At 47.8% G+C, this 555,306-nt stretch overlaps 8 protein-coding genes, 4 long non-coding RNA genes and 2 pseudogenes across 31 annotated transcripts; 8 read left to right on the top strand and 6 right to left on the bottom strand.

Moving 5' to 3' along the window:
• Positions 1-105,036: 105,036 nt before the first annotated feature.
• LOC105487223 (uncharacterized) lies at positions 105,037-111,987 on the bottom strand. The gene is made up of 2 exons (XR_011614059.1): positions 110,190-111,987; positions 105,037-108,727 (listed from the first exon to the last, which is right to left on the bottom strand). It is a non-coding gene; the product is annotated as an uncharacterized lncRNA (long non-coding RNA).
• A 415-nt stretch (positions 111,988-112,402) lies between these two features.
• On the bottom strand, positions 112,403-114,436 carry LOC139358403 (taurine up-regulated 1; the record flags this gene model as incomplete). Its single annotated transcript, XM_071078930.1, has 1 exon — positions 112,403-114,436. A coding segment is annotated over one exon (474 nt), but the record flags the coding sequence as incomplete, so codon positions are not given.
• A 140-nt stretch (positions 114,437-114,576) lies between these two features.
• LOC105487222 (MORC family CW-type zinc finger 2) lies at positions 114,577-156,340 on the top strand. Of its 2 annotated transcripts, none has more exons than XM_011750599.3 (26): positions 114,577-115,956; positions 124,702-124,755; positions 126,591-126,625; positions 133,002-133,070; positions 133,609-133,699; positions 136,915-137,023; positions 141,014-141,173; positions 141,283-141,394; positions 141,724-141,849; positions 142,445-142,524; positions 143,226-143,308; positions 143,551-143,636; positions 144,727-144,867; positions 144,963-145,117; positions 145,221-145,349; positions 145,896-146,001; positions 146,321-146,453; positions 147,565-147,639; positions 147,725-148,105; positions 148,692-148,823; positions 149,316-149,370; positions 149,806-149,947; positions 150,067-150,291; positions 150,384-150,477; positions 154,750-154,929; positions 156,077-156,340. In XM_011750599.3, the coding sequence occupies exons 1-26, from the start codon at positions 115,889-115,891 to the stop codon at positions 156,143-156,145; spliced, it is 3,090 nt and encodes a 1,029-aa protein (XP_011748901.1). In that variant the 5' UTR covers positions 114,577-115,888; the 3' UTR covers positions 156,146-156,340. The 2 variants fall into 2 exon arrangements, with proteins under 2 accessions (XP_011748901.1, XP_011748900.1); XM_011750598.3 differs by having other exon boundaries at positions 114,579-115,956; positions 154,750-154,938.
• Positions 156,341-175,092: 18,752 nt separating this feature from the next.
• On the bottom strand, positions 175,093-397,181 carry LOC105487217 (oxysterol binding protein 2). 7 transcript variants are annotated; one of them, XM_071080408.1, is made up of 15 exons: positions 396,501-397,168; positions 346,735-346,943; positions 211,914-212,167; positions 197,377-197,454; positions 194,994-195,186; positions 194,266-194,383; positions 193,387-193,441; positions 193,067-193,213; positions 191,700-191,945; positions 189,421-189,541; positions 189,101-189,204; positions 188,935-189,030; positions 188,667-188,851; positions 176,844-177,076; positions 175,093-176,735 (listed from the first exon to the last, which is right to left on the bottom strand). In XM_071080408.1, the coding sequence occupies exons 1-15, from the start codon at positions 397,142-397,144 to the stop codon at positions 176,572-176,574; spliced, it is 2,847 nt and encodes a 948-aa protein (XP_070936509.1). In that variant the 5' UTR covers positions 397,145-397,168; the 3' UTR covers positions 175,093-176,571. The 7 variants fall into 7 exon arrangements, with proteins under 7 accessions (XP_070936509.1, XP_070936510.1, XP_070936511.1 ...); XM_071080409.1 differs by having other exon boundaries at positions 175,093-176,717; XM_071080410.1 differs by having other exon boundaries at positions 175,093-176,714; positions 396,501-397,166.
• On the bottom strand, positions 178,307-184,423 carry LOC105487288 (eukaryotic translation initiation factor 4H pseudogene; annotated as a pseudogene).
• Positions 311,959-355,652, top strand: LOC139358712 (uncharacterized). Of its 2 annotated transcripts, XR_011614061.1 has the most exons (4): positions 311,959-312,084; positions 316,603-316,745; positions 353,736-353,828; positions 355,536-355,652. It is a non-coding gene; the product is annotated as an uncharacterized lncRNA (long non-coding RNA). The 2 variants fall into 2 exon arrangements; XR_011614062.1 differs by lacking the exons at positions 353,736-353,828; positions 355,536-355,652 and adding an exon at positions 317,557-317,686.
• On the top strand, positions 320,013-337,551 carry LOC139358711 (uncharacterized). Its single transcript, XR_011614060.1, has 3 exons — positions 320,013-320,159; positions 337,205-337,301; positions 337,416-337,551. It is a non-coding gene; the product is annotated as an uncharacterized lncRNA (long non-coding RNA).
• An 8,829-nt stretch (positions 397,182-406,010) lies between the features above and the next one.
• Positions 406,011-414,677, top strand: LOC139358713 (uncharacterized). Its single transcript, XR_011614063.1, has 3 exons — positions 406,011-407,688; positions 411,359-411,471; positions 413,674-414,677. It is a non-coding gene; the product is annotated as an uncharacterized lncRNA (long non-coding RNA).
• A 14,421-nt stretch (positions 414,678-429,098) lies between these two features.
• On the top strand, positions 429,099-444,447 carry LOC105487224 (dual specificity phosphatase 18). 6 transcript variants are annotated; one of them, XM_071080407.1, is made up of 3 exons: positions 429,099-429,523; positions 433,537-433,778; positions 433,889-437,112. In XM_071080407.1, the coding sequence occupies exons 2-3, from the start codon at positions 433,614-433,616 to the stop codon at positions 434,075-434,077; spliced, it is 354 nt and encodes a 117-aa protein (XP_070936508.1). In that variant the 5' UTR covers positions 429,099-429,523; positions 433,537-433,613; the 3' UTR covers positions 434,078-437,112. The 6 variants fall into 6 exon arrangements, 2 of the variants coding, with proteins under 2 accessions (XP_070936508.1, XP_011748903.1); XR_011614057.1 differs by adding an exon at positions 444,200-444,447 and having other exon boundaries at positions 429,102-429,523; positions 433,537-434,636; XR_011614055.1 differs by adding an exon at positions 444,176-444,447 and having other exon boundaries at positions 429,102-429,523; positions 433,537-434,636.
• On the top strand, positions 438,750-442,706 carry LOC139358402 (large ribosomal subunit protein uL13-like; annotated as a pseudogene).
• Positions 444,448-449,333: 4,886 nt separating the features above from the next.
• On the bottom strand, positions 449,334-460,291 carry LOC105487225 (solute carrier family 35 member E4). The gene is made up of 2 exons (XM_011750602.3): positions 458,984-460,291; positions 449,334-450,619 (listed from the first exon to the last, which is right to left on the bottom strand). The coding sequence occupies exons 1-2, from the start codon at positions 459,600-459,602 to the stop codon at positions 450,186-450,188; spliced, it is 1,053 nt and encodes a 350-aa protein (XP_011748904.2). The 5' UTR covers positions 459,603-460,291; the 3' UTR covers positions 449,334-450,185.
• An 8,162-nt stretch (positions 460,292-468,453) lies between these two features.
• Positions 468,454-489,406, bottom strand: LOC105487226 (transcobalamin 2). The gene is made up of 9 exons (XM_011750603.2): positions 489,001-489,406; positions 485,260-485,452; positions 483,484-483,653; positions 482,026-482,178; positions 481,058-481,230; positions 480,745-480,931; positions 479,051-479,216; positions 472,771-472,886; positions 468,454-469,049 (listed from the first exon to the last, which is right to left on the bottom strand). The coding sequence occupies exons 1-9, from the start codon at positions 489,062-489,064 to the stop codon at positions 468,988-468,990; spliced, it is 1,284 nt and encodes a 427-aa protein (XP_011748905.2). The 5' UTR covers positions 489,065-489,406; the 3' UTR covers positions 468,454-468,987.
• A 26,980-nt stretch (positions 489,407-516,386) lies between these two features.
• LOC105487227 (pescadillo ribosomal biogenesis factor 1) lies at positions 516,387-532,643 on the top strand. Its single transcript, XM_011750604.2, has 15 exons — positions 516,387-516,545; positions 519,431-519,510; positions 520,581-520,734; positions 521,972-522,081; positions 524,757-524,928; positions 525,016-525,105; positions 527,829-527,945; positions 528,064-528,138; positions 528,370-528,459; positions 528,771-528,901; positions 529,294-529,419; positions 529,537-529,721; positions 530,169-530,335; positions 530,472-530,633; positions 532,139-532,643. Exons 1-15 carry the CDS (start codon positions 516,522-516,524, stop codon positions 532,220-532,222), a joined length of 1,767 nt encoding a protein of 588 aa, XP_011748906.1. The 5' UTR covers positions 516,387-516,521; the 3' UTR covers positions 532,223-532,643.
• Positions 532,644-534,569: 1,926 nt separating this feature from the next.
• Positions 534,570-555,044, top strand: LOC105487228 (galactose-3-O-sulfotransferase 1). 7 transcript variants are annotated; one of them, XM_071080403.1, is made up of 4 exons: positions 534,622-534,752; positions 550,992-551,120; positions 552,288-552,427; positions 553,585-555,044. In XM_071080403.1, the coding sequence occupies exons 3-4, from the start codon at positions 552,297-552,299 to the stop codon at positions 554,723-554,725; spliced, it is 1,272 nt and encodes a 423-aa protein (XP_070936504.1). In that variant the 5' UTR covers positions 534,622-534,752; positions 550,992-551,120; positions 552,288-552,296; the 3' UTR covers positions 554,726-555,044. The 7 variants fall into 7 exon arrangements, with proteins under 7 accessions (XP_070936503.1, XP_070936504.1, XP_011748907.3 ...); XM_071080402.1 differs by lacking the exon at positions 550,992-551,120 and having other exon boundaries at positions 534,570-534,752; XM_011750605.3 differs by lacking the exon at positions 550,992-551,120 and having other exon boundaries at positions 534,628-536,424.
• The last annotated feature ends 262 nt before the right edge of the window (positions 555,045-555,306 follow it).

Genomic DNA, 555,306 nt, shown 5'->3' with positions numbered 1-555,306 from the left:
ACCTTCAGGGCATCCCCTCTCCGCCCTCCTCTTTGTTCCTGAGACCACGTCCCCTCCCTCGACTCCACCCCTTTCTCGCGTCAGTGTTTAAGCTTGGCCGCCGTCCCTAGGCTGCTTTCAGGACACCTGGTTTGAGCCACCTCAGAGCAGGGACTGAGTGACTGGCAGCACCTTGACCCTTTGGAGTTGGAGTGCCGGTTGGAGTGCCGGGACCATCTCAGGTGGAGCAGGATCAATCACACAGCACACCTCCCCCAGCCCACACACCTTTGAACAGACATTGCCTTCTTGTAGTGTTCTTCTACCTTCCAAGCCCTGAGAGTCTGCCTTTAGGTGCGCTGGAGTCCTAAATAGGGAATATGGAGTCCAGGCTGTCGTTCAGCAAATATGGGAAATTGAGGCCCAGAGAAAGCTGATATGTCCAAGACCAAACAAAGAATCAGCCAGGGGACCCAGGAGGTCAGACCCACAAGGGAAAGCTATTCCATCTTCAGTGCCACAGGCCCTAAAACCGCCCTCAGATCTCCATGGAGACCAAAGTGGGTGGAGTTAGGAGGATGGGGTCTGGAGTCCTGTCAAATAAAAACAGTAACAAATCATTTATTTTGTACATGCCATGTACCAGGCATAAAATGCCCATAGCAAGAACATGAGACCATGACTACTGTCCCATTTTACAGATGAGGACAACAGCTGATAAGTAGTAAAGCTGTGATTCATACGCAGCACCTTCTGAGTCCAGACTCTGCTTTTAACCAGTATAATGTGGGATTCTGGGGAGGTAGTTTCAGCCTGTTGCCCCAGAAGAGCCCTGGTTCAGGTCCTCTGTGACACCCCCGGCCCCCATCTAAGGAAAGGCCCAGTCTCCACATTGAGAGTCTTTTCCATGTGTCATTTCATTTCATCCCCACACCCCTGAGAAGTGGTCCCATTTTACACATCAGAAAACCAAGGCACCGGCCGGGTGCGGTGGCTCACGCCTGTAATCCCAGCACTTTGGGATGCCAAGGCAGGTGGATCACCCAAGTCCAGCCTGGCCAACATGGCAAAACTCCATCTCTACTAAAAATACAAAAATTAGCTGGGCAGGTGGTGTGCAACTGTAATCCCAGCTACTTGGGAGGCTGAGGCAATAGAATCGCTTGAACCTGGAGGCAGAGGTTGCAGTGAGCTGAGACTGTGCCACTGCACCCCAGCCCAGGCGACAGAGCAATATTCCATCTCAAAAAAAGAAAATCAAGGCACAGAAGAAAACGACTTGTCAAGGCTACACAGCAGGAGAGGCAAACAGAGCTCACTTTGGAGGACATGGTTCAAGGTCCTAGGCCTTCTCTACCTGGGCGAGATGCCATGTTATTATCCAGAACGAGGGTCAGGCGCCCTCTAAGGCCAATTCTGAATACTTTAAAATTCGCGCGTCCCTTGGGACCTCCCCTTCATGCAGGGCACACCTAGGCCACCTCTGATTTTCAGGGCCTACCTGAATGGCAGTCACCAGCTCCAATGAATGGCCTGGTTTGTGCTAACACCCTCCTTTCTCCCTGCCCTCCTGTAGGCTAGGAGGAATGGTACCGGTGAGTTCCTCCATGCTTAGATTTACTGTCTGGCACATGCCCTCACTAGCCTTTGGCCCTATGGAAGGGATGTGTGGGTCCTGCCCCCTCAAGTCCTTAGTGCCTGGGTCCACCTCCAGACATACCCGCCTGCCTCTTTGTCTTCCTCTCTGCAAGGGAGAGGGGGTGATCTAGAGATCAAAGGGCAGTCTGGTACAGTGCTGGGGAAGTTTATGGCTACAGCTGAGGAAAGAGTAAACATCCTGTGATGAGGGCCCCAGCATTTGCTGAGCACCTGTTGCATGTCAGAGGTGGGGCTCCCACTACTGCCAGGTGACCACTGTGTAGGATAGCTACATTCTGATTTGACAGAGGAAGCTGAAGCTCCGGGAGGTGAAGGCTAGTAAAGGCATTCAGACTAAAGTGGAATTCTGCCTGATGTTGAAGACTTTTCCCTCCACTTTGCTGCCACTAGGATGGGGGAAGCTCTGGAAGACTTCTTAGGGAAGTGGCATATAAACTGTCACCCTTTTTTTTTTTTGAGGTAGAGTCTTGCTCTGTCACCCAGGCTGGAGTGCTGGAGTGCGGTGGCACAATCTCGGCTCACTGCAAGTTCCGCTTCCCAGGTTCACGCCATTCTCCTGCCTCAGCCTCCTGAGTAGCTGGGACTACAGGGGCCCGCCACTTACGCCTGGCTAATTTTTTGTATTTTTTAGTAGAGACAGGGTTTCACCGTATTAGCCAGGATGGTCTCGAACTCCTGACCTTGTGATCCGCCCGCCTCGGCCTCCCAGAGTGCTGGGATTACAGGCGCGAGCCACTGCGCTCAGCCAGCCCTTTTTTTTTTTTTTTTTTTTGGAGACAGGGTCTTGCTGTGACCCACAGGCTGGAGTGCAGTCGCATGATCACAGATCACTGTGGCCTTCGCAAGATCACAGCTCACTGTGGCCTCAAACTCCTGGCTCAAGCAGTCCTCCCATCTCAGCCTCCCAAGAGGCTAAGACTACAGGCACACACCACACGCCCAGCTAAGTTTTAAAATTCACCCCACATAGAAGAGGGAGAAAGGCATGAAAGAGCATTTGTGGCAGAGGAAGAGTGTGATCAAAGACCAGTAATCTGGGAAAAGGAGGAGGACAGCCTGTGGGTGGAGCAGGAAATGTGGGTGGTTCTCTTTGTGAAGGATTCTGAATGCCAGGTGAGCAGGGTGAATGTATCTTGTGGGCACCAGAGAGGCCTGGGCCTCAGCCTGCCCCCTGTAAAATGAAGTGATTGGACTGGCCTGCTTCAGGCCTTCCTAGGGCAAGGGGCTGTCACAGAAAGGGTCTACTCTAGGTTCTTCCAGGTTCAACCCTGGAAAGGCAGAATGGGAAGTGGCTGGAGCAGCTCAGAGGCTAGGGGTCATATTTTGCTCCAGAGCCCAAGTCTGAGAATGACTATTTTACGAAGCTGTCTGCGTTGCATCCCTACGTCACCCTGGCTAACCTTCCACCCAGTCAGGGTCCTGCAGAGAAAGCCCAGGCCTGGGGTCAGGAGGCAAGAAGGGTGATGGGTGTCTTACCCCTGGCTCCACCCTAGGTAAGGCTTGGCCCTCTTGGAGCCTCAACTTGCTCATTTGCACAATGGAGGAGCTGTGCCTTGGGTTCTCTAAGCCTCCTCTCCTCAGGACAGCACTGTCATTCTGGAGATGCGAACAGCACGAGCAAGGGAACGGAAGTAGGATTGAGGACCTTGTTGGGCAACAGACAGGCAGGTGAGGCTGAAGCATGGAGTCGCTAGAGATGAATGATTCTTGTTGGGGTTGACTGGATCCAAGGGCTATGACCTTCCTTCTTATGTGCAGAACTGGATGCACCCTAGGTCATGGCCAGCAGCCCTCGGAGTGGGACTGAGGACCTGTTGGGAAACCAGTTTGGCAAGGCCATCATCTCCATGATGTCATCCAGCTGCTGTGTTCTCTGGGCAACAGTGCCAGGCAAACTTCCGGCCCTGGAGAAGGAGAAGGGGCCTCAGATGCCCACCGGGCAGCAATGAATTCCAGGAGACCCAGCCTTACAGACAAAGGAGAGGCAAAGGGCTGCGACAGGAAGGAGAGGGTTCTGGATGTGCCAGCCTGGACCTCTTTAGACTTCTGGGAGTCCCTGATGCCTGGGCGCAGGGAGTGGGGGGTCTAGGCTCATGGTGGGGTATTATGTAATTGCCACCTGATGGGTTGGACACTGGCTCCTGATCATGTTTATAATGCATGTGTGGCAATTTTGTTACCACTATGACCTTCATAGCTTGAGTCCTGTGAGGTAGTACCACTATTACACAGATAAGGAGATAGGTTCAGAACCCTCGTTCTTTTGGTTTTTGTTTGTTTGTTTGTTTTGAGACAGAGTCTCACTCTGTCACCCAGGCTGGAGTGGAGTGGCACAACCATGGCTCACTGCAGCCTTGACCTCCCAGGCTCACAGTGGGACTACAGACACGTGCCACCATGCCCGGCTAATTTTTTTATTTTTTGTAGAGACAGGGGTCTCCCTATGTTGCCAGGGCTAGTCTCAAACTCCTGGGTTCAAGCAATCTGCGTGCCTTCACCTCCTAAAGTGCTAGGATTACAGGTGTGAGCCACTGCGCCTAGCCAGAACATTTGTTCTTTTTTTTTTTTTTTTTTTTTTTTTTTGAGACGGAGTCTCGCTCTGTCGCCCGGGCTGGAGTGCAGTGGCCGGATCTCAGCTCACTGCAAGCTCCGCCTCCCGGGTTTACGCCATTCTCCTGCCTCAGCCTCCCGAATAGCTGGGACTACAGGCGCCCGCCACCTCGCCCGGCTAGTTTTTTATATTTTTTTTAGTAGAGACGGGGTTTCACCGTGTTAGCCAGGATGGTCTCGATCTCCTGACCTCGTGATCCGCCCGCCTCGGCCTCCCAGAGTGCTGGGATTACAGGCTTGAGCCACCGCGCCCAGCCAGAACATTTGTTCTTAATCACCATATTCTATTATCCACCATTTGGAAGCTCCACTCAAATGAAGCCTGAGCACTGGGGAGACCTGGGTCTCAGTCTGCCCATCTTTAAAATGAGGGGGTTTGACTGGCCTTCTTCAGGCCCTCCTAGGTCAAGAGACTTAATAAGAAGGGTCTAGATTCTTCCAGGTTCAGCCCTGGACTGGCAGAGTAGGGAGTATCTGGAGCAGCTCAGGGGCCGAGGGTATTTTGGTTCCAGAGCCCGGTCCGAGAATGAATATTTCGCCAACCTGTCAGTGTGGGATCCCAGCAAATCCTTCTCTCTACTTGTGAATGGAGCACCTGAATCTTGGTATCACAGAGTCCTATTATGGTTCACATTACTTGGTATCACATTACCTATTATGGTTCAAATAGGTAACTGAGTCCCAGAGAGGACAAGGGACAGGTTTCAGGTAGCGTAGCAAATCAGGAGCAGAGCCATTCTGCACCCCAGATTCTCAACCTCCCAAAACTTTGTTTCCTCCTTAGGGCCTGGCACACTCAAACATGAAATAACCGACACATATTGAGTGCCTACTCCATACCATGCACTCGTTTAACCATCACCACAGCCCTGTAAAGCAGATGCTAATGTTCTGTCCCTTTTATGGGCAAAGAAACTGAGGCTTAGAGAGGGGAAGTCATTTGTCCAAGTTGACACTGCATGTTACTGGTAGGGAAGGGATTCGAACCCAGGTGTATAGGCCCTTCCCCTTCAGAAGATCCAGTAAATCTCATTGGAGGCATGAAGATCTGTAGACAGCAGGGTGGATGGCTCCTTTGCCGGTTCTGAAGGTACGCAGTTCTGAAGGCGCGCAGTGTCGAATTCAGTTTCCACGCAGGCCTGGCCTCTCCGGGGCAGGCAGAAAAGTGCTGAGGCTGCAGAAGGTCTCTGAATCTTCCCAGAGGAGGCGGCCACAGTGGGAGGGAGTGCTCTGCACCAACCTCAGAGCCAAGTGTAGACGTGGCGGGCTGAACCAGCTGCAAGCAAGGGAAGGCAGGCAGGGTGGGGCCCAAACCCAAACCCAGCCTCCAAGTCGTGTTCCCAGCCTTCCGCCAGCCAGGCCCTGCCCTGCCCGCCCTTCTCACTCCCCATCTGGATTTGAGATGAGGACACCGGACCTAATAATAGCCAAATGGCAGAGGAGGCAGTGCCTAGAGCCACTGCCAGTTGGGGCCTGGGGTCCCCCATGGTCTCATGTTGGCCTCCAACAGGGTTCAGAACTTTAAAAGTACTGCACTCTAGCCTGGGCGACAGAGCGAGGCCTTGTCTCAAAAACAAAAACAAAAACAAAACAAAACAAAAACCCTTTAAAAGTAATGGCAACTGCTTATGAGGTTTGTAATATGTGCTGGGCACTGCGCTAAAGCTTAGCCCACAGTAACTCACTTATTCCTCACACCACCCCCATGGGCTAAGACTATTTTTTCTTTTTTTTTAGACAGAGTCTTGCTCTGTCACTCAGGCTAGAGCAGTGGCACAATCTCGGCTCACTGCAACCCCTGCCTCCTGGCTTCAAGTGATTCTCCTGCCTCAGCCTCCCAAGTAGCTGGGATTTCAGTGGCCCATCACCACGCCTGGCTAATTTTTGTATTTTTAGTACAGACAGGCTTTTGCCATGTTGGCCAGGCTGGCCTCGAACTGCTGAACTCAGGTGATCCACCCGCTTCGGCCTCCCAAAGTGCTGGGATTATAGGCATGAGCCACCACACCTGGCCGAGCTAAGACTATTCTTAGCCCTTTTGATGGATGGAACACTGCACCTGATGATAACAGGAACTTGGCAGCCTTCAGTTGCTGAGCGTGCACACTGTCCCTCCTTGGCACTCTGCTAAGCACTTTCTTTGTATCTTCCCATTGATTCCCCATAGCTTTATGAGACAGATGTTAATTTCTTTAGACGAAGAAAAACATGAGGCCCAGAGAGGAATGTGACTTGCCCAAGGTCATACGGCTATAATGGACAGAGTCGAGACTCCAACTTAGGACTTTCTAACTTTAGAGAGGCTAAGACCTTAGCTTCTGGAAACAGACAAACTTGAGGATGGTGGGGACATCACTGCTCCTTAGCTATGCAGCCTTGGCAAGTCACATCACCTGCCTGAGCCTCTGTTTTCTCCTCTGTAAATTGGGGGTTTGGTTGAGATAATACTAAGACTCCCTGGCAGCTATTAAGCCCACCTTGGGTGTAATAAAATAGGTAATTTACAGCACACATTTCCATGGTGCATTCCCTCAGTCAGTTCTCACAATAGCCCCCAACATGAGGACTCCCCTCTTCTAGCACCTGTGTTTTTTGTTGTTGTTGTTGTTTTGGTTTTTTTGAGACAGTTTCACTTTTGTCGCCCAGGCTGGAGTGCAATGGTACAATCTCAGCTCACTGCAACCTCCGCTTCCTGGGTTCAAGTGATTCTCCTGCCTCAGCCTCCTGAGTAGTGAGTAGCCGGTATTACTGGCGTGCGCCACCACGCCTGGCTAAGTTTTAAGTTTTATATGTTTAGTAGAGACGGGATTTCACCATGTCGGCCAGGCTAGTCTTGAACTCCTGACCTCAGGTGATCCGCCCGCCTTGGCCTCTCAAAGTGCTGGGATTACAGGTGTGAGCCATCACGCCCAGCCCCAGCACCTGTTTTATAGAAGGGAAATGTGAGTCTCAAAGAGGGGAAGGCACTTGCCCAAAATCAATAGCAAGTGAGTCAGGACTTAAGCCCAGTGCCGTGATTCTAGAGGCTGAGCTCTTTATTATTTTTTAAGACAGGTTATCTCTGTCACCCAAGCTGGAGCGCAGTGGTGTGATCATGGCTCACTACAGCCTTGACCTCTCTGGGCTCAGGTGATCCTCTCACCTCAGCCTCCCAAGTAGCTGGGACTACAGGCACTCACCACCACACCCGACTAATTTTTATAGAGATGGAGTTTCCCCATGTTTTCCAGGCTGGTCTCGAACTCCTAGTTTCAAGTAATCTGTCCACCTCAGCCTCCCAAAGTGCTGGGATTACACAGGTGTGAGCCACTGTGCCCAGCCAGGCATGTGACTATTTTTGGTCAACAGACTATATGGAAGTGGCATTGCCAGTTCCAAGCCTGGGCGTTGAGAGATTGGGCCTTCAGAGATTCCACTCATTCTCTTGGAACTCTCGCAGCTGTTATGTGAACAAGCCTGGGCTATCCTGCCTAAGAGACCACTGGAACAGGGACTAGTCGTCCTAGCTGAGGCTGCCCTAGTCAGTCACCAGCTAATCCAATAGCTGACCACAGATACATGAGTAAGCCCAACTGAGACCAGAAAAATCTTTAGCTGAGCCCAGGCTAAAGTGCCAATCCATGAAATCTCGAGCTAAAAAAATGGTTGCTGTTTTAAGGCACTAAGTTTTGAGGTGGTTTGTTATGTAGCATTGTTGTGGCAATTGATAACTGATGCACAATTTTATTCAGTGTAATTAATGCTGACTGCTGTAACAAACCAATATCTCAGTATTTATTTCAGAGTTTATTTCTCATTAATCAGAGTTTATTTCTCACTCCTGCAAAGTCTGATATAGGTAGGGGCTCTCCCAGGGAGCTCTTTTCCAAACAGTGACCTTGCCCCCCAATCCTGCCTTCACCCCAGGCTCTCCCTGGAATCTGTTCCTGAATCCTCTGCATGCGGAAAGGGAATCAGAAAATCAAAGGAGGCGCATCCACACTTCACTGCCTTTGCACAGAGGTCACATGTAATTTCATTGGCCTTTATGTAGTCACATGACTCTACTAACTGCAGGAAAAATGAGAACATGACCTTCCTGTGTGTCCAGGAAAAGGAAACAGGTTACAGAACACAAAGCATTGCTTCTGTTACATTCCTCCTGTTGTGGGGCTGGCGTGCACGCGTGTGTGTGTGTGTGTGTGTGTGTGTGTGTCTGTAGGTGTGATGAGAGTTGGAGGGGTGTGTGTGTTAAGCAGAGAATTAACATCTATAAAGAATCAACAGTGGTGCATGCCTGTAATCCCACTACTCTGGGAAGCTGAGGCAGGAGGATCACTTGAGCTCAGGAGGTTGAGTGTGCACTGAACCGAGATCATGCCATTGCACTCCAGCCTGGTGACAGAGCAAGACCCTGTTTCAAAAAAAAAAAAAAAAAGAAAAAAGAAAGAGAGAATCAACTTCAGCACTAAAATCAGCACTTACCATGTGTTAGCTTAAATAAGGGGCAAGTTATAGGTAAAGAATGTGAGGCTCAGCTTAACTGGGCCTGGTGCTGCATGCCTGTAGTCCCAGCTATTTGGGAGGCTGAATTGGGAGGATCACTTGAGCCTAGGAGGTTGAGGCTGCAGTAAGCAGAGATTACCCACTGCATTCCAGCCTGGGCGACAGAATAAGACCTTCTCTTAAAAATAGAAAAAGAGGCTGGGTACAGTGACTCATGCCGTAATCCCAGCACTTTGGGGGGCTGAGGTGGGCAGATCACCAGAGGTCAGGAGTTCGAGACTAGCCTGGCCAAGAAGGTGAAACCCTGTCTCTACTAAAAATACAAAAATTAGCCAGGCCTAGTGGTGGGCACCTGTAATCTCAGCTATTTGGGAGGCTGAGGCAGGAAAATCGTTTGAACCCAGGAGGCGGAGGTTGCAGTGAGCTGAGATCATGCCATTGCACTCCAGCCTGGGCGACAAGAGGGAAACTCTGTCTCAAAAAGAAAAAGAAAACGAAAAAGCAAAAAAGAATCTGAGGCTCAGAAAGGTTGAGGAACTTGCCCAAAATCATACAGCAAGCCAATTGAGTAGCTATTTTGGGGTAGTGAAGGGCTCAGGGAGATCTGGAGTTGGACGGATCTAGGTGCAAATCCCAACTCTGTCAATTCTTTACTGTGTCACATTTGGCAAGTTACTCAATTTCTCTAGGCCTCAGTTTCCTCATCCACAAAATGGGGAGAATAATACTTCCAACTTTATAAGGTTGGGAATGATCATTCAGGGAGCTTGCATGGGAGGGGGATCCTGGTACATGGGACTTACATAATGAATGTCAGCCACATAGGCAGAAATGATGCTATGGCTGATCTTACCCTGCCAGGGTCCATGAATTTGGCCAAGGGGATTTATTATGTTTTGGACAAATCCTATCCCTTCCCTCTATCTCTTGTGGTATAAATGGTTTTGCTTACTTCATTAAGAGATGGAAATATGGCTAAGTGTGGTGGCTCACGCCTGTAATCCCAGCACTTTGCAGGGCTGAGGTGGGAGGATCGCTTGAGTCCAGGAGTTCGAGACCAGCCTGGGCAACATGGCAAAACCCCATCTCTACAAAAACTACAAAAATGAGCTGGGTGTGGTGGCACGCACCTATAGTCCCAGCCACTTGGGAGTCTGAGGTGGGAGAATTCCTTGAGTCTGGAAGGTGGAGGTTGCAGTGAGCCGAGATCTTGCCACTGCACTCCAGATTGGGTGCCAGAGTGAAACTCTGCCTCCAAAAAAAAAAAAAAAAAAAAGAGAAAGAGAGCTAGAAATATTTCCCCAGTTGAATTTTTAAAAATTAATTCATTTTTAATTTTTTTTGAGACAGGGTCTCACTCTGTCGCTCAGGCTGGAGTGCAATGGCGTCATCACAGCTCACTGCAGCCTCGACCTCCTGGGCTCAAGCGATCCTCCCACCTCAGCTGGTGCATGCCACTATGCCCAGCTAATTTTATTTATTTTATTTTTTGTAGAGATCAGATCTCACTTTGTTGCCCAGGCTGGTCTCAAACTCCTGGGCTCAAGCAATCCTCCTGCCTCGCCTCAGCATCCCAAAGTGCTAGGATTACAGGTGTGAGCCATGATGCCTGCTCCAGCTGAATATTTGTTACTGAACAAACCTTTATAAGCACAAAGTCCCTGATCACCTATGGCTGCTGACAGATGTCTGACATGCCTCCATTGTTTTTTTTTTTTTTTTTTTTTTGAGACAGGGGTTAGCTTTGTTGCACAGGTAGGAGTGCAGTGGCGCAATCATGGCTCACTGAAGCCTTGAACTCTTGGGCACAAGCAATCCTCCTGCCTCAGCCTCCGAAGTAGCTGGGACTATAGGCACACACTACCACGTCTGGCTAATTTTCTTATTTTTTGTACAGATGAGATCTTACTGTGTTGCCCAGACTGGTCTGGAATTCCTGGCCTCAGCAATCCTCCTGCCTTGCCTCCCAAAGTATTGGGATTACAGGAGTAAGCCACTGCACCCAGGCTTAAACCTTTTTTTTTTTTTTTTTTTTTTTTTAGACAGAGTCTCACTCTGTCGCCCAGGCTGGAGTGCAATGGCATGATCTCGGCTCACTGCAACCTCCGCTTCCCAGGTTCAAGCAATCCTCCTGCCTCAGCCTCCCGAGTAGCTGGGATTACAGGCACCCACCACCGGTTAATTTTTGTATTTTTAGTAGAGATGGGGTTTCATGATGTTGGCCAGGCTGGTCTTGAACCCCTGACCTCAAGTGATCTGCCCACCCGGGCCTCCCAAAGTGCTGGGATTACAGGCGTGAGCCACCGTGCCCGGCTGGCTTAAATAATTTTTAAAGTTTTGTTTTGAATAGGTAATTCTGGAAGGACAGAGGAATTATCTCTCAGGAGATAATTATGCTCAGGTCTGGAAGATAAGAAGAAATTGTGAAGGAATTGTTGAACAAAAAACTAAGTTGGTCTCGACATGGGAGTGGGGGTGTTCCAGGCAAGGGGAACAGACTATGCAAATGTCCCAAAGCAGGAACAATCTCCAGAAACTGATGGAAGACCAATGTGACTGAAGTATGAAGGGTAAGGGAGAAGTGCGGTTTGGATGAGGAGAGCGGAAAAGGGGCCAGACTGAAGGGTGGGTCCCTGTGGGTCCCTTCCTAATTTGTGGGGCCTGGTGCAAAATGGAAAAAAAGAGTCCCTTGTTCAAAAATTATTAAGTATTTCAAGATAGTGACAGCAGAGCATTACACTGACCCTTCATTACACAAAGCTGGCCCTGCCCATGGACCATAGTAAGAAGAAAAGGCTTTGATGTGAGGGCTGCAGGGAGCCATGGAAAGTTTTGGGCTAGAGGTGATCAGATCTGATTTGCCTAAGCCTTAGTTGCTGTCCTCACTACCCCACACCAGGATGATGTGTGTCTCTGCACAGGTGGCCTGTTTCACTTTCCTATTGAACATGCTCAAGAACCTGGGGTGGTTCCTACTTCCTATCAGACCCAGCCCAGATTCCCTATCCAGACACCCAGAGGCCCTTCAAAATCTTCCCTTACTGGATTTAGTTAATCTAATGTCAACAAAGGCTGTGTGCTGAATCCCAGAGAGCTGATGAATCAATCCAAGTTCACACAGCAATTATAGGAGAGCAAGTCAGGGCTGGAACCCAGGTTTCCTGAGGTCCGCCCACCCAGCCCTGGGCAAGGGTGCAGTCCTATGAAGTGTTTTGTATCCTCCATCCTAGCACAGAGCCATGCACACAGTAGGTGCTCAATCTTTGCCTGTGGCAGTGAGTTCGTTCCTCTTAGGGCACATCTCTGCCAGGGCATGGGTGTCCCAGAATCCAGGATGCAGTTAGCATCCTTCCTGACTCCTTCTCTCCCTTGTCCCTACCTCCAGGCGTTCACCAAGCCCCACCGCACCCAGGCCGGCTGGCCAGGTCCTGCCCATAGACATGTTGTTTGGCCTGTATAGTGTTTTAAAACTTTGCGAATTCATCATTCTAACATTTTTAAAAATCTGGAAACTTCACATGGCAATCCGCGTCTTGTGTCTTTTTGCAAAGTCTCAAGCCTGGGTTTGGGTTCCTTTGGGACTGCAGTTTTCTCCAACCTCTGAGCTTGGGGTGGGTAGGGTGGGGAGCGGTTCCGCTCTAGTGCCCAGCGGGGCGGCTGAATTTGGGACTTTGAAGCGGGAGCGCCCTAATTACCACCAAGGACCAATAAGGATCCTGGAAGCTGATTCAATCCGATGTATAATAACCCCTCCTTCTGCGGCAGGGCCAGGTGGGGCCAAACCCCACCTCCAGTCTCTAACAACAGGGAGGAGGAGGGGTGTTTTGCCCTAAACCTTACAACTAGCCCCAACCTGATGGCTGACTTCTGAATCCCTTAGGGCTTCATAGATGAAATGAATGCCCCTCAGAGAGGCCATGCTGCTTCCTCTCACCTGGCCTCTGCCTTTGCTGTCTTCTCCCCCTGGACTGTGCTCTTCCACCTCCTCTTCACTCTGGCTGGCTCTGCATTACCATTCAGATCTTAACTCACATGTCACCTCCTTAGAAAGGCCTTCCCAGAGCACGTATCTGAAGCTCCCCAAAATCACTCTGTACTGTAATTACTCCCCTGTCCCAGCACTGACGATCGGAAATGATTTATTTTGTGCTGTTTGTCTCCAGCTAGACTGTGAGCTCTGAGAAGCCAGGGACTTGGGTTTGTCTCGCTCAACACGGTCCCCAGGACCTAGAAAGGATCTGGCGTCAACGAAGGGGCTTAACACACATGTGTGGAACAAATGAACCACTGGATTCACAAAACACCTTTCCCTGAAGGATGCATGTGACCCCTGGGTCAGCCAGCCAGCGTGGGTGGGAGCCAGTAAGGAGGCAGCCAATTTGCAATTAGGAAGCAATTAATAACTACCTAATTGGTACAAAAGACAGCTGAGGGGCTGGGAGGAGAATAAGGGAATGAAGCTCAGAAAGGAGCTTCAGGTCTTTTTTGGAAAATATTGAGAGCGGGCAATGAGGAATCCCCGGGGTAACATTTGAAAACCTTTTCTGTTATTGGAGGAGATTTAAATGATCAGAAGCCCCCCTAAAAGGGCTTGGTCCCTTTAAAACATTTTTTTTTTTTTTTTGAGATGGAGTTTCACTCTTGTCACCCAGGCTGGAGTGCAATGGAGCAGTCTTGCCTCACTGCAACCTCCACCTCCTGGGTTCAAGTGATTCTCCTGCCTCAGCCTCCCGAGTAGCTGGGATTACAGGCATCCGCCACCACGCCCGGCTAAATTTTGTATTTTTAGTAGAGGTGGGGTTTCACCATGTTGGACAGGCTGGTCTCAAACTCCTGACCTCAGGTGATTTGCCCGCCTCGGCCTCCCAAAGTGCTGGGATGACAAATGTGAGACACCATGCCTGGCCAAAACATTTTTTTAATCGTTTGTAGAGATGAGGTTTCACTATGCCCAGGCTGGTCTTGAACTCTTGGACTCAAGGGATTTGCCCACCTTGGCCTCCCAAAGTGCTGGGATTATAGGAATGAGCCACCGAGCCCAGCCAGGACTTGGTCCTTTAAGAAGCAGGTGTGGGCCGGGCGCAGTGGCTCAAGCCTGTAATCCCAGCACTTTGGGAGGCCGAGACGGGCGGATCATGAGGCCAGGAGATCGAGACCATCCTGGCTAACACAGTGAAACCCCGTCTCTACTAAAAAAATACAAAAAACTAGCCGGGCGAGGTGGCAGGCGCCTGTAGTCCCAGCTACTCGGGAGGCTGAGGCAGGAGAATGACGTAAACCCGGGAGGCGGAGCTTGCAGTGAGCTGAGATCCGGCCACTGTATTCCAGCCTGGGCGACAGAGTGAGACTCCGTCTCAAAAAAAAAAAAAAAAAAAAAAAAAGAAGCAGGTGTGGGCCAGGTGCGGTGGCTCACACCTGTAATCCCAGCACTTTGGGAGGCTGAGGCGGGTGGATCACAAGGTCAGGAGATCGAGACCATCCTGCCAAACATGGTAAAACCCCATCTCTACTAAAACTACAAAAAAAAAAAAAATTAGCTGGGCGTGGTGGCGGGCACCTGTACTCCCAGCTACTTGGGAGGCTGAGGCAGGAGAATGGCGTGAACCCAGGAGGCGGAGCTTACAGTGAGCCAAGATCATGCCACTGAACTCCAGCCTGGGCGACAGAGCAAGACTCCATCTCAAAAAAAAAAAAAAAAAGAAGCAGGTAAGCAGGTGTGCTGGGCATGGTGGCTCATGCCTGTAATCCCAGCACTTTGGGAGGCCTAGGTCGAGAGATCAAGACCATCCTGGCTAACATGGTGAAACCCCGTCTCTACTAAAAATACAAAAATTAGCTGGGTGTGGTGGTGTGCGCCTGTAATCCCAGCTACTCAGGAGGCTGAGGCAGAAGAATCGCTTGAACCTGGGAGGCAGAGATTGCAGCAAGCCAAGATCATGCCACTGCACTCCAGCCTGGTGACAGAGCAAGACCCTATGTCAAAAAAAAAAAAAAAAAAAAAAAAAAAAAAAAAAAAATTCTGAGCATGGTGGGGTGTGCAAGAGGCTGAAGTAGGAAGATTGTTTGAGCCCAGGAGTTTAAGGCTGCACTGAGTCATGATCACACCACTGCATTCCAGCCTGGATAACAGAGAGAGACTCTGTCTCTAAATAAATAAATAAATACATCCTGCCTTAGATAAAATTGCAGGCCGGGTGTGGTGGCTCACACCTGTAATCCCAGCACTTTGGCAGGACAAGGTGGGTGATTGCTTGAGCTTAGGAGTTCAAGAGCAGCCTGGGCAACATGGCAAAACTTTGTTTTTACAAAAAATACAAAAATTAGCCAGGCATGGTGGCGCACACCTGTAGTCCCAGCTACTCAGGAAACTGAGCTGGGACAATCACTTGAGCCTAAGAGGTTGATGCTGCAGTGAGCTGTGATTGTGCCACTGCACTCCAGCTTGGTCAACAGAGGGAGACCCTGTCTCAAAAAATAAAATAAAATAAAATAAAATAAAATAGCTGCTGGATTAATTAGGAGGTTTGATATGGCGTAAGTCATCCTTTCATGTTTTGAAGTTACTTTAAAGTGTGTCCACTCAGTAAGACACAAGTATCCATTTGGGCTTCTGCAATATTCTATGGGGTTTGGCCGGGCATGGTGGCTCACGCCTGTAATCCCAGCACTTTGGGAGGACAAGGAGGGCTGATCACTTGGAGCCAGGAGTTCGACACCAGCATGGTGAAAACCCCATCTCTACTAAAAATACAAAAATTAGCCAGGCGTGGAGGTGCATCATTGTCATCCCAGCTACCTGGGAGGCTGAGGCACGAGAATCGCTTGAACCTGGGAGGTAGAGGTTGTGTGAGCCAAGACTCTGCAACTGTACTCCAGCCTGGGCAACAGAGCGGGACTCTGTCTCAAAAAAATAAAATAAAATAAAATATTCTATGGGGTTCAAGAGTTTCCTTTTTAGGACCAAAGCATTATTATTGGAGGAAGGCAATCCCTACTTCTCCCACTATTTCTGCCATGGGAGGAAGGTTCTCCTACCCACCACCCACAGGCCCAGGCACCTGGAGGCAACTCCAAAAACAGCAGGAGACTACTGAAGGAAATTGTCCATCTCTACGAGGCTCTCCTTGTGTCTCCAAAATGTATTAAATGACATCACAAGTAAGGCTTGGCAAGTAGGATAAGGGAGTTAGGCTAGGGCGGACAGACAGAAGTCTGCAGGCATGAACACAGGCAGGAAGGAAATGGAAAATGCAAACAGGAGAGGTGAGGCCAGAGCTGAGCGCTGCAGAAGGAGAATGAACAACGCTAGTTTGTATTACAGAACACTTTCACAAGTACAGTCTGCCTTAATCCTCAGCAGTTCTTACTGGTAAGATATAATGATATCCATTTTATAGATAAGGATCCTAAAGCCCAGCAAGGTCATGGAGCTACACGTAACTGAGCCACACATCTTAGATCAGTGCTTTTTCTGCTTGGCACACCCCACAGGGATTGGCACACCCCACAGGGATTGGCACATCATGGGTAAAGAGTTGACATTTATTGAGGAAAAGTAGAAGGTATGCATTTGACAGCACTTTAAGAAAAAAAATGTAGGCCAGGTGCGGTGGCTCACGTCTGTAATCCCAGCACTTTGGGAGGCCGAGGCAGGCAAATCACCTGAGGTCAGAAGTTTGAGACCAGCCTGGCTAACATGGTGAAACCACGTCTCTACTAATAAATACAAAAATTAGCCAGGCGTGGTGGCAGGCACTGTAATCCCAGCCACTCAGAAGGCTGAGGCAGGAGAATCGCTTGAACCCAAGAGGCAGAGGTTGCAGTGAGCCGAAATGGCGCCACTGCATTTCACCCTGGGTAACAAAGCGAGACTCCATTTCAAAAAAACAAACATACTGTAAATGTTAAGAAATTTACATTTTTGCATGGTCTTAATATCTCCCCACAAGATACTTACTAATTACAAAAGGACACTTTACAAAAGAAAAACCCAGCAGATAACCTCTTTAACCACATGATCAGTGTTAACATGCCCAGTAATAAGTCATATCAACAGAAAGTAGCCCCTGATATGATGCACTAAGAAGGGCATACACATTACTCCTGTGATATTCTTGCCAAAAGTGCATAAGGTCAATCTAATCGCCAAAAAAAAAAAAAAAAAAAAATCATACATTCAAATTGTGGGATATTCTATAAAATGACTGAACAGCATGTGTCAGGGTCATATGAGAAAAAAAGCGAGAGACTGAGGAGCTGTCACAGATTAGGGAAGACTAAGAAGACATTACAACTAAGTGCAATGTAGGACCTTGGATTAGATCAAAAGGAAAACAGCTAAAATTCAAATAAGGTCTGTAGGTTACTGTACCAGTGTTAACTTCCTGGTTCTGATAATTGTACTAAGGTAAGGTAAAATGTTCCTGTCAGAGAAAGCTAGGTGAAGGTATAGGCAATGAAGAGTTTAGGATAACTCTGAACTATTTTTGCAACATTTCTGTAGGTCTAAAATTATTTCAAAATAAAACACCAAAATAACTATAAAATATAATTTATATATGAATTATACCTAAATTTTGAAAACTATAGCTGGGTGTGGTGGTGCACGCCTGTAGTCCCAGCTACTTGGGAGGCTGGGGCTGGAGGGCCGCTTGAGTCCAGGAGTTCAAGGCTGCAATGAGCTATGATTGCACTGCACTTCAGTCTGGGAGGGACAGCAAGACATCATCTGTAAAAATAAAAAAATAAAAAACCTATAAAATCTTGACAAAATGAGGCATTAATATTTAATTCTTTCGGATGCTGTCTTCTCCACTACCAGTGCTCATCTTTCTCTTCAAATTTGAGACGGTATTTAGAAGTTCTGTATGTTCCAGATGATTCTGGGCTTCAAGGCCCAGCTCGAATGCTACCTCTTTTAAGAAGCTCTAACTGACCACCACAGCTGCACGGCTAGAAATTTTGTCTTCATCCCCTAAATGCCCATGACATTTTTTGTGCACATCTATTACGGCATTTATCATCTCCATAGTGGACATCTATGGTGTTCTCTTCCCAGTTCACCTGCCCAGTTCTGCTTCTTCCTCTTCTGACTCCAACCATGCAGTTCTCATGGGAGCTGCCATGTTGTTACAGACCCCACAGCTGATTGGCCCAGAAGTAGACATCTGACCCAGCTGGACCAATCAGACACCTTTCCTGTTTTTGTGGCAGTTGCTTTCTTTTTTCTTTCTCACTGAAACTGAGTTGTTTAGCCTAAAGCCTCCTTCTTACCTGTTGTATATTAATTTGGGTCTAAAGGTTTCTCCATACATTGTGAACTGTAATCTAACTAGGTATGTAAACAGACCGGAAACTACTCTTGTAACAAGTGGCTAGGTCTCATCCAATCACAGCTGTTGAGTTTCAGCCAATCGCAGGCCGACCACAGTTCAAACAGTATACGAATAATGCCAACCGTAACCAGTCTAGCTGTTTCTGTACCTCACTTCTGTTTTCTGTATGTAACTTTCCTTTTTCTGTCCATAAATGTAATCTGACCCTGTGGCAGCCTCTGAGTTGCTGTGAAGCTATTCTGGTTCTGCAAGGCGCCGGATTTGTGAATTGCTCTTTCTGCGGTTACACTTTGTTAAATTTAATTTGCCTAAAGTGTCCCCTCCGCGCCCCCCAATTAGAGGTAGAGACTCGCTATGTTGCCCAGACTGGACTGAAACTCCTGGGCTCAAGCGATCCTCCCACCTCAGCCTCCCAAGTAGCTGGGACTACAGGCTTTTGCCATCGTACCAGTTCAGAGTTTTTCTGGTAACATTAGCCACCATGTTCTCTGCCACATGAAGTAACCCTGTCTGTAACTAGAGTGAGAAGACAGCTAACGCACAGAGAGAAGCAGAGACACAGAATGGGGGGGGGGCGGAGAGAGAGAGAGAGAGAGAGAGAGAAGAGAGAGCACATGCAAATGGGCTGATTCCACGTGTTCTTGAAGTTTTCTGTCCTTGCCAAGAGTGGTTGTTTTGTTGATCCCTATTCACTACATAACCCCCAGAATCCAAAAAATCTTCTGGTGAAGCCCTCTTCCAATAAATCTTTTTTTTTTTTTTTTTAATTAAGGTAATTAGAAGAGTTTTATGCGGCTCTCATCCCAAGTTGCAATGAGCTACTCTGAGTTATTTGCATACATGTTTTCTCTCTCCTATTCATCTGAGGGTTGCCAAATGCACATCTTAGATACAGTTCTCACTGGTCCAAGGCTAATGAGAAAACTAGGACAACATAGTGAGTCACTTACATAGGTAATTTTTAAAATTGCCAAATTCTGGGATTAGTCCTTGTTACTGGATTTTATGAGATGATGGTAACAGCGGAAAGTAGCAATTTATTTTTCCTTTTAATATTCTTTGACAAATAACAAGACGTTGGCGATTGTGTACCCCAATTTAGGAAAATACTGGGACATGAAATCCTAGTGAAGTGCTGGCCAGGTAATGATTCCTCTGGGTCGGGGGCCCCCTCTTGGCTCTCAGCAGAGAGCCTTGTAAATGAGTGAGATGAGCTAATGGCTGTAGAGAGCTGTTCTGGTCTCCTGCGTCTCGTAGGAATACGATCTGATTTAGAACAGTTACAGCTTATTCATTCCCCCAATTCTTTCACGATTTTTAAAGGAGGCTTATTTTTCACTTTTATTTTTATCTTTTTACTTATTTGCAAAATACCCTACTGGTCCTGCAGGGCCCTTCCTTTCAAATTGATCTCACATTTATTTTCTCTTTAATCTGAATCTCCTGTGTAGGTGTGGGAGTTGAGATGAAGTCTCCCATCTGGAAAGGTCGAGGGTCAGCTTGTTGTGGTGGGGAAAGAGCACTGGAGTGGGAGTCAGACAGCACTGTTGTCCACCTATGTCTTCTCCTCTTGCTGGTTGCAAGGCCTCAAGCAACTTGCTTCATTTCTCTGAGCCTCAATTTCCCCATCTGTGACATGGGGATGATATCTAGCCTACCTTTTGCACAGGGCTATTGCAAAGAGTTGAATAAGGCTTTGGTGGCAATTTGGAACTGAAGGAGGCGGCAAGGAGGAACTGAAGGACAGCCGCCCAGTGTTGTGTTATAGAAGCTGCTAGGGGCCAGGTGTGGTGACTCATGCCTGTAATCCCAGCACTTTGGGAAGCTGAGGTGGGTGGATCACTTGAGGTCAGGAGTTCCAGACCAGCCTGGCCAACATGGTGAAACCCCATTTCTACTAAAAGTACAAAAATTAGCCCAGTGTGGTTGTGTGTGCCCGTAATTCCAGCTACTCAGGAGGCTGAGGCAGAAGAATTGCTTGAACCTGGGAGGTGGAGGTTGCAGTGAGCCAAGATCACACCACTGTACCCCAGCCTGAGCGGCACAGCAAGACTCCATCACAAAAAAAAAAAAAAAAAAAAAAAAAAGAAGCTGATAGGGTATATTTGAGGGGGAAAAGATTCAGTAAAAGAAATGGAGGCCGGGCGCGGTGGCTCAAGCCTGTAATCCCAGGACTTTGGGAGGCCGAGACGGGCGGATCACGAGGTCAGGAGATCGAGACCATCCTGGCTAACACGGTGAAACCCCGTCTCTACTAAGAAATACAAAAAACTAGCCGGGCGAGGTGGCAGGCGCCTGTAGTCCCAGCTACTCGGGAGGCTGAGGCCAGAGAATGGCGTGAACCCGGGAGGCGGAGCTTGCAGTGAGCTGAGATCCGGCCACTGCACTCCAGCGTGGGCTACAGAGTGAGACTCCGTCTCAAAAAAAAAAAAAAAAAAAAGAAATGGAAATGTAGATAAGTGTGAGGAAGGTGTAAGCACTTCTTAGCTCTGTCTTTTCTTTTTGAGACGGAGTTCACTCTTGTTGCCCAGGGTAAAGTGTAATCCCAGTAGCTGGGATTACAGGCATGTGCCACCATGCCCAGCTAATTTTGTATTTTTAGTAGAGACAGGGTTTCTCCATGTTGGTCAGGCTGGTCTCGAACTCCTGACCTCGTGTTCTGCCTGCCTCAGCCTCCCAAAGTGCTGGGATTACAGGTGTGAGCCACTGCGCCCGGCCTCTAGCTCTGTCTCTTACTTGAATGTGATCTCACCCTCTGTGCCTCAGCTTCCTAATTTGGAAATCCAAGTCTCAGAGTCAGGAAGTAACTTTTTGGATACCTTACACTGAGCACTGAAGGTTGCATAAGAGTTGGTTACAGGCCGGGCGCAGGGCCTTGGCCTCCTAAAGTGCTGGGATTACAGGCGTGAGCCCACTGCGCCCAGCCTATTTACTTTTAGAGGCGGAGTCTCACTATGTTGTCCAGGGTGGAATGCAGTGGCTATTCACAATCACAATCCCACCACTGATAGCACAGTTTTGACCTGCTCCATTTCCATCCTGGGCCTATTCAACCCTCCTTAGACAACCCTGCTTACAGGAGATCACCATACTGAAGCTGAACTTAGCATAGACTCTCGATCAATATAGCACACTACAGCCTAGAACTCTTGGGCTCAAGAATCCCTAGGCTTATCCTCCTGCCTCAGCCTTCCGAGGAGCGGGGACCACAGGGACACACCACTGTTCCTGGCATCATATCTTCTTGACACTAAGAGACCAGGCTCTGAACCACTGTGTTCAAGTTACCCCATTGTGGGGCCTCTGTTCCTACCCTAGGGGCCTCCCTGACTCAGCAACTGTGGGTGGCCTTGCTTCTGTGCCTGGACAGCAGAGGAGGTGAGAAGCCTTCCAGTTCCTTGAAAACCAAATATGGCCAGACCAGGCCCTCTGAGGTCCGACCCTCAGGCTTGGCCTGCTCCTGCCTGCTCATCTGGGCTGTGGGGCGCTACTCCCTACTCAACCTCCTGGCTCTGCTCCAGGGGGCTCTGGCAGATCTTGTTGGGAAAAGTAGTAAAAGAGAACATAAAATGAGTGTCTCTCATCCATGCTGCAATAATTCCTAGGGACTTTTTTTTTTTTTCGCGTGCATTTAGCTGTAAAATTCATAACAGAGGATGATTTCAATCCATCGACCTCTGGGTTATGGGCCCAGCATGCTTCCGCTGCGCCACTCTGCTGACTAGTACTGCAATAATTCCTAATTCTAAGACTTTACTCATGTAATTTGGTCCACGGAGTACTTCTCTAATCAATGCTTAATGTGTCTTTGGTGGCCAGTGTGAGGTATCAGGAGGAGTTACTTCATAACTGTGAGACCTGCAGTAAGTCACTCATCTCATCCATCCATCCATCCATCCACCCACCCATTGGGCACCTATCTGTGCCAAGCACATTACATACAGACTCTTCTTCCAGACTGGAAACTCCATGAGAATTGCAGACCAGGTGTCAAAAGATAATTATTCAGGGCGGGCATCGTGGCTTATGCCTGTAATCCCAGCACTTTGCGAGGCTGAAGTGGGTGCATCACATGAGGTCAGGAGTTTGAGACCAGTCTGGTCAACGTGGTGAAACTCTGTCTCTACTAACAATACAAAAATTAGCCAGGCGTGGTGGCGTGCACCTGTAACCCCAGCCACTTTGGAGGCTGAGGCAGAAGAATCACTTGAATCCAGGAGGTAGAGGTTGCAGTGAGCCAAGATCGTGCCAGTGCACTCCAGCCTAGGCAACAGAGTTAGACTCTATCTTAAAAAAAAGAAACAAAAAGATAATTATTCAATCAATATCAATGGGTGGTATAGTCTCAATGTGTCTCCTCCAATTTATATGTTGAAATGTAATTGTAAAGTGGTGATATTAAGAGGTGGGGCTTTTGGGGGCTATCACTTAATGAGGCTCCATCCTTATAAATGGGATTAGTGCCCTTATAAAAGAAGCCTGAGGGAGTTTGTTCACCCCTTCTACCATGTAAGGACACATAGAAGGCGTCATCTACGAGGAACAGGCCCTCATTGACACCCAATCTACTGACACGTTGTTCTTAGACTTCTTGGCCTCCAGAACTATGAGCAACATATTTCTGTTGTTTATATATTACCGAGTCTGAGGTATTTTGTTATAACAACAGGAATAGGCTAAGTAAGACAATGAACCAATGGGCCAAGGCTTGTCCTTACTACAGACCTGGTAAGGCTGTTATCATTATCACCCCCATTTCACAGTTGAGAAGCCTGACACTCAGAGAGGGGAAGTATAAAGAACATACAGCCAGAGATGAGTGGAGCTGAGACTTGGCCAAGTTCTTAACCACTGGCGGTTCTGCCCCACTCCTAACAGAGGGAGGAACTATGCTGAGGGGCAGGCCCTGGAGGAGGACAGGGACCATTTCTCCTTCAGGTCTTGGCTTCCTTGGCAGGAAGCAGATTAATTCTTTCTCTTGTCTCCCTCCTAACCAAGCCTTTGAGGGTGCCCATCCCAGCTCAGAGTCTGCAAAGTCCTTTTCAAGGTTTCCAGAGCCCTCCTCTCAGCCCTGTAGAGGATTCAGGGCAGGGGGGCCCTTCCCCGTGGTTCAGATGGGAGAATTGAGGCCTCCGTACTGCCCACAGTCACACACCATATTAGGGGCCTGGAATCTCATGCTTCAAGAGACTGAGCATAGAACTGGCTGCTAGAGGCCGGGCGTGGTGGCTCAAGCCTGTAATCCCAGCACTTTGGGAGGCTGAGACGGGCGGATCACGAGGTCAGGAGATTGAGACCATCCTGGCTAACATGGTGAAACCCCGTCTCTACTAAAAAATACAAAAAACTAGCCAGGCGAGGTGGCGGGCGCCTGTAGTCCCAGCTACTCGGGAGGCTGAGGCAGGAGAATGGCGTAAACCTGGGAGGCAGAGCTTGCAGTGAGCTGAGATTCGGCCACTGCACTCCAGCCTGGGCGACAGAGCGAGATCCGTCTCAAAAAAAAAAAAAAAAAAAAAGAACTGGCTGCTAGATATTTCCTGTAGGTGTGGTATGAAGCGCTTAGAGTCTGACGGGTCGTAGCTCTGCCACTTACAAGTTATGCAGCCTTAGAGGAATCACTTCACCGCGCTGAACCGCAGACTTCTCCCCTGAGTAATGAGGACAGTGCTAGTACCTATTTGAGAGATGTTGGGAGGAAGAAATGAAAAAACGCTTGTGAAGCACTTAGCATAGTACCAGGAACACAGTGAGTGCTCCAACAATGAGGCTATTATGGTACTAAGTGCCTAAAATAGAACATCAGACTGGTATGAGTATCCATGCTGAGGGTAATATTAGCTAATGTTTCTCTTTTTTTGAGACAGAATCTCGCTCTGTTGCCCAGGCTGGAGTGTAATGGCCCGATGTCAGCTCACTTCAACCTCCATTTCCCAGGTTCAAGCAATTCTCCCGTCTCAGCCTCCCATGTAGCTGGGATTACAGACACAAACCACCGCACCTAGCTAATTTTTGTATTTTTGGTAGAGACAGGGTTTCACTGTGTTGGCCAGGCTGGTCTCCAATTCCTGGCCTCGAGTGATCCATCTTCCTTGGCCTCCCAAAGTGTTGGGACTATAGACGTGAGCCACTGTGCCTGGCCAGCTAACATCTTTTTTATTGCTACTATGTACCAGACACATTCATCTGGATAATATCCCTATAACTTAGTGCCATTTTACAGATGTGATAGCTAAGGCTTGAAATTTACTTGCCCTAGCTCCTTGCCCAGCAAGAGGAAGAGTCTGGGCCTGAACCTGAGTCTAAGTCCATGATCTCAGGAGCTCTGATCCACTGTCCTGGATTCTCCAACTCCATCATGCTGAAGCCCAGAGAGGAAAAGGGAGTTTCTCAGGGCCCCATGGCAGGTGGGGGTAGGGCAGACCACATTGGGGAGGCTTTTTTTCTTCCTGGCAGCTCTGCATGGGTCTGGATAATTCTCCAGCTTTAGGATTAAGGCAGAGCCTGACTAGCACATTCACAGTCCTCTGGAAGAATCCGGGGATTGGTTCTTAGTCTCAGGCCAGTTAGCAGATTCTATTTCCACTCCCCCCGCCCAAGCTTTAATGACACCTTCAGCCCCTACTCTACTCTGTGACTGCCCATTCCCCACCCCCAGCTTTAATGCATGGGGGCCCCCCTTTTTAATCAGCTGAACCTTTGGCCAAAGAAAACTAATCGGTGCCCGCAAAACCAGCCAGCTGCCCTGGAATGTTGGAGGGGGGTCATCAAGCTGTTTGTGAGCTGCTGGCAGAGAAATGTGAACAGCTACCTTTTTTGGGGAAAGTCAGAACATCATCTGTGGGAAAAGATCCAGGGCAGGCCAGCTCAGAGGCTTGAGCCTCAGTTTCCCATATTCATCACCATGGCATGTATGCGGGATGAATAACTTCAGTTAAAGATTTAAGAATTATTGTTTGGGTGCTTGCTACGTGCCAGGTACTGCACTGGCTGCTGGGGACACATTGGAAACAGAGTTAAGCCCTGTCCTTGGGGGCTGACATTCTAGCAGAAGGCAGTTGCTCAGTAAGTGTCCCAACAGGCTAGAGGCAGGTGCCTCAGGTCCATGAGACCTGATCAACACACTTGTGGCTGGATAGGTTTCAGAATTCTTTTTTTTTTTTTTGATCCAGGGTCTCAATCTGTTATTCAGGCTAGAGTGCAGTGGCACAGTCATGGCTCACTGCAACCTCAAACTCCTGGGCTCAAGTGATCCTCCTGCCTTGGCCTCCCGAAGTGCTGGGATTACAGGCATGAACCACTGCTCCCAGCCTGAGAATTCAGGATTTTTTTTTAGACTTTAAAAGGTGATCCAGTGGAGTCTGGATCCATCCATCTCCAATGAAACATATGAATATTTCTGTAGCTCGAATTGTGAGTATTGACTCTAAGTGAAATGAACAGATTGCACAGCCTCAGTCAATCCAGGTCAGATATTGCTCCTGAATAAGTTTTCACTAAGTGTGCAGAAAAGCCTTTGGTTGTCTGAATTTTCTGGACTTGGAGCTGCAGGTATGAGACTGAGGGCCTGATTCCTCTTCCCATTGTACAGATAAGAAAACTGAGACACTAAGACTCGGGACCAGACAGTCACCTATCTCAGGCTCCTGAGCAAGCAAAACATGCAGGTGGGTGGGAATGCAGGTCTTGGTGTCTCCAGATTGAGGGCTTGCCACTAACAGGGACTGTGCCTCAGAGAGAAGCAGGGACTGGGTGGAGAAGGCCCCTTGACCAAACCTTGGCCCAGCAGCCAGTTCTGCCAGGAAGGAGTTAAACACTAGCTGGGCCCCTGCCAGGCCTCTGCACCACAGCTCCTCACAGGGCCTGCCTGTCTGGGGCCTGTTTACCAGGCTGTGCTTGCATCACCGGCTCTGGCTCTGATGTGCAGTGCAAACACATTCACATTCTTGGGTCATGAGAAATGCACAATTGTGGTGACATCATGCCCAGCGAGGAGGCTTTCGACAGCCTCTTTCCCGCCCTAAGTCAAAGCTGTTCAATTAGTTCCCTTTAACTGGAACTCTCTCTTCTCGTAAAAACCGACTGGAGATACTGACCCAGTGCGGATGACGGGGATTGGAGTGTTGTGTGTTTCTGTGTGTGTGTGTGTGTTTTAAGGGATAAAAATAGCCCATCTGGGACTCCTTTTGGGGTATTTGTGAGTATTAATGCACCAGTGTTTATATTAAATCTATGTCACACTGGATATTTTCGTCCAAATTTGGGGCTTGGAGATGGAACAAGAGAAACCACCCATATCTTTTTGGTTCCCTCTAGGTTTTCCTTTTGGGAGGGAGACACATAGTCCAAGTAACAGGGCCCTCAGAGACCATTTAGATCAATCCCTCATTATACAGCCAAGGAAAAGGAGGCCCAGAGAGGGAAGGGCCTTGCCTGAGGTCACGTAGTGAGGCTCCCAGTTCCCATACCCCTGGGATGTATTTTGCAGCACGCCCCTCAGCCCCCATTTCAGCTTTATGAGCTGTTTTTCAGGGTGTTGGAAAGAGAAGTGCTCCTGGCTAGAGTTTCCTGGCTATGTTTTGAGATGAAGAATGAACATACCAGCTTGGGCAATATAGGGAGACCCCGTCTCTACAAAAATATTGTAAAAATCAGCTGGGCATGGTAGTGCGTGCCCATAGTCCTGGCTACTCAGGAGGCTGAGGTAGGAAGATCACCTGAGTTTGGGAGGTTGAGGCTGCAGTGAGCTGTGATTGGCTATTGCACTCCAGCCTGGGAGACAGAGTGAGACCCCATCTCCAAAAAAAAAAAAAAAAAAAAAAAAAAAAAAAATGCGGGGCAGGGGCCAGGCACAGTGGTTCACACAAGTGATCCCAGCTCTTTGGGAGGCTGAGGCAGGCGGATCACTTGAGGTCAGAAGTTTGAGACCAGCCTGGCTAACGTGGTGAAACCCCATCTCTATTAAAAATACAAAAATTAGCTGGATGTGGTGGCGGGCGCCTGTAATCCCAGCTACTCAGGAGACCGAGGCAGGGGAATTGCTTGAACTCTGGAGTTAGAGGTTGCAGTGAGCCGAGATGGTGTCACTGCACTCCAGCCTGGGCGACAGAGCAAGACTCTGTCTCAAAACAAAAAAAAAATGTGGACACTTTTTTTGTGGTGGTGATGGTGGAGTCTATATGTGGTGTTGGGGTGGCAGCAGGGAATAAGAAAACAAGAGACCTCAACCTCCCCAATCTCCTGTCTTTCTTTTTTTGAGACAAGGTATTGCTCTGTTGCCCAGGTTGGACTGCAGGGTATGACTATATCACTCTGTTGCCCAGGCTGGAGAGCAGTGGTGTGATTACAGCCCACTGCAGCTTTGACCTCCCAGGCTCAGGTGATGCTCCCACCTTGGCCTCCAGAGTAGCTGGGACTATAGGCATGTCCCACCACACCCAGCTATTTTTTGTGCTTTTAGTACAGACTGGGTTTTGCCACATTGCCCAGGCTGGTCTCCAACTCCTGGACTCAAGTGATCTGCCCATCTCGGCCTCCCAACGTGTTAGGATTACAGGTCTGAGCCACTGTGCCTGGCCACCTCCTCTTTTTCTGTCCCAATGACTTGCCTCTCCTCCCCAGATCACCCTAGGTCTTCTTTTGTTTCTCTTTCCAAAGAAGTCCCCATCCTTGCTGACTTCCTGCAATGGCTGCTGAAGCTTGTTTCTCACTTAGGGATACTAAATTGAGCCAATATAAATGTAGGATACCCAGTTGAATTTGAGTTCAGATAAACAACGTTTTAGTTTACGTCCCATGGAGTATCAGGATATACATTTATCGAGTAACCCTATTTTCTTCCTCCTGCATCATCCTGACTGTGGCAGATACTCTTGACTGCCTCCCCATTAACCTTCCTTCTCCTTCCTTGATAACTGAGCCCTGATTTCTGTCTGTGGTGCCAGTGTGTCCCAGTTGGTGAACTGTGATTGGTCTAAGCTAGTCATGACAATCCTGTTCTCTGTTGTTTTCCCTAACTCCCTTGTAGTAAGAAATGATCTGATGGTTATTATTATTATTATTTTTATAGAGACAGGGTCTCACTCTGTTGCCCAGGCTGGAGTGCAGTGATGTGATCATAGCTCATGGCAGCCTTGAACTTGTGGCTGAGATCCTCCCATCTCAGCCTCCCCAGTAGATGGGACAACAGGTGCATGCCACCACACCTGGCTAATTAAAAAAAAAAAAATGTGTAGAGATGGGATCTCACTATGTCCCATCTGATCAGCCCAGGCTGATCTCAAATTCCTAGCCTCAAGTGAGCCTCCTGCCTTGGCCTCCCAAAGTGCTAGGATTACAGGCATGAGCCACTGGGCCCAGCAGATCTGATGGTTTTAAGTTATGCCTGCAAGTTCCTTGACATCTCTCCTTTCAGAAGGTGGAGACTCATCCCTTCCCCTTGAAAGTAGGCTGGACTTAGTGATTCATTTCAAAGAGTGACTTCTGAGGGCAGCTCATAAAAACCATTGTTGCTTCTGCCTTGCTCTCTTAAATTACTCATTCTAGGGGAAGCCTGATGCCACGTTGTAAGGATACTCAGTAGCCCTATGGAGAGGCCTGCATGGGGAGAAACTAAGTCCTCCCATCAACAGCTAGCCCCAGCTTGCCAGGCATGTGAGTGAGCAACCTTAAAAGTGGCTCTAGACCCAGGCAAGCCTTTGAATGACTGCAGCGTGGGCCAACATTCTGACAACAGCATAAACCAGAAATATGCCTGTATTAATATTTTTATTTTCTTTCTTTTTTTTCTCTCTCTTTTCTTTCTTTCTTTTTCTTTCTTTTCTTTCTTTCCTTTCTTCCTCTTTCTTCCTGTCTTCCTTCTTTTCTTTTCCTTCCCTCCCTCCCTTCCTTCCTTTCTTCCTTCCTTCCTTCTTTCCTTCCTTCCTTCCTCCCTTCCTTCCTCTCTTTCTCTCTTCCTCTCTTCTTTCTTTTTCTTTTGTTTTTTTTGAGACGGAGTCTCACTCTGTCACCTAGGTTGGAGTGCAGTGACACAATCTCGGCTCACTGCAACCTCTGCCTCCTGGATTCAAGCGATTCTCCTGCCTCAGCCTCCTGAGTAGCTGGGATTACAGGCGTGTGCCACCACGCCCAGCTAATTTTTGTATTTTTAGTAGAGATGGGGTTTAACCATATTGGTCAGGCTGGTCTCGAACTCCTGACCTCGTGGCCTGCCTGCCTCAGCCTCCCAAAGTGCTGGGATTATAGGTGTGAGCCACCGTGCACAGTTTCTTCTTCTTCTTTTTTTTTTTTTAGAGACAGGGTCTTGCTCTGTTGCCCAGCCTGGAGTGCAGTGGCATGATCATGGTTCACTGCACTCTGGAACTCTGGGGCTCAAGTGAGCCTCCTTTCATCCTCCTGAGTAGCTGGGACTATAGGCATGCACCTCCATGCCTGGCAACAGAGTCTCTCTCTGTTACCCAGGTTGGGGTGCAGTAGCACAATCTCGGCTCACTGCAACCTCCACCTCCCAAGTTCAGGTGATTCTTGTGCCTCAGCCTCCCGAGTAGCTGGAATTACAGATGTACACCATTAGGCCTGGCTAATTTTTGTATTTTTAGTAGAGATGGGGTTTCGCCATGTTGGCCAGGCTGGTCGTGAACTCCCAGCCTCAGGTGATCTGCCTGCCTCGGCCTCCCAAAGTGCTGGGATTACACGTGTTAGCCACTGCACCCACTCCCATGCCTGGCTAATTTAAAAACATTTTTCTTTTTTTTTTGAGACCGAGTTTTCGCTCTTGTCACCCAGGCTTGTGTGCAGTGGCACAATCTCAGCTCACTACAACCTCCACCTCTGGTTCAAGCAATTCTCCTGCCTCAGCCTCCCAAGTAGCTGGGATTACAGGCACCTGCCACCATGCCTGATAATTTTTTTTTTTTTTTTTGAGACAGAGTCTCGCTGTGTTGCCAGTGGTGTGATTTTGGCTCACTGCAACCTCTGCCTCCCAGGTTCAAGCGATTCTCATGCCTTAGTCTCCCTAGTTGCTGGGACTACAGGCGCGTGCCACCACGCCCAGCTACTTGTTGTATTTTTAGTACAGACGGTGTTTCACCATGTTGGCCAGGATGGTCTTGATCTTTTGACTTCATGATCTGCCCACCTCAGACTCCCAAAGTGCTGGGATTACAGGCGTGAGCCACTGTACCCAGCCTAAAAATATTTTGTAGAGATGGGGGTCTCCTTATGTTGTCCGGACTGGTCTTGAACTCCCAGGCTCAAGTGGTCTTCCTGCCTCAACCTCCCAAAGTGTGCTGGGATTAGAGATGTGAGCCACTGCCCCCCATCATTTTTCATTTTCTTCGAGTGTGCGTGTTTCCGTGTGTGTGTGTGTGTGTGTGTGTGTGTGTGTGTGTGTTTTAAGGGATAAAAACAGCCCATCTGGGACTTCTTTTGGGGTGTGAGTATTAATGCACCACTGTTTATATTAAATCTATGTCACACTGGACATTTTCTCATATTTTATGTTGTTTTTGACATATTTAAGGGAGGGCTTGCCGACTGGAAAGAGACTGCTGCTTTTAGGGGTAGGTAATTTCTAGAGACAGTGAACAACTTGTCAGTGAGCCCACGTTTTATACACAAACCAATGAATTTCAAGTCCATACCCTCAACCTCCTTTATCCAATTCTCATATACCCTGCCCTAAATCAGTCTAGGGCCAGGTACCGGACAACTAGGGACAGCCCCTATTCCCCACAGCTATCTGGAATGATTCAAACTAGGCAGTCCTAAACTGTTTACCACACCCTGCTTTGCCTTTCCCGTGGAAACCACAATAAACCTGTGGCTATGCCTTCTCCTTATTCCTTTCTGCCTTTCTACTGATGCTAGTGCTTCTCCCTGTGGCCCCACCTGGCATGCTATACCTCTGATTTTACAGAACTGTAAGTCCGTAAACCCCGTCTCTACTAAAAATACAAAAATTAGCTGGGCATGGTAGCGTGCACCTGTAGTCTCAGCTACTCCAGAGGCTGAGGCAGGAGAATTGCTTGAACCTGGAAGGTAGAGGTTGTAGTGAGCCGAGATCGCAGCACGCCACTCCAGCCTGGAGACAGAGCGGGACTCCATCTCAAAACAAACAAACAAACAAACAAACAAACAAGAAACCCCCCAAAAAAAAAAAACCAAAAAAACCTGGCCACAAATCAACTCAGAGATTCTGAGCTAGAATCACCTAACTAAGCCATTCCCAATACCTGACCCACAGAAAGTTTGAGATAGTAATCCCAGCCTCCCAAAGTGCTGGGATTACAGGTGTGAGCCATTGTGCAAAGCCAGAATGTAGCAATTCTAAGATACCCCAGAGCACATTTATTCTGTTATCTCTGTACTTCATAGATGGTAATCTAAGGCCCTAGGGTGGGGAAGGCACAGCCTAGAATAGCATAGGAGACCAGTGGCAGAGTGGAGATTAGAATCCAGAACTTTGAACTTTCCCTTTCTCTAGGCTGTGAGGAAGGCAGTGTGGATTCCCTAGGACCACCCAAACATTTCCTTTCAGGAAGCGATTCTTGACCCAACGCTGCTACCAGCTCCCCCTGGGTCAGGAAGCTCTGCCTGCCCAGGATTTCCTGTGTGTGGGAAAGAAACAGGAAGAGTAGATAAATCCTCCAAGGCTTTTTCTCCCAAGTGCGTGAGGTCCTCTCCCTGGTAAGTCTGCAGCAGTTCTAGCCAAGATGATCAACCCATTGACATGTGTTTTGTGTGTTTCTAAACAGTAAAAAAAAAGAATGAAGGAGGCCGAGGCAGGCGGATCACAAGGTCAGGAGATCGAGACCATCCTGGCTAACACGGTGAAACCCCGTCTCTACTAAAAATACGAAAAATGAGCCGGGCGTGGTGGCGGGCACCTGTAGTCCAGCTACTCGGGAGGCTGAGGCAGGAGAATGGCGAGAACCTGGGAGGCGGAGCTTGCAGTGAGCTAAGATCGCGCCACTGCACTCCAGCCTGGGCGACAGAGCGAGACTCCATCTCAAAAAAGAAAGAAAGAAAAAAAAAAGAATGATTGGCAAGTCACAGTGGCTGTCACCTGTGACCTCAGTATTTTGGAAGGCCAAGGTGAGCCGATCGCTTGAGCCCAGGAGTTTGAGACCAGCCTGGGCAACACAGTGAGACCCCATCTGTACAAAAAATACAAAAAATTAGCCAGGTGTGGTGGCGCGCAGCTGTAGTCCCAGGTACCTGAAAGGCTGAGATGGGAGGGTTGTTTTAGCCCGGGAAGTCGAGGTTTCAGTGAGCCAAATCGCACCACTGCACTCCAGCCTCAATAACAGAGTGAGACCCTGTCTCAAAAAAAAAAAAAAAAAAAAAAGAAAGAATGATTGTGTGTGCATGAAGCACAAGACAGGAGGTAGGGGAGAAGAGTCCACGTCACTGTCCCTTGTCCCCGCTGTTGGGGAGCTGCCTTTGTTTGGGTCCTCCCATAAGCAGGCCCTAAGACAAGTATTTAAGTTCAAGTGATCTGTCTGGGAGGTGGTCCCAGGGAATCCCCTGCAGGGGAGTGGGGATGGGGAAAGGAAAGCAGCCAATAAATTCAATAAATAAATTGAAAGCATACCGCAATAGGCAACTGCAGCTCAACCCCACTAGGGAAAGCTCAGAGACATTCATCCCAACCAAGGAGCAAGGCAGCTGGAGTATCTAGCCACCAACATCTCATCTTTCACTGGTTGAGGGATGCTTCTGGAACTCAGCCTTCCTGCTTGCCCGAGGAGAGGCTCAAGTGTGCTCCCGAGGTCAGAACAACACAGTCAAGCAGTTACATTCACAGTAAGAAGCCTTTGACGGGTAGAAGTATCATCAGGGGCATATGGGTGGTATCTGCTCCAGAGGCTGACCACTAATGAGTTTTCCATCCACAGGAAAAGGCAGACAGAGGCCCAGGAGACACGCCTTCCCCTCCCTGAGTAGGGTTATAGAGGCCATGTGGAGTGCATAGTGGGCCTTTTGCCTGTCCAGGCCCCCATCACCCCTTTCTTCTCATTTTGAGGAACCACCTTACCCCACTGTGGTCCACATCCTCCTCTTCAACACTGTACTAGACCGCATTTCCCAGCCTACCTTGCTGTTAGGGGACCATGTGACTGATTCCAGCCAATGAAATGTGAGCAGAAGGGACATGTGCTGTTTTCAGGCTTGGTCCATAAAAACCAACCACTCACTTCCTTTTGCTTTTTCTCGCTTTTTAATTTTTTTTGAGACAGGGTCCCACTCTGTTACCCAGGCTGGAGTGCAGTGGCATGATCATGGCTCACTGCAGCCTCCACCTCCTGGGCTCAAGTGATCATCCCAGGTTCAAGCAATCCTCCAGCCTCAGCCTCTTGAGTAGCTGGGACAACAGGTATACACCACCACACCTGGCTAATTTTTTAATTCTTTATTTTTTTTTGTAGAGACAAGGTCCCACTATGTTTTTTAGGCTGGTCTCAAACTCCTGTGCTCCAGCAATCCTCCTGCCTTGGCCTTCCAAATAGTTGGGATTATAAGCGTGAGCCACTGTGCCTGTCTCGCTTTTTAGAATGTCTTCAATGGTGCTTTGGAGGAAGACAATATCATGTGAATGACTACACAAATCACTATTGTCAGTTGGGAGTTAGCTCTGAGAGGAAAAGTTTAGGGTGTCTTGAGCACTTTGACTTGAGATCCAGGCAAAGGAAGTCATGGGCAAAGGCCCTGAGGCAGGAAGGAGGAGTCTGAAGTGGGCCATGGTGACTGAAGGTTATAAGTGAGGCTGAATGGCCTGAGAGGAAGGCACATGATCTTGATGTAAAACTTACAGGTGTGTGTATTAGTCTGTTTTCACGCTGCTGATAAAAACATACTAAGGCTGGGAATAAAAAGAGGTTTAATTGGACTTACAGTTCCACGTGGTTGGGGAGGCCTCACAATCATGGTGGAAGGTGAAAGGCGCTTCATACATGGTAGCAGCAAGAGGAATGAGGAAGAAGCAAAAGCAGAAACCCCTGATAAACCCATCAGATCTCATGAGACTTATTCACTATCACGAGAATAGCATGGGAAAGACCGGCCCCCATGATTCAATTACCTCCCCCTGGGTCCCTCCCACAACACATGGGAATTCTGGGAGATACAATTCAAGTTGAGATTTGGGTGGGGACACAGCCAAACAATATCAGTGTGTGAGGAGTTAGATGGATATGGGCTGGACACTGCCCCGGCACCCTTCTTCCTCTTTCTGGGGACAGAGAGCCAGTTTGAGAAACCAGATTATAACCAGGAGGGGCTGAGCCTAGAAATTCAACAGAATTTTGGTATATATGTGGCTTGCAGGGACATGGAATTCAGTGGTCCCCATGCCTGGCGCCCCCTGCTCTGGTCTATAGTGGGGGAAGGGCTTTTCTGTCTTCCAGACACAGCTCAGTCTCACCTCATTCTCAGGTCATGTGACCTGAATTTGATGGGTTTTCAAATCGTGTGCCCCGACCATCTTGTGTATGGGCTGGGTACCTCTCATCCCACACAAGTGACTTTCCAGGTCAGGTGCTGTGGCTCACACCTGTAATTCCAGCACTTTGGGAGGCCGAGACGGGGAGATCACCTGAAGTTGGGAGTTCGAGATCAGCCTGGCCAACATGGTGAAACCCTGTCTCTACTAAAAGTGCAAAAATTAGCTGGGCATGGTGGTGCAAGCCTGCAATTCCAGCTACTTGGGAGGCTGAGGCTATGAGAATTGCTTGAAATGGGAGGCAGAGGGGGTTCAAGTGATGGCACAGTGAGCCGAGATCGCGCAACTGTACTCCAGCTTGGGTGACACAGAGAGACTGTCTCAAAACAAATAAACAAAACAAATGACTTTCCAATATCTGTGCAATAGGCTCTTCTTGAGGGCTAGCCTGGGAGCCTTGCTCCGTGATGTTGTTAAACCTCAAGTAACTGACTTAATATTGAACTGCTGGGCCAGAGCTGCAAGCCTGACCTCAGGGGCTGCCTTTCTCCTGCCCCACCCCCTCCCCTGAAGCAGTGTCCTCTGGGGAAATGCAGCTGACCCAGCTGCATCCGTGGGAAGGCCTGGCCCCCACACTTCACCTTCTCAGCCCTGCCTCTCGGCCACAGGAAATGACCCTCTTAGCGGCCACGAGCTGTGATCCAGAGGACAATGACAGAGGGACGGAAGCCCCGTTTGTCCCAGCTAACTTGTTCCCTTGGGTGGGTGCCAGCTGCTGGAAACAAAAAACTGAAGATTCAGTGGAAAACATATTTTTTACAAAACAAACAAACAACCCTGCGGGCTTTAGCCAACTTCTGAGGCTGGCGGGGGGGGGGGGCGGGGGTGGTTTTCTTTACTTGCTTGTGTGTGTGTGTGTTTAAAACACAGATAAGGCTCAGAGAATCAAATAATGTAAAGCTTGGAAGAAGGCCGGGGATCCCACCCAAGCAGCAGAGCCCCCCTGTGGTGTCTGTCTTCACACGGCTGGGCCCCACCTCTCCACACCACTGTTCATCATGTCACTTGGCTCTGACCACTGCCTCCACCCCACCTCCATTCACCACCCAGAAGTCAGAAAGCTCTGCTCAAACCCAAATCAAGTCACCCTTCCAGGGCTCTGCAGGCCACCTGTCTCAGTCTTCAGGTCTCCAGCGCAAATGCCACCTCCTCCAAAGGGCTTCCCTGACCATTCCATATGAAACAGCACCTCTCAGTCTCTCTCTCTCTCCCATAGCACTTGTAACTCTTACTATATTTGGAATGATCTGCTTTGTTTCCACGTGCCAGGCACATAGTAGCTACTCAATAAATGTTTGTCGACTGACACTGTTTCTCAGTGTTTGCTGCATTCAGATCAAAACTGGCTTAGAAAATCCATATTCCATTGTATTTCAATAAACATTATTGGCCACAAACTGAGTGCTAGGGACCAGAGGGAAGTTAGTTGGGATTCATTCATTCACTCACTCACTCATTCATTCATGAGAAGGGTAGAACTCACAGTAAATGGTGACCCAGCCAGGGGGTGCAGAGAACCAGGAAAGCTTTAGGTGGGAGGGGTTGTTGGTCGGTTTTCCCCTATGAAAGTGGGGTTTGAAGGTGTGAGCAAGAAAGTGTTTGGAAAAACAAGAAAACCTTGGGGTGTGGAATTTAATTTATTCCCACTTAGGACCCCCAGGGAGGGCAGAGACCCGATTTTATCTGGGGCTGCGGAGAGGGCACTATCCATGTGCTTGTTGAAGGAATTGAGGGATGAGGGATGGTCAGGTAGTGTATGAAGTTTATGACTGTTCAGGAGGTTGCTGTGAAGTCCTGAATGCCAGGCTATGCAGTCTGGATTTCCATATACAGGCAACAGAGTCTAATCAAAATAAGGATTTTGGGGCTGGGTGTGGTGGCTCATGCCTGTAATCCTAACACTTTGGGAGGCTGAGGCAGGAGGATCGCTTGAGCTCAGGAGTTCAAGATCAGCCTGGACAACATAGTGAGACATAGTCTCTAATAATAAAAAAAAAAAACTAGCCAGGTGTGGTGGTGCATGCCTGTAGTCCTAACTACTGGGGAGGCTGAGGCAGGAGGACCACTTGAGCCTGGGAGGTTGAGGCTGCAAAGATGTGTGATTGAGCCACTGTACTCCAGCCTGGGTGACAAAGTGAGACCCTGCTTCAAAAAAAGAACAAACTGGTTGCCAGGCACGGTGGCTCATGCCTGTAATCCTAGCACTTTGGGAGGTCGAGGCGGGTGGATCACCTGAGGTCAGGAGTTCAAGACCAGCCTGAGCTACATAGTGAAGCCCTGTGTCTACTAAAAATACAAAAAATTAGCCAGGCATAGTGGTGTGTGCCTGTAATCCCAGCTACTTGGGAGGCTGACGTAGGAGAATTGCTTGAACCTGGGAGGTGGAGCTTGCAGTGAGCCGAGATTGTGCCCCTCATTCCAGCCTGGGTGACAGAGCAAGACTCCTTCTCAATAATAATAATAATAATAAAATAATAATGATGTGCAAAGCCTGTTTGAAGTGCCTGAATGTCACTGACTCCTGAACTCCAGTTCACTAGCTACATCAGAGTATCCCAGCCCCGTCCTAGAAGAGTCTGATTCTCCGTAAGTTGGAGTTGGGGCCTGGCCATCTGCCATTTTCACACACTTGCCAGATATCCTTGCCATTCACTAGGTTTGGTGACCACTGAGGCTCAGAGAGGTGAAGGCACTTACCCAAAGTCTGTAGGTGGTGGGGGTGGGGGCAGAGGCCGGTGTTTGAACCTGGTTGGCCTGGCCCTCCACATTCACCAGCTTCACTTCAGCCTCCCCCTGGAATGGCTCCTTTCTCCACATTATTTTCCCCTGGATGCAGGAATCTGGGCTGTGGCTGAGCCTGCCTGCCCTGTCCTCTCTTCCCATCCCCGCCCCCAGCCTCAAAGGTCAGATACCTCCCAGCCTCCCTCGGTCATGTCCATTTATGGCTCTGTTGTTCCAAAATGTGGCCAAATTTATAAACTCCCCTTTCCTGGAGACACGAAACAATTTGTGCAGAGTGCAGTGCGGGGGCAGAGCTGGGAGCTTCGTCTGAGACCTGGACTTCAGCCCAGGCCCAATGAGCTCTGGCGTTGAACAGGCCCCAGTCCCTCCCTGGACCTCAGTTTCCTCACCTACAGAATAAATATACTGGACTAGATCATTCCTTAAGTCCTTCCTATGTCTAGATACAGCCACACATTTTTACTTCTTCAAAATACCAATTCCCTAAATCCGTGGGCTCAATAATTACAAAAGAAGGTGCTGGGGATGGAGTGCAGTCTCTACTGCTATCTTTTGCATTTTTTTCTTTTCTTAATTTTATTATTATTATTTTTTTAAGAGACAAGGTTTCACCATGTTGCCCCAGCTGGTCTTGAACTCCTGGACTCAAGTGATCTGTCCAGCTTGACCTCCAGAGTGTTGGGATTACAGGCATGAGCGACGGCACCCAGCCTCTTTTTCTTTCTGGGGGCTAGATTTTTTTTTTTTTTTGAGACGGAGTCTTGCTCTGTTGCCCAGGCTGGAGTGCAGTGGCCGGATCTCGGCTCACTGCAAGCTCTGCCTCCCGGGTTTACGCCATTCTCCTGCCTCAGCCTCCCGAGTAGCTGGGACTACAGGCGCCCACCACCTCACCCGGCTAGTTTTTTGTATTTTTTAGTAGAGACGGGGTTTCACTGGGTTAGCCAGGATGGTCTCAATCTGCTGACCTCGTGATCCGCCTGTCTCGGCCTCCCAAAGTGCTGGGATTACAGGCTTGAGCCACCGCGCCTGGCCGATTTTTTTTTTTAATTAAAAAAATTACCCAAATAATTAACTTTCACTGTAAAGTAAATGTCCCCCTTTCCAGCCACCCATTCCTGCTCCCTTTCCCAAAAGTATGGGGTAGAGCTTTCACGACAGGTTTCTCTGCATTTATCAGTATATGTACTCATGTTCCTATGGAGGTTTTTCCTTTTTACGTAAAAAGGAATTATGGTATATTTTGTTTGGCATTCTGCTTTTTTTTGTTTTTTTTTTCACTTAATGTCTTTTTTTTTTTTTTTTTTTTTTTTTTTTTTGAGACGGAGTCTGGCTCTGTCGCCCAGGCTGGAGTGCAGTTGCGCGATCTCGGCTCACTGCAATCTCCGCCTCCCGGGTTCACGCCATTCTCCTGCCTCAGCCTCCCGAGTAGCTGGGACTACAGGCGCCCACAACCGCGCCCGGCTAATTTTTTGTATTTTTAGTAGAGACGGGGTTTCACCGTGGTCTCGATCTCCTGACCTTGTGATCCGCCCGCCTCGGCATCCCAAAGTGCTGGGATTACAGGCGTGAGCCACCGCGCCCAGCCACTTAATGTCTTATTCTTTTTCTCATATCAATCTCTTTTTTTACTTTTTTTTTTTTTTTCCTGAGATGGAGTCTTTCTTTGTTGCCCAGGCTGGAGTGCACTGACACGGCCTCAGCTCACTGCAACCTCCACCTCCTGGGTTCAAGTGATTCTCCTGCCTCAGTCTCCCAAGTAGCTAGGATTACAGGCATGTGCCACCACGCCCAACTAATTTTTGTATGTTTTAGTAGAGATGGGGGTTTTACCATGTTGGCCCTGATCTCAAGTCATCTGCCTGCTTCAGCCTCTCAAAGTGCGGGGATTACAGGCATGAGCCACCGCATCCAGTCTCAATCTCCTTTTCACAAAACTGTTTTGGCTGGGCACAGAGGCTCATGCTTGTAATCCAAGCACTTTGGGAGGCCTAGGTGGGTGGATCACCTGAGCTCAGGAGTTCTAGACAAGCCTGGGCAACATGGTGAAACCCTGTCACTACAACAAATACAAAAATTAACTGGGTGTGGTGGCGCACACGTGTGGTCCCAGTTACTGGGGAGGCTGAGGTGGGAGGTTCACTTGAGTCTGGGAAGTGGAGGTTGCAGTGGGCAGAGATACTGCCACTGCATTACCACCTGGCTGACAGAGTGAGAACCCATCTCAAAAAACAATAATAACAACAACAACAACAAAACTGTTTCACTGAGCCATAATTAATACAATATGTAGCTCATTCATTGTGAGTATATAGTTCAGTGATTTTTTTAGTAAATGTATAAAGTTGTGCAACCACTAGCAGTTTTAGAACATTCAGACCTTTTCCAACCCCCTAACAAATAACCATTTTCAAGTCAATTCCCACTCCCACCCCAGCCCCAGGCACCCCAATCTACTTTCTGTCTATATGGATTTGCCTTTTCTGGACATTTTTTTTTTTTTTTTTTTTTTTGAGATAGAGTTTAGCTCTTGCCACCCAGGCTGGAGAGCAATGGTGTGATCTCAGCTCACTGCAGCCTCCGCCTCCTGGGTTTAAGTGATTCTCCTGCCTCCGCCTCCTGAGTAGCTGGGATTACAGTGCCCGCCATCACGCCTGGTTAATTTTTGTATTTTTAGTAGAGACAGAGTTTCACCATGTTGGCCAGGCTGGCCTTGAACTCCTGACCTCGGGTGATCCGCCTGCCTTGGCCTCCCAAAGTGCTGGGATTATAGGTGTGAGCCACCGCTCCCCACCAAGACATTTGACATAAATGGAATAGTGGCTGGGCATGGTGGCTCACGCCTGTAATCCCAGTACTTTGGGAGGCCGAGGTGGGGTGCATCACCTGAGGTCAGGAGTTCAAGACCAAATAAAGGCTGGCCAGTCATTTCCAGAGGATGTAAAGGAGGTCTCATGGAAAATTAGGCTCCATGGCTTCTGAGCTAGTAATGTGGCTGAGGGCTTAAGAAAGTGGGCTTTGCTGGCAGGGGCCCCTGGTTCAAACCCCAGTTGTGCCCTTTCCTAATTCTGTGACTCTGGGTAAGTGAATTCAGCACCCTCAGCTTCAATTCTCTCAGGTGTAAAATAGGGAAGCAACTCCACCTCCCATTCTTTGTAGGAGAGGTCAATGACATCATGTGGGTGAGGGCTCAACTGTTGGGGCTATGATTGTGACTCCCTTAGTCCTGTGATAATGAACTGTGCTGTCTGGGGACTCCAGGAACTGGACATGAGAAGACAGTGATGTGTGCCCAGTCACCTCCATGGAAGGAATGCCCTCAACAACCCTCATGACTTGGGATTCACACCCAGGCTCTCCCGATTTCCAGCTATGTGACTATTCTGTACAACAGTAATGGTACTATACTACTAACCTCACTGGGCTGTTGGGCAGTGAGAACAGGTTCAACTGCATGTGTCAGAAAACCTCCAAATGATGGTGCTGATATGGTTTGGATATCTGTCCCCTTCAAATCTCCTGTTGAAATGTAATCCCTAGGGCGGGCACGGTGGCTCATGCCCGTAATCCCAGGACTTTGGGAGGCCGAGACGGGTGGATCACTTGAGGTCAGGAGTTCGTGACCAGCCTGACCAACATGGTGAAACCCTGTCTGTATTAAAAATACAAAAAGATGCGGGGAGCGGTGGCTCATGCCTATAATCCCAACACTTTGGGAGGCTGAGGCAGGTGGATGACCTGAGGTCAGGAGTTCGAGACCAGTCTGGTCAACATGGAGAAACCTCATCTCTACAAACAACAACAACAACAACACAAAATTAGCTAGGCATGGTGGTGCACACCTGTAATCCCAGCTACTCAGGAGACTGAGGCAGGAGAATCACTTGAACCCGGGAGGCAGAGGTTGCGGTGAGCCGAGATCGTGCCACTGCACCCCAGCCTGGGCAACAAGAGCAAAACTCTGTCTAAAAAAAAAAAAAAAAAAAAAAAAATTAGCCAGGTGTGGTGGCACGTGCCTGTAATCCCAGCTACTCAGGAGGCTGAGGCAGAACTGCTTGAACATGGGAGGCAGAGGTTGCAGTGAGCCGAGATCAAGCCACTGCACTCCAGTCTGAGCCACAGAGCAAGACTCCATCTCAAAAAAAGAAAAAGAAAAAAAAAAAGAAGTGTAATCCCCAGTGTTGAAGGTGGGGCCTGGTGGGAGGTGCTGTTTGGATCATGGGGGCAGATCCGTCATGAATGGCATGGCTTAGTAGCAACCCCTTGGTGATGAGTTCATGTGAGATCTGCTTTCTTAAAAGTGTGTGGCACCTTCTTCCCCATCTCTCTTGCTCACTTTCTTGCCATGTGGCATGTCTGCTCTCACTTTGCTTTCTGCCATCGTTGTAAGTTCTTTAGACCTCACCAGAAGCTGAGCAGATATTGGTGCCATGCTGTACAGCCTGCAGAACCGTGAGCCGATTAAACCTCTTTTTTTATAAATTACCCAGTCTCAGTTATTCCTTTGTAATAATGTAAAAACAAAACAAAACCCAGCCTAATGTAGTGGCTCACCCAAGAGAGACATCCATGTCTCTCTCTCATACAAAGGAAGTCCGGAGTAGAGCAGTGAGCTGTTCAGAGCTGGTATGATAGCTTCATGGAGTTGTTAGGGAGCTAGTTTCTAGCTCTTCCAACCTTAGGCTACAGCCGTAGTCCTCATGATCCAATGTGGCAGCCAGGGATCCAGCCATCACATCTATATTCAGAGGGCAGGATGGAGGAAGATAAGACCAAAGGGGCAAACAGTATGAACTAGCCCTTATAAGAGGCTTTCTCCAACTGTCACCCAACAGTTCCACGTACATCTCCTTGACCAGAACTTTATGAAGTGGTTACACTAGCGGCAAGAGAGTGGGGAACAAATATTGGGCACGTAAGGAACAGCTTTGTCTGTTCTTTCCAGCCCCTAGCCAACCACTGTTCTGACTCCTCTCATCATAGATTTATCTTTTCTGTTCTAGAACTTTATACAAATGCCACCACATAGCAAATTATCTTGTGTCTGGCTTATTTCAACATTATGTTCATGAATTCTTGAAGTTTTTTTTTTTCACCATCCAGAAGGAGACATTCATCAACATTCAGTCTTTAATTTTTTTCCATGGAGTCACTCATTCATATTTCTTGAGCCCCTACTGTGTGCTGGCAGCTGGCCAAACAGCCACCTATGTCAAAAGGCTGAGTGTCCCAGGGTGCCCTCTGACCCAAATCTATTTTTGCTTCACATAAGAATTGTGTCAGCCCTACTTTAAACATCCCTCAGCATCAGGGAGAATCTCTGGTAAACAGAGGCTGAGCAGGCCTGTGGGGAGGAACTCAGGCTCAGGTGTACACAGTTAGGAACCTAGTAGGTCCTTCATAAATAATGGCTAGAAGGTCGGGCATGGTAGCTCACACTTGTAATCTCAACCCTCTGGGAGGCGAAGTGGGAAGATTGCTTGAGGCCATGAGTTCAAGACCAGCCTGGGCAACATAGTGAGACCCACCCCCTCCCATCTCTACAAAAAATCAAAATTAGCAGGGTACGGTGGTGCACCTGTCGTCCTAGGTACTCAGTAGGCCGAGGTGGGAGGATCATTTGAGCCCAGGAGTTTGAGGCTGCAGTGAGCTGTGATGGCACCACTGTGCTCCAGCCTGGGTGACAGAGAGAGAGCCTATCTCAAAAAAAGATAAATAAATAAATAAATAATTAGTGACTACAACTATTTCCTTGGCACAGGTGCATTGTAAGGAGCAGTAGTCTTCTATTTTCTAACCCTTCACTACACTATAAGGTAGGTACCAGGACAACCTACATTTTACCAATGAGAAAAGGATGCTCAGAGAGGTTGGATAATTTGCCCAAGGTTGCACAGTTTGTGAGTAGCTGAATTGGGATTCAAATCCAGTTCCATCGAGTATCAAGTCCAGGCTTTCATCCTTCCACTTTGGGGAATCAGCTGGTACCTCCTGGCCCTTCCTTTAAGCCTAGACTCACTCCATGGAGAGCCCAGGATTCCTATGGACAAAGGCTGTGCCCTTGGCTTCGTTGTGTTTCTTGTCTTTCTCCCTCTTTGGGGGTCCATCCCGGATGTTTTCCTGGCTTTGGATCTTGTCTGTTTCAGCTTAAAATGAGACACTTGGGGAAAGGCATATCTTACCATCAGTCCCCTGCACTGCTTAGCCTTGGGTTCTAGACGGTCTCACCACCCTTCGCCCCCCTCCATCCTGTTCCCTTGGAACTGTAGACCTTGGGGCTCTCTTGGGCCCTCATTGCAGCTTCCGTCCAGTGATCCCAAACAGCAGCATTTTTCTAAACATTTTTCTAAGCAATGAGCATGAGATTTCACATCTGGGCCAGTTGTTACCGACGCCCTGAGTCACCCAGCTCTCCCACAAGTGAATGAGCCTTTCAGTTTAACTGCTGGCTTTTAAAAGGCCCATGCATGCCTCTGTTTTTCCAAATATGTAAAAATCCATTAGAGAGGAGGAGAATGTGGTTCAAAGAAAAAGTTAAGTTTTCTCCATGGGAACAAAAGTTTTCCAGGGAAGAAAATGTGTAAATCCTACGTTATAACTGAGTGGCTTTCAAAAAAGAGTTTTTCCAGAGATGAGCCCTGTTGCAGAGGCTCCTTAAGTTGAAGGTCGATGTACAAAATGGTCAAAGTGGAGCTTATGGGATGGAAGGAGGAGGGCTAGGGGTTGCCCAGTGATGTAGCTTCCCTCTTGTTCCCTCACTACCCACTTCTCTAGGAAACCTGCCATTGGGGGTGGAACCCAGTTTGAGAACCCCTGAAAAAGCCCTGGCCCAGGAGTTCAAACCCTGGCCCTGAGTCTCAGAGCCATCCTTTGCTGTTGTGTAACCCCAGGAAAATTAGTAACCTTCTCTGGGCCTCACTTGTCCCATCTGGGAAATGTCATGGCTGGATTAGACATTTTCTAAACTTCTTTCAAGCCTAAGATTCTATCTTACCGGGGAAAATTCAGCCTGAAGTTGGCAACTGTTTGAAAAGTAGACTTTTTGAAAAAAGAAACAAGAGTTCTGTTGTTTGAGGCGATCTAGTAACAAACCAACTGCTAAGAAAGTGTTTTCCAAATAGAGGTGCTGTGTGCCTTCTTGTGTGAATGGACAGAAAATGACCAACTTCATTATTAGGAAGTAGGTTAAAGATACTCCCTGCTCTCTCATCTGTGTGAGTAATTGGTCAGTAATCCTTCCTTCATGAAAGGTACCAAGTAATGAAAAATCAAACTGAACATTAATAGAGACATCTACTGATCAGTAATGTAGACAGTTTTGTTTAAAATATCAGGCCTGGCATGGTGGCTCAACGCCTAGCATTCCAGCACTTTCAGAGGGTGAGGCAGGAGGATCGCTTGAAGTCGGGGGTTTGAGACCAGCCTGGGCAACATAGTGAGACCCCATCTCTCCCTAAAAAAATTAGCCAGGCATTGTACCTGTAGTCCCAGCTACCTGGGAGGCTGAGGTGGATGGATTGCTTGAGCCCAGGAGTTTGAGGCTACAGTAAGTTATGATTGAGGCACTGTACTCCAGCCTGGGCCACAAAGCAAGATCCCATCTCTTAAAATAAAACAAAACAAAACATGTCAAACATACACATATGGCTACAATGACAAACTGTCCTGCTTTATGTGATTGAGGGGTTTCCTGGGATGCAGGACTTTCTGTGCTAAAACCAGGAAGGACGCAGGCAAATTGGGATGAATTTGTCACCCCACATATAGCACTTACTATGCACTCAACACCGTTCCAAACATTTTTGACATACTCTAATTTTATTTTTTAATTTTAATTTTACTATTATTATTATTATTTTTGAGACAGAGTCTTGCTCTGTCACCAAGGCTGGAGTGCAGTGGCACAATCTCAGCTCACTGCAACCTTCACCTCCTGGGTCCAAGCAATTCTCCTGCCTCAACCTCCTGAGTAGCTGGGATTAGAGGAACGTGCCACCACGTTTGGCCAATTTTGTATTTTTAGTAAAGATGGGGTTTCACGATGTTGGCCAGGCTGGTCTCAAACTCCTGGCTTCAGGTGATCTTCCCACCTCATCCTCCCAAAGTGTTAGGATTATAGGCGTGAGCCATAGCGCCCGGTCTTATTATTAGAGATAGGGTCTTGTGTCACCCAGGTTGGAGTGCAGTGGCGTGATCATAGCTCACTGCAGCCTCCAACCCCTGGGCTCCAGTGAACCTCCTGCCTGAGCCTCTCAAAGCGCTGGGATTACAGGTGTGAGTCATGGCACCTGGCCAACTAACTTTTTAAATCTGCATCACAACCGTATGAAGAGGGTACTATTATTATCTCCATCTCACAGATCCTCAGTGGAAACAGGCTCAGAGAGGGTTAGTGGACTTCCAAGGCCACACAGCTGGTTGGAGGCAGATCCGGGATGAAAACCCACCGTCTTGCTCTGAAGCTGGGCTAGTAACTGCTATACCACATTGTCTTGCTCCTAAATTGTGTCTTTGGTGAATCACAGAGCCATGGCCAGTCTGTGACCAAGGCCAGCTGGACGCTCAAGGAGACCTGAACCTGGCTCTGTGCGTGTCACCGAGGAGCCCCCAACTTCTCCGGGAGCTTCCTTTCAGCTCGGTGAAATGAAGGGGCTGGTCTGGAACAATAGTTTGTCCAGTTTGTTTAAGCGGTAGAACTTGTCAGACAATTTTACTGGGACCTCAATATATAAAACAGACCACAGTCCCAAGTTTACATCTTGAGCGTTGAGCTAAAAATTCTTCCTGGCAAGCAGAATTCTTGAAACTCTGCCCCATAGCCTGAGGCTTCCAGAAGCAGAGTATAAAAACTTGTGGTTTAATTGCTCTCTAAGGACCTTTCCAGCTTTAAAATTAAATCCAACACGTAATTCAAACATTTCGTTCGTTCATGCAGCAAAAATGTTTGAGCTTGAGCCACGTACGATTTGCTAGGCGCCGGTCCAGGCGCTTGGGCATCAGAGACGAGCTAGACCAGGGTTACTTTCACTGTGGCACTGTTGTTATTCAAGGCTGGATAATTCTATGTGGTGTTCTCTGTATTGTAGGATGTTTCGTGGCATTTCTGGTCTCTACTCGCTAGATGCCAGTAGCAGCGCCCGGGTGTGTCAGCCCAAAGTGTCTCCAGACACTGCCAAATGCCCTCTGGGGGTAAAGATCAAACCTGCTTAAGAAACGCTGAGCTAGACTCATAAAGATCTCTCATCTCATCAATTAGCCTATGTTCCCTGAGGAGAAACAGAAAATAAATATATTGAAAAAAAAGTGAAACGATTAGATAATGATACACGTGTGATAAAAATAAAACGGGATAATGAGAAAGGGTGTCACTGGGAGGCCCTTTCAATTTCTTCAGGCAGCAAAGCCTGAGAAGCTGGATGTAGCCTGGCTAGTTTAAGGAACAGAATGAAGGCCACTGTGGTAGAAGCATGGATAATGAGAAGCAGAGTAGGGAGAGGTGAATTGGGCGGTGTAGAAGCGTGGTAGGAAGGGGAGGATCAGATAACCGAGGGCTTCATGGGCCGGAGATGGGAGGTTGAATTTTATTTATTTATTTTTATTTATTTATTTTTTGAGACAAGGACTTGCAGTGGCACCATCATAGCTCACTGCAGCCTCAACCTCTGAGGCTCAAGTGATCCTCCTGTTTCAGCCTCCCGAGTAGTTGGGATTACAGGTTCACGACTCCAAACCAGGCTAATTTTTTATTTTTATTTTTATTTTTGTAGAGATGGGGTCTTACTATGTTGCTTAGGCTGGTCTCAAACTCCTAGGCTCTAGTGATCCTCCCACCTCAATCTCCCAAAGTGTTGGGATTACAGGTGTGACCCACCACACCTGGCCTGGAATTTTATTTTTAAACATAAGCATCTATTATGTGCTAAGTCCTGGGCTAGGTGCCAGGGACACAAATGTGAATAACATAGTTCACTTATGAGCCCACAGAGAATGAGGCAATTAGTTCTGAGGTCAGTCAAGGAGTACTTTGTGGTGGAGGTGATTTTGGAGTTCACCTTGAAGGATGAACAAGAACCCATCACACAGAGAAAAGGGAGCAGCAGAAATTGCCTCGCATGACTCTAAGCGAGTGACTGTATGTAAGCTGTTAGACTGTTGACTCTCAGGTCCTATCCCCAGTGGTGCTAGGGCACAGGAGTCTGTATTTTTTTTATTTTTTTATATTATTATTATACTTTAAGTTCTAGGGTACATGTGCATAACGTGCAGGTTTGTTACATATGTATACTTGTGCCATGTTGGTGTGCTGCACCCATCAACTCGTCATTTACATCAGGTATAACTCCCAATGCAATCCCTCCCCCCTCCCCCCTCCCCATGATAGGCCCCGGTGTGTGATGTTCCCCTTCCTGAGTCCAAGTGATCTCATTGTTCAGTTCCCACCTATGAGTGAGAACATGCGGTGTTTGGTTTTCTGTTCTTGTGATAGTTTGCTAAGAATGATGGTTTCCAGCTGCATCCATGTCCCTACAAAGGACACAAACTCATCCTTTTTTATAGCTGCATAGTATTCCATGGTGTATATGTGCCACATTTTCTTGTTTTTTTTTTTTTTTTTTTTTTTTATTTTGAGATGGAGTCTCGCTCTGTCACCCAGGCTGGAGTGCAGTGGCGTGATCTCGGCTCACTGCAACCTCTGCCTCCCAGGTTCAAGTGATTCTCCTGCCTCAGCCTCCTGAGTAGCTAGGATTACAGGTGTGTGCTACCATACCCAGCTAATTTTTGTATTTTTAGTAGAGATGGGGTTTCACCACGTTGGTCAGGCTGGTCTCCAACTCCTGACCTCAAGTACAGGAGTCTGTATTCAACCAACACTGTAATGATTCTAATGCAGATAGAGGGACCCCACTTTGAGAATAGTGCTCATTGGCTTTTTTGCCACTTGTTTAGTGTTCAGTGATGTAGAAATGTCTTGACAAGTCTTATTTCACCTGAAAAGCATTCATTGAGGGTCTTTTTCTTTTGTGTGCCGGAACCTGGGGATAGAAGATAAAGGCAGAAGGGCTGGGCGTGGTGGCTTACACCTGTAATCCCAGCAATTTGGGAGGCTGAGGCAGGTGGATCACCTGAGGCCAGGAGTTCCAGACCAGCCTGGCCAACATGGTGAAAACCATCTCTACTAAAAATACAGAAATCAGGGCCGGACGCGGTGGCTCATGCCTGTAATCCCAGTACTTTGGGAGGCCAAGGCAGGCGGATCACGAGGTCAGGAGATCAAGACCATCCTGGCCAACATGGTGAAACCCTATCTCTATAAAAATATAAAAATTAGCTGGGTGTGGTGGCACACGTCTGTAGTCCCAGCTACTTGGGAGGCTGAGGCAGGAGAGTCGCTTGAACTTGGGAGGCAGAGGTTACAGTGAGCCGAGACTGCGCTACTGTACTCCAGCCTGGCGACAGAGCAAGACTCCATCTCAAAAAAACAGAGGAAAGGCTGGGCGCGGTGGCTCATGCCCATAATCCCAGCACTTTGGGAGGCCAAGGCAGGTGGATCACGAGGTCAGGAGTTCAAGACCAGCCTGGCCAAGATGGTGAATCCCCGTCCCTACTAAAAACACAAAAAATTAGCCAGGTTTGGTGGCATGCACCTGTAATCCCAGCTACTCGGGAGGCTGAGGCAGAGAATTGCTTAAATTTAGGAGGTAGAGGTTGCAGTGAACTGAGATCGCACCATTGCACTCCAGCCTGGGCAACAGAGCAGACTCCGTCTCAAAAAAACCAAAAGAAAACCCACAAAAATTAGCCAGATGTGGTGGTGGCACATGCCTGTAATCCCAGCTACTCAGGAAGCTGAGGCAGGAGAATTGCTTGAACCTGGGAGGTGGAGGTTGCAGTGAGCCAAGATTGCACCACTGCACTCTAGTCTGGGTGACAGAACAAGGCCTTGTCTCAAAAAAAAAAAGAAAAAAAAAGTTAAAAAAAAAAAAAAAAAGACAAAGGCAGAAGGACCCAGTCTCTGCCTCTCTATGTCCCCAGTTACCCACCTCTCCCATATGAAGACACGGAGACTCAGAGAGAAAGAGTGACTCCCACAAGGTTGCACAGCTCCGAAAAGATTCATCCTGATACTGAATTCAGGTCTGTGGACTCCTGATCCAGTGCTTTCCCCTCCCTGCACCATCCACACTCAGGATGTTCTTCTCTGCCGGAGATCCCTGTCTTCCATGGAGCCAGCACCCTCCAATTTCACAATCAGCTCTGGCTCACACCAGAGGGAGCCACGTGAAGCTGATCAAGCCAGTCACCAAAAGGCTGGGGGAGAGAATCTACACACGGTGCCACACACAAGGCCATGAATACACAAGTTCCTCAAATGCTGGCTGTTTTCCTTCCAACGAGACATACGTGGAGACGAAGAAAAAAAAATCCCACAAAAACGTCCAGACCGTGGGAAATCTGTTGGCAACTGTTGGAGGTGTGGACAGGGGCTCTTGCAAGAAAAGCTGGTGTGAGTCAGGCGCCAGGGATGAGAGTGGGCCTGACTGCTAACTAAGAGCCTGCCTTCTCTGAAATCCAACCCCCTTGCATTTCCCCCTTGGTGTCTTTGCAGCTGGGCGCTGGCAGATCTGGAGCTGTATAAGTGGGTAAGCATGTCATTGTGTAAACTTGTAATCATATAGTGTGTGATTATGTCAGTATGTGTAAACGGTAAATGTGTGACTATGTAAGGGACTAAGCAAGCATGTAAAACGAGATAAACAAGTAAGCATGTAATTGTGTTACTATGTGAGACTGATATAAAAGGGACACGTGTAAGGAGGTAAGCATGCAGCAAGTAAGCAGGGAAACGTACAAACAGGTGAATGTGTAAATATGTAAGTGGGTAAGCATACAACCAGGTCAGGGGTATGTAATTGTGTAGGCAGAAATTCTGGTTGTTATTGTTTTTTGTTTTTTTTTGACAAAGTTTTGCTATGTTGCCCAGGGTAAAGTGCAATGGTGCAATCTTGGCTCACTGCAATCTCCACCTCCTGGGTCCAAGCAATTCTCCTGCCTTAGCCTCCCGAGTAGCTGGGATTACAGACGCCTGCCACCACACCTGGCTAATTTTTGTATTTTTAGTAAAGATAGGGGTTTTGCCATGTTGGCCAGGCTGGTCTCGAACTCCTGACCTCAGGTGATCCACCCACCTCGGCCTCCCAAAGTGCTGGGATTATAGGCATGAGCCACCGCACTTGGACAGAAATTCTGTAAATGAGTATACATGTAAGCAGGCAATCACATAAGTGGTAAGTGTGCAAGACGTGTGTGTGAGCAGGTGATCACATAAGTGGGTCACCATGTAAGCAGGTAAGTGTACAAGCATGTATTTGACCTGCTGCTTGAGGTGAGACATGCAGCTTCCACAGGCTGCACTAATGAGTACCTAGGCTCCTTTCAGAATTTTAACCCAGTTATCATTTCAGCTTGCAATATGGTGAAGTGACAACATCCAAAACGCTTTCTAGAGGGTTCTCAGCACATGGCCTTAGATAGTTGGGAGTTTATTTCTACTCACGCCATTGTCAGACAGGACATACCAAGCTTCACTGTGCTATTGGCCCAGTCTCCCAAAGTGGTCTTAGACGTTCACGTAGTGATTTTCGAGGATAAACATTTTTTCCTATCAATCATTCCATGTGTCTTAGAGGAAGATTTAAAACTGACCCTCCAAACTCATAATTTCATTGTGGCCATCATTTATTAGGATGAATTAAAATTGCTAATATATGTTTGTTTGTTTGGTTTTGAGACAGAATCTGGCTCTGTCACCCAGTCTGGAGTGCAGCGGAGCAATCTCAGCTCACTGCAACCTCCGCCTCCCAGGTTCAAGCGATTCTCATGCCTCAGTCTCCCAGTAGCTGGGATTACAGATGTGCACCACCATGCCAGCTAATTTTTGTATTTTTAGTAGAGATGGGTTTCACCATGTTGGCCAGGCTGGTCTCAAACTCCTGATTTCAAGTGATTGCCCGCCTCAGCCTCCCAAATTGCTGGGATTACAGGCGTGAGCCACCACGCCCAACTAATGTATGCATTTGTAAAAGGGAGTTGAGGCTGGGCAAGGTGGCTCACGCCTGTAATCCTAGCACTTTGGGAGGCCGAGGCAGGTGGATCACCTGAGGTCAGGATTTCAAGAGCAGCCTGACCAACATGGAGAAACCCCATCTCTACTAAAAATACAAAAATTAGCTGGGCACAGTGGTGTGCGCCTGTAGTCCCAGCTACCCGGGAGGCTGAGGGAGAAGAATCGCTTGAACCTGGGAGGCGGAGGTTGCAGTGAGCCGAGATCGCACCACTGTACTCCAGCCTGGCGACAGAGCGAGACTCTGTCTATAAAAAAAAAAAAAAAAAAAGTGTACGGTTGGCCAGGTGTGGTAGCTCATACCCCTAATCCCAGCACTTTGGGAGGCCAAGGTGGGTGGATCACCTGAGGTCCGGAGTTCGAGACCAGCCTGACCAATATGGTAAAACCCCATCTCTACTAAAAATATTTTAAAAATTAGGCAGGCATGGTGGTACATGCCTGTAATCCCAGCTACCTGGGAGGCTGAGGCAGGAGAATTGCTTGAACCCGGGAGGCGGATGTTGCAGTGAGCTGGTATCGTGCCACTTCACTCCAGCCTGGGCAATAGGAGCAAAACTCCATCTCGAAAAAAAACAAAAAACAAAAAACAAAAAAACAAGTGTGCTGTTTAATTCCCAAGCGTTTGGAGCCTTTCTGGTTGTCTTTCTGTTACTGATTTCTAGTTTGATTCCATTATGGTCAGAACGAATATGCTGTATGATTTGGATTTTTTGTTAATTTGTTACGGTTTGTTTTATGACCCAGGATATGGTTTATGTTCCTTGGTAAATGTTACTTGAGCGCTTGAAAAGAATATATATTCTGCTGTTGTTGGGTGGACTAGTCTATAAATTTCCATTAGATTCTTTTGGTTGATAGTGTTGTTTAAATCTTCTTTATCTTTGATTTGCCACCTAGTAGTTCTAGTAATTGCCAGGAATTTAGATGTTAAAGTTTCTAGCTATAATTATGGATTTGCCTATTTCTCTTTTCAGTTCTGTCAGTTTCTGCTTATATATTTTAAAGCTCTGACACATTTAGGATTGCTATATCTTCTGGTGGATCGACCCTTTTATCATTACATTACATAATGTCCCTTTTTGTCTCTGGTAATTGTCTTTGCTCTGAAGTCTACTTTGCCATTAATATAGCCATTCCTGCCTGTTAAAAAAAATGCATAATATATATTTTTTCATCCTTTTACTTTCTTATTTTATTTTATTTATTTATTTATTTATTTTGAGACGGAGTCTCACTCTGTTGCCCAGGCTGGAGTGCGGTGGCATGATCTCAGCTCACTGCAAGCTCTGCCTCCCGGGTTCACGCCATTCTCCTGTCTCAGCCTCCCGAGTAGCTGGGACTACAGGTGCCCGCCACCACGCCTGGCTAATTTTTTGTATTTTTTTGGTAGAGACAAGGTTTCACCATGGTCTCGAGCTCCTGACCTCATGATCTGCCTGCTTTGGCCTCCCAAAGTGCTGGGATTACAGGCGTGAGCCACCGCGCCCGGCCCATCCTTTTACTTTCAATCTACCTATGTCATTACATTTACAACGAACTGCCTTTACACAGTATATATTTGGATTTTTTTTTTTTTTTTTTTTTTTTTTGAGACAGAGTCTTGCTCTGTCGCCCAGGCTAGGGTGCAATGGCACTATCTCAGCTCACTGCAAGCTCCACCTCCTGGGTTCACGCCATTCTCCTGCCTCAGCCTCCCGAGTAGCTGGGACTACCAGTGCCCGCCACCACGCCCGGCTGATTTTTTGTATTTTTAGTAGAGACGGAGTTTCACCGTGTTAGCCAGGATAGTCTGGATCTCCTGACCTCGTGATCTGCCTGCCTCCGCCTCCCAAAGTGCTGGGATTACAGGTGAAAGCCACCACGCCCGGCCATATTTGAGTAATTTTTTATCCAGTCTTGCAATATCTGTCTTTTAATTGGTATATTTAGACCACTTACATTTAAAATAATTATTGATGTGGTCAAGCTCAAGTCTGCCAGTTTATTATGTGTTTTTTTGTTTTATCCCTCTGTTTATCATTATTACTTGCCTTTGTGTGGATTATTTTATTTAAACATTTTTTAGAGTTCCAATTTGATCTGTTTCATTGGTGCAAAAGTAATGCCAATTTTTACCATTGGTTTTGGTTTTAATGTAATGTCGTTACATTAAAAATAATGGCAAAAACTGGCCAGGTGGGGTGGTTCATGCCTGTAATCCCAGCACTTTGGGAGGCCAAGGCAGGCAGATCACTTGGGGTCAGGAGCTCGAGACCATCTTGGCCAAAATGATGAAACCCTGTCTCTACTAAAAATACAAAAAAAAAAAAAAAAAAAAAAAATTAGCTGGACATGGTGGCACATACCTGTACTACTTGGGAGGCTGAGGCACAAGAATCACTTGAACCCAAGAGGCAGAGGTTGCAGTGAGCCAAGATTGCAGCACTGCACTCCACCCTGGGAAACACAGCAAGACTCCATCTCAAAAAACAAAAAGTAATGGCAAAAACCACAGTTGCTTTTGCATCAACCTAATATTTATAATGTTTTTTGAGTGTATTGCATTGTATAGTTTGCTTTGTGATTATTGTTCTAGGCATTACCATATATTTATATAATTCATCACAGTCTACTGGTATCAAAGTTCCAATCTGAGTGAAGTGTAGAAACCGTACTTCCCAATTAGGTCTCTTAATGCTCCCATTTTTAAAGTATAATTGTCTTAAGGATTTCCTCTACATACATTGCACACCACATCAGAAGGATATGGTAGCTTTTGCTTCAACCATAAAATATAATTAAAAATCATGAACTGGCTGGATGCAGTGGCTCACGCCTGTAATCCTAGCACTTTGAGAGGCCGAGGGGGATGGATCATGAGGTCAGGAGATCAAGACCATCCTGCCAACATGGTGAAACCCCATCACTACTAAAAATACAAAAATTAGCTGGGTGTGGTGGTGTGTGCCTGTAAATCCCAGCTACTCGGGAGGCTGAGGCAGGAGAATCACTTGAACAAGGGAGTCAGAGGTTGCAGTGAGCTGAGATCACACCACTGCACTCCAGCTTGGTGACAGAGTGAGACTCCATCTCAAAAAAAAAAAAAAAAAAATCATGAACTGAAGGATAGTTTACTTCTATTTTTATCCATTCCATTGTACTTTCCTTTTTAGAGGCCCTAGCCTTCTTTTCTTACTATTTTCTTTCTGACTGGAGAACTTCCTTTAGCCGTTCCTTAGTGCTAGGTCTTCTGTTAACAAATTATCTTGGTTCTTATTTTTCTGAGAATGATTGTTTTTTTTTTCCATTATTCCTGAAGGATAATTTCACTGGCTACAGAATTTGGGGCTGACAGTTCTTTTCTTTCAACACTTGGGAAATGCTGTACCATTTGCCTCCTGTCTCCATGGTTTCAGATGAGAAATCTACTGTCATTCAAATTAGTGTTCCTTTAGAGGAAATGTATCATTTCTCTCTGGCTGCTCTTAATATCTTTCTTTGTCTTAGGTTTTTTTTTTTTTTTTGTTTTGTTTTTTTTTTTTTTTTTTTTTTTTTTTTTTGAGACGGAGTCTCGCTCGTCGCCCAGGCTGGAGTGCAGTGGCCAGATCTCCGCTCACTGCAAGCTCCGCCTCCCGGGTTTACGCCATTCTCCTGTCTCAGCCTCCCGAGTAGCTGAGACTACAGGCGCCCGTCACCTCGCCCGGCTAGTTTTTTTTTTTTTTTTTGTATTTTTTAGTAGAGACGGGGTTTCACCGTGTTAGCCAGGATGGTCTTGATCTCCTGACCTCGTGATCCGCCCGTCTCGGCCTCCCAAAGTGCTGGGATTACAGGCTTGAGCCACCGCGCCCGGCCCAACCATACACTTTTAAATAATACATGGGTTAGAGAAGAAATATCAAATTTTTTTTTTTTTTTTTTTTTTTTTTTTTTTTTTTTAGACGGAGTCTTTCGCCCAGGATGGAGTGCAGTGGCGCGATCTCGGCTCACTGCAACCTCTGCCTCCCGTGTTCAAGCGATTCTCCTGCCTCAGCCTCCTGAGTAGCTGCAATTACAGGTGCCCACCACTGCGCCCAGCTAATTTTTTTGTATTTTTAGTAGAGACGGGGTTTCACCATGTTGGCCAGGCCGGTCTCAAATTCCTGACCTCATGATTCGCCTGCCTCACAAAGTGCTGGGACTACAGGTGTGAGCCACTGTGCCCGGCCGAAATTTTTTTTAAAAATAGAACTGAACGAGAACAAAAACACAGTGTGTGAAAATGTGTGGGATATCGCTAAAAGAGCGCTGAGAGGGAAATTTACAGCAATAAATGTTTACTTTAAAAAAACAGCAAAGGGCCAGGCACGGTGGGAGGCTGAGGTGGGCAGATCACTTGAGGCCAGGAGTTGAAGACCAGCCTGTCCAACATGCTAAAACCTTGTCTCTACTAAAAATACAAAAATTAGCTGGGCATGGTAGCATGCACCTGTATTCCCAGCTACTTGGCAGGCTGAGGCAGGAGAATTGCTTGAGCCTGGGAGGCAAAGGTTGCAGTGAGCTGAGATCGCACCACTGCACTCCAGCCTGGGCTACAGAGTGAGACCCTGTCTCAAAACAACAACAACAACAACAACAACAACAGCAACACAAAAAACAAAACAGCAAAGGTTTCAAATCAATAATATAGGTTTCTATGTCAAGACACCAGAAAAAGAAGAGAAAAATAAATGTAAAGCAAACAGTGTAAAGAAAATAATAAACATAATAGCAGAAACGAATGAAATTGAAAACAGAAAAGCAATAGAAAAAAAATTAATGAAACCAAAATGTGTTTCTCTGGAGAAATATAAAAAAATTAACAAACCTCTAACAATAGTGACAAAAAAGAGATAAATCACCAATATTAGAGTGAAATAGGGGATGTCACAGCAGATTATGTAGCTACAAAAAGGATAATAAGACTACAAGCAACTTTACACTATTGCATTTAACAGAAATGGGCCAATTCTTTGAAAATCACATACTACTAAAACTCATTCAAGATGAAATAAATAACCTTAATAATTCTATAACTATTGAAAAATTGAATTTATAATTTTAAAACTTTCCAAAAATCCACCAAACTCCAGGCCCTGATGGCTTCACCAGAATATTTTTTAAACTAATATTCAAAGAATAATTACCATCAACTTTACACAGTATCTCCTAGAATATTAGAAGTCGAGAGGTCGCTAACTCATTTTATGAGACTAGTATTAGCCTGATACCAAACATAAACAAAGCTCAAAAAAGAAAACCATACACTGATATCTCTCATCAATTTAGACACAAAAATCCTCAAAAAAAAATCAAATCCAACAGAGTATAAAAATAATATGCCAAGACAAAGTGGATTTTTTTCCAGGTATGCAATGCTGCTTCATTATTTGAAAGTCAATTAATGCAATCCACCATTACATTTTAAAATGATATACTTGGGTATAAGTCTAGCAAAACATGAACAGTATCTGCTGGATGAAAGTTTTTAAAATTTTGAGGAAAGAAGTTAAAGAAGACCTAAATTCTTGGATTGAAATTCCATGTTCATGGATTAGAAGATTCAACAGAGTAAATATGACAGTTATCCCTACGTTTGTTTATATGTTTAACAAAATTCCTGTCAAAATTCCAGTAATTTTTTTGTAGATAGAAGCAAGTTTATTCAAAAATTCATACGGAAAGGGAAGGACTCTAGAATAGCTAAAACAATTTTAAGAATAAGGTGGGTGGGAGGAATCACTGCTCTCAGCGTGAAGGTTACTAAACAGCCACAGAAAGAAGTGGTGAGATAGACACACAGACCAATGGAGCAGAAGAGAGAACCCACACACATATCCACACAAATATGCCCAATACTTTTTGAGAAAAGAGCAAAAGCGATTCAACGGAGGAGAGATAATTTTCAACAAATGGTGCTGAAATGGCCAAAAAAAGGGGAATGTCAATTTAAACTTTATACCTTATAAAAATTAACCCAAAATGGATCAGGAGCTTTGTTTTTGAGACAGGAGCTCTGTCTGGAGTGCAGTGGTGTGATCTCACCAGGCTTGAAATCCTCTTGCCTCAGTCTCCCAAGTTGCTGGAACTACAGCTGTCAGGCCACCGCGCCCAGCTAATTTTTCTGTATTTTTACTAGAGGCAGGGTTTTGTCATGTTGCCCAGGCTGGTCCTGAACTCCTTAACTCAAGTGATCTGCTTGCCTCGGCCTCCCAAAGTGTTGGGATTACAAGTGTGAGCCACTGTGCCCAGTCAAGTCATGAATTTATGTGTAAAATAAAACTATAAACATCTAGGAAAAAAAACACAGGAAAAATTCTTTGGAACCTAGGACTGGGCAAATAATTCTTAGATTTGACACCAAAAGCATGATTCATAAAAGGAAAATTTTGATAAACTGGATCTCATCAAACTTTTAGGCCAGGCACGGTATCTCACATCTGTAATCCCAGCACTTTGGGGGCCAAGACAGGCGGATAACTTGAGGTCAGGAGTTTGAGACCCACCTGGCCAACATGGAGAAACCCCCTCTCTACTAAAAATGCGAAAATTAGTCGGGCATGGTGGCGATCCTGTAATCACAGCTACTAGGGAAGCTGAGGCAGGAGAATAACTTGAATTCAGGAGGCAGAGGTCACAGTGAGCCAAGATCTCGCCACTGCACTCCAGCCTGGGTGACATAGCGAGACTCTGTCTCAAAAAATAAATAAATACATAAAAATAAAAAAATAAAGTGCTTCCTCTTTCCTACCTTGTTTTTTTTTTTTTTTTTTTTTTTTTTTTTAATTTGCTCTATGGGAGACCAATGAGGATGAAAAGACAAATTATAGGTTGGGAGAAAATATTTGCAAACTAGATATCTGACAAAACAATCACATCTAAAATATATAAAGAACTCAGCTGGGTGTGGTGGCTCATGCCTGTAATCCCAGCACTTTGGAAGGCCAAGGTGGGTGGATCACCCGAGGTCAGGAGTTCGAGATCAGCCTGGCCTAAGTGGCGAAAACCCATCTCTACCAAAAATACAAAAATCAGCCAGGCATGGTGCTGCACGTCTGTAATCCCAGCTACTCGGGAGGCTGAGGCAGGAGAATTGCTTGAACCCAGGAGGCACAGGTTACAATGAGCTGAAATTGCACCACTGCACTCCAGTCTGGCCGACAGAGCAAGACCCTGTCTCAACAACAACAAAGATAAATAAACAAATAAAATAGGCTGGGCGCAGTGGCTCACACCTGTAATCCCAGCACTTTGGAAGACCCAGGCAGGCAGATCACAGCATCAGGAGATCGAGACCATCCTGGCCAACATGGTGAAATGCTGTCTCTACTAAAATACAAAAATTAGCGGGCGTGGTGGCACTCGTCTGTAGTCCCAGCTACTTGGGAGGCTGAGGCAGGGGAATTGCTTGAACCTGAGAGTCGGAGGTTGCAGTGAGCCGAGATCACACCACTGCACTCCAGCCTGGTGACAGAGCAAGACTCTGTCTCAAAAAAAAAAAGAATAAAAATAAAAATAAAAATAAAATAAAATAAAATAAAATATATAAAGAACTTCCATAACTGAATATTAAAAAACTAAACAACCTGGGCTGGGTGCAGTGGCTCATGCCTATAATCCCAGCACTTTGGGAGGCTGAGGTGGGCAGATCACCTGAGGTCAGGAGTTCAAGACCAGCCTGGACAAAATGGTGAAACGCCAGCTATACTAAAAATACAAAAATTAGCCGGACGTGATGGCAGGTGCCTGTAGTCCCAACTACTCAGGAGGCTAAGGCAGGAGATCCCTTGAACCCAGGAGGCGGAGGTTGTAGTGGGCCAAGATCATGCCACTGTACTCCAGCCTGGGGGACAGATAGAGACTTTGTCTCAAAAACAAACAAACAAAACAAACTAAACAATATGATTAGAAAATTGGCAAAAGACAGGCCAGACACAGTGGCTCACACCTGTAATACCAGCACTTTGGGAGGCCGAGGCAGGTGGATCACAAGGTCAGGAGATCAAGACCATCCTGGCTAACATGGTGAAACCCCGTCTCTACTAAAAAATACAAAAAATTAGCCGGGGATGGTGGTGGGTGCCTGTAGTCCCAGCTACTCGGGAGGCTGAGGCAGAAGAATGGTGGGAACCCGGGAGGCGGAGCTTGCAGTGAGTGGAGATCGCTCCACTGCACTCTAGCCTGGGCGACAGAATGAGACTCCATCTCAAAAAAAAAAAAAAAAAAAGAAATAAAATTGGCAAAAGACATGCACAGATATTTCACCAAAAGGGACATATACAGATGGGAAACAGGCATATGAAAAGGTTCAACACAATTAGCAATTAAATAAAAGCAAATAAAAACCACAATAAGCTAACACTACATAGGTAAAAGAATGGATAAAACAATAAATAGTGATAACACTAAGTGCTTGTTGAGGATGTGGGGAAACTGGTATTGCTGGTGGGAATATAAAATGGTATAGACCTTCTGGAAGACAGTTTAGCAGTTTCTTTTAAAACTAAAAATAGACTTACCATATGACCCAACAATTGTACTTTTTTTTTTTTTTTGAGATGAAATTTCGCTCTTGTTGTCCAGGCTGGAGTGCAGTGGCGCAATCTCGGCTCACCACAACCTACGCCTCCCAGGTTCAAGTGAATTCTCCTGTCTCAGCCTCCTGAGTAGCTGGGATTACAGGCATGCGCCACCACGCCCGGCTAATTTTTGTATTTTTAGTAGAGACAGGGTTTCACCATGTTGGTCAGGCTGGTCTTGAACTTCTGACCTCAGGTGATCCCCCCTCCTCAGCCTCCCAAAGTGCTGGGATTACAGGCGTGAGCCACTGCACCCGGACTCAATTGTACTGTTAGGTATATATTCAGAGAAATTAAAAGTTATTTTCTTACAGAAACATGTACACAAATGTTCATAGTAGCTTTATTCATAATACTGATGACCCTTGAACAATATGGGTTTGATCTACGTGGGTGCACGTATACACAAGTTGTTTTTCAATAAAAGCTATGAGTGTCCCAGCCTGGGCAACGTGGTAAAACTCTGTCTCTACAAAAAATACAGAAATTACTTAGGCATGGTGGGATGCACCTGTGATCCCAGCCACTCAGGAGGCTGAGGAGGGAGGATTGATTGAGCCTGGGAAGCAGAGGTGGCAGTGAGCCGAGATCACGCCACTGCACTCCTGCCTGGGTTGCAGAGTAAGATCCTGTCTTAAAAAACAAAAACAAAAACAAAAAACAAAAACAAAAACAAAGAAAAGGCCGAGCGCAGTGGCTCACGCCTGTAATCCCAGCACTTTGGGAGGCCAAGGTGGGCGGATCACCTGAGGTTGGGAGTTCACGATCAGCCTGACGAACATGGAAACCCCGTCTCTACTGAAAAAAAATACAAAATTAGCCGGGCAAGGTGGCACATGCCTGTAATCCCAGCTACTTGGGAGGCTGAGGCAGAAGAATCCCTTGAACCCGGGAGGCAGAGGTTGTGGTGAGCTGAGATTGTGCCATTGCACTCCAGCTCTGGGCAACAAGAGCGAAACGCTCTTTAAAAAAAAAAAGAGGCTGGGCGTGGTGGCTCAAGCCTGTAATCTCAGCACTTTGGGAGGCTGAGGCGGGTGGATCACCTAAGGTCATGAGTTCGAGACCGGCCTGGACAACATGGTGAAACCCCGTCTCTACTAAAAAACACAAAGAAAACTAGCCGGGCGAGGTGGCGGGCGCCTGCAGTCCCAGCTGCACGGGAGGCTGAGGCAAGAGAATGGCGTAAACCTGGGAGGCGGAGCTTGCAGTGAGCTGAGATCCGGCCACTGCACTCCAGCCGGGGCAACCAAGCGAGACTCAGTTTCAAAAAAATAAAAATAAAAATAAAAAAATAAAGTACTTAGATATACCGTATGAAAAGGATGGTAAGGCTTGTACACTAAAAATTAGAAAATGTCACAGAGAAATTTAAGAATGTCTAAATAGGTGGAGAGATATTCATGTTCATGGACTCAATATTGTCAAAATGGCAATTCTTCCCAGATTAATCTACAGATTCAATATGATCCCTAGTAAAATCCCAGCAGGAATTTTTTTTTTTTTTTTTGTAGAAATTGTCTAATAGATCTCCAAATCCATATGGAAATGCAAGGGCTTAAAATAGCCAAAAAAAATTGGATGAAGAACAGCTGGGGAAATGTACACAATCCAAATTCGAACCTTACTATAAAGTTCCATATGGTACTGGTGAAAAGCTAGACATAGATCAATGGGACAATATCAAGAGTCCAGAAATAAACCCTTACAATTATGGTCAATTTATTTTTGACAAAGTGTGAAGGCAATTTGATAAGGAAAAGAGTTTTTTCAACAAATCCTTCTGAGACAGTTGGGTATCAAAATGCAGAAGGATGAATTTTACACTGTTATCTCAAAATATACAGAAAAATGAACTAAAAATGAATCACAGACATATATTTAAGTACAGCAACTATAAAATCTCTAGAAGAAAACACAGCAGAAAATGTTTGTGACATTGGGTTAGTGAAAGTTCTTAGACATGACAAAAAAATTATCCGTAACAGAAAAAAAATGATAAACTAGACTCCAACAAAATGAAAAACTTTTGTTTTGTAAAAGACTCATTTATTTATTTATTTATTTATTTTAATTTTTTTTTTTTGAGATGGAGTCTCACTCCTGTTGTGCAGGCTGGAGTGCAGTGGCGCGATCTCGGCTCACTGTAACCTCCACCTCCCGGGTTCAAGAGATTCTCCTGCTTCAGCTTCCCGAGGAGCTGGGATTACAGGCATGCGCCACTATGCCTGGCTAATTTTTTGTATTTTTAGTAGTTTCTCCATGTTGGTCAGGCTAGTCTCGAACTCCCGATCTCAAGTGATCTGCCCACCTCGGCCTCCCAAAGTGCTAGGATTACAGGCATGAGCCACTGCGTCTGGCTATTTATTTATTTTTTGAGACAGAGTCTCACTCTGTCACCCAGGGTGGAGTGCAGTGGTGTGATCTCGACTCACTGCAACCTCTGGCTCCCAGATTCAAGCGATTCTCTTGCTTCGGCCTCCTGAGTAGCTGGAACTACGGGCACCCACCATGCCTGGCTAATTTTTGGTTTTTGTTTTTTGTTTTTTTTAAATTAGAGACAGGGTTTCATCATGTTGGCCAGACTGGTCTCCAACTCCTGACCTCAGATGATCCACCTGCCTAGGCCTCCCCAAGTGCTGGGATTACAGGCATGAGCCACTGTGCCCATTTATAAAAGGATGAAAAGTAAAACCTGGGAGAAAATATTTTCAAATAATATATTTGATAAGGGACTGTATCCACAATATACAAATAAATCTTACAACTTAATAATTAGAACACTACCCAGTTTTAAAATGGGCTAGACCAGGCGTGGTGGTGTGCACCAGTAATCCCAGCTACTCCAGGAAGCTGAAGGAGGAGAATCACTTGAACCTGGGAGGTGGAGGTTGCAGTAAGCCGAGACAAAGCCACTGCACTCCAGCCTGGGTGACACAGCAAGGCTCTGTCTTGAAAAATAAATAAATAAATAAATAAATAAATAAATAAATAAATAAATAAATGGCTAGAACCCAGCAACATATACAACATGACCAAGTGGGATATGTCACAGCATGCCAAGTTTGCTAAGCACCCAAACATCAATTTATACAACACATAATATCAATAGCATAAATTATAAAAACTACACAGTCATCTCCATGGATGCAGAAAAAAGCGTTTGACAACCTCTAACATTCTTTCATGACAAAAACACACATGAAGTAGGACTAGAAGGGAGCTCCCTCAAGTGACAAAGGGCATCTATGAAAAACCTACAGCTAACATACTTAAGGCAGAAAGGACTGGATGCTTTCCCATGTGATGATTTGAATTTATCCCCAAAAAGTGCGCGTGTTGGAAACAGAATCCCCAATGTAACAGTATTAAGAGAATGGGCCTTAGCTGGGCATGGTGGTGGACGCCTCTACTCTCCTTGTCAGAAGCATCTGAACCAGAGCAACTCCATCTTGAATAAGGGCTGGGTACAATAAGGCTGAGACCTACTGGGCTGCATTCCTACAATGGTTAGGAATTTTTTTTTTTTTTTTTTTGGAGACCAATCGCTCTGTCGCCCAGGTTGGAGTGCAATGGCACAATCTCGGCTGACTGCACCCCCCGTCTCCCAGGTTCAAACAATTCTCCTGCTTCAGCCTCCTGAGTAGCTGGGATTACAGGTGCACGCCACCATGCCTGGCTAGTTTTTTTGTATTTTTAGTAGAGACGGAGTTTCACCACGTTGGTCAGGCTGGTCTCGAACTCCTGACCTTCTGATCCGCCAACCTCAGCCTCCCAAAAGTGCTGGGTTTACAGGCATGAGCCACGGCGCCTGGCCAGGAATTCTTAGTCACAGGATGAGATAGGAGGTTGGCACAAGGTACAGGTAACGAAGACCTTGCTGATAAAAGATTGCGGTAAAGAAGCCTGCCAAACCCACCAAAATTAAGACGGCAATGAAAGTGACCTCTGGTTGTTCTCACTGCTCATTATATGCTAATTATAATGTATTAGCACGCTAGAAGACATTCCCACCAGTGCCATGACAATTTACAAATGCCATGGAAATGTCCAGAAGTTACCCTATATAGTCTAAAAGGGGGAGGAACCTTCAGTTCCAGGAATTGTCCACCCCTTTCCTGGAAAACTCATGAAGAATCCACCCCTTGTTTAGCACATAATCAAGAAATAGGCTGGGCGTGGTGGCTCATGCCTATATCCCAGCACTTTGGGAGGCTGAGGTGGGCAGAGCACTTTAGGTCAGGAGTTCAAGACCAGCCTGGACAACAAGTCGAAACCCTGTCTCTACTAAAAATACAAAAATTAGCTGGGCATGGTGGTGCACACCTGTAATCTCAGCTACTTGGGAGGCTGAGGTAGGAGAATCACTTGAACCCCAGAGGCTGCAGTGAGCAGAGATCGCGCGACTGCACTCCAGCCTGGGCAACAGAGTGAGACTCTGTCTCAAAATAAATAAATAAATAAATAAATAAATAAATAAATAAATAAGTCAGTCAGTCTAATCAGCTGAGCAGCCCATACTGCTGCTCTGCCTATGAGTAGCCATTCTTTTATTCCTTTACTTACTTAACAGACTTGCTTTCCATAGAGTAAGACTCTATGGATTCACCTCAAATTCTTTCTTGTGCAAGATCCAAGAACCCTCTCTTGAGGTCTGGATTGTGACCCCTTTCCCGTAACACCAGCTACTCGGGAGGCTGAGGGAGGAGGAGGATCATTTGGGCCTGGAAGGTTGAGGCTGCGGTGAGCCATCATCACACTGCTGTACTCCAGCCTGGGTGACAGAGTGAGATCCTATCTCAAAAACAAACACAAAACAGGGCGGGGGCAGGCACTGTGGCTCAGGCCTGCAATCCTAGTGCTTTGGGAGGCTGATGTGAGTGGATGGCTTGAGCTCAGGAGTTTGGGACCAGTCTGGGCAACACAGTGAAACAAAATATACAAAAAAATTAGCTGGGTGTGGTGGCATGTGCCTGTGGTCTCCACTACTCATGAGGATGAGGTGGGAGGATTGCTTGACCCTGGGAGGCTGAGGTTGCAGTGAGCCATGATTGCATCACTGAACTCCAGCCTGGGCAACAGAGCCAGATCTTGTCTCTGAAAAAAGAAAGGTGGGGCCTTTAAGAGGTGGTGGGTAACGCAGGTTCTGCCCTCATGAATGGATTAATGTATTAATGAATTAATTCATGTATTAATGAATTAACAGGATATCATTGGAGGGGGTTAGCTATCAGAGTGGGTATAAAAAGTCAGTTTGGCCCTCTCTCATGAGCCCTCTTACCACGTGATGGCCTATGCTGCCTCAGGACTCTGCAGAGTCCCCAACAGCAAGAAAGCCCTCACCAGATGCAACCCTTTGACCTTGGACTTCCCAGTTCCAGAACTATAAGAAATAAATGTCTTTTCTTTATAAATTACCCAGTCTCAGCTCTTCAGTTATAGCAACAGAAAATGGACTAAGATAAATCTGTTACTGAGAAGTGGGGTTGTTGCTATAATAAATAATCTGAAAATGTGAAAGTGGCTTTGGAACTGGAAAAAGGGTAGAGGCTGGAAGGATCTGAAGGAGCAGACTAGAAAAAGCCTGTATTGCCATGAAAGGAGCATTAAGGGCAATTCTGGCAAGGTCTCAGAAGAAGGCAAGAAGACTAAGGAAAGTCTGGAACTTCCTAGAGATTATTTAAATGGTCATGACTAGAATTCTATTAGAAATATAGACAGTAGGGGCTGGGCACAGTGGCTCACACTTATAATCCCAGCACTTTGGGAGGCCAAGGCAGATCACCTGAAGTCAGGAGTCTGAGACCACTCTGGCCATTATGGTGAAAACCTGTTTATACTAAAAATACAAAAATTAGCCGGGTGTAGCGGCGGGCACCTGTCATTCCAGCTACTCAGGAGGCTGAGGCAGGAGAATCACTTGAACCTGGGGGGCAGAGGTTGCAGTGAGCTGAGATCGCACCACTGCACTCCAGCCTGGGCGACAGAGTAAGACTCTGTCTCAAAAATAAATAAATAAAAGAAATATGCACAGTAGGCCAGGTGCGGTGGTTCACGCCTGTAATCCCAGTACTTTGGGAGGCCGAGGCAGATGGATCACTTGAGGTCAGGAGTTCAAGACCAGCCTGGCCAACATGGTGAAACTCCATCTCTATAAAATTACAAAAAAATTAGCTGGGCATGGTGGCACAAACCTGTAATCCCAGCTACTCGGGAGGCTGAGACAGGAGAATTGCTTGAACCCAGGAGGCAGAGGTTGCAGTGAGCCAAGATTGTGCCATTGCACTCCAGCCTGGGCGACAGAGCGAGACTTCATCTAAAAAAAAAAAAAAAAAAGAAATATGGACAGTAAAGGCCATTCTGATGAGGTCTCAGACAGAAAGATAAACAAGGTATTGGAAACTGGAGTAAAGACCATCCTTGTTATAAATTGGCAAGGAACTTGGCTGGATTTTATCCATGCCAGAGGGTTTTATGGAATGTACAACCTGAGAGCAATGAATTAGGTTATCTGGCAGAAGAAATATCTAAGCAGCAAAGCATTCAGTCTACTTACAAAAAAAAAAAAAAAAAAAAAAAAAAGAGAGAGAGAGAGACAATGTCTCACTGTGTTGCCCACGCTAGTCTTGAACTCCTGGACTCAAGTAGTTCTCCTGCCTTGGCCTCCCAAAGTGCTAGGATTACAGACATGAGCCACTGTGTCCTGCCATGCATGACTACTTTTAACTGATTATGTTAAGCTTTGCGAGGGGAAAAAAAATTACTTAATGACAGACTTTAAAATCAAAAGGGAAGCAAAGCAGAAAGATTTGGAAAACTCTCAGTCTGAGTGAAAAAGTCATTCAGGAGAGAATACCAAGGGTGTGTCCCAGAGACCTTTTGCTACGGAGATTAGTATGCTAGAAGGGGGCCAGGTGCTAATCATCAGAACAGGAGAAAAACCCTGAAGGCATTGCGGAGATCTTCAAGGCTGCCCCTTCCCTCACTGGCCTACAGTAATAAGAGGGTAGAATGGTAGGATGGGCCCAGAGTGCTCTCAATGGGTTTGCAGCCCGGGGATGCCTTGGAACTCTTGCTTCCTGCATTCCAGTACAGGACAACCTAACCCTGACTCAAAGGGCCCCGGGCTCAGCTTGACCAGTTCCTCTGGAAGACATAAACCATAAAGCTTGGTGGCGTCCTTATAGTGTTAAGTCTGCAGGCACACAGAATGCAAGAGCTATGAAGGCATGGCAGCCTTCACCTAGATTTCGTTTTTTTTTTGTTTTTTTTTTGTTGTTGTTTTTTTTTTTAAGACCGAGTCTTGCTCTGTCGCCCAGACTGGAGTGGCGGGCAGCGGTGCGATCTCGGCTCACTGCAACCTCTGCCTCCCGGGTTCCAGCGATTCTCTTATCTCAGCCTCCTTAGTAGCTGGAATCACAGACATGTGCTATGACACCCAGCTAATTTTTGTATTTTTAGTAGAGATGAGGTTTCACCATGTTGTCCAGGCTGGTCTTGAACTCCTGTCCTCAGGCAATCCACCCGCCTCAGCCTCCCAAAGTGTTGGGATTACAGGCATGAGCCACTGTGCCCGGCCCTTTTTTCTTTTTTGGAGACAGAGTCTTATTCTGTCACCCAGGCTGGAGTGTGGTGGTGCAATCTCAGCTCACTACAATGCAATCTTCTGGGTTCAAGCCATTCCCCTTCCTCAGTCTCCCAATTAGGTGGGATTACAGGTGTGTGCCATGACGCCCAGATAATTTTTTTATTTTTAGTAGAGATGGGGTTTTGCCATGTTGGCCAGGCTGGTCTTGTACTCCTGACCTCAAGTGATCTGCCTGCCTCAGCCTCCCAAAGTTCTGGGATTACGGGCATGAGCCACCGCACTCAGCCCTCCACCTAGATTCAAACGATGTATTGGAACAGCATGAAATCTCAGGCAGAAACCTGCCACAGGGGTGGAGCCACCACAGATAGCCCCGACTAGGGCAATGCTGAGTGGAAATGTGGGGCCGGGGCTGCTGCAGAAAGTCCCCACCAGGACTAGTGCAACCATGGGAGCGGCAATGCCATCAAGACCCAGAACTGTAGTGCGACCAGCGTGCATGCTACTCTTCGTAATGCTGCAGGAAGTGGGACATGAAGTCAAGGAAGATTATTCTGGAGCTTTAAGATTTAGTGTTGTTTTTCCCTATTGGGTTTTGGATTACTCGTGGCCAGTTATTCTTTTCCTCTTGCTTAATTATCTCTTTTGGAATGGGAATGTCTGTCTTAAACCTGTCCAACCACTGCATTTTGGAAGAAGGTAATTTGCTTTCACAGAAATTTGCCCCAAGGTGAATAGTGCCTTGAGTTGCATTCATATCTGATTTAGATGAGACTTGGAACTTTGGACTTTTGAGTTGATGTTGAAATAAGTGAAGACTTTAGGGCTGGCTAGGTGAGATGGCTCATGCCTGGAGTAATCTCGGCACTTTGAGAGGCTGAGGTGGGAGAATTGCTTGAGTCCAGGAATTCAAGACCAGTCAGGACAACATAGTGAGACCTCTTCTTTGCAAAAAATACAAACATTAATTGGGTATGGTGGCACGTACCAGTAGTCCCATCTATTTGGGGAGCTGTGGTGGGAGGGTGACTTGAACCTGGGAGGTTGAGGCAGCAGCAAGCAGAGATTGTGCCACTGCACTCCAGCCTGGGCTATTGGGATAGAAGGAATGTATTTTACATGTGAGAAGGACGTGAGAAGGACATGAAACTTGGAGGTTAGGACAAAATGCTGCTGTTTTAATGTGTCCCTCAAAAGTTCATGTGCTGGAAAGTAATCCCCACTGTAACACTATTACGAGGTTGGGCATTTAAAAGGTGATTGAGTAACGAGGGCTCTGCCCTCATGAACGGATTAATCTCAGTTCGCTTTTTTGGAGAAAGTGACAAGCTGATTCTAAATTTCACATGTAATTGCAAAGGACTCAGAATAACAAAATAATCTTGAAAAAGAACAAATTTGGAAGACTCACACTTCCTGATTTCTAAACATATTACTGTGAGAAATGGGAAAGCTCTTCAAAGATTATAAAAAGTCACAATTCTTTTTTTTTTTGAGACGGAGTTTCGCTTGTTGCCCAGGCTGGAGTGCAATGGCGCGATCTCAGCTCACCGCAACCTCCGCCTCCCAGGTTCAAGCGATTCTTCTGCCTCAGCCTCCCTAGTAGCTGGGATTACAGGTATGTGCCGCCACGCCCGGCTAATTTTGTATGTTTAGTAGAGATGGGGTTTCTCCATATTGGTCAGGCTGGTCTCGAACTCCCGACTTCAGGTGATCTGCCTGCCTCAGCCTCCCAAAGTGCTGGGATTACAGGCATGAGCCACTGTGCCCGGCAAAAGTCACAATTTCTTACCATAAGATGGCTAGCCACTATTTGTGTGTGTGTGTGTGTATATATACACACACATATACACGTATATATACACATATACACGTATATATACACATATATACACACACACATATGTGTGTATATACACATACACACACACACACACACACACACACATATATATATATTCCAAATCAGTTGTCCTAGCTTGCTCTGGCATGCCTGGACAGAACTAGACAAGCCCCAGCCCACAGTGCATGCCACTCCTCATGCACTCCCAACATTACAAAGCAATAATAATCAAGACAGTGCAGTCCTAGCATGAGGAAAAACATATAGATGAATGGAATATAATTGAAAGTCCAGGGGAAAAAAAACCCACCTGTCTATGATCAATTGATTTTCAATATGGGTGCCAAGGCTGTTTGTAGAAAATAATAGTTTTGAACTCAGATTTGGCAATGGATTCTTAGATACAACACTAAAAGCATGAGGAACAAAAGGAAAAACAAATAGATAAATGGACTTAATCCAATTTAAAAACTTTTGTGATTCGAAGGACAATGTTGGGCAGGCATGGCTTACTTAATCCCAGTGCTTGGGGAGGCCAAGGCGGGAGGATTGTTTAAGGCCAGGAGTTTGGGATCAGCCTGGGCAACATAGCAAGACTTAGTCTCTATGAAAACTAAAAAAAAAAAAAAAAAAAACTAGGTCGGGTGCAGTGGTTCACACCTACAATCCTAGCACTCTGGGAGGCGCGGGTGGGTGGATCCCTTGAGCCTAGGAGTTTGAGACCAGCCTAGGCAACATGGTGAAACCCTGTCTCAACAAAAAATACACAAATTAGCTGGACGTCGGCTGGGCATAGTGGCTCACACCTGTAATCCCAGCACTTTGGGAGGCTGAGGAGGGCAGATCACCTGAGGTCAGGAGTTCGAGACCAGTCTGGCCAACATGGTGAAACCCCATCTCTGCTAAAAATACAAAAATTAGCCAGGCTTGGTGCCAGACACCTGTAGTCCCAGCTACCTGGGAGGCTGAGGGACGAGAATCACTTGAACCCAGGAGGCAGAGGTTGCAGTGAGCCGAGAACACACCATTGTACTTCAGCCTGGGTGACAGAGTGAAACTCAGTCTCAAAACAAAAAAACAAACAAAACAAAACAAAACAAAACAAAAACCAAATTAGCTGAGGGTGGTGGTGCATGCCTGTAGTCCCAGTTACTCTGGAAGTTGAGATGGGAGGATCGCTTAAGCCCCGAAGGCTGCAGTGAGCTGAGACTACACTCCAGCCTGGGTGACAGAGTGAGACCTTGTCTCAAAAATAAAAATAAAAATAAAAATAAATAAATAAATAACAAAAGATCAATAACTCAAAGAATGGGGAAAGGACTTGAACAGATATTTCTCTAAAGATATACCAACAGTAAACACATGAAAAGATGCTCAAATTCATTAGTCATCAGAGAGATGGAAATCAAAACAATGAAACACCACTTCATACTTACTAGAATAAAAAAGTCAAATAATGACAAGGGGTGGTGGGTATATAAGGAAATCAGAACACTTATACACTGCTGACGGGAATGTAATTTATAATAAACAAATTTATTTCTCATAGTTCTAGAGGCTAGGAAGTCCAAGTTGAAGGTAATGGCATCTGGTAAGGGTCTTCTTGCTGCATCATAACATGGCAGAAGGCATCACATGGTGGAAGTGCAAAGAGAGGGCGAGAGTGAGACAAAAGGGGCCAAACTCATCCTTTTTTTTTTTTTTTTTTTGAGCCAGAGTTTTGCTCTTGTTGCCCAGGCTAGAGTGCAATAGCGTGATCTTGGCTCATTGCAACCTCTGCCTCCCAAGTTCAAGCAATTCTCCTACCTCAGCCTCCCAAGTAGCTGGGATTACAGGCGTGTTGGCTAGGCTGGTCTTGAATTCCTGACCTCAGGTGATCCACCTGCCTCGGCCTCCCAAAGTGCTAGGATTACAGGCGTGAGCCACTGCGCCCAGCCTGTTGTTTTAAATCGCCTAATCTGTGGTAATTTGTTATGTCAGCTTTAAGAAATTAGTACAGGGCTCTGTAACTATTATTTCTACTTTTGTGCATGTTTGAAATTATTCATAATAAAAAGTATTTTTTTTTGTTGTTTTTTTTTGTTTTTTGAGATAGTCTTGCTCTGTCATCCAGGCTGGAGTGCAGTGGCGCGATCTCGGCTCACTGCAACCTCCATCTCCTGGATTCAAGCGATTCTCCTGCCTCAGCCTCCCTACAGGCGTGCACCACTGTGCCCAGCTAATTTTTGTATTTTCAGTAGAGACAGGGTTTCACCATATTGGTGTCAAACTCCTGACCTCATGATCTGCCCGCCTCAGCCTCCCAAAATGCGGGGATTACAGGCGTGAGGCATGGTGGCCAGCCAATAAAAAGTTCTAAAAACACCCTGCAAGCCAGTTCATTGGCCTCTATGATGGGGAACAGTGGGGAGTGGTGGGGGCTGTGGCACATGCTCACAGAGGGCACATGCTCTGTCTAAACGGGGTCTCTCAGCTCCAGTGATTGTAGCACCGTGGAATATGCACCCAGTGATTCCAGAGCTTTCAACTTGCCAAAAGCAACTGGAAATCCATATTTTTACATGAGACCTCCTGAATTTGAAATATTGTAAATTCAAAATCTTAAGAAATTTGTGTGGCTTTTCATAGCAAGAGCATGGTAACAGCATGGCATGTATTAATTCTTTAAATCCCCTCATCAAAGCTAGGATGAAACCCAGCATGGTGGCTCAACTCTGTAGTCCCAGCACTTTGGGAGGCCGTGGTGGGAGGACTGCTTGAGCCCAGGAGTTCAAGACCAGCCTGGGCAACATAATGAGATCCTATTTCTACAAAACTAAAACAAAACAAAACAAACAAACAAAAAATTACCCAGGTGTGATGGTGTGTGGCTATAGTTCAAGCTACTTGGGAGGTTAAGGTGGGAGGATCGCTTTAACCCAAAGGATGAGGTTTTGGTGAGCTGTGATCACTCTCCTGCACTCCAACCTGGACAACAGAATGAGATGCTGTCTCAAGAAAGAACAAAAACACCTAAAGACCTAGGAATGCAAAAGAGTCCCCCACTCCCCCGACAGCCTCTGTTTGGGCCAAATGAGATTTTTGCTGGCTGGATCTCACTCTCAATCAACATTGGGAATATGGGTTTCTTAAGTGCCTATTATATGTCAAGCACTTTGAAGGTATTTTATAGGCTGTATTTTACTTAATGATCACAAGGCAGATATTCATGGGAAATTTTTTACACATGAGGAAACTGAGGCAAGGAGTTTGCATGTACTGCTCTCTCTGTTCTACCATATCCAATGAGCTGTTCCAAGAGGTCTTCATGGGTCAAAGGAATGAACCCTGGGATCAAATAGACCCAAATTCTGAAGTTAAATACTATATGACTGTGGGCAACATACTCAAACTCTCTGCATCTTGATTTTCTAGAGTGTAAAATGAGGATGATATCAGTGCTTAATTCATAGGGCAATTAAATGAGACAGTATATTTCATATACTTAGTCTATTTCCTGTAAATGTAACTAGGAAGTAGTATGTGCCAGCTATCATTATTGTTATCGTAAAATACTATTGCTGGGTTCAAGAGTTTGTTTCTTTAACTTCTCCCTAACACATTCAAAATTACTGATTACAAAAAGCCAACCAACACTAAATTTTCTTGGAAATCCCTTTGTGAAGGGATCTTTTGGTTTTCTTTCAAAGCAAAATGGTTATAACTATTGTTTTCTCCATGTAAAAACAGTACACATGCTCTGTAAAATGCCATGTTGCTGAGCCTTGCTGCAGATCACTTGGTTGCCAGGAACAAGATTCCTTCCTCTCCACCATGCGGTGGGACAGGAACTCTTTGTCCCTCCAATGATTCCTGGTCTCTTGACAATTTCTCCCTGCCTGCCCAATACATGGCAGCAGATGGCTACTGAGGTTTTTGGTGTTTTTTTTTTGTTTTTTTTTTTTTTGGGTTTTTTTCGAGACAGAGTCTCGCTCTGTTGCCCAGGCTGGAGTGCAGTGGTGTGACCTCAGCTCACTGCAACCTCCGCCTTCCACGACCACGCGATTTTCGTGCCTCAGCCTCCCAAGTAGCTGGGATTACAGGCATGCACCACCATGCCTGGCTAATTTTTGTATTTTTTTTTAAATTAATTATTTTTTTCTTGAGATGTAGTCTAACTCTGTTGCCCAGTCTGGAGTGCAGTGGCACAATCTTCATTCACTGCAACCTCCGCCTCCGGGTTCAAGTGATTATCTTGCCTCAGCCTCCCAAGTAGCTGGGATTACAGGCATCTGCCATGATGCCCAGCTACTTATTGTATTTTTAGTAGAGATGGAGGCTCACCATGTTGGCCACGCTGGTCTCGAACTCCTGATCTCAAGTGATCTGCCCGTCTTGGCCTCCCAAAGTGCTGGGATTACAGGCGTGAGCCACTGAGCCCGGCTGCTGCCAAGGTTTTTGTTTTCACCTCAGCTTACTGTCTGGAGCTGACTTTCAAGGGAATAAAGAAGTCCCAGGACAGAATCTCACTGGTTCAGCTGAAATTTGATGTTCACTCCTGGACCAATCAGCTGTGATCAGAGAGGGTCATCTCAGGAGGTGGCTCTTGGGTGCTGACTCTCTGAGAATCAGAGGTTTGGCTACCACTGACTGACAGGGTCATCTGTTCATGCAGCCAGGCGAGAATTGCTTGGATGTAGCTGGCACTTCAGACTGATGCCAGAGACAACCACCATGGCCTACTGGGGCACAGTACTGGGAGATGTTGTTGATAAATTTTCTTCATTTGGATATGCACCAGATTTATTAATGGTTATCTCTCAGGATTAGGAATTCAACACAGAAGAGAAATAACTCCCTACACTTTAGTGTTAGGTTTCTAAAAACTATATACTTTATTTTTATTTATTTATTTATTTATTTATTTTGAGACAGGGTCTCACTCTGTTGCCCAGGCTGGAGTGGAGTAGCGTCATCATGACTCACTATAGCCTTGGCCTCCCAGGCTCAGGCGATCCTCCCACCTCAGCTGGAACTACAGTGGTGTGCCACCAAACCCAGCTAATTTTTTGTATTTTTTATAGAGACAGGGTCTCGCCATGTTGCCCAGGCTGGTCTTTAACTCTAAGGCTCAAGCAATCTGCCCACCTTTGCCTTCCCAAGTGGTGGGTACACAGGCATAGGCCATCATGCCCGGCTAAAATATACTTTATTTTTTAAAGAATTGCTTTAGCCAGGTGTGGTGGCTCACACCTGTAATCCCAGCACTTTGGGAGGCTGAGATGGGTGGATGATGAGGTCAGGAGATCGAGACCATCCTGGCCAACATGGTGAAACCCCGTCTCTACTAAAAATATAAAAATTAGCTGGGCATAGTGGCACACACCTGCAGTCCCAGCTACTTGGGAGGCTGAGGCAGGAGAATCGCTTGAACTCGGGAGGTGGAGGTTGCAGATCGCACCACTGCACTCCAGCCTGGGTGACAGAGTGAGACTCTGTCTCAAAAAAAAAAAAAAAAAAAAAAAAGAAAAAGAAAAAAAATTGCTTTAGATTTACAGAAAAATTGAGAAGACAGTATGAAGAGTTCCTATATATTCTGCATCCAATTTCCCTATTAACACCTTACATTAGTATAATCCATGTGTTTACAATTAATGAATCAATATTGATAGGTTGTTATTAACTGAAGTCCATAGTTTATTGAGATTTTGCTAGTTTACCCAATATCCCTTTTCTGTTTGAGTATTCCATCCAGGATATCACATTACATTTAGTGATCTTTCCTTAGGTTCCCCTTGGCTGTGACAGTTTCTTGTATTTTCCTTTGTTTTGAAAACTTTGACAGTTTCAAGAAGTATTGGTCAAGTTATTTTGTAGGATGCTTGTATTATTACTCTGTTTTCACACTGCTATAAAGAACTGCTCGAGACTGAGTGACTTAGAAAGGAAAAAGGTTTAATTGACTCACAGTTCGGCATGGCTGGGGAGGTCTCAGGAAACTTACAATCACGGCAGAAGGTGGAGGGGAAGCAAGGTACCTTCTTCATAAGGCAGCAGGAATGAAAGCAAAAGGAACTACCACTTATAAAACCATCGGATCTGGCCGGGCGCAGTGGCTCATGCCTGTAATCCCAGCACTTTGGGAGGCCGAGGCAGGTGGATCACCTGACGTCAGGAGTTCAAGACCACGCTGACCAGCATGGAGAAACCCTGTCTCTACTAAAAATACATAATTAGCCAGGCGTGGTGGTGTATGCCTGTAGTCCCAGCTACTCGGGAGGCTGAGGCAGGAAAATCGCTTTAACCTGGGAGGTGGAGGTTGCAGTGAGCCAAGATCGTACCATTGCACTCCAGCTTGGGCAACAAGAGCAAAATTCCGTCTCAAAATAAATAAATAAATAAAATAAAATAAAAAATAAAATAAAATAAAAATAAAACCATCAGACCTTGTGAGAACTCACCATCACGAGAACAGCATGGAGGAAAGTACCCCCATGATTCAATTACCTCCACCTGGTCTCTCCCTTGACACATGGGGATTATGGGGATTTCAATTCAAGATGAGATTTTGGGTGGGGACGCAGCCAAACCCTATCAGCGCTTGATAAGTCAAGGTGTCTGCAAGGTTGTGCTTCTGAAGACTCTAGGAAGGAATGCTTACTTTCCTCTTTCACCTTCTGGTGCCCCCAGGTGTTTCTCGGCTTGTGGCAGCATAACTCAAATCCCTGCCTCCACCTTCAGAACACGACCTTCCTCTCTGTGTATCTCTAAGTCCTTTTTTTTTTTTTTTTTTGAGACTGAGTCTCACTGTCACCTAGGCTAAAGAGCAGTGATGTCATCTCAGCTCACTGCAACATCCGCCTCCCAGGTTCAACCAATTCTCAGCCTCCTGAGTAGCTGGGAATACTGGTGCATGCTACCACACTTGGCTAATTTTTGTATTTTTTTTTTTTTTTTTGAGATGGAGTCTTGCTCAGTCGTCCAGGCTGGAGTGCAATGGCACAATCTCGGCTCACTGCAACTTCCGCCTCCCGGGATCAAACGATTCTCCCACCTCTCCCTCCCGAGTAGCTGGGATTACAGGCATCCGCCGTCATGCCCGGTGACTTTGTGTATTGTTGTAGAGACGGGGTTTCACCATGTTGGCCCGGCTGGTCTTGAACTCCTGACCTCAGGTGATCTGCCTGCCTCGGCCTCCCAAAATACTGGGATTACAGGCGTGAACCACCACACCTGGCCAATTTTTGTATTTTTAGTAGAGTCAGGGTTTCGCCATATTGGCTGGGCTGGTCTAAAAGTCCTGACCTCAGGTGATTCGCCGGCTTTGGCCTCCCCAAGTGTTGGGATTACAGGTATGTGCGCCACTGCACCCGGGCCTTTTAATTTCTGTTCTTTTTTTTTGAGTCAGAGTTTCAACCTTGTTGCCCAGGCTGGAGTGCAATGGCGCGATCTCAGATTACGGCAACCTTCGTCTCTTGGGTTCAAGTGATTCTCCTGCCTCAGCCACCCGAGTAGCTGGGATTTTAGGCATGCGCCACCATGCCCGACTAATTTTGTACTTTTAGTAGAGATGGGGTTTCACCATGTTGGTCAGGCTGGTCTCGAACTCCTTACCTCAGGTGATCTGCCTGCCTCAGCCTCCCAAATTGCTGGGATTACAGGTGTAAGCCACCACACCCGGCCTCCTCTTCTTATAATGACACCAATCACTGGACTAAGGGCCTACTCCAAGTAGGTATCCAAGTATGATATCTCAAGATCCTTAACTGATTGCATCTACAAATACCCTACTGCCAAATAAGGTCACATTCTGAGATTCTGGTAGACATGAATTTTGGGGGGGACACTATTTAGCCCACTCCGTTCTGCGTGGGAGATTTGTCTTTTTCCCCTCATTTAGTAATTTATCCAATCATTTATATCATTATGGATGATATGATTTGGCTGTATTCCTACCCAAATCTCATCTTGAACTGTAGCTCTCATAATCCCCATGTGTCATGGGATTGACCTAGTGGGAGGTAACTAAATCATGGGAGCAGGTTTTTCCTGTGCTGTGCTTGTGATAATGAATAAGTCTCACAAGAGCTGATGGTTATTTATTTATTTATTTATTTATTGACATGGAGTCTTGCTCTGTCACCCAGGCTGGAGTGCACTGGCACAATCTCGGCTCACTGCAAGCTCTGCCTCCCGGGTTCACTCCATTCTCCTGCCTCAGCCTCCCGAGTAGCTGGGACTACAGGTGCATGCCACCACACCCGGCTAAATTTTTTTTTTGTTGTATTTTTAGTTGAGATGGGGTTTCACCATGTTAGCCAGGATGGTCTCGATCTCCTGACCTTGTGATCTGCCCACCTCGGCCTCCCAAAGTGCTGGGATTACAGGCGTGAGCCACTGTGCCTGGCCGAGCTGATGGTTTTATAAAGGGCAGTTCCCCTGCATATGCTCTCTTGCCTGCAGCTATATAAGACATGCGTTTCTTCCTCCTTAGTCTTCTGCCATGATTGTGAAGCCTCCCCAGCCATATGGAACTGTGAGTCCATTAAACCTCTTTTTCTTTATAAATTACCTAGTGTCACTGGGCGTGGTGGCTCACGCCTGTGGTTCTAGAACTTTGGGAGGCTGAGGCGGGTGGATCACAAGGTCAGGAGTTCGAGACCTGCCTGGCCAACATAGTGAAACCCCGTCTCTACTAAAAATACAAATATTGGCCAGGTGCGGTGGCTCATGCCTGCAATCCCAGTACTTTAGGAGGCTGAGACAGGTGGATCACCTGAGGTCAGGAGTTTGAGACCAGCCTGACCAACATGGAGAAACCCCTTCTCTACGAAAAATGCAAAATTAGCTAGGCGTCATGGTGCATGCCTGTAATCCTACCTACTTGGGAGGCTGAGGCAGGAGAATCGCTTGAATCCGGGAGGTGGAGGTTGCAGTGAGCTGAGACCATGCTGTCTTAAAAAAAAAAAAAAAAAAAAATTATCCAGTCTTGGGTATTTCTTCATAGCAGGATGCAAACAGAATAATACAATGGACTAGTGGATACTTAGTTTCGTATTTTGGGTTATAATCCAATATTATATTTTTACTCAAATTGTTTTTCATCTTTGGCCATTGGGAGCTCTTCCAGTTGGCTCCTGTGACACACCTTCATTAACTTTTTTTGAGCACTTCCTTATTTTCTTGTACTACAAGATGCTCTAGGCTCATCTTGTATATTTTCTGCCTGACTCCTAGAATCACTGATTCCCCCCAAGAGCTCTTTTTACTGGTAAATGGCATTAGAAACCAAGATCTGGGCACTAAAACTCCTTATGGTTACTGAGATGTCATTTATTTTAGGTCCTCTCAGCTGGCAGAGCAAAAAATGTATGCATATTACTTATCCAAGTATATACACATATCTAGAAATATTTCTATGTGTAACCATCTGTATCTAAATTAAGCTAAACATGAGTTCATACTGATGCATTCAACTTGAATCCATTACCACATGGTTCATTCTAGCCTTCTCACTTGGATTATCTGTAAATTTCTACTCCAACAGTGAGAAACCTGACTCCCACAATCTGACATCCACTTACTTACTTGTTTTGTTTCATTATGTATGTAAAGTAGTATCAAAATTAATCTGTAGCCAATAGGTAACAACTTTATCAACTAGAGTACAGTGCTTATGTGCAGTTCCTTTTGCCTTTAGTCTATAGACTTAACTCATTCCAAAAATTTCCTTAGGTCAACACCTAATCCTTTCCCTGGAGTCCTCTTCAGTGAAGTTGTTGTATACAATCATAAAAATTCCTTAAAGAGACAAGGACATGTTCTGTTGCCCAGGATGGAGTGTAGTGATGCAATCATAGCTCCCTGCAGCCTTGAACTCCTGGGCTCAAGCGACTCTCCCACCTCAACTTCCTGAGTAGCTAGGACTATGACTGCATGCCACCACTCCCGGCTATAATCACACTCTGCATTTTTTCCTAGGATCTCCCAACCTCCTAAACAATTTTTAAAAATTTGCATATTAAAGTTCACTGTTTGTGCTGTACAGTTATACGGGTTTTGACAAATGTAATAATGAATTTTATCCATTGTTATGGTTTTATACAGTTTTACTGCTCTAAAAATCCACCGTGTTTTATTATTTATTACTCCCATGGAACCCCTGGCATCCATTTTTTTTTTTTTTTTTGAGATGGTGTCTCACTCTGTCACCTAGGCTGGAGTGCAGTGGCATGCTTTTGGCTTACTGCAACCTCCAACTCCAATGTTCAAGCAATTTTCCTGCCTCAGCCTCCTAGGTAGTCAGAATTACAGGTGGCTGCCAACACACCCGGCTAATTTTTGTATTTTTAGTACAGATGGGGTTTTGCCATGTTGGCCAGGCTGTTTTTGAACTCCTGACCTCAGGTGATCCAGTCGCCTTGACCTCCGAAAGTGTTGGAATTACAGGCGTGAGCCACCATGCCTGGCTTCCACTGATTATCATCTCTATAGTTTTGTATTTTCCAGAATATCATATAGTTGGAATCGTAAAATATATAGCCTTTTCATACTGGTCTCTTTCACTTAGTAATAAGTATTTAAGGTTCTTCCATGTCTTTTCATGGATTGATAGCTAATTTCTTTTCTTTTTCCTTTTTTGAGATAGGGTTTCATTCCTGTCACTCAAGCTGGAGTGCAATGGTGTGATCTCGGCTCACTGCAACCTCTGCCTCTTTGGCTCAAGTAATCCTCCTGCTTCAGCCCCCCAAGGAACTGGGACTACAGGTGTATGCCACCATGCCTGGCTAATTTTTGTATTTTTTGTAAAGGTGGGGTTTCACCATGTTGCCCAGGGTGGTCTCAAACTTCTGAGCTCAAGTGATCCACCCGCCTTGGCCTCCCAAAGTTCTCCTGGCCTCAAGTGATCTGCCTACCTCAGCCTCCCAAAGTGCTGGGAATATAGGCGTGAGCCACCATGTCCGCCTCATAGTACAGGTGTGAGTCACCACATCTGCACACCTGGCCACTATCTTCTTTTCTTTTTTTTTTTTTTTTTTTTTGAGACAGAGTCACTTGCTTACCCAGGCTGTAGTACAGTGGAGCGATCTCGGCTCACTGCAACCTCTGCGTCCTGGGTTCAAGTGATTCTCTTGCTTCAGCCTCCCAGGCATACACTACCATGCCCAGCTAATTTTTTGTAGAGACAGAGTTCGGCATGTTGGCCAGGCTGGTTTCAAACTCCTGACTTCAAGTGATGTACTGGTCTCAAACTCCTGACTTCGAGAGATCCCCTGCCTCAGCCTCCCAAAGTGCTGGGATTACAGGTGTTATCCACTGCACCCAGCCCACTTATTTTTTTATATTGCTGAATACTATTTCATTGTATAGACATACCAGTTTGTTTATCCATTTATCTATTCAAGGACATCTTTGTTGCTTCTAGTTTTAGCAATTACAAAGCTACTATGAATATATGCAGGGTTGTTTTTTTTTTGTTTTTTGTTTTTTGTTTTTTTTTTTTTGAGACTGAGTCTCGCTCTGTCGCCCAGGTTGGATGGAGTGCAGTGGTGTGATCTCGGCTCACCACAAGCTCTGCCTCCTGGGTTCACACCATTCTCCTGCCTCAGCCTCCCGAGTAGCTGGGACTACAGGCGCCCGCCACCACGCCCGGCTAATCGTTTTGTATTTTTAGTAGACACGGGGTTTCACCGTGTTAGCCAGGATAGTCTCGATCTCCTGACCTCGTGATCCACCCGCCTTGGCCTCCCAAAGTGCTTGGGATTTGTTTTTTGTTGTTGTTGTTGTTTGTTTTTTGAGTTATCGCTGTTGTTGCACTCAGGCTGGAGTGCAGTGGCGTGATCTCGGCTCAGTGCAACCTTCACCTCCCATGTCCAAGAGATTCTCCTGCCTCAGCCTCCTAAGTAGCTGAGATTACATGGTGTGCCACCATGCCCAGGTAATTTTTTTGTATTTTTAGTAGAGACAGGGTTTCACTGTGTTGGCCAGGCTGGTCTCAAACTCCTGGCCTCCAGTGATCTGCCCGCCTCAGCCTCCCAAACTGCTGGGATTACAGGCGTGAGCCACCATGTCCGACTCATATGCAGGTTTTTGTGTGAAATGCTGGTAATTTTGGGGGACCTTGGATCCTGGTTTTCACTCTTGCTGATTCATATTCTCAAGGGTCATATGAGAAACATGATTCACAGGCTTGTAGTTGTATAGTGGTGGTTCTGAGGTTCACAGGCTTGAATAATCCTTCTTTTCCTCTCCCAGCCCATTGCTTAGACTGCTCAGCACACTGACACCTTTACTGTCTCTTCAGCAGCCTTCCCCTTGAAGTGCCCCCACTCACATCTCACCTAAAGTCCCCTGCCTGCTCATTCTTCCCCCACCTCTAACTTGGTGAATCCCAACCTGAACTCATTACCTCTCCCCTCAGACCTGCACTTGCTGCTGCTGCTGCTGCTGCTTTTTATTTTATTTATTTATTTATTTTTGAGACGGAGTCTCACGCTGTTGCCCAGGCTGGAGTGCAGTGGCACGATCTCGGCTCACTGCAAGCTCCGCCTCCCGGGTTCCCGCCATTCTCCTGCCTCAGCCTCCTGAGTAGCTGGGACTACAGGTGCCCGCCACCGCGCCCAGCTAATTTTTTGTATTTTTAGTAGAGACGGGGTTTCACTGTGGTCTCGATCTCCTGACCTTGTGATCCGCCCGCCTCGGCCTCCCAAAGTGCTGGGATTACAGGCTTGAGCCACCGCGCCCGGCCTGCTTTTTATTTTTGAGACAGGGTCTAACTCTGTCACCCAGGCTGGAGTGCCATGGCACAATCATGGCTCACTGCAACCTTAGCCTCCTGGGCTCAGCGATCCTCGCACCTCAGCCTCCTGCATAGCTAGGACTGCAGGCACACACCACCACTCCCACCTAACTTTTGCATTTTTGGTAGAGACAGGGTTTTGCCAAGTTGTCCAGGCTCGAGCAATTCTATTGCCTTGGCCTCCCAAAGTGCTGGATTACAGGCATGTGCCACTGCACCAGCTATGCACTTGGTTCTTTATTCATTGGTTTGGTGAGGGCATGCCTCCTCCATCACCCATGTCCTCCTTCACTTCCCTTTACCTCCAGTTAGTTATCCAGCCTGTGGATTCACCCTGATGTCTCCACATCCTGTGACCCATCACCATCAGTGCTCCTCGGGGGAAATTTTTCTCATCTTCTTCCCACCCTTTGAGCTTGGGGCTTCAGACAAACCAGGCCATGTCATGCCTATGCATCTCTGCATAGGATAGTCCCTCTTCTAGAGTATACTGTTCCCTTCATTAACTGTCTCGGAAATTCTTGTTCATCTCTTGAAAGTTGCTTAGGTATCTGTAAAACTTTGCTTACTTCTATCTATACTGTTGTTACTCAAAGTGTGGTCTGCAAATAAGTGGTCTTGGCATCACCTGGGAACTGGCAGAAATACAGAATCTCAGGTTCCACACCAGACCTTCTGAATCTGCATTTTATTTTATTTTACGTTTTGAGATAGAGTTTTGCTCTTATTGCTCAGTCTGGAGTGTAATGGCACCGTCACAGCTAATTGCAACCTCTGCCTCTTGGGTTCAAGCAATTCTCCTGCTTCAGCCTCCCAAGTAGCTGGGATTACAGGCTCCCGTCACCACACCCGGCTAATTTTTGTATTCTTTTTTTTTTTTTTGAGACGGAGTCTCGCTCTGTTGCCCAAGCTGAAGTGCAGTGGCGTGATCTCGGCTCACTGCAAGCTCCGCCTCCCAGGTTCAGGCCATTCTCCTGCCTCAGCATCCCGAGTAGCCAGGACTACAGGCGCCTGCCACCACGCCCGGCTAATTTTTTATATTTTTAGTAGAGACGGGGTTTCACTGTATTAGCCAGGACGATCTTGAACTCCTGACCTCAGGTGATCTACCGGCCTTGGCCTCCCAAAGGGCTGGGATTACAGGTGTAAGCCACTGCACCCGGCCTGAATCTGCATTTTAAAAGATCCCCAGGTGTTGTATGTGTACGCTAACTTTCGAGAGGTCTTCTATTGTGTGTTTCTATTGTAGCATGAGTTATACTGTTTTGCAGTAATCCATGTTTGTTTTCTCCTCTGGACTGTGAGTTTCTTTAGGTCAGGGTCAGGGTTCATGCCCCATTCAGGAGCCAGCTGATGCTGGGGCAACAGGAATGGAGCCCAGATACTTGTTTGACCTTCAGTGTTCTTCAGACCTGGGATCTAGGCCTGTGACAAAGAGAAGTGCTACAGAAGTAAAGTTCTTTTCAAACATTATTTTGCTTTATCTTCTCAAAGATATATATTTTTTTGTTTTTGTTTTTTGAGACAGGGTCTCACTCTGTTTCCCAGGTTGAAGTGCAGTAGTGTGATCACAACTTACAGCACCCTCGGCCTCCCGGGCTCAGGTAATCCTCCCACTTCAGCCTCCCAAGTACCTTGAACTATAGGCATGCACCACCATGCCCAGCTAATTTTTGGATTATAGGCTCCTGCACCTAGCCACAAATATATTGTTAAACAATGCATATCCTTTCTTTTCCCATTTAAGATGAATTCCAGTGAGAATCAAATGGCAACATGAACAAGGGTTTGTGTGTAAGACTGTTCCTAATTATAAACAATTATAAAAACTTGGCTAGGCGTGGTGGCTCATGCCTGTAATCCCAGCACTTTGGGAGGCTGAGGAGGGTGGATCACGAGGTCAGGAGATTGAGACCATCCTGGCAATGGTGAAACCTCGTCTCTACTAAAAACACAGAAAATTAGCTGGGCATGGTGGTGGGCGATGTAGTCCCAGCTACTCGGGAGGCTGAGGCAGTAGAATGGCGTGAACCTGGGAGGTGGAGCTTGCAGTGAACCGAGATCGCACCACTGTACCCTAATCTGGGCAACAGAGCAAAACTCCGTCTCAAAAAAAAAAAAAAAAAAAAATTAAATTATAAAAACTTGAATGTCTAACTATATGGAACCATTAAAAATAGTGTTATATGAATATATATTTATTTAGAAAGATATATAAATACAGAAATTTTTATAATTTAAAAGTTTATAAAGTATGTACTTTTTTGTATTTTTAGTAGAGATAGGTTTCGCCATGTTGCCCAGGGTGGTCTGGAACTCCTGGACTCAAGGGACCCACTCAGTGCCTCAGCCTCTGGAAGTGCTGGGATTATAGGCATGAGCCACTGTGCCTGGCTGTTGTTTATTATTATTTTACCCAGGTGGCTAAAAGCCACACTGCTTAACACAGTAACATCCTTCACTGGCTTCCTTACAGATAACATTTCTGAGGTATATGTTGCCATGGTAATTAATGATTGCTTAGGTTGCTTTTCAGGAACTTGGGGACAGCTCCTGTCCAGTTCAAACTGGCTGAGACCACTAACCCTTCAACTTGGCATGTGCAAATGGCCATGAGGTAGCCTTCTGACATCACGGGGACAAAAACTCTACCCTCTGATGATGCTAATGCAGCCATTTTCTGAACATGCATCCTATAAAAAGCCATGACCCCAACTACACTTGCACAGATCACCAATTCATTTTTCCTCAGTGTCAATCACCTCTTCCTATGCCTTAGACCACTCTGCTTCTCTAACCCATAAACATTCCTAAACCTTATTTTCAGGGAGGCTGACTTGAGAGGTATTCTCCTACCTTCTTGCTGGGCTGCCCTGTGAATAAACCTTTTCTGTTTTGCAAAATCTGGTCACAGTTACTTGTTTACTGCGCATGAGCAGAACGAACCTGGTAGGTATCAACTGCTAATTTAAGGGAAACAACATATCATGAAAACTTTATTTTTTTTTTGTTTTTCGTCATCAACGTTAGAAGGAAAGGACGTTGAAGTAAATGTTGTTGGAGAACCCGCTGTACATTAGTTATTTCACTTAAAGTTGTGGTTTCCAAGAACCTAACTACGATGTTAAATGACATTCTGTAATGCATTATTTGTTGTTAAAATTTTAAGTTACAGAAAGGCATAATGTATACAGATGAAAATTTTAAAATCATCCTTAATTCCATCAGTATGAGACACTGAGTTTCAGTTTTTCTTTCTTTTTTTTTTCTCCACCTCCTGGGTTCAAGCGATTGTCCTGTCTTAGCCTCCCGAGTAGCTGGGACTACAGATGCATGCCACCATGCCTAGCTAATTTTTGTATTTTTAGTACAGGTGGGGTTTTGCCATGTTGGCCAGGTTGGTGTTGAACTTCTGACCTCAGGCGATCTGCCCGTCTCGGCCTCCCAAAGTGCTGGATTACAGGCATGAGCCACCAGGCCCAGCCATCAGTTTTTTAAAATATTTATTTTACTAGAATTTAATAGAAGAAAAAGAAATGAAGTGAAACCAAAGCACCCCTTCTCTCTCTATTCTTCTAAATTTAAAAACAGATTGTGAAATAGTAAGAGCATGGGAACATCGTAATTTTGGTTAAACTTTGTTTTTCTCAATAGGCATGTCTTTAAATTTCCATGCAATAACATTTTGTCACCTGCCAAATTAAAATCAGAAGAGACTAATGATGGCCAAACAGACCACACACACACACACACACACACACACACTACACCACACACAGTTGAAAAACTTATTGACAGGAACAAAATGTAAAACCTGAACTAGGCTACAGGCTACTCTGGGCACATTGTCTATGGAATTGCCCTGCTCTGCAAGGAGGAGTACAAAAAAAGTACACTTTCTTCAGGAGAAGGTAATAAAAACAAAGGCTGATCTCCAAGAAAAACATCCAATAAAAACGACAAATTGCTTGTAGGAAAAAAAAAAAAAAAGATACTTATGGAAAACACATCTATTTACTATCTATTATAAATCCAACAAAATAATTAATTCAGAATATTAATCTTACTCCTTCCTTATTGTTTTTGTCTACTAGAGGTTAGGCACTATTTCATACTTATTTAAAATAACAACAGCAACAAAAAACTTGCTAAGTTTTGAACATGCACATTAAGCACCTCTGATGAATGACCTAAGGTCTAGTGGAATCTTTTATAATCTATCTTGGACTTGCTTAAAATTAAGTTCCTAGTGTTAGTTACAGAGAACTTGAAGAGGACTTAACAATCTACTTTGTGAGTCACTTGCAGGCCAAAATTCAGAATCTTGCCTTATTTAGTGCACTTCCTTTTTTCACTCCTATTTAATTTTTGCTGTCAAACTTGTGTTTGAGTGACATGGCTTTCACTTGCGAAGAAGGCAATAAATTCAGCTTTGTTTTAGATGGCTATTTAGTGGTCTTTATTTCTTACTCACTAGTTTTCTGAAACCATATGCATTTTAGCTTGACCATGATTTTCTAGCATAGCTTTTGTCCCCACAAAGCTTCTAAATGCACTCTCCTTTTTTGGTAGCAAAGGAGCCTTTGTCTGGATATCATCTTTAAGAACTTCTAGATTTTTACCTATTCAATTTGTGCAATGGCATCTATTTTCTTTTCTGTGTTTTTTTTGTTTTTGTTGTTGTTTGTTTTGTTCTCCTCCACAGGAAATGAAGCATCTATTTCCTTCTTGAAGTTTTTTTTGTTTTGTTTTTTTTGAGATGGAGTCTTGCTCTGTTGCCAGGCTGGAGTGCCGTGGCGTGATCTCGGCTCACTGCAACCTCCGCCTCCCAGGTTCAAGCGATTCTTCTGCCTCAGCCTCCTCAGTCGCTGGGATTACAGGCACGCACCACCACTCCCGGCTAATTTTTGTATTTTTAGTAGAGTATGTTGGTCAGACTGGTCTCGAACTCCTGACCTCGTGATCTGCCGGCCTTGGCCTCCCAAAGTGCTGGGATTACAGGCGTGAGCCACCATGCCTGGCCTTCTTTCAAGTTTTTATCCCTGAGACCTCTTACTTCCAGTTCTAGTTTTGATGGATTGCATCTTAGGTCTGCTGCATAGCTATCAAGTTAGGATTTTTTCCCAACTCTCTCCTGCTTTAGTTCCACTGTTTCTTGCTTCCCAAATCTTTTCCCTGGATTCCTTTATTAATTTGTTGGAGCATATCCTCAAGTAATTTTTTTTTTTTTTTTCCAGAGAGTGCATGGGAGGGAAGTTTCAGAATCCCTGCTTGTCTTCAAATGTCTCCTTTTGCCTCCACATTTGCTAGATTAGGATATGGAAATTTCTTTCAAAATAATTTTCTCTATACAAAGGTTAATACAACAAATGGAAATTTCATTATGTTAATAACCGGCACCAAAATTCATCTAAGGGAAAAGATTATCTATGGGATGAAAAAAATACACTGATAAGCTCATGTGGGTAGAAGATAAAGGCAGGAGTGTTTCAGAGAGACCTGGAGGAAAAGGAAATCAGTTACACTGCTCATTATGAGACAAGAGGAGGAATCTGTACCGGTTCCAAGAGAGCAGAGGGTTGAAGAGAGAAAGAGGGGGGTCCACTACTCAATGTGAAGTGGACTGTGCTGTTGTGGTGGTACTTTTGAAAAATGTATGTCCACAAATTCTTTGAAACTCTTCTCTTCAACAGTTGGAGCTTAATTCTCCTTCCCTCAAGTATAAGTAGACTTAGTGGCCCACTTCTAATGAACAGAATCAAGCAGAAGTAATGGTATATGACTTTGAAGAGCAGGTCATAAAAAGGTACTGTGGCTTCCCTCTGGGTTGCCTTTAAGAGGGGTGACAGTTTCCACTTTCTCTTTTGTGGAATGTTTGCTTTGGGAGAAGCCAGCTGCCATGTAGAAGTCTAACAACCTTAGATTGCCATGCTAAGAGGAAGTCCAAGCTAGCCATGTGAAAAGGCAGCATCACCTTGCCCACAGCTACCCAACTGTTGCCAGCCCACATACCAGACATGGAAGTGAAGGAGCCATCTTGAACATTTCCTGCCTGTGATGGGTTAATATTGAGTGTCAACTTGATTGGACTGAAGGATGCAATGTATTGTTCCTGGATGTGTCTGAGGGTGTGGCCAAAGGATGGTAGCATTTGAATCAGTGGACTGGGAGAGGCAGACCCACCCTCAATCTGGGTGGGCACCCAGCAGCTGCCAGTGCAGCTAGAATAAAGCAGGCAGAAGAATGTGGAAGGACTCCACTTGCTGAGTCTTCTGGCCTTCATCTCTCTGGTGTGGGATGCTTCCTGCCCTTGAACTCCAAGTTCTTCAGCTTTTGAACTCCTGGACTTACACCAGTGGTTTGCCAGGGGCTCTCAGGTCTTCAGATGCAGACTGGGAGCTGCACTGTCGGCTTCTCTGCTTTTGAGGTTTTGGGACCCTGACTGGCTTCCTCACTCCTCAGCTTGCCGATGGCCTACTGTGAGACTTCACCTTGTGACTGTGTGAGTTAATACTCCTTAATAAACTCTGCTTTTATATACATCTGTCCTATTAGTTCTGTCCCTCTAGAGAATCCTAACTAATACACCGCCCTAGAAGACGCATTGTGGAGAAGAACTGAGGCCCCAGGCACATGGCCCCAGTTGAGCTGTCCCAGCCATCTTCAGCCATCATCACTGCACTGCACTGTAGCTGACGTCTTAGGTATCTAAGAACAGAGATGAACTATCCATACTGTGTCCTGCCCAATTCCTGACCCACAGAATCATGAGTATATAAAATGCTTGTTGTTTTATGACACTAAGCTTTGGGGTGGTTTGTGATACAGCAATAAACAACTGGAACAATCATAGTTTACAAATGTTAAACTAATTATTGAAAGTGACCTCGGCCACAATCCCAGCACTTTGTGAGGGTGAGGTGGGCAGATCACTTGAAGCCAGGAGTTTGAGATCAGCCCGGCCAACAAAGTGAAACCCCATCTCTACTAAAATTACAACAATTAGCTGGGCATGGTGGTGGATGCCTGTAATCCCAGCTACTCGGGAGGCTGAGGCAGGAGAATCGCTTGAACCCGGGAGGTAGTTTGCAGTGAGCAAAGATCGTGCCACTGCACTCCAGCCTGGGTAACAGAGTGAGACCCTGTTTCAAAAAAATAAATAAATAAATAAGCAAATAAAGTGACCTCATGCTACCTCATCTCAATAGCTCTACTACTTAGCACAGGGGTCTGGTCTTCCAGAGGCCTGATGAAAGTTTATTGAATAAAATGACTCCTGCCTTCCTTCTTCCTTCCTTCTCTTTCCTTACTATCTTCCCACTCACATTTAAAAGGAAAAGCCTGGGCCAGTGGGTCATGTCTGTAATTCCAGCACTTTGTGAGACCAAAGCTGGTGGATCCCTTGAGCCTGGGAGTTCGAGACCAGCCTGAGCAACATGGCAAAACCCTGTTTCTACAAAGAATAAAAAATCAGCTGGGTGTGGTGGCAGTTACCAGGGTTGCTGAGGTTGCAGGATCACTTAAGCCTGGGAGGTGGGGGTTGCAGTGAGCTGAGATCATGCCACTGCACTCCAGCCTGGGTGACAGAGTGAGATCCTGTCTCAAAAAATAAATAAAATAAAATAAAATAAAACAAAAGAAGCCCAAATGCTCAGAGTTCTGAAATGATACTCCAGGAGTTGATTTCAGTTGCTTAGGGGACCAGGGAAGAATTGGGCCTCATGGATGGTGGATGGCCAGATCTCAGTCAGAGGGTTCTAGCTTCTTCCTATTCCAAGTCCCTCCAAGCACCTTCCTTGATTGGAGATGAGGTTGTGGCTTTAAGGAACTTATGTCTGATAATAATTCCAAGGGTAAAGCTTCGGGGCACTGTGTGGGTTTTGGGAATACAGCAGCTAAGCTACGATGTTATGAGGAATTTGGAAGGAGGGAACTCTCTGGGTGCCAACAGCCTATCTGACCTTGTGCATGTCCTCCCCTCTCTGGCCTCAGTTTCCTTTTAATGAGTCTCCTTTGCCAGAGCCCACTCTGGGAAAAACCTGAGGTCATTAAAAATGGAATCTGGTAATGCCCCAAAATGCCGGAAATAAACTTACCCCTCTGATGCTTCAAATTCTTCAGAAAATGTGGGCTAACACTGTGGAAAGAGCAAGTTACAAAACAGTGGCATACAGAACATTCTCTGTAACTTTATCCAGCCTCCTTGTATAGAACCAAGGTGGTGAAGGCTGCTTGCCAATGTGTTATCTGTGGTTATCTGAGTCGGCAGGAGGAAATTATTCTGGGTAATTTTTATTTTGTTTTTGGTGTGCTTCCAGATTTTCTACAGTGAACATCTATTACTTTTGATAATCAAGAAATTAAAAAAGTTTAAAAGCAGGCCTTTTGGCACATGCCCTTTGTCATGCTCAGTAAGTACACAAGTTGCTTCTGGGTAGAAGTAAAAAAGAGAGGAAACCTCCATGCAGCCTTGTGGGTGAAGACTGCAGGGTTTTCTAATTTATAGATTTTCCCTTGCTATACAACAAATTACCACAAACTTAGTGGCTTAAAACAGCACACATTATCGCAGTTTCTGTGGGTTGGGAGTCCAGGCATGGCTTAGCTGAGTCCTCTGCTCAGGGACCCACAAGGCTACACTCAAGATGTTGAGTGGGCTGTGTTCTCATCTGGATGTATGAGTGGGGAAGAATCCACTTCCAAGCACACTCAAGTTGTTGGCAGAATTCAGTTCCTTGGAGCTGTGGGACAGAGGGCCCCAACTTCTTGCTGTCCTTTGCTTGGAAGCCACCCTCAGATCCTAGAGGCTACCCATACCCACAGTTTCTTGCCATTTGGGATTTCCCAACATGTCCACTTTCTTTAACAAACCAGCAAGGAGAGCTTCTAGAGCAAGACCCTTTTTTTTTTTTTTTTTAAAGCAGGGTCTTGTTCTGTCACCCAGGCCAGGCTGGAGTGCAGTGGCATGATCTTGGATCACTGTAACCTCCACCTCCCAGGTTCAAGTAATTCTCCTGGCTCAGCCTCCCAAGTAACTGGGACTACAGGCACATGCCACCATGCTCAGTCAATTTTTATTTTTTTATTTTTAGTAAACACAAGGTTTCACCATGTTGGCCAGGCTGGTCTTGAACTCCTGACTTCAAGTGATCCATCTGCCTTGGCCTCCCAAAGTGCTGGGGTTACAGGCGTGAGCCACCATGCCCAGCCAAGACACTGTTTTCTAAAAGGAAATCATAAAACCCACCTCAAGGGGAAGTCAACTGAAAAGGAAGGGATGACACTAAGGTGTTGTTATGGACTGAATATTTCAGTAAAATTCATGTTGAAGCCCTAACTCTTACCCCTGCAGTGTGACTATATTTGAAGATGAGCCTCTAAGAATGTAACATTAAATGAGGTCACAAGGATGGGGCCCTGATCTGATAGGATTAGTAACCTTGTAAGAAGAGTTCTTTCTCTATGTGCATGCACCAAGTAAAGCTATATGAGGACATATTGAGAAGGCAACCATATATAAGCCAGAAAGAGAGCCCTCATCAGAAACCAAGGCAACTGATCACCCTAATCTCAGATTTCCAGCCTCCAGAAATACTCCGTGTTGCAGGGTCATGCAAAGGTTTGAAATAAGAAGGGGACAGGATTTGAGGATGTTCAAAACATGAAGGAGACATGATTCTTGCTTGTCCTTACAGCCAGAGAAGGTGAGCGTCCAGGTGTATATCTGAAGTCAGTTGGGGGACTGGAATGAAGGAAGAGCCAGTGTCCCTGGACACCAGAAGGAAGCGTCCTGGGCATGATGTCTAATAGCAGGTGAAGGAGGTGCTTTTTTTCCATGTGGTGACCACCAAGGGAGGTGCCTTAGTTTTTTGTCATCACAGAGTCATGGCTGGGATTAGGGCTGCGTGAGCAAGTAGACTCAGGGCGGCATGATAAAGGTATGGGAAACTTCTTGCGCTAGGGCTATGGAATAAAATTCACACCCGAAACATGTCAAATGAGATGACGTATATAAATTGCAGAGTTGTGTCTGGCACATGCTAAGGGTTTGATAAAAGAAAGCTACTATTCTGTTATCAACATCTCCTAGTTGAGTGCCTAAAAAGCCTCTGTTCTTATTCATCCACCATCATGGGTCCATTGTTTTCCACGCTGAAAAAGATATATGGCTCGGAGGATGAGGTTTTGGTTAGAAGCCTGCGTAGAAGATCATTTACAACCTAGGAGACTCTAGTTTTCCTCCTCGGCAGTGCTCTGAGTATTAACTGACTACACATCTGTGGGTCCTCTATATGGAAGAGATCCTCATACAGTGGATAAAAGCAGAGATCTTACATTCCCAGCCCCAATCAGTTATTATCATGTATTGTAATAATGTTACTGAATGCTATCCAGAACTGGGAGACGGGGTGGTATGGGTATGTTTTATATGCTTAACCAAGGATATTTGAGCAAAATATACAATCAGGGCCAGATTCCTGGGCATGCAACCTGTGGAGTCACACAAGTATCCATACTTAAAAGGGCCGTGCTCCCAGAAGGGCCTCACATTTGTTTTGTGCTCTGCTGTCACCATCTTGAAATTTTTTTTTTTTTTTTTTTTTGAGACGGAGTCTTGCTGTGTCGCCCAGGCTGGAGTGCAGTGGAGCAATCTTGGCTCACTGCAAGCTCTGCCTCCCAGGTTCACACCATTCTCCTGCCTCAGCCTCCCAGGTAGCTGGGACTACAGGTGCCCGCCACCACACCCGGCTAATTTTTTATATTTTTAGTAGAGACGCGGTTTCTCCATGTTAGCTAGGATGGTCTCGATCTCCTGACCTTGTGATCCACCCGTCTCGGCCTCCCAAAGTGCTGGGTGGGATTACAGGCGTGAGCCACTGCACCTGGCTCATCTTGAATTTCTTAATAATTTTTGAACAAGGGACCCTGCATTTTCATTTCGCACTAAACCCAAGAATTTATGTATATGTCTTGTATACCACATCTTGATCTCAGTTCTTAGTAGCAAACTGAATGTGAAGTTTCCGAATTTCTTACAGCCCTTTATCTTCTATGAGTCTTGATAGATGTTGAGCAACCTTCCTCCTTACGAAATTTCACAAGGCAGGGGTAGAAGATGGACACGACAGGTTTAGGGGAAGGGGAAGGAGCCAGAGCCAGGGAGAGTGTGTGAGGATCCCCTCCACACAGGGCACCCAAAGATGTATAAAAGAAGTGGCCTATGTGGAAGGCCTATGTGGAAGACACATGGAAGTCTGACTCAAATTTTCCAAGTGGAAGAAAGAACAGGAAATGAGAAAGGCAAGGAAAGAAGGGAACAAGCAGGTTCTGCCTCTCCTTCTTAGGCTGTTAGGGTCCTAAGGACAAGCACAGAGGTGAAGCAAGAGTATGTGGTTATCATCAAAGGGGTCCACAGGGCTGTCAGGACACAATGCTATTGGAGCAGGGTTCTTTGTCTTAAGAGAGGGTACTGGGAGAGGTATCTTGGCAAAGAGCTATAAACACAGCAGCCTCAGCCGTCATTCCCTTTTTGGGTGCTCCAGGCACAAGGAAATAGCAATCCATTTGGCGAAGTGCTAAGAACAACTTGGTATCAATTTGCTTTTCGGCCAAAGCCAAGGATACTTGCTATTATAGACTTGAGGTTTCTTGAAACTTTTCCATAGTCATTTTTTATCACTGTGAGTTTTCCCATAGTTAAACATAACGTAGCATCTCAAAGTGGTTGGGGGTGGGGCTTGCTTTGGGCCAGAAAGGGATGGGAGAAGCTGTGTAACTCAACCCAGTTCTTCTGTAGGACCTGCAATGAAGCCTGTTCTACTACAAGCTGCCTTTCATCAAGACCTCTTCTAGGCCCTGTCTCTGGGGCTGGTTTCCAGGGCTGTCTCATGTGTGCATGTGCATGTTTACGTGTTGCTCTGACCTCTTGATTTCACTCTTGATTTGTCATACACTTTCCAAAATTTGTGGTATAACTTAAGTGATCACATTGGAAAATGAATATTGTAAAATACACACAGAGTACACTGCAGTATAATTGTGCTGGTTACAAGGCAAACAGAGATTTAAAACATGAGTTCATAGTGCACTCCAGTTCATAGTGCACTCTTAGGATAGGATGCAAGTTGAATGTCATTTTGAGGACCATCATTGTTGTGTTGTGAGTATACCAGTAAATATTTATGACTGGAGCCTGAACTCGATGGTTCTCCTGTCTCCCCAGCTCCATGGAAGCCATGTTCTATGTATGTCTCCTGAGTCCTAGAAGACCTAAGACAGCCTCTGATCTTCTCTGGCCAAACCATCTTCTCTCCAATTCCAAAGAGTTCCAGGCATCATCTGAACTTGAGAAATCAGACTCTTGTCCAAAGAGGCCGAGTGTTGAATCAGGCAAACGTGATTCTGCTCTTTTTTTTTGAGATGGAGTCTCGCTCTGTCACCTAGGCTGGAGTGCAATGGTGCAATCTTGGCTCAGTGCAACCTCCACCTCCCAGGTTCAAATTATTCTCCTGCCTCAGCCTCCCAAGTAGTTGGGATTATAGGCACCTGCCATCATGCCCATCTAATTTTTGTAGAGATGGGGTTTCACCATGTTGGCCAGGCTGGTCTTGAACTACCGACCACAGGTGATCTGCTTGCCTCGGCTTCCCAAAGTGCTGGGATTACAGGAGTGAGTCACTGCACCTGGCCTGATTCTGCTGTTTCTGTTCCTCTTCTGTTGACTCAGGAGAATGGCAAAGATAAGCCCAGGAGTCCTTAAGGTTCTCAGGGTTTCACTCTTGATATAAGTGTTGATCTAGCTTCAGCCCATTTCCCTGACCTAATGACTGGGTCTTATTTCAGGTACTTTAAGACGTGGAGATCTGCTGGTTTGGGATGGCAACCTGGGATAAAACTGTGAGGGCTTCTGGGATATTTTAATTGTTCAGAATTACACCTAAGCAGAAAAACACCTTTTATTATTGTTGGTGTAAAGGACCAGGACTCTTCTGACTTAAATAAACCTGTGGTTTTTTTAATATCAAGTAGCAATCGAGGGTATGGGACCTTGATCTGATGCAGTCAGTGCAGTGGTAAGTCATTTATCCCTCTGGAGTGTGCCCAGGCTCCCAGGACTGTCCACCTGCTCTGATAGAGATGAGAAAGGTCATGTTTCCTTTTTTCTTTTTTAATTTTTTGAGATGGGAGTCTCACTTTGTCATCCAGGCTGCAGTGTAGTGGTGCAATCTTGGCTCACTGCAACCTTCATCTCCTGGGTTCAGGCAATTCTCCTACCTCAGCCTCCCAAGTAGCTAGGATTACAGGTGTGCACCACCACACCTGGCTAATTTCTGTATTTTTAGTGAAGACAGGATTTCACTATATTGGCCAGAATGGTCTCAAACTCATGGCCTCAAGTGATCTGCTCAAGAAAGGCTGTTATTTCTATGAATGAGAATTGGACCTTCTTAATCCAGGCCTCCTACCACATTTGCTAACTGGCCAACTGGCATGAGTGGCATCCAAGGACCTCAGTCCATGAGAGAAATGGAATGTGACATGCTTTTCTGTCAACAGCATTCCTGAGGGTGGTGGGGTAAATAAGAAATTGCTTTTCCTTATAAAACAAATTGAATGTGATAGCATGTGCATGTCATTTACACCAGCAGTTTGTGGCTGTGGTTAAAAATGTCAAGGGAATGGCTGGCTGAGCTAAGTCTTCCAGGATATTGTTACCTTAACAGCATTATTGCTAACAATTGCCATTTGCTGAGGCATGATAGTGAAACCCCATCTCTACAAAAATATAAAAATTAGCTAGGTATGATGGCGGGTACCTGTAATCCCAACTACATGCCAGGCACTGTGTGTTCACATCTCACTCCCTAATCCTCACAATATTTGAGGTAGAGATTGTTACTACTTCTTACCTACCCTCTCTCCCCTTTTTGAGATGGGGTCTTGCCATGTGGCACAGGCTGGATTGCAGGAGCTATTCATAGGAGCAATAATAGTGCACTACAGCCTTGAACTCCTGGGCTCCAGTAATCCTGCCTCAGCCTCTTGAGTAGCTGGGACTACAGGCATGTGCTACCAAGGCCAGCTACCACTCCTTTTCCTATGAATAAAGAAACTGAGTCAGAGAGGTTAAGTAGCTTGTCAGCCTTCTTGGCTTTGCTATTGCAGAAACTTGCTTGGCTCTATCTACTGGAATTGACAGGTTCTAAGTTTCTGCTTCTTATAAACTGATCTCATATTATTTCCTCAACACCTTCTATGTGTTAGGTGCTGGTAATAAGTTGAAATGGGGATAGTTTAGTTAGGACTCTGTCCATTTCATAAAAACAGAGGACAACTCAAACCGAATAAGCAAAAAGCAAATCTACTGGCTTGCAAAAGAGTCCAGGGTGAGCTTCAGGCATGGCTAGATCCAGAGGATAATAATGTCTTTAGGATTCTTAGTCCCCTACACAGATTCCATTCTCAAATGAGCAATCTCCTTGTAGTGGCAAGAGGGCTGTCAATAATGCCAGCCTTGCAACCTTACAGTTCTAAATTCAATAGATTAAAAAGGAAATTCCCTCACCCCCATTAGCTGTATTTGTGTAAAACTGGCTTGGCTTAGATTAATATACTCACTCCATATCCAACTACCCTGACCAAGGGGCTGCAGTGCTCTGGTTGGTCTGAGTTACATCCTTAGTCCTGGAGCCAGGGGTAGTGAACAGGCAGAAAGTGAAGGAGGGTTGGAAACTCAGAGAGCAACTAATATTCTCTTATCAAAAGAAGTGAAGATAGATACTGAGCAGACAAAAGCAATGGATGTCCATAACAGTGGAATTCTGAGAGCATAAAGGAGGGCCACAAAACTAATAAAGAGACCAATTTGTTAATTTATGATTTTTTTTTTTCTTGAGATGGATCTCACTCTTGTTCCCCAGGTTGGAGTGCAATGGTGCGCTCTCGGCTCGCTGCAACCTCCGCCTCCCGAGTGGCTGGGATTACAGGCACCCTCCAACACACCTGGCTTAATTTTTGTATTTTTAGTAGAGATGGAATTGGCCAGGCTGGTCTAGAACTCCTGACCTAAAGTGATCTGCCCGCCTCGGCCTCCCAAAGTGCTAGGATTACAGGCATGCGCCACCATGCCTGGCCCTATTAATTTATGACTAAAGATAATAATGTGGCTGGTTCATGACCCAACAAGTTATCTACTCTTAGTGAGTCCAGCTAGGGGCAGGTTGATTCAGTAGTATAAAATCAGAACAGATGGAATTAGATGTTCCTAAGAAATATTTCCAGCAAAATATTTATGGGCAGACTAGGCTCAGTTGTGAGGGAGAGAAAAACCTCAAATACTAATGATGTCAAGTGGACAGAAATTAGTTTTGTAAACGAGGTCCAGAGATAAACAGTTCAGGCTTGGTAAGGTGGCTTCACATTCATCACGAATCTAGGCTCCTTCTAACTTGTTGCTCCATCGTCATTGGCACAGAGCGCCTTCTCCTTTATGGTCCAACAGTGACAAATTCCAGTCATGGAATTCTAGTCAGCGGGGTGAAGACTACATTCTAGTCAGGAGGGTGAAGGAAGGAGATGGGCTCACTCCTTTTTTTTTTTTTTTTTTTTTTTTTTTGAGACGCAGTCTTGCTCTATCCCCCAGGCTGGAATGCAGTGGCCGGATCTCAGCTCACTGCAAGATCCGCCTCCCGGGTTTACACCATTCTCCTGCTTCAGCCTCCGGAGTAGCGGGGACTACAGGCGCCCGCCACCACGTCCGGCTAGTTTTTTGTATTTTTTAGTAGAGACGGGGTTTCACCGTGTTTGCCAGGATGGTCTCGATCTCCTCACCTCGTGATCCGCCCGTCTCGGCCTCCCAAAGTGCTGGGATTACAGGCTTGAGCCACAGCGCCCGGCCAGGCGCACTCCTTTTTAAGTATAAGTCCTAGAAGTTACTCAGGTCCCACTGGCTAAAATTTAGCCAGTGGGTTATACCTGCCAGGGATACTGAAAAATGTGTTTATTCTGGGAAGAACAAATACAGGGAGACAACACATCTTTATTAGAAGTGGCACCCTAGTGGACAACCCTTTCTCTGTTGTAGGGAGTGGCCTATTCAAAGGCTGAAGACCAGACACCTGGAACCCAGGCATCTACAAAAGGCAACCCTGAATATAAAAGAGTTAACCAGCTGTTACTCTTTGTTGCCTCTTTTTTTTTTTTTTTTTTTGAGACGGAGTCTCGCTCTGCCGCCCAGGCTGGAGTGCAGTGCCCAGATCTCGGCTCACTGCAAGCTCCACATCCCGGGTTCACGCCATTCTCCTGCCTCAGCCTCCCGAGTATCTGGGACTACAGGCGCCCGCCACCTCGCCCGGCTAGTTTTTTGTATTTTTTAGTAGAGACGGGGTTTCACCGTGTCAGCCAGGATGGTCTCGATCTCCTGACCTCATGATCCGCCCGTCTCGGCCTCCCAAAGTGCTGGGATTACAGGCTTGAGCCACCGCGCCCGGCCTGTTGCCTCTTTTTTGATCCCTTAGCATATGCTAACTTGAAAAAGTCTAGGTGCAATTTAATCGCTTTAAATCTTATATTTATGGCTCACGCCTGTAATCCCAGCACTTTGGGAGGTCGAGGAAGGTGGATCATTTGAAGTAAGGGGTTCAAGACCAGCCTGGCCAACATGGTGAAATCCTGTTTCTATTAAAAAAAAAAAAAAAAAAAGAAATACAAAAATTAGCTGGGCGTGGTGATGTGTGCCTGTAATCCCAGCTACCTAGGATGCTGAGGCAGGAGAATTGCTTGAACCCAGGAGGTGGAGGTTGCAGTGAGTCGAGATTGCGCCACTGCACTCCAGCCTGGGCAACAGAGTGAGACTCCATCTAAAAAAAAAAAAAAAAAAAAAAAAAAAAAAAAATTATTTCCCTTGAACTCTTAAAAAAAAAAAAGATGTACTCCCACAACCAGTGAAACAATGTCAGTATGTATAAAGTACCAAGTTTCTCCAAACCCTTCAATTTGGTGTATCCTTCCACTTTTCTTTCATGTTCATTTAGATACATTTGTAGGGCTTCCAGCCCTTCACCCCATAAAATGGGCTATTATGATACACATTACTCTGTAATTTTTTTTTGTTTTGCTTAATACATCATGGACATGCCACAGGCTAAGAACTAGAGGTCTTCTTTTTTTTTTTTTTTTTTTTTTTTTTGAGACGGAGTCTCGCTCTGTCGCCCAGGCTGGAGTGCAGTGGCCGGATCTCGGCTCACTGCAAGCTCCGCCTCCCGGGTTCACGCCATTCTCCTGCCTCAGCCTCCCAAGTAGCTGGGACTACAGGTGCCCGCCACCACGCCTGGCTAACTTTTTGTTATTTTTAGTAGAGACGGGGTTTCACTGTGTTAGCCAGGATGGTCTCGATCTCCTGACCTTGTGATCCACCCGTCTCGGCCTCCCAAAGTGCTGGGATTACAGGCTGAAGCCACCGCGCCTGGCCTAGAGGTCTTTCTAACAGTTGCATAATATTCCACAGTATAGTTGTCCTATAACTGATTCAACCACTCCACTTTGATCGATGCCTTTTTAAATTTTTTGCTACCACAGGTTACGCTGCTGTAAATTTCTCATACTGATGTCCTTTTATCTTGGTGCTTTAATTCTTTGAGAGTCTTTAAAGTAGAAATGCTGGGTCCAAAAGTGTATATTTAAAAATTTGCAACAATATTGCCAGGATCTTCTAAAAAAATTGGAACAATCTACATGCCCACCAACAATGTATAAAAGTTGTTACCCTAATTCTTGCCAGCACCGTATGCTACTGCTCTTTTAAATTCTGCCATCTGATAGGTGGCAAATGGTACTTCGTTGCTTTGATGTACATCACATCTCACTGACCTCACTGTCTTTCACATGCTTACTGAAATGTTGAAGAGCATCAACATTTCAAAGTACAGACTAACAAACCGTGTTTGAGTCATAGCTCTATCACCTATTGTGTGACATGGGCAAGTTACTTTATCCTTCTGAGCCTGTTTCCTGTAGCTGTGAAACAGGAATAATATTGCCTATCTCATAAACTGTGACGATTAAATAACACTTATAAAGTGCCTGAAAGAATGCCTAGTATGAAACACCAAATAAATGGCAATTATTACTTTAGTTATAAATTTGTAGGAACTCTCTGTATTAGCAATATGAGTCCCGAATCTGTCATTGATGTTGGAACTGTCTCTCCAATCTATCACATCTTTTACAGAACCAAGATTTGTTTCATGTAGTCTTATATGTCTGTAATTTCCTTTATGGCTTGTAGGTTTTCTGCTTTATGAAAATCTCCCATGTCATAAGATTACAAAAATAGTTTCCTAAATATTCTTCTAGTGTTTCATTTTAAGATTTAAATCTGTAGTCCTTTTGGTATTTATCTTTGTAAATGTTAGGTAGGGATTTGGTTGCTCTCTAGGCACCTTACTGTAGCTCTCGGTATCATAGTTACAAATATAAGATTTTAAAAAATTTCATGGAAAGAAATATGGAAGAAAATAAGTTACAGTATTCATAGCAATAGGCTTTTGGGTTGTTCTGAATAATCATTTCAATTTTTTTTTCTTTTAATGAAAACTTCCCATCTCCTCTGCTTTAAAAAATGTGGAAGCCAGCCAGGCACGGTGGCTCACACCTGTAATCCCAGCACTTTGGGAGGTCGAGGCGGGTGGATCACGAGGTCAGGAGATTGAGACCATCCTGGCCAACATGGTGAAACCTTGTCTCTACTAAAATACAAAAAATTAGCCGGGTGTGGTGGTGTGCACCTGTAGTCCCAGCTACTTGGGAGGCTGAGGCAGGAGAATCGTTTGAACCTGGGAGGTGGAGATTGCAGTGAGCTGAGGTAGTGCCACTGTACTCCAGCCTGGTGACAGAGCGAGACTCCAGTTCAAAAAAAAAAAAAAAAAAAAAAAAGAAAAAGTGGAAACTTTTTTTCAAATGAATACAGGAAATTCCAATATACAAAATTGAGTTGTTCCCGTTTGAAGTGGTGAAAGATGAATCTTGAGGAATAAGATAATGAAGAGCTAAAGAGTCTTGTAAACCAGGATAGTTTAGATTTTATTCTGAAATGATGGGGGAACTATTAAAAGATTAAGTAGGCTGGGCATAGTGGCTCACACATGTAATCCTAGTGCTTTGGGAGGCCAAAGTGGGAGGACTGCTTGAAGCCAGGAGTTCAAGACCAGCCTGGGCAACATAGTGACATGATGTCTCTACAAAATACATAACTAAATAAATGGCCAGCCAGGCATCGTGGTACATGCCTGCAGTCCCAGCTACTCATGAGGCTGAGGCAGGAGGAATGCTTGAGGCCAGGAGTTTGAGGCTGCAGTGAACTATGATTGCCACTGCACTCCAGCCTGGGCAACAGTGATACCCTATCTCTTGCAGGGGGCGGTACTCAGCTGTTCTGTAGAGAAGACTGTATGTAGTGGGACAATAACAGAGGCAGTGAGACCACTAGAAAGGCATTATAATACTTATAGCAACAGATATATGTTCCCTTGGACAAAGTGATAGAAGTGGAGATAGTTTTAAGGTATATATTTACATGCTAACACCAAGACAATTTAATGACTAACAGGGACTCTGGGAGAGAGGGAAGCTTCGAGAATAACTCTCATGTTCTGGTTTGAGAAACAGAGTAGAGGGTGGTGCCATTTACCATGAAAGGGAACACTGGAGGAAGAGCAGATTGTAAGGAAAAAACGAAGAGGTCAGCGTTTATTATGTTGGGTGAGAGTATCTTTGTGTTAATCAAGCAGGGGACATCCAGATACAGGTGGGCATTCAGATCTGGAGCTCAAGACACGTATCAAGGCCAAAGGTAGGAATCTGGAAGTTATCAACATACAGTTAGAAACCAAGGCCATGGGAACGGATGAGATTTTTCAGAGTCTACAGGGCAAGGAGACTTAAAGTCAGGAATCTGGGCAGGTGAAGGCCTCTCATATTGCTCTCAGAAACTCATATACCTCTTACACGTTATCCTCTGGGCTCACATGGCATGGGAAAGGGGTAGTTTCCCAAAGGAAAAGTGAAGTTTTTCTTAGAGGGGAAAAAGATAACATTGGGTAGGCAAAACGTACATTATGTGGACATGCATTCTTCAACATGAACAATCTTAATACCTTCACTCAACATAATCCCCTCTAAAGGGAGATCTCCCTCTTAAAGGGAGATAACCTAAAATAATTTCTAGTTATAAGCCTAAGATTTCCGGGTGATGCTCATTCTTCTCTAGTTCTTAACCCCATCTTGATAATCTGCAATTTACGGATTTCCTGATATATTTAAGCATCACCAACACACTCATACACATCAATGAGGGGACACTGCCATTAGAATGGCTCAGCTCCAATGGAGAAGAAATCTGACTGGATTAACTAGCATCATGCTCAAACTTCAGCCAGGAAATGTTAGGGCAGAATACTGTAATGAATAAAGAGGAGAGGGGGAAATAAAATAAGGCAAACGAAGAGATACAGGTTAGACTACAGATCTTACTTCTCCAAAGGTTATGAGTCTATAGCTGCTATTTATTTCTTCCTCTTTTGACTATACTTTTTTGTTTCATTCAGTCAGGGATTTTTGACTAATAGGGTTACCCAAACCTTCATTCCTGAGATATTTGGAGGATTGGGATTCTCTAAATCTTCTGATATCAGCACTCTATACATAATTTAGTCTCTTTTCTGATTAATACCTTAACTCTCACAAAAGAGACCTTAGTAATGCTACAAATTCAACCAGCATTGTAATTTTGCAATTTGAATAATTAATCTCCAAGTACTAGTTTGGATTTAAGCACAGAGATTCACTTATCCTGGACACAAAAAGACCCTGTATTTTATTCTATGCCCACAGGTCAGTTTCTGGGTTTGAGCTGATGCCCTTCACTTTAAAATAGCTAATGAAGCCAGGCGCGGTAGCTCACGCCTGTAATCCCAGCACATTGGGAGGCCAAGGCAGGCAGATCACCTGAGGTCAGGAGTTCGAGACCAGTCTGGCCAACATCTCTACTAAAAATACAAAAATTAGTCAAGCATGATTGCATGTGTCTGTAATCTCAGCTACTCGGGAGGCTGAGGCAGGAGAACCGCCTGAACCCAGGAGGCAGATATTGCAGTGAGCTGAGATGGTGTAATTGCACTGCAGCCTGGGCACTGCAGTGAGACACTGTCTCAAAAATATATATACATAAAAATACAATTAAAAAAATAGCGAATGCAATCAAAGTAACCATTTTAACTCAGTGGTCCTGGCCTGCTTTATCCACTTTATTATTTTTTTGAGACAGAATCTTGCTGTCACCTAGGCTGGAGTGCAGTGGCACAATCTCAGCTCACTGCAAACTCTGCCTCCCAGGTTCAAGAGATTCTCCTGCCTCAGCCTCCAGAGTAGCTGGGATTACAGGCACCCATCACCATGCCTGGCTATTTTTGTTTTGTTTTGAGATGAAGTCTTGCTCGGTGGTGGTCACCTCTCTTAAGAATCAAAGTCCTGGTGGGATAGAACGAGCTTGCATTGCTCAAACCTCAGCCACAGGGCATGAGGCTGGAGTACTATCATCTATAATTCCAGTGACACCACATGAAATACGAAGGAGCAGCTTTCTAAAGGATAAGTGGGGATGTATCATTAAAGGAAAGGGGAAGTGATTTTTGGCAAGCCAAAGCAATGGATGTCCACTATACCTATATTTACATGATGGGGAGAAGAACCTACAATAAAGGAGTAGTCAGCAAGTTGAAAAGAAAATGAAAATTATTATAGCACTTAAGGGAAGAGTGTTTCAAGAAGCTGGTGGGAGTTATCTGTGCTGCTGAAAGTTCAGATAAGATGCATGTGTAATGGATTTACCAATGAAAAGGTCACTATTGACCTTAATTGCAGTGACATCAGAATAATTCAAGGATTTTTTAAAAAAGTGACTTCCCCCTGCTCTCTGCCTAATGTGGATACTGCAATAGAGTCTTGGATTAACATCAGTCAAGAACTAGAATAATCTTTGATCAACCTTAAAATCCTAAAATTCTGGTAATCCAAACAAACTCACTTGAAGGAGACATGCTTAAAAGATTAAGGAATAATTACTGAGCTCTGAGTTTTTCAAACAAGTAAAGGTATAGGAATCTGTCAACTTGAATAATGAATGATTTATATTTAATATTTACGAACATAAAAGTGGGTATTTTTAATCATTTGATAAAACAGGCTCAGTGTTGAATAACTTGCCAAGGTCAAACAGTAAGCACTATATTTAAAAAATTCTTTATTTAAAATAAAGTTTAAAAGTAATGTGGGTAGTGTAAAATATTAATACAGAAATGTATAAAGTTGAAAGTGTCATGTAATCTACACTGTTCAAAGCAAGCTGTGAATAGACTTTTTTATGCATTTATAAACATAAGCACACACATTTTAAAATGATTTCACACTGTACACTTTTCTATCAGTAGCTTGTTTCACCTAATGTATCATGGCCATTTTTCCATACACAATGAATGTACTTTATTCATTTTAATAGATACAAGATTTTCCTATATGGCTAAACCATACCTTAACCTATCCTTTAACGACAGACATTTAGGTTTTCTATTACTTTCTACTATGTCATTTTTATGCTTCTGTGGTATCTTAAATATTCTCTCAGTTCCTGTTTCATTTTGTCTTCCACTTTGGAAAGTAATTTCAGTGACCATGACCTCTAGTTTAATAAATACTTGGATCTGTCAAGTTTCAAAGTTGGTAGATGTTATCAGTCTGGATTCAATTTCAAGTAATAGAAACCCAACTCAAAAGTAACTTAAGCAAAAAAGGGTATTTATTGGTTCACATAACTGAAAAGTCCAGGGGATATACTAGCTTCAGGCACGGTTGGATCCAGGGGCACAAACGTTGTCATCAGGATTCAAGTCTCTCCATATTTTGGCTCTACTTTCCCCTGCACTGGCTTCATTCTCTACATGGCAGGCCCTGTTGGTTTGAGGTTTTCATCCTACAAAGCTAAAGCACCTCAGTAAAGAGAGCTTCTCCTCCACAGTTCAGATGGATTTGCTGATTGATGAGGTCTGAATTACACGTCCACCCACAAAGCTCAAGGTTGGGTCAGACTGTCCAAACCACAGACTGAAAATAGGAAGAGGTGGTTTTAAGAAACATCAGGGAGTTGTTACAATGAGATGGAACGGATGCTGGGCAATTAAAAACTACTGATGTCCAGGATAAGAACGCATATGAAAAAGCTTAATCTCTGCTTAAGAAGTTGAATGGTAACAGCTGGCATGGTTTCTTCCTTGGTTATAAAAGTATTCTAAAAAAACACCATGAGAGATAAGTTTGTCCTGTCCTCAGTAAGTCTGTAATCCATTTGAATGAGATAATAATCAAGTCCAATAGCATACTTCAGATGAAACCACAGTTTCAATACAAGTAAACTCAGTGGTCATGAGTCTGAGAGTCCAACTGTCCTGCTGATGTGAAGCAAGACAACTAGCCTCCTATATCAAATAATTCTGTGAGGCAATTTGAGTCGGTGGTAAATTTTAAGTACAGTAGAAACTGTTCTTTTGCCAGGCTGAACTGGTACAGTTCTGTGTGTACTGGTGAATCGGACTTATTTCTGTACTACTGAAGAAGAGAAATGGACACAGCTTTCGATCTGCTGTATTCCTTCTAGACCTGATAGATGAGGTTCCAGGTGCTGAAAATGATCAAATACATACAGGAATAGAGGCTAACTCTGCACTTAAAAATATCTTTAAAAAAGCTGCTGGTCAAGTAGTATACAACATGGTCCTTCCTGTTGTGAACACTGAGTCCTAGCAGGTGAGGTGTGGGTTGTTTCTATTAAAAATCCTTGTTGTATTGGGCACAAGATAGACTAAAATTGGCTGTAGTCTTCTCAAGGTCAGTGAGTCTAACTGCAGCAACATGTGAAAAGGGCAGGCAAGAGCTGAGTCACGAAAATAGACAAGCAGGGCAGCTTCAGAAAGGCCAGCCATACCAATAGCCAGAATATGATCTGGAAAAACAGGCAGATCAACAAGGAAGCTCTGTAAATTAGTTTTTACCCTGGGTACTCAGGGGTTAATCCATAGGGCTTATTCTGGATACAGTTTTCTGATCTTACAGAGCCAGTCAGGTACATCAGCTTTCAGTTTCTTGCTCATCTGCCAAAGAACTTTCAGCTCAGGAGAAGGCCTTATCCTCAATCAGACTTGAGGTTCTGTTTAGGAGTCTATGCTACATCTGGGAATGACAGGGTCAGCAGAGCCAGGTTTGTCAAAGTTGGCCCTACTTTCTTTGGTAATCAAGTCGTCATCTTTTTTAACTCAGCCGATCTCTGAGAATCATCTTACAAGCAAGCCAAGGCCTCAGATTGGTTGAATGGTGCTGTTCAAAGATTCAGATGAGATCTGAAGCATGGAGACATGGAGATAGTAGGCAAACTCCTAGGTTTAAGTTTTAGGTTTTTTGCTTTTCTAATCACCAATTCTTATATACAATGTATATTTTAGACTCTTGAGCAGATGATCATCTTCATCTTAAGTCATTCATTTTGAATGAGTTGGCAGGATTAGAGGGATTGGCAGTATAGATCAATGTCTTTTTCTGTAAAGCATAGGAAAAATCAGAGAGGAAAAAAGCTGACAATTTGAAGATAGTAGAAAATTGAAGATAATTTCTTCTTAACAAATAATATTTGTATATACAAGCAGGCTAGTCATCCAGATTTTATTTGTTGAGGGTGAGCAGTCTACAGCAACCAGACTTAGGCCTTGTTTGACAAGATATAGAGTGGAGTCATGTAATCACAACTGGCCTAGAGAGAGAGGATATAAACTATCCCCAATGTTTAACCAGTGCATTCATTCGAGTAGCTCAGGATAGCTGGCCTTTAAATTGACTGGGAAGTAAAGGATGAGTTTTCTCATGACACATATCAAAATCTCCTTGTTCAACATGATCCGGTCTGAGAGTCCATAAACTGAATCCTTCCTGCTGAAACAGGTAAGTTGTCTTAATGTCTGTTACAATGCCTGCCTTAAATATATATCATGGCAAGGAATGACGTCAGCTGCTCTGAGTCAGTGTAAAATGACAGTATTAAGACTGTTGTGGTTCCACTAAAATATCCACAAGGACAAAAGCTCTTAAGTCTACTGATAAAATCCTTAGCTGCAGTCTTCATAGATTTTGTTTTTCAAATCAGTCTGTTTCCAGCAAAAGGGTAGGCAATAAGCTATCTGAAATGCCCAGCAAGTAAGCTATCATGGCCTGCTCAAAAGGCCAGCCTCCAACTATCCCTACCACCTACAGTTGGTGGTATCAGACATCAAAAGATTCATCTTAAAAGAACATCTCTCAGCACAAGGCAGAGCAATTAAAAAAAATCTATTATTGGCTAGAAGAAACTTTTCCAAATGGTTTCACTTTAAATCACATGGGGGGGGGTGTTCAAAGATTGTCTCTTGAAGATCAACTGTTAAAAGTGAGCTGAGTAGTCATAATAATTCTGGAGAATAGGCAGATATGCCAGTGATGAAGAAAAAATAATTGTTTTTTTTTTTTTTTTTTTTTTTTTTTAAGGTTATTAGCTCATTTATCTTGGAAACAGTAGTTAAACTGAATAAAAACCAAGGGGCAATATAACTGCTACTGGTTGAGTCATACAGTGATGTGTAGTTTGGAAAAGATGATGATAGATATTGAGCCCCTTTAGGAAATGTTGCCAGTATTTGAATTCGGCTTTCATAGTTATCTCTTGTACACGAAGTAGAGTACCATGGCTGATAACAAGAGGTCAAATGTACAAGTTGCTCTAATATGCCCTCAATGAGGCACCAGCTTCAAAACCCGCTTGCTGGCAATTCAGGTATCCATGGAGGGTCAAGACTTCAAAGTCATGTACTTCAAGTACCAGTAGAGCATCTGGTGTTTGTGAAAGAAGTTGCTTAAGGGAGTCTGTCAGTGTAGGGTGCATAGAATTGTTCTCTGGCTATATCCCATTCTAGGAATCACTGGATATCCATCTGGAGTGGAGGGCTGTTAATCTAGGTTCACTTGACACCACTTTCAGCCCATGATCATTCCTGGGGTCAAAGACATGCCTGTCTTCTTGCACTTTTCTAAGTTCACACACAGTATTTCTAAGAATGTTCAGCATCAACTGAACATGAACTGTGCTGAGTGGAGGTACAGAAAAGATTGGAATGCCATTCAGGTCAAACATATTGCTGTCTGGGGCAGTGGTTTTCAAACTGTGTTCTGGAGAGTTCAAGCTGTTGTAAGGAAGTCCCCTTAGGTGTCACCACGGTGGTAAAGGAAGATAGATAGTTGTAGCAGGCTTCAGGCCCCTACTCTTGCTTCACTGCTTCATCCAGAGCAGCTTCACTTTTACTCTGGGCTTCTGCAGTTTTCACTCAAAGGGCTTCATGGCCACAAAGCCTTTGGAAAACCAATGATCTAAGAATATGTCGGTCACAAAATGCTGAAATACAAAAAATAGGTCACAGAAAGCAGAAACTGTAAGCAAAGCCTGTGGTAAACCAAGGTGTTTTCCTATTCTTTCCCTAATATGGACCACATTACAGGTTGGAGTTAGAGCTCATCGGCTATAAATTTTGATTGCCTGCAATTGGGCTTGTAACTATCAGAGAACAAGGCTAATGATTTTCAGTTGCAACAGCACTGGGGTTTTTGCCCAAGGTTGCAAAATGCATCCAATTCTTTGTAAGTATTACTCCAAGAAGTCCATGGCTGGATGACTTCTCAGACGGTGATAAATCTGAAGAAAATATCTCCTTAACCCTTTTCTCCCCTTCCCAACCTCCTTAACCCACCTGAGATGCAATGCCCTTTAACTAAAGTTATGGTACAATTCTAGGGACACAGAAGTATATTGCTAAATGTCATAGAATTTATCCAATTTGGGGTGAATTAACTTTCCTCCATTCCTTTCCTATGTCTCCCCACACATCTTCTAGAGATTCCCTTGACAGAAAATAAAGGTAATTGTCAAGATGCAAGACTCTCAGATGACAGAGACATACTAATTCAAGCAGTTAATAACAAGGTATGAGAAAGGGGGATTTTGAAGATGCTGTTTATTCTGGGGTGTCCAGGGCAATCTGTTGGCAATCAGGAAGCACTGGCTATACTGCTCTAAAGCAGTTTCTGCATTCCATTAGATGGAATGATGCAAAAAATACCCTTTTGTGTTTGATTAAACTTAGGACACAATGGGTTAAACAGCAAAATGGAACTCTTTGCTACAAGTCTTTTTTTTTTTTAATTAGACTTCTGAATTTAAGCACAGAAGCAGTAGTAATTTGCTGCGAGTCTCCTGAGATCCTTTAATACACTACACCTCAATGTAGACTGGCGGAAGGGACATGTCTTACATACTTCACTATCTTAGCAGGTAACACCTTTCTCTATGTCATATTTATACACACACACACAAACAATACTACCTTTAAAAAAAACCCAGGTGGCTCATTTTGTGTAAATACTAGTTTGCAGAGATAGGACCATAGATAAGCTTTTAGGGCCCAGGAGTATTAATGTCTTAAATGCCCTTAAACCATGGGATATTGCTATGGGATTCTGGTCTAGATGTAGCTATCATGTGATCACACTTAAGACGTACTATGTGACTAGGGGCACCAGGAAGCTGGAAAATTTCCTGAGGTTCCCAATACCCAGTCATTTTAACACTGTGGGTAATTCCAAGGAGAATACTGGACTGGGAGTCAGAAAACCTGGCCTCTACCACTTTCACAGCTGTGTCACTTTCGATAACTGCTTAAGTTTTAAAATGTACATTCCCTCACTTGCAAAGAGAGATTATAATTCACTCTTATTTTGACAATTGAGATAAATGTATGTACAAGTGCTTTGAAACTGTAAAGTGCATTATAAACAGAGGGGATTTACCATAGAGGTTCTACCTTGATGTATCAAGAGAAGCCTTTTCTGGAATCTGATGCAGCCTTGTGAGATGCTTAGGTAAGGGGACTCCTTGGTAGAATTTCTTACATTTGTGTAAAAAGTTCTGGTTCCTGAGTAATTCCAAAGAAGATGCTATGAGGAGTTCACTGTGCCTTTGATTTGATCCCAATGGGTCAGAATATGTTTTCTCATTCAGTAGGCTACTACAGGATTTGAAGTAGAAAAAACAGGGTCCAGTGACCTTCATGGGATCCTAGATGTTCATGAATTTCAATCATTTGAGATTGTGGGGTATGGTCCAATGCTGCTCTCAAAAACATGTTCCCTTTCTTCAGAGAGCATTAATAACTAAAAAATCCCCTGGTCCAAATTTATTATGTGTCTCTGAAGGCTTTAACTGAAGAAATGAAATGCACACTCATGGAACAAACTAGGCCTTTGTTGTGATAAAACAGCTTTAGCTATTTGGCTTGAGGACTCTGACTTCACTATAAAGGGCTGTGCTGAATCTGGGTAGAACAGGACAGGAGTGGAGGTAAAGGCCACATCATGATGGCTGAATGCCTCCTGGGTCACAGTGGTCCACTGGAATGGGTGTCTTCTTCAGTAGTAAGGTGGTAGGAATCATCTCGGGCAAAAATCCAGGTACCAGGTCTGTAGGCTGATGGAATAGCACAGGGAAGGTAGTCAGAAGGTCCAGGTGAACACTCAGCAATCAGGAGGCACAGGACTAGAAGGGGCAGGGACAAAACAGGTAAGATAACAAATGCATGGAATTACAAACACAGGACTCTAAGTGGGTCTGCTGTCAGCACATCAGTAGCCTGATGGCTGTTAATTCTTGATGAGCCTGGCTTAGGCAAAGACAAATGATAAATGAAAACAAACAACAACAATCCAAAAAAGAACACACAAAAGCCTGATTAACACTCTCAACTTGTGGCAACTGTCTCAGTGAAGCAGCAAACAGAAACTAAGCCTCATACTTTGGGAAAGTAATCTGATTGGATTCAGGGTGCTGGGCATTTTTTGGTGGGGAGAGGAAGTGGCTCCACAAGTGGCATAAAAAGAAGTGAGATTTTAAGTTTATATACCAACAATAAAACAAAGGAGATAATTGCCCCTCTTCCTCTTCCAATGCCTTCCTCAAATTGTCTTATGACCGTCTCCTTTTAAAAAGCTGTCCTTTCACCTTAACAAGATTTCATCTCAAGTAGGAGAAAATAAGGTCTTGGTCCTTCTGTATGTAACACCCCATTCAATATATTGGTTTCTCCTTATGTCTGAGGGCTCCCTGGATCAAAATTTAGAATCAAAAAACATTAAAACATAAAGAAACATGACCCATATCTAGCGACTTTTCTTCTCATTAAGAGTAATTTTAGTTATCACATAGCAATTAAGAAAACACTGAGTGGTTATTCTGATAGCCTGCTCTCTAAACTCCTCCTTCCTAATAAATGTTTCATGGTATGTTGTGGAGTATGTGGGAAAGATGCACTAAACAAGGACTCTGCTTTCAAGGAGTCTGCTATCTGCAAAGACAGAAAATGCAGGCAAGTAACTATTTTACAGGATTCTGTATACAGATAGAGGATACATAACAAAATGTCATAAAACTTAAAAGTTCTATTCTGGCTAGTTAGGAGACTCATGGAAAAGAGACCATAAGAGTTGGATACTGAGAAAATGGCAGTTTTGACAGATGAAAAGCCAGAGAGGAGCATTTCCAAAGTAGAAAGAGAGTATGAACAAAAGTGCAGAGATGGTAAAGAAAAAGGCATTTTGGAAAATGGCAAGTACCATAATTCACTTTGGATGGAGTGTCCTCAGTTTCCACTGAGGGTCTGGACAGAAACTCAGGTCTTCTAATTCCCAGTAACAGTGCTGGTGGTAGTGCTTGCTCAGTCGTTGTCTCTTTTCTCACAGCAAGGTCAACAGTCCCAAAATTCAAAAATAAAAAAAATATCTACCTCCAGTGTTCCTGCCACATCCCGATAAGCTCTTTCGGGTTCCAAGTCCAGTTCTTGAAAATCTGGAAATCTGGAGTCCACGGCTGTGGCCACACTGAAAGTTATCTGCTCCAACTATTGTAGAACACTGTAGTGAAATCTTTTCAACCTCCAATCCTGGACATCTCATGTTTTGCCACAGAATTTCAAGCTTTGAGTTCCAGTTGTTTTTTTTCCTCCTTTCTGCTGAGGAAAACATCTTATCACCACAGTCTTAAGAGTCTTTTGAGGTACATCCAGATTTAATTACAAAAGAGCAAAAAGACCAACACTTTTTTCCTCCAAAACAGTCATTTCTCTGGAAGTGAGATTATTTGTCTCTGCCCTTTAGGAAAAGGGAATAGTCAATTGATTTTTTCAGACATTTGAATGAAATAGCATAACCGGCTAACATCTAATCAGACAAAATACACTTAAATGTGTTTGTGTTCACTTGCTTAGGGCTGTACCACTGGGTGAGCACCACTCCACAAAACGAAAATGTTTGAAATCCAATTGTTCAAACATTTTTATAGTGTTTGTTGGATAATGGCCTGAAATTTGATAAAAGCAGCTGACAATTAACAAAGAAGCAAAAACTAGCATCTTGGACATCTCAGTATTACACTTGCAAGCAATTAGAACACAAGGAGGGCCAAGGTTAAAAAGTTAAGCTTTGAATCACTTCCAAATCTACTGATTTTGAGGTTCCGCAGTAGTTCTAACAAAACTTTTCAGACAATGTTAACCTTCGATTAAGAAAGAAAAAAACCCCAAACATCTTCAGGAATTCCATGCCAGGTACAGTCTCTTCCAGTGAGCCCACTTGCTAAAAGTCCACGTGCACCATTAATTAGCTGGGCTTGGCAGCACCATGTGAAAAGAAGCCTATTCACCACCAACCACACAGACTAGACACGTAAAGTAGGATCAAGTAACGGATGACAACCATGGTCATGGAATATGGTCAATGAGAGTCAGAAAGGTAGTCAGGCACCGGTACAAGCAGCAGAAAAAAGTTGCCGGGCCAAAGATTAAATAGGCTTATTTAAATAGGATGCTACAGAACACATCCACTCCTAATTGCAGCTGCTTTACACTGGGTGCCATTGTACCATATGCATCAGCCACCCTTCAGGCACCCCATGGTGAAAGAAAAGGATTCAGAATAGAAGCTAAGCAGGGGACTGTTGTTACCCCGAATATCCATTATGCATAGAAACAGCTCACATATCCCAGGGACTCAAACAGGGGCTTCAAATTGGTTGTGAAGGGTCCCAAATGACATCTAGGCCTCAGTTTCCTCTCTGTAGCATAAAGAAATTGTGATTTTTAACTCTTCTGGGTCACAGCCCCCTTGGAAAACTTGCTAGCGATGGATCATCATTCCCCTAAAACGCACATTCCCACAAATTCCCATCATTCCCCCAAACCACACATTCCCACAATTTCAGGGAGTTTGGGGATCCCCAACTCCAATCCAAGGTTTCCAGGTTCAAAACCCAAGGACTGGGGAACTGCTAAGTTTTCTTACAACTCAAAAAAAAAATACAAACAATAACCATCCTTTACGTACACCCACGCTTTCGAGTTTACAAAGCGCTTTCAACCCCACACACATTGATAGGCAGAGGAGGAAACTGAGGCGCAGAAAAATTACAGAGTGACTCGCCTAAGGTCACTCCGCCAGCTGGTGGCTAGGCCCGGAAGCAAACCCACCTCTTCCGACTCCGGAGCTCGTCTCCCCACCCCGGGGCTGCCGCCAGAGCTCCCGCCCCTCACTAAGGCGGCATAAGAAGGAAAAGGCAAAGTAGAAATCCCACAACCAACCATCCTCCGGCCCCCTCCTGCCCCCCCAACTGGGTCCTTGCAGGCCCCGAAGGGTGGCGCCAGGCCTCCAAGCCGGCCCCGGCCACCCCCGCCTCCCCGGCCGCTCCAAATCCCGCGGCCGCTGCCGCCGCCGCCTCCCCCGGAGCGGGGCGGAGCAGCTGCCCGCCGCCGCCGACCACCCGGACGACTCCTCGTCGAATCGCAAACGCATAGGCCGCCGCCCGAGTTCTGCGTACGAGAAGAAAGACGCGGCGCGAGCGCCAACGGCCACCGGGCGCGCGCCGCGGCGGCCGGGCCTGCGCCCCAAGAGCTGGATGCCAGAGCAGGAGAAAGAGCCGCCAACCGATCGCTCGATCGACCGCACGCCCGTTCCTTCGCCCTACCAGACCCGGGAGGGGGGGAGGGCGCGCCAGGGCTTCTTCGAGTTAGGGGCCTGACTCCCCGGCGACGAGACAAGATGGCTCCTCCGGTCCGCACCGCAGCTACCGTCCCGGCTGCGTCGCTCGGCCCGCCCCCGGTACTGTTTCTTTAAATGGCGGAGAGGGTCAGGAAAGCAGGAAGAGAGGCTCACGCTCTCACGTGACAGGGGCGGGACCGGCCAACCAAGATCCGGTCACATGGGGACACGCAGTCCGCCAATCAGGAGGCTGTACATCAGGGCGGGGGCGGGAGGAGCTGCAGCTTTGTGATTGGCTGAATGCTCCGCTGAGGCCTCGGGGGCTTGGGGCGTCGGGGAGTGTGCGAGGTGGCCGGGGCTGTGTGCACTAGCGGAGACAAAGCGGTGTCTGTGGTGTCTGTGACGGCGGCGGCAGAACAGCTCTAAACGCCGAATTTCGTGTTGCTGAGTCCTGTCACCATCTCATCTAGCGCGGCGCGCGGGCGGCGGCGGAGGCAGCGGCGGCGGCGGCGGAGGCGGCAGCAGCAGCACATGGTTCCAAGAGCGCGCTGCGGCTGTTGGGTTCCAATTCCGCGGGGAGGGACAAAGGCAGTTGTGAAATCCGGGTAGTGCCCGGTCAGGTGGTGCGCTCGCCACTGCCCTCGATCCGGTCCTTGAAAACCGGGAGTAGCTCCTCTTCGTGAGGAGGCTGCCACGGGACCGAGGCCCGGGAAGGGCCTGGGAGGCTGAGGCTGTTGTCTGAGGGACGTGGGGGCAGGGCGCGGCCTGCCCGAGGTGCTGTGGGCGGGTCATTTGTGAGGTGTTTTTGTGGGCCAAGTGTGAGGTAATCTGACCCCCACCCTGAACTGGGTTTGGTCAGGCTTTGAAAAAAGAAGGCTTTGAAAAAAGAAGTCGTCAGTGCCTAGGAACTTTTTCAGTTGGGAGGTGGTGAAGCTGCAACTTGCGCCGTATAACACTCCATCGAGATCTTGGTCGCCGGTCTTGGGCCTGTTTAAGAATCCTGGCATCACGTGTGGCGAAGACATGGCTGATCAGTTTTCTGACAGAAGTGGGTAAATTTCCGGATTGGTAAATTTCCTGACAGGAAATTTCAGGGAACCAAAAAAGGCTCGAAGAACATGAAGATGGAGCAGTCATAAACCGCCCACTCAAGGACCATCTCCTTCAGGACCATCCGCGCGAGACTCAGATTGTCTGAATTGAGCTATCACAACTTAATGCTAAAAGCTCCTTAAAACTACAGATTTATGACATAGTTCCTTCCAAAATATTACATCGTAATCATTGAGAAGATTAAAAAAAACACTTGAAGGAATTGTAGTTTTAAACATCTCTTTGCATATATTTTGGATAGTTACTAGGTTACTTTTAACTGTCATTAAGGAGCACAGACTTACTGAAGCTTTACTGGACGGAATCCTGGGAAACTGATTTCATTATAAGGTTATATTTCCCAGTTAGTGGAGACCTCATTGCAGTCATGGCTTTCACAAATTACAGCAGTCTGAATCGAGCCCAGCTAACCTTTGAATATCTGCACACAAATTCGTAAGTATCCTTTAGGTGCCACTGAGGTAACCAGTAACTCGTTCCGTGATATTATATGGAAATCGTTTCCCCAGAAAATTTTGCTTTTTTGCTTTTTGAGATGTATCCCACTGGAGTGAAATGTATCACTGGATATCTTGAGCTCTGTATTGAAGAACTGAGATCAGTGAAATACTAGTTGCTAATCCAGAAGAATCTGATTTTTGTTTATTGGATCAAAATTTTCTAAATGCAAACTTTAGTTATTTGAAGTCAATATGTTGAGTTGTTTCATTCAAGTGTTTATAGGAATCCAACAAGTACTACTCTATTGGATCGCCAAGTGTTGGACTATTTTAGTATCAACCGTTTCCCCTCTCTAGTGACAACGTCCTAAAGAGTTAGGTTTATAGCAAGTATTTACTTTCTAACAAGAAAACAGAAGACATTTAAATGACAACTTTCAAGAAGAAAATTTTTATTTTTTCAGCAGTTGGCTTTATCTTCCTGGCAAAGTGCTCCCTACATCCAGTATTATTTGTATATGCTAAGCAGGAAACGACAACTTCTTTATATCTCGATTTAGATAGTCTTTCCCCAGAATTTCCACAGAAACATACAGTGTTCATGGTTCTTGAGTTCATGAAGGAGTAATCTCATCACTCCAACATGGTCTGAAATGTTGCAGGTTTAATCCATAAAGCCCACTCTCTTGGAGGTTGTCCAGTAGAGTCAAAACTTCTTTAGTGTTTTAAATACATTCACCTGTTACTTTTGAGATGAAGGTAAGTGTTCTACCATTCTAGTACCTGGAGAGGAGATGAGCAGCTACATGAATGGTCCAGTCTCTGAAGAACCCCCTTCAGAGGAGAGTATAGACTTCCATTATGTAGTAATAGTACAATGGTTTTTAGCTTTTTATGGAAAAGACAACATGTTTGTGATACCATAATGTCTGTAATATTTTTGCTATTTTTCCTTTAAAGGGAATAAAATTTTGCCACGTAGTGAAGCAAATTGTCAAATGGTGAGAGCCTGGTCTTATTTTGCTTAGGAAGTTTGTTATTTTTTTGAGAGACGGAGTCTTGCTCTGTTGCCCAGGCTAGAGTGCAGTGGTGCAGCTCACTGCAACCTTCACCTCCCAGGTTCAAACGATTCTCCTGCCTCAGCTTCCCAAGTAGCTGGGACTACAGGCATGCACCACCACACCCAGCTAATTTTTGTATTTTTTTTAGTAGAGATGGGGTTTCACTATATGTTGGCCAGGCTGGTCTCAAACTCCTGACTTCAGGTGATCCACCCGCCTTGGCCTCCCAAAGTGCTGGGATTACAGGCGTGAGCCACCATGGCCGGCCTGTAGCAGTCACCTAGGCTGAATTCTCACACTTAAGTATGATGGCCCTGAAACACAGTTAGGTGAGGTTGCTGATTAGTGATTATTCAGCTAGCATAGCCTTGGGAAAAACCTTTAGTGTCCTTTTTAATATTTGAACTGCCATATTAAGAACAAGCAGTTGAAGGACACTTAAATGTTCCTGGATGACTGTGTTTGATAAATGGTTATCTCAGCTCTGAATTTTGGAATGATGGCAAGTCTGGAATTACAGATTTTATGATAATCTTGGAAGACCATGAACTGGACTTCAGAATTTGAGTTCTTGTTCCAGCTTCACCAGAGACTTTATGGGATGATAATAGTAACAACAGTTAATTGCTTCATGCCAGTCACTATTTTAAACATTGTCCAAAGCAATCTTTACAGGAAGCCTTTGGGGTAAGGATTATTCCTATTTTGTATTTGAGGAAACTGAGGTTCAAAGAGATTAAATTACATGGTAATGGCTATATAGCTGCTAAGTGGCAGACTTAAACGGTGCCAAGATTTAAGTCAGTAAGATTTATCTGACTACCATAGTTGGTGCTTTTAACCATTAGGCAGTGCCTACTTTAGTCAGTTTTACCTTCAAGAGCCTATTTGCTTGTCTGTAAAGCAAAGGGCTTACTTCACAGTTTGAAAGTCTTCAATTTTAGTTTATCTCAATGAACCTCTAAGGACTCTGGGATATTTCTCCCTTCTTTTTTTCCCCTTTGCTATTTTATAGTTTATTAATGATAGATACTTGGCAGTGCCAAGGAAAAGAAAGAAACCAGTTAAGTCATTTGTTATAAGTTGGGGAATTTTCTGGGACTTTGACTTACCCATGTTGAACTGGAACCACCTGCCTGCATGAACATTTGAGGGTTGGAGTATCATTTTGGAAGCTCTGGAATTTCTTAGCTGGATCACAAATTCGACCTTAGAAGTTGTTCTACTTTTTGATGTATTAGTCCTACCAGAAGAAAGTATAAACCCTAAACCAACAAGATAAGTTTTTTATTTCTAATTTCAGGAGATTTTTAAAACATTGTGGTGACCTAATTGAAAGTTCATTTATACAGAAAATAAATTTTAAAATTCTCACATGAGGTGACTTGTAGCTCATAAAGATGAAAGATGAACCACCTCTGTAAAGTGGTTCAATAAGTCATTTTCAGAGAAGGGAAGATTTGTCTCTGTCTTCTCCTTTGTTCTGTTAAAATCTTAGGAACACGAGACCATTTCATGGTGTCTGACATGTACAGTATTGTGAATTAGGAAATAAATGGTCCTTTGCTTACTCATCATTTAATGTAGACTTACAAGCAGTGACCAGATGAGCAGGGTGGAAATCAATGTAGTGCAGTGAAAAGACCATGTGCTTGCAAACCAGCCAAACCTGGACTTGACTGTTTCCTGGCTCTGTCTTTGGGCAGGTCAACTTCTTGAATCTCAGTTTCTTCATCTATAAAATGGGGCTAATCTGACAGTTTTTACGAGGATTATGTAAAATGATGTTTATAAAGTTCTTAGCTCATACGGTGATACACAGTAAACATTGTGTGAATGGTGAGTGTTACTCTATAATATTAGTTTATATAAACCAGAAGTTGGTCAGTGTGGTGGCAACTTGTTTGGTGCTAGTCATTAGGCAGATCAGTTCTTAGTAAATTCTGGAGCATCTATTGGAGACAACATCTCTCTTTTTTTTGTATCAGGTATTTGATAACTTTTGATGGTTATTCTCTTGGTTACATCAGCTTTATAAGGCTTAACGCAGGCCTGGGAAATAAATTCTCATGATAACCTGAAAGTCTTGAGCTAATTTAGTATCAGATGTTGCTAGTATGAGATGATAAAAGTTAGGGTTTTTAAGTAAAAGGAGTTTTATGCTGTTACTTCTCTTTGGTGGTGGGTTTTGTGACTGTTACTTCAGATGTAGTGGGGGTAGTGATGTTCCTTTGGCATAAGATGCGTATATTAAGTCACCTTGTTTGCAGTACTGCTAAGTGGTCTGATGCTTAGATATAAGATGTCTGCTATTTATTTTTGTTGGCACATTTAGTCACTTAACATCTTGGGCATATATTTCTGTTTTTTTTTTTTTAATGGAGTCTTGCTCTGTCACCCAGGCTGGAGTGCAGTGGTACCATCTCAGCTCACTGCAACCTCTGCCTCCCGGGTTCAAGCGATTGTCCTCCCTCAGCCTCCCAAGTAGCTGGGACTGCAGGCGTGTGCCACCACACCCAGCTAATTTTTTGTATTTTTAGTAGAGACGGGATTTCACTGTGTTAGCCAGGATAGTCTCGATCTCTTGACCTCATCATCTGCCTGCCTCGGCCTCCCAAAGTGCTGGGATTACAGATGTGAGCCACTGCACCCGGCCCTATTTCTGAATTTTATGGGTATGTGAAGTGAATGTAGAGGAGCCTGGCAACTCAGAGGCTTAGCTTACTTATTACTTTAAGCCTGTTGAGTAAGCTCATACCTTAAATATATTAAAGCCGTTTAAATGTAAAATGGTTGCTCCAGAATTTCTTAGCTTTATTTTCTAGCAATTAAGGCAATTAACTATTGTCAGCACGTCTAGGATTTTAGCAGAAGCTATCACTGTGTGATGGGCCTATGGATGATCTACTGGTTTACATTCAGGATGAGTATAAATAGGGAGACCATTTTCCTTACATAACAAGCTAATTTACACGTGAATTTGTCCCTGGAAATGCTAAGCTGCAAACTATACTGTGACACAAGTGATATAAAAGCCGTGATCAGCCAGGCGCAGTGGCTCATGCCTATAATCCCAGCACTTTGGAAGGCTGAGGCGGGCGGATCACTTGAGGCCAGGAGTTCTAGACCAGCCTGGCCAACGTGGTGAAACCCCATTGCTATTAAAGACACAAAAAATTAGCTGGGCATGGTAGCTTTTGCCTGTAATCCCAGCTACTCGGGAGTCTGAGGCAGAAGAATCGCTTGAACCAGGAGGCAGAGGTTGTGGTGAGTTGAGATCATGCTACTTCTCTCCAGTTGGGGCAACAGAGCAAGACTCCATCTCTCAAAAAAAAAAAAAAAAAAAACATAATCAGTTGAAAGTGAACACATTTTCAAAAAATCTTTGTCTTTTTCCAGTTGACTTTTATTGGATCACATGCAAAGGATGTTTAGGTCTGTGAAAAAAGAATTTTGATATTTATTCTATCCCAGATGCTAGCTAGCAATGAGTATACTCTTGGAATGTTATTTGGGAAAGAAGAATTTATGCAGTTGGTATAATTTTGATTCTTACGATTTTAAGAAATATTTAGAACTCGATTTTAGCATCTAGAAGATCTATCTTTAATCAGTTGGAGGTCTGGAAGAGATTCTGAGTATTATCTCTGACTTTACCAACAGTGATCACAAAAGCCCTTTTTTATGGTACATACTGCCATCACAAAAGTACCCTTTGGCTACATTGTAAAGGGTACTATTAGCTTATCTGAAATATGTATGCATGGAACAGCATTGAGACTGTGTGGAACAGCAAAGACCATTTAGAATTTTTTTTTTTTTTTTGAGACAGGGTCTGGCTCTTTCACCCAGGTTGGTGTGCAATGGCGCGATCTTGGCTCACTGCTACCTTCACTTCTTAGGCTCAACCCATCTTCCCACCTCAGCCTTCCAAGTAGCTGGAACTACAGGTGTACACCACCACACCTGGCTAATTTATTTTACTTTTTGTAGAGACGGGGGTTTCGCCCTGTTGCCCAGGCTGGTTTCAAATTCCTGGGCTCAAGGCATCTGCTGGCCTGGGCAAAGTGCCAGGATTACAGGTGTGAGCCACTGCACCCTGCCCATTTAGAATTTTTTGAAAGCTCTAAATATGCAAGGCACATTTCTTTGTTTCTTTTCTTTTTTTTTTTTTTTTTTGAGACGGAGTTTTGCTCTTCTTGTCCAGGCTGGAGTACAATGGCGCGATCTCACAATGTCGGCTCACTGCATGCAACCTCCGCCTCCCGGGTTCAAGCAATTCTCCTGCCTCAACCTCCCAAGTAACTAGGATTACAGGTGTCTGCCACCACACATAATTTTTTTTGTAATTTTAGTAGAGACAGGGTTTCACCATGTTGGCCAGGCTGGTCTCAAACTCCTGACCTCAGGTGATCCACCCACCTCAGCCTCCCAAAGTGCTGGGATTGTAGGTGTGAACCACTATGCAAGGCACATTTCCGAGCACTGTGTGGCAGGTGCTTTGTGCTTGCCCTTTTGAGATCTGCTTATTTGATTCTAAATTTCTCATTCTTGTGGGATGCTATCAGAAAATATGTATTGCTAAGAAGCAGTTGCGATTTCTGTTTTGGTTTTCTTGTCCTAATGGCAGAGGGTATCAAAATTAGTTTTCCAGATTATTCATATTGACCATTCTCACTGCCAAAGACTGGAAACTTCATTATTTATTCTGAAGTTAGTACATTCTGATGCAAGATGTGGTCTCATGCTTACTATGGTTGTGCTCTTGTGTTTTTCTGGTAGCTGTGTTTTTGAGATTCCTTGATTTACATTAAAAGTACAAACTCATGTTGAAATGAGAAGTATTGGGATAAAATTGGTTATTTTATATTTCTATATAACAATCCTCAAAATTAAAAATATTTAGGGCATATAAAATGAATTCACTTTGTAAGTTTCTAAGTCACTTCAACATTTGATAGGAAAATGACTGGTTGAAAGTTTGAGAACCAATATTAGATTCACTTTTAACCAACATTACCTTTGGCAAGTCACCTTAATTTTTAAGCTTATTTCTCCCTATTTGGTGGGGTAGTTTACAGAATACTTTTTGTTTATTCAGTTGGTAATTTGAAGAATTTAAAGTGATAATTCTAGAGACATAAATATTTTTTGTTCTTTAATTTTTTTTTTTTTTTAATTTTTACTGAGGGGGCACAAGACAGATGTTTTAAATAATTAAACATATGGGCCGGGCACGGTGGCTCACACCTGTAATTCCAGCACTTTGGGAGGCTGAGGCGGGTGGATCATTTGAGGTCAGGAGTTCAAGAGCAGCCTGGTCAACTTGGTGAAACCCTGTCTCTACTAAAAATATTTAAAAAGTTAGCCGGGCACGGTGGCAGGCGCCTGTAATCCCAGCTACTCAGTAGGCTGAGGCAGAAGAATTGCTTGAACCCTGGAGGCGGAGGTTGCGGTGAGCCGAGATTGCACTGCTTGTACTCCAGCATGGACAACACAGTGAGACAAAACAAAAAAACCATATGGCTGTTTTATGCACTTTTTTTTTTTTTTTTTTTTTTTTTTTTTAGAAATCTGTCTTTACCGTCTGGGCATAGTGGCTCACGGCTGTAATCCCAACACTTTGGGAGGCCAAGGCGGGTGGATCACCCGAGGTTCGGAGTTCAAGACCAGCCTGACCAACATGGAGAAATCCCATCTCTACTAAAAATACAAAAAAAATTAACTGGGCATGGTGACCCATGCTTGTAATACCAGCTACTCAGGAGGCTGAGGCAGGAGAATCGCTTGAACCTGGGAGGCAGAGGTGGCAGTGAGCAGAGATTGTGCCATTGCACTCCAGCCTGGGCAACAAGAGTGAAACTCCATCTCAAAAAAAAAAAAAAAAAAAAAAAAAAGAAATCTGTCTTTTCCATGTAGTATAATTAATTAGATTTTATCCAGAAGAATTTGAGCTCTTATTTCCTAGGTGAATTGATGATAAAATTTCTTTTGGTTATAGCATATTTATCAGTGTTGCCTTTGGATTAGCAACATATATATTCACTGATCTTCGGGGGGAAAGGTCTTCCTATAATTCCATGAAGTGATAGCTTAATTCAAAATTTGCATTTGTAGGCCGGGTGCGGTGGCTCAGGTCCGTAATCCCAGCACTTTGGGTGTCTGAGGCAGGCAGATCATCTGAGGTCAGGAGTTTGAGACCAGCTTGGCCGACATAGTGAAACCCCCTCTCTACTAAAAATATGAAATTAGCCAGGTGTGGTGGTGCATGCCTGTAATCCCAGCTATTCTGGAGGCCAAGGCAGGAGAATCACTTGAACCCGGGAGGTGGAGGTTGCAGTGAGCCAAGATCGAGCCATCGCACTCCAGCCTGGGCAACAAAAGCAAAACTCTGTTTCAAAAAAAGAATAATAATAAAATAAAAAATTGCATTTGAAAAGTTTGGAGTTACTTGAGGAGGAAAAAACAATATTCCTGGAGAGTTTAGTTATGGATATTTAATAAATGTTTTACATTTTGTTTACAGTATGGTAAGTGATTAGAGATCCTAGATGCTGGTTATTTAATATTGATATATTTCATTTTAAAATTTTTACTTTAACTGAAAATTGGCTTAAACTTTTTACTTTGGCTGAAACTCTATGCAAAAAAAGTTGGAGTAACATGGATATTTTAAAATTGATGGTCATGTATTATATGGGTTAATTTTGTATTTTCTCTAATCAAAAGTCAAGTTTTTTTTTTTTAGGTGATTCTATGTGGATACATCCTAATTTGACATCTCATGAGGACTGTTGTGGAAAAGACCACAAATTAAACAGTATAAATTGCACATGCTCAATGTATAACTTGTTAGCATTTTGTTTTACCAATACTTGTGTGTCATCTACAAGTGAAAAAAGGAAACTGATACACTTTTGTGTAATTTATAAGCAAAAATATCCCATTTGAAAGAGAAGGAAAAGAGAATAACTGATTTTATGATTTTCTCAGATTTTGACTAAACCAGAACATTCTCTCCATTAAAGAAAGTAATCCAAGACCTTTTCCAACAATTCCTTCTAGGATGACAGGAACTTGCTTGGTGTGGTCACCTAGGGCCCCTGTTAACATTAACCCCTTCAAGGAGGGGAACCAGTGGTCATCTCCTCTGGGAGGCTGCTTAGAGTTTGGATTGAGTAAATACACAGTTAACCATGTTATTCAAAACTTACTATACTCCAGCCTGAGTGACAAGAACGAGAACCTGTCTCAAAGAAAAAACAAAAAATTCAATATGTCTGCATAAGATATATCCTTACAATTCTTGCTCTGAGATACACAGAAACTGACCACTGGTTAAGGCAATGAAAAATAAAATATACAGGCATTTTTCTAGGCAGAATATGAATAGTGAAAAACACTTTTAGCAGTTACTACACGTAGGACTCTCTCAATGCTTCAGGGTGGGTTTCCCAACTCAAAATAGGAAGAATAAACATTTCTGAATAGATGGCAGGACTTGATAAAGATTAACACTTTGGGAGCTCTGGAAAGCCTTGAGTACTATAAATCAACAATGTGAATGGTGGTTTTAAGATTTTTTCAAAAAACAAATATTGTATAACCATGGCTTTTTATTAGGAATTATAACTTCAACTCATAATTCTTTTGCTGACTTTTAGTATTTATCATTTCAGAACCACTCATGAATTCTTGTTTGGTGCTCTTGCTGAACTGGTTGATAATGCAAGGTATGTAGTCTTCAGGCATACAATCTGTGCTTGAAGTGGAAACACTTTAGGTAGCTGTGACCTTTGCTTTCTGAAGACTTGAGAGGAAGACATTTCTGTAGCATGTAGACATTCTGTAACTCCTAAGAGGCCTCTTACTGAAAAAAAATATTTTTAATAGCACATTGCTTGATAACTTCCACTTTCTTACTTAAATTCACTAATTGTTCTTTGTATTCTAGCCTAAAAATAGTGAATTATCACCTCCAAAACCACTTCCCTTGTGTATTAGAGCAAGATAATTGTAGTAAAATGCAGGGAATTAAGATGGACACTTAGGAATCATATTAATGGGACAGGCAGGCTCTGATTTAATTTGTGCTACCAGGATAGTACACCATCTAATGTCTTTAAAACTATGCTAAAGTTCTGTGTCTTCTCAAATTGTATGTTTGTCAGATAACTAAATGATCACAGTGTCTTTCATTGTTAGCAGCTGTGCTTGGAAGGAATCATTGGTCAGCACTGTCTTATACTGAGTTCTTAGTGATAGAAACATATAAATGTTACTGTGTAAGACTGAATAGAAGTTTGGGTTAATTCTGATATAAATCCAAGTCCATATCAAGATTCTGTTTATAATTAGGAAAATATTGTCTCAGTCTTACTCCTGAATGCAAATGTAAAATTCAGACATATCATTTACTGACCAGGTTTTGATGACTAATGAAGGAAGAAGAGGATGAAAATTGACAGCAGAAGTACTTTCAAACAGATCTCCAGTTAATGTGCTTGCTGATAATTTCCTGTTTACCTCTGTCTATACAATAAACTTATTCTAATTACTTTTGTTATTGTTATTAGCTCGACTGCTCATGGAAGTGTGCTAGTTGTTTAACCAGAAAACTCCCATTTTGTTTCAATCCTGGTTGACTCGTCATTTTTCCATTCAATTAAAAAATATAGGTTAATGGAACTATGTTTGAATTTGCCACTTGTTAATTTAGTGAGACCATGATGTGCGGTGGCAGGCTGCTTTTTTGTGTATCATATGGTAAAATAGAGATTCTTAGAAGTACGTGTTCCTACTTGTGTATACATTTGGCCAGTATCTCTCATATTTGAAAATGTTTTAGATATTCGAGAATAGGTATATGTAGAGCTGCACGGATTTTTTGCACGTAAAACCAATGAAACGGTTTCATTTTCTTTGCCTGCATTGGCAGAATTGGACTAAATTACTTCTGAGCCTTTATGGAAGTCTTCATTGATAACTGAATCTGTATGACTTCAGCCAATGGTTGGAGTCTAATGGGGCAGGGGTATCCCAGCTTCCTTTTAAGGTTAGGGAGGTTAAGATTATGGGCTCAGGAATTGGTCTGCTGACTGCGGTGGTATACCACGAGATGATTTTTCACAGGTTTTGTGGGAGATTCTTGTTTTCCTTTTTTCTTAAAATCTTGATGAGAAGAAAAAATGGACAAGTTATTGGAACATCTTTTTATGATTGCAATCAAATGAGTGAGAAAAACATATATTTGAATCATTTTTTAGAGTATAAAGGGAAATATTCTTGATTATCCTATAGATGTTTTTACCACAAAATCAGGATTAAAAAAAAATATCCAGGCCCCATGTCATGTGATTATAGTAATTTGGGGCTTTGGAAATGTTTTACAAGTATATAAAGAAAATTGTGTTGTCAAGTATAAAAGTAAAAAAATTCTAAATGTATATAGAATTTCTGTATGGCTTCCTGAAAACAGACTCGAAATACTCTGCATTCTACTCAAATCACTATGCATTTTGATGGTTGATATTTCATATTAATTCACGTGATTCTTTTAACTTTGCAGAGATGCTGATGCCACCAGAATAGATATTTATGCAGGTAAGTCAGGCTTTAGTCCTTCTAATGTCTAGTTCATCTTAATGCATTTATTACTGTGCCTAAGAAGAATCAAGTTGGAAATAACTGGATTCTGGAGCCTGGGAAGATGGCATGATTATTCCAGGTCATAGGTAGAAAAGGGGCAGCCGTAGTCAGGTATGGTCAGCTCTGGTCAGGCATAGAAACCAAGAATACTAGTTTCGAGAAACTAACACAAGGTATCCAAATCTGTGCAAATAGCTACCGGTAGAGTTATGGAAGTGATGGAGTAGAACAGTAGAGAGTGAAATGACTAAGTTATTTTACTGGTGGGAGTTAATAGGTGAATGAGGTTTGTGGTACCGGCAGCCAAGGAGAGATCTTGTTGGAGGCCACTTTGTTTTGAACTCTTGGTGAGCACTCGTCTCAACTTGGAGAATTGCTGGTATCAGTTGCAGCAAATACCAGTAACTGGATTGGCTCTGAGGTTTGCTGAGTTGTTCTCAGAGGTGTCAGGAAGGAAGGCTGCTTGGCTTGGAATTTACACCTGTCAGCATCCTATTTCATTTTGCTTATTTGGCTCTGCTGTTTTGTAGTAAGATCTTCTCCTTTTCCTAGAGTAAGTGCAACAGTCATTGGCCTTTTAATTAATTAATTAACTAATTAATTTTAATAGTTTGCTTTCTGCCTGGTATTTGTACTGGCACCTTTTTTACTCATTTGAATACTAAAAATTTGAAAGCAGAATGGAGGAAGACAGATTTTTTTTTTTTTTTTTTTTTTTTTTTTGAGAGGGAGTCTTACCCAGTCGCCCAGGCTAGAGTGTGGTGGCACATCTTGGCTCACTGCAACTTCCTTCTCCCAGGTTCAAGCGATTCTCTGGTGTCAGCCTCCCAAGTAGCTGGGATTACAGGCACCCACCGCCACGCCCAGCTAATTTTTTATATTTTTAGTAGAGACAGGGTTTCACCATGTTGGCCAGGCTGGTCTCAAACTCCTGACCTCAGGTGATCTGCCCGCCTCGGCCTCCCAAAGTGCTGGGATTACAGGCGTGAGCCACCCACACCTGGCCGGAAGACAGCTTTTAAATACAGTTTGACTTGTATGATGTGTTTTTTTTCTGACAGACTTTTTTGAAATCCTCTGAAATGTGTGAGGTGATATTTTGAGTAGCATGGACTAGGTTCTGAAAAGTGTGTATGTTTATATGGGAATGAAATAACCCCTCTCATGGACCCTTTTGATGAATGGGAACAAGCACACAACTAAGTAGTAATTCTCAGAACCACTAATGTCATATAATTATGAAGAATCTGCTCCAGATTTGATGAATTTCTCATGTCTGCTATACTTTGGAGCAAAGAAAATCCTCAGAGCAGCTAAAAGTCAGCCGTACTGCTTCAATTCTGAAAGCCTTTTGTTCAAAATGCTCCGCCAAAGTGGTGAAAATAAGGCTTCTTTTCTTTCTAGAAGAAAGTAACAGGAAATAGGGGCACATAGGTAAAGAATGTTAGAAGATGATTACTAAATGCTCAGGCCAGGGCTGGGCGTGGTGGCTCAACGCCTGTAATCCCAGCAGTTTGGGAAGCGGAGGTGGGCAGAACACCTGAGGTCGGGAGTTTGAGACCAGCCTGACCAACATGGGGAAAACCCCATCTCTACCAAAAATACAGAATTAGCCAGGCATAATGGTACATGCCTGTAATCCCAGCTACTTGGGAGGCTGAGGCAGGAGAATCACTTAAACCCAGGAGGTGGAAGTTGCCATGATTGCACCATTGCACTCCAGCCTGGGCAACAAGAGCGAAGCTCCATCTCAAAAAAAATAAAATAAAATAAAAAAATAAAAAAAATTTAAAAAGTGCTCAGGCCAGATGGAGGTGCCTTTCCAAGCTAAAGCTTGTATCTTACATCTGAGTGTGCTTTCTCAGGAGTGGCAACAGCTACCGCTGGAAAAATAGGGCTCATTTAATCAATGCACAGATGATAAAGCAGAGAATGGGCCTCTTCTTCAAGTGATGCTGAAGGTACAAATCATAACAGTCAAGTCTTCTTGGAAGACGTTTTTTAAAAAAAGATCATCTCTGCTCTCTCCTACTACACTTGGTGGGTGAATTTCAGTAAGGAAATTTAGTTCCTGACACTCAGAATGAAGTTGGATCTCAATTTAAATGAAAAGGACCCAGTGTCTTTATTGTGTGCTCAGTACAACTCCTGTTATGCTTTGGGAAAAGTCCAGGGAGGATGAGATGGGGGTCTTTGCTTTAAGAACTTAGTCTTTAATTGGAGAGACAATTAGTGTACTACAGATAATTGGAGAACAATAACTAGATCTTGAGGGAACAGTCAAGACAGTTAAGGATTAAATGGTGTGATAGAAGCACTAAGCACCATAGCATTTTGGAAAAAGACTTGATTTACTTCAAGTACCAGGAGACTGGGATTCTTGGCTGAGGGATCTTTAACCCTACACTTTTCTACGACAGGGCCTTATTAATACATTCAACAGGAGAAATAAATCATCAGTGGAATCTTTTTTTTTTTTTTTTACCCAGGCTGGAATGCAGTGTGCTATCTAGGCTCACTGCAACCTCTGCCTCTCGGGCTCAAGTGATCCTCCTACTTCAGCCTCCCGAGCAGCTGGAACTACAGGCGCACACCACCATGCCTGGTTAATTTTTATATACATATTTTTTCACCATGTTGCCCCGGCTGGTCTCAAACTCCTGAGCTCAAGTAATCCAACTGCCTCGGCCCCCCACAAAGTGCTGGACTTACAGGCTGAGCCAATGCGCGTGGCCAGTAATAATCTTAATACTATAAAGTTCTTGTTGGTAGTTCACGGGGGAAAGTATTTTCTTATCTCCACTTCTGAAACTAAATTGATAACTGGACTTGGAAATCTTCCCAAACATCAGATGTAGTTTGAAGTTACCACAAAGTCACATTTTAAGGACTGTTTTTAAACCTAAAAAGGGCAAAAAAGGAGCCAGCCTCTCAAAGTGTAGAGGTGTTCATTTACCCAAAGCATATTATTATTAGTTGGATTATTATTATTATAGACCATAATATGCCTGTCATAAGCAGACTGTTTTTGTTGACTTTCTTGACCTTCTGGGGTAGGTAGTGCCACCTTCTTGGAAGAAAGATCCTTTTTGTGATGCCAGGGCAATGATTAACACATGGAAAATTGGAGCAAATGAAACTGCAATTAATACTGCTCAAACAGATTGCAGAGTATGACGAAAAACTTGGATGTCATTTTATTACAGCCTCTCCTAGGGACACCATTATTTTATCACCTTTGACTTTTGGATGTATAGCTCCATTTGACATCTCTTGTCTTTTCCTGCTTTCTTTCTTTATTCTTCCCAGGGGGAGTTAGATGAGGAATGTCTGGCTTGGAGAAGCCAGACTTGGCCATGTTGGGAGATGTACAGACTTTCAGATTGGCTCTGACAGTCTTACAGAGCTGTTCCCAGGATATGAAGCACAACTGCAAAGCAGGCAGTTCGGCTTTGCCTTCTCTGTCTTGCTTTCAAGATGTGTGATGGGAGGCAGGGAACATACAACCTCCAGCTGTTTAGACTCTTCTTCATCCAGAATTCCCCCTCCTTTATCTTTGGAGGCTTCAGATATCACTTAGTTGACTGATTAAATATCAGGTGATAGGAATCTTTCTCTATGGTGGAATATATGAGGAGATAGTTTTGAGCAAGGAAGCCTTCAAGTTCTTGCTTGCTCTAGTTTAGTGCTTCTCAAAGGGTGGTCCACCCACGGACGTTGTCAATATCGTCTTGGAACTTGTTAGAAATGCAAATGCCCCACCTCAGACCTACCTAGACTCTCCAAGGGGAGCCCAGAATCTGTATTTTCACAAGCTCTTTGGATAATTCTTAGCCATACTACATTTTGCTCTAGCCAATACTTTTCTCAGCTTCCTTCAGCTTAAACCCTCCTCTCCTTTACTTCCTAGCTTATCTGCTGCAGGCAGTAGAATCCATTAGACTGTAAGCTCTGTGAAGACAGTGATCCCATCTGTATTATTCACTGCCCATGTCCTCATCATAACCAGGCACAGAAGAGCTGATCACTTAAGTAGTCATTAAATAAACAAGTGATTGGCGTAAGCATTAGAACAAGGTGAAGAGACCACACTGTCTGTTTACAGTTGAAGAAGTCAATGCTGTCTTAGTCTTGTTCCTGAGGCAGTATTGCATGTGACCATGGACCTAGACACTACTAGCCATTTACAGGCTGTCAGTTATACTATGTAGCCAGGAGGATCCCCCTAGTGTCATCTCTTAACCCTTTAAACTACACAAAAAAGCTTTGAAATGAAGTCCTTGAGCCAGAAAAGGATGCCAGCCCCACTGTTAAGTGATGATTGTGTGCTAAAGCAGCCTGAGAGTTCTGTCCTAACACAAGGGCCTAGAAAGTAACTTCTTAGGCAGTGTCCAAAGAATGCCAGTAGTCCTTGGAACTTTTCAGAGGTGCTTCGCTTGAATCAATTTCTAGATCCCAAAGCAGAGTCTTCATGCACATTTTATGACTGTAGTGTACCGCAAATAGCTCTTGGCTAGGTTTAGAATGCTGCTTTTACCATTCTCTGTATCTGACCCAGTTTGAGTCTCCATATGACACTTGGTGTCTTCCAGATGGAAATTTTGAAGCTTTTTGGACTTTTAGTGTACTTGTTCTTGATTGCCACATCTCATTTGGATTCTCCAAACTCTGATTAGAGGCACTGCCACCAGGATAAATTTTATCTAACCAATAGTACCTCCAGGAAGATCCTCACCCTTGTACTTTCAAGAAGCACTTGTGATTAATGTTCAGCTTCCTGAACACTGAGTGGTACTTGAAAATCTCTGTGGTTTATAGCCTTGCTGAAGCTACTCTGGAGGCTGAGGCAAGAGACTCGCTTGAACCTGGGAGGCAGAGGTTGCAGTGAGTTGAGATCATGCCATTGCACTCCAGCCTGGGTGACAGAGTAAGACTCCATCTCAAAAAAAAAAAAAAAAAAAAAAAGGCATTTTAGCATTTTAATTTACGTTAATAGTCTGTTTAACAGGGGACCGTCCCTACTCACTTGAATTTTTAGCCTGAAGAAAGGACAAAGAGCATTTAAAACAGATTTCTCAGCTTAGATAGTTGTACAAAATTGGTGAACTGAAGCTTGGGGGAGATTAAAAAATCATCAGGGACCAGGCTCCAGAGCAGCCTTGGGCTTACCCCTATAGTACCTTACACAGACCTCTTTCCTCTTAGAAATGCTACCTTTGTCCCCGTGCCAGTCAGTAGACTGAACAGCATCTATATGGGAAGTTGACTTGCTTGGCTTGTGTGGGTCTCCTGCCTATACCTCTGCGTCACATCCTTCTCTTCTTCATGTCTGCCAACTTCCTTGATTCCAAGGCTGGTTTCTCTTTTGCTCACCTAGTCCTCATCATTGGGACAAAAGGCACCTTGGAAACTAGTATAGCCTGTTTCCATATTTGGGAATCGCTTCTCCATTGACCATGACATGCTTGGACCCAGGCCACTTTCAGTTACCACTTGCTGCTGCAGAAGACAACTGCTCAGAGAAGAGGTTCTTTTCCCTGGAATGGCAACCATAGTTTATTGTGTTCCTTTTCTGTTGGCCAGGAAACCCCGCCACAGCTGCTGTGCATCTTACTGTCAAAGGACCATTCCCTCTTCCCATCAGGCAGGTCCAGCTAGGAACCAGGCACCTCCCACTGCACCATGCGCCTTCTCACTATTGGGTTGGGAGCCCTTTCAAGGACCATAGCTAGCAGGGGATATGACAGTAAATGCAGATAGCCCAGAATGCCAGTCAACCTGGGGATGGTCATGTATAGACACAGTATTTCATCTTTTAGATAGCAGCTTCCACTGCTGTGCCCATACCATGTCTGGTTTCATCACTTTGAAGGCTACCCCAGACTTAATTCACAAAGGAGGCATCCTGTTGAGTTTGAGCAGTATTGATAAGGTACGGGGTATAGTAGTTGGAGTACTTTAGTGCTTGGGGTCTATGGCATAGGGCAGAAGTGATAGTAATCCAGGTGGAGCCAGCAGAAGGATAGGATGATTGAGATATGTATGAGGTATGTGCATATTCAGTGGTGGCAGGTGTGATTAGATGCTAGACCAGATATTCCTGCCTTCATAGATTCTCCCAAGCTTTGTCATGAACTAGAAAGCATTGGAGAACCTTGGATGGGAATTTGCAACCTTAAGGACCCTGAAGTTTAATTCACACTAGTGTAGAAGCTTAGGCTTGACCTGACCTTTTTGGACCAAGCTTCACATTGATCTGCCTTCTGATCATAGGCATGTTGCTACCCTCTCGTGGGTAATGGCCCAGTAATGGCAGCTGCTTCTTTTACAGAAAGACGAGAGGACCTTCGAGGAGGATTTATGCTTTGCTTTTTGGATGATGGAGCAGGAATGGATCCAAGTAAGTGATGAGATTGTTGTTTTGTGTGGGGGGTGGAGGGGTGGCGATGTAACCATTTTTACAAAATACTTATTATGTGAACTTGTTTTTCTGTTGCCTGCAATGTTATGTCTAGAAGATCTACCTGGGGAGTAAGAAGTCTGTTGCAACATCTCAGGCTTAATTCTATTAATGTATTTGCCAGGTCTTGTCTTAACATGGAAGATAGGATCTGAAAGGCAATCTTAAGTCAATCAGACTACCTGTCTCTTGGCGTTGTATTTATCAGCTTGCACAACATTCTCGAGCTGGAACTACGGAGGCCTCCCCTAGCTGTCTTACCACATTCTGGGAATAGAACATAGGTCACAGTGATGGAGGTATCGACAGGCCAGGCAAAGCTGTGCCTCCATTTGCTTCATGGTAGTGAATTTCCTTGGAGAGAGGTTTTTAGTAGACACACACCCTGCTTGGATTTAACAAGGCTCAGACCTTTGACTTTGAGGACCCCGGGAAAGAAATGCAAACTTTTCACTTTCTCTTGTGTCTGCCCTTTCAGGTGATGCTGCCAGTGTGATCCAGTTTGGAAAGTCGGCCAAGCGAACACCTGAGTCCACTCAGATTGGGCAGTACGGGAATGGGTTAAAATCGTAGGTATATTAGAAGCTTGTCACAGGGCTCAAACAAAATCCAGCAGTGCTGTCCTGCTTCTCTTAGATAAAAACTTTCCTTCTCCTTGTCCGTCTTTTGACTGTAATTCTGGAACTGGAAGAAAGTCAGAAAGTGTGGTTTTTGGAGTAGCTTACCAGCTGTTCCCAGGTGAGTTTGCTCCATAGATTGAAAAGTATGAACATCCAAAAACAGGGCAGGAGAGGCTGTACGTTTCTCTTGGCACTGTGCTCTAGAACTGCACCTGTCCTGTTGAAAATTCTTATTTTTACCATGTAGTCAAGGATGTGAGTGATTCTCTTGTGGTGTTGGGATGTATCTGAGATGATGAAGGGGTTGCCTTACTGTGCAGCTGTGTTCCCTGAGCACCTGCTACATGTCATGCTTTGTGCCAGGCACTGGGGATCCAGGGTAAGGAAGAGAGATGTGAGCCCTCGGTCCCAGAGGATGCTAAATGTACTGCAAGGCCCGTATAGCAGGGTCCTACCTAATGTCCTCAAATCCCATGGGACTTTTTCTTAGCCTTGGTTCCCACTTGGTTAGTGTTTGGAATGTGTTGTTCTGGTTTTGAGTGAAGCCCCAAGAGAAAGGTTTCTATTTCTGAAATGCTCACTTCCAGCTGTACATACCTTTGGATGGAATAAGATTTAGTGGAATTGGAGTTTGTGCAAATGGAATTGTGAGTCACGTTTCCAGTCTTGCTGTGGAAATGTGTTGTGTTTGAGGGAGGGTGATGGTTTGATCAGTCAGCAGCATCATTTGGGCCTTATGTGCAGTGTGCTTTGGGTGTATGGAGAAGAAAGAGAGTACATCCGAAGAAAGCAGGACCTGGTACCTGGACTTTGTGATTTTTCTTTCAGGGCAGGAACCAAATGGTAATAACAGATCCTTATCATGTGCCAGGCACACGAATGATCTCATTTAATCCTCATGATAGCCCTATGAGGTTGTAGGTACTATTATTCTCATTTTCAGATGAAGAAATTGAGGTTTATAGGGGTGAAGTTACTTTCCCAAAGACATAAAAATGCCTATGTGTAGAGCGCTAGGGTAGAAACCAGGTCTTTCTGACTGCAAAATGGAGCTGCTGTGCATTTCACTTAAATGACAAACTAAGGTTCAAATCTCACTTCAGCTACTACGTCTCTAAGCTTCAGCTTCCTCCTTTGTAAATTGAGATGATAATGCATGCCAAGTAGGTTAATAATTACATGCTATTGTTGCTGTGAGAGCCTGGTTTCTGCCTTTATTTCTCCTCCTGTGATGTTTCCATGACAGATTGCTGGCCTGATTCATTGGATCTGGGTAGGGGCTAGGAATCTGTTTTTCACAGATGAAATGAATCACCTGTAATCATATGATTCTGATGCAGGTGATCTAAATCCCCCAAAACTGAGGTCTCTTAGAATCAGGGGAGGCCCTGACTTTTCATCTAGATTGTAGGTCAGCCTCCTCCTACCTGGTTCTGTCAGTTCTGTGGCCTCAGGCAAGCCATTTCACCTCTCTGAATGTCTGTTTCTTAATGGCCTCAGGCAAGCCATTTCACCTTCCTGAATGTCTGTTTCTTTATCTAGAAAATGGGGTTCTAATCTCTGACATTGTCCTTTCAGAGTGAGGTTCTGAAGCAAATGAAATGTGACTCTGAAAGTGGTTAGCAGACTGGGAAGGAAAGTATATAGAAGTTGAGAGTGTTATTAGCATATTTCAGGGGAAGACTTTTGTGAAGGTCCCATTGAGATGGAGCCATCTAGTGTTCAGAGTAGACAATCAAATCATCTTGAAACCAGTTCAGAAGTTAAGTTTTAGGAGAAGGTGATTTGTGGGGAGAATAGGGCCGAGAAGCAAGGAAGCCAGTAGAGAAGTGATGTTTGGGCCTTTTGCTATTCAGAGGCTAAGGTCAGAATCAAAGACAGAAGGAAGATAGAGGCACAAAGTGAGAGTTTTTGCCAAATTAGGGCAAGGGCATGCTTTGACAGAAGGCAAGATAACGTGCCTTACTTGCTCCCCATATGCTTTAGAGAAGGAGGAGGAGGTGGTGTGTGAAATTGTCAGGGCAAGGAGCATTGCCAGCACTTTGGGTACTGGAGGAGGAGAACTAGGACTTGGCAGCCCCCAGGGTATCTTTGAATAGTGTCCTGGGAGTTTTCCTGAGTGGGGAAATGGGGCATGACATTCATTTGTGTGCTTGGCATGCCAGTCTGGTTTGTATTGGTACACAGAAGAGAGTAATGAGGCTTTCCACCTCCATCATCTCCCTGGAGTGTTATGAAGACTAATGAGATAATAGCCATAAAGCCCCAGAAGCTGCTGGAAGAAAGGAGCTGAACAGCCCCATTGTTCAGAGAGCAGTCCCCGTGCTGGTGCTTCACACTTCTGCCCTGCCCTGCATTGCCTGGAAAGGCCTGTCTCTGCCTGCCCCTTAGCTGGCTTAACGTGGCCAAACAGAGGAAGGAAGCAGTTGATTCCATTCAGACTTTTGCCTTTTGGAAATCAGCCTCAAGGCACAGTTCCCAGAAACCAGTTGCATCCAAAAGCAGGGAGCTGCCTGTGTCATAATGAGCTTGAGGTGGCAAAACAATTCTGGGACAGGAGATGGCTCTAGTTATTGGACATGAGCTGAGCTAATTACAGGCATCCTTGAATCCTGGCGGTCAAGAATTATATTTTATTAGCTGCGCCTTGGGTTCATACTGGCGTTTTTTCAGGCTTGTGAGTATAGGCACTGGGCTTTTCACTTGACAGTGCTGCTGCTGTTTCGTGAATGGAGGGGAGTTTGTGTCAGCTGAGGAAGGACATGGTGGGAACTGGGTGTGGTCAGCATGGAAGATGACGTGTTGAGGGTACCAGCTACTAAAGTCTGATGGTGGTACAGTCAGAGGGCACAGCACCTGTTGTGGCTGGGATGAACCCAGAGCTCAAAGACAGCAGGGTTACTCTTTAGTGTTGTAGCGGGGAGTGAGACTAACCTGGGGCTCGTGGTCTGCCATGAGCCTGCCCTAGAAGGGTGGTGAGAGAACCCTGTATGGTGTGGTTGAGAAAGTTGTAAGTAAAGACTAAGGAGTTACAGGCCTGTGGAAAAGCAGAGCAAGGAGTGTTGGGGGATGGAGAGGGAATAAGGGCTATGGAACTCAGTGCACAGTCCTGGGACCTGGGGAGGCCTTTAGGAGAGAATAACGTATTTCTGCTTCCTTTTCAGGGGCTCAATGCGCATTGGGAAGGATTTTATCCTGTTCACCAAGAAGGAAGACACCATGACCTGCCTCTTCCTGTCTCGCACCTTTCATGAGGAAGAAGGCATTGATGAAGTAGGTCCCATCCTCATGGTCTGAATCACCAGTCCCCATTTCCTGAGTATCCGCAGGCAGTTTTCATAGGTTGTTTGCAATGCTAGACTCTTTGGGGTTGCAGGATTGGAGCACATTCCCCCAACTGTTACTCAGTTAGCTGGCTGGATGAATTGGTTGAGGGGTTAAGGTAGATAACTTTAATGTGAGAGGAAGCAAAATCTCAGAGCACTTCAGAGAACAACTGTTTTTGATAATGAGACTGTCAAGTGGCAGGAATTAAGAGTTGGATTTGCAGCTCCTCTAGATCTGCCACTTGAATTCCATCTTGGGGGGAGTGTTACCGTGGAGAATTGTTTTTTCAGGGGAAGTATTTTGGGCTTCCCTGATCGTGTGTCTTTCCTATTTGATGGTGATTTTGTGGAATGTGCTATGAGCTCATTTTCCTTTTGAGAAAATGTGTTACTCTATGTCAGAAACTATGACTCAGATACCTAGAGAGAGCCTGGGCAGGTAGTAAAGCAGGTGAGTGTATGGAAAACAGGAAAATAGAGCTGATGCTCTGGGTCTCACCTTGGGAATAGCTGCTACACAGCCCCAGTGATTATTGCTATGCTGGAAGGAAGGACTAATGAATCCAGAATATTCTGAGTTTAAATCATTTTGGTAATTGACTGTGTAAGCTAAACACATATTTGGCTGATTGTCCTTGTGGCTCAGATATCTACAGAGCTGTTTCTGGTGAGGTCTGTGCCCCATCATTGTCGGGGATCAGGGCAGCTCTGTGGTCTAGCCAGCCTCAGACTGGGCTCTTATCTCCTTTCTTATTTAAGACATGGAGGCCAGGGCTTGAAGGAAGGGGGCTAAGAGGTTCTGTAGAAAGAAATCCACAACTTCCACAGAAGCAGGTAGTTTAATTCAAACTTAAAATTTAATTCATCTGTGTTGATTAGCTGTGATGAAACTTGTTCTGGTTCTGTTTAGATCTGAGCCTTAATCATAGCAAACTTATTCAGGTAGGGAATGGTAGGCCTTCCATCATTACATAGCAAGCCAGTGGGTTTGTTTGCATTTTTGGTGTGGTATGTGAGTTCATTCTGCATACTTGAGAGAAGCGTGGCAGCTGGAAAGAGCAGGCTTCTAGGAGAAGTAGGACAGGAAAATACAGCCTGGGTTGGGGTTTTCAGGAATGTTTCCTGATATAGGACTGAGGATGGTGACAGGAGGGTATAGAAGTCAGTAGAAGCAGCCTGCTTAAGGCCCTGAGGGCTGTGGGAGGGGAGTTGGCTGCAGGGCCACCTGGAGAAAGGTAGTGGCCTTTGAAGATCAAAGAGGGCCAAGTGAGGCTCGACCTCAGGGCCTTGATGAATGTGTGGGGCTTTATTAAACAAGGATATGCCAGTATCAGATTCTTTTAAGAAGGTCCATGTGGCGATTGTGTGGTGATTGGGTTGGAAAGGTTAGGGTGAGTGTTGAAGTGTTCCAGTTGAGAGGCCCAGGCTCTGTGTAGCTTGGTGGTACTCGCCCAAGGGAGGTGAGAGAAATACATGGAGTTTCCATCTCCTTAGGATGTGGGACCCACAGATTTGATGATTGATTGATTAGTAGAAGGCGAAAGTGAAGGGTAGGAGTCATGGATGACTCATAGGTTCTGCTGTGGCAGTTGGGGAGTGGGGTCTCTGGAGTTGGGAAGAATGAAGAGGGGAAGTATGGAGGGGAAGAGTAAGTTTCTTCTGGACATGCAAAGTGAAGTCTGGGTCTGGCGTTTGGGTGAAGTCTTGGGGCTTCAGGATTCTTGGTAGCAAATGAGGTCACCTAATGGAGAGAATAGAGTGAGAAGAGGACCTGGGACCCAGAGCATGCCAATATCTAAAGGTCAGGGAGAGGAGAAGAGGGCCAAAGGGACAAAGGGGTAGCCAGAAAGGTAGGAAGAAAACTGGGCAAGTGGTACCATTGAAACTAAAGGAGAAGTGTTCCTGAGGGGAGGGATGGGGTGCCCATGGGAGTGAACGCCAATGTTTAAAGTGATGCCATTGTCACCTGGGACTGCTGTGAAGAATGGGAGGCGTAGAGTGAGGTACAGGTTTATAGAACACAAATGGAACTCAGTTCCCCTGGTGGAGAGGCTAGGTTGAGATTTTTTTCCTTACTTGGTGCTAGAAGGTCGCTATTTTGGACTGGACTCTAGTGCAAACTCAGCCAAGATTTCAAAATAAGATCATTTTCAGCTGAGGAGGAATGTGTCCAGACTAGCCCTTGGGTTGAATACTTGCAGCACAAAGCTTCTTAGAAACCAGCAAAATGGGCTGGGCGCGGTGGCTGACGCCTATAATCCCAGCACTTTGGGAGGCCGAGGCGGGCAGATCACGCAGTCAAGACCAGCCTGACCAATATGGTGAAACCCCGTCTCTACTAAAAATACAAAAATTAGCAGGGCATGGCAGTGTACGCCTAGTCCCAGCTACTTGGGAGGCTGAAGCAGGAGAATCACTTGAACCCGGGAGGCGAAGGTTGTAGTGAGGCGAGATCATGCCATTGCACTCCAGCCTGGGCAACAAGAGCAAGAATCCGTCTCAAAAAAAAAAAAAAACCGGCAAAATGTCTCAGACTCTTAACGGTTTATCACCTCAGCACTTGTTACAGAGTCCCTTTTTCCAAAGGGTTTGAACCCCTGAGGTGCCTAGCCTGGCTTGCTCTGCAGAGCTCTGCAAGGTCTGCGGCCTCATAACCACGGAGGGAGGAGCCTCTGGGGAAGTGGCATATGAGGTTGGGTTTTTGAAGAAAGAGTAGGATTTTTTAAAACATCACTTAGACATTATTAAAATTAAATTCCACATAAATGGAAGAGAGTATTGAAATATTTGTGCAGTTCAGAGGACAATTTTAAAGCCAACACCTGTGTCGCCACCATCACAGACTGATGTTAGAAGTGTCCTGTGTGCCCTCATCAGTCATTTCTTGTTGTGCCCCTGAAGGAACTGTCTTCAGGTAACTTTTGTGATAATGATTTCTTTCGTTTTCACGATAGTTTATCACCCTTGTATGCATTCTTAAATAATAGTTTAGTTTTGCCTATTTGTGAATTTTTTAGAAATGGATTCTTACTGTAGGTATTTTTTGTATCCTATTTCATGTAACACTGTGTTTATGATGTTCATCCATGTTGATGCTAAAAGCAGTTCATTTGTATCACTATGTAGTATTCCATTGTACTGTTTGATTTGGCCACTCTAGAATGGATATTTGGGTTATTTTTATTTACTTATTTATCTATTTTTGAGATGGAGTCTTGCTCTGTTGCCCAGGCTGGAGTGCAGTGGTGCGATCTCAGCTCACTGCAACCTCCGCCTCCCAGGTTCAAGCAATTCTGCTGTCTCAGCCTCCCGAGTAGCTGGGGCTACAGGTGCATGCTGCCACACCCAGCTAATGTTTTGTATTTTAGTAGAGACGGGGATTCACTGTGTTGCCCCAACTGGTCTCGAACTCCTGAGCTCAGGCAGTCCACCCACCTTGGCCTCCCAAAGTGCTGGGATTACAGGGATGAGCCACTGCACCCGGCCTGGGTTATTTTTGTACATGTTTACTGGTACATATGTACAAAAGTTTCTCCTAAGTTATGTACTTAGGAGTGGAACTGCTGAGTTTTAGGTTATGTTATGTGTATTTACTGATTCACTAGATAATTGCAAATATATTTTCCTTAGTGGTAAGAGTAGAATTTTTACCAAATTAAGAAAATGACCAGAGACATCCCAAGCAGGGAACTTCTCATGCAGAGACCCTAAGCACATAAACCAACGTATCCTAAAGGAAGTAGTCTTGTGTGGCTGAGTCTTGGGAAGAGGCAGAGGCCCTGAAGCCCACAGAGCCTCTGATGCCAGGCTGTGGAGCTTGGGCCTCACCTACAGGGCAGTGTGGAGCTACTATGGGGAGACACAAGAGAGATGCACATGTGGGAGGAAGGCTGTTCTGGGGCTTCCCTTAAAGTGCCTGCTCATGTTTACTCCACAGGTGATAGTCCCACTGCCCACCTGGAATGCTCGGACCCGGGAGCCTGTCACAGACAATGTAGAGAAATTTGCCATTGAGACAGAACTCATCTACAAGTACTCTCCCTTCCGCACTGAGGAGGAAGTGATGACCCAATTTATGAAGATTCCTGGGGACAGTGGTAAGTAGGCTTTGAGCCTGTAGCCCCTAGAATCTGGGAGCTCCAGAATCACAAGTGGTGTAGGGGTGGGCCGGGGGATCTGGCAGGACAAAGGATTTCTGTTTCTCAGGAACATTGGTGATCATCTTCAATCTCAAACTCATGGATAATGGAGAGCCAGAACTAGACATAATCTCAAATCCAAGAGATATCCAGATGGCAGAGACGTCCCCAGAGGGCACGTGAGTGTGGCTGGGAAGGGAGGGAGGCCCTGGAACTGGCGTTTGTGCTCTCAGGAGGTAGCTTCAGGGAAAGAGGGGAGAGCACATTCATTGCCCAGTGTTCTGTGGTACGGTAGTATGTAGGGCGAGGTCAGTTGCCTGTGGGGTACCTGTGCTGAGGACGTGAGAGGGGCGGGATGTGCTCACACTAAGGGAGCACCGGTTCAGGGCAGCAAGAGAAGTCAGTACCTAACATGGAAAGGTGGAGAGCCTGCAGAGAGGATGTTGTGCCCTTGGTCAGCCCTGTTGTGGAGCAGGTGACAGCACTTCTTTGTTCTTGCCTTCTCCAGGAAGCCAGAGCGGCGCTCATTCCGTGCCTACGCCGCTGTGCTCTATATTGATCCCCGGATGAGGATCTTCATCCATGGGCACAAGGTGCAGACCAAGAGGCTCTCGTGCTGCCTGTACAAGCCCAGGTAGGGGCCAGTGCACCCTGGCCTGCTGTCTCCCATGGGTTGAGGATGTGGCCGCGTTCCTCTGGGGCATTGTTGGAGGGATACTGTATGAGAGGCTCTGGCAGTGCTGACTACGTTTGGGGCTTTAAGTTGCCTGTGATTGGTCACGGGGTCAGTTCTGGGTCCTAGGGGAGGGACAGGTCAGCTGTGGAGGTGGCTTGCTAAGCTCATTGAGTGTGTGTGCCTCTGTGACAGGGAGGGTGCCCTGCCTGGCACAGTGAGCTGTCTGAGTCTCTCGGCTTCAGGGCCAAGGGGCCTTTAGGCACTATATAGGAAAGCAGTGGGCTTGGCTTATTCCCGAGGTTTGTTTCTGCTGTGGGATGAATGACACCCCTGGTGAATGGTGAGGTTGCTTATCAAAGACAGCCGGAGGCTAAGGGCAAGTGGAATAAGAAATTGCATCTTTTTGCTGAATTGAGCTTGGATTTGTCTCATCGCGAGGGGCCAGGACAGCATAGCTTAGGAGGAGGCAGGAAGACAGGGTGCTTCCTGTGCTTGGGTGTGCCACCTGCCCCACTGTTGCGTGGGCTCTCAGCTTGCTTTTTCTACTGATCAGGATGTACAAGTACACGTCAAGCCGTTTCAAGACCCGTGCCGAGCAGGAGGTGAAGAAAGCAGAGCACGTAGCAAGGATTGGTAATGCCACTCTGGGTGCAGGAGTGGGGTGGGGGAGGGGTGCATCTGGGGTATGCTGCTTGTCGGCAAAGTGGGGTTCAAGGAAAAGGCTGAGTCCACAGCTCGGGGACAAGGCTGGTCTCCTGAAGCATAGTTCAGTTCCTTTTCAGCCCCTTTCCCTACAGGCCAACTCCCTCAGCATTTCTTCTTTCTAGACTCCACTTTCTCTTCTTCAGCCATTTATAGGGCCTAAAAGTGTCAACTCTTTGGCTTATCCCACTCAGTCCTCTGACCCAAATACTTGTGAAATTGCTTTTCCTGACTTCAGGGCAAACATCTCAAGGGCTGTCTCGCTGTTCAGGGCTTCTCAGGGTTTCTCGACTGCTTGTTGGCGAATGACTGGCTGAAGACTTCTTTAGCTTCCAGCTCTTGCTGAGCATTTAACTGGTTGCCTTAGGTGTTTTTTTTTAAAACCTGTTCTGGTTCATTTGTAAAGTTTCCTTGGGGCCTCTATGATAGGTTTGAATGCTAGATTTTCCTTCTGCAACTAACTGCAGTCCAGGCACAGAGGCTGCCCTCATATTGCTCATCAGTCATAGCTCCCCCACCTCTTCTTTTCCTTGGTGGTATACACACTTCTTGTCCAGTACTGTGGATCCAGGAGGGATGACCAAGAGTTTTGAAGCTTTGCATTCCTTTCCATGTTCTCTTCTGGGTTTCAGCTGAAGAGAAGGCGCGGGAGGCGGAGAGCAAAGCTCGGACGTTAGAAGTACGCTTAGGGGGAGACCTCACGCGGGACTCCAGGGTAAGGTCCTGGCCCAGGTGGCTGTTCTCCAGCGTTTCTGGCATTAGGAGCCCATGTCCCATGAGCCTGGTCAAGTAAAACACAGCTTTTGAGTTTGTCCCCAGTGAGGGCCATTTTCTGTAGAAAGAAGTAAATTTCCACATCTTTGAGATAAATTGAGAAGTTTTAGATGTCATGTTTCAATATTCCCTGCTGTGGCCCAGGGTGCCTCCTCCTCTCACCTGCTGCCAATGTGTGTGCAGGTGATGTTGCGCCAGGTCCAGAACACAGCCATCACTCTGCGCAGAGAAGCTGATGTCAAGAAGAGGATCAAGGAGGCCAAGCAGCGGTGAGTGCCAGGCCTGGTCTTGGATCTTTTAAACTGACATAGCTTTTGGACTGATTATTGATAGGTTGCTATTCTGTCACCAGGACTGCTTTGTTTTAATGCCAAATGCTTGTTAAATGCCCCCTGCAGGAGGGAGGTCTTAATCTGAGCTCTCAGCCCTTTCTTGAGTCATAAAGACAGGGCAGGGCTGACAGCCTCGGATCGAGCACCAAACCATCCTTTGGCACTGTCTTACTTTTTTTTCCCTTTTGATTTCTTTTCATTTAAAGGATATATAAAATGCTCATTGTATAAAACTTGAAAAATATAAAATGTTTAAGGAATAACATTTTAAAACTCCCTTATACTTCTACCACCTGGTGATACTACCCTAGTTTTTATGTTACGTATGTATTTTGTCATACTCATTTTCTCCTCAGTGGTTACATATGTAGAATAATGCTGGAGATTGAGTGTTGTATACTTTTACATTTAGAACCATCCTTTGTCCTGGATCATTAAGTTATCTGCTTGTCCCACCTCCATGTCTAGATCCACTTTGGACTCTGTGGCTTGATTTACAGTTTTGCCTCTTGTTGGCCTCCTTGGCGCAGGCATGGGTTTCAGGTTTCTTCTCTCCAAGTCAGTCCACTTCTCATCCATCTGCTTTTCAGCTCCAAGAGTTTGTTGACAGTAATCACATGATGGTGTCTTCTTGCACATGCTTATTGTTCTTGTGAATTTTTACCTTTTAAAATAATAATAATTTACTGTCATACTAGTGGAATTTGGGGGAAGGTATGACGATAACCTCTTGTTTATTCCACCATATAATTGTCTTTGCACAGATTTGCAGCAGCTTCATAATAACCCATTCATATTTATACCCGTCCCTGTTGCCAAAAAGTCACATTCATGTTTTTAATTAGAGATGCTTCGAGTTGGTGCCCAGCGCATGTCTGTATCAAGTCTAACAGGTTACACATTGAATGGAGATACAAAACTTTTGGCTTAACATGTCTCAAGTTTAAGCTTAAGCTTAACACATCTTAAACACCATGATGCTTGTGTGCTGATGTGTAGATCTGCTTGAATTTTTTTGTCTTCTTAGAGCACTTAAAGAACCTAAGGAACTGAATTTTGTTTTTGGGGTCAACATTGAACACCGGGACCTGGATGGCATGTTCATCTACAACTGTAGCCGGCTGATCAAAATGTATGAGAAAGTGGGCCCACAGCTGGAAGGGGGCATGTGAGTACTACCCACGGAGAGCTGTCTAGCCCAGGATAGTTGGCAGGAGGGTGTTGCCAGTGGGGTGACAGAGCTTGTTCTCTTTCTCCTTGTAGGGCATGCGGCGGGGTTGTTGGGGTTGTTGACGTGCCCTACCTAGTCCTGGAGCCTACACACAACAAACAGGACTTTGCTGATGCCAAGGAGTACCGGCACCTGCTCCGAGCAATGGGGGAACACCTGGCGCAGTATTGGAAGGACATTGCCATTGGTAATGGGACTGGGCTGCTGGGCCTCTGCCTTTTCTCTTCACCTGAATGTAGGGAGAGAGAGAGGCTGGCTCCTAACATGATGTGTGGGTGTTTGCTTTCCAGCCCAGCGGGGAATCATCAAGTTCTGGGATGAGTTTGGCTACCTCTCTGCCAACTGGAACCAGCCCCCATCCAGCGAGCTGCGTTACAAACGCCGGAGAGCTATGGAAATCCCTACCACCATCCAGTGCGGTGAGTTGTGTGGTTGGATCCCCCTGACTCATTTCTATCAGCCCACAAGCTTCTTTTCTCCATCTTCCTGCCAGCCTCCTAACTTGACTGACATTCATGGACTTACAGTCCCACCAGGGATCCAAGTCTGTTTGGTGCTGGCCCTGTGAGCTCAGTCTTGAGGCTTTGCTGAGTTTCACCTGTCCCTCTTGTGTGAGAAAGAAGGTCATCTGTCCTCCCAGACCTCTCCAGCTGCAGCCAGGCCAGGCTTACTTGGTTTGGTACCACATGGCTTCTGGTGTGCGTGGATGACTGGGCCAGGATCCTGATAAAGGAGGGAGCGGGGCTGGAAGTGTTAAGAGTCCACCATGTTAAGTTTCTATCCTTCCTGGAATCAGTGTCCTTGAGAAGAATTAGCATTCTCTAAGGATAGGCAGAGTTGGAGCCTGAGTGAAGATCTTTGCCTGCGAAGTGTGGGGCATCATTGTGGTGGGCTTGTGAGAAGCCCAGATTACAGACAGAGTTGGTGGGGGTGGCTGTTGTATGGGGTTTTTTTGTTCTCTGCAGATTTGTGTCTGAAATGGAGAACCCTCCCCTTCCAGCTGAGTTCTGTGGAAAAAGATTACCCTGACACCTGGGTTTGCTCCATGAACCCTGATCCTGAACAGGACCGGTGAGCATATTCTCTAACAAGGGGATTGTGGGTACTTTTCTCCCTTGCCCCTCACCGTTCTCTCTACTCTTGGGATAAATAACTCACTGTGTTTCTTGAGGTCAGTGCACATACCTTATATCTCTGTCTTGCTATACCTAATAAGTGCCCAAGAAATAAGAATTGATGTATGTCCTGCAGGGCATATGATAATTCCGTGCATTGGGAACTCTGAGGTAGTTGCTCTTGTGACAGACAGTGTAGACTGGCTGAAGAGAAAGGTCCTTGCCCAGCTTGGGGCTCTGTTTGCCATGACCTCCCTAGTACCTTTTCTCTACAGGTGTGAGGCTTCTGAACAAAAGCAGAAAGTTCCCCTGGGAACATTCAGAAAGGACATGAAGACGCAGGAAGAGAAGCAGAAACAACTGACAGAGAAAATTCGCCAGCAGCAGGAGAAGCTGGAGGCCCTTCAGGTACGTGGGTCATGGTCAGTGGGCAGAGCCAGCCTGTGTCAGGGCTCTGCCTGGGACAGGAACCTTCAGTAGCTTTCCTGTTCCCTCAGGCTCAGTTTTACCCTCCGCTCACCTGTGTGTGTTTGCCAAAGCTTTCCAACCCCAACCTCCAGGTCCACGTGTACTATTTTCCAACAGTGTTATTTTAAGAATAACACCTTGCTTATTCTTAAGAAAAATTGCTTATATATTTCAAAGTGGTCCAATTCATTTAGAATTTATAAAACTCCAGAAAATAAAAATTCTGCCTTAGAGGTAACCATCATTAACCATACATCCTTCCAACTTGTCATGAACTCATGAATACCTACACATAATACACATGAATATATATTTTTTAATAGAAATAGGGAGAGAATGCCATATATATGTTTTATATTAATACACACACATGTACACGTTTTTTAGTGCATAATTGTTTTGATGACTTTCTAGAAATGAATTTAAAGGACTTAAAAGGTCCATTGTAAAATTCTGTGGCTTTTTGCAACTATTTCTAAAGTACCCTCCAGAGATGTGTTAATTTCTATTATTTACCAGCAGTATATGAGAGTATTATTTTTAAATGTTGTTGCAAATTTCATAGGCAAAGGTGCATGTTTTATAATTTAATTTCTTTAATATATCTAAGATTGCATAATTTTTCATGTGTCCACTTTTTTTTTATGTGTCCACTTTTCTTTTAGAATTGCTTATTCACTTACATTTTTATTTTTTCTTTGTTTTTTTTTCTAGATATGTCTGTGATATCAGCTCTTTATCATATTTAGTACAAAACCATTTCCCTTTTTGGCTTCTGTGTCTGTGCAGATATGCTCTCACTAACCCATGATGTCTTATGCATGCCTCCCTGGCCAGTCTCTCAGTTGCTGGATTAATCACACAGTATCCTGTAATTTGCTGATAGTTGAGTATTTATGTATTTTGTGTCTCCCCAGTGAGAACAGGAGATTTGTAAGAGTAGGACTATGGTTTTCTATTTTATTTGTCCCTGGTTCCAGACACTATCCAAAAAGGTTGCTCAAGTATACTAAAATATGCAAACAACTTCATCATGATGTTTGCCTTGCAGAAAACCACACCCATCCGCTCCCAAGCAGACCTGAAGAAATTGCCTTTGGAAGTGACCACCAGACCTTCCACTGAGGTGAAGTCCAGGGCCTGGGAAGGGCTTTTCCTCAGGTGTCTCATGCTAGGATCAGTGTTCTCACTCTTTGTGGGCCTTTTTTTAGGAACCTGTGCGTAGACCTCAGCGTCCTCGGTCGCCCCCTTTACCTGCTGTGATCAGGAACGCCCCCAGCAGACCCCCTTCTTTGCCAACTCCTAGACCAGCCAGCCAGCCCCGAAAGGCTCCTGTTATCAGCAGTACCCCAAAGCCCCCTGCTTTGGCAGCCCGGGAGGAGGCCAGCACATCCAGGCTACTCCAGCCACCTGAGGCACCCCGAAAGCCTGCCAACACTCTTGTTAAGACTGCATCCCGACCTGCCCCTCTGGTGCAGCAACTGCCACCATCTTTACTGCCCAACTCCAAGAGCCCTCGGGAGGTTCCTTCTCCCAAAGTCATCAAGACTCCAGTGGTGAAGAAGACAGAGCCACCCATCAAACTCTCCCCGGTGAGAGGCTTGTCCTCGTCGATCCCCCAACCCAGTGTCAGTAGTGTAGGAATGGAATTGTGCAGTGTCACAGCTGTACTGGGGGAGCCTTGGGAAGATACTGAATCTAAAGCTTTGCTGCTGCCCCTGAGGAGGGGAAGCCTTGATAGCTGAATGGACTTGTTCAGGGCCAGAGAGCACATTGGTTGCCTGTACAGCGAGCTCTTCACTGCTCCCTCCGAGTTTTGGTCTGCCACAAACTTGAGTCACCTCCACTGGCTCTCGAAGTGTGGGCTTAGGTCAGTCATCATTTGACAGCCCGAGTGGGCTGCAGCAGTGGTCGGTGGTTCTTGGGAAGGTGACAGCTGGCTGGCCAGGCAGACTAAGGTGAGAAAGGAATTGAGAAGCTTCTCCTATGACAGCTTTGAGCAAAGATTCTCATGGCACAGGGGCCAGTGGGTTGCCTGTGTACATTCCAAGTAATGTCAGGGAGGGATTGCAGGGAGTACAGTTCCTCTTGGAACAGCTCCTTTAGGCTAGATGAAATCTTCCTGCCCCCTAGAGGCTGAACAGGGCCCCTCACATCCTTACGCTCCTCTTGCTCTAGGCTACCCCTAGTCGGAAGAGGAGTGTCGCGGTTTCTGATGAGGAAGAAGTTGAGGAAGAAGCTGAGAGGAGGAAGGAGAGATGCAAGCGGGGCAGATTTGTTGTGAAGGAGGAAAAGAAGGACTCGAATGAGGTGAGTGGTTGAGGTGAGGTTCTCAAAAGAGCCTCCCTCTCTAGGGCCTGCACCCCCCACCAGCAGTCTACACCCCCCACCAGCAGTCTATACCCCACACCAGCAGTCTACACCAGCTCTGTTTATATTTGTGTCATGAGCCTTCCAGAAGCCTAGTGATCTCTCAAGGACTCTCAGTTACACAAGTGACTACACATGGTGGCAGGTAGGGTCTTGAGTGAGACTGGCTTCTAGCTTAACCACAGGCCTGAAGTCACACAGACGTACATCAGGGAAACTTGAAACACATTATGTCCCTTGCCTGCTGTCTTGTTCATAAAGGTGGCAGAAGGGTAGGTACCTTGGACAGTGATTTTGGAGTGTGGCTCTCAGCAGGGCTTGGTGATTTAAACTGTAGCACAGGAAGTCGTGAAGATGGCTGATGGCCAGTAAGGCACAAGTCTGCTCTTGTGGGGCACTGGGGATGCCTCTAATAGACTGCTCTCCACACAGCTCTCAGACAGTGCTGGGGAAGAGGACTCGGCTGACCTCAAGAGAGCTCAGAAAGGTGAGCTGGGGGAGTGACCTGGCAGCCTGTGGCGGGGGTGGGAGTGGGAGTGGAAGTGGAGCCCCTTACCAGCAGCAGTTTACCAAAGGCTCATGGAGTCTTTCCTGGGTCTGGGCTCTTGTGCAGCAGTGGATCCAAGTCAAATCCTAAGCAGAATTCTGAAGGGATCACCCCTTTGTGGTTATTTTTAACACTAATTCCTTGGTGTTCACTCCTGGCAATCACTCATTCTTCTGCTCTTTGGCACCCTCATGACAGATGGGGAAGGAGACCATGGTGGCTGGTCCCTGGTTTCTGTGTCCCTGGTGTATTGGGGGCAAGCACCTAAGTGTTCCTGTCCTCCAAACCCTAGGAACTGCCTTTCTCAATGTGGCCCCGGCCAAGTGAGGGACTATAGGCTAGTTTTCTGACTCTCACCTCTGTCTACATTGTCAGATAAAGGGCTTCACGTGGAGGTGCGTGTGAACAGGGAGTGGTACACGGGCCGTGTCACAGCCGTGGAGGTGGGCAAGCATGTGGTGCGGTGGAAGGTGAAGTTTGACTACGTGCCCACAGACACGACACCAAGAGACCGCTGGTAATGCCCCAATCACGGAGGAGCAGTGGTTCCTTGAAGGAGGTATCCCCGGCCTCCCTGCCAGCAGCCCATCCTGGGAGCCCGGGTCAGATGTGACATAAGTTGTGTGTCTTCCACAGGGTGGAGAAAGGCAGTGAGGATGTGCGGCTGATGAAGCCCCCTTCTCCGGAACATCAGAGCCTTGACACGCAGCAGGAGGGCGGGGAGGAGGAGGCAGGCCCTGTGGCCCAACAGGCCATAGCCGTGGCAGAGCCCTCCACTTCCGAATGCCTCCGCATTGAGCCTGACACCACTGCCCTGAGCACCAATCATGAGACCATCGACCTGCTCGTCCAGATCCTCCGGTACATGTGTCTTTTGTCTTCCCACCCCAGGGCCAGCAGCAGCTGTCTGTCTGCTCCATGCCATTCTGAATTACTGTCCCTGCCTTCTTCAGGAATTGTTTACGGTACTTCCTGCCTCCAAGTTTCCCCATCTCCAAGAAGCAGCTGAGTGCTATGAATTCAGATGAGCTAATATCTTTCCCTCTGGTGAGTCTGGCCTGAACTTCGATTCCACACTCTTCATTGCCCCACCCCTGCCCCCTGGATTTGTTGTAACTGTTGTGATTGTGATTGTTATGCTTGGTGCAGTTGCTAGCTCTCAGCTGTGTGCTCCATCTCAGCCAGCCTCTCTTCTGCTGAAAGAAGAGGAGACTTTATGATGTGGGGAAAAAATTGGCTTAGCTGGATATGACTCTGGTGTGCAGAAAGTCAACCCCTTCCACCACAGGTGCTAGGAGTTGAGTCATCCCTTAGGGATAGCAGGTGTAGTTTGACATTTTATGACAAGCATACCCCCTTTCTTCTGCCCCAGCAGAGGGAGTAAACCTGTCCCAGGCAACAGTGAAGAGCTGAGGCTCAAAGTGCATAGAACTTGACACTCAGAAGGAGGTACAGAGAAGCTTGGACATAAGCACTGGGTCTTACTTAACCCAGCAAATGCTGAAGGGGTGCCTTGCCCGAGCAGGTGTCTGCTGGACCTCATAGTGAGCAGCAAAAGAGAGTCTTGCCTTAGTGGCTCAAGATTCAGTAGAGACTGAGTTGTTACCAGGTAGCTGGACATGAGGGCAGGAGCAGTGAGTGCTGAGAAAATGGATAGAAAGGCTATGGAGGGCTGTGGTGGCCTAGGGGGCAGAGAGAGCAACTGAGTTGGAAGAAAATGTGCATTTTTCCAAGTGCCTGCCTGTGTAAGTGAAAAGGAGTGTTTGAGGTGGGGACTTCTGTGAACAAAGGCTCTGGGGGTGGGGTTAGGGCAGCAGGCTGTGTGGTGAGCATTTAGGGTAGAGGGGCCTGAAAGCCAGGATATGATGGGTCTTGAATCCCCAGTCTGTCATACTGGCTTAAACTCTGTATGAAGAGAAGAGCCTGCAAAAGTTTTGAGCTGAAGGAACTGTCATCCAAACCATATCTAGGGCAGCGGTCAACACATTTTTTCTGTAGAGGGCCAGTTGGCAAGTAATTTCAGGTTCACAGGCTATACAGTCTCTGTGGCAACTCTGCCATTATAGCATGAAAGCAGCCACAGACAATATGTAAAGGAACGGATGTCCTGTGTTCCAGTAAAGCTTTATTTACAAAAACAGTTGGCAGGCTGATTTGGCCCAGGGGCTGTAGTCTGCTGCTCCTGCCCCTAAGAGGGTAATTTGGGTAGCAGCGTGTTTGGGTAGAATGGGTGGATGGGAGATGCAGGGGCGAGGAGGCTGTTCCTATGTAAAAGGTCAGAGGTGAGGGAATGGGAACAGGAGCCAGTGTGGTGGCAGTGGGCTTGGGGGTGAAAGGGTTGTGTCAGAGGTTGTCAGCAGACTGATCATGGATTGTAGGCAAGTGACTCAGGCCTGTGGGTTGATGACAAAGCTATTAACTAGGAGAGAAAAATGGGTAAGTGCAACGAAGGTGACGAGTGGAGGTTTGTGTAGTGCCAGAAGTGCCCTCACTATGTTTCTGGTGATGTGCAGTGTACAGGTGGAAATCAGGGACTGGCACTTGGAGGGAGGGGGAGGCCAGGGCTGGAGATGGGGCTCTGGGAATTGTCCACATGAAGTGGGATGATTTTTCTATGATAGGAATAGCTAAGTTTTCTAGGAAAGAGGTTCTAGAGAAAGACAACTGGAATGGAAACTGCAGGATTAGGATTAGTATATTCAAGATGTCGGATCCTCATGGGGCAGTTGTGTGCTTGATAAAGTTTGCCAGAGATAAAAAAACATGGTGTTTGTCTTTATTCTACTTTTTAAAATGTGAAATGAAGCGGGAGTTGAAGAAACTAAGGCTCAGTAAAGAGTCTGTTGGTCAGTAACAGAGCCCAGATTTGAACCCAGGTACTTCTTAGGACTTGCTCTGTTCACGATGCTGCCTTGCTCTCCTGGCAAGATATGAAGGGGTGGTGCTCAGTGAGGGAGCTAGAAGGTGCAGAAATCACAGCTGCTTCACAGAAAGATCCACGCTTCAACTTTCGTCCTTGTTTAGGCTGCAGGTGCTCTCTGCAAATCCTAGGAGGAACAAGCAGCTAATAGGGTGGCTAGGTTGGCCTGGAGGCATCTTCTTGTCAGATTTGTTGATTTTAGCTTAAAGTTATTGCCAAACTCAGAGTAGAGCCTAGGTGTAGCAGGATCTCTGCAGTGGGCTTGAATGCCTGGGCCCAAAACAAAGTCTGCATGAGTGTCTAAAAATAGTATATTAGGCTGGGTGTGGAGGCTCAGGTCTGTAATCCCAGCACTTTGGGAGGCTGAGGAAGGTGGATCACTTGAGGCCAGGAGTTTGAGACCAGCCTGGCCAATATGGTGAAACCCCATCTCTACTACAACATATAAAAAATATTAGCCAGATGTTGTGGCACAGGCCTGTAATCCTAGCTACTTGGGAGGCTGGGGCATGATAATCGCTTGAACCTGGGGAAAGGCAGAGGTTGCAGTAAGCTGAAATTGTGCCACTGGACTCCAGCCTGGGTGACAGAGTGAGACTGTGTCAAAAAAAAGTATATTAGGCCGGGCGCAGTGGCTCATGCCTGTAATCCCAGCGCTTTGGGAGGCCAAGGTAGGCGGATCACAAGGTCAGGAGATCGAGACCATCCTGGCAAACATGGTGAAACCTCGTCTCTACTAAAAATACAAAAAAAAAAAAAAAAAAAAAAAAAAATTAGCCGGGCATGGTGGCCGGCGCCTGTAGTCCCAACTACTCAGGAGGCTGAGGCAGGAGAATGGCGTAAACCTGGGAGGCGGAGGCTGCAGTGAGCCGAGATTGCGCCACTGCACTCCAGCCTGGACGACAGAGCAAGACTCTGTCTAAAAAGAAAAAAAAAAAAGTATATTAGCTTTTTTTTGTACAAGGAGCTATAATACCAGTGGATCACCTTTGTTCTGCTAATTGTAATGTCTAAAACCACTCAAAGTTTCTTTTTTTTTTGAGACAGAGTCTTGCTCTGTCGCCTGGGCTAGAGTGGCACAATCTTGGCTCACTGCCAGCTCCACCTCCTGGGTTCATGCCATTCTCATGCCTCAGCCTCCCAAGTAGCTGGGACTACAGGTGCCTGCCATCATGCCCTGCTAATTTTTTGTATTTTTAGTAGAGACGGGGTTTCCCTGTGTTAGCCAGGATGGTCTCTATCTCCTGACCTCGTGATCTGCCCACCTCGGCCTCTCAAAGTGCTGGAATTACAGGCATGAGCCACCGCGCACGGCCATCACTCAAACTACTTTTTAGCATCAGGGATAAAACAAAGTCTACTGTTCAATATGTCCTTGTCAGTTATGTCCTTTATACTGTATTCATCAGGAGTTCCACAGAGCCTCAGGAGCCCTGCAATATTAGATTCAAGTATCATTTTGCAAAAAAACAAATGTAACAATTATATGTGAATCTACAATTACCTCAAAATAATTAAAAAAAATTATTACAAACCATGTCTGCTTTCAAGATGTTGTATACTGAATTTTAATACTTTGGGGATTGCTCCAGCATTTATTTTGTGCTGCCAAGGCAATTATTGTTTTGTGTAGAAGTTTCTCTTGCTATCTTGGTTTTAGTAGGATAAGGTGAATGACACGGTTCGATACTTGCCAGTAACAGTTTTAAAAAATGGCATCTAGAAGCCTCTCTAGGCTGGGCAGCTCATGCATCTTTACAGAAGTAAACACCAGAGTTGATAAGACTACAGTAGCCAGCTAGCACCTGCTGGTTGAGGTGTGTGTGTTCATCACAGTGGCCTCATCATTCTCAGTGATTTACGAGTAAGTCATCTTATAAATTTGAACTTGGAAAATAAATTGAACCTAAAGAGATACTACTTACATTGTTTTTCACACTGAGATTCCATGTGACATTTCATTTAAAACAAGTATTCTGCTTCAAAAGCCACTAGAAAAACTGCTTGTTTCCTACCTCACCCGCTGGAGGTTTCAGGTACTCAGGGAAAATAGTAAAAAGCTCTGATGCTGCAGAAGTATATACTGCTCCACAGAGCTGAAGATATCTGCTATTGGTTGGTAGGTGAAGAGAGAACTGGTATGAGTGCTGACATTGTTGGGTATGTCTTGGAAGTGGATGGCACAGGGCTGTACTGAAGTCAGACAGGTTATGATTGAGCATGGAAGAGTGATTCTGTCAACCTTTTTTGCCACTTGGAATGGTAAGAATCACCCCTCATGTGTCCTCATGGCCTGCTGTCTGCCAGAGCACTGTGCTGAGTGCTTCACCTGTGTGCTAACTGTCTTCTTCCTTGTGGCAGCCCCTTATGTACCCTCCCTCTTGCTGTGCTCCCAACAGAAAGAGTACTTCAAGCAATATGAAGTAGGGCTCCAAAACCTGTGCAATTCCTACCAGAGCCGTGCTGACTCCCGGGCCAAGGCCTCCGAGGAAAGCCTGCGTACCTCCGAGAGGAAGCTCCGCGAGACGGAGGAGAAGCTGCAGAAGCTGAGGACCAACATCGTGGCACTCCTGCAAAAGGTGCAGGAGGTGAGCCCGGCAGCCTTCCTGTTGCAGCTGGACCACCTGGTCTCTCAGGGAGGGGGGCCTGGGACCTGTTCCTGTTCTCACAAGAATTTGTCCACTCACAGGAATCTGTGGTTCCCACCCTGGCTGCACAGCACCCTGGCAGGAGAGCTTGAGATGGTGTGGCTGCCTGGGTCTCAGCCCAGCCAGACCCATAGAACCAGGCTTTTTCCCTTTAGACATTCCGAGGTACAGCCTGGTTTGAGAACCCTCCAAGCCATAAAAACGAAGTTCTTTTCCACATGACGCCCAGATGGGATTGGGTAGCCCAGAAGTGGGGAGTGCTCCTTAGCTTGTTGGTCCTTCATCCAGGCAGTAAGCATGAGGGCCTGCTCTGTGCCTGTCCTGTGGATACAGAATGAATAAGACAAGCCAGAGAAGGTTCCTGCTCTCACAGCCTGCCAGTTTGGTGGAAGAGACAGAATTACTGATGGTGGTTCCTAAGGAGATACAGTAAAGTGTTGAGAGGCCACTTGACTAAAATGTTCAGGGGCTTAGGCATTTGGAGACACTGGAAGCCAGTCATGCAAAGAGTGTGACACGAGCATTCCACGCAGAAGGAAGAGGAGGACTTGAGGCCTGAGCAGGGACTTGGGGGCAGTAGGAGCAGAGGCAGGGCTTGAAAGTTGGGGGATTTGATCCTGAGAACAATGGAGATCACTGGAGGGGTGTGGCATGATCCAGTTTTCAGTCTCAAGACACTTACCTGGTTGGTTGGAGGAGGCCTGGAGGGGTCAAAGTTAGAACCAGAGCCTCCTGTGAGGAGGCTCCCACAGCTGTCTGAGACAGTGGTGGCCTGGACCTTGGGCAGTGACAGAAGGGAGAGAAGTGGGCATATTTGTAGGATCTGAGGGAAACGTACATCTAAGACAACTGGGAACATGGGGTAGAGGCATGGCGGGCACAGGAAATCTGGGCATCATCCGTGCACAGTAGATGGAGGAGGGGAGAATAAAGATAGGACGAAGCCTGACATCCAGGGTGGGGTGGGAGGTGGGGGAGGGGACTCTAGGCTCTGTCCCAGAAGCTGAGAGAAGGTGTAAAGGTGGGCCCCCCAATCACTTTCTGGCCCCCCGTTGACTCCTGCCCTGCTCTATTCCAGGACATAGACATCAACACAGATGATGAGCTGGACGCCTACATTGAGGACCTCATCACCAAGGGGGACTGAAGGCGGGAGAGAGAGCAGCTCCCCTGCCCACCTGCCCTTCAACCCTGTAGCTGCAGGGGGAGGGGGCTTCATTCATGGGTTGGTGGTCGCACCTTGGTTTGACTTACAGGGGACATTTGTGTTTTTGGAGGGAAAGATACCCTGATTCTTTGAATCTTCCTCCTTAAGTTTATAAATATTTATTTTTTAAAAGAAGATGCTGTGCCTGTGAGACCATACTTTTTCTTTTTTTTTTTTCTTTTTTGGTGACTGCAAAGGACAGAGAACCTTTCCACTTTGGCCACACTGGGTTGCTAAGCCGGAGTCACTTCAGCTCTTGGCTCCTCAAGATAACGGCGAGTTCAGTGCCATCTTAGAGAAGCTCCAGGGGCAGGGCTGACGTTTCTCCTAGAGGAGGAACAACGTGGGGATCTGAGGGATAGGAGGGAGACTTCCCCCCAGAGTGGTGGTCCTGCTGGGGGCTCAGATCCAGGGACCCAAAAGGGGGGCTGTGTAGGAGGTTCCACATTGGAGGGGCTCTCTCTCGCAGCTGTCCGAGTTGGTCCTGGCTGTGGCGTTGTCCAGACAGCTTGGGGGAAAAAGATCCTGTCTAACCACCTCATCTACCACTCAGGTTCTTTCTGAAGGAGGGATTTCTTCAGTTAAGCATGGTCAGTTAGGTTTCTTACCACAGTAACTTGAGTCCAGGTTGAAGGGGAGACAGATCTGTGGTGAATCTCTGATTTGGGTAGCACACTGAGTGTGGAACCCCACAGGACTCCTTAGGGACGGAGCTTGGGTGTGAAAAAACCCCTGGGGCTGAGCTAGTGACCTCCATGTGTGGGTGCAGCAGGGCCCTGGATGGTGCCAGTTGATCTGGACAGCCTGTTGATGTTTTTCTACTTCTACCCTTTGGCCGGGCCCCACTGAGCCCCATCGAGGTGCCTGAGGAGGGGGCCAGTGAGGTCCCCTGGCCACAGGGACTCCAGAGGCATCTCTGCAGGAAGCATACCATGCGTTCCCTCCATGTCCCATCATAGTGCCACAATCTGTGTCCCGTAACTTCTCAGGGTCAAAGACAAAGGCAAGGGTTGCTGAATTTTCTCTTTAATGGCCACTGGAAGAATCTGGTTCAGTTTTTCCCAACTCTCTTCCCACTCGGATTCGGGGCCTCTGGGTTTTCTGAAGGCAAAAGGACTATGACTTTGTACCACTAACTTGTGGTTCAAACCTGGGTGTGTTTCTGGCATCTCCCTAACCCAGATCAGCAATGGCTACCCTGCTGCTCCGAGGCCAGCAGAAGACTGGAAGCAGAGGTGAGGGATGCAGGCCACACTGGAATGGGAAGTCTTTCCCCACTGGATGTGCCTGTGTCTGGTGGGTTTTGGGCCTTCCCAGATTACATCTCTGGGAGAGGCCTGTTTGGGGTAGTACACTGAGAGACCCTGGCCTCTTCTGCTGGAAGACTATCCAAGTCTTGGGGTTTCTTGAGCTGGTGATTCCTCTGCCATCCTGCTGTCTCTGTTCATCTCAGGCAGCATGGGGTCCACTTTTGTCCCCAAACCTAATGTTTTAATCCAAATGCAAGTTGGTTCTGCATTTTTACTGGAGGGTAATCAATTTTTAAAATTCACACACATGTAATCAAAATGCAATACTATAAACTTCTACTGGTGAGACTCCTGAACTCGGTCTGTTTTCTTCTTAGTAAAATTCAGCACCTTCCTTCTCTTCATTCTTTGTACCACTGTGGCTTTAAACGGTCTTCAAGTTATTCCTCATCACCTCCATTGTTTTATCTTCACCCCCTAACATCCACAGAAACAGACTGGAGTTCTTGAATGTTTTAGCTTCAACTTCTAGATGTGCCCACTGTGCTTTGTTAATGCTACCACAGTTGTGCTGAATGCAGCCTGTTTCCCAGGCAGAGATCCTGCCACTCCCAATGGGAAGATAAAATGCAGGGGTCCTCTTTGCCAGTTTCCTGGGAACATCAAGGGACAGGTGACCAGCTTGGAACTCTTTGATGACTTGGGAGGAGGAAGATGGTCTGGCTGATCTGTGGTGAAAAGGTCCTTTGCACAAGGCTGCAAGAAAGTGAAGGGCAGCAACGCTGGTGTTTAAGGACCGAGAGGAGTGGGTACTACGGTGTTTTGTTTGAGATGGGGGTCTCACCCTGGTCACCTAAGCTGGAGTGCAGTGGCACGATCTTGGCTCACTGATACGTCTGCCTTCCAGACTCAAGTGATCCTCCCACCTTAGCCTCTCTAGCTGGGACCACAGGCACGCACCATCACGCCTGGCTAATTTTTTTTTTTTTTTGTATTTTTGGTAGAGTTTCATCACGTTGCTTAGGATGGTCTCAAACTCCTGAGCTCAAGTGATCCACCTGCCTCGGCCTCCTAAAGTGCTGGGATTACAGTGTGAGCCACCATGCCTCACCTAGGGTGTTTGATTTTTAAGTGACACATGCACGTGGTAAACATTAAAACCGTCTAAAAGGCTGGACCATGAAAAGCAAGGCTCCCTTCTCCCACCCAATCCCTGAATTCTCCCTGGAGAGTATCCCTCCTAAGTGAACACACTTCTACTCTGTTCCCTTTCTGCCTGTTAACTACTTAGTGTAGCTTAAGTGTAGTGGAACCTGCTTCAGAATAACCCATATGGGTCTTCTTTATTCTCATGAACCACAGAGCATTTCATGTGTTGATATATTGTCTCCTATTTATGGACATTTGGGGTTGTTTCCATTTTTTTTGTTGTTGTTTTGAGACGGACTCTTGCTCTGTCACCCAGTCTGGAGTGCCGTGGCATGATCTCGGCTCATTGCAACCTTCACCTCCTGGGTTCAAGCAATTCTCCCCCATCAACCTCCTGAGTAGCTGGGACTACAGGTGCATGCCACCATGCCCAGCTAATTTTTGTATTTTTTGGTAAAGACAGGGTTTCACTACATTGGCCAGGCTGGTCTCAAACTCCTGACCTCAAGTGATTCACCCACCTTGGCCTCCCAGTGCTGGGATTACAGGCATGAGCCACTGCACCCGGCCAGTCACCATTTTCATCCAGTAACTTGCAATGCACCAGGCCTTACCAGGGCCACTGATGGGTTCAGCAGACATTTCTTTCTTCAAGCTGGCAAGGCCTCAGATAAGTCACTGCCCATTTTGGCTCCCCGTTCCTCCTCTAAAATAAGGGAGTTGGGTGATGGCAGAGGCTTTCCAGCTTATTCAGCCTCAGGGCCTGTTACCTACCTAAAATTTATCCAGAAGCCCATATGGAAATCCAGGAGTCCTGGAACTGCTCTGGTTGAAGCTGGGATGGGGGCCCAAAGCTCCCTGCTGTTCTTGACCCCCACGTCTTTGCTTCCAAGATTTCACTGGCGCCTACCTGCTACCTGTAGGCCTTCAGCTGCATACTCTTGTCCTATGTGGGGGTAAAGTGCTTACTCAGCAGCCATCCTCATGGCCTAACCATTTGGCCAGTTTCAGTGTCCCTGAAGGATGGAGGAGGGCTGGGCTTCCATGGAGCCTGAACCGCAGGTGCCTTCAGCACTTCCTGGGGCTCTGGACATGTCAGCAGCTGCCCACCAAGGCCTGGAAGGTAAGGGGGTTCATACCACTAGGGCAAACTTGGATCAATAAGAAGGGAAGGATGCGACAGACCTTATCCCTCCTCTTTTCTTGTCCCCTCTGGATTCTACTGAGATGCTTCCAGGGATTCTCCAATGCCCCTTCCTGCCCCAGTAACTGCAGGTTTCTGGGGAAGCCGTGGCCAGCTCTAATCCCCTACTTGTTTTTTTTTTTTTCTTTCCCTTTTTAGACAGTCTCGCTCTGTCACCCAGGCTGGAGTGCAGTAGCACCATCTCGCCTCACTGCAACCTCCGCCTCCAGGGTTTAAGCAATTCTCCTGCCTCAGACTCTCTAGTAGCTGGAATTAACAGGCGCGTGCTACCACACCTGGCTAATTTTCGTATTTTTAGTAGAGACAGGGTTTCGCCATGTTGGCCAGGCTGGTCTTGAACTCCTGGTCTTGAGATCCATCTGCCTCAGCCTCCCAAAGGGCTGGGAGCCACAGCGCCCGGCCTAATCCCCTACTTTGATTACTATCCCTCCCCACATCATTTCTTTCCTTATTGAAAGCTCTGGGTCCTCCCCAATGCTCCACCATGTAAACCAATCTGTCCCGCTGGGTTTGGGGCACCGCAGTGGGCAGGGGGGAACCTGTTTGTCAGAAGGTTCAGAGTTTTTGAGTTCCTCATGTTTGTTTGTTTGTTTGTTTGAGACGGAGTCTCGCTCTGTCGCCCAGGCTGGAGTGCCGTGGCCGGATCTCAGCTCATTGCAAGCTCCGCCTCCCGGGTTCACGCCATTCTCCTGCCTCAGCCTCCCGAGTAGCTGGGACTACAGGCGCCCGCCACCTCGCCCGGCTAGTTTTTTTGTTTTGTTTTGTTTTGTTTTGTTTTGTTTTTAGTAGAGACGGGGTTTCACCGGGTTAGCCAGGATGGTCTCCATCTCCTGACCTCGTGATCCGCCCGTCTCGGCCTCCCAAAGTGCTGGGATTACAGGCTTGAGCCACCGCGCCCGGCCAAGTTCCTCATGCTTAATTATCAGCGACCACAGCACAACACGTGGCCGAGGGTGGGTTGTAAATTCTCACCTGGCCTAGAGGACGCAGCCAGGACTCCAGCACTTGGCCATCTCTGTAGAGGCTTCGCGGGTCTGTAGACTGGTCATGCTCAGTCTAACACGGCGTGGTTATGAACGCCCGTTACGAACGGTTCATAACCAGTCAACGGTTATGAACTGTAGAGGGCTTCCCCAACCCCGCCGCACGCTCGAGGCGGAAGCGACACGGCGCCTGCGCGGTTTTGCTGGCGCGCCGCACGTGCACCGTGACCTGCGCATGCGCTTTGGAAGCCTCGCGAGCTTGCGGCGGCGCTCAGGGTTTGCTGCAGGTACCTGTGGCCTTTGGGGGTTTCTTCGCATCTTTTAGGTAAGTACTTCTAGGGATTCTCTCTTTTTTTTTTTTTTTTTTTGAGACAGTCTCGCTCTGTCACCTAGGATGGAGTGCAGTGGCGCCATCTCGCCTCACTGCATCCTCCACCTCCAGGGTTCAAGCAATTCTCCTGCCTCAGACTCTCTAGTAGCTGGAGTTACAAGGAGAGCAAGGGCCCACTCACACCCCAAGCAGAAAAGCGAGGATTTTTTTTTTTCCTGCAAGCTGCTGAGCATTAATTAAGTCAAAGTGCAGATGAAATCTTTCCCCCCCGGTTGTTTTCCAACTTTTGGGGAGTCACTGGGGAAAACAGTCGTTGAACAGATGTCCTTAGGGTCGGCGCTTTTATCTTTGCAAGGAAGAACAAACACTAGGAAAGGAAGCTGCGTGTTTTTCCTTTTGCCGGGATGGGTGTGTGCCTGCCTTTGGACCTGAGGCCGAGCGCCTGAAGCCTCTTGGACTTAACATTAGTCTGTTTTCTATGCGTTTGTCCTTGGCTTGGTTTATGGTGTTTGTTGAAAGGTAAATGTTTTAAAGTTTTGGGGATTCCTATCATGCTTAGGGAAATCCATCCCCTTCTCTCTTCTCCCCTTCCCCCGATATTCTCTTACATTTTGTTGCAATGTTTATTTTTTATTTTTTACTAGACAACCTGTAGTCCTCATGGAATATATTTTGTATAAGCTGTAAGACAAGAGTCAAGCGTCCCCTGCCCCCAGGTGGAAATTAACTCATTCCAGCCCTACTTATTAAATGAGCCTCTTATCAAATGAACCAACAGGTGTGGACTTGTTGCGTTTGAGATGCCCCTTAGACCCCAGTGGAGACATCTGTGGTCAGTTGCACAAGTGAGTGTGATGTGAGGGGTGAGGTTCTGGCTGAAACTATAATTGTGGGCATCATCAGCATCTAAATAGATCAATCTCCCTCACTTGTTAAAAAATGATTTTCCAGTCTTAGAATTTATTCTCTCACATGAAATATTTAATCGCACTATCCAGTTCTCTCCCATCCCTGCCTAAAAGAAAGTGTTCCATTGGGATTTAAATTATAATTGCATTAAATTTAAATGTAAGTTTTGGGAGCATTGACATTTTTATGATATTAATCCTCCCCCAGAGGATAAAAATGGCTTTCAAGACTTCTTTTAGGTCCTCCAATAAGATTTTATAAATTCTTTATACGGGTTCTATAACTTTCTGGTTAAATTTATTCCTAAGTGTTTTATGGTTTTTGTCTATTGTGATGAAATACTTTTTCCCATCTGTATTGCTCACTGATTATTAATATGAAGAAAAGCTAATATATAATATAATTCACTTTCTATCTTAGGAATTCTGGTAGTTTTAATAAGCCTGTTTTTTATAGATATAAATTTGCAGGGTATACCAATTTATTTTGTCAGTTTGCTTTAGTTAGAACCTCTGAAACAATGTTGAGTAATGATCCCAGGCTTGTTTCTGATATGGGTGGAAATCCACATGTGAGAGCTGAGCAGTGAGAGTTTCGGCAAGTGGCTTTTAAAATGTTGGGGTTTCCTTTAGTTTCTCTTGGGGCTGCTGGGACTCACCGGTAGTTGCCAGTCCTGCCTGAGTCGGGCGCCAGGGGGCACCAGTCACACATAATGAAATGTGAGTTGTGCCCGCTGGAAACTGGCTGAATTTTGTCAAATGTCTTTACACCTTCTATAAAAAAATACATAGTTTTCTCCTTTATGCTGCTGTTTTTATTTTCCATTAGACATTGAGTAGCTATTAAAGAATACTGTATAAAATATTTGTAAAGTGGCCGGGCGCGGTGGCTCACGCCTGTAATTCCAGCACTGTGGGAGGTCAAGGTGGGCAGATTGCTTGAGCCCAGGAGTTCAAGACAAGCCTGGGCAACATAGCAAGACGTCGTCTCTACATTAAATACAAAAATTAGCTGGGTTTGTGCTGAGGCTGAGGTGGGAGAATCGCTTGAGCCCGGGAGGTGGAGGCTGCAATGAGCTATGATTGTGCCGCTGTACTCTAGCCTGGGTGACAGAATGAGAAACTGTCTTAAAAAAAAAAAAAAAACAATTGTAAAGCAGAAAAAAATACATCCAACAACCATCACCTGGTTCGTTATTTTATAAATCCTTGTGTGTCCTTCCTGGACCCCTTGTCTCCCTGCTCAAAGGTCACCATCATCCTGAATTGTGTTTATTACTCTTAGGGTGTTTCATTTTATAATTGTGTTTCTTTACTCTTCATTATATTTGTATGAGCTCTGTGTATTCCTGTTTTATTTTGCCCTGACTTTTATTTTGTTTTTGAACTTAGATGGACACAACGTTTTATTTACTGTTTTGCAGTTTTGTTTTGTTTTTCAACATTGTGTTCCAGAAACTCATCCATGTTGTTGGATGTAACTGTAATTTATTCATTTTCACTACTGTGTAGTATTCGGGTTGTTAACCTAAATAACAATAAAGAGAGGTTCTCAAAAGAAAATATACTTATTTGGGAACAAAGCATTGCAAATTTATGTATATATGTCTTGTCTTTTAGAGAGCCTCTTTGTTATTTAGGTTGCCACATCACTGCCGAATACTAGACAGTAATGAAAATGAATGAATTACACCTGCAATTGAACAAATACAATTTTAAATGCATGCCTCTGAGACTGGCAACTGCATTGTTTAGTTTATGTCTCCTGTTGCATGTATGCAGGACTTTCTCCCTGGGACAGCTGTCCCCAACATTTTTGGTACCAGAGACTGGTTTTATGGAAGACAGTTTTTCCATGGACTGGGGTAGGGGATGGTTTTTGGGATGATTCAAACACATTACATTTATTGTGCACTTTATTTCTGTTATTATTACATTGTAATTTATAATGAAATAATTATACAACTCACCATAATGTAGAATCAGTGGGAGCCCGAGCTTGTTTTCCTGGAGCTAGATGGTCTCATCTGTGGGTGATGGGAGACAGTGACAGATCATCAGGCATTCGATTCTCATCAGGAACACGCAACCCAGATCCCTCGCATGCGCAGTTTACATAGGGTTCTTGCTCCTGTGAGAATCTAATGCGGCCGCTGACTTGACAGGAGGCAGAGCTCAGGCAGTAATGGGTAATGGGTAGCGGCTGTAAATACAGATGAAGCCTTGCCTGTTTGCCCACAGCTCACCTGCTGTGTGGTCCGGTTCCTAAGAGACCATAGACTGGTACTGGTCTGTGGCCTGAGGGTTGGGGACCCCTGCCCTAGGATATAATCCTTGGAGTAGAATTGCAGAATCATAGTTCATGCCCATTTCCACTTTAAAAGGTAATGCTAGAATTGGTTGTGTTAATTTTCACACCCATTGGCACTCGATAGTTGCTTTGTTTCTCCACTTTGTTGCCTGTGCTTGATATTGCTAGACTTGAAATGTTTTGCCAGTCCGATGGGGATATAGTGGTATCTCAGTGTGGTTTAATTTAGATTTTTCCGATTTCTAAAATGTGGTTGAGCACCTTTTCTTATATTTGTTGACCATTTATTTATTTTTATTTATTTTTGAGACAGGGTCTTGCTCTGTCGCCCAGGCTGGAGTGCAGTGGCACGATCATAGCACGCTGCAACCTCCACCTCCTGGGCTCAAGGAGTCCTCTTGCCTCAGTCTCCCAAGTAGTTAGGACTACAGGCATGTGCCACAATGCCTGGCTAATTTTTGTATTTTTAGTACAGACAGGGTTTTACTATGTCGCCCTGGCTCATGTGCCACAATGCCTGGCTAATATTTGTATTTTTAGTAGAGACAGGGTTTCACTATGTTGCCCTGGCTGGTCTTTAACTCCTGGACACAAGCGATCCACTTGCCTCAGCCTTCCGAAGTGCTGGGATTACAGGTGTGAGCCATTGTGCCTGGCCTTATTGACCATTTAGGTTTCTGTGATGAAGTGTTTGCTCAAGATTTGGGCCCATTTTTCTATTTTATCATTTTCTGATTTGAATTTTGTATATTCTGGAGACAAGTTCTTTATAAGTTATCTGTGTTGCAGATTTCTTCTCCTGTTCTCTGGTATGCCTTCTTTTTTATTCTCTTTTTACAGAGTCTTTTTGAGGACTAGGAGTCCTTAATTAAAAATGTAGAATTATAATTTATCAGTCTTTTATTTATAGTTTTATTATAACTTGTTTAAGAAATACTTCTTGGCCGGGCGCGGTGGCTCACGCCTGTAATCCCAGCACTTTGGGAGGCTGAGGTGGGCGGATCACCTGAGGTCAGGAGTTTGAGACCAGCCTGGCCAACATGGTGAAACCCCGTCCTCACTAAAAATACAAAAATTAGCCGGGCGCAATGGTGGGCGCCTGTAATCCAGCTACTCAGGAGGCTGAGGCAGAAGAACTGCTTGAACCTGGGAGGTAGAGATTGCGGTGAGCCAAGATTGCACCATTGCACTCACCTGGGAGACAGGAGCGAAACTCCATCTCAAAAAACAAAACAAAAATAAGAAATACTTCTCTACCCTGAAGTCATGAAGATGTTTTGTTTTATCTTCTAAAGCCTTTATAGTTTTGTCTTTCATATACAGATGGTCCCTACCTTAATGATGGTTTGACTTATGATTTTTTTTGACTTTATGATGTTGTGAAAGCAATAACCAGTAGAAGCTGCACTTTGAATTTTGAATTTTCGTATTTCTCCAGGCTAGCAATATTCTGTAAGATATTGTGGTGCCGGGCAGTGGCCGCAAGCTGCAGCTGTCAGCCACAAGGGTAAACATTTGATACTCTATAATGTACAGTGTTCGATATTCAACACTCTGTTATAAAAACAGGCTATGTGTTAGATGATTTTACTCAACTGTAGGCTAAGGTCAGTGTTCTGAGCTCATTTAAGGTAGGCTAGGCTAAGCTATGATGTTCAGTAGAAGTATGAAATGCATTTTTAACTTATATTTTTGATTCATGGGTTTATTGGAACATAACCTTATTGTAAGTTGAGGACCATCTGTATAGTTTTTTTTTTTTTTTTGAGACGGAGTCTCACTCTGTCGCCCAGGCTGGAGTGCAGTGGCGTGATCTCAGCTCACTGCAAGCTCCGCCTCCTGGGTTCATGCCATTCTCCTGCCTCAGCCTTCTGAGTAGCTGGGACTACAGGTGCCCGTCACCTCGCCCGGCTAGTTTTTTGTATTTTTTAGTAGAGACGGGGTTTCACCATGTTTGCCAGGATGGTCTTGATCTCCTGACCTCGTGATCCGCCCGTCTTGGCCTCCCAAAGTGCTGGGATTACAGGCTTGAGCCACTGTGTCCGGCCTAGATTTTTTTTTTTAATTATTTAAAAAAAAGACTCTATCTCAAATTATTTTTTGAGATAGAGTCTTATTCTGTTGCCCAGGCTGTAGTACAGTGGCACGATCTTGGCTCAATGCAACCTCTGCCTCCTGGGTTCCAGTGATTCTCCTGCCTCAGCCTCCTGAGTAGCTGGGATTACAGGCATGTGCCACCACACCCAGCTAATTTTTTGTATTTTTAATAGAGATAGGATTTTGCCATATTGGCCAGGCTGGTCTTGAACTCCTGGCCTAAAGTGATCCGCCCATCTTAGTCTCCCAAAGTGCTGAGATTATAGGCATGAGCCACCTTGCTTGGCCTAGATCTTTATATACCCAGAATTGACTTTCATGTATAGTGTGATGTGGAGGTCCAGTTTTTCTCCTTCCCTCTTCCTTTCCTTCTTCATTCCCTCCCTTCCTCTTCTCTCCTTCTATCCATATGTATACCTGGTTGCCTCACCACCCTTCATTGAGTAGTCTTTTCTTTCACTGTTGATCTACAGTGCTACCTCTGTTATATATCAAATGTTCATTTATGTATTAATCTGTTTCTGAACTTTTAATTTGGTTATATTTGTCTATTGTCTCTTTCTCTATGCCAATACTGATTTATAGTTTTACATTGTTTTGATAGCTAGTAGAGCCAGTCCTCCTACTTTTTTTTTTTTTTTAGACTGAGTCTCACTCTGTCACCCAGGCTAGAATGCAGTGGCGTGATCTCAGCTCACTACAACCTCCACCTCCTTGGTTCAAGGGATTCCCCTGCCTCATTCTCCCAAGTAGCTGGGATCACAGGCATGCACCACCACACCTGGCTAATTTTTTTTGTATTTTTAATAGAGATGGAGTTTCACCATGTTGACCACAGACTGGTCTCGAACTCCTGACCTCAGGCTATCCACCTGCCTTGGCTTCCCAAAGTGCTGGGATTACAGGCATGAGCCACCACACCTGGCTACTTTTCCACTTTGATAGTGTCTTGACTACTGTTAGGTCTTAGCATTTTCGTGTACATTTTATAATCATCAAGCTCCATGAGAAAACCTGTAGGGGTTCCATTGGAATTGATTATATCTGTCCTCAACTGAGAAGAATGTATACCTTTGTAAGTCTTCCCAACCATGAATATGGTATAATTCTCAATCTAGAGCTTTCTTTAGTGTCTCTCAAAAAAAAGTATTAGTTTTCCCTTTTGAGGTCTCATATATCTTTTGTTAGATAAATCTTTGGAACCTGATGATTTGTAATGCTACTGCAGATGAATGACAATTACATTCTCTGATAGTTTGTTGCTAGTATATAAAAATGTAATTGATTTTTATATATCCACTGACTGTTATCTGCAGAATTCTTTTGGATTTTTTAGGTCACATCATCAGTGAACAGTGATAATTTTACCAATTCTCATACTTTATATAAATATTTTTCTTGCCTTATTGCATTGGCTCTGAGTACAATGTTGAATATAAAGAGGGAAAGTGGGCATCTCTTTTTGCTTCCTGTCTCGCAGGAAAAAGTGCGTGTGTGTATGTGTGTAGATATCAGATTATGGAAATTTTCTTCCGTTCCTGTTGCTAAACCTTTTATTTATTTATTTTTATTTTTTTGAGACAGAGTCTCACTCTGTCACCCAGGCTGGAATGCAGTGGTGCCATTTTGGCTTACTGCAACCTCCACCTCCCAGGTTCAAGTGATTCTCCTGCCTCAGCCTCTCGAATAGCTGGGATTACAGGTGCCCACCACCATGCCCAGTTAATTTTTGTATTTTTAGTAGAGATGGGGTTTCACCATGTTGGCCAGGCTGGTCTCGAACTCCTGACCTCAAGTGATCTGCCTGCCTCAGCCTCCCAAAGTGCTGGGATTACAGGCAAGAGCCACTGTGCCCGGCCTTTTTTTTTTCCTTTTAAATATCATGGATGTGTGCTGAATTTTACCTGAAGTGTTTTCTGCATATTAGTATAACTATGTAGCATTCTCCTTTAATTTGTTAATGTGGTGAATTATATTGTTTAGTTTTTCTCAGCATAAACCTTGTATTTTTGGAATAATAATGATTATTTTTCTATATTGCTAGATTTATTAATATTTTATTTTGAATTGTACCATTATAAGTGACATTAGTTTGTAACTGTCCATTCTCATACTGTTTGTCAGGTTTTTGTGAGCAGGTTATGTTAGCTTCAAGAAATGATTTTGGGAGTATTCTCTCTTTCCCTCTACTCTGGGAAAGTTTCTCTAAGATTGGAATTATTACTTGGTCATCTGTGTAGAATTTTGTGTGTGTATGTTAGGACTGTTTTTGAGACGGAGTCTCGCTCTGTCACCAGGCTGGAGTGCAGTGGATCACGGCTCACTGCAACCTCCGCCTCTCGGGTTCAAGTGATTCTCCTGCCTCAGCCTCCTGAGTAGCTGAGACTACAGCTGTGTGCCACCACACCCAGCTAATTTTTATATTTTTAGTAGAGGTGGGGTTTCAACATGTTGGCCAGGATAGTCTCGATCTCTTGACTTCATGATCCACCCACCTCGGCCTCCCAAAGTGCTGGGATTACAGGCATGAGTCACTGTACCCGGCCTGTTAGGACTACTTTTAACTGATTTTTAAAAAGAAATGGTTATAAGTCTTTATAAGTCTTTTTTATTTTTTTTATTTTTTTTGAGACGGAGTGTTGCTCTGTCGCCCAGGCTGGAGTGCAGTGGCGCAATCTTGGCTCACTGCAAGCTCGGCCTCCCGGGTTCACCCCATTCTCCTGCCTCAGCCTCCCGAGTAACTGGGACTATAGGCGCCCACCACCACGCCCGGCTAATTTTTTTTTTGTATTTTTAGTAGAGATGGGGTTTCACCATGTTAGCCAGGATGGTCTTGATCTTCTGACCCCGTGATCTGCCTGCCTTGGCCTCCCAAAGTGCTGTGATTACAGGGATGAGCCACCGTGCCCGGCCCAACCTCAGCTTTCTTCATTCTTTTTATTATTTTCCTATTTAATGAATATCTAATCTTTATTTTCATTCTTGTCCTTTTCTTGAGTTTATTCTAATGTTCATTTTCTGACTCAAATTGGATGTTTAAAAATCTTTTAGTCTTTTACATGAGCCTTAAATGCTGTAAATTTTCCTCAAGGTACTGCTTTACCTGTGTTCTGTACATTTTGATATGTAGTATTTTTGTTTAACTGTATTTTCTGATTTCTTTTGTTTTCTTCATTGACCTATGAGTTATTTCAAAATATGTTTCTTAATGTTCTAGTCTGTTTTTTCTCCCAGTTTTGTTTTTGTCATTGATTTTGAACTGTCTTCATGCAAGTCTGAGAATGTGGTCTGTATATCAGTCCTTTGAAATTTGCTGAGGCTTTATGACTGGATCAAATATGTGGTTAATATTCATAAAAGTTCTGTGTGCATTTCAAAAATACGTATTCTGCAGTCACATGTAATTCCCTGTATGTGTCCATGACATCACGTGTGTTAATTATGTAGTAATTAGCATAATTTGTTGTCTGAGCTCTCATTACTGGGAGAAATACATTACAGTCTTCCATTATCACAGAGGATTTATCTTTCTCTTTATCCATTTTACTTTATACATTTTGAGATGTTATTAGGTGCATAAGAGTTTTAGAAATTTATGAGTTTTACCTTCTATCACTACAAAGTGACTTCAAAAATTCTAGTAGTTGACGTCTAGTAATATTTTTTGCCTTTAAGTCTGTTTAGTTTATATATTTATGTTTTAGGTGTATTCTTGTAAATAGCATATAGCTGGATTTTATTTTTAGTCCATATTGTTTCCTTGAAGCATTTAGATAGCTTAATTTTATGTAATTACTGAGGTATTATTGATGAATTCTCTTATTTGTGATTTTTATTCTACATTCTTTTTTCCTCTCCTCTCTTGCCTTCTTTAGATTTACTGAGCTTTTCCTCGCTGCATTCAATGTGTTTCTTCTACTGCTTTGGAAGTAATTTAGTATTGTTCTTCCTTCTGTGATTGCCTGGTAAGTTTTATGTAATCTTAACTCATAGTCTCACTCCACATGACACTACATATATATATATTTTAAAAATATTTTAATATACTGTTGAGTATGTTAAATTTAGTTATACACACATACATACACACACACACACATATATATGTGTTTGTATATATGAGAGAGAGAGAGAGAGAGAGAGGGACAGAGAGACAGAGACAGGATGATTGTGTAGCTCACTGTAGTCTTGAACTTCTAGGCTCAAGTTATCCTCCCCCCTCAGCCTCCCAAGTAGCTGGGACTACAGGTACACGCTACCATGCCTGGTTAATTATTTTATTTTTGTAGAGATGGAGTCTCGCTGTATTGCCCAGGCTGGTCTCAAATTCCTGACCTCAAGTGATCATTCCACCTTGGCCTCCCCAAGTGTTGGGATTATAGGCATAAACCACCACACGTGGCCTGTGGAAAATATATTTTGACTGAGGAGAATACTAACATTTTCTTCTCTATTTTGGAGGTAATACTTGTCTTCTGACTTCCTTTGGAGGCTAACTCTCAGTCTAATCTGTTCTCGGTCTAATTGGCCTTCCTTTGGAGATGAATTTTCAGGATCTCACTCTGTTGCTCAGGCTGGAGTGCAGTGGTGTGGTATTAGCTCATTGCAGCCTCAAATTCTTGGGCTCAAGCAATCCTCTAGCCTTAATCTCCTGGGTCGCTAGGACTACAGACACATGCCACTATGTCTAATTTAGTTTTTTTTTTTTTTTTTTTTTTTGGTAGAGATGGGGTCTCTTCTATTTTCCCACGATGGTCTCCAGCTGCTGGTCTCAAGCAATCCTTCTGCCTCAGCCTCCCAAACTGCTGGTATGACAGGTGTGAGCCACTGCACCCAGCCTAATTGATGCTCTTTGAAGGTAATTAAAAAAAAATCTGCTTGTAAGGTTTTGTTGTCTTAGTAATCTTGCAGTTTTACTATATTGTATTTAGCTGTGGATTTCTTTTTATTTACCATAATTAGGATTTGTTGAGCTTAAGTTTATATATTGGTGTTTTTTATGATTTCTTGAAAAACTTTTAGCCATGACTCTTCAAAGATTGCTTCTGTTCCATAAAAAATTATTTTCTCCTTTTGAAATAGATCAGACATATATGGGATCTTACCTTTCATGTCTTAACTTCCCTTTGATATTTTTCACCTCTTTATGTCTCTGTGTTGTATTCCAAATTTCTTCAGATCTCACTTCTGCTTCACTAATACTCTCTTCAGCTGTGTAATCTGTTGTAAAACTATTCACTGGATTATTTTTAGTGATTTTAAAACGTTTTCTTGAAATTTGTTTAGTATTTTTGAATATTTACTCTTCACTTGTTTTCAAGCTGCCTGTTTCTAGAAATATATTAAACGTGCTTATTTTCTCTTCTGTATCTGATAATTTCACTATGTGGAAGAGTTTTCTGTCTGATTCTGATATCTGTTATTTCTGGTTGCCCTTTCTTGTGGGTGCTTGTTGCCTTGTGTGTTTGAAGATTTTATACTGTGAGCTGCTCATTTTCCCTGCAATTTCATATCTGAGGTTCTCTAAGGCCTAGAATGAAGGAGATATCTTCCAGAGAGGACTTGTTTGCGTCCCCCAAGTGACTGGGAACATTGCCAGCTTGGGACCATGTTACGTTCTCTATCAGAGGTTTCATTGGGCCATTCAGGTAGTGTGTATTTGGGCTACAAAACTAACTGAGGGTCCACTCCTGATTACAAATTCTTAGGGGGATTTTGTTTTTCTCTGCTCAGGACCAACCTTTAAGACAAGTGATTTTTCTTGTATTTTATTTTGGATTCACCATTACATTGAAGGTATAGCCCTTGGGGGCCCCAAATCTCTTATTATATGCCCTACCTTTGGAGGCTTTTTTGAGGCAGTGAAAACTTACAGTTAAGTTCATTAGGCTTTGTAAATAATTGCAACATAAAATATTTCAGACCTTTTCTTACCTCTCCAGGTTTTCATACCCACTTAGTTTTTGACTTGAGTATTCCTCATATTGTTTCCAGTTGATGGATGCATTTAACATGTAAAAAAATCCTTTTTTTTTTTTTTTTTTGAGACGGAGTCTCGCTCTGTCGCCCAGGCTGGAGTGCAGTGGCCGGATCTCAGCTCACTGCAAGCTCCGCCTCCCGGGTTTATGCCATTCTCCTGCCTCAGCCTCCCCAGTAGCTGGGACTACAGGTGCCCGCCACCTCGCCCAGCTAGTTTTTTGTATTTTTTTTTTTTAGTAGAGACAGGGTTTCACCGTGTTAGCCAGGATGGTCTTGATCTCCTGACCTCGTGATCCGCCCGTTTCGGCCTCCCAAAGTGCTGGGATTACAAACTTGAGCCACCACGCCCGGCCAACATTTAAGAAATTTTATCCAACCTGTCTAGTTTTCCACAAAGGAATATTTTCCAGGAACCTAGTTTACCTATGGCCAGAAGGAGAAGTCCTTTGGCTGATGTAATGAATTATTTACCATGGAAAGCTTCACAACACTGAGCCATTCTTGCATTTCTGCAGTAAACCTAATTTGGGCATGGCCTTACCAACCTGAGATTCAGTCTTTTCTATGTGGCTAGATTCTATTTGCTATTCCCTTGTTTGGATTTATGAAAATTCTTTTCTTCCATGAGACTGAACTATATATTCCCTTTATTTTCACACTGTCTTTATCAGGCTTTGTTGCTGAAGTTATGTATGCTGGCTAGCTTCATAAAAACAGTAAGTTAAATAGCATTGAGTTTGTCTCTGGTCCTGTTCTGTGTTCCACTTTGAAATGTATCTCTCCATTGTCCACTCCTCCCAGCTCCCCTCATGCTGAGCCATGTTCCTGGAGATGAGGGAACCTCAGGCCTTCTCTTCCCCACTTACAGAATCTGACTCCTATCCCACAGTCTGTCAGGAGCAGCAATTTGGACTCCAGAGTTTGGGGGAGGCAGGAGTTTCCTGGGTCCCTGGGCGTGGCTCTTCCCCAGTTCCATTTCTGAGTCTCCTCCCAACATGGTACTGCAGTCACACCCCCCACTGCTCAGGTGTTGTCCTACTGAGTGTTTGCTGTAGCTGGTCTTCCTGGCCTGGTGTTGATTCTTTCGACAGCTATTCATTGAGCACTTACCATGTGCCAGGCAGTGGGATGCTACAATGTGTAAGACCAGATTCCTTTTCTCATGAAGCTCACAGTCCATTGGGGTAGGGAGGCACACCATCAACAAATACACTATATGGCAGCCAGGTGGTGATCAGAGCGCAGTGGAGAAAAAGGAAGCTGTGTGTCCCCAGTAGGCTTCCAGCTTGTTTGGGCATCTGCAGGTCAAGCCCACATGGTCCCCTCATCGTCCCCCGAGTTCTTGCTGGAGTACAGTGGCATGATCTCAGCTCACTGCAGCCTCTGCCTCTCAGGTTCAAGCAATTCTCTGCCTCAGCCTCCCAACTAGCTGGGATTACAGGTGTGTACCACCACCCCCGGCTAATTTTTGTATTTTTAGTAGAAATGGGGTTTTGCCATGCTGGCCAGGCTGGTCTCGAACTCCTGGCCTCAAGTGATCTGCCTCCTAAAGTGCTGGGATTACAGGTGTGAGCCACTGCACCTGGCCCCTTTTCGCTTTTTTTTTTTTTTTTTTTACAATTACTTTCTCATATAAATTTCACAATCAACTTGTCAAGCTTTTGAACTACTGGTAGGATTTTGATAGGGATCATGTTGAATTTATAGGTTTGGGACTAACATAACTGAATGTGAACCTTTCTATGAAGATGTATTTCCCCTCTTAACTAAGGTCCTCTTTGTCATATCCATAAAGGTCTTTTACAGGTTTTGTGTATTTTTGTCAGATGGCCTATGTTGTAGATCTTTTTTTCTATTATATTTTCTACTCAGCGATGGCTGGGGTATGTGGGACCACTGAGTGTAGGTTGATCTTGTGTCCTGCTGGTCAGAGTAGTCTTTCTAAAACATTGCCCTGATGTCACTTCCTGTTCAAGCTCTTCAGAACCCTCTCTTTGCCTCAGTAGACTGGCCTTTGTCCCCTCCCTTGCCTTCTGGGTCAGGTGCATCCTGAGGTTCCATCTCACTTCTATTCCAGTGAGACCTGCCCCACCAGCTCCTCAGCAGGGACCCCCTGCTAGTGGCCACCGCCCCACAGATGGGGAAGCCTAGCCAGGGAAGGAGCTGTGCAGGGCCAGCCCCAGATCCCACAGGGCTAGGGTGTGGAGGCAGATGGTGAGAGCACTGGCCCTGATGACCCTGGGGTGCCCTGCTCCACCCATCCCTCACCTGGAAGTGCAACCCAGGCTGCTGCTGTCAAGTGACACGGAACTCACCAGGGCTGGCCTTCCCCCTGAAGACCTCCCATTAGACAGCTCCAGGAACTGAAACACGGGAGGGGGATGCTGGTGGTCTCCACCTGGCTAAAACACTGCCCTTCCGAAACACTGCCCTTCCAAAGGGCAGAGCTGGGTTCAGGTCAGCCCTGTGACCACAGCATCAGGGCAGCCTTTGACAGAGCTGCAACTCTCTCCCCAGCCCTTTGGGCAGTTTCCTGGGTCTCCTACCTCCTCTCTTCCCCGACCCCCCTGCTGTTTCACCCCATGCTCTATCCCCATGCCACCTTGTAGGCTGTCACCTGTCCTTCTATGTTAGCCCCCTCCACCCAGACACAGAGAGACTGAGGGACAGGGCAGTGGAAAACTCCAAAGACAAGGTTTTTTATTACTGGTCAAAAGGTGCTTGCTAACAAAACAGTGTTGGGGAGAGGTACATTCCACAGCTCTGTGGGAGCCCCAGTGGGGCCGTCCTGCCCTACCCCACCCCGCCTCTCCAGTGGGCATCGTAAGGCATTTCACACATTGGTGTTTTCACTTTTTTTTTTATGTATATATAAAAACAAAACCAGTCCTGGAGTAGAAAGAAAAACCCTGTGATGAACTTTTAGGACTAAACTGAAATGGAAAGGATTGGAGTGTGAGATTCTGAGGGGCTGGGTCAGTGACCATGGTGGTCCAGCCCCCCATGGTTGGCAGAAGCCGCTGGAAGGGGGCATGAGGAGAGGGAAGGGCACAGCTGACATGAGGGCCAAACTCAGACAGGTGTGCCCGTCTTCATCATTTTTTCACTTTTACATACTGTAGAAATTTAAGCAAAATAGCTATTTTATATATATTTATATATCTCTCTATATATAAATTAGGCAAATAAAGAGTTCAGGGGGCACTGAGATGGGGCACCCCAGGGGCCTCCTAGGATGAGGAGGGATGCAAGGTCTCTGGTGCCTGGGTCACCAGCCCAGGCTGGGCCAAGGGTTTGTTCATTATTGCTGATTTGGGGCCTGGGTCTCAGGGCGGGGAGCACCTGCAGGCCCTGCCTTCCAGCCCTTCCTGGCCTCTTGGGGCTAGGGAGCCACCTGGGCTGGCTAGGGCGAGGCCAGGGACTGCTGCCCTCAAATCCACATGGGGGATGCCATCAGTACCCCCTCGCGCATCTGTGGGTGGGAGCTCGAGAAACTCTCTGTGCTCTGCTGGGCTGGGGCAGCCCCCTTCTGTTTTGGGCTCTGTGGGGCCCTGGCAGGTGGGGGTGTGGGCAGCTCAGATACCATCGAGGACTTGATATGTTGAGCTACAAAATTATCCCAACTCAAAGGGGTCTGGCTTCCTGATGTCTTAAAAATAAGGGGCTCTTGCCAGGACACTTTTGTGGCAAGAAAGCACACTTGGAAAGCTGTCTGCTAACTGCGGTACTAAAAATATTTACTAAACATCATGGCTGGAAAGAAATGGAGATCATTTTTCTAAAAAAGTCGAAGAGGCTCCCTAGGAGGGGCCAGTTCCTCCCTGGGTTGGGGGCTGGTGATTTGCCCAGCCCGTGGCCCGGGCCAGCCGGCCTGAGTTGTGGTAACTGGGGCAGGGGTTCCAGTAGGGCCCAGGTCCATAATGAAGGGGCATGGGTGACCCGGCGCACCTGGGGGCTGAAGAGAACCCAGGTCAGCCCTTCCTCCTTCCAAGGTGGGAGTCCCAAGAAAGTGTGGGAAAAAAAAAAAAATAGGAAAGGAAACAGGAAGGGCTGGGAATGGGCTGGGAGAAAGACCATTCAGTACTAAATTGAGTGCATTAATAAACAGGTGGGCCGGGCTGTGCAGGCGCCTGTATTTGCTGCAAGGGTGGCGCTCAGAAGATGTTGGGGCACATGTGCCAGTCTTGCTTCTCCTTGGCCTCCCAGTAGCCGCCCTTGTACACACAGGCCATCTCCCCGGTCAGCGGGTCCAGCCTCTTCTCAAACCACAGTGGCGTGTAGGCATCCGCCTCCTTCTCTGCTGGGCAGGCACAGTGGGCTGGTGGGTCGGCAGGTGGCATGCTCCCCCGGAATCCGTCCCCGCGGAACCCCCACCCGGGCACCCCTTTCCTCCCGTGCGGGGCGCCCTTCCAGTCACCGGCCTCACCTTCCTCCGAGCTGCAGCTGCTGCCGGGCCCGCAGGCCTCCAGCCGCCGGCGCCGCGACAGGCGCTGCTTCTCTTCCAGCCGCTGCTTCTCGGTATTGGCCTCGTCCCAGCAGCCCTTCTCCATCAGCCGCTGGTCGGGCCGCAGGCGGCTGTCGGTGGGCGCTACGCCCTCCTCGTGCTCGTTGAGGGTCAGGGCCAGCTCTGAGAAGTAGTACATGTTCTCCGCGTTCTCCCTGTGGCGGTGGCAGTGGCGGTGGTGGAGGTGTGAGTGGGACCACACCTGCAAGGCCGCCCTCCCCTGCCTGGCGGTGTCTCCCCACCCTCCAGCTCCCGGCCTCCAGGACTCCCTCTGGCCTTGGGCCCACCCAAGTGAGCCCACCCGGCGGAACCCAGTGGCTGCAAACAACTGCTTTCTGCTCCCCACACCTCCCATGCTCACATGGCCAACCTGCCTCGGTTTTGCCACATTAGACTCATCTGGGAATTGCCTAGCTTAGTATTTCCTGGCTTTTCTTCTTTTCTATTATGTTTTTTTTTCTTCTTCTTTTTTGAGACAGTTTCACTCTTATTGCCCAGGCTGCAGTGCCTGGCCTTTTTATTTTTATTGTTTAAAGACAGGGTCTCCACCGGGCGCAGTGTGTCAGGCCTGTAATCCCAGCGCTTTGCCAGGCTGAGGCCCGTGGATCACGAGGTCAGAAGTTCAAGACCAGCCTGGCCAACAGAGTGAAACTCCGTTTCTACTAAAAATTAGCCGGGCATGGTGGCAGGCACCTGTAATCCCAGGTAATCTACTCAGGAGGCTGAGGCGGGAGAATTGCTTGAACCCTGGGAGGCAGAGGTTGCGGTGAGCCAAGATCACACCATTGCACTCCAGCCTGGGCAACATTTCGAGACTCCATCTCAAAAAAAAAAAAAAAAAAAAAAAAAAAAAGACGGGTCTCACTTTGTGGCCAAGGCTGGAGTGAAGTGGCCTGATCTCCGCTCGCTGCAACCTCCGCCTCCGCCTCCTGGGTTCAATCAACTCTCTGGCCTTAGCCTCCTGAGTAGCTGGGATTTCAGGGCATACCACCACATCCAGCTAATTTTACTGTATTTTTAGTAGAGATGGGGTTTTGTCATGTTGGCCAGGCTGGTCTTGAACCCCTGACCTCAATTGGTCTGCCCATCTTGGCCTCCCAAAGTGTTGGGATTGCAGGCATGAGCGACCACGCCCAGCCTATATGGGGATTTTTCTAGTCATTTTTTTCTAGCATAATTGCCTTGGAGTCAGACAATATACTTGGCATAATTTCAGTCCTTTGAAATTTGCTTTATGGCCCAGTATATGGGCAGTTTTTGCACACGTTCCATGTGATTGAAGAGAACGCATTTGCCACAGTTGTTGAGTGCAAGGTTGTGTAACTGTCCAGCAGGCCTTGTTCATATTTTCTCTACTTGGGTTGTAGTTAGTCCATCTTTCCTTGTGTGTGTGTGTGTGTGTGTGTGTGTGTGTGTGTGTGTGTGTGTGTGTGTAAATTACGTAAGGGTTTCTTTTGTTGAAAAGATCCTTCACAAAATACCATATCCATAGATTTACTTTCTGTCATATAGCTGAATGTGTTGTGTTTGGAATTCCATTCTTACATTTAAAAATCAACTGGATTGCCCAGAAGTTTAGATGCATTTGTTTTGTTTCTTTATCTTATCCACATTGAAGATGTAAGTAGATGATCTGAAAGCATCAGGCTTGATTACACCACATAATGCATGTCTTTCTTAAGTACTGATGTTACAGAAATGGTTCTTATCTCAGAAGCAGAGAAGCTGACAGGTGGAAGAAAGGAGAGAGTAAGTTCTGTGGATTGCTGAGGACTTGTAACACAGACACAGTAGGAGAAGCCAAGGATGACAGCCGGTGACCAATTACTAAGCACACTCCGCTGGGCGCCCCACCCTGCCATCACCCGGCAAGGGTCTCTTTCCTAGGACCTTGCTGCCAGCCACCCGCCAACTGCTCCTCAAAGGGAAGACTGGGATTTGGGTACTGAAGCATTTTTAATCTGTTCACACATAGGCATTCAAGCTCAAAAGCCTAACCCCTACCACTCCCAGGTAAGTGCTGAACCCTGCACATGGGAACAATCAAGTGTGTCCCCAAGATGCAGCCACAGACCTAGACAGCTAAAGTCCTATACGGTTATCTGAAGTTTCCTGACAGCTCTGCATAGTACAATTTCATTTATCAAAGGAAATGAGTAAAGTACCAGATTCTAGAACCATTTTGGCTATGAATTGAAGGGGAGGTGGGAAGCACAGTATCTCATTATGTTGTCTGTATTAGGAACAGATCAACACAAACACACAGGCAACAGGGATTTGGGGAAACGCTGTGTCAGCACTGCAGTCAACCAAGTGCAGTGCCAGCACTACCCCCAACCCCCAAAGTGCCTCGGCCCAGCAGAAAAGAAACCATCTGGCCATTTGCTGCAGCTGGCCAGAGAGGGGAACCTCGACCATGTCTGGTGAAAGGAGTGAACTAGCTGGGACACAACCTCGAAAGAGCAGGAACAAAAACACGTGAACGCATGTGAACATTCACTGTATCTTCTCCATGGACTCCCTACCACTATTCCACAGTCTCCACTTTCAGGTCTCACTGTTTCTCATGTGAGCCTATCCCTTTGGACAGTCCACTTTGGGAAGGGGTCATGGAGCCAGGGCTCCCTCTCAATAGAAATGGAAAGGACCTTGCAAGGATTAACAGCTATTTTTATCCTAGTTGTGAAAACAAGGTGCCTCCAATTCTCTATGTCCATCACAGCTGAATACTATACTGCAGTTCAGTCTGTCAGTGACTTCTGGTTTTTGTTGGAAGCCAACGCAATACAGAACTCAGCATGCAGGTCAGAAGAGAAACACTGAAGAAATTAAAGGAAACGCCTGGAGTCGGGCCAGTGTCTAAGGTAAAAAGAGAAAGCCAAGGAGAAAAATGATGCAGCACCGCAGCCCAAATGACTCCCCCACACAGCCACCTCCGATCCTCCGGTGAACCCCATGTGCTGCTAGGAAAACAAGGAGCTGGGAGGAAAAGGACAGAAGGAAAATGGGGAAGCAGTGGTAGAAAGAAAAAAAACACACAAACAGGCGCTACATAAATACAGCAAAGCCCACCATGTACTAAAAACCACTTGTTAACAGCTGGCATGCACTCAACAAGCTGTGTTTTCACTGTGGGGAGGCCAGTGGCAGGCGCGGAAGTGGAAGCAGCAGGAACACAGCCCAGGGACTCACCAGGCTGTGGTCCTGCTCCAACCCCCCAAGTCCCACTCCCTCCCAACCGCAGGCTCATTCTTGCTCCTTGTGGACGAATTCCGCTCTGGGTTTGGCACCCCCGAAGATAGCAGAGTTGGGATTGGCTACTTGATTGAGGGGTATCACAACCGTTCAAGGTTTAAGCTGGAGTCATGGTCTTTGTGCTCTTCCCTCCTCTGTTGGTTCTTTGAAATCCATGTTGGATCCGTGGAGGGGAGGACCATCTCTGACATGGGTGCCCATTGCGGGGCCTGTTGGCCAGTCATCTGGGTGACTACCTCCCCTGCCTCCTAAGAAGTCATCCCTGAATCCTCGTCATCTGGGCCACCTTTTCTGAATCCAGAGCCACCTTTATCTTGTTTTCTGCCTTCTGCAGTGTCCACATGAAGTGACCGATTACCCAACAGTGTACCATCGTATGTCAAAGCTTCCTTAAGGGAATCCACTTCATTGAATTCTATATAGCAGAATCCTTTAAATTTATCTGTGTCTTTGTCTCTGACTACCCGTATACTCCTTATGCTTAGATCCTTAAAGATAGCATCTATATCACCCTGAACCATATTAAAAGGTAGATTTCCTATGTATATTGTATGGGGGGCTCTGTGGGCAACTCCTTCTGGCTACAGGAACCATGGCCACCAGTACTGCTGCAGCACCTTCTGCTTTTTTTTTTTCTTATTATATTGCTAAGATTTACCTATATTGCTTCATGTTACTAGGGTTTAGTTTTAGCTACTGTACATATTCCTTCATATGAACGTACCACAGTTATTCATTCAATAAATTTGTGTTGTTTCCAAGTTTTTATTAGAATAGTCTCATGCATAGTCTTATGCATAAGTCCTGTTGTACATTTGCAAGAATTTCTCGAGTATATTTTTAGAAGTAGAATTACTGTGTTATGATTGTGTGATTGTACATCTTTTTTTGCGGGGGGGTGGAGTTTCACTGTTGTCATCCAGACTGGAGTGCAGTGCAGTGGTGTCATCTCAGATCACTGCAACCTCCACCTCCCAGGTTCAAGCAATTTTCCTGCCTCAGCCTTTGGAGTAGCATGTGGATTACAGGCGTGTGCCACTATGCCTGGCTAATTTTTATATTTTTAGTAGAGACAGGGTTTCACCAGGTTGGCCAGGCTGGTCTCGAACTCCTGACCTCAGGTGTTCCACCTGCCTTGGCCTCCCAAAGTGCTGGGATTACAGGTGTGAGCCATCACGCCTGGTGGATTTTTCATCTTTAGGAGGTAAAGCCAAACTGTTTTCCCGAGTGTTGTGCCAATTTACATTGCCAGCAGCAATATATCAGAGATATTGTAGATCTATGGCTTCTTCAACATATATGGTTTTTATATGGTGACTGTCTATATATGTTTTTTCTGCAAAATTCTTGTTCATGACTCTTGTGCATTTTCCCATTACTTTTACATTATTTGTTGATTAGAAGTTCTGTATGTGGGCTGGGCATGGTGGCTCTTGCCTGTAATCCCAGCACTTTGGGAGGCAGAGGTGGGGAGATCACCTGAGGTCAGGAATTTGAGACCAGCCTGGCCAATATGGCAAAACCCCGTCTCTACTAAAAATACAAAAATTAGTCAGGCATGGTGGTGCACACCTGTAATCCCAGCTCCTCAGGAGGCTGAGGCAGGAGAATCGCTTGAACCCGGGAGGCAGAGGTTGCAGTGAGTTGAGATCATACCACTGCACTCCAGGCTGGGTGACAGAGTGAGACTCCATCTCAAAAAAAAGTTTTTTATGTGATCTTTTAAAAATTATTATTTTTAACTGTGATAAAATACTCTGTATTCTTGATAATAATCCTCTGTCAAGTGTAGGTAGGTATTATGATTACCTTCTCCAAGTTTGTTTATGCATCGTCTTTTCACTTTCTTTAAATTGCCTTTTAGTGAGTAAAGTTCTCAATGAACAAAAGTACTTTAATATGGTCAAATATATGAATGCTTGTGTCTTAATATTTCTTTAGGGTCTAAAAGATATTTATCCTTTTAAACTTATTAAGTCATTGTTTACAATAAGTCAAACTTAATATTATTGTTAGGCCATTATTTGGAGTTGATTTTCTTTATAATGTGAGGGAGGGATTAAGTGCATCTTTTTCCATAGGGATAATCATTTTTACCCATATCCATTTGGTGAGCCATTCCATGTTCCCACAAGATCTGATATGCCACCTTTGTCATATATCAGAGGTACATATATCCATGGGTCTGTTTCTGGGCTTACTATTCTGTTCCACTGGAGTTTCAAAATAAAAATCCTGGTATCTAGTAGGTAAGTCCTCTTTGGTCTTCTTCAGAAATGTCTTGGCCCTTTATTCCTCGATATAAGTTTAAAAATTCTAATATCAAGTTCCATGAAAGTCCCTATTGGGGTTTTGTTTGATTTACTGATTTTTTAGATCATGACATCTTTACAATACTTCCTATCCATGAACATTATATCTTTCTCCATTTATTTATCTCTTGTTTGGTATCTCTTATTAAAGTTTTATAATGTTTTCTATAGAGGTCTTGAATATATTATAAGATTTATTGCAAGGTTCTTGATGTTATATGCTGTTAATTGGTATTTTTTTCTTTTTTGTTTTGAGATGGAGTTTTGTTCTTGTTGCCCAGGCTGGAGTGCAATGGTGTGATCTTGGCTTACCACAACCTTCGCCTCCTGGGTTCGAGTGATTCTCCTGCCTCAGCCTCCGGAGTAGCTGGGATTACAGGCATGTGCCACCACGCGTGGCTAATTTTGTATTTTTAGTAGAGATGGGGTTTCTCCATGTTGGTCAGGCTGGTCTCAAACTCCCGACCTCAGGTGATCTGCCTGCCTTGGCTTCCCAAAATGCTGGGATTATAGGCATGAGCCACTGCACCCGGCCTTGGTGTCTTGTCTTAAATTGCATTTTTCTAGTTGTTTGCTGAAGTGCAACTGGCTTTTGTATATTAATCTTGTATCTAGGCACCTAAAATGCTTTTTCTGAATCTATTGAAATCTGTTAATATGATTACTCTATGAATTTTCTAATATCATTCTGTATACCCAGGATAGATTCAATCTGATTATAGAATGCTATCTTTTTTATACACTGTTGGATTGGATTTTCTGATATCTTGTTTTAGAGTTTTGCTTATGTATTTATTAATATAAGTAAAATCAGGTAGAACTTTTATTTTCCTACTGCTAGTTTAGTCTAATTTGGTATGAGGGTTATCTTGACCTCACAGTATAGGAGAGGTGAATATTTCCTTTTTCTATGATCTGGAACACTTTATATAAAATTGGAATAATATGTTTCTGAAAAAATTGGGAGAATTAACCTGTAAAATTATCTGGGCCTTGTGTTTTCTTTATGGTAATTTTTAAACTATTGCTTCAGTTACTTTATTATAGGACTATTCATGTTTTTAATTTCTTCTAGAGTCAGTTCTTTTTCTTTTTTTTTTTTTTTTTGAGACAGAGTCTGCTTTGTCACCCAGGCTGATATGGAGTAGCAGTCACAGCTCACTGCAGCCTCAACCTCCTGGGCTCAAGTAACTCTCCTGCCTCAGCCTCCTGAGTAGCTGGGACTACAGATATGTACCACCACACATGGCTAATTAAAAAAATTTTTTTTTTTTGTAGAGACAGGGTCTTGCTGTTGCCCAGGTTGGTCTTGAACTCATGGGCTTAAGCGATCCAACTGCCTTTGCTTTCCAAAGTGCTGGGATTATAGGCATGAGCCACTGTGCCCAGCTGGAGTTAGTTCTTGTTATATTTTTCTAAGATTTGTCCCTCCGATCTAAGTTTTAATTATGTCTTTATACTTTATATGTCACATTAAACCTTTTTCATTAATATTTATTTCTGTCTTGCTCAGTCTTGTCAGTAGTTTTCTATTTTAACAGTTTTCTTGTGCCTCAAAGAATCAACTTTTGACTTTATTGATTTCTGCTTTTATTATTATTAATATAAAGATGGTATCTTGCCATATTGCCCAGGCTGGTCTCAAATTCTTGAACTCAAGCAATATTCCCACCGCAGCCTTCCAAAGTGCTGGGATGATAGGGTTTGGCTGTGTTCCCACCCAAATCTCATCTCAAATTGTAATCCCCACATGTCAGGGGAGGGACCTGGTGGGAGGTGATTGGACCATGGGGGTGGTTTCTCTCATGCTATTCTTCTGATAATGAGTGAGTTCTCACTAGAGCTGATGGTTTTGTAAGTGGCCATTTCCCCTACTCTGCTCTTTTCTTGCTGCCTTGTGAAGAAGGTACTTGCTTTTCCTTCGCCTTACGCCATGATTGAGTTTACTGAGGCCTCCCCAGTCAGGCAGAACTGTGAGTTAATTAAACCTTTTCTCCCTTATAAATTACCCAATCTCTGGTGGTATCTTTAGAGCAGTGTGAAAATGGAATAATACGGGAGATTATAGGCATGAATCACCATGTCTAGCCAAAATTATTATTATTATTATTTTTTGAGACAAGAGTTTTGCTCTTGTTGCCCAGGCTGGAGTGCAATGGCGTGATCTCGGCTCACTGCAACCTCCGCCTCCCAGGTTCAGGTAATTCCCCTGCCTTAGCCTCCCGAGTAGCTGGGATTACAGGCATGCGTCACCATGCACAGCTAATTTTGTATTTTTAGTAGAGACGGGGTTTCTCCATGTTGGTCAGGCTGGTCTCAAACTCCTGACCTCAGGTGATCCGCCCGTCTCGGCCTCTTAAAGTGCTGGGATTACAGGCGTGAGCCACTGCACCCGGCCAAAAATTATTATTTTTTGAGACAGGGTCTTGCTCTGTCACACAGGCTGGAGTGCAGTGGTGTGTTCACAACTCACTGCAGCCTCGACCTCATGGGCTCAAGTGATCCTCCCACCTCAGTCCTCCTGAGTATCTGGGACTACAGGCATGTATCATCATGCCTGGCAAATTAAGAAAAAACATTTTTTTTTGTTTTTGTAGCGATGAGGTCTTACTATGTTGCACAGGCTTTTGCTCTTGCTCTTATTTTTAAAGTATTTTTTCTTCTTTCTTTGGATTTCTATGTTGAACTTTCTCTAATATTAGAATTGAAACTCAGAAAGGAGAAAGCCTCAACATTATTTAAATGATTTAAGGCAATATATTTCCTTTGAAGCATTGCCTTTGTTGCATCCAGCCAGTTTAAATGTCTTTTGTCTTTTTTTTTTTTCCCCCCCCCGAGATGGAGTCTCACTCTGTCGCCCAGCCTAGAGTACAATGGCATGATCTCAGCTCACTGCTACCTTTGCCTCCCAGGTTCAAGCGATTCTCCCACCTCAGCCTCCTAAGCAGCTGGGATTATAAGCGCATGCCACCATGCCTGGCTAATTTTTGTATTTTTAGTAGAAACAGGGTTTCACCACGTTTGCCAGGCTGGTCTTGAACTCCTGACCTCAAGTGATCCCCACCCCCAACCGCCTCGGCTTCCCAAAGTACAGGGATTATAGGCATGAGTCACCACGCCCGGCCAAATATCTTTTATATCATTCAGTTCTACATATTTTGCATTTTTTCATTCTAATTTATTTTGCCTGTTATTTAGCAACTTAATTTTTTTTCCCAAATATTTGGGATTTTTTGATCAGTTTGTTTGTAACTTCTATCTTAATTGTCTTATAGATTGTGGTCTGTATGCTACTCTCTGTAAATCTGTGAGGCTTCCATTAGGGTTTAGTACACAATCAATTTTTGCATACATTCCATGTATACTTGAGAAAAAAATACGTTCTCAGAGTTTCATCCATGAGTCTGTATAGCCTATATTGTTTCAATCTCCATATACTTGCTGGATTGTTTTCAGTTGTTTCCATTTGACCTCCCAATTTCCCACTGTGGTGATGGATTTATCAATTTCTTCCTTAAGTATCAATATGTGCTTTGTATATTTTTGAGGCATTTAATTATATGCATAATGTTTAAAACTATTATATCTTTTTGATGAACTCAACCTTTATTATAGCAACTTTCCCTTCCTTAATAATGCTTCATTATAATTTTCTCTTACTATTTTAACAATCTTATAAATGTTTCTTCCTTCCAATAAGAACTTAGCATTTCTTCACATCCCTGAGGTTCTTCCCCTTCTCCTCAAATTCCATCATGCTAACATTATCTAAACTTTTAAATCTTCATTATTATGGACATATTTTCTCTTTTTCTTTGATCCTAGCAATTATTTTAAAAATAACTTTTAGGCTGGGTGTGGTGGCTCACACCTGTAGTCCTAGCACTTTGGGAGGCTGAGGTGTGCCGATCACTTGAGGTCGAGAGTTCAAGACCAGCCTGGCCAACATGGTGAAACCCCCGTCTTTACTAAAAATACAAAAATTAGCCGGGCGTAGCAGCATGCCCCTGTACTCTCAGCTACTCGGGAGACTGAGGCAAGAGAATTGCTTGAACCTGGGAGACAGAGGTTGCAGTGAGCCAAGATCATGCCATTGCACTCTAGCCTGGGTGACAGAATGAGACTCTATCTCAAAACAAAAAACAATGAAAAAGCAAACAAAACCCCTTTATTCATCTATTGTGACATCCTTGCTTCCTCCATTCCCCCTTTTAAGTACTATGTCCAGTGTTTTTTTTTTTTTTTTTTCTTCTCCCAGGCTAGAGTGCAGTGGCACGATCTCAGCTCACTGCAACTTCTGCCTCCCAGATTTAAGTGATTCTCATGCCTCAGCCTCTCGAGTAGCTGGGATTATAGGTGCCCACCACCATGCCTGGCTAATTTTTGTATTTTTAGTAGAGATAGGGTTTTACCATGTTGGCCAGGGTAGTCTTGAACTCCTAACCTCAAGTGATCCGCTTGCCTCGGTCTCCCAAAGTGTTGGGATTACAGGCATGAGCCACCGCACCCAGCCCAATACTGTTTTCATTGTGGGTTTTCGTGTGGTAAAACTTCTGAGGCTGTATGCCAAAGGATAGGGCCCCATATGTGAATGATACTTTGACTAAATAGAAAATTCTGCTTTCTAATTTTGTAACTTAGAAAATACTAATCCAATGTTGGTTGTTGAAAAATCTGATGTCAGTCTGATTCTTTATCCTTGACTAAAATCTTTTGCTCCTCTCTGGAAGCTATTAGAATATTTTTCTTCGGTCTTCATTTTGACTATCGCATGATCTAGATGAACATTTTTCTTTATATCTTGTCTTGAGCACACTTCAGTACAGGGTCTTTCATCCCTTTACTTTTACTCTGGGAAATTTATCTTCATTATATCTCCCTCTTCGTTGTTTTCTTCTTCTTCTTCTTCTGGGATTCCAGCTAAATGGATTATTTTAGCGGTTACCCTAGGAATAGCAATTAAACATACTTCATACAGTCAAGCAAATGTGCATCTTGATCCTCTTCCAGGGCAGCATGGGGGCCTTTGAGCAGTTTCCCTCCCTTCATTCCTCTTCTTACTGTGCAGCCGCATTCTAAAATGTTATACCCCACATTATTCTTGTTTGTTCAGCATTTATGTAGGTGCACAGTATCTGTTATTCATTCATATGTCTCAGATCTTCCCTCTGGGGTCAGTTTCCTCCTGCCTGAGGTATATCCTTTCATGCAGGTCTGCTGGTGCCAAACTAAGCTTTTTGTTTGCCTGAAAATGCCTTGATTTCACCTTCATCCTTTAAAGATGGTCCCCCTGGGTGTATAATTCTAGGCTGGCAGTGCATCTTTCAGCTCACGGAAGATATCGCTTGACTGTCTTCAAGCTCCCATTTCTGTTGATAAGGGGACAGCTCCTTGGAAAGTGATGTCTTTTTAAAATCTGGCTGCTTAATAGTTTCCTCTGATTTAGTTTCACTGCATAGATTTAGGTGCAGGAAGTTCTTTGTTATTTTATCTTCAGGTACAGTCCCTCTTTCCTTTTGGGACTCTTGCTAGAAGTATGCCAAACCCTGCTCTCAATCTTGCTGAGCAAGCTTACAGAAATGTAGATTCCATTGCAGGAGGTCTGACGGGAGACTCTGCACTCAAACTAGCTCCCAGTGGAGACCAGGGAGCCTGCTCCAGGGACCTCACTCTGTCTTCTGCCTGTAGCTTCTTGTCTTTTCTGGGTTTTGTCTCTTTAAATTCAGTTCTATTGCGTCTTCTGACCTGTGTTCAGGTGATAGATTCTAGCTACTAAACCATTCCATAGGGTTCTCAATTTCAGTTATTTTTTTTTTTCTGTGTCAAATTTCTATTTGTTTTATTTGGACTTTCCTATGCCACATTTTATAGTTTTCTATTTCCTATGGTTATTTTCAAGTATGTTTTTTATTTCTTGTAGGGAGTAACAGGGAGGGGCTCTGTCCTATCACCTCACTTAAAGTCTGTGCATAGTGTTTGATAGTTTCACATTTATTTACTGTTGGGTATCTGCCTTCACACTGGGATGTCGGCTGCATAATATTGTTCTCTGCCCATGTGTGGACTGAACCCTCCCGACTTCCTGTGCCTGTCAGTTGCTTTCTGTCCACTGTCCTCCTTCCCTCTCCTTTGACCCCTGTCCTACGCCTGTGGCGGGGCCCCTGCCAGCCCTACTCACGGCAGCGGGTACTTCTTCCACAGCAGCTTGGCTGATAGGGTCTGGTACACTGTCTTCTGCTTCCCGTCGGAGCTGGGGCTGCTGGGACTGCTATGCACAACCTTGGAGCACTCCATTTGTTCATCCCACGAGCCGGACAGCACATAGTGGGCCTTGCCCTGGCTGTCACTCACCACTCCTGTCACCTGTGGACATTGGCAGGACCAGCGTAGGTGCACACTCTGCCCTGGGCCCCCTGGGGTGCTCAGAGGTGGCTGGTCCTGCTTACCTTCCGGGCTGCCTCTTTGGAGAAGTAGCTGTAGGGCAGGAACTTCAGCTGGCACCGGTCATTGGTCTTATGGTTCACAATCTCGATGTCCCCTGACTGGCGAAGGAAGGCAGTGGTCAGTGGCCAGCCCCCAGGCCATGCACCCCCTCCCCAAGGGCACCCTGACCTGGTCGATCCAGAGCTTGCCCACGATGATGTTGTGCACAGTTGAGGTGCTCTTCCTCCACACATAGTGGTTCCCACTGGCCTGGAATTCTAAGTGGATGGCACCTGGAGGCGGGGGACAGGTCAGAGGTCATGCCCCCCATGCAGGGCTCTGGCCAGTCTGCCCTTAGGCCTGGTGTCTTGAGAACCAGGCTGGGGGTTGGAGAGGCAGGCCTACAGGGAGGCCTCCCTTGGAAGCCCCCAGCTGGCTTTTGCATCACCAGAATCCTCCCTCTTAGGCAGAATGTCTCTGTCCCAGGAAGGCACCGGGCCCCAGCTCACCTAGCGGCATGATGGAGATGTATTTTCCCCGGAACTTGCTGGAGATGGTGATCTCCTGCCAGAGGCTCCAGCCATGCTTGGAGAACACGTAGTGCGCAGCTGAGGGGGGGTGGTGGCTCACCTGAGACCAGACCCATAGGACGTGAGCATCTGCCAGACATGAGCCCAGGTTCCACCTCCCCCAGCCAGGGAGGGACAGCTTGCGCTGTCTCAGCAGGCACAGCTCTGTGGCCATAGGAGCAGTCCTGGCTGTTCCTCAGGTGGCCATGGACCCAAGGCAGGCTCCCAGGAAGGCACTGCCTTGAGCAGAAAAGCATCCGGGTGCTGTCCTGAGCCTCTCAGTGCCTGGCTCCTGGGCTGTGAAATCATGCCTCAAAGATGTGCCTGTGACAGGTGCACTGAAGACTGATAAAACAAAGGGTGTCACACTGTGCTGAGGGTTCCATGTCCACTTCTCATCTAATCCTCCCCACATGCCAGATGCGGCTGCTGTGCTGTGTTATACCAAGGGGGCCCAGACTGGCAGTGTGATTTTAGCCAAGGGGCAGTTGGGGCCTGCCCCTGGCCAGCTTGGCTCCAGAGCAGGCATCCACATCAGTGCACTGCCCCCGGCCCAGCCCTCCCCTGCCTTACTGGCAGTGCCACCAAACCTCCCTTGTCTGTTCTTCCTTATTCCATGCTCCTCTGGCCGTGGGACCCAGGCTTCCCTCTCCTGAGTCTACTCACTCCCCAGGACAGCAGCCCTAGCCTAGCCCTGCCCCTCGCCTCCAGCTGCCCCTGAACACCTCCCCTCAGACAGGCAGAGCCCGACCAGGGCAGAGCCGGGCTCCCGCTGCCCCTAGTGTGCCTCGCCTAACTTCCTGTCTCTGAAAAAGGTGCCTACTTGCTTCCTATGCCCCAGGAGTGCAGGCCCAGCTGCAGACCACCCTGGGAGATGGTGAGCTGGCCCTGAACTCAGCTGCTGCCTCCCCAAGAGCCCGTGGGAAGCTCTTCCTCCTCCTCACCTACACTTCAGCATCCTGCCCTTCCAACCACTCACACTAAACGCTCGGCAGCCTCTATGGCTCTCCTAATGCTTCTCCTCTAACCCTGAGCAAAGCCTGCCTGCCCTTCCTTCAAAATGCATCCAGTATCTGCCCCCTCCACTCCCACCTCCACCTCCCCGGCCTCCCTGTGGGCCACTCCCTCCATTACAGGAGAGGGCTCCTCTGGCAGGTCAGGAGGCAGGCCCCACCCCAGGTGTACCACCCCTCCAGCTGCTGCTTCTCCACCCTCCTTTCGTTTCCTCCCTTCACTCTCTCTGCATCAGCAAAGCTGCTCCTTGACCACCCAAAAGAGCTGGAAGCAGCCACAGTATCCGCCCTGCTTTCCCAGCCCCATGAGAACTGGAGCCATGTCTGTTCACTTCCCAGCTGAAACCTCCATGCCTGAGCAGCACCTGGCATGTTGAGGGCATCTAACGTCTGCTGAATGGAGAAATACATTCACTCCAGGGTTCAGGCCAAGGACCTGGGATCACCCTGACTGCCCCCCACCCCCATATCCAAAGTGTCGGCAAACCAGCTGGCTCATCCTTCAAAAGCTGCCAGTGTTCTGGCCTCCCCCTTCACCCAGGTCTGGCCACCGCACCCCTGCGTGGGTCACTGCAGTCACCTCCTAACAGGGCCTTGCCGCAGCTGCAGCCTCTTCAACTAGCACCAGGATCTGAATGGCCAGCGTCCCATGCTCATGCCAGGAGCCAGGGCAATGCTGGCACCAACGGAATCCCCTCGTTTTCAACCAGGACGCCCAGGTTCAGCATGGGGCTGCCACTGAGGCTCCTGAGCCTGGGTCTTGGCATGTCTCCCTGGGGAAGGGATGGCGGGGACAGGCTGCTGTCACTGGCTGGGGCAGAGTCCATCCCACTGCACCCAGGCTCCTCCTGCCAGCTGCCTTCAGCTCGGTGGTGACCCCATGCTCCTCCCCAGCAGTGCCCACAGATGCCCCTCCACCTCTGCTCCACAGCATCCTGGCCTGGAGCTTATCCTCCCCGTCTCTGCAACCAGGCCTGACCCTGTCCTCACCATGCTGTGTTCTCATGCCTCTCACCGTCTCCAGGAGGCCCTGTGCTGCCCCTGCCATGGGAGGCCGTGCTTCCTGGCTGGACCTCAGCTTGATGGCCCCTTGGGTATGGGCAGTGGGGGTCAGAGGCTGCATCCCATTTGTCACCTTGGGCCTGGCAGGAACAGCTTGGCCAGAGTGTGGGCGGGCACCACCCAGCGCCAGCCTAGCTCGCTCACCTGCTCACAGAGGGAGCGCAGGCCCATGTCATCGAGGCGGTCCAGCTCAAAGGTCTCCCCCAGCATGGGGTTGAAGGGCTTGGCGATGCGGTGCACCGTGGTGGAGTAGGAGGACACAGAGAAGGCAGCCACCAGGCACATCTGCTCCACTGAGCTGGTGCAGTGCACCGCCTTGTCCAGCAGGTGGTGGTACTCCAGGTCCTCTGTCAGCCGCTGGAGCATGGACAGGGGCTCGTTGAAGTTCACCTGTGGGTGGGCAGTCAGGTTGGGCACCAGCCCCGGCTTGGCATGGTGCCCTTGCTTTTCTCAAATGTTCAGGGACATCCCTGCTCAGACGGCACCTTCACAGTGAGGCTCCTCTGATGGCCCTGTCCCAACACTGCGGCCCCCAAGCCATCACCTCCCTGGTCCCTTCTGCCTGTTTTCTTCATAGCCCTCCCCACTTTCTGGTCTGCTGCATCCTACACACTTTTATCATGTTTGCTGTCGCTCTCCTCTGCTCGGATGGACACCCGCCAAGGCCAGGGGTTCTGCCTGGCCCACTGCTGTATCTTCAGTGCCGAATCTTAGGAAGCAGTGAGAGAATGAGTGAATGAGCACATGAGTCTGTGGGTGGAGGAAGTGGGTCTTCCCCATGTTCTGAGCTGTGATGGGACCTGGCACAGGATGGGTTAGGCCCAGGGCCCCTGTCTCAGTGTCACATAGGGCAGGGTCACTCTCCCCACCATGATGCCATCGGGTACGAGTCTCAGCTTCCTTGTGTTATCTTGCTCCATCCTCCCGGACACTGTGAAGGGGGTGTTGTGATTCTCCCCACTCCACAGATGTGGACACAGAGGCTGGAGATGTGAAGGAACTCGTTCTGGGTCACACAGTAGAACCGTCTGGCCTGGTGGAGATGCCACCGTAGCCAGGTGGCATGAAGATCCAAGTTCTGCCCTCAGCCCACTGTGTGACCACACCGAGTCTGCATGTCCTGGGGATGGCACCAGGGATGGCTGCCAGCTGAAGGAGGGCCCACCCCTCCACACACAGCCCCATCCTGCCACTTCCCATCTACAGATCGGGACAGCCAGGACATGGTAAGGCCCCGTGAGATCCAGAGGTGCTCTGGGGCTCCCTAGGTTGCTGATCCATGCAGAGCTTCTCCCTGGCTCCTTCTGTCAGAGCCCAAAGATCCCTGTACTTTGGAAGATTGGGGAATGCCTATGTACACGATTAGATAATTAGTTACATGCTCCTCAGGTGCCATTAAGAAAATGACACTCCAAGGCTGTGTGTACTTCACACAGGCCATTACTTCTCATCCATGCACAGGAAAGCAGCCCCAGAGGACCTGCCAGGGCTGCCCTGCCCGAGCCACCCACCGGCATGGGGATCCTGGAGAGCTCCCGACCGATGCAGTTCTTCATGATGCTCCAGAGGTTAAGGCTGTAGTTGGGCTTGTTGGGGATGCGGACTCGCCTCTTGACTTTGGATGAACCCTTGGGCACGAGCGAGGCACCATCTAGTACCTGCCACAGAAGTGGGGACACCCCCGTCAGCAGAGGCCAGAGCGCCCCCTCAGCTTCCAGGTATCTGCCCTCCACCCTGAGAACTGGCACACTGCTCGTGAAGGGCAGGGTGGCGCTCCTGGACTGGGGCATGGGCCTGCCTGCCGGCCCTTACAGTGCTCCCTCTCACTTACATTGTCTGCTGAGCTCCAGTCCACAGAACTTGTCCCCGTGCTACCTTCAGTTTTTCTGCAGGAAACACAAAGCGGGAGGCAAGTTACTGATGAATCCCGAGGCCTCCTTGGGACCTGGCCCATCCTCTCTCTAGACAGCATCGTTTTCATTGCTAGTAAATGTCCTGGTCACTGCCGTCTGTTCTGTGTATAGACAGACACCGCATAACAACATTTCATTGGCGGATAGTGTATATGACAGTGGTCCCATAAGACTATCATACTATATTTTTAATATACCTTTTCTATGTTTAGATACACAAATCCTTAACCACTGTGTCACAATTGCCTACAATATTCAGTACAGTCGCATGTTGTACAGGTTTGTAGCCCAGGAGCAATAGGCTGTGCCATATAGCCCAGGTGTGTGGAGGCTCTATCAGCTAGGTTTGTGTAAATGAGGCTCACACAACAATGAAATCCCATCTGGAGCAAGACAGATTATTGATTTTTTGAGACAGGGTCTCTCTGTTGCCTAGGATAGAGTGCAGTAGCATCACCATGGCTCACTGTAGCCTCGACCTCCCTGGGCTCAAGCGACCCTCCCACCTCAGTCTCCCAAGTAGCTAGGACTGCAGGCCTGTACCACCACCCCTGGCTAGTTTTTGTATTTTTTGTAGAGAAAGGGTTTTGCCATGTTGCCCAGGCTGGTCTCGAACTCTTGTATTCAAGCAATCCTTTTACCCTTGGCCTCCCAAAGTGCTGGGAGCCAGTGGGCCTGGCCAAAGCAAGATTTAAAGGAAAGAAAACCCCAAGTAAACAAGTAGATAGCTGGTGAAAAGACCAGATGCAGCCTAAGACCAGGGTGGGGGAGGCTCTGCCCAGATGCAGCCACCTTACCTGTCTTCCTTGGCCTCAGTGATCACGGTGATGAAGGATGTGGAGTCTTCCATGGCATCAAAGTACTCGGTATCTTCATCTTCCTCACTGTCCTCTCCTTTGGGAGTCAAGAGGCTTCCTAGAGACATAGGCAGAGCTTTAGTTTGTAACTTCACAAAAGGCTCATCTTGCCTCCCTAAGTCCAGAGCCAAGGGCTCCCTCAACCCCCATCTGGCCTCACTCTCCTCCTGCTTCAGTCACCTGGGCAGCCCTGGGCCGCAGCCACCCTTGCTCCCTCTGCTAGAATCATGTGCTTTCAACACATTCATTGCACAGGGGCCTCTTTCTGGAAGCCCCCACCCCCCCGCCCCCGATCTCCCAGCATGTGGGTCAGTCTTTCTGTGGCCCAGCTTCCCTTTCTGTTGGACCCCTGTCCACGATCCCCATGACCCCCAACCCAAGGCTAGGTGGGTGGCCACCTGGCACCAGGACACCCCTGTCACACAAGGGACAGCTGGGCTCATTAAACTTAACTCTTGAGAATGTGAACCTAGGTGCAGAGAAACTGTTGCCAGTGGGTGATGGGCACGGGAGATACAAAGCACAAAAAGGCAGTCCAGAGTTGGCCAAGCCCAGCCCACACATGGACACAGCCAGGGATATGCATGTGGGGGAGCAGAAGTTGTATATGCAGAGCCAGCTGGCAGAAGGTCACGGGACAGCCCTGCCCTGGCCGCCCAGGCACTGACCCTCAATGAAGCTCTTAGAGGGGTTGGCCGGCCGGCCGGGGGCGCTGCGGAAGGCCCGCTCGAGGCTGTTGTGCTGCTTGGCCAGCTGCTCAATGGTTTCCTCCAAGTGCACGCGCTGCTCCTGCTCATACTGCAGTGCCCGCTGCCATTTCCGGCTGTGTATCTCTGCTAGTTCCAGGAAGTCCCTGCAGGCCTGGGGAGGGAGGGGTGGCGGTATGAGACCCTGGCCTCCGGCAGGGGTCCATCTGTCAGAGGCATGTGAACCAGAGCAACTCCATCTTCAACAGGAGCTGGGTAAGATGAGGCTGAAACCTACTGGGCTGCATTCCCAGACACTAAGGCATTCTAAGTCACAGGATGAGATACAAAATACAGGTCATAAAGACCTTGCTGCTAAAACAAGTTGCAGTAAAGGAGCCAGCCAAAACCCATCAAAACCAAAATGGTGACGAGAGTGGCCTCTGGTTGTCCTCACTGCTACACTCCCACCAGCGCCAGGACAGTTTACGAATGCCATGGCAACATCAGGAAGTTACCCTCTATGGTCTAAAAAGGGGGGCATGAATACTCTACCCCTTGTTTAGCACATCATCAAGAAATAACCATAAAAATAGGCAACAAGCAGCCCTAGGGGCTGCTGTGTCTATGGAGTAGCCATTCTTTTGTTCCTTTACTTTCTTAACAAACTCTCACTTTGCACTGCAGACTCGCCCTGATTCTTTCCTGTGCGAGATCCAAGAACCCTCTTGTGGGGTCTGGATCAGGACCCCTTTCCTATAACACATCTGCTCCCCCCACCCCCCCGCCATTCCCTGTGAGGACTAAGCTCTGATATTTTTTATCTTGCCCAAATTCCTATGTAAGGCGTCTGGGGAGTCATGCCCTAAAAACCATAAATTCTCATCAGATGGGTTTTATTTAACCCTATATATCGTGACTTACTTTCCAACCTGACTGGCATAACATTACGAGTCAAGGAAGACAAAGTATTTTATCCCAAAACATGCTTCTTGGCCATATTTTGAAGTGGCCCTGCAAAGCTGTCCTTTGTGCGGGAAAACGTGTATCTGTAAAGAATCCCTATTCACATAGATCGTTTTCTTCCAGGCCCTGCCAACCCTGAAGAGATTGAGTTTTAGCACCTTTTGAAGTTCTGATTAGGAAACATCTGTCATCTATTGTCTCTAAGGGGAGCCACTATAAGACTGAAAAAGAACCTTGGTCTCCACAATCTTTTATCTTAACCTGAACATTTCCTTTCTATTGATCCCAGGTCTTTAGATGACTCAACCAAGTGCCAACCAGAAAATGTTTAAATTAACCCATAGCCCGGAAGGCCCCTCCCCACCTTGCTTTTGAGTTGTCCTGCCTTTCTGAACCAAACCAATGTATTTCTTAAATGTATTTGATTGCTGCCTCATGCCTCCCTAAAATGTATAAAACCAAGCTGCACCCCGACCACCTTGGGCACATGTTCTCAGGGCCTCCCAAGAGCTATGTCATGGCCGTAGTCACTCATATTTGGCTCAGAATAAATCTTTTCAAATATTTTGCAGAGTCTGTTTCTGTTGACACCTGCAGTGAAGAAGGCCCTGGGGGCTGTCTAGCTTCCCTCTCTGCTGGGATGGTAACAAACATGCTCACTGCCCGCTTTGGCCTCCATGGGGATGTGGGAACCATAGCCGCCTCAGAGCCCACCCAGCAACCAGCACTCACCCTGGTTGGCCTCCCATGGTCAGGATGCCAGTTGGGGAGCAGCAAAGCCAGATGCCACGGGTGTGCACGCTGCCTCCCCAGCAGCAGCTCGCCTGGAGCTGAGGTGGCTGCTATTGCTCATCAAGGCAGGGGCTGAGCTCTCTGCAGCCACATCCTCCCTGCAGTGTTAGGCCTTAGGTTTGTCACTGGCCCTTGTCTACCACTGGGCCGGTCCCTGGCCATGGCACAGAAGGAAGGAAAGCCACGTTCTGCTATCCTACCCAGCTCAGAGAGGTAATTGGTCTTGTCTGGCAGAACTGTGACTGGCACTTTCTACCAAGCTACCTCAGAATCTGAATCACATAACTGCTTTTAAGGTTTTCCCTTCAAGCTTGTGGTCTACTAAGACATCCAGATTCTTTTCAGCTTCCCAGGTCCATAGGTGGTTGCACCACACAGTTTTGAAGCAGGGGATGGTCGTTCTGCCATCATTACAGTGGAGAGGATGGCTCAGGCTTCAGCTGTCCATGGAGGCCAGTGAGATCCAATCTAGGAACCTCTGAATTTGCCCTTTCTGGACACATTCTTTAACCCAGTAGGAAGGGATGTTTCCTTGGCCCACAGCTGCATCAGTGGCCCCAGCTGCCACTCCCCAGCACTCCCTCCCCACCCAACTGCCCCAGCTGACCTGGAGCACCCACTGAGCTCCATGCACATTGCAGGCTGTCCCACCCCAAAGGAGGAAGATGGGCACACCAGTCCTCACCTGTGACACAGAGATAAGGCAGCTGTTGAGGAAATATCAGGAGGTGATGTGGCAGGCGGGGCGAGGGAGCACTCAACAGATATGTCTTGTGGATCACCTCCCGCATCTGCCCCGGCACCTGGTGCCCAGGCCCATGACCGCTAACTCCCACCACTCCTCAGACCTCTGCAGCATCGCTCCCCCAGGAAATGGCCTCCTCCCTCAGTCATGCCCACTCAGACGCCTGCCCACTGGGTTGGTCTCTCCAGCGACTGTGCCAGGAATGGCCCTGAATCAGCAGCTGCTCCCAGATATTTGCTGCCGAATGACACCTACCAGGGGGGTGGGACTGACAGCAGTGGGAGCGAGCTGGGGGTGTCCTGAGGTGGCCTCAGGAGAGGATGGACCAGCACCTCCAAGGGTGGGAGGCTCCCCAAGGCTCTGCATTGGGGCACCCTGCCTGGGGGCTCAGCAGTCTCGCCCACCCCACAGGGAGAGCCCGAGCTCTGGTGGCCAGCCTGTCTTGGTGGAAAGGGTCCCCAGCCCAGCCCGCCCCTGCTCCAGAGCGCTGGCTGCACAGCCTGCTCCAGGGATGCCATTCCTTGAACAAGCCCTCCTCTGAGCACCTTCCCTTCCCCATCTCCCTCACAGCACCACGCAGGGTGGGCAGGGCAAGGCGTGCCTCCTTATCCTGGGGATGTGGAAATGGGGCCTAGAGATGCGGCATGGTCTGCCCAAGGAAGCCAGCAGAGTGTGGTGGCCAGGGGCGCACTATCAGGAGTTGGAAAACCTGGGTTCCAGCAGAAGCCCCTTGGCCCCTCTGAGCCCACGTCCTCTCTGTGAAACAGACAGTGGTGCCCGACAGATGCTGTGCCCACAAGCTGCCCTGTCTCTGCTCACCCAGCAAAATTCTCCAGGTAGGAGGAATGCAATCACCCCCATTGGACAGATGAAGGTCTCCTCCCCGCAGGTTGAGGCAGGGGGAAAGGTCTCCTCGAGGAAGGAAAGAAACCACCTTATCTCATGCGCGTCATCCTGATGATGTGTGAGACTGAGTCCAGGATGTTGAAGGTCTGGGCTATTTTGAGTTTATGGGTCTATAAGGCTGTCCCTTGGGTGTGAGGCTGCAGTCACTGTCCATCATGCAATTTGTAGACCCCATAGTGGGTCTGGGAGGGTCCTGGGAGACCTGGCTCCAGGCCTGACTCCACTGCTCCCTGGCTTGTGACTGGGAGCCGAGCCTTTCACCACCTGGGGTCCTACAGTGGCCTTCCTGCTTCACCCACAGCCCTGTCCCTCACTGCTGTAGGCCTTAGAGTGAGGACCCTGAAAACAGACTCAGAGACAGTGCATCTCAGCAGCCAGACCAGACGGCACCTCTTTGTTGGTTTTCTGCCAGTGGATGTAAGGGCGGTGGTGGAGGTGGGGGCACAGTATCCCTCTAGGTGCCTGAGGAATGTTCCAGACCCTTACAGAAGCCCTGTGAGGTGGGTAGACAGAGACTCCCACCCCATCCCAAGACAGCAAAGCTGGCTCTGAGGGCACCCAGCAAGGAGGTGGCAGAGCCAGATCCAGAACCCAGGTCCTGAACTGAGAGCTTGCTGTACCTCCTGCCTGGCTGCAGCTCCCACGAGACCCTCCTCCCCACATTGCCCTAAGCTTGGCCCAGTGCTTCGTCAAGTTAGTCTTGGTTCCAGCCACCTGTTCATGGCTCCCTGACACTGCTGCCCTCCTGCCCCTGTGCCACCGGTCGGCTGTGACCCTGGCCCATGCAGGTCTCCAGGCTCTGTTGAGCTGGTCTCATGGCAGGTACAGAGTGCAAGTCAGGAAGCGCACCCTCATCTCCCTGGGTGCCACTTCAGGGAAGTCCCCTGCATCCTGAGACTGAGGGCCAGGGAGAAGGGGCTAATTAGGTCAGCACAGGGTGAACAGGATGGGATCTCAGGTCTGTCTGGCCCCAGGACCACCTCCACACAAGGCACGATCCCCACGCCTGCCTGATGCGAGCAGGGGTGCAGAGGCCAGGGCTGTACTGTGCATGGTGAGAATGAATGGGTGCTTCATGGTTTTCTGAGTTCTTACCTATCTGGGTGCACAAGGCCTCTGCACCCGCCCTCCCTCATCCCTGCACCATCGCTTCCTGCCAATCTTCTACAGCCCCCAGAATCGTCCTCTTCGTCCACGAGTTCTCACATAGTTGGGTGCTTTGTTTTCATATACCTCATGTCATTTACAGCAAGACTTACAAAAGAGCTATACAACAGCAGTTTAAAATACTAGCCAAAGGTCATGGTAAGAATTCCCACAAACTCACATCTGAGGGTGCCTGGGCTTCCCAGCAGCAAAAGCAAAGAGGGAAAGATGACAAGAGAACAAAGATGAATTAGGCCCCCTACCTCCTACCTTTGCTGTTCACAGGGGCTCCAGTACTTTAGAAATGACCATTTTCTCCTTCAAGGGAAAATGGAGGATTTGTTGTTTTTTCCAGAGATCCAGGCAGCTGACAGCCTCTCATAGACACGGTTTCCAATCCTCTCCAGCCTCATCTCCTGGGGCTCCATTCCTTCCCAGGGACCTGAGTGTGGCCCACCAGGTCTTCTTGCTTTTCCCTGGCTCAAATCCAAACCCACCTGCTGATTCTGGTGCCAGCCCCACCTCCCTCACACCTCAGGCCCACTGTGAGGCAGGCCATTGCAGGCATTCTTACAAGCACTGAAATAGATTTTTTAAAAATATAGTGTGCATGACCGAGGAGGAAATGAAGGCTCAGGGTGACTGAGGGACTCGCCCAAGGCCATGAGGAGGTATGTGTAGGGCCAGGATCCAAGTCCCTGAGCATCTCACCTGCATGTCTCCCAGGACACGGAACCAGTGCTGTTACGGTTTACTTTGTAAGGCTAAGTCTTGATTGCTGTCTGGGACCCCCTTGAGGGCAGGGATGTTGTGGGATCCCAGAGCCTTCCTGGTGTGGAGTTAGGTTCCTGGGAGATACTAACAAGGCTGCCTGGGAATAACCCTGTCCAAGCAACAGAGCCCAGCCCTAGCCTCAGAGAGAAGGGGTGGCCTCCCAGCACCCTTAGCCCCAGCTGAGGACTTTGTTCACACAGCCAGGGTTGCTGGCTAATAACTTGGCTGTGAGTGACCTCGGTCCCCCTCAAGGCTACCAAAGGGCCGGCTGGCATCGTGCAGCAGGGAGACAGGAAGTCCCCGGGACAGCTGGGCTTCATCTGGGTACATGTGCCTAGGCTGGGCACATGCAGGTCATAGAGTGTCACAGTCACCTAAAAGCGGGACAGGGTGAAAGCTGCTGTGTGCTAATATCAAAGGCCTTATGTGTCTGCACCCAAGGCCTTTGCCATCACAGCAGATGAGCTGCCCTGGTCACCCTGTGGATGCAGAGAGCCTGTCCACCTCCTCCAGCCCGGATGCACCCACCTGGTGTCCATCCCCGACTCCCAGGGTCTCCTCTGCTGCTGCCAGCCTTCTCCAGGCCCCATCCTGGCTGTGCTGTGGGGAGAGGCAGGCGCCTGGCGTGGCCCTGCTGTTCTCAGAATGCTGAGCTGGGCTGTGTGCTGTGTGCTCAATAAGCTGGATTAGGCTTGGGGCCCAGCAGAGGGGCTGGCAGGGGGAGGTTCCCAGGGGCCCAGGGGGGGCCTGGCTGACCCAGCCCAGGCCTGAACGTGGTCTCATTTCTCTGAGGCTCTGTGACAACTCTACCTGGGGCCAGGGGACTCATGCTCAGCTGTAAGCGGGAGGAGAGACAGGCTGACCTGAAGCCCCTGCCCACACATTTGTGTCCTGCATTGTTTCAGGGGAGGGGAGTGAGGGGTCCTAGTGGGAGCTGGAGGTGGTGCCTGGGCCCGCATGGGTGCTACCCCACTGCCCACCCTGGGACAGGCCTGTAATCTCCTGGCGCCCTCCTGGGCTTCTACAGAGTCCCTGATTCTGTGACCTGTCAGGTTGATTGTCCTCAGCGTGGGGACAGAGTTCCAGTCTCCCAGGCCTGCCCCTTCCACCTACCCCCAAGTGCTGCACAGAGGGTTCCGGTGAGAGGGGTGTTGGGGCTGTGGGTGCTCTGAGATGCAGGGCCCCTGAGCAGTGTGGTCCTGTCTCCATGGGGAGGGCAGGGAGCCTGTTGAGTTGTCCCCAAGCAGAGTGAGAACCACAAAGCTCGACAGACAAGGGGGGGGTCTCCACCCTGGGGCAGCCCCACCTGGGGAGTCCAGGCCCTGCTTGCCCACCAGGGACTCTCCCTACTGAGAAGTCCGGCCTGGGGAAGAAGGCTGTAAGGGCTGCCCACCCAGGGGAAACCAAGTCAGGGGCCATGCCATGTGAGGTCTGAGCGGGGGTTGCTGCTGGTCACCGGTGCCCCATGGGACAGACATTGAGCGTCTCTGACCTGGAAACCTTTGCCCAGATGTACCCCAGGAAAAGGAGGACAAACTCTAATCGCTTTTGCTGTTCCTAATCTTAATCCTGACAGCGATCTCACTGCTCCCTGGGACAGGCGGGAGAGCAAGGTGTGAGGTCAGCTAGCCTGGGTCCCCTGTGTGTGACCTAGGGCAGCCTCTGAAGCTCTCGGGAGCATGCAGAGCCAGGACCCTGTCTGGCCTTCAGTGGCTGCCTGGAAACTTCCCTCCTAGACAGGGATGTGAGGGAGGCACCAGAGGCCTGCTAGGCATTGACGTGGGCAGCCATTGGGCTCATGGAGGAGGTGGGGAGATTGGTCAAACGCCCAGATGGTCCAGGCTGGGCAACTGGCTCCAGCCATTAGCACACGCAGGAGGTCCCAGCACCCCTGGTGCAGGGATAATGGGAGAAAGTGCGGCTGGTCCAGGACCTGCCAGGCATCTGACGTGTCTGCCCTCCAGCTCTGGGCTCCCAGGTGGGCGGCCGGAGGACCCTCTGCTCTCCTGGTTTCTAGGGCCAAGTCTACCCACCCTCCACGCTGATCCTCACATCCCTTGTTGCCACAGACTCTGCCTCTCACCAGCCTGTGGTTCTGAAGGTGATGAGTGGTGAGATCACAGAGAGTCATGGTCTCCCTGAGCCCCTCTGCATGGCCAGGGGACTCACTGGAGTAACAGGACCTTGCCTCCCCTGCCATTGAGGAGTGGTGGGCTGGCCTCACCTATTTTTTTTGAGACAGAGTCTTGCTCTTGCCCAGGTTGGAGGGCAGTGGTGCCATCTCAGCTCACTGCAACCTCTGCCTCCCAGGCTCAAACGATTCTTGTGCCTCAGCCTTCTGAGTAGCTGGGACTACAGGCACCTGCCACCACACCTGGCTAGTTTTTGTATTTTTAGTAGAGATAGGGTTTCACCATGTTGGCCAGGCTGGTCTCAAACTCCTGACCTCAAGTAATCTGCCCGCCTCGGCCTCCCAAAGTACTGGGATTACAGGCGTGAGCCACCGTGCCTGGCCTGGCTTCACTTTACACAGGATGAAACCCAAGCTCAGCAGGTGCCTCATAAAGGCAGGAAGGAACTGCACTGTGATTCTGGTCTTAAGTGTCTAAGACCCAGACTGGGGACCTGTGGAGCCACAAGGGGAAGTGCTGGGCTCCCCCAGGGATCCCTTTGGCCCAGCCAAGCTGTCATGCTGTGTCTCCATCACCTGCCTGCCCCCCCCGAGGCTGAGCTCCCAGGGCCTGCTCCTCACAGGAGCCCTTGGCACAGGCTGGTAGCACACAGGGGCCTCAGCCCTTCCCAGTCCCCACCGCGGGTCGATCAGAGTGTCTCCTTGATGTGACTCACTCTCGGCACTGGTGAAGCAGCTTTCCACTCCAATTAAAACTTTAAAATAGCCTCTCCACATTCAAAATAGTTTGTCACTCACACACAGGAACCAACACCATCTGGCTTCCAGTTTGCCAACTGATTTTAGACAAACCTGGAATCTATTTTTACCCATCTCCCCAGGTCCTGGATGAGCAAGCTGTCAGGAGCAGGACGGTGGTCAGCTGGGCAGAAACCTGCCCCACAGGCCCCGGAGGGACAACGGAGAGCAGCTCCGGGCCTCTCACCCCCGCCTGGGTTGGCCTAAGGAGCCCCACGTGACCTCCTGGGCCATGAGCCAAGCGGGGCCTCAGAGAAACCTCAGCATTTCTGGCAGTGGGGGCCCCTTCCGACAGGGGTCTTTGTTTCTACGATGCCCCACATCAGAAGCCCTGTATGAGGGCCCCAGGTTGCTGTCTCTGTTCCTGTGACCCTCTCCACAGCAGCCCTGCCTACCCCCGGTGCCCACTATGGCTATCTGGTGCCCCCAGTGTCTCCTACTTCCCCCTTGTACTTTGCCCTTGCAGCTGGAGTATCCCCAAGGGGAGTGTGCCCCGAGCCCACTCCATCGAGTGCTGGCTGTGCCGGGTGCCCTTCCTCCTCAGGTTTTCCCATGTCCTTGCCATCAGGATGTCGCAGGCACCCCATACTGCCCAGCCAGCCCTGCGGCAGGCACCAAAGTGTGTCTCCTGAGGGACACTACCTTCCTTGGTAAACCCAGGGACCAAGAGTGCGGCATCTGTCCCATCCAGGCCTGGTAAGCATCTACCCTCTGTTGGCCAGCCCTGCCCTCCCTGCTTTCTGCCTGCACTGGGCACCTCGAGCTAGCTCTGCCCACTCACTAGCTACACAAAACCCACTCCTGGGAAAGACCCTCCTGCATCCTGCAGAACCTGTGTGTGGGCCAAACTGGGCGTCAAACAGCAAGACCCCCATTCTGTAGGGGCCCAGGCCCCCAGCATGGGGTCCTTCCCCATGGCCTCTTCTCTCAACCACACAGCAACTCTGCTGTCCCTGCCTTCAGCTTAGAGCAGCACCGCCCATTCTCATGGGCGCCAGCTCTACTCTCACTGCCCAAGGGCCCCCGCAGGGCCTCAAGCACCTGCCCCTGCCTCGAGGATAGCACATTCTCCAAGCAGCAGAGGGGTCTCGCTAAAATGCACGTGGGATCATTTTATTTGGCCTTGAATCATTGACCTTGGCATTGAGTCACTTGGCATTGAGTCCCTCATTTCAAGTGGGAGCACAACGCTGTCAGCATGAGGTCCCTTGTGACTGGCCTCCTCTTCACTCTCACCTCCCCTCCTGTGGCTCCCAGTACACACTCCAGGGCGCCTGGCACCTGTGCCTCTGCTCAGCCCCCAGCCTGTGGCCTCTCACCCCATCCCACCTCACTGGCTCTTTCCTCTAAAGGTCTTTTTGCCGCTGACATCCCGTATCACCTATGTGGTTACAGCTCCCACAGGAGGGTGCAGGGCCCACAAGGCTGGGGCTGTGTTCACCCTCACAGCTCAAGGTTCCCAAGTGCCACAGAGGGTCATGTGGTCAGAAGGACCAAGTCCTGGGCCCAGCATGAGTGACCAACTATGAGGAACCTTCCAAGTTCAGGAATGGGGGTCGAGTCAGGTGCAGTCGGTCTGGGCTGGGACCTGCCTGCAGGGACTGGAGGGACAGCAGCAGGAACGAGCCCACAGGCTGCTAAGAAGCAGGATGGAGCCCAGCTGCCGGCCCACCCAGGGGGCTCAGGACTACAGGGGAGAACACGCCCCAGCCTCGCTCTGCTGCCCTGGCCTGCAGACGGAACCTACTCCTGCAGCTTTTTCACTTTGTGGATACTAACACTCCAAGCATGAGCTTGTAATATGTACAAACTCAATCATTTTCCACCTTAAGCCAAGTGACAGAAACAGTGCCACTGTACAAGGTACACCCTGGTGCTCACGGAGGACGCTGCTGTGAGAGAGAATGTCCCCACCCCATGCCTGGCAGAGCACCTGTGCGCAGGCACGTTATGGTTCAAGACTCATTCTAAAAACCAAAGTCATTTAATAGTGCTACAGGGTTTCTCTTAAATGGCAGGCGAATTCACAGTTACCCAAAACAGTAATTCAAGCAAGGATCTGCTAGGCTGGCTTTTATCAGAGTCAAAAAAATTACCCACTAGGGAATTTTGCCAGACACTAAGCGATTCATTCATTTGCCCCTGTGATTTTTCACAATATTCTCTCCACCCCTCCTCTCTCTCTCTCATTTGCCGAGGCTCCCATGTGCTGGGCTCTGAGCCAGGCATAGAGGCCACAGGGCTACAGGGATTGTGAGAGATACTGTGTCCTGCCCTTGCTGGAAGGACAGGGTCAAGATGCTGCAGTAGAAAGATCTGTGAGACTCTGCAGGCCTGCAGGTGGGTGATCAGTGGTGCCAGGACAGGGATGCAGGGTAAGGGTGGACAGGGGAGGTTTTCTTGACCTCCTAACCCCGATCACGGGGAGGGTCAGGTTTATTTCTCTACCATAATGCAGCAGTGTAGCGGGCTCTGGAATCAGGAAGACATGGGCCCGTATCCTTTTCAGCTGGGATCCTGAGCCCCTCAGCCTTGGTCTCCCCATGCGCAAGCCTGCAGAGTGGGCAGGGAAGGTGCATGCAGAATGTTCGGCATGCCACTCAATGCATGGAACACTCATCCCCTTTCCCATCCTGGCTCGCCACTGGCAGGGCCTGTCCCAGCCTCTCATAGCCCAGTCCTTAGGAGCTGGGGCATGGGTGTTGGGGGAACTACCACCAAGGCAGGAAGACGCAACCAGGGACAGGTGGCCTGTGGGGAATGGATGGGGAGATGCTGCTGGGCCCACCAGGGATGCTCAGGAATCGTGTGAACCCCATACCCTGGTTCTGTCTCATGGCTGAAAACCCAAGAGCCAAGCTGATCTCTCCAGGTTCCCTGAGCGGGAAGGCAAGGAGTCTACTCCCCTTTCCGGGCAGTGGGGCGGCGAGGCCACCACTCACACAATTGGCAAGCCTCGCCCAATGACCGGGTCCTGCCCACAGGCCCACCATGACTGGAGAACTGTCCAGAGGCCCAGGAAGGATAACCGAGTAGGCAGGTGGGAATAACAGAGGGGCTTCAGAGCCAAACTGGTACAGGTCCCCATCCCGGCCGGAGCAGAAAGACCTGTGCACGATGACAGCCCAGAAGGGAAAATATTAATATTTTCCTTCTCTGCCTGGGAGAAAGCCTACTTCCCATTCTGTGTCTGCTGCCTCGGCCCTCTGTAGGCCCAGCCAAGGCTTGCCCTAGCTCCTGCTGGGCTGTGGTCAGTTGGACAGGAATCTGCCTCCCTGCCAACTGGGAACCTTCCCGGGCTCTCCCTAAACTTGGCCTTCAAAAGTGGGCATGTGAGCTGGCGGCCCTTGGTCATCTTAGAACAGGTCACACCGATGAGCACATGCCTGGCAGCCTATCACTTTAAGAGTTTGCTGGACTGCCTGTTCCCTGTGAGTCCCTGTCTGGCACAGGCCTGGGCAGAGATCAGGAGGCAGCTGCTAAGATCTGATGTCAAATGCCCATCAGGCAGGGCTTTCCTAGCTTTGTGATGAGAGAGGGGTTGCCCTGAGTTCACGACGGGGCTACTGACTTACTCAAATGCTGACCCCAGAGGGTCCTTCCAAGGCCCACCACGTGCACCCTCCGAGTCTGGCTAGAAAGAACCCTGCCAGGGCTGGGTGCAGTGACTCACTCCTGTAATTCCAGCACTTTGGCAGGCCGAGGAACATAGATTGCCTGCGGTCGGGAGTTCAAGACCAGCCTGACCAACATGGAGAAACCATGTCTCTACTGAAAATACAAAACTATCCGGGCATGGTGGTGCATGCCTATAATCCCAGCTACTCAGGTGGCTGAGGCAAGAGACTAGCTTGAACCTGGGAGGTCAAGGTTGCGGTGAGCCAAGATCATGCCATTGCACTCCAGCCCGGGCAACAAGAGCAAAACTCTATCTCAAAAAAAAAAAAAAAAAAAAAAAAAGAAAGAAAAGAAAGAACCCTGCCAATCAAAATGTCACAAGGCAGAGGGAGGCTGGAGCCCAGTGTGGCGTGCACATGGAAAATGTGGTTACCTGTACAATTTAATGCCATGAAATGCTGTTCCGGGCCAGGTGATCCCTCTGGAAGGGGAGTGCAGGGGGGTGCAGGGTACAGGGGTGACCTCGGCAGGCTGAGGCCTCGGGGCTGGGCCTCCACTTCCTCACTGACCTTGTTCAGGTGAGAAAATGGGACTAGAAGGGCTTTGTAAAAGGTAACATCACAGGTAAATGTGAGCCGTGGGCCACTTGGAGTCCTTTATCTAGAGACACAAGATCCACTATGAAACATCACTTGCTGGCACTCCCACAGGGCTACTGTCGGGGACACCCGTGAGTAAGACACTCAGCCTGACCTCAGGGAGCACAAAGCCCAGTGGGGAATGGTTGAAACAATGGATTAAATGCCACGCGGCAGGGTGCCTGGGAGCTGGGGTCCCAGCCAGGAGGAAGGTTGCCCAAAAGAGGCCTTGGAAAGCCATGGTGACGTCCCTGTGGGGTTCTGAAGGATGACAAGGGAGCTGCCAGTACCTGAAGGATGAGGAAGGAGTGTTCTAGAACGTACAGCACTGGCAAAGGCATGGGGGGTTGAAACGCAGTGTCACTGTTCCAGATTCCCAATCCAGAAACCACCTCCGAGCACCTTGTTCCCTCAAACACCTGGGGCCGAAGCCATACCTGATGTGAGGTGAGGATGGCTGCAGCACCCTGCGAGGATCTGTGGGTGCGTGGAATGGGCCTGCACCACTAGCTGTGGGTCCTGGGCTCTCGGGAATCATCCAGAATACCCTCCTCTCTGCCCTTCTAGGATCTGAGGACCTAAAGGCTTATGGTATGTCCTTTCCCAAACTTGAAAGAAATTTAGAACTCACCTGACTTTTCTTTTCTTTTTTTTTTTTTTTTTTTGAGACAGTCTCACTCTTTTGCCAGGCTGGAGTGCAGTGGCGTGATCTTGGCTTACTGCAACCTCCATCTCCTGGGTTCAAATGATTCTCCTGCCTCAGCCTCCTGAGTAGCTGGGACTACAAGCATGCACCACCATGTCTGGCTAATTTTTGTTTGTTTTGTTTTTTTGAGACAGGGTCTCACTCTGTTGTTCAGGTTGGAGTGCAGTGGCGCAATCTCGGCTCACCGCAACCTCCGCCTCCTGGGTTCAAGTGAACCTGTCTTAGCCTCCTAAGTAGCTGGGATTATAGGTACGTGCCACCATGCCCAGCTAATTTTTGTATTTTTAGTAGAGACGGGGTTTCACCATGTTGGCCATGCTGGTCTTGAACTCCTGGCCTCAAGTGATCTGCCCACCTCAGTCTCCCAAAATGTTGGGATTACAGGTGAGTCACTATACCCAACCACCCTAACTTTTCTCCTGAAACCGGAACAACCCCAGATTCTTTGTGGTCTTAGAGAAAAGTGAAGATGGAGCAGCCAGCCTATCCTTGTAGGAAGAGAGCTGCCTGCCCCAGTGTGCCCTGAAGGACAAAGGACACCCTCCATGTGGGCTTTGTCTGGCCAGCCGTCCCTCATTTTAGGCTCTACTTCTATGATCCGGCTCAATCAGAGCCCACAAGGTGGAAAACACACAGCATTTCACCAGGAGGAGGGTCTGCCCTGTCCAAGGAGCCAGTGGCAGTAGAGATTTCCCCAATGCAGGCATGGGCGCTGCTGGGAGCATCCCTGCACACATCACAGTCAGGGCAGGGCTGGGGAGAGGGATGGAGATGCAGTGGGGTCCCCACAGTGGGAGCAGCAGCTCCCTCTCACTGTGAGATCGGGAGAGATTGGGGGTGATGATTTCTACCTTGTGGGGACCGCGGTGTGTGGCTTCCATATCCAAGTCCCTGGCTTCCCAGGAGGGGCCCTGGTGGGGCTGCAGCCATGGTTACCACAGAATTTGAAGCTGAAAGGTAAGACACTCCAGGGACTTACAGAGATCTTTGAGGTTGGGATCCTGCCCAGGGTGAAGGTGAGGCTGCCCCGTGTCCTGGCCTTGGCATGTAACCACCGCAGGAGGGGGCCTCTGCAACTCTCCAAGGAGGTCGCCCTTACCTCCCTGAGGGAACGAGAGGATGAAGGCCATCACTTTTCTTGCAGGCCACACAGACCTGGGTTTGCATCTTGGCATGGCCACCTACCAGCTGGGTTATGCTGAGCAGCTCAGGTGACTTCCCTGAGCCTCAGTTTCCACGCTGACACTAACAATCCTTCACAGGTGCTAACCAGGCTGTTGGAAGGAGTAAGTGGTTTGGTACCTGAATAGGCTCCCTGGAAGTTTGGAGGTGGGAGCAGCATGGATGTCCTAGTTACAGAGCCCTGGTCCAACACCTTCTCCTAACAGGTGCTGAAGCCATGGCCCGGCCAGGGGTGGGAACGCATGTGTCCCATGACCTTCAGGCAAGCGGCTGGCTTTGCCTACATGGCTCCTTTGCACACAGTGGGGGCTGAACCCTTGATGTCTGAGAGCTATGTAAACAGCCTTTCCAGAACTGCCCCAGTTCCTGCTAAGCGAGGAGTGGCTGTCAGGAAGGGTCCCCAGGGGAAACACGAGCCTCTGGGCTAGCCTGGGCTACAGGCACAGTCTGTCGGGGCAGCACCGCACTCCTGCCCTCCCTGCCCCTGATTTCACAGCAGGAGCTTGGGGAGGGGCCCTCATGGCAGGCTAACACCAGCAGGTTTGGCAGAACCCAGCCCAGGGCACAGCTTCCGTCACTTAGGGCTGACTCTGCCGCCATGTTCCCCGGATGCTGGAGCTGCAGAAAGGAATCGTGACCAACCCCAGGGGGTTGTGCTTCTCATAAAACAATTCATTAGGCACTTAGACTTGGAGCTGTTTTGATGGCTTTGTAAACACAGATGAGCCTCTCATGTCTGATAAAAGACTGTGCAAGACGGCAGCCAGCTGAGACGCTCATTATCTCGGAAAAGCCAAAACTGCTTACTCAAGACAAAGCAGTTTTGGTCTCGGGTGGGAAGGCAGTGCCTGGGAAGCCTCCGGCGGTGGCTTCTAGGAGGGACAGGGAAATACAAACACATTATTATGTCATTCAGTGCTTCCCATGTGTGTGTGTCCCTGGTAGAAGTACAGCATAATCTGGTCTGTGGGCTGTAAGGAGGACACTGGGCCTGAGAGGGTGGACGTAGGAAAACAGTGCAGGTGACAATGGGGCCAACATGCAGGGTGGCCCAGCAGCCTCTCACCATCCTTGGCACATGGGGCCAACTACACCCTACCCCCCAGCACTGTGGGATCTGGGATGGAGAAGGCACACACATCTGCTGAGCTAAGGCGGGTGGGCACCTGCACGCTGAGTTTCCCAGCAGCCGGGAAGGTGGGCACACCTCGCCCAGCCTCAGGCCCCAGGGTGGGATTCCCAAGGCTGCATTTGGGTACTCCAAGCCTGAGCATATCTGGGCAGGTGTGGGTGGTGGGGTGGCCCTCCCACCCCACAATCATGCTGCCAACAGGCCAGTGAAGCAGGCTTGGGGCAGGTCTTGGATGCCCAGGGTTTAGCCTGGGCTCTTGGCCTGCAGTGAGCTCTAGCCTCTATCTTCCCACCCTGCCCTTGCATTTCTTGTGGGGCCTGGAGCTTGGTCCCAGCTCCCAGTCCGGCCTTGGTCTAACCTCCTAGTTTGGGGGCTGGGTCCCCCAGCTGGAGCTCACCCAGGCACAAGCACTGCCCACTGTCCCCAGCCAGCAAGATGGCTCTCCTGAACCCCCTTCTCTGGACCTCACTTCTTCCTCTGTAGCAGCCTCCATTTCTGCACAGCTCCTCTGCTCTGGTCTCCTTACTCCCACAGCAGGCCACCCCAAGCTCCTAGAACTGCACCCCTGGCCTAGATGTACCACCCTGTGGGACTGTCCTGGGAGGAGGCTGTCGCAGTCAGACTTGTGTCTGGAGGGTAGAGGCCTGGAGGAGCACGCACACTTCTGGGGAACACTCCCCAGACAGAAAGAGGGAAGCAGGGCCAAGCACTATCCTCCTACCACCATCGAGACACCCTCGTGGCTCCCAGTCATAGCCGTGTGGTTTCCAGACCGGGGTGAGCGGCTGACTCCCACGGTGGGGCTGCTTAGTTTACAACTGCGGTTACCCACTTCGTCTACCATCAGGTTGGCACGACCTCGGCAGGCTCAGCTCTGAGGCTCTTCTAGCTCAGGGAGCCCTCGACCGCAGCCCCCACCACACACCCTCCCTTGTTGTGCACAGCGTCTGCTCCCACTGCATCTGGGGAGTGAACCCAGGGAGGAGGAGTAGCAGCCACTGAGGGCCAGTGTGGCAGCTGTGTCCCTACTGTGTGGGCAGAACTGACCCACTGGGCTAGCTACTCAACTTGGGGCCCCGACCTTCCTTATCGAGGCATGAAGTAACTGCAGACTGTACCAGAGTCCACACCCAACTCCAGTTTCCTCCAGACAGTGAAGAAGAATGTCCTTGCCCAACAATGGCCGAGTGAAGGAGATGATTTGAGAACCCGGAAGCTAGCTGTGGGGGGTGCTGGCTTTGGGAAACACCGTGGAACCGCAGGAAATGGAATGCTGACGCTTCAAGCACCCCTGGTCACCTGCTCAGGGACCCCGGGGCTGGAGCCAGGGAGCCCCGTGCCAGGGCGGTGGTGGGGGCGGGTACTCACGTTGATCATAGCATTGGATGTGATGCGGAAGAGGGTGGCCCGCTCGTTCACCACCTTCAGCTTCTCCCCACTCTCGGATGGGATCTTGAGGCCGTCCAGCTCCGTCAGGGAGCGCTGGAGCGCGGCGCCGTGCTTGGCGATGAGGTCATTGCATGTGCTGAGGTCATCTAACTTCAGGGAAAGATTCTTCAGGGTGTGGTGCAGCTCGTTCTTGTCGGCTGGGGTGGTAGCCTCGTCGTCATCCCCAGAGTCATCTGTGGAAGAAAATAGAGTTGTTATGGTCATTACAAACAGACGTGGTACCAAGAGGTCTGCACAGCCAGGTCAAGCAGGGCAGGGTGGATAGCGCCATTCAAAAAACATCACTCCCCGAGATGGTGCCCATTCCTGTTCCTGGCCAGGGTGAGGTGCCTGGCCCAGCTTTCCCAGGGTGGGGTGAGCAAGGGCCCACCTGAGTCAGTGGGAAGGACTGTAAAGAGAGCCCAGCTTGAATGGCAGGGCCAGGACTGGGCTTTGGAGGCCGCAGGACTGCAGGCACCCACCTGCGTGCAGGGCACCAGCTCCCTATGTTGTGGTGTGCAGGGAAGGATGGGCTATGCTGGGTGGCGAGGTGGAGACTGCTCTGTGGGCACAGAGGCCTCTAGAATGGAGCCCAAGCTCCTTTCTCGGTGTCGCAGGCCTACCCCAAGCCAATCCCTCCCACCCAGTCAATCTCACTTTGCTCTCTGATCATGCCCATCCCCCAGCCACACCAGTCTGTCCGCTGTTCCCTGCAAAGGCTTGAGCGCTCCTGTTTGGGGCCTTTCCCGCCATGTCCCCACTGCCTGGAACCTTCTCATACCTGCCCCCACCAGAGGTCCCACCCCACCCACCCCTTTGAGGGCCAGCCCAATGCCACCTTCTGTCCAAACTCTGCCAAAAGAACCTGGGAAACATGACAAAACCCTGTCTTCTACAAAAAACAGAAAAATTAGCCAGGCATAGTGGCATATGCTGGTGGTCCCAGCTACCCAGGAGGCTGAGGTGGGAGGATCACCTGAGCCCAGGGAGGTGAAGGCTACAGTGAGCCATGATCGTGCCACTGCACTACAGCCTGTGTAACAGAATGAGACCTTGTTTCAAAAAACAAAACAAAAAAAACCCAAAACACAACAACAAACAAAAACAAAGTCTACTAAAAGACCCCATGTCACAGTTGAGGCTCCCCTGTCCCTGCCTTCACCGATCTCCCTGCAGGAACACAGCCATTCTCACTGATGGAATGCCTTCTGTGTGCAGACATGCTGTGGCCTCTCAGTGGCATTGCAGGGTAGGGACCAGATCATCCCCAGGCGACAGATGAGGAAACTGAGGCTCTGAGAAGTGAAGTCATGCCCATGCTGCCTGGCTGGCCACCCTCTTCCTTTTGGGCTGCTGGGGCCTCCATGAGAGGGGCAGGCTGTGCCCTCTGCCAGCTCCCACGCCCCCTCTTACCTCTCTCTCACGCAGCTGCCCAGGGCCCTTTGACCTCCCTTTCCTGCCACCCAGCCTGCATCCAAGGGCATGGGGCTGTGGGTGTCTCTGTGGGGTGGCGCATCACAGTAGGTGGGGCAGGAGGCAGCTGGCCTAGGGCCACAGCACACCAAGAGGCTCACACCACCCCATGAGTCCCAGAGCCTGTAACTGCCAAGGGGTTTCTGAAATGCCTTGTTTAGAAATAATCAGCAAAAAACTTTTTTTAGATGAAGAAAATCTGTAACCCAAGATTTAAGATATTTTTGAAAAAGAATGCGTATTGTGAGAGAATGTTTCTTCCTACGGCAGGCAAGGTACACGGAGGTGGACATGGCTGAGTCACACATGGTGTCCATGGCAGGGTCAGGCCAGCCAGCTGTATGGGGCCTGAGCCAAGGGGAGCTGAGGAGGGTGCCCACGGCATACCCTGTCCCCCTCTGGCCACAGGGGCCTTGGGCCAGCATCCAGCCAGGAGGCAGGGAGCCTCCCATCACAACGGCAGCCCCCAAATGACAATAACTTGTTATTCAAATGACCGCCTGTCCCTCTCACGGAGGCCCCAGCAGCCCGGAAGGAAGACAGTGGCCAGACAGGCGGCCCGAGCATGGCTTCACCTCTCAGAGTCTCGATTTCCTCATCTATTGCTTGGGGATGGGACAGTCCCTACCCTGGCAAGGCCACTGAGAGGCCACAGTGTGTCTGCACACAGAAGCCCAACTGTGACCCCCAGACATCTGGAGGCCACACCGGCTGGGCCAGGGTCTGGGCCACGGCTCCGTCAGTTGTTGCTCTGGGCCTCACAGTGGAGGTCAGTAGACAGTGACTATTCTTCCCTCCCTGCAGGCAAGAAAATGCAGGTTCCGAGAGGCCAAACCACCAGCTTAGTGCCAGCTATTCAGGGGCAGGGTTGGGATCTGAGTCCAGCTCTGTCTGTTCACAAGTCTTCCTCTCTCTGGATCAGCCTTAGAAAGGCTCTAATGGCTGATGTGTACCACACCTTTCCAGGTGCCAGGCTGTGGGTGAGGCGCTGCCTCAGTTAATGCCTGTGATGACCCGGCGAGGTAGATCTAGGAGCAGAAAGGTGCGTTGAAATTGCCCAGGGCCACGAGGTGAGGGGATTCCTGAGCAGCCAGGCCTCTGGCTTTAGAGCCTGTGCTCTTACCACCTGTGCCTGAGGCACGTGTCATCTCCCCAGGTTCAGTACATCTAATAACCAGAACGGCCAGCCCCCTATCCATCGGAATGGCCACCGGCTCAACACAGGGAGGGCCTCAACGGGGCATGCCCAACGCAGATGCGGGTCAGCCCAAATGTGACCCCTGCTCTGTAAGCAAGAGCTGGTGAGAGGAGCAGTCAGTCTAACCATAAGCATCCTTCCGTGTGGCGGGTGGAAGCAGGTAGCCACATTTCTGTATAACTTGCTTTTCAACAGTACACCTTAGTAAGCAGCCCTTAAGGTCCAAATTCAGGTCCCCAGGGACACAGGGACATGCTGTTCTGGCCTCAAGTCACTGGCCATGTTGTTGGGGCAGGATGGGAAGGCACTTGGGCCAGCGATTACCCACGAGCACAGTCTGTTCTGCAGAGACAGGCGGGGAGAGGTCCCCTCAAAGGGACGGAGAGATCAGGAGAAGGAGGGAGGGTAGGACAAGAGAGGGAACGAGTGAGCGAGTGAATGAATGCTTCGGGGCCCGTCTAGGCCCATGGATTCCTCCCGGGGTTGGCGCGTCACACACAGGAAGGCAGGGTTTGAAGAAGGTGGGGGTAGGGGGTGGGACACAGAGGAGCAGGTTGGAAAGGGGAGAAGGTGAGGGGCCTCTGGCACAGACCAAGGAGCCTGGCCCTTTGTCCTCTGGCAAAAGGGAGCATGTGGCAGTTGACACAGTCCATGGGAAAGACAAGACTGCTGGCAGGTGGAATCACAGGCGGAGAGAGGGACAGAGAGGCCAGGAAGGGGTGGGCTTGGGCAGGAAGGACCCCTGCACCCAGCCCAGGCACACTGATGGTGGCTCCCACCCAGCTCCAAGGCCATGAACGACCTGTCACAGGCACGCTCCCATGCGTACCCACACACGCACCACCCCTCAAGGAAGGTGGCGTCACCCACCTCCCATGTTCTCACAGCAAGATAAGGATGCTGGGACACACACTGAGCACAGGGGTGTGGGCCTCACCCCAAGCCCAGGCAGAGGCAGAGCTGAACAATGAGGGGGCTTGGCCTCCACATTAGTAAACTCTGGCCACCCTGAGTCCAGAAGTCTCAGTTCAGAACCGAGAGAGAATGATTTCCTGTTGTTTTAAGCCACTTGTCTGTGGTAATTTATTATGGCAGCCCCTGGAAATTAAGACAATGGCTTGAAACAACACATTTTTTTTTTCCGCTTTTTGAGACAGAGTCTTGTGCTGTCGCCTAGGCTGGAGTGCAGTGGCGCAATCTTGGTTCACTGCATCCTCTACCTCCCAGGATCAAGCGATTCTCCCACCTCAGCCTCCTGAGTAGCTGGGATTACAGGTGTGCACTACCACGCCTGGCTAATTTTTGTATATTTAGTAGAGAGGGGGTTTTACTATGTTGGCCAGGCTGGTCTTGAACTCCTGACCTGTGATCCGCCTGCCTCAGCCTCCCAAAGTGCTGGGATTACAGGCGTGAGCCACCATGCCCGTCTAGAGTTTACTTCAAATCACAGAGGCTCGGAACCAGGGGAGCCCTTGTTTACTGTGCCCCCACACCCCGTTCCCCACTCAGGGCTCTCTTTGACCCCTGCAATAGGTAGATATGGCTAAGGAGGCCACAGGGTACCACCTCAGGGCTGGGACCCCTCTATCATCGGGAGGATCCTAGGAAGGAGTGGGTTGCCATGGAAACATCTAGTGCAGGGGAGCCAGGTGGGCTATTTTTAGAAGTGGAGCTTTTTTCTCATCTTTGGAGGAAAACAGATCAAGTTTCTCATTGGGGAAGCCCTGTTGGGGGCAGCTTTTTGAAACCAAGAACCTGAAAGGCTGACTAGGCTGGTTATGGATTGGGAAGGAGGTGACCCAGTGGTGGTGTTAGGGCAGAAGCCCTGTGGCCACCCTCTGTGCACTGCTTGCTTATTTCGGGGAAACTAACTTTGCCCTCACCTGCCCATGAGCTCCTCCAGGGTTAAGGCACAGATGTCCAACAGGGACCCATCCCCTCACGTGTCACTGGAGAGGAGAGCAGCCCTGAAGGGTGGAAGGATGGCACTCACCCCGCTCACTGCACCCACACCCAGTGTTGGCTGGACGAGTTCTGGGGGACGTGCTGCTAAGAGGGGTCCTGGCAGGGGACAGGCCGGTGGGGCCTGGGGGTGGGGAGTGGCAAGAGCAGGGGCCTGGTGGAGGATGCTGGGAGCACTCGCAGGGTCCTGGGTGGGGAAGGACATTCAGACAGCCCATGTCCAGCAAGGCTGGAGCAGCACCTACCAGCGCCCTGTATCCTTTCTCCTTCCTGGTTCTTCAGCCCATCCCAGTGCCACATGCGGAGACCCTGCACCCTTGGTGCTGACTTGGGCACTTTCCCACTCCTGTGCCGCGCTGCACGCAGGCATTGTGGGATGTCTTTCTTTCCTCCTCTGCCAGAGCCCCAGTGTGGGTCACTTCAATGGTGCAGTGCCTGGGGCCCTCAGGTTCCCTCCTTTGGGCTCCCCAGCACTGGGCCCCTTCACCAACCTCTGGCTAACTGGAGTCACATTTGGGGTGTCCAAATATTTAAAAGAATGTGATGTAATCCCAGCACTTTGGGAGGCCGAGGCAGGCAGATCACCTGAGGTCAGGAGTTTGAGACCAGCCTGGCTAACATGGTGAAACCCCATCTCTACTAAAAATACAAAAATTAGCTGGGTATGGTGGTGGGCACCGGTAATCCCAGCTCCTCGAGAGGCTGAGGCAGGAGAATCGCTTGAATCTGGGAGGCAGAGGTTATAGCAAGCTGAGATTGTGCCACTGCACTCCAGCCTAGACGACAGAGACTCCGTTTCAAAAAAAAAAAAAAGAACGTGGTGGCTTCTTTGAGGACATGGCTCAGAACTTGTTCATCTCCTACATGTCCACAGACCAGGCAGGGCCCTGGGGGGAGCAAAGAAAGAGAAACCTTGCCCTGCTCCCCACTCCCCATAGCAGGTGTGCCTGCATCAGTGCAGTGTAGGGGCTGCTGTGCCGGGGGCTGATATCCAACTGTCAGTCACCTGCAGGATTCGCTCTGACCCGTGGACCTCCCTCGGGCCCACAGTGTGATTAATGGAGACGGGCACTGCTATCCCTCCCCTCTCTGCAGAGCTAAGTTCAAGTATGCAGGACTGGGAGTGGGCAAGGCCTAGTTCCTGAGCCCTGGAAACTTTCCAGCCCATGACCTCGTCCTCAAGCGGTCACTGCTCTCGGGGACTCCTATCACAAGTCTCCAGACCCCCAGAGCAGGGTGTTCATTCCATCCTGAGCGCTACCAACTTCAAGCAGGGCATGCATCCTATTTTGTCACAGTCTGGCTATGCAAAGAGACACTCCACCCCCACGTGGGGGCTCTGAGGAGAAACAGTGCAACGGTGTCAGTTTCCAGTGTGGACTGTGGGGGCACTGCACCCTCGCCAGAAAACAGCCATTCCCAGCCCGTGTGGTTAGCGCCTCCAACATTCAATTACAGCAGCTTTGGTGACTTTGATTTAGATTTTGGGAGGGCTGTTAAGCTGCCTGAGCCCGATCACAGAATCCAATCAGCCAGATGCTGATAACAGAGAGAAACGCTTGGGGCTGGAGTCCGGGGGATATCAAGTGACATCACCATGTTTGAGAATGAACAGCCCGGTTGCTGGGTGACTGCCTCCTCCGCACTTCCAGCTGTTGGGTGGTTTCCACATGTTACATGTATTCTGCAAGTGTCACCCCCAGAAGAGGAAAGGGTGGCATGTAGAGTTAGGAGCCCACCCAAGACCCCAAGGCTTTTTTTTTTTTGAGACAGAGTCTTGCACTGTCACCCGGCTGGAGTGCAGTGGCGCAATCTCGGCTCATTGCAACCTTCACCTCTCAGGTTCTAGCAATTCTCCTGCCTCAGCCTCCAGAGTAGCTGGTATTACAGGTGCCTGCCACCATGCCTGGCTAGTTTTTTGTATTTTCAGTAAAGATGGGGTTTCACTAGGTTGGCCAGGCTGGTCACGAACACCTGACCTTGTGATCCACCTGCCTCAGCCTATGAACCACTGTGCCTAGTCTTTTTTTTTTTTTTTTTTCTTTGAGACAGAGTCTCACTCTATCGCCCAGGTTGGAGTGCAGTGGCGCGATCTCAGCTCACTGCAACCTCCACCTCCCAGGTTCAAGTGAGTCTCCTGCTCAGTCTCCCGAGTAGCTGAGATTACAGGAATGTGCCAGCAGGCCCAGCTAATTTTTGAATTTTTAGTAGAGACAGGGTCTCACCATATTGGCCAGGCTGGTCTTGAACTCCTGACCTCAGGCGATCTGCCTGCCTCGGTCTCCCAAAATGCCAGGATTACAGGCTTGAGCCACTGTGCCTGGCCTGCTGATCTTTACCGACAGCCTAGTGGCACCTGCCACCCCCATGGCCCTGGAGGCCAAGAGACCACAGCAGCCTGCTAGGCCAGGGGCTGTGGGACCAGGTGGGCCCCCTGCCCAGCCTGGCCTGCTGGTGTCCTCCAGCCTGGCCTAGAGTGGGCAGGTGGGGAACAGAAGCCCTGCCTTGGAGTGGCACCAGAGGAGGACCCACCTCCCTCCAGGCTATGGCTGCCAATGCTCTGCCCACTCAGGCAATGGAGAAGGAGAGTCTGAGAGGTCTTCTATGAGCTTCTGAAAGAACAGGGAGTAGCCGGGCGCGGTGGCTCAAGCCTGTAATCCCAGCACTTTGGGAGGCTGAGACGGGCGGATCACGAGGTCAGGAGATCGAGACCATCCTGGCTAACATGGTGAAACCCTGTCTCTACTAAAAAATACAAAAAACTAGCCGGGCGAGGTGGCGGGCGCCTATAGTCCCAGCTACTCGGGAGGCTGAGACAGGAGAATGGCGTGAACCCGGGAGGCGGAGCTTGCAGTGAGCTGAGATCCGGCCACTGCACTCCAGCCCGGGCAACAGAGCGAGACTCCGTCTCAAAAAAAAAAAAAAAAAAAGAACAGGGAGCCTCTGAGCAGACACAGGAGTGGTCATACAGGAACCACTGGGTGAGAGTTGGGGAGATGACTTCAGGCTGCAGGTAGGGCTCTGAGAAGGCTTTTGGGAGGAGGTGGCAGCTTTACAGCTGGTGCAGGATGATGACTTAGTGGTGGGTGGCACAGGAGCAGGATGCCGCTCCAGGGAAAGGAAAGAGCAGGAGCCCCAGGACAGAGGTGGAATGGGCCAGTGCTTGGAGCCTGAGCCCCCCGAAGCTGCAAGTGGGAGACAGAAGTGGTGAGGGCCCCTGGGAGCAGGAGCAGCGCCCCTGAGGCACCGCCAGTCCTTCCTGACTGGGGAACCCAGAAGGATAACAGATCTGCCTTACCCAAAGTGGGCCCTGTGGAGTTTCTGCCACAAAAGGGATCATTCATTAAAAAAATAAAGACCCCTGGGTAACTGGACAAGTGACGCCGCTCCTCTACAGGAGGCAGGCGGCTGGAGACTCCCAGAATTTCAACCGGAGGATGCTGGAAGGCACATCAGGATCTAATCTGATGGAAAATCAGATAATAAAAAATAATAAATCACGAAACTCTGGCAGGCAGATGGAAAACCCAAGCCAGAGCACCAGGGTCATCTCAGTTCTCGGGGCCTCTCGGTAAGCCCCTCCCCCCTCGTCTCCTGCTGCAGCCAATGCTGAGTGTGCCTGGGGCATTGCGGGAAGCTGAGGAGACAACATCTGGGCTCTCCAACAACTTCCCCAGGAGACTGGTGCAGGGCTTCCGCCCTATGAGGGTCACCTATAACCAAGGCCAGGGTGGGGCCTGTGGGATGGGGCACCCAGGCCTGCCATATAAATATCAGGCTTTGCTTCCATTTCACCGGAGCTGCCGCAGCAGAAACCCCATCAAACATGAATCTGCTGGCCATGGTGGCTCACACCTGTAATCCCAGCACTTTGGGAGGCCGAGGCGGGCGGATCACGAGGTCAGGAGATCGAGACCATCCTGGCTAACACGGCGAAACCCCATCTCTACTAAAAATACAAAAATAAGCCAGGCATGGAGACGTGCGCCTGTAGTCCCAGCTAGTCGGGAGGCTGAGGCATGAGAATGGCATGAACCTGCGAGGCGGAGCTTGCCCTGAGCCAAGATTGCGCCACTGCACTCCAGCCTGGGCGACAGAGCGAGACTCCGTCTCAAAAAATATATATAATAATAAAATAAACATGAATCTGTAGGCTGGTCTCTGTGGGGCTGAGTCTCATGACTTCTCAGGGGAAATCACTTCCCAATACCCCTGGGCTGGCTAGAGAGCTCAACACACACAAATCTCGGAGGATAAGGAAATTCCCCTCCTTCCCTTTCACTGGGGGAACCAGGGCACATGGTCAAAGTCATGAACCAAAATGAGGGGTGAACAATAGAGGCACATGAGACAAGCCAGGGCGGCTCCTCACTCGGAAGAGGGCTGTGACCTAGAGCTGCATTCTTTGCTCGGCTGTCCTTGGGATGATGGACAGCATTGGGCAGCCAGGCCCACGCTAGGAAAGTCACACAGGTGCAGAAACGGAGCACAAAATAGCGGTGCCTGCTCCAATTCTGGCATCCGCCGTGGTGCTGAAGACGGCCTGCTGCCCACAGCTTCCTTCAGCCGGCAGAGCACCCAGCCCACCCACAGCCTCCACCCTACCAGGGTTTCCGCAGGGTCGTCTCAAAGGAATGAGGGTGCCTGCCCTAGATCCAGCTCTGTGGTGGACTCACTCACTCACCCTGTCCAGGTTTGAGTTTCACCCCAAGGTAGAGAGGTGGCTGCCCAGGCCAGGACTTCCACAAAGCTGTTCTCGGGCCCAGCCTAGCAGATGCATGAAGGACAGACCCTGTGCCAGCTGGACCCAGGAAGCTGCCTGGGGCTTCTGCCATGGGGCTGCAGCCCCCTCCTCCGGTGTGAAGTGAGCCTGGCGAGATGCTCAGCTTCTCCCCGAGCCCTGTGTGACAGCATGGAAGGGGCCCAGAGCTGAAGCACTCGGGCTCCCTCTTCCTACTCTGATCCCCTGCAGTTAAGACCAGCGGTCCACCTGCTTCTCAGCAAGGCCTTAGCTTCCTGGGTTGGCTGGTTTCTAGACAAGAGCCTCCTCTTGTCTAGGGCTCGCTCTAAACCCCAACCCACCCATCTGCCTGCCCACCACCTGCTCCGAGATATAACCAGAAACTCCCGCCTGCAGGCTCAGCCTCCTGGGCGATGGGACTGCCTGGTAACTTGCGGGTAGAAGGATATTGTTTTTTTTTTTTTAACTAATGAACTGAATTTAAGATTCGGGCATCAATATCATAAAAAAGATTCTCTAGGAGACTTTAATGCTGTAGCCAAGGTAAGATCCACTGGGTTAGATGCTACCTCAGGTCCTGCCAGCTTTAACACCCCATAATAGCAAATTCCACCTCCATCCATTGCTCCACATTTGTCCCTCATGGCCCAGGTGCTGCCTCCCAGCTCTGCAGAGAGGGGCCGGGGGCGGTGGCCAGGCATCCCGGCTCCAGGGCCCCCTCTCCAGTGCTCCGTGCTGCCTCCTGGGTAACCAAAGGAGAGGGAAAAAGCTCTCCGAGGGTCCTGACATCTCAGGAAATTAAACTTTCCTTTGTTCCACATTGAAGTCTAGCCTTTGTCCACATAACACAAATTCAGTTTGGTGTTTTGCTTTTTCATCTGGCCCATCATGCTTTTCCCAGTCTCTAGGATTTGGTTCCTTGTTAGCGGCTGCCCCATATTCCACCTGGCTATAGGCCATGGCCTCCCATGGCACCAGCTCTTTGGGCCATAGAAGGCCCTGTTTTTCAACCCTCGTTGGTGTGGAGAGGTGCTGCCCTTGGCCCATCTCCTAGCCCAGCTCCTCTGAAACCACTGGCCCTACCAATGGGCTCGCCACACGGCCTGGTGCCTAGCTTCTCCCAGCCAGTCACCAGGCACCAGCAGACCTGGTCACTCTGCTGATGGCTGTAGGATCAGCGATCCCTGACCAGTGAGGAGGATCCTTTAGTGGACAAGGAAGAGACCCGCCTATGTGAGCATTTCCTTTGACACAATGCAAACACCTGTCTCGAGGCCAGAGTAAGAGGGACTTTGTTCTAAAGTGAGTATCTGGCGACCCACATTGGAGAAGCCACTGATCTCGGAAGGTGCCAGGACTGTTGAGCAGGCCACTGGAAACTACTGGCATGGGATGCCACTTTCCTGGCCTAGAGACAGCCCCCGCGGCTTCTCCTTGGAAATCATCTGATGCCCTGGTAATCACACTAAACCATTTTCCACATGCGGCTGCCTCTAGGTATCAATGTTGGAGCGCAAGCTGAGACAGAGGGCTCTGGCGGGGAAAGGGTTCTGCCACTAGGAGCCATGGGGCCCCGAAGGGGTGGGGGCTGTATCTGCCTGGTTGACGCTCACAGCCTGGAGCTGGGTGTATGGGAGGTGCTAAATAGGAACCTATTGGATGAATGGATGGCACAAGAAATATCAGAATGGGAAAGCTTATTACTATTATTGTTATTATTATTGAGACTGTGTCTCGCTCTTGTCGCCCAGGCTGGAGTGCAGTGGCACGCTCTTGGCTCACTGCAACCTCCATCTCCCGGGTTCAAGCAATTCTCCTGCCTCAGCCTCCTGAGTAGCTGGGATTACAAGCACCCGCCATCACACCTAGCTAATTTTCGTACTTTTAGTAGAGACGGGGTTGTACCATGTTGGCCAGGTTGGTCTTTAACTCCTGACCTCAGGTGATCTGCCTGCCTCAGCCTCCCAAAGTACTGGGATTACAGGTGTGAACCACCATGCCTGGCCAGGAAAGGGTTTTGTAAACTGTGCAGTGTGCAGGTATTTGCCGTGAAGATAAGGGTGCTGTGGGGTTAGGAAGAGTACAGGTTTTGAGTTTTTCTTTCTGCTGCCCCTGCCTCTTGAGCTAATAAAGGAGTAAAAAACGAAGTGAATCACAACCGGATTATCTTGTGATTCTCTCCATGAGTGGTCCCCCTTGGCCAGGCCTAGCTGTGCAGTGCCTGCAAAGATCCTCTGTTTCCCCCGGCACACTTTCTCTGGACACCCTCCCGCCCCTTCTGGCTGCAGTGTAGTGGGCAGGTGCCCCAGGAGGCCTGTCAGCAACATTTACTGACAGGCTGGGTTGGCCGAGTTCTGCGGGGAGCAAGGAAGAGACCCACAGTGCCTGCTGAGGGGAAACCTCTTACTCCACAGGCAGATTCATGTGTCTTAAATGAATAGGGGATGAGGGGGCCTCCTTAGTTTACTCCAAGTAAGAGAGGCCTTTCCCTTTCATGACTCAAGCAGACCTGGGAGTCCCACCTTATTTCCCACCCCATGACCCACAGTTATTACTTAACATCTTAACCTTCAGTCTTCTTCTGTAAAATGGGTTAATGCCTGTAAAGTGCTTAACACAGAGGCTGGCCCGCAATGAGGAGGCTACAAGCATTGGCCATTGTTACTTGGCTATAAAATGGACCCACGTTCAAGGTAGAAAAATAAAAATGCTCTGTAGAGAAAAGCAAAGCACAAAGTAGCAAAGAAACAATCTCCAGTGATTCTCGCCAAGATAACCTCAGCCAACCTGTCCCATATCGGTTGTGACTATTTCCTGCCCGTTCAAATGCACTGCAGAGAATGGGGTTCTCAGCTTAAAGCATTCATCTGTCCACCAATAGGCTGTGTAACTTCACACAGGTGCCCTCCCCTGGGCCTTGGAGTTTGCTCCTGTAAAAGGAGGAGCTCCCAGGGAACAAGCCCACATTTCTCTGTAAGCAAGGCCCCAGCTGCTAACACAAGCACTAGCCCTCCAGGCCCACCATTGCTTCCCTCATCCCACCTCCTGCACCCACATGCCTGCTGGACTGAGGGGGGGTGGTCACCCCCATCGCCCAGAGGGTCCCTGCCAGGAGGGCTGCTGCAATCACTACTGTGGGCTGGTAGCTTCCAGGGCATGGCTTGGTGAAAAGCTATCCAAGCAGTTTTTGCAAAGGAGAAAAATCAATCTCAAAATAATGAGGCTCCAGAAAAGACCACATTCAGGAAGGAAGTTGCTTAAGAGGAGCTTAGCCAAAGACAAATGAGGTGGGACTGAAGCCAGTCCCGTTCCTCGAGAGGGAGAAAATGCAGAATGTCAGCCCCAGCCTGACAGCCCCTTGCTTGGGTCACCTCCGCACCCAGCCACTGGGAGGCCAGCTGCTTCCTGAGGGGCCAGTAGGCTTCATTCTCTGGGTTCTTGGCAGTTACATTTTTTACTATAAATTCATAATTTTTTTCTATTTTCTGAAAGAAATGAAAATGAGAAATTCTAAGATATGATGGTATTTTTCAAAAACCTAAAGGTGAATAATTGTTCCTTAAAAATGAAGGGCTTTTGGCTGGGCACAGTGGCTCACGCCTGTAATCCCAGCACTTTCGGGGGCTGTGGCAGGCAGATCATTTGAGGTCAGGAGTTCGAGACTGGCCTGATCAACATGGTAAAACCCCGTCTCTACTAAAAATACAAAAATTAGCCGGGCATGGTGGTGCATGCTTGTAGTCCCAGCTACTCGGGAGGCTGAGGCAGGAGAATTGCTTGAACCTGGGAGGTGGAGGAGGTTGCAGTGAGGTGACATCACTCCAACCTGGGCTACAGAGCAAGACCCTGTCTCCAAAAAAAAAAAAAAAAAAGAAAAGAAAAGGAAAAAAAAGGAGGGCTCTGTTTCCAACTGCCAAGTCTCAGTGACTAGTGGCTAGGAGCTGGTGTTCGGGCAGAACATTCTGATTCAGGAACCTTCTGGTGTGGAGGCATAGTGGAGGTGATAGGCCACAGTGAAGCCAAGGGAGGGAAAAGGGGCAGAAATGGAGAGATGCAGGGGTGAAAGGGTGTAGGGGTAGGGGGCAAAAGAAGGAAAAGAAGATCCTTATCTCAGAGCAGGGCTAGAGTAGGGGCCACCTGCCCACCTCAGGCCATGCCAGCAGATTCTCTAGCCCAGTTCTCAGGACCCCACTACTCAACAGCTGATCCCTCAGCCCACAGGAGGATCCTCAAAGCTCAAGCAATGCCAGGTCCCCAGAGCCTGGCTGGGACCTTCCTCTCAACTCCCCAGGGGCCCCTCACATAGCCTACAGGGATGAGGAAGAAACCTGGACACACCCAACAACGCACATACCACGCCGTCTATGATGATGGCTGAAAATGACCTGGCAAAATCTGAACTCTCCTAGTCAGGCAGGCTTGAATTACAACCAGTCTGCAGAGGTCCAGCAACTCTGGGCCAAGTTTCCACCTAAGACCTATTTCAGATTAACTCAATAATGGCCTGGATGGGCCTCCTCTTAAATAGGTCACCCTGTGGCTGCAAACTTTCTGGTGTCCTTGCCCTAGGCCTACTAGCACTAGAAGAGACAAGCTCTGATTAGCATGTAGTGGGGGCCATGAGGCTTTGAAGGGCTGTGCTGAGGAATATCAAAGGCTGCTTAGGACCAGAGGGCCTTGGAGCCTTGGAATAAAAGGCCCCTTTTCTTAGAGCAGGTCTTGAAGACAGAGACCTGCGCAGCACCAGCAACAGCTACCATTCTTGCTGACAGCACAGAGTCACTTTACTGTTCATTAAGTATTTGGCAAGACAGTCCCCCTGGGGTAACCACACTCCTGTGCTGTGGGCTCTCCTTCTGGCCTCCTTTAACATTAAGGGTGCTGAGGTTCTGTGAGGTAAAGGTGCCGGCCCGTGGTCATCTGGTGGGCACCTTTCGCTCTGGGATTCTGAGAAGGAATGGGCAAGGGCAGTAGGGCGTGTAAGCCAGAAGACAAAGGAACAGCATCTTCACTCTGCTGAAAGAAAAAAGCCTAGAACTATATAGCTTGTTAGAAGCCCCTTCCAAAATGAAGGAGAAAAAGACATTTTCAGACAAGTAAAACCTGTGAGAATTTGTTGCCAGCTGACCTACTGATACGGTTTGGCTGTGTCCCCATCCACATCTCATCCTTAATTGTAGTTCCCATAATCCCCACATGTAGTGGGAGGGACCAGGTGGAGATAATTGAATCATGCAAGCAGTTTCCCCCATCCTATTCTCGTGATAGTTCCCATGCGATCTGATGGTTTTATAATGGGCTTTCACCCAACTTCGCTCTGCTCTTCTCCTTGCTGCTGCTATGTGAAGAAGGAGATGTTTGCTTCCCCTTCCACCATGATTGTAAGATTCCTGAGGCCTCCCAACCCATGCTGAACTGTGAGTCAACTAAACCTCTTTCCTTTATAAATTACCCAGTCTTGCGTATGTCCTTATCAGCAGCGTGAGAACAGACTAGTACACTTACTCCATAAGAGGTGTTAAAGGAAGTTCTTCAAGCTGAAAGAAAAGGATACCAAATAAAGGCTCAAATCTAGACAAAGGCAAGAAGAGAGAAAGATAAATACGTGAGTAAATATAAAAGATGCTGGGGTTTTTTTTTTTTTCACTTTAAATGTTACTTAAAAATAACCATATAGGGTGGGTGTGTTGGCTCACACCTGTAATCCCAGCACTTTGGGAGGCTGAGGCGGGTGGATTACCTGAGGTCAGGAGTTTGAGGTCACCCTGGCCAACATGGTGAAATCCCATCTCTACTAAAAATTCAAAAATTATCTGGGCATGGTGGTGCGTGCCTGTAATTCCAGCTACTTGGGAGGCTGAGGCAGAAGAATCACTTGAATCTGGGAGGCGGAGGTTGCAGTGAACCAAGATCATGCCACTGCACTCCAACCTGGGCAACAGAGTGAGACCCTGCCTCAAAAAAATAAATTAAAAAAAAACTGTATAAAGAAAACAAAGTATATTGTAGAGTTACATCCATCACAGGTAAAACAGGACACAGTACACACAATGACACAGCAAAACAGGACACAGCACAGACAACAGAAGTACACTGTTGTTAAGTTTCTTAGGGTTCAGCTGAAGTGGTGAATTATTTGGAAGGAGACTGCTGTAAGTTAAAAATGCATACTGTAAACCCTACAGCAACTACTAAGAAAAGAGAAGTGAGGCTGGACGCAGTGGCTCACACCTGTAATCCCTGCACTTTGGGAGGCCAAGGCGAGTGGATGATGAGGTCAGGAGATGGAGACAATCCTGGCTAACATGGTGAAACCCCGTCTCTACTAAAAATACAAAAAATTAGCCAAGCGTGGTGGCATGCACCTGTAATCCCAGCCACTTGGGAGGCTGAGGCAGGAGAATCGCTTGAACCCCCAGGAGGCGGAGCTGAGATTGCACCATTGCACTCCAGCCTGGGTGACAGAGCAAGACTGTCTCAAAAAAAAAAAAAAAAAAAAAAAAAAAAAAAAAAGAGGTGAATAGCTTATGAGCTAATAGAAGAGAGAAAATTGAATACTGAAAACAACAGGAAGGGAGGAAAAAAATGAAAAGTAGATGAGACAAAACAGCAAAATAGATTTAATAATTACATTAAAATCGTCTTAGCACTTCAATTAAAAGTCAGAGACTATCAGACTGGATAAAAAAAGCAAGATTCATTATATGTTAACAAGAATAAAACTCCTTTAAATATTAAAAAATAGATAAAATAACCAATCATATGTTTTCTGCAAGAAATACACTTTAAATATAGTGATACAAATGGGGTAAAAGTAAAAGACTGGGAAAAGAAACACCATGCAAACAGCAATCACAGGAGAGCTGGAGTGGTCTTATTAACTTTAGAAAGCAAATTTTTGGACAGGGATAAAATTTATTTTTAGAAAATAATATTTAAAATTTCACTATGACAAAAGAGTCAGTTCATCAAGATGACGCAAACCCCTCAATGTGCACGTGCCTCGTGACAGAGTTTAAAGGCACTTGAAGCAAAAACAGAAATAAAAGGAGAAAGACAAATCTAACATTATAGTTAGGGGTTTCAATACTACAGTACAATATAGTTAATAGAAGTAGACAAAACTGGTATGGATTTAGAACACATAAATCTTCAAGCCTCCTTTATCAACTGAATTGACCTAATTGACGTTTACAGAACTCTACATCCTGCAACGGCAGAATACACACATTCTTTTCAAAGATACATGAAACGTTCACCAACACAGAATGTATGCTGGGCCATAAACCAACTCTCAAATTTTAAACGATAAAGAGTATCTCCTCTGGACATGAAAGAAGTACTGGCCGGGCGCGGTGGCTCAAGCCTGTAATCCCAGCACTTTGGAAGGCCGAGACGGGCGGATCACGAGTTCAGGAGATCGAGACCATCCTGGCTAACACGGTGAAACCCCGTCTCTACTAAAATACAAAAAAAATTAGCCGGGCGAGGTGGCGGGCGCCTGTACTCCCAGCTACTCGGGAGGCTGAGGCAGGAGAATGGCGTGAACCCGGGAGGCGGGGCTTGCAGTGAGCTGAGATCCGGCCACTGCACTCCAGCCTGGGCAACAGAGCTAGACTCCGTCTCAAAAAAAAAAAAAAAAAAAGAAAAAAAAAAAGAAAGAAGTACCATTAGACAACAATAACAAAAATATATCTGGAAAAAACCCCGAATATATGGAAATTAAACCAGACACTTTTCAATAGCCAATGGGTTGAATAACCGGAAATTAGAAAACATTCGGAAATGAAAGATAAAAAAATACAACATATCAAAATGTGTGAAATGAAGCTAAGGTAGTGCTTGGAGGAAAATTCATAGCTTTATGTATTTATTTTTGGAAAATAAGAAAGATTTAAAATTAATAATCCAAGCCTCTACATTAGGAAGCTAGAAAAAGAGGAGTAAATTACATTCAAACTGAGTAGAATAGAGATAAAAGCAGAAATCAAAATAAAAACAGAATTTAAAAAGTTAAACTAAATACTTTGAGAAGCTTTTCTTCGAAAAGATCAAGGCCGGGCGCGGCCCGGCACAGTGGCTCACGCCTGTAATTCCAGCACTTTGGGAGGCTGAGGCGGGTGGATCACGAGGTGAGGAGATCGAAACCATCCTGGCTAACAAGGAGAAACCCCGTCTCTACTAAAAATACAAAAAAATTAGCTAGGTGTGGTGCAGGGCGCCTGTAGTACCAGCTACTCAGGAGGCTAAGGCAGGAGAATGGTGTGAACCTGGGAGGCGGAGCTTGCAGTGAGCCGAGATCGTGCCACTGCACTCCAGCCTGAGCAACAGAACGAGACTCCGTCTCAAAAATAAAAAAAAATAAATTAATTAAAAATAAAAAAAAAACAAGAAAAGATCAATAAAATTGATAACCTCTAGCTAGGACAGTCAAGAAATAAAGAAAATACAAATTATCAATGATAGAAATGAAAGAAGGAACATTATTATTGATCTTGTTGACATTAAAGGATATAAGGATATTATGAAAAAAGTTACACCAATAAATTCAACATTTGATTAAACAGAAAATTCCTTGAAAGAACAAATTACCAAAAATGACACAAGAAATAAAAATCAGATAAGCCCTTTATAAAGAAACTCAATTTAAAAACCTTTTTCTCAGAGAAAACTCAGGTCCAAATGGTTCCACTGGCAAGTTCTACCAAATGTTTAAGGAAGAAATAATATAATTCTTACCCAAAGTTTTTCAGAAAATAGGGGGTAGAAACAATTCACAATCATCTTATGAGGCCAATATTACACTGAAAGCAAAAGCAGGACATCACAAGAAAACTACAAGCCCCCAAACCCTTATGAATATGGATGCAAACATCCTTGACAAAATATTAGCAAACAGAATTCAGCAAAAAAGGTAACACATTATGAACAAGTGGAGTTTATCTCAGGCATGCAAGGTATTTGAAATACAACTCATATTAATGGTATTAAGAAAAATGTAAATTCAATAAATACTGAAAAAGTTTCTGGCTGTAAGATTATTTAAAAAACAGAAATACTAAAAATGCATTTTAAAAATTTAATAAGCATTCATGATAAAAACAGAAAACTAGGAAGAAGGAGGAACTTCCTCACCATTATAAAAGGCGTCTATAAAAATCTTACGGTTATCATACTTCATGACGAAAATTTGAACTATTTTCTCTAAAATAATTTTTCCCTATTCCTAAAACCAAGAGTAAGGCATGTCTGCTCTTATTACTTCTACTCAACATTATACTAGAAGTTCCAGTCAGTGCAATAAGGCAAGAAAAATAAACCAAAAGCATACGGGTTAGAAAAGAAGAAATGAAAAAGCTTTTACTTACAGATAACATGATCACATCGTGTTAGAAAGTCCTAAAGGAATCTAAAGAAAAGCCACTTGAACTAAAATGTGAATTTAGAAAGACCGTGGAATAAAAGGTCAATATATAACAATCATTTTTCTAAAATACTAGCAATGAACAACTGGAAAATAACATTTAAAAATAATACCATTTGGGCCAGGTGCGGTGGTGGCTCATGCCTGTAATCCCAGCACTTTGGGCGGATTATTTGAGGTCAGGAGCTTGAGACAAGCCTGGCCAACACGATGAAACCCCATCTCTACTAAAAAAAAAAACAAAAACAAAAATTAGCCATGTATGGTGGCGTGTGCCTGTAATTCCAGCTACTCAGGAGGCTGAGGCAGGAGAATTACATGAACCCGGGAGGAGGAAGTTGCAGTGAGCTGAGATCACGCCACTGCACTCCAGCCTGGACAACACAGCGAGACTCTGTCTCAAAAAACAATAATAAAAAATAAAAATAATACCATTTAAAATGACATCAAAAGCCGTAAATACAAATAAGTTTAACAAAATATGTGAAAGGCAACACATGGCTAAGATAAATTAAAGACCTAAATAAATGGAGAGATATACCAAGTTCATGGGTTGGAAACTTAAATACTGTTAAAATATCAATTCTCCACATATTAATGTATAGAGTCAATGCAATCCCATTCAGTAACCCAGGAGACTTTTTGTTGAAATTGACAAGCCAATTCTAAAATTTATATAGAAAAATCAGGCCAGGTGCAGTGCCTCATGCCTGTAATCCCAGCACTTTGGGAGGCCCAGGTGGGTGGATCACTTGAGATCAGGAGTTCAAGACCAGCATGGCCAACATGGTGAAACCCTGCCTCTATTAAAAATACAAAATTAGCCAGGCATGATGGCACATGCCTGCAATCCTAGTTACTTGGGAGGCTAAGGCAGGAGAATCACTTGAACCCAGGAGGCAGAGGTTGCAGTGAGCCGAGATCACGTCACTGTACTCCAGCCTGGATGACAGAGTGAGATGCTGTCTCAAAGAAAAAAAAATTATATAGATAATCAAAGGATGAAGAATAACCAAAACAGTTTTGGAAAACAAGACCAAAGCTGGAGGACTTAAATTACCTACTAACATGATTTACTATACAACTAAAATAATCAAGGCAGTGTAGTAGTGGCGTAAGTATGGACTTATAATGGAACATAGCAGAGTTCAGAAATAGACCTGCACATATGTGATCAACTGCATTTTTTTTTTTTTTTTTTTTTTTTTTTTGAGACAGAGTCTAGCTCTGTCACCCAGGCTGGAGTGCAGTGGTGCGATCTCAGCTCACTGCAACCTCTGCCTCCTGGGTTTTAAGCGATTCTCCTGTCTCAGCCTCCTGAGTAGCTGGGCCTACAGGCGCACAGCACCACACCCAGCTAATCTTTTTGTATTTTTAGTAGAGACGGGGTTTCACCATGTTGGCTAGGCTGGTCTTGAACTCCTGAACTCAAATGACTCACCTGCCTCGGCCTCCCAAAGTGCTGTGATTACAAGTGTGAGCCACTGTGCTCGGCCTGATCAACTGAATTTCAATAAAGCCGTCAAGGTAAGTCAATGAGGAATAAGCTTCATTTAAAAAATAGTACTTGAACAACTAAATATACATATGGCAAAAAGTAACCTTGACAACTATGTCACCCCATACACAAAAACTGAATCAAAATGAAACATTAACCTAGATGTAAAGGTTAAAACTATAAAACATCTAGAAGAAAACATAGCACTATCTTTAGGTAGGCAAAAATTTCTTAGAACACAAAAAGCACTAATTGTAATAGAAATATCTGATAAGTAGATTTCATCAAAATTAAAATCCTATGATCTCAGAAAGATACCATTAAAAAACGAAAAGGTAAACCACAGGAGAAATTTTTCCCAATATATGTTCCTGATAACTTGTATTCACAATATGTAGAAAACTACAAATGCATAATAAGGCAAACATCACCCTCCTATATCTGAAAAGCAAAATATCTGAAAAGGTGTTTTACAAAAGAAGATACATAAATGACCAATAAGAACATGAAAAGATGCTCAATATCATTAGTAACTAGAGAAATATAAATTAAAACCATAATGAGATGCCATTAGATGCCTACAGCAAGATGTGAACTTAAAAAGACTAACAATACCAGGTTGGCTGGATGCAGGACAACAGAATTCTCATACCTTGCTGGTGGGGATGTAAAATGGTACAATCACTTTGGAAAACAAAGTGTGGCAGTTTCCTTTTTCTTTTCTTTAAATTATTTCTTTTCTTTTTTTGAGATAGGGTCTCACTCTGTTGCCCAGGCTGAAGTGCAGTGGCATGATCATAGCTCACTACAGTCTTGATCTCCTTGGGCTCAAGCAATCCTCCCACCTTAGCCTCCTGAGTAGCTAGGACTACAGGCGTGCACCACCATGCCTGGCTAATTTTTAAATTTTTTTGTAGAGATGGAGTATTGTTAGGTTGCCCAGGCTGGTCTCAAAATCTTGGCCTCAAGTGATTCCCCTGCCTTGGCCTCCCAAAGTACTAGGATTACAGGCATGAGCCACTGCACCCAGCTGGCAATTTCTTATAAGGATAAATATACACTTACAATATGACCCATAATTCCACTTCTAGATATACCTAAGAGAAATGAAAACATATGTCCATGAAAATACATGCATTTTAAATGTTAACAGGAGTTTTATGGCTCATAGCAGCCCCAAACTGAAACAACTCAAACATCCATTAACAGATGAAAAATTATGGTATATTCACACTATGGAAAATGAGTTAGCAATAAAAATGAACAAATTACATATTTACATAACATGGATGAACCTCAAAAGCATGATAATGAAAGAGGGCACACATCCTATTGTTTGATTTCATACAATGGAATTCTAGAACAAGTAAAACTATAGTGCACAAAGATCAGTTGCTATCTAAAGCAAGATGTTGGGGGATATGGACTGCAAAGAGGTAAGAGAAAACTTTTGGGGATGATTAAAATGTTCTATATCTTTTTTAGGGTGGTGGCTACACAGGTATATACATGTCAAAACTCAAAGAACAGTTAAAATCAGTTCATTTTGTTGTATTTAAATTCAATAAGGTTGATTTAAAAAGAAAAAAAAAGGACAACCATTTACTGATCCAGTTCTAGTTATTTCTCCTACAGACATGCAGATATACACATGACCAAATATTGATATATACAAATGTACATTCCAGCACTGTTTGCAATAGCTTTTAGGATAGTTTTTGGGATGGAAACATTCAGCACTGTTTGCAATAGCTTTTAGGATACTTTTTAGAATGAAACATCCTAAAAGCACTATTTGCAACAGCAAAACATCTGGAAACATCCTAAATGCCCTTCAAAAAGATACTGGTTATTTAAACTATGAAACATGAATATAACAGAATATTATGTAGCTGTTAGGGAATCTAATGGACCTCTGTATACTAATATGAAAAAAGTCTTTAAGACATAGTCAGTGAAAAAGATCAAGGAGCAAAACAGTATGTATACTATAATTCTATTTACTTATCATAGGGTATCTACAGTATATGTTTTGAAAGAATATATAAGGAAAACAGTAGATAAAAATAAAACAAAAATTCAATTCTTTGAAAATATCAGTAAAATCTATAAACCTCTTGCCAGATTGAGGAAGAAAAAAGAATGACACAAATGACTAATATCAGCAATGAAAGAGGGGAAATCACTACAGATCTCACAGACAAAGAACAACAAGGAAATATCATGAACAACTTTTTGCTCACAAACTTGACAACTTAGATGAAATAAATCCTTGAAATACAAACATACCAAAACTCACTCATAAAAAAATAACCTGAGGAGTCTATTAGTGAAATTGATTCTATAGTTTAAAATCTTACAACAAAGAAAACTCAGGGCTCAGAAGGCTTTGGTGAAGAAGTCTACCAAATATTTGAGAAATAGGCTGGGCACAGTGGCTCACACCTGTAATCTCAGCACTTTGGGAAGCCGTGGTGGGCAGATCATGAGGTCAGGAGTTTGAGACCAGCCTGGCCAACATGGTAAAATCCCATCTCTCCTAAAAATATAAAAATTAGCCAGGCGTGGTGGTGGGCACCTGTAGTCCCAGCTGCTCGGGAGGCTGAGTCAGGAGAATTTGCTTGAACCTGGGAGGTAGAGCTTCCAGTGAGCTGAGGTCATGCCACTACACTCCAGCCTGGGCAAAGAGCAAGACTCCATCTCAGGGAAAAAGAAAAAAGAATGAGGCTGGGTGCAGGTGCCTCAGGCCTGTAATTCCAGCACTTTGGAAGGCCGAGGTGAGCAGATCACCTGAGGTCAGGAGTTTGAGACCAGCCTGGCCAACAAAGTGAAACCTCATCTCTACTAAAAATACAAAAATTATCCAGGTGTAGTGGTAGGTGCCTGTAATCTCGGCTACTTAGCAGGCTGAGGCAGGAGGACTGTTTGAACCTGGGAGGTGGAGGTTGCAGTGAGCCAAGATTGTGCTATTGTACTCCAGCCAGGGTGACAGAGAAAGACTCCATCTCAAAAAAAAAAAAAAAAAAAAATTAAGAGTGAAATAATATTAATTTTACACAAAGGACCAAAACCAGACAAAGATCACAAAAAAAGAAAACAGACCAATATACCGCATGAACAAAGACACAAAAATACTCAGAAAAGTACTAGCAAATTGAATCCAGCAATACATAAAAAGTATAACACATATCAAGTGACATTGCTTCCAGAAATGAATGTTGGTTCAATGATGAAATATCAATAAAAGATAACCAAACTTAAAAATGGTATTACAATAGACATTTTTCCAAAGTAGATACACAGATATCTTCTTTGGTCAATAAACACACACAAAAAATGCTCAGCATCATTATTTATTAGGGAAATGTAAATCAAAACCAGAGTGAGAGGAGGGAAGGGGATTTAAAAAACCCCCACAGTGAGATACTAGCATTTCCCACCTACTAGGATGGCTATTATCAAAAGAGCAGAAAATAACAAATATTGGTAAGAATGTGGAAAAATTGAAACTCTCATACTGTGGAAATGTAAAATGGTACAATCAGGCTGGGTGCGGTGTCTCACACCTGTAATCCCAGCACTTTGGGAGGCTAAGGCGGGTGGATCACTTGAGGTCAGGAGTTTGAGACCAGCCTGCCTGGCCAATATAGTGAGACCCCGTCCCTACTGAAAATACAAAAATTGGCCAGGCATGGTGGTGCATGCCTGTAATCTCAGCTACACGAAAGGCTGAGGCAGGAAAATTTCTTGAACTCAGGAGGCAGAGGTTGCAGTGTGGCAAGATCGCACCACTGCACTCCAGCTGGGTGACAGAGACGGACCCTGTCTCAAAAAAATAACGTAAAATAAAATAAAAAATAAAATGGTACAATCATGTTAGAAAACAGTTTGGCAGTCATTATATAACCCAGCAATCCCACTCATAGGTATACACCCAAGAAAAATGAAAACATATATCCACACAAAAACTCACACATGAATGTTCATAGCAGCATTATTCATTATGGGCCCAAAGTTAACGTCCATCAATTGGTAAATGGATAAAGGCAGTATACAGGCATACCTCTTTTATTGTGCTTTGCAAATACTGCCTTTTCTTTTCTTTTTCCTGAAAGAGTCTTGCTCTGTCACCCAGGCTGGAATGCAGTGGCATGATCTCAGCTCACTGCAACCTCCGCCTCCTGGGTCAAGCAATTCTTCTGCCTCAGCCTCCTGAGTAGCTGGGATTACAGGCACGCGCCACCACACTTGGCTAATTCTTGTGTTTTTGGTAGAGACGGGGTTTAACCATGTTGGCCAGGCTGGTCTTGAACTCCTGACCTTGTGATCTGCCCACCTCGGCCTCCCAAAGAGTTGGGATTACGGGCGTGAGCCACCGTGCCCGGCTGCCCCCTACTCCCACCTTTTTTTTTTTTTTTTTTTTTTTAAACAAATTGAAGGTCAGTAGCAACCCTGCACTAAGCAGGTCTGTTAGTGCCATTTCTCCAACATCATGTGCTCACTTCATGTCTCTGTGTCATTTTGGTAATTTTTACAATATATCCATTTTTTTTTTTTTTTTGAGATGCAGTCTCACTCTTGTAGCCCAGGCTGGAGTGTAATGGCGTGATCTCAGCTTACTGCAACCTCCACCTCCCAGGATCAAGCAATTCTCCTGCCTCAGCCTTCCAAGTAGCTGGGATTACAGGCACCCACCACCATGCCTGGCTAAGTTTTTGTATTTTTCGTAGAGACGGGGTTTCGCCATGTTGGCCATACTGGTTGCAAACTCCTGACCTCAGGTGATCCGCCCGCCTTGGCCTCCCAAAGTACTGGGATTGCAGGCGTGAGTCACTGCACCCAGCTAAACTTTTTCATTATTATATCTGTTATGATGATCTGTTATCAGGGATCTTTGATGTTACAGTTGTAATTGCTAGAGTGCAACAAACCACATCCATATAAGATGGCAGACTTAATAAATGTTGTATGTGTTCTGACTGTTCCACTGACCAGCCATTCCCCCATCTCTCTCCTTCTCCTTGAGCCTCCCTATTTCCTGAGACACAGCATTATTGAAATTAGGCCAGTTAATAACCATACAAAGGCCTTGAAGTGTTCAGGTGAAAGAAAGAGTTGCAAGGCTCTCACTTTAAATCAAAAGCTAAAAATCAGTAAGCTTAGTGAGGAACTCACGTGGAAAGCCAAGGTAGGACCAAAGCTAGGCCTCTTGTACCAATTAGCCAGGCTATGAATGCAAAGGACATGTTCTTGAAGGAAATTAAAAGTGCTACTCCAGTTAACACATAAATGATAAGGGAAACAGTTTTATTGCTGATAGAAAGTTTTAGTGGTCTGGATAGAGGATCAAACCAGCCACAACATTCCCTTAAGCCAATACCTAATCCAGAGCAAGCCCTTAACTCTCTTCAATTATATGGAGGCTGACAGAGGTGAGGAAACGGCAGAAGAAAAGTCTGAAGCTAGCAGAGGTTGGTTCATGAGGTTTAAGAAGTCATCTGCATGACATAAAAGGGCAAGGTGAAGCAGTAAGTGCTGATGTAGAAACTGCAGCAAGTTATCCAAAAGATCTAGCTAAGACAATAGATGAACGTGGCTACATTACACAACAGGTTTTCAATGTAGATGAAACAGTCTTCTGTTGCAGGAAGATGTCATCTAGGGCCTTCATAGCTACAAAGGAAAAGTCAACGCCTGACTTCAAAGGACAGGCTGACTCTTCTTAGGGGACAACAATGTGGCTGGTGACTAAGTTGAAGCTAATATTCATTTACCATTCAGAAGACCCTAGGGCCCTTAAGAATTATGCTACATTTGGGCAGGCGCGGTGGCTCATGCTTGTACTCCCAGCACTTTGGGAGGCCAAAGCAAGCAGATCACTTGAGCACAGGTGTTCAAGACCAGCCTGGGTGACATGGTGAAACTGTCTCTACAAAACATACAAAAGTAAGCTGGGCATGTTGGTGCACATCTGTGGTCCCAGCTACTCAGGAGGTTGAGGTAGGAAGATCACCTGAGGTTCCAGTGAGCTGTGATCTCTCCACTGCACTCCAGCCCGGGTGACAGAGTAAGACCCAGTCTCAAAAAAAAAAAAAAAAAAAAAAAAATTGTTTGAGATAGGGTCTCACTCTATCACCAAGACTGGAGTGCAGTGACGTGATCCTGGCTCACTGCAACCTCCACCTCTGGGGCTCAAGTGATCCTCCCACCTCGGCCTTCCAAGTAGCTGGGACTACAGGCACACACCACCATGCTGGGCTAATTTTTATTTTTTATTTTGGTAGAGATGGGGTTTCACTATGTTTCCCAGGCTGGTCTTGAACTCCTGAGCTCAAGTGATCTGCCCTCCTTGGCCTCCCACAGTGCCGGGATTACAGGCATGAGCTACAGTGCCTGGCTGAATTATTCTAACTTTATTCTGTCTATGCTCTATAAATGGAACAATAAAGCCTGAATGACAGCACACCTGTTTATAGTGTGGCTTATGGAATATTTTAAGCCCACTGTCAGGACCTATTGCTCAGGGGGTTAAAAAAAAAAAAAAAAAAAGATTCCTGAAAAGGTGCTGTGGCTTCCAGCAGGGTCCCTGGGAGCACCGCCAGCTTGGCAAATGAAGCTCGCAAAATACTGGACAACGTGGGAGCCTGACTTCAGGGTGTCTATGAATTTGCCACCAATGAGGTCTCTGGAAATCATTCACCCTCCTAGATGCCATTAAGAACATTGGTGATTCATGGGAGGAGGTCAAAATATCAACATTAACAGAAGTTTGGAAGAAGTTGATTACAACCCCTCCAGGATGATATTGAGGGGTTCAAGACTTCAGCAGAGGAAGTAATTGCAAATGTAGTGGAAATATCAAGAGAATCAGAATTAGAAGTGGAGCCTCAAGATGTAACTGAATTGTGGGCCAGGCATGGTGGCTCACACCTGTAATCCCAGCACTTTGGGAGGCTGATGCGGGTGGGTCACTTGAGGTCAGGAGTTTGAGACCAGCCTGGCCAACATGGTGAAAACCCGTCTCTACTAAAAAAAAATAAAATTAGCCAGGTGTGGTGGTGCACTCCTGTAATCCCAGCTGCTCAAGAGACTGAGGCAGGAGAATCGCTGGAACCTGGGAGGTGGAGGATGCAGTGAGTTGAGATTGCGCCACTGCACTCCAGCCTGGGTGACAGAGCCAGACAGGAAGGAAGGGAGGGAGGGAGGAAGGGAGGGAGGGAGGGAGGGAGGGAGGGAGGAAGGAAAAGTAGGAAAGAAAGAGGGAAAGAAAGAAAGATGTAGCTGAATTGCTGCAATTCATGACAAAACTTGAATGAATGAGTTGCTTCTTAGGGATAAGCAAAGTGGTTTCTTGAGATGGAATCTAATCCTGGTGAAGATGCTATGAACATTGTTGAAATAACAACGGATTTAGAATATTACATAAACTTAGTTGAAAAAGCAGTGGCAGGGTTTGAGAGGATTGATTCCAATTTTGGAAGAAGTTCCACTGTGGATAAAACGTTATCAAACAGCATTACATGGTACAGAGAAATCTTTTGTGAAAGGGAGAGTTGACTGATGTGGCCAACTTCTGTGTTGTCTTATTTTCAGAAATTGCCGCAACCACCCCAATCTTCAGCAATCATCACGCTCATCAGTCTCCGCCATCAACATAAAGGCAAGGTCCTCCACCAAGAAAAAAAACTGGCTGAAGGCTCAGATGATTAAGTTTTTAGCAATAAAGGTTTTTTTTTTGTTTTTTTTTTTGTTTGTTTGTTTTTTAGACTGAAGTGCAATGGTTCATTGCATAGTTCATAGTTGGCTGCATTCATAGTTCACTGAAGCCTCAAACTCCTGAGCTCAAGAGATACTCCCACTTCAGGAGTTCGAGACCAGCCTGGATGACACGGTGAAACTCTGTCTCTACAAAAAATACAAAAGTAAGCTGGGCATGTTGGTGCACATCTGTGGTCCCAGCTACTCGGGAGGTTGACGTAGGAAGATCACCTGAGCCCAGGGAGGGGAAGGCTCCATTGAGCTGTGATCTCTCCACTGCACTCCAGCCCGGGTGACAGAGTAAGACCCTGTCTCAAAAAAAAAAAAAAAAAATTGTTTGAGATAGGGTCTCACTCTATTACCCAGGCTGGAATGCAGTGGCGTGATCCCAAGTAGTCAGGATTACAGGTGCATGCCACAACTCTCAGTTATTTTTTATTTTTTATTTTTTTGGTAGAGGCAAGGTCTCACTATGTCGCCTGGTCCTTCTGCCTCAGCCTCCCGAACCACTGCAATGAGAGGTGTGAGCCACCATGCCAGGTCTAAATGAAGGTATATACATTGTTTTTTAGACATAATGCTATTGCTCACTTTCTAGACTACAATATAAACATAACGTTAATATGCATCAGGAAACCAAAAAATTCATGTGATGCGCTTATTGCTTTAGTTGCTTTATCTGGAACTGAATCTGCAGTATCTCTGAGGTATGCCTGTATCTACGCAATAGAATCTTACTCAAAGGTACAAAGGAGAGAAGTACTGATACATGTAGCAACACGCATAAGCTCTGCAAACATTATGCTGATTGAAAGAAGCCAGTCACAAAGGTTGTACATTATGTGTTTTCATTTGTATGACATGTCCAAAGTAGGCAAACCTAGAGAGACAGAAAGTAGACCAGCAGTTACTTAGGGTTGAGGGGTCAGGAGAAATGGGGATTGACTGCTAATGGGTATTAAGTTTCTTTCAGGAGGGATAAAAATGTTCTAAAATTGAGTGTAATGATGGTTTGCCTAGCCTTGTAAATACAGTAAAAGACATTGTACATTTTTAATTTATTTTTTGGGTTTGTTTTTATTTTTTTGAGAGAGAGTCTCACTCTGTCACCTAGGCTGGAGTACAGTGATGTGATCTCGGCTCACTGCGGCCTCCGCCTCCTGGGTTCAAGCGATTCTCATTCCTCAGACCCCCAAGTAGCTGGGGTTACAGGTGCCCGCCATCACACCTGGCTAATTTTTGTATTTTTAGTAGAGATGGGGTTTCACCACGTTGGCCAGGCTGGTCTTAAACTCCTGACCTCAAGTGATCCACTGCCTGGGCCTCCCAAAGTCCTGAGATTACAGGCGTGAGTCACCTCGCCCAACCCACATTGTACACTTTAAATGGATTATGTGGTGTGTGAATTACATCTCAAGAAAGCTGTATAAAAAAAAAAAAAAAAAAAACCTAAAACTAGCACGTAAGAAGCATTTTGTACGTGCCAGGGTTTTACATTATCTCATTAAGTCCTCCCACCCACCATACAGAAAGGAACAAATAGGTAAGATTTATTAAGCATTTACTTTGTGCCAGACACTATTCTGAGTTATTTCCCCATATCAACTCTTTCACTTCTTGCCTTATTATCAATCCCATTTTACAGATAAGACATAGGTTTGGCGAGGCTATGTTACACGCACACATCTGGTAACAGACAGAGCTAAGTCTGAACTCAAGCTGCTAACTGAGCTTTTGCCGCTCCCCACCCCATCTCTCTCCCATCTCTTTAATGAAGTAGTTCTCAAATTGTAATCACTAGACCAGCATCATCTGGGATCTTGTTAGAAATGCCAATCTTCTATTCCAGAGCTAGTGAATCAGAAAAAACCTTGAGGATGGGACCAAAATATAAAAATCAAAGTAACTCACTATATTAACAGACTAAAGAAAAAAAATCCAAGTGATAATAATTTTAACAGGCACAGAAAAAAGCACTGGGCAAAATTAAACATCATCATAAAATCTCTCAGAAAACTAGGAATAAAAGGGAACTTCCTCAACTTGATAAGGGATCTGTAAAAAACGTACAGTGCACATGGTACTTAATGGTGAAAGACTGAATGTTCTCCCCCAGGAGGTTCCAGCCAATGGAATAATGTAAGAAAAAGAAATACACAAAAGTACATTAAAGTATTTGTTTTGTGGGTTTATATACTTTTATTTCCTCATATTTTCCTATATTTTTCCAATTATTTCATAGATATGAATCAGACCTGGTTCTTATCCTCAGGGAATTAACAGTATTATGCAATCACATCCCCAGGGACTCCAAACACTGACACACAAGTCGGAAGAGAAGCACATTTAACCTTCCAGTCCCTTTCATGCCACAGCTGCATGCTCGAGATCTGCATGAGGCTGCTGCTGGGACCCTCTAAATTGGACAGCTTGCGGCCACACGAGGGATCCTGACAGGGTCTAGATCCTAAGAGGGTGAGCTCTGGCTTGCTGAATCTCACAGTTCTGCTATCTTTACCAAATGACTTAATCTCACTGCGTCTAGTTTCTTCCTCTCTAAAATCAGAACAGAAAAAATATGTACCTCAGGGGCTGAAATTAAATTTGACAATGTACATAAAAAGTACAGCATAGTTTTTGGCACATACAAAGCATTCACTAAAAATAACGATGATGCTCTTTCACAAAAAGTACATGTGAGCTTGGAAAAATGAAGACCTACATTATTCTAAAGAGGGTTCACATGCCCAACCAATGTGTGAGAAGCAGAGTCTTGAGGGCTGCAAAGGAAGCAACCAAGACAATGCTGGCATCAAGATTTAGCCCGGCCTTAGGTCCTGACTCCTCCTGTGGCTCACATCACCCTGTCACACCTGGGCTTTGCTCACCCTGAACCTGCCTAGAACCGTATCACAATCGCAGCCTCAGCAGCTGGCAAACGAGGGCAGGGCTCAGAGCCACACATGCTCAGGGAGTTGCAGGGTGACCCAGATTCTAGGAAATGCCATTTGGAATGACAAGGGATTCCATTCTTTCTGAGCTAGGCACCAAGAGAAAAGTAGAGACATTTTTTTTCTGCAATAGTTTCTTCTTCACACAGTGCAGACTCTTGGAAGCCACAAGCTACCTACAAACCAGCACACAGCACTGCTGGGTAGAATGGCCCACCTCCTCATGGGGACAAGGAGGACCCCAGCAAAAGGGGTCTCAGTGGTTTTCCATGCTTCTGCATCACCGCCTGGGTACACATAACCACTTCTCTACCCCCAGTGGAACAGATAAGGAAGCCAAGGTCCATTAGAATTAAGGGCAAACTTTTTCTTTTTCTTTTTTTGGAGACAGAATCTCACTCTGTTGTCCAGGCTGGAGTGCAGTGGCATGATCTTGGCTCACTGCAACCTCTGCCTCCCAGTTTTAAGTGATTCTCCTGCCTCAGCCTCCCTAGTAGCTGGGATTACAGGGACATGCCACCATGCCTGGCTAATTTTTGTATTTTTGTTGTAGAGATGGGGTTTCACCATGATGGCTAGGCTAATATCGAACTCCTAAACTCAAGTGATCTGCCTGCCTTGGCCTCCCAAAGTGCTGGGATTACAGGTGTGAGCCACTGTGCCCGGCCAAGGGCAAACTACTTACACTAGCACTTGGCTGAGAACTTATCTCCTGGTCCCCAGCACACGGCGCACTGCTAAATACTGACTGATGACAGCAGACACAATGCAATTTAGCATCTTTTTTTTTTTTTTTGAGATGGAATTTTCACTCTTGTTGCCCAGGCTGGAGTGCAGTGGTGTGATCTTGGCTCACTGCAACCTCTGCCTCCCAGGTTCAAGCGATTCTCCTGCCTCAGCCTCCCAAGTGGCTGAGATTACAGGCACATGGCACCATGCCCAACTAATTCTTTTGTATTTTTAGTAGAGATGGGTTTTCTCCATGTTGGTCAGGCTGGTCTCGAACCCCTGACCTCAGTTGATCTGCCCACCTTGGCCTCCCAAAGTGCTGGGATTATGGGCGTGAGCCACCATGCCTGGCCCAGTTTATCATCTTTGATCTGTTAAATTGGTTCTTTAATCACATTCACCCACTTAACAAGAGTTGACTGAGAACCTGTCATGTGCCAGCTACTACATAAGGCACTGGGGACACAGGTGGCAGTCCCTAAAGGCCGCTAAGTCCCCAAGTCTCCTTCTTTCTGGCCAACATCAACCAGAACTCCAGTGATTATCACCTCTTGGAGCTTCTGGAGTCTCTCCTGTCCCAATTGCCTGCTGTGTCTGCTGACCCTGGGGCTACCTGCCCTGCTGCGTCCCACTTGCTCCACCAGCTCTTCACTGAACCACACCTGCATCAGCACCTTTGCCTGAAAGGTTGCCCCAAAGACAAACTTAGTGGTAAATACCTTTGAAATACTTTCCCTGAAATATCGGTTTGGCAGCAGCAGAAGGTTAAGCATTATATTCAGGGGGTTACAATGAAAATTTGTCTTCCTTTTGTCAGGCAAAGAAAAGAAAAGAAGAAAGGTCTTCAGCTGTTGGCCAGTAGAACAAATGTGAACCAACAACAAATAGCTTTGTATGTGCTTGCCATTAAGGGAAGCAGAATTCAGAGGCTAAGGGTATAGCCTGCAAGTCGGCCTGCCCAAGTTCAAACAAGCCTGGCTCTGCCAGTCATTACCGTCATGGCCTGGGACGTAACCTCTCTAGCCTGTTTTCCCATTTCTAAAACAAGAATAACAGCACCCTGATAAGCGAGCAGGGGGACTTGAATTACAAGATATCAAACTATATTGTAAAGTACTTAAGCCACTGTGGTACTAGAGCAGGGGGAAGAAAATGTTCTGTGAAATGAGAGAGAGCACCCCAAACAGACCCAAACGTATGTAGAACTCTGACAGTTGTCATAAGTGTTAGAGTGGATCAGAGGGGAAAAGAGAAGCTGCTCAATAAATAGCACTGAGATACTTCGTTGACTACATCAGAAAAATAAAATTAATGGCTGGGCGTGGTGGCTCACGCCTGTAATCCCAGCATTTGTAAGGCCAAGGCAGGAGGATCACTTGAGGCCAAGAGTTCAAAACCATCCTGGGCAACATAGCGAAACCCCATCTTTACAGAAAAAAAAAAAAATTAGCTAGGTGTGGTGGCACATGCCTGTAGTCCCAGCTACTTGGGAGGCTGAGGTGGGAGGATTGCTTGAGATGGGGAGGTCGAGGCTGTAGTGAGCCATGATCATGCCACTGTACTCCAGGCAACAAAATGAGACTTTGTATCTTAAATAAAAAAGAAAGAAAGAAAAAGATTAACTACATATTTCATATCATTTACATATGTATACAGAAATCAATTCCGGATACATTAAGGACTTCAGTGTGAAACTTGAAAACTTTTCAGGAGAAAATATTAGAAAATACCAATGTGGTCTCCAGGCAGAAATATAAAAGGTCCTATCTATAAAAACTGATAAATTCAACTACATTCAAATTGAGTGTCTTTTGAAAGTGTGGTGATGGCACAAGGATAGACACATAGATCACTGGAATAGAACTGGAAATCCAGAAATTAACCCTTACATTTACGGTTGATTTTCAACATGGGTGCTAAGATAATTAAATGGGGAGAGAAAAGTATTCTCAATAAATGGCATTGGGATAGCATGCAAAAGAATGAAGCTGGATGCCAACCTTACCCTATATTAAAAAATTAAAATGAATCATAGATCTAAATGCAAGAACTAAAACTATAAAATTCCTAGAAGAAAACCCAGAAGTAAATCTTCTTGAATTTGGATTAGACAATGGTTTCTTAGATATTACAAAAGGAGATGACAAAAAAAAAGATAAGTTAGACATCAAAATTAAATTTTTTTGTGCTGCAAATGAGACTATCAAGAATGAAAGGCCAGGCACGGTATAATCCCAGCACTTTGGGAGGCTGAGGCAGGCAAATCACCTGAGGTCAGGAGTTCAAGACCAGCCTGACCAACATGGTGAAACCCTGTTTCTACTAAAAATACAAAAATTAGCCAGGTGTGGTGGCGCATGCCTGCAATCTCAGCTGCTCAGGAGACTGAGGCATGAGAATCACTTGAACCCAGGAGGCGGAGGTTGCAGTGAGCAGAGATCGCACCACTGCACTCCAGCCTGGGCAACCAAGCGAGACTCCATCTCAAAAAAGGAAAAAAAAGACGGCCGGGCGCGGTGGCTCACGCCTGTAATCCCAGCACTTTGGGAGGCCGAGGCGGGCGGATCACAAGGTCAGGAGATCGAGACCACGGTGAAACCCCGTCTCTACTAAAAATACAAAAAAAAAAATTAGCCGGGCGCGGTTGTGGGCGCCTGTAGTCCCAGCTACTCGGGAGGCTGAGGCAGGAGAATGGCGTGAACCCGGGAGGCGGAGCTTGCAGTGAGCTGAGATCCGGCCACTGCACTCCAGCCTGGGCGACAGAGCGAGACTCCGTCTCAAAAAAAAAAAAAAAAAAGAAAAAAAAAGAAAAGAAAAGACAATCCATAGGAGAAAATATTTCTGAATCATGTATCTGATAAGGGACTTGTGTCCAGAATATATAAATAACTCATATAATAATAAAAAACCCAAATAGATAATAGGCAAAGGATTTAAATAGGCATTTCTTCAAAGAAAATATAGAAATGGCCAGTAAGCGCATGAAAAGATGCTCAACATTATTAGTTATTAGAAAAATCAAAACAAAACCACCATGAAATATTACTTCACACCCACCAGGATGACAATGATTAAAAAACAAACAAAACCCAGAAAATAGCATGTGTTAGAGCAAGGATTTAGAGAAACTAGAACCCTAACACATTCCTTGTGGTAATGTAAAATGGTGCAGTCACTATAAAAAACAGTTGAGCAGTTTCTCAAAAGTTAAACCGTATTACCCAGCAATCCCACTCCTTGATATATAACCAAGAGTGAAGAAAACATACATCCACACAAAAGTTTATACACAAGTGCTCATAGCAGAATTATTTATAATAGCCCCAAAGTAGAAATAACCTAAATGTCCATCAACTGATGAGTGGATAAATGTTCTATATTCCCATACTGGAATACTATATGGCGATAAAAATGAATGAAGTTGAAACGCTGAAGTGGTAGGATCACCTGAGCCTAGAAGTTTGAGGCTGCAGTGAGTTATGATCACACCACTGCAACCCAGCCTGGGCGACACAGCAAGATGCTATCTCAAAAAAAAAAAAAAAAAAAAAAAAAAAAAAGGACTGATGGTTAAATAGAGGGATTTATGGAAGGATAAGTGGTGATCAAGTACATATAGTAAAATGTTATTGGTAGAATCTATGTGGTGGGTATACAAGTGTTGATTATACAGTTCTTGCAACTCTTCTCTGTTTGAAATTTTGTATAACAAAGTGTTGGTAAAAAAAAAAAAAAAAAACACTGATAAGAGAAGATCTTCTATAGAAAACATACTTTCCAACTACAATAATAATATCACTGTGGTTTAGGTGCAACGCTAGACAAAACTAGCACATGACGAAGAAGTCACAGACCTGCAAGAGGCTAATATACTAGAAGAAAAAAATTCAAACCCAGCAGAAAGCAAAGATACACCCATTAAACAATGAGATACTGTTTTCAATTCTCAGCACAATTTAAAATGCTATTAAATCCTGGTTCTGGTATATGGTGAGACTAGCGGCTGGCTCTGAGTCCCTTTACTATGGCTGTGTGATAAGGCAAATTCTGTCTCCATATCTCAGCTCCCACACGTACAAAATCAAGGGAGGGACCTCAAACCAGCTGAGGCTCAGGGTGACAGGTCAAGGGACAAGCAGAGCTCAATCACACATGTAGGTGTATGGCCCAGGCTTTCCATGCACAGTAAGTAGCTAGTATTATTTGTGGTTATCTCTGCAACAGAATTACACATTTTTAATTTTCTTTTAGATGCTTTTTTCTCCTATTGGATTTTCTACAATGAGCATGAACTATCTTGGTAACCGGGAAAAAAAAATGTCATGAATTATGTTAACAGCCAAACGGTGATGATTTGGGATCATGTCCTCTAATCTCTATCTCTGACAGCGGAGGGCTGGCTCCATGCCTTCCTAGCTGTACAGTTGTGTGTTTCTAGGCCTCAGTTTCCTTGTCTGTACCACAGGGGTTTGGTAAATCATCTGTAAGAACCCATCTGATGGTAACAGTCTAGGATTCTATGGCTATAACATTCTTTCATATGGGTGACTGAATCCTTCTCAACTCAGTGTGAGAACTCGCGCATTGACACCTTTCTGATTCAAACTTTGAAAAATGTGGAACAAGAACACAAGTATATATGGCCACATTTCCCACGAGAGTAAGAGCTAAATCAAGCCAAGGGCCATTTTAAAAACTCTAAACTCCATGCAATTCACAGGGAGACACTCCTGGAATGCAGCTTCTGCTGCTGCGCCTGGCTGGGCACTCAGCCCCAGCTCCCCTGCAGTGTGCCACTGCCCAGCCCTGAGACCGGGGTCACCTCCCCTTCCTTCTATGGAAATCCATCTAGTCCACTGAGAATGCCAGCAGGTTTCGGAGGCCCCTGAGAAGTTAACACCCCGCAAGGAAACTCTGCTGTCTACAAGGAGCCCAGTGACCGTGATCACAGAAAGAACCTGGTATTTCCAATTAAGAGCAAGTCCAAACAATGATTCCAACTGCGAGCAGCTATCTGCAGCCACTTGAATTACCTGCTTCGCACAATACAAGCAGCAGCTCCTCCCAGCCCTGAGCTGGTAAGAAGTGGGCAAGGGCAGAAGGGCAGAGGGGGATGGTGGGAGTGAAGTAGGCACAACAAAGATGAATGCTCATACTGGAAAAAGTGCCCAGAATGTCCCAGGACAGTGAGATACTTCCTGGTCACTTGTTCTGCTTGGCCAAAGCAGGCAAAGAGGAGCAGAAGAAAGGTCAGATCATCACCAGAAAGAGCTACCAGGGGTCAGGGTGAGGTCAAAGCAGGCACAGAAAAGGCCATGGGAGAAGGCAATTAACTTTGGGCTGAGGAGATCCAAGAGGGTGATTAACAGGTTCTCCTGTGGTGCTGACTTTGAGTGCTGATCAGAGCAGCAGGATGGGGGCTGCTGGTGGGCATAAGTGGCCTCCCATCAGACTCTCACTCATGCTTGGATTGGGACCTCTGCATCTGGAGTGTCTCTTGGGAAAGTTAAGGAGTGGATTCAGTACAGTCAAGTGAGCTGCTTCCCACTAGATAACTCCAGAGAACAGGGGCAGTGCCAGCATTACGGCCCCAATTCAGAAGGGCCCCACCCTTGGTTTAATTCTCAGCTATTGCTGTCTTGAAATTCTTAATAATTTTTGCAAAGGGCCCTGTATTTTCATTTTGCACTTGGCCCTACAAGTCAAGAAGCAGGTTCTGCTAAAGGATGGTAGTTCCAGGGACCACTTCTCCGAACCCCAACCACCAAGGACAGTGGATCGGTGCCAGGGTCCCAAGAAGTCCTGTCTGGCTTGGGTTCCAGCCACGCACAACATAAACCAACTCCATTTAGAATGCTTTCCTTTGGTTTTCCACACAATGGCAGGAGACAGTGCAGCTGACAAGCCATCAAAGGGCAACAACAAATAATAACTGAACTAGTGAGGACACTTCATGCTTTCTGGTTAGTCAATTGCAAGTGAAAACACTAACAAGGCACATTATACTGGCCAAAGAATAATCTCTCAGAATGATGGAAGTCTAATGTAGGGAAGCTTACAGCAAGGCGTTGTCTATACCCACCCCAAGCATCATGAACCAGAATGCTCTTGCCAAGGGTGATGGGGCTGCCAGAGGAAAGCATTTACACCCTTTGACTCAGCAATCGCATTCTTGGGAACGTGTCCAGGAAAGAAACACAAAGGAAAAACTTTACATGCCAAAGATGCTCAGGCAGCAGTTGGCTACAGTGATGATCTGGGAAGAACCTAAATGTCTAACAGAAGGAAAAGGCATTCCGCAGCCTTCCAATGAACACGAAGCCTGCGATAACGTGGGACAGTGCTTATGATGTACAGCCATGTGAAAATGGCATTTTTTTTGGATCTCAATGATATTAAAAGGATGTTTGTAAAAAGGAAAAACATTGACCAAAAATAGAGACCTAAAAACAGTGGCAAAGGGATAATGGCGTTATGGAAACACCATGCTCTTGAACATCTGGAATTGTTGTCTAACAGTAAATAACCCTTAAAAATAATGAATGCCCAGGGCACAGGGGATTGGTCCTGCTGAATCTCAGAAAGTCTGGCCAAAAACAAAGCATGTGTGCTGGGGGACCGGAGGGGAGTGGGATTGGAGAAGGGATTTTGCCAGGCAGATGAGCAGTTACCAAATGGTTAATGAACTAAGAGTCACATTCCAGGGGCCCCGTCCCATATAAACTATGCTGCTTCTAATGTAAAAATATCCCCGGTGGAGGGATGCACCCAGTGGGCCCGACCAGGAAAGACACTTGTCCTCTACCCAGCCTCACCTATGGCAGAAAGGCTGATGGACATGCCAGGCCAGGACGCGGCAGGCAGCCCCAGGGCGCTGTCCAGGTGGGGTTCCTTTCCCCAAGTCTGGGTGGCCTCCTTCCGCCTTGACACACCACCCAGTGTGAGCAGCTACTATTTCTGAAGATGTGCGTCAGGAATCATTACTCAACACACACGTCACAGGGAAACAGGACATAAAAGGAAATTTATCTTTGGCAGCCCAAAGCCCATAACTTCATCTTTATTCATATTGCTCATCTATTTCATCAGATGCTGCTGCTGGTTTGAGCTGACTGGCACTTTACAGGAAAACCAGGTGCCAGGAGAATGAATCTGCAGTGGGCAGGGTTGTGCCCTGCAGAACACTCCCTGATGAGGTCACAGGAAGATGCCCATCCAGCAAACCCCCCAGTCCCAGCTCCAGCCCAACCCCACGCAGCCAGACTCAGGCCCCTCTCCCCGTTTCACTAGCCGCCTTGAGACCTTTTCACTTAGTCTCCCAAGCCCTGCTCCCACTTTGGCCCCTGTCGGGTCACCTGTCTTAGCCTAGCACCTAGGCAGCCCTCTTTCTCTTTGCCCAGAGGCAACAGAGGTAATTGTGCTACCTTCAGAACCAGTCGAATATTATTCCTAATAAATGCTTTTTTAAACAGGGCTGTTGCATATGGTTGAGCAGGTTGTACATTGCACAGCCCTAGGGAATGCCAATCACAACAGACACTATAGATTTATTTTTATTACAATGCAAATCCAGCAAATGGAAGAGTCTTGTTCTGACAAATCAGTATATTACAACAGTTTAAAAATAAGTAGAGGTACGGGACCAGCATGGTGGCTCACGCCTATAATCCCAGCACTTTGGGAGATTTGGCTCATGCCTGTAATCCCAGAACTTTGGCGAGTAGATAATTTGAGGTAGGAGTTCAAGACCAGCCTGGCCAACATGGGGAAACCCCATCTCTACTAAAAATACAAAAATTAGCCAGGCGTGGTGGCAGGCACCTGTAATCCCAGCTACTTGGGAGGCTGAGGCAGGAGAATCGCTTGAACCTGGGAGGCAGAGGTTGCAGTGAACTGAGATTACACCAGGGCACTGCAGCCTGGGAGCCTCCAGAGCAATACTCCGTCTCAATAAACAAACAAACAAACAATAAGTAGGAGTAAAGGGTCTTGAGGAAGAGGCGTCCTTTCTAATCTGTGCAAGGTGCCAAGTGAGCCCACAGCAGCCCTGCACGCCAACCTGAGACTGCCAATTGAACCAGCTCCCTGGAGAGCACGCTATGTTCTCCAGGCTTCTTGGGGCCACCAGTGGCAAAGAACCTTGACTGCCTGGCTGGGGGATCCTGGGCCTGTCCCAGCCCCATCGCCCCCACACTTTCAATACCTTCCTCACTGTCACTGGGCGTGCTGTGGCACAGTGAACAGCCACAAGCGCACAGGGCTGGTGCTTGGCCCAGGAGGGTCCCCTCTTCTCTGCTGCACTCCACCATCATGACCCTCTTTCCTCTCCAGGCCCTTCCAGTCCAGCACAATTGCCCCCTCGCTACCCAGGGGCTCAGGGTTGGCATGAAGCCTGTTTGCTGACGGGGGTTTCTGCATAGCCAATAAAAGCACTGGGGGAAGCCTGCTCTGCCCACCTCTCCGTCTCCTCCCCTCCTTCCTTGAGCTCTCGCCCTCCCTACCTGTAGGCCTGCCCCTCACACAGTGAAACTCACATGCACACAGGCGTGCTGCCCTCCTGGCACCTCCAACATGCTGCTCCCCCCCCGGGACACCCTTACATACAGTGCCCCCAATCCACCCCTTAGCTGCCTGCCCATGTCGGGCCCTCTGCTGGGATCCCTGCCCACTCGCAGTGCCTTTCCTCAGAGCTCATGGACTCCTGCATGCCTCAAGCTCTGTGCATATTCTCAAATCTTCTCTACTTGGCATGGCCAGCACCTCCTGGACTCTGAGTGTGGCCAGCCAGGGCCATGCCAGTCCTCTCCTCCTTCATGGGAAGGGATCAGCGTGCAGGGTCAGAGGGATGCTGGCCTGGGGATGAGGCGAGCTGGGCTCTGCTACTCCCAGCCCCTCTGGGCTGGGTGCCTGTCACCTGGCTGTGGACACTGTGCCCTACGCAGCTGCTCGGACAGAGTGAGTGACTGACAAGACGCTGTTGGCCAGCTTTTCTGCCTAACAGAAAAGACAAATTCATCTTCTCTTACCATTGGCTGTTCTTCACTCTGCCTCAAAAGCGTTGAAACGTTCAAGACCCCCCTCTGGCATTGAGCCTCCTTCTAATGACAAGGAATCCCCCCAGATCACCTCTCTGTACTCCCCAGGCTCTGAGGTTCTGCCCCAGAAAGTGAGTCCCCAGCCCCACCCACTGTGGCCTTCCCTTGGGCCAGGCCCCTCGAGAGTTCAGTGAGCCCCCAGGCCATAGCCTTCCCCTTGACCACCATTCAACCAACACGTGGTTAAATGCTGGGTGTGCAGGCTCTGGCCCCACTCCTGCCTGTGTGATCTTGAAAAAGTCATCTCTCCTCCTTGAGCCTCAGTTTCCCCATCTGTACAATGATATGGCCAATGATCATCTTCCTTGCTACCATTGATTGAGCACCCTTCCGTGGGCCACAGGCTTCCCACTTTTCCCTCATTTCAAGTTGCAGAGGAGCGTCACCCCCCGATGAGGGAGCTGAGGTGATTTCTTCCATATCTCCCCTAGGTCTCATTTGGCTCCAAGGACTGGACTTGTCCCATGCCCACGGGCCCATGGTTGCCTTGACAGGTTGACTCCTTGAAACCGTTCTTGGCCTCTGTGCAAATTAAGGCAGTAAAACGTCACTTCCCCAACAGGTCTGCTTGTAAAATAATGTGCATGCCTATAAAGAGCCGGACTTATACTGGAGGAGATGGAAAAGATACTAAGAATAATGAGCAGCCACCATGTGCCAGGATGGGCAGGGGCTTCCATATGTATTACTGCCATCAGTTTAAGATACCAAGTAGAATTCTCACCACCTTAGGCCAAAAGCAAGCGGCCAGAGGCTCTGCCATGTTAGGTCTTCATGACAGAAGGTACCGCTTCACAGTGAGTCACACCAAATAACAGTGACAACTCGGTGTGGGAAGACATAAATGGGGTCAGCACTACCATGAGGCCTCCTTTCCACAAGCCACACGCCACCTCCAGAGCCGGCAGAGCTGTGCTCTCACCACTCACTTCACATCCTTTCTTGCCCATCTGTCCTTTCTGATGTAGCCCACTGGTAAGTCCCCTTCCTATATCTCACCCATCATGAGGTCCTGACACCTCGCTGAAGCCTAACTGAGCATCCGCATCCTCACCCGCCTACCTCTTACTCATCCTCTGATACCCAACTGGGTGTCACCTCCTCCAGGAAGCTCTCCAGGATCCCCCCACCCCAGGTTCACCTAAGAGCCCCACTGCCCTCCCTGAGCTTCCCTGGTTATTCCAGAGGTTCACAGTGGGACCAGAAGGGAAAGGGTGGGGGCAGGAAAGACTCCAGCCTGAGTCAGGGAAGTCCCAGTGCACCAGGGAAATGCCCCAGAGGAAGAACAGGAAGCTGAGGCCCCCAACCAGAGAGGATGCTCCTTGTCCCCTGGCCTCAGATGGCCCTTCCCTTCGTTCACTTCCGGGTGGTGGGCTGGTTCCAAACACCAGTTAGACAAAAGTGCTGAGTGCTAGAGGGGAGAGGGTGGCATTAAGACACAGATGAAACCCAGCCTCCATGTCTGGGAGCCTACAGCCTCAAGGAGGGTGAGACTTGCATCAAACAACCCAGTCCTGCTACAGAAGGGGCCCATGAGAGGTCTGAAGGAGGGGGCACCTCCAGCCTTGGGAGGTCGGGGGAAGCTTCAGGAGGAACTAGAATGGGCATTGCGCCTGCAAGGATGTATTTATTATGAGGGAGGGGCAGGGAGATTGGGCCAAGTAGGCCGAGTGAGGGTGGACTGGGCATGCTATGAGACCAGGCCTGAGGAGTGGCAAATGTGAATCCCTGGGACATTCTGCAGGTGCAGGGAAGAGATTAGAGCACAGAGCCAATCCCTTGCTTCAGGCCTTAGTCCTCCCTCCTAGGAACCTCAGCAGATGCCAAATATAGAGAGTGCACTTTGGCAAGCTGTCCCCTAAAAGTCCCCATTTGTGAATTTTTGAAGGACCCCGTATCCTCCATCAATTCCCAGCTGATGTTCCAAGAGGCTCCTTCTCTGTCCTGGCCTTTAAAGATGCAAACACGTCATCAAAAACAATAACCCCTCAGAACATTCCAGGACCTGGTGCTCACATCACAGCCACTCAGAGAGGCTGGCGCACCCTTGCCACCAAGTTTTCTGGGGGTCTGTGCAAAGAACCTAACCGCCTGACCTGGTATGTCCCCCTGGTGGCCCGTGTTGGTTGCCATCGCCCTGATCCCCTCCTGTTTCTGTGACACATCACCCAGTCAGCTGGAAGTTCAGCTCAGCTCTCTCCACTGGGCAAATCAGAGCTGGGCTCAGTATGAAGGCTGGCTCCTGGGCAAGCAGGGGTGCTTTGAGGCTGCAGATGAGAAAGTGATGACCTTGGCAGTACTATGGTCAGGGCCTGCCCAAGGCCACCAGACTCTGACCTCTGGTGAGCCCACCATGCCAGGGCATGGGGTTCATATGTTCTGCTCTTAGTGATTTATGTTCCAACCAGAAAAGATCCACGAGTCCAACACAGATCTGCACATGTGCATACACACATAAGTGCACACATACAAAGGCAAAGGGGAGAATGGCCAAGGGCTGTAGTCAGCACTTACAAGAGACCCCAAGTGGGTGCTTCCCCCTTTTGTGGCCCACCAGGCTCTGTTCGAAGCACACAGAGACACAAACACATAGGTGATTGACAGACTGGTAGGCACAGATGCATAGTATCTCATTTCAACTTCCCAGCAATCTTGCCAGGTAAGTAAGGTTTTTTGGGCCGGGCGCGGTGGCTCAAGCCTGTAATCCCAGCACTTTGGGAGGCCGAGGCGGGCGGATCACAAGGTCAGGAGATCGAGACCACAGTGAAACCCCGTCTCTACTAAAAATACAAAAAATTAGCCGGGCACGGTGGCGGGCGCCTGTAGTCCTAGCTACTCAGGAGGCTGAGGCAGGAGAATGGCGTGAACCCAGGAGGCGGAGCTTGCAGTGAGCCGAGATCGTGCCACTGCACTCCAGCCTGGGCAACAGCGTGAGACTCCGTCTCAAAAAAAAAAAAATAAATAAATAAATAAGGTTTTTTGTTTGTGTTTGCCTCCTGAGTAGCTGGGATTACAGGTGTGCGCCACCACGCCAGGCTAATTTTTGTATTTTTAGTAGAAATGGGGTTTCACCATGTTGGAGAGGCTGGTCTCAAACTCCCGACCTCAAGTGACCCACCCACCTCGGCCTCCCAAAATGCTGGGATTACAGGCATGAACCACCGTGCCCAGCCAAGGTAAGTAGGTTTAATGCCATCTTTTAGATGAGGAAGTTGAGGCTCAAAAAGGTAAGAAGCTGGCTGAAGGCCAGGCAAGCAGTGATGCTGTGCTTTGAACATGCCATTGCCCATGCTTCCCTAGGGCTCCTCACATGCTTAGGCCTGGGAGCAGGGTGGGGACCTGTTTTTCTGGAACCTCTTTCAATCCATGCTTCCCCTTGTTTACAAGGGTGGGGGCAACGGAGACTCACAGACAGGCACAGACACACAGCCCAGCAGCAGAGTCAGGACAAGAAGCCAGGTCTCCTGACAGCTCAGCTATACCACGGGACCTCCAAAGTAGAGGCCCCTGTGATACATCTCCATAAGGTAAAACCCTGTCCTGCCACTGAAATGGGCACCACCTGGACCTCATCCCTTGGCATCCCAGAGCAGGCAGCAAGCCCAGCTCCCTCTTCAACTTGCACAAAGATGAGCTTAGGTGCATGATGAAATTTCATCAGAACCCTTTCCTCAGGGGAAACTTGTCTGCGGTGACACCTTACCAGAATACCCCCCAACATGTCTAAAACAGGAGGCCAGTCTCACCCTGTTTGCATGCTGAGGACGAGGACCCAATCAATTCCCATAACGATGTCAGGGGCTAGGTGGCTCCCACCTCCCAAAGCTGATCCCTAACCAGGCCTGGCAACCCCCAGCTACGTATGTGTTTGTATGTGGAAATCTCATAAAAACAGATTGCCAGCTTCTCTTGAAAACACCCTTCTGGTCTCCCCAGGCCCACTTTCACACAGAGCACCTGCGGGACAAACTCTCTGTTCACCCCTACGGCCTCCGACATGGAGGCTGAGTTCTGGCTGCTCTTGACTGCGGCTCTCGCGGCTGGGCCTCCTCCTGCTGGTGCAGCAAGCTCTGCTCCAGGCCCTGTTCTAAGCACAGTGCCTACCAACACACAACCTCCTGAGACTCCTCCTCCCCAGGCTTGCTGTGCAGGGCAGGACACCAACAGAAGGATAAGGTGGAAGGCTGGCCTGGAGGGGTCTGGCCGTCAAAAAGGTCACCCCATCACTGGTCTCAAGATACAGCTACTCTGGTCACACCTGAGGTTTCCTACAAAGGTGACATTCCCCCACAACCAAGCCGAATGCTAACAGACATCAGCTCCAACGCTCCTTGTTAACACTTCCAGACAAGGACAACCAAGAAAATCATTAGGTGAGCTAAGAGAAGAAAAACAATGTCTTTTCTTTTTTAAACTAACTCCGAAATTCTCCCTCAAAATAAATCCATCCAAACCGATAACAGAAACATCACTTAAACTTCGCGTAAAGAATATGACTGCTTTAGAAATGACGCTATATCCAAAATAAAAACTGTAAACTAAGACCAATCCTCTAAAACCAGAACATACACTTTGGACGAAATTTACTTGCAAGTTTCCTTAAAGGACCTTTAAGACGGAGGTGTAGTACCAACTCCTAATGAAATACATTTGAAATGTTTACAACTGCACACACCCTAAGACCTCATATGGTGTTTCGAGAGAACTCACATGGTTGGATGGGATTCCCCAGCCGAGGCGTGCAGCCTGCAACTTCGAAGTCCTCTGAGGGTCTTATGAAGCCATTAGCATAACCAGTAAGCAGGCAAAGTTAATTACAAGGTTTATTACAGATCAGAGAGTGCTGATTTCTAAAGCAGCTGTTTCTAATAAATTCGTGTTAAGTGAAATTCACCGCCTCTGTGTCTTTTAGGTCTACAAGGTTAAAGAATCCTAATTTTCCCCAGAGTTTCAGATGTTAACACTCATCAAGGTAAATACAGTCAAGTTTCACTGACGCAAAATTTCCAGTAAAGAAGGTTTCAAGCATCAGAAATTGCAGGCAAGAGCTTAGAGAGTTTGCAAGGCCTCCATTTAAGACAGCTAAGGTTTTCCCCCATGCTAGGAAGGGCCCTTGGGCTTGTGAGCCTGCACACCCCAGGGCGGTCATTCAGGATCACCACGGGAGGGGGAGGGGGTGTTGCTCAAACCAGGCGGCCACTAGGAGAATCATGCACTGAGCAAAGCCGACACCACTGGTGGCCCCAGGACGAGGCCCTTGTGGGCAAATCAGTGACTGTACAGGGGCTCCAGGGGCATGCCGGCCCCAGGCCAACTCTGGGGAAGAAGAGGTAGATAGGTGGATTGAACACCGACTGCCGCCTCCCCCTTCTTTTCATAAAGATATAGATTATATTTCGTTTTCTTTTTGCATAGGTTAATTAGACGGACAAGTCTCTAGCCGCAGCCCCCTCTCCAAAATGCCCCGCGCGTGAAGCGAGCTGGGAGCGCACGCCGGCGGGGTGCAGGGACAGGGGTTCCCCAAGGCTCCCCGCGCTCCCCACGCCGCGAGGGAGTGACATCAGAGGCTCGCGTGGATCGATCACTCAGCAAAGCCCGGCACCGGGCGTGCATGCGCGGGAAGCCTGGCCTCCCTCCGGGTGGAAGCCCGGCAAGCACTAACCCTTTTTAAATTTATTCAGGCAGCCGGAGCTGCAGAAGGAGCGCAGGGAGGCCGTGTCCCAGCAGCCGCGTCCCTTCATTCCCGCGGCGGGGCAGCCTCCGATCGGCGGGGCGCTACATGGCGCCGGGTCCCGGGGGCTTGCACGGACGCGTGCACAGCTCGGTGGGCCGCCCGGCGGAGGCGGCGGGCACTCGTGGGTCCCGGCGCCGCGCTACCACAATGCACCACTGCCGCCCGCCACCCGGTGCACGAGCGCGTTAACCCCGTCCGCGCCGCGGGAGCCGAGCCCAGCCTGAGCGGCGGTGCAGCCTCCCACTTCCTCCCGCCCCAGGAGCGCTGCCTCGTCCCGCGTCGCCTGCTGGTGCGCGCGACCCCGCGGACGCCCGTGCAGGCTCCCCACTTCAATGTCACATTTTAATACTGTCCCCTGCAGCAACAAGCTCGGCGTTGCTTTATTTCAAAGGGCAAAGATGCCCTTGAGAGCTAAGGGGCACGTGGGAAATGGGGATGGCCAGGGGCCTGACGGTGATTCCAGGAAATTGGGGTCACCTCTGAGACCTGCTCATCTTCTGACCCCGCTGCGGTGGCTGGTGCACCTGTGTCTGGCCACCATGCGGGAAGAAGGCAATAGGCAGGGCCCGGGGGAGCTGGGTTCCCTCAACGCTGCTGCCACAGCAGGCTTCTGGTCATAACATCTGTATTTGCCCAGGCCTTTGAACACAACTCCCCCGTCCAGTTGCCCACAGGCATAACCAGTAAGCAGGCAAAGTTAAGTACAAGGTTTATTACAGATAACCAGCAAGCAGGCAAAGTTAGTTACAAGGTTTATTACAGATCAGAGAGCGCTGATTTCTAAAGGAGCTGTTTCTAATAAATTCGTGTTAAGTGAAATTAACTGCCTCTGTGTCTTTTAGGTCTACAAGGTTAAAGAATCCCAATTTTCCCCAGAGTTTCAGATGTTAACAGAAACACTCAACAAGGTAAATACAGCCAAGTTTCACGCAGGCAAAATTTCCAGTAAAGAAGCGCCCGCCGCCTCTGCCGGGCAGCCCACCGAAATCTCCGTAGGATGTGTGGTGGGCGTCAGAAACTCAACTGTCCAAATCTGAGCTTCCCTATCCCCGCACCCCCGTCCCCCATCCACTGCCATTTGTACCACACCCTTCCTCAACCTTCCCCACCTTAGCTAGTGACATCGTTCAGGTCAGAAACCCTGGAGTCATCTGTGACTTCTCTGTCTCTTAGATCCACATCCAGTTGGTCAGGACATCATGATGGCGGTACCGGTAGAATACAGCCAGGATCCCTTGACTCTCACCACCTGCATGCTGTTTCCGGGACCTACGATGCCCTCACCTTGCCTGTGGATTCTTACACAGCCTCCCTGCAAGTCTCCCTGCTCCCACTCTGGTCCCCACAGTCTCCGCACAATATAACAGCTGAGAGATCCTTCTCACGGTATGTCAGACGCTGACACTCTCCGGCTCAGAGGTCTTCAGCTCCACACATGGGCCTGCCCCACTCCTCTGCTGAGGCTCCTACTTCACTCTGCCCTGTTTATGTCTCATCTTTCCCACTGGACTACAGGTTCTGGGCCCTGGGACTGAGTTTTAACCACTGTTTCGTCTCCAACAGAACCCTACCTAACTGTGCCACCTTGCAGTAGCTCAAGCAAAGGAACTGATCAAATGTAATTTACTGAAACGGAATCCATTTTCACCAATTTAAAGCTTTTTCAAATACACATCAAATCTCCTGTTTTAACATCTAATAGACTCAGGGAAGGTGGTGCTGGGTCAATAATTCCCGTCCAGGCCTTTGAAGCAACTGAGTACTTCTTTCACCCAGAGAATTAATCCTTAACAACTGAGTTAGATTCACTGGCCCGGGGGGTTAGAAGGCATTTAGCCATTCTGGGCCTTGGTTTTCTGGCTGCAAAATGAAGAGCACCACGTGATGGAAATGGTCGCAGTGATGGAGTGTTGAGAACACCAGGCTGCATGCTTGACCTGCATTTCCTTGTTTCATTCTCACAGAAAAGGCTTGTTTGGTAAATTCCACCAACACCCTCTTTTACAGATGAGGAGATTAAGGCTCTGAGGTCAGGTGACTTGCCCAGGGTCACCAGGCTTGGAACTGGCCTGGTCTGGCTGATCTCGGAGGCCACACTCAGAGAACCATGCTCTGCAGGATCCCTTACAGAGACTACTGCTCCCTGGGCTCCCAGAGGCCTCTTGAGAAAAAATGCGGAAGTCTGGAATAGTGTTTTGGTTTCTTTTTAATTTTATTTTTAAATTATTATTATTATTATTGTTTTAGAGATGGGGTCTTACTCTGTCACCCAGGCTGGAGTACAGTGGCAGCATCATAGCTCACTGTAGACTCGAACTCCTGGGCTCAAGCAATCCTCCTGCCTCAGCCTCCTGAGTAGCTGGAACTACTGGGACACACCACCGTGTCCAGCTAATTTTTACTTATTTTTATTTTTTGTAGAGACAAAGTTCTCGCTTTGTTGCCTAGGCTGGGCTGGAACTCCCAGCTTCAAGCAGTCCTCCTGCCTCAGCCTCCCAAAATGCTGGGATTATGGGTGTGAGCCACTGTGTTCAGTCGGAGCAGTGTTTTGAATGTTTTGGGGAAACATTCAGAAACATACAGGCAATTTGTTTTTAAGGATTTGCATGTGTAAGAATAAATCCAACCCAAGGTATTTAACCAGGCATTATGAGTATTGTGGAATCTGAAATCTGGAGGACTCTCTAATGTAAAACTGTGCCTTCTGTCCTAGAGGCTGAAGAAGAGGAGGGCAGAGGAGCTGAGTGCCACGTGCCACCCTCACTGCTAGTGAACCCTGGTGTCACTGACCCTCTTTCTTAGCCCCGCTCTATTCACCCTCATCCAGAGCCATGCCTGGCTTACAGCTGGGTAATTGAGAAGAAAGAGAACAAAACATACCCCGGAACAAAAGGAAAATGGTACGAAAAAATATTTTTCAAAAATCATGTGGTCCCACTAAAGCAAACACACACACTATTTCTCTTTTCTATGTAATTATTTTACACTATAAGTCACAATAAAAAAAACTATCAGATTCTGCTCATGTGAAATACTGAAAAATCTACAGCCTAGCTGAACAGGCAGCCAGAAGGGTGCCAACTTGTCCTTAAAGAAAATATATTAGCTGCAAAGCCTTAGTTGAATTAGTTTGTCAAGGAAGCCGAAGAGACCGAGCCTAAGATGACTGATGGATTCTTCTAACAGCTCCACTGACTGCCCTGAATCCTGTCACAAAGTTTCCCTCATATAACCGTATGGGTGAGGCTGAACTCCGGCCCCGCTCCTGTGAGCCATCTATACTTATGCATCAGGGGTGTCTTTTTTCAGTCTCCCTCTGTCATCCAGGCTGAAGTCCAGTGGCATGATCTCTGCTCACTGTAACCTCTGCCTCCCGGGTTCAAGCCATTCTCCAGCCTCAGTCTCCCGAGTAGCTAAGATTATAGACATGCACCAACACGCCCAGCTAATTTTTGTAGTTTTGGTAGAGACGGGGTTTCACCATGTTGGCCAGTCTGGTCTCAAACTCCTGACCTCAGGTGATCCACCCACCTTGGCCTCCCAAAGTGCTGGGATTACAGGTGTGAGCCACGGCACCTGGCCCATGGGTGTCTTTTGAACAGGTCTAGGTTCAGGCCTCCAGCCTTCTTCTTTGTGACCTCCTAAAACCAAGTGCACCAACTCTGAAACCTTCCTGAGGTTCACTTACCCCAAATATCCTGTGCTGGCAATCCCGGAGGCAGCTGCAACCCTCCAAACTCCTATCTGACCCCACATCAAACTGGTTGCTCTGCTCACTTCGAATTCTTTGCTTTCCTTCCATGTCTACAGTTACCACTTTCCTTGTCACACCCCACCTGGCCTGCTGCTGCCGCAGCAGCCTCCCTAGAAGCTGGCCTCCCACTTCCACTTGCTACCAGAACATTACTAATCAGAATCAGTAATGAGGGGCTGATTCCTCTATGTTCCTTCCTTTGCTCAACAATGTGGCACACACACACTCAACAAATAATATTCATATTGATGTGTGTGTGTGTGTATCTATTATTCATCCCAGTGCTGGATAGAGGCAACAGAGAGGTATGTCCCCCAGGCACTCATGGCAGCCCCAGAAATTACTGCAAGGCCTCAGGGACAACATGCTAGTACATTAAGAATTGCAAGCACATCCACACCCTACAGCCCAGTAAGGTGAACTGGATTCATCACAAGTGCAAAAAGTTCTGCACCCAATGCCATCTGTTGCAAAAATGAAGCACCCTAACTCTAACAGCAGGTGAATTTCATCAACTCTATTTCATCAACTTCATGGAATATCAGGAAGCCATTTAGATTTATTTATCTATTAGAAGCTGTTTATATAGGTGACAATGTCAGGGAAATAAGAAACCATGCTAAAAAAACAAAACGCTGAAAGGAAAAGAGCAAATCACACAACATATTTGTAACTCTATGAAAAGTATGCATATAGCAACATGTGAAAACAGTAGGATTGGCTGGGCATGATAGCTCATGCCTGTAATCCCAGCACTTTGGGAGGCTGAGATGAGCAGATTGCTTGAGCCTAGGAGTTCGAGACCAGCCTGGGCAACATGGCAAAACTCCATCTCTGTAAAAATATTTTAAAAATTAGCTGGGCACAGTGGTGGATGCCTGTAGTCCCAGCTACTTGGGAGGCTGAGGTGGGAGGATTGCTTGATCCTGGGAAGGTCGAGGCTGCAGTGAGCTAAGATCAAATCACTGCACTCAAGCCTGGGTGACCCTGTCTCAAAACAAACAAAAAACCCAGTAGGATCACAGGTGAATTTCCTCAAGTCTGAGCTTCCTGAGTGCCCTGAGCTTTCTTTCCCAGGACCTAGCACACTCACTATAGATTTCTATTTACTTGTCTGTCTCCCACATCAGACTTGGAACTCCTTCAGGGCAGAGTCAGAGGCTTTTCTCACTATTCTCAGCCTCCAGTGTGGGTCTAGCACATGGTAGGTGCAAGGGAATGAATAAATCAATCGAACTGCTCCACAAAAGCAACATAATCACTCATCAGGAGACCTTTTAGCTCCAGCCTATCAAACCACATCACCCCCGTCTTCCCAAGCCTTCCATCACTGTTCCCTCCTGTCTGCATTTCCGGTGCATTCCTCCTCACAACCCCCTTTCCCCTTTGCACCCCTGCCTCTCCCTTGATGGGACCACATAGATGTCAGCAGCAACTTAGGAGTCCCATGGGAGCAAGATCCAATGGTGGCCTCCTGACCCAAGTTGGCCACAGCCCTCAACCGCTATGGGACCTGGGGATCTTTGGCTTCCCCCACTGGCCTTGGGCTCATCACTAATGAGGGGCTGGGGCCAACAGGGGAGAAGCAATGACCTTCTCTGTGCTTGTCTGGAGAATCAGGTTCTCCAAGGGTTTGTGAAGCATACATGGTCCTTGTGGGGATATCTTAAGAATGAAGCCCTTTAAAGCAGCAGTGTTCTAAGAATAGCCATTCTTAGATGCTGACTGCCATCCTCATTAATAAATGATTCTGCACTGAAGCCAAAGAATTAATTTGAGAGCAATTTGTGATAATGTGTTGCTAGGCAATTAAAAAACTTCCAACGGAAAAAACTTCCATTTATCATCGATTATTTTAGATCAGAAAAATGAGATGGGGCTGGGTGCGGTGGCTCATGGCTGGAATCCCAGCACTTTGGGAGGCTGAGGCGGCTGGATCACTTGAGGTCAGGAGTTCAAGATCAGCCTGACCAACATGGTAAAACCCCATCTCTACTAAAAATACAAAAATTAGCCGGTTGTGGTGCATGCACCTGTAACCCCAGGTACTTGGGAGGCAGAGGCAGCAGAGTTGCTTGAACTGGGAGGCAGAGGTTGCAGTGAGCCGAGATCACACCACTGCACTCCAGCCAGGGCAACAGAGTAAGACTGTCTTAATAAAAATTAAAAAAAATAAAAAAATAAAAAGAATGAGGGAGAGGGCACCGAGGGCACCATTCAGTTTGAAAAAAGGGAAAAGCTAGGGGTGGTGCCTAGGCCTTACTGTCCACACATGCCCTCTGCTGGTAGGGGCAACAGGAGAGACAGAGGCCGCCTCTCTGGGAGCTGAGCCTGGACGGTTTTGCCCTGGATCCAGCACGTGGTTTCACTGGCATCCCTGCATGTGCATTTGGAAAGGGTGGCCTGCAGGTGGGTCAGGCTACCTGGAGGACCTGGATGGAGAGTTGGGATCAGTCCCGCCAGCTGGCTCTGAGGAGATCAGCTTCTTCTCAGGCCCATTCTATTGCTATGTCAGTTATTAACCAAGAGTCCTTTTGCTTGTTTAGGTCTAAATACTACTTTCACTGACAGATTCCTCAAGATAATAACAGCACTGGAATTCCCAAGGGATGACTGTCCATTTGTTTCATCTTCAATGATTCTTTTTAAAAAATAAAAGTGACAACAAAAGGAATTGAAAATACAAATCTATTGAATCTATTGTAGAATGTTCATCCTTTGTTGGTTCTTAAAGCAACACCAATTAAAGCAGCCTTGGCATATCCTTATACTAACATTGTCAAAAGTATATTTAATTATTTACAGCAAATACCAGTGAGATTACAGTGCAGCTGGTATGTTCACTTGTTGGTGGCATGCGACATTGGCACGCTAGTTGCATAACATGATATTTTAGTTCATCAAGGTGCCACGGTGCTGCTGCAGCCCTTAACTCAGTAATCTGACTCCTGGAAATTTTCCCTCAGGAAATAATTCGAGAGAAGCAAAAAGCTTTCTGTACAAAGATATTTACTGCATCATTATCTGTAATAGCACAAATGGGAAACTCAAATGCTCGACAGCTGTAATGATTCAAAATATTAGAGTATGGCAACTCAGTGGAATATTACGCAGCCATTAAAATGAGCATTAAAAGGTAGGGGATGGCCTTTTGGGCTAAGAAATTTTTTAAAAAAGAAAAAAAGAGAAAGACAGAAACTGTTAGCTATAATGTGCGGTGAAAAGGGAAGCGCATGAAGGGCCACGTTTAATATGGTGACAAACACGGGAAATACAAGCGTATGTCCCAAGGGGAGATGCAAGGTAACATGCAAACACCAAGAACAGCTTTGTGAGGGAGTACGATTACTGGGGAATTTCCTGCATTGCAAATGCTCTATCACATTATGCAGTCTTTCCCGCTGCAACAGTAAAAATGTAACAAGCTATAATACATTCAACTAATTGAATTATTATGCAAAACCCTTTCCCAAGAGGACAGAGGAAGTGCAGAAGAGACTGAAGGAGTAGGTGTCCTGCCCAGGGAGTGTGAGTTATGAGGCCATGGGGTGGGGACACAGTTGGGTGACTAGTGAGCAGGAAGTCAGGGTAGTGGAGCCTAAAGAGGTTTTTTGTTTTGTTTTGTTAAAAAAGACAAGGTCTCACTCTGTTACCCAAGCCGGAGTGCAGTGGCATGATCTCAGCTCACTGCAACATCTGCCTCCCGGGCTCAAGCCATCCTCCCACCTCAGCCTCCCTAGTAGCTGGGACTATAGGTATGTGCCACCATGCCTGGCTAAGTTTTGCATTTTTTTGTAGAGATGTTGCCCAGGCTGGAACTCCTTGGACTCCTAGAACTCCTTGGCTCAAGCCATCCTCCCGCCTTGGTCTCCCAAAGTGCTGGGATTACAGGTGTGATCCCAGCCCAGCCCAGCCCAAAGACTTTTAACACCAGTCAGGTCACCCAGAGCCCTGGGCTTTGGAGTCAAACACAGGAGTCTGAGCTCAGATCTACAAGCTGCTCATTGTGACTGAAAGCAAGTACAGGAGCCTCTCTGAGCTTCACTTCCCAGATTCTCATCCAGCCATGGTGCTATCTCCCTGTAATGGGTTGAAATGTGTCCCCCTCAAAATTCGTATGTTGAAGTCCAAACCCCCAGTATCTCAGAATGTGACTCTCTATGGAGACAGGCCCTTTAAAAAGGTAATTAAGATAAACAAGGTCATATGGCCCAGCACTGTGGGAGGCCAAGGTGGGCAGATCACCTGAAGTCAGGAGTTCGAGACCAGCCCGGCCAACATGGTGGAACCCCATCTCTACTAAAATATAAAAATTTGCTGGGCGTGGTGGCATGTGCCTGTAGTCCCAGCTACTCAGGAGGCTGAGGCACCAGAATTACTTGAACTCGGGAGGTGGAGGTTGTATGAGCTGAAACTGAGCCACTTCCCTCCAGCTTGGGTGACAGAGTGAGACTCCATCTCAAAAAAAAACAAAAAACAAAACAAAAAAAACCCAGCGAGATCATATGAGTGGACCCTAATCCATGTGACTGGTGTCTTCATAAGAAGAGGAGGAGATGAGGACACAAACATATACACAGAGGAAGGACCATGTGAGGACATAGCAAGAAAGCAGCCATCCACAAGCAGAGGAGGCCTCTGAAACCAAACCTCCCAACACTTGGAACTTGGACTTCCAGCCTCCAGAACTGTGACAGAATCAACTTCTGTTGTTTAAGCCACCAAGGCTGTGGCATTTTGTGATGACAGCCCAGGCTGACTCATGTACTTCCTTATGCAGAGCTGTGAGGATTGTATCTCCAGCACAGGTGGGCACTCAAACGTCATCTGGGGCCAGGTGTGGTGATTCATGCCTGTAATCCCAAAGCCGAAGCAAGTGGATCACCTGAGGTCAGGAGTTCGAGACCAGCCTGGTCAACATAGTGAAACCCTGTCTCTACTAAAAATACAAAAATTTGCTGGACGTGGTGGCAGGCACCTGTAATCCCAGCTACTAGGGAGGCTGAGGCAGGAGAATTGCTTGAACCCGGGAAGCGGAGGTTGCAGTCAGCTGAGATCGCACCATTGCACTCCAGCCTGGATGACAAGAGTGAAACTCTATGTCCAAAAAAAAAAAAAAAAATGTTATCTGGGAAAAGTGAGGTAAGGGTCGCAGCACCAGTTGTCCCCACACCACTGCCCTACACAAGGCTGGTGCTAGAAGACTCAAGTCTCAATGTCTGTCAAGGAATTAGTTTAATTGTGAAGATCTGAATGACTGTGAAGCCCCATCAAAGACAGCTTCTCCTGTGAGTCCTGTCATCACTGTGATCCCTGCAGCAGCTGGGCTGAGGATGGGCGGGACAGACAGCATGGCTATATAGCTTGCAAAATTAAAGTTTACTGAAGCTGAGTTTTGTTCAAAGTCAAAGAGCAAGCAGAGACTAGAGAAGGGTCAATAATGCAACATTGTGGCCGGGCACGGTGGCTCACGCCTATAATCCCAGCACTTTGGGAGGCTGAGGCGGGTGGATCACTTGAGGCCAGGAGTTCGAGACCAGCCTGGCCAACATGGTGAAACCTCATCTCCACTAAAAATACAAAAATTAGCACCTGTGATTCCAGCTACTCAGGAGGCTGAAGCAGGAGAATCACTTGAATCCGAGAGGCAGAGGTTGCAGTGAGCTGAGACTGCACCACTGGGCAACAGAGCAAGACTGTTTCAAAAAAAAAAAAAAAGGAATGCTACATCGTAAGCCTCCAAGCTCCATTTTCCCCTTACTACTAAGAAACAAGCCTCTGATGGATAGACCTGACAACATAAACATTTAGAAATTCCACAGCACCACATAAACAGTGAAAAGATAAGCAACAAAGAAAAAATGCTTGCAAAATATATAATCAACAAAGGAGAAATAACCATAACTAGAATAAACTTCTACAAATCAACAGTTAAATCCACAAATATCCAGAGTAACAATGGCAACAAATATAAATATACAAGTCATGAAAAACACACGATGGGTAAATAAACAGATAAGAGTAGACACAGTCTCGGTGAGAATAAGGGAAATGCAAAATAGAGCAAGGAAATGCCTTTTCATTCACCCATCAGAGTAACAATGAGTAAAAAGAATGATGGGGTTGCCTCTGTGGATGATACACACTGTTGGATCATATCAATTTATGCATTCTTTTTGGCTGACAATTTTATGGCGTCTGTTGATATTTATCAGGTGCATCCCCTTGTAACATAGCAATTCCACTTCTAGAAATCTATGCAATGGAAAAATTCACACATATGTAAAAGATGCATGTAGAGGAATATTTGCCACAGCACTTTCTGGAATAGTAATAATGTGAAGAATCTACTGTTCATCAAGAGGAAAATGATTAAATACATTATAATACGCTATGGAATTCTATGCTGTTCTTTACAAAATGAGGCCAGGCGTGATGGCTCAAGCCTGTAATTCCAGCACTTTGAGAGGCAGATGCAGGCAGATCACTTGAGTTCAGGAGTTTGAGACTAGCCTGGCCAACATGGTGAAACCCTGTCTCTACCAAAAATACAAAAATTAGCCAGGCATGGTGGTGCACACCTGTAGTCCCAGCTGCTCGGGAGGCTGAGGCAGGAGAATCACTTGAACCTGGGAGGAGGAGGTTGCAGTGAGCTGAGATTGCGCCACTACACTCCAGTCTGGGTGACAGAGTGAGGTTGTCTCAAAAATTAAAAAAAAAAAAATAAAAATGAGAAGGCTGGGTGTGGTGGCTCACGCCTGTAATCCCAGCACTTTGGGAGGCCAAAGCGGGAAGACTGCTTGAGGCAGGAGTTTAAGACCAGCCTGGGCAACAGAGCAAGACCCTCTTTTTACAAAAAATAAAAAATTAGCTAGGTGTGGTTGCATGTGCCTGTAGTTCTAGGTACTTCAGAGGCTGAGGCAGGAGGATGCCTTGAGCCAGGAGGCTGAGACTGCAGTGAGCTATGCTTATACCACTGCACTCCAACATGGGTGACAAAGCAAGACCCTGTCTTTAAAAATTAAAAAAAAAATAGGCTGGGCGCAGTGGCTCATGCCTGTAATCCCAGCACTTTGGGAGGCCGATGCCGGCAGATCACCTGAGGTCAGGAGTTTGAGACCAGCCGGGCCAACATGGTGAAACCCCATCTCTACTAAAAACACAAAAATTAGCCAGGTGTGGTGGTGGGCGCCTGTAATCCCAGCTACTTGGGAGGCTGAGGCAGGAGAATCGCTTGAACCTGGGAGGCAGAGGTTGCAGTGAGCTGAGATTGTGCCATTGCACTCCAGCCTGGGCAACAGAGTAAGACTCCGTCTCAAAAATAAATAAATAAATAAAAATTAAAAATAAATTTTAAAAATATAGCCATGCATGGTGGTGCATGCCTGTAATCCTAGCTACTTGGGAGGCTGAGGCACGAGAATCTCTCGAACCTGGGAGGCAAAGGTTGTGGTGAGCTGAGATCGCACCACTGCACTCCAGTCTGGGTGACAGAGCCAGACCCTGTCTCAAAAAAAAAAAAAAAAAAAAAAAAGAAATTAGAAACTAAAAAGAAATAAAAGAGGTATATTTGCATCAACATGTAAAGATCTCCAAAATACATTAATAAGGGAAAAAGCAAGCTCCTAATCAGTGTGTACAGTACAATCTCATTTTTATATATGTCAGTGTGTGGGGGGTTGCATGTACTTATATGGCTTTGAAAATGCATGGGAAAAGATCTGGAAAATACCACTACTGACAAATCGGTGCGTATATCTCTAGGGAGAGGAGGGAGATGGGGAGGGGTCATGAAAGATGACTAAATTTTATGTTATAAATTTTAAAATCTTGAAATGTTTCACAATCTTGTGTTTCCTAACTGAAATTAATGTCTCAACAAATTTACAATTGGACAGAGTGTGCCAGGATCAACTCCAGCTCACACTGAAACCCGTGAAGCCCTACGAGTGACTCTCCAATGGTGGAAGGCCAGGCATATAGAAGGATACTCCTTGGGTGAGTTTGCAGGCAGGAGGGCCCAGAGATCACATCAGAGAAGCCACCACATCAGTGCACACAGACCAACCTGGCAGGCAGCAATCAGAGAGGGGCTGGATCATTTGGCGCACCCGTGGCACAATTCCTATGAGGCGGAGGAGCAGAGCCGCCCATGGTGATGGGCCCTGCAAAGAATGGACACAGCTGCAACCAGGTGTGGGGGCAGGGGCTCAGGTATGGCACCTGTCTTTTGGCCAGGCAGCAGGCCTCACCTCACCGTCTGCGGCCAGGCTTCTGGCAGAAGCTCATGGTCGTGGACACCAGTTTCCTTGAGATTAATGGCTGTGGCTGCCCAGGAGAGGCTACCTGTGTAGGTGTCCAGGCATGCATCTGCATTCACCTCATCAGGTCTACTCTGGACAGCATGGCTTAGAGAGGTGTCAGGAGAGGTACCAGACATGGATAGAGGGTGTCATAAGCAAGTGTACACAGAAGACACAGGGAAAGGCAAGAAACGACAAGTTGTCCCTGAGTCCAGTGGCCCTGTCTGATGCCCTCCATAGGCCACTTCCTGTGGAAGGTCTGAGTCACACCAACCACCCCTCTTTGAAACACCCTGGTCCTCTTGCCACATATCCACTGTCTTCTAACCTCCTCTGTCCTCACTTGAGGACATGAGTCAGTCCTCTCTCTCATCCTCTTCTCACTCCATGATGGGCCCAAGCGATGGTGTCCACGTCCATAGCTCCATATCCTATCCCCCGTTCACATTTCCCCATCGGTAGCACCAGCACAGTCTTGCCCCTCCAAGCTGTAGAGCTCCACTGTCTCTTGGATGTCTCCCACATTCCACCTGTCCCCAGCTAAGCCCGACATCTCTCCTCTGCTCCCTCCTAACTTTTTCCTCTCCAGACAATTCTTTCTTTTCCTAGGCACCAGCCAGAGACCTGAGGGTCAGTTCCTGCACTTTCTCCTTCTCCTTGTGTCCCTATAGGCAACGAATCCCCACGTCCTTACAAATCATTTGCAAATCCATATCCTCTTCTTCACCTCGACCAGCCACACCTCTAGCTCACTTCTGAGGTCTCAGCTTCCATGTGGTACCCCTTCAGATCCATCTTCCATGACATTATGGAGATGATCTACTAAAAATACCATCTGCTCCCTGTCATTTCTCTTCCATAGCTCCCTGATATGAACAGAGGCAAGTTCAAATTCGAAGTCCTTTGCAAACCACAGCCTACTAGGAGCTAAGCCTTGTGGGGCTCAGCACTCCCCAGTCCCAGGCCTTGGCTCCACTGGCTGCTCTCTGCTCTCATGCCTTCACTCACGGGGCCTGAGATAACCTGCCTTTTGCTCTCTGGTGGACTTCTGCTCATCTCTGAACGTGGGGTATGAGCCTTCCCTCCCCCAAGAAGCCTTCCTTGACAGTTGCCACCCCAGCAAGGGGCTAGAAGGCTGCTTGGTGGAGGGCCCTTCTCAGAGTCTTCATCACACACTTTTAGATTTCTGGCGGCACTCACCACACTGACTCATAAGGCTCCACTGAAGAGTCTGTCTCCCCGAAAAATATCCAGCACCTGGGCTGGGAAGGAGACCTACTCACTGTATTAGTTTCCCAGGGCTGCCAAAAATACCGTGGCCTAGAACAACAGAAAGTTATCTGCTTGCTGTTCTGGAGGCCAGATGTCTAAAATCAAGGTGTCAGCAGAGCCACATTCCCTACGAAGGCTCTAGGGGAGAATCCTTCCTTGCCTCTTCCTGCTCCTGGTAGCCTCAGGTGTTCCTTGGCCGTGGCAGCATAATTCCAGTCTCTGCCTCTGACTTCACACGACCTTCCCCTCTCTGTGTCTTCACCTGGTGGTCTCCTCTGTGTGTGTGTCCAAGTCCACATTTCTTTTTTTCTTTTTCTTCTTTTTTTTTTTTTTTTTTTTTTGAGATGAAGTCTCGCTCTGTCACTCAGGCTGGAGTGCAGTGGCACGATCTCAGCTCACTGCAATCTCTGCTTTCCGGGATTCATGCCATTCTCCTGCCTCAGCCTCCTGAATAGCTGGGACTACAGGCGCTCACCACCACGCCTGGCTAATTTTTTGTATTTTTAGTAGAGACTGGGTTTCACCATGTTAGCCGGGATGGTATTGATTTCCTGACCTTGTGATCCGCCCCCTTCAGCCTCCCAAAGTGCTGGGAATACAGGCGTGAGCCACCACACGCGGCCTAAGTCCATGCTTCTCTCTTCTCATAAGGACATCAGACATATTGGATTAGGAATCACCCGAAAGACCTCATCTTGACTTGATTCCATCTGCAAAGACCCTATTTCCAAACACAGTCATGTTCACAGGTACAGGGGCTTAGGATTTCAACATCTCTTTTGTTTCTCTTTTGAGACAGGGTCTCACTCTATCACCCAGGCCAGAGTGCAGTGTGGTGATCACGGCTTACTACAGCCTTCACCTCCTGAGCTCAAGTGTTCCTCCCACCTCAGTGTCCTGAGTAGCTGGGACTATAGGAGCACCCCATCATGTCCAGCTAATTTTTTTTAATTTTCATTTTTTGTCGAGACAGGATCTTGCTATGTTGCCTGAGCTGGTCTTGAACTCCTGGGCTCAAGTAATTCTCCCTCCTTGGCCTCCTAAAGTGCTGGGAATATAGGTGTGAGCTACCATATCTAGTCTAACATATCTTTTGGGGGGACCTCCCTGTGTCTTCTGTGTATACCTTGCTCATGACAATTCAACCCACAACACTTGCTTTAGCATTATTGCTGCCCCACACTGTACCTGGCCCACAGTAAAATTCGGCTGGCTGGGCATAGTGGCCCACACCTGTAATCCCAGCACTTTGGGAGGAAGAGGCAGGAGGATCGCTTGAGCCTAGGAGTTCCAGACCAGCCTAGGCAACACAGCAGGATTTTGTCTCTACAAAAACATAAAAATAAATTAGCTGGGCATGGTGGCATGTGCCTGTAGTCCCAGCTACTCAGGAGGCTAAGGCAGGAGTATCACTTGAGCTTGGGACATTGAGGCTACAATGAAGTGTAAAACTGTGACTGCATCACTGCACTCCAGCCTGGGCAACAGAGAAAGACCACCAAAAAAAAAAAAAAAGAAGAAAAGAAAACAAAAGACCCAACTGATCCCTTGAATAGCTGACTGAGCAAGCATGCTCTGGATTTAGGCAGGGAAAGAAAACTCAGGAAGCTCAGGGGAGGGAGGAAGGTGGCTTGGAGGAGGCAGCTCTAGAGCTGGAGGTGGGAGAGGGAAGGGACATGACCATGTGGGAGAGAAGAGCAGGCCCAGCTGCTGTGTGAGAGGCAGGGAGCTGGGTCAGTCTGCAGAAAGCCCTTCCAGGCCAGGTTGAGGCATCTGCCTTCACCCTGGAGGCAGTAGTGGGCAAGGCAAGGGTCAGCAGGAAAGCAGTGCTGACAGCAGAATCTGTGTTCCTGAAATATTAATCTGCTTGTGCACATAGGGGTAAGTCTACAAGGGACCCTATGCAGGGAGGTACCCCGGTTGAAGGGCATTGCAAAGAGTCAGTAATGAGGAGCCCAATCAGGGCAGTGGCAGCATGACTTGAGGGAAGCGACAGAATTCAGAGAAAATGTGGTAGAGAATGGACAGGGCATGGCCTCAGGTGGCAAGAAGAGGAAGGAGTTGAGTCTCGCAGGGGCAGGGGCTGGGGTTCAGAGTAGGAGACATAGGAGGATGGGGTCAGTAACTGAAAATGGCAAACTAGGAAAAGGAGCACACCTGCAGGAATAGCACAAGGTTTCAGCACCATGAAATGCCATTCATGAAAAGCAAGCTCACGGGTATACTCATTAAACCATCGAGGAACGAGGCACGGTATGTGTGCAAACAGCTATAAAAGTTCACACAGGCCTCGTAAACAATTCAAGTTTATGGGCAATAACTGCATCTTTTTATTTCAATGCCTGGAACTCAGGCTGTTGGCAGCAGGTGCTCTTGGAGAAAGAACTCAAGTCAAGGGAACCAAAAACTCAACTGAATAACCTTTAAATTATCTCATCACCCGGGAAATGGAAATCAATGCAGTCTGCAAACGGCAATCGTGTGCCAGCAGGGGCCAGATGGAGCTGCTAGGTGGGGAGGGAGAAAAAGGAGCTGTCCAGCTCAGTGGTATCTCTAGGATCCATGGAGGTCCCTGGACTTGGGCAGCCCTTTCTGACAGAGCCACCAGTAACACCCAGGCTTTCCACAGAGGCACTGAGGAGCAGTCCATTAGGAGGGGCTCCTGTCCAGGGCAGTGGAATAAAGATCTCTGTCCTCCCCCCAACACCTCCATGGATGAGTCATTTCCTCTCTGGGCCTCAAGCTCTTCATTCACATCATGAGAGGTTGGCCTAGTTGATTTCCAGCAGCTCTGCTCCACCTTCTAGCTCTGTTTACTGCTGCGGCTGCTGCCCCAGCTGCTGAGATCACAAGCCCCATCCTGGAGACAGGATGATGTGGCAGGCCAGGAAGGAAAGGTACCTGACACCAGCTCCTCCCCATTGCAATTCTGCCTGGCTGGCCCTAACCCCGGCTTATTATTCCTCCTCTTGCCACCAAGCAATGGGGCGCTCTCATCCCAATGTGAAAAGAGAGCACTGGATTGTGAGCCTGGAGACTGGGGTGACTCCGGCTCTGCTGCCCCTGCTTTCTGTATCATCAGTTCATCTGTGAGGTCCTCTCCTCATGCTGTAGAGGCAGGGCCAGAGTCAGACCTTGGGCACTACGACCTGTCTGAGCCTCAGTCTCTTCATTTGCATAATAAGGATGGCAATGGTTCTCCTCTCACAGGGTCATGATGATGATTGAGTTACTGCAGGAAAGCCTGGCCTGAAACAAGCACCTTCCCATTTTAGCTGCTATTTCCACAGGGCATACAGGACAGAAGCAGGAAGAGACACATATCACTGGAGGAAACCCAGTACCAGAAAGATAGAACATCAGGACAGAGAAGCCTCTCCATGTAACAAAACCTCCCTTGCCACAAAGCCTTTCTTGGAAGGGGTTTCTCTGAACAGACTCCTCAAGGCCTTTGGCATCTAGGCTTCATTCTCCCGGAGGGAACAGTTCCTTTGTCCTTTTACCCAAGCTCCAGGGCTGGCCAGCCAATGTTCCTGGATGACAACAGACCCAAGAAAAGTCCCTACCTTGGGAACACCACCTCCATCAGGCCTAGGCCACCTCAAGCTATTGAGTCCTTTCATGGCCTTCACAGTTTGAACATAAACACAAATTTGAGGTAATGTTAGCTAAACACACTCATGTTACTTTAATAACCAGTGGAGGTAGACAATGGCAAGGAATATTTAGAATAACATTGAACACCCACATGCCAATCCTGTGCAAACCAGCCAGGTATTATTTTCTCCATTTTACAAATGATAAAACAGAGGCTTATAGAGGTTAAATCATGGCGTACAATTAATAATAGGTTAAAATCAGGATTCAAACTCAGGTCTCCCAATCTGCAAAGCTGGATCTCTTTTCACTCATTTACACCACACGGCTGTTGCCACCATCCCTAACATTTAACTATTCTACCAGGAACCCAAGATCAATTGCTTTCACCAAAATGAAATGTGTTCTCTTGACAAAGAGTCATCACTACATCTTTGTTTGCTGCCTTGAGAAATCCAGACAGAAGTAGTGTTCATATTTTTCATGCACATTTTATAACTGTGCATAGATGCAGGCTTGCATGTGATGCAAGCCAGTCAGGACTTCTGAACAGAGACTGTGAGCTGGATCTAGGACTGTGTATCAATCACCCGGGGTCAACCCTCAAATAGTATCTTCCTCAGTTACAGAAGAGAACTTGATCCTACTTTAATTATTGAGGAGGTTTTAAGTTCCTCAGACTGTGGGTTAAAATATATATATATAGATCGATCTCACTCAGTGGAAAACTTTTTTGGTTATAAATGTAATTTTCAAAACAAATAACATGCAAGGCTCAAATATACAATTTTCCCAAAACAAAATCGATGTCCTACTGCTTAGTTGCCCTGCCATTATGCTTCCGGACTTCATATTTTTATGAAACAAGTCAGCAAGAATGTCAAGTACAGTCATGAGTCAGCCATCCTTCCAGACAACCATTCTCTAAAGAGGTTCATTCATCTGGCCAAAATATAAAGTGTTTATATGGTAGTTAAAAAATACTTTTGGGTGGAAAAAAGTGGTCAAGAACAATGTAAATCAAGGATATGTCAGATGTGCAGTTATTATACTTTTCCCTTACGACCTTCCCTCTCTACAGAACGTTGGTGAGAAACAAATGGTTCCTGGGTACCAAGTGGTCTGCTTTATGCAAGTAATGCTAACACATTCTTGGCATGCATTTCCATCAGCACTGCAGCACCACTGCAGCTCACACTGACCCTAAAACCAGCACATCATCTCACATATCTTCCCCCCTTCTCTTTCATTTCATTGGCACCATCAGGCATCCAATGATCCAAGGAAGCTGCCCACCAGAGTCATTTCTGATGTGCACAGCTTAAGCTAGACAGATGGAACAAAACACAGACCTCAGTCCTCCAGCAATGAACTTGTCAAGATCCAGAAGCTTCATTTACATCCATTGGGTTAGAACAGCCGTCTCACGCAGCTTGGAATCTAGCACAACTAGACATTTCCAGGGCCCTGGAGGATGGTCCCACTAATTCCACCTCCCCTCTCCACTCCCTCTCCTCCCTAGCACACCAAATGCCCTTTGTCTAGGCAGTAAAGCCCCCCAGAAGCCCACCCATCCAGTTCTAGGAGTTAAGACATCTATCTGTCTGACCTTGCCAGGTGATGGAGATGGGAACCGAATGCTGGTAGGATCGAAGGCAGAGGTGACCCATCAAGTTTAAACACATCTCCCCCTTCAGCAGATGGCTCAAGGCAGAAGGGGGGCAGCTGTAGGGGCTGAGGAAGCCCAAAGCTCCTCTGGCTGGGTAGTTGCCCAGTGTGACCCCGAACTGCTTACTCAGAGGCACAAGCTGGCTGGAGAAGGGCTTTTCCTGTGACAGGCACCACTGGAGTTTAAAATCCCTTTTGCTTGCTGGGAACACCACACACACACACACACACACACACACACACACACCCCACTGGCAGGCAGTGTCTGCCCAGTATCCACTCCAGAGCTCCTCTGCCTGAGTCCAGCTTACTTATAACAGCCAGGTGCACTGAAGTGACCCTCGCACTGAAGCCCCGATCATGGCAGCTCAGGTGCCTATGGAGACTGGAAGGAGGCAGGGAAAGGGCTTTACTTCTCGCCTGTAGCCCCAGTGAAGGCTGAAGCTTGCCTTCCCCTGCTAAAAGATGGCTGGCCTCTGGGCTGAATTCCAGTGGCTAGATTGCTCGGGGCCAGGCCTCTGAACAGAGACCAGAGACGGGAAGGTGTCCCCCCTGTGGCACCAGCCTAGTCAAACAGCTTTTCCTGGTACCTTGTTGTGGGCTGCACCCAAGGTGGAGAGGAGGACATGCCTTGTGACTGTCTGGCTTCTGGCTAAACCCTTTGTCCCCTGGCTTGTGAGGGCAGAGGGGTCTGCCCTCTATCCCAGGACGGGGAAAGTGCGGAGGCATAGCTCTGAGCCCTTAGCCCTGAAAGCTGCTCAAGATCTGGGCTGGAAGAAATTTACAACGGGGAAGGGAAAATTTAAAGCCCAAGAGATCCCATGCCCCAGGACCCGTCCACCCCATCCCTGTTACGCCCGCCCTGACTCACCCCAGGGAGGGGCTCTCGGGTGTGGACGTGGGTCCTGCCCCGAGGCTGCGAGGGCTCTTGCAGCTGCTGCTGCTGCCGCCGCCGCCGCCGCCGCCGCCTTCCCGCCGCCGCGCTCTCAGTCCATCTGGGTGCAGTGCCGGCGGCTGCCACCGCCTCTCCGAGCCTGGGAGAAGGAGGGCGGTCCCGGGATTGGGTGTGCGCTGCCCGGCGGCCCCGGGTCCGCCTCCCTGCCGCGGGCGCCGCTTCAGCACCGCGGACAGCGTCCAGCCCGCGCGCTCCTAGAGCAGCCGGACCGAGAGGAGCCGTGCGCCCGCTCCGCCCGCCCGTCAACCTGAGCGCTGCAAGGGCGCGCCGCGCTGCGTCCTCATTCCTCCAGCCTCCTCCCCACCGCCCGAGGAGGCTCCCTCCGCCCCCTGGAACACTGCTCCGAGAGGGATGAGAGCCGTGCGAGGCCACCGATCGGTCCCCCGGAGGATCCGGCGCGCCTCAGCCAGCCCTGTCCCAAGCCTGGATTAGCCTTCTTCTGTCGCCCAGAGGGCTAAACAAAGCCGAGCTCTCCGTGGCGGGCCGCAGGCGGGCAGTGGAAGGCGCACCTCAGCCTCTTAAAACGCCCGAGCGTGGCCCGGAACCCGACCCGACACTAAGGGCGCTATTGCACCCCAATCGAGACTGGAGAGTGCCGGCCCTTGGCATGGTCCCAGCAGGGGAGGGGCCCTTGGATGGCCCATGGCTCCAGCCCTCATTTCTCCAGTCATATGCTACCTGGGGTTGCAAGAAGTGATCCAGTTACAGGCGAGTCTATCTCGGGAACTAGGGGAGATGGGGTCCCATCCCCCCTTGGAATCCAATTCCCTCTCCCAGCAACAACCAAACAGACGGGACTGCTAGAGCCTGATGACATCTCGCAGAACCGCTTCCACCTTCTGTTCAAACCCTTCCCACACCTCCTCCTGCCCAGCCAGGAAAGTCCCTGGGGGTCATTGGTTCTGACTTGGCCTCTGCCACAGACCAGCAACAGGACTCAGGCCAGCTGAGTCTCAGTTTCTCCTCTGAAACATGAGGGTGGGATGGGGCTCCTTCTGGTTCCAGGCTCTGCCTACTTCATGGCCTCCCTCAGGCCTTTCTGGAGTCCAAGATGAGGATACCCTACTTTCTGAACTAAATGGGAAACTTCCGTCATTTATTTATTCACTGATTCCATTTATGTAGAGACAGGGTCTTGCTCGATCACCCAGGCTGGAGTTCAGTGACATGATCATAGCTCACTGCAGCCTTGAACTCCTGGGCTCAAGCGATCCTCCTACCTCAGCCTCCTAAACAGCTAGGACCACAGATGTGCACCACCATATCCAGCTAGGATTTTGTTGTTGTTGTTGTTGAAATGGGGTCTTGCCGTGTTGTCCAAGCTGTTCTCAAACTCCTGGCCTCAACAGACCCTGCTGTCTCAGCCTCCCCAAAGCACTGAGATTACAGGTGTAAGCCACCGCCCGTAGCCCTGCCTAATGCTTTTTAAAGCAACCACAACTTTTTAATGTCACATTAATTCAAATCCAAAGACACCTTGATTTTTACCATTTGGTGAGCTCCCACTTTGAAGGAGAAAGATCGAATAGAATGCATTCAAGTTGAGGTTAATAATTGCTGTCCAAGCAGGCATAGGGGCCTCTGCTCAAACATTCATTGGCCACGGCTGCTACAAAAAGATCATGGAGCCAAAACATTCATGCAGGGCATAGGTGGAACAGGAGTGGGCCTTTATCATTTAGGAAATGTGCTAGGCAGGAGGCAAGGGCTCCTTCAGATTTCACATCAAAGAAAGGAAGCACATTCCACATATGGTACCTTAAAAAAAACAAAAAACAAAAAAAACCACTACCTCTACTTGAAAATTACTTCCAAGAGCTTATTTTTCTTTCTTCTCTTTTTTAAAGTAGTATACTGTCAAAACTCAATGACAAGAAACAAATCAGTGCTCACGAGCACCAGGTTACATAGACTTCCTGCTGCAATGGTCACAGGTATTAAATGTGGGGACAGGGTACACAATCACCTCCCAAACACCTGTTCGCCAAGTGGACAAGTCTTTATGCATTTCCTCATTTGGAATGGAATTCCTGGAAGGTTTTACGACAAAAGGTTTCTTCAATTTAACTCCGTTAATAGTCTAACTTATAAAACATTCAGAATTCACCAGCATGTCTATAACCCCACCTTCCAGGAGACCAGTGAGGAATCCAGAGAAGCCCATTTCTAAACACACTCACACAGAGACAGACACCCAAACACACACCATTAAAACAAAGCTTAGAATTTCCACTGACATGCCCACAAATTGAAGACCCCAAAAGATTCAGGGTTTGGAACCAACGCAAACAACCCAAGCCACACAGCAAGATTTTAAATCTCAGTTCAGTTACCCCATTCTTTTCTGGGTTCTGGAAAAGCCAAAGAACCGGAACACATACCATTGATTCTCACACACAAAGGCCAGAAGACACTACTGCCCCAGGCTGTCTTCTACCTTCTGCCCCTTGCCACTACACATGCTCATCCCGGCAGGTAGACTGTGACTTCCATTGCTGCTGACAACTAGTAAACCACCCCCAACCTGCCTGGAACACCACCTGTATCACCAATGTTGCTGTCAAATCTAAAGCAAATCCCCCATCCACCCTCCCAGCCCAGCTGTGCTTTGCTCTCTCAGGTGTTCTCTGAAGACAGAAGCATGTCCATGGCTCATCCCTTCCTCCTCCCTCACAACCAGCCTGCTCCAGGTTCTACCAGTGCTTCCTTGGCTCACCATTTCCTTCTGACACTTCTGGAGGCCTGGACCCAGCCCTCTTCCTCTCTCCTTCATCCCACATGGCAGCCTCTTCCCTGGGTCCCTGCCTCCTCTCTTAAGCTCCTCCAGAAAATCCGCAAGAGTTCTTGCCTTCTGGTTTTGTGAGGGGCCTGTCAGTTCCCAGCAAAGTGTCCACAATACAACTAAGAGGGGCTTAGTAGCTCTTGAATGAGCAAACCCAGCCCAGGAAATCCTAAGAATGGCATAATTTTAAGTCTGCTTTGGAATTTTGTCTAATTCATATTCCCCGTTGCCCCTATTCTCACCCCCAGCCCAGCCTCTGCCAAGACAATGCTTGGGAAGACAGCCCAGCCCAGGTCTGTCTTACTGGTAGGCATGATGGAAAGAGGCTCTAGGTTGCTGGAAAATTCAAAGATCAAGTTCCTTGCTGTAGGCAATAAAGACAAATGGGCACTGGGAAGGCATTCTGTAATAGGTTATTACATAGCCATATTCAGGACCCTTTCAAACTCTACAAACTAAATGTCAGGGCAAATAGGAACCCACAAAACAGGTGGCCTATTCTCCCCACAGTAATGCTTCAAAATACAGGAGCCGCCAGTGACGAACTGCTCCACAGGAGTAGTGAAGAGGATGGGTAAGCCACATACATTTTCTGCAGAATGAAAAATGCATTTGCCACTTCTATCAAAATAGTAACTGACATAACACTATTCTAAGAGCAAAGCAAACTAACAACTAGCTTTTAAAAGCATCAGATGTGGAGTCAGGCCTAGGAGGTACTTTCAACTCTATCACTACGAAACCCAGGGCAAGTTGCCCTTTGTCTTTGGGCCTCAGTTTCCTCATCTGTAATAAGAAGGCATTGAATTAACTACTGCCTGCAGTATCTTTCAGTCCTAAAACTCCAATGGCTCTTCAGAAATAAACCTCTGCAGGCTGGGAGCAGTGGCTCACGCCTGTAATCCCAGCACTTTGTGAGGCCAAGCCAGGCGGTTCTTCGAGACCAGCTTGTTCAACACGGTGAGACCCCGTCCCTACTAAAAATACAAAAATTAGCTGGGTGTGGCGGCCGGCGCCTGTACTCCCAGCTACTTGGTAGGTTGAGGCAGGAGGATGGCCTGAACCTGGGAGGCAGAGGCTGCAGTGAGCTGAGATTGCGCCACTGCACTCCAGCCTGGGTGACACAGGGAGACCCTGTCTCAAAAGAGAAAGAGAGAGAGGAAGGAAGGAAGGAAGGAAGGAAGGAAGGAAGGAAGGAAGGAAGGAAGGAAGGAGGGAGGGAGGGAGGGAGGGAGGGAGGGAGGGAGGGAGGGAGGGAGGGAGGGAGGGAAGGAAGGAAGGAAGGAAGGAAGGAAGGAAGGAAGGAAGGAAGGAAGGAAGGAGAAAGAAAGTAAGAAATTTTTGCATATATGGTTAAATTATTTCTTTTTTCTTTTTTTTTGAAATGGAGTCTCACTCTATCACCCAGGCTGGAGTGCAATGGCACGATCTCGACTCACTGCAACCTCCGCCTCCTGGGTTCAAGTGATTGTCCCACCTCAGCCTCTCAAGTAGCTGGGACTACAGACATGTGCCACCATGCCCAGCTAAAGTTTGTATTTTTTAGTAGAGACAAGGTTTCACCATGTTAGCCAGGCTGGTCTTGAACTCCTGACCTCAGGTGATCCGCCTGCCTTGGCCTCCCAAAGTGCTGGGATTACAGGTGTGAGCCACCATGCCCAGCTGATCAAATGACTTCTGACTAGTGTGCAAAGACCATTCAGTAGGGAAAAAATAGTCTTTTCAACAAATGTGAAAAGTGTGTATCCACATACTGAAGAATGAAATCAAACCTTTACCTAACACCATATACAGAAATTAACTCAAATCGATCAAAGACTGAAATGTAAGAGCTGAAACTATAAAACAGTTATAAGCAAAATCTTAGTACAAGAGCTTCACAACATTGGAATTGGCAAACATTTCTTGGGTATGACACCAAAAGCACAGACAACAACAAAAATAGACAAAATAGACTTTGTGAAAATTTAAAAATTTATGCCTCCAAGGACACTATCAACAGAGTAAAAAAAAAAAATCCACAGAATGTGAGAAAATATTTGCAAATCATATATATGATAAGGGATTAATAGTCAGAATACAGAATTCCTAAAACTCAACAACAAAAAACCCAATCTGATTCAAAAATGGGCAAAGGACTTGAGTAGACATTTCACCAAAGAAGACACACAAATGGCCAATATGTACATGAAAAGATGCTTGACTTCACTAATCATTAGAAAAATGCAAATCAAAAGCACAATGAGATACCACCTTATACCCATTAGGATGGCTACCATCAAAAAATTGAAAATAACAAGTGTTGGCAAGGATGTGGAGAATTTGAAACTCAGCGTTGGTGGAAATATAAAATGATGCAGCAGCTGCTGTGGAAAATAGTGCAGAGGTTCCTCAAAATATTAAAAATAGGATTATCATTTGAGCCAGCAATTCCACTTTTGGGCATATACCAGAGTCTCAAAGAGATATGTATACACCAATATCCACAGCAGCATCAGTTGGGTGTGGTGGCTCACACCTGTAATCCTAGCACTTTGGGAGACCAAGGTGGGTGGATTGCTTGAGCTCAGGAGTTTGAGACCAGCCTGGGCAACATGACAAAACCCCATCTCTCCACAAAAAAATACAAAAATTAGCCAGGCATGGTGGCAGGTGCCTGTAGTCCTAGTTACTCAGGGGGCTGAGGTGGGAAGATCACCTAAATCCAGGAGGTTGAGGCTGCGGTGAGCCTTAATTGTGCCACTGCATTCTAGCCTGGGTGAGACCCTGTCTCAAAAAAAGTTAGTTAAATAAAAATAAATAAATAGGGCCAGGCGTGGTGGCTCATGACTATAATCCCAGCACTTTGGGAAGCCGAGTGAGCCAATCGCGAGGTCAGGAGTTTGAGACCAGCCTGGCCAACATGGTGAAACCCTGTCTCTACCAAAGATACAAAAAATTAGGCGGGTGTGGTGGCACATGCCTGTAATCCCAGCTACTTGGGAGGCTGAGGCTGGAGAATCGCTTGAACCCAGGAGGCGGAGTTTGTAGTGAGCCAAGATTGCACCACTGCACTGCAGCCTGGGCGACACAGGGGAGACTCTGTCTCAAAAAAAATAAAATAATAAATAAATAAATAAACATAGCAGCATTGTTCACAATAGCTAAAACATGGAAGACACAAAATGTGGTCTATCCATACGATGGAATATTGGTTAGCCTTAAAAAGGAAGGAAATTCTATCACATGCTACAGCATGGAAAAACCTGGAAGACATTATGCTAAGGGAAATAGATCAGTCACAAAAAGACAAATACCATATGATTCCACTTATATGAGGTACCTAGAATAGTCAAATCCAAACAGACAGAGTAGAATGGTGGGAGCCAGGGGCTAAAGGGAGTGGGGCATGGGGAGATACTGTTTCATGGGTCAAAAGTTTTGGAAACTGAAAAGAGTTTGGGAGATGGATAGGTGGATTATTGGTGGTCATGGATGCACAACAACACTAATATATTTAATGCTATTGAACATTACACTTAAAAGTGGTTAATATGGTAAATGTTATGATTCGTGTATTTTCCTACAACAAAAACAAATTTTGGCTGGGTGCTGTGGCTCACGCCTGTAATCCCAGCATTTTGGGAGGCCAAGGCGGGTGGATCACTTGAGGTCAGGAGTTCGAGACCAGCCTGGTCAACATGGTGAAACCCCTGTCTCTACTAAACATATAAAAATTAGCTGAGCTTGGTGGCATGCGCCAGTAATCCCAGCTACTCGGGAGGCTGAGATACGAGAATCGCTTGAACCTGTGAGGTGGAGGTTGCAGTGAGCTGAGGTGGCGTCACTGCACTCCAGCCTGGGCGACAGAGTAAAACTCTGTTTCAAAAAATAAATAAATAAATAAATAAATAAATATTTTTAAAAATTAAACTCAATTGTTCTTATCTAAAGCACACATATTAACAAAGAATAGAAGAGAATTTAAAATAACATAGAGTAGTAGCATTTAATATCAAAGTTATTTCCCTTGTAAATGTGTTTATGTTTACAATGTTCTAAAACTTGAGATTCATAAGGAGTAAAAACAGGAAAAATAAATTCAACCCTGATCACCATCCTTGTGTCCTTGGTTAACCAAGGGGCCCTCAATGAGGTGGATCCAGCCCAGGAGATCAGCATTTCCCTTAGCAGTCACCAAGCAGCTATCTCCACATAAAGCCGGGGCCTTATGTGGCTGTCCTCCTAGACCCTAGGAAGTTCTCAAAGACTCAATGCCCTCCCTGCAAGAAGCCCATGGCAATCAGGGCAATCAGAGAAAATACCACACAAGAGAAATGTAAACTTTCAAAAATACAGATGGCTGAAATGTCAAAAACCAGTGAGAAAAACCACTTGGCATATCTATGGCATTCAAAGCAGCTTGATTGGCAAGGAGCCAACTTGAAAATAATTATTGATTAATAAGTTTTTAAAAAAGGAAAGACAAAGGACAAAATGGATGACTATATGGAGCATTTCAACAGAACTGGAAATCTATACAAGTAATCAAATAGACATTCCAAGATTTAAAAACATCTGAAGTTAAGAATGCATTGGAGACCAGGTGGGGTGGCTCATGCCTGTAATCCCAGAACTTTGGGAGGCTGAGGCAGGCGGATCACCTGAGGTCGAGAGTTTGAGACCAGCTTGACCAACATGGAGAAACCCCATCTCTACTAAAAATACAAAATTAACTGGGCATGGTGGTGCATGCCTGTAATTGCAGCTACTTGGGAGGCTGAGGCAGGAGAATCGCTTGAACCTGGGAGGTGGAGGTTGCGGTGAGCCGAGATCGCACCACTGCACTCCAGCCTGGATAAAAGGAATGCATTGGATAGGTTTAACAGCACAATGGATTAGGCTGAAAGCCGGCTTAGTGAACTCAAAAACTGGTCAATAAAAAATATCTAGAGAGAATAAAGAATGGAAAAGATGAAAGAGTGCATAAAGACATGGTTCAAAAAGTCTAACATACATGTAATTTGTGTCCCTTAAGAGGAAGTGAGAAGAGAGAACAGATTCAGAAGCAGTTGTGGATGAAATAACAGTGATGAATTTTCCCAAATAAGGTGAAAGACATTAACCCACAGATTCAAGAAGCTCAATGAGCCCCAAGAAGGAGAAAGAAAACAAAACCTTATCTATACACATCATAGTCAAAGCCCTGAAGACCAAAGATAGAAAATCTTAGGTCAGTCCCAGTGGCTCACACCTGTAATCCTAGCACTTTGGGAGGCTGAGGTAGGAGGATCATTTGAGCTCAGGAACTCAAGACGAGCCTGGGAAGATGATGAGATCCCATCTTTACAAAAAAAGTTAAAACATCACCTGGGTGCAGTGGTGTGTACCTGTAGTCCCAGCTACTTGGGAGGCTGAGGCAGGAGAATCACTTGAACTGGGAGGTGGAGGTTGCAGTGACAGGAGACTGTGCCACTGCACTCCAGCCTGGGTGACAGAGTGAGACTGTCTCAAAAAAAAAAAAAAAAAAAAAACCCAAAAATAGTAGTTATATAAATATTGATTGTTTAAAACAATAATTATAATGCTTTTTGGAATGTATATGTGTATGAGTAAAATATAAAATAACAATAATACAAAAAGTAAGGGGAATTTTTTTTTTTTTTTTTTTGAGACGGTCTCACTGTGTTGCCCAGGCTGGAGGGCAGTGATGCAATTTTGGCTCACTGCAGCTTCCACCTCCCAAGCTTAGGTGATCCTTCCACCTCCTGGAAATTTTTTTTTTTTTTTGAGACGGAATCTCGCTCTGTCGCCCAGCCTGGAGTGCAGTGGCGTGATCTTGGCTCACTGCAAGCTCTGCCTCCTGGTTCATGCCATTCTCCTGCCTCAGCCTCCTGAGTAGCTGGTACTACAGGTGCCCGCCACTATGCCCGGCTAATTTTTTGTATTTTTAGTAGAGATGGGGTTTCACCTTGTTGGCCAGGATGCTCTTGATCTCCTGACCTCGTGATCCACCCACATTGGCCTCCCAAAGTGCTGGGATTACAGGCCTGAGTCACTGTGCCCGGCCGCCTCCTGGAAAATATTTAACTGTTGTTAGCTTCTTAAATTGTTTGGCAAGTAGCAAATTAATAATTTAAAGTAGATTACAATATATCAAATATTCATATTATAATCTCCTTCATTAAAAAAAGAAGGTACAGGGTGGGCGTGGTGGCTCACGCCTGTAATCCCAGCACTTTGGGACGCCAAGGCGGGGGGATCACTTGAGGTCAGGAATTCGTGACCAGTCTGACCAACATGGTGAAACCCTGTCTCTACTAAAAATACAAAAATTAGCTGGGCATGGTTGCAGGCGCCTGTAATCCCAGCTACTCGGGAGGCTGAGGCAGGAGAATCACTTGAACCCACTGGGAGACGGAGGTTGCAATGAGTCAAGATCATGCCATTGCACTCCAGGCTAGGCTACAGAGTGAGACTCTGTCTCGGAAAAAAAAAAAAAAAAAAAAAAAAAAAGCTACAAACAAAATTGAATAGGAGAGAATAAGATAATTTTATTTATTTTTTAAATTATTTAAAAAAATTTTTTTAGAGACCAGGTCTCACTATATTGCCCAGGCTGGTCTTGAACTCCTGGGCTCAAGTGATCTTCCTGCCTTGGTCTCCCAAAGTGCTCAGATTACAGGCGTGAGCCACCATGCCTGGCCTGAAATAATTTTTAAATGCTTGCTTAATAATTTTTAAAATGAGAGAGAAGGGATGTCCATGTTATGGTATGTGTCAGAATTTCCTTCCTTTTAAACGCTGAGTAACATTCCGGTGTATGTTATACCACATTTAGTTTATCCATTCATCATAAATGAACGCTTGGGTTGCATCCACCTTTGGGCTACTGTGAACAAAGCTGTATGAACATGGGTGTACAATTTAAACCACTTTTTCTTAGAGATAGGGTCTCACTCTGTCATCCAGACTGGAATGCAGTGGTGCAACCATAGCTCACCGCAGCTCAAACTCCCGGGCTCAGCCTCCCAAATGACTAGGACTATAGGTGTGCACCACCACGTGGGTCTAATTTTTTTTTTTTTTTTTTTTTTTTGAGACAAGGTCTGGCTCTGGGACTATATAGGAGCATACCACCATGCCTGGTTAATTTTTGTATTTTTTTGCAGAGATGGGGTTTTGCCATGTTGCCCAGGCTGGTCTTGAACTCGTAAGTTCAAGTGATCCTCCCACCTTAGCCTCGCAAAGTGTTGGGATTACAGTCATGAGTCACCGTGCACAGCCTAGTTTTTTTGTAGAGATGTTTGTTGCCCAGGCTGGTCTTGAACCGCTGTCCTCAAGCAATCGTCCGGCCCCAGCCTCCCAAAGTGCTGGGATTACTGGCGTGAACCAGTGTACCCAGCCCTAAATCCTCTTTTTTCCCAGGCTGGAGTGCAGTGGTGTGATCTCAGCTCACTGCAACATCCACCTCCTGCGTTCAAGTGATTCTCCTGACTCAGCCTCCTGAGTAGCTGGGATTACAGGCACCTGCCACCACACCTGGCTAATTTTTGTATTTTTAGTAGAGATGGGGGTTTCGCCATGTTGGCCAGGCTGGTCTTGAACTCCTGACCTCAAGTGATCCACCCGCCTCAGCCTCCCAAAGCGTTGGGATTGTAGTCGTGAGCCACAGCACCCGGCTCCTAAATCCTTTTTTAAGTCAATCTTTTAGCTGAACTACAACCTAATTTACTCTTACCTTCAGTTTTGAGACAATGTGGTGGACTGGATGAAGCAGAAAACCTGGAATCACACAGTCTTGGATTAAAATCCAGGCTCTGCCATTTACTAACTCAGTGATTGTGGGCAAGTCACTTGGAAGATGACCCATAATGCATGTAAACATGCCAGGCACACAGTAGGCACGCATGGCTGTGATTATTAACATTACTTGCATGAGCTCAGAGCACCTCCCCAGTGATAGGCTGGCTGGGGAATATTAGAGACTGTGGCCCTCGCAGTGCTGGTGTGGAAGACCGAAGGCTTGTGCTTTTCATAGGATTCACTTTCTCCCCAAGAGACAAGACAACCCAAAACTTGTAACAGCTGCCAATCAGCTTTTATCTCTATAAAACATGTTGCCAAACAATGATAATTGGCCAAAGAGTACAGTTCATTTTGCTTGAGAATATTATTTCTATTCATCTGACTTTAACTGCCATATGCTAGTGGCAAGACCAGATTATGAATGATTCATGCATAGACACAATGACTAATTAAACCCTAAAGAGACTATTCATTAAAAAGTATAAATGCAAACGTTTTACCCATGGGCATGTAAGTAGATGTCTGCAGGAAGCATTTATAGGAAGGTTTATAACCTCAGTTCTTCTGTAAACAATACTGCAGATGGTAAATGAAAAAAATACTTGTATTCATAAACTATTTCTTATCATGCAAACCACAGTGATTGAAACGTCTCTTTTTTTTTTTGAGACAGAGTAGAGTCTCACCCTGTTGCCCAGGCTGGAGTACAGTGGTGCGATCTCGACTCACTGCAACCTCCACCTCCTGAGTTCAAGAAATTCTCCTGCCTTAGCCTCACAAGTAGGTGGGATTACAGGCATGTGCCACTGCACCTGGCTAATTTTCTGTAGTTTTAGTAGAGATGGGGTTTCACCAAGTTGGCCAGGCTGGTCTTGAACTCCTGACCTCAAATGATCCACCCACCTCAGCCTCCCAAAGTGCTGGAATTACAGGCATAAGCCACCATGCCCGTCTGGTTGAAACTTCTGTATGCGGTTCCTAAATATTTTGTTTTTTCCTGTTTTGATTATGAAATTTTATCATAATCTCTCTGACTCTATATATTTGGTAATAAGTTATCTATATGCCCATTGAGTGATACTAATCTATATACCCATTGATGTGGGGGCAGACTAAGAGGGTTCTTAATCAAACCATCTATTATAAAAGCTCCTGAAATCTCCACTGGCCTGGACCTAGCCCTGAGATGATGATGACCTTCCTGTTTTTTTTTTTTTTTTTTTTTTTTTTTTTTTTTTTGAGATGGAGTCTCGCTCTGTCGCCCAGGCTGGAGTGCAGTGGCCGGATCTCAGCTCACTGCAAGCTCCGCCTCCCGGGTTCACGCCATTCTCCTGCCTCAGCCTCCCGAGTAGCTGGGACTACAGGCGCCCACCACCTCGCCCGGCTATTTTTTTGTATTTTTTTAGTAGAGACGGGGTTTCACCGTGTTAGCCAGGATGGTCTCGATCTCCTGACCTCGTGATCCACCCGTCTCAGCCTCCCAAAGTGCTGGGATTACAGGCTTGAGCCACCGCGCCCGGCCTGACCTTCCTGTCTTGCAGCTCTTCCTAGCTAAGACACTCTTCCATTCAAAAAATCATTTTTCTCTATCCACAAAGCAGAATTAAGATTGACAATGTATTTCACAAAACTGTGGCATGGATACATTAAAGAGACAGGACTGATTGTATTTAGAATTCACCAATATGGGCCGGGCATAGTAACTCATGCCTGTAATCCCAGCACTTTGGGAGGCCAAGGTGGGCGGATCACTTAAGGTCGGGAGTTTGAGACCAACCTGGCCAACATGGTGAAACCATGTCTCTACCAAAAATACAAAAATTAGCCAAGTTTGGTGGCACATACCTGTAATCCCAGCTACTCAGGAAGCTGAGGCATGAGAATCACTTGAACCCAGGAGGTGAAAGTTGCAGTGAGCCGGGATCACACCACTGCACTCCAGCCTGGATGACAGAGCCAGACTCTGTCAAAAAAAAAAAAAAAAAAAAAAAAGGAATCCCCCAATATGTAAGCTCCTGCAGCTTGAAACACAGAAGAGTTTGGCTGGGCATGGTAGCTCACACCTGTAATACCAATACTGTGGGAGGCCTAGGCAGGAGGATCACATGAGGTCAGGAGTTCGAGACCAGCCTGGCCAACGTGGTGAAACCCCGTCTCTACTAAAAATACAAAATTAGCCGGGCATGGTGGCGAGCACTCAGCTACTTGGGAGGCTGAGGCAGGAGAATCGTTCGAACCTGGGAGGTGGAAGTTGCAGTGAGCCGAGAATCCACCATTGCACTCCAGCCTGGGCGACAAAACAAGAGAGAAACTCCATCTCAAAAAGGAAGGAAGGAAGGAAGGAAGGAAGGAAGGAAGGAAGGAAGGAAGGAAGGAAGGAAGGAAGGAAGGGAGGGAGGGAGGGAGGGAGGGAGGGAGGGAGGGAGGGAGGGAGGGAGGGAGGGAGGGACCGAGGGAGGGAGGGAGGGGAGAAGTTTGAAACAGGGATCACGTTGGCCTTGACTGTCAAAGTCCTTCCAAGCAATGGAATTTAAAAACCAACAAATGAATCTTATTTCCCCTTCAGTGTAACCACGTGATTCGATGAAGCAAACAGAAAGACAAGGGAAGAAACATCCCTTAAGGGATTTTTAAATTGTTGATCCAAAAGCCTATTGGTCCTGAAATGACCCTTAACCACATTTGTCAGTGGATTCTCGGCAAATTACCACATCTCAAAAAAATTTCCTTTAACCTACAAAGTATGCTACCTCTTTATTTATTTTTTTAATGCAATTTGACATATCTCTTCAGGTTTGCTTTTGCATCCGGCTTAGAGTCTTGCTGAAAAACTGCCTGGAAGCTATAGACACATGAGCAAGCAGCAGTAGAAACTGCTTGGAGCAACCACATGCGCATGTGCGCACACAGTCTCTCCAAATGCAGCCACCAAACTGAAGTCTCCTTGAATTCCCAAGACTAATGAGGAGCCTCTGGCTTTGTCCTTTTTCCCGTGTCTCTCCAAATCCATCACAGATCATGTGTATGGAAACTAGAAGAGTGCCCAAAACCTCTACAAATTGGCTGACGTAGTTTCAAGCTGTTGAATCTTTTCTATGCTTCTCTCTCTCTCTCTCTCTCTCTCTCTCTCTTTCTCTCTCTCTCTCTCGCTTCCTAAAAAGTGGGTCGACAGCAGTGCCATGTATTTTCATGGGGCTGCAGATTCAAAGTCTTTCCTGAACCTGGGAATCCCTGCAGGCCAGGGCCAAGAGTGAAGCTTGAGAGGGCACAAAGAATAAGCTCTGTGTGTCATCCACATCACCTCCAGCCCAAGGCACCCACACTCAATGGGCCACTCCAACAAAACCCATCTGCTGACCCAAGAGGCTGCGTCCCCCTTCTGTGGCCCAGTCACCTTGTAGCACAGAGATGGGGTCACCCTCTCCCCTTGCACGTCACTTCTTTCATATAATAGCTATTGTCACATGTATAAAGAGGTACATAAGAACAACATGTTTTCACTGAGATTCACATTCCTATTACTCTCAAGAGCATGGTGCAAAATAAAACTCAACTGTGACCTAAAACGGGAACAAAGTTTTTACTGGTGGAAGACGCAAAGCAGTTACAGAGAAAGAATCTCAAGGGCAGACCCTCCTTCTTAGCATTTCTCCCTGCGTGTGCTCTTGGAGATGGAACTGAAGTCTGTCCACCTGGTCACTGGTGCTGCCTTCTGGAAAGTCTGCACCCAAACCATCTCCAGCTAAACCACTTTATTCCCTCTTAGGGTCCTCCAACAGCCTTGGAAGCCTAAACAAATGCTTGTTCCAATGGGTGATTCACACACAGCTGTACCGGGCTGTCCGTAGGCTCTTCCCATCTTTTTCTGATTTTTACATGCTCTGTAAGTTAACTTCTCTTTTACAAGTGTCTGAGCTGATGGGGTCAATGCCGAGGAAACCACTCATTCACTTGTGTTAGCTGCAGGCTCCTGGAAATGGTGGAAAATGTGAACTTGTGAAGAGAAAGCAGACCAGAGCCCACTTCTAAAAGACAGCAGATTTCATGACCCATGAAATCCTGGCTTCTGAATGCCCGGAGAATGTGGCCCCCACTTGCTTGCCAGATTCAGGCCCCTTCTCTCTTGTCAAGGTTGGACATCTTCCCAGATCCTCTCTCCTACAACCTCTAGGCTGTATCTCAGAGATAACACAGTGAAGCCTCTGAGAGCCGTTGAGCACTGAAGTTCTTCTAAGAGGGAGCAACAAAACTTCCACCACTTAGCACGAGGAGCAAGCACTTCCTATTCACCTGTTCCTGCAGGGACATGGTCTCCCAGATGGCCAACCGATTCTCCAGGCATACTATAAATGAGCTAATGCCAAGTAATTTTTTTGCCCTTTCATGTCATCACATGTAGATTTGTCCAAAGCTATTAAAAATAAATTGTTCAGCTAGGTGTGGTGGCTCATGCCTGTAATCCCAGCACTTTGGGAGGCTGAGATGGGCAGATCAACTGAGGTCAGGAGTTTGAGACTAGTCTGGCCAACATGGCGAAACCCTGACTGTACTAAAAACGCAAAAATTAGCCGGGTGTGGTGGTGGGCACCTGTAATCTCAGCTACTTGGGAGGCTGAGGCAGGAGAATTGCTTGAACCCAGGAGGCAGAGGTTGCAGTGAACTGAGATGGTGCCACTGCATTCCAGCCTGGGTGACAGAGCAAGACTCCATCTCAAAAATAAATAAATTAATAAAATTGTTCACCCCCAAAGATGCCCTGACTTAAAAGTCAACATGTACAACTTACTAATTACCACAGTTCTTGGCATTAGAGACTCCTTATGCTGGAGCTATGGAGATAATCTAATTTTTCATGAAAGGAGACAGGTAATTGTGGGAGCTCTGCATATCTGGGCCACAGCAAAATCATTTTATGCTCCCTTATGTATCTGTCAGATTAAATCATATGAGAGGCCTTGGCTGGTCTGTCAGCTGCCCCAGAGCTCACTCTGGCTGTTTGACTGAGGGCTCTGAGTGATAGCTCCCCACGTTTCAAAGGGCTGGCCTCTCTCTACTGCTGGATTCTCCTTGGAGGAAAATTGTCCATGGGAACTGGGTAGGATTCTGTGTCCAGTGCTTTGGCAGCAACTGCAGAATGATTAACATGGCACTGGGGAAATTCTATATAAAAGGAGATGGTAGCACTCCCATCCTCTTCCTTTTCCTACTCAGCAGGAGAAGACACTTTGCAGCTCATCAAACTGTCCTCACCATCACAATTGCTGTCACTTGTACTGAGGCCATATGGGCCAGGTACAGGGCTGACACTTCCCACATCCTCACAACAGCCCTAGTCTTCAAACAAAGGAACTGAAGATGGGGGAGGTTATTTGTTTCAGGTCACATGGCTGGTAAATGACATGGTTGAGACCCCAGTCCTGTTCAGTTAGGCCCAGACATGGAGCTTGGCTCTGCCTACTGAAGTGCCCTCAATCTCCATGCTTCTGTCCTTTCCCACTGTCAAGACCCTCCGATACTACCGTCTGTCACTAAGACCCACGGGCCCCTCGGCCACTGTCCTGCCTTGCTCTGAGGGTACCAGGCTCCAGCTAACACCCTTCCAAGGTTCTTTTGATACTCGAGAGCCAGTGGTGATATGGTTTGGCTTTGTGTCCCCACCCAGATCTCATGTTCAATTGTAATCCCATAATCCCCATGGTGGGAGGGACCCTGTGGAACGTAATTGAATCATGGGGGCAGTTCCCCCATGCTATTCTTTTTTTCTTTTTCTTTTTTTTAGACAGAGTCTCCTTCTGTTACCCAGGCTGGAGTGCAGTGGCATGATCTCAGCTTACCGAAACCTCCACCTCCCGGGTTCAAGTCATTCTCATGCCTCAGCCTCCTGATTCGCTGGGATTACAGGCATGCACCACCATACCTGCCTAATTTTTGTATTTTTAGTTGAGATGGAGTTTCACCATGTTGGCCATGCTGGTCTCGAACTCCTGACTCCAAATGAGCCACTCGCCTTGGCCTCCCAAAGTGCTGAGATTACAGTCGTGAGCCACCGTGTCCGGCCCCCACCCATTCTATTCTTGTGATAATAAGCTATCACGAGATCTGACGGTTTTATAAGGGACTTCCCTCTTCTCTTAGCTCTCATTCATCTCCTTCCTGCCGCCATGTTAAGAAGAATGTGTTTCCTTCCCCTTCCACCATGACTGTAAGTTTCCTGTGGCTTCCCCAGACATACTGAACTGTGAGTCTATTAAATTCTTTTCCTTTATAAATTACCTAGTCTCGGGTATGTCTTTATTAGCAGCGTGAGAATGGACTAACACAGGTAGAGAATCTGACTGGTAAGACCTTTCCTGGCCGGGCACGGTTGCTCACTCCTGTAATCCCAGCACTTCGGGAGGCCGAGGCGGGCGGATCACGAGGTCAGGAGGTCAGGAGATCGAGACCATCCTGGCTAACACAGTGAAACTCTGTCTCTACTAAAAATACAAAAAATTAGCCGGGTGTGGTGGCATGTGCCTGTAGCTCCAGATACACGGGAGGCTGAGGCAGGAGAATCGCTTGAACCTGGGAGGCAGAGGTTGCAGTGAGCAGAGATCGCACCATTGCACTCCAGCCTGGGCGACAGAGTAAGACTGTCTCAACAAAACAAAACAAAACAAAAACCTTTCCTGATGCATGTTTTGCCCTGCTAGTCTCTCCAGCCTCATCTTGAGGCATCCCCACCCCACCCCACCCCCGCCCTCTGCTCCTGCCACCAATGAGGTGTCTTTAGCTCTCCGAACAGCCAGGATCTCCCCAACCTCTGGGCCTCATTTTGAAACTGTACTCCTCCTATCTTCAACAAATGAATTCCTCCTCACTGTTTAGAGGATTCTCATGCCTCAGCCTGCCGATTCTAGGCTCCTCTAGGCAGCCTTCCTCGACCCTCGAAACTGGGCTAGGTGCCTCTCCTTGTGTGCCTTTCACCATGGTGAAGCACTGGGCCACTGCATCATGATTTTGTATTGGTTTGTCTGTCTCCCCACAGCAGGCAGTGGGGTCTCTGGCAGGTGTCATTGATTTTTGTCTTCCATGACTCCTCACCTCCTAGTGCTGTCTAGCACAGAGAGATGTACAGTCAATATTTATTGTAAATATTAACTGACTTAAAATATACTAACTGAGGCCAGGTGCAGTGGTTCACACCTGAAATCCCAGCACTTTGGGAGGCTGAGGCGGGTGGATCACTTGAGGTCAGGAGCTCTAGACCAGCCTGGCCAACATAGTGAAACTCCGTCTCTACTAAAAATACAAAATATTAGCTGGGCGTGGTGGCGCACGCCTGTAATCCCAGCTACTCGAGGTTGAGACAGGACAATTGCTTAAACCTAGAAGGTAGAGGCTGCGGTGAGCCGAGATTGTGCCATTGCACTCCAGCCTGGGTAACAGAGCAAGACTCCATCTCAAATATATATATATTTGGGACCTAGTGGGAGGTGACTGGAGACGAATGAGAGCTAAGAGAAGGGGGAAGCCCCTTATAAAACCATCAGCTCTCGTGAGAACTTACTATCACAAGAATAGAACGGGTGGGGGCCGGACGCGGTGGCTCACGACTGTAATCTCAGCACTTTGGGAGGCTGAGGCAGGTGGCTCATTTGGAGTCAGGAGTTCGAGACCAGCATGGCCAACATGGTGAAACCCCATCTCAATTAAAAATTCAAAAATTAAGCAGGCATGGTGGTGCATGCCTCTGATCCCAGCAAATCAGGAGGCTGAGGCATGAGAATGACTTGAACCCGGGAGGTGGAGGTTTCGGTAAGCTGAGATCATGCCACTGCGCTCCAGCCTGGGTAACAGAAGGAGACTCTGTCTGAAAAAAAGAAAAAGAAAAAAAGAATAGCATGGAGGAACTGCCCCCATGATTCAATTAAATTCCACAGGGTCCCTCCCACTATGGTGATATGGAGATATATATATATATATACACACATACATACACACACACACACACAGAGTATATATATAATATATATATACATACACACACACACACAGACACACACACACACACACAAACTGTATTAGTTCATTCTCATATTGCTACAAAGATATCACCTGAGACTGGGTAATTATAAAGAAAAGAGGTTTAATTGACTCACAGTTCTGCATGGCTGAGGAGGCCTCAGGAAATTTATAATCATTGTGGAAAGCAAAGGAGAAAGAAGCACTTTCTCCACAAGGCAGCAGGAGAGAGAGAGCAGGAGCATGGGGAAACGCCAGACACTTATCAGACAACCAGATCTCATGAGGACTCATTCACTATGACTGGAACAGCAAGGGGGAAGTCTGCCCCCATGATCCAGTCACCTCCAGCTCGGTCCCTCCCTGGATATGTGGGGATTACAATTTGAGATGAGATTTGGGTGGGGATACAGAGCCAAACCATATCACTAGCCTCTATAAAATTTAGCAAGAAAGCAAGTTTTCTAAATCAGAAAGATTAAGTTTTTTTTTTTTTTTTGAGACGAAGTCTCACTCTATCACCCACACTGGAGTGCAATGGTGCAATCTCGGCTCACTGCAACCTCCACCTCCTGGGTTCAAGTGATTCTCTTGCCTCAGCCTCCTGAGTAGCTGGGATTACAGGCACCGGCCACCACGTCCAGCTAATTTTTTTTTCTTTTTTTTTGTATTTTTAGTAGAGACGGACTTTCACCATGTTGGCCAACTGGTCTCAAACTCCTGACCTCAGGTGATCCACCTGCCTTGGCCTCCCAAAGTGCTGGGATTACAGGCATAAGCCACTGTGCCTGGCCAGAAAGATTAAGCATTAATGTGTGCAAGGTACTCTCTGCTCCAAAACATGGCCCACACATTACATTGGTTACAGAGGAAAATTTAAATCTATGATTAAAATGTAATACCAAACAAAATCCCAATGAGGTATTTTTAATACAACTTAAGCTGATTCTAACATTTACATGGAAGAGAAAACTCCAGTACATTTTAAAAATTAAAGAACAATAAGGAGGCCGGGTGCGGTGGCTCATACCTGTAATCCCAGCACTTTGGGAGGCCAAGGTGGGCAGATAACCTGAGGTCTGGAGTTCAAGACCAGCCTGGCCTACATGGTAAAACCTCATTTCTACTAAAAATAAAAAAATTAGCCAGGTGTGGTGGTGCACGCCTGTAATCCCAACTACTCAGGAGGCTGAGGCAGGAGAATCGCTTGAACGTGGGAGGTGGAGGTTGCAGTGAGCTGAGATTGCACCACTGCACTCCAGCCTGGGCAACAGAGCAAGACTTAGCTCAAAAAAAAAAAAAAATGAGGATTTATTCTACCAGCTGTCAAAATATATTATAAAGCCACAGTAATTAAACAGGCACAGGAATTGATAAAAAAAAATCAATGAAGACTAGAGTATTCAAAATCAGAGTAAATGCTATTGAGAAAATCAGATACACTTTTGGAAAACATAAAAATTAGATGCCTTTCTCACAACTTGCAGAAAAACAAATTCCAGAAGGATACAATTAAAAGCATACTTGTCAACTGGGCACAGTGACTCATGCCTGTAATTTCAGCACTTTGGGAGGCTGAGGTAGTGGGATCACTTAAGCCCAGGACTTTGAGACCAGCCTGGGCAACATAGCAAGACCTCATCTTAAAAAAAAAATTTTCTTGGCCGGGCGTGGTGGCTTACACCTGTAATCCCAGCACTTTGGGAGGCCGAGGCAGGCAGATCATGAGGTCAGGAGATCCTGGCTAACACGGTGAAACCCCATCTCTACTAAAAAATACAAAAAAATTAGCCAGGCGTGGTGTGGGCGCCTGTAGTCCCAGCTACTTGGGAGGCTGAGGCAGGAGAATGGCGTGAACCCGGGAGGCAGAGCTTGCAGTGAGCCGAGATCATGCCACTGCACTGAAGCCTGGGCAACAGAGCAAGACTCCGTCTCAAAAAAAAAAAAAAAAAAAAGTTTTTTTAAATTAGCCAGGCATGGTGGCATGTGCCTGTAGTTCCAGCTACTCAGGAGGTTGAGGTGAGAGGATCACTTGGTCCTAGAAGGTCAAGACTGCAGTGAGCTGTGATCGTGCCACTGCACTCCAACCTGGGTGACAGAGAGAGACCCTGTCTCCAAATAATAAATAAATAAATAAATAAATAAATAAATAAATAAAATAAAATAAAACTTGTTGAATGGTCCCTTCTTTTCCAAGTGATTTGAATGGTACTTTCATCACTAAGTGAATTCCTAGAGATACATAAATCTGTTTCTGGAAATGCCATTCTAGTGCTAAGAATGAAAATCTAGGATTTGTACCTGCAGTATTTTAAAAAACAGGCCTTCATGAAACTAAGCACTCAGGACAGGATCATAGAAACCTACCTCAATCCTAAAGATGCCATCCCTGCTTCTGAAGCCTCTTCCTAGAAGGAAACAATCATTCTGCAGATACACACTTAAGGCCACTTTCAAGAAACACGGTCCCAAGTGATTAAAATGGGCATTTCCCAGACCAAAGCTCTCCTCTTCAGCACCAGTTGGTTTACCTAAATAGGTACTGCCCTAGGAAGCTTCCAGGGTCAAGGGGTAATGTTGCGAGCAAGAGCACCAGGTTGAGAAAAGGCACATTTGCATTGAGGTGTCACGGTTTTTCTATTTCTAAGAAATCTTTGTAAGTTGCGTTCTTATGCAAGCATTCCCAGTGGCAAAGATTTTACATGACCAGGCAGATATGGGAAGCAACAGTATTACCGGTATTGCAGTTATTAATTTACCTTTAGACAAAATATGCTCTCTGGCCTGGTTTAGTGGCTCACGTCAGTAATACCAGCACTTTGGGAGGACAAAGTGGGTGGATCACTTGAGGTCAGGAGTTCGAGACCAGCCTGGCCAACATGGTGAAACCCTGTCTCTACTAAAAATACGAAAATCAGCCAGCCATGATGGCACGTGCCTGTAATCCCAGCTACTTGAGACTGAGGCAGGAGAATCACTTGAACCCAGGAGGTGGAGGTTTGGAGTTTGCAGTGAGCTGTGATCGCACCACTGCACTCCTCCAGCCTGGGCCACAGAACAAGACTCTGTCTAAAAAAAAATAAATAAAAGGAGCTCTCTCTGCCTCGGAGATATGGTATTTTATGTCCTCGGGGAATGAAAACAGGGAGAAGCAAGATCCTGTGTCTGCAGTGAGCTGCCTTCACTAAATTGCCCCAGATACCAATGAATAGGACCATATGCACATGGGTTCCTAGGCAATTGCCCTGTGATTCTCCCTGTATCCACAATAATTTGCCTTTTCTCCAGACAAAAAAAAAAAAAAAAAAAGCCACAGGTTCCCTACTATTTGAAGCATAAAGGACATATCAGACACTGTCATGCCTGAGAAAACATACTATCGTTTTTGGTTTTGTTTTGTTTTGTTTTTGTTTTTGTTTTTGAGACGGAGTCTCGCTCTGTCACCCAGGCTGGAGTGCAGTGGCGCGATCTCGGCTCACTGCAAGCTCCGCCTCCTGGGTTCACGCCATTCTCCTGCCTCAGCCTCCCCAGTAGCTGGGACTACAGGCACCCACCATGCGCCCAGCTAATTCTTTTTTGTATTTTTTTTTTTAGTAGAGACAGAATTTCACCGTGTTAGCCAGGATGGTCTCGATCTCCTGACCCCGTGATACACCCTCCTCAGCCTCCCAAAGTGCTGGGATTACAGGTGTGAGCCATCGCGCCCGGCCATACAATCATTTTTGAAAAGGCAAAATGAGTAGTTGCTCATCAGGAGAACCTGTTTGACACTTCCTTGGGTTGTCTTGGGATGGCTGATTTTGTCCCCCAGCCTGGGACACTCCCACACTGCTTATGGGAAGGTAAAATGGTGTAACTACTTTGGAAGATGATGTGTCAATTTCTTAGAAAGTTAAACATATATATACCCTATGAGCCAGCCATTCTACTCCTATTTACTCAAGAGAAAAAAAAAACACGTATGTCCACAGAAAGATTTGTACACAAATGTTAACCGCAGCTCTGTTATGGCCGAACCTGGAAACAACTCAAACGTTCATCCACAGGCAACAGGTAAACACACTGGTGCGTCCACACAATGGAGCACTACTCAGCAATAAAAAGCAACACACTAGTGATGCAGGCAACAACACAGATGGATTTCAAAACTGTTAAGCTGGGTGACAAAAGCCAACTAGAGTACATGCAGTACAATCCCATTTGTATGAAATCCTAGAAAATGCAGCCGGGCACAGTGGCTCACACCTGTAATCCGGCACTTTGGGAGGCCAAAGTGGATCACCTGAGGTCAGGAGTTTGAGACCAGCCTGGCCAATGTGGTGAAACCTCATCTCTACTAAAAATACCAACAAATTAGCCAGGCATGGTGGCGCATGCCTGTAATTCTAGCTACTCTGGAGGCTGAGGCAGGAGAATTGCTTGAACCCAGGAGGCAGAGGTTGCAGTGAGCCAAAATTGTGCCACTGCACTTCAGCCTGGGCAGCAAGATTGAAAACACCGTCTCAAAAAAAAAAAAAAAAAAAAAAAAAAAAAAAAAGAAATCCTAGAAAATGCAAACGATCACACGAGAAAGTAGATTAGTGGTTGTCTGGGAGAGGTGGAAGAGGCTGAAGAGGAATTACAAAAGGGCATGGAGAGAATTTGAGTGATGAATGTGTACATTATCTTGATTGTGGCGATGGTTTCATGGGTGCGTAAATGTCAAAACTTATCTGACTGTACACTATAGGCAGTTTACTGCTTGCAAGTTTTGATTTTTTGTTTTTGAGACAGAGTCTCGCTCTGTCACCCAGGCTGGAGTGCAGTGGCTTGATCTCGGCTCACTGCAACCTTCACCTCCTGGGTTCAAGCGATTCTCCTGCCTCAGCCTCTCGAACAGCTGGGAATACAGGTGCCCACCACCACGCCTGGCTAATTGTTATATTTTTAGTAGAGATGGGGTTTCACCATGTTGGCCAGGCTGGTCTCCAACTCCTGGCCTCAAGTGATCCACCCACCTCGGCCTCCCAAAGTGCTGGGATTATGGGCATGAGCCACTGTGCCCAGTCTATGATTTTGGTTTTTTTAAGACATGGATTGAAAACAAAAAGAGTGGTTATCCATCAGGAAACTTTATATTCCCCACATCCTCCAGCTGGGACAATCACTGCAAGCCTGTTGAGACTGGAAGCCCAGAACCTTCCTGTGGTCAGACCTCCTGTCTCCTGCTAGAAGCCCAGTGTTCTCTTGGCTCACTTTACCACCAGTCCCCACCTTCCCCTACTGGGCAGACGCGGCTCCCCAGTCAGCCCACTGGAGGCTAGTGGAGTCCACAGTCCACTCAGTGTCACCATTCACATCCCCTGGATCTTTGCAGGAGGCAGAGGTATATCAGATAGGATTCCATTTGTGATCGCACATCACCTTCTCAAGCTGGTGTTCCTGTGTCTCTCCACAAACACACCTCAGGCTGGGGCCTGAGCCACAGGACAAATGACTCAGTGTGTGGCATGAACCAGGGCATTAACTAAAGTCAGGAATGGCTGCCTTGGGGAGCAGGATGGAAAGAGAGGAAGGTGGGGGGAGCAGGGCTGCTGTTTTTTGAGAGAAGCATGACTTCCATACTCCCTTCCTATGTGTATGAGTGGATGTAAAAAACAAAAACATTGGCGGGATGTGGTGGCTCATGCCTGTAATCCCAGCACTTTGGGAGGCTGAGGTGGGTGGATCACCTGAGGTCAGGAGTTCAGGATCAGCCTGGGCAACATGGTGAAACCCCATCGCTACTAAAAAACAAAAAACAAAAAGCAAAAATTAGCCAGGAATGGTGGTGGGTGCCTGTAATCCCAGCTACTTGGGAGGCTGAGGCAGGAGAATTTCTTGAACCTGGGAGGCAGAGGTTGCAGTGAACCGAGATGGCGCCACTGCACTCCAGCCTGGGTGACGAGAGTGAAACTCTGTCTCAAAAAAAAAAAAAAAAAAAAACCACCATTTTAAATATTAAAATAAAAATTGTACATGAGACACAGAACCTTCTGTGGTCAGGCTTCCCATCTCCTGCTGAAAGCCCAGCTCCCTGGTCAGCCCACTGGAGGATTTTACTTTTGAGTTGTTTGAAACACCAGACCTTAGATCCACAAATGCCAAAGGGGTTCAATTTAAACAGTTTAGTTGTAGGCTAGGCACGGTGGCTCATGCCTGTAATCCCAACACTTTGGGAGGCCAAGATGGGCGAATCACCTGAGGTCAGGAGCTCAAGACCAGCCTGGCCAGCATGGCGAAACACCGTCTCTACTAAAAATACAAAAACTAGCCAGGCACGGTGGTGGGCGCCTGTAATCCCAGCTACTTGGGAGGCTGTGGCATAAGAATTGCTTGAACCTGGGAGGTGGAGGTTGCAGTGGGCTGAGATCGCTCCACTGCACTCCAGCCTCAGCAACAAAGTAAGACTCCATCTCAAAAAAAAAAAAAAAAACAAAATGAAACAAACAAACAAACAAACAGAAAACAGTTCAGTGAAGTCTTAGTAGCCTGGGTGCATTACAACAATGTGGAAAATGCCAGAGTCCCAGAGCTGTGGCATTTACCCCGTGTCATGTATGTTGGGTTCTTTATACATAGCAGGGGCTGAGGAAAACTCACAGATGAGGTTGACTCCTCAGCAGCTGTGGCACTGCTGGATGAAATTTTTCACAGGACATGCTACTAGATCTTCACTGTGCCACATTCTGAGAGGAAATGGATCACTGTGGCATATTAGCAGCAGAAGCATTAGCACTGGGGTGCAGGAAATGGTACCAGGCAACTCGTGGTTTTCAAATAATGCTAAATAACAGTGCTTTTCTGCTCGCCCAGGGCTGTGGGCCCCTCAAGGACTGAACACTCAGCCTGAATGATCCTTCAATTCTGGCATCTTGATTTGGCTTTGAATTGACTACAAAGAGATGAAAGGTTTTTGCTTCATACAGAAAGAGAATCTGTCTGGCACACATGAAACACGCATCTAAAAGGAAAAATAATGAGGAAAGGAACACCAAAGGGCAAGAGAGAGCCTGAGGAGGGAGGACAAGCTCGACTTCTGTGTCACAGGTGTGGGGAGAGAGGCGCAAAGAGCAGGGGCTGCCCAGGTGGGCCAGGGTGGGCAGCAAGGACCAGCCATCACCGAGGGAAAGACCGCCCAGTCACCAAAGAGGCTGGGGGTCCTATGGGTCCCCACACCTCAAGCATGAGACTGGACCCCTCCTTTGTCCCCTCAGCTCTATTTCTACTTCATTCTAGAAAGGAACTGAGGATACTTTCAAAAAAGGTACTTTCTTTTCTCTCTGGCAGTTTCTCAGTAAAGGGCAAGATGTGGGTTCTTGTCACTTGGGGTTACTTTGTCCAGCTCCTGCAGCTGCAAGTGTACCCAGGAAGGGAAGGGAGGCCAAGAGACTGAGGCAGGAGTGTGCTAGGTGACCATACCGCCCAGGACCACCCTCTGGAGGCATTTGCAAATGGCCCCATCCAAGAAACATGAGCTCTTACTATATGAATAATGGTTTATAGATTATACATATATTGTACTACTTGACTTACACTTTATGTATATTATACAACATATATAAAAACTAAAATTTTAAGGCCGGGCACCCAACATTAAAGGAGATTTAAAAGAAGAAATAAAAATATTGCCATGATCCTAGCCATATGCTGTTTCTTCAGGACCTGCTCATACTGCCCGTGTGCAGGTGTGTGTGCGCACACACACACGCACACACACACCCCACTGACAGCACTGTGACCACCACTGTGTTCTTTCCCCGGGCATTCCAGCAACATCAGCATGCTGGCTGCTCTTCAGTTTTTGTTGTCACTTTCTGCTTTTACTTCTGCTCTGGGGACAGTCTGGCCCCAGTTTTCTTATCCTGTCGTCCAGTGGTTGGACACTTGAGCAGCCTGGGGTTACGGCCCGTCCGTGCCATGTCCATGCTTGAGCTCCCTTCATTGGTAACGCTTTCCTAGGGAACATTCTATTGGGTAGTGAATGTGAATGGTATTGTGGCTCTGGATTTCTCCTGTCCTCTAGCCCAGTTTTAAAAAATAGAAGTGAGTGCCTCCCCAGGAAGGCACAAGATACCCACTACAGTACGAGAGGAAAACATTAGAAGTTCTATTCAGGCCGGGTGCGGTGGTTCACACCTGTAATACCAGCACTTTGGGAGGCCGAGCCGGGTGGATCATGAGGTCAGGAGATCAAGACCATCCTGGCTAACACGGTGAAACCCCGTCTCTACTAAAATTACAAAAAATTAGCCGGGCATGGTGGCGGGCACCTGTAGTCCCAGCTACTCGGGAGGCGGAGACAGGAGAATGGCATGAACCCAGGAGGTGGAGCTTGCAGTGAGCCGAGATTGCGCCACTGCACTCTAGCCTGGGCGACAGAGCGAGACTGTCTCAAAAAAAAAAAAAAAAAAAAAAAAAATTCAAAAATTAGCCAGACGTGGTGGCAGGTACTTGCAATCCCAGCTACTTGGGAGACTGAGGCAAGAGAGAATCACTTGAACCTGGCAGGCAGAGGTTGCAGTAAGCCGAGATTGCCCCACTGCGCTCTAGCCTTGGCAACAGAATGAGACTCTGTCTCAAAAAAAAAAAAAATACTGATTTAATTTTATCTTTTAAAATTTTTGGTTTCATATATATATATACAGAATTTTGCTTTTTTGCCCAGGCTGGAGTGAAGTGGTACAATCTTGGCTCACTGCAACCTCTGCCTGCTGGGTTCAAGTGATTCTCCTGCCTTAGTCTCCCAAGTTGCTGGGATTACGGGAGCCCACAACCACACCCAGCTAAGTTTTGTGGTTTTTTTTTGTATTTTTAGTAGAGACGGGGTTTTGCCATGTTGGTCAGGCTGGTCTTGCACTCCTGACCTCAGGTGATCTGCCCGCCTCGGCCTCCCAAAGTGCTGGGATTACAGCACTGTAAGCACTTTGGGAAGCCAAGGCGAGCGGATCACTTGAGGTCAGGAGTTTGAAAGCAGCCTGAGGCGGGAGAATAGCGTGAACCTGGGAGGCGGAGCTTGCAGTGAGCCGAGATCGCGCCACTGCACTCCAGCCTGGGCCACACAGCAAGACTCCGTCTCAAAAAAAAAAAAAAAAAAGAAAGCAGCCTGGCCAACATGGTGAAACCCCATCTCTACTAAAAACAAAAACAAAAACAAAAGCAAAAATTAGTCGGGCATGCTGGTGCATTCCTATGGTCCCAGCTACTCGGGAGGTTGAGGCACAAGAATCTCTTGAACCTGGGAGGCGGAGTTGCAGTGAACTGAGATTGCATCAATGCACTCCAGCCTGGGTGATGGAGTGAAACTCTGTCTTAAATAAATAAATAAACTCCTTTAATGTCACTACAACCTTTATAATAGCATAGAAAATCAAGTTGAAGTGAATAGTGGAGGATCATTTTTTTCACCAATTCCTTCTTCCTCTCCTCCAAAAGACAGAGCATTGATTTCCTCCCCCGCTTCCTGGGCTTCCAGACTGATAAGCACGTGTGTGAACCAGCCCAGCTTCACTAATAGGGCTTTCTGTCTGCTTGCTCTCCCCAGCTGCTATCATCACTCTCCCTGATTGCTCCCGGCCCTCCCTTAGCAGAAGGGCTGCATGGGCTGTTGCTGTGGGCACGATGGCATTTTTATCCAGCATCTGGTTATCAAGCAATGGCCTTGAGCTGCTACTGCATCTGGAAGACCCTCAGCCCAGTGTGACCAGGCATTTCTTTACAGAGGGAAGAGTAGTTGTATTAGTCCGTTTTCATGCTGCCGATAAAGACGTATCCAAGACTGGGAGACTTACAAAAGAAAGAGGTTCAATGGACTTACGGCTCCACGTGACTGGGGAGATCTCACGATCATGGTGGAAGGTAAAAGGCACGTCTCACATGGCAGCAGACAAGAGAAGATAACTTGTGCAGGGAAACACCCCTTTTTAAAAACCATCAGATCTTGTGAGACTTATTCACTATCATGAGAACAGCACGGGAAAGACCTGCCCCATGATTCAACCACCTCCCACCGGGTCCCTCCCAGAACACGTGGAAATTCAAGCTGAGATCTGAGTGGGGACACAGCCAAACCATATCATCCCACCCCTGGCCCCTCCCAAATGTCATGTCCTCACATTTCAAAACCAATCATGCCTTCCCAACAGTCCCCCAAAGTCTTAATTCATTTCAGCATTAACTCAAAACTCCACAGTCCAAAGTCTCATCTGAGACAAAGCAAGTCCCTTCTGCTTATGAGCCTGTAAAACCCAAAGCAAGTTAGTTACTTCCTAGACACAATGGGGGTACAAGCATTGGCAAATACAGCCATTCCAAATGGGAGAAATTGGCCAAAACAAAGAGGCCACAGGCCCTATGCATATCTGAAATCGAGTAGGGCAGTCAAATCTTTTTTTTTTTTTTTTTTTTGAGACGGAGTCTCACTGTGTCTCCCAGACTGGACTGCAGTGGCGCCATCTCGGCTCACTGCAAGTTCCGCCTCCCGGGTTCACACCATTCTCCTGCCTCAGCCTCCCGAGTAGCTGGGACTACAGGTGCCTGCCACCACTTCCAGCTAATTTTTTGTATTTTTAGTAGAGACGGCGTTTCACTGTGTTAGACAGGATGGTCTCGATCTCCTGACCTCATGATCCACCCACCTCAGCCTCCCAAAGTGCTGGGATTACAGGCGTGAGACACCGTGCCCTGTAATCCCAGTAATCTTAAAGCTCCAAAATGATCTCCTTTGACTCCAGGTCTCACATCCAGGTCATGCTGATGCAAGAGGGGGGTTCCCATGGTCTTGGGCAGTAGTGGTACTTTTACTTGAGCTAGGGGAAAGGATTAACATGTGAATATTTCCAGGAAGTATCTTCCCTTAACTAAGTCATACATTTTCTGCCAAGGGGAGTGTAAACTGGAACAACATTGATGGAGGATAACTCAGCAACAGTATCAAAATGTGAAGCATGCACTTGACCCAGTCATCCCTTTTCTAAGAATTCACCCTTAGGAAATAACCACACCAGTTCCAAAAAAAAAAAAGGGGAAAAAAAAAAATGTGAGCACAGAAATGCTTGTCCCAGTGCCTTCTGTTGATAATAGAGAAATACTGCCAACAACCAGAATGCAACTGAACGAACTGGCAAACATTTTCAAAAATGTTTCAGTGAAGTACGTTATATCTATTTAAGGAAATATCATGCACCATTAACAATGATATTTATTAGGCCAGGTGCAGTACTCACACCTGTAATCTCAGCATGTTGGGAGACAGGCGGGCAGATCGTTTGACCTCAGGAGTTGGAGACCAGCCTGGGCAACATGGTGAAATCCCATCTCTACTAAAAATACAAAAATCAGTCAGGCATGGTGGCATGCACCTGTGGTCCCAGCTACTTGGGAGGCTGAGGTGGGAGGATTGCTTGAGCCCAGAAAGTGGAGGTTGCAGTGAGCTGAGTACACACCACTGCACTCTGGTCTGGGTGACAGAGTGAGACCCTGTCTCAAGAAAACAAAAAGAAAAAAAAAGAAAAGAAAAGAAAAAGAAAAATGAGACTGGGCACAGTGGCTCACACCTGTAATCCCAGCACTTTGGGAGGCTGAAGTGGGAAGATCACTAGAGGTCAGGAGTTCAAGACCAGCCTGGACAACATGGCAAAACCTCATCTCTACTAAAAACACAAAAATTAGCCAGGTGTGGTGCAGCCTGCCTGTAGTCCCACTACTCGGGAGGCTAAGGCAGGAGAATCGCTTGAACCTGGGAGGCGGCAAGTTGCAATGAGCCGAGATGGCACCACTGCACTTCAGCCTGGGCAATAAAGCAACACGCTGTCTCAGAAAAAAAAAAAAAACAAACCTCCCCCCAAAAAACATCTTATGTACCCCATAAATATATATATCTATATGTGCCCACAAAAATTAAAAATTCAAAACAATGACATTTATAATTAGGGATTTGAACAATGATATTAAAGAATTGTGATTTCAGGTAGGAGTGTGGCCGTGAATTTATGGGTTTTTTTGTTTGTTTGTGTTTTGAGACAGAGTCTCCCTCTTTCACCCAAGCTGGAGTGAAGTGGCACGATCTTGGCTCACTGCAACCTCTGCCTCCCAGCTTCAAGTGATTCTCTTGCCTCAGCCTCTCCCAAGTAGCTGCCTCAGCCTCCCAAGTATAGACACTCACCACCACGCCCAGCTAATTTTTTTTGGTTTTGTTTTTTTGTATTTTTAGTAGAGATGGGGTATCACCATGTTGGCCAGGCTGGTCTTGAACTCCTGACCTCAAGTGATCCGCCTGCCTCAGCCTTCCAAAGTGCTGGGATTACAGGCATGAGCCACTGCACCTGGCCGAATTTATGTTTTTAAAAGAGTCCTGGTTTTTTAGAGATGCACAGTGAAATGTGCGCAGACGTGGTTTGCTGTAAAATAATAGCGGGGAAAGTAGATTAGTGGTTGTCAGCGGCTGAGAGAGAGGAAATGGGGAGTCACTGCTTAGTGGGTGCAGGGTTTCCTTTGGAGTGATGAAAATGTTCTGGAGCTAGGCAGAGGTGATGGCTGCGCAACACTGTGAATGTACTAAATGCCTTTAATGGAAAATTCAATGTTGTATGTATTTATCACAATATTAAAATAGTAATAACAGGGGGGAAATAGGGCTGAGATGAAATAAGATTGGCCATAATTGAACATCATTGAAAGCTAAGTGATGAGAACTGGACCATATATGTGTATATCTACATGCATAGAAATGTTAAATATTTTCCATAATAAAATACTATAAAAAGTGATGCTATCATCTCACACAGTTACTCATTGTTTGGTAACCATTTTATTATCTACTGAATGCCCTAAGTGTACACAATAAAATTTATCTTTTTAGAAAAAGTGGTGCCACAGATGTATACTCACTGACATGGAATGTCCATAACATATTGTCAAGTTTAATGAGTCAGTTATAAAACCAAACATCGGGATTATCCCACTGATATAAAATTCTATATCTAGATTGTCCAGAATACTTGGAGTAAAGATTTAACTGTCATTACTGCTGGGTTAGTAGATCTGAGGAGATTTGCACGGTCTGTGCTTTTCTTTTTCCATTGAATATTTGTACAAAACTTGAAGTAGTTTTCTTAAAAGGTAGAAATGTTTAGGGACACATCTTTTGCTCCTAGCATTCTGACTGAAGGGCCCCAGGTGGTGGCACATTCATAACACAAATTCATAACACACCTGGCTAGCTTGATGCCTGGGCACTTACTCCAATGACAATGCCCTCCACAATCACCGTCACCTCACAGAGGATCTGAGAGGGGCCCAACTTTATTGTTGGCTATCCCTGTAAACGACAGCTACCCCAATGGTGATCCTAGGCAACCTTTTTGCCAGCACACACTCCTTTGTCCCCACAGTGGTCGTCACGTAGGCTAGGGCTGGAACTGTCCCTGTTTTAGAGACAAGGCAGCTAGAGCTTGGAGGAGTTGGTGGGCTTGCCCAGGTACCACAGCTAAGTAGCCAAGGAAGGGCCCAGCCTCCCTGGGGAGTCCAAGCCTTGCCTTCTCTCTCTTATGAGCCACATCTCATTGGTGGTCAGGACTGTCCTGACCACCCATGACACCAGTCCTCCACTCGGGAGAGGAAGACCATTAAGCATTGATCTTGCATAGGCAAAAACTCAGACACCTGTGTTATCACGACAACCAAGTATCCCTGGCCCCCACTGCACTTCACACAAATGACAGCAGCTGGAGGGCTAATATGGTGACTGCCCCTGGACTGCCCCCTGCTAAGGACTCCACTGCCCCTGCTGGAGTGCCTCTCTAGCTTAGCTCTCTGGAGTCACCCTGAAGTCCCTCCTGGCCTCCCACACTCGGAGCTATCCTTTGGAAGGACTTGCTCTTCCAAGCTGGCTCTGTGAGGACCCCGAGACTGCTTATCCAAGTGGCCCAGAGGCTCTACACCCAGAGCCTGTGGACCAGAGTGACCACTGTGTCTGGCCACAGCACCAGCGCCCACTTCTTACACTCATTCATTCATGCAGTCCTCTCTCCCTTCTTCCCTCCCCCGATTCCTCCAACAAATAATTCAAGCATGTCTACTCTGAGACAAGCAGGGTGCTAGTCACCGGGCATTCAGTGGCAAGCCAGTTGTCACAATCCCCACCCTTCTGTTGTTATGGATTATCAGGGAAGTCAAACATTAAATAAGTGTACAGGTGAATAATCAGTGCAACTGGGGTGGGTGCCATGGAGTCGTATAGCACTCTTCCCACTACATGGGAAGCCGACCTGGGCTGGGGAGTCAGGAGGGTGTCCTGGATAAAAAGGTGTTTAACAGGCCAGGCACGGTGGCTCACGCCTATAATACTAGCACTTTGGGAGGCCGAGGCAGGTGAATCACCTGAGGTCAGGAGTTCGAGACCAGGCGCACGCATGTAAGCCCAGCTACTCAGGAGGCAAAGGCAGAAGAATTGCTTGAACCCAAGAGGCGGAAGTTGCAGTGAACCAAGATCGTGCCATTGCACTCCAGCTTGAGCAACAAGAGTGAAACTCCATTTAAAAAAAAAAAAATGCGTTTAACAGGCCAGGCTCGGTCACTCATGCCTTTAATCCCAGCACTTTGGGAGGCCGAGGCAAGTGGATCACAAGGTCAGGATTTTGAAACCAGCCGGGCCAAAATGGTGAAACCCTGTCTATAATAAAAAGGCAAAAATTAGCCGGGCATGGTGGCAGGCAGCCTGTAATCCCAGCTACTCGGAAGGCTGAGGCAGGAGAATTGCTTGAACCCAGGAGACGGAGGTTGCAGTGAGCCAAGACCACGCCACTGCACTCCAGCCTGGGCAACAGAGTGAGACTCCATCTCAAAACAAACAAACCAAAAAAAAATGCATTTAAAACAGCAGCCGTTGCCTGTGTGGTGTGTGACACCTCATAGTACCTGGGGCTCATGCCAGCTAACAGCCAAGAAGCTGAGGTCAAGAGAGGCAGAGGCCACAGAAGACATCACTCAGCTGAGGAGAGGGAAACCCAGACCTCAGAGTGGCCTCAAAGCCAGGCCTGACCAGTCCCAGGCTCGCCCAGAGCCAGCAGGGCTGCTACTAGGACAGGTAGGACTCAAGGGCTCCTGTGGCCAGGCCCTGAAGGTGACACTTCTGGCTGAGCTCACAAGACATCTCTGCACAGTTCTCTATGACACAGAGCTGCCTCACTCATGACAAGACATCCATCCCACGGGCCAGCCTGGCCTCCCCGCTTCTGGTGCTTAACAGAGACAAGGCGAGATGGGCTCATTTGTGGCTGCAGGGTCTTCCACGGCGGGCACGGTACCAAGACTGAAGAGCCTAATTACAATGAAAACCCTCGTTCCTCAGGAGAGGCTATCTTATTTCTGAGCAGTCAAGTGTTTCTGACTGTCTTCCAAAGAAAAATGTAAGGCGGCTGCTGTGGGGGGGGGGGGGAACCCACCACTCAGTCACTAAAACCAGAGCTCACCCACGGGAGTCGCAACTTGCAGGATCCATCCTAGGCTCTCCAGAGGGCAGTGCCTGAGGCCGCAGTGAATTGTCAACTCCAGCCTGCAAGGTCAGAGCACAGCCTGCCCCAGGGGCTTGTCTCTGGCCTGATTCTCTGACTTGCGGCTGCCTGATGGCCACTGTACCCTTCTCTGCTCTCACCTGGACTAAGGCAGGTTACTGGTATGACACTGTGCGCACCAGACATCTGGGGGCTGGAGAGAATGTTCCTTCTGTGTCTAGGCATTGAGGCCTGTGGAGGAGCACAGCCTCTGTCCTTTCCATGAAAGGAGAACTGGCTCCAAGCTGTGGAGAGCAGGGAGATCATGAAACAGCCAGGTCCTGCCTCTTGCCATAGCCTGAGCCCAAGCCTGAGCCCTTCCCACCTTCAAGCTCAGCCTCAGTTTCTACAGCCAATCCCGATTCAGGTGGAAGCTCTGGACCAATGGTTTTCAAATCATCTGCAGTGGACCTCATGTTGCAAACAGATATCCTTCACCCGAGACCACTGGCCACAGAACAAGGGAAGCAACCTAGGCTGACAGAGGAAGCCAGTCTGGATCCCACCTACTGGCACCCCCACTGGCAGTGGCCCCTACAGAGGAGTACAGTAGCTCACACCAGCCCAAGGCTCTGAAACCACATGGAAGCCTTGGGCTGCTGGTGCCACTGTATTCAGGTGTACCATACATGGACAGGGACCACCACTGTCCTGCCAAGAGCCAGCCTCCACTGGACTCAGCCCTTCCTGTGCTCATCAGGCCCTCCCCAGCACCCCAGGTTGCCCCTCCGGAGCCTCTGGAAGCTTCCATGATTCCTGCCTGTGCCTTCAGCAACTTGTCTTGTCTTCCAAGGCTTCTCTTCCACAATCTGTGGTTGTCATGCCTACCTGTCAGCCTGGCCTCCCTCCAGAGGAGGGTCTGAGCCCACCATGGTTCCTTGGCCTGGGCTGGACACAGGTGAGGGGGCAGCCTCAGTGAACATGGAGCCCCTCAGGCATGACCTTGCCCTGCTTTGACCATGCTGGATCGGGCCAGGGCAGGGAGCCTGCTCTGAGCTGTGCCAGAGCCTCTCACCCAAGAATTTGAAGCTGGAGCCAGAGATGGCAGCCACAAGGCCAGGCAAGAGCCAGGCCAGGCCAGGCCCAGCTACAAAACGAAATTACGGAGGAACAAAGAAGCCAGGCTACAGAGGGAAAGGACACAGAGGGGACACCGGGAGAGAACCAGAAATGGGGGTGTCAGAGAGAGCAGCTGCAGACACACCTCTCCCTATGGATGCTCCACTTTCTGCACCCTGAGCACAGGCCCCACTTGTGCTTCAGCCAGTCTCAGCGGGGTTTTGTTCCCTGCTACCAATTGACCCTGGATAGAAAACCATGAAAAAATAATTTTTTAAAAACTAATTAGTAAAACAGATCCCTATCTATATTAGTCTGTTCTCGTGCTGCTAATAAGGACATACCTGAGACTGGGTAATTTATAAAGGCAAGAGGTTTAATGGACTCACAGTTCCACATGGGTGGGGAGGCCTCACAATCATGGCAGAAGGCAGCCAGCCCGGTGGCTCATGCCAGTAATCCCAGCAGTTTTGGAGGCCGAGACGGGTAGATCACTTGAGGTCAGGCGTTCATCAGCCTGGCCAACATGGTGAAACCCCGTCTCTACTAAAAAATACAAAAATTAGCTGGGCATGGTGGCACATGCCTGTAATCCCAGCTACTCAGGAGGCTGAGGCCTGAGAATTGCTTGAACCTGGGAGGCGGACGTTGCAGTGAGCTGAGATTGCACCACTGCACTCTAGCCTGGGCAACAGAGTGAGACTCCATCTCAAAACAAAAAACAAAAAACAAAAAACCATGATGGAAGGTGAATGAGGATCAAATTCACATCTTACATGGCAGCAGGCAAGAGAGCATGTGCAGAGGAACTCCCCTTTATAAACCATCAGATCTTGCGAGACTTATTCATTACCACGAGAACAGTATGGGAGAAACCACCTCATGATTCAATTATCTCTACCTGGCTCCATCCTCAACACATGGCGATAATTACAATTCAAGGTGAGATTTGGGTGGGAGACAACCGAACCGTATCACTATCTATGCAGGTGTATCCAGTGTGGGTAGAAGACATCCCACAAGCATAAGACCATCACACACAGATCTGTTGTCAACTAAGGACCTGAGCTGAAGAGCCTGGAATGGTAGTGATGATGACTGGCATTTGGAGGCTGCTCCACATGGTTCCCTCTCACCTAGACTTGTTTTGTATTATTTAATTTAATTTAACATTTTTTTTTGTTTTTGAGATGGAGTCTCACTCTGTTTCCCAGGCTGGAGTGCAGTGGTGCAATCCCCACTCACGCAACCTCTGCCTCCTGGGTTCAAGTGATTCTTCTGCCTCAGCCTCCCGAGTAGCTGGGACTACAGGTGCATGCCACCACACCCAGCTAATTTTTGTAGTTTTAGTAGAGACCGGGTTTTGCCATATTGGCTAGGCTGGTCTCTAACTCTGGACATCTGGTGATGTGCCTGCCCTAGCCTCCCAAAGTGCTAGGAATACAGGCATAAGCTACTGTGCCCAGCCTAATTTTAAAAATATTATTGTTGTTGTTATTTACTCTCACAACCATCTCATGATGCAGACATTATTTGTCCCTATGATGGGCAAAGAATAGCCTAGAGAGGTAGAGTGCCTCGTCCAAAGTCACATAGTGACTCAAGAGCAATGCCAGGATCCCACATTTTGTGTCCCTTTTACTAAGCCATACTTGTTCATACCACCAGGCATGGTACTGTGATTCAGCAAACTGACCGAGGGGCCACCTCAGGGCCCAGCCTTCTAGTTCTGTAGCCCAGAATACTCAGCCTCAACCTTTCCATGACCATCTCCAGTCAAAGCTTAAACTCACAAAGTGAAATGCAGGGGATATCCAGGGAAATGTCACAGTCCTGCCAGCCTCGGGTTTAGGTCAGGCATCCGGTCTGGACCCCGGGACCCTCCATCTCTAGAATTAGTGACATCCTGAGTTGACAGCCTTGCCTGCATCAGAGTTCGGTGCTCATGCCCACGGATCCACGTGAAGGTTAACACCTAAACGGCAACAAAGAATAAACTTCTCCAATCTGATAATTACAAAGGAAAGTGCTATTATGCCTTCTAGTTACAAAGGAAACAATCAGTAATCAAGGTAATTGCCCTGGCAGGAAAATGATGCTTAAATTACCTTAATGGCAACAATGCTTTTTTTTTTTTTTTTTTTTTTTTTTTTTTTGAGATGGAGTTTCTTGCTCTTGTCCCCCAGGCTGGGGTGCAATGGTGCGATCTTGACTCACTGCAACCTCCACCTCTCGGTTCAAGCAATTCTCTTGCCTCAGCCTCCCGAGTAGCTGGGACTACAGGCATATGCCACCACGCCCAGCTAACTTTTGTATTTTTAGTAGAGACGGGGTTTCACCATGTTGGTCAGGCTGGTCTCGAACTCCTGAGCTCAGGTGATCCTCCTGCCTCCACCTCCCAAAGTGCTGGGATTATAGGTATGAGCCACCACACCCGGCTGCAAGAATGTTTTAAACTATAGACAACCACTTTTCTTATGTTCAGACCTCTTCATAAGAAGAACTCCCACCCCCAGAGGCGTATTCCATAACGCCTACTTTTCTACTGAAATAAGGTGGCCACTTCTGGGCTGGCTCCTGGGCTTGGGTGGCCGGCTAAAGTCCCATGCGGAGGGGCTCAGAACAAATGCTGTCACCCCCAGTGTGAAAATCCAACTCAGTTTCTCTGAGAACTGAACATCAATCTCCTTTGAGCTCAGCACATGCATTCAAACTCACAGGTGACCCATTTACCCTGGGCCTCTTTCAGTTAGCACTGATTTATACAGGTCTCTCAGGGGTAAGCCGCAGCCATCTGTACGGGTCATAGGGTCACTTCCAAATCCAAATTGTTCACACCTCCTAAAGAACAAGACCATCATTTTCCTGTTACTTTCTGGTGACTCTTCCTCCTCCAAATGTGGATACCTGGGAACTGACTGTGCTCCCATTAGTAACTCCCCAACCCACACCCCTCACCTTTTACCCTGCAGGGCCCCTGATGAAGCCAAGGGTCAGAAGACCACATCCTGCCAATGCCCAGCCCTCCTTCCTTGAGAAGGGCCGGATCCTCTCCCATCTGAGAGCTGTTAACCTCTTTTTGGTTTCTCTGAACTGAACAGAGCCCAGCTTGGCTGCTGGAAGCACATGTGCGGCCCCTTTCCCAGCCCTCTGCATTCCCTTTTCTACTTCCCGCAAACTCTCTAAGACAGGGAGAGGACTGCCTCCTTTAAATAAGCTTTATTCCAACCCACTGTTAATTTGTTGATATGATCATAGCACTTTGGTTATGTTATAAAACAAAACAAAACAAAACTGAATTCTGATCTTTTAAAGATACATCCAGACATGTTAACAAATGGAATGCTATGACCTCTGCAATGGGCTTCAAAATGATTTAGATAGAGGAAGAGGATGGAGGCATAGAGACAAGACTGGCCATGAGCTGGTAGCTGGTAACTGTGGCATCTGGATGACAGGTATGTAACGATTCCCGAGAATCTTCTGTTCACTTCTGTTTATTCTGTATAACAACAACAATTTTTTTTTTGAGAGAGAGAAAGTCTCGCTCTGTTGCCCAGGCTGGAGTGCAGTGGCGTGACCTTAGCTCACTGAAACCTTTGCCTCCCAGGTTCAAGCAATTCTCCTGGCTCAGCCTCCAGAGTGCCTGGGATTACAAGCACGTGCCACAATGCCCGGCTAAATTTTTGCTTTGTTTTGTTTTGTATTTTTAGTAGAGACAGGGTTTCACTGTGTTGGCCAGGCTGATAATAACAACAGTTAAAAAAAAAAAAATTAAATCCTATCCCAGAGTTTTTTTTAGCATCCTTAAGCCCAACTTAAGCATCCTTAAGCCCAACTGTTCTGAGGTTTTCACCTGTGCCTCTGTCAATCAACACGTTTACGGAGCAGCAACTATATCCAAGGTGCAGCTAAAGCTGCAAACAGTGAGCCACCTGGCCCTGCCTGCAGTGAGCCCTCGGGATGCACCTCTGTCCCTGACCTGCAGAGTCCTGTCCTCTATTTTATCACAATCCCCCAAACCCTCATTTCCTAGACTGGGCACTGGTTTTTCTCTCTCCCAAAACCAAGATGGGCAGTCAGGTACTCCCCTTCCTGGCCATGTGAAGGAGACTGAGTCCAGCTTCCTGTCCTGGCATCATGGAGGGGAAACATGGACTCCCTTGCTCCTCCCTCAGTCTCACGGGATGAAATGGCCCAGGTGTGAGTCAGGGCAGAGAAGAGTTTGAAGGGAAGAGAGTCTGACCATCTGCTTTTTGGAAGGTTTAGGTGAGGTCAACCCCTCCATTCTGCAACCCGAAGACCAAGACCCAAGTGCCAGGACATGTCCTGCTTTCCACTGGACCAAGAGCGTGGAGGGAAGCCCTGGCACTACACGGGCTCCAGGCTTGAATGCCTGAACACTGCCAAATACAAAGGGCTGGAAACTTCAAGAGCACACAGGCAAGACAGTAACTAAAAACCCTATGAACTAACCTAGATATGTTTATTTGTTCAGAAAGCTGTGTGGCTTTGTTGGGAAAGCCCAAATTTGCAGCCGGTGAGTAAGGAATTTGCACCTTGAGCTGCTGAGCGATCAAGGAGCTATGGCTGCCCTGCCAGGTGCCATTCAATGTTCATTCCAGGGTCACCAGAGAAACAGAAACCAATCCCTTCCATGAGCCACGCCCTTCACCACTACCAGTTTTTTGTTTTTGTTTTTAGAGAAAGGGTCTTGCTTTGTCACCCAGGCATGATCATAGCTCACTGCAGCCTTGACCTCCTGGGCTCAAGCGATCCCCCCACCTCAGTCTCTCGAATAGGTAGGACTACAGGTGCATGCCACCACACCCAGCTTTTTTTTTTTTGAAAGATGGGGTCTTGCTATGTTGTCCAGGCTGCTCTGCACTCCTGGCCTCAAGCGATCCTCCCACTACAGCCTTCCAAAATGCTGGGATTACAGGCATGAGCTGCCATGCCTGGCTCCACTATCAGTTTTAATGACCAATAATTCATGCTTATATTCCATTTTTTCAGTTCGAGTGAGAACCATGAAGAGAAAGTCTCTGATGAAGAAAGGGTATAGCACTCCCGATATAGACACAAGCGGTTTTCTTAGGTAGAGAGAGGGGCTGCACCTAGGCCTAGAAGGCAGGGGCCAAAAACTCAGATACAATGCACCTGATGAACAATAGGGCCCTACACCATAACTTTTGTCTTCCTGCATCCAGCACATTAAATAAATATGTGGAGTAAAGCTGAATTAAACCCCCCTCCAAGAAAAACATGGAATTTGGAGATGGGGGAAGAGAGCTAGCAGCAATAAGCGATCCAGGGAGTCTGACAGAGCAGACTGTGCTTCTCAAAGTGAGAGGCTTGGAGGGCTGGCAGGAGCCCTGTGTGGAATGTTTATTACAAAAATGGGCAAAGGCCGGAAGCAGTTGCTCATGTCTGTAATTCCAGCAGTTTGGGAGGCTGAGGTGGGCAGATCACTTGAGGTCAGGAGTTCAAGACCAGCCTGGACAACATGGTGAAACCCCATCTCTACTAAAAATACAAAAATTAACCAGGCATGGTGGCACATGCCTGTCATCCCAATTACTCGGGAGGCTGAGGCAGGAGAATTGTCTGAACTCGGGAGGTGGAGGTTGCAGTAAGCTGAGATCATACCACTGCACTCCAGCCTGGGCAACAGAGCAAGACCCCATCTCAAAAATAAATAAATAAAAATAAAAAATAAAAATGGGGGAGGGCCGGGTGTCTCATACCTGTAATCCCAGCAATTTGGGAGGCCGAGGCAGGAAAACTGCCTGAGCCCAGCAGTTTGAGACCAGCATGGGCAACATGGTGAGGCCCTGTCTCTATAAAAAAAAAAAAAAAATTAAATTAAAAAAAATTAAAATGGGGGTTCCTAGGTGCCATATGACCATCGGATCTGAATCTCAGTGGTCCTGCCCTAGGAATTAGCAGTTTTAACATGCTCCCCCAGGAAGACTTCATGTCCATCAAAGCAAGAGAGAAGTTATTCCGGGTTTTCTTTTATTGTTGTTTAATCCATACCAGTCAAATTTTTACTCAGTGAGTTCATAAGAGAGCTCTTTATACCATCCGACCAGTTGGGAGGACGGGGCTTCTCTCCTCCTCAGGACCGAGGGGTCTGAGGGTCAATAGCTTGAATGCACCTATATTTCCCCTTTGTCCTGAGGACAGCATAAGCCTGTTCCCATCCAGTTTCTTAGGGAGTGAGGACAGAGGCCACAGAACAAGCTGGATCAGTATCTGCAGGCCTTCTCCAAGCACTAAAGAATGACTCCCACAACAAGTAAGAAATACTCTTCCTTCAAATGGGAAGAGAGGACTGTTGAGTGGACCAAGCCCACTTACATTCCCAGGCACACAGGCAGCAGGTTTCCTGAGAGCTGTTTACAGAGCCACAACAACGCCATACTCCCGGGGGATTTATTTCCACCTCAGTGGGATCACAGCCAACAGGAACAGGAGGAAAGTCTTTGAAGTCCTACCTTTTAGAGGATTTTCATTTTGGAGCAATAGGATTGCAGGCTGTCCAGGTATTCTTTAGGGCCAGCCTCTAGGGCCACCAGCCACCCAGCCCCCTCCTCACCCCCGACCCCCTCGCCCCACTCAACTGCCTGCCTTAGTTGCTCTAAGGGCAGAACCTGGGCTGCCTGGGATAATTCCAAGTGCTGGGCTGGGGCTGTGATATCAGAATAGAGTTATGACATCAATGGAAGGCAGGTGAGCCTAGGGGAGAAGCAAGAACAGAGGAGCCCCTGAGGCTCTAGGTTAGCCCCGCAGAAGGGAAGACCCAAGAGGGAGGTGGCCAACTCTGTATCAGCTTCTTACAGACCTGAACATCGGAAAATGACTCACAGGTACGGAGAGATTTGTTGCAAGCCAGCCAACCTGCTGGTGCTTCCCTAGACACTGAGTTACAGAAAAGAAAGCGAACAAGCCATCTTCTAGCGCCCCCCTGTGTTGAGTAAAAGGATACTCTCTCTTTTCGGACTTGGAGGTTTGCCTTTGGACCAGGGAGTTGGGAGCACAGACCCAGAGTGGGCTGGGTATTGAGGTCCCCCAGGATAGGGTTAAATACTCGTAGATAAAATGCAGGATGCCCAGTTACATTTGAATTTCAGATACACAATAAATAAATTTTAGTATAAACACTACCCAAATATTGCATGAGACATCCTTATCCTAAAACATTATTCGTTTTGTATTTGAAGCTCAAATTAACCTGAGTGACCTGTGGGGTTTTTTTTTTCTTTTTGGCCACTCTGTTGCCCAGGCTGGAGAGCAGTGGCTCAATCTCAGCTCACTGCAACCTCCGCCTCCTGGGTTCAAGCGATTCTCCTGCCTCAACCTCCCAAGTAGCTGGGATTAGAGGCGTGCACCATTATGCCGGGCTAATTTTTGTATTTTTAGTAGAAACAGGTTTCACCATGTTGGCCAGGCTGGTCTTAAACTCCTGACTTAAGTGATCTGTCTGCCTCGGCCTCCCAAAGTGCTGGGATTACAGGTGTGAGCCACTGCGCCCTTCCAACCTGTGTTTTTATTTGTTGAATCTGCCAATCCCACTCAAGGAGCTTTTGAAGAGAAATACAAGTACTCCCTGCCCCCAAAAGTCATTCTTATTCTGTTTCAGCAGGGCAGGGGACTTGGGAACCTGTATTACTTTAAAGCTGCGAAAGCGACTATCAATAACTGCAGCTTACTTTAGTCGAGCATTTGCCAAGCCATGTGCCAAGATCTCTTCACACATTATCTAAGCTAATAGTACCTCTAAGAGTTGGTTCTATCATGAAACCATTTTACAAAGGAGAGAAATGAGGCAAAAGACAGCAAGCAACTTGTCCAAGGTCACATAGTGGGTAAGTGTGGGAGCCATGATTTGAATCCAGGCAGGCCGGCTCTAGCATCTCTGCTCCCACTGACTTAGAAATCTTTGATTGAAGGGATTCTGGGAAGCACAGAATTGAAGCTTCTAAGGGACTGACAAGTAGGGACTCTGAGGCTCTAGGAAGCCCATGCTCAGACTAACTGCTATGCCACCATGTTCAAGGGGCGGAGCCGAGGAGCAAACACCTGGGAGCCAACATCTGGCCCAAGCAGGAGGCTGGCTCAGGGAAGGCTTTCCTGAATGGTCTCTTCCTGGAGGGTAAACAGATTTAAGGAAAATAGGGTGTGGGAAGGGACTGGATACTTGGGAACAGACTTTGCCAACAAGAGGTACAGCATTCATGCTGGCTGGCAGCAAGATGGTGTGCCAGTGAAGACAGCAGAAGCTGGATGGGTCTAGAGGACAAGAGGAGCCAGAGAAGAGACATAAATCCAAATTGCATTTTATTTTTATTTTTTTGAGATGGAGTCTCACTCTGTCACCCAGGCTGGAGTGCAGTAGTGTAATCTCGGTTCACTGCAACCTCTGCTTCCCAGGTTCAAATGATTCTCTCCTTACTCAGCCTCCCAAGTAGCTGGGACTATAGTTACACACCAGTACTCCTGGCTCATTTTTGTATTTTGGGTAGAGATGGGGTTTCGCCATATCGCCCAGGCTGGTCTCAAATGATCCACCCGCCTCGGCCTCCCAAACTGCTGGGATTACAGGTAAAAGTATTATAGTTGTATGGTTTACATTTTGAGTTAAATTGTATATAAATCAGAAGTATAAATCAAGATTCATTTTATTGCATATGGATGTCCCATTGTTCCAACACTACTTGTTGAAAAGATTATCTTTTCTCAATTAAAATGTTTCTGCACTGCTGTCAAAAGCCATCTATTAGTGCGGGCCCATTTCTGGACTCTCTATTCTGTTCCATTAATGTATATGTCTATCTCATTAATCTATATGGGATTTACCAACATCACACTGTCTTGTTTCTTTGTGGTAAGTCTTAAAATTGGGTAATTACTCCAACTTTATTCTTCTTTTTCAAAGTTGCTTTAGCTATTCTAATTTCTTTATCTTTCCATATAAATTTATAATAAGCTTGTCTATGCTGAGAAAATGTCCTGCTGGGATTTTTATTGGAATTGCATTCAAGCTACTGACCAGTCAAGGGAGAACTGATGTCTTTACTCTCTTGAATCTTCTGATCCATGAGCATTGTATGTCTCTCCATTTATTTTGGTCTTCTATTTCATCAGTATTTAACACTATTTACATACAGATACTCTATTTGTTTTGTGTATATCTAAGTATTTCATGGGGTCATTGTAAGTGATTTTTAAAAATTTTTTGTTACCAATTGTTCATTGTTAGTACACAGAAATACGATTGGCCTTTACATACTGACCTTGTATCCTGTGACCTTGTTAAACTCACTTACTCTAAAAATATTTTTGTAGATTTCTTGGGATTTTTCTTTTTCTTTATTTTTTTTGAGACGGAGTCTCGCTCTGTCGCCCGGGCTGGAGTGCAGTGGCATGATCTCTGCTCACTGCAAGCTCCACCTCCCGGGTTCACACCATTCTCCTGCCTCAGCCTCCTGAGTAGCTGGGACTACAGGCGCCTGCCACCATGCCCGGCTAATTTTTTTGTATTTTTAGTAGAGACAGGGTTTCACTGTGTTAGCCAGAATGATCTCAATCTCTTGACCTCGTGATCTCCCACTTCAGCCTCCCAAAGTGCTGGGATTATAGGCGTGAGCCACCGCGCCTGGCCTTCTTGGGATTTTTCTACACAGCCATCACGTCACTTGCAAATAGGGATAGCTCTGTTTCTTTCTTCCCAATCTGTGTGCCTTTGACTTCTTTTTTCTTGCATTATAATACTGGCTAGGACTTCCAGTGTAAGGATGAATATGAGCGGTGAGCATGCACATCCTTGACTTTACTGATCCTAGGGGGAAAGGTAAAGCATTCAGTCTCCTATCACTACATATGATGTCAGTTTCTTGAAGATGCCCTTAATCAGGTGGAGGAATTTCCCAGTTTGCTGAGAGTTTTTACCATGAATGATGTTAAATTTTGTCAAATGCCTTTTTCTGTATCAATTGATATTATAATGTAGTTTTTCTTAGATTGTTAATATTGTGATTCCATTTATATTGATTTTTTTTTCTTTTTCTTTTTTTGAGACAGAGTCTTGCTCTGTTGCCCAGGCTGGAGTGCAGTGGTGTGATCTCCACTCACTGCAACCTCCGCCCCCACCAGGGTTCAAGTGATTCTCCTGACTCAGCCTCCTAAGTAGCTGAGACTGCAGAGGTGCACCACCATGCCTTGCTAATTTTTGTATTTTCAGTAGAGACAGGGTTTCACCATGTTGGCCAAGCTGCTCTTGAACTTCTGACCTCAACTGATCTGCCTGCAGTGGCCTCCCAAAGTGCTGGGATTACAGGTGCGAGCCACTGCCCCCAGCCCCATATATTGATTTTCAAATACGGAACCTATCTTGCACCTGTCTTGCACTCCAGCATGAAATCCACTTGATCATGGATCACTATTCTATTATATTGCTGGTTTCAAATTGTTAACATTTTGTTGAAGATGTTTTCATCTATGCTCATAAGAAATATTGGTCTGAAGTTTTCTTTTCTTGTACTATCTTTGTTCAGTTTGGTATCAGGGTATGCTGTCCTTATAAATGCTTTAGAAATTACTCACTCCTGGCCGGGCACAGTGGCTCACGCCTGTAATCCTAGCACTTTGGGAGGCTGAGGCGAGCAGATCACTTGAGGTCAGAAGTTCCAGACCAGCCTGGGCAACAGCGCAAGACTCTGTCATAAAAAAAAAAAAAAAAAAAAAAAAAAAAAAAAGCTGGGCGCTGTGGCTCACACCTGTAATCCCAGCACTTTGGGAGGCTAAGGCAGGCGGATCATCTGAGGTCGGTAGTTCAAGATGACCCTGGCCAACATGGTGAAACCCTGTCTCTACTAAAAATACAAAAAAATTAGCTGGGCATGGTGGCACACGCCTGTAATCCCAGCTACTCAGGAGGCTGAGGGAGAAGAATAGATTGAGCACAGGAGGCAGAGGTTGCAGTGAGCCAAGACTGCACCACTGCACTCCAGCCTGGGCGACAGAGCGAGACTCTGTCTCAAAAAAAAAAAAAAAAAAAAAAAAGAAAGAAAAAGAAAAAAGAAAATTACTCACTCCTCTTCTGTTTTCTGGAAGACATTGTGTGGAAATAGTGTTATTCTTTTTTCAAATATTTGATAAAATTTACCTGTGAAATCATAGAGGCCTGAAGATTCGTTTTTTGAAGTGTTTTAAACTATGAATGCAACTTCTTTAATAGTTATAGGATTATTCAGTTTATGGATTTGATCTTGGGCGAATGTTAGAATTTGATTTTTGAGGAATTGGTTCATTTCATCCAAGTTGTCAAATTTGTCAGCAGAGTTGTCTGTAGCATTCCTTTTATGTATTTTTTTTTTTTTTTTTTTTTTTTTTTTTTTTGAGACGGAGTCTCACTCTGTCGCCCAGGCTGGAGTGCAGTGGCCGGATCTCAGCTCACTGCAAGCTCCGCCTCCCGGGTTCACGCCATTCTCCTGCCTCAGCCTCCCGAGTAGCTGGGACTACAGGCGCCCGCCACCTCGCCCGGCTAGTTTTTTGTACTTTTTAGTAGAGACGGGTTTTCACCGTGTTAGCCAGGATGGTCTCGATCTCCTGACCTCGTGATCCGCCCGTCTCGGCCTCCCAAAGTGCTGGGATTACAGGCTTGAGCCACCGCGCCCGGCCCCTTTTATGTATTTTTTAAATCTATTTTATGTTTTTGTAGTATTGTCCTTTTGTGTTTGTTTGTGCTATTAATTGTTTATTTCATTCCTGATGTTGGTAATTTGATATTTTCATTTTAGCAGTCTATCAGATAAGTTGGGTTAAAGTCACACATAGGGACCAGCCTTCTCTGGGTGGTGGTTTCACTGTTTGTTCCATTTTCAAAGCCTTTGCAGTACTGTTTTTGTTTTTGAGACAGAGTCTTGCTCTGGAGTGCAGTGGTGCAATCTCAGCTCACTGCAAGCTCCACCTCCCAGGTTCAAGTGATTCTCCTGCCTCAACCTCCCAAGTAGCTGGGATTACAGGTGTGCACCACCACACCTGGCTAATTTTTGCATTTTTAGTAGAGATGAGGTTTCATCATGTTGGCCAGCTGGTCTCGAACTCCTGGCCTCAAGTGATCCACCCGCCTCAGCCTCCCAAAGTGCCAGGTTACACCATGCCTGGCCCTTTGCAGTACTAGTTGGATCTGTCCCACATGTGTGCCAGTCAGTGGCCACAGGGACGTGGGTATTCATGTAGCTTTAAGTTCAGTTCTCAAAATCTTTAGTACGCTGTTTAGGATCAGATCCATCCATGTGCAGCTTGGACGTGAAGCCAGGAGTTCATGAAAACAACGTTATGGGGGTCACTTTCCCAAGGTGTTCTCTCTCTGCAATCTCCTGTTTTTTTCTGGTTCTCTCAGGCTCTCTGTTTCAGTCCTCTGGTTGCCCACTTCCCACCACTGCACCTATTTCAGGGGCTAAGTGGTAGGAAGAGTGAGAGAAAAATGTAACGGGGGTTGCCTCACCTCTTGGGACTAGAGCTCTTCCTACTGGCATGGATGGATTCTTCTGAGTTTTTGACACCTGCGGGCCTCTCCTTGCCACTTCTATCACTGCCAGGGGGCCCTTTCCTTCTTGAACCTGAACTAGAGGGCTTCTCCAGGAGTTTTATCTGTCTGCTTACTTCTGGGTCTCCCCTCAGTCCACTCTAGAAGACACTGGAGGGAAAAAATTGTAACCTCACCACCTGTTTGGTGTTACCGCAGATTCTGGTCTTCTCCAGTCTGCTTGTGGCTACTTAATTTTCAGGGTGCTCAAATAGCTGCTCTGTGCATTCTGTCCACATTTTATTTTATTTTTGAGACAGAGTCTCACTCTGTCACCCAGGCTGGAATGCAGTGGTGCCATCTCGGCTATTTGCAACCACTTACTCCTGGGATCAAGTGATTCTCACACCTCAGCCTCCCCAGTAGCTAGAACTACAAATGTGCGCCACCACACCCAGCTAACTTTTGTATTTTTAGTAGAGACGGGGTTTCACCATGTTGGCCAGGCTGGTCTCCAACTCCTGACCTCAAGTGATTGGCCTGCCTCAGGCTTCCAAAGTGCAGGGATTACAGGCATGAGCCACTGCGCCCGGCCCTGTCCACGTTTCATAGCTGCAGAGTGAAACCTTCTCACTTAATCCTACCTGGAACTGGAACCGAGCAGAACTGAATTTTAAAAGACTCACTCTTGCTGTCCAGAATCTGGGAGGTCGGGTAGTGAAACTGGGTTGGAGGCCAGGCAGATGGAGGGCAGTGGGCAGATGTGAAAGTGCTCAGGTCTGGCACTAACAGGATCTACTGACAAGATGCACATGATGGATCAGGGAGGGCAGGACTCAAGGTGACACCCAGGTTCACTTCTTGGTCATCTGCCAGGTCTGGAAAGTGACCTGAGACCTTGGCTAGGACAGTTTCAAAGTAGCGAGTGGTGGGTTCATATGCAGTGGGAAGAGGCCAGGAGAGAGGCTGAGGCTACAGGAGAGAGAAGACAGTGATAAGGCTGGGTGCGGCGGCTCACGCCTGTAATCCCAGCACTTTGGGAAGCCGAGGCGGGCAGACCACTTGAGGTCAGGAGTTTGAGACCAGCCTGGCCCACATGGTGGAACCCTGTCTCTACTGAAAATACAAAAATTAGCCGGGCATGGTGGGGCCCACCTGTAGACCCAGCTATTCGGGAGGCTGAGGCAGGAGAATCACTTGAACCCGGGAGGCGGAGGTTGCAGTGAGCCGAGATCGTGCCATTGCATTCCAGCTCGGGCGACAGAGCAAGACTCTGTCTCAAAAAAAAAAAAAAAAAAAAGAAAAGAAAAGAAAAGAAAGAAAACAGCGATAAAACCAACTCCCCCAGCAAGATGGAGAAAATCACCCTTTGAAGTTGGGCACTACTGCAAAGGGCAGAAATGTCTCTATTAGAATCATTTGGGATTCACATGGCAGGGGGGATGCAGAGAGCGTAAGTGTGATGGCAGAAAGCTGAGGGGCTCAGGCTGTGGATCTGGTTTTGTTCTATGCATGAGGAAGCAAGATCTTTTGTGGTGTGGCAGGAGGTAGCAGTGAAAATACACAGAGTAGGCTGGGCGAGGTGGCTCAAGCCTGTAATCCCAGCACTTTGGGAGGCCGAGACGGGCGGATCACGAGGTCAGGAGATCGAGACCATCCTGGCTAACCCGGTGAAACCCCGTCTCTACTAAAAATACAAAAAACTAGCTGGGTGAGGTGGCGGGCGCCTGTAGTCCCAGCTACTCGGGAGGCTGAGGCAGGAGAATGGTGTAAACCCGGGAGGCGGAGCTTGCAGTGAGCTGAGATCCGGCCACTGTACTCCAGCCTGGGCGACAGAGCGAGACTCCGTCTCAAAAAAAAAAAAAAAGAAAATACACAGAGTAGCAAAGACTTCTAGAGCCACTGGGAGATGGGAGAGAAGGGTGGTGGGGGACTCACACGAAGGGGACAGGTACTGATCAAGGCCCAGCAGATACCCTGGGTTTGACGAGTGTGGTCTGCATGGCTGGAGGGTCACTGCAGAACGTGGCTGCATAGCATATGTACGTGTGCTCAGCAGAGGACCCTATCACCCCTGCCTGAAGGTAGAAGGTGCAGAACTGACAGGTCATCACCAAAAGACCAACAATGTCACTGCCGTCAGCTGAGTGGTCACCACACTCCAGTGACTGCTGGGCAGTTTGTAACATGATTTGATTTATCCCTCTTGACAACTCTAAGAGGTTTTTTGACTACAGGTGCACGCCACCACACCTGGCTAATTTTTGTATTTGTAGTAGAGACGGGGTTTCACCATATTGGTCAGGCTGGTCTCAAACTCCTGACCTTGTGATCTGCCCATCTCAGCCTCCCAAAGTGCTGGGGTTACAGGTGTAAGCCACCACGCCCGGCCCCTAAGAGGTCTTTTTTTTTTTTTTTTTTTTTTTGAGACGGAGTCTCGCTCTGTCGCCCAGGCTGGAGTGCAGTGGCCAGATCTCAGCTCATCACAAGCTCTGCCTCCCGGGTTTAGGCCATTCTCCTGCCTCAGCCTCCCGAGTAGCTGGGACTACAGGTGCCCGCCACCTCGCCAGGCTAATTTTTTGTATTTTTTTGGTAGAGATGGGGTTTCACCGTGTTAGCCAGGATGGTCTCGATCTCCTGACCTCGTGATCCGCCCGTCTCGGCCTCCCAAAGCGCTGGGATTACAGGCTTGAGCCACCGCGCCCGGCCTCCTAAGAGGTCTTTATCACTACATACACTTTATGGGTGAGGAGACAGAGGCAGAGGGACCTAGCTTGTAAGTGACACAGTCTGGATTCGGGCCCGACCTGTCTAGTGCCTGGGCTGCCCCATGGTTAGAGAGAGGACAGACAGGTGTGAAGGAAGCCGGACAACCAGGAGAGACAGGAAGAACTCACCCCAGCAGGGGTGAACCACAGGGTGAGGCCAAGTGAGAAAGGAAAAGAAAAACGCGACTGCCGCCTGGAGGAGTCAGATCTGGAAGGGCACTGGAAGGGTAACTGCTCTGGTGGCCAGAAAAGCGCTTCTGACTTTCAGATTACTAAGCCAGAGCCCACAGGGTCTGGAGGTGGCCACGTGGGGCAGAGGTGGACAGGGCCTAGTGAGGTCAGGCTGCGTGGGAACTGGTGCTGCACGCTAAGGCATAGCTGAAGATGCAAGGGCATGCTGACCAGGGAATGAGGCCCAGGGGTTGAGGACAAGCTCCATGGCCAAGGGCCCTGGTGGACCTGAGGGCTGAGATGGGTGGGGTGCAATCCTAGCAGAGGCACCAAGACACCAGGATTTGGAAGAATGAGAGGCATGAGGAGGGGAACGCTGAGGAGGGGCACAATCGACCAGTCCCCGGGCCAAGTTTGCCCCTCTTGGAGGGTGGGGGCTGCGTAGGTAGAAGTTCCTTCTGGTTGGACTCTTCTCCCCAGAGGTCCCACATTCTGATGACCCCGCGGGGAGTTTAAAAAGACAGGTGAGCAAGCCAGCCCTGGCTGACTCAACATGCCCTCCGAAGGGCCTCAATCCAGCCACCAGATGGCAGCTGGAAACAAGACAAAGCTTCCCGAAGTCAAAGGAGGCCTACACTTTGGAAGCTGCTTGAATAGCCAGCCGATCACACAGTCCTGGGTTTGCCTGACTCCTCATCAGAACGACAGAAAACTCCATGCCCTTCCTCATATGAATTTTTCTAATAAAGGATAAGAAAGGAATTGAGAATCTGATAATAAGGACTGTTTTGAAAGGCTGCTTGGTCCTGTGGTGAGCTCTGGTTTCTCTGGTGATATCTCCAGACCAGCAGGGAAGTCCCCTAACTACGACCCAGGACATCATCTGAGGTCCCAGACATCAGCTGCCCAGAGCTCCACACCCTCTCTGCTCTAAGCGCCCCCTGGGTCTGGCATGCCCAGTGGGTGTAAAGCATGACTGTTTAGTGGCCACGGCCTACACAGCTATAGATGTTGTTCCTCCGCAGCTGAGAAGATGCCCACAGGGGGACACAAGTGAGCTGATCCTGGCGAGGGCACTGGAGATGCATGTGCTGAAAGCCAAGAGGTCAGGAAGATAGGGTCCTCGCAAGAAAGAGGAGAGGCTGCCCAGCAGGAAGGGGTACACAGGAAGAAAGCAGAGGACAGGGAGTTTGTATGCGCTTGAAGACAGATGTGGGGAAGATCAGTGATGGGGATAGGAAGATGTAGTCAGCAGACAGCTATATGGCAAGCGAAGGCTTTGAGGTGGGGCAAAGGCAGCCCCAAGAGGCAATGACCAAAGCTGATCCAGAAGCCCGGGGGCTGGACAGGTGCACCCCCTGCCCCAGCACAGCGGCAGGACGTCCATGCAGAGGAGCTCCAGGTGGAGGAGTCAGACACCCATGGAGACCCCCAACATGAGGCCGGCAGGGCAGGACAGCACAGCACAGCACACAGGCTTCCCTAAGGACAAGGGAGAGCCCTCAGAGGTGACACAAAGGACGTGGGGAGGGTAAGACAGCTTGCTACAGAGCAGGGTGGGGTGTGAGGCAAGGGGCACAGGGAGAAGGTGAGGTGCCTACTCCACCCCAGGTACAGCTCTTCTCTCCTCCACATGGGCCAGCGTACCTGTGCTGCCCACACGAGTCTCTCCTCAGCCCCAAACAGTGAGCTCCTCAAAGGCCAGGTCCAAGCCTGTGCCTGTTTATCTCTGAGTTCCCTGCATCTGGCTCAGCCCCCAGGACACACAAGGACACCAATCAAAGCCTGCTGAGGGACATATGCATGCACTTTAGTGCATAAGAACCATTTTACCTTTGAGTGACCTTGCAGGATTGCCTTGCTTTCTTTCACAGAACAGGAGTCTTCCAATGTCAACAATAAACAGGAAATATAAACAGAGGCAGCGTGCAGGGAAAACACCATCTAGGGAGTTTCGGCATCTTCTCACGCACTTGGAAAAGTCTGCCCAATTTTTGGCTGAAGTCCATTTCTTTGAGTGATGATTTATAAAAAGATTCAAAGGAAAATCTATTTTTTCCCCAAGCAGCAGAAAGACCTAATGTAATTCTCACAAGAACTGTGTGCCTCTGATTTCTCAGAGTTTGATCGATGTCACACAATATTTGGGCATAACAATTAAGAACAAATAAATTCCACACAAGGAAAAATGTGTCATCCAGCCCCAAATACACAGGTGGAAGGGAATGTGAGAGTTGCCACCAGGCAAAACGGAAGGAATACCAAACTGGCTGGAGAAAAGGCCACTGAATTCCAGGGCTTTCTACAGGACATGCTTGCTTCGCTGCTTTCAAATCCCTCTCATAACTTGAAATATGTGAAAAAAGTTTGTTTCCCCCTGAAGGGCTGCAGGCAAATATGCCCTTCTCCTGGGGATAAGTCCAACAGTAACTCTTTTCAAAGGAAGCCAAATAACCCGTGTTCAAACCATCACATGCAAAAGCCTTGGAAAGCACATCATCCTGCTCTGTGGTGGCTGCTGACCAAAGATGGTCTGGCCTCCTGGGGTGGACAGGTGACTTCTACACTCTGGCCACTGAGCCTGTCCAGCCTTCCCATCCACCACCTTCCTGGGCAGATGGAGGCCCTAGTCCCAGATCCTGCCCAGGCCAATCCCCTCAGCTTCAAGGGAAGGAGCATGGAGCTGTCTCCACCAAGTTATCCTGAATCTTCCAAGGAAGGGCTGGAAGACCCTCCCTTCCAACCACAGAGGGTCTTGGTTCTTACCTCTGTGGGAGCTGCCATACCTTGCTCCTGAAGTTTGAGTTCACATAGGGCTGTAAACTGAAAAAAAATTCGAAGCCCCGCAACCATGGAAATGGGCTCCTCCTTTCAGCCAAGGGCACTCCAAAGTTAACCTAAAAAAACTAGCTAGGGCCATGATGGGAAGTGGGGGTTGGACATGCCTCTGTACCCTCCTCCCTTTGGAATTCAGGCACAGCTGGCTAGCATTAACATTAAAGCAGAGATCTTAAGACATTTTGTAGCAATGACACCAAGTTCCAGCCTGACTCTAGTATAGTATCACATGACAAATAGTGGGCCCTAAAAGAGATCAAAGTATTTTACCTGAAAATACATTTCTTTGACATATTTTGAAATGGCCCTGCAAATCTGTCTCTTGGGAAAGTCTACGTTCTCTAGAGAATCTCTTTCCTTTTCCAGGTCTTTTCCTTGATCTAGGAGAGAACTAAGAGTGTGGCACCTTTTTAAGTCTGGTGAGAACCATTTACAATCTATCCTCTCTGAAGTCTGCTACTTGGAGGCTTCGTCTGCATAATAAGAACCCTGGTCTCCAGGACCCCTTATCTGAACCCAGACACTCCCTTGTATGGATTCCAGGTCTTTAGATAAGCTCTTTCAACCAACTGTCATTCAGAAAATCTTTGAATCCACCTATGACCTGGAAACCTCACCCACCCCTCCTACCCATTTGCACCCCTGTCCCGCCTTTCTGGACTGAAGGAATGTACATCTTGCATTGATTGATGTCTTATGTCTGCCTAAAATGTATAGAAACAAGCTGTAGGTTGGGCGCGGTGGCTCACACCTGTAATACCAGCACTTTAAGAGGCGAAGGCGGGCAGATCATGAGGTCAGGAGATCGAGACCATCCTGGCTAACATGGTTAAACCCTGTGTCTACTAAAAATACAAAAAAAAAATTAGCTGGGCATAGTGGTGGGCATCTGTAGTTCCAGCTACTCGGGAGGCTGAGGCAGGAGAATGGCGTGAACCCTGGAGGCAAAGCTTGCAGTGAGCCAAGATCGTGCCACTGGGCAACAGAGTGAGACTCCGTCTCAAAAAAAAAAAAAAAAAAAAAAAAAAAAAAACAAGCTGTAGCCTGCTTGGGCACATGTTGTCAGGACCTCCTGAGACTGTGTCATGGGTAAGTCCTTAATTTTGGCAAAATAAACTTCTAAACTGATTGAAATTGTCTCAGATATTTTTTGGTTTATAGGACCACGCCATTTAAATGACATTCATTCCCTCTGAAAAGTTAATGTACAAGAGCATATAAGGTACAGAAGTCTACCAGGGATTTTTATTTTTATTTTTTGAGATGGAGTCCCACTCTGTCACCCAAGCTGCAGTGCAGTGGTGCAATCTCCGCTCACTGCAACCTCCACCTCCCTGTTTTAAGTGATTATCCTGCCTCAGCCTCCCAAGTAGCTGGGATTACAGCCACGCACCACCATGCCAAGCTATTTTTTTTTTTTTTTTTTGAGATAGAGTCTCACTCTGTTGCCCAGGCTGGAGTGCAGTGGTGCAAACTCAGCTCATGTAACCTGTGCCTCCAGGTTCAAGTGATTCTCCTGCTTCAGCCTCCTGAGTAGCTGGGATTACAGATGTGTGCCACCATGACCGGCTAATTTTTTTATTTTTGTAGAGACGGGGTTTCACCATGTTGTCCAGGCTGGTCTTGAACTCCTGACCTCAAGTGATTCACCCACCTCAGCCTCCCAAAGTGTTGGGATTACAGGCGTGAGCCACCGCGCCCAGCCTCCAGCTAATTTTTGTATTTTTAGTAGATATAGGGTTTCCCCGTGTTTGCCAGGCTAGTCTCAAACTCCTGACCTCAAGTGATCCAGCTACCTTGGCCTCCCAGAGTGCTGGTATTACAGGCATGAGGCACCTCACCTGGCCAGGGATTATTTTTATATGATAAAAATTATATTGTGGCCTAGGTCGGAGGCAGTGGCTCACACCCGTAATCCCAGCACTCTGGGAAGCTGGGGTGGGTGAGGTTAGGAGTTCGAGACCAGCCTGGCAAACATAGAGAAACTCTATCTCTACTAAAAATACAAAAATTAGCCAGGTGTGGTGGCAGTGCCTGTACTACTCGGAGGCTACTCAGGAGGCTGAGGCAGGAGAATCGCTTGAACCAGGAGGCGGAAGTTGCAGTGAGCCAAGATCATGCCAATGTACTCTAGCCTAGATGACAGAGCGAGACTCCATCTCAAAAAAGGAAAGGAAAGGGAAAGGAAAGGTAAGGGAAAGGGAAGGGAAAGAGAAAGGGAAAGGGAAAGGGAAAGGGAAGGGAAGGGAAGGGAAGAAAAAGTATGTGGCCTGGAAATAAGTATTCCTTTCCTCAGCTCATTTTAGGCAACTGGCAGGTTCAAGCCACAAATATAAAACTGGAAAACCCCAAAAGGTCAAATTTTAGGTGTATAAGCAGAGAATCACTACTGCAGTGAGCAGAGGGGGCTGGGTGCACAGCTGGGGAAGGGCTGGCAGGGAAGGGCCACCGTCCCCGCTTGCAGACTCCTCTGTGACTAACACAGGTCCTTTTTTGGGAAGTGTGAGCACGCCTCCCCCAGGATGACCATGGCTCTCCCTCCCGCGGCCACAAGCAGCATATCTTTGCCCTGAGCAGAAGGTGAATGTCTTTCCGGAGGTGTATCCCTTGGGGGCTGCTGCACCTCATTTTGGGGAAACACATATTGTTGGACATAAGTTGTTTGGAGACAGTAAAAGCAGTTTTTTCCCTTCACCTCTCAAACGCCCTGGGCGCCTAATCTCCTGCGGGTGATTCTGCCCCATCTCCTGCCACCAGCTGTGGGCAAATGATTTTATGAGTGCTGGGTGTCAACGAAAAGAGTCAAACTCTGTAAAATATTTGAAGAGGGCTGGGTGCAGTGGCTCACGCCTATAATCCCAGTACTTTGGGAGGCTGAGGCAGGAGGATCACCTCAAGTCAGGAGTTGGAGACTAGCCTGACCAACATGGCAAAACCCTGTCTCTACTAAAAATACAAAAACTAGACAGGCATGGTGGCGGGCACCTGTAATCCCAGCTACTTGGGAGGCTGAGGCAGGAGAATCGCTTGAACTTGGGAGGTGGAGGTTGCAGTGAGCTGAGATCGCACACTGCACTCCAGCCTGGATGACAGAGTGAGACTCCATCTCAAGAAAAAAGGAAAAAAAAAAAAAATACACACACACACACACACACACACACACACACACACACACACACATATTTGAAGAGATTTATTCTGAGCCAAATATGAGTGACCACGGCCCCTGGCAGAGCCCTCAGGAGATCCTGAGAACATGTGCCAAGGTGGTTGGGGTACAGCTTGATTTTATACATTTTAGGGAGACATGAAACTTCAATCAAATACATTTAAGAAATACATCGGTTTGGTCCAGAAAGGTGCGACAACTTGAAGGGGACAGGGTTTCCATGTTACAAGTAGATTTAAATTTTTTCTAATTGGCAATTGATTTTAAGAGTTATCAATAGAGGCTGGGTGCAGTGGCTCACATCTGTAACCCCAGCACTTTGGGAGACTGAGATTGGTGGATCACCTGAGGTCAGGAGTTCAAGACCAGCCTGGCCAAGATGGTGAAACCCAACTCTACTAAAAATAGAAAAATTAGCCAGGCATGGTGGCGCATGCCTGTAATCTCAGCTACTCAGAAAGCTGAGGCAGGAGAATTGCTTGAACCTGGGAGGCAGAGGTTGCAGTGAGCTGAGATCGTGCCACTGCACTCCAGCCTGGGCGACAGATAGAGACCCATCTCAAAAAAAAAAAAAAAAGAAAAAAAAAGAGTTATCACTAGAAAGGAATACCTGGGTTGGGATAAGAGGTTATGGAGACCAAACTTTTACCATGCAGATGAAGCCTCCAGGTAGCAGGCTTCAGAGAGAATAGATTGCCAATGTTTCTTATCAGACTTAAGGTCTGTGTTGATGTTAACATCGGAGAAGTATTATGAGGCATGAGGTGTTATGAGAGGTATTATGAGGCATGAGGTGTTATGAGAGGTATTATGAGGCATGAGACTCCCACTTCCCATCATAACCTGAACCAGTCTTTCAGGTTACATTTTAGAGTGCCCTGGCCTAGGAGGAAATCCCATTGAGACGGCTGGAGGGCCTTCGAATTGTATTTTTTTGTTTACATGGGGCATATGACCCGCCAGCAATGCCAGCGTGAATGGAATTGGTTGCATCCACAGTACAACACACTTCCCATTTACCATTGTGTAATCCTCCCAGCAACTAAGCAGGAATGCCAAAGACAGGGAACTGGAGCTCGGAAGCATTCACTGATTTGACCAAGGCCCCAGAGCTGGACTTGGGGAGAAGCTTGGCCAGTTGTTCATTCCATAGACAGGAGGAGGAGGCACCATGAGACATAGTGACTTATCCAGCGTCAGACCTGCCCCTGGGCCCACTGCTCTGTCCACAGTACTGCAGAATATTCTACCAAATGTGGAAAGGGAACAGTTAAAGAAATGCCAACTTAGCCCAGAATGACAGCACTGAAACACTGGGAGGACCCTCAGGCCCTGCCTCAGGCCCAGCCCTCTGGCTCCGATCTTTCACTATGTTCCTCACTTCTCCCTCCCTCTCATAGTGAGCTCTGTTCTTGACCAAGCAGAAATCAGTCTCACTACTTCCACTCCTGGTTCTGCTTGTGTCACTAGAAACGAGTCTGTGGCCAGGCGCGGTGGCTCACGTCTGTAATCCTCACACTTTGGGAGGCTGAGGTGGGCAGATCACTTAAGGTCAGGAGTTCAAGACCAGCCCGGCCAACATGGCAAAACCTCGTCTCTACTAAAAATACAAAAATTAGCCAGGTATTGTGGCACATGCCTGTAATCTCAGATAATTAGGGGGTTGAGGCAAGAGAATTGCTTGAACCCGGGAGGCGGAGGTTGCAGTAAGCCAAGATCGCGCCACTGCACTCCAGTCTGGGTGACAGAGCAAGACTCCATCTCAAAAATAAACAACAAACAGAATTAGAAACGAGTCTGTGGCTTCATTTGCACACCCTGAACCTTCAAACTTGCAATTCAAGCAGGTTCTGCCTGGGCTTCCTTTCTCCAGCCAAATGTCACAAGTTCATTTGTTCCAGTGGTGACAGTGTCAGAGGCATCCTAGCCACAGTGACTCCATCTTGGATAAAGCCCAGATAAAGCCAAACCTGCTGGGTTACATTCCCAGGAGTTTGGGCAGTCCTGGTCACATGTTTATAGTTGAGGGAATGAGCTAATGATATTAACCAACTAAAGACTCAGAACTTATGGAAATGTCCCAGTACTTTAAGAACAAAAAAGCATTCTTAGTTTAAGAATAGGTTTTGATTTAAAAATAATAGTACACTGATAAATTCTTGCTAAAATCAAGAATTAGTAACAATAGGAAAGTAACAATACTAATAGTCTGCCACTAGTTAATCACCAGCCTTTGTAATAAATACACGATTCTTTTTTGTTTGTTTGTTTGTTTGTTTGTAGGCAGAGTGTTGCTCTGTCTCGCCCAGGCTGGAGTGTAGTCACTGCAACTTCTGCCTCCCGGGTTCAAGCGATTCTCCTGCCTCAGCCTCCCAACTAGCTGGGATTACAGGCGCGCACCACTACGCCCAGCTAATTTTTGTATTTTTATTACAGACGGGGTTTCACCATGTTGGCCATGCTGATCTCGAACTCCTGACCGGCCTAAATACACAATTCTTAACAACCTATATAAGCAAGCACTACTTTTAAGGTAGCGCATTGCTCCTTTTGCTTTCTGAGGACACCCTACTCTGTAATTGAGTAGTCTGTAATAAGTGATCTTAACTTCACTCTGTGACTCGCCTTGAATTCTTTCCTGCGACAGATTCAAGAACCCACTCTGGGGATCTGGGACCAGACCCCCTTTTCTGGTGACAACAGGTGGAAAGGAACTGCAACACCACAGTCTTCTTCTGCAAGGACACTGCTGGTGCTGCCAAGCGTGTCACGGCACACTGGCCCCACAACAGATCCTTGCTGGGCACCAACTCCAGTAACAAACTCAGGGCCTGGCCCTGAGGTCACCATGGAAACAAGACATATAGGCTCTCTCTGCCCTCAAGGAACTTAGGTTCTATCGAGGAGATGAACAATAAAAAATTTAAAAGGTTCCGGGGTCTTAGAAGTTTTTTAGTTTAGGCCGGGCGTAGTGGCTCACACCTGTAATCCCAGCACTTTGGGAGACTGAGGCAGGCAAATCACCTGAGCTCAGGAGTTCAAGACCAGCCTCAGGAGGCGGAGGTTGCATGCAGTGAGCCGAGATCGCACCACTGCACTCCAGCCTGGGTGACAGTGTGGACTCCATATTAAAATAAATAAATAAATAAAAATAGGCTGGGTGTGGAGGCTCATGGCTGTAATCCCAGCACTTTGGGAGGCAGAGGTGGGTGGATCATTTGAGGTCAGGAATTCGAGACCAGCCTGATCAACATGGTAAAACCCTGCCTTTACTAAAAATACAAAAATCAGCCAGGTGTGGTGGCGGGTGCCTGTAGTCCCAGCTGCAGACTGAGGCAGGAGAATCACTTGAACCCAAGAGATGGAGGTTGCAGTAAACCAAGATCACACCACTGCACTCCAGCCTGGGTGATAGAGCAAGACTCCATCTCAAAATATAAATAAATAAAAATAAAAATGACAGCAGATGGCAGTGAAGAAAATATCCAGGGTCCTATAATGGAGATGTCTCAAAAGAGAGGAACAGCTTAAAGTACTTTGAGGTGACATTAGGCTGAGCTCTGAAGATGGGACACCAGTCATATGTGTTCTAGGCAGAGATACCAGGAAGTACAAAGGCCCTGAAGCAGAACTGAACCCAGTGGGCGGGGCAGAGAGGAGCAGGAAAGGAGCTGCCAGCAGGGGCCTGATCACAAAGGGCCTTACCTCTGAGGTGAGGAAGAGCTTGGATTTTACCCAACGAGCACCAGCAAGCCACCTAAGATAATTTTGGGTGTGTGTGGATGTAAACATACATAACGTTTACCATTTTAATCATTTTATTTTTATTATTATTATTTTTAGGGACAAGGCATTGCTCTGTTACCCAGACTGGAGTACAGTGGCATGAACGTGGTTCAGTGCAACCTCAAACTTCTGGGCTCAAGCAATCCTCTTGCCTCAGCCTCCCAAAGTGTTGGAATTACAGGCATGTGCCACCATGTCTGGCCCATTTTAAAGTGATATTTAGTACGTTCATAACGTGCAACCACCACCTCTGTCTAGTTACACAATATTTTCATTACCCCAAAAAGAAATCCTGTACCCATTAAGCTGTCACTTCCTATCTCCCCCTAGTTCCTACCAACCACTAGTCTGCTTTCTATCACTATGGATTTACCTGTTCTGGATATTTTATATAAATGGAATCACACAATATGTGGGTGTTCTGTGTCTGGCTTTTTTCACTTACCATAATGTTGTCAAGGTTCATCCATGTTGTAGCATGTGTCAGTGCTTCATTCCTTTTCATGACTGAATAATACTCCATTGTATGGATATACCACGTTTTCTTTATCCATTCACCCATTAATGGGCATGTGGGTTCTTCACACCTTTTGGCTATTGTGAATAGTGCTGCTATGATTGTTCGTGTATAAGTTCTTGTTTGAGCACCTGATTTCAATTATTTTTTGGTATAGACCCAGAAGTGGAATTGCTGGGCCACAGGGGCAATTCTATTTAATTTATTGAGAAAATGCCAAACTATTTCCACAGTGGCTGTATCATTTTACATTTCCACCAGCAATGTATATGGGTTCCAATGTTTCCACTCTCTTGCCAACACTTGTTACTTTTCTTTTTTGATGTTGTTATTTTCCATCCTAATGGGTGTGAAGTGTTTTTTGGATTTGCATTTCCTCAATGACTAATAATGTTGATTCTCTTTTCATGGATTTGTTAGCTTCTTTGGAGATGTGTCTGTTCAAGTACTTTGCCTTTTTTGGTCGGGGGGCGGGTTGGGGGAAGACAGGGTCTGGCTCTGTCACCCAGGCTAGAGTGCAGTGGCACAATCTCAGCCTCTGCCTCCTGGGCTCAAGCCATCCTCCCACCTCAGCTTCCTGAGTAGCTGGGACTACAGGTATGTATCACCACACTGGCTATTTTTGTTGTTGTTGTTTGGTTGGTTGGTTTTTATGTAGAGATGAGGTTTTGCCATGTTGCCCAGGCTGGTCTCGAACTCCTGAGCTCCAGTGATCCACTCAGTTCAGCCTCCCAAAGTGCTGGGATTATAGGCATGAGCCACCACACCCAGCCATGTGTCCACTATTTTATTTTATTATTATTTTGAGACCTAGTCTTGCTCTGTTGCCTAGGCTGGAGTGCAGTGGTGTGATTTTGGCTCACTGCAACCTCTGCCTCCCAGGTTCAAGTGATTCTCCTGCCTCAGCCTTCCAAGTAGCTGGGATTACAGGCACCCACCACCACACCCAGCTAATTTTTACATTTTTAGTAGAGACGGGGTTTCACCATGTTGGCCAGGCTGGTCTAGAAGTCCTGATCTCAAGTGATCCACCCACCTCAGCCTCCCAAAGTGCTGGGATTACAGGAGTGAGCCACCGCGCCTGGCCTGCTCATTTTTTTAAATAGGTAATTTTTCTTTTAGGTGTTGAGTTGTAAGAATCCTTTATATATTCTGGATGCTAAACCTTTATTAAATATATGATTTGCATATATTTTCTCCCATTCTGTGAGCTATCTTTTCCTTTTCTTGATAGTGTCTTTGATGTACAAAATTTTTAAATTTTGATGAAGTCCAATTTATCCATCTTTTTTCTTAGCTGCTTTTGTTTTTAGTGTCATATCTAAAAACTTATTGCTGGCCGAGTACGGTGGCACATGTCTGTAGTCCCAGCACTTTGGGAGGTCAAGGTGGGCGGATCACTTGAGCTCAGGAATTTGAGACCAGCCTGGCCAATGGGGCAAAACCCTGTCTCTTCTAAAAATACAAAAATTAGCTGGCCTGGTGGCTCGTTCCTGTGGTCCCAGATACTCAGGAGGCTGAGGCAGGAGAATCACTTGAGCCTGAGAGGCGAAGGCTGCAGTGAGCTGAGATCTCACCACTGCACTCCAGCCTGGTTGACAGAGTGAGATCCTGTCTTAAGTAAATAAACAAATAAATAAAAATTAAAAATAAAAACTTATTGTCAAATCCAAGGTTTTGAAAATTTACTCCTGTTTTTTCTTTCTAAGAGTTTTGTTAGTTTAACTCTTATATTTAGGTCTTTGATTCATTTTGAGTTCTTTTTTTTTGATGGAGTCTTGCTCTGTCATCCAGTCTAGAGTGCAGCAACACAATCTTGGCTCACTGCAACCTCCGCCTCCCAGGTTCAAGCAATTCTCCTGCCTCTGCCTCCTGAGTAGCTGGGACTATAGGTGTGCACCACCACACTTGACTGATTTTTGTATATTTAGTAGAGATGGGGTTTCACCATGTTGGCCAGGCTGGTCTCAAACTTCTGACCTCAGGTTATCCACCTGCCTCAGCCTTCCAAAGTGCTGGGATTACAGGTGTGAGCCACCATACAGATTTTGAGTTAATTTTTGTATATGGTGGTGGGGACGGGGGGAGTCCAACTTCATTATTTTGTATGTGGATATCCAATCATTTCTGTATCATGTGCTGAAGAGACAGTCCTTTCCCTATTAAATGATCTTGGTACTCTTGCTGAAAATCCATTGGTTAGAGATGTATGGGTTTATTTCTGGACTCTCAATTCTATTCCATTGATCTGTATGTCTATCTTTACTCAAGTACCACATTGTCTTGACTACTACAGCCCTTAGCAAGTTTCAAAAGTGGAGTCTTCCAACTCTGTTCTTTTTCAAGACTGTTTTGACAATTTGGGGGTCCTCTGAAATTAATTCCATATGAATTTTAGAATAAACGCTTCCATCTCTGCAAAAAAGGGTCAGTGGATTTTGATAGGGATCACATTGATTCTACGGATTGCTTAGGCAGTTCACCATGTTAATAATATTATGTCTTTCAATCCATGAACATGGAATGTCTTTCCATTTATAAAGGTCTTTTCTTTTTTTTTTTTTTTTTCACCAGTATGTTTTAGTTTCAGTTTCCTTTTCACATCCTTGGTTAAATTTATTCCTAAGTATTTTAAATTTTGATGCTATTTATTTATTTTTTATTTTTTATTTTTGGAGACGGAGTCTTGCTCTGTCGCCCAGGCTGGGGTGCAGTGGTGCGATCTCAGCTCCCTGCAACCTCTGCCTCCCAGGTTCAAGCAATTCTCCTGCCTCAGCCTCTGGAGTAGCTGGAATTACAGGTACATGCCGCCACACCTGGCTAAGTTTTTCTATTTTAGTAGAGAGGGGGTTTCACCATGTTGCTCAGGCAGGCCTCGAACTCCTGAGCTCAGGCAATCTGCCCATCTCAGCCTCCCAAAGTGCTAGGATTACAGGCATGAGCCACTGTACCCGAACTTTGATGCTATTTAAATGAAACTGTTTTCTTCATTTCCTTTTTGGGTTATTATTTACAACTATGTAGAAATACAAGTATATAGAAAACCCTACACCTTTGCCGAATTCATTTATTAACTCTAATAGTTTCTCTTTTTTTTGTAGGTTCTTTGAGTTTTTCTATACATACGATCATATGTGTGCCAATAAAGTAAGTTTTACTTTTTCCATTCCAAATTTTCCTTTTGTTTATTTTTCTTGTCTAATTGTTCAGTCTAGAACTTCCAGTAGAATGTTGAACAGCTTTGGGGAACTGGGCATCCTTGACTTGTTCCTGATCTTAGGGAGGAAATTTTCATTCTTTCGTCATCAAGTATGATGTTAGCTGTGGGTTTTTCATAAATGCCCTTTATCATGTTGCTAAAGTTGCCTTCTATTCCTAGCTTGCTGAGTGTGTTCATCATGAAAGGGTGTTGAATATTTGTCAGATCTTTTCTCTGTATCAGTTGAGATGGCCACATGTGGCTTTTTTTACACTCAATCAAATTGGTGTACTACATTGATTGTGTTTTGGTTGTTGTTGAACTACACTTCCACTCCTGGGGTAAGTCCCACTTGGTCATGGTGTATAATCCCTTTAAATATGCTAATGGTTTTGTTTGCCAGTATTTTGTTGAGGGATTTTGCAGCTATATTCATAAAGGATAATGGTTTATAGTTTTCTTTTCTTGTTATGTCTTTGTGTGGCTTTCAGGGCTGGCCTCATAAAATAAATTAAGTGTTTCACCCTCAGGTTCTTTACCTACTTTCCTTCAGGTATAAAATTTGGTTTTTCATTTGAGATTTATTTTCCTTCTTTTAAACATATACTTTTAGAGCCATACTTTTTTTTCTTTTTGTATTTTTTCTGGCACATAAATGAGGAATAGATAGAGCTATACATTTCTCTCTGGGCACTGCTTTTTCTGCATTCCAAAATTTTGGTATATTGTGTTCTTGTTTTCATTTATCTCAATGTATTTTCGAATTTCCCTTGTGACTTCATCTTTGATCCACTAGTTGTTTAAGAGTATGTTGTTTAACTTCCATGTATTTCTGCATTTTCTAGTGTTACCTCTGTTATTGATTCCTACCTTCATTCCACTGTGGTCAGAAAAGATACTTCATATAATCTCAATCTTTTAAAAAATTATTGAGACTTGTTTTGTGGCCTAACATATGGTCTATCCTGAAAAATGTTCCATGTGTACTTGAAAAGAAATTATATTCTGCTGCTGTTGAGTGTTTTGTATATGCCTGCTAAGTCTAGTTGATTTATAGCACCTAAGAGTTGATTTGTTTGTTTGTTTTGAGACAGAGTCTCACTCTGTTGCCCAGGCTGGAGTGCAGTGGTGTGATCTCAGCTCACGGCAACCTCTGCCTCCCAGGTTCAAGCGATTCCCCTGCCTCAGCCTCCCGAGTAGCTGGGACTACAGGCATGCACCACCATACCTGGCTAATTTTTGTATTTTTAGCAGAGACGAGGTTTCACCATGTTGGCCAGGCTGGTCTCGAACTCCTGATAGATATCCAGGTAGGAGGGGATTGCACTTGGATTAGGGCATGGCAAAAGAGCTGGGGAGTAGCAGGTGATTTCAAGAGATAAGTAGAAGTAGGAAGTAGGCTTCCAGCAGGATGAGACAGGGTCCTCAGTTCAGGAAAAGAAAACAGGCCCCAGGATAACCCACAGTGGCCTGCCTAAAGTGCTATCTGTGTCCTTGACCCAGCTGGCCACCATCAGCCAGGCCCAAGGAGAGCGACATTAGGCCATCTTCTCTCATTCAAGGCTGCCCCAAGCTGACTCCAAGACAGGCAAAAAGTTACAAACCACAACTCTCTGACATCAGCCTGAGAGCTCAGAGAGGAGGACCTTGCCTTTAACAGAAAGCCAACAAAAGGGCTATGTTCCAAGACGTAACCAGGTGGTCCCAATCTTTCTACAAACACAGAGTAGCCGCCTGAAGGCTTTTCCTTCACAAACATGGTTCATTCGTGCTTCAAAAAGCCAACAAGAGAGGAATCCTACGTTGAGTGGTACCTGGATGTTTGTTTCTGTCCCATGGCCTTGCCCAGAAGGCTGCGCTCTTGGCACATGTGCTGCATCTCATACAATGAGGGAAGCTGAGGCTAAGGTTACTCCCTCAGGGGTCCCTTCTCCTTTAGATGAAGTCTGGGCTAGCAGTCTCTAGCACTGCCAGCTGAGTTAACAAGCACTTCCCTGCTCCCTGCTCTCACCCCCCAACCCCACCAATTGCAAAAACCCCTCGCATTGGCTGTCGTAGGAAAACTGTTCCAGGATGACTAATCCCATGACTGCCACCTGCTGCGTTATTTTCAAGAAGTTCCTAAAAAATAAGGCAATTTATCATTTATTTATTTATTTATTTATACTTAGAAAAGCAAAACCAAGAAGAGGAAGCTAGATCTCTAGTGGGCATCCTCACTTGGCCAGTACGAGTGCCCTGAGCCCAGCTGTGCCACCAGCCACAGCTTTTGCCACAGTGGCTTCCCACAGGCACACAAACTGAGACCACGGGTCCTTCTGGGGGTCCCAACACAGCCCATGTCTGAGATGGTCTCACCTGCCTCCTTCACTCGGTAACGGAGTGGTACCTGGGGGACCTCTTGTCAAACTCAGCATCACTGCTGACGCACAAGAGCTACATGAGTGCTGACCTCAGGGAGAACAGTCACCAAGCAGGTGGCCCATGCTCCAAATCAGTGAGACAAAAGAGAAAGCCAGACTGGTTTTCAGTGCCCTTTAATAGTCACTGAGACCCTAGAGCTGGGGGACAGACCCCAACGTGGGAGACAGGGATGGGGTGTAAAGCCCAACATCACTAGCCCCTCTCATCCTGCTGAATGCCGAGCTCCTTCCACAGGACTCACCATCTTCCCACCCAGTCTCCAAGATAGTCCAGGAGAGCAGGGGCTGTGCCCCCTTCTCACCTGGAGCTCTGCCTCCCCAGACAAACACATAGGTCTGTGGAATATACCATTCCGCTAATGACTTCAGAACGATCACAGCTGCGTGTGTAGACACATTTTTTTTTTCAACATCAGAAACATTTACTGTAGCTCTGGCCAGGCAGGGCTGTGGGAAGTGTGTGTCCTCACACACTCCTGTTAACATTCCATGGCACAACCCCTGTGGAAGGCAGTTTGACAATACCTTGCACAATTACAAATGTACACGCCTATTGACCTAGCAAGCCGGCTTCCTGGAACATAAATTTCATTTATACTCATATGTGCATGAAATGAAGTACTTGCAAAGGTTACTCACGGCAGCACAGTATGTCATAACAAAATAAGGAAAACAACCCAAATGCTCATCAACAAGCTATAGGTTAAATAAACTACGGTCCACCCATACAATGAAATACTACATTGTCATAAGAACAAAGAGGAAGCTTTTTACATATTGACAGGGAAATTTTCCAAGACATATTGCTAAATGGAAAATAAGGCGGTGAATGCAGTTACTCTGAAATAAGTACCTATTTGAATATATATGTAAAGATACATATATCTCTGGTTGCCTCTGGGTAGGAGAATGGGGTAGGTGACTGGGAACCAGGAGTCAAAGACAGACCTCACTGCACAGGCTTTCGACGCTGTTGGTTTATGAGTCATGTTAAAACATTTTTTTTTTTTTTTGAGACAGTGTCTTGCCCTGGTGCAATCTCAGCTCACTGCAACCTCCGCCTCCTGGGTTCAAGCGATTCTCCTGCCTCAGCCTCCTGAGTAGCTGGTATTACAGGCACATGCCACCACGCCCAGCTAACTTTTTGTATCTTTGGGTTTCACCATGTTGGCTAGGCTGGTCTCAAACTCCTGACCTCATGATCCACCTGCCTCAGCCTCCCAAAATGCTGGGATTACAGGCATGTGCCACCACGCCCGGCCGAACATTACATATTTAAAAAATAAATTTATTGGCCCGGCGTGGTGGCTCACGCCTGTAATCCCAGTACTTTGGGAGGCCGAAGTGGGCATATCACCTGAGGTCAGGAATTTGAAACCAGCCTGGCCAACATGATGAAACCCTGTCTGTATTAAAAATACAAAAATTAGCTGGGCATGGTGGCGTGCGCCTATAATCCCAGCTACTTGGAAGGCTAAGGCAGGATAATTGCTTGAACATGGAAGGCAGAGGTTGCAGTGAGCCGAGATCACGCCACTGTACGCCAGCCTGGGTGACAGAGTGAGACTCTGTCTCAAAAAATAAAATAAATTTATTAAAGTAAAAAATAAAATGTCTTGCTCAGGACATCTGAGCTGGCCTCCCTAATAAGCAAAGGCAGCAGCTTTGGCTAAATGGTTTCACTCTCCACTATAGGGGAACCTAGGGAAAAGGCTGGCTTGAGGCACACACTGACAGCTGCTTCTGGACCTGACCCCTGCAGCATCTGAAGGGTCTGCTGAAGTCCTGACTAGCGCAAAGAAAGGCACACACAGTTCTTGCCCATCAAAAACATTTCCATGCCAAGAACTGCTGGCCAGACAGAATGGCTGAGCCTCTCACTGCTGACGATACACAGAACATGCACGCACCTTGACCTTCCAGATTGATCCGGGCTGGCCTGGGTCTCCTGGCCACCACTGGCCACCAGCTGCTTGCAATTCCCACTTCCTCCACTCATGACACCACCATATACACACCCGCTGTCCCAAGCGCTCACTACCTGAATGAGTGTTCATCACGCGGACAGCCTTGGCCTTGGCCAGCTCCAGGGCGGTGATCCACTGCTGCCGGTCCACCTCTGAGCCGGCCTTGAGGTGGTAGCTCCTGGCCCCACTGGTCAGCAAGATACCACAAGAGTCCTCTGTGTCAATGTGCGCGGTGGACAGGTTGATGGTTCCACGGCACGTGTGGGCCATTTCACCCTGATTTCTGTAGGATGTAAGAGAAGGAACGGGGTGAGGCTCCTAGTCTCAATGGCTCCAGACTAAAGAAACCCTCCAGGCAAATCTTCAGAATCTCAGACCCTCAGAGCTGGGAGAAGCCCTGGAGTCAAAGTTGGGAGATAATGCCTGTTGGAACTGCCTGGTCATGACTTGGGTAAAGGGGACTTTAAGACCACAACTGCTCTCTGTGGGGAGTGGCAGAGGGACGGGGGCCTGCATCGGTGCCACGTGTGCAGGGAGTGTCTGGTGTAGTCTAAAGCCTCGCAGACACCAGGAAATGGCAGAGTGACTGCCCAGGGTCTCTCAAGACAGATCAGCCTTCGGTCTCTGTGCTAAACTCTTTTCATTAAGTCTTAGAACCACGGAGTTGGGGCCAGGCGCGGTGGCTCACACCTGTAATCCCAGCACTTCGGGAGACCGAGGCGGGTGGATCACTTGAGGTCAGGAGCCAACAAGGTGAAACCCCGTTTCTACTAAAAATGAAACTGCCTTTGCAAAATTATGACTGACACAGTGAAAGAGATCTAACTTAACCGACTCTATCTTGCTTCTAATCTCCAAGCTGTCTTTGTTCATTCCTGGGCATAGGCTGAACTAACTAACTTTGAGATAAACTTAGTTTGTAGTTTATAGTTTTTTGTTTTGTTTTGTTTTGTTTTGTTTTGTTTTGTTTTGTTTTTGCGATGGAGTTTCACTCTTGTTGTCCAGGCTGGAGTGCAGTGGCGTGATCCTGGCTCACCGCAACCTCCGCCTCCTGGGTTCTAGTGATTCTCCTGCCTCAGCCTCCCGAGTAGCAGGGATCACAGGCATGCGCCACCACGCCTGGCTAATTTTTTGTATTTTTAGTAGAGACAGGGTTTCTCCATGTTGGGCAGGCTGGTCTTGAACTCCCAACCTCAGGTGATCCGCCCGCCTTGGCCTCCCAAATTTGCTGTGATTACAGGCATGAGCCACCATGCCTAGCTTGTAGTTTACAGTTTAAACAAAGATGAGAACAGCCCTTTCCCAAAGCAGACCTCCTTCTCGCCTGGGGACTAGAGTAACATTAGCCACAGGATTAGAAATTATTGCTTGGGAGTCATACATTTGGAGGCTATAAGATTCTGACCCTCCCTAAACTGCTCCTAAGAGCAGTGCTTGAGATATTTTGCAAACCCTGCACTTGATGGATCAGCTGGCACCACCCACATAGATAAACTGACTCGTCTGATCTTGTGGCCCCCACCTAGGAACTGACTCAGTACAAGAAGACAGCTTTGACTAACTATAATTTCATTCCTGACCAATCAGTACTCCTGGTTCACTGGTTCCCCCAACACCCACCAAGTTATCCTTAAAAACTCTGCTCCCCTCTGTTGGGCACAGTGGCTCCACCTATAATCCCAACACTTTGGGAGGCCGAGATGGTTGGATCACCTGAGGTTGAGACCAGCCTGGCCAACGTGGTGAAATCCCGTCTCTACTAAAAATACAAAAATTAGCTGGGCATGGTGGCGCTTGCCTGTAATCCCAGCTACTTGGGAGGCTGAAGCAGGAGAACTGCTTAAACCAGGACGGGGGAGGCAGAGGTTGCAGTGAGCTGAGATCGCACCACTGCACTCCAGCCTGGGCTACAGAGTGGAACTCTTTCTCAAAAACAAACAAAACAGAACAAAAACTTTGCTCCCCAATGCTCAGGGAGACAGACTTGAATAATAATAAAACTCCTGTCTCGCGCACAGCAGGCTCTGTGTGGATTACTCTTTCTCTATTGCAATTCCCCTTCTTGATGAATCGGCTCTGTCTAGGCAGTGGGCAAGGTGAACCCCTTGGGCAGTTACAAAATTACAAAAATTAGCTGGGCGTGGTAGCATGCACCTGTAGTCCCAGCTACTTGGGAGGCTGGGGCAGGAGAATCACTCGAACCCGGGAGGTGGAGATTGCAGTGAGCCAAAATGGTGCCACTGCACTCCAGCCTGGGTGACCGAGCGAGACTCCATCTCAAAACAAAACAAAAAAAGAGAACTATGGAGTTGGAGCAGGTTGGGATCCTGCCACTAAAACTGAAATTGGAGGCCCAGAGCCTGAGGGGGCAGATGGAGAGGCATCTCCTGCTGGGAGGCACCTGGGACCACTGTCTCCCCGATGCTGTCCTTTTGTTCTATCATGAGATCTACAGAGCAAGGATGCCCCATTTCCTGGCTCCACATGGATTAGTTGAAGGCACTGGTTGGGCAAACACAGTACAACCTCATGACAAGGGACTGGGCCCTCTGCTAGTTATAAGATGATGGAGTTAATGGTATCAAAATAAGGACAGGGTAGGTGACTAAAGTGTATGCCATTTCCAGTTACAATTAATGTCAGAAAATGGAGATCCAACTATCATGACTGGACCTAACTCACTCCTTAGACACTTGAAGGAAATTCAGAACCCCTATGACATAATAAATCTTTTCCCATGTAGGGCATTAGAAAAGGAAGAGTGATTGGCCAGCATTTAATACGTCCAGTGGTAGGAGCTCATTTGGTAATTTTCTGCTACCTTTTAATGCGAATTTATTTTCCCTGGCAGCTCATCATCTGTCATTTTTTTTATTCTTCTATCAGTTCTAAAGTCAAATGACTCGACACTCAATCAGACATTTGTCAGCTGGGCGCAGTGGCTCACTCCTGTAATCCCAGCACTTTGGGAGGAGGAGGCGGGTGGATCACTTGCAGTCAGGAGATTGTGACCAGCCTGGCCAACATGGTGAAACCCCATCTCTGCTGAAAAATACAAAAATTAGCAGGGTATGGTGGTGGGTGCCTGTAGTCCCAGCTACTCGGGAGGCTGAGGCAGGAGAATCGCTTGAACCTGGGAGGCGGAGCTTGCAAGGAGCCAAGATGGCACCATTGCACTCCAGCCTGGGCGACAAGAGCGAAACTTCGTCTTAAAGGAAAAAAAAAAAAAAGACATCTGTCTTTTTTTGAACAGCGATTGTCTTTTCCGATTCCCTTGTGCTTTGGGCACATTCCTTAGAGGAGATGACACGTAGCTGAAGGAAAGCCCAACTCTTAGCTGCTGGTATGTTTTGCTCGAAGGAAAGTCACTCTAATTTAGAAAACGGGCGAAGCTGGGCATGCCTGTTGGAAGCCTGACATTTTCAGATTTAAGGACATTTTAGGCTAGAAATTGTTCAGGTGTTAGTGTAGTGACTCACCAAAAATGACATTATGGCTTAGCTCAGAAATAAGAGGCGGATGGGCAGTGTTCTGGAGAGAGAGAGCAGCAGGGGCAAAGCCCACGAGGCAAGCAGCAGTTCTCAGCTTCCAAGGAATAGAAAGAAAGGTCCTTTGGCCAGAGTGCCGAGAACAAGAGAGCAGATGAGGGAAAAATGAAGCAAGAAAATCAGGCAGGTGGGTAAGCATATTTCTAAAAAAAAAAAAAAAAAAAAAAAAAAAAGGAAAAGAAAATAAGTCAGGGACTCAATTCAGTACCTTGTAGGCTACGTTGTTTTAGAGTTTCAGCCGTGCACGGTGGCTCACGCCTGTAATCCCAGCACTTTGGGAGGCCGAGGTGGAGAGATCACGAGGTCAGGAGTTTGAGACCAGCCTGGCTAACATAGTGAAACCCTGTCTCTACTAAAAATACAAAAATTAGCTGGGCATGGTTGTGCATGCCTGTAGTCCCAGTTATTCAGGAGGCTGAGGCAGGAGAATCGTTTGAACCCTGGAGGCGGAGGTTGTGGTGAGCCGAGATCGTGCCACTGCACTCCAGCCTGAGCAACAGAGCGAGACTCCATCTCAAAAAAAAAAAAAAAAGATTTAGACTCTCATCCTAAAATTAGGACAGTGAGCATTGTGGGCCTAAAATCAGGAAAGAAACAGAGATGGTCAAGAGTTCTTGAAGTTAGGTTGGGCGTGGTGGCTCACACCTGTAATCTCAGCAATTTAGGAGGCCAAGGTGGGAGGATCACTTGAGGCCAGGAGTTCAAGACCAGCATGGGCAACATAGGAAGACCCCATTTCTACAAAAAAAACATTAAAAAAAAAAAAATTAGCCAGGTGAGGTGGTGTGCACCTGTAATCCCAGCTACTCAGGAGCTGAAGTGAGAGGATTGCTTGGGCCCAGGAAGTAGAGGCTGCAGTGAGCCATAATCATGCCAATGCATTCCAGCCTTGGTGACAGAGTGAGACCCTGTCTTTAAAAAAAAAAAAAAAAGGCCGGGCGCAGTGGCTCATGCCTGTAATCCCAGCACTTTGGGAGGCCAAGGCCGCAGGATCACCTGAAGTCAGAAGTTTGAGACCAGCCTGGCCAACATGGTGAAATCCCATCTCTACTAATAATAGAAAAATTAGCCGGATGTGGTGATGCATGCCTGTAATCCCAGCCACTCAGAGGAGAATCGCTTGAATCTGGGAGACGGAGGGTGCAGTAAGCCGGGATTGCACCATTGCACTCTAGCCTGGGCAACAGAGCAAGACTCCTTCTCAAAAAAAAAAAAAAAAAAAAAAAAAAAGAGTTCCAGAAGTTCCTGTGGAAGACTGGAGAATCAAAGTGACTTGTGCAGGGTGGGAGATGGCAGCCAGGCCACTGCATGAAATCAGGGCTGGACTGGAAGTCACCCAGCAGTGATCATACTAATTATAACCCATCAACTAAATAAATGGGGGAGAGGGGACAGATATTCCTTAACAAAAGTAGATTAAATTATGGACACAGAAAAATCACTAAATGCAATACAGAATCTTGGATTGAATTATAAAATAGAAAAAAAAGACTAGTGAAATTTGAATAATGTTTGGAGTTTAGTTAATAGTATTATAATGATGTTAGTTTCCTAGTTTTGAGACTTGTACTTTGGTGAAGTAAGATGTTAACACTGAGGGGAGCTAAGCGAAGAGTATACAGGAATTGTCTGCACTATTTTTCTAACTTTTCTGTAAATCTAAGTTATTTCAAAATTTTAACAATTTAATGCTGCTATCATCTTCCCAGGGTCACAGCTGATAGCAAAGTCTTGTAGCCAGAACCTGAACTCATCTGCCTCCAGGGTCAGGGACTGGATTGGAGATACTCCCAATGTCACTCAAGGGCAGAAGCCCCAAGCCCCCATCATAGGATCTGGTTCTAGACGGGACTCCCAGGAGACTAAGTAAAGGCATTTAAAAAAATCACTAGACAAAGAAGAGTAGATGAGGCTGAGGAAGGGAGGGAGGGAAGACCTCCCAGTCGAGATGAGTCTGAAAACCAAAATTCAAAACCTGTGAAGAAAACCAATGCTAATAAAGAAGCCAGCGAAGTCAATGCTTAGAAGATGAATCACTTCAGGCCAGGGATGGTGGCTCACGCCTGTAATCCCAGCACTTTGGAAAGCCGAGGCAGGGGGATCTCTTGAGGTCAGGAGTTCGAGACCAGCCTGGACAACATGGTGAAACCCCGTCTCCACTAACAATACAAAAAGTAGCTGGACATGGTGGTGTGTACTTGTAATTCCAGCTACTCGGGAGGCTGAGGCATGAAAATCACTTGAACCTGGGAGGCGGAGGTTGCAGTGAGCTGAGATCGTGCCACCGCACTCCAGTCTGGGTGACAGAGTGAGACTTTGTCTCAAAATAAATAAATAATAATTTTAAAATACCAAAAATTAGCTGGGCATGGTGGTGCACACCTGTAGTCCCAGCTACTTGGGAGGTTGAGGCACAAGAATTGCTTGAACTTGGGAGATGGAGGTTGCAGTGAACCGAGATCACACCACTGCACTCCAGCCTAGTCAACAGAGTGAGATGAGACTCCGTCTCTAAAAGAAAAAAAAAAAAGGAAGGCTGGGCGCGGTGGCTCACACCTGTAATCCCAGTACTTTGGGAGGCCGAGGCAGGCAGATCACGAGGTCAGGAGATTGAGACCATCCTGGCTAACATGGTGAAACCCCGTCTCTACTAAAAATACAAAAAAATTAGCCGGGCGTGGTGGCGGGCACCTGTAGTCCCAGCTACTCGGGAGGCTGAGGCAGGAGAATGGTGTGAATCTGGGAGGTGGAGCTTGCAGTGAGCCAAGATTGCGCCACTGCACTCCAGCCTGGGCAACAGAGTGACACTCTATCTCAAAAAAAAAGAAAGAAGAAGAAGAAGAAGAATCACTTCAGCCATAATAATATGAAAAGTATTTAATATAAATAGGTTTAGGATTCTCAAAGATAAAGGAATAGCATCAGTAAAAGGAGGGATAGGCTGGGGCGCAGTGGCTCATGCCTGTAATCCCAGCATTTTGGGAGGCTGAAGTGGGAGATCACTTGAGGCCAGGAGCTCAAGACCAGTCTGGGCAACATGGTGAAACCCTGTCTTTACAAATACCACAAAAATTAGCCAGGCATTCTAGCCTGGGTGACAGAGTTAAGATCCTGTCTCAAAAAGAAAAAAAAAAAAAAAGAGAGAGAGAGAAGAGAAGAAGTAACAATTTAATGAAATAGAAGTTGATAAAAATGAAACAAGAGCAGGTAGATACGAATAAGTTACATGAGCACTTCAGAAAATGAAAATATAGCAGATTAGTTTTTCTAGTCACGCAGCATCCAAATCTAAATTGATCCTTTACTCATTCTAGTTAGGGTTACCTTTTATTAAGGGTTTTATATTAATTTGTTTTTGAAATAGAGTCTCACTCTGTTGCCCAGGTTCGAGTGGAATGGTGCAATCATAGCTCACTGCTGCCTTGAACTCCTGCACTCAATCTTCCTGTCTCAGCCTCCCAGGTAACAGAGACCATAGGTATGTGCCACCATGCCCAGCTAATTTTTTTTTTTTTTTTTTTTGGTAGAGACAAGGTCTCAGTATGTTGCCTAGGCTGTTCTCGAACTCCGGAGCTCAAGTTATCCTCCCACCTTGGCCTTCCAAAGTGCTAGGATTACAGGTATGAGCCACCACACCCAGCCTCTTACTTTTTCAGTTTTATCTTTCTACATTATTTGGAAAGAATTATATAGTGAAATATATAAATGTGGGGGCTAACAACCCTTAAAATTATCAAGATCTGATACGTTTGCCAGTCTTAGAATTTAGCTCTGCTCTTCTCTTTCATTTAGGTATTTTATGTTCAATCCATTTTTAACCTGTAGCCAAGGTATTATTTTTATCCTTTTTATTTAGTTTTAAAAAATTTTCAATGGCTTCAAACTCAGTACTGAAAAGGTCTAAAATTTAGGGACGTATCCTAAAATTCAGATTGTTGTTTGGGAGTAGTGCACCTGCTCATGTTGTAAATAAATGATTTTGTTTCTCCCATTGTGAGTCCTAGCTGAGGTAACCCTCTCTATGAAGGTTAACCTTCTAGGGAAGTCCAATAGTCCAGATGGTGGCAAACTTAAAGCCCTGCTCACAGTACATTATGGATCTGGGCCCTGCAAGCTATAGTGGTAACTCCTCTCCCCCAAGAGCCTATGGAGGTGTGCAACATTCCAGAACCATTTGCTCTCACTGAGCCCTGAGCAGCTTCAGTGGCCTTATTACCAGGCCATGTCCTAGGGCCTCCCAGTTTTAACAGCGCTCATATCCAAAATACATGATAATGTGGCCAGGCATGATGGCTCACTCCTGCAATCCCAGCACTGAGGTGGGCAGATCACTTGAGGCCAGGAGTTTGAGACCAGCCCGGCCAACATGGTGAAATCCTGTCTCCACTAAAAATACAAAAATTAATCAGGCATGGTGGTGCATGTCTGTAATCCTAGCTACTCAGAAGGCTGAGGCAGGAGAATTGCTTGAACCCAGGAGGTGATAGTTGCAGTGAGCAGAGATCGCACCACTGCACTCTAGCCTGGGTGATGGAGCTAGACTCCGCCTCAAAAAAAAAAAAAAAAAAAAAAAAAAAAAAAAAAACATGATAATGTATCTTCTGCCATTTTTAAGGAGACATGTTTTGAGGCATTACTTTGATATCTGATGTATTTAGAACAAATATAAACAAAATGATAAACATCTGCAGTACAATTTAACTGCAAGAGAATTTACCACAACCAACATCCCACTAAGTTAACTACACCGATTAATAATACTCGCAATGACCCCAGTCACACTCTCACCTCTGTCAAGGATTCCAGCTATCCAAACTTGGAAGCCTGTAATAGTTAATGTATCACTTTTTAGGCCACGGAGACCATCTGTGGTTAGCGACTAACACAGCTGTATTGGACACAAACCTTGTGCACCAACTCAGAATGGCGCACCTCCTCCGTCCCCTCTCTCCCTCCTCCATTTAAGCCAAGTTGCCCCTGCATTTTTGGGCTGGGGAGTACTGCATTTCAGAGTATGCAATCTGGCTTCCTAAGTGGTCACCAAGAAGCTGGATTTTTGCAGCTCACAGTATGGAAGGGTTAGTGACTCACAGGTTAAACAATGAGCAGTGGGAAATGGGAAGTGGATGGGAACCAGGCCAGGAAATGCTCTTCCCTGCAGATCTCTCTGAGGTATCCTTGCAAACCTTCCAGAGAAGTCCATAAGCCCAGAGAACATGAGTGGCCTCTGTGAGCCTTGCAGTTTGCTGCAAAGCGGTGGCCAGGCCTTGAAGCCTCATGTTAGTTTGTATCCTCCCCTTGCTTTTCTTCCTCTTTTGCCTCCCCAGCACCAAGGCTCATCTTGCGACTCCACTGAGTGCCCAATCTACCAGCAGTAGAGACCAACATGGAACCCTCCTTGAGATGGCCCATCCTTGGGAAGGGCCAGACAGCCACTAACTATATCAGACCCCTTCCACCTTGGAGGGATACACAATTTATCCTTCATGAAACGGAAGCCCTTTTTGGTAATGGAGTTGCCTTCCCTGCCTGTAGTGCCTCCAGTAGCACCATGGTCCAAAGTACTGAATGCCTCATGTGCTGGCCTGGACTTCCATTCAACACAGCCTTATACAAAGTGGCCCATTTCAGCCTAGCAGCTGTGCCAATGACTCCTCATAAATTCACTGGAATCGGTGAATTTATGATTCCAGCTGCACTAGTGGGCAGCGAGCCTGACAAAACAATGGAATGCCCTACTGGCTTAGCAGGGGCACGAATGGAGAAATGCCCCTCAGGTTTGGGCCTCTGTCCTCCAGGATGCCTTAAGCTGACAACTGATATCTGGTACCATGTCCCCCACAGCTACAGCAGACAGGTCCAAGAGTGGCCCTGCTCACCATCATGCATGGTTGCCCTTTGCAAGGTGTATGCTTCCCGTCCTCACACACTTGGGATCAGCTGCATTAGAGGATCTAGTCCTGGGGTAAGGGAGGAATGTGAAACAAGGATTCCACTGACCTGGACACTGCCACAACCACTTGGCCACCTATGGCTCCTCATGCCAGTGACCAACAAAGAGGGGAGTGACTCTACTGCCAGGGGTCACTGATCCTAATTGCTATGAGGAATTAGGTGAGTGGCCCATTTGGGAATGGGAGGAGAATGTCTGGAATAAAACCCAGAGGACTTCTTGGGGTATCTCTTATTTTGTTTTTTATTTTTTGAGAGGGAGTTTTACTCTTGTCGCCCAGGCTGGAGTGCAATGGCAGGATCTCAGCTTCCTGCAACCTCTGCCTCCTGGGTTCGAGTGATTCTCCTGTCTCAGCCTCCCGAGTAGCTGGGATTACAGGTGCCTGCCACTAAACCCGGCTAATTTTTGTATTTTTAGTAGAGATGGGGTTTCACCATATTAGTGAGGCTGGTCTCGAACCCCTGACCTCAGGTGATCCGCCCACCTTGGCCTCCCAAAGTGCTGGGATTACAAGCATGAGCCACTGCGCCCAGCCCCGGTATCTCTTAATAATTCCATGTTTGGTGACGGCTGATAATGGGCAAGGCCAACAACATACGCAGACCCCTCAGTGCAAACATCGCCGACCAGCCCGAGTGCTGGCGGAGAGTGGAGAGGGACTAGGGTGCGTAGTGCAGGAGAGAAACAATGAGTAACAATGACCGCATCAGCACCGGCCACAGCAGCAGCAGATGACCTTGTTTCACCACCTTCTTGCTTTATCCTTCCTGGTAACCCCAATGGGCCAGCACCAGGAAACGGCTTGTGTCACTGATGGGACTTGTACCATCCTGCTCAGGGAAGGGATGAGGATGTTTTTGTTCTCCAAGGAAAATGGAGATTCCCACATTGAAGCAGGAGAGCTGATATCATGGGAGGGCACGAGCAGACCTGAGTAGCGCAAGGTGTGGACTGTATTGGACACAAACCTTGTGCGCCTTCTCAGATTCCCTCGACCACCTCCTTCTTTGTCTCTCTCGGTGATGCCTCATCCAGGTCAGGCCGTCCCTCCACTTCTGGGCTTGCATGAAATGCCACAGTGGAAAATAGGAGATGAAAAGGAACAGGTCAGATAAATCTCCCTCCACTCTTCCCTCCGTGGATGGCTCTGAGGTGTATTTTCTTCTTGCATACGTTCTGGAAAAGTCCATGTGCCAGGCAAGCATGCTTGCTGAGCGACCCGCCGTGTCTCTCTGTAGCTCGCTGTGAAGTGTCATCCAGCAAGGGAATGCGTTGGGTGATCACTTTGATCTCTCCTCTGCCACTTGCCGTGGCTGGTTCACAGCCCTGGGATTGCACCTCCCAAAGTGTCAGCTCTTTATTTTTTATTTATTTATTTATTTATTTATTTATTTATTTATTTATTTAAGACAGAGTCTTACTCTGTCGCCCAGGCTGGAGTGCAGTGGCGTGATCTCGGCTCACTGCAACCTCCACCTCCTGGGTTCAAGCAATTCTCCTGCCTCAGCCTCCCGAGTAGCTGGGACTATAGGCGCATGCCACAACGCCCAGCTAATTTTTTGTATATTTAGTAGAGACAGGGTTTCACTGTATTAGCCAGGAAAGTCTCAATCTCCTGACCTCATGATCAGCCCGCCTCAGCCTCCCAAAGTGCTGGGATTACAGGCATGAGGCACCGTGCCCGGCCAGCGTCAGCTCTTTAATCCCTGCCTTGGGCTATGTTTTCCAGAAGACCTTCCCCAAAAATGTCCATGGGAAACAAAAAAAAAAAAATATATATATATATATATATATATGTATATACACACACACACAAACACATATATACAGACAGGGCAGCAAATCTGAATCCAGATGCACAGAAAGACCAAAAGCTACCACTCTGGAGCAAAGCACTTAGCCTTATGTGGAACTTCCATTCAACACAAGCTCAAGGTGACCCTGATCCACTGTGAAATTCCCATCCAACCTTCTGCATTCTAATTCAGCAAGCACTTCCTGTGGGCTACTATATAAAGGAACTGTGCTAGAAACTGGGGAGGGAGTAGATACAAAAATAAAGACACAGCTTTCTGGCCTCAGTGGTCTAGCTTGGGAAGGACACAGGCCTATAAATGACAAGCCACTGTTTGTTAACAATAAGTGGAGGGAAATAAATTCAAAATAAGGGAGGTGCTCACTCCATGAAAATTCACTAGCTACATCCTTGTAATTGACTAGTTTTTCTGCATGTATGTTATACTTTTATACTTTGTAAAAATTGGCTTTAAAAGCAAACTGGAGGCTGGGTGTGGTGGCTCGCGCCTGTAATCCCAGGACTTCGGGAGGCCAAGGTGGGCAAATCACTTGAGGTCAGGAGTTTGAGACTAGCCTGGGAAACATGGTGAAATCCAAAAATTAGTCAGGCATGGTGGCACACGGCTGTAGTCCCAGCTACTTGGAAGGCTAAGATATGAGAATTGCTTGAACCTGGGAGGCAGAGGTTGCAGTGAGCCGAGCGAGATTGTGCCACTGCACCCCAGCCTGGGTGACAGAGGGAGACTCCATCACAAAAAAACCCCAAAAAACAAAAAACCCAGAAATTTATTATCTCATACTTCTGGAGGCTAGAATCTCATAATTAAGGTGTTGAAGTCCACAAGAGCTGAAGTCCACAAGAGCCTGGCTAATTTTTGTATTTTTAGTAGAGACAGGGTTTCACTATGTTTGCCAGGCTGGTCTCGAACTTCTGACCTCGTGATCTGCCTGCCTCAGCCTCTCAAAGTGCTGGGATTACAGGCATGAGCCACCATGACTGGCCAATTTCTTACCTTTTTAAGGCTACTGTTCTGTTGTATGTGTGTGTGCTTTTTTTTTTTTTTTTTTTTTTTGAGATGGAGTCTCTATCACCCAGGCTGGAGTGCAGTGGCACGATCTTGGCTCACAGCAATCTCTGCCTCCTGGGTTCAAGCAATTCTCCTGCCTCAGCGTCCCGAGTAGCTGGGATTACAGGTGCCCACCACTATGCCCAGCTAACGTTTGTATTTTTAGTAGGGACGGGGTTTCATTATGATGGCCAGGCTGGTCTCAAACTCCTGACCCCAGGTGATCCTCCCAAAGTGCTGGGTTTACAGGCATGAGCCACCGTGCCCGGCCAATAATTTTAGATCCATCCATCCATTGATGGACATTTAGGTGGGTACTGTGAATAATGCTGCAATGAACATGACAGTGCTAATATCTTTGAGATCCTAATTTCAATTCTTTTGGATAAATATCCAAAAGTGGAATTCCTGGATCATATGGTAGCTCTATTTTTAATTTTTGGGGGAACCTTTATGCTAGTAAATGAACCAATTTAAAATGAGTAAAAAGGTTCAGTAGGTACTTCACAAAGGAAGATACCCAAATGGCTGATAAACATATGAAAAAGCACTCAACCTCGTCAGTTATCAGTGAATGTATATGTGTCCCATGATTAAGCAACTTTACTCCTGTGGATTTCAGCATTAGAAATGTGCACATATGCTTACCAGAGGGCAGGTACCAAAATGTTCACAACATTATTCCTAAAAGCCAAAATCTGAAAACAACTTGCAGGTCCATAGACACTAGAATGGACAGATAAATGGTGGTTTATCCATTTTGTGGTTCATTCAAATGGTGGAATATAATACAGCAATGAGAACAAATGAGTCAGTTACATATAAGAACCTGGAAGAGGCCAGGTGCAGTGGCTCACACCTATAATCCCAGCACTTTGGGAGACCAAGGCCGGAGGATTGCTTGAAGCCAGAAGTTTGAGACCAGCCTGGGTAACAAAGCGAGACCTGTCTCTATAAAAATAAGAAAAAGCCAGGCATGTTGACATGTGCCTGAAGACCCCGCTACTTGGGAGTCTAAGGCAGAAGGATCCTTTGAGCCCAGGAGTTTGAGGCTACAGCGTTCTATGATCATACCACTGTACTGTAGCCTAGGTGACACAGCAAGAACCTGTCTCTACAAAAACAAAAAATGAACAAACAAAAAAACCTGGAAAAAAAGCTCACAAATATAATGTTGAGCAAAAACAGCCATGCACTACTGTGCCCAGCTACTTTTTGTATTTTTTTTTTTACAGATGGGGTTTCACCATGTTGGTCAGGCTGGTCTTGAACTCCTGACCTCATGATCTGCCCGGGTCGGCCTCCCAAAGTGCTGGGATTACAGGCTTGAGCCACTGCGCCCGGCCTTTTTTTTTTTTTTTTTTTCCCTCTTTGAGATAGAGTCTTTCTCTGTCGCCAGGCTGAAGTACAGTGGTGCAATCTCAGCTCATGGCAACCTCCGCCTCCCAGGTTCAAGTGATTCTCCTGCCTCAGCCTCCCAAGTAGCTGGGACTACAGGCACGCGCCATCATACCCAGCTAATTTTTGTATTTTTAGTAGAGACGGCGTTTCACCATGTTGGCCAGGATGGTCTCGATCTCTTGACCTCGTGATCCGCCCGCCTCGGCCTCCCAAAGTGCTGGGATTACAGGTGTGAGCCACTGTGCCCGGCCCAGGGTGGTCACGTTTTATTTCTTCATCCAGGTAGTGGTTATTCAGGGTGTTCATTTTATGAACATTCACTGAGCTGTACACTTATTTGTCTACTTTTCTCTACACATATTAGACTTCAGTTAAAGTTTATATTTTAAAAAAACAGGAATGAGAATTATTTCCTGGCAATGACAGCAGCAACAATGACTGGTTCTTAGGGGCAGCAGAGGCACCAGTGCCCAGGTGGCGTCAACATGCAGTGCCCAGGTATCAGTGCCCTCTCTGAGGTGGTTCTGTGGCATGACTTTGTCCACGGAGCTCGCCGTCCAGCCTCCCTTTTCTCGCCTCTCCTCTGAGAGCTATATTTCCCTGCCTTTCCAGAGATTCCATGAGCTACCCCAGATCCCTTCCGCATATATATGAGTTTTTTTGCTTAAAATATCCAGGTTTAGTTTTCTGTGGTTTTTGACTAAAAACCTGCTGGTGTACTTGGGCATTGGCCACAGAAGGCAGGAAGGGCAGTGTTTAAGAGACACAGACAGCAGGAAAAGCAGTTTTCAGTTCTTCTACCTCTCAGGTCAAGGGGACACCGTTAGGAGCCTCCTAGGTGGAATGAAGGAAGTTCAGCTTATTCATCCTAACTACCACATCCTGAGGACTTACCTTAGCAATGTCTCACATGGATAGCCATTTAAGATGTGATGGAAAAGTAGGGATGGTACCTCCCTGTTCCACACGCATAGGCTGGAGCCCCACAGGGCACTGAGCCACCAGAGCCAGGCCCGCCTACCTGCTCCCAGCCCCTTCCATGTCTTACCAATTGGGCTGCACAGATTTTTGTCCCCCAGGTTCACTTATACTCTCAAAAGCCATTCAAGCTGGTCAGATGGTGCCACTGAGACGATGCTCAACATCACAAATGTCAGTCGTTGCCCATCAAACAGAAGCCTCTACTTACGCAGTGTTCACTTTGGGAGATGAGGCTATCACTCTGAGACCTGACATCGTTTCATTTTTCTACTGGCCTGATTCTTTGCCATTTAAAGTTTCCCTTGAGAAATGTTAAATAAATGCTACTACAAGGACACTTCTAATGTAATTTTAAAAATAACAATTATAAAGGAGGCCTGGAAGCCATTCTCCCATCACTGAACATCACATCACTACATTTATTTATTTATTTATTTATTTATTTATTATTTTACTTTAAGTTCTGGGATACATGAGCAGAATGTGCAGGTTTGTTAGGTAGGTATACATGTGCCATGGTGGTTTGCTGCACCTATCAACCCATCATCTAGGTCTTAAGCCCCACATGCATTAGATATTTGTTCTAATGCTCTCCCTCCTCTTTCCCCCAACCCTCCAACAGACCCCAGAGTGTGATGTTCCCCTCCCCATGTCCATGTGTTCTCATTGTTCAACTTCCACTTATGAGTGAGAACGTGGTGTTTAGTTTTCTGTCCCTGTGTTGGAATGCTGAGAATGATGGCTTCCAGCTTCATCCAGATCCCTGCGAAGGACACAAATTCATTCTTTTCTATGGCTGCATAGTATTCCATGGTGTAGATATGCCACATTTTCTTTATCCAGTCTATCATTGATGGGGATTTAGGTTGATTCCAACTCTTTGCTATTGTAAATAGACATCACTACACTTTTACACAAACATAGGATGAGAGTGATTTATGAAGCACAGCATTCCTATCAATACAACTTTCATCTATGTAGCACCTCACCTTCTATGGGAGCCTATTACAAACATGACTCTTCTGGCCGGGGGGCTCATGCCTGTAATCCCAGCACTTTGGGAGGCTGAGGTGGGTGGATCACTTGAGGCCAGGAGTTTGAGATCAGCCTGGCTAACATGGCAAAACCCCATCTCTACTAAAAATACAAAAATCAGCCAGGCGTGGTGGTGCACACCTGTAATCCCAGCTACTTGGGAGGCTGAGGCATGAGAATCACTTGAACCTGGGAGGCAGAGATTGCAGTGAGCTAAAATTGTACCACTGCACTCAGCCAGGGTGACAAAGTGAGACTCTGTCTCAGAAAAAAAAAAAAAAAAAAAAGACTCTTTTGACCCTTGACCCTCACAAGGGCCATAAATCAGAAAAGCAGACATTGATTCATTTAGCAAATATTTATCAAGTATTATCAAGTATATTCCATGTGTCAGGTACTTGTTGAAGGAAATTAGCCCCATTTTACAGCCAAGAAAGGGGAGGAGACCAGGAAAGGACAAATCACATGCCCTGGTCCATAGCACTGGTGAACACCAAGGGCAGAACTAGAATTTGTTTTTTGTGGGCTGTTTTTTTTTTTTTTTTTTTTTTGGTGGAGGGGGCTGAAGAGTCTCACTCTGTCTCCCAGGCTGAAGTGCAGTGGTGCGATCTCGGCTCACTGCAACCTCTACCTCCTGGGTCCAAGTGATTCTCATGCTTTAGCCTCCCGATAGTAGCTGGGATTACAGGTGCATGCCACCATGCCTGGCTAATTTTTATATTTTTAGTAGAGACAGGGTTTCACCATGTTGGCCAGGCTGGTCCTGAACTCCTGGCCTCAAGAGATCTGCCCACCTCGGCCTCCCAAAGTGCTGGGATTACAGGCCTGAGCCACTGCACCCAGCCTATAATTTGGTTTCTTTGCCACCAGCACAGGGCTCTTTCCATGGAGCACACTGGGGTATCTGTCCAGAAATAATATTTTGGTTTACTTGGTCATTGTCTATTATGCACAGCTCACAAGCTAAAGCACAAGTTCCATGAGACACAGACATGGACTGTCTCGTCCCTGCCCTGCTCATAGCAAGACGTGTTAGGTCCACACAAAACCCTGTAAACGGGTGTTTATAGCAGCTTTATTCATAACTGCCAAAATATGCATGCAACCAAAATGTCCTTCAGTGGGTGAACAGATAAACTATAGCCCATCTAGACAATGAAATATTATTCAGTGCTAAAAAGAAATGAGCTAACAAACCACAAAAAGACATGGTGGAAGCTGGGCATGGTGGCTCACGCCTGTAATCCCAGCACTTTGGGAGGCCAAGGTAGGCGGATTACCTAAGGTCAGGAGTTGGAGACCAGCCTGGTCAACATGGTGAAACTCCGTCTCTATTAAAAATACAAAATAAACTAGTCAGGTGTGGTGGCACGCACCTGTAATCCCAGCTACCCAGGAGGCTGAGGCAGGAGAATCAATTGAGCCTGGGAGATGGAGGTTGCAATGAGCTGAGATCGCACCACCGCACTCCAGCCTGAGCGACGGAGCGAGGCTCCGTTTCAAAACAAACAAAAAAAACCCAGACATGGTGGAAACTTAAATGCATATTACTAAGGGAAAAAAAGCCAATCTGAAAAGACTACGTACTGTACATACTGTGTGATTCCAACTACCTGACTTTCTGGAAAAGGCAAAACTAATGGAGACAGTAAAAAGATCAGTGATTGCTTGGGGTTAGGGGATGGGGAGTGATGAATAGGCAGAGCACAGACTGATTTTTAGGGCAGTGAAAATACTCTGTATGATTCTGTAATGGTGGATACACGCCAATAGACATTTGTCCAAGTCCATAGAAGGTACCGCACCAACAGTGAACCCTAATGTAAACCATGCACTGTGGGTGATAAAGATGTGGGTTCATCCACTGTAACAGATAGACCACTCTGGTGGGGATGTTGATAATGGGGGACAATACGCCTGCGTCGGGAGAGAGTAGATGGGAAATCCTGTACCTTCTGCTCAATTCTGCTGTGAACCCAAAACTGCTCTTAATAGGTAAAGTTTTTTAAAATAAAAATCTGGCTAGGTGCGGTGGCTCATGCCTGTAATCCCAGCAATTTGGGAGGCCAAGGCGGGTGGATCACTTGAGGTCAGAAGTTTGAGACCAGCCTGGTCAACATGGTGAAACTCCATCTCTACTAAAAATACAAAAATTAGCTGGGCGTCATGGCGCTTGCCAGTAATCCCAGCTACTTTGGAGGCTGAGGCAGGAGAATTGCTTGAACCTGGGAGGCACAGGTTGTAGTAAGCCGAGATCACGCCACTGCGCTCCAGCCTGGGCAACAGAGCGAGACTCTGTCTCAGGAAAAATAAATACATAAATAAATAGGGCTGGGTGTGGTGGCTCACACCTGTAATCCCAGCACTTTGAGAGGCTGAGGCAGGTAGATCACGAAGTCAGGAGTTCAAGACCAGCCTGATCAATATGGTAAAACCCCGTCTCTACTAAAAATACAAAAATTAGCTGGGCTTTGTGGTTCGCACCTGTAGTCCCAGCTACTCAGGAGGCTGAGGCAGGAGAATCGCTTCAACCCAGGAGATGGAGGTTGCAGTGAGTCGAGATCGCACCACTGCACTCCAGCAAAAAATAAAAAACAAATAAATAAATATATAAATAAATATCTTAGAAGAAATATCAACCAATTGTAATGTATGAAAGTTATTTGAGGCAAGTGGTTATTGGTGGCTCATACCTGTAATCCCAGCAACACTTTGGAAGGTCGAGGCAGGAGGATCACTTGAGCCCAGGAGTTCAACCAACCTGGGCAATATAGTGAGATCCTGTCTTTACTAAAATTCAAAAAGAATTATCCTAATGTGGTGGCACATGCATGTAGTCCCAGCTCTTCGGAGGGCTAGGTGGGAGGATCACTTGAGCTCAGGAGGTAAAAGCTGCCGTGAACTGCGATCATGCCACTGCACTCCAGTCTGGGTGACAGAGTGAGACTCTGTCAAAAAAAAAAAAAAAAAAAGACAGAGGGAAAGAAAGAGAGAGAGAAAAAGAAAGAAAGAAAGAGAAAACGAAGGAGAAAGAGAAAGAGAGAAAGAAGGAAAGAAAGAGAGAGAGAAAAAGAAAGAAGGAAAGAAAGAAAAAGAAAGGAAAGAAAGAAAGAAAGAAGGAAAGAAAGAAAGAAAAGAGAGAAAAGAGAAAGAAAAGAGAGAAAGATCAGGATCTTGATTTCTAGAAACTATAAACAAAATTATAAATCAGTGGGGAAATTTGAGTATTGACTAGATATTTGATAATATTAAGTAATTATTGTTAAATTTTTAGGCATGTTGGTAGTATTTTGATTACTTTAAAGAAACTCTAAAGAGATACACACTATACTAAAACATTTATAAATGAAAGTTAAGGATGTGTGGGATTCGACTGAGTGTGGACCCTAGATTAACCCTAAGGTGAGACTTGTTGACACTGGGTGATGGGGCCAAGGATTTCATCACACCAACATCTCCATTTTTGTATATTTTGAAAATTTCCAAAATAAAAAATAAAATCTGTAAGTATGTTTAAATCTTCCCTGTGTATAGCCATGACAAACAGCAGCACTGAATGACTTTGTTGACAAAGGGGACCTCTTGAGTCCCAGGGAGCCAGGCACAGGAATGAGGCTGCACATTAAGTGTCTCAAGGCAAGAAGCTGGGAGCTGGCAGGGTCTCTCGGGCACAGGGCTGGATCTATTTCAAGCACAGCTGTGGGCCTATACATCCAGGTTCTCCTCCACAGAATTCAGGATACTTGAACAGATTTGTTTTTTAAATCATCACGCAATTTGGTAGCTGCAGCCACAATCTATAGGATATTCCTGCAACCCAGATTCTTCCTTTCACAAGCTTAGAAGTCCCACAGCACAAAAACCTACCAAAATACTACACTAAGCAAAGAAGTTTCTAAAAAAGAAAACCAGTCACCACGCCAAGTGAAAGATTGAAATGCCATGAATTTGAGACAATTAAGGAAACATTTAACTCCAAATTTAACACACCAAGGCCAATTATAAATTTAAATGTTCAGATTACAATATGAGTTTACAGATCTGATGGTGAGACATACAATTTATGCAGGAATTTTGCTTCTTCCCTTCATGGCCTCCAGTATTATAGACACTGACATGAACAATATATGAAATGGTCTTATGTAAAAGCAACTCCCATCAAGCTTCACTTGAAGCAGGAATGGCAAGTAAACTCCTGTCGAAACACAACAGCAGCCTGCAGAACCAACGACCCCACACCATAGGCAGTTGCAGACTCCCCAAACAGAGTCTGCGTGGAAGACCATCTTCACCCCTGCTCCGCACACTCGTTCTTCACTCAGTCAGCGCGGCATTCACTGAGGGCCTGCCACAGGCCGGGCCCTGGGCTCAGAGTGGTGAAAGAAACAGATGAGGTCCTGGCCTCCATGGGGCAGCTACTCTTCCGGGCCCCCATAGCACCCAGCAACCAACAACATGTGACCTTCTTTCTCCCATGCACCATTTGTCTTTTGGGTTTTGTTTGTGTGTGTGTGTGTGTGTGTGTGTTTTGTTTGTTTTGTTTTGTTTTGTTTTGTTGTGAGATGGAGTCTCCCTCTGTCACCCAGGTTGGAGCGCAACGGTGCAATCTCAGCTCACTGCAACCTCTTCCTCCCAGGTTCAAGCAATTATCCTGCCTCAGCCTCCCAAATAGCTGGGATTATAGGCACCCGCCACCAGGTTAATTTTTTTGTATTTTTAGTAGAGACGGGGTTTCACCATGTTGGCCAGGCTAGTCTTGAACTCCTGACCTCAAGTGATCTGCCTGCCTCAGCCTCCCACAGTGTTGGGATTACAGGTGGAGCCACCATGCCGGGCCTCCCATCCACCATTTGGACTGAGCAAGGGAAGGACTCCGTCAGCAGAGAAGGGTCTCCCATGACAAGGTTCCACAACCTAGCTGCTCCCCAAGGAAGCCTCAACTATGTCTTCCTCATCCTCTGGCAAATCCAGTCCTGCTTTCCTGTTAAACAGGAATACGGGAGTTAAACAGGAGGGTCTCATTAGTTAAGCATTCATTACTAGCAAAACCCTTATATTCAAAAATATCCCTTACACTTATGAAACAGTTTACCAAGTACTTCTTCCCTTTTTGTTTAAAATAGCCAAGCAGGGCTGTTGAGAGATAAGGAAAGTGAAGGTCATGGACATGTGGCGTTTTCCTCCCACACTGAGCAGGGATCACCCGTGTAACTAAGAGCATACTGAGCGTGGATTTCAGGGTAGGCACACTGGGGGTCCTGCCTAGCTCCGTCTTGGCTCACGCTTCCTTAGAAAAGCCAGCTGTCATGTCGTGAGGATGCTCAAGCTGCCCTTTGGAGAACTTCACAGGGTGAGGAACTGAGGCCTCCTGCCAATTGCCCACACCATTTTGCCAGGCATGTGAATGAGCCACATTGGAAGTGGAGCCTCCAGCCAGTCAAGCCTTCAAATGACTGCAGCCCTCAGGACAGATTCTGAGCCCACTCAGGATCACCCCAATTAATCACCCATATGTGAATTCCTGATCCATGGAAACTGTGAGATAATGCTTATTGTTGTCTTACAGTGCTAAATTTCAAGGTGATTTGTTATGCAGCAACAGATAATACACAAGAACACTGAGACAGCCCCTCTGAAGATGAAAAGTACAGCCATGTGGAAGGGATAACCCCAGCTGTGTGGGACAGAGAAATATCCCAATGAGGACAGAGGTTGCTCGGAAACCTATCTCAGCTCAACAGAAGGATTTTCTAACATTCAGAGTTGTTTAAGGAATAATCAGCTTGTCTTAGAGGTTTGCTCTCTGTTACCTGAGAGGTTTGCTCAGAGGCTGGTGAAACAGGGGGTTGAGATGCTATGGGAAGAAGTCAATGAACAGAGAGATGGTTGGCTTGATGGCATTTTTTGTTGTTGTTGTTAGTTTGTTTTTGAGAGATGGGGTCTATGTTATCCAGGTTGGTCTTGAACTCCTGAACTCAAGCTATCTCGGCTCTGCCCAGGATGGAGTGCAGTGGTGCCATCTCAGCTCATTGCAACCTCTGCCTCTTTGGTTCAAGCAATTCTCATGCCTCAGCCTTCCAAATAGCTCAGATTACAGGGGTGCGCCACCACACCCAGCTTATTTTGTATTTTTGGTAGAGAAGGGATTTCGCCATGTTGGCCAGGCTGGTCTCAAACTCCTGGCCTCAAGTGATCCATTTGCCTCGGCCTCCCAAAGTGCTGGGATTACAGGTGTGAGCCACTGTGCCTGGCCTTGGTGACTTTTAAGTTCCTTTCCTACCTAGAGATTCTTCTGCCACCACATCATGCAACTTTTCCAGAGACCTGGAAAATCTAATCAGCTTCCCATTCATGGCACATCTGTGCAGTGTGTGGCTGGCTATCAGTTACTGAACACTGATTTATTGTGGCCTGGGACTTCTGGGAGGTAACAGACAAAACATGAGCTACTGGTCCTGCCACACAGCTGCACATGCACACATAATGACACATTGCCACCGAGCACAAACTAAGGCTGAAAGACGGGGGAGTGAGGACGGCAGTAGCCTGAAGCCAGGGATAATGTTGAGAGGGCTGCGAGGCACTTAGGTAAGTACAGGCTGGAGAGAAGGCACAACGGGAATCAGTTCAAGGTTAAGAACACTCCAATCCCATCTCTAAAAGGCAAAGGCTCAGTAAGCTGACAGATAAAATAAATTTAAACTTAGGAGAACTGCAGGATTCAAAAGAAGACAATTGCTTCCATGCCTGTATCTAGCAAAATTATTTTATTTTCTAAAAATAAAAAATTCAAAGTTGCCTTTCCTGTCACAGTGCATGAACAACTCAGCAAAAAGTTCCTATTCAGTCTGCCCGCAAGGCTCCCAAGTCTGAGAACCAGAACACACCATCAGCCCTGTTCCCATGCCACACCAGGGCTCAGGAGCAAGGGCCCAGGCCATTACTGCAACAAATCTGTTAGTAATGGCAGGGAAAAAAAAAAAAAAAAAAAGGACACAAGGACCCGGATGCTGTCACTGCAACTCCGAAGCTGTAAAGTTGCAACTCCAACAGCAGTGCCCAGGGCCTGTGGCCCCAAGGGCAGGAAGGCCAGTGAACACCTGAGGCCCAGCTAAAGCATCCCCCATTCCTTCCCTACCAGGGTCAGTCACCAGATTCCTGGCCTCCTGGACTCAGATCTCCAAGCCATTAAGTCAACGGACATTTTCCGAATCCCTTGATGTGTCAAGCCCAGTGCCAAGTATACAGATGATCTTTGATATCTCATCCCTCCTCCTCCTCCTTCCAGATGGTTTCCCATCAAATTTTCAGAAAGGTAAGACTAGAAGGAACCCCAGACATCACCTAGCCCAGTCCTCTTATTCTACAGATAAAGAGACTAAAGGGTGTGATCGTTAGTAGGGAGGTTAGAGGTTGAAGCATTTCTCCCAATTCTTTCTGCCATCCCTGAACTACAATTATAAGTCCACAACCTTTGCCACTGGACTTTGCAGGATCCTCTAGAATGGGGAATGGATATCTTCCCACCCAACTGATACTGGACAGGGCCGTGTGCCTTGATTCAGCCAACGGAACGTGGCATGGAGTGAGGGTATGCAGGCTCAAGCTGGGATGCTGTGACTCCCGTTTACCCTCCTGTACTTCTGCCATCACAACGGGAAGACACACTTCCTAGCTTACTCCCAAGTGCCACTGCCTGAAGGAGACCTGCCCTCGTCATCTGCGGACCCTCAAGCAAGAGTAAACCACTGCTGCTTTAACATTTGAGTTTAAATCACCTCTGGGCAATGTGTTTTGAAGTTGCTTGATCCAGGAGCACAGGTGAGCTGAGGACTTGGTTCTAACTCCCGCCCACCCTCGCCTGTCAGAATGCACACAGAGCCCACTGTCACTGGGGTGTCACAGTGGAGCATGGGATCAGCAGCAGATGATGATGCTGGAGAGGCAGAGATGAGGCCAGTCCTGAGTGGGAGTCATGGTGGCATATATCTGAGATGAATAGAAGATGAATAAGGAGACCCTAAGTGTCAAAATACGAGTCTCAACCAGCAATCTTTGTCAGCAATCTAAGGATCTGCTTTTGACTTCCATCTACTTTCTTACAGGCTATGGCAATCACTCTTTTTGTAAGTACAGGGCTTTATAGCTAGTTAGCAAAGCCTAGAGATGTGAGAAGGGACCTTAGAGGTACACCTTCCTGGATGTAACTTCCCGTCTGGTCCTGGATGGCATAGCTGCAGCTGGCCATTGAAACATGCTGTCATTTCCCCTTAGTGTAGGTATTTTGTCAAAAGGCCTTGATTTTCTCCCTGGTCAAATGATCTTTGACAGGGATGCCAAGACCACTCAGTGGGGGAAAGGACAGTCTCATCAACAAATGATGTTGAAAAAACTGGATGTCCTTATGCAAAAGAATGAAGTTAGACCCTTATCTCACAGCATATGCAAAAATTAACTCAAAATGGGTTAAAGACCCAGCAAGGTGCAGTGGCTGCCTGTAATCCCAGCTACTTGGGAGGCTGAGGTGGGAGAATCACTTGAGGCCAGGAGTTCAAGATCAGCCTGAGCAACATAGGGAGACCCTGTCTCCACAAAAAATAAAAAAATTAAAAAATCAGTAAAATTAAAACAAAATAGATTTAAATGCCTAAATGTAACATCTGTACAACTCCCAGAAAAAAAATAGGCAAAAAGTTTCATGACATTGGATTTGGCAATGATTTCTTGGATATGACACCAAAAGCATAGGAAACAAAAGCAAAAACAGACAAATGGGACTACATTTAACGACACAACCTATGCCCATCGAAGGACACAATCAACAAAGTAAAAAGGAAACTTATGGAACAGGAGAAAATATTTGCTAATCATATATCTGACAGTGGGTTAATGTCCATAATGTAAGAAGAACTTCTACAACTCGACAACAAAAATCAAACAAATGATTAAAAAATGAGCAAAGGGGCCAGGCGCAGTGGCTCACGCCTGTAATCCCAGCACTTTGGGAGGCTGAGGTGGGTGGACCACTTGAGGTCAGGAGTTCGAGAACAGCCTGGCCAACATGGTGAAACCCCATCTCTACAAAAAATACAAAAAAGTAGCTGGGCATGGTGGTGGGTGCCTGTAATCCCAGCTACTCAGAAGGCTGAGGCAGGACAATCGCTTGAACCTGGGAGGCGGAGGTTGCAGTGAGCCAAGATCGCGCCATTGCACTCCAGCCCGGGCGACCGTGTGAGACTCTGTCTCAAAAACAAAACAAAAACAAACAAACAAAGGACTTGAATAGACATTTCTCTAAAAATGTTATACAAACGATCAACAAGCATATGAAAAGATGCTCAGCCGGGTGCAGTGGCTCACGCCTGTAATCCCAGCACCTTGGGAGGCTGAGGCAGGTGGATCACCTGAGGTCAGAAGTTCGAGACCAGCCTGGCCAACATGGAGAAACCCCGTCTCTACTAAAAGTACAAAAATTAGCTGGGTGTGGTGGCGGGCACCTGTAATCACAGCTACTCAGGAGACTGAGGCAGGAGAATTGCTTGAACACAGGAGGTACAGGCTGCAGTGAGCCGAGACTATGCCATTGCATTCCAGCTTGGGAGACAAGAGCGAGACTCCGTCTCAAAAAAAAAAAAAAAAAAAAAAAGAAAAGAAAAGAAAAGATGCTCGTGGTTGGGCATGGTGGCACACGCCTATAATCCCAATACTTTGGGAGGCTGAGGTGGGATAGTTTGGGAGGCCAAAGTGGGAGGATCACTTGAGCCCAGGAATTTGAGACCAGCTTGGATAACACTGCAAGATCCTGTCTTAAAAAAAAAAAGAAAAGAAAAAAAAAAGAAAAAGGCCAGTGTGGTGGCTCATGCTTGTAATCCCAGCACTTTGGGAGGCCAAGGCGGGCAGGTCACCTGAGGTCAGGAGTTCGAGACCAGCCTGGCCAACATGTTGAAACCCCGTCTCTACTAAAAATACAAAAAGTTAGCTGGACGTGTTGGCAGGCGCCTGTAATCAATCATAGCTACCCAGGAGACTGAGGCAGGAGAATCGCTCGAACCCAGGAGGCAGAGATTGCAGTGAGCCGAGATCACGCCATTGCACTCCAGACTAGGCAACAAGAGTGAAACCCTATCTCAAAAAAAAAAAAAAAAAAAAATCTAAAAATTAGCCATGTGTGGTGGTGTGCACACCTATACTCTCAGCTACTCAAGAGGCTGAGGTGGGAGGATCACTTGAGCCCCAGAGGTTGGGGCTGCAGTGAGCCATGATCATGCCACTGCACTGCAGCCTGGACAATGAAGCAAGACTCTGTCCCCTCCTCCCCGGCCAAAAAAAAAAAAAGAAAGAGATGCTCAACATCATTTACCATCACAGAAATGCAAATCAAAACCACAATAGAGATCATCTCACATCCATTAGGATGGCTACTATCAAAAACAAAGACAAAGAGAAAATAAAGCATTGGCAAAGATGTAGAGAAACTGGAATCTTTAAGAAACATTGTGGGGCCGAGCACAGTAGCTTACACCTGTAATCTCAGCACTTTGGGAGGATAAGGAGGGAGGATTCCTTGAGCCCAGGAGTTCCATACCAACCCGGGCAACATAACGAGATCCCATCTCTACAAAATAAAATTAAAAAAAAAAAAAGAAACATTTTCAGTGGGAATGTAAAATGGTATAATCACTATGGAAAATAGTTTGGAGGTTCCTAAAAAAATTAAAAATAGAACTACCATATGATACAGCAATCCCACTTCTGCATATATAACCAAAAGAACCAAAAGAAGGCTGGGCGTGGTGGCTCATGCCTGTAATCCCAGCACTTTGGGAGGCCAAGGCAAGTGGATCACTTGAGGTCAGGAATTCAAGGCCAGCCTGGCCAACATGGTAAAAACCCGTCTCTACTAAAAATACAAAAATCAGGTGGGCGTGGTAGAACATGCCTGTAGGTCCAGCTACTCAGGAGGCTGAGGGAAGAGAATTGCTTGAACCCAGGAGGCAGAGGCTGCAGTGAGCTGAGATTGTGCCACTGCACTCCAGCCTGAGCAACAGAGCGAGATTCCATCTCAATAAATAAATAAATAAATAAACAAATAAATAAACCAAAAGAATCGAAAGCAGGGTCTCGACATATTTGCACATCCATGTTCATAGCAGCACTATTCCCAATAGCAAGAAGAGCGAGCAACTGAAATGTCCGTCGACATTTAATAATAAATGAATAAGCAATAATAAACGAAAATAATAAATGAATAAGCAAAATATGGTCTATACACAAAATGGAGTATTATTCAGCCTTATAAAGGAAGGAAATTTTGACACATGCTATGACTCCTATGAAACTTGAGGACATTATGCAAAGTGAACTAAGCCAGTCACGAAAAGACAAATACTGTATGATTCCATTTTATGAGGTATCTAAAGCAGTCAAGTTCACAGAAACAGCAAGTAGAATGGTGGGCCAGGGGCAGTGGCTCATCCCAGCACTTTGGGAGGCCGAGGTGGGCAGATCACCTGAGGTCAGGAGTTCAAAGCCAGCCTGGCCAACATGGTGAAACCCCATCTCTACTAAAATACGAAAATTAGCCGGGCATGGTGGTGGGCCCCTGTAATCCCAGCTACTCGGGAGGCTAAGGCAGGAGAATTACTTGAACCCGGGAGGCAGAGGTTGTAGTGGGCCAAGATTGTACCATTGCACTCTAGCCTGGACAACAAGAGTGAAACTCTGTCTCAAATAAAAAGAAATAGAAAGTAGAATGGTGGTTACCAGGGGTAGGGAAAGGGGAAAATGGGAGGAGTTATCCAATGAACATAGAGTTTCATATTTGCAGGATGAAAACGTTTTGGAGATGTGTTTTACAACAATGTGAATATACACAATGCTACTGAACTGTACACTTAAAAATAGTTAAGATAGTAAATTTTATGTTATGTGTTTTTTACCACAATAAAAAAAAATCACAAGGAAAAAAATCAGTGTGTTGAAGAGATATCTGCACTTCCATATTTATTGTAGAACTATTCACAATAGCCAAGATATGGAATCTGCCTGAATTTTAAATCACAATGAGATTTTAAAATTATTTTATTTTTATGATTTTTTTTTTCTTTTCTTCCCAACATGGGTTGGGAACCAACGGAGTATTTTGTTTTATTTTTAAAATGTTATTTATTTATTTATTTAGACAGGGTCTTGCTCTGTTACCCAGGCTGGAGTGCAGTGGCATGATCACAGCTCATTGCAGCCTCAACTTCCCAGGCTCAAGTTGGGGGAGGGGCTTGATTTTCTGCTGTCTTTACAGCCTAGAGGATATTACAACCTAGCAACCATTAGACACTATGAAGGATGTGGTTCTTCTATGCATGATCTGAGAGTAACATTTCAGTATGATACTTAAGAGCTAGGCAATCTGGAACTGCGAGAAACGCTGGCACCCAGGAAGAGTCCTAAAAGATGCTTTCAACATGTTCCACCCAGGAAACGTATACTTAAAAGTATATTAATGGAATATACTTAATTAATGGAATATAATGGAAAATCCACCCAGCAGCTAGACTTAACTTACCGCATACTTAAAGCAGACAAAGGGTATATTGGAAGGACCACTAATTCAAACACATTTATTTTCAAAGCTTTTAGGGGAAAAGGGGTCAGGAGAGTGTAGTAACTAAGATGTAGTAAGGCTTTGGACTTGGGACTTAGCCGGTCTGGGCTTCACTCTGGCTATGCAATTCACTAGTTGTGAAATCTTGAACAAGTCTTTTTTTTTTTTTTTTTTTTGAGATGAAGTCTTGCTCTGTCACCCAAGCTGGAGTGCAGTAGCACGATCTCAGCTCACTGGGCTCACTGCAATCTCCACCTCCCAGGTTCAAGCAATTCTCCTGCCTCAGCCTCCTGAGCAGCTGGGACTACAGGCGTGGGCCACCATGCCTGGCTTCTCCCCAGAATGACAAATACAGAGAGAAACCCAGGATCCCAGATGCTTCAAAACTATTATACAGTTTTTTTTTTGTTTTTTGGTTTTTTGGTTTTTTTTTTTTTTTTTGAGACGGAGTCTGGCTCTGTCGCCCAGGCTGCAGTGCAGTGGCCGGATCTCAGCTCACTGCAAGCTCCGCCTCCCGGGTTTTTTACGCCATTCTCCTGCCTCAGCCTCCCGAGTAGCTGGGACTACAGGCGCCCGCCATGTCACCCGGCTAGTTTTTTGTATTTTTTTTTTTAGTAGAGACAGGGTTTCAACGTGTTAGCCAGGATGGTCTCGATCTCCTGACCTCGTGATCCGCCCATCTCGGCCTCCCAAAGTGCTGGGATTACAGGCTTAAGCCACCGCGCCCGGCCTATACAGTTTTTTCGTTTGTTTGTTTTTGTGTTTCTTTGTTGTTGTTGTTTAGCTACAGTCTCGCTCTGTCGCCCAGGCTGGAGTATGCAGTGGCGTGATATTGGCTCACAGCAACCTCTGCCTCCCAGGTTCAAGCGATTCTCCCACCTCAGCCTCCTGAGTAGCTGGGACTACAGACACATGCCACCACATCCGGCTAATTTCTTTTGTATTTTTAGTAGAGACAGGGTTTCCCCATGTTTGGGCACGCTGGTCTTGAACTCCTAACCTCAAATGGTCCACCCGCCTCCGCCTCCCAAAGTGCTGGGATTACAGGGTTGAGCCACCTCACCCAGCCTGTTCTACAGCTTCACTGAATGCTCACTACTTTCCAAACATTTTATGTTCATTATTTCATTTGGTCCTCAAAACAAACATTTCTTTTTCTCAAAATTTATTATTAACATTTACTTATTTATTTTTAGAGAGAGAATCTTGCTTTGTCATCCAGGCTGGAGTGCAGTGGTGCCATCATAGCTCACTGTAGCCTCGAACTCCTGGGCTTAAGTGATCCTCCTGCCTTAGCCTCATGGGTCACTAGGACTAAAAGCTCATGCTACTGTACCTGGCTAATTTTATTTTGAGATGGGGTCTTGCTGTGTTGCTCAGGCTGGTCCCAAACTCCTGGCTTCAAGTGATCTTCCTGCCTTGGCCTCCCAAAGTGCTGGGATTACAGGTATGAGCCTCTGTACCCAGCACAGACTTTTCTTTTCTTTTAGATTTTATTTATTTATTTATTTATTTTATTTTTTTACTGCATTTAAAATTTTTTTCAATAGGTTTTTGGGGAATAGGTGGTGTTTGGTTACATGAATAAGTTCTTTGGTGGTGATTTCTGAGATTTTGGTGCACCTGTCACCCAAGCAGTGTACACTATACCCAGTGTGTAGTCTTTAACCCTCACGCTCCTCCCATCCTTTCCCCAGAGTCCCTGAAGTCCACTGTATCTTTTTTATGCCTTTGCATCCTCATGGCTTAGCTTCCACTTATGAGTGAGAATGTACGATGTTTGGTTTTCCATTTCTGAGTTACTTCACTTAGAATAATGGTCTCCAATTCTATCCAGGTTGCTGCAAATGCCGTTATTTCATTCCTTTTTATGGCTGAGTAGTATTCCATGGTGTGTGTGTATATATATATATCTCCACATTTTCTTTATCTACTCATTGATTGATAGGCATTTTGCCTGGTTCCATAAACTTTTCTTTTATTCCCATATTTGAGATGAGGAAACTGGGGATAAGAAGTAAGTTGCCAGAGTGACACCTACTAGATAGGTAGTAGACAGGTAACCGAGATAGTCTGACAGTTTGGCTCATGCTCTCTCTGGTGTGTAGTACCATACTGTAACTGAGAAGCTGCTGATGTGACCAGATGTGCTAAGATGAGGCATGTGGAAATGGGAATTTGTCTTGATAACAGTCTGCTTTGACTTGTAAGAATCTTTGAAAAGGGGGAAGACAGTTATAAAACCTCAGTGTTCTTTTTTTTTTTTTTTTTCCGAGATGGAGTCTAACTTTGTTGCCCAGGCTGGAGTGCAGTGGCAAGATCTCAGCTCACTGCAACCTCTGCCTCCCAGGCTCAAGTGATTCTCCTGCCTCAGGCTCTCGAGTACCTGAGATTACAGGCACCTGTCACCACACCCAAATAATTTTTGTGTTTTTAGTGGCGATAGGGTTTCACCATGTTGGCTGTAGAACAGGCTGGGTGAGGTGGCTCAACCCTGTAATCCCAGCACTTTGGGAGGCCGAGGTGGATGGATCATTTGAGGTCAGGAGTTCGAGACCAGCCTGCCCAAACGTGGGGAAACCCTGTCTCTACTAAAAAATACAAAAAAAGTTAGCTGGGTGTGGTGGCACATGTCTGTAGTCCCAGCTACTCAGGAGACTGAGGTGGAAGAATCGCTTGAACCTGTCACTGCATACTCCAGTCTGGGCAACAAAGCGAGACTCTGTCTTAAAAAAAAAAAAAAAAAAAAAAGCTGTAAAACAGTTTTGAAGAATCCGGGATCCTGGGTTTATCTCTGTATTTGTCATTCTGGGGAGAAGCTACAATGGCTTCTATACCTCTGCTGCCCTGGTATGGAGGCAGCTGCCAGAGACATTGTTTATTTGGGGGACTCACACAAGCACCACGCATGGGCAGTTGCGGACCTGTCTACATGGTTACATACACAGTTAAAAGCTGGTCAGCACTCAGCAACCAGACAGCCTGAAGCTGAGCTCTCATGGGAAGCCTTCTTAAATTAACCAGTATGCTCCAGGAAACAATCTGTGCTGGTTAATTTAACTGATTTTCTTTCTATACTTGTTGAAAATCTCTGTGGGAAAAAAAAAGAAAGTGAATCTGAGTTTCTGCCAAAGTTCAGGCAACTGGCCCCTGCCTGAGAGGCTCAGGGTCTGCAGGTACAGGACTGAGTGTAAACACCAGGGCTCCAGCCGGGCACCGTGGCTCACTCACACCTGTAATCCCAGCACTTTGGAAGGCCAAGGCGGGTGGAGTGCTTGAAGCCAGGAGTTTGAAACCAACCAGGACAACATAGGGAGGCTTAATCTCTACAAAGAAATAAAAAATTAGCCAAGTGTGGTGATGCATGCCTGTAGTCCCAGCTACTCTGGAGGCTGAGGTGGAAGGACTGCTTGAGTGCAGAACATCGAGCCTGCAGTGAGCCGTGATGGTGCCACTGCACCATTCCAGCCTGGGTGATAGAGTGAGACTACATCTCAAAATAAACAAAAACAAAAACAAACCAAAAAACCAGGGCTCCTTCCTTTACTGGCAGCCCAAGCAGGCCTGTCGCATAGAGGGCACTAGATAAATATATTGCTGGATAAATAAATAAAAGAATAAAGAGCTGAGGTTATGTCCATAATGACCCCAAGATACAACCTATATATGGAAGCAAATGATGAACAGTGATGCGAGTTGCTGGGCCTTAGACAAAGCAACTACACTTTCTGTGCCTTGTTTTCCCCATCTGTAAAATGAGCGTGATCATGGATGCTCCAGTTCCCTCCCAGGTCATGAAGACTGGAAGTGTGATGAAGTAGATCCACACACATATAAAACATTATTTCCTGCAATATTCTATTCTTGACCAGTTTTCTGCTTTTCATTTCATACAATGTGCAAAAGGATGAGAGCGGATGCTGAGGTTCCATAGCAGCTGGAAGCCCTGACCTCATGGAAATGGCTATCCACATCCTTACATAATACTTTCAAAGGACCCAGAACCAACAAATACACATCTGGCACTCTCCTCCCAGGGCAAATGAAGGAGGTCGGAAGGCTTGAGCACATTTCAGTTCAACAAGAATTTCCTGGGCTCCTCCTCTCCCAGTCGATGTACTTGCTCTAGAGGAACAAAGATGTCATTCTGCCAGGTGGGAGGAAAAGGTGAAGTGGGAGGATTAGTTCAAGTCCCAAGGTTTGGAGAAGAAAGAGGAGGAGGGTGAGGAGGAAGCTGGAGGCAAAAACTACCAACGGTAAAGGAGATCTAGAGAACAGGGTCTGAAACAGTCTGACATGCTCTGTCTTTCTCAAAGAGTTGCTTCCCCATGGACCCACTTGCCACTGATCTCCCTTTGGGTCACTTGCATTATCCTGAGTGTTACACCAGTGTGGCCTGCACTTTCGTGTCACATGAGCACCTCTGGGAGAGATGTATGAAGCCCAGTCTGGAGTCTGAGCATTAGCTGAATAAAGTGACAAAGATCTTTCTACAGGTCTCCAGAGACCTATGTCATCACGCCGGCTCTGAGATGATGATTACCAACCTGTCCAGCTAAAGAGGACCAGGCAGACACCACGGTGGGCTTCAGCAAGGAGATGAAACACAGAGAAAATGGGTTCTACCTAAGCAAAAACACCGTGGACTTCATTCCTTTTTTTTTTTTTTTTTTTTTTTTTTGAGATAGGGTCTCATTGTGTCACCCAGGCTGGAGTGCAGTGATGTGATCTTGGCTCACTGCAACTTCTGCCTCCCAGGCTCAAGCAACCCTCCCACTTCAGCCTCCTGAGTAGCTGGGACCACAGGCACACACCACCGTGCCTAGCTAATTTTTGTATTTTTTGTAGACATGGGGTTTTTGCCATGTTGCCCAGGCTGGTCTTAAACTCCTAGACTCAAGGGATCCACCCACCTCAGCTACCAAAGTGCTGGGATTACAGAACTGAGCCACTGAGCCCGGGCTGGTCTTAATTTTGTGTTGAGAATACCAGTATGAACTGATAATATATTCTATTTTTAAAGATAACAAACATATTGTACTTTTTTTGTTTTTTTGAGACAGAGTCTCGCTCTGTCGACCAGGCCGGACTGCAGTGGTGCTATCTTGGCTCGCTGCAAGCTCCACCTCCCAGGTTCACGCCATTCTCCTGCCTCAGCCTCTGGAGTAGCTGGGACTACAGGCGCCCGCCACTACGCCCGGCTAATTTTTTGTATTTTTAGTAGAGACAGGGTTTCACCGTGTTAGCCAGGATGGTCTCAATCTCCTGACCTCGTGATCTGCCCGCCTTGGCCTCCCAAAGTGCTAGGATTACAGGTATGAGCCACCGTGCCCGGCCATGTTTGTTTTATACCAAGCTAGGAGATAAATGTATTTGTATATATATGTATGTACATATATATCAAACATTGCATAAATATATATATTTCCTAGCTCTGTATAAAACAAATATAGATATTTCCTAGCTTTTATAAAACATAGATAAATATGTATATGTTTCCTAGCTCTATATACTAAAAAAACCTAAAAACAATGACCAACTGGGTGACAATGACCCCTTATGGCACCAAGATTATGATCTTCAAACACTACTTCCCACCAAAAAGAAATGTGGCTCCTTGGAGAAATGGCTGACTCCAGGCCTGGGACAAGACAAGTACAAGGCTGGGCGCGGTGACTCACGTCTGGATTCCCGAGGCGGGCAGATCGCCTGAGGTCAGGAGTTTGAGACCAGCCTGGCCAACATGGTGAAACCCCATCTCTACTAAAACTACAAAAATAAGCCTGGTATGGTGGCACATGCCTGTAATCCCAGCTCTAGGGAAGCTGAGACAGGAGAATCGCTTGAACCTGGGAGGCAGAGGTTACAGTGAGCTGAGATCGCACCACTGTACTCCACCCTGGGTGACAGAGTGAGACCCTGTCTCAAAAAATACATACATACATACATATATATATATATATAAAATATATATATATAAAACAAGTACAAGAAGAGCCAGGAACATGTTTTCTTTTTTTTTTTTTTTTTGAGACGGAGTCTCGCTCTGTTGCCCAGGCTGGAGTGCAGTGGCCGGATCTCAGCTCACTGCAAGCTCCGCCTCCCGGGTTCACGCCATTCTCCTGCCTCAGCCTCCCGAGTAGCTGGGACTACAGGCGCCCACCACCTCGCCCGGCTAGTTTGTATTTTTTTAGTAGAGATGGGGTTTCACCGTATTAGCCAGGATGGTCTCGATCTCCCGACCTCGTGATCCGCCCGTCTCGGCCTCCCAAAGTGCTGGGATTACAGGCTTGAGCCACCGCGCCCGGCCAGGAACATGTTTTCAAGCCAGACAGCAATGAAGCTATTAAACCCTAATTCTACCAAGGGTCCTTCCAAAGGACTCTAGGGTCAACTTGAAGAGCCTTCCACTAACTAAAGACATGGCCAGACAACATGAGCATCTTTAAGGGTAGTGATAGTAGTGGGAAACACATCAAACATGCTCATATCTATGAGAATGTAATGATACTTAAGAAAACACAACTAATTGGCCACCACTAGAAGAGAAGCACCAACTCATTATTTTGAAAACTTGTGGAAAAAAAAAATATTCAAGAAAGAGTCAAGCCCTGATTCTGCTCTTCCTGCACGAACTGCACCTCTGAATAACCAACGAGTGGCAGATGAGGGGAAGTTTCTCTTTGTAGAAGTATTCTTGCTAAGGCGGGGCACAGTGGCTCACGCCTGTAATTCCAGCACTTTGGGAGGCTGAGGAGGGGGATCACCTGAGGTCAGGAGTTCAAGACCAGCCTGGCCAACATGGTGAAACCCTGTCTCTACTAAAAATACCAAAAAAAATTAGCCAGGCATGGTGGTGCACGTCTATAATCCCAGCTACTCGGGAGGCTGAGGCAGGAGAATTGCTTGAACCTGGGAGGCAGAGATTACAGTAAACTGAGATTGTGCCACTGCACTCCAGCCCGGGCGACAAAGCGAGACTCCATTTCACAAAACAAAAACAACAACAACAAAAAACAGTATCCCTGCTAATAAATGAGGATGAAATGATAGAATTAGACTAATCTGGGCTGGGCAAGGTGGCTTACATCTGTAATACCAGTGCTTTGGGAAGCCAAACATGGGATCACTGGAGCCCAGCAGTTCCCAGACCAGCCTGGGTAACACAGCAAAACCCCATGTCTTTAAAAAGAAAAAAAATTTTTTAAGAAGTAGACTAATTTTGCCAGGCACAGTGGCTCATGCCTGTAATCCCAGCACTTTGGGAGGCTGAGGCAGGCTGATCATGAGGTCAAGAGATTGAGACCATACTGGCCAACATGGTGAAACCCTGTCTCTACTTAAAAATACAAAAATTAGCCAGGTGTGGTGGCGTGCACCTGTAGTCCCAGCTACTCGGGAGGCTGAGGCAGGAGAATCACTTGAACCTGGGAGGCGGACTTTGCAGTGAGCCAAAATCGCACCACTGCACTCCAGCCTGGCAACAGAGTGAGACTCTGTCTCAAAAAAAAAACAAAAACCACTGGCCAGGTACAGTGGCCCACGCCTGTAATCCCAGCACTTTGGGAGGCTGAGGAGGGCAGATCACAAGGTCAGGAGATCGAGACCATCCTGGCTAACGTGGTGAAACCCCGTCTCTACAAAAAATACAAAAATTAGCCGGGTATGGTAGCACATGCCTGTGATCCCAGCTACTCAGGAGGCTGAGGCAGAGAGTCACTTGAACCTAGTAGGCAGAGGCTGAAGTGAACCAAGATCACACCACTGCATCCCAGCCTGGGCGACAGAGCGAGATTCCATCTCTAAAAAAAAAAAAAGATTTAGACTAATCTAAGATTGATCATCACTAGCTGCTAACATCACAAAAAAAGAGAAGCCACCAGCTCCTGATAGAAGAACACGCCACCACCTATTCAACTTTCTAGATCCATCTGTCAAACTAAGACATTATGGAGGAGAGAGGAACATGTTAACCTACACCAAGAAAATGCCATCAGCAAAATCCAAACTGTGGGAAATTCTATGGGTAGATGTTGTTTGAGTCCCGATACAAACAAACGTATCAAAAAAAAAAAAAAAATTCATGACATTTGAAACCACTGAAACTGTGAACACTGATTGGATATCTGATTATAAGGAATTATTGTTAATTTGTTTTAATTGTAATAGTAGTATTGTGGATATGTTTTTATTTATTTATTTTATTATATTATTATTATTATTTTTGAGACAGAGTTTTCGCTCTTGTTGCCCAGGCTAGAGTGCAACAGCGCAGCCTCAGCTCACTGCAACCTCCGCCTCTTGGGTTCAAGTGATTCCACCCACCTTGGCCTCCCAAAGTGCTGGGATTACAGGCATGAGCCAACCCCCCTGGCCTGTGGATATGTTTTTAAAATCCTTACCCTTGGCTGAGTGCGGTGGCTCACGCCTGTGAAACCCCATCTCTACAAAAATAAAAAAATTAGCCGGGAATGATGGGAGGTGCCTATAATCCCAGCTACTAGGGAGGCTGAGGTGGAAGAATTGCTTGAACCCAGAAGGCAGAGGTTGCAGTGAGCCAAGATCATGCCATTGCACTCCAGCCTGGGTGACAGAAGAGACTCCATCTCAAAAAAATAAAAATAAAAACTAAAAAATCCTTATCCTTGAGAGATATATACTAAAACACTCACAGGTAAAATATCATATTTAGAATTCACGAGGGGGATTGAGATTAAACAAGATTGGCCTAGAAGTTAATAATTGTTGAAACTAGGTAATTGGTACATGGGGGTTCGTTATGCTATTGCCTACTCTTATATACGTTTAAAATTCTTCTTAACAAAGAGTTTTAAATATACATTAATACGATGAGCTCTCAATATCCTCACATATTCTTAGCTCATGTAAGCCTTAGAAAAGGGGCTGAACAGCCAGGCGAGGTGGTTGTCGCCTGTAATCCCAGCACTTTGGGAGGCCGAGGTGGGTGTATCACCTGAGGTCAGGAGTTCGAGACCAGCCTGGCCAACAGGGCAAAACCCTGTCTCTACTAAAAATTCAAAAGTTAGCTGGACATGGTGGCAGGCGCCTGTAATCCCATCTACTCGGGAGGGTGAGGCAGGAGACTCGCTTGAACCCAGGAAGTAGAGGTTGTAGTGAGCCGAGACTGCGCCACTGCACTCCAGCCTGGGCAACAAGAGCAAGACCCTGTCTCAAAAAAAAAAAAAGAAAAAAGAAAAGGGGCTGAAGAAGCTGGGCCATGTGTAGCCTCGTGGTCACTGCGTTCTCCTAGCAATTTATTGACTCCCCCTGGGCTACCAATGGTTCAGGCCGCATGTTGGGTCTTTATACTAGGAACAAAACACAAAATTACAAAAAGTACATTTTCTTTTTTCTTTTCTTTCTTTTTTTTGAGAAGGAGTCTCGCTCTGTCACCCAGGCTGGAGTGCAGTGGTGCGATCTCGGCTCACTGCAAGCTCTGCCTCCCGGGTTCATGCCATTCTCCTGCCTAGCCTCCCCAGTAGCGGGGACTACAGGTGCCCGCCACTGCGCCTGGCTAATATTTTTTGTGTGTATTTTTAGTAGAGAGGGGGTTTCACCATGTTAGCCAGGATGGTCTTGATCTCCTGACCTTGTGATCCACCCTCCTTGGCCTCCCAAAGTGCTGGGGTTACAGGCGTGAGCCACGGCGCCCAGCCCAAAAAGTACATTTTCTATAAAAATGCTTCACTTAAGGCCGGGCGCGGTGGCTTATGTCTGTAATCCTAGCACTTTGGGAGGCTGAGGTGGGTGGATCACTTGAGGTCAGGAGATCGAGATCATGCTGGCCAATATGGTGAAACCTCGTCTCTACTAAAAATACAAAAATTAGCTGGGCGTGGCGGCGCGAGCCTATAATCCCACCTACTCAGGAGGCTGAGACAGAAGAATCGCTTGAACATGGGAGGCGGAGGTTGCAGTAAGCTGAGATCACGCCACTGCACTCCAGACTGGCGACAAAGCTAGACTCCGTCTCAAAAAAAAAAAAAAAAAAAAAAAAAAAAAAAGCTTCAATGAAATTTGAGAGTCTTCCAAGTATAAGGCCCTAGGCCCAGCACTCTAGAGGACACTACATTGAGAAGACATGGCCCCATGTTCTGGTGGGGAGGAGGGAGGTATTGATCTAACGGAGAGAGGACGAATACCCAGCTGATGGGGTGCATGGCCAAATGAAATAACACACAAAAAGGCATCCAGAGGAAGAACAGTTCCTCCAGATTGCTGCAGAAAATCCATATAGGTCCATGCTGAGATGACCCTGGGATTAAGCCTGCCCAGGTAGGGATTTCAGCAGCAATGAGGAGGAGTCCTTCTGGCTAAGGGGATGGCAGGAAGATCTGGAGTGAGGAATGAAACACATGTGGCTTGCAAAGGGGGAGTAAGGCAAGTTTGTTAGAAGAAGGGTCGAGGCTGGAGGAAGATGAGTGATAGGGAAAAGAGAGGCGGGACCTGGCTGTGAAGGACAGTGACTATCATGCCCAGGGTCAGGGCTTCATCTGGTGAGCCCAGGGAAACCACATACTGTATTAGGAAGGCAGCACCTCCTGCTGCTTCAAAGGACAACGCAATCTGGCAGTTTCCTATGCAAGCTCAGCCATGCCATCTGCCCTCCTCTTGGTTTCAGGCAATGGCCCAGCAATGCAGATCGAATGGTGTGAGTCAAGATTGTTAAATCGGTATTAAATGTAGAGCTGTGGCTGCGCATGTGACAAGATGCCAAATGGAATGAAGCATCACTAAGCAATCAGAACTCCAAGTACTCTTTAAAAAAAATGTAAGGCAGCATGGCAAAGCATTGCACATAAAAGAAAAAAGTGTACAGCACCCAGCATGACCCCAAAACTTATTGACAGTTTGCTCCATCTGTATGATTATGAAAGGAGCCTCTTAAAGCCACATCTCTGTGTGGTGACACCTGCTGTGTGATTCACCACACACCAAGCTGCCAATTTCAATTTTATTCAGAGGTGTTTCTTACCATCTACTCTCTCCATGTGTCAGCATCCAGCAGTCATCCAGGGAATAGGCCCACTTCCCCTCTCTTTCCCCTTGGGATAAGCATATATTGATCTTGTTCTAGGGAACCTCACAGTCTTTTCACAGACCTCTCCTTCTCTACTGACGTAGTTTGCCAGCTTTATCCCAAAAGACTACAGGGGAAGTGAAAGCCACATGTTTGACTATCCAGGGGCTCCCACAAAGCACTTTGCCTGAACCTTTTGGCCTCTTACTGAATGACCAGGGTGTGTGCACACTTCCCCCCTTCTCCTCCACTCCAGTTGTGTGACAGTGGTATGCAGGTCTGTTACACGCATTGCCTTGCACATTGTGGTCACTGCAGGAGATCAATAAACAATAAACAATATGACCAAAGCTAGTGTAGGCTGAAATGTCACAAACATTTCAGACTTCTTGTCAGGCCCTAATCTTGGATTAACAGACCCTCCCTGAGAAAAGTACAAGGTTCAAGAGCAGCAGCTGAAGAACTCACAGCTGATACTCCACCAAAGGCGCAAACATACTGGGGAGGCCAGACGCAGTGGCTCACACCTGTAATCCCAGCACTTTGGGAGGCCAAGGCGGGTGGATCACGTGAGGTAGGGAGTTCGAGACCAGCCTGGCCAACATGGAGAAATCCTGACTCTACTAAAAATACAAAATTAGCCGGGCATGGTGGTGCATGCCTGTAATCCCAGCTACTCGAGAGGCTGAGGCAGGATAATTGCTTAAATCCTGGAGGCAGAGGTTGTGGTGAGCCGAGATCACGCCACTGCACTCCAGCCTGGTAAACAAGAGTAAAACTCCATCTCAAAAAGAAAAACAACTACTGGGGAGGAAGGGGTCCATGTGGCAAGTGTACCCCAGTCACATGCAAAAACCATGCTGCCAGATGGCCTTAGGCAAGGTCTAGATCAAACAAGTGTTTGTGAAGCAATCAAGGGCTAATCACACAGCCAGGAGTGCCACAGAGCAGGCACTCGGTACACAGAGCAGCAGACATGCTATGTGTTTGACACCCTGCAAGACTGGCACGTGGCCTTCTCTGATCAGAGACAGGAGGCCACTCCATCACTCAAAGCCAAGTATGGGCACTCTCCCTGAACCAGCCCTTACCCTGACTGATGTCACTGATGTCTGCGAGGAGGGAGTAGTTCACACCTGTGCAGAAAAGAGTTCATATAGCAAGCCTGAGACTGCCCGTCCTTTGACACGCCTGCTTCCAAGGGGCCTTTGACTGGTGTCTGGGAGCTTGAATTTGGGGAGGTTTCCCACCATTCTCTAACTGATAAGCGTGGCTCACTGTGCCTATACTGTTTGTGCAAACAATGTGATTTATGGCAAATATCTGCTTTCCAGCTGTAATACCAGCACTTTGGGAGGCTGAGATCACCTGAGGTCAGGAGTTTGAGACCAGCCTGGCCAACATGGTGAAAACCCATCTCTACTAAAAATACAAAAATTAGCCAAAAATCTCTTGAACCCAGGAGGCTGAGGTTGCAGTGAGCCAAGACTGCACCACTGCACTCCAGCCTGGGCAACACAGCAAGACTCTATCTCAAAAAACAAAAAAAAAATCTGGTTTCCTTCTGGGAATCTGGAATTCAGGTATGTGCCAAACAGAAGGTGCCCACATGATGAACCCCCAGTAAAAACCCTGGGCTCTGAGTCTCTAAGGAACTTCCCTGGTTGGCAGCATTTCACGTGTGTTGTCACAACTCGGTGGTGGAGGGATTAAGTGCGTGTTGTGTGACTGCACTGGGAGAGGATCCTTGGAATATTGCAGCTGGTTTTCCCAGACTTCACTTTGTTTCTTTGCCATTGTGCTTTCTTTGCATCCTTTCATTATAACAAAGCATAGCTGTGGGTACAACTATTAGGTTGGTGCAAAGGTAATCACAGTTTTTGTCATTAATATATGCTGAGTCCTGTGAGTCCTCCAAGTGGGTCATTGAGCCTGGGGTTACTCTTGGAGACCTCCGACCCAGGACCCCAGAGAAGAGTCTCCCCAATGTGAGGTAGGTGGACACCTTTGCGTGGGCTGAGTCAGAAGACTGTGATTGAATCCTGGTGCTGTTCATGTACTTCCAGTTTTTTCCCCATGTAACAGGATGGCAAGACCAGCACCCCTGCACTGAAACCATAAACTGGAAACCACTCTGACACTTGCAGAATACCCCACAAACAAAAGATCCTATTATTCTGTTGGATCTAACATTTTAGGGTAGAGGCCCCTTCTTTGATCAATAGCTGGCTTCCAACAGTGCAAGGGAAACCAACAGATGCACAGAAAACTACTTTTAAAAGCTACAAGGCCAGGCCAGGCACAATGGCTCACACCTGTAATCCCAGCACTTTGGGAGGCTAAGGCAGGCAGATCACTTGAGATCAGGAATTTGAGACCAGACTGGACAACATGGTGAAACTCCGTCTCTACTAAAAATACAAAAATTAGCAGGGCATGGTGGTGGGTGCCTGTAATCCCAGCTACTCAGGACACTAAGACAGGAGAATTGCTTGAACCTGGGAGGCAAAGGTTGTGGTGAGCCAGGATCATGCCACTGCACTCCAGCCTGGGCAACAGACGGAGACTCCATCTAAAAAAAAAAAAAAAAAAAAAAAAAAAGCTATAGGGCTGGGCGTGGTGGCTCACGCCTGTAATCCCAACACTTTTGGAGGCTGAGGCAGGTGGATCACTTGAGCTCAAGAGGTTGAGACTAGCTTGGCCAACATGGTGAAACCCCATCTCTATCAAAAATACAAAAATTAGCTGGGTGTGGTGGTGTACGCCTGTAATCCCAGCTACTCTGGAGGGTGAGGCAGGAGAATCGCTTGAACCCAGGAGGCAGAGGTTGCAGTGAGCCAAGACTGTGCCACTGCACTTCAGCCTAGGCAACACAGTGAGACTCCATCTCAAAAAATAAAAAAAAAAAAAAGAAGATATTGATTCACTGAGTAGCCTACTACAACACGTTCAAACCTAGAAACGCATTATATCCACATTCCCACTGCTGCTTTTCTTGCACTCCTGGCTTAAGCCTGCAATCTCCAATTTATCTCCCTAGTTAACTTATTGCAGGAAACAAGTTTTTGAAATGGAAGACAAATTAAGAAAAATCCAAGTTTGGCATGAACATACTTGGCTTTCTGAAATCCCATAAACTCACAGACAACTGTAATTCATTTACTTGCTCATCCATTCACAGACTAACCAAGCTACTGAGGATGTATCAGTGGCAAGTACTGTTCCAGGCTCTATGTGGAATACAAAGAAGATGCCAAACTTGGCCATGGTATCCTCCTGACACAAAGTTATCTGCAGAGAAGCTCAGACACACCCTGTAAATTCCGAAAGGAGGAAGACCTGGTTCTTTGGATCAGTAGGGGGCTATTCTAGGTATTTCAAACAGAAGAAATTCAATACAGGGATCTGCTTACACAGGAGGAGGTACTGTTTTGTTTTGTTTTGTTTATTTTTTTATTTATTTTTTGAGACGGAGTCTCACTCTGTCACCCAGGCTGGATTGCAGTGGCGTGATCATGGCTCACTGCAACCTCCACCTCCCGGGTTCAAGTGATTCTCATGCCTCAGCCTCCTGAGTAGCTGGGGTTACAGGCACCCACCACCATGCCCAGCTAATTTTTGTATTTTTAATAGAGACAGGATTTCGCCACGTTGGTCAGGCTGGTCTTGAACTCCTGACCTCAGGTGACCCACCCGCCTTGGCCTCCCAAACTGCTGGGATTACAGGCGTGAGCCACCACACCCGGCAGAGAAGGTACTATTGAAAGAGAATCCTGAAGAAGGTGAGACAACCCCAGGGTCATGGAGGTGGGGCACTAGCACCACAGCAGGGATGCACTGTCCAAGACAGAAGCTGGGACACCAGGTAAGCAGAAGGCAGACCTGAACCATGATGTGGCAGCTGAGATGGAGAGGAGGAGCTACAGAAGATAGACAGGCAGGACTTGGAAATTTCATCTGGTGTGGGATGAGGGAGGGAAGAGGCAGCAAGTATGACTCAGAGGTATTCAGCTATTCATAGAAAGAGGAGAGTTAGGAGGGGGAGGCAAGTTTGGTGGGGAAAATGACAATTCATGTCACTAGAACTTGCTGAGAATGTTGGTGTGCACTGTGCTCCTCTAAAATATGCTGCTAGTCCATTTATCACCTCTTTGCAACAACTCTGTGCTAAATGCTAAGAAAATATACTTCAAATACTCACACATGATCAACCTGTGCATTCCTTTTCAACCTCCTAACAGTCTCAGAGTATGTAACACTGAATAATAATTTCAAATTCAAGCTGAATTCAATAAAGCTACCTCCTGGGGTATCCAGCCCATTATGTGAGAACTAACCCTGCACACTTGCACCCTCAACTTCATGTTTTCAGGGACACTTTGCAACTGGATGGACTTTTCCATCTCCAGCCTTTGAGTATTATCAAAATTGACATTGAAAACAGTAGTTGCTCGTCATCACTGGCCATCAGAGAAATGCAAATCAAAACCACAATGAGATACCATCTCACACCAGTTAGAATGGCAATCATTAAAAAGTCAGGAAACAATAGGTGCTGGAGAGGATGTGGAGAAATAGGAACACTTTTACACTGTTGGTGGGATTGTAAACTAGTTCAACGACTGTGGAAAACAGTGTGGCGATTCCTCAAGGATCTAGAACTAGAAATACCATTTGACCCAGCCATCCCATTACTGGGTATATACCCAAAGGACCATAAATCATGCTGCTGTAAAGACACATGCACACGTATGTTTATTGAGGCATTATTCACAATAGCAAAGACTTGGAATCAATCCAAATGTCCATCAGTGACAGACTGGATTAAGAAAATGTGGCACATATACACCATGGAATACTATGCAGCCATAAAAAAGGATGAGTTTGTGTCCTTTGTAGGGACATGGATGCAGCTGGAAACCATCATTCTCAACAAACTATCACAAGAACAGAAAATCAAACACCGCATGTTCTCACTCATAGGTGGGAATTGAACAATGAGATCACTTGGACTCGGGAAGGGGAACATCACATACCGGGGCCTATTATGGGGAGGAGGGGAGGGATGGCATTGGGAGTTATACCTGATGTAAATGACGAGTTGATGGGTGCTGACGAGTTGATGGGTGCAGCACACCAACATGGCACAAGTATACATATGTAACAAACCTGCACGTTATGCACATGTACCCTAGAACTTAAAGTATAATAACAAAAAAGAAAAAAGAAAAAAAAAGAAAACAGTACAATATTTCTCGATGCCCAGTTTTCACAGCGGTTGGCTTTTGGGAACTGAGTTCGTGAGAAGGGTGAGTACACAGTCTATCCCAGAGGCAACAATGTCTTGGTGCTACATCTTCTGTTACCTGGCCACTGTCCCAAAATGGGTGCAGCTCACCAAGTGTTCAGTGGTCTTCCTCAGCCAAAGGATTTCTTTTTTTTTCTTGTTTTGAGACGTAGTTTCACTCTTGTTGCCCAGGCTGGAGTGCAATAGCACTCAGCTCACTACAACCTCTGCCTCCTAGGTTCAAGAGATTCTCCTGCCTCAGCCTCCTGAGTAGCTGGGATTACAGGCATGCGTCACTACGCCTAGCTTAATTTTTTTTTTTTATTATTTACTAAAGATGGCGTTTCACCATGTTAGTTAAGCTGATCTCAAACTCCTGACCTAGGTGATCCACCTGCCTCGGTCTCCCAAAGTGCTGGGATTACAGACATGAGCCACTGTGCCCAGTCAAGGACTTTCAAAATTTATTTTCACTTGACTGCAGCTATCTTTCTTATAGACCCAGGCTAATTTCTGGGAGGCATTCCTTGCTAACTGGCTTAGCCATTACTAAGCATAGATCAGTATGAACAATAAATAAATAATTTAAAATGCTTCTGTTTGAAATCATTTCCTGAGAAATAAATGTCATTTATAATGTCACCAAGCAGACAACTGGCATACAACAAAACAGAAGTTTGTCTAACCTAATAACTGTTGTCATTAATGTAGATAAAAATTATGTTTGGAACACTTTCTCTGTAAAAACTTGCTGATGACAATACCTTTGAAAATTCTGTATCATTTAGGAATTCTTCTCTAATTTTATGGACTCACATGTTTCCTGTGAGATAAGAACTAGGGATAAATTTTTTCAAAGGGAACTTCCTGCAAGTAAAAAAAAAAAAAAGCCAACATTGAACAAAAAACCATATTCCTATATTCTCCTTGTTAGTATCCAAATAAGCATATAATTAAGAATGCCAAGTAATGGAATAAGAATCTTGCCTTCTAGGCTGGGCTCGGTGGCTCACACCTGTTATTCCAGCACTTTGGGAGGCCAAGGCGAGTGGATCACGAGGTCAGGAGTTCGAGACTAGCCTGGCCAACACGGTGAAACCCTGTCTCTACTAAAAATACAAAAAAAAAATTAGCTGGGTGTGCTGGCATGCCTCTGTAATCCCAGCTACTCGGGAGGCTGTGGCAGGAGAATTGCTTGAACCTGGGAGGCAGAGGTCACAGCAAGCTGAGATCGTGCCACTGCACTCCAGCCTGGGCGACAGAATGAGACTCCATCTCAATAAAAAAAAAGAAAAAAGAAGAATCTTGTGTTCTGTCTTATTTATATTCCAATATAAATAAGATATATTCTGATATATACTGTCAGAAAGAAGTAAAAATCTGCCAACAATTATCAATATCTCATAGAAACACTTTTTACACGTGATATTTATAAAGAGCATTTTTAAAAATTCCTAATAATATGAATGTTACTAAGCCCAACTATTGGTAAAATGTGCTTTCTTCCTTAGAATATACTTAAGCAATCAAATGAGCTTCTCGAGCAAAATCCAGGGCAGAAGTGTACCCGAGGAAGTCACATTGAAAGGAGAAATTTTAATCCAAACCCCCATTCTTTCGCTATTAAGGTAAAAATAATGGAAATGGAAATGCAGGTCAGGACCACAATGAGCGATCATAGTTCCTATTTGAATGGCAAAATCAATACTAACAATATCAAGTGTTGCAAAGGATAAGGATCCACAGAATCTCTTTTTTGTTACCGGTGGGAATATAAATTTGTGCAACTGCTTTGGGAAACAGTTTGGCATTATGTAAGATGAACATTCACAATTCTCTACAACCCAGAAATTATACCCAAGAGAAATTCCTGCACACATACAAGAATGTTTGTAGTGACCCATCGTCAGGAATATGCATAAGTAAAAGGTGCCACATTTGCACCCTGGGCTTTATACAATAGTCAAAATAAGTCCTGCAAAAATAACATACTCTATATATTAGAAACCCTTTTTAAAATACGGTTAAAGATGACTGCATAGCCAGGCGCAGTGGCTCATGCCTGTAATCCCAGCAGTTTGGGAGGCTGAGGAGGGTGGATCCTTGAGGCCAGGAGTTTGAGACCAGCCTGGCCAACATAATGAAACCCCGTGTCTACTAAAAACACACAAAAAATTAGCTGGGCACAGTAGCGTGCGCCTGTGATCCCAGCTACTCAGGAGGCTGAGGCATGAGAATCACTGGAACCTGGGAGTGGGAGAGTGTAGTAAGCCAAGATCAGGCCACTGCACTCCAGCCTGGGCAACAGAACAACACTCTGTCTAAAAAAAAAAAAAAAAAAAAAAAAAAAATTGCAATGAAAAATATGGGTTCTTAAAAATTACACCTAGATGAGATAAAATTAATAAAATGGGGAGAAAAGTGGATGGTGACCAGGATTTGGAATGGTGGCTATCCTGGAGGAGGGGAGGCCAGAAGGTGGGATGGGATGGCAGGGGGCACAAGAAATAGTTGCCCACATTTTCTCCAAACACCAGGCTTCACTTAGTTAAAAATTAAAAAGTTGGCCAGGTACGGTGGCTCATGCCTATAATCCCAGCACTTTGGAAGCCAAGGCGGGCAGATCACGAAGTCAGGAGTTTGAGACTATCCTGGCCAACATGGTGAAACCCTGTCTCTACTAAAACACAAAAAATTAGCCAGGTGTGGTGGTGCGCGCCTGTAGTCCCAGCTACTCAGGAGGCCGAGGCAGGGAAATTGCTTGAACCCAGAAGGCGGAGACTGCAGTTTGCTGAGATCATGCCACTGCACTCCAGCCTGGTGACAGAGCAAGACTGTCTTTAAAAAAAAAAAAAAAAAAAAAATTAAAAAATTAAAAAGTTGAGAGTGGTCTTTCCGAAAGGGGAGCCAGCAGAGAAATGGCTCTGATTCCTTCTTCACCAGCCACATTGCCCAGCAGGTAAGCCTGACTCTACCCGCCCCCAAGGAAAAGAGATCATGAATTTAAAAATTATTTCACTCTGTTTCCAACTCACGAGTACCCTAATCTCACCTCTATCCCCAGCCACACCCATTTGGCCAACTGCTGAGAGCTGGGTGTCTGGAGAGGGCTGGAGGAGATAACACACATGCACGGCGCTGGGCACAGATGGCGCAACTGAAAACCCACCCTGCTGCTCTCAGGGTTACATGACAGACCTGGAGGATGCTCAGTCCTTGATCCCAGCTGGCAGGATGGCCTGTTCTGGAAGGGGGGGATTCAGATCAGAAGCGGGGACAGGAGAGCGGCGTCAAACATCTCAAGTGGCAATTCCAGCTGCACCTCAAATGGGCCTTTTCGGCACATAAACTCATCTCTGGTGGCGTTCGGACACTCAGCCTGCAAGCTGGCTGCCTCTGGGGAGGCCACTGAGGTTCATTCATTCAGCCTCAGTTCCCCTTTCCTGGCCAGCCTTGCATGGAATGCAGTGAAGGCACAGGGTCCTATAAATGTCAGGAATCGTTCATTCTACCTGGGTGAGGTCAGCAACAATTTGAACCACCTTAGAATCTCGAAAAGTCTGAAGAGGAAATTGCAGAGCTGGACTGTACACGCACACACACAAGAAGCTTGTTCTTACTCCCTCCTCCCCCCAGAACTAGCATTTATCTTCACAACATTATCAGCAAGCAGTAAGAATTTTTCTTAGTTACCCAGAGAATCTACACATTTGAGATTACTCTGAAATGTCAACTGTCTACACATGTTATTTTAAGAAAAGAAGATTTGAGAGGCCGAGATGGGCAGGTCATGAGGTCAAGAGATCAAGACCATCCTGGCCAACATGGTGAAACCCCGCTTCTACTAAAAATACAAAAATTAGCTGTGCATGGTGGCGTAAGCCTGTAATCCCAGCTACTCGGGAGACTGAGGCAGGAGAATTGCTTGAACCTGGGGGGCGGAGGTAGCAGTGAGCCAAGATTGTGCCACTGTACTCCAGCCTGGGCGACAGAGCAAGACTCCATCTCAAAAACAAAAACAACAGAAAACAAAACCCTGTAGTGGGTGACTTGAAGGGATACTGTTGGCTGAATGAAGTGAATGAAGTGACCTGAATTTCAGCAACAGCAAGTCAAGGTCCTTCTGTGTGCAACAGTGAAACAGTGCTTCTCAGAGTGTGGTACTGGACCAGCATCACCGGCCACGCCTGGGAAGTTATTAGAAAAGCCGAATCTCAGGCCCTTCCCCTAGGCCCACTGAATCAGAAACTCAGTGGGGAGGCCCAGCACTTTGTGTTCCAACAAGCTCTTCAGGGAATGCTGATGCACACTCAGGTTTGAGAACCACTGGCATAGACTGATCTGAGTTCTCAAGGCTTAAACCAACCATCCCCAGGAAGCAGACTCAGGGAAGAGCCAGTAAGAAAGCAAAGGGAGGCTTCACTAACCTCCTCCTTTCAACCACTTTCAGTGGGAAGACAATGTTAGCTCTCTCACTGCTGGACTTCAATTTTGAATCCCATGCTGGTTCTGGAATAAGAAAGGAGGGCAGCAAAACACCTCCTGGTTCTCCGCAAAACACCAAGATGGACTCCTGAAGGCCAGGAGCCCTGTCCAATACATCTGTGAGTCTGTGGTGCCCAGCCCAAGGCCTGGCAACCAGAGGCATCAGGAAAGGTGGGAGTAACTGCCCCAGGCGGGAAGAATAAGCAGCCCTTCCTAAGCGTGTGGGTCCTAAGGACTGAACAAGGTGACTGTCTCCCTCAATCCCAAACACACAATGATGTTAGCTCCCGAACCAGAAAGGGCAAGGACTTTGAAGGGCTGACTCTAGCTAGCTGCCCCAAGCCCCACAACTGCCAGGCAGGAGAGAACTGAGGCCCCAGATCACTCCCTTACTCCACCTCCCCACTTGCCCAAAAATCCAAGTTTGCCAGAGGTCATGTCCACAGATTACATTCACCCTTGCCAGAGGTCAGGGCCCCCAGCCCTTGGCGGCGGGCCAGAAGTGTGCCTTGTCCTGCTGGAATGCACGCCCCTAAACATCTCTAGACTAGCGGCAGTGTCCCCCAACCCTGGAGGCCCTCCATCACCATCCCTGCAGCATCATCACCCTCCAATCCCCATGTCCCACCCTGGCGCTGCCATACCTGTAGTAAGAGAGCAAACCATTGCCCAGCACGAACCAGCGGCGCTGGTAGCCCTTCAGATAGTTGGTCCACTTGAGGAGCCAGCCCTCGAAGCTGTCCAGAGGCAGTAAGGCCAGTGGGGCACTGGAGGTCGTGCCAGTCCCCGACATTGGAACCCCAAGAGGAGTCTTCGCCTGTCCTGATCGCAGAAGAGGCAGGGGCTTTAACGCTGGCAGCGATCCCGACTCGGGTCTGAGAAAGGGCGCGCTCCCCACCGATCGGGAGAGCGGCTCTGATGCGGCCTTAGTGAAGGGCCCAGCCCCTACACCTGAACTTGACTCTGACCCTGGCCGCGACCCCTGCAGCAGTTCCGATGCCTGCCCAGCCCCTGGTTCCGGCTCAGACGTCGTCTCGGACACAGGCTCCGATCTTGGCACTGCCTCCGAAACTGCCTCTGACACCTGTTCTGACAGCGGTCCCCGCTCCGGTTCCGGCACGGGCTGGGGCTGGGGCTTGGGCTCCGGCCCGGAGCCGGACGTGGAAGCGCTCATGCCCGGCGCCGCCGTGTGGCACGACAGGCAGGGGACAACCGTGAACAGCGACGAGAGCCCGCGGGAGCGGCCGCCACAGCCGCCGCCTCGGCTCGGAGCGGCCGCTTTCCCCATAGAGCCGACCGACCCGCGCGCGGCCGAGCGGCCAGTGGGGGCGGGGGGCAGGCCGGGGGCGCAGTCACGTGCGCGCGGCACGAGACGGGGGCGCGCGCGGGTCCCTCCGCGGCCCCGTGCGCCCCGCGCCCGCCAGCGCCCGCCGGCTGTTGTGCTCTCGGCCAGCAGCGGGCCAGGTTTGGCTTCTAGGTCCTCCCTCTGTCCGGCGGGTGGAAGGAGCCCTGGAAACACCTGTGGGCGGCGAGCTCGGCGGGCGGGCAGGCGACGCGAAGGGGATGGCGCGCTTCAGGCCACGGTCCCTGCTGCGGCCCAGCCCGTGCCAGGCGCTGGAGGAACAATGATGAATGCGGAGCCCGTCGGCTCCCAGCGCAGCTCTGCCCACGGGACCCTGCGCCGACGCCCCCTCCCCCAATCCGGGCTGGGATGGGTTCGCTCTCCGCCACCCAGGAAAGCCAGGCGGGAAGCAGGTACGGCACCCAGAGGCCATGGAATGCGCACGAAGCACAGGGGCCAGCCGGGTGGCGCTAAAAGCTAAGGACGACGCCCCCGCCCCCCATGGCAGCCATTACCTGTCTGTGGGTTGCTCTTGCGGCCACCAGAAGCGGAGGCCCCCAGCCGCCTCCACCACCGCCTCCACCTCCTGAGCCAACTGGACTACGGTTCATGCTAGGGCGCTTCGCTGCAAGTGGCGACATCGTTCGGGTTGTCTAAACAAATATGGGAAGACTTTTTGTAAACCAAGCTTCTTAGTACAAGAAACATCTCAAAGTGGGGTTCTTAACTTGGACCTCCTGGGATCCCTGGGTAGGCTGGCAGTCTGTGAGGCTTCCGCAGTAGTTGTGGAGGTTTACCTGTTTGTGCCTTTTTCCAGAGTAGGTCCATAATTTTCATGGGATTCCCAAAGGAGGCTGTGACCCCAGAATGGTTAAAACATCAGCGAATTTCGCCCCACCCCACGCCTTTTTTTTTTTTTTTTTTTTTTTTTTTTTTTTTTTTTTTGAGACTGAGTCTCACTCAGTAGCCCAGGCTGGAATGCAGTGGCGTGATCTTGGTTCATTGTAGCCTCTTCTTCCCAGGTTCAAGTGATTCTCCTGCCTCGGCCTCCCTAGTAGCTGGGATTCAAGGGCCCGCACAACGCCCGGCTAATTTTTGTATTTTTAGTAGAAACCGGGTTTCACCATGTTGGTTAGGCTGGTCTTCAACTCCTGGCCTCAGGTGATCCTCCCGCCTCAGCCTCCCAAAGTGCTAGGATTACAGGCGTGAGGCACTGTGCCCTGCCATCAGTGATTTTTTTCTGAAGAATCTATTCGGCCGGCGGGCGCGGTGGCTCAGGCCTGTAATCCCAGCACTTTGGGAGGCCGAGGAGGGCAGATCACAAGGTCTGGAGATCGAGACCATCCTGGCTAACACGGTGAAACCCTGTCTGAAGTTTATGGTTACTACAAATAATCAGAAATACAAATGGAAAGACTGAATATTGGGTTTCTGCCCAGACCTTTCCAGCTTAGACCTCTCTGCAGACTCCCCTTAGTTCATCATCATGTCTTACTCTCCCCTTACCCACCTATCCTTTCCTGATCTTTGCTTGTGACAAGATGACCTGTGTAAGGACTGCCTCCTACGTGAAGTGGTCCCCAGAAGGAAGCGGATTGGAAGGTCCTAGAAATAGGAGGTGTAGACATGCACTGAACAGGAGCCCCTGGCATCTTTGCTGGTGACTTTGAGACCTTCCTCAGGCACTTGTCTTTGAATGGTGGTCTTATCTGCAATTTTGGTGTGAGCTCTGGAGTGCAGAGAACCGCCCATCTTGGTCTATCCCGTATGTATGACGGTGACCCTCAAACTTCAGTGTGCTGAGTCACCCCAAGGAAAAGTGATTGCCTCTGGAGTACAGTGGGGGACAGAACTGGACAACTGAGAAATGAGGTGGAATGCTTGCTTTTCACTTACGCTTTGAACCTTTTGTATGTTTTACTGTGTATGTTTCACTGTGTGTATGTTTCACCTATTCAAAATAATGATAATAATTGTTAAAACCACCCTAGAGAGGTTTATTAGAAATTCGCTTTTCCAGGGCTGGGCACGGTGGCTCATGCCTATAATCCCAGCACTTTGGGAGGCCGAGGTGGCAGATCATGAGGTCAGGAGTTCGAGACCAGTCTGACCAACATAATGAAACCCTGTCTCTACTAAAAATACAGAAAATTAGCTGGGTGTGGTGGTGTGTGCCTGTAATACCAGCTACTTGGGAGGCTGAGGCAGGAGAATCACATGAACCCAGGAGGCAGAGGTTGCAGTGAGCGGAGATCACAACATTGCACTCCAGCCTGGGCAACAGTGCGAAACTCCATCTTAGTAAAAAACAAAAGAAAAAGAAATTCGCTTTTCCATCCCCAGTAAATCAGAGGTGGAATCCAGGAACATGCTTTTTTTAATTTCTTTCTTTCTTTTTCTTTTCTTGAGACAGTGTCTGCCTCTGTCACCTAGTCTGGAGTGCAGTGGTGCAATCATGGCTCACTGCAGCCTTGACATTCAGGGGTCAAGTGGTCCTCCCACCTCAGCCTCCAGACTAGGTGGGACTACAGGTATGTGCCACCACACCCGGCTAATTAAAAAAAAAAAATTTGTAGAGATGGAGTCTCCCTATGTTGCCCAGACTGGTCTCGAACTCCTGGGCTCAGGGAATCCTCCTGTCTTGGCCTCCCAAGGTGTTGGGATTACAGGCATGAGCCACCTCCTCCAGCCAGGAACATGCATTTTATTATTTATTTATTCATTTATTTTGAGATGGAGTCTTGCTCTGTTGTCCAGGCTGGTGAGCAGTGGCGCGATCTCGGCTCACTACAACCTCTGCCTCCTGGGTTCAAGTGATTCTCATGCCTCAGCCTCCCAAGTAGCTGGGATTACAGGCATGCACCCTCAGGCCCAGATAATTTTTGTATTTTTAGTAGAAATGGGTTTTTGCCATGTTGGCCAGGCTAGTCTCGAACTCCTGACCTCAGGTGATCCACCTGCCTCGGCCTCCCAAAGTGTTAGGATTACAGGTATGAGGTACCACGCCTGGCTGGGAACATGCATTTTAATGATTTCCCAGAGGTTTTGCATGTGGGTGGATCATGGAGCACATTTTGGTGGACAGTGATGTAGAGGGAACATCTAGGGCTTTGTGAGTCAGACCCACTAAAGAAATCCCAGTTCGGCCACTCCCTTGCTGTGGGTCCTTCAGTGACCCCGCTGAGCTTCCACTTGCTCATCTGTAAAATGAGGATAATAACAACTACCTCTCAGGTTGTAATGAAATCATGTGTATAAAGCATATTTGACATAGTAAGTTCTCAGTAAATATTCTCTAGTTATGTACTAGAGGGTTCTCTATGAAATATTTGGTGAAATGAACTAAACAGAGGCCAGAGCAGAAGATCAGTACAAGGTTGACAAGCTTGGGAAATAACCACAATGGGCAAAGCTCAGTGCCTGCTATGTATGCATCAGATGTGTCTGCAACCCTTAAGGAAGGAAGCTGTCTAGTAAACAAATACTTAAGGATATGTTTTGACTGCTGCAATAAATTGCTAAGCTTTCAAAGATGACAGGGCCTGCCATCTTTTTTAGTTCTGCCAGAGCGAGTGAAGAAGGAGTCACAGAAGGGACAACATTTGCACTGAGTCCAAGGGATAAGGAGTGAAAGGGCATTCAAGGTGAAGGAACCAGCGTACTGTAAGTCCTATGTTGGGAAAGAACAGCTTGTCTGGGAAGTGATAAATAGCTCATCATATTTGGAAGAGTAAGACGGGAGATGAGTGGGCACCACACTGCAAGGAATGCTCTTTAGCCTGCAGAAAGAAGGACTCCTGGGGACAAAGGAGATTTTTAAAATTTTATTTATATATGCATTTATTTGTGTATTTGCTCTGTCACCCAGATTGGAGTGCAGTGGCCCGATCTCGGCTCACTGCAACCTCTGCCTCCCGGGTTCGAGCAATTCTCCTGCCTCAGCCTCCCGAGTAGCTGGGATTACAGGTGTACACCACTGCACCTGGCTAATTTTTTGTATTTTTAGTAGAGATGGGGTTTCACCATGTTGGCCAGGCTGGTCTTGAACTCCTGACCTCAGGTAATCCACTCACCTTGGCCTCCTAAAGTGCTAGGATTATAGGCTTGAGCCACTGCGCCCAGCCCAAAGGAGATTTTTTTTACCAACTACAAGTCCGGGGCAGGAAATAGGCAAGATGAGCCTGCCTGGGACATTTTGTCATGCCAGAAAGTGAAAAGGCTATTCAACACCACTGTTGTGTCAAAAGCACTCAGGGGCCAACTTAAAGGGGCTCGCAGTGGCCAAGGTGGAAGAATACGAGCAAAAAGAATAATGATTGCAATGGGCTGAAACATCAACTATATTAAAATCCATAAATTAAATGCATAAATTCCTAAAGTTACACACACACACAAAAACCCCACTAAAACAAAAACCCACCTATTGGTCATATGTGGGGGTTACCACAGTACCAATTGATTATTCTGAAAATTGATAAAGGGAAAGAATTAAGTCTGTATCCTATCCTTGTTTTACAAACTATCTCATAGTAACAAAGAGTTCATGAAGGAAAAATGTGTATAGAAGAATTAGCTAGACCAGGTGCAGTGACTCATGCCTGTAATCTCAACACTGGGAGGCCAGGGCAGCTGGATCCCTTGAGCCTAGGAGTTTGAAACCAGCCTGGGCAACACAGTGACAACCCATCTCTACAAAGGAAAAAATAAATAAATAATTAGCTAATAAATGCAGAAGGAGGCCAGGTGCAGTGGCTCATGCCTGTAATCCCACCACTTTGGGAGGCCAAGGCAGGTGAATTGCTTGAGTCCAGGCATTTGAGACCAGCCTGAGCAACATAGTGAAACCCCATCTCTACAAAAAATACCAAAATTAGCTGGGCATGGTGGTGTGTGCCTGTGGTCCCAGCTACTCAGGAGGCTAAAGTGAGAGGATCACGTGAGCCTGGAAGGTGGAGGTTGCAGTGAGCTAAGATCATGCCATTGCACTCCAGCCTGGGTGGCAGATCAAGGCCCTGTCTCAAAAAATAATAATAATAATAATTAATAAAAATAATAAATGCGGAAGGAATTAAAGAACTAGAAAAAAATGATATTTGCCAACTCCTGATGAAATACTGTGATGGACCAAATAATCACCGATAGTTACTAAGTAATGGGGTTGATGGGGAACTTCATAAAGGATCAGGCTGACATCAGCTGATTCTACCTGTTGATCTTAGCATCACCAAAAGTACAACAGGATATTGTGTGCCTCCCCAATTTGACCAAGTAGGAAAAACAGCACCACCTATGATTACTTTTATGCCACCTCCCTCCTTTCAAAAAAACTAAATCTGTTTAGTTTTTAGTTTGAACAGTACTTTTAAAATGCAGGAGACAGAGGGACATGCTAAATGACCCAAGGAGTCAATCAGTCAAATCCGAAAATAGAAAAATCTACATCCTAACGACAAGCTTTATTCAATAAATGCATGGCCTAGGAAAAGGAAGTGAATTGGAAAATGTTATCACCAGATACAGTGTGTGAACTTTATTTTAATCCTAATTCAAACCATTAAAAAAAAAATACTGCTGGGCATGGTGGCCCATACCTATAATCCTGGCACTTCAGGAGGCTGAAGCAGGTAGATCACCTGAGGTCAGGAGTTCGAGACCAGCCTGGTCAACATGGCAAAACCTTGTCTCCACTAAAAATACAAAAATTAGCCTAGCGTGGTGGCACATGCCTGTAATCCCAGCTACTTGGGAGGCTGAGGCAGGAGAATCACTTGAACCCAGGAGGTGGAGGTTACAGTGAGCCAAGATTGCACCACTGCACTCCAGCCTGGGCAATAAGAGTGAAACTTCATCTAAAAAAAAAAAGGCTGGGTATGTTGGCTCACACCTGTAATCCCAACACTTTGGGAGGCCAAGGCGGGTGAATCACCTGAGGTTGGGAGTTCAAGACCAGCCTGACCAACATGGAGAAATCCCATCTCTACTAAAAATACAAAAAATTAGCTGGGCATAGTGGTGCATGCCTGTAATCCCAGCTACTTGGGAGGCCGAGGCAAGAGAATCGCTTCAACCCGGGAGGCAGAGGTTGCGATCAGCCGAGATCGTGCCATTGCACTCCAGCCTGGGCAACAAGAGTGAAACTCCGTCTCAAAAATAATAATAATAAATAATAATAATCCATCTTGGGGACAATTGGGGAATATGGAACATAGATCGTGTTTTAGAAAACACTGATCTGTGGACTAAATGTTGTCCCCTGAAAATCGGTATGTTGAAGCCCTAACCTCCAGTGTGACTGTATTTGGAATAAGGAAGTTAATTAAGGTTAAATGAGGCTATGGAGTAGGGCCCTAATCCAATAGGATTCATGTCCTTATTAAAAGAAACACCATTGTTTCCTGTTATTTCAGTGTTAGAACAAAATAAAAAGAGGCCAGGCTCAGTGGCTCACACCTGTAATCCCAGCACTTTGAGGCTGAGGCAAGCAGATCACTTGAGGTCAGGACTTTGAGACCAGCCTGGCCGACAAGGCAAGACCCCCATCTCTACTAAAATACAAAAATTAGCCTGGCATGGTGGTGCGTGCCTGTAATCCCAGCTACTTGGGAGGCTGAGGCAGGAGAATCGCTTGAACCAGGGGGGCGGAAGTTGCAGTGAGCTGAGATCACGCCATTGCACTCCAGCCCAGGCGACAGAGAGAGACTCCTTCTCATTAAAAAAAAAAAAAAAAAAAAAAAAAGATGGCCTGGTGCGGTGGCTCACGCCTGTAATCTCAGGACTTTGGGAGGCCAAGGCTGGCGGATCATAAGGTCAGGAGATCAAGACCATCCTGGCTAACATGGTGAAACCCTGTCTCTACTAAAAATACAAAAAATTAACCGGGCATGGTGGCGGGCGCCTGTAGTCCCAGCTACTCGGGAGGCTGAGGCAGGAGAATGGCGTGAACCCAGGAGGCGGAGCCTGCAGTTAGCCGAGCCAGCCTGGGCGACAGAGTGAGACTCCATCTCAGAAAAAAAAAAAAAAAAAAGAAAAGAAAAAAAAAGGCCTGGTGCGGTGGCTCACACCTGTAATCCCAGCACTTTGGGAGGCCGAGGCGGGTGGATCACCTGAGGTCAAGAATTTCAGACCAGCCTGGCCAACATGTCGAAACCCTGTCTCTACTAAAAATAGAAAAATTAGCTGGGGGTGGAGGCATGCGCCTGCAGTCCCAGCTACTCAGGTGACTGAGGCAGGAGAATTGTTTGAACCCGGGAGGCAGAGGTTGTAGTGAGCCGAGATAGTGCCACTGCACTCCAGCCTGGGAGACAGAGCGAGACTCCGTCTGAAAAAGAAAAAAAAAGAAGAAACACCACAGAGCTTGCTCTCTCTCTTCATCCCCAAGTGAGGACACAGCAAGAAGGCAGCCATCTGCAAGCCAGGAATAGAGACCTCGCCAGAAACTAAACAGGCTAGGCCCTTGCCCTTGGACTTCTGACCTCCAGAACTGCAAGAAATAAATTTCTCAGTCTATGTCAGTAAGTCTACAGTATATCATAATAGTCTCCCAGTCTATGGTACCGTCACATACACATGACATTTCAGTCAACCACAGACCAAAGATTCGACAGTGGTCTCATAAGATTATAATACTGTGTTTTTACTGCACCTTTTCCATCTATAGATATGTTTAGATACACAAATACCTACCTTTGTATTACATTTGCCTACAGTATTCAGTACAGTAACTTTCCATACAGGTTTGTAACCTAGGAGCAATAGACTACATCATATAGCTTCGGAGTGTAGTAGGCTATCCCATCTAGGTTTGTGTAAGTACAACAGGTCATCAAATCACATCATTTTGTTTAACATCCTTTTGTTATAATGTTGATGAGAAGCCGGGCGTGGTGGCTCACGCCTGTAATCCCAGCACTTTGGGAGGCCGAGGTGGGCAGATCACCTGAGGTCACGAGTTCAAGAACAGCCTGGCCAACATGGTGAAATCTGCTCTCTTCTAAAAATACAAAAATTAGCCAGGTGTGGTGGCATGTGCTTGTAATTCCAGCTGCTTGGGAGGCTGAGACACTAGAATCACATGAACCTGTAAGGCAGAGGTTGCAGTGAGCTGAACCACGCCCCTGTACTCCAGCCTTGGTGATAGAGTAAGACTCTGTCTCAAAAAATAATAGTAATATTAATAATAATGTTGATGAGAAAAAAATCAATTCCTAACAGGGAGCCACTGTCTGTGTGGAGTTTGCGTGTTCTCCCCAGGTCTATGTGGGTTTTCTCCAGGTAATCTGGTTTCTTCCCACATCCCAAAGACGTGTGTTAGGTTCACTGGTGTGTCTAAATGGTCCCAGTCTGAGTGAATGTGAATATGTGTGCCCTGCCATGGAATGGCATCTTGTCCATGTTTGGCTCCTGCCTTGTGCCCTGAGCTGCTGGGATAGGCTCTGGCCACTCACAAACCTCAACTGGAATAAGCAGGTAAATAATTACCTTACTTGTTTTTTATTCATGTTTCTTAAGCATATATATAGCTCACATTTATTTTAATATTTAATATTAGAAGTGTTTTGGATCTTTATTTAGATGTTTGGTGATATTTTTGTGGCAAGAAATATGTAGTAAGAACTTAGCCCTTGTTTATATCAATTAGCCTATGGCAAAATTGGTTTTATTATACACTGTTTTGTTTAAAGGTGAAGTTTCCGGGCCGGGCCAACATGGTAAACAGCCTGGCCAACATAACGAAACCCTGTCTCTACTAAAAATACAAAACTTAGCCAGGTGTGGTGGCATACACCTGTAGTCCCAGCTACTTGGGAGGCTGCGGTGAGAAGATCACTTGAACGTGGGAGGCAGAGGTTGCAGTGAGCTGAGGTCCCACCACTGCACTCCAGCCTGGGTGACAGAGCAAGACTCAGTCTCAAAAATAAACAAACAACAAGGAAAAAGAGAAAATTAGTGTCCAGGCTAGGTGGCTCACACCTGTAATCCCTGTACTTTGGGAAGCTGAGGCGGGTGGATCACCTGAGATCAGGAGTTTGAGACCAGCCTGGCCAACATGATGAAACCCCCTCTCTACTAAAAATACAAAAAATTAGCTGCCTGTGGTGGTGCACGCCTGTAATCCCAGCTACTCAGGAGGCTGAGGAGAATCACTTGAACCCAGGTGGTGGAGGTTACAGTGAGCCAAGATTGTGCCACTGCACTCCAGCCTGGGCAACAAGAGCAAAACTCCATCTCAAAAAAAAAAAGAAAAAAAAAAAGAAAATTACTATAAAATGCTTCTGTTTTACAAATGAAGGCCTTTTATATACATCACCTCCCACCCTTAAAACAACCCTGTAAGATTGGTTTCATAACCCCTATGTTTATGCAAGAAGAAATCAAGGCTCACAAAGCTAAAGAGGCCTGCCCAGACACACACATACACACTGGCAAATGGGGAGCCAAGATTCAAACAGAAGGTTCTCTAGTCCCAAAACCTGCTCGCCTGTGCAGTAAAAGAATCTAGACCTAAGCCTCCAACCCCAAGGTGCCTGCCCACCCAAAACAAACCCTGCCAGACTGTCCCTGAGAGGTTCAGGAGAAGGAAAAGCTAAAAGATGGCAAGGAGCAAAGTCCCCTTGGGCTGGAAGGCTCTGGAGTAGCTGATGATCCTTGTTTTGGAGAACTGCTCACAGCCATCACTTCCACCTGAGGTTAGCCTTGTGAGATGTCTAATACCACTGTCCCCCTCTGCCCGAGTCCAAGGTCACATCACTGACTGGATAAAAACTCACGTCTCCCAGCTGCCATCCAGTCCTCATTCCAAAATCCAGACAGGTTCTCTTACGAGCTTGTGGCCACAGATATAAAAGTAGATGCTGGTGTGTGTCTCATTTTATCCAGGAAAGGTCTGGGGTGACTTGAGCCATACCCCACTTCAGAACTGGCCCTAAGTGGGAGTCAGGGCAGCATGTAGCTAAAGGCACAAGTCTGGAAGTTTCAAATCCCAGGTCTGCCATTTTCTGGCTATAGGCTGGAAAAAATCCTTTAATTTTTTTTTTTTTTTTTTTTTTTTGAGACAGAGTCTTGCTCTGTTGCCAGGTTGGAGAGCAGTGGTGTGATCTCAGCTCACTGCAGCCTCCGCCTGCCAGGTTCAAGCAATCCTCCTGCTTCAGCCTCCCAAGTAGCTGGGACTACAGGTACACACCACCATGCCCACCTAATTTTTTGTATTTTTAGTAGGGATGGGGTTTCGCTATGTTGGCCAGGATGGTCTTGATGGTCTTGATGTCTTGACTTTGTGATCTGCCTGCCTCAGCCTCCGAAAGTGCTGGGATTACAGGCATGAGCCACCGCACCCAGCCTAATTTAACTTTATTTATTTATTTATTTAAGACAAAGTCTCACTCTGTAGCCCAGGCTGGAGTGCAGTGGCGTGATCTTGGCTCACTGCAACCTCCACTTCCCGGATTCAAGCAATTCTCCTGCCTCAGCCTCATGAGTAGCTGGGACTACAGGTACGTGCCACTATGCTCAGCTAATTTTATGTTTTTGTTTTGTTTTGTTTTGTTTTGTTTTTTGAGACGGAGTCTCGCTCTGTCGCCCGGGCTGGAGTGCAGTGGCCGGATCTCGCCTCACTGCAAGCTCCGCCTCCCGCCTCCCGGGTTCACGCCATTCTCCTGCCTCAGCCTCCCGTGTAGCTGGGACTACAGGCGCCCGCCACCTCACCCGGCTAGTTTTTTGTATTTTTTAGTAGAGACGGGTTTTCACCGTGTTAGCCAGGATGGTCTCGATCTCCTGACCTCGTGATCCGCCTGCCTCGGCCTCCCAAAGTGCTGTGATCACAGGTATGAGCCAGCGCTCCCAGCCTATTTATTGTATTTTGAGACGGAGTCTTGCTCTGTTACCCAGGCTGGAGTGCAGGGGCTCAATCTTGGTTCACTGCAGCCTCTGTCTCCCGGGTTAAAAGCGATTCTTGTGCCTCAGGCTTCTGAGTAGCTGCGACTACAGGCACGCGCCATCATGCCCAGTTAATTAAAATCCTTCATTTTAGTTACCACTTCTTCCTGCCACCCTCCACCATGACCTATTGGCTTTGAACCCAAAGATTCCCTATCTTCTTTCAAGCCACTGGCTCCCAACTTCTCTGAACTCCACTGTAACAATGTTCTTGGCTGCTGTCTCCACCCATTTAATCCATTACACCAGCTCTCACCCTCTTTCCATATTCCAAGCACTTATTGTTTTGTTTTTTTTTTTGAGATGGAGTCTCTCTGTCACCCAGGCTGGAATGCAGTGGCACGATCTCGGCTCACTGCAACCTCTGCCTCCCGGGTTCAAGCGATTCTCCTGCCTCAGCCTCCAGAGTAGCTGGGACTACAGGTGCAGGCCACCATGCCCGGTTAGTTTTTGTATTTTTGGTAAAGACAGGGTTCCACCCACACTGACCAGGCTGGTCTTGAACCCCTGACCTCAAGTGATCCGCCTGCCTTGGCCTCCCAAATTTTTTTTTTTTTTTTTTTTGAGACGGAGTCTTGCTCTGTTGCCCAGGCTGGAGTGCAGTGGCCGGATCTTGGCTCACTGCAAGCTCCGCCTCCCAGGTTTACGCCATTCTCCTGCCTCAGCTTCCCAAGTAGCTGGGACTACAGGCGCCCACCACCTCGCCTGGCTATTTTTTTTTTTTTTTTTTTTGTATTTTTTAGGAGAGATGGGGTTTCACCGTGTTAGCCAGGATAGTCTCGATCTCCTGACCTCGTGATCCACCTGTCTCAGCCTCCCAAAGTGCTGGGATTACAGGCTTGAGCTACCGCGCCCGGCCCTTTTTTTTTTTTTTTTTGAGACACAGTTTCGTTCTCGTTGCCCAGGCTAGAGTGCAATGGTGCGATTTCAGCTCACCACAACCTCCACCTCCCAGGTTCAAGCGATTCTCCTGCCTCAGCTTCCCTAGTAGCTGGGATTACAGGCATGTGCCACCACGCAGGGCTAATTTTTTAGTTTTAGTAGAGACGGAGTTTCTCCATGTCGGTCAGGTTGGTCTCGAACTCCCAACCTTAGGTGATCTGCCCACCTCGGCCTCCCAAAGTGGTGGGATTACAGGCGTGAGCCACTGCGCCTGGCTTGGCCTCCCAAAATTCTAAGATTACAGGTGTGAGCCACTGCGCCTGGCCCAAGCACCTGCTGAAATCTCTCATCCATCAGTGACTCATCCTCATCTAAAATGAAACATTCCAACACGGAACTCCAAGCTTTCATTACTGTTTTCTTTTTCTCCAAAGCATTTGTCACCAATTTTTTTTTTTTTTTTTTTAAACGGAGTCTTGCTCTGTCACCCCGGCTGGAGTGCAATGGTACAATCTCAGCTCACTGCAACCTCCACCTCCCAGGTTCAAGAGATTCTCCTGTCTCAGCCTTCTGAGTAGCTGGGATTACAGGTGCGTGCCACCACGCCCAGCTCATTTTTGTATTTCTAGCAGAGATGGGGTTTCACCATGTTGACCAGGCTGGTTTCAAACTCCTAACTTCAGGTGATCCATCCACCTTGGCCTCTCAAAGTGCTGGGATTACAGGCGTGAGCCACCGCACCCTGCCCCAAAGCATTTTCACCTTCTAAATGATTTATTTGGTTTATTTCTATCTTCTGTTATTAGAATGTAAGCTCCAGGATGGCAGGAATTTTTGTCAGATTTCTTTCACTGCTGTATCAGCAGGTCCTAGAAGAAGACTTGGCATGTGACAGGAACTCAATGAATATGTGCTGAATAAAGTCTTTGTTCTAGTTCTCCTTGCAGTTGAGTGGTTAGTGGTTAGAGGGCCATTGCACTCCAGCCTGGGTGACAAAGCGAGACTCCGTCTCAAATAAATAAATAAATAAAAATAAAGTTTTGCATATAATTTATGAAGCCCATAAAGGGCATCTTTTTTTTTTTTTTTTTTTTTTTGTATTTTTAGTAGAGACAGGGTTTCACCGTGGTCTCGATCTCCTGACCTTGTGATCCGCCCGCCTCGGCCTCCCAAAGTGCTGGGATTACAGGCGTGAGCCACCGCGCCTGGCCCATAAAGGGCATCTTAAGGGTCTGTGCTCTTAGAACATTTCTGGAAGGACACACAGAAATGGTTATTGCGGTGGCCTTGGAGAGGACGAGGGGAGTTTTCCTTTATTAAATACTCTTTACACTGAATTTTATTTTTTTTAATTTTTTAGAGACGGAGTCTCACTCTGTTGCCCAGGCTGGAGTATAGTGGCATGATCTCGGCTCACTGCAACCTCCGCCTCCTGGGTTCAAGCGATTATCCTGCCTTAGCCTCCTTAGTAGCTGGAATTACAGGCACCCACCAGCATGCCCGGCTAATTTTTTGTATTTTTAGTAGAGATGGGGTTTTGCCATGTTTGCCAGGCAGGTCTCAAACTCCTGACCTCAAGTGATCCACCCGCCTCGGCCTCCCGAAGTGCTGGAATTACAGGTGTGAACCACCGTGCACGGCCAACTAACTAGTTTTAAAAACTTTAAAATTGGCCAAGGGAAGTGGCCCACACCTGTAATCCCAGCACTTTGGCAGGCCAAGGCGGGTGGATTACCTGAGGTCAGGAGTTTGAGACCAGCCTGGCTAACATGGCAAAACCCCATCTCTACTAAAAACTACAAAAATTAGCCAGGTGTGGTGGTGGGTGCCTGTAATCCCAAGCGATTCAGGAGGCTGAGGCAGGAGTATCGCTTGAACCCAGGAGGTGGAAGTTGCAGTGAGCCGAGATCGTGCCACTGCACTCCAGCCTGGGCAACAAAAGCAACACTCCGTCTCAAAAATAAAAAACAAAACCAAAAAACTAGTTCATTTTTTGTTCGTTTGTTTTGAGATGGAGTCTCGCTCTGTTGCCCAGGCTGGAGCGCAGTGGTGTGATCTCGGCTCACTGTAAGCTCTGCCTCTCAGGTTCATGCCATTCTCCTGCCTCAGCCTCCCGAGTAGCTGGGACTATAGGTGCCCACCACCACGCCAGACCAATTTTTTTTGTATTTTTAGTAGAGACGGGGTTTCACCATGTTAGCCAGGATGGTCTCGATCTCCTGACCTCGTGATCCGCCCGCCTTGGCCTCCCAAAGTGCTGGGATTACAGGCGTGAGCCTAGTTAATTATTTTAAAGGAAGTGCTGTTCTAACACTTTGGTTTTTGTTTCGTTTTGTTTTTTTTGAGATGGAGTCTCGCTCTGTCACCCAGGCTGAAGTACAGTAGTTCAATCTGCAACCTCTGCCTCACAGGTTCAAGCAATTCTCCTGCCTCAGCCTCCCGAGTAGCTGGAATTACAGGTATGCACCACTAGGCGTGGCTAATTTTATATTTTTAGTAGAGAGGGGGTTTCACTGTGTTAGCCAGGCTGGTCTCGAACTCCTGACCTCAGGTGATCTGCCCACCTAGGCCTCTCAAAGTGCTGGGATTATAGGCGTGAGCCACCACATCTGACCCTGTTCTAACACTTTGGAGTGATCACTAACTCACATGCCTTCAGGGACCAGAGAGAATACATGCACTTAGGTTTAGGAAGATGGCAGTGGTGGGAGCTCCAGCTAACTGCAGCTTGCATTCTACATCCAAAGTACTTAAATTCATCACCATGAGAAGCATAGTGTTTGATCAAATCAATGCCCCACTATTGGCCCCAGGAGGACTAGTAATTAGCAACCTCTGCTTAGAGTGATAGTGACAGGTTTTATTTGAAAACCTTTCAGAGGAGTCAGTGATTCCTTAGTGAAGTATACAGAATCTCCAAAGCAATGTGGGATCAGGGGGACCACCATGGACATTACCTGAGAGCTCCAGAGAATATGGTTGGTTCCGCATAATGCAATTTTTACAAAGAAAGGGTTATCCATCCAAGCCTGTCTTTTCCTGATGTGTCCATCCCCTGCCTGGTGGAAGTTCCCTGTCTGATGGGAGATGGACAGAGTCTAGTCTAGGAAGGCAGAGCTCATGTCAGGGCAGGCCCCGAAGGGTCTGAGCTGACTTTCTCAGGTAGAAATGAGGGTAACTCTATATTCCTTGCACAGTGAACAGTAGAATCAAAAATTCTGAGGTGGGCCGAGCATAGTGGTGCACACCTGTATTCCCAGCACTTTGGGAGGCCCAGGCAGGAGGATTGCTTGAGGCCAGGAGTTCAAGACCAGCCTGGGCAACACGAGACCCCCATCTCAACAGGAAGTAAAAAAAAATTAGTGGGGCTTGGTGGCACATGCCTATAGTCCTAACTACTCAGGAGGCTGAAGTGGAAGGGTCACTTGAGGCCAGGAGTTCAAGACTGTGGTGAGCTATGATCATGCCAGTGTACTCCAGCCTGGGCTATGGAAGGAAGGGGAGGGAAGTGGAGGGGATGAGGGAGGGATGGGGATAGAGGGAGGGATGGGGGTAAAGGAAGGAGGGAAGAAAGAATGGAAGAAAGGAAGAACAGAAGCAAGAAAGGAAGGAGGAGAGGGAGGGAGGGAGGGAGGGAGGGAGGGAGGGAGGGAGGAAGAAAGTTAGTTCCAAGGTGGAGAATCAAGGGGCCTGTTTGAAGAAGTGAGAGAAATCATGGGATCTGGCTCATGGGAAGAAGTATAGGAAATCAGGTTGGAAAGGCAGGTTCCAGGGGATCAGGCCCTCCCAGCCCTCTAATATGACAAAGCTAAGGAACAATTCTTCCTAGTGACCACTTCATTCTCGTGGAGCAAGTGCACTCAGCCCCCTAGAAGTACCTGAGGAGGGCTTGTTGGAGCCCCAGTGACCAACCATTGCTCCCAACCAGGTTCCCAACAGGCACATGCTGGCTTGGGGTGCTCCAAGGCCCCCTGGAGGATATAGATCTGTCTCAACCCAATTTCTTCCTCCTAAGGGATTAACTGAATATGAGAGAAGAGAGCAGATCACCAATCCTCAGAAAAGGGATTTAAGGGCCAAGTGTGGTGGCTCATGCCTGTAATCCCAGCACTTTGGGAGGCTGAGGCAGGTGGATCACCTGAGATCAGGAGTTCAAGACCAGCCTAGCCAACATGGTGAAACCTCACCTCTACTAAAAATACAAAAAAAAAAAAAAAAAAATTAGCCAGGCGTGGTGATGGGCGCCTGTAGTGCCAACTACCCAGGAGGCTGAGGCAGGAGAATCGCTTGAACCTGGGAGAGGGAGGTTGCAGTGAGCCAAGATTGTGCCATTGCACTCCAGCCTGGACAACAAGAGCGAAACTTCGTCTCAAAAAAAGGGGGGGGATGCATGTTACCCAGGGTCTCAGAGCAAACTGAGGAGTCATAGAAACTGAACTCCCACCTCTAGATTCTTATTCCAAGGCCCACTCCCCAGCATCAGGCTGCCTCTTGAATTGTATGTGTCAACTCCAAGTACAGCACAACAATTACAGTTGCCAACACAACCCCCTTCCCGTTCACTGTGAGACACCAGGACTTGGGCTAGGTTCTTGTCAAGCTTACTGGGTTCTCAGAGCAAGTAGGTTTGGTTTTTGTTTCGTTTTGTTTTTTTGAAGTAGGTACTACAATTATTTCCAGTTTCCAGATGAGGAAGGTGAAGCTCCGTGGGGCAAAATGACTTTCTTGTGCAAGGCAGAGCTGAGATTCCAAACAGAGCCAGCCATCTGACCGCAGAGGCCATGCACATCACATAAAGGAAGCCTCACTGCAGCAGAGAGGGAAACACACAGCCTTCCAGGCCTGTGGACAGCATTTCCAGAGGCCAAAGGATTGCACGGAGAAAATACTGTGCAAACCAGGTTTTCCCCATAAAGCCCAAAGGAGGCATCCTGCCTTCAGCCAGAGGCGTCAGACTCCAGCAGCCAGGAGTTTCACCTGATTCCTTTTCTTCCTACTCCACCACCACCCTCAAGACTATTCAAATACAAGCTCCATGGAAGCAGAGGATTTGAGTCAGTTTTGTTCACTGATGATTTCTAGCACCTACAAGAATGCCTGGTACATATGAGGAGCTATTAATAAATTAACACATGCTGGATTAAATGGAAGGTGAGTGTTTTTTAACCATAGGGAGATATTTTTTATTTTATTTTATTTTACTTATTTATTTATTTTTGAGATAGAGTTTTGCTCTCTCACCCAGGTTGAAGTGCAGTGGTTCAACCTTGGCTCACTGCAGCCTTGACCTCCTGGACTCAAGTGATCCTCCCACCTCAGCTTCCTGAGTAGCTGGGAGTACAGGCACATGCCACCACATCAGGCTGATTTTTCATTTTATTTTTTGTAGAGACAGGGTCTCGCTATGTTACCCAGGCTAGTCCCAAACTACTGGCCTCAAGTGATCCTCCCGCCTGGACCTCCCAAAGTGCTGGGATTACTGGCATGAAACACTGCGCCTGGCCAAGCTCCTGTACAAGGGAACTTCCATTAGCTGGGAGACCCAACGTGACCCAGTGGGGAGGTGCATTTGAATGACAGTGGCTTGGTGCAGAAGCTTTGAAAATGCTCCTGGATGAGCAGACCGGATAAGGAATACCACTGGGAATCACTTTGTAAAGTGATAAACACATTAGTTAAGTAAAACTCTCCCTGAGTGATCATTTTGGATGAGCCTGGATTTTCTGGCTTTGCTCAGAGCAGGATTTGTTCCTTTCCACTCAGCAGATGTTTGTGAAGCATTATGTGTGCAAAGCTCTGTGCCACATCTCAGGATCTGAGAAATGGAAGGAAGTGCAGAAACCACCCACCAGCCCCACTGTCCCTGAAGAGCAAGTGGGAGAGCTGAAGCCCAGAAAGAGGTTACTGGGGGAGGCAGGAGGTCCGAGTCCAAGACCTGCCCCTGGCTCTGTCCCTTCGGCCCTCATAGGCCTGCAAACTTTCAAAGAACTGCTGGATCAGGCCCAGAATTCTAATAGCCAGAGTAATACTTCCTAATTTAACAAAGGGCTGGGCTGGAAAGCGTTCCTGTTTCTTGTTCCTGCTAGGGGTCCCCAGGAATTAAATGACTTTGCTGGCCAGGCACAGTGGCTCACGCCTGTAATCCCAGCAGTTTGGGAGGTCAAGGTGGAAAGATCACCTGAGGTCAGGAGTTTGAGACCAGCCTGGCCAACGTGGCGAAATCCTATCTCTACTAAAAATATAAAAATTAGCGAGGTGTGGTGGCACATGCCTGTAATCCTAGCTACTCAGGAAGCTGAGGCACGAAAATCATTTGAACCAGGGAGGCAGGGGTTGCAGTGAGCTGAGATTGCACCACTGCACACCAGCCTGGGCAAAAGAGCAAGACTCCTGTCTCAAAAAAGAAACAAAACAAAACATTGAGTGATTACCCCATTTACTAGGCATTGTGATTACAGGGATGAGTAAGTCAGCATCGCTGCCATCAAGACATTTATAACCAGACCGGGTGGCACGGTGGCTCACGCTTGTAATCCCAGCACTTCAAGAGGCCAAGGTAGGCAGATCACCTGAGGTCAAGAGTTCAAGACCAGCCTGGCCAACATAATAAAACCCCATCTCAGCTGGGTGAGGTGGCTCACACCTGTAATCCCAGCAGTTTGGGAGGCCATGGTGGGCGGATCACGAGGTCAGGAGATTGAGAACATCCTGGCCAATATGGTGAAACCCTGTCTCTACTAAAAATACAAAAATTAGCTGGGTGTGGTGGCACGCGTCTGTAGTCCCAGCTGCTCGGAAGGCTGAAGCAGGAGAATCGCTTGAATCTCAGAGGCAGAGGTTGCAGTGAGCACCACTGCACTCCAGCCTGGCGACAGAGCAAGACTCCGTCTCAATAAAAAAAAAAAAGGACAGGCCAGGCGCGGTGGCTCAAGCCTGTAATCCCAGCACTTTGGGAGGCCGAGACGGGCGGATCACGAGGTCAGGAGATCGAGACCATCCTGGCTAACCCGGTGAAACCCCGTCTCTACTAAAAAATAGAAAAAACTAGCCGGGCAAGGTGGCGGGTGCCTGTAGTCCCAGCTACTCGGGAGGCTAAGGCAGGAGAATGGCGTGAACCCGGGAGGCGGAGCTTGCTGTGAGGCGAGATCCGGCCACTGCACTCCAGCCTGGGTGACAGAGCGAGACGCCGTCTCAAAAAAAAAAAAAAAAAAAAAAAAAAAAAAAGGACATTTACAACCTGACTGGAGCGACAATATGCAAACAAATGATGGTGTGCACTAAGCACTCTGTGGAGATAGGGGTGTGGGCACTCAGAAGCACAGGAAAGAATGGCCTTTTCTACTGGGGCCAGCTGTCGGCATCAAAGAATAAAAGAGGCCTGAATTGAATCTCAGAGGATCCTTGGTCCCTGCCTTCAAACAGTGTTGGGAGAAAAGCCAAGTGTTGAGAGAGAAGCTGAGGCAGGGCTTGCATGTCTGCTAGACTTGCTAGCTCCTTGCTTCTAGCACTCCCATTATCTCAGCAGCCATGTTTCTCATTCACTTGATACACTGTTTCCTTTTGACCCCCACATCCTCACCACCTGTTTCTTTGTTTGAGCACCAATAAATAGTGTGGGCTCCCAGAGCTTGGGGCCTTCTGAGCCTCCACACTGGCGATGGCCCCCTGGTCCCACTTTCTCTCTCAAATTTTTTTCTCATTCCTTTGACTCCACCGGACTTCCTCATCCCCATGACCTGGTGTTGGGTCTGATCACTACAACATTCCTGGTTGCCCAACGTGGGGTGACAAAGACCCTGGTGAAGGAACACTAGAGCGTGTGAAAGCGGAGGACGCAGTCAGAGGACACCCGAGAACATCTAAAAGAAGCTTGGCAGGAAAGCTGAGCACTCGGAAGAACCAGGGTAACAATGGGACAAAGTGAAAGCAGACATTCTGCTTATTTAAATTTTTTAAGGCATTTATTACAAAGAAGGGGAGTGAAAGTTAGTACTCACAATTTGTTATCACTCTGTAGTACAGTAAAGCAGTTTTGCCCATGGTTTCCTGAACAAGGGACTATGCAGTTGAATGAATGGGAGAGAATTGGAAGAGATTTTTTAAAAGGCGTATAAAGAGGGAGCAGAAGTTCTAGTGTCCGTTTGGCCAATGTGGGCACTAATAAAGTCAGTTCTTGAGCCGTTTCAAACAGATCATGAGGCAGATTCAGATGAGGAAGAGAAGGACGAGTGTAAAAAACTAACTTCAGATCCTGAATGTGAGGAACAGCTACTGGAGGAGATTAAAGAAAAGAAAGTAAAACTAAAAGAAGTATGTTTTATTAGCCTGTCGGCTCCACCTGCTGAATTAAGTGAATGGCCACCTCCTCTGTCTCCCCTTAACGGGCGAGAAAATAAATTAACTGAAAAATGTACTGCTCCCATAGTTGCAACATTAAAACCTGGAGCAATTGGTGATGCTATACAAAATCCTATTCAAAAAACTAGAGCTGAGGGAGACCTTGAAGCAGGGCAATTTCCCATTACTATAATCCAGCAGGGAGGACAGAATATAGCTAATTGGGCCACTTTTCCTTTTAGGTGACTAAAGGAATTTAAGCAAGCCATTAGTCGATACGGACCAAACTCTCCTTTTGTGCAAAACTTATTTTAAAATATGGCTCTCGATAATAGATTAATACCATATGATTGGGATACTTTGACAAAATATGTTCTCACTCCGTCTCAGTATTTACAGTTTAAAACTTGGGCTGATGAAGTTCAAACTCAGGCAAGGGAAAACACACAAGTACAGCCACCTGTGCCTGTTTCCTTTGACCAGTTAATGGGAGTTGGCCCTAACTGGGGTCAACTAGAAAATCAAGCAGTAATGGAAGATGTTGCCATTGTTCACCTGCACTTTGTGTGCTTACCGGCATGGGAAAGGATAAATGTTACAGGGGAAAAATCTCTTTCTTTCAGTTCTATCTGACAATGACTTATATAACCATATATTGATTTTATTGATCAGCTCCAAGAGGCTGTATATAAAGACATAACTGATAAAACAGCTCAAGATGTTGTAATACAGTTTCTTGCATACGATAATGCTAATGCAGAGTGTCAAACTGCTATTAGACCCCTGATAGGGAAGGCTCATTTAGCTGAATATATTAAGGCTTGCTATGGCATTGGAGGTAACTTACATAAGGCTACTCTTTTAGATCAGACTATGGCTGGATTACGAGTGGGAAAGAATGTGCCCTGTTTCTCAGGCATTTGCTTTAATTGTGGGCAATTTGGACACACAAGAAAGGAACGTAGCAAAGGAAATCAAAAGGCAAAAACTACTACCATCAATCAACAGAAAAGTCCCCGTGTATGTCCCCGGTGTAAGAAAGGCAATCACTGGGCAAGTCAATGTCATTATAAATTTAGCAAAGATGGACAGCCTCTTTTGGGAAATGAAGAGGGGCCCACCTTGAGCCCCTCAACAAACCGAGGCATACCTGGCATAGCTGGTACCCTTACAAACATACAACAATTGTCCCCCGCCTCAGCAGGTAGTGCTGCCGTAGACCTCCACAGCACAATTCCTGTCTCCTTACCACCTGGGGAGCCACCAAAGAAGGTCCCCACAGGAGTTAGGGGACCCTTACCCTCAGGAACAGTCAGTCTATTACTTGGAAGGTCTAGTCTAAATTTAAAAGGTGTTACTGTACATACGGGAATAACTGACTTATTATACCAGAGAAATTCAATTAGTTATTAGTTCCTCGACTCCGTGGTCTGCCTCCCCAGGAGAAATAATTTCTCAGTTGTTGCTGTTACCTTACGTAAAACTAGGAAGGAGCACAGTGAAAAGAACAGGAGGCTTTGGTAATACTAATCCAGCAGGAAAGGCTGTGTATTGTGTTGTCTGACGAAAGACCTATTGGCACAGTAACTATTCAAGGAAAAGATTTTGAAGGACTAGTAGATACTGGAGCTGATGTCTCTATTAGTGCTATAAATCAATGGCCCCGGCACTGGCCTAAGCAAAAGACCTTCATTGGTATTGTTGGAGTAGGAGTGCCTCAGAAGTTTTTCAAAGTTCTTTGATTTTACCATGTCAAGGGCCAGGTGGTCAGGAAGGGACATTTCAGCCTATCATTACACCTATTCTTGTCAATTTATGGGGCAAAGACTTACTGCAACAACAGGATGCTGAAATATCTATTCCTATGGATCAACATAGAAATAATAATAGACAAATGATGAGAAATATGGGATATCACCTAGGAAAAGGAATAGGAAAAGATAAAAAATGGCCAATCAGAACCTTTAGAATTAAAAAGGCAAACAGATTGGACTGAATTGGGGTGTCATCTTTAGGAGCGGCCGTTGTTGAGCCTCCGGCTCCCATTCCTCTTGTTTGGCTAATGGCCAAACTGGTTTGGGTGGAGCAATGGCTGCTGAAACAGGAAAAACTGGAGGTTTTAAAAGAACTGGTGCAGGAACAATTGCAAAAGGGACCTATAGAGCCTACTTTTTCCCCTTGGAATTCTCCTATATTTGTCATTAAGAAAAAAATCAGGGAAATGGAGAATGTCAACAGATTTAAGGGCTGTTAATGCTGTGATTCAACCCATGACTGCAGCTGAACAACACCTGACAGGACAAAAGGAAAATAAAAAGGCTGGACAAGATATATGGTGGAGGGATGCACATACAAAGAGCTGGGAAAAAGGAAAGATAATTTTATGGGGAAGAGGATTGGCTTGTGTCCCTCCAGGTGACAATCAGGTGCCCACCAAACATCTGAAGATCTATCATGAACCAGAGCATCTAGTGGACCCACCCGTACAGTGCAAATTGAAGGTTTAAGTATTGCTTTTAAGACTCAATTTGCTTTCTCTGTGCCTTCTGTTACAAGTGGCCTGCTTCTCCTATTCAACAGTAAGTTTTACTCCACGGTGATTAACCAAAGAGGCAGAAGCTGAGTTACAAATGCCTCCCGGCTACAGCCACATAAGTTTTTGCTTCTGTTTCAGTAGATTTACTAACGTGGGGGTGAGGGGTTTTGCAAGAGATGAACAAACTGTGTAGGTGCCCTCAAGATGTGTACCTCTTGTGTACTGGTTCCCCCAGTACAAGCCATGCTGAGAAACTGCTGGAGCACCAAAGTTTTACCTGTAGATGCTTAACGGACCAATGCTTTCTGACTGAACTCCTCTCTACCCCGAATACAAGACACCCTAATAGGTAGGCAGGGAGTATCATTGCCCCTATTCAGCATGAAGAAGTACAGAGGACGTACCTTTGTCCTTCTGCTACCCTCCTAGGATTAAGGGTCCTCTTGTAAAAGGGGAGATAAATAGGAAGCATTCAAATCAGAGCAACTCCCTTTTGAATAAGGGCTAAGAAAAATTAAGCTGGATCACCAACTGGCAACTAAGGGCTGCACAGCCTGCAACTGCCTTGCTCGATTAATTTAAAAAAAGAGGCCACCTTGTGCTAGTAATAATAGCTGTGGTGATTTTTACAAAAACAGAAGGGAGGCATGTTGGGAGAAAAGCTGAGCATTGGGAGTGAAGTTGAGGCAGGCCTTGCATGTCTGCTAGACCTGCTCCTTGCTTCTAGCACTCCCATTATCTCAGCAGCCATATGTTTCTCATTCACTTGATACACTGTTTCCTTTCAACACCCACATCCTCACCACCTGTTTCTTTGAGCACCAATAAATAGCGTGGGCTCCAAGAGCTTGGGGCCTTCACAGCCTCCACACTTCCAATTGTCCCCTGGTCCCACTTTCTCTCTCAAACTGTCTTTCTCATTCCTTTGACTCCACGGGACTTTGTCGCCCCCACGACCTGGTGGTGGGTCTGATGACACCAACAAAAGAGTGTGTAATCTAATCAGGAGTCAGGACAGATACACAAACAGCTACTATGCAAGGCAGAATGAAACCACCACAAGTAATCAAAGTTCAAAGGGGAGAGGAAACCCGTATGACTCAGGTGGGTTATGGGCAGAGGTGGGCAGGAGACAGGATGAGGTCAGAAAATGCTGTGTAGGAGGCTGGGTGTGGTGGCTCACACCTGCAATCCCAGCACTTTAGGAGGCCCAGATCGGGGGATCACTTGAGGTCAGGAGTTCGAGACCAGTCTTGCCAACATGGTAAAACCCTGTCTCTATTAAAAACATAAAAATTAGCCGGGTGTGGTGGCACACACCTGTAATCCCAGTTGCTAGGGAGGCTGTCGGGAGAATCTCTTGAACCTGGGAGGCAGAGGTTACAGTGAACCGAGATTGCACCACTGTATTCCAGCCTGGGTGACACAGTGAGACTCTGTCTCAAAAAAAAAAAAAAAAAAAATGCTATGTAGGAAATGGCATTGAGATAAGTCTTAAAGGATGAAGAGAGAGCTAAAGAGGCATTCCGGATGAAGGGTCTTCACAATAAAGGTACAATGTGGGGACTATCAGTGTGTAGTCTGGATAGCAGGCAGAATGGGGAGTGGGGACCACTGGAAGGCCACTGGATCCACCATGATGACAACCACTGGAAATGATGAGCCCTAGGCTGAGCACTTTACATCCTCAAGCCAGACCTTGGAGGTAGGTTCCCTTACTACTATGGCATTCTTTCAGATAAGGAAACGGAGGCTCAAGGAGGTGACCAGGCCACACGGTGGGACTGGTGGTAGAAATAGCATCTAAGCCAGATCCTTCTGATGCCTCCCCCACACCTCTTTACCACTGGAATGCCAGGCAGTGGCATTACTGAGGCCTTCTCCTCTAAGGTACCACTGTCCCAGCACACCTCGCCTGGCATGTCACGTCAGACAAGTGGGTCAATCTTCACCTTAACCATGGAAGCTAGCTTGATCCCGCCTTTTTGAGGTGAGCATCCACAAGACTATCAGAAACTCCTTCACCAGAATAGGGGGGATGCATGGGGAAGGAATATGAGGATTGCTGAGGATTTGTTATGCCCTGCTGTCTGCTGGTCTCCGTCTATTGTTTTACAGTCGTGTAGGCTGGCTAGTTTCTAGTTCTCCTCTGGTCACACTAGTGTCATCGTGGCCCTGGGGCAGATCCCTTTGCCAGAACTAGGGTGGCTGGTCTTTCTTGGGAGACTGGAGGTTTCAACTATTCCTGGAACACTCAAAGGTTATCCAAGTACTGGTGGATGTTCATGGATTCCCGTCTCCAGTGCCCCAGCTTTCTGAGCTGGTCTGTCACAAATTTTTTATCAGGTGGTCTGATCTTCATTAGTGGCTGATCTTCTTGCTCTTCTCTAAAGCTCTCTCATCTTAACACGATATTCATTCCATAATCACTTTTGACTCACGGGGAGCCTATTTCTCTATTTGTAAAAAGTGGGCATTGGCCGGGCGCGGTGGCTCAAGCCTGTAATCCCAGCACTTTGGGAGGCCGAGACGGGCGGATCACGAGGTCAGGAGATCAAGACCATCCTGGCTAACATGGTGAAACCCCGTCTCTACTAAAAAATACAAAAAACTGCCGGGCGCGGTGGCTCACGCCTGTAATCCCAGCGCTTTGGGAAGCCGAGGCAGGCGGATCACAAGGTCAGGAGATCGAGACCACGGTGAAACCCCGTCTCTACTAAAAATACAAAAAATTAGCCGGGCGCGGTTGTGGGCGCCTGTAGTCCCAGCTACTCGGGAGGCTGAGGCAGGAGAATGGCGTGAACCCGGGAGGCGGAGCTTGCAGTGAGCCGAGATCGCGCCACTGCACTCCAGCCTGGGCGACAGAGCGAGACTCCGTCTCAAAAAAAAAAAAAAAAAAAAAAAAAAGGGGGGCATTAAGCTTAGATAACTCCAAGGCCCAGCACGTGGCTCATGCCTGTAATCTCAACACTTTGGGAGGCCAAGGAGGGAAGATCACTTGAGGTCAGGAGTTTGAGACCAGCCTGGCCAATATGGTGAAACCCTATCTCTACTAAAAATACAAAAATTAGCCAGGCATGGTGGTGCACGCCTGTAGTCCCAGCTACTCGGGAGGTTGAAGCAGGAGAATTGCTTGAACCTGGGAGGCGGAGGCTGCAGTGAGTTGAGATCGCGCCACTGCACTCCAACCTGGGTGACAGAGGGAGACTGTCTCAAAAAAAAAAATAAATAAATAAATAAGTAAAAGGAAGCTTCTGGACAGCTGAAAGTTGGCACAGCCCTCAGGTATACATAAAGCCAATTCAGGAGCTTCCAGGTAAGAGTATTTCAGAGTTCCTTGCCCCACCTAAGGTGTACAACATTCCCCACCGAATTGGCCCCCAACCTATCGTGAGCCACTCAGAATATCCCACACCACCTGGCCACAGTGATTAAAACAGGGATGGGCCCATGAGCCAACTGGGGCCAACTGGAGTCCTTCTTCAGGATTTGTCTAACTGGGGCAGTACTGGAAGTACTCCTTGTGGTCTACAGGCCAGGGTTTCCTGTGGCTCTGCTCCCCAGGTTCAACCAGCCTGATAATACCAGTGTTCAGAAAGTCACAAAGAGTTGGGCATGGTGGCATATGTCTGTAATCCCAGTACTTTGGGAAGCAGAGGAGGGCAGATCACTTGACCCCAGGGGTTTGAGACCAGCCTGGGCAATATGGTGAAACCTCATCTCTACTAAAAATTCAAAAAATTAGCCGGGCATGGTGGCACATGCCTGTAATCCCAGCTACCTGGGAGGCTGAGGTGGGAGGATTGCTTAAACCCAGGAGGTTGAAGCTACAGGGAGCCTCATGCTACTGACCTCCAGCCTGGGCAACAGAGTCTCAAAAAGAAAAAAGAAAAAAAGAACAGTATAAAGACAATGAAGAGAGGCAACGGAAGACATACCTGGTGGTAGTACAGCCCCTGGCTTCTCTCTTCTAAAACATTGGTGACTGTGCCCTATCCATCCTTGATTATGTAAACCCAACTTCTCTATTTTGCTTGAACTAGTTCAAGTTCAGTTTATATTACCTGCCACTCAGAGGATCTTAATAGATCCTATTTTTACAAATGAGAAGGCAGAATCTGGAGGAAGTGTGATTCACCCAAGGTCACACAAAGCTGGCCTGCCCATCTATTTCCACTACATCACACCACTGGAAGTTTAGCAGAAGCAGAAATGCCCAGGTCCCTACTCTTCTTTTGGTCTTTGTGACCTTCAAGAGGATCTGGCACTGTCTCTTGAGGATCTCCAACTGTTTTCGATGTCAGAATCCTGTGGGCCCATGCAGACTTGACCCTGGAACATGGGGAGAAGTCAGGAGAGTCAAGGAGGGGCAGCAGCTCAACCCCGGGCTCCCTGCTCTGCTTGAAAAAATGAGTATGTTCTTGGAGTCCATCTTGTTCATTTGTCTCTTCCTAGTGCCCAACAGTAGCTGTCCCAAGCAGGCCCTAAGGACAGGTTTAATGAATTCATCAATCAGGGTCTATGGGAACAGCGGGGTGACAGCACTCAGGCTTTTGACTAAGCAGGTCAAACTCGTACCTGTCCATAAGCAAAAAGTGGGAGAAGAGCCTCAGTTCTCATCTGGAAAATGGGGATAATCCCTGAAGGAAAAAACTGGCAAGATGGTGTTCATGCTGATTAAAACTCTAGGACCCAAGACTTTAGCTTTTTGGGGTTTTTGTTTTTTGTTGGTTTTTTGTTTGTTTTTCTGAGACGGAGTCTTGCTCTGTTACCCAGGCTGGAGTACAACTGCAGCTTACTGCAACCTCCACCACCCGGGTTCAAGCAAGTCTCATGTCTCAGCCTCCCATGTAGCTGGGATTACAGGCACCCCCCACCACACCAGGCTGTTTTTGTTTTGTTTTGTTTTGTTTATTTTTGAGACAAGAGTCTTGCTCTGTTGCCCAGGCTGGAGTGCAGTGGTGTGATCTCGGCTCACTGCAAGCTCCGCCTCCCAGGTTCACGCCATTCTCGTGCCTCAGCCTCCCAAGTAGCTGGGACTACAGGCACCAGCTACCATGCCCGGCTAATTTTTTTGTATTTTTTTAGTAGAGACGGGGTTTCACCATGTTAGCCAGGATGGTCTCAATCTCCTGACCTTGTGATCCACCCGCCTCAGCCTCCCAAAGTGTTGGGATTACAGGCGTGAGCCACAGCACCTGGCCCTGGCTCAGTTTTGTATTTTTAGTAGACACGGGGTTTCGCCACATTGGCTAGGCTGGTCTCGAACTCCTGACCTGAAGTGACCCTCCTGCCTCAGCCTCCCAAAGTGCTGGGATTACAGGCATGAGCCACCGTGCCTGGCCTAGAACCCAAGACTTGGGTATGGGAGAAAATAAGAATCCATTCATGGATTTCCTAGAGAGATAATGTGCTTTCAGGAAAACAAAAACAAAAACAAACCCCAAGAAACATGGAGTCTTTCTGGCTTCCGTAGCCCAGGAACATGTGTGACACCTTGGGCAAGTCAGTAACCTCGAGTATCCACTGTCTCCTCTGTAAAATGGAGCCTTCCTTAGAGCACCTTGAGGACTTCCTATCACCTCTATGGTCCCCCAGGATATAGGGAGAATGAAATGAATATGGGTCAAGCCACTAACACCTAATGCAAAACCTTGTGGCTACTTTACCTCCACCTCATGGATTCATTGTGCAATGAGGTTGTCATGAAAAACCACCTGAGATAAACTGCTCTTGAGTAAAAATTTTTTCACTGCTGCTTCACTGGAATTCATTAAGCTGGAGCAGGGAGGGAAAGGTGATACAGGTTACAGATGGCTGAGGCCAGGTCCAGAGCAGATTTGACAGGGTCCCGGGGGAGTGGCTGAGGCTTCCCCAGGTATCTTAGGACAAGTGCAGCTCTGTCACAATTTTCAAAGGAGCAAGGGAGTAACCACAGTTTCTTCTTGCGGAAAGACATGCTAAAGGGGTGTTTCATGGACACTCAGAAGAAAAGCAATTCTGCGGATGTAAAAGGACCCAGTGCAATCCACAAGAGAAGGGTTATCAGCAACTCAGAACCATCTTCAGAAGCAGTCATCTTTTTTTGTTTTTTGAGATGGCGTTTCATTCTGTCTCCCACGCTGGAATGCAGTAACACAATCTCGGCTCACTGCAACCTCCACCTCCCGGTTCAAGCAATTCTCCTGCCTCAGCCTCCCGAGTAGCTAGGATTTACAGGCATGCGCCACCACACCTAGCTAATTTTTGTATTTTTAGTAGAGACGGGGTTTCACCATGTTGGCCAGGCTGGTCTCTAACTCCTGACCTCAAGAGATATGCCTGCCTTGGCCTTCCAAAGTGGTGGGATTACATGCATGAGAGCCACCATGCCTGTCCAGCCAAAAGCAGTCATCTTGATGATCCTTAAGGATGAAATGGGAGAGAAGGGTCTTAGAGGGAAGGAGTAAAAGTTGTAGGGTAGGGTTTGGAGGATGAATTTGAGAGGTGTTTAGCTTGGGAGGCACTTGCCCTAGACCCTATGCCTAAAGAGGATCTGGGAGGCGGGGGTTTGGAGGCGTATAAACCAGAGCAGGGAGAAATAAAAGTGAGGAGTTTGGACAGATGTTAGGCTGGTTAATAGGCGAATTCTGGAAGAAGGTTTGGGGAAAGTTTAGAAAAGTGAGGGAGGTGTAGGGTGGACAGGGGTTTTAGGAGACTCTGAAAGGTGAAAGGTCAAAGATGGGGTGGGGTGGGGTAGAATGGAACCAGGTACTCCGGGTGAAAATATAACAATCTGGTCAAAATGAGGAAATGGCGAAGAGTGGATATACTTCTAGGCACTGCATTTTCACTTTTTGATAATCTGGTTACACCATGAAGTAGTCTTATAAACATATACCTTTAAATGGTTTTGCCCATTTAAAAATAATTCTTCAGGATCAGGCACGGTGGCTCAGGCCTATAATCCCAGCACTTTGGGAGGCCAAGGTGGGCAGATGACTTGAGGTCAGGAGTTCAAGACCAGCCTGGCCAACATGGTGAAACCCCATCTCTACTAAAAATACAAAAATTAGCCCGGTGTAGTGGTGAGCACCTGTAATCCCAGCTACTTCAGGAGGCTGAAGCAGGAGAATCGCTGGAACCCAGAAGGCACAGGTTGCAGTGAGCCAAGATTGTGCCACTGCACTCCAGCCTGGGCAACAGAGCTAGACTCTGTCTCAAAAAAAAAAAAAAAAAGTTCATATTTTATTTCTAAAATGTAGAAACAAAATGTACAATATGGAAGCAAATTTTGGTATGTCATAAAATAAAATACATGTAATTGTGTATGAAACAGATGGGTGGTATATTAGATGGGAGAAAAAAGCAGGTTACTAAAAAGTGAACTTTTGTGATGTATCGTTTTTTAAGTATAAGCATGTTGTAACACATATATATGTGAATGGATTCTGATCAAAATACACCAAAATGTTAACAGTGATTGTCTCTAGCCACTCATGCTGCTCGTCTGTCTTGTCTTTTCTCTTTTATTTCTTTGAGACGGGATCTCACTCTGTGGCCCAGGTTGGAGAGTAGTGGCACAATCTTAGCTCACTGCAATCTCCACCTCCCAGGCTCAAGCGACTCTCCCACCTCAGACTCCTGAGTAACTGGGACCACAGGTGAGCCACGACGCCCAGCTAATTTTTTGTATTTTTTGTAGAGATGCGGTTTCACCCTGTTGCCCAGGCTGGTCTCAAACTCCTGAGCTCAGGTGATACAACCGCCTCAGCCTCTCAAAGTGAAGTGGTGGGTTTACAGGCGTGAGCCACAATGCCTGTCCTTACTTTTCTGTAAGTGTACACTACTTTTATAATTAGGTCAAAAAAGACAACTGTAGAAGAATAAAAATATTGAAGGACTAGTTTTTCTAATTCATTTTCAGCCTATTTGGAACTGGAGTGTTGTGAATGTTTTTCTATTTACAAACTAGTATGAACAACCCAACTTCCCAATCTGTCATTTACATTTTTCTGACCTCTATGCATAGCCTAGGTATGACGTGATGGAAAAGGCTGGTTTAGAGATCAAGATGCTCCAACACAAAAATCTCCCAAATCCTGAGGGTTTTTTGTTTTAAAAAAACAATCATTAAAACATTTAAAGACATATAAAACTACACCTACTCAGTGGCGCAACAAATTTACCAATACTAGAAGGGGAGGAGGCTGGCAACTCCTGGAAATACTCTCTTTCAAGTAATAATGGTCATTTTGAACCAAATTGCTTTCTACCTCAAGTCCTCCATGGATGGGAGCCTGGAGGATGCAGTGATGGGGGTTGTGGAATGGAAAGGAGCATGGGTAACTAGGTTTGTGAGGATCAGGGCCAGGCAGAGGGAACTGTGGGCTTTTCCAGGATCACTGGGGAACACAGAGGCTGAGGTGTGTGGGTCGGGTTCGAGCTTGGGAGGACCTCGGCCTCTCCAGGCTCTAAGGAGAGTCAGGGCTCACCACCTAGGGCGCTGGGACCACACGACGGATGTCATGCCTGGGAGATTGAACGGCCGGAACTGATTCTGAGAAAATGTGGATGGGAGATGGGGATTCCGGGTTCTCCCGGGAGTCTGGGTGATGGAGTTCAGGCTTCAGGGAGTCCGAAGAGCTAGACTGGGAAGGGGCTGGTGCCCGGGGCTGGGAGAAATCCAGACTCCGCCGGAGTTGAAAAAGGGCCGGGGTCCAGCTGAGGGAGCGCGAGTCCTCTGAGAGTTCGGGCTCCCTTGCGGGTCCGAGAGTCTAACGAACGCTCCGGGCACCCAGGCCGCGCCCAAAGAGCACCAACAACTGCGCGGTCTGCGGCGCGAAAAGTAGATCTGCGGCTGAACCCCTACGCCGATTACTTAGCCGTGGCCCTATCGAGCGGGTGGTTCGAGCCCGAGGTGGCGCCGGTCCTGTAAATCGTGGAGGATCTCAGGTCCCCTGTGACCCAGGGCGTAGTCTGCTGTGTCATGGTGGCCTCCCTGTTCAAGAAACAGTTGGAAACTGGAGGTCGGTTGGGAACCATGCTTGTTGGGCGCGCGGAGGCCAGTTGGGAACCATGTTCGTTGGGCGCGCGGAGGCCGTTTGGGAGCCATGTTCGTTGGGCTCACGCAGACCTGGAATTAGTCCCTGGGCGGAGCCTGGAGCCGAGCGCGGCTGGTTGCCTGGGAGAAGCATAAGGGGGCGGGGGTGGGGGGGCGGGGAGAGGGTGTCGCACATGCGCACAGAGCCCGGGCGGCTACGGAAGGGGCGAGATTGTCCCTCGGCTGCAGCCGTGGTGCGACCCGGCCCGTTGCCGTAGAGATGGGCAGGGCTGGATGGAGTAGGGTGCGGTGAGCTGAGCTGACCCTGCTTCGCCACGGGGACTGCAGTGACCCCGGCTTGCCGGCAGGGCGGGTAACCAGTTGAGCCAGGGTGGGGCTGCTCAGGGGCGTGGAGCGGAGGCCAGGATTTCTCTGAAGACCCAGCACAAGCGATTCCTTTCTGCGACGAGACCATTGCTATGGAAACCAAAGCTCCAGGCCAGCGGAGATTGAGGCTCCCGGGTCGTGACTGGTCTTTCGCCCGAAGAACCTCGCCTGAGGCTTCCGGAAGCGGCTACTTCCTGAACGAACCCGCCCACCCTCCTGAGGGAGAGAGGTAAGACCCTCGGGGTCTTGACACCACGCAGGCGAAGAAGCCTGTTCCAATGCCAGCTCCCCCAGGAAACCTACCCGGCCCACCCCTAGAAGTGGTGCCTCGCTCTCCTTAACTCTTGGACTTTGTTCCACGTTCATAACTTAGTATTTGACGAACGCCCCGTGATGTTTGTTCTTTTTTCCCACACATAATAGACCATAAAGATTGGCTTCCTTACTTTATGACTGAACAAGTCCTTTTCCCCGCTGTGTCTCAGCTTCCTCTTATGTAAAATGGAAATATTAAATCTAGACGCCGGTCTGATTAGGTTGCTTTGAAGATCGAACCGGATGAGGGAAGCCAAAGACTTCATAGGCTGTAAAGTGGTGAAACTGAACTGCTACCCAATTGCTATTTTTTTCTTCTCCTCTCTCCCCCTCAAGCTAAATATTCTTTAGATCTCTTGTGGTTTCTTCAGGCGGTCTTTGCGACTCCCTATGCTCCAACCTGGAAGAAATCTCTTTACACTTCCCTTTCACAGAGTCCTGCATTTTAACTTCCCTATCAGAAGCAAGAAAAATATTTATCATTTTTAAAGGGCTTACTCTATGCCAAGCCCTGATAAAACTCTACGTGGGTTATCTCATTTAATTTCACAACATCCTTGTAAGGTAGGTACTGTTATCCTATTTTCAAGCTCTGTCTGCCTGTAATTGCCTGTTTACTATCTGTTTCTCCCGCTAGACTTTGAGCTCTCTGAGAAAAGGGGCCGTGCCTGTCTTGTACATTTCAGTATCTCCAATGCCTAATACAGTGCCTGATAGATATTTCTTTTCTTTTCTTTTCTTTTTTCTTTTCTTTTTTTTTTTTTTTTTTTTTTTTTTTGAGACGGAGTCTCGCTCTGTCGCCCAGGCTGGAGTGCAGTGGCCGGATCTCAGCTCACTGCAAGCTCCGCCTCCCGGGTTTACGCCATTCTCCTGCCTCAGCCTCCCGAGTAGCTGGGACTACAGGCGCCCACCACCTCGCCCAGCTAGTTTTTTGTATTTTTTTTAGTAGAGGCAGGGTTGCACCGTGTTAGCCAGGATGGTCTCGATATCCTGACCTCGTGATCCACCCGTCTCGGCCTCCCAAAGTGCTGGGATTACAAGCTTGAGCCACCGCGCCCGACCTCTTTTTCTTTTTTTTTAGATGGAGTCTCACACTGTCACCCAGGCTGTAGTGCAGTGGCGGGATCTTGGCTCGCTGCAACCTCTACCTCCCGGGTTCAAGCAGTTCTCCTGTCTCAGCCACCTGAGTAGCTGGAACTACAGGCCTATGCCACCACGCCTGGCTAATTTTTGTATTTTTAGGAGAGACGAGGTTTCACCATGTTGGTCAGGCTGGTCTTGAACTCCTGACCTCTGCCTGCCTCAGCCTCCCGAAGTGCTGGGATTATAGGCATGAGCCACCATGCCCAGCTCTGATAGATACTTCTTTACTAGCATGAAAATGACTCCCCCCATCACTGCCCTCACCCACAAGAGCATTGTCACTTCTGCAAACTTTTAGTTGCTGTGATGAACAGCACATTCCTGTATTCCCGTTACCCACTGGGCACTGGTTTGGGGGGACGTCAGTTCACTTCTCTCTGGATTTTCTGATGAGGATCCAGAATATTCCTTAGCATTTAGGCTTCCATCTGGGTTCAGGAGGCTTTTTCTTTGCCCTTCATATCACCTTTATAACAAGCCAGCCCTCTCTGTCCTTCCTGGGATGAGTCTGATGCATTTGAGTCTAGGGCATTGGCAGGTAGAATTTGCCTATACAACCTTTAGTCTTTCTCTTTGGTAGCCTCAGAACCACCCCCATCCCCACCCAGCCCCTCCCTGGAATTCTAGAGAAACATGGCCAGAGAAGTCATTCTTTCCAGAAAAACCTCTCAGAAGGCAGAGTCATAGCTGTTGGGAGTTATTTCTTCATTCAACAAATATTTATCAAGCACCTATGCCGGGCGCGGTGGCTCAAGCCTGTAATCCCAGCACTTTGTGAGGCCGAGACGGGCGGATCACGAGGTCAGGAGATCGAGACCATCCTGGCTAACATGGTGAAACCCCGTCTCTACTAAAAAATACAAAAAACTAGCCGGGCGAGGTGGCGGGCGCCTGTAGTCCCAGCTACTCAGGAGGCTGAGGCAGGAGAATGGCGTGAACCCGGGAGGCGGAGCTTGCAGTGAGCTGAGATCTGGCCACTGCACTCCAGCCTGGGCGACAGAGCAAGACTCCGTCTCAAAAAAAAAAAAAAAAAAAAAAAAGCACCTACTTGTGGGGACACAGCCCTTGGCACTAGTTGGTGATAGAGTGGGAGTGAAGATAGACACCGTCATATCCCTAGAGGGCTCACAGTCTGTGGGAGAGACAGACATTCATCAAATAATCAGGCAGATCAGGGCAAAACCACATTTTCAGTAAGTGTTAGGAAGGAGAGAACACAGGGCTAAGAAAGCCTGGAGCAGAGAGTCGGTCAAACATGAGGGAGGGGTGTGATCTAAGAAGATTTCCCTTAAAACAGTTACCTTTGAATTGGTATCTTAAGAATCCTCAGAATTCTGCAGTCTTCTGCTGAATGGACCACATCAGGATCTAGTAAGTTCATAAGGAAAGGGACTGAGAGATCAGCAGAGGCAAAGGCCACTAGCTGGAGAGGACAGGCTGTCCCTAAGGAACTGTAAGTGGCTCAGTTCACCTGAGGCCCTTCAGAGCATGGGGAAGCCTAGTAAGAGGCTAGAGAGACAGGCAGGAGCCAGGTCACAAATGGCCTTGACAGCCAAACTAAGTGGCTCCATCTTATCCTGACAGTGGATAGCCACTGAAATATATTAAGCAGGGAAACAAAACTTTGGCTCCTCATTTCTCATGCCTGGTGAAGACTGCCATTTGGCCTTGAAAGGTGTGATCTAAATCCAAATGGGCCTATTTCAGTGGGATGTATAAAGATGTCCTGGTTTTGCAGCTTTGTTTTAAGACTGAGAAAGTGAGGGTCCGAAAGTCTTAAGGAACGCTCCAGGGACCTGGGCCGCACCTGAAGAGCACCAACGACTGCGTGGTCCGCGGCGCAGGAAGCCGATCTGTGGCTGAACCCCTATGGCGATTACTTGGTGGCTGAGTCTATCAAGTGGGTGAAGGCAGGGAGTCGGCCTCTCCTTGGGGTGCATTTCCCAGCTCTGCTGCAGGCAGCATGATGCAGGTGTGGCAGGTCTTCCTGAGGCCCTGCTGCCTCTCTGTGCTTGCCCGTGGGGTTGCTGTGGTGCCCATTATGCTGACTTCAGGAAGCTTTTAGCCACTCCCTTTCCCAGGCCCTCTTCAGAGGCAAGGTGCAAGAGCATGTCTAACAATTTAGGACTTTGTATTTGACATCAGCTTCACATGGGCATATCCTATCTCTTTAAAGAGATTGTTCTTAGGGGGGGAAAATGGGGACCCTCCCTACTCTTAGACCAACCGTTTCCTCAGTGACTGCCAGCACAATCGGCTCTGGTTCCATGCCACTGGCTCAGGGCCTTATGATTTGGGCATAAAGTCGGAAGACTGAGGAGGAAGACTGTACAAGTGGTTCCCATTCAGAGGGACTGGAAGGAAGGAGAGAATTTGGAAGAGCAGCAAGAAGAGGGCTGTGTGAGCTTAAATGGAGAGTCAGACCAGGGCACACCTGAGGGACACAAGTCATCTGCCCAACTAGAACTGTGGGACCCCTCAAGGGAGGCCTCAAGTGCCAGACTTGGGGACCTGCCCTTTGTCCTATAGGGCAGTGCACATTAGACCACCTGAGAAGCATGCGGAAAATGCAGATTCATGCTCTTTACCCTGAGAGTCTGACTCTGTGGGTTTGGAGAGGGACCTGGGTATCAGTGCTTTAAATGAGTTTGCTGGGTAATTCTGCTGTGATGATCAGAGGACTACCGCGGGGAATGCTATAGGCCTATCCATCCATTTCCCAGGGATCCCCTGGATTTGGCCCTCTGGGCACCTGCCCTCTAAACATCCTCTCCCTCCCTGCAGTTTTCCATGGACACAGCCTAGCAGAAAGATGCAGCCTTCATGCTTCGCTGACTACTGACCTCTGACCGACCGCCTTGATGACAGCACCCTCGTGTGCCTTCCCAGTTCAGTTCCGGCAGCCCTCAGTCAGTGGCCTCTCGCAGATAACCAAGAGCCTGTATATCAGCAATGGTGTGGCCGCCAACAACAAGCTCATGCTGTCTAGCAACCAGATCACCATGGTCATCAATGTCTCAGTGGAGGTAGTGAACACCTTGTATGAGGATATCCAGTACATGCAGGTACCTGTAGCTGATGCCCCTAACTCACGTCTCTGTGACTTCTTTGACCCTATTGCTGACCATATCCACAGCGTGGAGATGAAGCAGGGCCGTACTTTGCTGCACTGCGCTGCTGGTGTGAGCCGCTCAGCCGCCCTGTGCCTCGCCTACCTCATGAAGTACCACGCCATGTCCCTGCTGGACGCCCACACGTGGACCAAGTCGTGCCGGCCCATCATCCGACCCAACAGCGGCTTTTGGGAGCAGCTCATCCACTATGAGTTTCAGTTGTTTGGCAAGAACACCGTGCACATGGTCAGTTCCCCAATGGGAATGATCCCTGACATCTATGAGAAGGAAGTCCGTTTGATGATTCCACTGTGAGCCATCCCACCAGCCCCTGCATTGGAGTCAGGGGTACAGGTCTATTGTTGATTCTACACCAAGATCCAAACTTGAACATTCTACTTTTGTTTATACAGAAAAAAACAGATGATGCCTTTTATGAGCACAAGGAAAAAGAGTTGCTGTAGCTTTTAACTTTATAATCCATTATTTTAAAGAGTGAACTCACTAGTTGTGAAATGGTGAAGGTCAGTTTTCTGCCCTGTGAGTGACAGGCGTCTGCTGGCCAGGGGATAGGTTGAGGCAGATGGTGCCCAGAAGAAAGAGGCCAGCACCCATTGCACATGGCAGGCCTGGAATCCTGCAGCCCTCCCCAAAACCGAGTGACCCAGGAATGAATCTGCTACAATTCCATCTCGTTCTTTCATACCCAGAGCCAGAGCCAGAGCCAGAGCCAGAGCCTTAAGCATCATGGTACCTCTTGCGCTTCTCACAGTAAGTGCCAATCTGCTAGATAAATGGCCTTCAGGCAGTGCTCCAGGAATCCTGGGGGGTCCCAGGCCACCTGTGCTTCCACCTTCACTACAAGTGGCCCAATTCTGGTTTTCTAGATTGTACTTATGCATAAGGTAGTTTCTAAAGAAAACATTCCACTGTTTAATTTTTTTTTTCTTTTTTGAGACTGTCTTGCTCTGTCACCCATGCTAGAGTGCAGTAGTGTGATGATGGCTCACTGTAGCCACAACCTCTCAGGCTCAAGTGATCCTCTTTACCTTAGCCTGCTGAGTGGCTGGGACTACAGATGTGTGCCACCATGCCCGCCTCATTTTTTTTCTTTTTTTATAGAGATGAGGTTTTACTATGTTGCCCAGACTGGTCTCAAACTCCTGGCCTCAAGCAGTCCTCCTGCCTCAGCCTCCCAAACTGTTGGTGAGCCACTGCACCCGGATACCACTGTATAAAAAATTAAAAAAAAAAAAATTGTGAGTACTATTGTACATGGCAAAGTTTCAAAGAGCTCTTGGCCATCCCTCACCAAACTTTAACGAAAGATGGTGTTGGTCCCCTTCTCCAGGGCACATGAGAAAAACAGGCCTGACATCAGGCCTCGGGTTCTTCTCTTGGGCCTTGGCTTGGAAGGCTGGAGCTTTGGACCAGTGCCCAGCCCTGTCACCTCCTCTTCATGCGACCTGGACCCCTGGGAGCATCAGTGTCCTCATCGGTCCAATGATATCCCTTTTCTTACAGAGTTGTCATGAAGATTCAACAATTTCTTGGCATAATGCCTGGCCCATGGTGTGTGCTTAGTGCAAATGGCAGCTCTCATCATGAATGATAGACTCTTTAACCCTGCTGGTCCCAGGTCGGCACACACATCCTCATAATGGCATTTCTCCTTTCTGTGCACAGCCCTTTATTGTTATAAAGTACTGTTCCAAAAAGTTACCCTGTGTAAAAGAAAAAAAATGGTTTAAGTCCTTTCAGACCCTACCTCAGAGGAGGCCTAGACTTAGAGCCTTTTGAGAGCTTCCATCTTGTTTAATCTAGGTGCAATCTAGGGGTCCTGAAGCAAGGAGCACAATTCCAGTGTCCCCCAATTACTTCTAAACAGTGATTGCAGCCTTGTTTAGAATCAATATGAAAACTTGGCACCCTGGCTGACTACTGGGATTCATAAGGGGCAGTGTCAAAGGGACTAACGAGCGGACTCCATCAGTAGGCCCTGGAATTCAGGATTGTTCACATCCCCTCGGTGCCAAGGACCTGGCTCAAGACCACCTGTTCTGATCCAGAGGTTTTCAGCAAACAGCATTTGAAACAGAAGCACAGCTGCTCTGTTTGACACCGAACTGTGGCTCCAGATTCCAGTGGAAGCCAAATGCTTTTTCTTTTACAGCTGGGTGCCTGTAATCCCAGTTACTTGGGAGATGAGGCAGGAGAATCACTTGAACCTGGGAGGCAGAGGTTGCAGTGAAACGAGATTGCACCATTGCACTGCAGCCTGGGCAACAAGAATGAGACTCCATCTCAAAAAAAAAATAAAAAAGGGAAAAGAAAAGAAAAAAAAAGAAATGCCTGGGACCAGAAATATTTGGATTATTTTCAGGTTAATATTTGCTTTACCTGAAGCAAATACTAGTTGAGCATCCCAACTCGAAAATCCAAAATGCTTAAATAAGTATTTCCTTTGAAGTCATTTCAGCTCTCAAAAAGTTTTAGATTTTGAGCATTTCAGATTTTTGGATTTGAGATCCATGAATGGGTCTCAAACTATATTTCACTTGCGGGGGCTGTTGTAGTTTTTTTCCACTTGCTCATTGTTAGTATATAGAAATACAATTGAGGCCGGGCGTGGCGGCTCATGCCTGTAATGCCAGCACTTTGGGAGGTAGAGGTGGCCAGATCATTTGAGGTCAAGTGTTCGAGACCAGCCTGGCCAACATGGCAAAAGCCTCGTGTCTGCTAAAAATACAAAAGTTAGCAGGGCGTGGTGGCAAGTGCCTGTAATTCCAGCTACTGAGATTAGAGGCTGAGACAGGAGAATTACTTGAACCTGGGAGGCAGAGGTTGCAGTGAGCCAATATCATGACATTGCACTCCAGCCTGGGCAACAGAGCAAGACTCCATCTCAAAAAAAAAAAAAAAGAAAAATTGTTCTGTGCCTTCCGGCCCCCATGGTTTTTTCTCAGAAATCCAGAGGCATTCTAACTATTGTTTCCCAACAGGTAATGCTTTATTTTTCCCCAGCTGCTTTTTAAGATTTTCTCCTTGTCTTTGGTTCTCATCAGTTTTTGACTATGATGTGTATGGACATGGATTTCTTTGGGTTATCCTTATCAGAGTTCACAGAGCCACCTGATTGTGTTTCAGAAATCTGGGAAGTTCTCAGCTATGATTTCTTCAAATATTGTTTTCTGCACCATACTGTCCTTTACTTCTGTGTCACTGATAATATGAACATTAGACCTTCTGACATTGTCCATGAATTCCTGAGACTATTCATTTAAAAAAAATTTTTTCTTTAGGTGGGTGTGGTGGCATGCACCTATAGTCCCAGCTGTTTGTTGGGGCTGAAGTGAGAGATCACTTGAGCCCAGGAGGTCAAGGCTGCAGTGAGCCAATATTGCGCTTCAGCCTGGGTGACAAAGTGAGACCCTGTTTCAAAAAAAAATTTTTTTTTTCTCTCTGCTGCTCATTTTGGATAATGATCAGTTTACTCTTGGTGCTGTAACAAATTATCACAAACTTGGTGGCTTAGTGGCTTAAAACAACATCCATATATTTTCTCACAATTTCTGTAGGTCAGAAGTTTGACTGGACTTGACTGGTCCTCTGCTTAAAGTCTCACAAGGTCAAAATCACGTTTCATAAGGCCAAAACCAAATGTGTTTTTCCCTGGAGGCTCTGAGGAAGAATTTGCTTCCGTGTTCACTTGGATTCTTGGCTGAATTTAGTTCATTGCAGTTGTAGGGTAGAGGACCCTGTTTTCTTAGCTATCAGCTGGGGGCTGGCCTTTTGTCTGTAGAAGCTGCCCACATTCTGGTGCTTTCTATGTGTCCCCCTCCAGAAATAGGTTGAATTTTTCTCACACTTTAAATACCTCTAACTTTTCCTTCTGTTAGCATCTAAGTCCAGCCAAAGAGAATCACTCTGCTTTAAAAGACTCACGTGATTAGAATGAGCCCACTAAAATAAAAATAAAATCAGTTACATCTGCATAAGTTACATCTGCAGTCTCCTTTGTCATATAAAGTAACATTCACATTTTCCAGGGAATAGGTCAGAAACATCATTTCCAAATCTTGATTCTAATGTTTTCTTAGTTATAAAATTCTTATTTAGCCTGTAATCCCTCCAGTTTGGGAGGCTGAGGCAGGTGGATCACCTGAGTTCAGGAGTTTGAGACCAGCCTGGTCAACATGGTGAAACCGTGTCTATTCTACTAAAAATACAAAAGTTAGCCAGGCATGGTGGCACATACCTATAGTCCCAGCTACTCCAGAGGCTTAGGAGAATCACTTGAACCCAGGAGGCGGTGGTTGCACCACTGTACTTCAGCCTGGGTGACAAGAGCGAAACTCCATCTCAATAAATAAATATTAAAAAAAGAAACATTTTAAAAAATAAAATTCCTATTCGATTGTTTTCTTTGTCCTCTATTTCTCCGTTAAGACTTTCCATCTTTCATTTTTAAAGTCTTTTTCTGGGCTGGACGTGGTGGCTCATGCCTATAATCCCAGCATTTTGGGAGGCTGAGGTGAGTGGATTACCTGAGGTCAGGAGTTCGAGACCAGCCTGGCCAACATGTTGAAACCCCGTCTCTAAAAATGCAAAAAATTATCTGGATGTGGTGGCGGGCACCTGTAATCATAGCTACCTAGAAGGCTGAGGCAGGAGAATTGCTTGAACCCAGGAGGTGGAGGTTGCAGTGAGCCGAGATCACACTATTGACCTCGAGCCTGGGCAACAGAAGTGAAACTCCATCGTCTTTTTCTGATAATTCCAACATCTGGGTCATCTCAGGGTCCAGACTTTCCTCATTCTTTGTGTGTAATTTTGATTGTATCCCAGGCATTTTGAGCAGGTCTTGTTTAAATCCCACGGAAAATGTCGGGTTTTTGTTTTAGGAGGCAGTTGACCCTCTTAGGTTCAGTTCTGATCTGTCTCCTGTGGGCTGTTGTAGTTCCAATATCAGTTCAGTTTCAAAGCCTTTGCCATGTTAATCAGAACAGTCCTAAGCTTATGCCACCCAGTGACCAGTCTGAAACCTGGGTGTTCTGCCTAATAGTTCAGTTCTCATTCACTGGAATACTGTTTAGAGTCAGATGTATGCATGTGAGCCTACACATTCATGTGCAACTTAATGGGATCTGTTTCACAAGCTCTCTCCTGTCCACATTCTCGCCCACACTCTCCAGCTTTCAAGACCCCTCATTTTCCTGGCCCTTTAGCTAGAAATTGGGACTTTTAGTCTCCCTGCTCTGTTACGTACCTTCCATGGCGGGGTGTGCTCTTGGGCCAGGTGACAGGATGAAGAGAGAAAAAAGGCAACAGAGATTCCCCTCTTCTACTTTTCAGATCGCAGATGCTTTGGATAGATGAAAGGATTCCACTCTGTCAGAGTTTTAGGTGCTTTTCTGGCCGCCACTGCTACTGCTGCTACCAAAAAAAAAAAAAAAAATTTCTGGAGACAGAGTCTCACTGTGTTGCCCTGGCTGGTCTCTAACTCCTGGCCTCAAGTGATCCTCCTGCCTCAGCATCCCAAAGTTCTGGGATTACAGGCATGAACAACTGCACCCAGCCTTGTTAATATTTCTTTTTCAGAGTCCTCAGATGCATTCTTTCCAGGGCTTTTAGTTGCAGCCAGTGGGAGACACAGACTGTGCTTTATCTATCTTACTTAGAACTGGAACCCTGAGGACTTACTTTTTTTTTTAACTGAAAAAAAAAAATTTTTTTTTGAGATGGTCTTATTCTGTTGCCCAGGCTAGATACTGTGGTGTGATCACCACCCACTGCAGCCTCAACCTCCCAGCCTCCAGTGATCCTCTTACCTCAGCCTCCTGAGTAACTGGAACTTAGAGGCACTCACCACCATACCCAGCTAATTATTATTATTTTTTTTTTTTTTTGAGACAGAGTCTTGCACTGTTGCCCAGGCTGCAGTGCAGTGGCACAATCTCAGCTCATTGCAAGCTCCGCCTCCTGGGTTTACGCCGTTCTCCTGCCTCAGCCTCCCTAGTAGCTAGGACTACAGGCGCCCGCCACCACGCCCGGCTAATTTTCTGTACTTTTAGTAGAAACGGGGTTTCACCGTGTTAGCCAGGATGGTCTCCATATCCTGACCTCGTGACCTTCCTGCCTCGGCCTCCCAAAGTGCTGGGATTAGAGGTGTGAGTCATCACGCCCGGCCTATTTTTAAAATATTTAAAAATTTTTTTTAGAGACAGGGTCTCACCATGTTGCCCAGGCTGGTCTCAAATTCCTGAGCTCAAGTGATCTATCTGTCTTGGCTTCCCAAAGTGCTGGGATTATAGGCGTGATCCACTACACCGGTCAGAATTTTTTTTTTTTTTTTTTTTTTTGGAGACAGAATCTTGCTCTGTCACCCAGGCTAAAGTGCAATGGCCTGATCTCGGCTCACTGCAATCTCCGCCTCCCGGTTTCAAGCAGTTCTGCCTCAGCCTCCCAAGTAGCTGAGATGACAGGTGCCCGCCACCACACCTATTTTTTTTTTTTTTTGTATTTTTAGTAGAGACAAAGTTTCACCATGTTGGCCAGGCTGGTCTCAAACTCCTGACCTCAGGTGATCCATCTGCTTTGGCCTCCCAAAGTGCTGGGATTACAGGTGTGAGTCACTGCACCCAGCCCAGAAATTCATTTTACATGCTCATTCGTAGAAAAGGGGAAACAAATACGGTCCAGCCACAATATCCCCATCTTCCTAACCAAGTCAACATGTTAGTATTGTGATCTAGGTCCTTCCTCCTGAGCATTTTTTCATAGTTGAGTAAACATAATTTTCATTCCTCCTTTTTTAAGTTTTAATCACTTTTTATATTGTTATACAAAATAGAGAGAGGGTTTCACTATGTTGGCCACACTGGTCTCGAACTCCTGGGTTCAAGTGATCCTTCCTCCTCAGCCTCCCAAAGTGCTGGGATTACAGGCATGAGCCACTGGGCCCAGCCATTCCTCCTTTTTAACTCTCTTTTTAAATATTCAGAATTGGACATGATGAGATCAGGATTTCATCTCCTAAGTGGGAGAGGTTAAGGTTGAGGGCTTTTGAGAGGGTCCACGTCCTTTTCCCAAACAGTTCACGCTGTTCTTTTGGACTCAGAGTAGAGCAACCTTTTACTCAGACAACCTAGGAAGAAGGTCATGTTGAGGTTTGAATGCAGTCCTATAGTAGGGGAGAAAGAAATGGTCCCATAGCCTAACACCCTGGCTTAGAACAGGGATTCTAGGCCTCTGTTTGATTACATGAACCTTTAATATTCTCCAAAAGTGAGGAAGCACTTTCTTTCCAAAGTCAATTAAATTTGGTTTGAGAAGTTTCTGTGAAGTTTATAATGCCCTGTCAGATAAACAGGAACATGCTGTTGGCCCTGAGGATTTCTCGGAATGACCAATGTTGAGATGGTGATCTAATTACAAATCCCAGGGGGCAGGAAGCTCTTGACCTTAAAGCACACAGCCCTGCTTTCCTATCCTGGGATGTTAAATCTAAATGTCCTTAGAGGCCAAGTGCAGTGGCTCATGCCTGTAATCCCAGCAATTTGGGTGACTGAGGCAGGAGGATCACTTGAGCTTGGGAATTTGCTATCAGCCTGGGCAACATAGTGAGGCTCCTTCTCTACAAAAAGTTAAAAAAAAAAAAAAAAAAATAGCCCAGCATGGTGGTGCACACCTGTATTCCCAGCTACTCGGGAGGCTGAGGTGGAAGGATCGCTTGAGCCCAAGGAAGTCAAGGCTGCATTGAACTATGATGGCACCACTGCACTGCGTCCTCGGCAACAGAGCAAGACCCTTTTTTTTTTTCCGTACTCTGTTACCCAGACTGGAGTGCAGTAGTGTAATCATGGCCCACTACAGCCTCCCACCTCAGCCTCCCAAGTAGCTGGGACTATAGGCTCTCTCCTGGGCTTCCTGACAGCCATGGTGGCTAAGAAGGCCCGAAGGTGGTGGTCATACACTGCGGGGACATCAACATTTCTGGCAATGTCCATAGAAACAAGTTGAAGTACCTGGCCTTCCTCCGCAAGCGCATAAACGGAGCAACCCTTCCCGATGCACCTGCCACTTCTGGGCCCCCACCACTTCCAGGTCCCCGGACGCATCTTCTGGTGGACGGTGGGGCAAGGAAACCAAGGAGGCCAGGCTGCCTGGGACTACTTCAAGGTGTGTAATGGCATCCCACCGCCCTATGACGAAAAAGCGGGTGGTGGTTCCTGCTGCCTTCCAGGTCGTGAGTCTGAAGCCTACAAGGAAGTTTGCCTACCTGGGGCACCTGGCTCACAAGGTTGGCTGGAAGTACCAGACAGTGACAGCCGCCCTGCAGGAGAAGAGGAAGAAGGCCAAGATCCACTACTGGAATAAGAAACAGCTCATGAGATGGCCGGGCGCGGGGGCTCACGCCTGTAATCCCAGAACTTTGGGAAGCGGAGGTGGACGGATCACAAGGTCAGAAGATCGAAACCATCCTGGCTAACACGGTGAAACCCTGTCTCTACTAAAAAAAAAAAAAAAAATCCGGGTGTGGTGGTGGGCACCTGTAGTCCCAGCTACTCAGGAGGCTGAGGCAAGAGAATGGCGTGAACCCGGGAGGCAGAGCTTTCAGTGAGCCGAGATCACGCCACTGCACTCCAGCCTCTGCGACAGAGCGAGACTCCATCTCAAAAAAAACAAAAAAGAAACCAGCTCATGAGGCTACAGAAACAGGCCGAAAAGAACGTGGAGAAGGAAACACAAATACACAGATGTACTCAAGACCCATGGACTCCTGCTCTGAGCCCAATAAAGACTGTTTATTCCTCAATAAATAAAAATAAATAAAAACAGGGAACTTTGCTTTGGCTTGATTGATTTTGGGCTCCAGCGTAATAAGGGTTCTTCTCCAGAGAAAGTCTAAACATACAGAAATTCCCAGCCTAGGCAGCAGGTGCAGCTGGGATGCTGGCAGTGCTTAGGGAAGGAGGGAGGCAGCCAGGCATGGTGGCTTAGGGCTGTATCCCAAGCACTTTGGGAGGCCGAGGTGGGCGGATCAGCCTGGCCAACATGGTGAAACCTAGTCTCTACTAAAATACAAAAAAATTAGCCGGGCATGGTGGTGTGCAATTGTAGTTCCAGCTACTCAGGAGGCTGAGGCAGGAGAATCGCTTGAACCCAGGAGGCAGAGGTTGCAGTGAGCTGAGATCGCACCACTGCACTCCAGCCTGGGCAACAGAGCAAGACTCTGTCTCAAAAAAAAAAAGGAGGAGGAAGGGGGCACATGAGGGTTGTGGTAGTTGGGATAGGATAGGGCTGCAGGAGACCTAGATACTGAGAGACGTAAGCAGGCATAGAGAACAGGGGTGGTCCCCAATAGCCGAAGGGTTCAGGGCAGTGGGGTAGGCTTAGAAACATCAGAATATCCAGGGCTTCACATACCAGGCCAGGGAGCCCAGGCCTTGTCCTGCCAGTGGTGGGGAGCACAGAAGGCAGCCACTAGCCCTCACTGAGGAAACATCTACTAAGTGCATGCTGCGGGCAAGGACTGTGCAGTACTTGGTTAGGGAGGATGCAGAGGTGTGGCTGACAAGACCCCACCCAGAACAGAATGCTCCCAGGCTAATTCCTCATAGGGCTCCAGGCTATGTCCTCAAGTCCTCAATCACTCATGCGACAGATATTCACTGATACTGTAGCTAGCTTCAGAGATGTCCTCAGTAATCCCGTCTTCCTGGTAGTCCTGCCCTTGTGTAGTCAATGTGGGAAGGGCTCATATTAAATAGACTGGTAAGCAATAAGATACTGGAGAAATGACAGAGTGTGACCTTTGAGATTAGATTTAAAAGGACTTTGTGGTTTCTGGCTCTCTTGAATCACTCACTCTGGTGGACACCAACTACTCTGTGTTGAGGACACTCAAGGGGCCCTATGGAGAAGCCCCCATGGCAAGGAACTGAGGCCTCCTGCCAACAGCCACGTGAATGCCTCATTTCTAATGGAAATCTGAAACCATCTTTGCAAAACTGTGACTGACACAGTGAAAGAGATCTAACTTAATCGACTCCATCTTGCTTCTAACCTCCAAGCTGTCTTTGTTCATTCCTGGGCATAGGCTGAACTAACATTCGGAGAAACCTAGTTTATGGTTTATAGATTAAAATGAAGATGATAACAGCCCTTTCCCAAAGCAGACCTCTTTCTTGCCTAGGGACTAGATTGCCTATATAGGACTAACATTAGCCACAAGATTAGAAATTATGGTTTAGGAGTCGTGCAGCTGGAGGCTGCAAGATTCTGACCCTCCCTAAACTGCTCCTAAGATCAGTGCTCGAGATATTTTGCAGATCCTGTGCCTGATGGATCAGCTGGCACCACCCAGATGGATAAACTAGCTCGTCTGATCTTGTGGCCCCCACCCAGGAACTGACTGGGCACTAGAAGACAGCTTCAACATCCTGGGATTTCATCCCTGACCAATCAGCACTCTTGTCTCACTGGCTTCCCCCAACCCACCAAGTTGTCCTTAAAAACTCTGCTCCCTGAATGGTCGGGGAGACTGATTTCAGTAATAATAAAACTCTGGTCTCCTGCACCGCAGGCTCTGTGTGAGTTACTCTTTCTGTATTGGTAATTCCCGTCTTGATAAATCGGCTTTGTCTAGGCAGCAGGCAAAGTGAACCCATTGGGGGATCACAAATCCTCCAGCCCCAGCCAAGCTTTCAGATGACTGAAGCTCAGGCCAGCATCTTGACTACAATTTCATGAGAAACTCAACCAGAACCAACCCACTAAGCCACTCCCGAATTCCTGATCCACTGAAACTGTGAGACACTACATGTTTGTTGCTCTAAGCCATCAGGTTTTGAGATTAATAGTTATTCTAAATCAATACAACCGATACCCACTCTGCCCCAACACTGTCCCCACCATCATGTAGTTACCTAGACCACAACAACAGGTCTTCCCTAATCTCCCTGCCTCCTGTCTCGAGCCCCTCCAATTTTTTCTCTACATAGGGTCTGTCATGTGCATCCGTGGCTCAAAACCTCTCGTGGGCCTCCATTAAGTGGCCCTCAGTTAAGTATTTTGTGCTATTTCCAGGAAGTTATTTAGTGCAGTGGTGGAGGATTTGACATCCCTGAGCTAATTTGAGGGCAGCGTAGCATGAAGGAGCTGCTCCTTCCAGGGGGCCAGGGCAAACAAGGACTCTTCATGATCCTTGTTTGCCCTGGCCCCCTGGAATGCCAATCCAAGGGCCACTAGGGGAGGGTAGAAGGGGCACCAGGCAGCTGGGCCTGAGACAGGTCTTTGTTTCGAAGTCCACAATGGCAGGATGCCCAGCACAGACCCAGCTTCCCAGGCTTCCTCCGAGGCAGGACAAGGGGACTGGAGGCTTGGCATCCACACTGCTGTGCTCTGGCGGGAGCATCCCTGGGGGACTCTCAGTGTGCTCCGGCAGGCTGAGGAGGGGTGGGGCAGATAACAAGAGAAGCCTTGAGGAGGAAGTGGAAGCATCTGTGATAAGACTGAGGCCTTCCTAGGCCTTTGTCCATTACAGCTCCAGAAGCTGGTAGGGGGTTAAGTTCCACTGCTGCCCCCACTCAATGCACAGAGGCACAGGTGGGGAGGACCTTGCACAAGATCACACAGCTCAGATGTACTGAAGCCAGGATTCAAGCAAAAGTCCAACTCCGAAGCCCTTGTTCTTTTTTATTTATTTTTATTTATTTTTTGAGATGGAGACTCATTCTGTCACCCAAGTTGGAGTGCAGTGGCGCGATCTTGGCTCGCAGTCCAAGCTCAGACTACAGGTGCACCCACCATACTCTGCTGTCTGTTCTTGACTAATCTCTCCTGCCCACTCCATGCCACATGCTATGCCGGTGCTCGGGAGAGAGCAGTGAGCCCTCCTGGAGCCCAGTCCAGTGGAGAAGAGAGACGAGAATCCAGCCCTGATGGTGGGATGTGATCAGGGCCCTGCCTGGAGAGGTGCAGGGAGCTGGGGTGAGCTTTGGTTGGAGCTTCAAACTCAGCTTGGCATGGAATGGGGTGGGGTCTTGTGGGGAGAGCAGAGCTTCCTAAGGGAGGCAACACCTGTTTACCTAAAGAGAAGGCTTCGCAGCAGGGACTGGATGCAGAGATTGAGGCTCAAAGAGGTGAAGAGACTTGCCTGAGGCAACAGAAATATTGAGGAGCAGAGCCTGGAGGGACAACGACCTTTCAATGGGACCCTCCCTCCCCACTGTTATCTTGGTGATCTTCACTCCCAAGGATACTGTGAGAGGAAGAGGCCAGCGTGAGGTCACATCATAAGTAGGAGGGGTCAGGACTCAAACCTGGGCTTTTGTTTTTGAGAGGAAGTTTCGCTCTGCCACCCAGGCTGGAGTGTGATGGCATGATCACAGCTCAATGCAACCTCTGCCTCCTGGGTTCAAGCACTTCTTCTGCCTCAGCCTCCCGAGTAGCTGGGATTACAGGCACATGCCACCACACCTGGCTAATTTTTGTATTTTTAGTACAGATGGGGTTTCACCGTGTTGGCCAGGCTGGTCCTGAACTCCTGACTTCAGGTGATCCGCCCCCCTCGGCCTCCCAAAGTGCTGGAATTACAGGCGTGAGCCACCACATCCTGCCAAACCCAAGCTTTTTGACTCGCAATCCAGTGCTCTCTGTGCCCACTACTGGGAGGGGTGATAGGGATGGCTTTGGCTGTGGCCTTGAGGGAATCACCTCAATGTCTAATGGTCCTGAATCTGGTGACAAATCAGCTCCCAGGTCACACACAACCCCAGTCACCTGTCCCCACAACCACCAGGGGCAGGCTTTAATCTGACGTGAGGCTCACTCATTAGCCAAGCATCCCACAAGGCCTAGAAATGAGGGTGGTACAGGGAGGTCCCTACTATGGCAGTGGGTGCCTGTTGGATGGGAAAAGGTCCTGAGTCACCAAGGAGGATTTGACCACAGCCATCCATCCCTCCATCCTGCCTGGCAAAGCCTGAGAGTGGAGGCCAGAGGTATTCAAGCTGCTCAGAGACTGGGCTGGGCCAGTGGCATCTCTGAGTCAGAGGGTGGGTGATGAGTGACTCAGCCCAGGCCCACTTCCCCTTCTGTAAGGCAGCCTGGGCGGAGCCTGGGGCCAGGAAACCCCACACCGGTCCTCCTAGGCCTTCTCTACCCCCCCCAACCCCCTACCTCCCACCCCGCGGTGGGCTGGCCCTTAACTCAGCCCTGCCTAGCACTGGCTGGCACTGTGGTCCCTTACGAATTCTGGTTACTGAATCTGAATGATTCCTCCCTGAATCTCAGTCTCCCCAGACCACAGCCCCAGCCTGGTCTAGCTCCTGCTGCTCACACAAATGGGAGACATTTTGCAGATGGTTTCCAGAAAGGTTGGGTGACTACCCCAAGACAGAAGCAGAGCCAGTTGGTGCCGTCACCTCCTTCCTCACTCCTGGCCCTGCTCAGCGCTCCTCATTCAAACCCTCTCCAAGGGGATCATCAGTTCCATTTTGCAGATCTGGAAGCTGAGGCCTAGGGAGGGGAGGCTCTCAGTCAGGTGGGCAGAGCAGGATTAGGTCCCAGGTGTTCTCACTCCAGCCTGGGTCCTTATCATCTTTAACAGGTGGTCTCCAGGAAAGGTAGCTGGGTGGGGAGAGTTAAGTGTTACAAGTCCAAGGAAAGGCTCAGAGGTAAATAACAAAGCTGACACTGGCTGGTGGGTCAGGGAGCTCTGGGGGTTGGGACTCCTGTCTTAGGTTCCCTACATGGGAGCCCTGCTCTCCTGCACCCCTGCAAGCCTCCTGAGCATAGTCCCTTGTCAAGCCCCTCATCAGCCCTTCTTTTTTTTTTTTTTTTCAAAGAGATACTGTCTTGCTCTGTCACCCAGGCTGGAGTGCAGTAGCATGATCATAGTGCACTGCAGCCTCCAACGCCTGGCCTCAAGTGACTGGATTTTTCTTTTCTTCTTTTTTTCTTTTCTTTTTTTTTGAGACGGAGTTTCGGTCTTGTTGGCCAAGCTGGAGTGCAATGGCGTGATCTTGGCTCACTGCAACCTCCGTCTCCTGGGTTCCAGCATTTCTCTTGCCTCAGGCACATGCCAGCAGGCCCGGCTAATTTTTTGTATTTTCAGTACAGATGGGGTTTCACCATGTTGGCCAGGCTGGTCTCGAACCCCTGACGTCAGGTGATCTGCCCACCTTGGCCTCCCAAAGTGCTGGGATTACAGATGTGAACCATCGCGCCAGGCCTGGATTTCTCTTTTTTTTTTTTTTTTTTTTTTTTGAGACGGAGTCTCACTGTGTCCCCCAGGCTGGAGTACAGTGGCGCAATCTCAGCTCACTGAGAGCTTCGCCTCCCGGGTTCACGCCATTCTCCTGCCTCAGCCTCCTGAGTAGCTGGGACTACAGGCGCCCACTACCGCGCCCGGCTAATTTTTTATATTTTTAGTAGAGACGGGGTTTCACCGTGGTGTCGATCTCCTGACCTTATGATCCGCCCGCCTCGGCCTCCCAAAGTGCTGGGATTATAGGCGTGAGCCACCGCGCCTGGCCTGGATTTCTCTTTTTAAAAAGAGTTGCGGGCCGGGCGCGGTGGCTCAAGCCTGTAATCCCAGCACTTTGGGAGGCCGAGACGGGCGGATCACAAGGTCAGAAGATCGAGACCATCCTGGCTAACACGGTGAAACCCCGTCTCTACTAAAAAATACAAAAACCTAGCCGGGCGAGGTGGCGGGCACCTGTAGTCCCAGCTACTCAGAAGGCTGAGGCAGGAGAATGGCGTGAACCCGGGAGGCGGAGCTTGCAGTGAGCTGAGATCCGGCCACTGCACTCCAGGCTGGGCAACAAAGCAAGACTCTGTCTCAACAACAAAAAAATAAAATAAAATAAAAATAATAAAATAAAAAAAATAAAAAGAGTTGCATGTTTGGGTTTTCTCCTCCAGGCAAGGGTTTAAGCCATGAGAAGGGAGGAGGTTGTTGTAGGAATGGGGGACTGAACAGAGGGAACAGCATGTGCAAAGGCTTCATTGAGCAGGCCTGGTATCACAGGGAACCAAAAGAAGTCAGTGAGGCTGGAAGACAGAGCCCAGGGGAAGGGAGATGAGCTGGGTGAGGCTGCAGGTGCCACGTCCTGAGGGACTAGGGGTCTGGGGTAGGAAATTCTGACTTTGTCCCAGGAGCAGTGAGGAGCATCAGAATGTACATGTTTTAGTGAGATCCCTCTGGGTGAAGGGTGCTGTGTGTAAGATGGAGTAGAGGGGCCAGGGCAGAGCAAGGGGGAGGCCACTGCCACTGTCCAGAAGATGGGCAATGGTGGCCTGGCCAGTGGAGGGATTTGAGGGAATGTCACTGGGCTCGGGGTGGGGGGCCAGACAGACCTCGATGGGTAAGGGTAAGAGAGGATGTCCTAGTTTCTGTGTGGGAAGGCTCCCACTCTCCCTATATCCCCTCTGTACCCCCAACAAATGACACAGGCATACAAGCAAAAATAGTGTATTTGAGGATGGATGACCCAAAATTGGGGGGCCCAGGGGTGAGGCCACAGCAGCTGCCTGCAGTTGGCATAGACTACCCCAACTCCCTAGGGGAGCCCAGCAGCCTAGAAGCCCCCCTGCTGGGCCTCCTAGCTGCCTCCCCTCCAAGAGGAAGGATTGTGTAACCGCCAAGAATCATCATCATCGTCATCGTTAACACGTTGAGGTCTTCAAAGTCTGGCCAGCAATTTTTGGCATCATAGTTGATATTAATCATAATGACTCTGACAAGCACAGGGACTGTGCCAGGCTTGGACGCATCATCCAGTGGTGAGCAGAGTCTGTGGCAGGGGTGAGGCAGGCAGGGATAGGAGGCAGGTCTCCCTGGGAGTCCCCATTCCAACCTCCAAGCCAGCCCTTCCAGAAAGCTCCCCCAACAGACGTCACTGCCTGTTCTCCAGTTTTTTGTTTGTTTGTTTGTTTTTGAGACAGGGTCTCACTCTGTCTCGCAGGCTGGAGTGCAGTGGCATGCGATCTTGGCTCACTGCAGCCTTGATCTCCAGGGCTCAAGTGATCCTCCCACCTCAGCCTCCCATGTAGCTGGGACTATAGGCGCACGCCACCATGCCCAGCTAATTTTTGTATTTTTAGTAGAGACGAGGTTTTTGCCATGTTAGCCAGGCTGGTCTCAAACTCCTGGTCTCAGATGACCCACCCATCTCGGCCTCTGGAAGTGCTGGGATTATAGGCATGAGCCACCATGCCCAGCCCTGTTTTCCATTCTTCCTATGGCCATGGCTGAGGGTTGGATTCAGGCCAGGGCCATCCCAGGTGGCTCCTGAGATCCCCTAGGTCTCAAAGACCCTTGCTGGGCTGGTCCCTCCGCCACAGCCCCCGACGGGCAGCCCAGGAGGCCACAAACTCGCAGTTGTGGTAAAGGAACATTCCTGAAAGAGTGAGTGCGATGCCCACGTAGCTGAGGGCACTGAGGCGGCTGCCAAACAAGAGCCGGGACAGGACGAGGTTGCCCACTACGGTGAGGTTGCCCAGGACGTGGACGGTGAGGGCAGAGGTGAGGGCCAGCAGGGAGAAGCTGGCCAGGTTATAGAGAACAGACAGGAGGCAGCTGAGCAGGATGCAGGCCCAGAGGCGAGAGTCACCAGCAGCGGGCGGTGGGGTGACGCCAGCCTCCAGCACCAGGGCTGCACCCGCCAGCAGGCAGAAGCTGGGCAGCGAGGTGGCGTAGAGCAGGGTCACCGCGTCCAGCCTGTCCTCCTGCAGCAGGGCACCTGCAACAGGACAACCACCATGAGCACTCAGGGGGACACAACCCCCTCCAGCCACCCCACTATGACCCCTATGGCCGATCCGCTAAGAAGTCTACCCGGACCCCTCAGGCAGGGCGAGTGGCTCCTGATCTGAAACGTGACAGTCAAGAGTTGGAGTCAGACCACCTGCGTTTGTGACCTGTGTTCACCCCTGACTAGCTGTGACCTGGGCTTATGAGAGGCGCTTAACCTCTGTAAGCCTGAGTTTCCTCCCCCGGAGAGTTGGGTAATAATCAAACCTAATCATGGGGTTGTTGTAAACATTTTAAAGGACAGCATACGTAAAGCTCTTAAATGGGAAATGCTCAGTAAATATAAAAAACTAAACTAAAATAAATAAGTCTGTTATCAGCCACTTCAAACCGCCTCCCACGAGCTGAAACAATGATCTGCTTGGGATATCTAAATGATCAATAAGTATGAAGACTAATGGCTGAAAAAAAATTACAAAGGCCGGGTGTGGTGGCTCATGCCTGTAATCCCAGCACTTTGGGAGGGCAGATCGCTTGAGTCCAGGAGTCTGAGACCCGCCTAGGCAATGTGATAAAACCCCATCTCTACACAGTACAAAATATTAGCCGGGAGTGGTGGCACATGCCTGTAGTCCCAGCTACTCAGGAGGCTGAGGCAGGAGAATCTTGAGCTCAGGAGGTGGAGGTTGCAGTGAGCCAAGATCACATCATTGCACTCCAGCCTGGGCAACAGAGTGAGACCCTGTCTCAAAAAAAACCAAAAAATCGACCAGGTGCAGTGGCTTGTGCCTGTAATCCCAGCACTTTGAGAGGCTGAGGCAGGAGGATCACCTGAGCCCAGAGGAAGGCTATAGTGAGCTATGGTGATGCTACTGCAGTCTACTTCAGTGACCAGAGCAAGACCCTGTCTCTAAAATATAAAAATAAATCTTCAGGGGCTGCCCTGGCCCTGAAGGTCCTAGGTTCTTTTTTTTTTTTTTTTTTTTTCCTGAGACAGAGTCTTGCTCTGTTGCCCAGGCTGGAGTGTGGTAGCATGATCTCGGCTTGCTGCAACCTCTGCCTCCCGGGTTCAAGTGATTCTCTTGCCTCAGCCTCCCAAGTAGCTGGGATCACAGGCACGCACCACCACACCTGGTTAATTTTTGTATTTTTAGTAGAGATGGGGTTTTGCCATGTTGGCCAGGCTGGTCTTGAACTCCTGACTTCAGGTGATCCTCCCACCTCATCCTCCCAAAGTGCTGGGATTACAGGCGTGAGCCAGCGCACCTAGCCCAAGGTTCTTAACCCAGCTTCGAAGACTGCATCAACTGGCCCCAACCACCCGGGCCACAGCCCTTATTACTCCCACACTGCAGTTCCAGCCACCATGAAAGGGCAGGCCAGCAGAGGGTCCCAGCTCTGCCACTTACTAGCTACATGGGGGCCTTTGCATTAAAAAATAAGAATTTATAAAAGAAAATAATAAATTGGGTCAAAAGGGTGACCCATTCATTGCTTCATTCACTTATGACCACTGGAGTGACAAGGGAACAAAAGGTCATTGTGGGATCTTGGCTCTCACTCACTGTTTATAACTGATAATCAGCAATTTTTTTTTTTTTTCCTGCTAATACTGGGGCTTGTCAAGATGAATCCAGGACTAAGAGGAAACCTTTTCACTTTGTAAGGGAAGAGAGGATCTTGCTGCTTTGCCTATGTCTGACTGTATATCTGTGTGTACCTGCGTGTACACGTGCCACCATCAGCCAATTCAAAAAGGGGTGCCCAGATGAAATGACATTATTATTATTATTATTAGAGACAGGGTCTGGTTCTGTTGCCCAGGCTGGAGTGTAGTGGCACGATGTCAGTTTACTACAACCTCTGCCTTCCGAGCTCAAGCGATCCTCCTGCCTCAGCCTCCCAAGTAGCTGGGGCTACAGGCATGCACCATCACCCCTGAAAATTTTTTGTAGAGATGGGGTTTCATCATCTGGTTCACCCAGGCTGGTCTCAAACTCCTAGACTCAAGCAATCTGCTCAGCCTGGCCTCCCAAAGTGCTGGGATTACAGGTGTGAATCATTGCGCCTGGCTGAAATGACATTATTTGCATGAGGGCAAGGATGGCATGGGGCCTTCGCCAAGTTAGTGGAGAGAGATGAGTAGTCGACACAGGTCCCCTCCCGGGCCTCTGCGAGCCTCTATGCATTTTCTGACACACACTTTCCAAAAAGCCACAGAGATGCTTACTCATAGGCTATGCTTAGAATAGGAAATGTTATTTCTCTCTCAATTTCATTCTGATGTTTTAGCTTTGTTCTCTAGGCAACAAACAGTCCCTCTGGCTGAAACGTTTCTAGAAATGAACAGATAATCAGAATGCCTCCTGCTCGCAGGCTCGAAAGTTAACACTGTTATGAGCTGCCTGTGGCTTCCACATTAAATGTCCCATCACAGGAAGGCATGTGGGTTTCCAGGTGAACTTCACCTTTGGCAAATTTCACCCTCTGCAAGGCAGCCAGGCAGGAAGGTCCTAACCTTCCCACCCATCTCCTCGCACCCATTGTACATCCCACCCACTCCTCCACCTCCCCTTCCTGCAGCCCAGGGAAAGGGCGGCGAGTCGCTGTCAGAGGCGGCAACTGACTTCTACCTGGGGACCCCAAAGTGTCAGCCTGTTTGTCCTGCCTCATTGTCACTTCTCCTTCTAGTGGAACATGCCCAGGTTTCTGCCACAGGTAACAGCTGACCCTTCTCTAAACCCTGTCTGCTTGCTATTGGCTTGTCCCTTTTGCTCTTTCACGGGCGGTGTGACACTGTCTCTCTGCATACCTCAGTCTCCTTGTGAGTAGTGTGGTTCAGGTAGCAACATCTCCCTCACATGTGACGTGCTGAACACGGGGCCTGATGCCCTGTGTGATGCCGTTGATGCCAGCTCACCCCGGCAGCTGGCATGATCCCCACACCCTGCTCCTGCTGGCTGACACCCCGTGCCCTGGGACAGCCTGTTTCCCATTCCCAGATCACCCTTTCCTCCTCCATCAGTATGAAGAGCTGGGCATGGTATGGGCACTTAGGGAGGCCCCAACAAATGTTTGCTCTCATGGTTACATTATTGTCATCCTCACTGCATGCCTCTTCCCCTAGGCAGCCTTCTCAGGGCTCCCCAGGAAGAAGCAACCGCTCCCCAACACCTGTGACCACCTTGACTCTAGAACTTCTCTTTTGTCATTGTGATCTCTATATCTGAGTGCATCTCCCCCATCACACACAGCCTGAGAGCTCAGAGGACAGGGGTTGAGTCCGCCTGCTCTGTGATGTGGGGCGGGGTTGGGGGGGTCCAGCTAAGAGCAAGCTCAGCAGGCTGGCGCCCCACTTCCCACCCTTTCTGTGGGTAGGAAGACGGCACTCTCCTCGTGCAGGCCCCCTGGGCCTACAACTGGCCCAGGAAGGAGGGAAGCCGCTGGCCCTGCCGGCAGCTGTCTGGGCTCTCCTCTTTCTGGATACTTTTTTTTTTTTTTTTTTTTTGAGATAGAGTCTCGCTCTGTCACCCAGGCTGGAGTGCAGTAGTTCGATCTCGAGCTCACTGCAAGCTCCGCCTCCCGGGTTCACGCCATTCTCCTGCCTCAGCCTCCTGAGTAGCTGGGACTACAGGCACCCGCCACCACACCTGGCTAATTTTTTGTATTTTTTAGTAGAGACGGGGTTTCACCATGTTAGCCAGGATGGTCTCGATCTCCTGACCTTGTGATCCGCCTCAGCCTCCCAAAGTGCTGGGATTACAGGCGTGACCCACTGCGCCTGACTTTTTTTTTTTTTTTTTTTTGAGATGGAGTCTCAGTCTGTCACGCAGGCTAGAGTGCAGTGGTGTGATATCTCGGCTCACTGCAACCTCCACCTCCCCAGTTCAAGAGATTCTCCTACCTCAGCCTCCTGAGTAGCTGGGATTACAGGCATGCACCAGCATGCCCAGCTAATTTTGTTGTATTTTTAGTGGAGACGGGGTTTCACCATGCTGGCCAGGCTGGTCTCAAACTCCTGACCTCAAGTGATCTGCCTGCCTTGGCCTCCCAAAGTGCTGGGATTATAGGCGTGAGCCACCATGCCCAGCCTTCTTTCTGGATACTTGCCCTCTGCTCCCACAGACTCTGCTCTCAGGAATGGAGCTGGCATCAGCCATGTACACTTGAGTCTGAATCTGGCCCTGGTGCCTCTCCAGGAGCCTCTTGCTGTAGAAACCTCCTTTTGTTCAAAACCTATTTCAGGCCGGGTGTGGTGGCTCATGCCCGTAATCCCAGCACTTTAGGCTGAGGTGGGTAAATCACTTGAGTCTAGGAGTTGGAGACCAGCCTGGGCAACACGATGAAACCCCATTTCTACAAAAAATACAAAAATTAGCTTGGCATGGAGGTGCGCCTATAGTCCCAGCTACTTGGGAGGCTGAGGTGGGAGGATTGCCGGAAGCTGGGAAATTGAGGCTGCAGTGAGCCACTGTGCTCCAGCCTGGATGACAGAGCAAGACCCTCTCATAAACAAACAAATGAGCAAAAAAAAAAACCTATCTCAGGCCCTGGCTCAAGTCTGTTCCTCCCCATCTCTGCAGGGCTCCCATCTCTGTTAGTGGGGCCTCCAGCCCTCTAAACTCCCTCCTGAACCATACAGCCCAACCATTCTATGAGATCGGCTCGCCTGTCAGAGCCATCAATAAATCTATCCATCTGGGCATGTTGGCTCACACCTGTAATTCCAGCACTTTGGGAGGCCCGGAGGGAAGATCATTTGAGGCCAAGGGTTCGAGACCGCCTGGGCAACATAGTGAGCCCCTGTTTCTACAAAAAAAAAAAAAATTAGCCAGGTATGGTGGCATAAGTCTGTAGTCTTAGCTACTCAGGAGGCTGAGGCACAAGAATTGCTTGAACCCAGGAGGCAGAGGTTGCAGTGAGCCGAGATTGCGCCACGGCACTCCAGCCTGGGCGACAGAGATTGTCTCAAAAAAAAAATAATAAAATAAAATTTAAAAATTATAATTTACAAAGTATGTACCCTCTGCCAGGCCCCGGGGCTAGGTTCCAGGAACACAGAGTTGCCCAAATCTGTCTGGCAGACAGCAGACATGTAACCAGGTGGCGATCATACATGGCATTTGGAGCCATGATGGGGTGAGCAGAGGGTGCTTCAGGAGCCTAGAGCAAGGACCCGACCTCCCCAGGGGTCAGGGAGTTAAGACTGGGGAGGGAGGGAAAGAAGGAGCTGGCAGGAGTCAAGATGCAGCCCGATGCCAGGCACATGCCACTCCATGCCCAAGTGCCTGAGGCCTGGCCAGCCATAACCCCTCTTGAAGGTTGGGGCTGCCTGGGTCCCAGCGTGAGGAGCACTGACTGTTTCTCAGCAGGGGCAGCACAGGCCTTGAGGTTAGGACCTTCGCAGCACTGTGTCCTGCATGGGGGGGCCCATAGGTCAGGTTTCCCAGTGCAGACTCAAGCCCAGAGCTCATGCCTGTGCTCAGCCTCCAGCTATCATGTAACCTGAGGGCAAAAAATAGAACTGGGTTTTGGCCCTGCCTCGGGGCCAGGGAGGATAGAGACAGGGCCTCTGTGTCCCAGCTCTGAATATGCCAGGGCAGGGCTGAACTCTGACTTCAATCTTCCCTGGCTGCGGGCTGCCATCAACCCCAGCCCAGCATTCTTGGAGTGCCCACTTCCTTCTCCCAGGCCTGGGTCACAGGATCTCAGGGCAGGAAGGGAGAGCAAGAGGCCCCTTGGACTCCATCAACTCCAACTCTCCTCCACTGACAGATGAGGAAAGTGAGGCCCAGATAAAATCCTGATCTGTCCAAGGTTGCCCAGCAAATATGAGCAAAGGTATGGTTGGAACCCAGACCTCCCCACTCTGAGTGGGCGCCCTGGCCTCCCCTATATCTCCTTGAGTTGAGGCAGAGAAAGGGTAGAGGCTGCGACTCAGATGCTCCTCAGTAGGAAAGGCGGGAAGCCAGCCCTCAGGCAGAATGATCTAGCGGGTCTGGGCCTGGAACCTCTACCCTAAACTGCCCAGAGCCCTGCTGCAGTCACACAGACCATGCTTCACGTCATTAGGGACCCTGTGACCTCTGTGTAAATCATGAACTTCTTTCTTTCTTTGTTCTTTGTTCTTTTTTTTTTTTTTGAGACGGAGTCCCCCTCTGTCCCTAGGCTGGAGTGCAGTGGCGTGATCTCGGCTCACTGCAACCTCTGCCTCCTGGGTTCAAGGGATTCTCCTGCCTCAGCTTCCCAAGTAGCAGGGATTACAGGCACGCACTGCCACGCCCAGCTAATTTTTGTATTTTTAGTAGAGATAGGGTTTCACCACATTGGCCAGGATGGTCTTGATCTCCTGACTTCATGATCTTCCCACCTCGGCCTCCCAAAGTGCTGGGATTACAGGTGTGCGCCACTGCGCTGGGCCGAACTTCTTTCTTTTTTTTGAGACAGAGTCTCGTTCTGTCACCCAGGCTGGAGTGCAGTGGCATGATCTCGGCTCACTGCAACCTCCTTCTCCGGAGTTCAAGCAATTCTTATGCCTCAGCCTCCCCAGTACTTGGGATTACAGGTGCACGCCACCAGGCCCAGCTGGTTTTTTTGTTTTGTTTTGTTTTGTTTTTTTTTTTTTTTAGACAGAGTTTCGCTCTTGTTACCCAGGCTGGAGTGCAATAGCGTGATCTCGGCTCACTGCAACTTCTGCCTCCTGGGTTCAAGTGATTCTCTCGCCTCAGCCTCCTGAGTAGCTGGGATTACAGGCACCCACAATCATGCTCAGCTAATTTTTGTATTTTCAGTAGAGACTGGGTTTCCTCATGTTGGCCAGGCTGGTCTCAAACTCCTGACCTCAGGTGATCCACCAGCCTTGGCCTCCCAAAGTGCTGGGATTACAGCTGTGAGCCACCACGCCCAGCCCAGTTTTTTTTTTTTTTGAGATGGAGTCTCACTCGTCATCTAGGCTGGAGTGCAGTAGGGTGATCTTGGCTCCCTGCAACCTCTGCCGCCCGGGTTCAAGCTATTCTCCTGCCTCAGCCTCCCAAGTAGCTGGGATTACAGGCGCCTGCCATGGCACCCGGTTAATTTTTTTGTATTTTTAGTAGAGATGGGGTTTCACCATCTTGGTCAGGCTGTTCTTGAACTCCTGACCTCATGATCCACCCATCTCAGCCTCCCAAAGTGCTGGAATTACAGGCGTGAGCCACCGCACCTGGCCCCAATTTTTGTATTTTTAATAAATACAGGGTTTCACCATGTTGGCCAGGCTGGTCTTGAGCTCCTGGCCTCAAGAGTCCTCCCGCCTCAGCCTCCCAAAGTGCTGGGATTACAGGCATGAGACACCATGCCCGGCCTGTCAAATCATGAACTTCTCTGGGTCTTAGTTCCATCATCTGTAAAATGGGGATAATGTTGGTGGTTGCCATGAGAACTCAAGGTCAACACCCAGCACCAAGCCTGTCACACTGTAGCTCCCAGTAAACATCAGCCCTCCCCAGACTTAGGCCTGAACCCTGACCTTCCAAATCCCAGCTCAAGGCTTTACCTCCTTTTCTCTCCCTGGCCCATGCTTTCTGGCTTTCCTCTGGGTCTAAAGCCTTAGGCCACATCTCTTGTAAGGATGGAGTCCTCCTATCTGGGTTCAGATCTTGCCTCTGTTGCTCACTGGCCACATGGCCCAGAGCAAGCCTCTTCATCTATCAAATGGGAACAAAACAGTGAGATAAAGGGCTAGTCAAAGCATAGATCACTGGCTATCACTAAATACCGGTTTGTAATTCCAGAACTTCAGGAGGCTGAGGTAGGAGGATCACTGAGGCCAGGAGTTCAAGACCCACCTGGGCAACATAGCAAGACCCTGTGTATACAAAAAAAAAAAAAAGCTGGCCTGGTGCAGTGACTCACTCACTAATCCTAGCACCTTGGGAGGTCGGGAGTTCAAGACCACCCTGGCCAACATGGTAAAACGCCTTCTCTAATAAAAATACAAAAATTATCTTAGCATGGTGGTGGACACCTGTAGTCCCACTTACTTGGGAGGTGGGGAAGAATCGCTTGAACTCGGGATGCAGAGGCTGTAGTGAGCTGAGATCTCACCACTGCACTCCAGCCTGGGCGACAGAGCCAGACCCTGTCTAAATAAGTAAATAAATAAACACGAGTTGGGCCTCCAGAGCCTGAGTTTGGGGCCTGGAACTCACTGAGCTGTTGGCCCTCTCTGAGCCTCAGTTCTGCTTCCTCCACAGCCATGAACCTCAGTTTCCTCATCTGTAAAATGGGACAACAGTCATATCCCTCACAGGGCCATCCAGGCCACACACCCACCCGGATCCCCACCTTCTCAGTTGGCCACCCAGGCACTTACTTTGCTGAACCGACTTGAGTCCGCGGAGGCAGGTGGCTGCCAGCAGGAAGCCACAGCCAGTGGGGGGTGTCCGGAACTCTCCAGCCAGGCTGCAGGCGGCCCCCAGGCAGAGCGGACCCATGGCCGCCAACTGCAGCGGGTGGTGGCGGCGGCCCAGCAGCAGTGCCGACAGGGCCAGGGTGAACAGAGGCGTCGTGGTAGTGACTAGTTGTGCCAGGTCCAAGGGCACAGCCCTTAGGCCCACGTTGCCACAGGCCATGGAAGTGCCGAAGGTGAGGCTGAGCAGTAGGACTCGGCAGCGAGTGCCGCCTGGCATGGGGCGCCGTGCCCCCCGGTGGCATGCCAGGGCTGCCACCAGCATGTGCAGCGCGGACAGCAGCAGGGGCCGCCCAAAGCCGTGCACTGTGAAGATCCACTTGTTGAGGCTTGACATGCTGGCTCCGGCCAGCAGCCACACCAGTGCTGCCATGGCCACCCGGGCCCGGCCAGGCTGCCGGAGGGCCTGAGGGCTGCCAGGGGGCCACTCGGGGGGCCCAGCCGCCCGAGCACCACCAGCTGCTGCTGCTACTTCGGTTGAGGTCATCCTGCCATCATGGTGCTCCGGTGGGCAGCGGCACATCCGCACCAGTGGGGCTAGGGCAGGAGGTAGGCTCCCCAGTGACCACCTCTGGGCCACCAGAGATCTCCGCTTGGGGCCAGGCTAGATCCTGGTTCCTCCGACCCCGTGTCCCGTTTCAGACAGGTGAGAACACTGCTTACTTGTGCCAGGCCTGTGCCAGCGATGTCTAGGAGCTAAGCTGTATTTCCAACTCAGACAGGGTAGAGCCAAGGTCGCGACTGCTAGGATGCCAGGGTCTCCGATGCTCAAGCGTGGGCTCCAGGCACCTCTGCCCGTGCCAGGTGGTCTCCACTCGCCTCCTCGCCTAGTGCCCACGCTATGCTTTTAGATGAAATCCTCGTTCCTTTTTTCTCTTCGGTCCCCAGGTCATTAGGGTGCGCGCAGATCCAGACCCTGGGAACTCCTGCGTGCTCTGGCCGTGACCAGGTCTGGCAGGGGGGCGATCCGGGCTCCGCGCCTGGTGGTGCCCGGCCTGGGGGGTCGCGGGCTCGCTGTCTCCCACACTGCCCGGGCAGTGAGCTGACACCACGGCCCGTGCTCCGGCCGGTGCCTGGCGGCGAGCTAGGCGCGGTTCCAGCAGGGCCTGCGCTCCAACTCCTGCTCTCGGAGGCTTTGCGGCTCTGGCTGCGGCTGTGACTCCGGCTGTGGCTCCTGCTGCGACTCACGCCCGGCTCCAGCTCAGGCCCGGCACGGCGGGCGCGGTGGTGCGCCCTTGGCTCCGCCTCTGCCTCTGCCTCTGCCTCCTCCTCCGCCGCCGCCGCCGCCCGCTCCCTACACGGAAAATTGGGCTGAGCACCCCCGCCAGGCCCCGCCCCAGGCCAGGCCCCGCCCCAGGCCAGGTCCGCTCCGGGAGCCGGGAGGGAGGTCTCGCCCCGCCCCAACACCTCCCGCTCACAGCCCCTCCCCCATTGGCCTGGCATTTCCCCCATCAGCCCTCCTCTGCCCCGGGCCTGTGCATCTGCCCAGTAGAGCCCCACCCCGAGCTGGCGTGGTCAGCCTCTCTTCGCCAGCAGGTCTCTTCCCACCCAGCGCCAAGGCGAGCCCCCCATGGAGATCAACGCGCATTGCTGGAGACACTGGGGTATCCCGCACAGCCGCCCAGGCTATCTTCAAGAAGCAGCGTAGTGAGGAGGGGCCCACAGGCCCCATCCCAGGACCAGTCTCGCGCCCACCTGATCTCTGGCCACAATTATCGTAGAACCTCAGCATCCAGCAGAGCTGGATTACAGAGTCCCTTAAGGCACCTCCACCGCCCCTCCATAGCCCCAGCATCCTCCCCAGCCTCCCAGTCCAGGGCGGCGCCACCTGGGGACCCTCAGAGGGAAGCTGAATCACCAGGCAGGGCTACCCGCAGCTGCGGAAGTAGGTACCGCCGGCCGGCATCCTTCCCCGGCCAGCAGCCTCTGTCCCGTCCCCTGAGCACTCGGAGCTGACTCATAGCAGAACTTCCTGGGGTCCACCCTGTGCCCTAGCCCCGGCAAGACAGAGCCCTGGTCTGGAAGGCAGAGCAGTTGCCACTGAGCCCTTGCCCCTGTCTCGGTTTTCCCACGGGAACGACAGACGCTCTCTGAGCTCAGGACTGGGTAAATGGCGTGCCTTGGGGCAGAACAGGTCCATCCAGATTCCAGGCCAGGCCTGGCCCTGGCCCCTCTGAGCTCTGAAGTCCAGGGGCACGAGGACCAAGGCCCAGCCATGTGCCCAATACCAGATGTGAGCCTCTTTCCTGTTGTCGGGCTTCCTTCCCTAGGCTTCTGCCCAAGGGGACCCAGCTCACCCCTTGCCTGTTGTCTAACCAGCAAATCCTTGATTACAGCAACCTGTCTGGAGACACAAGCTCTCAAAGGGGGACCGCTGAGCCCAGCCCGCTGCGCCCTCTGGTGGCCAGGCGCGGAATATGGTCCTCAATCCCCATCCCAATCACGGGACGCGGGTTTAAAACCTCCAGCCTCACAGGAGGCCTGCTGAATCACACGCTCTCTGTCACGGGTGGGCCCGGGAATTTACATGGTCACATTTGCCTCTGTAAGTCCGACGCCTGCTGGAGCCTGCAAATCTCTGCTGAATAACCTAAGCTACAGGGCAGGGGGTGCAGATAGGGAAATTTCCAGGACTAAAAAATGGGGGCGTTTAGAGTTTCTCCAGAAAGGGTTGTGGGAAGGAAACTAAGCCAGCCAAAGCAGGCGGCCCCTCTCCACACCCCCTTGCCATTTCCTGAGGAGGAGAAATCTGGGACCCCTAAGGGTTATAATTATCTTTGAGATTTTGTCAGATTTGTTTGTTTGTTTTCCAAGACCAAGACCGAGTTTCGCTCTTGTTGCCCAGGCTGGGGTACAATGGCGCGATCTCGGCTCACTGCAACCTCCGCCTCCCGGGTTCAGGTGATTCTCCTACCTCAGTCTCCCTAGTAGCTGGGATTACAGGCGTGCACCACCACACCCAGCTAATTTTTGTATTTTTAGTAGAGACAGGGTTTCACCATGTTGGTCAGGCTGGTCTCAAACTCCTGATATCAGGTGATTCACCCGCCCTGGCCTCCCAAAGTGGTGGGATTACAGGGGGAAACCACCACACCCGGCCTGGATTTTGTCAGTTTTCTAGTAAGTTTCCATTAATAAAAAACAACAGGCTGGGTATAGTGGCTCATGCCTATAGTCCCAGCACGTTGAGAGGCTGAGGCATGAGGATCACTTGAGCTCAGGAGTTGGAGACCAGCCTTGGGCAACATCAGGAGTTGGAGACCAGCCTTGGGCAACACGGCAAAGCCTTGTGTTTACAGAAAATACAAAAATGAGCCCGGAGGCTGGCCGAAGTGGCTCACGCCTATAATCCCAGCACTTTCGGAGGCTGAGGCTGGCAGATCACTTAAGGTCAGGAGTTGGAGACAGCCTGACCAACATGGTGAAACCCCGTCTCTACTAAAAATACAAAAATTAGCCGGGTGTGGTGGGGGGTGCCTGTAGTCCCAGCTACTCAGGTGACTGAGGCAGGGGAATCGCTTGAACTTGGGAGGCAGAGGCTACAGTGAGCCGAAATCACACCACTGCACTCCAGCCTGGACGAAAGAGCGAGATTCCATCTCAAAAACAAACAAACAAACAAACATGAGCTAGGCTTGGTGGTGTGTCTGCCTGTAGTCCTAGCTACTCAGGGACTTGGGAGCCCAGGAGATGGAGGCTGCAGTGAGCTGAGATTGCACCACTGCACTCCAGCCTGGGTGACAAAGACCCTGTCTCAAAAAACATTTTTAAAATTTAATTTAAAAATAATAAGAAAGAAAAAACCAACAACAATAATACATATATATATATATATTTTTTTTTTTTTTGAGATGGAGTTTCGCTCTTGTCACCCCGCCTGGAGTGCAGTGGCACAATCTTAGCTTACTGCAACCTCTTCCCCTGCCTGCCAGGGTTCAAGTAATTGTCCTGCCTCAGCCTCCCAAGTACCTGGGATCATAGGCGTGTTCCATCACGCCTGGCTAATTTTTGTATTTTTACTAGAGATGGGGTTTCATCATGTTGGCCAGGCTGGTCTCGAACTCCTGACCTCAGGTGATCCTCCCGCCTCGGTCTCCCAAAGTGCTGGGATTACAGGCATGAGCCACCTCGTCCAGCAACAATAATAATAATTATATATATATATTAATTTTATTTTAGATAAAGAGTTTCACTCTGTCACCCAAGCTGGAATACAAAGGCATAATCTTGGCTCACTGCAACCTCCAACTCCCAGGTTCAATCAATTCTTCTGTCTCAGCCTCCCAAGTAGCTGGAACTACAGGTGCCCACCACCACATACAGCTAATTTTTGTATTTTTAATAGAGATGGGGTTTTGCCATGTTGGCCCGGCTGGTCTCAAACTCCCGACCTCAAGTGATCCCCGGCCTCAACCTCCCAAAGTGCTCAGATTCCAGGCATGAACCACCGCACCTGGCCAACAATAATGATTTTATGAAACAAAAACACCTTGTACCTTCTTAGAGCTGAGCTGATGGGGAGTGGTTGGTGGTGAAAATCTGTCTCCAAGACCACCATGAAGTGGCTCCCACCTGCCCTGCCTGGTGATGGGTGGCTCTGAGGACAATGGATTAAGCAAGCGAGGCCTGGACAGGCCTTGGTGGAATGGAGAGGACTGCACACTTTGGGGTGAAGGGAGTCTGAGGGCAGAGCCCAAAGCAGGTGGCCCCGCAGCACCATCCTCCATGGGAGCCCAGAAGGGCCAGGGCACATGGGAGGAGGAGGGGCCTGTGGCTTCCTTGGGCCCAGTCTCAGGGGGCAGGGAGGTGGCATGGTACAACGACAAGTGTCGGCACTGGGGTCCAAGTTAGGGAATCTCAGCTCTGCCACCCACAGACACCACCTGCGGCCAGGGTGGAGGGCTTCACCCCATCCACTCCTTACTGTTCCTCCTCGAGGCAGGCGCTGTGTTATTCCAGTTGTAGATGAGAGGGCTTGGGGAGCTGCAGGAAGCAAGGTGCCAGGGGCATGCAGTTTGAGTGGCGGCAGGAGGTTTGGACCTGGTCTCTGTGTGGCTCTAGGGCCTCAGCTTATTTTTTTGACATGGAGTCTCACTCTGTCACCCAGGCTGGAGTGCAGTGGCACAGTCTCGGCTCACTGCAATCTCTGCTGCCTGGATTCAAGCAATTCTCCTGCCTCAGCCTCCCGAGCATCTGGGACTACAGGGGCCTGCCACCACGCCCAGCTATTTTTTGTAGTTTAGTAGAGACAGGGTTTCACCATCTTGGCCAGGCTGACCTCATGATTCACCCACCTCGGCCTCCCAAACCTTTTTTTTTTTTGAGACAGGGTCTTGCCCTTTCCCCCAGGGTTGCAGTACAGTGCAGTGGTGTGATCATAGCTCACTGCAGCCTCCAGTTCTTGGGCTCAAGTGATCCTCTTGCCTCAGCCTCTCAAGTTGCTAGGATTACAGGCAGGTGCCACTACTCCTGGCTACTTTAGACCTCAGCTTTTAACCTGCCTTGACCAACAGCCAGCAGGGCTCTCAAGAGGATATTCCCATGTGGAAGAATGGGGACTAGGGCACTCAACTCCATTCATGGAGAGTGGCAGGGGCTCCTTTGCATTCCTTGGGGTCCATCCAAAAGCCCAGAGTAGTCTGCCCTTGCCCACAGGCTCCCCAAATCCCTCAAATCTGAATGTGCCCTTTGGAGGCCCAGGCTCCAAAGGCTGCTTCTGTGGGAAGCAGGTGATGGAAAGAGGCTTTAGGGGATGGGGAGGTGGGGGCAGAGAATCGATTTCTGGCAACCATGCTGCAAGGCTGTGGGACGGGCCTCTCCTCTTGTCGATGCATGTGCCTAGGCAGATCACTCCTGGGGCCTCAGTTTCCCCATGTGTGATCTATGATGGGATCGCATGCTATGTAAACCAAAGCACCATCCCACAGCTGTGTTAGGAAACAGGCTTAGTGAGCGGAAGGGGCTTGTCTGGAGCCATTAGAGATCGAAATACAGGCTGACGTAGACCTGCCTCCCAGTCCCAGATGGAGGGCCTCTGTTGGTCAGACTCTTACCCTGTTATGCGGCCATGCACCCAACATGACTGTCCCCTCACCCACACTGTTTCTCGGGATTCCTGCCAATTGTGCCAGACTAGACATCTGAGCCAGTGTCTCAGAGACTCAGTGGCGTGGGACACAAGCTGAGAAAGTGAGAGGGAGCTTGAACTGGAAGGGAGACAAGTCTCTGCCAGGACCATGCCCAGAAGCAGCTGACTGGTGGGAAGGAGGCAGAGAAGGCCTGAGGGCAGGGGAGGTGAAGGAGCTCTGAGCTCCAGCTTCCATTTCACTACCTCCCTTAACTGCCCCTGAGTTTGACGGGCTGGGTCTTTTCAGCAAATATCCTTTTTGTTTTTTGTTTTTGGAGTCTCACTCTGTTGCCCAGGCTGGAGTATAGTGGTGTGATCTGGGCTCACGGCAACCTCCACCTCCGGGGTTCAAGTGATTCTCCTGCCTCAGCCTCCTGAGTAGCTGAGATTACGGGCATCTGCCACCACACCCAACTAAGTTTTGTATTTTTAGTGGAGACAGGATTTTACCACGTTGGCCTTGAACTCCTGACCTCAAGTGATCCGCCTGCCTCTGCCTCCCAAAGTGCTGGGATTACAGGTGTGAGCCACTGTGCCTGGCTTAGCAAATATCTTTTCATTTGAGCAGGATTCAGCAGCTTCCTGCTCCTCAGGGCCAAACACACCCCAACCGTCCCTCCTGGAGGGAGGATCAAACCCAGCTCATGAGCCCCTCAGAGCCCAGTGCAGAGCGGCCCCCTGTAGTTCCCCTTCACTTTCTCTCTAGCCTGGCCTGAGACCTGCCACAACCAGTCTCCCCAACATGGGAGGGGCCTGTGGCTTCCTCAGGCCCAGTCTCAGGGGGCAGGGAGGTGGCATGGTACAACAGCAAGTGTTGGCACTGGGGCGCAAGGTGGGGGAATCTCAGCTCTGCCACCCACAGGCTGTGCGACCGATGGCAAGCTGCCAGCCCCTGAATCTCTGTGCCTCTGCTTCAGGACTGTTAAGGGAGAGTCAGTCATAGGACAAGTCAGTCCTGAATCCTCCCTGAAGTGCTCTCACCATGATTAAGGATGGGCAAGTGAACAAGCAGAGGTTTGGGGTTCTGGGCATAGACATTTCACCTTAAAAATGAGACCGATCGCCGGGCGCGGTGGCTCAAGCCTGTAATCCCAGCACTTTGGGAGGCCGAGACGGGCGGATCACGAGGTCAGGAGATCGAGACCATCCTGGCCATCCTGGCTAATGCGGTGAAACCCCGTCTCTACTAAAAATACAAAAAATTAGCCGGGCGAGGTGGCGGGCGCCTGTAGTCCCAACTACTCGGGAGGCTGAGGCAGGAGAATGGCGTGAACCCGGGAGGCAGAGCTTGCAGTGAGCTGAGATCTGGCCATTGCACTCCAGCCTGGGCGGCAGAGCGAGACTCCGTCTCAAAAAAAAAAAAAAAAAAAAAAAAAAAAATGAGACCGATTGGCCGGGCGCGGTGGCTCACGCCTGTAATCCCAGCACTTTGGGAGGCCGAGGCGGGCTGATCATGAGGTCAGGAGATAAAGACCACCCTGGTTAACACAGTGAAACCCTGTCTCTACTAAAACTACAAAAAAATTAGCTGAGCGTTGTGGCGGGAGCCTGTAGTCTCAGCTACTCGGGAGGCTGAGGCAGGAGAATGGTGTGAACCCGGGAGGTGGAGCTTGTAGTGAGCCGAGATCGCGCCACTGCGCTCCAGCCTGGGCGACAGAGTGAGACTCCATCTCAAAAAAAAAAAAAAAAAAAAAGGCGGGGGGACTGATTTTGCATTTGGCTTCCTGGTACACCTAAGTTTTTTTCAATATAAAATAATGGTGTTTTTTTTTTTCTTTCTTTTCTGAGATGGAGTCTCACTCTGTTGTCCAGGCTGGAGTGCAGTAGCGCAATCTTGGCTCACTGCAACCTCCACCTTCTGGGTTCAAGCAATTCTCGTGCCTCAGCCTCCTGAATAACTGGGATTACAGGTGCACCTCCACCACGCCTGAGCTAATTTTTGTATTTTTAGTAGAGACGGTGTTTTACCACGTTGGCCAGGCTGGTCTTGGCCTCCTGACCTCAGGTGATCCTCATCCCCCCAAAATGCTAGGATTACAGATGTGAGCCACAGCACCTGACCCAATGTAAAGAAATATTTTAAATTGCCTACTTCCCCTATCTTCCCAGACCCTAAGTATTTGAAGATGGTGCTCTAGGAGGTTTGATTTGCGGCTTCAAGGACTCCAAGTGTGTCACTATCTCTTCCCAGGCACGTGGACCCAGACCTGATGGGCTGTTCATCAGAGGGTCCCTCTCTGAGGACAGGACCTCTTCCTAGCCTTGGTGGGGTGCAGCATAGGGGGTGCCTGCCTGGGCTGAACCCCACCTTCAAGAGGGCAGCCCAGAGCCCCTAAGCCCCTGACCAATGAGAGGCAAGATCCCCGCGTCGTGGTTGCCAAGGCCTGGGGTGGTGCCCTAATGGTGCCTTGGGGAAGAGCAGGGAGTGAGACCCTAGCTTCGGGGTCCCAAGGCTCCAGTTGAGTTGGGGTTCTGCCATACGATTATAACCATCATCGAAGCCTCTTATTTTCAATATTTTAGTGGAGGAGCTGCGAGGCTGTCCCAGGCCAGGTCTGTGTCCCTGAGCCAGGTTCCCACAGCCTCACTGCCTAGTCTGTGACCTTGCTGAGTCACTTTTCCTTTTTGAGCACCAGTTTCCTGATTTTTTTAAATTTTTTTTTATTTTTTTATTTTTTTTATTTTTGAGACGGAGTTTCACTCTTGTTGCCCAGGCTGGAGTGCAATGGCGCGATCTCGGCTCACTGCAACCTCCGCGTCCAGGGTTCAAGCAATTCTCCTGCCTCAGCCTCCCGAGTAGCTGCGATTACAGGCACGCAACATCACACCTGGCTAATTTTTTGTATTTTTAGTAAAGATGGGGTTTCACTATGTTGGCCAGGCTGGTCTCGAACTCCTGACCTTGTGATCCACCTGCCTCGGCCTTCTAAAGTGCTGGGATTACAGGCATGAGCCACCATGCCCGGCCTCCCAGTTTCCTGATTGGTAAAGCAGGATAAAAATGAAAATATCAGCAACCTCATAAAGTTGTTCAAGATAGTATCTAGCAAGTGAGTGCTCAGCAGATAGTAGTGGGTGCTCAGTCAGTAGTAGTCAATGTCGTCAGTGCTGGCATTCCCATCACTCCCCCAATGCCCAGAGATGGCTCAGCCACCCTCCACTCCTCCCCGATGGGGTTACTTTCCCCTTCTCTTGTCCCTACCCCTGCACCTGAGGAGTATGAGGCACTAGGCCACTGCAGCAGGTCCACAGGCCATCAATGCTTTAATTTTGTCAGAGGCAGGCACTGAGCACCCTACCGAGGTCTCCCCAGCTACTGTGCTACAACCAGCTCGGAGCTGCCACTCTAATAGCAGAGTGGAGAGCTGGGGTCAGGGCCATAGCCCCTAGGCTGAGGAGGCCTTCTTGCAGGACCCCAACCACAGAACAAGTGGTCCTCACAACACCTGCGGCCTGCAGACTCCTTTTCCTTCTGCCAAGGAGTCTGAGATGCTTCATGCCCATCAGACCATGGGGTGGCCTTCGTGGGAGACCTGCAGGGCCAGGCTGGCCAGACCTGGCCAGAAAGACTTCCCAGGGAAGGTGCTTGGCTCCCTGTTCCAGGGTAGGCCATGGTGTAGGGCCCTCGAAGGGGTTGTGGCTGGGGTGATCCCAGGGGGCATTGCTCCAAGTGCACAGGAGGTGGCAGCAGGGTCAGGCAAGTTCCCGTTCCAGGGACATCAGGAGGGAGGGTAGAAGCCCAGGGAGTGTGCGAGGCTGCTGGGATGAGGGAGTTCAGGGGCTACCAGCTAACCAGCCTCAGCTCAATGGTTTCTCCATCCTTGGGTCTGTAGTCAGCAATACCTGCAGAAACAGATTGAGCAAGGCGGGGTGAACTGGGCAGAATATTGTACCCTGCAACCTCATCTTCCAGTCTCCCAACCCTGAGGCCAGGTTCTATAAGAATCTACCCGGGGCTTGGTGGTGAGAAGCTGGAACCTCCCCAAAGCCTGCTCAAACACTCTGAACTCAGCTTCCTAAAGGGTTCCTGAGGCCACGGGCTCATCTGGCAATAAAAACACCTGACAGGAAGGGTCGCTGTCTTTGTAACACCCTAGGGGCCATCGGGAAGAGAAACTTGCGCAGTGTGGTCTGGAGAGGGAACCAGGACCACGCATGAAGTCTCCCGGGAGTCAGCCTTCACTCACTACAGAGAATCCAGGCTCTAGGAGGACGCCTGGATTCAAGCCCCAGCTCTGTCATTCATTACTGCTGTGACTCTGGACAAGTTATTTAACCTCTGAGTGAGTGAGTGTTGGTGCGCTTGTTGGTTAGGTGGGAATGCAGCCTGCAGGGGAGCTGAAAGGGCCCTCTGAGAGAGCCAGGTGTCAGAAATGTTCCCTTTCAATGGAGGTGCTATGATCCAAAATGTCTGCGTCGCCCCAAAATTTAAATGTTAAAACCTAACCTCAAAGGTGATGGGATCAGGAGGCCTTAGGGCCTTTGGGAGGTGATTAGGTCATGAGGGTAGAGCCTCATGAATGGGATAGGAAAGTGCCATTATAGGCCGAGCAGGGTGGCTCACACCTGGAATCCCAGCACTTTGGGAGGCCGAGGCAGGTGGATCACTTGAGCTCAGGAGTTCAAGACCAGCCTAAGCAACATGGTGAAACCACATCTCTATCAAAAATACAAAAAACTAGCTGGGCTTTGTGGCATAGGCCTATGGTCACACCTACTCAGGAGGCTGAGGTGGGAGGATTGCTTAAGCCTGGGAGGCGGAAGTTGCAGTGAGCTGAGATCGTGATACTGCACTCAGCGTGGGTGACAGAGTGAGACCCCCATCTCAAAAAAAAAAAATATTTTTTAACTACCATTATAAAAGAGGTTCCTTCACCAGGCAAGGGCCAGGAAAATATTTTTTAAAGAAATTTAAAAAGAGGCCCCAGAGGCCTGTCGTGGGGTGGGGGGAGGGGAAAGGGATAGCATTAGGAGATATACCTAATGTAAATGACAAGTTAATGGGTGCAGCACACCAACATGGCACGTGTACACATATGTAACAAACCTGCATGTTGTGCACATGTACCCTAGAACTTAAAGTATAATAAAAATAAAGAAAGAAAGAAAAAAAGAAAAAAAAAGAGGCCGCAGAGAGTTGCCTTGTCCCTTCTACCATGTGAGAACACAGGCAGCAGGTACCACCAGAAAGTGGGCCCTCATCAGACACTGAATCTGTTGGTGTCCTGATCTTGGACTTCCCAACCTCCAGAACTGTAAGAAATACATTTCTGTTATTTAATTTAATTTAATTTTTATTTTATTTTATTTTGAGATGGAGTTTCACTCTTGTCGCCCAGGCTGAAATGCAGTGGTGTGGTCTCAGCTCACTGCAACCTCCATCTCCTGGGTTCAAGCGATTCTCCTGCCTCAGCCTCCCGAGTAGCCGGGATTACAGGCGCCCGCCACCACCCCCAGCTAATTTTTTGTATTTTTAGTAGAGACGGGGTTTCACCATGTTGGTCAGGCTGGTCTTGAACTCCTGACCTCAGGTGATCCACCCGCCTCGGCCTCCCAAAGTGCTGGGATTACAGGCATGAGCCACTGTTTTCTGCTGTTTATAAGCCACCTAGTTTATGGTATTTTGTAATAGCAGCTTCAATGGACTAAGACAAAAGGGAACTCAAATTATAACTCTCATCCACTTTCCACCCCAAGGAAGATAGAGGAGTGATTTATGCAACTGGTTGATTTGGGAAGAATAAACTAGGCATGTGTAGCCTGGGCTCTCTCTGTTTTTCTACTGGGAGTGGGCTTCCTGCTAGACTTAAGGGCAGAGTGGGTAGGAGGTAGAGGCTACAACTGCCCAGGTCTGCTTCCTGGCTGGGTCCACCTAGCTCTCACCCTAAGCTACATCCTCCTGTCTTTATCAGTAATAGAACTGGCCAGACTTGGGGTCTCCATCTGTAGCTCCTATTTTTTATTTCCCAATTTATTCAGAATGAGAGCAAGAAGAAAGAATGCTTTTTAGTGGGCTCCCTCAGAAAGTCCCACCTTCTCGAAAGCACTCGCCACAATGCTTGACATATGGTAAGTGCCCCATAAAAGTTCTTTAGGGGTGGAATATAAAGGCAACTTAAGTAGCAAGAGTAGGGACAGATGACCTTTAAGGGTCTGTTTGCAGGCCAGGCGCGGTGGCTCACACCTGTAATTCCAGCACTTTGGGAGGCTGAGGCGAGCAGGTCAGGACTTTGAAACCAGCCTGGCCAACATGGTGAAACCCTGTTGCTACTAAAAATACAAAAATTAGCTGGGCATGGTGGCACACGCCTGTAATCCCAGCTACTTGAGAGGTTGAGGCAGGAGAATCACTTGAACCCAGGAGGCAGAGGTTGCAGTGAGCTGAGACCTCGCCATTGCACTCCAGCCTGGGCAACAGAGCAAGACTCCATCTCAAAAAAAAAAAAAAAATATATATATATATATATATGTATATGTATATAAAAGTTTTACCAAGTAGAAATTTTAAAATTATACATGTGGGCAACATTTTATTTCCACTGGATAGCAAGGCTCCACTTTTTTATGAAAAACTTACTGGCATATTTTTTAAAGTATCTAGAGGAAAAATTAAGTAATTTTGGCAGGGCATGGTGGCTCATGCCTATAATCCCAGAACTTTGGCAGGCAGAGGCAGGCAGACCGCTTGGGCTCTGGAGTTTGAGACCAACTTGGCCAACATGGTGAAACCCCATCTCTACCACACATAGAAAAATCAGCCGGGCATGGTGGTGTGTGCCTGTAGCCCCAGCTACTCAGGAAGCTGAGGTGGGAGGATCGCTTGAACCCGGAAGGTTGAGGCTACAGTGAGCTGAGATTGTGCCACTGCACTCTAGCCTCGGTGACAGAGCAAGACCGTATCTCAAAACAAAAACAAAAACAAACAAACAACAACAACAACAACACCACGTTATTTTGGCTGGGCGCGGTGGCTCACGCCTATAATCCCAGCACTTTGGGAGGCTGAGGCTGGTGGGGATCACCTGAGGTCAGGAGTTCAAGAACAACCTGGCCAACATGGTGAAACCCCATCTCTATTAATAATACAAAACAATTAGCTGGGCATGGTAGCAGGCACCTGTAATCCCAGCTACTAGGGAGGCTGAGGCGAGAGAATCACATGAACCCAGGAGGTGAAGGTTGCAGTGAGCCAAGATCGCACCACTGCACTCCAGCCTGGGCAACAAGAGCGAAACTCCGTCTCAACAAAAAAAAAAAAAAAAAAAGAGAGAGAGAGAGAGACGTTATTCTTACGTAGGAGGAATTCTAGGTGATTTAAATTTTCTTCTAGTTCTTTTTTTTTTTTTTTTTAATAATCTATTTAGTTTCGTAGAATTTCCACAATAACTTACATAAAAATTCTAAGACTTCAGTTCAATATATTATATCCAACTTTGAGCATCATTGATTTTGTGAAGCTGTGGCCCAGGAGGGTGCTAGGGAAAGCTGGGGTAAGTTGATGAAGCCTCTTGGCTGGGTAAACTTGGGGTAGGGGGCACATCCAGGGTGTCAGGCCACGACTCACCTTGCAACAGGGGCGTGTCGGGGTCTCGGAGGAGCTGCCAGAACTCCCTTTCCCCAGCCGCTTTCCCCATCACGGAGGTCAAGTAGGGGCCTGACAAGGAGGCCTGTGTTTCATATCTACAAAAGGGAAAGGCAGAGAGAGAGAAGAGGCGGCTGTCGTCCCTAAGGGCAGAGGCAGAACTCACCCACAGCAGGAAAATCCTCTCCAAGCTCTTTGGGCCGACACTAGTCAAACCCTTTCCAGGCCACCTAGCCACAGGTCTGTGGTCTCAACTCCTTCCCCTCCAGACCCCCGATCCTGCCTGCTCAGGCTTCATCCTCTCCACGCTGACCATGACCATGGCCTCCAGGAAAGGGGCATCTATTATGTTATCAGCTCAGCAGTTGTCCCCTCTCTGGGGGGCTGATGTTATGGGGCATGAGAATCAGAAGCTGCCGGTGTCACCTAGAATGTATACAATGTACAATGAGAGAAGGTGAAGCCTGCATGCAGAGAGAGGGAGGGTCATGGGAAATGGAGGCAGAGACACCTGGCAGTGGCACTGGGTCTCTGTGGCTCAGTGGCATTCCCCTCTTCTTGGGGCTGCATGGCTCAGCTACCTCTCTGATTCTACATGCTCTACACCCACTGTTGTGGAGAGGGTTGGAGTTCAATTTCTGGCCCTGGCAGCCAAGAGACTCCTCACTCACACTCCCTCTTTCCTGAGCTTCTGGCCTCCAACTTTGAGTTTCTCCACTCTGTCTGGATGCCACTGCCACAGGAAGTCTCTTGAAACTCCGTGAGCCTGGGCCAGGCACAGCAGCTCAAGCCTGTAATCCCAGCACTTTGGGAGGCTGAGGCAGGCAGATCACCTGAGGTCAGGAGTTCGAGACCAGCTTGACCAACATGGAGAAACCCCATCTCTACTAAAAATACAAAATTAGCCGGGTGTGGTGGTGCATGCCAGTAATCCCAGCTACTGGGGAGGCTGAGGCAGGAGAACCACTTGAACCCGGGAGGTGGAGGTTGCGGTAAGCCGAGATCGCACCATTGCACTCCAGCCTGGGCAACAAGAGCGAAACTCCATCTCAAAACAAAACAAAACAAACTCTGTAGGCCAGGTCCTTCATCCCTCCCACAGGAGGAAGCAGCACGATCAGGGCTTCCCCTGGAAGAATGGCTTGAAGAGATGAGTGGGATTTGCCAGAGGAGAAGGGAGGAGAGCGGGGCAGAGCCGAGAGGAGGCAGAGGGAAGAAAGGCACACAGGTGCACAGAATTTGGGGGAATGGTCTTTCAAAAGAGCGGGGTCAGGCCAGGCACGGTGGCTCATGCCTGTCATCCCAGCACTTTGGGAGGCCGAGGCGGGTGGATCACTTGAGGTCAGGAGTTCGTGACCAGCCTGGACAACATGGTGAAACCCCATCTCTACTAATAACACAAAAATTAGGCTGAGTGTGGTGATACAAGCCTGTAATCCCAGCTATTCAGGAGGCTGAGGCAGGAGAATTGCTTGAACCTAGTAGGCGGAGGTTGCAGTGACCTGAGATCACACCACTGCACTCCAGCCTGGGTGACAGAGCAAGACTGCTTCTCAAAAACAAAAGCAAACAAACAAAAAAACAAAAAATAACAACAAATGAGCGGGTTCTGGGAGAATGCAAATGAATGAAAAGGAGGTGAGACCATCGAGGTAACAGAGGAGTGATGTGAACGGATGCATCTTCCAGAAAGTACCCTCTGGGGTAATACAGCCCTAAGTTATTGAAGGTTGCAGTCTTAGAGACAGAGGGATTTTTTTGGTTTTAAGAAACACAGGCTGGGTGCACTGGGTCATATCTGTAATCCCAGCAGAGGCAGGGGCAGAGGCAGGTGGATCACCTGAGGTCGGGAGTTTGAGACCAGCCTGGCCAACATGGTGAAACCCTGTCTCTACTGAAAATACAAAAATTAGCCAGGTGTGATGGTGGGCCCCTGTAATCCCAGCTACTTGGGAGGCTGAGGCAGGAGAATTGCTTGAACCCAGGAGGTAGAGGTTGCAGTGAGCTGAGATTGTGCCACTGCACTCCAGCCTGGGTGACAGAGTGTAACTCCCTCTCAAAAAAAAAAAAAAAAAGAAAGAAACACAAATCTATTTGGGGTGACTTAAGCGAAGGGAAAGTACTGTTCTAAGGAATGTCACAGAGTAGCCCTTTTCCCGTTCCTTAACTCTGCAGGGCCATGTGCTGCACAGGGCCACCTCTCTCCACATCTGTCTGTCTGTCTGTCTGCAGTAGAGCTTTCTCTGCTGTGCATTCAGGGGCCTCAAATGCAGTCTTCATGCCTGAACCCAGTTCCGGCATCCACACACATTAACAAGAGAACCATTTCTCAGACTGGAGTCCACAGTGTCTTCCCAGAGGTCCCTGAGCTCTGAATAAAAATGTTAAATTCAAATTGTCTTTCATTTTGCTGACAATATTCAAACCCGAATACCAGCCGGTTCTGGGTAATCTCAGTCTGTGGGTCTCAGCCCTCCCAAGGGCACTCAGCCTGTGTGTGGCCATCAGTGACTGCGCTGGTGCCCAGCAGCATTGCGCTATGTGCCATAGGCCACCAGGAAGGGAAGGGAGGTGGCCCTCATAGTGAATGAAGTGGCTGAGCCAGGGCAGGAGTGCTCAGGCTTCACTGCAGCTCAAATACAGGGAGGTACTAAAGTGCAGGCCGGCGCCTCTGCAGAGCGTCCTTATTTGAATGGTATTGGTTTTTATACTTTTCTATTTAATTTACAAAGTTGTTGGGGATTTAAAGCTGCCTAGTGCTAGAAAGAGAAAGGACTTTTTTGTGTGTGGTAGAGGCAGGGTTTCGCCATATTGGCCTGGGTGGTTTTGAACTACTGGCCTCCAGTGATCTGCTCGCCTTGGCCTCCCAAAGGGCTGGGATTACAGGTGTGAGCCATCACACTCAGTCTTTTTTTTTTTTTTTTTTTTTTTAAAGACAGAGTCTTCTTCTGTCATCCAGGCTGCAGGACAGTGACATCATCATAGCTCACTGCAGCCTTGAACTCCTGAGCTCAAGCTGTCCTCCCACCTCAGCCTACTGGGTAGCTAGAACTACAAGTGCACACCATCATGCCCAGCTAATTAAAAAAATTTTGGGGGGCCGGGCACGGTGGCTCATGCCTCTAATCAGTACTTTGGGAGGCTGAGGTGGGTGGATCACTTGAGGTCAGGAGTTCGTAACCAGCCTGGCCCACATGGTAAAACCCAGTTTCTACTAAAAAAATACAAAAATTAGCCAGGCATGGTGGCACACGCTTGTAATCCCAGCTACTTGGGAGGCTGAGGCAGGAGAATCGCTTGAATCCAGGAGGTGAAGGTTGCAGTGAGCCGAGATTGCACCACTGCACTCCAGCCTGGGCAACAGAACAAGACTCCACCTTAAAAAAAAAAAAAAAATTGTAGAGATGGCAGTCTCACTATGTTGCCCAGGCTGGTCTTGAACTCCTGGGCTCAAGTGATCCTCCTGCCTCAGCCTCCCAAATCACTGGAATTATAGGAGTGAGCCACCACCTCTGGCCAAAGACTTTATATTTAGTAAACATATCAGTACACATCTAAGTCATATTACAGAAGAAATAACTCAACCTGGGGTCTGGGAGAATTTTTGTACTTTGGAGGAGTCTTTGCATATCTCTGGTCTGAGATTCCCTGGCCTAGAGGACCTGAAGAACCCAATTGTGGGCCCTCCCTGGATGCAGGATGCTGTTCTCCAGGAACTCCCACTGGGGACAGAAATTGGCGCCCATTGGGAACAGAAACAGGTCCATGATTCTAGGGGAGAAGTCTGTGGTCTGCGTGACCTGGTGGAAGGCACTCAACTTATCTGGGCTGGACTCCCTACTGATAACATGAGAATTACATTCATCTTATTTCATCATGGGCAGGACCTAGTATCAAATAGCAGTCCAGACATGCTCATTCTCAGACTGGTCTAAGCTCAGGGTGAGAAGCAAATGTAAGGACATTGTCCAACCTCCTTGAGGTAATTAATAAAAGGATTGGGCCAAACTTATTTCATAATAAAAGTTCTTATTCTGGCCAGCCACGGTGGCTCACGCCTGTAATCTCAGCACTTTGGGAGGCCAAGGTCCGTAGATCACTTGAGTCCAGGAGTTTGAGACCAGTCTGGGCAACATGGAGAAATCCCATCTCTACAAAAAATTTAAAAAAAAAAAATTTGCCAGGCGTGGTGGCGCATGCCTGTAGTTCCCAGCTACCTGGGAGGCTACGGTGGGAGGATCATCTGATCCTGGAAGGTTGAGGCTGCAGTGAACTGTGATTGTGCCACTTCGCGCTAGCCTAGGTGACAGAGTAAGACCCTGTCTCAAATAAAGTTGAGATATAATAAAAGTTCTTATTCTGGGCCAGGCACAGTGGCTCACGCCTGTAATCCTGGCATTTTGGGAGGCTGAGGCAGACAGATCACTTGAGGTCAAGAGTTCAAGACCAGCCTGGCCAAAATGGCAAAATCCCATCTCTACTCAAAATATAAAAATTAGCCAGGTATGGTGGTGCATGCCCATAGTCTCAGTTACTCAGGAAGCTGAGGAAGGAGAATCGCTTGAACCCAGGAGATAGATGCTGCAGTGAGCTGAGATTGTGCCACTGCAACCCAGTCTGGGCGACAGAGGGAGACTCCATCTCAAAAAAAAGTAGATGGGTGTGGTGGTGCATACCTGTAGTCCCTGCTGCTTGGGTAATTTGAGGCTGCAGTGAGCTATGACTGTGCCACTGCACTTCAGCCTGGGTAACAGAGCAAGACCTTGCCTAAATAAATACATGGCCGGACGCAGTGGCCCATGCCTGTAATCCCAGCACTTTGGGAGGCCAAGGCAGGCAGATCACCTGAGGTCATGAGTTAGAGACCAGCCTGGCCAACATAGTGAAACCCCATCTCTACTAAAAATACAAAAATTAGCTGGGCATGGTGGTACACGCCTGTAGTCCCAGCTACTCAGGAGGCTGAGGCAGGAGAATCACTTGAACCCAGGAGATGGAGTTTGCAGTGAGCCGAGATTGCGCCACTGCACTCCAGCCTGGGCAACAGAGGGAGACTCTGTCTCGAAATAAAAAAATAAATAAATGGGCCGGGCGCGGTGGCTCAAGCCTATAATCCCAGCACTTTGGGAGGCCGAGATGGGCGAATCACGAGGTCAGGAGATCGAGATCATCCTGGCTAACACGGTGAAACAACGTCTCTACTAAAAAAATACAAAAAACTAGCCGGGCGTGGTGGCAGGCGCCTGTAGTCCCAGCTACTCGGGAGGCTGAGGCAGGAGAATGGCGTAAACCCGGGAGGCGGAGCTTACAGTGAGCTGAGATCTGGCCACTGCACTCCAGCCTGGGCGACAGAGCGAGACTCGGTCTCAAAAAAGATAAAAAATAAATAAATAAATAAATAAATAAATAAATAAAAATAAATACACAGACACAAGTTGGGCCTCCAGAGCCTGGGTAACAGAGTGACATTCTGTCTCAAAAAAAAAAAAAAAGTTCTTACTCTGGCTAAGCATGATGGCTCGCACCTGTAATCCCAATATTTTGAGAACCTGAGGTGTGAGGATAGTTTGAGGCCAGGAATTTGAGACCAGCCTGGGCAACAGAGAGAGACCCTAGCTAAAAAAAAAAAAAAAAAAAAAAAAAAAATTAGCATTAGCCAGGGATGGGTGGCACGTGCCTATTGTCTCAGCTATTCGGGAGGCTGAGGCAGGACAGTAGAGTTGCTTCATCCCCAGAGTTTGAGGCTGCAGTGAGCCGTGATTGCACCACTACACTCCAGCCTGGGTGACAGAGTGAGACCCTGTCTTTTAAAAACAAACAAACAAAAAGCAGTTCTCACTCTGATGAAAGCAACGCTGTGTTGAGCGCTTGCTACGTGCTGGAACTTGCACATATAAAAAGCACATGCCACCATCTCTATGTGTACTAACTCCCGGACTCCTCATACTGGCCCTGCAGGGAGGGGGCACAACTGTTCTCCTCAGTGAATTGTGGGTGCCTACCTGGAACCTAGCTGGTTAGAGCTGGGATTCCAACTGGGGGGTTCTGCCTCCAGAGCCTGCTCTCTCAATGACAATGCTGGCCTATGGCTCCCTGTTTCCATAACACCATGGGCAACAAACGAGTGGAGCAGGTAGAAGCAAAAGCAGGGCCAGTGTCTCTCCCGAGGGAACCCTCTCCTCTGTCCCCTGTCTCTTCCGTGACCCTGTATCAGGCATGTGGGGCTGGGGTGGGGGTGAGGACTGGGAGGTGGGAGTCTCACGTGAATCCTCCTAACTCATGGGCCTTCTTCAGGACATCTTCCACGGTGGACCCGGCAAGAACAGAGATGGATTGTCTGTATGGCAGCAAGAGGCTAAGCACCTGCAGTGTGACACTGATGACCTCTTGGGTCTGAGGAATGGTCTCGGCAGCTGGTTCCAACATGACTGTGCCAGGGAGAAAGGAAGGGGTAGTTGGTGTGAGGACAGGGATCCTGGATATTTGTCTTCCTGTCTTCCCTCAAAGACATCTGGACCTTGTCCTTCCCCAAGTCCTCATCTCCATCAATGCCACCACCACCTGCTCAGCTGAAACCTGGCTTCCATCCCAGCCTCCCCTGTCCCTCATTCCCCACATCTCCCACCACCCAAGATCAGGCCCCTCACTGGTTCCTCTGCTTCCAGTATCCTTCCTCCCACCTCTCTGGCACCTAGCACTCCAGAGGGCTCTTTCTAGAACATGTATTTGTTCACAATGCGTCTCTGTTACCCTGATGGGCTCACCTCCCCTTCATTCATCTGCCTTCCACTCCGTCATTCTCCCAGATCCCATTCTTTTGCAAGACGATTCCTCAAAATTCCTTCAAACTCTGTGCACCTCTGTGTCTTTGTTCTTGCTGCCTCTTCTCGGCTCTACTCTATCCATTCTTGTTTTTTTTTTTTTGGAGACAGAGTCTCATACTGTCGCCCAGGCTGGAGTGCCATGGCGCGATCTCGGCTCACTGCAACCTCTGCCTCCCAGGTTCAAGTGATTCTTGTGCCTCAGCCTCCCTAGTAGCTGGAATTATAGGCATCAACCACCACACCTGGCTAATCTTTTGTATTTTAGTAGAGACAGGGTTTCACCATCTTGCCTAGCCTGGTCTCAAACTCCTGGGCTCAGGCAATCCACCCGCCTCAGCTTCCCAGAGTGCTAGGATTACAAGCACGAGCCGCCGTGTCCAGCCTCCTTCTTCTCCATTCTTTTCTTCTTTTTTATGTTTTATTTATTTATTTATTTATTTTTATTTTTTTTTTTGAGACAGAGTCTCACTCTGTCACCCAGACTGGAGTGCAATGGCGCAATCTCAGTTCACTGCAACCTCCACCTCTGGGGTTCAAGTGATTCTCTTGCCTCAGCCTCCTGAGTCGCTGGGATTACAGGCACTCACCACCACACCCGGCTACTTTTTTGTATTTTTAATAGATGGAGTTTTGCCATGTTAGCCAGGCTGGTCTTAAACTCCTGACCCCAGGTGAGCCACCTGCCTTGGCCTCCCAAATTGTTGGGATTACAAGCATGAGCCATTGCACCTGGCCTCCTTCTCCATTCTTAATTGGCAAATCCAATCACCTCCTTAGCCCCTTTCTCAGAGGAAGCCTGGATCATGCTGCTACTGGGGCTTATCATGTTGTATTAGAGTTAACCAAAATGTGTCTCTCCTCATTCATTCCTTCATTCATTCATCCATTCACTCAAACATGTCTGTACTGGGTATCACACAAGCGGTATGCCCAGGGCTCTCCATTTAATATCTTCCTCCCCACACTGTCAGCTTCCAGAAGCTGTGACCACATTTTGGCTGCTGTGTCCCATGCACACCCACAAACTTGTGCAGCCTCAGCAAATCAGGACGAAGCACCCTCCCCTCACTGGGACGTCAACGCGTGCGCAGCAGATTGTAAAGGGCTGTGCTTCCACAAAAGGCTGGGCTACCTCGTGGTGCCAGGCAGTCTGGGAAGATCAGATCAATGTAGGTCTTGTGGTTCAGAACAGGCAGCAGCTGGGAAATCATGAGAGCATTCTGGAAGGCTCCGTCCTGCAGACTGGCCAACAAAGCAACGCTCGCCTTGAGACATGCTGTTCCCAGCTCTGCCCCAGGCATGGAGGAGGTCATGAGCAACTGGTGATAGAGTGGGGAAGAGAGGGAGGAGGTCAGCCGGTGGGGAGGGGCTAGGTGCTCCAGCCCCTGAACACTCCCCGCTCACTGTTCCCCAGGGTGGCCATGGCTCCAGAGTCTCTTTCCCACCTGTAATGCCAATGGGGTGCTGTAGACATTCCCAAAGTGGCCCTCGGGGGTCTGGGCCTTCAAGATCTTCTCTTGTACCGTCTTGATGGCCATGGTGATCCGTTGTCTCCGACCAGGGTTGAAGTTTGAGCGCTTCAGACAGGTGAATGCCAAGCCTGCCATGGCAGCTGTGTCTTGAAGGGGGGAACAGAACACGTGATGAGCTGGAGAGCCAAGGGGCCAGGACAGGTGGGGGCTTGAGAGTCAGGCCCTTGTAGCTATGGGCAACCACAGGAGGGCTTGGAGAAGAAGGGCAACATGGTCAGATCAGCTGAGGGCACCAACTCAACCTGGTCTGCCCAAGACTTTCCTTATCTGGACCCTGAAAATCCTATGTCCCAGGAAACTGCTCATTTCTGGGCAAACTGGTTTGGCTGATCACTCTGCAACTTGAGGGCTAGAGGTTAGGGAGAAGGACTGGAGGAGGGAGGCCCGAGAGGACTTGACCCTATACCACCTATTTCCAAACTTGGCCACACGTTGGAATCACTAGGGGAGTTTTATTTTATTTTTTATTTTTTGAGACAGAGTCTCACTCTGTTACCCAAGGCAGTGGTGTGATCTCTACTCACTGCAGCCTCCGCTTCCCAGGTTCAAGTGATTCTGCTGCCTCAGCCTCCCGAGTAGCTGGGACTATAGGCATGTGCCACCATGCCCAGCTAACTTTCGTATTTTTAGTAGAGATGGGGTTTTACCATGTTGTCCGGCCTGGTCTTGAACTCCTGGCCTCAAGATATCTACCTACCAGCTCCAAAGCTGACTCACAGCTGGAGCATCACCCATAAGCCCCACCAATTCACCCCTAAAAGACTTGATACGGAGGGGTCCCAAGGAAAGGTGAGTGTGGGGCCAGGGTATGGAGGTCATCAGTGCAGGCCTGGGGACTGAGGGAGTGCCAGCCTGGCCTCGGTAGGGTCTGACCTACTCACCCACAGAGTGGTGGCCCTGGTGGAGAGGTTCCACAGCATACAGGAGTTTGTCTACCACGCTGCCATGGACCCGCTTCTTGTGGAGACACAGGGCCAGAATGCCCAGGCCATACTGGTAGTAGCTAGTGTGGGGGTGGCCCTTGTGATCATGGCCTCGGAGGGAAAAAAAAACCAAGTGGTTACCTCTCTGCCCCCACCCAGCAGCCAGCCCCACCAGCGCATGGGACCCCTGGTCTGCACTTTCCAATACACTCCTTTGGGTCATGGGATCCTTCATTCCTTCACTGCCTCAGCCCATACGTGCTGAGGTCTCACTGTGCGTCTCACTGGGCTTAGAGGAAGCAGGAGACCCATGGCAGATGGGCACTGCGCAGTTCAGGCCTCAACTATAGCAATTGCTCATGAGACTGCAATCGTAATGGGAATGCAGACCAAGTAGTGATATTTGGGCGGCTGGGAAGTCAAGACAGGATCCTCCAAGGAAGTAATGCTGGAGAGGGCTGGGGATGGGTGGAGGCAGAGCCAAAGGTAGAGCAGGAGTGAACTGCACGTCGGGGAGCCAGTCCAGATGGAGGGAGCCTGTATGAAGACACCGGCTTATGAGTTGAGAAATGAGAAAGAGCCGTATGGCCGGAGCCCACAGAGGGCAGGTGTGTGTGGGAGGCAGAAAACAGATGAGCAGAGCTGGGGAGAAGGCAAGGTAGACAGGCTGGGCCACAGAGCAGTGAGGGGCCCCTGCAGAGTTTAAACAGTGCCAGCAAGATCAGGTTTATATTGAAAAGGCTGGCTCTGGCTGTTGTGTGCTGGGTCAAGTCAGGGCAGGAGAGCTAGTAGAGACAAAGGTGTAAGTCATAAGCAGGCTGTCCAGTTGTCCCGAAGGTGGATAATCAAGTCAATCTTGGTGGCTTGCCAATACAAGACTTGCCAATGGGCCGGGCACAGTGGCTGATGCCTATAATCCCAGCACCTTGGGAGGCTGAGGCAGGCGGATCACCTGAGGTCGGGAGTTCAAGACCAGCCTGACCAACATGGAGAAACCCCATCTCTACTAAAAATACAAAATTAGCTGGGTGTGGTGGTGCATGCCTGTAATCCCAGGTACTCGGGAGGCTAAGGCAAGAGAATTGCTTGAACCCAGGAGGCGGAGATTGCGGTGAGCTGAGATCATACCATTGTACGCCAGCCTGGGCAACAAGAACAAAACTCCGTCTCAAAAAAAAAACCAAAAAACACAAAACAGAAAACACCTGTCAATAGAGTGTGTGCAGCGTGGGAAAGGCTGGATCAAGGATGACTATGGGGACAGGTTCGAGCCTTGACGTGGGCAGTGAGACGGGCAGAAGGGATGGTGGGAAAGACGCCTGGGGAGAAAACCCAAAGTTCTGATTTTCACTAGAGAATATCATCTGATGAGCCCTCCCAGGTGCTCCCCACCCCCAGCCAATGGTGTCTGCTCACCAATGGCCCGCTTCTCATCCTCCAGGAACCGCTTGAGCTGTGAGACCAGCCTGTCCCCCTTGTGGCCCCCAACAAACTCGCAGTTGGCCCTGAGAGCGAGCAGGTAGAGGGCCAGCTGGCCCATGGAAGGCTTGCCGTGGCAGTCACTGTCATCCTCGCTGAAGGCAGACCTAGGACAAGGCCAGTTAATGGCTTTGTGAGAAAGTGCCACGCAGTAAGCCTGCTTGGAGCGCCCACCCCACCAGCATCACAAAGTGGAAAAAATCTTAACAGTGGGAAGCGTTAATAAAAGCACCAAAAGTAGGTGTGTTAGCTATATTGTTGTGAGGTGTATGCCACAAATATTTAATAAAGATGAACAATTAGATTCAAGGATAAACTCCGAGGGCTCCTGCATCCAAATCACCTGTGCCTGCCCCACTATTTTGTCCATACTTCACCCACATGCCCCCTCCTTTCTTTTTCATTTTTTTATTTTATTTATTTATTTTCTTTGAGACAGAGTTTCGCTCTTGTTACCCAGGCTGGAGTGCAGTGGCGCGATCTCAGCTCACCTCAACCTCCGCCTCCCGAGTTCAAGTGATTCTCCTGCCTTGGCCTCCCGAGTAGCTGGGATTACAGGCGTGAGCCATCATGCCCGGCCAGATTTTTATTTTTTTTACTGAGATAGGATCTCACTGTCTCCCAGGCTGGAGTACAGTGGTGCCATCATAGCTCATTGTAGCCTTGTTCTCCTGGCCTCAAAAGATCCTCCCACCTTAGCCTCCGGAGAAGCTGGGACCACAGGCATGTGTCACTACGCCTAGCTAATTTTTTTTTATTTTTGTTTCTTTCTTTCTTTTTTTTTTTTAAGAGACGTGGTCTCAATATGTTGCCTAGGCTGGTCTCGAACTCCTGAGCTCAAGCAATCCTCCTGCCTCAGCCTCCCAAAATGTTGGGATTACAGGTATGAGCAACTATGCCTGGCCTTCTTTTCTTGCCACCCCTGCATCCACTTCTCAAGAGGGAGTCTGAGGAAGAGGCGCTTCATGGCTGCCCCTGATTATTTACCTCTCATTCAAACTCCAAAACAGGCCTCTCTGTAATGCCTCTTGAAAAGGGAGTACAGAAAGATGCTGCTTTTGGGTTGGTGCAGTGGCTTATGCCTATAATTCCAACACTTTGGGAGGCCAAGGCAGGCAAATTACCTGAGGTCAGGAGTTCAAGACCAGCCTGGCCAACATGGTAAAACCCTGTCTCTACCAAAAATACAAAAATTAGCTGGGCATGGTGGCATATGCCTGTAATCCCAGCTAGTCAGGTGGCTGAGGCACAAGAATCACTTGAACCTGGGAGGTGGAGGTTGGGGTGAGCCAAGATTGTGCCACTGCACTCCAGCCTGGGCAACAGAGTGAGAAAAAAAAAAAAGAAAAAAAAAAAGATGCTGCTTCTGGACTCAGTATGAAAGAGTGTGGTCATGGATTAGTGATGTCTGCCTCATGCACGGGAGGGGAGCACACAGAGTCAGATGCTGCTTCTAGGCTTAATGTGGAAGACTGCAGTCATCAATTAGTGATGTCTACCTCAGGCACACTAAGGGAGTACAGAGTCAGATGCTGCTCCTGGGATTATCAAAAAAAGAGTACAGCCATGGATTAGCGATGTCTGCCTCAGACATCACTGAGGAGGGCAGTAGTAGCAAGAGGAGCCCTGCATTAGCATCTCTGATCTAATCCAACCAACCCCTTCATTCTATACACAGAGAAAGGCCCTCCATTGAAGAGACTGTGGTAATACCCTAGGAGGCACTGCTGGTAACCAAGCTTGAGGCTGTGCAGGTAGAGGTCCTCCTTGGTCCCCGCCTGCAGGCTGGAGAGGCGCAGGCCCACATAGATGCTGGGGTTCAGGTGCTCTGGGGAAAGCCGGTCCATCCAAGGCAAGAGGTGCTGGCCCAACTTCTCTACCAGATGGCTGTCCACCTCTGGTATTTCTTAGGAAAGAAAATGGTGCAAGTGAGGTCACAGGGCCAGGCCACCAGCAAAGAAGTGCTTTGACGTTACCAGGGCCTTCCCCAGGGAATACATGTCCTCACCCCCACCTCCATCCAGCACACACCAACTTGCAGGGGGAACTGCAGCCATACTGAAAGGCAGTGGGAGGGAAAAAGGAGGGAAGCATGTATCCCAAAAGAGCAGTTGGAGCCAGCCAGCGAAAGAGGTGGCAGGCTGAAGGTAGAGGATGCTATTGCCAGGCAACCACTCTGCCCATCAGCGGTGACGGTGAGACTGTATGCCAAGCTGTGGGGTGTGCCCAGGCACCTTGCCCAATCTCACTTGGTCCTCATGCCAGTCCTGTGATGTAGATACTGTCATCATTGCTTTGCACAAAAGAGGAAACAGAAGTTCAAAGTCATGTCATGTCTTACACAAGGCTGCAGAGCCAAGGATGGAACTAACTGCAAAGCCCCTGCTCTCTGGTGCCCTGCTGAATGTGTGCACTACCTGTTTACAAAAACATCGGCCCACATGCACAACATGTTACACATCAAATGTTCAAACAACACAGACTTCCAGCTGCTGAACTGAGGCTGCCTGGTGAACTTCCTCCATGAAGATCTCAAAATAATGCTTTTCCTGCTATCTCTGTTTAAGTGAAGAGGATCTGAGATTGTGAGATGAGCTCTTAGAAAACAGCCACAGCTTTTGCAGCCATTTACCTGTTGCAGTTGTATTTATTTGAAGCTGTGCAACCAAAATACTGAAACACCCTGGAAGTGGAAGCCTTACGGATAGTTCCAAGGGACCTGAGCTCAGCACAGGGTAGTTTAGAGTAGTTTGCCTTGGAGGCACCTTGGACTTTCTGTCCCCGTTTACTGCCTCCCAGTTGCTGCTGGGCTCCAGCTGCCTGATGGTGGCCTCCACTGTGCCATATCCCAGGGGACTAAGAAAAGGAGCTGTTGCAAGATGCCTCATCTGCCTCCTGGGCCTCCTGGTGCGAGGACCAGAGCTCCTAGAACACAGCTCCATCTCTGTGGGTTTGGGTCCCACAACCTCGTGTCTGTTTTCCCGACAGCTCCAGATATCTGTTGCTATAAGGTAGCCATCCACTAGCATGAAACCCTACATAATCCTTTGCTGTGTGGGCCCAGACCAGAGCACATGGCTGGTTTCTCACCAGATGTTAATGAAGAGAGACTGGGGAGTTGCTTTTTTCCCTTTCTCTCACTCAGAACCAATTTTGATGTCTATCTCCATTTCTCTGTCTCTCTCCCTCAATGTCTCTGAGGCTCTCTGGGTCTGTCTCAGTCTCCCCCAGCCTGTGTCCCTCTGGTCATCTGTGCCTCCTCACCTCTCTTTCCTTCTCCCTTTTCTTGAAACTCGCAAGGGAGTTCCCTGACCTCACCCTGGGCTCTCACCTCCAGCACGATTAGTCAGCACAGGGTTAGAAACTGAAAGACCAGGATCCAGCTGTAAAGGGAGAGACTGACAACCACAGAGCAGCCTCCTTAGAAGGAAGGGGACAGGCAGATTCACCTAGGGTAATAAAAGCAGCCCTGGGTGAGCTCTTGCCCTACCAGCCCAGCCAGGCCAGCTAAGGGCTGATTGCTGTTGACATTCACAAGCACAGGAGCCAGACAGAGTGGCTCATGCCTATAATACCAGCACTTTGGGAGGCCAAGGTGGGAGGATCGCTTGACCCTAGGAGTTTGAAACCAACCCCATGCAATATAGTGAGACCTCATCTCTATAAGAAAATTTTTTTAAAAAGAAGAAGAAGGAGAAAAGGAAGCACAGGAGCCCACTTTGCATTAGCGTTTGTGCAGTGATCCCTGTCAATTTCACAATACACACACAGAACTTTAAACTGGAAGAGCAGGTGTCATGGGATCCTCCCTTGTACTACACCAAGGAGGAAGGCAGGGGAGCATTCTTAGCCCATTTTACAGGTAAAGGAATGAGGCTGGGCGCAATCAAGTGACTCAGCACAGATATTTGCACCCCAAATCCCAGTTCAAGTTTCCCCAGATCCCAAGGGATGGGGGTTCCTGTGGGGTCAGGCTAATGGACTAAGTGTCCAAGGCTGAGGACCAGGCCAGCCAGGTCTGCAGGAGGGAAAGTTCTGGCTGGTTGAACCCAGAACTCCCCTGGGAAACTGTCCAGACATGAACCAAGAGCTGAGGTTCCTGGGCCCAGACCTGAGGAGTCTGATTTATTTATGGAACACAGATGAGAGGCTTGGAGTTCTGGCTGGGCACAGTGGCTCACGCCTGTAATCCCAGCAATTTGGGAGGCCAAAGCAAGAGTATCACTTGAGCCCAGGAGTTCGAGACCAGCCTGGGCAACATGGCGAAACCCTGTCTCTACAAAAAATACAAAAATTAGCCGAGCATGGTGGTATGCACATGTAGTCCCCAGCTACTTGGGAGGCTGAGGTGGGGGGATCACTTGAACCCGCGAGGCAGAGGTTGCAGTGAGCCAAGATCGTGCCACTGCACTCCAGCCTGGGCAACAGAGTGAGAACCTGTCTCAACAAAAAACAAAACAAAAAAAGAAAAGTTCTAAAAAACTAAGTTCAGCAAAGCTCTGGTAAAGGTGGAGCACCCTGAGCGAGTCACTCAGCCCCTCCAACCCTCGACTTCTTTACTTGACACCTGGATATGACTGCACCCACCTCTCAGGGTTTCCCCAGAGTTACAAGAGCCCACGGTGGTGAAAGTGTATTGCTGAGCATAATCCTAGGTGCAGAGGAGGGGAAAAGAGGCGTGGGCGGCCCAGAGTCCCGAAGCCTGCCTTCTGCCTCCTGTCTGAAGGAGCAGCCCTGAGCCTCTGAGCTCAGACTCACAGACAGGTCCCAGGAGACAGTGTGCTCCAAGAGACCCCTTGGGGCACAGAGCTGGAGCAGGCAGGACCTCTGAAGACTCACTTCCTGCTGCCTAGAATGTGTGTCCCCCACTCCTTTCCTGCCAGCTCCTTTTCTTCCTTCGAGTCTCAGCTCCCATGTTCCCTCTCGGTCCTCAGAAAGTCTTCCCCATGCCCAGCTATTTTTAAATTTTTTTTATTTTTTGTAGAGATGGGGTCTCCCTATGTTGCCCAGGCTGATCTCGAACTGTTGAACTCAAGCGATCCTCCCGCCTCAGCCTTCCAAAATGCTGGGATTTCAGGTGGGAGCACCTAACCATTGATTTCTTTTGTCTGTCCCCCTTCCCCAGAACACAAGCTCTAGGATGGCAGGAATCAGACTTGTCTCACGCCTTGCACATTCCCCAAAGGCTAACACTGGGCCTGACACAGAAAAGGCTCAGTAACTATGTGCTGAACGAATGTGTGAACTAAAGACTGAATTAACGGAGGAGATCTTGTCTGGTGAGGAGTCAGACATATAATCAGTCGCAATACGATGTGTTAAATGCTGAGGTCCAGCTAAGTCCAAACTGCTATGGGAGCCCAGAGGGGCAGGTAAGTTCCCCCATCCTATGCCCCAGTCACCCTCCTAAGGACCCAGAAGGAACAAGGCACAGGACAGAGGCGAGTTACTCACCACAGATCTCAGCGAGGACCCCCAGGACCCCCAGAAGGAAGAGGAAGGCCCCAAGGTGCCTCATGGCAGCAGCAGGTGGGTGAGCAGTGATCCGGAATCGGGAGAGACTCCTGGGGCTGGCCCTGCTGAGGCTCTCCTGACCACAGCCGGTCACCGCTCCGAGACAGGCAGCTTCCTGTCACTGATTAATCCTCCAGGCCTGCAATGCGCTGCTAAGTCAGCAGAGAGAGAGGGTGGAAAGGTCTGTGGTGGCAGGGAACAGAAGGCCAAAGAACAGAGGAAGGAAGGGCAGAGCAGCCCTCCTGGAGGCAGGGAACAAAGGGAGGAGGAGGGTGAGTGGGACCATGTGAGACATCTTGAGGCCATCCACGTTCCTGCTTAAAGAGCCCGGGACTAGCGCAGAGGGCCTGACGTCTGATCTGCCAAGTCTGTCCGACCGTGCCTGTCTGCTGTCCCCTTAGCTGTTCCAGTGGTGGATCGGCAGGACCGGGTGCCTACCTAGTACTCCTTACAGAAGGAGCCCCTGGTAGTGCCCACCTAGCCCAGAACAAGGAGCAGAATGGGAGCTGCAGCTGCGTTGGTCACGTGAGCAGCACTGCTGGAGTCAGTTGTTTTTCAGCACCACCCCCCTTGGTGGTGGAGGAGGGGATTGCAGGGGTGGGGGAGTTGGGCAGTTTGGGGGAGGGAGGGGTGCCGCTGGCCCCAGACCAGCCAGGCCACTTTTCTCAACCAATCTGAAAGAGCTGGGAGCCTCCTGGAGAGAACAAAACAAAACAAGTTAAAGAACAGGATTAAGGCTGGGCACAGTGGCTCACGCCTGTAATCCTAGCACTTTGAGAGGCTGAGGCAGGCAGATCACTTGAGCCCAGGAGTTTGAGATTAGCCCGGGCAACATGGGGAAACACTGTCTCTACAAAAAAAAAAAAAAAAAAAAAAAAATTAACAGGGCGTGGTGGCGGATGCCTGTAATCCCAGCTACTTGGGGGGCTGAGGCAGAAGAATTGCTTGAACCCAGGAGGTGGTGGCTGCAGTGAGCTAAGATCATACCACTGCACTCCAGCTTGGGTGACAAAGTGAGACCCTGTGTCAAAAATAAAATAAAATAAAGAATGAGATTGAATCAATTGAGACACAAAACTACCAGAAGCAGGGGTACTTGCCAGAACTAGGAAAGTAACGTCAAAAAAAATCCCTGCAGACAGGAAAGAGAACAAAAGATTCCTCATCTGCCCAGTCCCACAGGAGCATCAATGTATATGAGTTAACTAGTGGTGGCTGTGTGACCTTGGCCAGGTCACTTAACCTCTCTGAGTTTAAAATAGTTCTTCCTATGTGAGATGAGAGGGTTAGGCAAGATCATTCTAACAGTTCCCTTTCAACTCAATTTGTGAAGACACTATGACCTTAAAATATCTCTAATCATTTGCATGTACAATCTGTATTGTAATTATTTTATGGCAAATTGCCAAGGTTCACTCTTTTATGACAATCTGTTTTTGAGCTTGACTTATCACAAACCAAGCTCTTGACATAAATAAATACAGCAACGTGCATCTGTTTATGGAAGTACCTGAAAAATTTAAAAGATAGGTTGTCCAGTCAGAAAGGCTAGATGTGGCCACTAGCAGGAGCACCCTTGGAGGTCCTGAGGAAGAGGGGAGGTCAGTGGGGAGCCCAGCTTCTGCAGAACCCCACGTTTGGACCTTCAGGGGAGCCACGGCGAAGTGTGTGCAATAGAGCCACCTTGGTCCTGGGTGGGACTGCCTTGGCTCCCCCAACCCTCCGCCTGTTTCCAGTAACAACAATTATGATTCCTGCTATTTCCAGGAGGGCAGCCTGGAGGAGGTGGCCATGGAGGTGGCCTTCGTATCGTCAGCCTCTGGTGAGAAGCAGCAGCATCTTTCCAGAGAGTCACTTCTGATCCCCAAGGTTGTGAGGGTGTCGAAGTAAAGGAGAGAGACGCCCCCCTGCCTGCCTACCTGGACTCAGTGCCAGAGGGTGGGGGGAGTAGGAATAGGAGGACAGCACATTTCCCATACATGGGAAACATAGAAACAGAGTGACGGTGGCTCATGCCTATAATCCTAGCACTTTGGGAAGCCAAGGCAGGGGATTGCTTGAGCCCACGAGTTTGAGACCAGTCTGGGCAAGATGGTGAGACCCTGATTCTACCAAAAAAAAAAAAAAAAAGTCGCCAGGGATGGTGATGTGTGCCTGTAAGTCTCAGCTACTTGGGAGGCTACAAGTGGGAGGATCATTTGAGCCCGGGAGGCTGAGGTTGCAGTGAGCTGAGATCAGACCACTGCACTCCAGTCTCGGCAACAGAAGGAGACCCTGTCCTAAAAATAAAATAAAGCAAAATTTAAAAAAGAAATAGAGTGACTGGTCAGGGGTAGTGCTATTTTAGGTCATGTGGTCAGGGAATGTGAAAAACAAAAATGATTACATCATTTGCATCAGGATTTCTATTTTTTTATTTTTGAACTCCTGGGCTCAAGCGATCCTCCTGTTTCAGCCTCCCAAAGAGCTGGGATTACAGGCATGAACCACTGTACCTGGCCAGATCAAGATTTCTATTCGTGGTGAAAACTAGCTTGGAACGAGAAAGTAAAAGTCTGCCTGCGCTCCCACTAGACTAGGATAACACAGACCTCTAAAGCCAGCTGCAACATCAACAGGAAACATTTTTTTTTCTGTCTCTTTTTTTTTTTCTTTTTCTTTTTTTTTTTTTGAGACAGGGTCTCATTCCTGTTGCCCAGGCTGGAGTGCATTGGCACGATCTCGGCTCACTGCAACCTCCTCTTCCCAGGTTCAAGCGATTCTCCTGCCTCAACGTCTCGAGTAGCTGAGATCACAGGCTCTCGCCACCACCCCCAGCTAACTTTTGTATTTTTAGTAGAGACAGGATTTCACCTTGTTGGCCAGGCTGGTCTCAGACTCCTGACCTCAAGTGATCTGCCTGCCTTAGCCTCCCAAAGTGCTAGGATTACAGGCATGAGCCAGCACGCCTAGCCAACAGGAAACATTTCTATCAAAGCCATGCATGCTACAGCTGTAAAGTGTCCTAATACCTGTGTTCTTTGACTACTACTTTTTTACTGATATTTATATTTTTCCCCCTAAAATCACAAGCGATCAGAAATTTGCTGTTTGATATCCCATTAGTAAGAATAGAACATCCCACTGTTGCCTGGAAGAGCTATGTCATTTTGACACAGAGAAGCAGTCTCAGATACAGTGTTTCTGGACTCAGCATTCCACATTTCTCTTAACTTTGTAGTTTCCAAGGAAACAAGACTCTAAGTCCACTTTGCCATCCAGACCTGAAGCTGACCCTTCATACAGCGCCCTGTGATACTTTGAGCCTGCTTACCTCAAAACACTGCTTGCTTTACACTTCACCGGACTCCACCCTTCCCCTCAATTCTTTAATAGCCTTTCCTTGTGTTCAGCCGGATCACTGCAGTTCCTTTACTTGGTGGTTTCCCTCATTGGAATAGGTCAACTGGGTTTGTTTCTGGTGGTTTTAGGCTGACTTGGCTAGGACTAGCCTAATAATTAACCCAAAAGAGAAAAATAAAATTGAATGCATAAAGATGGCATGAGAAGAATGGATATAACAAATACACAATTCTGGTTCTATATGAAATATCTATTTTAGTGATTAAAAATGTATATATATGGCTGGGTGCAGTGGCTCAAGCCTGTAATCCCAGCACTTTGGGAGGCCGAGACGGGCGGATCATGAGGTCAGGAGATCGAGACCATCCTGGCTAACACACACACACACATAAATGTATATATATTAAAATCATATATTCATATATATATACACATATATATATATTTTTGAGACAGAGTCTCGCTCTGTTGCCCAGGCCAGAGTGCAGTCGTATGATCTCGGCTCACTGCAAGCTCTGCCTCCCGGGTTCACGCCATTCTCCTGCCTCAGGTTCCTGAGTAGCTGGGACTACAGGTGCCCGCCACCAAGCCTGGCTAATTTTTTCTATTTTTTAGTAGAGATGGGCTTTCATCCTGTTAGCTAGGATGGTCATGATTTCCTGACCTCGTGATCCACCCGTCTCAGCCTCCCAAAGTGCTGGGATTACAGGCGTGAGCCACCACGCCCGGCCTTATTAAAATCACATTTTAAGGCCAGGCGCGGTGGCTCATGCCTGTAATTCCAGCACTTTGGGCACCCGAGGCGGGTGGATCACCTGAGGTCAGGAGTTAGAGACCAGCCTGACCAACATGGTGAAATCCTATCTCTACTAAAAATACAAAAATTAGCCAGGCGTTGTGGCACGTGCCTGTGATCCCAGCTACTTGGGAGGTTGAGGTGAGAGAATCGCTTGAACCTGGGGGCCGGAGGTTGCAGTGAGCCAAGATCATGCCATTGCATTCCAGCCTGGGTGACAGAGCAAACCCCTGTCTCAGAGAAAAAAAAAAAAAAAAAAAAAAAACAGAAAGAAAGAAAGAAAGGAGGAAGAGGAGAAGGAGAAAGAGAAAGCAAAGATAAAGAAAATCATTTTTAAAATCCCATCAACTAGAGCATTGGTTCCCAACTGTGGTCACTGGATGACTGGTAGTCTCCAAGACCCTTTTAGGGGGCCTGCGAGTTTAAAATTACTTTCAAGGGGCTCGGCACGGTGGCTCATGCCTGTAATCCCAGCACTTTGGGAGGCCGAGGTGGGCGGATCACCTGAGGTCAGCAGTTTGAGACCAACATGGCAAAACCTGGTCTCTACTAAAAATAAAAAATTAGCTGGGCATGGTGGCAGGCTCCTGTAGTCCCAGTTACTTGGGAGGCTGAGGCTGGAGAATTGCTTGAACCCAGGAGATGGAGGTTGCAGTGAGCCAAGATTGCACCACTGCACTCCAGCCTGGACAACAGAGCGAGACTCCTTCACAGACACACACACACACACACACACACACACAAAATTACTTTCAGGGTAAGACAAATAGTAAGACATTATTAGTGTAATAGTAAGACATTTCATCAAATGGTGCAGGAACAATTGGATGTCTATATGCAAAACAAACAAATCAACCTAGACATATACCTTTTACAAAAAATTAACTCAAAATAGACCTAACTATGAAACACAAAACTATAAAACTTCAAGAAGAGGTGATGACTTTTTAGATACAACACCTAAGGCATGGTCCACGAAAGAAATAATTGTCTGGATGCAGTGACTGGGTGCAGTAACCTCCAGCACTTTGGGAGGCCAAAGCAGCAGGATCACTTGAGGCCAGGAGTTTGAGACCAGCCTGGGCAACATAGTGAGACCCTATCTTTATCAAAAGAGAAGGGAAGGAAAGGGGAGGGGAGGGAAGGGGAGGGAGACAGTGGTTCACACCTGTAATCCCAGCACTTTGGGAGGCCGAGGCGGGTGGCACTCCATCTCAAAAAATAAAGGAAGTGTATTAGTTAGTTTTCACACTGCTATAAATAAATACCTGCAATTCGGTAATTTATAAAGGAAAGAGGTTTAATTGACTCACAGTTGTGCATGGCTGGGGAGGCCTCAGAAAACTTGCAATCATGGCAGAAGGCAAAGGAGAAGCAAGCACCTTCTTCACAAGGTGGCAGGAGAGAGAAAGACTGAGGAAGTGCCACACTTAAAACCACCAGGTCTTGTGAGAACTCCCTCTCTATCACGAGACCAGCATGGGGGAACCACCTCCATGATCCAGTCACCTCCCACCAGGTCTCTCCCTCAACAAGTAGAAATTACAATTCAAGATGAGACTTGGGTGGGGACACAGAGCCAAACAAACCATATCAGAAAAAAAAAAAAAAAAAAAAAAAAAGAAAAGAAAAGAAGAAAAAGAAAAGAAAAGGAAAGAAAAGAAAAGAGAAGAGGGGGCCAGGTGTGGTGGTTCATGCCTGTAATCCCAGCACTTTGGGAGGCTGAGGTGAGTGGACCACAAGGTCAGGAGATCAAGACCAACCTGACCAACATGGTGAAACCCCGTCTCTACTAAAAATACAAAAATTTGCGGGGTGTGGTGGTGTGTGCCTGTAATCCCAGCTACTTGGGAGGCTGAAGCACGAGAATCACTTGAACCCGGGAGGCAGAGGTTGTAGTGAGCTGAGATTGTGCCACTGCACTCCAGCCTGGGCAACAGAGCGAGATTCTGTCTAAAAAAAAAAAAAAAAGAATCATAACCACTTTATTCATAACTGCTAAAAACTGGAAGCAGCTGAGGTGTCCTTTAATGAATGCATAAACAAATTGTGGTACATCTATACAATGAAATATTGTATATATAAAAACAGTGATAAAAATAAGTGAGCCATTAAGCCATAAAAAGACATGAATGAGGCCGGGCGCAGTGGCTCACACCTGTAATCCAAGCACTTTGGGAGGCTGAGGCAGGAAGATCACTTGAGGGCAAGAGTTCGAGACCAGCCTGGCCAACATGGTGAAACCCTGTCTGTATTAAAAATACAAAAATGGGCCAGGCATGGTGGCACACATCTGTAATCCCAGCTCCTCAGGGGGCTGAGGCAGGAGAATTGCTGGAACCCGGGAGGTGAACGCTGCTGTGAGCTGAGATTGCGCCATTGCACTCAAGCCTGGACAATGGACTGAGACACCATCTTAAAAAAAAAAAAAAAATTAGATCAAATAATCATTGGCAACAAACATTAAGAGAGATAAAGAGGATGTGTCAGATTGTATTTTCAAAGCTGTCTGTAACAATACCAGCTGTTCCACATGGTTTTCTATAATTTTGTCATTCATCATGAAGAGATGAGTCTAATTCCCCTCCCTTTGAATCTAGACAGGTTTGTGACATCCTTGTCAGTAGCAGAATGCAGAAGTGATGATACATAACTCCAGGTCAGAAAAGAAAATGCAACTTCCACCTTGCTCACTGGAACACTTGAGCTGGAGTACTGAGCTGTCATGTAAGCAGTACAACTGCCTTGAGGCGGCTACACTGTGAAGAAGACCAAACATCCACAAAGGTAATCCATAGGGTTAAACCCTGAGATTACCTGAAGAGAGGGAGAGAGAGAGCTCCAGCCAGCTCCCAGCTTTTCCACGCCCCTACTATTCCAGTTTTTATTGCATAAAAGATGTCAACACAGAACCATTTAACTGAGCCCATCCCCACTTTTTTTTTTTTTTTTTTGAAACGGACTCTCGCTCTGTCACCCAGGCTGGGGTGCAGTGGCGCCATCTGGGCTCACTGCAAGCTCCGCCTCCCGGGTTCACCCCATTCTCCTGCCTTAGCCTCCCGAGTAGCTGGGACTACAGGCGCCCACCACCACGCCTGGCTAATTTTTTGTAGTTTTAGTAGAGACGTGGTTTCGCCGTGTTAGCCAGGATGGTCTCGAGCTCCTGACCTCGTGATCCGTCCGCTTTGGCCTCCCAAAGTGCTGGGATTACAGGCATGAGCCACTGCACCCAGCTGCCCATCACCAATTTTTATTTTTATTTTTTTTTGAGACGGAGTCTCACGCTGTTGCCCAGGCTGGAGTGCAGTGGCGCGATCTCGGCTCACTGCAAGCTCCGCCTCCTGGGTTCCCGCCATTCTCCTGCCTCAGCCTCCTGAGTAGCTAGGACTACAGGCGCCCGCCACCGCGCCCGGCTAATTTTTTGTATTTTTAGTAGAGACGGGGTTTCACTGTGGTCTCGATCTCCTGACCTTGTGATCCGCCCGCCTCGGCCTCCCAAAGTGCTGGGATTACAGGCTTGAGCCACCGCGCCCGGCCCATCACCAATTTTTAACCCACAGAAACCATAAGATAATAAAACTGTTCTCATTTTAAGCTACTATATTTTGAGATGCAATAACTGCGACTGGAACAGCAGGTTACTATGTATTGATAAAATATTCAATTCACTAAGATTTAACCATTTTAAGCCAAATAAGATGGCCACAAAATATAAGTTGAACGTTAAGAAAACTACAAGGAGAATTTACAAATCCACCACCAAAGTGGGAAATTTTAGCTCACCTTTTTTAGTAACCAATAGATCAAACAGACAAAAGAAATAAATACAATAAGCACAGATGTTCGTAACAGTACTATTTACACTCAGCTGAGATTAGAAAGTATCTATGTGGTAAAACATTTAATTGTGACCAAAGAGAGGTCTGTATTTTGCTCTCAGCTTCTGGGAAGTAATCTCCAAGTCCTTGGAATATCATGCCTGATAGGAGTGTCTATGTTTGCCTGGAGGTCTTGGGTCAGCTAGATAGTAAGTGTGATTTAGGGTGGAGACTCTGGTTCACCTGGTATCAGCATGACCACCTGAGGGCTGGATATTGATATCAACCACATAAGCAGTCAATCCTGCCTATGTGATGGAGTCCCAATAAAGACTCTGAACACCAAGTCTCAGGTGAGTGTCCCAGGTTGGCAATACTCAGTGCATATTGCCACACATTGGTGCCAAGAAAGTAATGCTGTTCTGACTCTACAAAAAGAAGATGACTGGGAGCTGGGCACAGTGGCTCATGCCTGTAATCCCAGCACCTTGGGAGGCCAAGGCTTGCAGATCACCTGAGGTCAGGAGTTCCAGACCAGGCTGGCCAACATGGTGAAACCCCATCTCTGCTAAAAATACAAAAATTAGCTGGACGTAGTGGTGGGTGCCTGTAATCCCAGCTACTCAGGAGGCTGAGGCATGAGAATTGCTTGAACCCAGGAGGTGGAGGTTGTAGTGAGCCAAGATCGGGCCACTGCACTCCAGCCTAGGGGATAGAGCAAGACTCTGTCTCAAAAAAAAAAAAAAAAAAGATTGGAAACTCTGTACTTTCCTGAACTCTGCCTGATGTGTCTCTTCCCTTGGCTGATTTTAATTTGTATCCTTTCCCTGCAATAACTGTAATGGTGAATATAACAGTTTTCAATGACTTCTGTTAATCCTTCCAGTGAATTACCAAACCTGAGGGCAGTCTTTGGAACCCAAAAATTGCAACAGGAGTCAGAAGTGAGGGCAATCCTGTGGATGGTTCCCTGACTTAGCAGTCGGTGAACTTTGCGTGGCTCAATCCCCAACAAAAAGAGGAGGGATAGATTATGATATATTCTGTACAGCAATGAGAATGAATGGCCATTCACACAACAATATGGATGAATTTCATGAACATAATGTTGAGTGAAAGAAGCCAGACACAGAAGAAAACATACTGTGTGGTGGAAATAAAACTTCCCCAGAAGTGCCCCTGGAAAAAGCCCTAACCTCCTGAGGTGTGGAAATGTATGCAATATAAAGATGGGGATGTTTGCTCTCACTTCCCCTAGAAACGTTTTACTTTTTACACACCATGAGACTTTAATCTGTAGCCATTTGTGTAGTTAATTGGTCTTATCTGAAAGGATAATAAAACTTATCTTCTAAAGGAGACCAAATGCTTACGGCCCAGCGCTATCTCCCGAGGTATTTACCTATCAGAAGAGATGAAGTCCAGAGTTTGGAAACTCTGGAGTTTGGAAGAGTTTGGAAGTCCAGAGATGTTTTGGAAACATCTCTAGGTCATAAAAGCCAAAGACCCTGGAGCTTATCCAGCTTTTCGAGTGATGTATTTATATTCCAATAGGTTAGAGTGATAAATAGGATGTTTTCCATTCTCTTTCCAAGAAGCAGAGGTTTTTTCTCCCCTTTTGAGAGGGGAGAAGGCAGCAGCAGCTTCTCTTCAGTATCTATAAATGGAGTAAATGTAGTCTGGGGTGGTGGCTCACGCCTGTAATCCAGCACTTTGGGAGGCTGAGGTGGGAGGATCACTTCAGTGGGGAGTTCAAGACCAGCCTGGGCAACATGGCAAAACCCTGTCTCTGCAAAAAATACAAAATTAGCCACGTGTGGTGGCACATTCCTGTGGTCCCAACTACTTGGGAGGCTGAGGTGGGAGGATTAATTGAGGCTGCAGTAAACCATGATTGTGACACTGCACTACAGCCTGGGTGACAGAGCAAGACTCTGTCCCAAAAAGTAAGATAAAATAAAATAAAATAAAATAAAACAAAGGAGGAAATCCATTGTTCTCCATCTTTCACTTACAAGTTGTAATCTGGCACTCACATAGAACATTTCCATCAGCTCTCATTGCATTGCCTGTTGGTCTACATATGGGGAACCAATGAAGTGAGGTTACTCTGGCTGTCAATCTGGTGATGAGTATTAAGAAAAAACTCTTTTCCTTGACCTAGAGTTCTCATGTCACTGCAGTATTCATATATGAAAATTACGTATCTGTATGAGTGGGGCAACATTTCAGACCCTTCACAGTTCTTGACAAAACATGCTATGAGATAAAAAGTTCAAAAACAGGCAAAACTAATATATGATGTGGGAAGTCAGATTAACGATCCTCTTTGATGGGAAGAAACTGGAAGGTAGCATAATTGTGGGGGCATTTTGGGGTGCAGTTCATGTTCTATTTCCTGACCTGGGTGCCGGTTACATGAATGTGCTCAATTTGTGAAAAACATTGAACTGTAAATCCATGACTGGTTGTGTTTGTCCAGGTCCTCCAAGAAGCAGATGCTAAAACGGGATTAGATGTGCAGAGGATTGATTGCGGGGGAGTCCTGTGAGTATAAATGGGGAGGAAAGAAGAGGAGACCAGGACATTCATCAGACTATGGTGCAGGTCTGACTCTTGCAAAGAAGGGAGGGAAGGAAGGAAATAAGGAAGGTCTTAGGCTGCTGTGCAGCTCTCAGAAAGTTTCAGCAAGTCCAGCTGGGCGCTGTGGCTCATGCCTGTAATACCAGCATTTTGGGAGGCTGAGGCGGGTGGATCACGACGTCAGGAGTTCAAAGCCAGCCTGACAAACGTGGTGAAACCCTGTCTCTACTAAAAATACAAAAATTAGCTGGGCATGGTGGCATGCGCCTGTAATCCCAGCTACTCAGGAGGCTGAGGCAGGAGAATTGCTTGAACCTGTGAGCTGAGATCACACCACTGCACTCTAGTCTGGGTGACAGAGTAAGACTCTGTCTCAAAAAAAATAAAAATAAAAATAAAAAATAAAAACCTGGGCATGGTGGCTCACGCCTGTAATCCCACCACTTTGGGAGGCTGAAGTGGGCAGATAACCTGAGGTCGGGAGTTCGAGACCAGCCTGATCAACATGAAGAAACCCCATCTCTACTAAAAATACAAAATTAGCCGGGCATGGTGGCACATGCCTGTAATCCCAGCTACTCAGGAGGCTGAGGCGGGAAAATCGCTTGAACCCTGGAGGCAGAGGATGTGGTGAGCCGAGATCATGCCATTGCAGTCCAGCCTGAGCAACAAGAGCAAAACTCCATTTCAAAAACAACAGGAAGGAAGGAAGGAAGGAAGGAAGGAAGGAAGGAAGGAAGGAAGGAAGGAAGGAAGGAAGGAGGGAAGGAGGGAAGGAGGGAAGGAGGGAAGGAGGGAAGGAGGGAAGGAGGGAAGGAGGGAAGGAGGGAAGGAGGGAAGGAGGGAAGGAGGGAAGGAAAGAAAAAGAAAGAGAGAAAGAGAGAGAAAGAAAGAAAGAAAGAAAGAAAGAAAGAAAGAAAGAAAGAAAGAAAGAAAGAAAGAAAGAAAGAAAGAGAGAAAGAAAGAAAGAAAGAGAGAAAGAAAAGGAAGGAAGAAAGAAAGGTAGGTTTCAGCAAGGCCAATGATGAGCCAAAGTCACCCACTACAGGGTCCTCTATCTCCAAGGAACCAGCCTGCCTCAGTAATCTCTGCTGTGCTCCGTCATTGGCTGGGAGCAGCCCAAGGGAAACATAGTCTTGGCATTAATATGATGATAGATTTCAGAGCACAGCAGCTGGGGCCATTGGGCAATTGTGCTTCTCACAATAGGAGACCCAAGAGGCTTATTTGTGGTCACCAGAGTCCACCCCATGCACCACATGTACTTCTCCATATAGGTTCAGAGAGCAGCTCCATGGGCCTCTCTTCCTGAATGAAACCTTAGAAAAGGGAAGTGAGTGGCAGAAACTAAAACCCCATGGCTGCACTTGATCTTGGAGCTATCACTGTTACTCCTCCTCTCCCTTCTCCACTATCCATTCTAATTTTACCTGACCCTCCGCTGTCAGTTCAGCAGGCCTTGATGGCTTACCTGATGGTATAATCTAAACCTCATTCCCAAGGGTCCTGGACCCTTGATATTCAAATGCTTTTTTTGTGTCGGGAGTATTTCATGTGCTCATTCACAGTTGCCATGGGCAATGGAGTAGGAGGAGGCATCCGAGCAGATCACCTGGGTTCTATATATATTTCCTCTGTTGCTATTTTGTAAAAGCATCCCTGGCCGGGCATAGTGGCTCATACCTTTAATCTAAACCCAGCACTCTGGGAGGCTAAGGAGAGAGGATCGCTTGAGCCCAGGAGTTCAAGACCAGCCCAGGCAACATGGAGAAACCCTATTTCTACAAAAAGTTCAAAAAATTAACTGGGTGTGGTGGCACATGCTTGTAGTCCCAACTACCTGGGAGGCTGAGGTGGGAGGATCACCTGAGCCCCAGAGGTTGAGGTTGCAGTGAGCTGTGATCACACCACTGTACTGCACCCTGGGCAACAGAGTGTGACCCTGTCTCAAAAAACAAAACAAAACAAAACAAAAAAGCAAAAAAAAAAAACCAGTCCTAGCTCTACCTGCTGGTCAAGGTCAATGACTCCTGCCAGTAACTGACTCCTGGTAGTGTCTCCTTTTCAAACCTGTTGGTCCCTGGGCACAAAGAGGTCAAAGTACCCAGATGGTAGTCATACCTTATAGTTCAACGGGCCTTTTGCTGTGTCCCCTGGAAAAAGCATGTTCCCTTTGGGGACCAGGATCTCCAATCCTACAGAACCCAGAGCTACAGGAATGGGAAGCATAATATCCCAACAGTGGGTCAATGGGAAGTGGGATGGTATCCCATCATTTCAGAGTATTTCCTCCAAGCTGGTGCTTCAGCTATGCCTTCAGAAGGCTGTTCCAGCATTCTGCGAGGCCGGCTGCCTCTGGATGGTGCAGCCTGTGACATGACTATTGGATCCCATCAGCCCACTTCCATACCTCCTTGGGTATCAAATGGGTCCCCTGGTTGAACACTGTAATATGTAGAATTTCATGCCTGTGGATCAGGCATTCTATAAACTGCTGGATATTGGTTCTGGCTGAGACTTTGCAGGCAGAAAAGGCAAACCCATACCCAGAATAGGTCTCTCTCTCTGCAAAGACAAATCAATGACCTTTACAGAACAGAAGGTGTCCATTGTATCTGAATCGCCACAAAGTGACCAACTGGTCTCCTCAAGATGTAGTGCCATATTGAGGGCTCAATATTGTCTGTGTTGCTCTCACCCTTACATCCATCCACATGCCTCTAACTCAGGCCTCCTTGTCTCTACTTTCTAGTTCTTTCCCTTCTAGATCCCTCATCAGACAGCCAGACCATTGCATAGCCCAGGAATCTATTGTATTCTTACCATGGGCCACTTCTCCTTCCATACAAAGCAGATGACTGATTGCAGCTTCATTCATTAGAAAGATTTTCCATTTCCACAGTTTTTTGAGACCATCCCTGAAAGTGGCTGCAATGTAGCTATGGCCTATTTTTGCCTTGCATCTATGTACTGAGCCAGCCCATCCATAAACCCAGCTTGAGTCTTTCCCTGCTCCTTCAGCTAGTTGTATGGGACCACCATACAGCCTAGGGTGCAAACTGGGGAGGGATTATGGAGCAACTCTCATACGCGACGGGGAGTTTGGGCCACCTGTTCATGCAGCTCATTTGTGTCCTCTGCTCCCATGAGGGTCTAATTATACTTATAATGAATGAAGTACTGCTGGGTCCATCAGGTTTTATTACTTGGTGGGTCCAAAAGAATCCAGCTTATAATTGGCAGTTCTGAACTTGGTGGCATCAAGCAGGAGGTATCCAAGTAAACTTGGGTTCCACACATATTGCCTCTGGGCTTATTGTGTGAAAGCATCCCTGGCTGGGTGCACTGGCTCATGCCTGTAATCCCAGCACTTTGGGAGGCCAAGTTGGGTGGATTGCTTGAGCTCAGGGGGTTCAAGACCAGCCTAGGCAACATGGAAAAAAATACAAAAAATTAGCTGAGTGTGGTGGCACACACCTGTAGTCCCAGCTACCTTGGTGCCCAATGACCAAGTTTTCTGTCTCTACCAGGGCACAGTAACAAAGCCAGGAACTATTTTTCAAAAGGTGTATAATTCTCTGCAGTGGATGACAGGACATTGTCCCAGAATTCCCAGGGCTTTCGTTGTGATTCTCCCATGGGGCTTGCCATAAGCACCATACTGCATCTTTCCCACTACTCATTCCTTCAACACCGTAGGGTCTGCCAGATCTTATGGTCCAAGCAGTGTGCTGTTTGCTGTGCAGCCGGGAACAACTGCAGAGCCATTTCTTTACTTGTCTTGTCTGATCAGTATAATATTGGTGTAACAGATCAGTGTGATGTTCTGTGGGCTGTCCAAGTGATCCAAATCTCTTTAAACTATGAGACGGCAAGAGCGTTAACATAACCCTGATGTAAAACTCTAAATGAATATTGTTGTCCAGCCAGGCGCGGTGGGCTCACGCCTGTAATCCCAGCACTTTGGGAGGCCGAGGTGAGCAGATCACCTGAGGTCAGGAGTTCAAGACCAGCCTGGCCAACATGATGAAACCGCATCTCCACAAAAATACAAAAAAAAAAAAAAAAAAATTAGCTAGGCATGATGGTGGGTGCCTGTGATCCCTGCTACTTGGGAGGCTGAAGTGGGAGAATCACTTGAACCCAGGAGATGGAGGTTGCAGTGAGCCGAGATCACGCCATTGCACTCTAGTCTGGACAACAGAGCGAGACTCCATCTCAAAAAATAAACATATATTGTTGTCAGTACCATGAGAATGAAACTGTTTCTGATCCTCTTCTCTGATTGGAATGGAAAAGAAGGCACTCACTAAATCAATGACACCATACCATATACCTGAGGCCTTATAAATCCGCTCCACCAGTGATACCATTTCTGGTAAAGTCACTGTGTTCAGGCTATTATGGTTCGGTCCATAGTAGTCTACAGACATTCTCCAGAATCAATTCAGCTTCTGCAGAGACCAGACCGATGAATTAAACAGAGATATAGAGATCACCACCTCTGTACCCTTTAGCACTTTAGCAGTGTCATGAATCTCTGTCATTCTTCCCTCTCTCCCACTCCTAGATGTAACACTGATTTTTAAAAACCTTTTAAAATTAATGTACAATAAGCTGTACATATCTAAGTGTAAAATTCAATAAGTCTTGACAATTGTACACAAAACATTACCACAATCAAAATTAGGAACATTCCACCACCTTGAAAAGCTTACTCCTGCTGCTTCATAAGACCTTCCTCTCACCCCAGATCTCCCCATTGCTAGGCAACCATTGATCTGCTTCCTGTCACTGTAGATTAGTTTATATTCTCTTTTTTTTTTTTTTTTTGGAGACGGAGTCTCACTCTGTTGCCCAAGCTGGAGTGCAGCAACGCAATCTCGGCTCACTGCCATCTCCACTTCCTGGGTTCAAGTGATTCTCCTGCCTCAGCCTCCCGAGTAGCTGGGATTACAGGCTTGCGCCACCATGCCCAACTAATTTTTGTATTTTTAGTAGAGACAGGGTTTCCCCATATTAGCCAGGCTGGTCTCGAACTCCTGACCTCATGATCCACCCGCCTTGGCCTCCCAAAGTGCTGGGATTACAGGCATGAGCCACTGCACCCGGCCAGATTAGTTTACCTTTTCTAGTTTTATATAAATGTGATTGCTCAGTACATACTGACATTGTATGGCTTCTTTCTTCATAACTGTTTTGAGATTCATCCACATTGTCCTATGTATCAATAGTTTGTTCCATTTTATTGTTGACTAGTATTCCATTGTATATATAGATCACAATGTTTATCCATTCACCTACTAATGGTCATTTGGGTTATTTCCAGTTTTTGGCTATTACACATAAGACTGCCAAGAACATGCATGTACAAGTCTTTGTATGGACATATGTTGTCATTTATTTTGGTAAATAACTAAGAACAGAGTAATTGGGTCATATGTTAGTTGTACGTTTAACTTCAAAGAAACTGTCAGCCAGGTGCGGTTGCTCACACCTGTAATCCCAGCACTTTGGGAAGCTGAGACAGGCAGATCACCCTGAGGGCAGGAGTTCGAGACCAGCCTGGTCAACATGGTGAAACCCTGTCTCTACTAAAAATACAGAAAATTAGCCGGCCGTGGTGATGGGCACCTGTAGTCCCAGATACTCAGGCGGTTGAGACAGGAGAATTGCTTGAACCCGGGAGGCGGAAGTTGTGGGGAACCGAGATCATGCCACTGCACTCCAGCCTGGGTGACAGAGTGAGACTCCATTTCAAAAAAAAAAAAAAAGAAAGAAAGAAAGAGAGAAACTGCCAAACTAGTTTCCAAAGTGGTAAAACAACTTCATATTTCCAGCACCAGTGTATGAACATTCCGATTGATCTCCATTCTCATCAACACAGAATATGGTCAGTCTTTTCAATTTTAGCCATTTACAAGACTAATGACATTGGGCATATTTTCAGGTACTTATTTGCCATCTGAAAAGAGTCTTCAAATTTTTTGCCTTTTTTTTTTTTAAAGGAGTCTCCCTCTGTCACCCAGGCTGGAGTGCAGTGGCACGATCTTGGCTCACTGTAACCTCCAGTAACCTCCAGGTGCAAGCAATTCTCCTGCCTCAGCCTCCCGAGTAGCTGGGGTTACAGGTGTGTGCTACCATACCTAGCTAATTTTTTTTTGTATTTTTAGTAGAGATGGGGTTTCACCGTGCTGGCCAGGTGATCTCGAACTCTTGACCTCAGGTGATCCACCTGCCTTGGCCTCCCAAAGTGCTAGGGTTACAGGCTTGAGCTACCACGCCTGGTCTTTTTTGCCAATTTTTTTTATTGGGTTATGTTCTTATCATTGTGTTTTGAATTCTTTTTAAAATATTGATTGATTGATTGATTGATTGATTGAGATCGGGGCCTTGCTATGTTGCCCAGGCTGGTATCAAACTCCTGGACTCAAGCGATCCTTTCACCTTGGCCTCCAAACGTGGGCCAGTGTGCCTGGCCTTTTTGTTATTTTTATTTTTTATTTTTTTTTATTTTTTTTGAGACAGCGTCTCATTCTGTCACCCAGGCTAGAGTGCAGCGGTGTGATCTTGGCTCACTGCAACTTCTGCCTCCCGTGTTCAAGTGATTCTCCTGCCTCAGCCTCCCGAGTATCTGGGATTATAGGCACCCACCACCACAACCAACTAATTTTTGTATTTTTGGTAGAGATGGAGTTTCTCCATGTTGACCAGGCTGGTCTCAAACTCCTGACCTCAGGTGATCCACCCGCCTCGGCCTCCCAAAGTGCTAGGATTATAGGTGTGAGCCATCACACCTGGTCTTATTTTTATATTTAATAGAGATAGGACCTTTTTTTTTGCCCAGGCTGGTCTCAAACTCCTGGGTTCAAGCAATGCTCACACCTCAGCTTCCCAAAGTGTTGGGATTGTAGGCATGAGCCACTGCGCCTGGCCAAGAGTTCTTTATTTGTTATATAAGACTGTTCTGCAGTGAGCAGCTATATGCAAACCTACCCCGAAGGCTGAAGGAGCTGAGAGACTGAAGGAATAAAAGCTGACAAATCTAGTTTCTCAAAAGGTAACATTTAATAGTGACTCACAAACAGAAGACATTTCTCAGACAGCCATGGGGTGGTGGATCTCTGCATCCACCCTACAGAAAATAGCTATAGCAAGTTATTTTGGTAAACTCAAGCAGTTGGTCAATGTCTCACAACATCTCACCTAAGTTAGGTAAGCATCTTGATTAGGGGTTATCTATGCTGCAGGTAGTCTGGCCTCTGCATAACAGACCTGCCTTGGCTGAGCATTCAAAGATCACTGGATCTCCGCTCTTTTTTTTTTTAAAGACATTTCGCTCTTGTTGCCCAGGGTGAAGTGCAATGGTATAATCTCGGCTCACCACAACCTCCACCTCCCAGGTTCAAGTGATTCTCCTGCCTCAGCCTCCCGAATAGCTGGGATTACAGGCATGTGCCACCACGCCCAGATAATTTTGTATTTTTAGTAGAGATGGGGTTTCACCGTGTTGGTCAGACTGGTCTCAAACTCCAGACCTCAGGATCTCTGCTCTTCTAATAGTTAACCTTCAGTCTGCTGCTCAGCTATATCTGCTTTTCCACTGCAGGAAATAAAAAGTCTACTTTGTAGATAACATAGAGGCCCTCCAGCTTTCACAATTAGCCACTAACTGCTTGCTAACAATCCCTGGTCTCTCATTATCCCTCTGTAAGGCATTCACACAACTTGGCAATAACCAACCAACTCTCTTGTCTTTGTAAGCATTGTTCATCCTCTGCCCCAAATCTTCCAAATACCTCAGTTAGTGCACCTGCCACAGCACTTCCCTCCACTGGGATGTCTTCCTTGGTCACCCCTGGTGATTTTTTTTTTTTTTTAGACAGGGTCTCACTCTGTTACCCAGGCTGGAGTCTAGTGGTGTGATCACAGCTAACTGCAGCCTCTACCTCCCAGACTCAAGCCATCTTCCCACTTTAGCCTCTTGAATAGATGGGACTACAAGCGTGTCCCACCATACCCAGCTAATAATTTTTTTTTTTTTTTTTTTTTTTTTTTTTTTTTTTTGAGATGGAGTCTCGCGCTGTCGCCCAGGCTGGAGTGCAGTGGCGCGATCTCAGCTCACTGCAAGCTCCGCCTCCCGGGTTCACGCCATTCTCCTGCCTCAGCCTCCTGAGTAGCTGGGACTACAGGCGCCTGCCACCGTGCCCGGCTAATTTTTTTTGTATTTTTAGTAGAGACGGGGTTTCACCGTGGTCTCGATCTCCTGACCTTGTGATCCGCCCACCTCGGCCTCCAAAAGTGCTGGGATTACAGGCGTGAGCCACCGTGCCCGGTCTTTTTTTTTTTTTTTTTTTTTTTTGAGACAGAGTCTCGCTCTGTTGCTCAGGGTGGAGTGCAGTGGCACAATGTCAACTCACTGCAACTCTGCTTCCCGGCTTCAAGCGATTTTCCTGTCTCAGCCTCCCAAGGAGCTGGGACTACAGGCGCCTGCCACCACGCCCAGCTAATTTTTGTATTTTAGTAGTGACAGGGTTTCACCATATTGGCCAGGCTGGTTTCGAACTCCTGACCTTATGATCTGCCCGCCTTGGCCTCCCAAAGTGTTGGGATTACAGGCGTGAGCCACTGCGCCCAGCCCCAGCTAATTTTTTTATTTGCTAATTTTAAAATGTTTTAGAGGTGAAGGTCTCATTATGTTGTCCAGGCTGATCTCCAACTTCTGGACTCAGGCAACCCTCCCACTTCAGCCTCCCAAAGCGCTAGGATTAAAGGCATGAGCCACCGCACACAGCCCTACCATTGGTGAACTCTTCAGCAGTTGTGCTGCCACCTTGTGGACACACTCTGCCCCACTTATCAATTAGGCTGGCACCCTCTCCGCTTGCGAAGCAGTTGAGGGAGCTGGTCCCTCATCAGTAAGGATAAAAATTATTTGAATAAACAATTAACAAGCATGGACTTCTGGAAGTCAGTAGAACCCTGCACCCAAGGAATCTTGAGTATTCACTAGGTACCAGTTGCTTTATGTGAATTACCTCACTCTTTCACTGAAATGTGGCTTCTGTGACTGAGGAACTTAATTATTTGAAATTAATAATAAAAAAAATAGAGATGAGGTCTCACCATGTTGCCCAGGCTGGTCTCAAACTCCTTAGCTCAAGCAGTCCTCCCACCTTGGCCTCCCAAAGTGCTAACATTACAGGTACGAGCCACTGCTCCTGGCTTGACATTATTTTAAGTTTAAATAATCTGTAGCCATAAAAAAGAATGAGTTCATGTTCTTTGCAGGGACATGGATGAAGCTAGAAGCCATCATTCTCAGCAAACTAACACAGGAACAGAAAACCAAACACCACACGTTTTCACTCATAAGTGGGAGTTGAACGATGAGAACACATGGACACAGGGAGGGGAACATCACAAACCGGCAAGAAGAGGGAGCGCATTAGGACAAATACCTAACGCATGCAGGGCTTAAAACCCAGATGATGGGTTGACAGGTCCAGCAAACCACCATAGCACACGTGTGCCTATGTAACAAACCTGCACGTTCTGCACATGCATCCCAGAACTTAAAGGAAAAAAGTCACTAATTGGCTGAGCATGGTAGCTCATGTCTGTAATCCCAGCACTTTGGGAGGCCGAGGTGGCAGACTGTTTGAGGTCAGGAGTTTGGGACCAGCCTGGCCAACATGGTGAAATCCCATCTCTACTAAAAATACAAAAATTAGCCGGGCTTGGAGGTGCATGCTGGTAATACCAGCTACTTGGGAGGCTGAGGCAGGAAGATTGCTTGAACCCAGGAGGTGGAGGTTGCAGTGAGCCAAGACTGCACCACCGCACTCCAGCCTGGGGGACAGAGGGAGACTCTGTCTCAAAATAAATAAATAAATAAATAGTCACAAGTGGCTGGTGGTGACCCTATTGGATTACACAGGTCTAGAGGCTGCATTCTTCATGATTAAAACCCTAGTAACAATCTGCACACCTTGATTTTTCCAGTACTTTATGGTTTCCAAAGTATTTTGCTCCACTTCTGTCTCGTGATCCTTATAATACGCTATGGGGAAATGGAAGCTCAGAAAAGTGAAGGGACTTGTTTAAAGCTTCACAGCTGCAAGGCCATGCACCTGCCTGCCCAGCTCCTGGTCACCTCACTGCATTGCACAGCCTGGGCACATCATGTTATATTTCTCTAAACTCATCCAAGTAAATGTTCACACATTCACCTCTGATGCACCCTTCCTTCCCTGTTTGCAGAAACCTCTCTTGGAACGTTGGGAGTGGTGAATGCTTCCTAGTAAGAAGAGTACATTCCAGGAAGAATGACATTTCTGTTCTCACATCCCTTGAAGCTCAGATCCTTCCTCTATCTTGGCCTTTGCACAACTTCGCTTGATTCCACGGTGCAATTTGATTATACAAACAAAAATAGTATCTTTTGATTTGCAATTCACTAAGAACCCAAGAAACAATGGTTCTATACATACTCCCTCTTAAAAGAACTTTCTACTCAATATCTACTCCAACACTATTTCTTGAGTTCTTACTTTGTGCCCAGCACTGTGCTAGATGCCTAAAAAACACTACAGGCATTTTTTATTATTTGAGTATAATTTTATCCATTTCACATACAAAAGGAATCAGACCTTGTCCAAAGTCAGCATTTCTTGTTTTTTTGAGACGGCGTCTGGCTCTGTCACCCAGGCTGGAGTGCAGCGGCTTGATATCGGCTCACTGCAAGCTCCGCCTCCCGGGTTCATGCCATTCTCCTGCCTCAGCTTCCCAAGTGCCTGGGACTACAGGCGCCCGCCACCACGCCTGGCTAATTTTTGCATTTTTAGTAGAGACGGGGTTTCACCGTGTTAGCCAGGATGGTCTTGATCTTGTGACCTCGTGATCCGCCCGCCTCGGCCTCCCAAAGTGCTGGGATTACAGGCGTGAGCCACCATGCCTGGCTGACAAAATCATTTTTAAATAAAGAACATGAAGCCACAGTGAGCTATGATTGTACCATTGTACTCTAGCTTAGGTGACAGAGTGAGACTGTCTCAAACAAACAAACAAAAAACTTTGTCTTTTTTATAATTTTTAAAATTAAAATCATCTCATTTTGGCACATTTTATATATAGAATTATATATTAACAAGACGTTTTATTTTTAGTAACCTTAAATTTTAGTGAAAACCTAAGAAGTAAAAAATCCTTTTTAAAAATTAAGGCCGGGCGCGGTGGCTCAAGCCTGTAATCCCAGCATTTTGGGAGGCCGAGACGGGTGGATCACGAGGTCAGGAGATCAAGACTATCCTGGCTAACACGGTGAAACCCCGTCTCTACTAAAAAATACAAAAAACTAGCCGGGCGAGGTGGCGGGCGCCTGTAGTCCCAGCTACTCGGGAGGCTGAGGCAGGAGAATGACGTGAACCCGGGAGGCGGAGCTTGCAGTGAGCTGAGATCCGGCCACTGCACTCCAGCCTGGGCGACAGAGCGAGACTCCGTCTCAAAAAAAATAAAATAAAATAAAATAAAATAAAAAATTAAAATAAAAATTTAAAAAAATACATTTTTCACATTCTCAAATGAGTATGCAAAGAAATTTTTTTTTTTTTTTTTTGAGACGGAGTCTCGCTCTGTCGCCCAAGCTGGAGTGCAGTGGCCGGATCTCAGCTCACTGCAGCTCCGCCTTCCGGTTCCCGCCATTCTCCTGCCTCAGCCTCCCGAGTAGCTGGGACTACAGGCGCCCGCCACCTCGCCCGGCTAGTTTTTTTTTTGTATTTTTTAGTAGAGACGGGGTTTCACCGTGTTAGCCAGGATGGTCTCGATCTCCTGACCTCGTGATCCACCCATCTCGGCCTCCCAAAGTGCTGGGATTACAGGCTTGAGCCACCGCGCCCGGCCAAAGAAATCTTGAATTGCTTGTGACATATTAGTATTTTATAGACGAGAACCACTGTATAATTATAAACATGCTTTTGTAACTTTCGTGTTTTTTTTTTTTTTTTTTTTTTTTTTTTTTGAGATGGAGTCTCACTCTGTAGCCCAAGCAGGCTGGAGTGCAGTGGCGCAATCTCGGCTCACTGCAACATCCACCTCTCGGGCTCAAGCACCACAGCCTCCCAAGTAGCTGGGACTACAGGCGTGCGCCACCACATCTGGCTAATTTTTCGTATTTTAGTAGAGATGGAGTTTCACCATTTTGCCCAGGGTGGTCTCAAACTCCTGAGATCAGGCTACTTGCCTGCCTCTGCCTCCCAAAGTGCTGGGATTACAGGCGTGAGACACCTAGCCTGGCCCTGTAATATATTTTTTAAATTGAAAATGACCCAGACATTTAATGAGTATTTATTTAACATAATTTTAAGATTTTAAATTACATGACAATTGTATTTATGAGCATTTATCTTATATTTATTTATTTTTGTTTTCGTTTTGCTTTGTTTTGTTTTGAGATGGAGTTTCGCTCTTGTTGCCCAGGCTGGAGTGCAATGGCACAATCTCAGCTCACTGCAACCTCCACCTCCCAGGTTCAAGCGATTCTCCTGCCTCAGCCTCCTGAGTAGCTGGGATTACAGGCATGTGCCACCACGCCTGGCTAATTTTTGTGTTTTTAGTAGAGACGGGGTTTCTCCATGTTGGTCAGGCTGGTCTCGATGTCCCAACCTCAGGTGATCTGCCCATCTCAGCCTCCCAAAGTGCTGGGATTACAGGCGTGAGCTACTGCGCCTAGCCTATATTTATTTATTTTTAACATTTACTTAGACTAGTTATGAGAACTGAATATTAGACAAAGGTAGTCATTATTTGAAATGTTTTTTTGTTAATTATTTTTACAGCCTGTGACTATCAGATGTTCACCTAACAGTCTTAAATACATAGCTATTTCGTTGATAACTCGGAAGATTTAGCTGTTTTCTGTTAAACTAGTTATATTAAATTAGTCATATTTATCAAAACAATCACACAAACAAAGGTCATTTTGGTTTTGGCTGGGTTTATAGTTTTATAATCTTTAGGCCAAACCCTGACACCCTTAAAATATCTAGCAGAGACACAGGTAAAACTTTGACCAGTAAACCAAGGCAAAAATGTATGTTGACAATTTTGAAGACATTTTTATTTTACCAATAATTTAAAAAAACAGTTTATTTATTAAAGATTTACTTAAGTCAGTCCAGGCGCTGTGGCTCATGCCTGTAATCCCAGCACTTTGGGACGCTGAGGCAGGTGGATCACTTGAGGTCAGTTTGAGACCAGCCTGGCCAACATAGTGAAATCCCGTCTCTACTGAAAAAACAAAAATTAGCTGGGCCTGGTGGCACGCGCCTGTAATCCCAGTTACTCAGGAGGCCAAGGCAGGAGAATCGCTTGAACCCAGGAGGCAGAGGTTGCAGTGAGCCGAGATTGCACCACTGCACTCTAGCCTGGATGACAGAGCAAGAGCCCGCCTCAAAAAAAAAAAAAAAAAAAAAAGATTTACTTAAGTCACATGAACTTGAAAAACATATTTGGGCTTAATTTATGGGTATTTATTTATAAGTCACTTCGGTACCATGTAGACACGATATATAACATACGTAAACACATCTAAACACATATATACACATAAATAAAACTCTTATAGCCTTAGGCTGGTCGTGGTAGTTCATGCCTGTAATCCTAACACTTCGGGAGGCCGAGGTGGGGGGATCACTTGAGGTCAGGAGTTCAATACCGGCCTGGCCAACATGGCAAAACCCTACCTCTACTAAAAATACAAAAATGAGCCAGGCGTGATGGCAAACACTTTTAATCCTAGCTACTCAGGAAGCTGAGGCATAAGAATCACTTGAACCTGGGAGGCGGAGGTTGCAGTGAGCAGAGATTGCACCACTGCACTCCAGCCTGGTAGACAGAGTGGAAAAAAAAAAAAAAGGTCTTACAGGTTTTACCTTAGAACTCTAGTCATGGGATTAGTACTACAGAGACACTAGTTTATAAAAGATGGTTAGGTCCAAATTATTTTTGACAAAACTGGAACTTGTTTACATGGCTCAACTTTATTTGTCCCAATAGGTAATCTTTTTTTTTTTTTTTTTGAGACGGAGTCTCATTCTGTTGCCAAGGCTAGAGCGCAGTGGGGCAATCTCGGCTCACTGCAACCTCTGCCTCCCAAGTTCAAGTGATTCTCTCTTGTCTCAGCCTCCCAAGTAGCTGGGATTACAAGTGCCTGCTACCACGTCTGGCTAATTTTCGTTTTTTTTTTTTTTTTTTTTGAGACGGAGTCTCGTGCTGTCGCCCAGGCTGGAGTGCAGGGGCGCGAGCTCAGCTCACTGCAAGCTCCGCCTCCTGGGTTCACGCCATTCTCCTGCCTCAGCCTCCCAAGTAGCTCGGACTACAGGTGCCCGCCACCATGCCCTAATTTTTTTTTGTATTTTTAGAAGAGAGAGGGTTTCACCGTGTTAGCCAGGATGGTCTTGATCTCCTGACCTCCTGATCTACCCGCCTCAGCCTCCCAAAGTGCTGGAATTACAGGCGTGAGCCACTGTGCCCAGCCCCCAATAGGTAATCTAATGGAGGCTGTGAACCAAATTTTTGGGTAGTTTCCATGGCAGTTTGATTTTTTTTTTTTTTTTTTTTGAGACGGAGTCTCGCTCTGTCGCCCAGGCTGCAGTGCAGTGGTGTAATCTCAGCTCACTGCAAGCTCCGCCTCCTGGGTTCACGCCATTCTCCTGCCTCAGCCTCCCAAGTAGCTGGGACTACAGGTGCCCACCACCACGCCCAGCTAATTTTTTTTTTTTTGTATTTTTAGTAGAGACGGGGTTTCCCTGTGTTAGCCAGGATGGTCTCTATCTCCTGACCTCGTGATCTGCCTGCCTCGGCCTCCCAAAGTGCTGGGATTACAGGCGTGAGCCACCACACCCGGCTGGCAGTTTGATTTTTAAAACCTATCTTCTTCTTTTTTAATTTTTAATTTATTTTTTTAAGTTTTAAATGGGGCCAGGCATGGTGGCTCATGCCTGTAATCCCAGCACTTTGGGAGGCTGAGGCAGGAGGACTGCTTGAGCCCAGAAGTTCAAAACCAGCCTGGGCAACATAGCAAGACCCCATACCCATACACACACACACACACACACACACACACACACACACACACACACACACACAAAAAGACAATGAGTTTAGGGTTAAATTTTTAATGCTCACATTTTAGCTAGAACCTGGCTGAACTACATAGAAAAAATATCCAGGTAACCTCGAATTAGTAACACTGTAAAGAGTTTTATCTCAACACCAGTAGAAAAGTCAACAGACTCAAAGCAGGTAGAAAAATAAAATAGAGAACGTAGAAGACGCTACATGTTAACTCTATAATTGCAGGCTGACCATTTGAGCTCTGAATTTTCCTTGATGCTATTTGCCCATCAGTTTTAAAATGTGCACAAAACGGGGTATAATATGTAGCCAGCTAGCATCCCAAAAAAGCTAGCATGCCTTTGAACTTCCCATGTAGTTTTTAAACATGCAAGCCAAAAGGGTTCCTGAAGGTGGTTGGCTAGAGACTGTCCCGTTAGAACAAAGCTCCCCCCCATAATTGCACTGCCCTTAGCCAGGTGACCCTTCAAGAGTACTCAGCATAAGCACCCTCACAAAACCTGAGAACCAGCTGAGTCTGACCTGATTACGCCTCCACCCCCACCCATAAGCACAGGGTCCACAAAATGTTCCCTCCGTGGTCTGAATGGAGGGAATCAGGAAGGCTCCCTTTAAACCCAGAGTTGACAAAGACATACCTTCCAGGGTCTGGATGCAGGGAACTGGGACCAGGCACTGGGAAGGAACTGAGAAGGATTGGGAAAGCCCCTGCCAATGCAGGGCTGTCAGGCAAGGTCCCCTCCAGGGTCCATCAATGATGAGAACCAAAATAAAGTCTCCAAGATCGCTCTTTTTTTTTTCTTTTCTTTTCTTTTCTTTTTTTTTTTTGAGACAGAATCTCACTCTGTCGCCGACGCTGGAGTGCAGTGGCGCAATCTCGGCTCACTGCAACCTCCACCTCCTGGGTTCAAGCCATTCTTCTGCCTCAGCCTCCCGAGCAGCTGGGACTACAGGCGCGCACCACCACGCCCAGCTAATTTTTGTATTTTTAGTAGAGACGGGGTTTCACCATATTGGCCAGGCTGGCCTCGAACTCCTGACCTCGTGATCCGCCCGCCTTGGCCTTCCAAAGTGCTGGGATTACAGGCGTGAGCCACCGCTCCCGGCCTTGAATGTACATTTTAAATATACCACGAGTTCACCACTAAGGCTCAGAAAATACAAGTGGCCTCTCGGGTCTCTATACCTCCGGAGAAAAAATGTCTTCTTTTCTTCTATTTTATCCCCATAACAGCGAATGAACCAAAGAGAACCCGAAGGCGGTGGGAACCCAGCGCAGTCTCACCCGGCCCCACGCGAGCCGCTTCTCAGCAGCGGCAGCCAAATTCTAACGAGGCTTAGCAACCGTTACCTTGACAACGCAATCCCATCACGCAACACGGAGCGTGGCGCCCCTCTGCATCCCAGAAGGCACCGCGCTGTCTCTAAGCCTTCCGCCCCTCTCCGTCCCAGCATGCAACGCGGTCACAGTCAATGCCTCGTTATCAGGGTGATTACAGGAATGCCTGTATATCCACGTTTGTTTTAACACTTAAAGTGTTTGTAACCATTGTGAACGGGAAAGATCTGGAAAGAGTGGTCTCAGTGATTTTTTTCAGACTATAGTTTTAAATCTCGAGGAGGAAATCCCCATCTTTCTCTGGACTTTTACAGGCATCTCATTGGGCAGCCCCCGCACACCGACAGCGTAGGGTGGGGAGGGTCCTCGGGGTCCTTGGCACGGCACGTGCGGGAGGAAGTGGAGCTGTCTGTAGGCGCTGCCCTAGTCGGCTCCTCAACGTGGAGCGATGGGAGGCCTTGAGAAGAAGAAGGTGAGTGGGAAAGACGGTGGGAATTCCCGAGGGGTGGGATCTGGGGGCGGCAGAGCATGGGGTCGGCTCTTTTCCCGAGCTCCATTTCTCATGGAGACTGGAAAGACGGGATCAACGCGGCAGTAGTCAGCTGCGAGAAGGGGTCCGAGGATGGGTAAGGATGGCAGTACTCGTTTAGTGAAATCCAAGAACGAACTCCAGAGTTCTTTCTGTGGAGAGGGCTGTGAGAGAGAGTTGAACTTACCAAGCGTAGCTTCATTCCAAAAGCGGGCCGAGCCGTGGGACCACTATTTATCGAAAGGGTGATAAGCATTACGTAGTGTTCGCCGTTACTGCCCGTCACATTATTTGGTTAATGTTGTCTTGGAAGTTCTCTTCGAGGCATAACATTTCGACTGAAATGGGAAAGATCAGAACGTCTTGGATGGGTTGTGGGGCATGGTAGTGCTTAACGAGCAAGCCTGACAAGGGAAACCAAATGCCAAGATCAGTAGGCAGGAAAGGCTTGCTGTGTGTAAGGAGTTGGAAGGACATCGGGATGTAAACCAAGAAAAGAATGGCATCTGATAAGATTGGGGTTGGACAAGTACTGTATCGTGCAAGGCCTGTAAGCTTGGATTTTATTCTAAGTGCAGTAGGAATAGTGTAGAGCTTGAATTTTATTCTGTGTGCAGTAGGAATCGAAGGAGTAACACGATTAGAGTTTTTCAGGGAGTTCTTGTGGCTGTATGGAGAATCGGCTCAGTGACATGAAAAGACTGGGAAGGGAATGGGAATGAGGAATATATAGTTGGCTTAAGTGTTTCTTTCAGAGTGAAAGTTTCTATCGCCAGTATTTTTAACCTAACACACTACATTGAGTGTCCAGTGCTAGCCCCATCGGAACTGCAAAGATACAAGATGGGAAACCTGCCCTTGAGTTGCAGATGTAGATATGTAACAAAATCGTTACAGTTTTTAAAAGCTGGGTTTCAGAGCCAGAATCAACAAAGATGATTCTCTGTTGTGGAAAGGATTGTCTTGTGTGTAGTAGGATATTTGGCAACATCCCTGATCCTCCACCTATTGGATGCCAGTAGCACCCAGCAACTAAAAACGTCTCCAAACATTGCTGAATTGTCCTTCTCCCAGCACATACCCAGGGAGTAACCCATTGAGAACCATTTATTCCCTTAACATTTATAAGGATAAGCATGGTGTCAGAGATAAGTGTGGCATAAGGCAATGGAAAACGCTGTAAATAAAAATTCAACTTCTTAAGGCAGTCTGAAACTCATGTTTATACCTCCAGGACTTAGCATGGGCTTGATACCCAATAGACAATTAATACATGTGTAAAGGAAAGAATGAATGAAGGGTATGTTTCATGACTATGATGTTATTAGTAAACGTACCCCTGGGAGACTAACAGGTTTGTCTCTTTAGAGCTGAACCTAGCCAAAGAGGCCCCTGCTGTCTTAGCCCAGAGGAAGATCTTGTTTGGAAAAGACATGCTTGTTAGCTTGTAGGGTATTTGTTACAGTGCACTGCTCATCTCTATCTAGGGATGCAGAAGTGTGAGGGATGCAGAAGTGTGACGAATACAGAAATGTGGGTGTGAGGCAGCGTCTTAGCACCACAGGCATCCAAATGGTTACACAAGACAATATGCTTCTTGGGGGCAGGTAGAGACCAGGCTTTTTGTCTTTATTGCCTTCATAGCATCTAGCTTAGTGCTTTGACCATGATAGAGGACATGTTATTGTCTGTTGAATGAATGAATGAGGAAGGGGAGAAGCTGTGTGGCTTAGAGCATACTTTTTCAGCCAGGGTAATACCACCCTCAAGGGAACAAAATTGGTTGAGGGGCAGTATCTTAGCTATTACAGTGGTTGTGGCCCCCCAAGGACCACATTACATAAACAGACCTGCAGTATATCTCTGGTATTAACATTTTATGAGGCATGGGGAAGAAAGGGTGATGGGTGAGGGAGGAAGGGTGTGTCTAATAAGTCTCCTGGTAGTGGTGAAGAGATTATAATGAGGAAGAAAAGGAGGGAAAAAGATTAGGAACACTGGCTTAGCTGTTAGGCATTCAGGCACCGGACTCAGACCTGCCTGAGTTTGAATCCCAGCCCCAACTCTTAAAAAGCTGTGTGCTTGGCCGGGCGCGGTGGCTCAAGCCTGTAATCCCAGCACTTTGGGAGGCCGAGACGGGCGGATCACGAGGTCAGGAGATCGAGACCATCCTGGCTAACATGGTGAAACCCCGTCTCTACTACAAAATACAAAAAAACCCTAGCCGGGTGAGGTGGCGGGCGCCTGTAGTCCCAGCTACTCGGGAGGCTGAGACAGGAGAATGGCGTAAGCCCAGGAGGCGGAGCTTGCAGTGAGCTGAGATCCGGCCACTGCACTCCAGCCTGGGCTACAGAGCGAGACTCCATCTCAAAACAAAACAAAACAAAACAAAAAAAAAAAAAAAAAAGCTGTGTGCTTTTTAAGAGTTGCATAGGTTATTTTACGAGCCCGTTTTCTCCTTTGTGAAATGGGGGTTCTGACAGCACCTACATCACAGGGTTATGGGAATTAAATGAAATGTGTGAAAATCACTAATTGTAATGGCCAACATTTAGAACTAGTGCTAAGCACTTGGCACAGCACCCTATCCATAGCAGCCTCGCAGCCCTCAGCATCGTGTATGTGTTCCCTGTGCTGGCAGCTGCAAGGACGGTACAGGAGAGCTCATCCAGGCAGGTCAGCTCCTTCCCTGCAGTGTTTCCTCTCCTTGATTCATCTCAGCCACTTATCCAGAGTGATAGTTGCCTGTGGAAGTAGGCATGCCCAGAGTTTGATGTCGGTCACTACAATCATTGCTAACGGAGAATTGCTTTTTTTTCCTCTCCCAGTATGAACGAGGCTCGGCCACCAACTACATCACCCGGAACAAAGCCCGGAAGAAGCTCCAGCTGAGCTTGGCTGACTTTAGGTGAGCTTGGAGAGAAGGGGAATATAGAGGGGCCGCGGGAAGCCCAGGCAGTGAATTGCACATTGAAAACTCAGCTGTATCCCTGTCTTACCTGAGTTGCCATACCCGTTCTGGAATTCTGGTATTCCTTCTCTTTCTCACCTTTCCTTGCTTTAGTGAGTTGTGTTTGCTAGGTGTGGTCCAAGGGAAAATGGAGGAGAACTGAACTGGATCGTCAGGATGGGCTAGCTGGGCTGGGCTGGGTCCCTGCCATCCATCCCCTCCCGTCTGGCAGAAGAGACCCCTGATCCTGCAGCTAGGGGTTCTCATTCCTCATAGAGTCAAAATAGTGAAGTCTTTCACTATGGCCTGTGGGCCCTGGCCTCTGTGGCTCACCTGGCCCACTTTTTTTTTTCTTCCAGAGACGGAGTCTCGCTCTGTTGGCCAGACTGGAGTGCACTGGCATGATCTCAGCTCACTGCAACCTCCACCCCCAGGTTCAAGCGATTCTCCTGCCTCAGCCTTCCTAGTAGCTAGGATTACAGGCGCTGGCAACCATGCCTGGCTAATGTTTTTATTTTTTTTAGTAGAGACAGGGTTTCATCATGTTGGCCAGGCTGGTCTCCAATTCATGACCTCAGGTGATCCGCCTGCCTCAGCCTTCCAAAGTGCTGGGATTACAGATGTGAGCCATCACACCTGGCCACCTGGTCCACTTTTATTTTTATTCTTTCAAACACACCAGCTCTTTCCAGCCTTCTGGACTTTGTCCCTCTTGTTAGAATGCTTCTCTCCTTGTTAGGATGCTTCTCTCCTTGTTAGGAGCTTCTCTCCTTGTTAGGATGCTTCTCTCCTTTTTGTGGCTAAAATGCCGATATCTCAGCAAGTCCTTTCTTAACTCCCCTAGAGACTCTCAAGTCTGCGTTTTTGTTTTATGACTGTGATTGTGAGACTCGTGTACTAGGATGTGAGCTGTCTAAGGGCAGGGACCCCATGTTCCCTGTTTACCGTTGTTTTCCAGGCCCAGCTGTGGCCAGTGCTCCCCACCTTTACCCACATAACTGACATAACAGATGGCCTCTGTCTTCCAGGCGGTTGTGCATTCTGAAGGGCATTTACCCCCATGAACCGAAACACAAGAAGAAGGTTAACAAGGGTTCTACAGCAGCCCGAACGTTTTACCTTATCAAAGACATCAGGTTTCTCCTCCATGAACCCATTGTCAACAAGTTCCGGGAATACAAGGTGAGGTCTGGGCTCTAGGGTCTGTCAGGTTCTCATCGCAGCTCTGTGACCCACTAACTAACTGTGACCTTGGGCAGATTGCCTACCCTCTCTGGGTAAGCCTATACAGAGAGCAGCGTGAGCCTCAACAGAAGTACTTGGAGGGAAGAGGTCATTTAATTTTAGGACCTGGCCCCAAAACAGGCTTCCATTGCATTTTTCTGGGTGGCTCAGTGCCACACACAGATCCACAGCTTGTTTCATGCTGATATAGTCTGGTGTTGGGAACAGAGGCCAGCCTTTCTCATCCTGTCAGTGGCAGGTCACTTGGCTTCTGTTCTCAGTTGAAAAATGGAGCTGCTGGCCGGGCGAGGTGGCTCAAGCCTGTAATCCCAGCACTTTGGGAGGCTGAGACGGGCGGATCACGAGGTCAGGAGATCGAGACCATCCTGGCTAACACGGTGAAACCCCGTCTCTACTAAAAAAAATACAAAAAACTAGCCGGGCAAGGTGGCGGGCGCCTGTAGTCCCAGCTACTCGGGAGGCTGAGGCAGGAGAATGGCGTAAACCCTGGAGGCGGAGCTTGCAGTGAGCTGAGATCCGGCCACTGCACTCCAGCCTGGGCAACAGAGCGAGACTCTGTCTCAAAAAAAGAAAGAAAAATGGAGGCCGGGCGCGGTGGCTCAAGCCTGTAATCCCAGCACTTTGGGAGGCCGAGACGGGCGGATCACGAGGTCAGGAGATCGAGACCATCCTGGCTGACACTGTGAAACCCCGTCTCTACTAAAAACTACAAAAAACTAGCCGGGCGAGGTGGCGGGCGCCTGTAGTCCCAGCTACTCGGGAGGCTGAGGCAGGAGAATGGCGTGAACCCGGGAGGCAGAGCTTGCAGTGAGCTGAGATCCGGCCACTGCACTCCAGCCTGGGTGGCAGAGCGAGACTCCGTCTCAAAAAAAAAAAGAAAGAAAAATGGAGCTGCTTTGCTGTGCCGTCCTCCCATGTAAACATGTGGAGTTGGGACACTTGTGCATTGTCAAAAAGGGTGCCTGGTCTAGCTCTGCTGGTTAACACACCAGGCTTGGTGTTCCTTGGAGTTGGCTTTTTTGCATATCCTGGGCAGAGGGGTCGGTGACACAGGCACACAGCCATGGCCAGCTTCAAGGGGCATGAGAGTCCTTCTGCCCTGCGTTTCCATCTTCCATAGAAGTTGTCCAGGAGTCCTGAGCCTCAGCATCAGTGGTCTTTTCCTTTCCTTCAGGTGTTTGTCCGGAAGCTCCGGAAGGCCTATGGGAAGAGCGAGTGGAACACTGTAGAGCGTCTAAAGGACAATAAGCCCAACTACAAACTTGACCACATCATCAAGGAACGGTGAGCCAGGCCGTCTTCGGGACACCGCAGTTTCTTCATTTACTGCTGGTCTCTGTCCTAGCACCAGGGATTCAGTAGGGAACAAGACTAAGACCCAGCTCAAAGAGCTTGCATCTCCTTGAAGGACACAGACCAAAAACCAAGCTAGCAAATTTCTAGAATGATTACTAGGTCTGTAGTTACAGGGCTGTCAGACAGGGCTCTGAGGGGAGACGTCTGAGCCAGCCATCGGAAGCACAGTCCAAGCAGAGGCCGTGGCAAGTGCAGAGGCCCTGTGGTGGGAGAGCCCCAGCGCCCCATGGCTGCACGGCGGGTACCTGGTGAGACCTGGGAAGCACGGCTAGACACTTCTGGTCTGAACTGTTCCTTGCCCAGCCTTCTCAGACGTCCCCCTCATTCACTGACTAAATCAGCAAATTTTGTTTCATGTGTTTTTTGAGAAAGTCTTGCTCTGTTGCCCAGCCTGGAGTGCAGCGGGGGGATCTCGGCTCACTGCAACCTCCACCTCCCAGGTTCAAACAATTCACCTGCCTCAGCCTCCTGCGTAGCTGGGATTACAGGCACCACCACCACGCCTGCCTTATTTTTGTGTTTTTAGTAGAGACTGGGTTTCACCATGTTGGCCAGGCTGACCTTACGTGATCTACCCACCTCGGCCTCTCAAAGTGCTGGGATTACAGGTGTGAGTCACCACATCCAGCCTAAATCAGCAATTCTTAATCAGGGGTGATCTTGCTTTTCCAGTGGGCATTTGGCAATGCCTGGAGACTCTTTTGGTTCTCACAACTTGGATGGATGTGCTATTGGTATCAAGTGGAGAGAGGCCAGTGATGCCACTAAATGCGCTATAGTAGTCCCCTACAACATAGTGTAGTCTGACCCGAATGTCAGTAGTGGTAACGTTCAGAAGCCCTGGGCTGGTGAATGTCTGTCATCTTTGGGGGCTGATGGCCCAGGAACACTGAGCTCCAGGATGGCTCGGGTTGGCTTCATCCAGCCTGGCTGTGGGCTGTCACAGGAAGAGCCCTGGCCTAGGAGCTAGACGGCCGGTGTTCCCATCCCAACTGTGTGGCACATGCGCTGGGTGGCCAGAGGGTATTTCTTAACCCGAGTAGGTCCCCACCTCCATAAGAGATGATGGCAGTTCCTGTCCTGCCTGTGACACACAGTGTTCGGTGAAATAAATGAAAAAAAGCCACACACGAAAAGCAAGTGCCTGGGTTCATACACACACATCAAGTGTGACGGTGTGGTTGTGGTGATCTCATTTTACACCATCTCTAGCTCCTTAGCTAAAGCCAGAGCTTAAGAAAGAAAAGCAGTTGGCCCGGAAATGCTGGTGCTGTTTCTACAGAAAGCCTGGGTTGTTGGTTTTGTCTGTGAGGTGGAGAGTTAGGAAACTACAAGGCACCAGAGAGGGCCAATTGAGGCTGTCACCTCTGCACCAAGAAACCAGACAGCTATCCTGCTGCCTCATGAGAGGTCTCTGCAGGCCTTTCTTCCATCTTGGCATGGGTTTGAAGACCTGGTAGACTTCTGACTCGTAGCAGTAAGTGATGCCATCTGGGGCTGGAAGGACCTTGGCAGTGTCTGGTCTCATGGATTTTGGAGTCTTTTTTGAAGTAGCAGAACCCATTCTCTCTCTCTCTTTTTTTTTTAAACTGCACCCCTCCCGCTGCCCCGCCCAACCCCCAGCCAGAACCCATACTTCAAAAGGAAGCTGCTTCTCCTTGAAGAAGCACTTGGAAAAAAGAAAATAGAAAAAGTAACAAAAATGATTTTTAAAAAGGTAGCTTCCTGGAAGGCAGTTTGGATGCCAGCGTCTCTGGCAGCTGCTCTGGCTGCGGGAGAGAAGCTTGAAGCTCTGTCCGTCCACTTGGGCCCAAGGCGTTTCTAGGGAGCTGCAAGAGCCCAGTCGTAAATGAAGAGTCTGGGTCACAGCTCGGACCAGGACTGGAATCCAGGTGTCGTTGCTTGTGGTTCCATGTCTTCTCTGTGACCCATGCCTCTGTCCCTCAACAGGGCAGCCACACAGTGCCCGGGGTGGCTCCTCCTTGTTGGCTTTGTCATTTACCACAAGATTCCCCGAAACACATTCTGCTCTGGCTCTTCCTGGACCCAATTCCCTGGGTCTTATTGGTTCTGCCAACTAGACAGGTCCAAGGGGTGAGAGGCATGGAAGCTAGAACCTACGCTGGCGACCTGTGGCCAGGCCTAGACATAAGTGCTGCCTAGGGGAAGCAGCCCCCACCCCGCTCCCTTCTCCACTAGGGCAGCTTTGGTTTCCCATTTTCCATCTTGGACCTCTCTATAGAGTGTCCGTGCACTAAATGTTCACCTTCAAAGATAGTCATGGAGGCCCTGACTCCGTCTACCTTCATGCACCACAAAATACGTACGTGGGTCAAGGCTGGGTCTTTGGTGAGCAATGGATGTCTTGAGGATCCCCATCAGGACTTCTCTGGTCCTCAGAGCCTAGTGGGCACGTCCTGGTTAAGTGGTTCCTCCCAAGGACTGTGGTCAGATGTGGGGAAGCTGCTCCTGCCAGGTCAGGAGGTGGCAGTGGTGAGGCCTGGCTTGAGGAATGGGGCATCTGGGGTGGGGTAAGGAGATCAGGGCCCCCCCTTGGTACCCAGGCTGAACAGGCCCCATGTGCTGCCCCACTGGCTGTGCAGGTACCCCACATTCATCGATGCCCTGCGGGACCTGGACGATGCCCTCTCCATGTGCTTCCTCTTTTCCACCTTCCCACGGACTGGCAAGTGCCACGTGCAGACCATTCAGCTGTGCCGCCGGCTCACTGTGGAGTTCATGCACTACATTATTGCCGCCCGTGCCCTGCGCAAGGTGAGCCTGGGACCATCTGGCGGGCACCCCACCCCACGCCCTCTCCTGCCCACCATGGTCTTCACCCAGCTGTCTCCTCTCCCACAGGTCTTCCTGTCCATCAAAGGCATTTACTACCAGGCCGAGGTGCTGGGGCAGCCCATTGTGTGGATCACTCCCTATGCCTTCTCCCATGATGTGAGTGTGCCTTTCGGGAGGGGAGGGGCTTGTGCTGCCTCCTAGACAGATACAGGTGTGGAGGAAGGGGGATTTTGCTGTTCATGGAGTCTAGCAAGTGCTGGGTTCCCAACTGTTGACGATGGGTGAGGTGGGGCAGAACAAGATGGGGAATGTGCCACACAGCATCCTCATTAAGAGCAGGAACCTAAGCTAGTCCTGTGGCAGCACCTGGCAGCTGCATGCCCTTGGACGTGTTCCTTTCACCTCTCTGTGCCGCAGTTAACAGTGTCTACGTCCTTAACAGTGCCTGGTGCTTGGCCTTTTAGGGGCCGAGTGAACAGTGAGAACAGCTACCAGGGTCATACCCGGCCTGCACGTCCAGCACCACATGGGGACAGTGGCAGAGCCCTGCCCTCAAACCTACTGGGGTCCTTGTCCCTGCTTTGCTGCCAATAACTGCCAGACCTTGGCCAAGTGGCCTTGCCTCCCTCCTCTGCTTCCCCCTTCCCGCCTGTCTGCCCCACAGGACTCGAGGACTGGGAGAGAAGGGGAACGGTGAGCACAGGAGAAGCACTTAGCATGTGGCACTGTTTCCTATACATATTGTTTTCTCTTTCTTTTAAAATAGAGATAGGGTCTCACTACATTGCCCAGACTGGTCTTGAACTCCTGAGCTTAAGCAGTCCTTCCATCTCAGCCTCCCAAAGTGGTAGGATTATAGGCGTGAGCCGCAGAGCCCAGCCTTTTTCTTTATCCATTTGAAATCCTGGGAATTGTTGGCAGGGATCCACTGAGAGAAACCCTGGTTTTGCCCCCTCATGGAGGCATCATTAGCTTCTAGTGCCCCCCAGGTGGTGGGGCCAGCCTCTCCTGCCTCCCTGTGCTGGTGGCCTGCATTTAGCCCACCTTGCTTGATCATTGAGTGGGAACTGGTGCCTTCAGTGGAGAGCAGCCGCTGCTGGTCCAGTTAGCACAGTGGCTCTGCTGTCCAGATTATCAGGGGCTCCAGGGGGAGCTGGGGCTCTAGGCGCTCTGGACTGTTCCTTACGATCCCTTGTGGGTGGGGTTGCAAGGGCTGGAACCTACCCTAACTGGCTGCCTGGTGGTGAGGCTGTGGCCTGTTTGCCGGTGAGAGGCGGGCTTGGCCCTCAGCAGTCCCTGTTCCCACCCCTCATGGGGCACGCATGGGTGGCCCTTCCTTCTTCCCCTCCGCAGCCCTCTCTCCTCCTCCTTCCTTCCTGCCTTCCTCTTGGGCCTTCCATCTCTCTGACGTCCTGCCCCCATGCTACTCAGACTGCTCTTTGTGTGTCCTCCCTGCTGGTGAACAGGGCCCTGGGGCAGGCTGGCCTCCACACAGCTGGCCCTGGGAGAAGGGAGCCAGCCACCCATTCCCCTTTCCTCCCCGGCCAGTTCACAGCCGTTGCTTCCTCTCAGCAGATGGGGAGGACTGGCACTAGGTCGTAGCGGAGCCCAGTTGTGCCCCTCCTGTGAGCAGCCAGGGTTGGGTTCATAGCTGTGGAAGTCAGGCTGGTTGTAGGGGCGGGGGCTCCCTGCTCAGTGCTGGGCTGTGGGAAATGTGGTTGGTCCCCAGATGTGCCTGTCAGGGGCCCTCACAGATTCTCATGGAAGGATGGAGGTGTGAGTGGGGGGACAGGCGGGACTTCCCTTGGCCCTGTGTGCTTTCACAGCACAGGTCACTGTCTGGCAGCAGAATAGCAGAACAGCTGAGAGTCATGGGCACACCCGGCACTCATGGTGATCACTACTGATTTTCATGTTGCTCGGAACATCCTGCCGCGTCCTGGGAGCCAGCTGGGCTGGCTTGGCCTCCATGGTTTTAGGGGGCAGAACTGCTCAAGAGTTGTGGTGCTTCTGTCTGGGCCTCAGTTCTTTGCCCTGTTTTGCCCTATTAGCTGCTCCAGGGCGAAGATGAGCCTTCTGTGTCCCCTGCTGCTGGGATGACAGCTCTTTGCCTTTGCCCTGAGCAGTAAGTAGTTTGTCTGCTGGCCATTTCCCAAGAGCTGCCTGGGGGCTGAGCCAGGCCAGCTGCCAGCCTACCCCAGCCCTTTGGGTCATGGCTCTGGACCTGGCTTGGGCCCAAGGAGGGGTCACTCAATTCTGAGTGTCCATCCCAAGGTTCAGAGGTGGGACTCAGTGGGTGGCCTGAGCCCCATTCATCCCCCGCCCCCGCTGAGCCTGGCCTTCCCAAGGCACCTTAGTCAGCTAAGGTTTTGCCAGCCCTTCTGGGCTAGGGACAGCGCTGGGAGCACCGCCCTCCTGGTGCCCACACGCTAGCCCAGCAGCAGACATGCAGCAAAGATTGTGGGCTAGGTGATGCAGAAGGCAGGAGCTCCGGCCGGGTCAGAAAGTGGTGTCTCCGAGTCTGAGCTAGACCTGAAGGGAGTGGGAGAACTGGCGCAGGGAGGGGAGGACCAGCCAGTCCTGGGAGCAGTGGGGACCAGGGTTCCTTTTCTCACTCTTTTATGGGGGTCTGGCACTGACTTCGAGGATGGCTCTAACCCTTGGGACCCCTATCCAGAGCCTCACTTGTGGCTGGGAACACTTGTGGCCAGAACGCCCCTGGGTGGGAAGATCCGTGCCACCCCTTCCCTAGGGCAGTGCCTTCTTGAGGAGCTTGGAGTCCTCGGGTAGGTCAGGCGCCCTCCACTCTGTGGTTGTCTGTCCCTCCTTTGCCCCCATCCCTGCGCCCACACTGCTCATGCACCTCTTGTGTTCCTCAGCACCCGACAGACGTGGACTACAGGGTCATGGCCACCTTCACTGAGTTCTACACCACACTGCTGGGCTTCGTCAACTTCCGCCTCTACCAGTTGCTCAACCTGCACTACCCCCCGAAGGTAGGACCCCATACCAGTGCCTTCTGCTCGCGGTGCAGGGGCCGCAGCCCTTCTCTGTCGACACAGAGGCGAGGGGCTGTGGCTGTCCTCTGCCCCTGACCTTCCCCTTGCCTACTAGCTCGAGGGGCAGGCCCAAGCAGAGGCAAAGGCCAGTGAGGGCACCTACGCGTTGGACTCCGAGAGCTCTATGGAGGTGAGAGGCTCCAGCAGCGTCACCTGGCATCTCCCAAGGGCGTGGTCTCTGTCCCCAATACCTCTGGGGGTCTGGGTCAGGGTGGGGGTGGTTGTGGCTAGGTGGGTGGTCTCGGCCTGCCCTTGGAACCCACACCTGCTGATGCCCAGGACTGTCACTGCTGCCCCTCCCCACCCTGGCCCCATGCCCACATGAGGTCCCCCACTGCAAGCAGCCCCTTCTCTCCTGTAGAAACTGGCAGCCCTCAGTGCCAGCCTGGCCCGCGTGGTGGTGCCTGCCACAGAGGAGGAGGCCGAGGTGGATGAGTTTCCCACCGATGGGGTGAGCACTGCACTGCCTTCTGGCAGGAGGACTGGGAGGGGTCGTGTGGGGGGGTTCCCAGCTTAGGGACATTTGCATCCTATAAATTAGGTGTTATTTGACGGTCAAAGCAACTGAGCAGAAGAACGGGCTGAATTGTCATCAGAGTTTACATAGGAGGCAACAGAGTTCAGGAGTGGGGCCTTGGAGTTTCCTTTGAAGGCAGGATCCAGGATCTAGAAGGAAGCTGGAGTGGGCGTTATCTCCAGCCTTGGCCCTCCAGTGGAGGTGGGCAGCCCTGGTGGTGCGAAGCCTGGCCTCTTTTTCAACAGGAGATGTCAGCACAGGAGGAAGACCGCAGGAAGGAGCTGGAGGCACAGGAGAAGCACAAGAAGCTTTTTGAAGGCCTGAAGTTCTTCCTGAACCGAGAGGTGCCCCGTGAGGCCCTGGCCTTCATCATCAGGTAGGGAGGCTCAAGGGCCCTCTGACAGCACTGGTTCGGCCATGCTCTGGTCTGGGTCCTGCCCTGGTGTCCATCAGTAACATTGGGATGGTGTCAGTTTCTACTTTCTATGAAAGAGTGTGTGGAAAGTGCTCGGCACTGCACTGAGCACATAGGAAGCACTCAGCAGAGGGCGGGACTACCGTCATTTTATTACCAGCTTAGCACAGAAGGATGAGCAGTGGGCAGATCTCTGCTGAGCCAGGATGGGAGGATCCTGGGGTGAGGAGGGGGCAACGGTGCCCTAAGAGGGTGAGTTTTTGGACTGGGTGGCCAGCAGATCCCAGGAAGCTGAGTCCCAGGACAGGCAGTTCATGTCTGTGTACCCGTGTGGGCTCTCCCTGTCCCTGTAGGAGTTTTGGGGGGGAAGTGTCCTGGGACAAGTCTTTGTGCATCGGGGCCACCTATGACGTCACAGACTCCCGCATCACCCACCAGATTGTCGACCGGCCTGGGCAGCAGACCTCAGTCATTGGCAGGTAGGCCCCCAATCTGATTATCTGGATTTCTGCATGTCCCATCTCAAAGGCCCTGCGATGCAGCAGGACCCTGAGTTGCCCTCCGTGACTTCGTTTTTGCCTGCCACTCTGCACCAGGTGCTACGTGCAGCCCCAGTGGGTGTTTGACTCGGTGAACGCCAGGCTCCTCCTCCCCGTGGCAGAGTACTTCCCTGGGGTGCAGCTGCCCCCACACCTTTCACCCTTTGTGACCGAGAGGGAAGGAGATTACGTCCCACCTGAGAAACTGAAGCTGCTGGCTCTGCAGCGGGGAGAGGACCCAGGTGAGCAGGATGGGACTGGGCTGGCCTTGGCCCCTGGGCCCACACTGGCTGTTTCCCTTGGCTGCCAAGGTGGAAAGCTCCAGGGAACAGGCAGTAGGAGCAGAAAGCCCTTTGAAGCCACCTGTGGAGTAAGGCTTCGGAGAAGGGACATCTGCCTCCTGGGGTCAGGTGTTATTTGACGTTCAGGATAACTGAGCAGAAGAACGTGCTGCGTTGTCATCAGAGTTTACATTGGAGGCAACAGAGCTCAGGACTAGGGGCCTTGGAATTTCCTCTGATGGCAGCTGGGCTGTGGGGAGGTGCCAGAGAGGGCCACAATTGGGACAGCCCTGAACTGCCCATGGCTAAAGACAGCAGGGTCAGAGAGGATGGAGCCTGGGCCTGTTGTCATCCTGCCAAAGAGACAGCAGGTTCCCACGGCATTCAGAGGTCATTGGCTGTCTCTAGGAAACCTGAATGAGTCAGAAGAGGAGGAGGAAGAGGATGACGACAACGAAGGTGATGGTGATGAAGAGGGAAAAGAGGAGGAGGAGGAGGAAGATGCAGAGGCTGGTTCAGAAAAGGAGGAAGAGGCCCGGCTGTCAGCCCTGGAGGAGCAGAGGATGGAGGGGAAGGTAGGGGGAGCTGCACTGCGAGCTCAGCCTGGGAAGCAGCCCTGCTTGGTGCCTGTCCTGGCCTAGAAGGGCAGGAGCCAGAGACTGTGGAGGTTGGGGGAACCTGCCCTCACAAGCACCCTCCTTGTGTCCCCAGAAGCCCAGGGTGATGGCAGGCACCTTGAAACTGGAGGATAAACAGCGGCTGGCCCAGGAGGAGGAGAGTGAGGCCAAGCGCCTGGCCATTATGATGATGAAGAAGCGGGAGAAGTACCTGTACCAGAAGATCATGTTTGGCAAGAGGCGAAAAATCCGAGAGGTGAGTTCCGGCCACCCAGTTGAGACCCAAGTGTGGCTACCAGACCCAACTGCACAGGTGAATGTATGTGGCCTGGGGCCCTCCTCTAGGCAGACTGAGGCTCTTCTAGCCTTTTCCTGAGGTTGCCTGCCTGGCCCAGCCTAGCCTTTGGGGCCCCCGACCCAGGCCAGTGTAGGCATCTTTGGTACTGCCAGCTCCGGCCCTGGCTTTCCTTAGGGCTTCTGTCCCACCCTGCATCCAGCTTCCTGAGTCTGCTGGGGTCTGCGAACAGAGCCTTCCTGGTGCACTCAGGGACTGTGGGGGACTTTTGTTAAACTTCTATCTGTTTTGTATTTTCTTGTTCATAAAGCCATATGTGCTAATTAAAAATACAAACTCATGCACCCTGGAACCCTGCGATGAGTGATGCAGAACTGGCTTACAGCCCTGCCCGTGGAGTAGAGCAGCCTGTAATAACAGCCCCCAGGTTTCTCTTGTGCCCATAATGACCCGTCTTTGGGAGGTCATGCTATAGATTGTTTTGAGGTATAATTTGTTTTTTGAGACAGAGTCTTCCTCCTCACCCAGGCTAGAGTGCAGTGGAGCGTTGGGATTAGAGGCATGAGCCACTGTACCCAGCCTGAGGTGTAATTTTCATTTAACCGTAATATGGACTTCTCATCCAATACCTGGCCTGTCCCCTGTGGTGGGATTCGATTGTTCTCCAGTTTCAGTCATTCTCAGAAAACATCCCTGAGCATGTGTCTGCCCTCCTCTGAATGATTCTGCAGGCTAAATTCTTAGAAGCATAACTATTGCAGTTTTGAAATTGTTATTGTCAAATGGGGCTCAGCGTGGTGGCTCACGCCTGTAATCCCACCACTCTGGGATACCAAGACAGGAGGATCAGTTCAGGCCAGGAGTTCAAGACCAGCCTTGGCAACATATTGAGACCCTGTCTCTACCAAAAAAAAAAAAAAAAAGAGGCTACACATGGTGGTGCACACCAGTAGTCAATCCCAGCTACTCTGGAGGCTGAAGTGGGAGGATTGTTTGAGCCTAGTAATTTGAGGCTGCAGTGAGCTATGATCATGCCACTGCACTCCAGGCTGCGCAACAGAGAAAGACCCTGTCTCTTTAAAAAAAAAATTAAAAATATATTGTCAGGTGACCCAAGAAAGAAGGTTCTTCCTGTTGTACCCCTTTCTACCAGCTCCTGGTGAAGGTGCCACTGGTGTCTGCTTTCCAGGTGGAGTAGGGAAATGGGACTGTTGCCAAGGCTCCTTCCAGCTCTGGGAGTTTAGGATTCTCTTATCTCGAGATTTGTGGGCGCGTGAAATAATGTCGTTAAAGCAAGGCTAGGGCATGTTTTCTCACTGTGAAGTGGGTCAGGTAGATCTTTTTCCTATGGGAATTTGTGACCTTTTCTGGAAGCTCTGCTTTTAAGGGATATAGCTTTGAGTTCGGTGCCCCACACCCTCCCCTCTCCACACATCTCAGCCTGACCTTCGCCTTCCCCCTCACAGGCCAACAAGCTGGCAGAGAAGCGGAAAGCCCACGATGAGGCGATGAGGTCTGAGAAGAAGGCCAAGAAAGCAAGGCCGGAGTGAGTGCCTGCGGCCCCTCACAGGGCTGAGACCAGCCCCTAGCAGCTGGATGTGGCAGAGGCAGGCCAGAGGACCTAAGTGTGATGGACCAGAGTCGCTTCTCTTCTCCTCCTCCTTTCTCCAGCCAGCCCTGACCCCTCATGCTCTCTGGCTAGGCTGGTGGGCAGCCCTGGCCTCCCTTGGATGGAGCTGCCCTGCTGGTGCCTAGGCAGAGAAGAGGCATCTGTGCCCAGCCTGATTCTCTGCTTCCAGGAGCCAGTGGCATGAGGTGCAGGGGCCCACCCAGCCCCCTGCCTACTGCCCCCACTCATCCTGGCTTTCCACAGCCCCCTCCCACACAGTTGGACCCATGATTCTCAGGGTGCTGTGATGGGGTGAGGGTGGGGGGGCATTTTTATTAAATGACTGGACTTTCGCGCCAATTGCATTCCGTGTCCACGAGCCTTCCTAGGGTTGGAGGAGGCCCACCTAGCACTCTGCTGCAGGTTGGGCCAGCCCTAGGCACCTCTTAGAGCTCTCTGGACCAGGTCCAGGGGTGCCAGAAGGTAGACACAGAGGTTCTGGGTCTGGGCTTCACAGCCTGTCTGGCCTTGGTTCACATTCTAACCCAGGCACTTTCCCTCTGCACCTGCTTCCTCATGTGTCAGTTACCGGTAGAAATTCTGTTCTTTGAAAGGGATGTGTTGAGGGTTCTGTGATAACTTTATAGGCTCAGACCTTACAGACTCAGTAATATCAGGTGTGTAGTAAGTACTTGGTAAACACCAACTGATTTACATCACTTCCTGCTGGAGTCGGCCCAGAAGGTAAAAGCCAGATCCGGAAGGATCTGTGGGCCTGCGGTGAGGTCCTGCCCTCAGCTTGCCTTGTGGGCATGTTGGCAGAACCGCTGAGTACCTCCCAGCGTAGGATTCCACGGCAGCTCCACTTACGGTCTGTGAGGCCTGCCTGACAGCTTCCCAACTGACCTTGGCAGTGTCCCTGCTGATGCCCATTGGGATATGCCCTTGTTTGGAACCGCCAGTGCATCATGACAGAGCCAGGACTATAACCTGGGGCTCTCGGTGCTCACTCTGAGCCCCTCCCAGGACTCACCTCCCAGGGGTGAGTGCTGTCGAGGACTAGGGCCAGGCTGAGGAAGGGTGGGTTTGGAATGGCTCTACTTTCCCTGAATCCAGGCACCTGAGGGCCTTGCCCTCTGCCTCTCACTGTTTGCTGGCTGTGTGGGCAGAGAATGTTTTTGTGGCAGTGGATGTAGGTCCAGCCTGTGAAGGGGGAAAGCAAGAGCTTGGGCAGGCTCTGGCCTGGGGAGCAGAAAACCTAGGGCTCCCCTTCTCAGCTGGGACTGGCTGTGGGTGGGAGGAGAGGGCTGTGTGCCATTCCCAGTCTGTCATGCACATGGCGATGGGAGGAAGCGGGGTTGCCTCCAGAGGCAGGAACAGAGGGTCAGGACCTCTGGAGCCAAAGCCTGCAGCCCGGGGGGACAACTCAGGCCTGTCTGGGGGCCTGTGCATCCAGGGCCACACAGCTAGAGCGCAGGCCCATCAGATACGGAAAAATTCCTGGCAGTCATGCTGATGTGGAATTTTCCCCATTCCAGAATCTCCCAGTAATGGCGGGGGCAGTGGGGCTCTGACGCGTCCCAGACCCCACTGGGTGGCCAGCTGGTTCCTTACTGCCCACAGCTGGGCTGATGATTCCAGGCAGGCAGGCATTGGTCCTCATCCATGATCTTGCTCCTCTCGGGTGAAGAAGGAAAGGCCAAGCTTGGAAAATGAGACAGGGCCTGGATGGGACACCTGCCTCCTGATTGCCCTGCTCAGCCCTCATTGGCACCCTAGAGAGTGACAGCTGAGACCTCCAGGTGGCAGGACCAGTTGGAGCTCAGTCTCTTGCTTGAGCGCCCTCCACTCCCATGAGTGCCAAAAATGTGTTGTCCCCAGTTGGCACTGACTAGAGCAAGAAGCCATATGATCCATTGGATCCTGAGGGCTCCAGGACCCCCCAACCAAAGTTAAGCAATAGTCCTGCCGCCGCCTTTTTCCCAGAGCCGTGGTTCCCCTCCCCACCACCACCAAGCCTGGGCATCCTCAAGTCTTCTGGGCTGAGGGCTCCGTTGAGCCAGAGGGCCGGCGGCGGGACAATGGCCCCGTTGGCGCGTCCGAGACAAACGGGCCTTGTTGGGCCGGCAGCGGGGGCGCAGCGATGCGCCCCAGCGCGCTGAATGCGGCTTCTGTGCGTCTCGGGCGGGCGCAGAGGGGCCGGGACGGGGCGGGGAGGGGGCTGGCCCGGGGCGGGGAGGGGTCTGGGGTCCGGGGCGTCCATTGGCCCTGGCGCCGGAGGCCGGGCCAGGCTGGCGGCCGCACCTGGCCGGGAGCGGACGCGGTGCGGCAGCGGCGGCGGGGGCGGGGGCATGGACCAGGCCTGGTGGAGCGGGGGGCCCGGCCGGGTGCGCCCCGCCGCCCAGTGAGCGCCCGGGCGGCGCGGCCCGGGCCGAGCCACCCACGCTGAGGCGGAGGAGGACGGGGACAAGGTACGTCTTGGGCTCTAGCACCCACTGCCAGCTTGAGCCCTGCCTCACTCTACTCCCTGGGGATACCGCCCACTTTACCCTAACCCCCAAACTGGGACCGCGCGCCGGAGGAGGGGAATAGGAGTGCAGCACCGATGCTCTAGACGCTGGGTACCCCTGCCCACTGCCAGTGGGTGGCCCGGTGGGGGCCAGGGAGGGCGCAGGTTGGTGCCCTCCATGCCCTTGGTTTTTTCCCCTGCCCCCTAACCCCCCTTCCAGGGCTTCTCAGTCCCTGAAGGTGGGATGGGTGGGGCAGAAGGCAGGTTGCTGGGGCTGGGCTGGAGCTGGGAGTGAGTTAATGATTAATATTGGACACAATGGCCAGAGCCCTAGGGGAGGAGGGGCAGAGATCTCTCCTGTCTCCATCAGCCCTTCCCAGAAAGGGGGTCAGAGCAGGAGCCGGAGACCATAGTAAGGGATGGATCCCCTCTGCTGGGGGAAGGCCCTGACCTGTACCCCAGAGGAAGCAAAGCCACCAAAGAGAGGTTTGGGAGGGTAGGACAAACCCTGGCATCCAGGAGGGGTCCTATAGGAAATCCCACCGTTCCTCTTTCCTAGCCCAGTGCCCAGGAAGGGGGTCCAGCTTGGTCTGCCCTGTTGGTGCCAGGCCAGCATTTTGGTACCAGCACAGAGCACACTACAGACCGAGCCCTTCCCAGTGGGAACTGCCCCGCTCAGCTGCCCAGAGCCAGAGAGGTGATGGGCACGTCTGGCTGCTGTAACCCACACCAGGGGGAAGGAAAGGGAGAGAGGGCAGCAGGCTTGACACCTGATCCCCGGGCTGCTGCAGTGACAGGTGACAGGTGCCATGAGAATCCTCCAGAGGGTAGAGAGGTGTGGAGGACTGTCCATTCCAGTTGAGAAAATCCAACCTCTTCCTTTACTGACGGGGTGACCTGAGACCCAGAGGGGGTGAGGCTTGTCCAGGGCCACACAGGGGGCACAGGAGGGCAGTCCTGGGCCAGAGCAGTCACTGTGTACGCACTGTTCCTTGTCCTGTGAAGGAGGCATTACTACCTATCCCCATTATCCAGAGGGGGATACTGAGGCTCAGGGAGATTCAGTGACTTGTCCAAGGTCACATGGCTCAGAGGTAGCTGAGCTGACTCCAAATCACAGGAGTCTTGCCCTGGCCCCCATTTCAGGACCCCAGCCCAACCCATGACCTCTCTCTGCTCCTTTGGGGTCCTGCCTTCTTGGATCTGCCTGGGCTGCCCCAAACCCTCAGCTCTGGACCCCTCCCCCTCGCCTCCCTGGCTCCCAGCTCCGCCTGACACTTCAGCGGGTGAGCAGGCTGCTACCCCGGGAGCAGAGACAACGAAGCCCTGTTCCCAGCTGCCACCTCAGCCTGCTTTATTCCCTGCTTGCTCAGGCAGAGCCCTTCCTGAAGGAAGCTCCCTGTGGACAGAGAACGCCTGGTCCCCATGCATCCCCTTCCCTTAATGGGTCTGATGCCCTCTTGTCACCCAGCAAGGGAGGAGTGTGTCCCCAACAGCCCCTCCCACTGGGTTCTGAGGGACTGGGTGTGCCACCCAGTGAAAGAGGCAATGATTAACCTGAGAGAATGATGCACAAATGGAATTCTGGGCCTGGCTGCAGGCTCCTGAAGGGCTCCTTGCTTCACTTTGACTGGGTGAGGAATATAGATGAGCCCTTTTAGGGGCTCCACATGACTCCAGGGCAGAGCAGGATGGAGTACAGGTGCCCATGGGGGTCATCAGGCTGGGGACTGCTGGAATCTCCAGGTGAGGGGCGATGGTGGGAGAAAGTGGGGGCCCAGAGGATGCCTGCATTCCCCCCTGCTAGTTCCGGCTCCTTGGATGGGGATAGTGTCCTTCTAGAAGTCTGAACAGACAGAGCCTGCTTCCCCACCAGGTCGGAGCTAGGAGGATCACAATACAATCAGAGGAGCTAACGCTGAGTGTGTGAAGGGCTCTGCGTGCCTCACAGCAGGCCTGTGAAAGCGTCATAGTACCTGCCAGTTTTTAGGAAACCAAGGCTCAGAGAGGGGAAGTCACTTGCCCAAGGTCGCCCAGCTGCGGGGTGGTGGAGCCAGCATTTGTTACCAGGGGAGTTTCCAGGAGTGGAGAGGTGGGTGTAGGTATCTCCAGCATTGTGCATTGCAAGTGTCAGTACCTTTTCACAAACCTTTATATTGTTACATAGTTTTAGGCAAATAAGCACATAACAATCCTTAACAAATATTTCAGGCATGTTATAAGGTACAGAGACTGATATTATCAACTCCTACATACTCAGCTCTGGTGTTCTCAGCATTTTTGGAGCTAATGACCAAATGATTGACTTCTTGGTGAAGCTGTGACTTGCAACTCCCCAGTTAGCGCTTCTTTAAGGCTACTCAAATCTCCCCTCAGGAAGCCAGGTGATTTACCCAGACAAGGCAACGGAGCAGGAAGAGCTGGGGCCTTGCTCCTCATTTTGGCTTTGCTGCGTAGGCCTTCTACAAGTTACTGAGCCTTAGTTTCCCCACACATCACATTGGGCTAGCAGAGGAGACTGGGAGTGTCTGTCAAGGTCACAGGCGTGGATGCCCTTTGTTTTTTGTGTTTTTGAGAGGGAGTCTTGCTCTTTCGCTCACACTGGAGTGCAGAGGCACCATCTCGTCTCACTGCAAGCTCTGCCTCCTGGGTTCACGCCATTCTCCTGCCTCAGCCTCCCGAGTAGCTGGGACTACATGCACCCTCCACCATGCCTGGCTAATTGTTTTGTATTTTTAGTAGAGACGGGGTTTCACCATGTTAGCCAGGATGGTCTCGATCTCCTGACCTCGTGATCTGCCCGCCTCGGCCTCCCAAAGTGCTGGGATTACAGGCGTGAGCCACCATGCCCGGCCGTGGATGCCCTTTGAAACAGCAGAGAGGTGACCTTGCAAGATCAATAAGTGCTTTCTGAATCATCAAAGAACATTAGCCTCTCTCAACTGCCGGGCCGGCTACCACCTGCATCCACCCCTGCAGCCTAGGGAGCAGCAGGGGTCAGATGTCAGGGCTGACATTTTGGAAGTGGTCCTCCGAGCCAGCGAGTTGGGATCCAGCTGAAATGCTCCAATGGGTGGTCTTCCGCCTCTCTGCTCCAGCACCCCATTCTAGAGGGGCTCAGATTGAGGAAGCTTCTGGATGCTTGCAAGTCACTTCCCCAGTACCCCTGGATGGAGCGTTAACCTATCCCATCTGCCCCTTCTGCTGTGCCACCCACACTTCCCAGCTCCTTCTCAGTCCCAGGCCCCTATTGCCCCTTCCACACTTGGTGCACTGAGGTTCAGAGAGGGCAGAGTGTCTGCCTCGGCCACACAGTGAGGAGAAGTAGGGCTCATCTTCCTCCAGGCGGGCTGCAGATTTTCAAAGTGGAAATATCTTTCTTTATCTTTCCAAAGTAATATAAGCTCTTTTGTAAAGAGTGTGCACGTGTGTGTGTGTGTGTGTGTGTGATCACAGAATCAAAATATGTTCCAGAAAGTATATGGGCTTACTCCCCAGGGAACTACAATTTATAACTGGGTATCTTTTCAGACCCTTATACACATGTACGAATGTACAGCTTTTCTCTACATGAATAAGTTTATTCCATATACAGTGCTTTCCGGGCTTAATATTAGGCAACTCTTTTTTTTTCTTTCTTTTTTTTTTTTTTTTGAGACGGAGTTTCGCTCTTGTTGCCCAGGCTGGAGTGCAATGGCGTGATACTGGCTCACTGCAACCTCCGCCTCCTGGGTTCAAACGATTCTCCTGCCTCAGCCTGGGATTAAAGGCATGCGCCACCACACTGAGCTAATTTTTGTATTTTTAGTAGAGATGGGGTTTCTCCATGTTTGTCAAGCTGGTCTCAAACTCCCGACCTCAGGTGATCCACCCGCCTTGGCCTCCCAAAGTGCTGGGATTACAGGTGTTAGCCACCGCACCCAGCCAGGCAACTCTTTTTTAACCTCCCTGAGCCTCAGTTTCCTCATCTCTAAATGGGGGTAAAGGCTCTGTGAGCACTGGAGGAAATTATACTGCAGTGGCCACTTTTATATGCCCATCTCAGATTGATTGTTAGATTATCTTTGAACCATATTCCTGCAGGTGGATTGCTGGGTCTGAGAACAGGCACACTCAGAACTGTAATAGCTGCTGTCAAATCTGCACTACGAACACCATAAGGAGAGTTGTATTGCTCCACTCTTAAAAGCTCCTTCCATATCCCCATGGGATTCCCCTCCAGCTACAGAAAGCAGCCCTGGGATACCCTCACCCCACCACCTTCTCGGCCAGAGCCCTGTTCCTGTATGTGCATATGAGCAAACAGCACGGATGTGCCTCAGTTGGTGAATGGCTTTTGTTTCTTGGGGTTTGTTTTTTTAAGATGGGGTCTCGCTCTGTTGCCCAGGCTTGGAGTGCAGTGGTACGTTCATACCTCACTGTAACCTCAAACTCCTGGGTTCGCAGGGTCCTCTTGCCTCAGCCTTCTGAGTAGCTGGGGCTACAGGTGTGCACCACCACACTGGGCTAATTTTTAAATTTTTTACACAGACAGGGTCTCACTATGTTGTCCAGGCTGGTCTCAAGCTCCTGGGCTCAAGCAATCTGCCTGTCTTGGCCTCCCCAAAATGCTGGATGGCGCATGCCACCATGCCCAGCTGGGGAATGGTTTATGGGGGAATAGCAGTGCTGCAGACTCTGATACAGCCCTAGCTGCCCTCTTTTATCTCGTTAGGGAGCTCTTCTTCACCCTGCTCCGTAAGTACAGGCTCCCTGTCCTTCCTCACCCTTCCTTTGTTGACTCTAGTTACTCCTATGGCCTCAATTTCCACTTCTGTGCCCAGCTCCCCACCTACCTCTTCCCCTCCCCCAAGACCCCACTCTTTGCTCCTACAGATCTTTAGACATTCTATGATCATGCCAAGCATCCCTCAGACTCAGTGTGTTCTAAACAGAACCTGACACCACGTGCTTCACCCCAGCATTCAACCTGGCCCTCTCAGCCTCCCCGACTCAGGGACTAGTTCCACCTCCAGCCAGCAGTCACCCAACAGCAACTCTTCCCTCCCCTCCTCCACACCCTGCCGCCAACAGAATGCTGCCTTTGCATGGTCTCCAGACAGCTCCGGTACTTCCCAGCCTTCTCCTTGTTCCACGTCACACCTGCACAGCTGTAACAACTACTGTGGAGGTCAGCCTGCTCCTCCCTCTCCTTCCTCATCCCTACAGTTCATTTCTTACCCAGTAGCCCATAGGAATCCCATCTGCTCACTCCTCTGCTGAAGACCCTCCCATGGGTCTCTCCCTACAGCCCACAGGATCCAGGCAAGACTCAGTAGCATGCTTCCTGAAAGCCCTGCAGCCCTGCATGTCCTTCTTTTTTTTTTTTTTTTTTTTTTGAGATGGAGTCTCACTTGTCGCCCAGGCTGGAGTGCAGTGGCATGATCTCTGCTCACTGCAACCTCCGCCTCCCAGGTTCAAGTGATTCTCCTGCCTCAGCCTCCCGAGTAACTGGGATTACAGCCTCCTGAGTAACTGGGATTAGGTGCCCGCCATCACACCCGGCTAATTTTTGGTACAGACAGGGTTTCACCACGTTGGCCAGGCTGGTCTCGGACTCCTTACCTCAGGTGATCTGCCCACCTCGGCCTCCCAAAGTGTTGGGATTACAGGCGTGAGCCACCGCACCTGGCCCCTGCATGTCCCTCTTAACCCTGCCCTATTTTCTGGCTGTCTCTGTAGTCTCTCCCCTGCCCAGCCAGCCTCTTACACGTACACACACCAGACACTCCAGCCGGTGGAATGTTCGTTTCTCAATTGCCCTGGGCCTTTGCATGTGCTTTTCTCTCTGTGTGGCTCATTCTAGGGTAACAAGCATGTTAGTTAATGCTAGCTGCTGTAACAGACAAACCTGAAGTCCTAGAAGGCTTAATGCAGTTCTTGTTTTCTTGAAATCCAGTCAGTGTCTGGTGGGTAGAGATGCAAAGGCCTAGGCTCCTCCCAACTCCACCCACGCGCAGATCCTTGGATACCGCCCCATTCATCCAGTAAATGGGAAAGGAGACCACAGAAAAGGTCCACCCACTTAACCTCATCAGCTGGCATTCTGTTCACATCTCACTGGCCAGGACCCAGTTACGTGATGACACTGAACTGCAAGGGCGCATGGGAAATGTAGTCTAGCCATGTGGCCATGGAGAAAAGGGAACTGTCTTTGGAAATTGGAGACCACACAACAGCTTCTGCCACCAGAGGCCCCTACCCCAATAGGCCTTCCCAATGCCGCTGTCCCCTCCCCAAGGCTGGATCAGGTGTTTTCTCTGTGTTTCTGCAAGCCCCAAACAATCCGTTGTCCATCACTGCCCTCGCCTCGCAGCTGTGTGTTCCTCTGTCTCCCCAGTTAGGACTGTGAGCCCTGAGCTCTCTGCACGGGGTTATCCTGAACTCTAGTGCTGGAATGCAGGTGCCCAGTAAACACCTGTGGGATGGATCAATTTAAAACTATCATGGGCCGGGAGCGCTGGCTCACGCCTGTAATCCCAGCACTTTGGGAGGCCAAGGCAGGTGGATCACTTGAGGTCAGGAGTTTGAGACCAGCCTGCCCAAGGTGGTGAAACCCTGTCTCTACTAAAAATACAAAATTAGCCAAGTGTGGTGGCAGGTGCCTATAATCCCAGCTACTTGGAAGGCTGAGGCAGGAGAATTGCTTGAACCCAGGGGGCAGAGGTTGCAGTGGGCCAAGATTGCCCCATTGCACTTCAGCATGGGTGACAAAAGTGAAACTCTGTCTCAAAAAAAGAAAGAAAGAAAGAAAGAAAGAAAGAAAGAAAGAAAGAAAGAAAGAAAGAAAGAAAGAAAGAAAGAAAGAAAGAAAGAAAGAAAGAAAGAAAGAAAAAACTATCATGGCCGCAAGGTGTCCACAATTTATTGATAGGTGGGGAAAAAAGCAGTTAACAAAATATGTCCCCCAAAGAAGCAGGTGCATCTGGGCTCCATGGCTTACACCTGTAATCCCAGCACCTGGGGAGGCTGAGGTGGGAGGCTCACTTGAGCCCAGGAGTTCAAGACCAGCCTGGACAACATAGCAAGACCTCATCTTTACAAAAAATCAAAATACAAAAATTAGCCAGGTGTGGTGGTGCATACCTGTAGTCCCAGCTGCCTGGGAGGCTGAGGTGGAAGGGTCTCTTAAGCCCAGGAGTTTGAGGCTGCAGTGAGTCATGATCATGCCACTGCACTCCAGCCTGGGTGACAGAACAAGACCTTGTGTCAAAAAAACAAAAACAGTTTCCATTCCATCGTCTCTATATATATATGACCAGAAATCCTGTGATGGTGATGACCTCTGGGGTTGGGCTTCTTTTAATCATCTTCTTTATACTCTTCTGTATTGTTTGAATTTTTTTTCAGTATGCTGCTTTCATCATTGAAAAAGTTTTTGCTGGGCACCGTGGTGCACACCTGTAATCCCAGCTACTTGGGTGGCTGAGGCAGGAGAATTGCTTGAACCCAGGGAGCAGAGGTTGCAGTGAGCCAAGATCTTGACATTGCACTCCAGCCTGGGCAAAAAAGTGAGACTCTATCTCCAAAAAAAAAAAAAAAAATTTTCCTGGGGGTGGGGGTGGAGAACCAGCCAAAGATGTTGTCATTGGCTGGGCGCGGTGGCTCACGCCTGTAATCCCAGCACTTTGGGAGGCTGAGGTGGGTGGATCACGAGGTCAGGAGATCAAGACCATCCCGACTAACACAGTGAAACCCTGTGTCTACTAAAAATACAAAAAATTAGCCAGGCGAGGTGGCAGGTGCCTATAGTACCAGCTACTCGGGAGGCTGAGGCAGGAGAATGGCGTGAACCTGGGAGGCGGAGCTTGCAGTGAGCTGAGATCGCGCCACTGCACTCCAGCCTTCGTGACAAAGCAAGACTCTGTCTCAATAAAAAAAAAAAAAGAAAGATGTTGTCATCAATACTCTGGGAAGAGACTTCTCTGGCAGGGCTGGAAGCACAGGTCTCCCTACTCTGGAAATCTTTGCTTCCCTTGGCTAGTTGCTCTCCTCCTCACCGACAATCTCACCTCTTGTTCAAGAGCCTGCACTTTACTCTCACCTAGATGAGGTTCTCACCCCTCTATAAAATGGAGATGATAACAGGAGCTCCCCAGAGAGGATTATGAGGCTGCAGATGCATGACAGGTCCCAAGCCCAGAAGTGGACCCTGTTGGGTTCAGAGTCCACTCTAATAAACTACAGCCCCTGCAGTTTGATGCCAGCTCCACCCTGACTCTCTCTTGGAAAGCTGTCTTCAAGCTAGCTCAGCTCAAAAGGCAGAAAGTCAACGGACTGTTAGCCTGGATAAAACAACGCCATACCATGTCCCAAACCTGATTCCAGCACCTAGAGAGAAGGCGACTCTGGACCTGCCTTGTGGCACTTTAAGCTCTGGTATTTCGTGGGTGCCTGGGGGCTGCTCCCAGACTGGTGAGGCTTTGAGGGAAAGGGGGACTCAGAGCAAGTGAGGATGCCTGCTGTTCCCTGGGAGAGGCTGGCAGCTGCTTAACCTATGGAAGTGCTTAGTGTGGGATGAATGACTGTCACAATAATGATCATTATTAATTGATGGTGGCACCTGGGTCCCTAAATGGTGCCACCTGCCTGGTCTGTGATGAGGTTCTAGGCAGCAGTGCTGAAGGGAGGATGGTGGAGGCATTTCTGGGCACAAGGAGACCTCTGTCCATGGACAAAGCTGAGACAACTGACCTGAACCTAAGATTCAAGTGCCTGAACTGAGTCCTAGGATTCCTGGGGCTTAGGGCCAGGGCACCTAGAACTGCCTCTTCCCGCCAAGGCCTTGGGGAGGATCTGCATCTCCAGTCAGCCCAAGTCCTGCAGAGCTGGTCGAGTGTCTGTGTATCACCATTCCTCACCCAGGTATAGAGGCAGGACACGCTCTTTGATGTAAGATTTAGAGCTCAGGAAGTGAAATCTTGCCAGACTCATCTGAGCCCCGGTCAGATGCTCTGCCTCCTGGAAGCCTTCCAGGCTGAGTTAGTTGTTCATTCTGGGTTCCCACAGATTTTGGATAAACCTTGGTCTCTGGTTGTGTCTCAGCATCTTTACGCCCTGGAGTGTGGCAAGTCTGCATATGTACTCTGGCTTTGTCTGCTCTCTGGTAGCTGGGTGACCTTGGGCAGGTGACGTTACCTCTCTGAGCTTTGGTTTCTTTACCAGGAGGGTAGAATAATAGAGGTGCTTGATGCATCAGCTGTGAGACTTAAATGAAATGCAGCAGGTGGAGCAATTAGCCCTCTTGCACCCCAGCCCACCTGCATCTCCCTGTCCCTCAGTCAGCCTTAGAGCCTGTTCTGGGCTCTGTGCAGGCTTCTGCGGTTGCTGTGTCCTTGGCCCAAGGATACCTAGAATCTTTCTGTGCCCTTGGATGAAAGAGCTGCTTGCTTGTTGGGGTCCAGAGAGAGGTGAGGACCGGCCAGGGCTGTCCAGTGGGGGCAGAGGGCTAGGGCAACACCTGCAGGGTACCAGGGTGTGCCACCTGCTATCCCCAGGAAGCAAACTCATGAATATTCATACCACTGGATGGGAGGGAGCCAGCCAGCTTGCTGCTGGGTGTCATTGGAGCATTCCTGTCTCCCAGTGACCGCAGAGACAGCCTGGGAGTTGGACGTGGCTCAGGCAGTGAGTGGAAAGGGGCAGCCAGCCACAGCCCGAGGTGAGTGTGTCTCTTATTCTCCGCCACAGGGGTCACAGGGAAAGTAGGATACCCGGATACCTGCCTGGTGGTGATGCTCTAAGCCAGAAGGTTTACCATCCCAGGCTGGGTTTCCCTGTGTGCATGATGTGGGGGAAGAAGTCCTGTTTCTCCTTCCTTCCCTGGAGGGTGTCAGTTCAGCTAAACAGGAGGATGGCCGGGCCTGGCCTGCTGCCAGCTCTCTGCACTGATGCAGGCCAATGTGACGGGCATAATCTAGAAGGGCAGGAGTAGATGGGGTGGGCTGGTGATAGGGGGACTGTCCATCCTGAGTGCCTGCGGGTGTCACTACTATGGGTGGAGGAGGTGGGAGACCCAGGTTCTAGTCCCGTCTCTGCTGCTGCTGTGCTGTGTAAACCTGAAGGTGTCCTTGCCCTCTCTGAGGTTCAGCCTCCCTGCCTCTTTATCTTCTGGCCTTGAGGCTAGGAGGCTCTGGCTGCATTGAGATCATCCCTGGACTTGGGACCCTCAGCTTCCTGCAAGCCTCCATTGTGGGTCAGTGGGCACACACTTTGGTGGGGCTGTGGCTGGGACCCTGGGAACATATCGATGATGATGATGATGACAATGATGGCAGGCCCCGCTCAGTGACTCTCTGCTCTGCACCAGCCCCGGGCTGGGTTCTTTTCTTGTGGAATGCAGAGGATCTGCACAGCACCCTGTGATGGAGGCTCAACTGGTACAGGTTGAGTATCCCTTATCTGAAATGCTTGGGACCAGAAGTGTTTCGGATTTCAGATTTTTCAGATTTTGGAAGATATGCGTATATATAATGAGATATCCTGGAGATGGAACCCAAGTCTAAACATTTTTGTTTAGAAAGAATTGATGTTTCTTTCTTTCTGGTTGATTTTATTGTTTAAACTTTTTTTTTTTTTTTTTTTTTTTTTTTTTGAGATGGAGTCTCACTCTGTTGCCCAGGCTGGAGTGCAGTGGTGTGATTTCGGCTCACTGCAAGTTCTGCCTCCCGGGTTCATGCTCCTGCCTCAGCCTCCCTAGTAGCTGGGACTACAGGCTCCCGCCACCATGCCCGGCTAAATTTTTTTGTGTATTTTTAGTAGAGATGGGATTTCACTGTCTTAGCCAGGATGGTCTCGATCTCCTGACCTCATGATCCACTCACCTCAGCCTCCCAAAGTGCTGGGATTACAGGCGTGAGCCACCGTGCCCAGCCTAATTTTAATGTTTTTGAGACAGGGTCTTGCTCTGTGGCCCAGGCTGGAGTTCAGTGGCACGATCATGACTCACTGCAGCCTCAACCTCCCAAGTTCAGGTGATCTTTCTGCCTCAGCCTCCCCAGTAACTGGGACTACAGGCATGCACCACCATGCCTGGCTAATTTTTGTATTTTTTGTAGAGATGGGGTCTTGCCATGTTGGTCAGGCTGGCCTCAAACTCCTGAGCTCAAGCGATCCTCCTGCCTCTGTCTTTCAAAGTGTTGGAATTACAGGCATGAGCCACCACGCCCCACCTTCATGTATGTTTCTTATACACGTAGCCTCAAGGTAGTTTTATTTTTCCCTTGAGGACACTAAATAAACTGTGTGTTGTGCACCTGGGTTTTGACTGAGACCTGTCATGTGAGGTCAAGTATGGAATTTTCCACTTGTGGTGTCATGTAGGCATTCACAAAGTTTTGTATTTAGGGACATTTCAGATTTCAGATTTTTGATTTTTATTTTTATTATTTATTTATTTATTTTTGAGACAGAGTCTCACTCTGTCGCTCAGGCTGGAGTGCAATGGCGCAATCTCAGCTCATTGCAACCTCTGCCTCCCGGGTTCAAGCAATTCTCCTGCCTCAGCCTCCCAAGTAGCTGGGCTTACAGGTGCACACCACCACGTCTGGCTAATTTTTTGTATCTTTAGTAGAGACGGCGTTTCAGCATGTTGGCCAGGCTGGTCTTGAACTCCTTACCTCATGATCTGCCTGTCTCGGCCTCCCAAAGTGCTGGGATTACAGACATGAACCACTGCGCCCAGCCCATGGGGGCTTTTACATGCATGTGCCTCACATGTATTACTCTCGTCTGTAGGTCTCCTACACAGGATCTCTCCTGTGTCTCAGTGAGGTGTTGTATGCCTGGACCATGTCCTCATCCACATTCTCTGCACAGGCTCTATAGCCCTGCCCACATTCTGCCCTGAGAGCCATGGGAAGTCATTCATCACACATTCACCAGGTGCCAGGCTCGGGGAGCTCAGGGATGAGTCACCAGTAGGCTTGCCTGTAGCGGGGCACGGAAGGGACCTCTCCTCTGGCACGCCAATGAACCAAGGCTGGGTCAGGGTCAATGGTGATGATGATAATAATGAATATGTGTTGATCACCTCCTGGGTACGTGCATTGTCTCAGTCTCATAGCCTGAGAGCAAGGCATGGTGGCTTATGCCCAGCACTTTGGGAGGTGGAGGTGGGGGAATCACTTGAGGCCAGGAACTCAAGATCAGCCTGCAACATAGGGAGAGCCCCCATCTCTACAAAAAATTAAAAACTTAGCTAGGCATGGTGGTGACCTGGGCGTGGGTGGTATGCACTTGAGAGGCCGAGGTGGGAAATTCACTTGAGGCCAGGTGTTCGAGACCAGCCTGGGCAGTACAGTGAGACCCCCATCTCTAAAAAAAAAAATGTTTTTAAAGTAGCCAGGCGTGGTGGTGCATGCCTGTAGTCTTAGCTACTCAGGAGGCCGAGGCAAGAGGATCCACTGAGCCCAGGAGTTCAAGGCTACAGTGAGCTATGATCACGCCACTTCACTTCAGCCTGGGTGATAGAGCAAGATCCTGTCTTTTTAAAAAATTAATCTCATAGCCTGGTGACCGTTCTCCCTCAAGCCAGGCTCCTGGCTGTCAGCTAGCTCCTCTCCCGACCTCAGTCTGTTCAGGGGCTCTGCCTGTGATTACAGAGGGCTCTGTGTGCCTTGATCTTGCTGGTGTGCGTCCATGCACACGTGAGGAGACTGAGGCTCAGGGAGGATGAGGTACATAGTTTCACACCTAAGTTAACAGTGGCCAGGCAGGAAGGGCACAACCAGACTTGGACCCCTCAGGTGGCTGGCACAGGAGGGACCAGACACCAGGGTCCCCTCTGCTTCCCCTCCCCTTATCCTGGCTGCAGGCTCAGCCCACAGAGAGCAGACCCTGCTGTGCTCCTTGGACAGAGCTTCCTGTCCACCCCCACATCCCCCACTTTCTGTGATGCAACTTTCCCTCCTTCCTTCCCCTGGGCTTGGGACAGGGCTTAGGACACACCAGGCAGGGACTGCCATGGACAAAGCAGGAAGTAGAACATTGGAGGTCTATAGACCTGGGCTCTAATTCTGGCCCTGCCCCGCCTTTGCTGAATGACCCTGGGCAAGTTATGTCACCTCCTGGAACCTCACCTTTCCCATCTACCAAATGGGGGTGACAGCAGTGTGTAGGGGGGTGGAGTGGCATCCACTAAGTGGTTGCTGAGTAGGGTCAGTTAGATGCTCTGAAGAGGCAGGCCCCTGCCCTGGGCCTGGCTCCTAACACGGGCTCAAAAGTAAAACTAGGAGGGATGGCCCAAGGTTCAGCAGCAGGCAGCACCCAGCACATGTGGCAGGGAACTGGCAAGCTTTGAGAAATAGCAAATGGGGGCTGGGCTCAGCGGCTCACACCTGTAATCCCAACACTTTGGAAGGCCGAGGTGGGTGGATCACTTGAAGTCGGGAGTTTGAGACCAGCCTGGCCAACATGGTGAAACCCTGTCTCTACGAAAATGCAAAAATTACTTGAGTGTGGTGGCGTGCAGCTGTAATCCCAGCTATTCGAGAGGCTGAGGCAGGAGACTCACTTGAACCCAGGAGGCGGAGGTTGTAATGAGCTGAGATTGTACCACTGCACTCCAGCCTGGGCAACATAGGGAGATTCCGTCTCAAAAACAAACAAACAAAAGAGCAAATGGGAGAATGAAATGAGGGAGTGAATGAGTGAACCAATAATGGTGTGGGGGGGTGGAGGAACTGTCCTGGGCGGGGCCAGGTGGAGCCTGATTGGCGGGGCAGGGAGGCTGGTCTGCCCCCTGCTGCTGGGCCTGGACCTCGGCGCCTCCAGTAGTGCAGCCTCTCTGATTCCGGAAGGTACCCTGGTGAGTGGGGCTGCCGGGGTGAGTCCTTGGGATTTCCAGAGGGCAAGCCACAGTAATCCTAATCCCTCCTCATCTTAAAGTCAGAGAAACTGAGGCCCAGAGTTTTGGACTATGATCTGGTCCACGACTCGGCCCTGTTTTCTGCTGGGTCGCTGAGAAGTTGGAGGCTGACAGGGGTGCTTGAGGCTGAGGCAGGTTTGTGCTTTGTGGGCGGCCCAGCCCCCACTCCTTTTGGGGTTGAAGGCAGGTCCCCCCGGGCCTCAGGAGGGGTACAGCTAACACTCTAAGTGATGACTGTGTGCTGGTTGCTTTGCTTAGGAAATTTCTCCAGAGAGCAGCTAGGGGCGCCTCCAGCTTTCCCATTTTACAGATGAGAAACTGAGACTCCATGAGGGCTCTTGGCGTGTCTGAAATCACAGGGCTGGATTGAAACAGGCCTGGGGCCCCTCCATGGCTGGCGGGTTTATTCCGCTTTGCAAGCTTTCTGATTTGTTACTTAAATGTGTTAAGTAACAAATTAACTAACACATTTGTTAAGGTGTTGACAATTAATTGCCTTTTTTTGAGATGGGGCCTCACTCTGGTCACCCAGGCTGAAGTGAAGTGGCGTGACCTTGGCTCGCGGTAACCTCTGCCAACCTCTGCCCCCCAGGCTCAAGCAATCCTCCCACCTCAGCATAACTTTTCCAGGGCATAGTGTGTGCGACCCTCCCCCAGGGTGGCTGACTGGCTTCTGCCTGCAGGGACAGTGGTGATAAAGCCATGCATGTAGTTATTAGCACATGTGACTTTTCCTGGCCTCGGGAGCCCAGGGCGCAGTGCAGCGTGAGCCAGGACAGGAGTGGAAAGTTTGGGACAAGAGTAGAAAGTTTGGGCACCTGGTTTTGCAGCTAAGGTAAGGTGGGAAGACCCACCAAGCCGCAGCTCTCTCCTGGACTCCAGTTCCTCAGCCTGAACTGCCCCCGTCACAGTCCACGTCTCAGCCCCCTGCTGATAGGGTTGCCACGCTTAGATCATCCCCCAAAACAAACAAATAACAACAGGCTGGGCACAGTGGCTCTTTCCTGTAATCCCAGCACTTTGGGAGGCTGAGGTGGGAGGATCGCTTGAGTCCAGGAGTTCAATACCAGCCTGGGCATCTCAAAAATAATAATATAAAAAATGTTAAAAAAATATAAAAATAGGCCAGGCGCAGTGGTTCACACCTGTAACTCCAGCACTTTGGGAGGCCGAGGTGAACAGATCACGAGGTCAGGAGATCAAGACGATCCTGGCCAACATGGTGAAACTCCATCTCTACAGAAAATACAAAAATTAGCTGGGTGTGGTGGCGTGTGCCTGTAATCCCAGCTACTCGGGAGGCTGAGGCAGGAGAATCACTTGAACCAGGGAGTGGGAGGTTGCAGTGAGCCGAGATCACACCACAGCACTCCAGCCTGGTGACAGAGCGAGACTCTGTCTCAAAAAAATAAAATAAACGTATAAAAATGAAAAATAAAATAAGGAAATAACAATAACAAAACCTCCAGGACATCTAGTTAAACTTGAAGTTTGAATTTTTTTTTTTTTTTTTTTTTTTTTTTTTTTGAGACAGAGTCTCACTCTGTCGCCCAGGCTGGAGTGCAGTGACACCATCTCAGCTCACTGCAACCTCTACCTCCTGGGTTCAAGCGATTCTTCTGTCTCAGCCTCCTGAGTAACTGGGACTGTAGACGCATGCCACCATGCCCAGCTAAGTTTTGCATTTTTAGTAGAGACAGAATTTCACCATATTGGTCAGGCTTGTCTCAAACTCCTGACCTCAGGTGATCCACCCTCCTTGGCCTCCCAAAGTGCTGGGATTACAGGCATGAGCCACCGCACCCAGCCTTGGAATAATTTTTAGAACTATGTCCCATGCAATATTTGGAGTATACTTACACCGTAAAAAATTGTATTCACTGTTTATCTGAAATTTGAATTTAACTGGGCAACCCTACCAGCTGGCTTTGGAAAGGGGGTGGGTGTGTGGGCAGACGCCTGGCCAGCTGTGTGACCTGAGCCTTCTTCCCAGCTGTGAGCCTCAGTTTCTCCATCAGCCACCCCTATAGACTCTAGGGGCACAAGGGCCAGTGAGGAGAGAAGAGCCCTGGCTCTTACTGGGTGCCTCACCTGTACCACTGTGGGATGGGTGGCACAGGGGACAGGTAGGGCTGGCTGTGCCTTCTGAAAGGTGAAGGATTCAGACCTCAGAGAGCCCTTGGCCTTCCCTGTAGACAGCCCTGGCCCAGGCCTGGGGGGCGGGGAGTGTGGCACAGGGCACGGGGAGAGGGTCTTCTTTTCCTTCTTATTTATTGATTTATTTATTTGAGACAGGGTCTCACTGTGTCATCCAGAGCTGGAGTGCAGCGGCACAGTCATGGCTCACTGGAACTCAGGCTCAAGCAATCCTCCCGCCTCAGCCTTCCAAGTAACTAGGACTACAGGCATGTGCCACCACGCCTGGTGAATTTTTTTAAATTTTGTTTTGTAGAGATAGGGTCTCACCATATGCCTAGGCTGGTCTTGAACTCCTGGCTCAAGCACTCCGCCTGCCTCATCCTCCCAAAGTGCTGGGATGACAGGTGTGAGCCACTGTGCCCAGCCTTTTTCCTTTTGCCTTAGAAAAGTGTTTCATAGTTGGGCGCGATGGCTCACATCTGTCATCCCAGTAATTTGGGAGGCCAAGGCGGGCGGATTACTTGAGCCCAGGAGTTCGAGACCAGCCTGGGCAACGTGGCGAAACTGTGTCTCTCTATTTTTAAAAAATTAAAGTATAAAAAAAAGAAATAATTTCATTATCATGCCCTAAAAGGTATAAAAAATAAGATAACTTCAGGATCTGGGAGAATTTGGAGTACAATTGAAGAAGTTTTTTTTTTTGTTTTTTTTGTTTTTTTTTTGAGACGGAGTCTCGCTCTGTCGCCCAGGCTGGAGTGCAGTGGCGCGATCTCGGCTCACTGCAAGCTCCGCCTCCCGGGTTCACGCCATTCTCCTGCCTCAGCCTCCCGAGTAGCTGGGACTACAGGCGCCCACAACCGCGCCCGGCTAATTTTTTGTATTTTTAGTAGAGACGGGGTTTCACCGTGGTCTCGATCTCCTGACCTTGTGATCCGCCCGCCTCGGCCTCCCAAAGTGCTGGGATTACAGGCGTGAGCCACCGCGCCCGGCCGAAGTTTTTAAATATATATTTTTATTAAAAATACAAGAAAAAGAAACAGAAGAAAAAATAACTAAAAATAAGGTAATGAATGTTAGTTATCTTATTTTTTCTTCTGTTTATTTTTCTTTTATTTCTCATCAACCAGCTTAAAAATTAAAAGGAGTGGAAAGTTTGGGGCCCTGGTTCTGCTACCTGGTTCATTTTAATTTTTAAATTTTAACCTTCTCCCTGCCCCATTCCCCAACCTCTCTTTGAGTTGCTTCACCCACCCTCTCTGTCTGCAACCCTGGGGCTGTCTCTTTCCAGGTGGTTGTCTCTCTATCTCTCCAGTGTCTCTCTGTCCCTGTCTGGACCCTGCTGGGGGCCACAGAGCAGGCAAAGGCAGGTCTCAGCTGCCAGGCCTGGGCAGCCTTGGGGGCTCCCTGGGGCCAGTTTCCTGACACTTGCCCCACTCTGTGCTGCCCCCGCAGGTGTCTGAGATGCTGCCACCGCAGAAGAAGCCCTGGGAGTCCATGGCTAAGGGGCTGGTGCTGGGTGCGCTCTTCACCAGTTTCCTGCTGCTGGTGTACTCCTATGCCGTGCCCCCGCTGCATGCTGGCCTGGCCTCCACGTGAGTGGCCCAGCTGGGCAGATGATGGGTGTAGGTGGGGGAGGGATGGCAACCCACCCATGGGGCCCTGTAATTACCACAGGGCCTGCCCAGTGACCTTGGATAGCCACCCTCCACCCTGCACCATGCTGTGCCAGACAGAAATTCCACTGACGGCAGAGCTCGCCATGTAACCCTGAGCCTTGGTGTGCCCATCTGTGAAGTGGGGATAAAAACAGAGCCTTTTGGCTGGGCGCGGTGACTCACGCCTGTAATCCCAGCACTTTGGGAGGCCCAGGCAGGCAGATCACCTGAGGTCAGGAGTTCGAGACCAGCCTGACCAACATGGTTAAACCCCATCTCTACTAAAAATACAAACATTAGCTGGGCATGGTGGTGTGTGTCTGTAATCCCAGCTACTTGGGAGGCTGAGGCAGGAGAATTGCTTGAACCCAGAAGGCAGAAGTTGCAGTGAGCCGAGATGGCACCACTGCACTCCAACCTGGGCAACAGAGTAGACTGTCTCAAAAATAAAAAACAAAAACAAACAAACAAAAAACAACAAAACAGAGCCTTCCTCATAGGACATGAGAATCAGGTAACACTGTCTGTACAGGGCTTAGATTGGCATCATCTGAGATGCCAATGGAGCCCTGGGGGCGTGACCTGTCCATGGATTCAAATGTGTCCCTCTGACTCCAGGCCCAGCTCCTGAGAACCAGGCTCTCCCGCTTCCTCATGGGCTGCACTGCACAGACCCGGCACAGCCTGTAGCTGGTGCAATACCAGTGCTTCGTGATACTAAGTTGAAACAGAGGAAACTGCAAATTTCTGCAAAACTGACCATTTTTGTCCTATAAAATGGCAATTTCATGTGGCCCAAGCGGCTACTGATTCATGGTACATGTAACACAGTGGCCATGAATGAGGCCTGTGTGCCTCATCTCACAACACTGTGAATAAGGGCCTGTTATTGTACCCATTTCACAGAAGAGGAAACTGAGGCCAGAGAGGCCAAACCACCCGCGCAGGCACCCAGCCTGGACTCAGGCTCCACAAGTCCCGCTATCCCAGCTCCTTTGCCACCACTGTCCCCAACAATCTCCCTCTCTAGCTACCAGAGTCCTGAGGGTCCCAGCACCCCCCTGAGGCTCTCCCCACCTCTCTGTCCCCAGCAGGACCCCAGAGGCCGCAGCGTCGTGCTCTCCGCCCGTGCTTGAGCCAGAGGCAGTGAACCGCGCAAACGGCTCGCGGGGAGAGTGCCAGCCGCGGCGCAATATCGTGTTTTTGAAGACGCACAAGACGGCCAGCAGCACCCTGCTCAACATCCTGTTCCGCTTCGGCCAGAAGCACCGGCTCAAGTTCGCCTTTCCCAACGGCCGCAACGACTTCGACTACCCGACCTTCTTCGCCCGCAGCCTAGTGCGGGACTACCGGCCCGGGGCCTGCTTCAACATCATTTGCAACCACATGCGCTTCCACTACGACGAGGTGCGCGGCCTGGTGCCGCCCAACGCCATTTTCATCACGGTGCTCCGCGACCCCGCCCGCCTGTTCGAGTCCTCCTTCCACTACTTCGGGCCGGTGGTGCCCCTCACGTGGAAGCTCTCGGGCGGCGACAAGCTGGCCGAGTTCCTGCAAAACCCGGATCGCTACTACGACCCCAACGGCTTCAATGCCCACTACCTCCGAAACCTGCTCTTCTTCGACTTGGGCTATGACAACGGCCTGGACCCTGGCAGCCCGCAGGTGCAGGAGCACATCCTGGAGGTGGAGCGCCGCTTCCACCTGGTGCTCCTTCAGGAGTACTTCGACGAGTCGCTGGTGCTGCTGAAGGACCTGCTGTGCTGGGAGCTGGAGGACGTGCTCTACTTCAAGCTCAACGCCCGCCGCGACTCGCCGGTGCCGCGGCTGTCCGGGGAGATGTACGGGCGCGCCACCGCCTGGAACATGTTGGACGCCCACCTCTACCGCCACTTCAACGCCAGCTTCTGGCGCAAGGTGGAGGCCTTCGGGCAGGAGCGCATGGCCCGCGAGGTGGCAGCCCTGCGCCATGCCAACGAGCGCATGCGGACCATCTGCATCGACGGGGGCCACGCCGTGGACGCCGCCGCCATCCAAGACGAGGCCATGCAGCCCTGGCAGCCGCTGGGCACCAAGTCCATCTTGGGCTACAACCTCAAGAAGAGCATCGGGCAGCGGCACGCGCAGCTCTGCCGGCGCATGCTCACGCCCGAAATCCAGTACCTGATGGACCTCGGCGCCAACCTGTGGGTCACCAAGCTCTGGAAGTTCATTCGCGATTTCCTGCGGTGGTGACGTCCCACCGCCCAGCGGCTTGCCTGCCTGCTTGCTCCCTACGGAGGGGCTGAGCAGGACGCCGCTGGTGCTGGCCGCCCCCAGCCCCCTCCTGGTGCCACCTCGGACCCCGGGGTGAGGGGGGTGCTTCCTGGGGGGACGCAGCCAGCCAAGACTGGGCCCACGCACACAGAGAGGGCCTAACCGATATCAGTATTTAACTAATTATACCGGTTTTTATTAAACCCCTTTCCCTCCCCAAAAAAGAATGTTCTATTTCTGCCTCCCCTTAAAGGGGAGACCTCAGAAGTAAAGGAATTTGATGTTGTGTTTTTGTTAATCAGCCTCAGTGGTGGTGACTTGGGGTGGGGGTTGGCGTGGGGGGAACCACAGTGGTGCCTGGGTGAGTCTGTAGGCAGAGACCAATGGGTGGCAGGGATTTGATGTGTTTTTGCTATGTGCTATAGTCCTATGTGGTTCAGGGACTCCCATGAGCTACCAAGACCTGGAAAAGCGCATGTGTATGTGTGCATGTGTGTGCACACGTGTGCGTGTGTGCATGTGTGTGCATACGTGTGTGTGTGTGCATGTGTGTGTGATTA

The sequence above is a fragment of the Macaca nemestrina genome, chromosome 15, assembly GCF_043159975.1.
Source record: "Macaca nemestrina isolate mMacNem1 chromosome 15, mMacNem.hap1, whole genome shotgun sequence".
In the NCBI taxonomy this organism is placed as follows: domain Eukaryota; kingdom Metazoa; phylum Chordata; class Mammalia; order Primates; family Cercopithecidae; genus Macaca; species Macaca nemestrina.
This window is presented reverse-complemented; position numbering and strand designations above follow the sequence as displayed.

Bases quoted from the DNA above. Each gene is read 5' to 3' on its own strand.
- LOC105487222 (XM_011750598.3), top strand. From the start codon at position 115,889: ATGGCTTTCACAAATTACAGCAGTCTGAATCGAGCCCAGCTAACCTTT. The intron at 145,118-145,220 runs GTAATGGGACTG...TTTGCTTTCCAG, and splicing joins TTGGAAGGACATTGCCATTG to CCCAGCGGGGAATCATCAAG. The intron at 149,371-149,805 runs GTGAGCTGGGGG...CTACATTGTCAG, and splicing joins CCTCAAGAGAGCTCAGAAAG to ATAAAGGGCTTCACGTGGAG.
- LOC105487217 (XM_071080408.1), bottom strand. From the start codon at position 397,144: ATGGGGAAAGCGGCCGCTCCGAGCCGAGGCGGCGGCTGTGGCGGCCGC. The intron at 195,187-197,376 runs GTCAGCTGGGGC...CTCCCTCCCCAG, and splicing joins GAGCTCAGTGGGTGCTCCAG to GCCTGCAGGGACTTCCTGGA. The intron at 189,542-191,699 runs GTGAGCGAGCTA...GTCTGGTCTCAG, and splicing joins TGCGCTCCCTCTGTGAGCAG to GTGAGCCACCACCCCCCCTC.
- LOC105487224 (XM_011750601.3), top strand. From the start codon at position 433,614: ATGACAGCACCCTCGTGTGCCTTCCCAGTTCAGTTCCGGCAGCCCTCA.
- LOC105487225 (XM_011750602.3), bottom strand. From the start codon at position 459,602: ATGTGCCGCTGCCCACCGGAGCACCATGATGGCAGGATGACCTCAACC. The intron at 450,620-458,983 runs GTAAGTGCCTGG...GTCCTGTTGCAG, and splicing joins ACTCAAGTCGGTTCAGCAAA to GTGCCCTGCTGCAGGAGGAC.
- LOC105487226 (XM_011750603.2), bottom strand. From the start codon at position 489,064: ATGAGGCACCTTGGGGCCTTCCTCTTCCTTCTGGGGGTCCTGGGGGTC. The intron at 485,453-489,000 runs GTGAGTAACTCG...TTCTTTCCTAAG, and splicing joins GGTCCTCGCTGAGATCTGTG to AAATACCAGAGGTGGACAGC. The intron at 481,231-482,025 runs GTGAGTAGGTCA...CCCCCCTTCAAG, and splicing joins CCAGGGCCACCACTCTGTGG to ACACAGCTGCCATGGCAGGC.
- LOC105487227 (XM_011750604.2), top strand. From the start codon at position 516,522: ATGGGAGGCCTTGAGAAGAAGAAG. The intron at 522,082-524,756 runs GTGAGCCAGGCC...CTGGCTGTGCAG, and splicing joins GACCACATCATCAAGGAACG to GTACCCCACATTCATCGATG. The intron at 530,634-532,138 runs GTGAGTTCCGGC...TCCCCCTCACAG, and splicing joins AGAGGCGAAAAATCCGAGAG to GCCAACAAGCTGGCAGAGAA.
- LOC105487228 (XM_011750605.3), top strand. From the start codon at position 536,356: ATGATGCACAAATGGAATTCTGGGCCTGGCTGCAGGCTCCTGAAGGGC. The intron at 536,425-552,287 runs GTGAGGAATATA...CTGCCCCCGCAG, and splicing joins CCTTGCTTCACTTTGACTGG to GTGTCTGAGATGCTGCCACC. The intron at 552,428-553,584 runs GTGAGTGGCCCA...TGTCCCCAGCAG, and splicing joins CATGCTGGCCTGGCCTCCAC to GACCCCAGAGGCCGCAGCGT.